Source organism: Erpetoichthys calabaricus, chromosome 18 (genome assembly GCF_900747795.2).
Source record: "Erpetoichthys calabaricus chromosome 18, fErpCal1.3, whole genome shotgun sequence".
In the NCBI taxonomy this organism is placed as follows: Eukaryota; Metazoa; Chordata; class Cladistia; order Polypteriformes; family Polypteridae; genus Erpetoichthys; species Erpetoichthys calabaricus.
Window position 1 is genome coordinate 5,977,553 of NC_041411.2, and position 547,175 is coordinate 6,524,727.

Sequence of the window (547,175 nt, forward strand, 5' to 3'; positions counted from 1 at the left end):
ATCTATCATATAGTGCCTTTCACATCTATCTATCTATCTATCTATCTATCTATCTATCTATCTATCTATCTATCTATCATATAGTGCCTTTCACATCTATCTATCTATCTATCTATCTATCTATCTATCTATCATATAGTGCCTTTCACATCTATCTATCTATCTATCTATCTATCTATCTATCTATCTATCTATCTATCTATTGTTGGCATGGAGCTAGACAGTTTGACATCTGTGGGAGAGTGACGGGCGCTGAGCAGACTCCTATCAATTATGGAAAATCCACTGCATCCCCTAAACAGTGTCATCTCTAGACAGAGGAGCAGCTTCAGCGACATACTGCTGTCACCGTCCTGCTCCACTGACAGACTGAGGAGATCGTTCCTCCCCCAAACTATGCGATTCTTCAATTCCACCCCTTAAACGTTAACATTATATAAAGTTATTGTCTGTTTTTACCTGCATTATTATCAATCTTTAATTTAATATTGTTTTTTGTATTAGTAAGGTGCTGCCGGAGTATGTGAATTTCCCCTTGGGATTAATAAAGTATCTATCTATTATATAGTGCCTTTCATATCTATCTATCTATCTATCTATCTATCTATCTATCTATCTATCTATCTATCTATCTATCTATCTATCTATCTATCTATCTATGTTATCTTTTATACAGTATAGTGCCTTTCACCCATATCTGTGTTTTAGTGAGGCTGTGTGCTGTAGTGGTTAAGATTTTGTACTTTAAACACTAAATTTGTGGGTTCAGACCCCACTGTTGACACTGTGGAGCCCTGAACAAGTTACTTCACCTGCTGGTGCTTCAATTGGAAAACCAAAACAAATGTGACAGACTGTATGTTTTAAGTCATCTTGGATAAATGTATGTGCCAAATAAGTAATGATGTCTGTCTGTCTGTCTGTCTATCTATCTATCTATCTATCTATCTATCTATCTATCTATCTATCTATGTAGTGTCTTTCACCTACTTATTTATTATTTAGCATTTTTCTTACCTATATATGTGTATTTAAAATATTATTTTCAAGAAGTAGTGAAATGTTTTTTTCCTTAACACTTCATTGTTACTCTGCTGTGGTGTGATGATTTGTATTCAGCAGATGCTTTTACTTGAGCCATTTTACAATATTAGTATACATTACAGTTACGTACAGGGGGTCCTCGGGTTACAACGTTTCGAGTTTACAGCACTCACTCCCATAAAAACTTTAAAAAAATTGAGACGTGAGAAGGAATAAAGGTAAGAATTTATTTTTACACTCATTTTTTCTGTTATTACAGTACAGTGTACAGTACAGTATATTTATGTCCTTTTCCTTTTTCTGTGGCTTAGTTGTGTTTTTATATTTTAGGTTATGATTTTTCAAATATGTTAGAATAGGTAAGTGACTTAGGCTAGGGTTTGTTTCGACTTAAACCAAAATTTGGGTTACATCACTGTTGTAGGAACGGAACTGTGTCATAACGCGAGGACCCCCTGTACTTATACTTTTGAATAGCAGAAGCACAGACCAATTTAGCGATTTGTCCGGTGAATCAAAGTATGTGAATGAAGAAGCAGCCGTAAGGTTTAACACAACAACAACATTTATTTCTATAGCACATTTTCATACAAAAAAGTAGCTCAAAGTGCTTTACATAATGAAGAAAATAAAATAGAAATAAAAGACAAAATAAGAAATTAAAATAAGACAACATTAGTTAACATAGAATAAGAGTACGGTCCGATGGCCAGGGGGGACAGAAAAAACAAAAAAAAACTCCAGACGGCTGGAGAAAAAAATAAAATCTGTAGGGGTTCCAGGCCACGAGACCACCCAGTCCCCTCTGGGCATTCTACCTCACATAAATGAAACAGTCCTCTAGACGCATGTTTCTTTGTTCAGTTTATTTTTATTTTTTTCTGTTTCTTGCAAATGAGGGGGTAGAATTTCGGTGCCTGATTGATGTGCCCTTTCTGTTATTGTAGGCCAGCACAGCCCTTAGTGACCTGCACGTTTCCCTGACATGAACATGGGCCGCTGCCACTTTGTGAACTGTGGTTAGGGGACTAATGTCTCTCTTCACCCTTGCACTTGATCAGAATTACTTTGCCTTTTTGCCACGCAGCTACTGATGTACCTCCATAAACCTTCAGGTGACTGAGTTCACCAAGGGTGCCCCGGCAGTATGTTCATACAGTGCCATGTCATGCCTCAGTTTGACAATCCGTATCATCGTCTGCTGACCCATTCACACTTTTGTCACCTGATGGTTCAGTTTCAGCTTGATCTAAATCTGCCTTACAGCTTCTCATTTACATACCATTTTGGTTTGTTTGAAAGCTCCGCCCCAGTTATGAATATTGATGAGTTACATTAAAGTAGAAGAACATATACGTACTTTGGATGCTCGTGATTTTTTTGCAGCATGATGACATTTTATCCACTAGATGGCAGAAGAATACTCTCTTGAGGGTTATTCAGGGTTGAAACTGTAAAGCGGACCATGAAATGCCACCCTGAGTCTGATTTGGGGTTCACCAAAATTACACAAAATTCTGAGCCCGAGTCAAGCATGGGGTTAATAAAGGAATAATCTTACAGTAAAAGAAGCAACATATGGCTGCTCAGCTGTTAGTATTCCATTGTGGTCAGTGCAGCTCAGTGAAGAATGTGTTTAGTCAAAGCAACCTTAATGAACAAATGTCCCCATGCTGTGCTGTGTGTCACTCCACATTAGAGTGTTGCTGGTGTCTCATCTTGTGTGCCTACAGTGTAGGCACACCATATTTATATGAGGTTATGGATGGAGATCATGATTGCGTTTCATTGTTAACAGGTGCATCACATCAAGCCACATAATCTCAATGGACAAACATTAGCAGTAGAACGGGTCATATTGAACTGTCACCAGATGCCACCTTGGCCACAAGTCTGCTTTGTGCTACTGTAGGTCTGCCCCATCAACTCTTAAGTGCTGCTATAGTGAAGTGGAGCCACCGAGGAGTAACAGCAGCTCAGCCATCCGAGTGGCAGACCACACAAACTAGCAGGGCAGGGGTGCAGAGGGCTGCAGCACATAAAAATGGCTTCTCCTCCTTGTCATCTCTTACGCAATGTCAGCAGAAGAACTGTGTGTCAGAAGCTTTGTGAAGTGGCCTTCCATGGCCGAACTGAAGATCACTTTGTGCAATGCCAGGCATCGGCTGGAGTGGTGTAAACCAGCCATTGGACTGTGGAGCAGTAGATAAAGTTGTGTTCAAAACAATAGCAGTCAACATCACTAACCTGATCAGAAATTCTATTTCTACATGGCAAATAATTGACTAGTAGGTGTAGTAGAGTAATAGAAAACCAACAGTCATGATGTGCATGCTGCTGATTCCATGTTCAAAATAATAGCAGTATGGAGTTCAGTCAGTTACAGTACATCCAGAAAGTATTCACAGCGCATCACTTTTTCCACATTTTGTTATGTTACAGCCTTATTCCAAAATGGATTAAATTCATTTGTTTCCTCAGAATTCTACACACAACACCCCATAATGACAACGTGAAAAAAGTTTACTTGAGATTTTTGCAAATTTATTAAAAATAAAAAAACTGAGAAATCCCATGTCCATAAGTATTCACAGCCTTTGTGCAATACTTTGTCGATGCACCTTTGGCAGCAATTACAGCCTCAAGTCTTGTTGAATATGATGCCACAAGCTTGGCACACCTCTCCTTGGCCAGTTTGGCCCATTCCTCTTTGCAGCACCTCTCAAGCTCCATCAGGTTGGATGGGAAGCGTCGGTGCACAGCCATTTTAAGATCTCTCCAGAGATGTTCAAGCGGATTCAAGTCTGGGCTCTGGCTGGGCCACTCAAGGACATTCACAGAGTTGTCCTGAAGCCACTCCTTTGATATCTTGGCTGTGTGCTTAGGGTCGTTGTCCTGCTGAAAGATGAACCGTCGCCCTAGTCTGAGGTCAAGAGCACTCTGGAGCAGGTTTTCATCCAGGATGTCTCTGTACATTGCTGCAGTCATCTTTCCCTTTATCCTGACTAGTCTCCCAGTTCCCCACAGCATGATGCTGCCACCACCATGCTTCACTGTAGGGATGGTATTGGCCTGGTGATGAGTGGTGCCTGGTTTCCTCCAAACGTGAAGCCTGGCATTCACACCAAAGAGTTCAATCTTTGTCTCATCAGACCAGAGAATTTTCTTTCTCATGGTCTGAGAGTCCTTCATGTGCCTTTTGGCAAACTCCAGGCGGGCTGCCATGTGCCTTTTACTAAGGAGTGGCTTCCGTCTGGCCACTCTACCATACAGGCCTGATTGGTGGATTGCTGCAGAGATGGTTGTCCTTCTGGAAGGTTCTCCTCTCTCCACAGAGGACTTCTGGAGCTCTGACAGAGTGACCATCGAGTTCTTGGTCACCTCCCTGACTAAGGCCCTTCTCCACCGATCACTCAGTTTATATGGCCGGCCAGCTCTAGGAAGAGTCCTGGTGGTTTCAAACTTCTTCCACTTACAGATGATGGAGTCCACTGTGCTCATTGGGACCTTCAAAGCAGCAGATATGTTTCTGTAACCTTCCCCAGATTTGTGCCTTGGGACAATCCTGTCTTGGAGGTCTACAGACAATTCCTTTGACTTCATGCTTGGTTTGTGATCTGACATGAACTGTCAACTGTGGAACCTTCTATAGACAGGTGTGTGCCTTTCCAAATCATGTCCAGTCAACTGAATTTACCACAGGTGGACTCCAATGAAGCTGCAGAAACATCTCAAGGATGATCAGGGGAAACGGGAGGCACCTGAGATCAATTTTGAGCTTCATGGCAAAGGCTGTGAATACTTATTTACATGTGCTTTCTCAATTTTTTTATTTTTAATAAATTTGCAAAAATCTCAAGTAAACTTTTTTCACGTGGTCATTATGGGGTGTTGTGTGTAGAATTCTGAGGAAAAAAATGAATTTAATCCATTTTGGAATAAGGCTGTAACATAACAAATGTGGACAAAGTAATGCGCTGTGAATACTTTCTGGATGCACTGTACGGCCCTCATTTATGGAAGGAAGGCAGCAAATGTTGTCCATGCTGGTCAGAGTGCATTTCTCTGAAAATCTGATTAAAATGGGTTGTTCCAGACATTGTTCAGAAGAACCGTGTACTTTGATTAAAAAAGATGATTGGAGAAGGGAAAACATATAAAGAAGTGCAGAAAACGATAGGCCACTCAGTTAAAATGATCGCAAATGCTTTAAAATGGCAAATCAAAACCTGAAAGACGTAGAAGAAAATGGGAAAACTGCCATTGGAACGGATCGGAGAAGAGCCAAAGTAGTTAAGACTCGGCCAGTGATCAGCTCCAGAAAGATCAAAGAAGGTCTAAAGTTACCTGTGAGTACCTGTGTCACAATCAGAAAACATCTGTGTGAAGCCAAGCTATCGGCAACAAGCCCCCCGCAAAATCCCATTGTTGGGGGGGGGGGGGCTGGGGGGGGAGACAGAGGTGACAACACATTGAATGAAATGGCGCAACATTTTGTGAGAGCAAAATTGCCCCCCCCAAACACTGAAGTCAAGCCACAGTACACTGTGAGGCACGGTGGCACAGGCATGATTCTCACACTGTGGTGTCGGACCTGGATCATGGATCAGTCTGAATACCTCCAAATACTTGAAGAGCTCATGTTTCCTTAGGCCTTTGAGATGAAGGTGTCAACAAGACAACGACCCCCAAACACACCAGTCAACGAGCAACAAGTTGGACATTTTGGAGTGGCCAGCCCAATCCCCAGAACTTAATACAATAAAAAGCTCATGGTGACATCACAAATGCTGTTTCTGAGGCAAAACCAAGAAATTCACAAGAATTGTAGAATGGAGTCGAGTCGTCCTGGGCTGGAATACCTGGGGTCGACACAGACGTGCAGCTGTTCTCAGAAACAGCAAAGTTTTATTTCAGTGATTTAAAGGAAAGCAAAATCTTGAAACATTTTTTAGTTTGTACAGTGAATGTTTGATTTTGTAAAGGAGAATGCAGACACGGCTGTTTCTTTTTAATTTTCCCTTTTCTTCACGTTCTGTAAAGGACTAACGCAGATCTGATCAATTTTTCTCCATGTTATGATGTGGAACTGAATGTGCGCTGTTACCCAATGCATTTGCGTGTATGGACATAAAAAGCTGTGATAAGGATTTTGAGCTTTATTCACTGTTTTAAAGACCCGGCTATTATTCTTCACACGACTGTACGTGGAGTGAGGAGTGCGTCTTCACCCTCTGCCTTTCTGACGGATAAGTCAGAGTCTGGTGAGCTGCAGGAGATGACTTCTGGGCTGCCTAGTGCCACCTGTAAAGTGGAGGACCGATAATGGCAGTGTTTGGACTCAGTGAAGGGTACTGTTAGTGCAACAGCAGACGAGGACCCTTGTGTGTTGCAGCAGGACTTTGCCTCTGTCGTCCCTTTGTATTTATATGCGCTTTTCTCACTACTCAAAGCGCTCAGCGATTGCAGGTTAAGGGCCTTGGCTCAAGGGCCCACCAGAGCAGAGTCCCTATTGGCGTTAACCGGATTCAAACCGGCAACCTTCCGATTGCCAGTGCAGATCTCTATCCTCAGAGCCACCACTTGAAGGAGCTTGAATGGCGTGCACAGAGTCCTGACCTCACTACCCTGCTTAGCGCGTTTGGGAGAAATTGTGAGTCAAGATGGTCTTCACGTCCGACATCCTTACCTGACCTCACGAAAGCTGTTCTGGCTGAACGAGCATAATTCCCCACAGACATCTGATGATGCCAACACTTTTATCCAAGGTGACGTGCAGCACTGGAGATAGTGGAGGTTCTGTTTCCCATTTTGTTTTTTTTATAATTGGGAGCACAGGGAGGTGAAGTGATTTTCTTGTGGTCACACAGTGTCAGCTGTGGGATTTGAACCCACATCTTCACAGCTTCAAGTCCAAAGCTTTTAACCATCCTGTCACAGTGGCTTATGGGAAAAAGAGTGGGGGACCAACTCATACAGGTGTGATGGTGTGGTGTCCACAAACCTGGCCAACTGCAAATATGGCCGCTGTAAAAACGGGCAAAACAGAAATAGCAAAATTGAGAACGGACCACAATTAGAGGGCCAGGCGGCCGCCCGAGTCCTCCATCTTGGTCACACAGCAGCACACACATGGAGGTGTTTTTAAATAGAGTAATCCAGATTTATTTGTTAAGTATGTTGTGGTAAATAAAAAATAATAAGAACAGACAGGCTTTACTATGCATAGAATGGCAAGTGGAGCCCACGTTGCCTAAACAAGTGCAATGGCAACCGATGTACCTGAGGGATAAGAAGGAGGTGGAGGAGGAAACCTGCGCTCGCTGGCCCAGCGTAGGCCGTCCAGGATTCATTTACAGAACTAGCGAGAACAATGTATGGAAAATATATACATATCGTGTGAAAATCGAGACGAGACGTTATTAAATAAGGCGTAATAAAGTTATCTTAGGCACAGTATGGGGGGGGGGGGGGGGGGGTGGAGGTTATGTGCTTTTTTTAATCCGGTTACAGAAACTAATGAAAATCCCATGTCTACGTGAAGACCCCCGTTAATTCTTGGGGGAGCGAATTTCTGAAGTTAATACTCGAGTTAAATAAATGTAATATTAAAACAAAGGGTCTTAGCTAGGGTGAAACCCCCTCAAGAAGCTTTAAGACGTGTAAGTGACGTAGAAACCTCCGGAGCTTTTGCTTTCCTCTTTTAATGGCCTCTCTGGCTCATCTCCACCAGTAAGGCCGTTCGAGGCGTCCCGCACATTGGGGTGACGTATTGAACTGCACCCCACCCAACAATGGCACGTTACTTACCACGTGTGTTTTGTAGTGATGGCCGGGGAAAATTTTTGAACTCTTGCGGAACGGAGGTAAAATAAGTTGCTTGATCGTATGCTGTGCCACGGCAAACGACATTGGAAATACATTGACATGTTTCTCGTGTTGCCTCTTCCCCTCTATCATTGGTCAAGGGTCCTGTGTTCAATTCAAAGACTTAGGTTTCCCATTTAGGGTGTCCACTGATTTTTCTCAAAGTGTCTATTTTGTAACATTTCTACCGAAAATACCTGCGTTTTGCATGTTGTGAGCATACGACTGGATGAGTGACCTGTGACGGTCCTTCACGCCAGTCCATAACAAACGGGGCTACGGTGATAAGGGTGAGCTTTGGACATCGTATCTCAGAGGATCTGCCATGGACACAGCTTTTCTAACGTTGGGGTCAAGTAAGCAGGGCGCCTTCTAAGGGAACTGGAGAAATCTGAACTTCTCCTGTGTATCTTATACGTTGTCACTGTCTAAAGCAGCACAGCGGAGCGGAGGCCATCAACAGATCTGCTCTCCCATCCCTGCAGGTCAGTCACGCCAAGCAATACAGGGTCCCTCTCTGTCCCACCCCAGTAACGGACTGTTCCGCTTGCTGAAATCGCAAAATGGCTCTGGAGTCTTGTGGCCAAGGCAGAGAGCATCAGGAGGAGCTTCTACCCTCCTGTGCTAAAGGACATTTTTTGAGTGTCCCCTACACCCTGTCCTCAGTTAAGCACAGTCCTGCCTCATGCGTGTTATCGTTTTGATTGATTTATTTATATGGATTATGAACTAGGAGACATACTGGTCCAATGTCACTTTTGTTTCTGTCGTGTCACTGCGTTGATTACGGAGTTGCTCATCAGGCTGACCTGTCACTTTGGCATGTGGTGCAGTGTCCTGTAATCGCATCGTTTCTCATCAGTGAAACGTCCCTTCCGTCTTGCTTGATGCGGAGCTCTTGTAAGCTTGGGTGGGTTTCCCTTCCAGCAGATGTCTGCTGTGTCACAGTGCCAATCACTGCACTGTCACGTTACAGAGTTGTCAGTCAGTGTCAGTATGCCACGATCAGTGTGGCTGTTTGTCGCATGCTTGTGCTTGTCACTGTTTTTTTTCCCCATCAGCTGTGGCACACGTCTGTGTGGCAGTCTGAGCTCAGGGCTCGATGATGTTGGCGTGGTACCTTGTACCCATAATGGGCGTGTCGAGTCCTAAGCTCTTGACCAAGACGAAGGCCTAAGGCCCGGTGGTTGGCGAGTTTTTGTGTAACAGGATGAAGACCCTTAGCATTTTACAGACACAGATGAATGCCTTTCCGTGGCAATACGCTTGAAATCATATCATATATCAAAATATAATAAATACCAGAATGTCGTCTTTTTTCACTTTATTACGCCTTGTATATTGTTAGAGTCAACCTGAGTTTCAAATAGAGACTATTTACTCTTCGAGAAACAGCCTCTTTTGCATAATCAGAGTTGCAAACACTTCCCTGCATGTTGTCCGTGTCTAAATTGTGAACTGAATTGGATTATGCGAAACGAGTAATACGAGATGTGTTTCCACCGGACATTCTTCACATCATTAGTCACCAGTCTTCTGTTATATCATAAACTTCATCATCTCTGTCCTCCAATGAGAGAGAGAAGATTAAAATTTCATCTCTGCCATCACTACAAAATGCCTGGTGTTTTTAGTTGCACTGCGTTTCTGGGGGAACAAATGCCACTGTACTGTTGTCGGGGCACAGGTTTGCACTTCGCCTTTCGGTACGCTGCGTCTAGTTGGCCTAATGCTCTGGGACAGACGATAAATAAGAGTTTCTGAGATGGAGAGTCAACGGGAATGGGTCGGACGATTTAGAGATAACATAAGCTGTAACCTTTCACCTTAGTTATATAAGATGGAGTCAGCCTTCTTCAGATCGAATTGTGTGGTAAACATTTCATATTCTTATTTGGCTCTCGATGTTTGTGAAAAACATCATTTTTTTGGTTTTTTTGCAGACTAAGTGACAAATCAACAGCAACCTCGCGTTTGTCCAAATGGATCCTCACATTAACGCACTTAAACGTCATAAGCCGCAGCTCTGAGCGTCCCGATAGCACGTCAACGCAGCATTTAGGCACCTCGGGGGCCAGCAAATGGCATCGCTTTGCATGTTGGGTTTTCCTGCTTTACAGATGGAGAGGTCTAAATAAACAAAAAAGTGAAAAGTCGCCACGGATGAAGGACCCTCCACCTGCTGTCTCGAGTTTGGAGATCCAACATTCATAATTGTAAAGTTCTAACGAACAACAAGACATGAGTGTTGCTGCTAATGTCAGCGTCTCAGATGTCACATTTTGTAAGGCAGGAACCAGAGAGTCAAAATTTATAAAAGCGGGGCTCACCAACTGAGCCCTCTGCCTTGTCCCTCGTTTCTAGGTTAGTGTTAGAGGATTGGGACCTGATGAACGTTCTTCAAGCATCTTTACTGTTCATCACTCGCCGACATGGTTACCATCCTGGTTACAGAAAGCCCCCTCCTTCCCTCCCTTACCTCCCCCCCCACCAACCCCCCCCCCCCCCCCAGATGAAAGGCACCGTGAAGAGGATGTTAGCTTAATGGTACTCAAGTCTTAACTTTTAATGCTTGAAGCTACAGTATGGAAAGAAAGAGGGCCGTAGTTGAACAGCCGCCATGAAGGCTGAGACCTAAAGCCCTGCAGAGTTAACAGACAGGCCTACAAGCTTAATGCTGTTACTGCCCCCCACCCCGGGTGACTGCCTTAAAAATCGACAACTTCAGTTATCTATTTAACAAAAGGAAATGGAACTTTTTCAAGGCGAGCAAAGCTTTTAACACTGAGAAATAGTCATTTACTTATTCTTGAGGTGTGTGGGGGAGAGGATGCTGCCGCAGGCCCAGGTGGGACAAAACCCGGGGACCTGAGGCGCCATTCAGGTCACCCACCTAAAATACATTCATAAATGGAGTCCCCTGTCCCCCACCCCCCCCCACCCCAAACTCCCTTACCTAACACCTGGCCATGCCCTCCCACCAGCAGTCCTTCCCTGTGTGTTTTTTTTTCTTTTTCTCTCCATTTTTATGGAATGGTCATCTCTCACTCTCTCTCTCTCTCTCACACACACACACACTCACACACTCTTGCACACTTTTGCACTGTGTCAAAGAAACATGTATTGATTGTCAGTGGCTCGCTTTCGCCCCCTAGAAGACTGGTCTAGTTCATAATCGGAGTCCCTCTGCGGACGGTGGCGGGCCTGCAGGCCCAAAGAGTCACTGCGCCGAAGTGCCCCCGAGAGCTCTTGAGGAGACACCACGTGGAAGATCTGCTCGGGCTGGTGGAGGCTGTCGAGTGTAAGTGCTCGGGGGCAGCTGGTCGCGCTGTAATGGGCCAAACTGGGCTCCGAGTTCCACCTGTGCACAGAGAAGGGGATCAGGACGGTGTCACCGGAGGCACTTCCACCTGCAAAACAAAGAAGAGCGGCGGGTTATCAAGGTGGGACGTCCTTGCTTTAACAGCTTGGAAACCGAAACGTGCTAAAATGAAGAAACAAAAAAAGAAAAAGCGCACTCATGCTTACATACACAACATATACAAGTCGGACATTCGTCTCCTTTATTCACCTTCTGTACACGCCGCCCCAGCGTTTTCAACCACCGAGACTTTTTGGAAGACTCAGCAGAGCAAGAAAGCCCAGCAGTGTGGGTGGGAAAAAACTGAAAACTCCTGTCACGCTCTGATTGGTCTGTGCTTATTAAAGAGCCCGGTCCTGATTGGATCCTGGTCATTTCAACCTCTCGTTCCCTGATTGGCCAACTTTCATGGAAGTAAAGCTCATTTCAACATCGCAGACACCGAGGAGTTGCTTACCTGTATGTCTCTCGACTGTGTTTTGTGCGGTTGGAACGCTGCATGCGTGCGCAGAAAGACAAATCGTTTATCGCCCACTACAGTTTGGTGATTAATCCCGGGGCTGGCGGTTCCTCTTCTCGTTTTTCGTCGGTGCCCGACGTATCCTGGCAGCGTTACCATCCCTTCATGGATTTTTAGGTTTCCCTCTGATACACGCCTGCCCAGTGTAAGTGAACTTGTAATGTATGTCGTATGCATTTTTGGTTGGTTTCGTAAACGACGTGCAAATGGTAGTGTAGATGGAGATTATTTTTGTTCAAAAACGCCATTTTCAAATGAAAACATTGTAATACGAATGGCGCACTTAAGATGTTGGGGTCCGGCACATGATCCAAACTTGGTCCTCCTCGGCGTACCAGATGCGTTCCTCATCGTTTTCTGCAACAAGTTGCATTTGAGAGACGTTGCAGCATCCAGCAGGAAAACTCCTGTTGGACTCCCGAAAGCGAGTGCTCATTTTGTCGAGAGTTGCAAAGCCATCCTCGCTGTTTGTATCCCCTGTGTGTCATCCCCTTCCGGAATGCTCTGTGGGTGGTTTGCATCATACGTACGTTACAGAATGGCGTGATCCGATGGCTTATTTTGTGCTCGTCGTCTTTTTACCTGATCTCCAGGCTGTGTTTCCTCACTTAGGTTTTGCTCAGGTAGTTTTCTTTTTCTAAGAGGGGCACAGTTTTGGTTTGGTATTTTACGCTACTATTATGATTTTGATATTGCTTATTATCTAAACATGAAATCTTTGATCTTAGAAAACAGGAGGTTAAATTCAGATTTCAGACCTGCCTGGATTTTGCTGTCCTCTGTCTGTGACTTCTTACAGTACAAAGATCAGGAGTGACGTGGGCAGGTGAGACGAGTGTCTGAGTGAGAGACCCCAGTGGGCTAGAAAAGCCGCACTTGTGGAGCGTCTGCACGGCCTCCTAGTCTTGGAACGCCAGCGCCGTCATTCGAGTCAGCTGTGCGCTTTGGCCGCCGTGTGTGCTGTGCTCGTCGATTTGCTTTTCATGCCTTCCCACCCCTTCCGTAGAGTGTGTTTCACTTGTGCGTTTTGGGTCCCGTACAGATGTTAAATGTATTGTGCCCAGGGCTTAGTTACGGCCCCCTGCGACCAACCGCTGGGATTAAGCAGTTCTGAGAACGTTACGCAACGTGCAGTGCAGTTGTCTGTCCGAGGTATTCCCAAACTGGCCATAAGATGGCGCTGCTTGTATGTGTGTGTCTCCATGTGGCACACATCTTCAAACTGGACGGCTACACTCAAAAGACCACCGACTGCATTGAGATTTTCGGGGGTCAACCATTTAGAAATGGGTGTGAATGACCTGAACAGATGCAGAGGGGACCTCGGCACCGCTGTGAATGAGCATCCTGAACATACAAGTGCAACAGCAGCCTTGGGTAATGGGCACAAGTGTGTACGCTGGCCACTTTGTAGCCCTGTTTTAGTTGTGGGCACGGCTGCTGCAGTTTTTCCTGTAATTACAACTGGCTTGATGTGTAGCGGCTTCCTTCAGGCCGGGATGAGTCCGCAAATATGTTCCATTAAGTTGAACTTTGGACTAAAAGTGGGAATACCAAGTCGTGTTCAGGGATCTGCTTGGCCCAGCATTGAAGTGCTTGTGAAGCTCATAAACTTCAAGCGCACTATGCTGGTGGTCAAAGGAGGACAAACTGAACCCTGCGTCAAGAGGCGTCTTTGGTCGATGGAAACGGCAGCCACTTGGAGTGGCAGAGATGGACAGTGGTTAGTAATAATACGAATCTTGAAGTTTACATTTATATAGAGCTTTTCATAGTGAGTGGGGGAGCCACCACTAATGTGTAGCACCCACTTGGGCGATACGACGTCAGCCATTATTACACCGGTATGCGCCCCACACTTGAGCTCTTAGGTGGTGAAGGGGTGAGTGAGAGACGGTTAGGGGGGCAGAATCACTAGGCCACAGAGGGCACCCTACTCTTTACTAAGGATACCCAGGGATCTTTTATGACCCCAGAGTCAGGACCTCAGTTATACATTTCACCTGAAGGATGACGCCATTTTTAATTGCAATATAGAGACCCTGTCACTACTCTGGGGCATTGGGATCCCCATTCAGACCACAGGGTAAGCGCCCCCTGCTGGCCTCACCAACTCCTTGGCTAGCAGCAAACCAAGCTTTTCCTAGAGCAGGGGTGTCGAACTCCGGGCCTGGCTACAGGTTTTCATTCTCATCCTTTTCCTAATCAGTTTTCACTGCTAATTAATTCCTTTTCCCTTCATTTCAATAGCCCTGTTTTTAATGATTCAGTTCTCTGAATTGATTTGTTTCTTCATTAAATGGCAGCCGAACAGAAATGAGACGTGAAACGAGCCAACTGATGAGCAGCTAAGCTGGGATTTCAAACTCCAACCAGTCTCTTAATGAGAAACTGATTCTTGCTGTTACTTAAGCCCGTTATTTAATTCCATGCTTGTTGCTGCTCTCATTCTGCCACAGCAGACATTTCCAAATCTGTTGGTTTTTCTGTTTTTTCTGTCATATGGTGGTTTGTTTGATGTCTCATTATTGTTTGGCTACTAATTAAGGAAAAAGAGACAATTAAGGGGTCTGAGTCAAGTTAATTAAAACTAAAGCAAAAGAAGTTAATTAGCAATAAAAACGGCACACTAATGAAGAAGATGGTTAGAATGAAAACCTGCAGCCACTGCGGCCCTCAAGGACGGGAGTTCGACACCCGTGTCCTAGAGGGTCTCCCGTCCAAGTACTGGCCGAGTCTGAACACATTTAGCTTCACTGGAAGTGCAGGTGGTCTGTCTATAAAAGTGACGTGTAACCTCGCCAAACAACGTCAAGGGGCTCCACTCTGTGCCACACGTGAACAAAAGAGGACAGAGCCTGCGTTCATTTTCTTTCGTCGTTTGTGTGCTGTGAACTTGAGCCGACAAAGTTTTGTGGTACGAGTGCTGGCTGCCGCGTCACTCTGGTTCAACGTATCTAGCAAACCGCAGGATGAAAGCTAAACTGGCGCTTTATGGTATTTATACGTTACCAGATCGCACGCGGCACGCACACTTCTGATTGGCTGTGTGACCGAGCCCTGCAAAGGCACGGTGTACCAGTACGTGTGCTTCTTTCTTCTCTTACTGCTGGGATGATAATAATAATAACGCCGGTACTTTAACTTCAGTAAGATATGCATTAGGCTACTTGTCCCTTTAAAACGCAATCGGACCACGTTAACATGACCTCCCTCTACTCTCGAGATTGTGCTGCCGAGTTTAGCACTGGACGTTCAGCTCGTCAACACCAATGTAGCCAATTCTGAAATATTGGGACAGGTTAGTTCAGTCAGGAGAAGGAAATGTTGCGATCGCACAAACATTTGTGTCAGGAAATGAACCCCAGTGGACGCTTCCACCTGTGGCTGCAGCAAGCGAATGGGAAGCAGACGGCAAAATCCATAGCAGTAGCCCAGTTAGGAGTTTACGAGAAGAGTCGGGACAGTTTTAGGCCTCGGACAGAACCGAGCACTTCAGACACTATGAGGTCCATAAATGGACGCCCCCAATTCTGGAGCCCCTCACCTGTTTCTCCGGTGAACTGACGCCCCTTTAGTTCCTGCACTCGAACGTGTATTTGGCATTTATTAAACTTGTGAACTATCGAGGTCTCTCAGTTCTGCACCCGAAGCAGTTGACTTGGGGTCACGTATTAGAAAAGAATTGTATTTTATAGCAATACGTTTTATGTCTGCGTTTGCCATGTCTCGTTGATGAGACTGCACTTGTTAATACGGTAGTTATCTGCTGGGTCTGTGGGTGAGGATCTACACCAGTAATCGGAAGGCTGACCCCGTATAAAAATGGGAAATGCTAAGGAAGAAGATTAACGAGTAACACTACAAATTCTTAGAGACTCTGACTATATGGTATCATTTGTGTAAATCAGGGCTCCTCGTATTGCTAAACACGTCGATATTGCTGCTTCTTCTTTGTCGTCTTTGCACAATGTCTTGTTTGAAAGGGACAGCACAAGTCTGTCACACATGGCGTTGGCCTGATCATGAAATGGAAGTGATGACATGACTGCTGGCAGAAGTAGCGGGATGATGTCTGAAGTGTACAGGGCGCTATACGATCTGCTCAGATTGAGACAAAAGCTGCGAAACTGACAGGATGACTCTTCACAGTACGGATGGACAGAGAGCCAAAGCATACTGGGACAGCAAGTAGTGGACTGTTCTTCAATGGCCAAGTCAATCAACTGACCTCAACCCAACTGGACATGCAGGTCATTTACTGAACACTAAACCGATGGCAGAAAAGCCCAGCAAACAAAAGCGGCAGTGGAGGCCTGGCAGAGCATCACTGGGGGTGGAACTCCGCTGCTGGAGATGGCCGTGGGTTCAGAGTTCAGGCAGTCGAAGTATTAAAACGATGTTTCTATTTTATATTCTATTACTCTGCCCTGTTACTTTTCAATGGAGTGGCCGTCATTTCTGGAAGCTCAACGCTTTGCTAATCTCCGATAATGAAAGCTGAAAGTCTGCACGTGTGTCACCTCTTAACTTCAAATCCTATACAGCGAGAAAAATGACAAAAATCGCATCAGTGTCTAAAATGCTTAATAGACCTAACTGTATGCAAGACCCCCATTGTACTGACTTTTCTCTCAGCCCCCAAAAACGGGGTCGGCACTCGAACATCTTCACCCAGTCGAGTGTAGTGACAAGCTTGAAGATTTCGACATGGCAGGTTCAGGCACAAATGTGTAGCAGGAATTCACAAACTCCGTCCTTCCAGCGCAGTGACCGTTGGCCTTTTCCTGCTGTACATGCCAAGGGGTCTGCTCAATAGTCGGTGACCATCCCCCCTCAACACACACACACACACACGCACACACGGCTACACTCAGTGTCCAGGAGGCCAGCAGGGCTGCACACGGTCAGAATTATTGCTGGTACTTGGCTTGGTCAACAAGTGCCACCCCACCCACAGGGTGAAAGGCTGTGTGCGCGTGTGTGTTTTGTCAGGGGGCTCGATTAGACGTCCAGTTTAAACCGCCAGTGTGTACAAGAGGACTTACTCGGAACACAAATGCACAACAACAGAGCAAGGCGCTTCTGAGAACTTCACCGAGAGCTTCCTGCCAAGGACTTGTGCGGCTTTAGCAGTCTGAATGGAGGACGGCCCCTTGTTGCCGGCTATACACACACACACACACACACACACACACACACACACCTTCTCAAGGCTGACATGGACTTTTTTTTTTTCTCCCTCTCAGCTGCTTTTTCTTTTTATTTTTTTCAGCTCTGCGTATTCTAAGAACTGAGATGTCGTCTCTGCTGCTGCTCATCTTCAGTGTGAATGGCAGCGAGTCTGAGTGGCAACCGGAGTCGGGCGTCTGTGGCCTGGTGGCAAGTAGAGAGGCTTGAATTGAAAAACCACTGCCATTTGAATGAGAGAGGCCTGAGTCCACGTCAAACCAGCCGCTTTACTGACCAGTCCAGACCACTGGTACAGAGCTTTAGGCAGAGGGTCCGTCAAGCCTGCCTTAGTTTTTAAATGCAGAGGGTCGATCAAGCCTGCCTTCAATGTTAAATGCAGAAGGTCCGTCAGGCCTGCCTTCAATTGTAAATGCAGGGGGGGCTGTTGAGCCTGCCTTCGATTTTATATGCAGGGGGTCCGTCAAGCCTGCCTTGAATTTTAAATGCTGGGGGGCTGTCGAGTGATAACACCTGCAAAGGATAAATCCTGCAAAGGATAGTGAAGACAGCAGAGAACATTATTGGGGTGCCTCTCCCTTCACTACAGGACATATTTTACAAACGCAGTGTCAGCATTGTGCAGGACCCCTTACACCCCTCACGTGGACTTTTCACACTTATGCCATCCAAGTGAAGATACTGCAGCATCACAGCCAGATCTGCCAGGCTGCAGGAGAGTTTTTACCCCCAAACTGTTAGACTCCTTAACACCAGGCTGCCCCCTGGGACCTTCCACACGGCCTCAACCACCTCGAAAAACAGAACTTTTATACATGCGAGCCACTGTCCTGTAAAGACGAGTGTGCAGGTAGAAAAGAACTGAAAATCTCACAATGACCTTTAAGGATTCTGACATTCTTGATATCCTTCTGCTGTGAAACATTCTGACCTGTCATTGTTTACACGTCTTAAACATCTTAATTTATTATGTATTATATTACATATCTATTGATTATATTTATGTAGATTGCATCAATGTTCATATTGCTAACTACACGTCAATATTGCTGCTGCTATTTTGTCTTGTCTTGTTTCTGTTTTCATTTTAAATCTATTTTCAATTTATTATTTGCATGTCATGTTGTTACACTGTGGGCCCTGAGCTTCGCAATTTCGTCTGTCTGTATACTTGTATGTGGTTGAGATGACAATAAAGTTCGCTTTGAGTCGGCCTTCGGTTTTAAATGCAGGGGGTCCGTCGAGTCTGCCTTTGTTTTTAAATGTAGTTTTTTTTATTGATGAGTTGAGCTGCCCAGCTAAGACGGAGTGGAACTGAAATAATCAAAGTAGACCTCAGTATTCACACTGGCGTTGCACCATCTGTTGGAATGCATTTTGTAATAAAATATATTACATTTGTCCCACCAACAGATGGCACTTGAGACATTTGTGGTAATAAAGTGTTGCTTTAAGTCGTGAACTTCCCCTAATTCAACTGTTATACTGTAAACTTTTTATTTGTATGCTGCATCTTGTATGCAGCAGCACCCAAACACGTGTCTGGAGCTCTGTAGCCTTCTCTCTCTGTTTCATTTTCCTTTGAAATCCTGAAGTACAGTGCTGACTGGTTGTGTTTGTTGTCTCCAGTACAGACATGCAGCAGTAGGTTGTCACGCACTGTAGTTGTATAATCTGCTGTCACTTCAGTGTGTGTGTCATGGACGTTGAGCGGCGCCTACCTGTGTGCTCATCGCCCTCCAGCTCTGACACCGTCCGGTATGCTGAACTCTCACGGCGAATGCGACAGGTAACGAGGGGCTTCATGGGATTTAAAGTCTGACCCGCTGGCCTGCTTTAACTCTGTCGCCATGTCTTTCTGCAGGTCCCCAGACGACTTGTGAATGTGGGATCCTGAACAAGTAAGTCCGTTCACTCTGGTTAGGGTTTCATGTGCCCCCGAGCCCCATTTCAGTACTCCAAATATCCAGCCAATGCTTAGATTCAAACATGGAGGCTGATGTCTTGTCTTGTGTTGTCTGTAAATGCACACTAAGACCACCGTCTCCTTGTGTAGGCCCCACCGCTTTATTCCTGTCCACCTCGTGCCGTGCCGTTCAAAGCTTTGGCCCCATCTGTGGACTGTCACCAGTCTAAAGAGATGCCACATGGCATCGGGGCTGTCACGGTGCCCATTTTCACTTTTGCCACACAGTTCCAGGTTTCTGCTAAGTATCTCTTTGCTGACTCCACTGCCCACCCGCCCCCCCACCCCACAACCCCCCTGATTTGAGACCAAGTTTTTCCAAAGGTGTCATTGCTTGTCTTGAGTTGTAGTTCACCTTTGTGTTGCATCATCCATGCTGCAGATCAGTGAGGGTAAACCCGCCATTGCTACCTCCTCACCCACACCAAGGTCTTCCTCTTCTTTATTCACAAGGCTTGTGTTGGTCCACCGGCCTACAGAGCCTCTCTTGGAGTCTGGCGAGGACCACTGACTTGTGCCGCGTGTTGAATGTTTGAAAGAGTCCACGTCTGGTTTTATATTTAAACCTTCAGATCTAGGCAGGCCAGCTAGTCGAGCTTCTAACTGTCCGAGTGGTCTGTCCTGTGCCCCCGACTCTCCAGTTTGCACCTCGTTGCTGCTTCTCCTCTCAAGATGTCGCATCTCTTGGCACTGCTTACCATGCTCGAGTCCTTTAGCTCTGCAGGGACCACGCCAACTGCGCCCCATGCTCCACAAAATGAGACTTGACTGCATTCTGGTCTGCCTTGCTCTTGTAGGTGGGGGTCTTCACTTAAAGAGAATTTGGAGCCCTTGTTTAAGTTTTTATGTGATGCCGCCGTCGTATTGCTGAGGCTCCTGTTGACTGATCTGCAGAGTCATCAATCGCCTCCTTGACTTGGCACCGCAAGAGGGACGTCGCCCTTCTCGATGGAGTCGGGCTGCAGCTTTCAAGTCCTGGGGCAGACTACGCCTGATGTCGGCTGTGAAGAAAGTCAAGACAGACGGGGGCTCTCATCTGTGCTCACCACCATCTCCACCTGGAAGTCGGGGCCCAGTCGTCTTCACTGAACTCCGATCCCGTGTGGTACCAGCGTTGGCGCAGCTCGATTTTGGTGTGGGGTTGACGGTGGCCGTGTCTCTACTCAGGACTTCAGTCAGTGTTGCCTGGTACTTGAGCTGCTGTGGTCTTCAAGAAGATTCTGCCGAAATGTGGACGCCAACCAGATCTTGCTCTGTGCATGGGCTGATCTTACGTCTCTGCTAAAAGTTGGTTTATCCCCTCGAGGAAGAGCATGTCTCTCTCTGGCTTGAGTGGGTATTGAGCCTGCCAGTGAGATAAAACCAACTTTGCCCCCTGGACTTAAACTTCACTTCATCCTAGTTCAAGATGGTGTCTACGCAGCCCGAGTCTTGCCTTGCTGCCTGTGGTGGGAATTGATCACACGACCTTCTGAACACTGGGCCCCTGTCTCTACCTCTTGAGCCACTGGGATGCCTTTGCTCCTTCACTGGCTGTGGGACTTTTATCCACTAAAAGAGCCTCCTGGATAGCAGAAGAAAGATGACTACTGCCACGCTATCTCTGGCCCAACTCCTATCTCGAGTGGGATTTGAACTGGGGGCTATGGGATCACTGACTACCGGTCATAGCCCTCTGCGCCACCGCTGAGGCCCTGCTAGTAGAGGTCCTGATGATACTTTTATCTGCTAAAGAAGCCTCCTCCCCAGCAGAAGAAAGGTGATGGCCACCCCTCCATCTCTGGCCCAACTCCTACCTCAAGTGGGATTTGAACTAAGGACTACGGGAGCACCGACCACCGGTCTTAGCCCTCTGCGCCACCGCTGAGGCCCTTCTAGTAGAGGTCCTGATGATACTTTTATCTGCTAAAGAAGCCTCCTCCCCAGCAGAAGAAAGGTGATGGCCACCCCTCCATCTCTGGCCCAACTCCTACCTCAAGTGGGATTTGAACTGAGGACTACGGGAGCACTGACCACCGGTCTTAGCCCTCTGCGCCACCGCTGAGGCCCTTCTAGTAGAGATCCTGATGATACTTTTATCTGCTAAAGAAGCCTCCTCCCCAGCAGAAGAAAGGTGATGGCCACCCCTCCATCTCTGGCCCAACTCCTACCTCAAGTGGGATTTGAACTGAGGACTACGGGAGCACTGACCACCGGTCTTAGCCCTCTGCGCCACCGCTGAGGCCCTTCTAGTAGAGATCCTGATGATACTTTTATCTGCTAAAGAAGCCTCCTCCCCAGCAGAAGAAAGGTGATGGCCACCCCTCCATCTCTGGCCCAACTCCTACCTCAAGTGGGATTTGAACTGAGGACTACGGGAGCACTGACCACCGGTCTTAGCCCTCTGCGCCACCACTGAGGCCCTTCTAGTAGAGATCCTGATGATACTTTTATCTGCTAAAGAAGCCTCCTCCCCAGCAGAAGAAAGGTGATGGCCACCCCTCCATCTCTGGCCCAACTCCTACCTCAAGTGGGATTTGAACTGAGGACTACAGGAGCACTGACTACCGGTCTTAGCTCTCTGTGCCACTGCTGAGGCCCTTCTAGTAGAGGGCCTGATGATACTTTTATCTGCTAAAGGAGCCAGCACCCCAGCATAAGGATCACCTCTTTCCTACTGGCCCTTGAGGGATTTGAACTCGGCACCTTGGGTTTATGGAAGCCCCGTCTTATCCCAGTGGACCACCCATCTTCATCTGCCACTGGTGCTCAGGGGGATTTGAGCGCAGTGCCTTGGGGTTGTGGAGGCTGTTGCTTAGCCCAGTGTGCCACTGGAGGGGTCCCCACTACTAAGCTTGCTGCCTAAACTTTTATTTTCTCAGAGAGCCGCCTCCCCAGCATAATGACTGTTGCCCCCTGTCTCTGTGCACCTTCCTACCCCAGGTGGGATTTGAGCTGAGGGGTACGAGATCACCAACCACCTGTCTTAGCCCTCTGAGCTACCAGTAAGCCCCTTTGAGCAGAGGAGCTGATGAGGCTTTTATCTGTTAGAGGAGCCTGTGCCCCAGTATAAGGACCACCTGCCTTATCCCCTTGAGCCATCAAGGAGACCCTTTTACTGGACAGGCTGAGCAGACATGGACACACACAGAGCATAAGGGAAGCCCATACTTGCTCCCTGTGGGCTCCTTCCTTTCTCCTTTGGTGGGATTTGAGCTGAGGGGTTTTGGTTTGGTAACCACCTTCCTTATCCCCTTGAGCCACCAGAGAGACCCTAATAGTGCAGCAGTTGATCAGACTCTTCTGATCTGCTAAGAGAGCCTCTTCCATAGCATAAGGACCCCCAGCACACACTGACTGTGCACCTCTAACTCTCTCCGGTCATTTATTCCAGGAGTGGGATTTGAACTCAAGACTTCCAAAAGACAGACCACCTGCCTTATCCTGTGGAGCCAACAGCGAGCCCCTAAAAGTCCAGCAGATCAGACTCTTATCTCCTCCGAGAGCTTCTCCGCCACATAAGGAGGACTAGCATACTCTTACTAGGCAGTTCGTCTAACCCCAGTGGTTGGACTTGATCTCAAGACCTTGGAATCACAGCCCACCTGCCTCAGTGCTTTGAGTCACCAAAGAGCCCCCCTTTTTGTAGTGGCTGATCTGCAATGATGGCCTCTCATACTGCATAATGATCACCAGTTCTCCCCATACCCCCCAATACTCAATACCCTCATCATCATCATCATCACCCAACCGCCTGCCACAGGCTTTGAACTCCAGTCCTCCCACTGACAGGTCACCCCAGTTAGGCAGGGGAGCCAACAGAGACCTCCTGCCACCATGGTGGCCAATCAGACACACTGTATGACTAGCAAGGGTCCTCTCCAACAGCACAAAACGTTCTTCCTCTGGGGGGCTGTAGTGCCACTCGAACGTGAGACTTGGAGAATATGGGATTCCCCCGCCCCAACTCCTTGAATGCAGTGGCTAACCACACTTATCTTCTATAAGGGGACCCCTAACTGTAAATAGCATAAAGATCATATGAGCTGTCGCCCTGCTACCCTCATCCACAATAGCAGGACTTGAACTTGGGACCCCGAGAGGATGGCACTTGCTTTTGAGCTTGTGGAGACACCAGAGACCACCTTTAGCATTGCTGACCAATCATCAGACTTAAACACGCAAAGTGGTCTCTTAAATGGCATAAGGCTGGGACCCCTTACTGAGAGAAGAGTTCCTCTGAAGCTCAAGTGGGATATGAACTCGGGACCATCCTCCTTTGTGCATAGTGCCACTCGAGAGCCCCTCAAGCTGCAGTGGCCATTCAGACTTTTATCTGCTGGGAGGGGACCTCACTACGTTGGGTGCTGTCTGTCCAACCCAACCTCATGGGCAGGGGCAGCAGGACTTCTTCACTCCCCCCATGAGAACATTAGGCTTCTAAGTGTTGGGGTGACTACTGCCCAGCATAAGGACCCAAAGCTAGCAGAGTGTCGTGACCTTAGGACCCTGAGCTCACAGGACACACTTAGCCATGAGAGTACAAGAAGACTCCTCACTCAGGTCTCTGCCCACTAAGGAGGTCTCTACCACCACTTCCCACTCTCCCTTGCAGTACACCCCCTCGTCCACAACCACAGGGGTCCTTGAGATGACAGCACACCCTTGGCCAGTGGAGGCGCAGAAGCAATCAATCACACCTTCTGTCTGATGTGTGACATACACAAGGTAGGGGAGACCCTTCAACTGCATTGAGCCTCTCCTGTCTCTTGGGGTTATGGAACACCCACCATAGAACTCCATCAAGGGGCTTCTAATACAATAGTGGACAGACCGGCCCCTGCTGGGAGCAAATCACGGCCACCCCACCATTTGTCTCTGGGATGATGGAGACTTTCCTCAGCATGAAGCTCGCCAAGCACAGCCCCCCCGCACCCCCCGTGGATAGTGAAAGCTGAACTCAGTCCCTTAGGACAACCAAGCACCCTCCAGAGCCCATGGAGACAAAGCGTGAAGTGAGACTCACAAGACCCTAGCCCGTGAAGGTGGGACGTAAGGCAACTTTCTTCTCTCCTCTCAATGAAAACAAGTTGGTTTGACTGCACCGCTGGCAGCAGAAGGACCATGGCAGGGTACAGACCACCCCCCTTCACCCAATGAGAACTACAAGCCCGCTTGGGGGTCACAGTTCCATGGCTTAGTGTTGCTCATCATCTCTGCACGCAGGAGGTACAGGGGACAGTTGTCAGGCAGCTGACATCCTCAAACCCGAGTGGCCAGCCCCACTGCTATGACAAGGGGCCTGAATTCTCTCAGTAATCCCAAACCTTCCCATCTCCTCAGGAAGTAGAAATTACAGGAGGACAAAACATCTCCTCCAGTCTGGGGAATGGAGACCCCCCCCACCACCACTCCCTTCACGCCCTGGGATAAGAAGGCAATTCTTTAGGGCAAAGGCTCCAACTCCAAGGTGCTGTCTCTACTCAGAAAGATGAGCAGATTGTTAAGGGGGTCCCCTAAGCAGACATTCTTGGACAGGGTGGTCGGCTCGCCTCACCTCTCCCTGGAATGGTAAAAAGTCTTGAGACAGAACCGCGGCCCTCCCACAGATGCAGCTGCCTACCCGAGTGAGGGTCCTCTGGTGGTGCAGTCATAACTGTTATACTAATGGCAGGTGACACTAAACATGGTCTGATGGAGGACAATGGCTGTTAATGGCCACTAAGAAGTAAAACTTCAGCCACGTCACCACAATTAAAGGCTCAGTCCTCCAAGTCTTGTAATGGTGGAGATGGCACACTGATGCTGCCCGGGTCGGTGGACCACAGTAAAGGTCAATCCTCCTGATCTTCACCTTCACTTTTCACTTGTTCAGACGGCAGCATCAAGTCCTTTTGAAATGGGAGGGCTGTCTGCACTGGTACTGGAGATGTGGCTGCTGTGGTTTTGACCAAAATGTTAAAACAGTAAGAGTGGGCACCAGAGCCCCAGGGCCATTCTTTTTTTTAATAACAGAAACCAGCAACGTTCTGTGACGATTCAGTTAGAACGTCAGACTTCTACTTCTTGCCCGTTCAAATCTTGCTGCTCTCTTTTATCTAACGTTTAATGACGGGTTCACGGCTGCCGTTTTCTCTTTTGTCGTGACGCAATCTTGCCCTCCTTAAGTGTCTGAGACCCTCACCCCTTTCGTGACGAGCGCCTGAACTTCTCTCTTTTAAGATTCAGGGACAGTCATCATGGCAACCCCCCCCCATGGAGAAGCTCCACCGAACACCATAGTGGGTTGAGGGCCCCCAACTTGAAGCATCACCTGCATTGTCACAAAGAATTGCCCCCACCCCCGAGTTGCCCCCAATCGTGATAGTCGAGTAATGTCAACTGCCTCATATACATGATCCATTATTCCCATTAAACACAACGGTGCCCACCCACCTTGGATGAAGACACCCTCAATTTAAGAAACCCCCCCTCCACGTTTCTCAGGCTCCCCCCTTTGGAACACTGCAAAGGCACCCGAGGAGGCCACAGTGACGTCAACTCAGTCCTGACAAAGAGCTAACGGAAGAGGACATGGACTACGGAGCGGCTTGTGCAGACCTCCAACGAATTCTCCACTCAGCAACAGGACACAGGAAGTGGCCGAGGCATCCGAAACTCGGTAAAATGGATCGACACGGGTTTGAAGCTCAGCTGGGCAGCCTTCAAGGGGGACTTGGCACATGTGCCCCCCCCCCCCCCAGATTCAGAGGCAGGTTCTCGACACCCAAAGCCTGGTATGTTAAATTAATCAGCAAGCATAGCATCCAGAAGACCTGCTCCCGCTGTCTAGGTCACATGACCCTAAACGTGAAAAACGGTTACATTTGGAACAACCAGTTGCCCTTCTGCTATAATGGACTGCTCACACCTTGTTACCCACAGTGCATCTCTTCACTGGTGAGTTGTGGACTGTAAAAATCAGCTGTGAGTCAAATGTGTGAGCTGAGCGGCCCACCCATCAACTGTCTGACCATTTTATTAATTTATTTTGTGCACAACATACTAGAGACACACACACACACACAGGAGACTAGAGTACCTTGGGAGTGGGTGTTGGCCAACACGTAATTGGACAGCTTGACATCACACGGCGTGCCACACTCCAGCGGGATTGGCGAGAGCTGGAAGTGGTTGAGCATGTCGACCACCGATGTGAAGCGCAAGTGCTGGACCCGGCAGTGACCTCGGTCTGTCAGTGAGAGGCGCAAGTGCTGCAAAGCATAAAGGGGTTAAGAGAAGTCAGTATGGTGGGGCGAAAAGGACCGTCCTGCAGTCAGTCAGTCAGTCAAGTCTGATAGGGTCAGGACCTGGAAGGAGGCACCACCATAAATGGGTTCAAGTGCCAACATTTTAATGGAGCAGCTGCCTGTTGGACCCCCTCGCCTTTTTCAGATTTGGTTGTGTTGCCGTCTTGTGCCAAAATCATTTCAACTTAATTGTTTCGCTCATCAAGCAACACTCAATACCCCAGAATGAAAATAAGCAAAAACAAGATGGAACTACCCCACTGACACGAGTATTCAAGACCCTTCCTTTCCTCAGTGCTCGGTTGAAGCCCCTTGGGCAGCCATTCCAGCATGGAGTCTTCTTGGGTTTGATACCCCTGGATATGGGGATCCCCTCAGGCTGGACGGAGACCATCAGGGGGCAGCGATTTCCAGGTCTCTCCTCAGACGTTCAGTTCAAGAACATTACCAGAGTTGACCGCAAACCCCCCTTACCAACACTCCCGGCTCATCTGCACTTTGGGTCATTGAACCTTCGGCCCCCTGCACTCGAAGCAGGTTTTCATGAAGGTTATCGCTGGACTTTGCTCCGTTCAGCTTTCCCAGAACTCCAATCCCCAAGTCCACTATGGTTAACGTCCAAGCCGCACTGGTAAGGCTGGCGTTGTATTGCTGATAAGCGGCGCCCGATTTCCTCCACACGAGACACTAAACTTGGTTTTATCAGAGGCTGAGGATGGCGTTTCTCACGGTCTGAGGGTCCTTCAGGTGCCTTTTTGCTTTCACTTGTCTTTCACTGAAGAGAGGCTGGTGGAGTGGTGCGGTGTTGACCATCCTTCTAGAAGTTTCTCTCATCTCCGCACATGTTCTCAGAAGCTCAGAGTGATCATCTGGTTCTTGGTCACCTCCCTTCTACCAAGGCCCTTCCCGCCCCCTCCATTGGTCGTTTCAGACTTCATCCATTTAAGAATTATGGAGGCCGCGGTCTACTCGGGCACCTTCACTGCTGCAGGACGGATTTTTTTGCAGCCTTCTCCAGATCTGAACCTCCACCCACACTGTCTTCTGTCTCTAAGCTATGCAGGTGATGCAAGTGGCAACTGTCCTTCTGGAATATTCTCCCATCTCCACGCAGATCTACCCTGCTCTGATACCTCATACAGAATCCCATCTCTGCAGACAACTCCTTTGACATCACATGTGGGACCTCCTATAGCCAGCTGTGTGCCTTTAGCTGACTGAGTCCAATCAGATGAATTGGGCACAGGTGGTCTCCAAACAAGGAGTAAAGACATCTTGACGGTGACCCCTAGAATGCGATGCCCCCGAGCCAAAGCCAAGGGTCTGCATGCTCGTGTCAGTTTCTATCATAGAGCGCAGTGGTGGTCGTCCTTCAAGAAGGTTTTACCATCTCCATACAGGCTTCTCTGGAGCGCAGTGGCCATTGGGTTTTTTGGTCACCTCTCGTACTTTGGTCTCCTTCTCCACCGGTTGGTCAGTTGGGCTGCGAGGAGAAGCTCCAGGACGAGTGGCGGTTCTTCCAGACTTCTTCCATTTCAGAATTATGGGGACCTTCACTGCTCCAGAAATGCAACTCTGCACTTTGTCAAAATCCAAAATCTAGGATCTGCTGGCAACTCCTTCAACCTCAAGGCTTGGATCTTCCTCAAGTGGGAGACCGGTGAGTGAATCTCCTAATCGGTCCCAGTCAACTGAAGCGATGACAGGCGGACTCCAAACATCTCACCGATGATCAATAGAATGGGATGCCCCTCACGCAAACAAAAGCAAAAGGGTCTGAATACTCAGGTCAACGTGATATGTCAGCTTCTGACTGGCTGCTTTATCATTGAACACAGTGGTGGTCATCTTTCTGGAAGGTTCTACCCTCTCCACACAGGTTTCTCTGGAGCTCAGTGGCCATTGGGTTCTTTGGTCGCCTCTCTTACTTTGGCCTCCTTCTCCACCGATATCTAGTTTGGGTGGGAGAGAAGCTCCAGGACGAGTCGCGGGTCTTCCCAAACTTGATCCATTTAAGAATTATGGAGGCTGCTGTCTACTCGGGCACTTTCACTGCTGCAGGACGGGTTTTTTTTTTGTAGCCTTCCCCAGACCTGAGCCTCCACACGATCTCCCGTCTCTAAGCTCTGCAGGCAATTCCTTCAACTTCACGGCTGGTTTTTTTGCTCAAGTGTTGGATCTTCACAGTCGCGTGTGCCTTTTTTCTAAGAATGGACCCCCAAACAAGGAGTAGAAACATCTCGAGGATGATCAATGAAATGGGATGTACCTGAGCCACATTTTCAAGCGTCATAGCCAAGGGTCTAAGAACGCGTGTCAATGTGACATTTCAGTCTTGATAATAAATTCATAACAAGGTCTACAATTCTCCTTTCACTTTGGCATTCTGGGGTTTTGTGTGTCGTTTGATGTGGGAACAAATGAATTTAAAACGATGCCACATAACAAAAGGTGAAAAAAAAAAAACCAACTTAAGGGGGCTCAAAACTTTATGAAGAGACGCACAGCTTAGAATAAAGGTGAGCCGTCAGGGGCACGTCTGAGAAGACCACCTCGGGCCCACGTCTGGTTTACCTTGGCCTTGCCTTGGAAGTTGAAGGTGAGGACGTACTCCCCGCGTCGGGTCTCGCTCTGTCTGACCAGGAATACGCCGTGTCCGTCTTGTCCTGGCGACTGCACCAGCTGGGCAGCTTTGACGCGGGAGATCTGCCCGTGGAACCAGGGGTAGGAGGAGAGGAATTGGTCCGTCTTGTGGTAGAGCTGGGTCACAAAAGGCAGGTGTACTGCACCTGGACAAACGACACAAGGCACACTTTAAAAGGGCTGAACCTGGGGGAATAATCCAAAAATGAGCCACTCGGGCCTGCCGCAAACTGTTAGTTTGGAAGAAGATGGACGCCGCAGCCCTCCTGTAGTCTTCCATGTCTGGCTTTTTTAAAGGTGTCGCCAGGCAGATCTGAGTGGCCTACGCAATGATATGAGTAAGTGGAACAAGGCTGACTCTTCTGATAATTACGAGTAAAGCCGTGAAGGAAGATCTCACTGGTGTCAGAAGTGGAATTGGAAACCACAGGCATTTCTGATTATGAGGCCTTCAAAATGAGATCAGACAGATCCTAGTCAAGAATACGGAGACAGGCCTGTAACAGGGCCTTCATCTCCACCTTGAGGTCGGGAAAACTCATCTAAACGTGTAGTTGGCTCAGAAAACTAGAAACTCGAGAGCAAAGAACTGTTAAGAGGAGACTGGCATCACCACCCTAACCATCTAACTCTTCTCCAGCTGGTTGACGCACAGGAGCCACAAACCTAACAGGTCTCTCAAAAAAAGTCGCTGGAAGGGCAACTTGTGCTTTCACAGATACATCTCTACCACGCTCAGTTTCCGCTGTGGCCAAACATGGCCCTCTTCTCCATTCAAAGCCCAAATGCTCCTCAAAAATACACCGGAAAGACCACCAGGCCTAACACATGAACAACAAGTCTCCCCATACTTGACATCATCTCTGCAACCCCAAAACATTTCTGGGAGGATGAGATCAACCAAAAAAAAAATACAAATATAAGTCACTCGATCAGTCTCCTGACCGCCATGAGCGTTACGAGAACAGGACCTTTGGCCCAAGAAGCTCGTCTGTCCTGTTCAACCGAGATCTTCCAAAACAAAGCCGATATTTTCAAGGTCCCTAAACTGTGGCTGTGATTCTTTATGTGAAGAAAAACTTTCTAATATTTGTACGAGATCTGTCCTTGACAAGTCCCCAATTGTGTCCCAAAGTGGTCTCATTTTATGGTGACATTTGAAGAGAAGACATGTAACTTGGACCAATGACTGCTACCTGGCTTGGGCTCCTCCACCACTGTTCCCAACTTACCTTGGTTGATGGAGTCCGAGCTGCCTTCTACAACAGCGGGTATCACGTCAGCTTGAGACGCGGACTGGTTGTCCCCGCCAGGTTCGTCTGACCTGCAAAGATGGAAAAGAAAAAACAACGTCAAAGTTGATAGCAACCATAAAAATGAACAACGTGGATCTCCATAAAAGAGCGCGTTCTGGGCCAGGGACGCCGCTTTTTATGAAATTCTGGGCTCAGCGAGAGGTCCTGGGAAAAGTGTGTGGTTTGGGTCGAAAACGCCAGGGATTGCAGATAACGGCGTGAAAGACCATGAAGAAGAATCCCGGCGATGGATGAAGTTCGTACTGCAAGAATATTTCCCACCTCGGAATTACAAAATGAAGGCCAACGCTTTTAACAGAAGCGACATGAGCTGCCGGTCAGAGAAGAGAACGCGCGTCTCCTGACCATCTTCAGGCTCATCGACTTGACGGGAGGCTTCATGCTGCGCTGCTCCTCCTCGTGTACAGCCGGTGGAGTTAAGCAAATCAAAATTAGGCCGACTCGAACAAGCCGAACGGAGGATTTAAACGGGAGGTGCCGAGACGCACCGGGCCACTTGTAGTGTAGGAAGCCCAACGGGGCTTATCGACAATTTCAGAGATTTTACTCATTTTGAGGGCAAAGACTTGTTGAAGATGGTCGCTGATAGCAGGACCCCGTTTGGTCATCTGAATTGGTCCCCAGTGTGAAGCAGTCACTCGCAGCCCCTAATCTGGGAAAGAAGGGTCTGCTCACACAGGGGGCTCAAACTCCGTTCCCAGAAGGCTTCATTCTGGCCCATTCCTAAAAGCTAACTTGCTTTCCTTAACGAGCTCAACAATTAAACATAAAATCAGGGGACGTTGTGCTCCGGCTGTGTAACACACTAGAGTGAGACCCCATCTGGAGTGTTGAGCGTAGTTCTGGTCGCTTGAAGCAGTGTGGAGGAGAGCAACCAGGAGCATCATGGGACCTGAGGACACGTTGTAGTCGGGAGGACTCGGAGGTTATCTGAGGTAACGTGGGGTGATGCTACCTCAGAGATCTGAAAACTTGGATAAGAGCTGATGGGGGGGGGGGTGGCTGCCATGAAGGGGATGACACAGAGTGAGAGATCAGCTGACATCACCCAAGAACTGTGTGCCACTCACAATGGGCAGAGCGATTTGGGAATTGCAGCTTCTCTGACCACAAGGTCCTACAACAGGACCTCTCCGGCCTCCATTCAAGACCTCTTTATCAAGCACTGTGGGGGGCCACTCCACTCCAACCCTTCCCATAGTCTCTTTGTCCCTCTTCTACCTGGCAGATGGTACCGTTGCTTCCAAACCAGTTTTGCCTTGGTGTCTGGACTCTGCTGTCTTCTGATCTTCTTCTAGTCGTTGATTTATACCCAGGACATGCGGTACTCCTACTCTCTGTAGCAGCAGTTGCTCTTCTCACTTATTTATTTATTAATATTTATTTTAAATTTATTATCTGGATTGTTCTCTATGGGTGAGGGGGGTAACTTCTCCTGAAGTGCGGGAGGTTTAGTTATCTCTAGATCTTATCTTCCTTTGAGAGTTCGACAAAGCAGAGCTGCGGCGGCAGCCGTTCCCTCGATGCTGTTCCGGTCCATGGTGGACAAACTCCCAGGTTACCGGTTGGTCCAAGTCCCTGTCATGGGGAACAACCCAAAGAACAAGATCATGAGAAGAAGGTTTCCAAGAAATGAGAAGCTCAGCCATTCGGGAGAGCCTTAGAGTAGATCGGTAGTGCAAGAGGAGTCAGCTGAGGTGGTCCCCCTGGCCAGAGACACGGAACATGCAGGAGGGATCAGACCTGGCGGCTGGTTTGGGTACCCCTGGGAATTTGTAGGTGGGTTGGACCTGCTATCTCACAAGGAAAAGCGGTTCAGAAGATGAGACGAGACAAATCCGTTTCTTCCCCCAGTCGTCCACTTGTCCCGTGGACCTGGGGGAACGTTATTTCGTGCCACTGTATGCTGCAATATAGCGTATGGTGCTGGGACGACTTGACGCGTTTCTTCGCTCTTGTCAACGTGTAAACCTCTTAGACCCACTGGTGGGAGGACTCACCTGTGCAGCTTCAACAGACTCGCAATCACCTTACAGGATTGGGCGAGTGGGTGTGTGTGTGTCGGGCCATCGGCGTATACTGAGCACCCTAAAGACCTTCAGCCCAACCTACATGGCGCCAGCGCTCAGGACTTACCCCTTGTTCATACAGTCCTTCAAGTCTGCTGTCCAGGAATACAGCTGCTGGTCACTGTCCGTCTCCAAGATGACGCTCCCGGGCAGACTTTTAACCTGTGGTGACAAAAGAGGTGTGAGATGGACAAGCACAAAAGGAACACACAGAGAGAGTGCGCCAGAGAGTGAGTGAGTGGGCACGCATGAGCGAGCGAGAGAGGGTGGGCACACACGCAGGACAGAGAGGGAGTGTGAGAGAGTGGGCACACGTGTGGGACAGAGAGTGAGTGAGTGAGAGTGGGCACATGTGAGCTAGAGAGGGTGAGTGGGTGAAAGTGAGAGTGGGCACACACGTGGGACAGAGAGGGTGAGTGGGCGAGAGTGAGAGAGTGGGCACACGTGCAGGACAGAGATAGAGAGATCTCATTCTTTGGCTTTGAATTGGAAACACCACAAAAGAAGCAGTGCGTCAATCCCGAGCCCACGGCCCAGTTCACAGCTCAGATATTTCCGCTGCTATTCTGAGAAGCAGCATCACTGTGAGAAGTCTCCCGGGGGGAACACAGGGTGGGATTTATGAAGTCTCTTTTTTTTTTTTTGTGGTAAAAGCATTATATAGACAACAAAGAATGTGGACAGAGACTTCCCTGAAAACAGAACGACAGTAAGCGGCCTGAAATGTTTAGATAGCTGCTGCAGAGATGGCAACCAAAAAGGCGAATGAGGAGTGGCCGGACCCCCTGCAACGCAACTGAGTGAACGAACAGCCAAAACGAGTACAGGCCGACGACGGCTTTGGCCACGGGGTGCGCTGTGTGGCTTATTTAGGTGTCCTCTCCACCGTTTTGAAAGCGCATGACTGACAGGTCGCCTGACTTTTGTCACTCGGGACTTTGATCTTCACAGCACCCAGCGGTTTCATGTGCCACACCAGGCCACAAATCCCACGTTTGTCAAGAGCTGGGAGATCAGAAGGGCAGAAATCGAGGAATCAGTGGCGTCAGTCTCGCCAACCTCGCATGGGCGGTGTGTGGCCACGTTTGAGGCGATTCTGCGATTTTATGATCAAGGGGCTCCTTACCTTTAAAACAAAGGTATTGATGTTGTCCGGCATCTCTAGACGGTTACACCTTCGGATTTCAGTGATGTCACAACAGCGAGCAGTCAGTTTTGGTTTGGAGCTCTGTGGGAGAACAACACAGCACGTCAGAAAAACACAAAGGGGAAGACCAACCACGGGTGCCACGTTCACCACAAAAAACTGACACAACTGGCCAGGGCACTCTCACCAGCTCTCGAACCCCAGGTGCCCGACACCCACCTCACCCACAGGGCATCCTCGTCATTTAAGATACGTCAGCCAGGTACTGCTGCAGCTCTAGAGTGCTCTGATGGAGAATATCATCTAGCATAGAAGTTGATCTTTTCTTTTTTTCATTAATCATATTCATATTTTATAGCAGATTTAATGTCTTCTAATATCCCATTTTAAAAGCCGTATAAAGCAGGTGTTGTTCAGGTACACGATGAGAGAAGAACTGGGGGACCGAAGGCTTGGCACTGATCAGACTGTAACTCACCAGCCAGCTAGCCTGGGGGAATACAGGAGGCCGAGTTGAAAGAACATGAACAGGCTGCAACTGGACTTGACTGGAATGAACCGGAATGGGGGCTGAGCCAATAGGACGACAGGATGGATTTCAATTACGGGTGGAGAAAAATTCAAAAAAGTCTCACGTCTCTGTACCGCTGTCCATCCGGAGGAGAGGCCATTTCTGCTGCCCTGTTCAGCATGGCATGCCAGGCCCGAGACTGAGACACAGAGCCACCTGGTAGTCCAAGCAAACTGGATGCTTAACATTATTAATAACAACAACAAAAACAACAATAATAATAATAATAATTTAGCAACACTCGTACACTTGTACTCTGCTTATATTTTGGGCCAGGGTTTCTTAAGCTAAGGGTCCCAACCCAAAATGGCTTGTGGGCTGCAAGTAACCGTGGTATTTAATGTGAGAGGGTCGTGGCAGGCTGATGGAGAAGTCGACCTCCCTCTGACAATCTGCCTGCCCCGCTCTGATATTCTCAGGTATTCTCCAGTGGGGGACAACTCTGAAGATCGGCAGCGATTCTCCGGGGGGGGGGGGGGGGGGGTTGTTACAAACGACGCTGATTCTCCAAGGGGACAAGACCCCCCCCACCTTCACTTCACCAAGGGGGATCTGACAACCCCACCCCACTCTGATGACGACTGGTGGTCTTGTTGAGGTCGCAGATGTTAACATATGAGGGCGGCAGCAGGGATCCGGGGGTGTTCTGAACAGGACTACATAAATAAAAAGTATGAAAGGAGAGAAAAGGGTCACCTGGGACCAGGGTTGACAGCCCAGGGACAATTTATAAATCATGTAGTTGTCCCAAAAAAGCCCAATGCCCGAGTTAGAGAAACAGATAAACAGGAAAGCGAGAAGCCGTGTTGAGCGAAATAGATTGAAACCCTAGGGGGGGACGTCCCACTCAGAGACTTCAGAGTCAAGTAATGGGTATATACCATTGAAACCCTAGGGGGGGCATCCCCCGCTGAGATTTAAGAGACAAGTAATGGGTATATACCATTGAAACCCTAGGGGGACTGCAGTGGGCTGGTGCCCTGCCCGGGTTTTGTTCCCTGCCTTGTGCCCTGTGTTGGCTGGGATTGGCTCCAGCAGACCCCCATGACCCTGTGTCCATTAAAGTCAGCGTTTTCCAAACTTGGGGTCAACTGATTAATGGGGTGTCGAGAAAATATTTAAAAAAAGAAAAATAAACATTAAACAATGAACTGAATAGGAAGTGAATGTCAATATTTCAAACAGCTGGGGTCGCAAACCCAAAAAAAGTTGGGGAAGCTCTGGTTAAGGAAGCATACGGTGAACTGGCAAAAGAGCCCTGGGCGCCACAGCAACAAAACAAGAGGACACTAAAGGAGGCTCCGTTTGGCAAACTCATCTCCAGAAAGACCCAAAGAGTCTTAGAAAGCACAAACATCACAAACTACAGCGGACATCAAAGTGCTAAACAATACACAGAGATAAGACGAGGACACAAGGTGGGTGGACTCCCCTCAGTCGCTGACCACCTCATATGTTGTCCCTATTAGGACACCATGTGACATTTAAAAGTAAAACAAAGGTGGGTACACCGACAAGTAGACCACTGGCATTAGCTCGACTAACAAGGATGGAAGGGGAGAACACCAAGTACAAACAGAAAGGTATCTTGGGTTTGGGGGCTTTGCTCACAGAACTAGCACTACTTGTATTTTTTTTCACAAATTGCACAAAACGGGACACTGACCAACCAATCCAAACGTGTCATTCCAGTAAAAACTGCAGAGCACATGTCTAGATAACACCAGTAACCAAACGAAATGTGGATGTGGACCTCCCACCAGCTTCAACGGGCACCTGAGACGAGACCAGGGAGGGCAGGCCGCCTTTTGCATTTGTGAGAGATGTTGGACGCTAAACCACAAAACCGTCACTTGAGTGCACATCGTGCCCCTAAGAGCAGAGCGCCCCACACCCTTTTATTGCCATAGAAGACTATTATGCAAAACGACTTACGAAAGAGCTCAACATAATCCAAAAAAACAAAAAAAACAAACAATAGACCACCACAAGTGAAGCACTCAGATCAAAACACAACACCTCAGTGACAAAAACCTACAAGCTTAGAAAGCCAAACAAGAGGGTCTTCAATAGAGTAACATATCGAGGGAGTCAGCATTCGATACACCAGCTTGGTGCCACAACACTCAGATGTGACACCCAGCAGCTGTGGTAGAAGACCCGAGAGGCCGAGGAGGAGCACACAACCCTTACGAGTGTCCCCAGGGTGATTCTGGCGGTTCTGGTGAGACAGTGTCACGCTTGGGTCACACAGTTGCACAGATTCATTCAGGGGTTTCAAGAAACAGAAACTTTATTCGTATTCAGCATAATAAAGCAGAGGATGTCTGGTGGAGAAGAGAGACGAGGCGATAAGACAAAGACCTGCCAGACAGGCTGTTGAATGTTTGGAGCGCCACACGAGATGAAGATCACGCGGCACGGCAGCAGCCTCTAATAAACTGGATTGGTTTCCCACTGTATTGCCATTTAAGAGGGGGTTTCAGTGGAGCAACCACGTCTTCTAGGGGTGCGTTCGTGCCCCCCCCCCCTCGTGAACGGAGCGACTCTCCAAACCAGGTTCAGACAGGCGTGAGAGGACATCAGCATTAACGTGATGTCTGACAGTAAAACTATACGGCTGCAAGCTCCAGAACCATCTCAATTACGACCCCATAAATAATAACGGGACGCATCCACAGCCCGTTTCTAGGGGTGCATTCAGCCCCCCCCCTCTTCACAACAGGGAGAGATGGTAGCAAGGTGGTCTCTGAGGGACACAGCTGGTCAGCCATTACCACCCACCAAGGTTGCGTACAAGCGATAAGTGAGCCAAGCTGAACCAAGACGGGGTGATGAACAGAACAACAAGACCCCCCAAACCCCCCCCCCCGTTTGTTAAGTGTTCCTTCAGACACCATCAGATATTGTGGGCTCCTCTGGTGCAGCTTGGTATCATCAGCATGGCCATGATAGGACTTCGTGAGGAGATACACAGAGAGAAGAGGAGAGGGGCCATCACTAGATAGAGTTCAGGGGCTTCCCTGAGGAAGAAGAGGAGGAGGAGGGGGTGGCCGGGGTCCTGCCTGTCGCGATTCACTTTTCCCGAGACAGCGGGTGCTGTAGATGTCATGGCGCCCAGAGATCTGCTGTACTGTAGCGCTGATAGGAGACTCCACAGGGCTGGATGGTGGGACCTTGTGAGGCAGGGTGTACTGTGGGGGCCCGAGGGGACAAAAACGACGGGTGGACCAGCGGAAGCCGGACCTTGGGAGCAGTTCCACCCAGCATGCACTAGTGTGAGAACCCAGTCAGGACACCTGCACGGAAATGGAGTCCGGAAGTGTAGCCCTGTAGGGGTCCCTTGGGGGTGCTGTCAGGGGAGGACCCCTCTGTGGCCCTGAAGTGCTTCGTAAAGGAGACAGAATGGCACCAGAAGCATTGCTGTAGTCTGGCATAAAAGGAAGCCCCCCTGCTACATATGGGGGAGTCGGGAGGCAGTGGGCAAAACTCAGTGGAGGTGGAGAAGAGTTGGGAATTCTTGAATAAATGACTGCTTACAGGACTTGTGGCTTATTGTCGGGAGAGGATTGTCCCTAAATTTTCCTCTGTTGAGGTGTGCCGTATTAGTGGTTCTGTGGTGGGGGGGCTCTCTGGCACCCTTATGCGGTCACAGTACAGAGAGAAGTCACTGGGGTACCCCAGCCATCCCTCCTCGCCTCAAACCACTGGAGGGCAGTCCGGGTGGAGGTCAGCAGGACCCGGTGGTTGACCGTGTCAAAGGCGTTGGGAGCTCCAAGAGTGCCGAGTTGATGTGCGGCTTGACCGAGACCCCCACACAGGCTGGCCAGTGGCACAGTGACGGTGGGGGGTGTGACTGCCCGGTTCTCTTTCCTTTGTACCCCTCAGCAGTCAACCAAAACTCTGCCCTCTGCTTTCTCAATGGTAGGAGAAACAAGAGATGGTGTTTTACAGGAGATCACCGGTGACTCTTCAAATTCGTCCTCATACTCTCAATGCCAGGTGGTGGCTGGCGAGGACTTGTAGTAGCGCCTCACCTGGCCAGAAAAAGGACGGCAACACGCTGGGACGCGATCGCCTCGCAGCAAAACACAGCTGTGCTCACTCGGGAGCCACTGAAGACGTCCCGTATTTGGTAACGGCGAAGAAACAAATCGGCAGATTTCCTCGGAGCGGGCCTGGCAGGGAGTTTAACGCAGATGTCCAATTCAAAAAACAAAAAGACGAAAAAGAAAAGGGTCCAGAGGGAAATGGCAGGGGGCTACGGAGGAGTGGGAGACCCCAACCCTGAGGATGCGAGCCTGTAATTTCTACTAAACAGGAATACGAGTGCAGTTCATCAAGGTGGGCCTGCGTCACGTTCTGCCCGTCTAAGAAACGTCCCACCGCTGTCCTCCCGGGGGGCTCGACCGACGCGACTCGTCCCAGCAGACGGCACAGCGGGGTCCGCGGTTTCAATTCCGCTTTTTTGATTTGGCATCACCATCGAGGTGGTACAGCATCAAACAACAAGACCCCTAGAGAGAACCCACACCAAAGTGGCGGAATGGCGGCCCCCTCTCGCCCGTTTTCTTGTCCCCTCCTCTCGCTGCTCGCCGACTCACCCCGACTGGATTAAAAAAAAAAAAAAAAGACTTCAAACGGTTGAGCATGAGCGCTCACACAGGAAGTCCTTCTCTCAGATCACGATGATGATGATGATGATGATGATGATGATGCTCTGCCCCGTGTCCCCCGAGAGCAGAATCATTCCAACCATCTGTCACTGAGCGCAAGAAAAGAAACCTCATTGTTTCCACGTTTCCAGTAAGCGGAGCTGCCTGCCCGCGTCCCCCCACTCGCCCGGCCTGCTGAAAACAATTAGCCAGCTCACATTTTACTCAGCGGCCTACAAAGAGCAGCCTTTCCTGTCTGGGCCGGGGTCTTGAGGGGGGGGGGGGGGGGGTTTAAGGTTTTCTCATCTGAGAAAGAACGGCGACCGTGGGCTTCGGTGGGAGAGCTGGGACTGCGCAGGAAGTGACTTGAAGACAGAGAGAGGGAGAGAGTGCAGGCGAGCGAGCAGGCGGACCTCTTGGGGGTCCTGCTGGACAGCTGAGCAGAGCTCTGGGCAAATAATCTGCTGGCTACTGGATCTTAGGCCAGGACCCTGATCTGTGGCGGAAAGCGGCCCCCCTTTCAGGTGAAGGCACAGCTCGAGGAAAGGAAAAACCCTAAACAGGTCGATGATTTGGGACCCCCATGTTGGGGGGGTGGGGGGGTGGTGGTCTGCTAGGCTACCAGGCGAGGGGAGTAGGCTTAGGGTTAGAGTGGTGTGATCCAATCAGCTCCGGGATATCGGGGGGGCTGATAAAATTGCCCAGAATCAGTCAACAGCCTGGGAGTAGCCTGAAGTTGTCAACTCTGCCACTAGGGGTCACTCGTCTCGTTAACCAGTCGGGCGCGTGACTTCCACGATTTTTTTTTTCCTCCAACCAACGTAAAAAAAAAAAAAAAAAAAAAAAAAGTCGTGTCACGTCGAAAAACAAGACGAAGATGACCCCGCGACGTTAATGGACTCGTCAATAGTAACGCCAGGCGCAGAGGTTCTCACCGAGTCTCACGTTGATCGTATTCGCCAGACCTCGCTCCCTGGGACGTTACAAAATTAAAATCGAGACGGAATTGGGGCGGGGGGGGGTTTGGGTGTGTGGGACAATGTGCTATCGTGATAGAAATTGGGGAGAAAAAAAAAGTCACTATAGACACGGTGACAGAAGACGAGGGGATGCCAAATGTTTCTAAGAATGGAAGGCCTGCTGGGACACGCGGAGTGCACCTCAAGTGGAACAACCCGACGGCGATTAGAGCGGAGCTGCGTTCATTTGCATAACTCATGTTTTTTTTTCCTGCCAATTTTTGGGTCCCCTCCACTTATATTAGTGATGGCTCAGGACTGGCACCGATGCCAGCTGTCACACCTCAGATGACACGGAGAATACCCAGCCAGCCAACTAACCCCCTGCATTATCACTACAAGGCATGGGGGGGGGGGGGGGGGTTTGGATTTTCCATTTCCTGAATATAAATATTTAGCTCTGAAAACCCTCCATGGGGAGAATGGCGTACGAGGTCCTAGCAGGTTCCATTACTCGATGATTGGTTCGGGTGGGAGGTCATCCACTCGGAGTTCCGCTAGCGCGACTGGTCACTGCTGGTACCACTTACTTTTTGGTAGGGGGATCCTGCATGCCGCTAGTGTAGTTGGGGGTGCATTGGCCTCACACTTGCGGGGGTTCACGTCCACCGGCAGAGGGTCTCGTGTGCCCGATGCCAGTCTTGGCCAGGCAGTCTGCTGTCATCATCCATCCAACAAATGAATGATCCCAGTGGGAGTGGCGGAGGGGAGGCTCTGATACACGGGGGGCTGTGGACTCATGTCGGCAGTTTGTGGACTGAGGACGCAGACCAACCAAAAGACGACAAAATGTCGGGGGGGGGGGGGGAGAATGAAAAACGTGAAAAAGGCGAGTGGGCACTGACAAAGGATACAGGTAGGAGAAATGACCCTCATCTTCAGAAAGCCAACCCACTGGCGCAGACCACCAGGGGCAGCCAACCCGCTTTTATAAATCCCACACCAAATGGCATATGATAGAGACATATGCATTGCATTTGCTGTTCCAACATATGGTGCCTCACAAACACACTGCTTTTGCAAATCCCATACCAAACAGTATATAACAAAAGACATATACACTGCATTTCATTCCAACAGATGATGCATCAAAAGGACTGCTTTTATGAATCCCATACCAAATGGCATATGACAGAGACATATGCACTGCATTTTTCATTCCAACAGACAGTGCATCACAAACACCCCGTTTTTAAAAATCCCATACCAAATGGCATATAATAGTGACACATGCAATGCATCTCATTCCAACAAATGGTGCATCACAAACATTAACACTGCTATTATGAATTCCATATGAAATGGTATAACAAAGACATGTGTGTTGCATTTTTCACTCCAACAGATGGCACATCACAAACACACTGCTTCACAAATGCCATACCAAATGGCATAACACAGACATATACACTGCATGTCATTCCAACAGATGGTGCATCAAAAACATTGCTGTTACAAATCCCATACCAAATGACATATATTCCAACAGATGGCACATCACAAATACTAACATTGCTTTTATGAATCTCATATCAAATGCCACAATAAACACATTTGCACTGCATTTGTCATTACAATGGATGGGATTTCACAAACTGTTGCAGCAATAAAAAACTTCATTTTGCATTCCAACACATGACGCATCACAAACATTTTTAATAATGCCTTTCATTACTACCCGTGTGTGTACCACTACATGCATTGTAAAATGTATTCCAACAGATGGTGCACTGCAAGGTCTACATTATAAGTTTGATTTCAACGTGTTTGAGACGGGTAGCACAGCTGGTCAAAGAATAAAATGGTACGGGTACCCGTGGAGTGAAGTTCTGCCTCGTATGTCCACCCAACATGCAACACTGTGTAAAAGAGGAGGTTTCAAATCGTTCTCATTCATCGTGACGCAGACATTGTGTTGTCTGCACACATCCCTGCTGGCACCTCGAGAAGCTTGTTGTGACTGCGAGCACAAGGAACCCCCATCTCTAAGGAACTCGATTAGGTCTGATATCCTCCACCAGCGGCGGGACAAAGACCCTCATCGCACAATGGAATCGTCCGCCCCGCTTCAGCAAACCCAAAACGGACAGCATAGCGCCACCAGCATTCATCTGAGGCAGTCGTGGCAGACCCCTTCATGAACTTGTGGAGCGTCCCGACGGAGGTCTGAAAGCAGCAGACACAGCCCTCCCTAACGTGTCACCCCTCGGAAGTGCGTGGCGCGTGACAACATTGACAACAACAATGCAAGTCCTGCCAAGAACATGCCGAGTGCTCGACCAGGACGCTCCCAAAAACCTTCTTATATACGGGATTACATGCTGCCATCCCCCTAGCATCGTCGGGACCACCAAGAAACGAGACAACACCTACACAGTGACATGCAGAGTAGCCAAGGGCCAGCGCACCGGGACCACTGATGTGATGCCACTTGAGGCGTCCCTCCCTATGACAGCCCCTGGACACTTTGGACCCCAGTGTACACCCCATTGCCTGGGCAGGGTAAGGATTTAAAGACCACTAAAACATGACGATGACGTCACTGTGAGGGCAAGAGGGCCTGCTGTGCCCCACCACACTGGCAGCCGCAGTAAGGACATGTCCCAAACTGCCAAGGGCTGGGTGTTCGCGGGGCGGAACACAACAGAAATTCTTAGGCCCAAGTTGACCACCCATGCCCCCCCCCCAAGCCACCATGCCAGTTTGTGCCCCAAATCGCAGGTCAAGACTGCTGGCACCTGCTTTGGTTCTAACAAATCCAAGGATGGATGCCAGTCCAGACAGACACACACACACACGGATGGTGCGCCATCTGTTAGAGTGACTGGAGACCCGATTGGACACTTGAACCCGTGTCCTTGTCACTGTGAGGCAGCAGAGGTGGGCACGGCACCACACATGAACAGGGAGGGGCTGGAGTGGGCATGACAGGGAGGCCAAGGCGCTGCCACTCAAGTCCATACTGGCCAGCTGATGTGACCCCTGATAAAGTGACCCCTCGACTCGACTGACCAGCATCACAGACGAGCAGCGCCCCTTTATAGTGCCTTTCAGTCATGGACATGGAAGGGTGAAAAAAAAATCAAATCTAGTGAAGTCTTTGCCAGCTTCTGGTGAAAGGACAGGAATGCCACACCAGCCACCACATATTTGACGGCTGATGTTGTGTTGTTGTCACCATTCATTCCGGGGTGGGCTTTGTAAAGACCCTGACAAGACGCGGGCCAAAGTGTCAATCTGGCGAAGCTGCCAGGGGTCTTTGCTGTCCCATGTGATCACCACGCTGCCCAGGGTCTTGTAAAGCGCTCATCCAATTCTAATGGTGGCAGTTCAGCAGAGGAAATCACAGCCATGACAGCCCCCCGCTGCGTGGTCACAGAACGTGTTTTAGGGTCCCGATTTTAGGAAAGCGGCTGCGCCCCGCTGAAGGCTTCAAACATGGCAGCAGAACCTCTGCGTTTCCCGAAACCCCTGGCGTGACACCAGGTGCCCACAGAGCCGTCAGGCGGCGGGGTCCCCGCCCTCTTGGCAGCGTCCCACCACACTGCGGAGCTGAGCAAACATCCTCCCTTTGAAAGGAGAGCAGCAATTCCTTAACGGCAGGAAGCGCGCCCCGCTGGTACACTTTAACCGCTTAGCGACCGAGCTGATGCCCACAACCCCCCGTCTTTGTCAGAGCAGGCCTGGCCTTCTAGTGAGCGGGAAGTGGAGATCGGACCCCCAGCCTTCCACTCAGTCAGGACCCAACCATTGTGATGGAGCTGCTCAGCCACCTGCAGCTGCCAAACAGACTTGAGGGCACAGGTGACGCGCACGGGGGTCCCCCCCCCCCCCACCCTTCAGTAAGAGGACACCCACCACGGTGGGCCGTGACTGAGACCTCACCCTCGAGGCAGGCAGGCAGGCAGGGGAAAAACCTCGAGCTGCGCCACCAGAGGCGTAAACAAGTTGACCTACATAGGATCTAAAATTACTCGGCTGAACTTCCTGCGACTTCGTGAGGTGACAAAACCCCAGAAGGACTCAGCGCCGCGTCCCGACCAATGGGAAGGTGCAGCAGCAGACGACGACGATGGAGAAGAGCAAGAAAGTGGCACGGGGCACTGGACACCCGGCCAGAGAGACTCGCTCAACACCGGGCCCAGGTGCCAGTGCAAGGTGCCAGTCTCCTCCAGCACTTGGTGCACAGGACTAAAACGAAGCCCCCTTGGAGAAGAGGGGGTGGGGGTTGTGCTCGCTCTGTGTTCTGTACCCACAATGCCCTCTGCTAAAAAGTCACCCTGTATGTGAATCTAGGGTCCCAACCCCCTGAAGTGCCCACTTTCAGGACTTGAACTGCACACACACACACACACACACACACACACACACACGGGGCCTCAGTATCCAAGATTAAAGCCAAGCCCCCCACCAACATCGAGGGCTAACGTCGACTTTCTTTCAATTGCGTTCTCCAGTTCAGGGGGCACACAGAGCTAATGCTGCTGCCCCCAAGCCCTGCAAGGGGGTGCCAGTCCCGTCTGGCATGGGAGCCTCGCAATTTCAGACCGAGGACAAGCACGAGATCCATGATGTGAACAGAAAAGATTTGCCGGCAGACCCCCCCCCCCCCCCAACGAAGGGGGTCCACCCAGGACTTTCTGAAACGCTTTGGACTTGCGGCGCCTTTGTGAGGAGGGCCGCCGTTGTGCAACATCTCTTAAGCATGAAAGAGAGTCTCGTCATTTGGATTCACTGTGGGCCCCCCAGGGGTGGTGGCAGTGGGGGGGGGGGGATGGGGGGTAGAGGGGCGGTGAAGGAATTTGCCTTTTTTTTTTTTTCTGAAAAAAAGCTCCAAACTCTTTAATTAACAAGCAGCCTTTCACTTTTGCCGACAAATTCTGCAGCCCTTAAGCGTCTCCCGGCATGAGTGCTGTCAGAATTTGGTTAGTCACGGACCCCCGTTGGGACAGGACCACTCCTCCAATTTGGTTGAGCTGCAACCCTGCAGTTAGGCTAAAAGCGAAGAGACCGAGGAAAGCCATCATCCTGCCGGCGTGTGACCCCTCTGTCCCCAACTCTGTCTCTGGGCAGGCCACTTATCAGGGGACTTTGCTACCAAAAGGAGGTCCATAAGGACAGTTCTAGCGGAGAGCCAGCTGAATGCGAGTGTGGGGCACTGGAGGGGCCACCATCTGTGTCACATGTCTGTCAAAGGTGCATTAACGGGGGGAGACAGAGGAGGTACCCAATCATCCTCATCGGCTACAATGGCATAAAGGTCAAGTGTCGAGCACTTCCTGGTCACCCAAGCTTGCAGATAAAAATGAAGAATGCTGGGCTTCTCGTTAACGACTGCGGCTTTCTCATCGAAACGACAAACTGGACTTCTTGTGAGTTGAAATGACATTTCCTCTCCTGGCACACGGGCCAGTGGCACACAAGTAGGTCCGTACTTGGAAAACAACGGGGAAGGTTTTGGGTGCAACACCATGGAGCTTCTTTTTGGTTCCCTTACACTGGAATAGAACTGCAAAGAGGGACTAATGACATCACTTCTGTTTCTGACCACCATAACCTCAGCCCCTCAGCCTCTGCCCCCTGTAACTCCACCTAGAAAAACCCCACCCCTTCCACCTTCACTCCAGCAACTTCCATCTGCACCCACAGTAAAATCCAATAACTCCACCCCTTCAATCCCAGCCCCCAATAACTCCACTCTTCCACCTCAGCCTAGAGAAACCCCACCCCTTCCATCTCCGGCCTTAGTAACTCCCTGTAACCCCACCCCTCAGCCTTCACTCCAGTAACTCCACCCCCTCAGCCTTCACTCCAGTAACTCCACCCCCTCAGCCTTCACTCCAGTAACTCCACCCCCTCAGCCTTCACTTCAGTAACCCCACCCCTTCAATCCCAGTCCCCAATAACTCCACCCTTCCGCCTCAGCCTAGAGAAACCCCACCCCTTCCATCTCTGCCCACAGTAACTCCCTGTAACCGCACCCCCTCAGCCTTCACTCCAGTAACTCCACCTCTTCTGTCTCCGCCCACAGTAAAATCCAATAACTACACCCTTTCAACTCCTACCACAGTAACTTCCAGTAACCCCACCCCTTCAGTCTCCACCCCAATAACTCCACCTCTTCCATCTCCACCCACAGTAACCCCCACACTACTGTCTCACCCACATTAACCTCCAATAACTCCACCCCTTCAGCCTCCTCCTCGTAACTCCACCCACAATATCCCCCAACCCAACCCTCTCCAACCACAGCAACTCCTAGTAACCCCACCCCTTCTGTCTCCACCCACAGTAAAATCCAATAACTACACTGTCCATCCCAGCCCCCCGTAACTCCCAGTCCGTATTTCTCGACCACTGGGGTCACTGGTTGGCGGTGGGTGGCCTACGTGATTGTCAGCGCTGCGTGATGCTTTCCCCTCGTTTCACTAAGACGGGACCCCCGTTTTTACAGGTTTCACCATGGGGGCTGCTTTGCAATTGGTGCCAGTGGGCCACAAAGAAATAAAAAAAGATGAGACTGGGTCACAGCACCATTAAGGTCGAGAAACACTTGCAGTGCGGGACGAATTCATCAAAAATCAGCCACGTGGAGCGGCAGCAACGGAAATAAGACTCACAAATCATGAAATTATGAAATAATAATAATAATAATAAGGAAATATGGATTGTTGTGAAATTTGTTTTGGAAATTTCTAGAACATCGTTACCTATTTTTACCTAAGACCCTCAGCCATAAGCACGAATCGCCTGAACTCTGTCAGCTGTAAATTGGCGCGGGACAGTAAAAGGGCAGAGAGTGAATGCCAGCGAGTGGGCACACAAAATGACACAACGCAGATCTGCTGGAAGTGGCAGACGCCACGACACGGGACACAAGGGCACGGCCTTTAACAAGAAAGCAATGGCCGCCTGGTGACAAGTGGGCACACGGGTCGCTTTGCCCGTTCTTCACACAAACCTCTTCTCTTTTTCTGCTTCTCATTCAACAAAATAAATAAATAAATAAAAATCGAGAGCTCCAGCGGCAGATCGGCGCTCTATCTGTCGAAAACGGAAACGGGCTGATGAGGAGATTAGCTGACCTACGCAAGCCTGACAGATGTGACACAAAGGCGACGACAGGCGGGCACCGCACAGCCACCGTGGCACAGCATCCACTCCATTGCGCCGATGGCAGATAAAGCGGCCAATTGCACTACCCAGAAGGCCGATTCCGAGTATTCAAAGAGACGCGGGCGTCATCAACGTGATCTGCACGGGTCCCCCGCCCTTCCACATCACGTCACCTCAGCCCCCTGGACCCTGAAGGTGTTCCTCTTGCTGGTTATTACCTTATATAGCGCCTTGTGGGGTGAATTTGGGAACAACATACAAGATGCACAACTCAATGGAGTGATGCCCATGCACTCCATGCCATCCTAAAGCGACAGAGTGGCCAGCGACATAGCACCCAGGTGGCATCATGTGGCAGACCCAGGCAGTCACAGAGACGGGCATTTGCAGTTCATTAACGGCCCACCCAGTGCCAGCACGGAGCACGCGACATAATGCCGCCATTATCTGGGGCTTCTGTAGGCCCCCTGCCACCAACAATGGAGGCCTTTGAGACCCTCCTTAATAGGGGCATTATAAGCGAACCCAGCTTATTACCATCCAAAGACAGCCAAGACCTCACCGGGGGGGCTTTCACCACGTCAAACAGGGGCCACTTAAAGCTGCCACCACTAGACGGCTACTGGCACAGCCCTATGCATAATGGGGGAAATGAATGGGTCTGTGTGGCATGCTGGGCAATGCCATCCTCCAGTCTTCCAAATGTGACTGCCCTAATTAAGTCGCTGCTGGCACAGCTTCAGAATTCTTGTCACGGTCATCTGGAGACTGGCAACAGGTTTAACGATGGGCATGCGATGCATGAGTGGTAGGGTGGGCAAAATTGAAATTAAAGAACTAGTCGACACCACACTGGCATAGTACTGCATGGCGCTGCCAGCCTGGCTCAATCCATGCCAAACATTTGTTTCATTTGCTACACAAAGTGTGCCCTAGAGGTACACAAAAGGACGAGCACAACTTATGGAGTTACGCCTCCCCCCCCCCCCCCAGCAGAGCACCCCCTCACCCCGACTTCCTCCCATCGGAGGACTGCGTGCCAGTGCTCTCAGTTTGTCACTCTCACCTGCCCCTTTGAGCACACAAGTAGAGTTTGCGGCCCCCACTGGTGTCCTCGGTTACGCAGGTTCAGCCGGGGGCCACAAGCTCTCATCGATTCTGAGAAAACGCAAGTGGCGCCCAGAGACGGCTTCTCAGAAAAACCAACAGCGAGCTTTAAATGGGCCGCCATGCCGTGACTGCCTCGTGTCTCAACAGCCTGCTGGTGTGCGGTGGCTTCAAAGACAGGCGAGGCCCGCTAGGGGAGGAGGGTGGCAGGACAGGTGGCACACAGAACGTGACAACAGCTCCGTGAGAACAGCCTGTTCTGCCCAGCGTGGTGTTTGGGTTTTCTGTACCCACTTATAGTCTCATTCTCAGCCGACGCAACCTGTGCCCCTCCAGAGGCTGCGCTACGACAGGCTGACAGGGTGCGTGACAGCAGATCAGTGCTTGAGTGACACAGAGAGTACAAAATGGGGGTGGCAGTGCCAGGTCAGGCGAGTCTGCTGTGGCACAAACTGGAGGACTCAAAGTGCCGATTCCCAAAGAGGGCAGGTGGGCGGGCAGGCACCCTGGCACATGAAGTGTGGCGAAGAGGAGCCAACACTGGAGAGTGTGTACTGGACGCCCGTGCGAGAGGGAGTCATTGGGGGGTTTCAGGGGGTCCACTGTTATTCTGTACAATCTCTCTATTTCTTAACCCTCTGTGGAAACTAATAACGAACAAATAAAGTATGAATATCTAGCGCTGGTCCGTCCAGTCATCGATTATACTGTCGCGTCTTTAATCTCGAAAATACCGGACCTTCTCTAGAGCCAGAATATAGTGCCTTTCAAACCTACACCTGTATCCATCGGTTTCATACTGTGCCTTACGTATCTGGGATATAGCGCCTTTCCACCTGTGTTTATGACATACGGCCTTCCTCAGATATCTACCTATTACTGTATATAGTGCCCCTGACCTCTACTGTACCTATGATAAAATGCCTTTCATATCTTATATAGGGCCCTTATATTGATTATATAGTGCCTTTTCATATAGGGCCCTTATATTGATTATATAGTGCCTTTCATTTCTATTTGTAATAAATAACCTTTCACTCTATCTGTACATGATATAGTGCCTTTCATATCTTTAGGATATACTGCTTCTATGACATATCTACTTATTATATAGTGCCTCTGAAATCCCTCTCTTGATCTACCTAGTAAATAGTGCCCTTGACATGTACTGCATCTTTCATATAGTGCCTTTGACATTATATAGTGCCTTTTATCGGTTATATGGGGAGTTGAATATCCATGCATTATGTAAGCGGCCCTCACATCTTTCTGTATATGACATATTATCTTTCCCATCTATCCATCTATCTATCATATAGTGTCCTTCACATTGCTCTTTCTATTTATGACATCTATCATAAAATGCCTTTCACATGTACCAATCTATTATATAGTGCCTTTCACATCGGAGGACCTGCCCCCACAGGTCTCTTCCCCTTGGTCACATGGCTCTTATCCTTACGTAGGTTGCTCTGTCCTCGGAGTTCACGTCACGCCAGCAGCCTGGCACTACAGGCAGCGTGGCACGCCAGCAGTCTCACTGCCTGTACACTTTGCCGTTTGTGTAGAAGACCACTCATGTGTCATGCTGCCCCCAGCTATTAAGGCTCTTATAAAGGAGGGTCCACTGTGTATGGCACCTTTGCGGGTGCCCCCCCCAATTCTGCAGCACCAGGCTGCCTCCTCACACGACTGGCAGAGGAAAAAAAAATATTAAAAAACCAACAGATGGACGGCACGAGCCCAGCAGGAAGTGGCGCTGGACCTTTAATTTATGAAGGCCGGTGCCCTCCAGGGGTGGCATCCACACACCGGGGAAGTGACAACGTGTACAGTCCAAGGTTCAAGTTGGGGTCACCTCTAAAAGAACAAAAGGCTGCTGTGATGCTCCGTTAGCCTTTGACCCCCCTTGAAATGACCCAAAACAGCCCATAAAGGAAAAAGGGAAACAGCAGGAGACGGAGCCGTGTGTGTGTGTGTGTGTGTGTGTGCGCATGTGAAGCCATTAGTGCACGTCCTTTAAATGGAACATTTTTATTGTCCAAAATTGGAGCTTGAAATACAAAATTGACTTGGCATCTCAGGGCACCATGCCACCTCAGCCATTGAAGAGTGGGAGTCTGAAGGGACAGAAAGCGAGAGACCACGGGGGGGGGGGGGGGGGGGGTCACTCCGGGCAGCAGAAGCACTTGTGCTTTCACTTTAATGAAGTCGTCGCCTGACGCGTTACGGTGGAAAAGTTGTGCAAGACGAGGGCCTCTCAAATTGCAAACCGCCCACGGACTCCACGTCCAGCCAGACGATCAGAGCGTGAAGGGCCGGGGGGCCGCAGGGGCAGCCTATGCTCGGCCATTCTGGTTTCCTCATCAGCTTGAACAATCAGCCAGCGCCACTCGTTTTGCCTCCTCCTTGTTGGGTTAATTTCTCGAGTCATAGCCGTGCCGTGCAGTAAGACGCCACCCCACCTCACCCCCACTCAGATTTTGTGCTTTGTTAAGTGAAAGAGAAGCGGGCTCAAGCTGGGGAGAGGGGGCTTTCAAGATGCCTCATATGCCAGTCCCAGTTGGTAAAGCTTGTGTGCCCAACACTTCTGGCACAGCTGGAATAGACAGCGGTGGCACACCACATGCTGCAATGCACCACCAGAGAGAGTGTCTGATGAAGGGCAGTGCCCACCGTCCTCCTGGGGTTCAGGGGCTCAGTGTGACATTTTACAGGAGAAGCACAAGGGAAAAAAAAAAATTGATGGAAACCGGGAATCCGTGCCATGTGATTGAGCCGATGGGCTTCTGTCGGGCATTGTGACATCCATCCTCCCACCATCTGCCGCTTATCCGAGTCCCGGTCATGGGGGCCGGCAGTCTAAGCAAACTTTCCCAGAGGTTCATTTTTCCCCACCACCTCCTCCAAGGGGGGGGGGGGTACCAAGATGTTCTGGAGCGAGCGAAGAGTCCTGTCCTCCTCCCAAAAGACCTCAGCAGAGAGGTGGATCCTAACCAGACCACCCCAACTGGTACACATCATCTTCAAAATCACCAAAGGAGACCCCCACAGCTTGCCAATTCTCCCCAGAACTTTTTCACTCATACCAGGACGAAGTCAGAGGGAGGTCAGAAGGTTTGTGGGCTCAGCAGACACAATACTCTCCAAAAAGGGGGGCAACTGGCACCAAACAGCCAAGCGAGGGGGGCACATCTGGGCGGATTGTTGGCGACAAAGGGACGTGTAGCAACAACTCCCAGGGCCAGCTCTACCACTAGGTGGCACTCTTTGGACCTTCTCAGACCCCCAGCTACAGGCGCTCAGGCCTAACGCAACACGTGCAACGCTTCTGCGCTTGTTTGTGAAGGAAGTTCATTTCTGCCACTCCCACCAACGATTTCGCTACCCAAAGCTCTCTGCCATAGGGGACAGCACAAACATAATAATAATAATAATAATAATAATAATAATTGTTTACACTTAAAGCACTTTTCCCACAACTCATAGTGCTCTGCATTTAGGAAAGACTCAAGATGCGAACCCATGACCTCCCAGATCGACCAATAAATCGTGAGCTTCACCAAGGCCAAGCGGTACGTCATCTGCTGACACCGATCCTCCTGCTTCTTGTGAAGACACCCCCCCCCCCCCCCCCCCGAGACACCTCAGCTTCTCTGCTTGAAGCAGCACCTCCTCCCCGGCCTGCAGGGGAGCCTCCACCATCTCCCGGATGAGAACCGCAAATCTCAGACCTGGAGGCGCCAACTCTTTAAGGAAGAAAAAAAGACAAACAACAACAGCAACAAACGTGGTGGTGAAACCTCACCGGGGACGAAGAGACGGTTACCTGACATACAAATGGAGGAGGTGAAGAGATGAGGAAGAGGCAGCATCGGGGATTTCTCAAAAAAAAAAAAACTGTCCAGTTAAGCTAAACCCACCGTCCGCTGGAGGACAACAGCGATGTGAATGACACCAGAAACGGCCTCCACAGTGAGGCTAACACAGTGAGGCAGAACATTAAAACATGAAATTCGGAGACAAGGCCGTCAGGTCCAACAAACTCACCAATCCTAGTCAAATCCTCTCCCTAACTGGTACAGAGAGAAGTTTCTACAGCCCACCGCATGGTGTGGTCACTCGTTCCCAGTGTCTGAAACTCTGACAGCTGTGTGACATCAGTCTTTAACAACCTCCCCATTTGTCCCCACGTTCACGTTACTACCGATCTCATTTTAAAGCAACAGTCGGGATCTGCCATACTAATTCCCTTCCGAATTCTGAGCACTTCACTCTCATCTCTCGCCACGCTACTACGTGTTTGTTCGTTTGTTTATTTCAAAATGCAGACACAAGTCTCCATTGTTGCCACTCGCCCACCCTACCCCGGCGTTTTAAACTTTATAATATGCCCCCCAGAGAAGTACATTTCTGAAAACGGCAGCTCGGCGCTGCAATGTGGACGGGTGAAAACGGTAAGTTTGGAAAACACGGACTCTGATTGATTTGCACTTAATGCACTTTCCCAATTGGATCCTGCGCATTTCAACATCCGATTCCCGGATTGGTCACCCTTCACGGAAGAACGCCATAAACTAGCATGGCGGACACAGAGGATATGATGACCATGGAGCCGGTCGTGTACTCGATAAATTGAAAATAAAAGGCAACAAAGGGTATGAGGACCAGCCGGGACCCCCTTTAATGTCGGGGGAAAGAAAGGAAAGTGAAGAAGTCATGGCATTTCCTAACCTGTTTAATCCAGATCAGGATTGTGGGGTTGGGGGCGGAGCCAATTCCAAACAGCATAGGGTGCAAAGCAGGAACAAACCCCACAGAGGGCGACACACACACACAAACACCCACTGGGGCCAATTTAGGATCGGCAAGTCATTTAACCAGGGGGAGTCCAAACTAAGAACGATTTGGGACGTTCTCGTCCTTCAGAGCCCCTCTCAGGCAGCTGGAAGTGGTGCTCTCTTCTGGTGGTCTTTAAATTTCTGGGGACTGTGGTGTATAAATCGCCTGTGGGGCGGAAGGGGTGGGGACCTGCTGGGCGTAGTGGTCTTCATGCGACTTGTCCTCCGGTTTATCTGTAAAGTGTAAGGACTCTAAGTGAGTGCGTCACCCCAGGCAGTGGTATCGATGTGCTGAACTCTGTAGTGCCCCCTACGTGTGCGCGTGTGTTTATGACTGCGTCTCGTACACTTTGAATGATGCACTCACGTACAAATGGTAGATAGTTCAGGCATGATAAACCCTGTGGCCGACAGCATTACCAACCCTGCAGGAATTTTTGTTTCCCACCGCCGGACTTGCACTCCGTGTAGCTAAACGGTTATGTTGTTGGTCGTTTACCTGTGGACGGAGAAACTTCCGGAAATGATGTGAAAACGTACATGTGGACAGATAATTTTTGTTTAAAAAAATACCATTTGCAATCGAAAATATAGTAGCGCGGACGTAGGGTTAGCCTTCGTCGACCTAAACTGAAATTGCTCGTCCCCTCCAGTCTCTCCTAAGGGCTCCCACCTTGGATTTTTGGAATTTGCCCCCTCCCTCCCACTTCAATGTGGACCTTCTCCAGCACTGAGATGTCACTTTTTATAATTCAGAGATCAAAGCTGCACACGTTCTCACTGGCGAGGCATTCCTCGACTCGCACGGCACACATACTGGGTGCTACATAAGCCAATGTCTCCTTACCCTTCTTAATCCCTTCTGCACACTGTCTGGATGTAAATAGTTATGAGGCCACCACGACTTCCCGGTCCTCCTCACAAGGGATCCTTTCAGGTTTCAGACCTCTCACTCCAGCATCCTCACCTCCTAAGTTTACACTTCAGTGGCCGCATTATCGCCAGGTCTCTGCCTCGTTTAGGGTCACCTGCAGACCTGACCGGCTTCGAATCTCCATTCTCGTTCAGATCATCGACGTGTATGACAAACTGCCGCAGCTCCAGGATTGACATCACCTCATTCTGAGGAGGCTCCTTCCCGCACTAGAGCAGGAGAAGGGGAGACTGACAAGAGGAGACCATTCAGGCCATTTGTCACTCGTTTCTTTACTAGAAGGTCATCTGTCCCAATATCTCGTCCACCAGAGCGGAAGAAATTTGACAAGCAAGAGGAGAGCATTCAACCAAAATGAGAGGAGACCATTTAGTCCATTTGTCACTCATGTCTTTACTGATAGATACGCTGCCCCAATATCTCATCCAAAGAACAGGAGAAATTGACAAGCTAGATGGGACCATTCCACCGGGCAAGCAGAGAGGAGACCATTCAACCGGGCGAGAGGAGAGGAGACCATTCAACCGGGCGAGAGGAGGGGAGACCATTCAACCGGGCGAGAGGAGGGGAGACCATTCAACCGGGCGAGAGGAGGGGAGACCATTCAACCGGGCGAGAGGAGAGGAGACCATTCAACCGGGCGAGAGGAGAGGAGACCATTCAACCGGGCGAGAGGAGGGGAGACCATTCAACCGGGCGAGAGGAGGGGAGACCATTCAACCGGGCGAGAGGAGAGGAGACCATTCAACCGGGCGAGAGGAGACCATTCAACCGGGTGAGAGGAGACCATTCAGTCCATTTGTTGCTTGTTTGTTTACTAATAGCTACACTGACCCCACATCTCATCTACAAGAACAGTAGCCATCTGACTAACCGAGAGGAGACCATTCAAAATGCGAGGGGAACGACTGCTACCCCTTTGTTGCCCATAAAGTCCCTTCAACTCTCAACAGACACCACCTGTTCAACCAGCCAGCCCTTCACAAGTCCCCTGTCTAATGCCACCTGTAGGGCGGTACCTCCCTGTCTACTTTGAGTGCCTGTTCACTCTTCCTCCTCCTCTTCCTCCCGTAGTCATTCAGTTAAACCAACAGGCCAGACTCCACCCAAACCTGCAGCATGGCAGCCCCCACAAGTCTCTCAAAGGCACCGATAAAGTAGATCCAGCCGAGGGTCTTTTAACTTGAGGGTGAATTCTGTGCTTGAGGATTGCAGTGGAAAATGAAGGGGAAGAGCAGTTTGGACTGAAGCCAGGAAGCTCTTCTTCATGCCAAGAGTGGTGGGAATCTGACCCAAACTACCCAGACATGGAGTTGAAGCAGAAACCTGGAGGACTTTTACGAAGGACCTGGGAGGAGATAAGGGGGCTGAACAAACGAGCAACAAATGGAATGAATGGCCTCCTCGCACTTGTCACATTTCTTATGTGCTTCTCTTCTAGAAGTGAAACAGTGAGACCAGAGACAAGAAGGGTAGTGGCATGGAAGTGACAAGTGACAACACGTTGGCCCGACTTCTTGTCTGCAGCCATTCAGCGCACCATGAAACATCTGCTGCTCCTGCACCCATGACTGGACCCTGAGAGAATTTGGGGGCGCACATGCATGTGACAGTATTAAGCGGGCCCAGCCTGCTCAGTACCACCGGTCAAGCGCAGAGGGGTCTCAAACAGCAAGCACCTCAATACTGGATGGTGGAACTTCATCTCCGACAAATCTGATCCGAAAAAAATAAAACACAAAATGACGGGACGGCGGCAGGAGACGTGCAAAAGTGGCGAACGTGAAGCAGACGTTTGGACCCCGAGTGCCACCGGAGGTGACCCGCTCTGCTGTGCGGTGCCATTTGGGGAGCAGAGCTTCAGCGTGACTGCACCTTGCTGCTCACATCTCACAGGAAACGATTTTCTGAATGTCATCTTCTGCAGTTTCCAAGAAAAAAGAAAAAAAAAAGTGCAAGCTCTTTTTTTCTTCTTTTTTATTTTTATCAGCCCGATGCTCGCTCTTCGCTCTTCTTTCTTTCTTTTCTTGCACATTTCAAACAAAAAGCCGCAAATCATCAGAGACTTCATGAAAGGCTCTGCTGGCTTGTGAAGAATTGAGACCAACAGCCGGGACGGCAGGCATGGAGCGCTCGAGCCCACCCACCTGCAATACGAGACTAGATCTAGACGGGCAGGACTTGCCCCCACCACTCGGGGTCCCCCCACTGATGGCCTTAGGTCGGGATGGTGAGGCCAAGAATGGCAGAACCCATCCTTCTTCCATTATGATGGATGCCCGCCAGAACAATCAGAAAAGTCACATGACTGGACATATTTCATTAGGTGACCCTTACTGACCACCAGAGGACGCTACCATCACAGCATGAGGCCATTTTAAGCGGTGGTCGCCCGTATGTAAGCCCTACAGTGGGTTCATCTTGAATCCCACGACAGAGATATTGTATTGTGCCCATCGGGGCTCGAATGGCCTCTTGTTGTGATGGCACTGTTAGGTGGTGACATTTTGGAGCCTCATAAGCATACTAGGGAGGTACACCTCTGTAGGGAGGCTAACGTGCAAGAATGTCTGGTGCCACTAGGGGGAGTTCAACCGATACGATGGAAGCCGGGACCCCGCAAGGCGATTGGGACGTCATAGAAAGAGAGCTTACAGTTGGGGGCAGCAGGGGACAAGTGTTCAGCTGGTTAAAGGGAAGAAGGACAGCCAGCGGGGGAAACACGTGATAAAGTGGATAGACGGTCTCTGCTGGGGGGGGGGTTATTATTTTTGGCTCTTGGTGTTTAAATAATTTTTGGACTCCTGAGTTGGTATTTGGCGGGGGGGTGTGAGACACCCCCTACAGGCCACAATTATTCTATACTAGAAAACAGGTGGACATCCAGTCCTGCCATGGTCAAGGTGCCACCCCCAGTAGTATACAAGTACCAGCAGTTTGCCACACCACATGTGCCTGATGCCCAGGTGATGCCAGGGCAGTCCTCCTCATCCTCCTTCCTATCATGTAATCGACTTCTGAAATCTGCTTCATGATTTGCAGGATTCCTTTCTGCCACGTCACCCTCTCAAATTGGTCTGCCATAAAGAAAGACACAAACTCCAATGATGGAACGGTGCTTGTCGCTAGGCACGTTATTTCACCAGTGTGTATCACGTCAAAAGCTTTCAATGAAGGCCAAGATGAAGGCTCTAAGCCCCAGGGGCTCAAAAGGTAGCATTTTATAGGACATAGACGGGGAGCGCAGCTCATCTAAGTAATCAACACTGACCTCGGTGTATTCAGCGCAAACGTTTGCAGGGCACTGTCTTATGGAACATAGTTTGTAAAGCATGTACGAATAAAATGCACGGTGTTTGTCATTTCAACAGATGGAGCATCAGTAACATTAGCACAGCTTTTACATATTCCTTACCAAATGGCATATAACACACATATGTATTGAAATTTTCATTCCAAAAAAAGGCACATCACAAGCATTAGCACGGCTTTTACAAATCCCAATGGCATATACCAGAAATATGCATTTGTCATTTCAACAGATGGTGCATCACTAACATTAACACTGCTTTTACAAATGCCATATGAAATGGCATATAGCATAAGTACGCATTTGTCATTCTAACAGATGGCGGCGCATCACCAACATTAGCCCTGTATTTATAAATCCCATACTAACTGGCATACAAGAGAGACATAAGCATTTCATGTGAGATTCCAACAGATAATACATCACTAACAAACACTGCTTTTACAAATTCCATATGAAATGGCATATACCAGAAATATGCATTTGTCATTCCAACAGATGGTGCATCACTAACATTAACACTGCTTTTACAAATGCCATATGAAAAGGCATATAGCAGAAGTATGCATTTTTCTTTCTAACAGATGGTGCATCACCAACATTAGCATGGCTTTTATGAATCCCATAAGATAATAGCATATAACAGAGACATATGCATTGCATTTGTCATTCCAACAGATGGCACATCATTAACATTAGCACTGTATTTACAAAATCCCATACCAGCTGGCATACAAGAGAGACATAGGCATTCCCCCCCACCCTACCCAGTCAGCCCCGGGTAATCATGACCCTTTCGCCCCCCCATGAACACATCATTGAGGACGCACAGATCCAATGAAGGAGGACGACTAAGTGGGAAGGTAGCACCATTAAAGAAGGCTCCCACCGGACACACCCGTCACCCTTCTCCTTGGTCATTTTCTTTACCCATCTCCCCCCACTTGGCTTGGTCACCCACATCCACACCACACACTTCATCCTCAGATGCCAGTGTGCAGTTCGGTCCAGAGTTCTCAGGGCTTCTCATCTGTGACCGTCCTTTCACAGCAAGGAGACCACCAGACATCAGTCATAAAAAAAATTAATTCAAAAAACGTTGCCAGCGCAATGCATGCCGATTCTCTCTCAGGCTCCAAGCGGCCCGATGCGCTTTTGAGATGTTACGACTCGACCACAGAGGCCTCTGAACCTATTTGAGTTACAGGGAGTGCGTGACTGAGGGGACGAGGACTACAAAGAAGTCTCTGCATCTATTCTTCGTCACGCACAGACATAAACCACCACTCACATTGCATTCCATTTTTTTGTTTGCCTTGATTTATTACCCCCTCAACACCTCCCCTGATCCCCTACACACACATACCAAAAATAAAAAAATCTCAGGAGCTGCACAAACATACGGAAAACACATGCAGTGCCTGGCAAACAAATGGCGCATAATCAGAGCGCGGGCGCCTTCTGCCAACGAGGACACTCAGAACCAGCTGACGGCCTCCTGCCAGGGTATCTGCTCTAATTTATGGTCCGGAGTTTCCACCGAGTGACTACAAGATTGAATATTCCTGCACCAACACAGAGTAGGGGAGTCATGAAAGTCCCTACCAGGCCACCGTGTACCCAGGTACATGTGACAGTACGAGAGGCCCCTTCTGAACGCACTCTACCACAACCCGTGCACAATTTTCAACTTCGCCTCATCTTCCCTCGTGTTCCGTTTCCAGGATGTGCAAAGCTGAAGGCTCTTCTTAGTAATGGTATTAACATTTCGGCCCATTAAGAACCGTCCTGTCCCCCCTTGTCAATCCACGTTTAACCCAATTCACGGTTGTGGAGGAGTGGAGCTGCGGCTGCAAGCCAAAGTGGGACAGATGGAGTCGAACCGCCGGCGGGCGGGCCTCGGAGCTTACCGGAGGAAACAGCAAAGTGACAAAATGGAGCACCACAAGTGAGTGACCTGGCCAAACAAGAGGGTCTTTAGATGCTACCTAAACACATTAAGTAGTCGGCAGTTCGCTTGGAGGTGGGCAGCTCGTTCCACCAGTCAGGAGCTACACATGAAGAGTCTGGACGGGGGTTTAAAAATCACAACGGCTTAGCCGAGTGGATGAGAAAGGGCAGAGGACCCCTCATGCATGTCTCCATATATGTCGGTGGTGACCTACTTGCTACTCACATCAAGGATTTGACATTCACACGTACAAGGAGCCAACATGGTGATCTAAAGAAGAGGAGTGACATGTGCCCACCTAGCGTGGTTGAACATCAGACGTGACACTGCAGGGTCTGGGTGGCACACACCAGCAGAGAGTTGCAGTAGTCCAGACTTGACAAGACCAAATCCTGGACCAGGACCCCGTCAGACACAGTCTGGTCTTGCAGAGTAAATCTGGAGGAAGGAGAGACTGCAGCAACATGGCAACACTGAGGGACAGCTGGTAACCCACAACTACCGACTTGGCGATGGTGTGCCGAGTAGATGGATCAACTGGGATAACATCATCATCCAACTTTTCCAGCTCGAGCTGGAGGTGGTGTTCCTTCACTACCCGTAGAAGATTCTAGGCGATACCGTGTGGTCCTCTCGAGGGCATGGAGGGGTACAAGGATTCAGTAATTCATTGTCATATGTACAATGGAATGCTTGCTTGTGACTGTCCTCGCCAGCAGAAAACAAACGGCCGGTGAGCACGACCTCCATTAAGGAGGAAAGTGACACAATTATGACGTGCGAGGATTGTTCACACAAGTCTTATTGATCCTGGAGGTCCGCAACCGGATGGACTTCAAGTGCATCCCAGAGATGAGGAGGAGGAGGAGAAAAGGGGGCAATGACAGCTGGTCACCCATTCCCACCCCAAGGTTGCGTACAAGAGATAAGTGAGTCAAGCTGAACAGAGATGGGGTGAACAACAGGATAACAAGAAGACCCCCATGCTCCCCCTATTTGTTAAGTGTTCCTTTAGACACCATCAGATATCATGTGGTCCTCTGGTGGGAACGTGCGGTGCAGCTTGGTATCATCAGCATGGCCATGATAAGACTTAGTGAGGGGATACACAGAGAGATGAGGAGAGGGGCCATCACCGGGTGGACTTCAGGGGCTTCCCAAAGATGAGGAGAATAAAAAGAGGTAATGTGGGGGGTATGGGGTCCTGCCTGACGTGATTCACTTTCCCGAGACAGCGCCAGATGTCATGGTGGCCAGAGATCTGCTATGCTGTAGCACTGATAGGAGACACCACAGGGCCAGATGGTGGGACCTTGTGAGGTGGTGTGTACTGTGGGATAAGAACGGACATCCTGGCCTTTATGTGGGGTGCACAGGTTATTACCTGGACGGGAGGCCCGAGAGGATTGTTGTACAGACAACTCTGTGCCCACCCGGCATAAAACAATGGGTGGACCAGTGGAAGCCGGGCCTTGAGAGCGGTTCCATCCCTCATGCGCTAGGTGGGGGGTGGTTGTTGTAGGAGAACCGAGTTGGGACACCTGCAGGGGTGCTAGGGAAATGGAGTCTGGAACCCAAGTGAGGTGGTCTACAGATAGAAGAGCTGAGGGCCCAAAACCCATCACTAGGGTACCCCAGACATTTCTCCTCAAACCACCGGCGGGCAGTCCAAGTGGACGTCGAGCAGTGCCTGGTGGTTGACCGTGTCAAATGTGGAGGAGAGATCTCGTCGACCATGGTGTGACGACAGGGCGAGTGCTTGGTGCTCGTGTACCCGTCGGATCGTACCAACAACAACATGTACCACAGGTTCAAGTGGAGACTACCGAAAACAATTGAGATCTTGGAGGGATTATTTCCATTAAGATGCACAGCAGAGTTGATTAATAAAATTCTCCGATAATTATGGGGCGTGTCATTTTGAACAGACGCTCCATCCCACCTCTCCGACTGACGACTATCTCTTTCACAATCTCTTCATTTCGGTATTGTTCTTATCGAAGGATGGAAAAAGGAAAAAAGCAAAAAAAAAAAAAAGCTGTGGTTTGTCAAATGACAAAAACATCAACTCCCTGCCAGACGTTTCTTCTCGTCGAGTTGAGACTCCGGGTGGCACGGCCAGTTGTGTCAAGACTTGTGGGGAACGTTTAGGAGGCACGACAGTTCAGAAGATGGCAACTTTCTCCTCCGAGAGACAATGTGAGCAGTTATGAAAGTGAAGATAAGCCAGCGAGAGGCGCACAGGCAGCAGATGGCAGCTGTGATTCACCCAACGTGGAGACATTCCAGCCAAGAATGAAGGGCACAGCCTGGCAGTGCCAACAGGACCCACACAAAGACACATACACACAAATTCCTAGGATGACCACACACACCAACCTCCTGGCAACAGACAGACAGGGAAGCCGACGGCCCCTCGTTTCGAATACACGGACGCTCGGCTCACACGCCACCAACCAGCAGTTACAAAACAGGGACTTTCCAATCTGCTAAACAAGATCTGTGTGACAAACGCTGTGGTTACAGTTCCTCGCCGAAACACCCGATGACAGATTAGTGAATGGTCTCGAGTGCTATGAATCAAAAATTTCACTTCACGCAGCCCTAATATCGAGCACTCTTTCATTCCAATCAGTGGAACGTTGGCACAGTGGCAGCAGACGACACACACACACACACACATGCCTGAAAGGGGACCATGATCTGACCAACTACAAAAACACAGGGGCCCAACATGTTTGGAAAATGAGACCCCTAAAAAGGACAGAAGCATGCAAACGAATTCACAGCCGGACAAATTTTTGGATAATTGCTTCAACGCGTGACCACAAAGACGACCCCGGGCCTTCTCCGTATTCAACATGGAGGGTACTGTCGTGGAAAGGCTGGGCGACTTGAAACTTGCACCCATTCAATTTGGTCAAATCCTGTGGCGACCATACAGGGGGTGCCACACTGAGCTCCAAAAACACGACGACACCCAGATGGCCTCGGATTCAAAACGAGTGTGCGTATTCATTCAAAAAGTAAGCCGTCTGGTCGGACGCTTCAGTTCACCACACAAGTCCTGCAATTCCTTCCCTTCCCTCCTTCACAAGAAGTGGGGTCCAATTTCCTCCACGACTCGGACTCTCCCACCAAGGTGAGATGCCCCCCTGTTATATATATATATACGGAAGCTTGGCGAAACACTGAAGTCATCATCTGGCAGCGCCCCCTGGTAGCACACAAGGACCCCCGGATAGGGTCAACCCTTCAGAACTACAAATCCCAGGCAACCCTGCAGGTTTCCAAGATGGGATTACACCACAAGGGCCACTGCCACCTTTCATGCCGGGCGATTTATTGCCCCCGATACTCAGATTTCTCCACTCCATCCATTAATCCCAACTCCCTGTCTGGAATGAGGACTGGAAACTAAGCCAGCCAGACTGCACCTCCCTCCACGGGATTACCTCATAATGGCCTCACTCTCCATCCCATTCGGGATGCCTGCACTTACACCGTATAGCGCCCTTCCCCAAGTGATGACAAATCACGAGTGACATAATGAGCACCCAGCAGCTCTTAAACTGGTTAACGATACCCCCCAATGGTGTGTGTCCACTCTGTGATGGACTGGCGCTCTGGCCACAGGTTGTTTTTTTTCGTTGTTGTGCCCAGTGCTTGCTGGGATAAGCTCGAGCTTTGCCGCTACCCTGCCAAGGATTTCAGCAGATTTCGATACTGGATGGCTAGACGTTCCCCTTGTGCGCGTGTGGCTGGAACTGGAGTTGCTTCCTGCTTTGTCTCCAGTGCTGCCAGGATAGGCTCAAACACCTTGTACTTTGTGGGTGGAGCCTTAAGAGGCGGTGCCACCCTGACATCACTGCTGCCAGGTCCTCCTCCTGGCTTTATATGTTCAGCAGTAGATCACCGAGTGTGGTGACGAGCCTTTGGGCAGGTGTTTCTTGATTTTTCTGGTTATTGAGTTTATTTGCTTCTGCGTTTGGATTGTGATGTTGGACTAAATTGTCCACGCTCATCTAGGCAAACCATTTTTTTGCTCTTTAGAGTATTTAAAAAATTTTTTTACATTTTTTTTAATAAAATAAAAAGCATTCAAATTGTCTTTCATTTACAAGCCAGAGGTTTACGGTCACCCCTCTCCCTCTTAAGGCATTTTAGACTGTCTTTGCATTTTGAACTCTTACAGCCGGCGCCCGCATTGCTCAAGTATCTCAGAAGCGCACTAACAGTCTGACAAGCAGAGGAATCCGTCCCCCCCCCCATCAGAGTAGGACATGAGAAGTCATAATGACGTGACTCCCCCTCTAAAAGTACGAGTTCATGTCTGACAAAGGATGACGTCGCGATTTTACAGCAGCCCTTACAGCAAACTGGCACTCCTATTGACATTTTGGAGTTTACTTGAATTGGCAGAACACATGATATTACAAATGATAATTTGGGGGAGTTGGAACAATTTAACCAACTCCAGTAACTCAAGAATTGCTTCCAACTGCACGACTCCACAGCCTTGACAAACAGAGAGACTTCACCGGAAGGATACGAATACTAGGAGTAGCATATTGCACCACACTGCGTGTAATCGTTGCCCCGTCACAACATCACGAATCTCAACTACAGCGCTGTTTGTTATAGTTGCCGATTCGGACGCCAGTGCCACCGACTGTCTGAAGATCAACCCAGACAAAACCAAAATCTTAACAACAGACGGAATGCCGGCAGCGATTTACCAGGACGGGAACCAAATCGAACACGCGCAAGAATTTAACTATCATCCAAGAAAGAGGTCGACTCTCCAACCGAAGTGCACAAGCCAAGCGACAGCGGCATTCGCTTTGTGGAGCCTTTGGGAGAAACGTCTCCATCATGACCAAAATGCGCCTTTACAGGTCGTTGATCCTGCCGATCCTTCTACATGCTTCTGAAACGTGGACTCAGAATGATCTCCAAGTCACGCAAATGCGTTGCCTCCGCCAGACCCTGGGCGTCACTCTTTGAGATCCACTTCACAAATGAGACCATACCGAAGAGGCACGATAGCCCACCAGCGGTGGACATGGAGATCCAACGGTTTGGACACGTCTGCCGAATGGACCAGAACCGGACGCCATACGAATTTCTACAGCGAAAACTGTAGCACAAAATCGAGGAGGATTTGAAGAATGTCGCCTCGGACCGCACAGTAGGGAGAAACGTCATTAATGAAATTCAAACCCTTGTGGCACCCACAGCAGTGGACGGCCTACGGAGTGCAGTAGTTAGGGTCCCGTCTCATTGATACACACTTTAAAATTGCATAAGTGAACAACAGGCCTCTAAATTATTCCCCACCCCGTCACCAGCTAGGACAGGGGCGTCACATCCTCAGACCCGATGGATCCCACATTTTCAATGCGAGATGTCACACGTGTTCACGCCAAAGGCAAGAACATTCTGGAATAAAGAGAGTTTAGCTTGGCAGGCCAGGAAAGAACCCCTCCAAAACCTGACAAAAACAGGGCCAGGGGGTGTGCGGCCATTCTGAGGCGACAGGAGAGCGAAATGAGATTCAGATCGAAGCTCGGCAGCCGCTCTCTGTCACAGCTTCATCCTGAGAGCCCCTCTTTGGGCTGGGCAGGGTGGACTGGAGGCTCGACGCCAACTGGCATTGCCCCCCACCCCAGGGAGACAAGCTGGCAGTTTAGCTCTTTGGATTAAAAGTTCAGATGCAGAAAACACGAGTGTACGGCGCAGAACTGGGCGAATACCTGGGGCTGGTGGAAGGGGCTTCACGGTGATTGTCATTTGTCACACCCTCGGCCACTTCATTCCCAGACAGATCCGCTCGCCAGTCAGGTCTTTGACCGCGTTTTTACCTGATCCATGAAGGCACACGTCCCGTGCTGAGGGCGCGTCTGAGGGCATTTGATCCCATTGTCACACACACTCCAACAGGCCCTGCGTTTATTATTATTATTTTTTAAAAGCAGTTTGCAACTTTTCCACGTACGCCCCGAGGGGCTCATTGTGACAGCAGTCATCTGACCGCCCACTTCCAGCGTGAGGTGTGAAATACAAAACCTGAAGTTCTGTTATGACAACTCCAGAAAGCATCACGTTGCAAAATGGTAAATGTTTAGGATGTAAATAAAGGAGCCGCGGCCCCCTTTGAGGTGCCCGACGGAGACGACGGCGGCCACCAGCACTCGAGGGAAGGGAAGTGATAAAGCGGTTCGGTCACAAGACCTGAAGGGGTTGCCAGAGATCAAACCAGTCGTTGCTACCCTGAGAGATGACACACATCAAACCTCAAGCGGGCCAAGGTGTGCCACTTGGGTCCCAGGTGGGCTGGAGGTTTGTGTCCGGGTGGCTTATTTAGCTTCTGCTGCAGGGCGCTTTAAACGATGTGCTTGCTAAGTGTCCGAAAACCCTTCATGATTTCCTGCAGCCAAACAGTTAACCGTCATGCAAAGCAAGCCAGCGCCCATGTGTACCAGCCTATCCATCATGCAAAAGAAATCAATGGACCACAAGACAATGTTGCTCTCAGAGAATAGTCTGGCATGGCAGAACGAACCGAGAAAGAAGTCACAGGTTTCATTAACAGCAACAACTGGCTTCCGATGGAGAATTTGGATGGCATGAAAATGCTGGACCGGAATGAGACACCAAGCCCGAGTCAGCTGGTCAGCTTGCTTCGTATCTCATTATAGTTTGGCTGAAGGAAATTGTTTAGAAACGGAGGAAACATGAGGGTAATTCCATTAAAAAAATGAAAAAAAAATCAGAAGTGGTATAAGACGCCCTCATTCGGGATATTCGAAAGAAATGTCACAGTTTACTTCATGAGCTCGAAATATAAAATGTGTTGCGATACCGGAAACATCAAAATGTGAGCTTCAATTTAAATGCTAAAAAGTCAAAATATTCTTAGTTGGAATACAAATTTGTCACTTGTCACCCTCCGACAGAGGTCCGTAGGGGGCTAGTAGAGGCTCGGACATCAAAAATAAGCACATATTCATAATTGGTGACCTTGAAAGAGTCCAAAATGACACCCCACATGGTTAGGTTTCAAATTTGCCACTCCTGACCTTCTGGGTGGGACTCTTAGAAGACTAGGACCACCGGCAAAGACTGAAAAATATGATCATATTCATTATCAGCATTAAACGACACTCCACGTGCCAATGTTACTGATCCCCATGTGTTTCAAAAGTTTTGCGAAAAGGAGTAACTTTGACCCCTCGTATCCCATTAGGGGGTCAATTGATGGGGCCTGCACAACTTCCAAGTCCTTCTGATGATTTCATTCCAATTTATCCTAAGGGTGTCATTTCCTTCACAAAGACGCGGTCTAAAACTGAGAATTCTTTTCGGGCCTAGAGTAGGGTTAACGGCATACCAGTACTGGAAAAGTATCCAAATTTTAAAAAAGGTACGGTACCAGCATTTTGAGATTTTTCAGTACCGGAAGTAAACATCAGCTTTCCTCTCAATCCCCCACACTACCCCCTTCTAGTTCAGCCGTAGACGTCACAAAACTACACACTCTGACGCTACCGGAACGTCACCGGGGACCCTCTTCCTTATTGCTTTGACACAATTAAGACTTCATGACTATCAAGAGGCAAGTGCAGCACCCCGGGGAGTCGAGCAATTCATTGGTGGATGCAATCAGAACTTCACAAGGACCAAAATTTTGCTTCTGCACAATTGGGACTTCATGAGTTATCGATTGAGCGCAACTGGGACTTCACGAATTCAGTGCGACGCACCAGGGAGACGTAGGGAACGTCACAAGGGATATTACTCTGACATTGGAGTAACTTCACGGGGACCAAAATTTTGCAATTGGGACTTCAAGGCTTCGAGAGAGAAGCAGACTGTGATACGGCGCACCAGGGAGACACAAAATTTGCAGGGAACTTCAAGGGGCATACCAGTTTGACGTGATGGGAGCTTCACAGGGACCACAATTTTGCCTCTACCACAATCAGGACTTCACAGGGGGGCATTGATTTAGTGGGATCAGGACATCATGGTTTCAGGAGGGAAGCGATGCATAGAGCGGTGAACCAGGGAGACAAGCAAATTACAGGGGACTTCATGGAGGATATTACTTTGATGCGATCAGAACTTCACAGAAGCTTCTACGCAATCGGGATTTCATCTGGGATACTGATTTAGCATGATCGGGACTTTGTGGCTTCAAGATTAAAGCCACAAACCAGGGGACAAGCAATTTGCAGGTAACTTCATGGGGTGAGGTTAACATTTCAACGTGATGGGAACTTCCCAGGGACCAAAATTTTGCTTCTACGCAATCAAGGCCAAATGGAGGGCATTGATTTAGCAAGGAAATGGTGAGTAGTGTGGCGTACAAAGGAGTTGAGCAATTAGTAGGGAACTTCACAAGGGAAGTTACTTCAACGTGATCAGAAAATCTCAGGAATCAAAATTTTGCTTCTATGGGAATGAGACTTCATGAGGAATTATTGATTTTGCGTGATTGGGACTTCAAGAAGGAAGCACCACACCAGGGAGACGATCAACTTGCAGGGAACTTCACAGGGGATAAGAGTTTGACGCGATCAGAACTTCACAGGGACCCAAATTTTGCTACTGTGTCAAAATTGATATGGCACGATCAAGACTACAGGGCTTCAAGAAGGAAACGGTGCAAAATGTGGCGCACCAGGGAGACGAGCAATTTGCAGGGAACTTCACGAGGGATATTACTTCAACATGACTGGAACTTAACAGGGACAAAGATTTTACTTCTATGGGATTCCAACTTCATGTGGGATATTGATTTAGTGTGACTGGGACTTCACGGCTTCAAGAGGGAAGCAGCACACCAGGGAGATGAGCAATTTGCAGGGAACTTTACCAGGGGGATATTAGTATGACGCGATCAGAACGTTACAGGGATCAAAATTTTGCTTCTACGTCAAATGCAGACTTAATGGTGGATATCGATTTAGTACGATCGGGACTTCACAGCTTCAAGAGAAAAGTGGTGGATGGTGCGGCACAACAAGGAGATGAGCAATTAGTAGGGAACTTCACGAGGGAAGTTACTTCAACGTGATCAGAACATCTCAGGAATCAAAATTTTGCTTCTACGGGAATGAGACTTCATGAGGGATTATTGATTTTGCGTGATTGGGACTTCAAGAAAGAAGCACCACACCAGTGAGACGAGCAACTTGCAGGGAATTTCACGTGGAATATTAGTTTGACGTGATCAGAACTTCACAGGGACCCAAATTTTGCTACTGTGTCAAAATCAGGACTTCATAGGGGATATCGATATAGCACGATCAGGACTATAGGGTTTCAAGAAGGAAGAGGTGTGTAGTGCGGTGCACCAGGGAGACGAGCAATTAGCAGGGAACGTCATGAGGGATATTACTTCAACGTGAGCAGAACTTTATAGAGATTTTGCTTCTACAAAATCAAAACTTCATGGGGGATACTGATTTAGGGTGATCAGGATTTCACGGCTTCAAGAAGGAAATGGTGTGTAGAGAAGCACACCAGGGAGATGAGCAATTTACAGAGAACTTCGCGGGGGATATTACTTCAACGTGATTGGAACTGTATGGGGACAAAAAAATTTGCTTCTATGTCAAATCTGGACTGCACGGCGGATATCGATTTAGGACGAATGGGACTTCATGGCTTCAAGAGAGAAGTGGTGGATGGTGCGGCACAAAAAGGAGATGAGCATTTCATGGGGAGATATTACTGTGACGAGATCAGAACTTCAGAGGGACAAAAATTTCGCTTCAACGTCATTGGGACTTCATGGGGATATCGATTTGGCACGATCGAGACCTCACAGCTTCAAGAGTAAAGCCACACACCAGGGAAACAAGCAATTTGCAGTTAAGTTCACGAGATATAATAATAACTTCCCAGAGCCCAAAATTTTGCTTCTTTGTGACTAAATAGGGGTCACTGATTTAGCAAGACCAGGACTTCAAGAAGGAAGCACCACACCAGGGAGATGAGCAACTTGCAGGGAACTTCACGGGGGATATTAGTTTGACGCGATCAGAACTTCTCAAGGACCCAAATTTTGCTACTGCGTCAAAATCGGGACTTCATAGGGGATATCGATATGGCACGATCAGGACTACAGGGCTTCAAGGAGGAAGAGATGTGTAGTGCGGCGCAGCAGGGAGACGAGCAATTAGTAGGGGACTTCACAAGGGATACAGTGCATCTGGAAAGTATTCACAGCGCATCACTTTTTCCACAGAATTCTACACACAACACCCCATAATGACAACGTGAAAAAAGTTTATTTGAGGTTTTTGCAAATTTATTAAAAATAAAAAAACTGAGAAATCCCATGTCCATAAGTATTCACAGCCTTTGCTCAATACTTTGTCGATGTCCCTTTGGCAGCAATTCCAGCCTCAAGTCTTTTTGAATATGATGCCACAAGCTTGGCACACCTATCCTTTGCCAGTTTGGCCCATTCCTCTTTGCAGCACCTCTCAAGCTCCATCAGGTTGGATGGGAAGCGTTGGTGCACAGCCATTTTAAGATCTCTCCAGAGATGTTCAATCGGATTCAAGTCTGGGCTCTGGCTGGGCCACTCAAGGACATTCACAGAGTTGTCCTGAAGCCACTCCTTTGATATCTTGGCTGCGTGCTTAGGGTCGTTGTCCTGCTGAAAGATGAACCATCGCCCCAGTCTGAGGTCAAGAGCGCTCTGGAGCAGGTTTTCATCCAGGATGTCTCTGTACATTGCTGCAGTCATCTTTCCCTTTATCCTGACTAGTCTCCCAGTCCCCCACAGCATGATGCTACCACCACCATGCTTCACTGTAGGGATGGTATTGGCCTGGTGATGAGCGGTGCCTGGTTTCCTCCAAACGTGACGCCTGGCATTCACACCAAAGAGTTCAATCTTTGTCTCATCAGACCAGAGAATTTTCTTTCTCATGGTCTGAGAGTCCTTCAGGTGCCTTTTGGCAAACTCCAGGCGGGCTGCCATGTGCCTTTTACTAAGGAGTGGCTTCCGTCTGGCCACTCTACCATACAGGCCTGATTGGTGGATTGCTGCAGAGATGGTTGTCCTTCTGGAAGGTTCTCCTCTCTCCACAGAGGACCTCTGGAGCTCTGACAGAGTGACCATCGGGTTCTTGGTCAACTCCCTGACTAAGGTCCTTCTCCACGATTGCTCAGTTTAGATGGCCGGCCAGCTCTAGGAAGAGTCCTGGTGGTTTCCAACTTCTTCCACTTACGGATGATGGAGGCCACTGTGTTAATTGGGACCTTCAAAGCAGCAGAAATTTTTCTGTAACCTTCCCCAGATTTGTGCCTCGAGACAATCCTGTCTCGGAGGTCTACAGACAATTCCTTTGACTTCATGCTTGGTTTGTGCTCTGACATGAACTGTCAACTGTGGGACCTTCTATAGACAGGTGTGTGCCTTTCCAAATCATGTCCAATCAACTGAATTTACCACAGGTGGACTCCAATGAAGCTGCAGAAACATCTCAAGGATGATCAGGGGAAACAGGAGGCACCTGAGCTCAATTTGGAGCTTCATGGCAAAGGCTGTGAATTCTTATGTACATGTGCTTTCTCAATTGTTTTATTTTTAATAAATTTGCAAAAATCTCAACTAAACTTTTTTCACGTTGTCATTATGGGGTGTTGTGTGTAGAATTCTGAGGAAAAAAATGAATTTAATCCATTTTGAAATAAGGCTGTAACATAACAAAATGTGGACAAAGTGATGAAGTGCTGGGAATACTTTCCGGATGCACTGTATTACTTCAACGTGGTGAGAACTTCACAGGAATCAAAATTTTGCTTCGATGGGGATGAGATTTCATGGCGGATTTCGATTTTACCGCGATCGGGAGTTCACGGCTTTAACAGGGAAGCGTTGCACAGTGTGGCGCAGTGGAGCAAGAAAGGAGGTTTGGGAGTTATCTATTTCCTTCAGAACCGATACCGAGGTCCAAAAATGGTTATTGATACCAAAGTCAAAATTTTAGCACTGATCCAACACTAGTCTAGGGGGCCAAAAATTAAGAGGAACCCCAAAAACATTGACATTTTGCATAACTGACCATCAAGATGCGTCGAGTGGCATGCGGTTTCTAGTATCGGATCAAACAAACCATACAGAAGTGATTTCAAGGCGTTCAGAAGGAACGCAGAGGAACACAATAAGGCAAAGGAAATTGAGATCTATTTTCTAATTTACTTTAGAAAGTGCGGCCCCCCCCCAGGACTGGAGTCCGAGACCATCAGGCCCCTTCTGTTTACAGCCTGCGTGGAGCATGTGGTCACCTCGGCCTGTGTGAATCACGCCATTCATGATGCCAGCTCCGGATGACATGTGGGCAGTGACTAATGACAAGAATTTTACTAATCGGCCGCGGATGGCTTGGGGAAAGAAAAACCAAGCATGTGTGCGATTCGCGCTAAAGCAATGAACTCCACATGTCATCAGCGAGGCGCATTTCTCAAACATCAAAGCTGAGGCAAGGATCTTAAACTTTCGAAAATGTAACTCGTAACCACAGACTAGTCTGCAGCGTGGTCAGGGCACGCAGGTACCCCCTGATTTACCAGAAACGGCGACCCTTTGAGTGAGACTCGAGCTGGCAGGTCATTTGTCGTCGGCAGGAATGGCCACTTGGCGTTCTTGAATCCATTTAAAATCAAAAATGTCGGAGAAGGGTCCCCGGCCAAACAGCTAACCTCAACTTGTGGTTACAGCATAGCAGATGCTCCGTGCCAGCCGGCCCATGTGGGCAGGGTCCTGGCGTGCCCAAGCCAATGCCACATTCGGACTTCTGCAAGACTAACCTCTCATTTCCATGAGCCTCCTTTCACATGTACGGGCGCAGCACACGGAGAGCACGGGCACCGCCGGAGCAGCAAAGGCGCCACAACCGCAAGGGGCCCACAATGTTGGGCTTTTAAGAATGGACCACACTAATAGGGGCCAAGCAAAAAACACACCAAAGGGGGCTTCCTGGTGGGCAGGGCCGAGGGTGCTGGGTACACAGGCGAGGAATTGGAGCAGATGGGTGAAACCAACCTGCATCTTAACCCTCACGTTGTGGCAGCTGCAAACTGCAAGTTGCGGAGGACACAAAAATGATTACAAGGGTTGGGGTTTGGGGAAAAGTTAAAATAATTAAAAAAATAAATAAGCAAAATGAATAATGTAGGAACATTAAAGAGTATGACAACCACAGGAACTCACTGCCAGCACGTCTGCCAGCTAATATTGGTGAGCTAGCATTTAGGTAAAGCTGGCAGCACATTCCACGACTTCTAGACGGGGGGGGAATGTCACACTTGAGGATGGCAGTTAGTGATCTCGTCATCTTGAGGATTGAGTCACATTACACACCTAGTGATCGCAACACATGGCAAACTAAAATGGTGGCACGCTACACAACACACCGGTGCCACATGATGACTTCTAGCTGTAGGGGTGTCAAACTCGATGACTATGATTACTGATCTCGTCATCTTGAGGATGTCACATTACACAACTAATGATAGCAACACATGGCAGACTGCAGGGGTGGCACGCTACACAACACACTGGTGACCACATGACAACTTCTAGTTGTAGGGGTGTCAAACGCGAGGACTACAGTTACTGATCACGTTGTCTTCAGGGTGTCACAATGCATAACTAGTGATCACTGGGATGACAGATTACATCGGTGGCATGCTACACAGCTTCACTTCAGAGAAGAGCTGGTGACGCATGACACGACTTTTAGCTGTAGGGGTGTCAAACTAGACCACTGATTACTGATCTCGTCATCTTGAGGATGTCACATTACACAACTAGAGATTGCAACACATGGCACGCTACACAACACACCGGTGCCACATGACAACTTCTAGCTGTAGGGGTGTCAAACTCGAGGAGTACAGTTACTGATCTCGTCATCTTGAGGATGTCACATTACACAACTAGTGAATGTGCACACTAGTTGTGTAAGCACACACCCCCCCCCATAACCCTCTGCAGTGGGCAATTCTGGAAGTACTTATGGGACTCACAGTTCACGACAACACCAGGCTGCCACTGTGTAACTCAATTAGAAGTGGGGGGGCTGCATCTGTACTGGCGGTCTAAGCTGCGCGGCAGGAACCCAAGCTGGAGTGGTACTGGTGTCCCACCAAAGCTAACCAGTGGAGCCTTCCTTTGGATTTTGCGCCATTCGTCTCTTATCACATTCCACGACGTCGACTTGCCCATCTCGTAGCCCAAGGGTATTAACTTACGCGACTAAGGGGTGGCACAGGGCATGTCAGATTAGGCGATGGCATGACCACGTGCTGCGGTGGCCATACACTTTTGAACCCTGCTAGTCATGAAACGGGATGAGCAGGGCAGTTGGAGGAACAGCTTAAGGGCCCGAGTGGCTGTAATTCTCCACCGAAACATGAGGTGGCGCTGTCTAATAACGGCCGCTCTTCTCCTCCTCCCTCCGCAGAGAGGATGACTGCCACCTTTCCAGCCACTATGTCACTTCCGGGGTCCGACCACCTGGACCCACCTCTTCCTCCCAGAATTCCTTGCAAACAGTAGAACCGCCACCTTGGCCAGTCTGCCCGATTGAGAAGTTGGAACGACTCCCCCTTTTTTTTTTTTTGCCTTTACCACGCACTTATTTAATTATATGGGGTGCCCCCCAAAAGATGTTACCCTCTTCTGTCTTACACAGTGCGTAAAATGCTCAAGCCGTTTGATTTTCATCGATAATGAAAAACGAGGGTACAAAGCCCAGACAGAAATCGACCATTAAAATCTCCACGGGGCGCGGTGCTTTACCTCAGCTTTACCTTGGTGGTCTCCTCAGCATGAGTCCCTGCTGCTAATCCTCCAGCACCTGTGGGGGCGCCGCGCCAAGCCCAGTAAAGCCTTGCTGCCTTCTCTCCTCCGACCGCCATTCCTGTCGTCTCTTTGATCCTCCATCGTCTTTCTTTCTCGATATCTCTCTTGTTATTTTCCTTCCCCTCCATTCTGCTCGGCTCCCTTTATATACTGCAGTTACCCGCGGGTGCCCAACCCAATCCCTAAGTGCTAACAAGGAAATAAGCGGGCTTGCCAGTCTTGACCCTCGCACACCGGCACAGAGCCCCCTGCCATGCAATCGCTCCATAATTACTTATTTACAACTGCATATCACGTGTTATGGGTTATCGAGTGGAAAATGAAAAATACCGAAAAAGCACGCTGACACCCAAATGGGCCATAAGTGACCCTTTAAAAGGGGGGGTTGCCTCGGCCAAGGCCAACACAGCAGCCATAACAGGTTGTCACCCGTCGAAATACAAAAAGCTGCTACTTAGGAACTAAGATAGGACAAAATAAACAAATTAATCAAATTCCTTGACCCTTAGAGTGCTGGAGTGCCAGCCGGGTTGCCTCTTTTCATTTATAACGTCGCACACGTGCACCCCTCGGGGGCAGCTTCAAGGCTCTGCTGGTGGTGTTGTAATTCAATGCCAATCCACAAGGTGGCGGTGCACACTAACACCTCTTCTCTTCCTCTCTCTAGGGAGCGGATGACTGACAGCCCGGCCGCCTCTGACATCACTTCCGCTGTCCGTCCTCCTGGACCCGCCTCTTCCTGCCTGGCCTGTACTTAACAGGAAGTGTCGTCTGGTCTAAGACTCGTGTCCTGAGTAGACTTTCATTTTGCCAACGAGCCTTATACTTTTGGCTTTCTAATATACGGTGGGGGTCACGGTGGCACCCCAACTAGTTTTCATTTGTCCCGTCATCTTTTTTTTTTGTTTTTTTACAAGCGTCAAACAGAAAAACAGGCAACGTTAATGGCTTTTTGAAGGTTTGGTCTGGCGTTGTTGGGCTCCCAGTTTAATTAAGAAGGTACGGGTCCAAATTAGCTGCCGACATATGGGGGGGGGGGGGGATTTGTCAGGGGAGTGAAAAAAAAAAAAAACAAAAAGACGGAAGCCTGGTGGGATATCACATACATTAGAGAAACCCTGAATGGGTGACAGTGTGCAGAAAGTCAAGGGGGTCTCTCAACATCCCCTTCATTACTTCCAATCAACCTCCCAGTCAATACCGTGCTTGATCGATCAAAGGCCTTACATCCGTCCCAGTGGTTAACGTCACAGGCAGTACGGCAGTGGTGACGACGAACCGCCCAGCAAGTTGTCCCCATCAACCCCCCAAGTAAGATGAGGACATCCTGTGTGGCCCATCGAGTAAATCGTACTTAAAAGCGACCAATCACATTTGGTCAACAAGTACATGGGACACTAAATCAGGCACTGTGACACACGCTGAACAGGGCCTGACACCAAATTTAACGTCCAAGGTTCCCCCCCAAGGCTCGGCACGTATTCACAGCCAGATCATCCCACACTTTGAACGAGAGGGTCTCCTCTGCCATCATGGCACCCACTCCTCTGCGCTTCCCAGAGTGCCGCTGCATTTCTGCCCAAACTCAGCAAAAGCCCCCCCAACCCACGCTCATCTGCGGCTCGACTCCCAGATCCAACTGCACCGACGAGGGACGTGCTGCTTTATGTCGACTTCTGTTTCTACTTAGCTTTATGGCAGAATAAAATGTAAAAAAAAATTTCCAATTTAAGCACAGAGTCAAATCCTTAATGAAACTTGGGATGTCTTTTGGCGGAGCGCTGGATTCATCCTGTCCAATCCTGACTAAGTGGGATAAAAACCTCGGCTCCATGGGATACGCACAGCTACAGCACGCCAGGGACCGGAAAGTGGACTTCATGAGCAGAAGACATGCGGGGGAAAAATGCCGGGCCTTGCTTCGCCAAGGCCATTCAGGCCATCAATAAGGGACGTCTGAAGACTCCTGGAGCCACGTCCGGTAGGAAGGAGTCTGGGACGAGGTGGGCAACCTCATGGGGAAAAACACGAAATGAACAAGACAAGACAGGCTGCGGGACCCCGAAAGAGCAGACGTCGGGTGTGTAGAGAGCTCTTCTAACCCAAACACGGACAAAAGAGTCAAGAAACACGACTTTGAACCACAGCTGTGGGGTAAACCCTGGCTGAAACATAACAGAACTTCACAGGGACCCCCAGAATTGCTTAGACGTGATCTGTTCTTCAAGGGGATCCCCCCCCCCCACTACCACCCTTAAACGCTTTGATAACATCGGGACTTCACGGCTACCGAGTGCTTGGGAAATTGCAGAGAGAGAAGTGCTGTGTCGATTAAATAGGCTAACAATCAAAATTAAATTAAAAAAATAAATAAATAAAATTAAAATGAAATTAAAAATGACAACATCACCAGGACCTGATCATCTTTACCCTCGACTTCTCAAGGAGGTTCCCAAGTACGGATACAGGACACTGCAGGGCCAATGGTTTTCAACTGTCAACAAATGGGCGACGCTCACAACAAACACCATTTCACAGACCACATGGTGCGAGATCTCTGTAGACAAGCATCACCAGGACCAGACTACATTTACCCTCAAGGGCTTAAGGGGGTTAGCGAGTACAGATGTCAGCCCTTGACGCTTATTTTTAGGAAGTCACTGCGCACCGGGATAAGAACTGGGAAATGGCAAATATTTTATCCCCTTACATAAAATGGGGCGACCGGGGAGATCCAAGCCACTACATGCCAGTAGGCTTCACGTGCATCACAGGAAAATGAATGGAGGGACGTGCTGACGGAAATATTGGGCGACATGTGGCGAGAACAGTCAGCACGGGTTCAAAAGAGGGAGCAACAAAAGGACAGGATCAAAGTGGAGCAGGTGATGTCATTTATCAGGACTTTCAGGAAGCATCTGATGAGGTGCCACGTGAGAGCGTGGGCAGCAAACTTAAAGAAGTGGGAGGTCAGGGAGTAGGTGGGTGCAGAACTGGCTCAGACACAGGAGGCAGAGGGTGATGGTGCGAGGAACCTCATCAGAACTGGCTGATGCTAAGAGCGGCATCCAGTAGGGGGCAGTGCTGGGGCCGCTGCTATTTTTAATATATATGAACTAGCCAACCCGCGGAGTAGCAAACGCCGCATAATTATGTATTGATGGGTGAACACTTCCTGAAAGACACAATTGTCCAAATGGGGTGGGTTTGAGGATACGACTGTAGATGAATGAAAAGATGGAACTCTGGAGAGAGCAACATACAATTGTCCGTGACTGACAATTGGAGGACCGCCGTCGCACGCTCATTCAGCGATTCACATCCGCGACAAACATGATATTTCTTAGATGGTCCTGTCGCGTCCACCCTCGCACTCGAAGCATACACACTGCCTGGTCATGTGCCCGCTTGCAAGAGCAACTCACAGAGACCCACCCACCAACTCTAAGACCATGGGATACCCCTCGCAAACTGTTTTACACGCTGCATACAGCGATTCACATCTGCGACAAACATGCCTCTTCTTAGATGGTCCTAACGCGTCCACCCTCGTTCTCAAAGCATACACACTGCCTGGTCATGTGCCCGCTCGCAAGAGCAACTCACAGAGACCCGCCCACCAACTCTAAGACCATGGCGTGTAAAACAGTTTGCTATGGTGGACGCGGTCGTGTGTCATAACCGAAAAGAATAATGAAAAGTCAACGTGGCTCAGAGGTGCATGTGGAGTGTAGCAGAGACAAACGCGAATGACACCCTGTGTTGTGAGTTGCTGCGTCCGAGTTGGTGGGCGTGGCTCTGCGAGTTGTTGTATCCAATGGTCTTAGAGTTGGTGGGCGTGGCTCCGTCCTGCGCGCTCCATGGCTGTCTTGCTCGCTGGTGGCTGCTTAGTGAATAATAAATATATATATATATATATATATATATATATATATATATAAGGAATATAAGGAACAACCTGGTGAAGTTTGCAGATGATACCAAGATTGGTGGATTAGCAGATAATTTGGAATCCGTTATATCATCACAGAAGGACTTGGATAGCATACAGGCTTGGGCAGATTTGTGGGTGATGAAATTTAATGTCAGTAAATGTAAAGAATTACACATAGGAAGTGAAAATGTGAGGTTTGAATACACAATGGGGGGTCAGAAAACTGAGAGTACACCTCACGAGAAGGATTTAGGAGTCGTAGCGGACTCTAAGCTATCGACTTCCAGACATTGTTTTATGTGCCATTAAGACGACAAACAGAATGTCAGGTTATATAGTGCCTTGATGTATGGAGTACAAGTCATAGGAGGTTCTGCTCAGCTTTATAACGCACTGGTGAGGCCTCATCTGGAGTTCTGTGTACAGCTTTGGTCTCCAAAAGGACATAGCAGCACTAGAGAAGGTCCAGAGAAGAGCAACTAGGCTGAGTCCAGGGGATGAATTAGGAGGGAAGATCAAAAGAGCCGAGTCTTACAAGGAGACCTGACTGACGTGTGTAAAATGAGGAGTGGAGTCAGTCCAGTGACTTTAAAATGAGTTCATCACAAACACGGAGACACAGTTGGAAACTTGTCGAGGGTAAAATTCACACCAACATTCGGGAGTTTTTTCTTCACACAGGGAGACCACAGCCACCTGGAATAAGCGACCAAGTAGTGTGGTGGACAGAAAAAACTTTAGGGACTTTCAAAACTCGACTTGATGTTATTTTGGAGGAATTCAGTGGAGAGGTTTGTTGGTCTAAACAGCCTGCTCTCGTCCAGCTTGTTCTCACGTCCATGGCTCTGAGGGCAGGGATCTGCACTGGCACTCGGAAGGTTGCCAGTTCGAACCCCGTAAATGCCAATAGGGACTCTGCTTTGTTGGGCCCTTAATCTGCAATTGCTGAGCGCTTTGAGTAGTGAGAAAAGCGCAATATAAATGTAAAGAATTCTTCTTCTTCTTCTTCACACTGACTGGCCAGTTAGTTGGACTGCATGTCACCTGCTTGGGGCGTCTCACTGCAGATAAACGGCATGGAATTCTCCCCAAGCAAACAGAAGATTCTTATTGTCAAGAGGGCGGCGTGATGGGAGGCCGCAGTAACATCAAGATCTTATCCGTTATTTGTGTTGGAACCACTCAGGCACCGAGACCGAGGTACGAAAACTGGTGTTGGTCCAACACTACGGGACGTCCGGCACACATCCAATCATAGAGCACGGGTCACCTGCACCACTTTGTCCCGTGCCCACGTGCTGCTTGCGAGTTTTTCCCCCCCCAATAGGCTTATAATCGTGACGTCTTAATATATGAAAAAGAGATTGACCATAAAGGGAACGTGGGTTCAACGGTGGGCCACTCTGATGGCTACTTGAATGCGTCGGCCATTCCCACGCAGAGGCAGTGCGTAAAAACGCCGGCTTCCACCCTTGAGAAATCATTTCCTGCACGCCGGACACGCTCAGCTCAACTCCTATGTTATCACAAACCCCTCCCGGAAAGGACAGCTGCATCTCTCACAACCAGTGGGGGTATTCTGGGTGGGCACAAACAAAACAAAAATGAAAAGTATAAATACAGAAATGAAAATGTCTTTGAAAGCAAACCACAAGAAGGAAAAAAAAAAAGCACATTTATCTTCTTCCTACAAGACGTACTTGGAAGTAAAGACTTCCTCGCTATGAAGACTTTCTCACGCACCAGTTATCAGCAAGCCGGCAGCTTCCTCATTCTGGGAACTGACGCGGGTATTTTAGAGTGAAGGCTCTGTTCAGCTACAGATTTCAAAATGTCTGATTTTTCAATATAGGGCAAAAAAAAAAAAAAAAACGAAAACCACCCCCCCACAAACTCACATACAAATATGCTGAGCTACGCATTCTGGTGGGCCGGCGAGGAGGAAGAGGAGGAGGGAAGCCCAAAGTGATTCAGACAAAGCCTCCCCAGGAACTACAAAAGCAAAGCACAGCAGCAGCTCCACCCGGCTCTTGGAAACGATGACAGCCATAGGTGTGCCACCTGACGGGCAGGCGGGCGGACCACCCCCCCCACAACCCCCAAACCACCCGGTGTCAGCTCACCAAACTTTCAGAGAAATGACGTTTTAGACTCCCAGACGCCAAACCGGCCCTTCCGATTTTCATTCAGGATGGATCCCCGAAGGTTAGCCGGACACCTCGGGGGGCACACCATATATACCCATCTCTCTTAATTTCCCTATTTAAATTTAAATATGAACATTTTTAGTGAGATATATCTATTTATTACATTTTTTGGTTTTGTACTTCATACAGTTTCTCATATTAGGTTCGTTTTCGCATTCCCCTTGGGGTCAGGGCACAGGGTCCGCCATTGTACAGCGAGCGCCCCCTGGAGCAACGGCAGATTAAGGGGCTTCCTCAAGGGCCCGGCACAGCAGGATTGACGGAGGATTTGAACCTGGCAACCTTCCGGAGCCCCCCCCACCCGCCACTCCACCCTCCGCCGTTTTTATTAAAACCCTTCGGCATTTGTAACCAATTTTATAAAAAGATATTTTTTTTTTTTTTAGAAAATACAAGGTTCAGTTTTAAATGATGATTTTAAATTGAAGTATAAAACTTGAAACAGACCCTTTTAGATTTATATATGAAAAAAAAAAATTATTAAAAAAAGTAAGTTAGCAGGGATAAGATTTGTTTATTCAAAATTATACCGGGGGGGGGGGGGCAATAGAAATATGGGGGCATGCAGGTTCACCAAAAAAAAAGTGTCGTTACAGGAGTGTGCCAGTGCCAGTGCCATTGTCCTCTTGGGGACTTTATTCCTCCTCTCCTCTACCCCAACCACCCCCCCCCCCACCTCCATATTACCCAAGATGCAATGGTAAATGGCCCCATTGAGTAAGGGAGGCTAGTGAGGAATGAAGGAGGAGCATTTCTGTTTGCTCAAGGTAGAAGCGTGCAGCCAGTGGGACCTGTGGACTCAACCTGAAGGGGGGGGGGGGGCAGCTGTGGATTCGGCTGCTGGGGGGTACATGCTGGGAATCGGATCGGCCTGCTGCAGGATCACGTGCGCATGAGGAAAAGCAGCCATGACCCGTAACGAGAATTTGAGGAGGAGGATGATGATGATGATATACTTTATTAGTCTCCAAGGGGAAGTTGTCTTTTCACATGACCTTTTGGGGGATCAGATGGGCCTTAGTACAAAAAATTTTTTTAAATAAATAAATTAAATCAAATCCAGATTAAAAAATAGACCCCAGTAATTAGACATGTCAAGCACATCAACTACATAAAGGGGTTGTGGTAATGGTGACACCAGTAAGCTTTCCATTAGCCAAGTGGAATAATCTACTACTATATAATAAAACACTACTCTGTGTGTGTGTGTGTGTGTGTGTGTGTGTGTGTGTGTGTGTGTGTGTGTGTGTGTCTCAGGTCTCTAGGAGCAATCTGATTGGTCAGTTTCACTTTGTTTGAGCAGTCAAGCACATCAATTACATAAAGGAGTTATGAGAATGGCAACACCAGTAAGCTTGGCATTCTGATGTGACGTGGCACATGGCATATTTATCTATTACCTCATAATAAAAATCTACTGTGTGTGTGTAGGCGGTCTCTACGAGCAATATGATTGGTCAGTTTCACTTTGTGGGACCAGTCCAACACGATCGCCGGGCAGCAGACACTGACACACACATTATAGGATGCCTAAGAGACGTGGAGGAGGAACCCTGAGAGTCGCCTTCAAAACACAGCAAGTGTTCGCGAGAATACAAATAAAGTCTTCACAGAGGGTAATTGGGGGAGGGGGGCTGCCAGTGTGGGTGGTCAAACAGGAGAGGGGCAACACACCGAGAGAGTCTGAGCAGCAGGCCTTACGGAAGGCGATCAGGAGAGGCTGAGACATACAAAGATACGGGAGAAAGAAAGAAAAACTTCAATTAGGCGGTCCGGGAGGAGAGGAAAAACAATCACCCCAGTTGGCAGGATAGAGGGGTTCCAAGGAAGAAAGACCACCGAGTCTGCTCTGGACATCAATGTGTCACCCACCATTAACAGGACCCTCCCATCAAATACCCAGGATCGCAGTTGGTCAGAGGGTAGCAGCACATGGCATCACCACTGAGTAATGCCAGCCATACAGTCACTGCCGGTGCCAGTGCAACTGCACCCACTGCATTCTAAACACTTGCCCATACTGTACTGTCAGGTGCCCACAGGATGTGGCAGCTGGCATGGATTATCTAATTATTGACATTTATAGAGGGCTTTCTATAGTTGAGGGGGTTGCACTTCGACCACCACGTGGCCACTCTTGTGCCAGGTCGCTCTCCACACATTTGCTTTTTGGTGAGGGTGAAGGGATGAGAGAGAACGGGGATGTATTGGGGTTAGAATAACCAGATCATGGTGGTCAATTTAGCACTCCCCACTCTGTTCAAATGAAACCCTGGCATCTTTTAGGAGCACGGGTTAAGATCTCACCCGAAGGAGGACCCCAGTGTTTACAGCACATTGCATTGGGGGGGGAGGTACTGGGGTCCCCACATGGACCATCTCGCCAACACGTCTTCCAGCAGTAACAGGTTATGATTACACAGCGTAGGCTCTGGCCTCCCACGGTCCCAAACTGAATGTTATATTAAAGACTCTGCTGTGCCCTGCAGCGGCTGCGGAGTATCCCACTGTGCCCGCTGCATGCGCCAAATACTTATTTATTCCGGTACAATTTCTCCCAATGTTTGGTTTCCCTTTAATGCCAAAGGAAGCTAAATGAGTGGTCCCTGGTTTAACATCCGACAAAAAGAAAAAAAAATGTTTGGATTGAAAAGAATGCAATAAACACAAACCAAGTCGAGTCTGCGGATATTCCAACCCAGCTGGTAGGACTTTCCGAGAGCGGTACACAAACGTAAGCGGAAATGGCGAGAGGTTTACATTGGCTAGCTCTCACATGGTTAAACACGGGATTTATTCACAGTGCGAGGAATGCAGACGTCCAGACCGGCAAAAAAAAAAAAAAAAAAAAAAAAGTGGAAGCGTTCCTGGCAGGAGCGAGACCTCACCTGCCCGCGGGCCCATTCACGGGCATTCAACCATGCCGCAAAACACGCCCTGCATAGCCTATCGACAGATAAGCCTTCCTGCGGCGGGCTCACCAACACAAGCTTTTCATGTTGCTTCTTGTCCGTGTCTGTGCAGGCCGTCGCAAATGAGGGCTGGGGGGCGCACCAAGGCTGTTGACATCCATTTTCTACCGTTATCCGGTGTGGGTCGTGGGGTCAGTGGCCCAAACAAAGATGGACGGGCCCGGCCACCTCTTCCAGGGGGATACCGAGGTGCTCCCAGGCCAGGTAAGAGAGACGTCATCCCTCCAATGTGTCCTGGGTCTGCCGGACGCGTCAAACACCTCGTCCAGGAGGCAGGCATCCTATTCGGGACCACCTCACTTTGGCCTCCTTTCGAGGAGGAGGAGGAGGAGCACCAACTCTACTTTGATCTCCTCCCGATTTTCTTCACTCCTCTCCCCATCTCAAAAGGCAGACAACCCAGCAAGGGAAGCTCATGTCCACCACCAGTATCCACAATCGATTTGATCATGACGAGGGCAGGGACGCAGATCGACCGGTAAATGGACAGCATTGCATTCTGGCTCTGCTCGCTCTTCACCACAAAGGAACAGTACGACATCCGCATGACCGCGGACCCCGCTCCGAATCACCAGTCCATCTCCTGCTCCTTTCTGCCCTCCCTCGTAACTAAGATCACCAAAGATACTTAAAAACTCCTCTACTTGGTGGACTATCCTTTCCGGGTAGGGGATCAGGATACCCCCTTTTTCTGGTAGAGAACCACAAACCTCAGACATGGAGGTGCTGATCCTCATTCTGACCACAATCAGTTATGGCAGAGCGGTAGTGCATGCAAGTGTTCACTTAGTCCCGACAGCTGGACTGAGAACCCAAAAACAGAGGACAGGGGGCCCCGACTCCTCCCTACCCGTAGACGACATGTCCCCGTCTCTTGCGATCGATTCAGTTTGCAAGTGGCAGGGCTGAAGGAGGCACAAAGCCTTCAGAACGCAACCTAAAAAAACAAAAACACACAACTGTAACATAATGAGAGGCGACAGAGGAACAGAAACCCGAAACTGAAACTCCACAGATAAGAACTTTCGGTGCGCGTTGTCAACGTCTCTCGGTTCTTCTGAGATTTGTTTTCTTTTTTTTCGGCTTTGATTTTTTTGTTTTGTTTTGTTTTTTTAAACTCACAGCTGTGAAAATGAATTACGTGGACGGCTGGGATTTCTTGCGTTTTGTGTCATACTCGCCGCTTGCTGACAACAGACGTAGAATATCGGGAACGGTCAAAAGAAACACCTCAGAGAGACTCCCAAAGTCTTCTTGGCTCTTGGTGGACCAGGCCAGCATTCCGGTTGGCTATCTGCTCTCCCAAATCCCAGTTGCTGGCAATCGGCACCATTCAAAACCTCGGTGGGGAGAACTCTATGTGGCATAATGTGGGGTGACTGGAAGCTGGCACCAGCCCAGACTTTATCTGGATAGAATCTCTGCGTGTGTGTGTGTGTGTGTGTGTGTGTGCGTGTGTGAGCGTGCAAGAGTAGATGAACTCCATAAAACGTTCTTGGCAAGTCTAACAAGCAAGCAAAACCAGTCAAGCGTGTCACGGATGCGGACCCCCCCGGTGCACATGTCCCCCAACCCCCCCCCACCCCAAACACCCCTCATAGTGAACGAGCAGTTTACAAAATCATAATGAGACTTGGCCTCATCTCAGCTTCACCCTTAGCATGAAGCCTGGCGGTTAACCGGCGGTGGAAAGCAGTTTGTATCAATTAAAGGTGGCGGCTTCTTGTAATACAAACGAGGAGAAATCGGGCACAATTATCATCGTGGTTGGTGGCTGCCAGCAGCAAGCTTATGCCAGGTTTCCTTTTCATGACTCACAGGATTCGCGTAGAAATCAGGGAGCGGGTGGGACGTCAGCTTCAAGGCGGAGGTGTGTGGAGGGAGTAGGCCAAGGGCTTGGGCTTCTGCTGTTTGGGTCCGGTGCCTCCCGACTCACCGTTAAGAGAAACCCCCCACACGTAATGTACCGTTTGACTCGTCTCGATATCTAGCTTTGAAAGACAGGAAGCTTTTTGGGGTTAGACACGAAAAAAAAACACCTCCCTTTTTGCCCATCTTTGGACTCTATTTGGGGAGGAAATGATACCCCTTCAGATAAACGGTGAACCACTTTAGCAAAAATGATCCAAAGGCCACCCCGACTGGAGTAATACCGCATCCTCTGTGAAATTCCCTGCGAACTCCTCGTCTCCCCTCTCATCCCTCGCAATACACACCTCTACCCTCTTGAAGCCACGAGGTCCCGGTCCCGCTAAATCAGTATCCCCTTCGACGAAGCCCCAGTCACGTAGGAAGTTCCGATTGTGTTGAAGTAACGTCCTCAGAGAAGTTCCCTGCAGATTCCTCATCTCTCTCTGGGGTGCAACTTCCCTCTCGATAGCCATGAGGTCCCAAATGTGTCGAAGAGATAAGGGGAAGGCTTATTAATTCATAAATTTTTCTCTAGTAGGATTGACTACTGCAATGCGACGTTCACTGGATGTTCAAACAGTTCTCTATACAGCCTCCAGTTAATCCAAAATGCGGCTGCAAGAATTACTACAAGGACAAGAAAATACGAACACATAACCCCAGTCCTCAAGTCCTTACACTGGCTCCCGGTTAAGTTTAGGGCAGATTTCAAAATCCTCCTTTTCACATATAAAGCATTAAATGGCCGAGGTCCGGCTTATTTGTCTGAACTGATCATGACTTACAAACCTGAGCGCACATTAAGATCTCAAGATGCCGGTCTGCTTATGGTTCCAAGGATTAATAAAATAACAATGGGAGGTCAAGCTTTTAGTTGCAGGGCCCCTAAACTGTGGAGTGGTCTGCCTGCTACTATAAGAGATGCCCCTCAGGTTTCAGCTTTCAAAGACTCACGACTTCAGTTTAGCACACCCTGACTAGAGCTGCTGATTAACTGTACAGATTGCATCTCTGTTGTTAGTCATTAGCACTAAAACATAAGTAACATGATAGTTAGAATTGGACACTAACCCTCACCTATTCCGTTTCTCTTCTCGGTACTCAAGTGTGGCACTTGGTGCCATGGCCCACCTGTCAAGTTGTTTTGCCTGCCTAAGGATAAAGTCATCCCTGATTGAGGATCGCAGGAATCATGGGAAAGAGGGGTCCTTTCATCGGATTGGCTGGCCCAGAACTGTTTCAACCGTGGAATGGCCAAATGGGGGAGGCTGCTTGATGGATGAGGTCTCCAGGACCCTAAAAATATCCAAATCTTCTTACATGATATCATCTACTGTTAAATTCTGCTCCGTACTTCTAAAATTTTTATTTTTATACGGTATTGAGGATTTATTCTGTTCTATGTATTGTACTGTATTGTATTGACCCCCTTCTTTTTGACACCCACTGCACGCCCAACCTACCTAAGGGGTCTTTCTTTGAACTACCTTTCCTGAGGTTTCTTCCATTGTTTTCCTACTAGGGTTTTTTGGGAGTTTTTTCTTGTCTTCTTAGAGAGTCAAGGCTGGGGGGTCTGTCAAGAGGCAGGGCCTGTTAAAGCCCATTGCAGCACTTCTTGTGTGATTTTGGGCAACACAAAAATAAATTGTATTGTATTGTATAAGGCTCCCCCATGACGTCCCGATCACGTCAAAGCAAAAAAAAAAGGGGGGGGGGGTGTCCTCCATGAAGTGTGTAGTCTACAAAATGGCCGTTTCTCCACAACTGAAGTAGCGACTATCGATGGAAGAGGTAGCCCTGGGCTTGAGAGGAAAAATTAACATTTACTTATGGCACCCAAAAAAAATGCTGGTACTGTACCCTTATAAACTTTACATGTTTCCAGTATTGGTCCGCCTTAATCAGCGTTTCCCAAGCAGTCGATGGCGGGTAGTTGGCTCGCAAGTGAGTTGTGGTGAGCCAATCCACAACCCATGTGGTTGCCCATTGCTCCACGAGGTTGTCATTGTTGGTTCGCTGCACGATAGGCTTCCCCATTCCCAAGTGAAATCGTTTCACCAAGGGGAACCCCCCCCCCCATCAGACTCGTGTAAGCAATTGCTGTTAGTGGGTCATTGAGGAATTTAAAAAGGCAAAACAGGAGGACGGTACTATAAAAAGTTGAGAAATGCCAGTGTAAGGGAAGACGGTACGAGCCAAATGGAGTGGCGCCGATCGAAACAACCCTTAAGATAGGAGACCCTGTGAAATAATAATGATACCTCAGAAAGAGGCGTTAACCATGGCTGGTTTGGGCAACTTCTAGAACATTACCACCGTCTTGCAATCCCACGACCCTGGACCGTAGCTATAAAAATTATAAAATTAAATTAAATTAATTAATTAATTAAAATTATTGTTCTCCCCGTGTCTGCGTGGGTTTCCTCCGGGCGCTCCAGTTTCCTCCCACAGTCCAAAGACATGCAGGTTAGGTGGATTTGCGATTCTAAAAATTGGCCCTAGTGTGTGCGTGTGTTTGTGTGTGTCCTGCGGTGGGTTGGCACCCTGCCCGGGATTGGTTCCTGCCTTGTGCCCTGTGTTGGCTGGGATTGGCACCAGCAGACCCCCCTGACCCTGTGTTCAGATTCAGCGGGTTGGAAAATGGATGGATGGATGGATTAAAATTATACAAAGTTATTGTCTGTCTGTTATACCTGCATTGTTATCACTCTTTAATTTAATATTGTTCTTTATCAGTATGCTGCTGCTGGAGTATGTGAATTTCCCGTTGGGATTAATAAAGTATCTATCTATCTAATCCTGCCAACTACACTATCTATTTATCTATCTATCTAAAAATCACCTCAACTCGGGTTGGCCATATGGCTGTAAGTAATCGTGCTCTTCCGAACACTCCGCACGTCTTTACCTTGTTATGACACTTCTGCACCCTTCAAATGCAGAGGTCTTCACGAGGTAATGTTGCTGCCAAAAACGTAATGCTTCTCGAAGGAAGTTGCCAGATAATCTTTTCTCTGGGCACCAGTAGGCCCAATTTTATGGATCTGTTCATTCAACGCTTACCATGCCATGTCCTGAAAGGTGGCTTTCAGTGAAAGGCTCTCGGACAACCTTTTACCTTTCAGCCTTCCTCTCTTTCCACACCTTGGTATTCCATGACTGGGTGGAGGTGCGGATGGGATGGTAGTCCTGTCAGGTTGGGGTTTGGTGTTAAATCGGTTTCCTTCATTGACAGCGTTAAGCTTCTTTACCAACAAAGTGAGAAGTCAACACGGTACAACACCCTACTGCTACTTACCAATAAAATAAAATTATGTTCTGCTTCTCACTGATTTGTACTGTAGCTTACTCGGCAATAAAAAAAAAAAAAAAAAAAAAAAAAAGAAACGATCACAAATAAAACTCGAAATAAGCCTGAGGTATTTCTGGCTCGGCTCACTTCCCTTCTAGAATTTTGCTTTCGCTTTCATTCTGTGTGGCGTTGGTCTTGGATTTGTTCACATCTCTTCTTCTTCTTCTTCCTCTATTTTCCAGCTGCCCAGACTGCCTGACCACACACACACACACACACACTTCTCACCAAGAGGACTCTGGCGGAGTCCACATGCAAGAACGTCCACACTTGTGTGTGACTAACTGAACAAAACAGATTTGTTTCGGCGTAGGGATGCTCTTTTATTCCCGTCTGTCACGATTCATTCAGCTCGTACAGGAGCACGATTTCTTTATAACCGGGGTGGCCGCGTCACGCGGTTTCGTCTCAGCTTTCAGAAATGCTGATTATGTTTCCAGGCCTGCCGTCACATTTTTGTTCATCACGTTACAAACAAAAAAAGAGGCACAACTTGCTCAGTCGTCATCGGCCTGCTCCCTGCACACACCTCGCACGTATTCGTAACTTGTACATTAATCCTGTGAGTCGGAGCCTCTTGCCACAAGAACTGTGCTCAATTCCTCTTCGTTTGCGTTACAAGATACCTGATCTGTGTTCTTCTGGAAGCCTTCACTCCTAATTGACACAAATAGCTTTCCGATGTCGGTACGCCTGTCATTCCTAGGCCAGGCTCTCTCACTTGTAAACTGCTCGATCAATGCTACAAGTACCTGGGTGCCAACCTCAATACCAGGCCAGATAAACAATGCACGAAAGGGCAGAGCAGACTCCTTTAGTTAGGAGACTGTGTTCCTTTAATGTTGCTAGTGACATCGTTTGTACGCTCGATACTCTGTGATGGCCAGTATGGCGTTCCGGTCCAATAACATGTCAAGGGAGGCCCACCAAAACCACCAGCCGGTTAAGGCGGCACGCTGCATTATGGGACGCACTCAAGTCCTAGGAGGTGGTAGTGGAGGAAAGGATGACGACAAAAACTGCTGGTCATTATGGGCGTTGCTGCACACCCTCTTTCTGACACACTAACAGGCACGCACAAAACCGGGATATGGCGAGTAAACCGGTTAAGGAAGAAATCTGGATTACTAAGAACCTCCGTTTACATTCACAAGCAGCTCAACACCAATCCTTCAACCCTTCCAACATTGCGTGATTTCGCACAGTTACGTTCCACCATACCATCAATTCTCTTTCCCCATTCTTAATGTTCTTTGCCTTAGGACACGGGTTCCCAACCCCCCTGGGGGCAAATGTCACCTACTCTGGGGGTAAATTTGGTTAAAAAAATGTAAGTGACGAGGAACTCAATTAGTTCCCCAAGACAGCATGACACAAGTACGACAAGAATATCCACAATCGTAGGTTTAAAGCGAGAACGAGCATCACACGGGCTTACGTGTTCACATCGACTTGAGAGCGTTTGGTTCTGCTATGCCGTTACCTGCTCATCACTGGTTGGTTTTGAAACAGGTGAAATAGCATTATGATGTGTTGTTATTATTGGTATAGTTATTTGAACTTAAAAAACGTTAAAAAAACGGTATTGTCAAATGTCCCCCTTTGTTGATCGCGTTAATGTGGTAGAAGTATAAATGCAAATTACGGAACAAATGTACTTTGCAAAAGTTGCCACGGGATAAAAACATCACGAAAAAGGTCGGGAACTCCTGCCTTGGGATCTAACAGGTGAGGTGAAGGTATAAGTTTGCCATCTTTCAGGGGAATATAACAATTTTTTTTTAACTGATGATGACATTCGATGGCCTCGTGGTTGTGAAAGGACAGTCAAAGAAAGTGAAGCCTCGAGAACTTGGGGCTACAAAATGAACCGCCCAACTGCATGCTGGCATGATAAGATGGAGTGAGTGGTATGGGTGACCAAGCCTGCAATGAAAATGAAAGGCTACAAACCATGTGACCAAGGACAAGGGTGAAAGGGGTGTCCAGCAGGAGCCATCTTTCAGGGTGCTACCCTCCCACCTAGAAGCCCTCTTTTGTCGTATCTGTATGTTCTCTAATAATGTGTGTGTGTGTAACAGAAATACCCGTAGGTACTTATCAGTCGTACAGGAGAAGTTTGGTACTCTCCAAGTTGGAGTTCTTACTTCACAAACACAACAAATATGCATTTGCCAAGTAAAATTGTGTTCTAAAGTTAAACATTTTATATGAATTTTAAAAATACTTAACCAATCCTGCCATTTTATAGTGAAGTTTTATGGAAAACTCAAAAAACGGAAGCCTAAATACTAAACGAATATGTCCAATTCTTCAAGCCAAGTCGATTTTACACACACACAGTTAGATTGCTTATACATTTTTTTTTTTTTTTTTTTTTTAAATATTACAAGATTCAGCCGTTTCAAAAGAAGGCCAGCTGTGCACGGAGACTCTCCCTACAACCTTACCTTTCACCAAAAAGAGAGATAGGGGCGTAGTTTCTTATCAAAAGACTTTTTGAGCCACGTGGTCGCTTTTGTTTTTTCGATTTACTTCTGGGTTTATGTGGGAACTCGCACAATCGAACAGAAAACGTATCCTTACCAGGATACCAGGAATAAGCGATAAAACGATTCTTTCCAATTCCCTTTTTGTCATCACAAACGTGTCGAAAACTGTTGCCTATTCGTCATTACGTTTATTTGAATTTCATTCCCTACTGCCTCCACGTGCTCCGTAAGGCTTGTCGAACACTTGTGCATTGGGGGGGGGGGGGGGCGGGGGGGCAGTTTACAAGCTCAAATAGTGTTACTTATCAGCCAGACTGGGGTTTGGCATTCACAGGTGATTCTCTCTCCTCTCGTTACCCTGAAGTTCAGCCCAAGGCCATGCCTCTCAGGGACATCACTAACAAACCACGCATGAACATCACTTCCCGTACCCAGAATTCATCTTGCTGCCATGTCAGTTCCTGTCCCAGCCGCCCCAAATCCACCTCTTCCTCCTATCTACCATATTTATAGAACAGACTCATCCTGTAAAGACTCGATTATTTTATTTTGCAGATTTTTTGGTATATGGGGTGGCCATCCCCAAACCTTTTTCTTATCTACTGCCTTATTATTATATACTTATTTTTTTATTTTTAACCACAGGCTGCATTATAAAATGAAGGGACTATATAAACATATTTTTTTTAATTTATAGAAAACGATTAACTTTAGAACGCTATTCTGCATGCGTTGCAAACGCATACACACCACGTTTGTGAAGATGTAACTTCCAATATCCCAAAAAGCAAACCTGTCCCTGAAGACAACGCAAAGTAACACATTCAGTCATTTATTACTCCAACAAAGCAGAGTGCTAAGTGCAAACCCTGAACAGGATGCCACCATATCACGGCGCTTCCCTCACCAAGTTGACCCGCCTAAGCTGCGGGGCTATGGGATGCTTGACCACTCCGGAGGAACAGGGTGCAGTCTAACATGGAGGTAGGGATAACGGGCAAACAGGTCCGATAATTAGTCAATCGTCATGTGTGCGTGAGAAGGTAGAACCAATGAACGGTCATCCCGAAGTAGCAGCTACGAGGAAGAAGGGACGAACGTGGGGTTAGGGACTTCACCACCGTAACAGAGGCTGGTGTGTCTGGTGTCTCATACTCGCCGTATCTTGTAACCCTTCTTAACAGCACCGACTCTGTCAGACAACACGTTGCAGGACCCTTCTAGAAAGTCGTCACGCAGCTGCTAAACTTGACCTGCCCAGCTGACTTACCATTGTGTAAACGCACGTGGTCCAACGACAAGATCAGCCACTGCAGTCGTAAAGTCTTGAAGTTACAGCTTTAGGATATTCCCGCGATCAAAGACATGACATATAAATGTGCGGCCGAGTGCTGTTGTACCAGCGAGCCAGTAAAGGACCACAATGCACTCTGGGTAAGCCGAGCGTTGTAGGCAGGGAAGGCTTGGAGACTCCTATGTCCTTTTCAAGTTTATGGTCGCTTGAATGCATGTATTTATTTTGTACAGACTAGGGGGCAAAGTGTAGATAAGGAGAAGCCCACCAGGACAATAAGGTAACGTCAAACTAAAAGTCGCCTACTCCCCCATGATGAAGTCAATCACGGCAGACATCTGGCCAGGAGAAGCCGTTCTAGTGATGCCACTTGGCAGCACCACGCTCTCTGTGTTACATGATGCCCTGGTGCCATTCGCCATGACCTCCCCACCCCCAGCTGTGCAGTCCTTCCTTCAAATCAGGCTGGCACACTGCTCGAGAAGTTTGTTTTGCACCACACAGACAGCTGCCAACATCTGCTTGGCAGACTGCAGGCCCATTTCCATTTTTGGGCCAAGCAGAGCTTCGGCGTTGCTCCAGTCTGGCTCTGGACGTGCCAAGCGCTTCATGCGTGGTTTCTAGCTGCTTTCTGTCGCACCAGTCGTCTTTTCCCCGGTGCCAAGCCAGCGAGCGAGCGTTCCTCAACATTAAGCAGACACGTTGAAGCAATTCCCAACTTGGCACTGGATGCCATCACAAATGAGAAAAGGGGAACAGATGCTTCAGGAAAGATTTACCCTTGCAAGCCATCATGGAATCAAAAGACTTGTGTTAGGCATTTGAGAGTGTACGCTATATATATATTGTGACGGATGGCTGGGGGCCCATGCCTGGCCGGGACGCCCCTGCACCATGTATATCAGGGGGACAAAGGTGGCAAACCCAGTATCTCCCCCTGGACGCTATATGGCTGCCTCCCTGGGTTGACAGTGCTGCTTCGGACTCACCCAGGGCTTCATGGGGGTTGGAGTTCTGCGAAGACCTGTGGGGTTCCGCAGGTGCCGCCAGGGGGTGCTGCAGCAGGAGCTGCTGGCCCCTTTTGGGCACTGGTTTCGCCTGACCCAGAAGTGCAGCTAGATGCTGGCAATCAAGCACCTGGAGCACTGCCGGGTACCCAATAAAAGGAGCCAGCGACCACCACTCAGCGGGCAGAGTCGGGTGGAAGGAGTGGTGATGCAGGAGAAGAAAGTGCTTGGTGTGATTTAGTGTGCTTTGGGACTGTGTTGTGTCTGAGGGTAGGCGTAGCCCACAGACGAAGAAAAATAAATATTTGTTTTATTTTACACGTGCCTCCCGTGTCCAATCTCTGTCGGGTGCTATATAGCATCCTTCTTACAATATATATATATACACACACACACACACTAATATTTTATATATATATATATATATATATATATATATATATATATATATATATATATATATATATATATATATATATATATATATATATATATAAAAAATCCAAAGTCTAAAAATACAATTTTATGTGACGTTTTTTTGGCACTTTGTTGTCACGCTTTAAATCGGATTTATTGTAAAACCTACATATAAATGTTTGGCATCATTCTTTTCAGAATTTATCGAACTTTAATGTGATGTTGTTAGATTTTCAGATTCTTATTCCTTTTTAAATTAAAAAATATCAAGAACTCACGTCCCGCAAGACGAGACTTTGTGCCAAGAGATTTAACCAGGCCCGGGAAAGGAAATAAAAGACAAAGAGTAGGCCAGCTGCTGTACAGGCTTTTAAATGTTCGAAGCACCATGGAAGATGCAGATCATGTGATGCAGCAGCAGGCCAGAAGTTGATTGAGCAAAGAGGAGGTAAAAAAAAAAAAAACACGACACTGTTTCCCATTGTATCACCGTTTAAGAGAGGGTGTCGGAAGAGAGACCGTATCTCCTTGGGTTGCAATCAGCTAGTACTATAAACCTTCTTCTGTTACCTCTACAGACCAAACCTGTCTTACTTGTCCTTAAAGATGTCACTTCCGGTTACAGCGCCCAAAAGAACGTCACTTACGGTTACGACATCACAAAAAGGTCACTTCCGGTTCCCTCATACCACTTCTGGTCTTGCATTTAAAGCCACCATCTTAACCACTAATCATCAGTTCTTGTTTGGACTCCATCAAAGACACTGCTGTCTTATTCTCAAAGCCCATTGCAGCCAGGGATGATATATGGGGGGGCTGCCCCAAACCTTTTTAAGTGATCTTTCACAATATATCAATATCTATATATAATGAAAAAATATAAAAATATTAGAGCTCTAAAAGTCAAATTTTAACCTTAGGACTCACAACCCATAGGGGTTAGGATAAGGGTAAAGGTAAGGATTTGGAATACACAAAAATGTACATATATATATATATATATATATATATATATATATATAATTATATTATATAATTATTACTAACATTATGGCCCTAATACTGAATTTTAACATCAGGGCCCCTGCGTTAAGATCAGGGTGAGGGTGAGGGATACAGTAGGGTTTGGGACAACTGGCCTCTGATTTAACCAAATAGTGGAGCTGGTGACGGGTACCGAAGGAGGGAAAGAAACGAGGAGAAGTGGAACGGAGGGGAATGTTGGGCTTTAGGTGTTTGTGCCACGAATGACGTTTGAACCCGTAGCTCTGAAGACGTTCACAAAATTTAAAATCTGGTGTGTCGCTGAAGATGATAAAGCCCGCGACTCTGTGTCTTTCCAGTGGCTGAGCTCTCTCATTCCTCTCCCCAGTACTTGGGTATGAGCTACTAGATGTGATCGTGTTGGGGGGTTTACTGGCATGGGGGCAACACGAGCAGACCTGGAATCAGACAAAAATAAAACAACACCCGCAGCCACCATGGCCCACCAGGACCAGTGGGCACCTCCATCCAACCGCAAAGACAAATTGGTAGAGGACTTTTTGCCACTTACCTTGGGAGGGTCAAAAAGCTCCAGCTGGTAATCCTCACTTTCTGGCAAACAGGACTTTCTCAGGAGCAGCCTACAGCGATGCCAGTGAGACTGAGTATCCAAGGTGGCATCGTCCACCATCAGATAAGAAAGGTGTCCCTCCCTGCACACCTTGAGGCCGTCGTCCAACCGGGGAGAAGCCTGCGTGCATAACCTTGCGCTCAGTAGATTTAACAAGCTCTGTCGGCTGACCCTGGCAGTCTCTATCTGCTGCGGCGTTTCTCCGGCGCCAGCCTCCTTTGACTCCCTTTGCCCTACGGCGGCTGGGCACTCGGCAGATTTCTTCTTGAACATGTCCTTCATGCTCTGCCGGATGTTCTTAAACGAAAAGTGCGTGGTACTCGAGGTCGAGGAGGCAGACGAAGGGGACCGTTCGGGCAAAGAAAACGCAGGGTCAGAGAATTCCTCCGAGCTCCGGCTCTTGCGGAGCAGGCAGGGCGCCCGATTAGTGTCAAGAGAGGGGCATCTCAGCTCCCTTCGGTCCGGCTGCTCCTTGTGAACGGCGGGCGTCCCCGAGCCCACCAGACCTTGCGTGCCCTCCGAGAGACGTCTCTGCGCTTCCCGGTAGTCCCCAGCTCCAGAGACTGGCACCACCCTGCAGCGGGCCGCCATGGCCGGGCCCCCCTCCCCTACCTCATGGCGGAAATACTCCTGAAAGAGGTCCGTGAACTGCACAGAGAAGTTTTCGGCTGCCGGGACATCGTGCAGCGGGCGCTCTTTGGCAAAGATGCGGTACTGTTTGGCTAGCTCCTTGGCAGTGGCGATGGCGTGCACCTCGCAGAACTCCTTCCAGCCTCTGGGCTGGGTGGCATCGGTGGAGGCTGTCCCCTGTTGAACAGTGTTGCCATTCATTGCAGTAGGAAGCCGCGTTGTGAAGTGCTGGATGGGGCGAGAAGAAAGAGAAAGCAATTAGACACCCGCTGTATGCAAAAATAGTGAGGGGGGAAATCGTCCATCTTGTGGGGGGCATGGGGCAGCAGGAGTAGCGCCAGACCCAAACCAACCAAAAGCAGACACAGGCTAGTCGTTACAAGGCTGCCACTTTAATGATGACAAAGACAAGGCCAGGGTAGGCAGAAGGCCTCCAACGCTAAGACCCCTCTGCGCTTCCCGTAGTGACAGATTTCTACCGCTCAATTTCGACAAGAGTCAACATAGACTCTGGAGGAACTGGAGGATAAACACAGAAGACACCTGCCATTGGAGAATCTGCCCAGGACCCCCAACTCGAGTTAGAGGGCACCTGCTTACCAAAATGTAAATCGCTCTGCAAACCCCCCTCTTCTCTGCCCACCAGTTTCATTCCGTGCCGTTTCCCCAATCACCCCCTGCGACTGTGAGAGGCCGTCGCGATTGCCCAACTCTCAACACCCACCCTGTTCACATAGGAAGTGACATTCAAACCTCAACGGCATTGGGCTCAGAGGCGGAAACAGCTTGACCCCACTATGCCATCTCACCCTCACAGACCACCCCAGCCTTGTACCCCACCTGCAGGGAAGCCAGCCATGCCTGTCTACACACCGCACCCAAAGTCTCGGGCTGCCTGGCCCTTCTGCTGTTGCCCCCCGTGTTTGTATCAACAGTCTTGACTCGTCAGTTCTGGTTTCCCCACCCACCACACCATTCTTCACATTTGGGAACTCACGGAGGACCTTCACTGCTCTAATATTTCTGGGAACTCACAAGGGACCCTCAGCGCTTCTTCACAATTGGGAACTCACAGAGGACCCTCACTGCTCCAACATGACTGAGAACTCACAGGGGACCCTCACTGCTCCAACATGATCAGGAACTCACGAAGGACCCCTCACTGCTCTAACATGATTGGGAACTCACAGAGGACCCTCAGTGCTTTTCACATTTGGGAACTCACGAAGGACCCTCACTGCTCTAACATGACTTGAAACTCACAGGGGAACCTCACCGCTTCTTCACATTTGGCAACTCATGGAGGACCCTCACTGCTCTAACATGATCAGGAACTCACAGGGGACCCTCAGAGCTTCTTCAAAACTGGGAACTCACGGAGGACCCTCACTGCTCCAACAGTACTGAGAACTCACAGGGGACACTCACTGCTCTGACATGATCAGAAACTCACAGGGGACCCTCAGCGCTTCTTCACATTTGGGAACTCACGGAGGACCCTCACTGCTCTAATATGACTGGGAACTCACAGGGGACCCTCAGTGCTTCTTCACAATCGGGAACTCACGGAGAACCCTCACTGCTCCAACATGACTGGGAACTCACAGAGGATCCTCAGTGCTCTAACATGATCAGGAACTCACAGAGGACCCTCCGCGCTTCTTCACATTTGGGCACTCACGGAGGACCCTCACTGCTCTAATATGTCTGGGAACTCACAGGGGACCCTCAGCGCTTCTTCACAATTGGGAACTCACGGAGGACCCTTACTGCTCCAACATGACTGGGAACTTACAGGGGACCCTCACTGCTCTAACATGATCAGGAACTCACGGGGGACCCTCACTGCTCCAACATGACTGGGAACTCACAGGGGACCCTCACTACTCTAATATATCTGGGAACTCACGAAGGACCCTCACTGCTCTAACATGACTTGGAACTCACAGGGGACCCTCACCGCTTCTTCACAATCGGGAACTCATGGAGGACCCTCACTGCTCTAACATTATCAGGGAACAACACAGGGGACCCTCAGCGCTTCTTCAAAATTGGGAACTCACGGAGGACCCTCACTGCTCCAACAGTACTGGGAACTCACAGGGGACCCTCACTGCTCTAACATGACTGGGAACTCACGAAGGACCCTCACTGCTCTAACATGATTGGGAACTCACAGAGGACCCTCAGTGCTTTTCACATTTGGGAACTCACGAAGGACCCTCAGTGCTCTAATATGTCTGGGAACTCACAGGGGACCCTCACTGCTCTAACATGATCAGGAACTCACGGGGGACAATCACTGCTCCAACATGACTGAGAACTCACAGGGGACCCTCACTGCTCTAACATGATCAGGAACTCACGAAGGACCCTCACTGCTCCAACATGATTGGGAACTCACAGAGGACCCTCAGTGCTTTTCATATTTGGGAACGCACGAAGGACCCTCAGTGCTCTAATATGTCTGGGAACTCACAGGGACCCTCACCGCTTCTTCACATTCGGCAACTCATGGAGGACTCTCACTGCTCTAACATGATTGGGAACTCACAGAGGACCCTCAGCGCTTCTTCACAATCGGGAACTCTCGGGGGGACCCTCACTGCTCTAACTTGATCAGGAACTCACAGGGGACCCTCAGCGTTTCTTCACAATCGGGAACTCATGGAGGACCCTCACTGCTCTAACATGATCAGGAACTCACGGGGGACCCTCACTGCTCTAACATGACTGGGAACTCACTGGAGACCCCACACTGCTCTAATATGTCTGGGAACTCACGAAGGACCCTCACTGCTCTAATATGTCTGGGAATTCACAGAGGACCCACAGTGCTTTTCACATTTGGGAACTCACAAAGGACCCTCAGTGCTCTAATATGTCTGGGAACTCACAGGGGACCCTCAGCGCTTCTTCACAATCGGGAACTCACGGAGGACCTTCACTGCTCCAACATGATCAGGAACTCACAGAGGACCCTCAGCGCTTCTTCAAAATCGGGAACTCACGGAGGACCCTCACTGCTCCAACATGACTGGGAACTCACAGGGGACCCTCACTGCTCTAACATGATCAGGAACTCACGAAGGACCCTCACTGCTCTAATATGTCTGGGAACTCACAGGGACCCTCACCGCTTCTTCACATTCGGCAACTCATGGAGGACCCTCACTGCTCTAACATGATTGGGAACTCACAGAGGATCCTCAGTGCTCTAACATGATCAGGAACTCACAGAGGACCCTCCGCGCTTCTTCACATTTGGGAACTCACGGAGGATCTTCACTGCTCTAATATGTCTGGGAACTCACAGGGGACCCTCACTGCTCCAAACATGATCAGGAACTCACGAAGGACCCTCACTGCTCTAACATGATTGGGAACTCACAGAGGACCCTCAGTGCTTTTCACATTTGGGAACTCACGAAGGACCCTCAGTGCTCTAATATGTCTGGGAACTCACAGGGACCCTCACCGCTTCTTCACATTCGGCAACTCATGGAGGACCCTCACTGTTCCAAACATGACTGGAAACTCACAGGGGACCCTCACTGCTCTAACATGATCAGGAACTCACGGAGGGACAATCACTGCTCCAACATGACTGAGGACTCACAGGGGACCCTCAGCACTTCTTCACAATCGAGGAACTCATGGAGGAACCTCACTGCTCTAACATGATCAAGAACTCACGGGGGACCCTCACTGCTCCAACATGACTGGGAACTCACAGGGGACCCTCACTGCTCTAACATGATCAGCAACTCACGGGGGACCCTCACTGCTCCAACATGACTGGGAACTCACAGAGGACCCTCACTGCTTTTCACATTCGGCAACTCATGGAGGACCCTCACTGCTCTAACATGATCAGGAACTCACAGGGGACCCTCAGTGCTTCATCACATTTGGGAACTCATGGAGGACCCTCACTGCTCTAACATGCTCAGGAACTCACGGGGGACAATCACTGCTCCAACATGACTGAGGACTCAAAAGGGACCCTCAGCACTTCTTCAAAATCGGGGAACTCATGGAGGACCCTCACTGCTCTAACATGATCAGGAACTCACAGGGGACCCTCACTGCTCTAACATGATCAGGAAACTCACGAAGGACCCTCACTGCTCTAATATGTCTGGGAACTCACAGGGACCCTCACCGCTTCTTCACATTCGGCAAACTCATGGAGGACCCTCACTGCTCTAACATGATTGGGAACTCACAGAGGATCCTCAGTGCTCTAACATGATCAGGAACTCACAGAGGACCCTCCGCGCTTCTTCACATTTGGGAACTCACGGAGGATCTTCACTGCTCTAATATGTCTGGGAACTCACAGGGGACCCTCACTGCTCCAACATGATCAGGAACTCACGAAGGACCCTCACTGCTCTAACATGATTGGGAACTCACAGAGGACCCTCAGTGCTTTTCACATTCGGGAACTCACGAAGGACCCTCAGTGCTCTAATATGTCTGGGAACTCACAGGGACCCTCACCGCTTCTTCACATTCGGCAACACAATGGAGGACCCTCACTGTTCCAACATGACTGGAAACTCACAGGGGACCCTCACTGCTCTAACATGATCAGGAACTCACGGGGGACCATCACTGCTCCAACATGACTGAGGACTCACAGGGGACCCTCAGCACTTCTTCACAATCGGGAACTCATGGAGGAACCTCACTGCTCTAACATGATCAAGAACTCACGGGGGACCCTCACTGCTCCAACATGACTGGGAACTCACAGGGGACCCTCACTGCTCTAACATGATCAGCAACTCACGGGGGGACCCTCACTGCTCCAACATGACTGGGAACTCACAGAGGACCCTCACTGCTTTTTCACATTCGGCAACTCATGGAGGACCCTCACTGCTCTAACATGATCAGGAACTCACAGGGGACCCTCAGTGCTTCATCACATTTGGGAAACTCATGGAGGACCCTCACTGCTCTAACATGCTCAGGAACTCACGGGGGGACATCACTGCTCCAACATGACTGAGGACTCAAAAGGGACCCTCAGCACTTCTTCAAAATCGGGAACTCATGGAGGACCCTCACTGCTCTAACATGATCAGGAACTCACTGGGGACCCTCACTGCTCCAACATGACTGAGAACTCACAGGGGACCCTCACTGCTCTAACATGATCAGCAACTCACGGGGGACCCTCACTGCTCCAACATGATCAGGAACTCACAGGGGACCCTCAGTGCTTCTTCACATTTGGGAACTCATGGGGACCCTCGCTGCTCTGAAATTATCAGGAACTCACGGGGGACCCTCCCTGCTCTGACATGATCAGGGAACTCACGGGGGACCCTCACTGCTTCTGACATGATCGGGAAACTCACGGGGGACCCTCACTGCTCTGACATGATCAGGAATTCATGGAGGACCCTCAGCGCTTCTTCACATTTGGGAACTCATGAAGGACCCTCACTGCTCTAACATGGCTGGGAACTCATGGAGGACCCTCGCTGCTCTAACATGATCAGGACCTCACAGGGGACCCTACGCGCTTCTTGACAATCGGGAACTCATGGAGAACCCTCACTGCTCTAACATGATCAAGAACTCACGGGGGACCCTCACTGCTCCAACATGACTGGGAACTCACAGGGGACCCTCACTGCTCTAACATGATCAGCAACTCACGGGGGACCCTCACTGCTCCAACATGACTGGGAACTCACAGAGGACCCTCACTGCTTTTCACATTCGGCAACTCATGGAGGACCCTCACTGCTCTAACATGATCAGAACTCACAGGGGACCCTCAGTGCTTCTTCACATTTGGGAACTCATGGAGGACCCTCACTGCTCTAACATGATCAGGAACTCACGGGGGACAATCACTGCTCCAACATGACTGAGGACTCACAAGGGACCCTCAGCACTTCTTCAAAATCGGGAACTCACGGGGGACCCTCCCTGCTCTGACATGATCAGGAACTCACGGGGGACCCTCACTGCTCTGACATGATCGGGAACTCACGGGGGACCCTCACTGCTCTGACATGATCAGGAATTCATGGAGGACCCTCAGCGCTTCTTCACATTTGGGAACTCATGAAGGACCCTCACTGCTCTAATATGGCTGGGAACTCATGGAGGACCCTTGCTGCTCTAACATGATCAGGACCTCACAAGGGACCCTACGCGCTTCTTGACAATCGGGAACTCATGGAGAACCCTCACTGCTCTAATATGCCTGGGAACTCACAGGGGACCCTCAGCACTTCTTCACATTTGGGAACTCACAGAGGACCCTCGCTGCTATAAAAGTATCAGGAACTCACGGTGCTCGCTGCTCTGAAATTATCAGGAACTCACTGCTCTAACATGACTGGGAACTCACTGGAGACCCACACTGCTCTAATATGTCTGGGAACTCACAGGGGACCCTCAGCGCTTCTTCACAATTGGGAACTCACGGAGGACCCTTACTGCTCCAACATGACTGGGAACTTACAGGGGACCCCTCACTACTCTAACATGATCAGGAACTCAAGGGGGACCTTCACTGCTCTAACATGACTGGGAACTCACTGGAGAGCCACACTGCTCTAATATGTCTGGGAACTCACAGGGGACCCTCAGCGCTTCTTCACAATTGGGAACTTACGGAGGACCCTTACTGCTCCAACATGACTGGGAACTCACAGGGGACCCTCACTGCTCTAACATGATCAGGAACTCACGGGGGGACCCTCACTGCTCTAACATGACTTGGAACTCACAGGGGACCCTCACCGCTTCTTCACATTCGGCAACTCATGGAGGACCCTCACTGCTCTAACATGATCAGGAATTCACGGGGGACCCTCACTGCTCTAACATGATCAGGAACTCACGGAGGACCCTTACTGCTCCAACATGACTGGGAACTCACAGGGACCCTCACCGCTTCTTCACATTCGACAACTCATTGAGGACCCTCACTGCTCTAACATGATTGGGAACTCACAGAGTATCCTCAGTGCTCTAACATGATCAGGAACTCACAGAGGACCCTCCGCGCTTCTTCACATTTGGGAACTCACGGAGGACCTTAACTGCTCTAATATGTCTGGGAACTCACAGGGGACCCTCAGCGCTTCTTCACAATTGGGAACTCACGGAGGACCCTTACTGCTCCAACATGACTGGGAACTCACAGGGGACCCTCACTGCTCTAACATGATCATTAACTCACGGGGGACCCTCACTGCTCCAACATGACTGGGAACTCACAGGGGACCCTCACTACTCTAATATATCTGGGAACTCACGAAGGACCCTCACTGCTCTAACATGACTTGGAACTCACAGGGGACCCTCACCGCTTCTTCACAATCGGGAACTCATGGAGGACCCTCACTGCTCTAACATGATCAGGAACAACACAGGGGACCCTCAGCGCTTCTTCAAAATTGGGAACTCACGGAGGACCCTCACTGCTCCAACAGTACTGGGAACTCACAGGGGACCCTCACTGCTCTAACATGACTGGGAACTCACGGAGGACCCTCACTGCTCTCACTGCTCTAACATGATTGGGAACTCAGACGACCCTCAGTGCTTTTCACATTTGGGAACTCACAGGGGACCCTCACTGCTCTAACATGATCAGGAACTCACGGGGGACCCTCACTGCTCTAACATGACTGGGAAATCACTGGAGACCCACACTGCTCTAATATATCTGGAAACTCACGAAGGACCCTAACTGCTCTAATATGTCTGGGAATTCATAGAGGACCCTCAGTGCTTTTCACATTTGGGAACTCACGAAGGACCCTCAGTGCTCTAATATGTCTGGGAACTCACAGGGGACCCTCAGCGCTTCTTCAAAATTGGGGAACTCACGGAGGACCCCTCACTGCTCCAACGTACTGGGGAAACTCACAGGGGACCCTCACTGCTCTAACATGACTGGGAACTCACGAAGGACGCTCACTGCTCTAACATGATTGGGAACTCACAGAGGACCCTCAGTGCTTTTTCACATTTGGAACTCACGAAGGACCCTCAGTGCTCTAATATGTCTGGGAACTCACAGGGGACCCTCACTGCTCTAACATGATCAGGAACTCACAGGGGACAATCACTGTCTCCAACATGACTGAGAACTCACAGGGGACCTCACTGCTCTAACATGATCAGGAAATCACGAAGGACCCTCACTGCTCCAACATGATTGGGAACTAACAGAGGACCCCTCAGTGCTTTTCACATTTGGGAACGCACGAAGGACCCTCAGTGCTCTAATAGTCTGGGAACTCACAGGGACCCCTCACCGCTTCTTCACATTCGGCAACTCATGGAGGACCCTCACCGCTCTAACATGATCAGGAACTCACGGGGGACCCTCACTGCTCTAACATGACTGGGAACTCACTGGAGCCCCACACTGCTCTAATATATCTGGGAACTCACGAAGGACCCTAACTGCTCTAATATGTCTGGGAACTCACAGGGGACCCTCAAGCGCTTCTCACATTCGGGAACTCACGGAGGACCTTCACTGCCTCAACATGATCAGGAACTCACAGAGGACCCTCAGCACTTCTTCAAAATCGGGAACTCACGGAGGACCCTCACTGCTCCAATATGACTGGGAACTCACAGGGGACCCTCACCTGCTCTAACATGATCAGGAACTCACGAAGGACCCTCACTGCTCTAATATGTCTGGGAACTCACAGGGACCCTCACCGCTTCTTCACATTCGGCAACTCATGGAGGACCCTCACTGCTATAACATGATTGGGAACTCGATCCTCAGTGCTCCTAACATGATCAGGAACTCACAGAGGACCCTCCGCGCTTCATCACATTTGGGAACTCACGGAGGACCTTCACTGCTCTAATATGTCTGGGAACTCAACAGGGGGACCCTCACTGCTCCAACATGATCAGGAACTCACGAAGGACCCTCACTGCTCTAACATGATTGGGAACTCACAGAGGACCCTCAGTGCTTTTCAATTTGGTAACCTCATGAAGGACCCTCAGTGCTCTAATATGTCTGGGAACTCACAGGGACCCTCACCCGCTTCTTCACATTCGGCAACTCATGGAGGACCCTCACTGTTCCAACATGACTGGAAAACTCACAGGGGACCCTCACCTGCTCTAACATGATCAGGAACTCACGGGGGACAATCACTGCTCCAACATGACTGAGGACTCCCAGGGGACCCTCAGCAAACTTCTTCACAATCGGGAAACCTCATGGAGGAACCCTTCACTGCTCTAACATGATCAAGAACTCACGGGGGACCCTCACCTGCTCCAACATGACTGGGAATTCACAGGGGGTCCCTCACTGCTCTAACATGATCAGCAACTCACGGGGGACCCTCACTGCTCCAACATGACTGGGAACTTAGAGGACCCTCACTGCTTTTCACATTCGGCAACTCATGGAGGACCCTCACTGCTCTAACATGATCAGGAAACCTCACAGGGGACCCTCAGTGCTTCTTCACATTTGGGAACTCATGGAGGACCCTCACTGCTCTAACATGATCAGGAACTCACGGGGGACAATCACTGCTTCCAACAAGACTGAGGACTCAGAAGGGGACCCTCAGCACTTCTTCACAATCGGGAACTCATGGAGGACCCTCACTGCTCTAACATGATCAGGAACTCACTGGGGACCCTCACTGCTCCAACATGACTGGGAACTCACAGGGGACCCTCACTGCTCTAACAGGATCAGCAACTCACGGGGACCCTCACTGCATCCAACATGATCAGGAACTCACAGGGGACCCTCAGTGCCTTCTTCACATTTGGGAACTCATGGAGGACCCTCGCTGCTCTGAAATTATCAGGCACCTCACGGGGGACCCTCACTGCTCTGACATGATCAGGAACTCTCGGGGGACCCTCACTGCTTCTGACATGATCGGAACTCACGGGGGACCCTCACTGCTCTGACATGATCAGGAATTCATGGAGGACCCTCAGCGCTTCTTCACATTTGGGAACTCATGAAGGACCCTCACTGCTCTAATATGGCTGGGAACTCATGGAGGACCCTTGCTGCTCTAACATGATCAGGACCTCACAGGGGACCCTACGCGCTTCTTCACAATTGGGAACTCACGGAGGACCCTTACTGCTCTAACATGACTGGGAAACTCACAGGGGACCCTCACTGCTCTAACATGATCAGGAACTCACGGGGGACCCTCACTGCTCTAACCATGACTTGGAACTCACAGGGGACCCTCACCGCTTCTTCACATTCGGCAACTCATGGAGGACCCTCTCTGCTCTAACATGATCAGGAATTCACAGGGGACTCTCACTGCTCTAACATGATCAGGACTCACGAGGACCCCTTACTGCTCCAACATGACTGGGAACTCACAGGGGACCCTCACTGCCTCTACATGACTGGAACTCACGAAGGACCCTCAATGCTCTAACATGATTGGGAACTCACAGAGGACCCTCAGTGCTTTTCACATTTGGGAACTCACGAAGGACCCTCACTGCTCTAATATGTCTGGGAACTCACAGGGGACCCACACTGCTCTAACATGACTGGGAACTCACTGGAGACCCACACTGCTCTAATATATCTGGGAACTCACGAAGGACCCTCACTGCTCTAAACATGATTGGGAACTCACAGAGGACCCTCAAGTGCTTTTCACATTTGGGAACTCACGAAGGACCTCAGTGCTCTAATATGTGCCTGGGAACTCACAGGGACCCTCAGCGCTTCTTCAAATTGGGAACTCACGGAGGACCCTCACTGCTCCAACAGTACTGGGAACTCACAGGGGACCCTCACTGCTCTAACATGACTGGGAACCACGAAGACCCTCACTGCTCTAACATGATTGGGAACTCACAGAGGACCCTCAGTGCTTTTCACATTTGGGAACTCACGAAGGACCCTCAGTGCTCTAATATGTCTGGGAAACTCACAGGGGACCCTCACTGCTCTAAACATGATCAGGAACTCACAGGGGACAATCACTGCTCCAACATGACTGAGAACTCACAGGGGACCCTCACTGCTCTAACATGATCAGGAACTCACGAAGGACCCTCACTGCTCCATCATGATTGGGAAATAACAGAGGACCCTCAGTGCTTTTTCACATTTGGGAACGCACGAAGGACCCTCAGAGTGCTCTAATATGTCTGGGAACTCACAGGGACCCTCACCCGCTTCTTCACATTCGGCAACTCATGGAGGACTCTCACTGCTCTAACATGATTGGGAAACTCACAGAGGACCCTCAGCGCTTCTTCACAATCGGGAACTCTCGGGGGACCCTCACTGCTCTAACATGATCAGGAACTCAACAGGGGACCCTCAGCGTTTCTTCACAATCGGGAACTCATGGAGGACCCCTCACTGCTCTACATGATCAGGAACTCACGGGGGACCCCTCAATGCTCTAACATGACTGGGAACTCACTGGAGACCCACACTGCTCTAAATATATCTGGGAACTCACGAAGGACCCTAACTGCTCTAATATGTCTGGGAACTCACCAGGGGCACCATCAGCGCTTCTTCACAATCGGGAACTCACGGTAGGACCTTCACTGCTCCAACATGATCAGGAACTCACAGAGGACCCTCAGCGCTTCTTCAAAATCGGGAACTCACGGAGGACCCCTCACTGCTCCCAATATGACTGGGAAACTCACAGGGGACCCTCACTGCTCTAACATGATCAGGAACTCACGAAGGACCCTCACTGCTCTAATATGTCTGGGAACTCACAGGGACCCTCACGCTTCTTCACATTCGGCAACTCATGGAGGACCCTCACTGCTCTAACCATGATTGGGAACCTCGATCCTCAGTGCTCTAACATGATCAGGAACTCACAGAGGACCCTCCGCGCTTCATCACATTTGGGAACTCACGGAGGACCTTCACTGCCTCTAATATGTCTGGGAACTCACTGGGGACCCTCACTGCTCCAACATGATCAGCGAACTCACGAAGGACCCTCACTGCTCTAACATGATTGGGAACTCACAGAGGACCCTCAGTGCTTTTCACATTTGGGAACTCATGAAGGACCTCAGTGCTCTAATATGTCTGGGAACTCACAGGGACCCCTCACCGCTTCTTCACATTCGGCAACTCATGGAGGACCCTCACTGTTCCAACATGACTGGAAACTCACAGGGGACCCTCACTGCTCTAACATGATCAGGAACTCACGGGGGACAATCACTGCTCCAACATGACTGAGGACTCACAGGGGACCCTCAGCACTTCGTCACAATCGGGAACTCATGGAGGAACCTCACTGCTCTAACATGATCAAGAACTCACGGGGGACCCTCACTGCTCCAACATGACTGGGAATTCACAGGGGTCCCTCCACTGCTCTAACATGATCAGCAACTCACGGGGGACCCTCACTGCTCCAACATGACTGGGAACTTAGAGGACCCTCACTGCTTTTTCACATTCGGCAACTCATGGAGGACCCTCACTGCTCTAACATGATCAGGAACTCACAGGGGACCCTCAGTGCTTCTTCACATTTGGGAACTCATGGAGGACCCTCACTGCTCTAACATGATCAGGAACTCACGGGGGAACAATCACTGCTCCAACAAGACTGAGGACTCAGATAGGGACCCCTCAGCACTTCTTCACAATCGGGAACTCATGGAGGACCCTCACTGCTCTAACATGATCAGCAACTCACGGGGGACCCCTCACTGCTCCAACATGATCAGGAACTCACAGGGGACCCTCAGTGCTTCTTCACAATTTGGGAACTCATGGAGGACCCTCGCTGCTCTGAAATTATCAGGCACTCACGGGGGACCCCTCACTGCTCTGACATGATCAGGAAACTCTCGGGGGACCCTCACTGCTCTGACATGATCGGGAACTCACGCGGGGACCCCTCACTGCTCTGACATGATCAGGAATTCATGTAGGACCCTCAGCGCTTCTTCACATTTGGGAACTCATGAAGGACCCTCACTGCTCTAATATGGCTGGGAAACTTCATGGAGGACCCTTGCTGCTCTAACATGATCAGCGACCTCACAGGGGACCCTACGCGCTTCTTCACAATTGGGAACTCACGGAGGACCCTTACTGCTCCAACATGACAGGGAACTTACAGGGGACCCTCACTGCTCTAACATGATCAGGAACTCAAGGGGGACCTTCACTGCTCTAACATGACTGGGAACTCACTGGAGACCCACACTGCTCTAATATGTCTGGGAAACTCACAGGGGACCCCCTCAGCGCTTCTTCACAATTGGGAACTCACGGAGGACCCTTACTGCTCCAACATGGACTGGGAATCACAGGGGACCCTCACTGCTCTAACATGATCAGGAACTCACGGGGGACCCTCACTGCTCTAACATGACTTGGAACTCACAGGGGACCCTCACCGCTTCTTCACATTCGGCAACTCATGGAGGACCCTCTCTGCTCTAACATGATCAGGACTTCACGGGGGACCCTCACTGCTCTAACATGATCAGGAACTCACGGAGGACCCTTACTGCTCCAACATGACTGGGAACTCACAGGGGACCCTCACTGCTCTAACATGACTGGGAACTCACGAAGGACCCTCACTGCTCTAACATGATGGGAAACTCACAGAGGACCCTCAGTGCTTTTCACATTTGGGAACTCACGAAGGACCCGCAGTGCTCTAATATGTCTGGGAACTCACAGGGGACCCTCACTGCTCTAACATGACTGGGAACTCACTGGAGACCCACACTGCTCTAATATATCTGGGACCTCCCGACGGACCCTCACTGCTCTAACATGATTGGGAACTCACAGAGGCCCCTCAGTGCTTTTCACATTTGGGAACTCACGAAGGACCCTCAGTGCTCTAATATGTCTGGGAACTCACAGGGACCCTCACCGCTTCTTCACATTCGGCAACTCATGGAGGACCCTCACTGCTCTAACATGATTGGGAACTCACAGACGATCCTCAGTGCTGTAACATGATCAGGAACTCACAGAGGACCCTCCGCGCTTCTTCACATTTGGGAACTCACGGAGGACCTTAACTGCTCTAATATGTCTGGGAACTCACAGGGGACCCTCAGCGCTTCTTGACAATCGGGAACTCATGGAGAACCCTCACTGCTCTAATATGCCTGGGAACTCACAGGGGACCCTCAGCACTTCTTCACATTTGGGAACTCACAGAGGACCCTCGCTGCTCTGAAATTATCAGGAACTCACGGTGGACCCCCACTGCTCTAACATGACTGGGAACTCACTGGAGACCCACACTGCTCTAATATGTCTGGGAACTCACAGGGGACCCTCAGCGCTTCTTCACAATTGGGAACTCACTTAGGACCCTTACTGCTCCAACATGACTGGGAACTTACAGGGGACCCTCACTGCTCTAACATGATCAGGAACTCAAGGGGGACCTTCACTGCTCTAACATGACTGGGAACTCACTGGAGACCCACACTGCTCTAATATGTCTGGGAACTCACAGTGGACCCTCAGCGCTTCTTCACAATTGGGAACTCACGGAGGACCCTTACTGCTCCAACATGACTGGGAACTCACAGGTGACCCTCACTGCTCCAACATGATCAGGAACTCACGGGGGACCCTCACTGCTCTAACATGACTTGGAACTCACAGGGGACCCTCACCGCTTCTTCACATTCGGCAACTCATGTAGGACCCTCACTGCTCTAACATGATCAGGAATTCACGGGGGACCCTCACTGCCCTAACATGATCAGGAACTCATGGAGGACCCTTACTGCTCCAACATGACTGGGAACTCACAGGGGACCCTCACTGCTCTAACATGACTGGGAACTCACGAAGGACCCTCACTGCTCTAACATGATTGGGAACTCACAGAGGACCCTCAGTGCTTTTCACATTTGGGAACTCACGAAGGACCCACAGTGCTCTAATATGTCTGGGAACTCACAGGGGACCCTCACTGCTCTAACATGACTGGGAACTCACTGGAGACCCACACTGCTCTAATATATCTGGGAACTCACGAAGGACCCTCACTGCTCTAACATGATTGGGAACTCACAGAGGACCCTCAGTGCTTTTCACATTTGGGAAGTCACGAAGGACCCTCAGTGCTCTAATATGTCTGGGAACTCACAGGGACCCTCACCGCTTCTTGACATTCGGCAACTCATGGAGGACCCTCACTGCTCTAACATGATTGGAAACTCACAGAGGATCCTCAGTGCTCTAACATGATCAGGAACTCACAGAGGACCCTCCGCGCTTCTTCACATTTGGGAACTCACGAAGGACCTTAACTGCTCTAATATGTCTGGGAACTCACAGGGGACCCTCAGCGCTTCTTGACAATCGGGAACTCATGGAGAACCCTCACTGCTCTAATATGCCTGGGAACTCACAGGGGACCCTCAGCACTTCTTCACATTTGGGAACTCACAGAGGACCCTCGCTGCTCTGAAATTATCAGGAACTCACGGTGGACCCCCACTGCTCTGACATGATCAGGAACTCACAGGGGACCCTCAGAGCTTCTTCACATTCGGCAACTCATGGCGGACCCTTGCTGCTCTGATATTATCAGGAACTCACGGGGGACCCTCAATGCTTCTTCACAATCAGGAACTCATGGAGGACTCTCACTGCTCTAACGTGATTGGGAACTCATAGGGAACCCACAGTGCTGTGACACAATCGGGAACTCACAGGGGACCCTCACTGCTCTGATGTGATCGAAATTTCACGTCTCTAAAGAGAAAAGTGGCATGTAATGTGGCAGGATGGCATGGCATGGCAAACTACAGAGACTTGAGTAAGACAAGGGGTTTTGACGTTACTCATAATTTCCTTCAGAACTGTTTTGGTGCCACGGTCTGAAAGCTGGCATCGACCACCCAAGACCAATTTTTTAGAACTGTTACAGCAGCACTACCCCTTGAGTTCTGCCCAATTTGAACTTTGCCAACACTATAGAACATTAGAGATGCTTTTCTCGTGCATCCAACGAACACACAAATGAGGTGGGCCAGACCAGGATGAAGATTTTGGGGAGGGACGGGCACTGCTGGTCATCACAAGAGAGCATCCTACTGGACCAAATGCAGAACAAGGGGGGGGAGGGGGTGTAAACAGTGAGGTCCAGTAGAAGGAAGGCTGGAATACAACTGGTGAGCTCGCCGGGCTCTCAGTGTTGTAGACACCTCAGAACAGGAGCTCTCTAATAAAGTGAAATGTTCTCAATGAAAACGCCCAAACGTGTCCTTCAGATATCCGCAGGGGTAAAAGCAAAACTCAGCGGTTTACAAGAGAACTCGAGATTTCAATCGTGGTTTGTAAAAAGTTGAGTCAAACGTTTCGGAGTAAATGTACAGAGAAAGCTTAGATTACCATCGAGACTTTTTTTTCCTCTCCTTCACGTACGCGCACACACACACAGAGAGCAGAACTTAAGAACAGATAACAAGTGCCACTGAAAGTGCCACCTAAGAAGGGTCTACAGTATCTACAAAGAACGCAGTTAAAGCGCCATCACATCTAGTTTCGGATCTCAGCTGTGATTTCAAAACAGCTGGAATGTGGCATTTGCTTGGCGCCAGCCGCCAACTTGGCTTCTTCATCATCACTACTCCTTCATTTATCGATTCCCTCGCTTGCTTTTTAAGAGAGAGAGCGAGAGACTCATGGGAAGGTGGGGGCGCCAAACTCAAAGGGGAGAAGCAGATCACAAAAGGGGCACCAGAGTGCAGTTGCCATTTGAGGCAGCAAGTGTTTACGCTGCCCACAAGTGCCCACCATAGACCGTTATTATTAAAAACTGTCTGACGTGTACAAATTATTAACAGTACAAATCAAGGGGGTCCCCTCCAAGTGACTGGCTTGGCCAGCTCTTGCCTTGTTTGAGCCCATTTGTTCCTATTCAAGACGGAGGGGAGTCCAAGACTACCCGGCAATACCAAGAACCAGCCCTGGATGGGGCACCAGTCATATACAGGGGGACAGAAAGTCATTTTCTAACTTGCTTAATCATGAACAGGGTTGTGGGGTGGTCTGGTGGAGCCAATCCCAGATGGCGTAAGGGGTGCCAGGCAGGAACAAACCCTGGGAAGAAGGAGGGGAAAAAAATGCCCAGATGATGCGAGGAGAACAAACAAACTTCCCACAAGCCCTGCCCGAGCCAGGATTTGTACCCGCCTGTCACCCGGCCTGGTTTCCCTATTGTGCTACACTGAGCAACAACCTTACTGTGCCATCTCACCCAACATGGATGTTGAGTACTGTCGTAGCAGTACTGAAATCCTGACATCAGTATTGATACCAGCTATCAGACCTCTACACCAAAACAATCCTTGGGAAAATAGTGTTATATCGATCAAAAGCAGCGAAAGGCTAAACTCCAAAACCACTCACCTTCCTGGTGCGCTGCGCCATCGCGCCACACTGCATACCTCTTCCCTCTTGATCGTGAACACTAATTAACGGACTCTCTGCCACGACTGCAATAGTGAGTGTCGAAGGAAGGCTGGAGTGTCAAGAGGAAAGCTGAAGTTCACCTTCACTACCGAAAATCCCAAAATGGCGGTTGCGTACCTTTTAAAAATTTGGGTTTCCGACACTTTCCTGTACCAGTCTACCCTGCAACTCTGTACTGAACATGTCAGTGTATCCTGCAAGGGTCCACTAGAGGGCACATGACCTAAATTTCGCCTTCAGTCCCGGAGCGGGGACCCTCACGTCAGTAGGCCATCTGCCTCCACAAATATGAAGACCGCTGTGCGCGCCGACTACATTTGCGCTACACAAGAAACCACATGCTCATTGGAGGAGCATCTGCACAATCCAAAATAGTCAAAATACAGCGCAAAGGCCAGACATCCACATTTGCACAGAAAGAATATTTGCAAAATCGATACGCAAAAGCCAAGGAAAAAAAAAAAAAAGAAGAACTTTGGCAGATGGTCCGGGGGGATTCTGCTACTGCCAATGAAAGCGCTTGAACTAGACCAGGGTTCGCAACCCACCATAACTCAATCGGCTCTGAGACGCACACATGCTGATCCATCACAGTTGTACAGCAGTGATGTTATACAGCATAGGCCATAAAACTAGGGGGTCTCGACCCACTTTGGGTCACGTGTTGTTCGAGTTTGGGTGGCGCACAGCTGCGATTCACATTCATTTCCTATGGGAAAAGGTCATGTAGTTTGTGGAGGTTTCTCCATTAGGATCTTGGCCTTCGTTTCTTTAAAGGGGCGCAAAAAAAAAAAATTGGCAGTTTATTCAAGGGGGCCTATCAGGAGGGATTCAGGGTCTCAAAGACACAAAGGTAGCAAAATTGGGATACGAGGAAATAGGACAGCAGTCATAGGCACAAAATGTCACTACCCATTAAAATGTGTGGGCGCGATACCACCTTGCATGTAGGGTGAATCATTCATGTGGCACCCCGAGCCTGCGCCTCAACCTGCGCTCCCAAAGCCCCAAGCAGACTGGGAGAGCCGTCACCCAAAACAGCAAACCACTTCCTCGGTGTGCCCGCTTGTCCCACCCCGTTCTCCATGGTGCCAGCATCTGTTATCACCTCCACTCAACGGCCCCGAAGATGGCAGTGGGAACAACGGGGGCTACGGAGAACTGAACACATAAAAATGGAAGAGTCCAAGAAAGAAGAAGAGATAAATAGTAACAGACCCCCAGGTCACAGATTTTCAATAAAAACTGCAATCCCAGGTAGAAGTGCACAAAGACACGAGGAGGACACGCAGACGCCACACTGACCACCACCACCACCAGGCGGCTAAAGAAATGACAAGCAGAGAAGAAAGCATCCAGAAGTGGAAACGTCCGAGGCTGTGGATCAGGTGATCGCGGGTCAAAGTGAACAAGTAAAATGTGGGGGGGGGGGTGCAAAGGTTAAGAAAGGCACCAGTAAAACCGAATCCCTCGAGTACGGCGTTATCTGCAAGAGCATCGTCTCTGCTTGAGTCAGCTAACTCGAGATGACTGGGGATGAGATTGTGATCATTGCAACTGCACTTCAAGCACTCTTTGGAAACGTCACGTAAAGACTCGGGGCGCCACTTCCTCTTTGCAGGGAAGGAAATAAAAAAAAAAAATAATAAAACACACATTGACCCCCCCCCACCCCACTTCACCCCAGAGGAGCCTCAAAAGATCACAAATGGCTCCACCCGAGACGATTCATTCTAAAAAACACACGGGACGTGCAGCGACCAGAACAAGCAAGTGTGACGATGACAAACGAAAGAGATTTAACAACTCGTGAGGCACAGGGCCTGCTGTGATAACACATAGTCTGCGGTGCCCGCTATGCCAGGCCTGGATCTGCACACAACAAGAGGAGGCCCGGCGGTTTAAACACCCGCCCGGCTTCTTCAGCAGACGACAACAATTGGGACGCTTCCCATTTTTGTTTTGTGCTTGTGATGATGCGAGACAAACAGCGCTCCCAGGGTGTGGACGTGCATGTCCTAGAATCTTTTTTTTTTTTTTTTTTTTGCCAGTCGTCCCCTCGCTGGCCCCCCGGGTCTGCACGTCTATCAGCGTTGCCAGCCTGCAGATGACTCAGCAATGGCCCAGCTCACGCACTCCATTCACTTCCTGTTTCAGGCAGTTCTGCGCCCCTGGGGGTCACCGGCCGAGACGAGGGCTGGCGGCCTCTGAACGCCAACCTGAGCACACGAGTACGCATGCCAGCTGCACACTTTCATAGGGCAAAATAAGGGGGTAAAGGAAATTACAGGGCTTTTTTTTTTTTTTTTTTTATATTATAGTAGAGTTAGAACACCTGCACAATTTTTTTTTTTTTCATAACAGGAAATTCCTCGTATGATTTGCGGATGGACAGCCACAAGTGCAGCCTCACACGTTCCTGCAGATATTCTAATCTATCTGATTATGCAATTTCGTAATCCTCCGCTGGGCTTCCAGCAGATTAAGAGTGCAGAACACGGTGCCAATCTGGCATTACGAAATGGTCACCGAGCATGAAGATTTTATCCATTCAGACGCACGCCTTAGACAGAACACCCCCCCCCCCCCCCCCCGCGGGCACAGAAGCACAGTCTGTGAAGGGAACGGCCCGTCTTGGAGCTGCCAGTGCCACCTGCCGTGCCACCATATTGCTCCAAATTCCAGCCAGTCAGTCTGTCCATCCATACTGTGATGTTCAATTCAATTCAGTTACATCAACGTTTAGACAAACCAGGAGACCCTTCAGTCCATTTGTCATTCGGATGCTCCCCTAACCTCATCCAGACCCTCCTTATAAGGCCATTGACGTTTTTTGCTGCAACGCCACGTCTCCGTTAGTTTGCCACATCTCTCACAACAAAGATGCTCCTTCCATCTCGTCCAGATCCTTCTTAAAGGTCCTCCAGGTTTCCGTGTCTCAGTAGTTTGTTCCAGACCCTCACGACTCTTTGTGTACAATTAGTCCCTCCTCTCTCAGGTCCTCAGTGAACTTCCCCATATTTATCTGACCCGCAAATAGAGAACATAAGAAATTTGACACACTAGAGGGGACCCATTCATTATGGATGTCGCTCGTTTCTTTCAAGAATAGTTAAGCTGTCCCAATATCTCGTCCAGATCCTTCTTAAAGGTTCTTCAGGTCCCTGCTTCAGTTCCGTGTCTCTGTAGTTTGTTTCCAGACCCTCATGACTCTTTATATAAAAGAAGTCCCTCCTCTCTCAGGTCCTCAGTGAACTTCCCCATATTAATCTGACCCACAAATAGAGAACATAAGAAATTTGACACATGAGAGGGGACCATACATTTGTTTCGCCAATAGCTGAGCTGTCTTCTGCTTCATCTTCACATCTCGGTAGTTTGCTCCTACATTCCCAACACTCTGAGTAAAGAAGAGGTTAATGTTTCCCAAGTGTCCAATGCAACAAGTTCACAGACAGAAAACGATGACAAACTACACAGATAATGGATTTAAAAAATCCATGCTGAAATCAGAAATGACTTTCCATAAATAAGGCCGACAACTCTTTATGAAGACCATCCAGTCCTGTCCGCTCCCCTCCTAAAACTCCCGATTCCAACTTTCACATCTGTAAAACAGGAGACCGTTTTCTCAGACAGCATTGTTCGAAACGTACTTCCCCTGCCTTCATCAGACCCACAAAGGTGTGCGCCAAATTGAGAACCTAAGAAATTGGACAAACGAGAGGCGACCATTCAGTACGGTTGCCTCTCGTTTGTTTGGCTAAGAGCTAAGCTGTCCTGATATCTCGTCCAGATTCTTCTTAAAGGTCCTCCAGGTCTCTGATTTGAATCCATGTTTCTGTAGTTTGTTCCCGACTATCAAAACTCTTTGTGTAAAGAAGTTCTTCCTGTCTCAGGTCATCAGGGAACTTCCCCCATATTTATCTAACCCACAAATCGAGAACATATGAAATTTGACACATTTCTTTCGCCAATAGCTGAGCTGTCCCAGCATCTGAAACATCTTCGGCTTCAGCTCCATGTCTCAGTTGTTTGCTCCTAGATGCTCACAACTCTGAGTAAAGAAGAGGTTTGTCAAGCATCCAATGCAACAAGTTTGCGGACAGAAAAAAACGACAAACTACACACATAACGGATTTTTAAAAATGCACGGTGAAATCAGAAACAACTTCCCATAAACCAGACCCTCAATTCTCTCAAGAACATGGAGTAAAGAAGCCGATGTTTGTCACGTACCGGCTCAGTGTGATGTAGCAAGTTCACAGACAAAAAAAAAAAAAAAAAAAAGGATGACAAACTACGCATATAACTAATTAAATAATGCATACCGAATACAAAAATGACTTTCCATAAACCAGACCGTGGACTCTCTAAGAAGACGATCCAGTCCTGTCCACTCTCCCTCCTAAAACTCCCGACTCTAACATGCACGTCTGTAAAACAGAAGATCGTTTTCCTGCACACCGTACTCATCGGTCAGCCCGAATGTCGCCTGTTGTCCTAACTCATACCCCCCCCCCCCCACCATGTTTACCTAGCCCACACATCCGCAAATTAAGAACCTAAGAAATTCGGCCAACAAGAGGCGACCACTCACTTGTCATTTGTTTCGCTAATAGCCATATATACTCACGTATAAGTCAGGGTCTTGAAACCCAAAAAAAAAAAAAAAAATTTATCATAAAAATAAGACCCTGACTTAAACGCCCATTCAAATAATGATAAATACGATAATTTTTTTCTTTTTACATCTTCTTGCCTCCTCCAATCTCGCATCAGTTGCTCAGACACATCAAATTTTGTTGCAGCAGCGCAGTTACCAATTTCTTTCGCCACTTCAATGACATTTAATTTAAAACCAGCTTCATATTTTCTTCTGATCGAACGCTCGATTGTAGATAAAGGATGCTCTTACGATAAAGGTGTATGAGGGTGTGAGATACAAAAAACACAAATCAGTGCAAACGTCACTTTGGAATAGTTCGGGTATTACTGTGTGGTCACGTAGGCATAATACATAGAGATAAAAAGGCATTGTGATCCATGGTTACTCTCTCAGGTGGCCGTTAGCGTATCATAGCATCTTGGGCCAATAGTGTGAGTTTTCAGCATTCGGCGTACACAACCAACATTATAAAATACCAGAAATTATATGGTAAAATCAAACCCCAACTGATCCGCAGGAGAACTTAAATGCGAGTATATACGGTAAGCAGACCCCCACGTTTCATCCAGACACTTCTTGAAGGTTGTCGAGGTGTCTGCTTCAATCACGTGTCTCGGGAGTTTGCCTCAGATACCCACAACTTGGAGTAAAGAAGATGATGTTTGTCACCTGCCGGCTCAGAATGATGCAACAAGTTCACAAAAAAAAAAAAAAAAAAAGACAACAAACTGCGTACATAACTAATGAAATAATGTACACTGAATACAGAAACGACTTTCCATAAACCAGACCATCGAATCTCTAAGAAGACCATCCAGTCCCATCCTCTCTCCTCCTAAAACTCCTGACTCGAACATGCATGTCTGTAAAACTGAAGATCATTTTCTTACACGCCATAATTTGACATTAGATAGATAGATACTTTTTTAATCACAAGGGGAAATTCACATACTCCAGCAGCAGCATACAATAAAGAAAATATTAAATTAAAGAGTGATAACAATGCAGACAGAACTTTGAATAATGTTAACGTTTACCCCCTGGGTGGTACTGAAGAGTTGCATAGTGTGGGGGAGGAATGATCTCCTCAGTCTGTCAGTGGTGCAGGACGGTGACAGCAGTCTGACGCTGAAGCTGCTCCTCTGTCTGGAGATGATCCTGTTCAGTGGATGCAGTGGATTCTCCATCATTGACAGGAGTCTGCTCAGCGCCCATCGCTCTGTCACAGATGTCAGACTGTCCAGCTCCATGCCCACAACAGAGCCCGCCATCCTCACCAGTTACTCATCGGTCAGCGCAAATATCGTCTTCTATCTTCCTAACTCCCCCCAACCCCACCCCGTGTTTATCTGGCCTACAAATCCACACCCCCAAATTAAGAACATAAGAAATTTGGCCAACAAGAGGTGACTAATCACTCTGGTTGTCGCTCATTAGTTTCTCTAATAGCTAAGCAGCTCCCCACATCTCATCCAGACACTTCTTTGAAGGTTATCAAGGTGTCTGCTTCAATTTCGGGAGTTTGCCTCAGATATCCACAACTCAGAGTAAAGAAGATGATGTTTGTCACGTGCCACCTCAGAATGATGCAACAAGTTCACAGAAAAGAAAAAAAAATGACAAACTACGTACATAACTAATGAAATACAGAAATTACTTTCCAAAAACCAGGATATTGACTCTCTAAGAAGACCGTCGAGTCCCGTCCTCTCTCCCTCCTAAAACTACTGACTTCAACAAAAGACAACCGTTTTCTCTGATGCCATTGGGTCTACATTGCCATTAGCATCTCATTGGTCAGTGTTGAGGTCTTCTTACAGTTAGGCTTCATCCCTGAACTGGTTTGAGAATACTGTGCTGTTGTACTTATTTCTGGTTAATGTGTGTGAATTATTCCATACCTTGAAATATTACCTGTGAACGCCTCACAGAGTACCAGCTCCAATAGTAAGAGATGGAGAATCTCTGCTTCAGCTCCATGACTCGGTAGTTTGTTTCAGACTCCCACAACTGTTTGAGTAAAGAAGTCGATGTTTGTATCGCACCTTTTACCACGTGCTGGCTCACATCGACGCAACAAGTTCACAGACAAAAAAAAAAAATAAAAAAAAAAATAAACCCACAAACGACACACACAACTAATTAAATAATGCATACTGAAATCAGAAACAACTTTCTATAAAGAAGACCATCGACTCTTGAAGAGGACCATCCAGTCCTGTCCTTTCTCCCTCCTAAAACTCTCGACTCCAGCGTCCACGTCTGTAAAACAGGAGACGAGCGTTTTCTCGCACACCATACTTTGACATCAGCAGCTCAACCAACCCGAATACATCTTCCTACCCGAGTTTGTTCAATAATGTCTGAGGATATCATGTTGTTGTACTGGGCGTCATGGAGCACTCTTAAAAATCAAAGGTGTCAGAGTGGTCCTTCGGAGCGATGCCACAGGAGAACCATTTTTGGTCCCCAGTATGTTCAATAGGTTCAAGAACGATTCATATCTTTACTTAGATCTGCGAGAGTGGATCACCATGACCAGAGGGTGAAACCCCAACAGGCTCACGATTTTAAGTCCAGGTTTACTTAATCTGTCAGTGCCCTTTTAAAGGTTCAGCAGAGAGGTACACAACCCCGTAAAGAAACGGAGTGTTAGTGCTGCTGCCACACACTAAAGAGACCAGGGCTTGCATCCTGGGTCCGCCATGTGTGGAGTTTGCATGTTCTCCCTGTGTCTGCATGGGTTTCCTCCAGGTGTCCCGTTTACCTCCCACTGTACTGTACAAAGACATGCAGGGTAGGTGGACGGGCAACTCCCAAATTGCCCCCTAATAAGGGTGGGTGGGTGTGTGCGTTGACCAGGCAATGAGTTGGCGCCCAGTCTAAAAACTGTTCCTGCTCTGTACCCTGTGCTTGCTGGGGTTGGGGTCCTGACCCCTGCAACCCTGCTCAGGATTAAGCGGGCTTCGTAAAAGGGAAGGCATGGTGCTTGTATGCCCCAATGTCTGTGGAAGTGTCCTCCCACAGTTCGACTTGCAGGTTAGGCGGACAGGCGTCCCTTACGTCAGTGTGGTTTGACCATGCAATGCACTGGCGCCCAGTCCAAAAGACTGTTCCTGCCTTGTGCCCAGTGCTCTCTGGGATATGCTCCAGCTTCCCCGTGACTCTGCACCGGATAAGTGGCTTTGCAAGGCAAATGAATGAATGGATGGATGTCAAGTATGATGGTGCTGCTTTCAGACATCTTCACTTTACAACTGAACTTGTCGTGACTTGACCACACAATGATCCTTTTCAGGAGGCTGCATGCATATTTTTGTATGTCTTGCATGACGTCTCTGTGTATTTTTACCGTTCTGCTCGGTGTTTTGTTTATGCCTCCAGCGAGAGATCATTCAGGACCTCACTGCTCTCTCGCACAGAGAAGCTGGCCATGAACCCGGGGCCTCTGAATTGGTTAGCTGCTGCTTATTCACTTTTGCTAAAAGGACAAATCCTTTGGGCCAGTAACTGAGAAGGACACTCTGTTGGGCCATGATGCAACATCTGTTGGAATGACAAAAGCAATGCATTTTACTACTACAAAAGTTTGCGATGCGCCATCTGTTGGAATGACAAAAGCAATGAATTTTACTACTACAAACGTTTGTGGTGCGCCTTATGCTGGAATGACAAATGCAATGCAGAAGTTTCTGCTCTATGCCATTTGGTATGGGATTTGTAAAGGTAGCGTTAAAGTTTGTGATGCGCCATCTGTTGAAATGACAAACCCAATGCATTGAATTACTACCAATGTCAATAATGCACCAAGTGTTGGAATTAAAAATGCAATGCACTGAATTACTACAAATGTTTGTGATGCACCATCTGTTTGAATGACAAAAGCAATGCATTTTACTACTACAAAAGTTTGTGATGCGCCTTCTGCTAGAATGACAAATGTAATGCATATGCCGCTTTTCTATGCCATTTGATATGGGATTTGTAAAGGTAGTGTTATAGTTTGTGATGCACCATCTGCTGGAATGACAAATGCAATGCACTGAATCACTGCCAATTTCTGTGTTGCACCATCTGTTGGAATGACAAAAGCAATGCATTTTACTAGTAGAAATGTTTGTCATGTGCCTTCTGCTGGAATGATAAACGCCATGCATATGCCATCTGTTCTAAGCCATTTGGTATGGGATTTGTACAGGTAGTGTTATAGTTTGCGATACACCATCTGCTGGAATGACTAATGTGATGCACTTTACACATACAAATATTTGTTATGCACATCCTACTGGAATGACAAACGCCATACAGATGTCTCTGCTCTATGCCATTTGGTGTGGGATTCGTAAAGTGTGAAAGTAGCGTCATACACCATCTGTTGGAAAGACAAATGCAATGTATAGGTCTATTTTATATGCTATTTGGTGTGGGATTCATAAAAGTACTGTTAATGTTTGTGATGCCCCATTCGTTAGCTGTCGGCTGTCTGAGGAAGGAAGAGCGCCTGAGAGAGGAAGCACCGACCTTTTTTAAATTTGCTGTTTGTTCTCACAGTAGAGTGCTCTAGGCTGCTTCATAAGGACAAACTGAAATAGAAAAATGAATGCATACACTTAAGGAGTGTGGTATCGCCACAATACTACTCTGCTAATTTAACTAAATAAATAAAGCAGCAGCAAGGGTTCCAGCCTTTAATGAGACACTATTCCTGTTCCAGTGAAGGCCCACTTTTTTTAAGATGACGCTCGGATGGCCTGCTCAGCAGCTCAGAAGCTACAGAGTATCCGTCACACTTCCAACAATTGCTTTGCTCAGTGGATAACATGGGGGCCAATTTATTTCCATGAGTCCCCTTTCTTCAGACTTCCTCATTAAATCTCAGTATGTTACAGCAGCAGACATGGCGGTGAAAATGCCACCAATTGCTACAACGCAAGGAAAAACGGCAGCAAAGGGAGTGCAATGCAGACCACTGACCCGAGGTCCAGAAGTGGGGGAGCAGCCGGTGGTGTCCTCGGTACGGACAAGTAGAAGGCCCTCTGGAGCCCACCACCCCATTGGCAGGGGGCATTAATCAAGGTGGTGTGCTTTCGAGCAGAAGCTACGGCCCAAGGCCACTCGTCTGCAAACACCACACAATCACTTCAAAATATTCACTACTCCATAAGTACTACACTGCGGATTAGTGCTGCGCGGGACACGGGGGCTGAAAATCTTCTGAAAATGGCATTTTATTAAAACGAGCATTTCAATATTTTCTCCACTGGATGTAACTGTTAGTTTGGCGCCTGCCCAAAAAGAAAACACGCATAAGGATAACGGAGAAGTGTAAAATGGTCCCGTTAGGCATGAAGATGAGTGGGCAAGTTACACCCATCAGATGACTGGCATCCACTCCAGGGCCGCCCACCAACTTGCATCACAATGATCCAAAGACAAACTCACCTAATGGAAGACGCATGGAAGTTTTGCTGAAACATTGCCAAGTGGGTCCCAAAACAGCAATCCTTATTTCGATAGCAGACCCACCTTAATAAAAAGATAAGCATCTGCGTGTCTGTCTGCATGTCCATTCCGGTTCCTGCGTCTGTCATTCCAACAGATGGTGCATCAAAAACATTTACACAGCCTTTACAAATCCCATACCAAACAGCACATACTGTATGCACTGCATTTGACATTCCAACAGATGGCACATCACAAACATTAACACAGCTTTTTCACATCCCATACCAAATGGCACACGACAGAGACGTAGGCTCTGCATTTGTCACTCCAAAAGATGGCACATCAAACAATAACACTGCTTTTACATATCCCATACAAAATGGCACATGACAGAAACATATGCATTGCATTTATCATTCCAACAGATGGCATATCACAAACATTAACACAGCTTTTTCACATCCCATACCAAATGGCACACGACAGAGACGTAGGCTCTGCATTTGTCACTCCAAAAGATGGCACATCAAACAATAACATTGCTTTTACGTATCCCATATGAAATGGCACATGACAGAAACATATGCATTGCATTTGTCATTCCAACAGATGGCTCATCACAAACTTTTTAAGGAATAAAATGCATTTCCACAGGTGGGGCATCACAAATGTGTAGTAATAAAATGCAGTGCATTCGTCACTCCAACAGACGGCACATCACAAACATCCACACTCCTTTCACAAATCCCACGCCAAAGGGCATATGACAGAGACACCCGCATTGCTTTTGCCATTCCAAGAGATGGCCCATCACAAATATTGTGTAGCAATAAAATGCATTGCATTTGTCATTCCAACAGGTGGGGCATCACAAATTTGTAGCAGTAAAATGCAATGCATTTGTCATTCCAACAAACGAACATTACAAATTTGTAGTCATAAAATGCTTTGCATTTACCATTCCAACAGGGGGCGCCTCACAATATTTGTAGCACATCATTTCATTGGAACAAATGTTTGTGATGTGCCTTCTCTTGGAATGACAAATGCAATGCATTTTATTACTACATGCATTACACGATACATTCCAACAGATGGTGCACTGCAAACATTAATGCTGAGGTCTACGTTGTTTACTTACATTTCAACTTGTCTTAGACGGGTACCTCAGCTAGTTTTTGTATCAAAGAGTAGTTGAAAGTGCCTTACGAAAACTAAAACTGAAACAGTAAAAACAAATCAGAGGTAGAAATGGAAGACTGCCTAATGTAAACTACAACTGAAATGAAAACACGCACTGCTCACTACATGAAAATAGAGCCTCGTAATCTAATTCAGGGGTCTCAATGGGTTACACTCGTTACATTGACTTTGATAAAAAAAGCATCACCTACCAAAAAACAAAAAGGGACAATGCAGGCTGAACACAAAACAAAGGCAAACGGAGCGCCTGAGGAAGAAACTTGAAAGTAATCAGAATGTGCAGAAGGTGAGGACATCACACCTACGCGTGTGGAAATGTCGCTCAGTGCCCACAAATTTAATGTAGTGCAGTGACATCCTGCCACATGCTGAAATACGAGCTCAACAAGACAAGGAGGAGGCCGCCGATGGCAAAAGAACGCCGTTACCCAAGAGCAATCCGTGGGATGGGATAATGCGACTCGCTTTATTGTCACAAAACCGTACAGTGCAGATATGACAACATGGCAGATAAAAAGGACAACATTGGAAATCCACAGAAATCAGCTTTAAATACACAATATGTGTCAGACAGAGCAAAGGACCGGCCACGTAGACGTTCATGGAGACGTCACCTAACATGCCGAGCCACAGTAAGGACAGAGCACTTGTTTAATGCCACCACACAGAACAGCCTACAGATAACTCAGGAACAGCCAGGACCCTGTGCTGGATAAAAAACAAAAAAAGGTAAGCTGTGCGTCTGTCTGCGTGTCCATCCAGTCCCTGTGTCTCCATCATTCCAACGGGTGGCGCACCAAAAACATGTACACAGCTTTTACAAATCCCATACTAAATGACACATAACAGACGCATACTGTATGCATGGCATTTGACATTCCAACATATGGTGCATCACAAACTTTTTAGGAATAAAATGCATTGCATTTGTCATTCCAACAGATGGCACATCACAAGCATTAACACAGCTTTTTCGTATCCCCTACCAAATGGCACATAACAGACACACACAGTATGCATGGCATTTGACATTACAAAATATGGGACATCACAAACATTTTAGTATCCCCATACGAAAGGACACATGACAGAGACGTAGGCATGGCATTTGACATTCCAACATATGGCGCATCACAAACTTTATAGGAATAAAATGCATTGCATTTGTCATTCCAACAGATGGCACATCACAAGCATTAACACAGCTTTTTCGTATCCCCTACCAAATGGCACATAACAGTCACACACAGTATGCAAGACATTTGACATTCCAAAATATGGGACATCACAAACATTTTAGTATCCCCATACGAAAGGACACATGACAGAGACGTAGGCATGGCATTTGACATTCCAACATATGGCGCATCACAAACTTTATAGGAATAAAATGCATTGCATTTGACATTCCAACATATGGCACATCACAAACATTAACACAGCTTTTACGTATCCCCTACCAAATGGCACATAACAGACACATACAATATGCATAGCATTTGACATTCCAACATATGGCACACCACAAACATTAACACAGCTTTTACAAATCCCCTATCAAATGGCATATGACAGAGGCCTAGGCACTGCATTTGTCATTTCCATAGATGGCACAAACTTTTTAAGAATAAAATCCACATGTGGAAGACGGATGCACGGATAATCAATCTGGTATGAGATTTTTCAGGTAAAGCTGTTTGGAGGTCACGCTCTCCTGCTCACTTGGCACACAGTGACGACGTGTTACACATCGAGTAGCACAAGCAATTAAGAATGTCACTGCACTTGTGACAATAATACTACCATGGTGTTTCAAGAGGAAAAGAAATGAACGGCGTGTACTCGGGGCTCATAAACAGACGCTTGGTATGGTGGGCAGCAGATATCTGAAACCACAGCAACACTGACACGAGCGCGGCACACCAGCGCACACCCACCCCATTCATGCATTTCCCAGTGAAGAAGAAGAAAAAAAAAAAACAAAGTTTAAAAGCAAAAAACAGCCCCCAATTAATGCCATGCGCCACATTTCCTAGATTACCCGTCTATCAGCTCATTAAAGCCTACACTGCGCACTGAAAATATCATTTTTAATCATTTACAATTCAATAGTTACTAATACACACTGGTGTAGACCCAAGTGGCAGCCGATGCCAACAACTTATGCCATCCAGAAAGTGGATGCCATTATTTTAGTGACGGTCACTCGTACTGTAAGCCTGACATTCAGAGCCCCCACACCCCCGTGGCTGCAGGTTGTTGCGCCAAACACAAACCAGTCTGCCAGTACATTCGGCGTCTGCCAACAAGGCTTTAAAAACGAGGGGAAGACGGACTTGGCGTATTTTTTTTTATCTGTTCAGATTTACAGCCGGCAGGGTGGGCGGCACGGCAAGCAACCCCCTGCATGGAGTCTGTGCTATACGGGCATGGAAGTGTGGCATAGTGGACCGACACTATGCGGTCACGAGCAAGTCACTTTGCCTACCGGTGGTCCGACTGGATAACCAATTACTGTATGTAGAAAAGTTTGTAATCCACCTTGGATAAAGATGGCAGCCAAATAAGAAGTCGTAAGAATAATAATAATAATAATAATAATAATAATGTGTGGACGGACTCAGGATTGAGTGGGTTGACTAAGCAGTTTGGTGCTCATGTTCTCCCTGCACTGAGTTTGCATGTTCTCCCGGTGGCCCTGGTATTTTCCTCCTACGGTCTGACTGGCCCGGTGGGTGGGCTGCCAAAGCTCAATTGGTGCCCTAAAATCAGTGTGGGTTTGCCTTGGCCACGTGCTGGCGTCCTTTCCAGCTATTGTTCCTGCCTTGTGATGACAGTCTATTTAAGTTTCCCTGTGACCCTCAAGCACCTCCTTACCCGGGATAAAGCGGATTTACAAGATGGATGGAGGTTTAATTCCATTATTTCAATTTTGCACTTTGGCTACACAATTGTATACGAAAGGCGCTACACAGATGAATGCGGTTGTTCTTCTCACATCTCTCTAATTGTGCAGGACTGTCTGACAGAAGGCTCCACATCAGCCAGAAGGGACACATTTTCACCCTGTCCTGCAGCGGGTCCTGCCCTCGGCACAGTTCCGAGGAGAGAATGACATTTTTATTTTATTTATTTTTTTTTTTTTTAAAGGCCGAGGGGCAGCTCTGCCACTGGAAGACCAAAGTTCAATGTCGGCGGTTTCTCTCAACGTAAAGTTGAAGAAGAACCAACCACCCGGGTGCTTGGCACCGTTCACACCAAGGACGGATGTGTCCCAAAACACAAAAAAGGGGGTGCTTTGAAACGTGTTCAGCCAGACGAGATGTAAACAGCACGAAGGCCCTCTTACCATTTAAGGCAAAAATAGAAAAGACAAACCAACAAGAACACAGGGAGCCGAAGCCCACGTCCAGACAATACGATCCGGCATGTGAACTGAAGCGTTGCACCCCTGACGAGTCTCGAATTGCAGTAAATCGCACACGAGTCATCGACCCCCCCACCCCCCCGCTCACCCTTTTCTTATATAATGAAAAAAGTTGTGACGCCACGCAGAGTCGATACGGTGCGTCACGTCACCTCCTGGCTGGCGACGATAGGGGGACGTCAGTTCAAATCAAATGCGGGGTGACACCACAGGGAAGCATCCTGGAAGGGAGTCAACCCTGGCCGGGACGCCGCACGTCAACAAGGACGGGGGTGGGTGAGAGGGAACACTCGAGGGTGTTGGGGGGGTCAACTGGCGCAGTACCCTCCACTGGAGCACGTGCGGCGCGCAGCTGTCAAGATCCTCCAGTGTGACAACAAAAACAGTGGCACGCTTGGCAGCGTGCGTCACAAAAAGGAGTAAGGGGGCAGCATCGAATAGTCCCGAAAGGAAGAAGAAATGAAATTAGATCGGGAGGGAGGAGGGGTGGGGGGTCAATCGGGTTTGAAACAAGGACTCGGAATTCCAGAGTGTCACTAGCTGCAAAATAATCACAAAATCAGCCCGACGGCAAGAGTTCACCGTCCATGCGCAGCTTGAAAATCTACAGCCCGAGCCAACTTTCACTTGCTTTCTAACAAAAAAATCCACGAAATCAGAGATCTGCCCGGAAGGCAAAAAAAAAAAAAATTAATAATAATAATAATAATTTGTCCCGGAACTCACAACTGTATTCGCGCACAGCACAGCACTCGTGCGGGGTGTGTGCTCAAGCCCAAGCCGGAGCCGCACGCACGTGTGACGGGCACTTTGGAAACTCCGCGACCACTTGTCATGCCCAAGCAGAGTGACACAACGTACTTTTTTTCCCACCCCCAATTAAAACTTGAGTCGCATCCGCTCTGGATTTCATCTCCTCCGCCGTCCGTCTTCATTTCTCTCTCTATAAGCATCGCAAACGTGAACGCCACAGTCCATCGGTTTGGCGCTGCAGCCGATTTAAAGAGTTGGGAGGGGAAGGGGGCTGAGTGGACGGCGCTTCTTTCCACTTTAGAAAGGGTGGGTGACATCGCGCCTCCCTCTTCGTAAATACGAAGACAAGAGAAGTAAGCAAGGTTAAAAAAAAAGGGAGAAAGAAAAACGGACACCTACCTGCAAGAATGGCCCCTCGTCGTCGGACGGTGTCCCATGATTCGGCCGTCGAATGGTAAAAAGAAAGGAAGCCGCCGAACAAACTTTCACAAAAGTTGGAAACAACTTCTAGGTAGGCACGGAGAAAATTCACAAGGACTGCTCGGCGTGTGTACTCCCAAGGCGCTTCATGCTACCGGAACTGTACCCATTTAGTCGCTATCCTGACATCCGGACACATGTTTCACCCCGCGCTTAAATGACAACAGATCCTCGGTAAGACACCCAGCGCGCGTGGCCGCCCACTCTCTCTCTCTCTCTCTCTCTCTCTCTCGCTCGCTCTCAGCGCGCGCGCGCGCCCGTGCAGAACAGTGTATAGCAGAGAGAGCGAGAGACTGCGAAGTGCGCGTGCTCGCACCCAAAGCGCCAGAGTGGAGGAGCTTTCGTGATACTAAGTTATTTGTTTTTGTTTTTTTTATTCTAGCATCAAACGTATCAGATCTAAACGATATTTAGGTGACTCTGTTTATGTTTTTAATTTTTGCGGTCACTTTTTAGTACGATTAGCACATTTAGTGTGAACTATATTGCATACAACAGCCCACTTTGACGCCCCCGCCCCGATTCAGATAAAGCCACGCCTCTCCTCCCTTCTCGACGACTGCGCGTTCCTGAGAGTTCTAATCGTTCGTGTTTTCTTGAGTGTATTCTGGCAAAACTAATAATAATAATAATAATAAAGAACCGATTCGAAAAGAAAATATTTTAAAAACTTTAGACCTCGCTGCCGTTAGTTTATTAAGCAGTTTAGTTAGACCAAAAGTTCAGCTAGGCCGCCGTGCGCCTTTCGCAATCTTGGAGCGACCCCTGCCGGATTTCGTTGAATTCTACTGCAAGTAATCGGATGGCATTCATCTTCTTAAATGGTTTATGTTTTCGTCACTGACTTTTTATTTATATAGCACTTTAAAACAAGAGTTGACTTAAGGAGCTGCAGAATAAAATATATCATAACACACACAATAAAAACATTAAATGATAAGATACAGGAGCCACAATAATTTCCTTAGAGATTGATACAGTTTCTATCTATCTAATAGTGCCTTTCCTATATCTATCTATCTATTTTATAGTGCCTTTCATCTATCTATCTATCTATCTATCTATCTATCTATCTAATAGTGCCTTTCATCTATCTATCTATCTATCATATAGTGCCTTTCATCTATCTGAGAAAAGCGCTATATAAATGCAAAGAATTATTATTATTATTATTATTATTATTATCTATCTATCTATCTATCTATTTTATAGTGCCTTTCCTCTGTCTATATATCATATAGTGCCTTTTCTATCTATCTATCTATCTATCTATCTATCTATCATATAGTGCCTCCTCTATCTATCTATCTCTATAGTGCCTTTCATCTATCTATCTATCTATCTATCTATCTATCATATAGTGCCTTTCATCTATCTATCGATCTATCTATTTTATAGTGCCTTTCCTCTGTCTATCTATCATATAGTGCCTTTTCTATCTATCTAGCTATCTATCTATCGATCTAGCTATCTATCTATCTAGCGATCTATCTATCTATAGAGTGCCTTTCATCTATCTATCGATCTATCTATTTTATAGTGCCTTTCCTCTGTCTATCTATCATATAGTGCCTTTTCTAGCTATCTATCTATCTATCTATCTATCTATCTATCTATCTATCTATCTATCTATCTATCTATCTATCTATCATATAGTGCCTTTCCTCTATCTATCTATCTATCTATCTATCTATCTATCTATCTATCTATCTATCTATCTATCTATCTATCTAAACCGGTTTTATGTAGAAATGTAACGTTTTTCCAGAGTTAAGGCTGACCTCACATGAAGGCCAGGCCTGCCTGCCTGCCTGACCCCTCAGGAGTTGAGTGAATTGCAGAAGTCCAGTCAGGACGATCCAAAGACAGAAATCTCTTAGCGTTACTCAAGATTCTTACCTGATGGAAATCCATCATGCCAGGAGATCTTTCGACCGTTTGGCGTTAAGGCCTTGTAGCACGTTTAGCATTTGATGTTGTGCACCGCATGAAGGTGTTGCTACGTTGCCAGTCTGGGAGGACATCCTCAGTGCTTCCCCACTTTGGCTAAAGTCAAGAATCCCACCAAACAACTTGTGGCAGCAGACTTGAATCTGCGTCAGCCATGGGAGGAAGCCTGGGCTGCTAGCCGCGTAAGGAAGCACGGGGCGGTCTCGAGCGATTTCAAATACAGAGGTTAAGTGGGGTCTTTCCACTGACCCTAGTTGTGTCTGTGGACATCCGGAGCAGATGGCGGGCCACATATTGATGGGTTCTGACACACTGGGGCAACATGAAGGATGAAGCCATCGTACGGCTCAGTCAATGACATTTGTGAAGCAGCCAAGCAAAAGTGAAAATATTTTATTCAGTGTTTGTAAAATCCATACAATAAGTAAAAATAAATGAGGAAAAGTAGCTTGAACGACCCAATTGATTTGTTGATCTGATTTACACGTATATTTTATCCAAAGTGAATTCCAATATTGAGTTAAGACCAGTTATGGGGACAGTTTGGGAACACATGTGACAGGACAAGGGGACAAAATGGATCCTCAGTAGTTGTAGAGCTTGGAAAGGAAAATGCAAGGAGGTTACCATTCCTCGGTTCTAACAAAGCCATCATCAGTTAGATACTAAGACCCCCCCAGCCCCCTGCCATCCACCACTGCTAATATTGCAATTCTCTTTGGAGTCGCAGCAGTACAAAGACACAGTCACTTTATTATGGCAGTAAAGGTCTTAGTGCAATTGCAGAAATGCAGAAATCCAAATGCACTTGCCACCCCAGAGCACCGACGTCCCGCTGTCACAAAGATGTCAGCCGTCCTAGGAATGACGACACTCAGCGGCTCACATGCCCCACATTTGGGTTCCAAATGAAAAGCGAGCCTCGGCCTCCCACCTTGGTTTCGTAGTCTCGCAGGCCCTGCTCCACGGCCGATGCTATCAGCTCGCGCGCTCTCGGGCCTGTGAATTGTAGCCAGTCAACAATGGTGGGAACAGAAACGCATTTAATAGAACATAAATGCAGGAAGTCTATACATTAGCTAAAATTACCAGTGAGCACGACAGCCGGCAGGCCTCAGACATCCTGTCACTGAGCGCTTGCCACACACCATTCAGACGTTCGCTACGTCGGGTCCAGTGGCGAGCCGCAGGCCTTTGGGCCGTTTCACTTGATCGGCCGTGGCATCCGTTCTCATTCTCACTCACTGGCCGCCCTGCCACACTGAGTGCAGGCATACAACTCAGCCGCGCCATCTCTCGAGGCAGGATGCGAGACCAGAGGACACCACCCCCTAAATACGGCACTCTCACGCCTGACGATGCAGATGTGCTCAGATCCACTGGCAGGGACGGCCTGGATGGGCGAACCCGGACACTTACCCAGTCGGGAGGCCATTGTAATGGAAGGATGGGGTTACTTCTCCAAGACACTGGGTGGGCAGCATACCCACGTTGGGATCTCCACTCGTTTACCTACTGGGCGTGCTGGGTGTTTCGACATTCATGTGACTCTGGTGACTCTTCCTATGAAGTCAGTTAGATGGATTGGGAGAGCATGGGGGGGGGGGTCATGAGGTCACTTTAAGGGGGTGTGTGGCGCTTCTGATATCTTTGCAAAAGGACGAAGGTCCAGCTCTTCATAGTCCTGGTGCTCCCTGTTTGTGAGACATGGACACTATCCAGTGACCTGAGATGAAGACTGGACTCCTTCATGTGTGTCCCTTCGGAGGGTCCTTGGGTCCTGCTGGTTTGACTTGGTGTTGCTCACAGAGTCCTGAATGAGGCACATGACCCGCACTGTGAGGGAGCGTCAGTTACGGCACTGCAGCCATGTGGGGCGATTACCCGAGGGTGATCCAGCTCGCAGGACCCTCATTGTTGGACCAGGCCAAGGGGACGCCAACCTAACACCTGGTTGCAGCAGATAGAGGGTCATTTTCAGAGGGTGGGACTGGACCACGTGTCTGCCTTTACCAACCAGGATCCCGAACTTTTTCGTCGCGTGCGGGGTACATCAACGCACTGTACCAGTGCATGCCCCCCCAACCTGACCTGACCTGGGGCAGCCCTGTTGGGTTCCATGAGGTCTGCCAGGGGGAGCCACAGGGATCGATCAGGAATCCTTCAGCCTCATCCAGAAGTGCTTCCGAACCACAGCTTCATGATCTCGGGATAAAAGGAGCGGCCCCCCCCCCCCCTTCAATCTGAGAGTCGGGTGGAGGGAAACAAAGCTTGTGAGAGGAGCAGAGATACCGAACTGCAATTGCGGGGTGCCAAATGCTTACCTTTGTAAGAGTTTCCCACAGTAAAACTGATCTGCTTAGAGCGAACTTGTGTCCAGACCTGTTCGCCGGGAGTTTGGGGATCTGTAGTGCCCCCACCCGGGTGGCCACAACCATCAAAAAACAAAGCAGAAACTAATGGATCTAAATGAACAACAACAACATCATCTGTCCATCAGCTCAGTGAAGAACCATGGCAAGAAAAGGAGTCCAACAAGCCGGACACAGTCAGAGTCCCGGAGACCTCAGCTAACTAGCCTTCCTATTGGCCATTGTACAGCTGAGTCAGTGCTGGGCCAGCCAATCGGATGATTGCCGGTAAACAATCTGGCAGTAGAGCAGCGGCACCAAGTGAGTTATTTATGTTTTAGTATACAACAGCTAATCAGCAGCTCTAGTCAGGGTGTACTAAACTGAAGTGGTGAGACTGAAGGGCCATCTCTTATATTAGCACACACAGCCTTGGGGTCTTGTAACTAAAAGCTGGACTATCCTTGGAGTCATAAGAGGGCATCTTGAGATGTTAACGTGCGCTCGGGTTTGTAGGTAACAAGGAGTTCAGATAAGTAAACAGGAATTCGGCCATTTTAAGACTTTATATGTTAAAACCCTAACAACAAACAAGCAAAATGGCTTGTATAAGACCCCAACACTCAGCCCCGATCATGACATTCCGTGATGTCTTTTCCGGGTATTTCAGACCCAATTACGTTCATAATTTTTGCCCCCAATTTTTTTTTGTACAGCTGGCGCCGTTATGTTGTGGATTTCGTGTCACTTGTTACCTAGGTAACATTCCCACAATTCACCGGGGAATCTCCAGAGCTCTCAAACACAAAGGCCCAAATATGACCACTAGAGGGGGTATTCGTTGGACCCGACTAGTTACAAAGACAAAAGAGAGACTCTTCACAAATAAACAAGATTTATTCTTCACAAGGATGCTCTGTAATAACAGGAAGCTCCGTGGGGCACAAAAGAACAACAGGAATTGCCTGTTCTATGATGAACAAAGTGCCAGTACTGCGATGGATGGCATGCATGTGGGGGTACTGATCCTTTATCTGGTGGGAGGCAAATAGGATGGAAGGACAGGGGGGACACAACCTGGCAAGGCTATGGGCTCCCCCAACATGACAGAAGGCAGCCTACCAGTGTGGACACCAGCCAAGCATGCTGGGAATTGGAGTCCAACAGAGCAGCCTTGTTGTGTCCACCAGGGGGTGCTGCAGAGATACATGATCCCTGCTCTCTGCCACTTCCAACTGACCTGGCAGTACTTCTATTGGGTTATGCCTTGGCACCAGAAGATGAAATGACCCCCCCCCCCCCACATCCAAGTGAGTCGGGTGGAAGGAGGACAAATGTCATCAAAGCGGAACAAAGAGGAATTGTGTTTACTGGAGACCCATTGTGAAGGCTTTGTTGAGGATTTATTTGAACCCGGGACTTGCGTCTGTGTGGTGGTGTCTGAGGTTTGCACCCCCTACAGGTCACAATACGAATTCCAAAGCACAAATCTCAAAGCTCAAAAACAGTCACAATGACAAAACACTCACCAACTCCCAAGGGGAACTGGAATGAACCGCAAGGGACTCCCCTCATCCCAATAAAAGTGGGGACAACCCACAGTCCCTTGCTGTTCTTGGGGAACCACCCACAAAACACTCCTGCATCAGGACTAAAGCCAATAGTTAACAAAAGTAATATTAGCAGAATTGAATGACTTAAAAATGAATAAGTGGAACTTCAAACACGGATTTGAACCCCAGCCACTACAGATGACATCATCGCTGGGTTGCCCTTAAAGACACGTGAATGTCTTCTCACTTGCTTCTTTGTATTTTGTGGCTTGGAATAAAGTGTGAAGTGCGGAGACACCCACAGGCCAACCCCGTGTAATCGAAACAAAACAGGAGTTATAAACAAACTCGAGCGAGTCTCCGATGAAGACTATTTCAAGATGGCAGAGTGTCCGTTGATAAGGACAAGGCGGGTCCAGGCAGGCAGGCAGGTGGACACCAGAAGCGACATCAAGGTGGTGGTTTGGGGGGGTGAAGTCATCAACCTGCCTGTAAAAGTTTAGTGACGTGACTGTCCCAGACTTCGAGAATTTGAGAAGATTGTCAATTTGTGTGCTTATGCTGTAAACGTCCTGAGTCCATTCAAAAATTCACTTAGGGCATATTCCATTGTTTTTCTACATGTAATTCCATTCTCAGAACCCCTCAATCCACTTCCTGGAGGTGTGGGGTGAGTCGGGGTGAAGTCTGCTCCGTCAGTTAATATATATGGAATAATTTGTGCCAGAATTAAATGCAGTCCATTATTTTAACTATACTGTAATGCAATACGTTTTATTTTGATATACTGTAGTTTTAACATGCCATAATTAAAAACATACCAGCGGACTGATCGATTATTTTTCATTACGGCACGCCGTTTTCGTGTCAGTTTGCACTTTATTTCGTGTGCACTGCTTGCATATCGTAACTAAAAGCAAACGTATTCCATTTCGCTTAGCGGCCACTCCGTGTGTGCTGCATTTCAATCCGAGAGGCGCATTAATCGCGCGACTGCCGCCTGATCACGAGCGCCAGGGGTAATGAGGCTGAATGAGGTGCTGCTTGTAATGTTGCCGCTTGTCTTATACGAATTGTGCGTTTTTATTGTTTTCATGCTCCATGCTAATCCTCAGCTCGGTATGCCAGAAATGCAATCCCCCAATTACCGAGATCAGCCTCTCGGGGTGACTTCCACAGCCTGCACAATGTCGCGCACGATGCGCCCGTTTCAAGTAGTTAAATCGGTCCCGTGCCGGATCACATTCACACCTCATGAGATTTTTTCTCGGGTTCGCTTGGTGCCACAGCAGGGGTCCGGGACCACCCTCTCCAGTTATTTTGGTGTGTTCACGTCAACCTAAACGAATCTGACTTTTTTTTTCTGTGCCCCTGAATGGCGTGAGTTTGAATGCGCCATCTCTCGGATCCCCGGTCACTTAAACAACCGGCTGCCCGTCTCTAATTGGCAATCGAACTGCAGCGCCTTCAAAACTGCTAAAGTTACACGCCGCGTTTCGACCCTTTTAATGCTCGCCGACCCCCGCTCCGCCCCTGTCGCCCCCCAGCCGTCGCCACGCGTGCATATGCCGGACGGGGCGATCCATTGGAGCCGCGGTGCGTCACGTGCCTTCCACTTGGGGAGAAAACGGGAGCGGAGAAGAGGAGAGCAGGAAAGGAGAGGAGGATCCGCCAGGAACGGAAAGACACCTCGGAACTCGGCCAGATGAGACGCCTCGTAGTTTCTGGCTTCTCGTCTGGTTTGTTCGGGCCCCCTCACCGAAGATCTCCTGCCTAATAGTGGCTCGTAAGTGCCCATCTTGTCGCATTTCGCGTGATTGTCGCCGTCCTTTGTCCGCGTCTGCTAACCCCGAGACGAGACGAGGCGACAGTGTGCGTGTCGCGCATGCGCACACTCCGAGCAGGCCCGCTCCGTGCCTATTGTCGCCCGGAGCCGTGCTGTGGCGGTCGTACCTGAGGACAGCGCGACACCACGAGCGCGCCGCCGTTTCACGGGCAGCCCCCACCCCCTGCGCGTTCGATTCAAAACGACCCTGATCCGAGGTGAAGCTGGCAAACAACGTACGAGTGGCCGGCTCGGGGCTCACACGGCTTTGTTTTGCGTCCTCACTTGGTGGCCGGCGGTGAGGAACGGGCACAGGTGGGGAAAGAGAGCAGGCGCGAGAGACCCCCTAGCGGTTACAGCGTTCAACTGCACGTGAATGGCCGCAGGTTCAAAGGAGCTGCTATTGTGTGCTGGAGCTAAGGAGCCAGCGACTGGAAAGAACTCTTTAAACGGAGGCGTCATTTTAATTTAGAGGGGACTGAAGCAGCACAAAAACAAAAAAGAGTTCACGTATTTGGGGGTCTGTTGCTCGATTGTTAATTAGAGAATAAGAGAATCGTCACTTTGAAAAAAGTTACTCACCTGGGGTCAGCAAAGGCCATTTGGAGCTCTAGCCTGGTGGCGCCCCTTGGTGGTAGTCCTAGTGGTGACAGCACTGCGCCCCCGTGTATGCAGACTTTTACAGGGTGGTCTGCAGTGTGTGCCCCTTAACTTTCATAAACAGCACTCCTAATAGATTGACCCACTCAGTAATCACCATGCCCAGCAGGATGCCACTCTGGACGGCTGCCCGCCTCACCCATACCTGCATCCGCCACTGCGTGTGGTACACTGAGTGCGCCAAGAGCTGACTTTTCATGGCCCACGTTGAGCACCCCTTACCCAAAATGTTCCAAAATCCCAAACTTTTTGGGCGCTGCCCCAATGCACCAAGTGTTAAAATTCTCTCTCGTTGAGCCAGACGTATAATGTAATCTAATATATATGCAGATAGCAGAAACACAGGTCAGTGCCAGTTATTGTGCCATTCAAAGTGCAAAATAATTGTTTAGAAAAACCGCTTCCATGTAGCAGGTGAGGGTGTGACGTCTGTTGGACTGGGCAGAGGCCCCTTGAACTGGCTGCTGCTCATCCCAGTAATGCTGCCATCTGTTGGATGAGGTTGTATGTGTCAGCTGTGGGCCTCGGCTCCGCCCACTGCTCCTCCTTACCCAACTTGTCAGTTACGAGTTTCCGTCATGTGATGGGATGGAGTAGGGGGCTGCTGGGTGCGCCTGGCAAGGTCTTCTTGTGTTTCTCATTTGTCCTTCTGGTCAGCCGAGAGGGGGATTTTTGCCTGGCCTTGTGGCCCCCACTCTTTGGTTTAGCCACTCTCAGAGGACCATCTTAATCTAACTGCTGCCACCATTTTGCTTGTTGGACTTCAGCTTTTCAGAGGGCTGTGTGGATAGACATCCCGTGTCTTCAAGTCGTATCTTTCCACGCTACTTCACTGGGTGGGCTCGTCGATCCAACGTTGAAGTATCCCAGTGCCCACAGCTTCACAGCTCCCCCTGCTCTTTGATCAGCCCATATGACACGATGGAATCCAAGCCACTCAGAATAAGATGAACGTGTGGGCGTATGCTCAGCGGAGAAGAGTTTAACCGGATTGTCATCTCTAAAAATGCGTAGAAGAATGTAGCAAACCATCGGGGACGCGCTCTTCTCAAAATACTTTCCATTGTGGCTGCCAAAAGAGGCCCACTGGCACCTTCTGGGGGGCATTTCTTGTTTCACTTACCAGGGCTATGACCTCATGACCTGTGGTGGCACAGTTCCGGAATTTGAGCTTGAGGTGGGCTTGTGTGGGGACTTTGGGCACCGCGTGTCCCACCTTGTCACTGCTTGACCATCTCGAAGTTTCAGTATTCCTTGTTAGCCTGGCATACAGCTGGGTGAGGCTGTGCCCTTCCTGTTGGACTGTAACTGGCACTTTTTTTTTTCATGTTTTATTCATCCTTACTCATTTTGGGGGGGTCACTGAATTAATTTTTATTATTAGTTACTTTAAGATAATGGAATGTACAGCCAAACGGGCATTGCCATTATTTCCTGATTTAGTATCATGATTACTAAGGGTTAATAATAATAATAATAATTCTTTACATTTATATAGCGCTTTTCTCACTTAGGGATAAGGAGAGAGGGTCACACACTACGCGATGTTGAGGGTTGTGGGTCATTATCTCTATTTGCAGATAATTAAATATCTCAAAGGTGTGTTTAAAGAAAGTTCTCCATTGTATCAGTTACAGGTAGATGTTGCCACCCGCTTGGCATCTCCACCTGGCACAGCTTTGTCCAGGGTACCACTGTTGATGGATGTTACCTCGGCGGTGCTTCTCCCGGTGGTGGAGCAGTGGTATGGACGTCTCCCTGCCAGCCACCTTTGGGTCCGATGTGACCTGCCCCAGCTCTTCTGCCCCTTCCACCAGTTCTCTTCCTGCTCTCTGTCACTTCGTTCCTGTGGCCCCCATGCCTTTGAGCAGGTGACACATTTACATCTTCGCTCGACGGGTCTCCACCTGGCCTCCTTGCGCTCGGCCCTCTTCCTTCAGCGGGTGGGATGGTCGGCTCAGTGAGGAGAATGGTTTTGTTAACAGTCGAGCACCATGCCATTATGTTTGACCACAGCTATGACGTGGTGATCTCCTGACTGTTGGTGTTCCCCACCTTACCATGTCGGACCCTCTGAGGACAGGTCCGGGTGTGCTGACCTGATAACGGTGGCGCACCTCAATTTGCCTACTGATCTCCAGCTTCTCCATGACTTGGTTGTGTACCTGAGATAGCACAGCCTCATACCCTGTGTGTTGGGGTCTTACCCGGGTGGTGGGGCGGGGGGCGTCACACAAACAGTAGATTTGTTCCTGAATTTAGACGTTTTTGACTTTGATGCTTTGAGTTAATTGTCCTCCCGGTTTGGACCTCCTGCTCACATTTCGATTGTCGTCCACCTCCCGATTCCTTCGGCAGCCTCTTAGTAAGAGGTCGGCTATCAATGTGCTCATATTTACCTCTCGGGTGACAACAACTCATTTTTCTACATTCCAGGTGACCAAGATCAGTGACGCAAGATGACCTGCCGTGGAGCGGAGAGTAGCCTTTCAGAGTCCAGCCAGGTTGTGCAGAGGACATGTTTGCACTTCATTTAACGGCCCCTGTAAGTACTCTGGGTTGCTCTTCTCTGGGCAAGTCTTTATTGGTCCACCCGCCCGTCATAGCCCTTGGCCACTCCCCGTTTAGCCTGCAGTGTCTCCTATTGGTAGGCTACGCCCACCCACTACTCACAAATCCAAAACATGGCCTCAGGTTACTCACCCGTCCCATCACTTGATCTTCGAGGTTCTCTGGTCCTGTGACTTGTGCGTTCTTCTCCTCCACAGGTATGCTCTTGCCTTTACTGTAGGTTGATAGTGCCAGTCTCTCGTTGAACAACACTGTGGGAGCAGCTATCGTCGTCCTAATGTCCGCGAGCCAGAGAACCAAAGTAAAAGTCTGGAGGCTGACGCCAATCTGCAGGAGCGAAAGGCCATCACTGTCACAGTGTAGGAACGCGGTTGAGACAAGTGCCACCAACCTGACTGAATATCTGCAGGATGGCCTAAAAACGTTACAAAGGCACTCCGAGGCTGGCTGCTTCCTAGCTCCCAAGTGTGGCACGTGGTCCTGCCAACGACACAGAAAAGGACCAAGAAAACGAGGAGAGGAAAAAAGATACGGGGTGGGGTCAAAAACGTGATATGCTAACCCAAACCTGTAGCCACAAAAATTCCTTGTTGCTTGTAAAAATATTCCGCTTGCGGCACCGCCAGGGTTCACCACCCTACCCACAAACTTGACGTTTGTGACGCCGACTTTTCTTCTGTCACGGTGGCTGTGACTTCCGTTTCTCATGAGGGGGAGACTGGGGTGGACGCTACCAACCTGAAAACTGGAGAATAGCGTAAAGAAGGGAACGGCGGTGAGGAGAAAACCAGGATCTCCACGGCGTTCCCTCTGATTTGCAGAACATGTGGGTCAGCACTTGCTGTTTAAGACCAATGGATTCGGTCATCAAGCCGGGGTGGGGCACAAGGCACTGACCCACCTAACACACAAGTCGACGAGCGGGAGACCTCCGCAGCTCCGCCTTCCAGTAGCTCTGCTAGAGAGCCGATTGGTTTATGTCACGTATAATCTGAAGCGACATCCTCCTTGATGGGGTGGAGCTCTGCAGGTCTGCGGCTAGAAGCGATTGGGAGGGAAAAAAAGGAGCGTGGCCTCAGAGCTGTGTGTCTCTGTTCTCGCCTGAGGAAACCCAGGGGTGGAAATTAGGGGTATGACACAGTGACTAATCACCGTTGCCGCCTTTAAAATCGAGGAACACCCACAACGCTTGTGACTCCGCCTCTTCCTCCACACCCTTATAACTCGAAAACCTGATGGGAAGTCGGTGTTCCAGCTGACTGAGGGGTCACACTTGAACTTGGCGAAAGTGCACCTCCATTTTTTTTTTCCTTCACTGTTCAGATATTAAATAGGGGGTCCCGCAGGACCCCAACACTTTCTCAGCTTTTGTTTCATTGATTACACAGTACGCAGGGACGTAAACATACTCTTTTAATATTATGGTTATACAAGGGACGTTCAAAAAGTCTCCGCACTTTTATATTTTCGTTGGGAACGGTGGAGGCGGGAGGAGCGGCGATTGGTCGCGTCGGAGAGTGTCATGTGACTGGGAAAACTGCATCGCAAAGGAAGGTGACTATGTAGAAAAGTGATGTCATTAAATAGAGTTAAACAAAAGTGTGGAAAACGTTTTGAACATCCCTCGTATATATCTTTTTTAAAACAAGTCGAAATGTGGACAACAGAAAAATCGATCCATTCTGCCATGAATGTATCGTTACTGTTTCGTACTTGTAGGACAAGAGACGGTTCTCATTCGCGGGTAATGACTCAGTTCAATCTCGACAGAATCATACGTGAAGTGGACGAGAACTGAGAATCGGGTGGGCGGCCCTTGCACGCGTGCCACGAACATCTAACCGTAGAACGAAAGACGCTGACGACATTACTCGCTCCTGTCAAGCTCTGCTGAATCGATTCCGTTTGTGCTCGTGAATCGATTCGCGTGGTCTGAAAAGAGCAATTCGGCAGGAGCAAACCGTTTGTAACTTGTGTGTGCTACTCGATGTGCAACACGTCTCCTCTCTCTGGTGCCACGACTAGTTGGTACAACTACTCTGAAACGAACAGGAACCATTAGGTACCGGAGTCCTCACTGTGATTCTCGTTTAATAACAACGATGACAGTAAACCGAAGAAGGAACAACGATCAACTTCCAGCGAACCGGTTTTGGTTGTTTTTGTGGTGTAGTCCGGTCCGATGAATGAACGCTGACTTCTGGTTGCGTTGTTTGCTATGTAGCGGGATGATGGGACTTCGGGAAACGTCGTATGGCTCTAGTCTAGAGGTTAGAAACTGTGTCTGGCGAAAAGCCGTTCCCCCCCAATTCACGTCACGGGCAGATGCGTGACACAACCGTACCTTGAAACTTGCGTCTTCCTTACCTGACGGATCTCGAAACATGTGTGTCATAACTCCACATGACACACTACAGATCAATTAATGCGGAGGAGAGAGTCTATTAGTAATTCAGATTGATACGTGGGGGTCATTTTTGGACCCCTCCCCCCCCCCAGGTTTTGATTTACGGGCGTATTAATTTTGTTAGTTACCGATTCCCTCTCATGGAATGACATCTTATCCTGCGTCACTTCTTCCCTAACACTCACTTGCTCTGAAATGGGAAACATTTGTCAAAAAAAAAAATGTTGTTCCCAGGGTGGCATGTGACAGTTCTATAATTTGCATTTTGTCAGTGTGCTTCCCAATTCTTTTGTCCGCGTATGTGCCTGACAGATCTGTGCGGTGAATCAGGCTGAAATCTGACCCTGCAGAGGCCTAGAAAAGAGGTAGTGTGACATGAATCAACACCCTTGTGTATTTGACACACACACTCGCACTCGTGGGACGGTGTAAAAGGACAGGCAGGCGGTGTTTTGGACACTTGGCACATCCATATTCACTTTTGATCAGGTCGGGGACTCTTGATATTCAACTTCCTTTCTGGAAAGCGGGAGTGAGGATGTCGGCGCTCACTGAGTCTCGACTGTTTCGGAGCCAAGACCCCCAAGATATGGTAACCAATGAGAGTGTTTTTCTTTTTTTTTTTTCCTCTTTGATAGCTGAGCTTCAGTGATGTGAATTGAAATAAGTGAAATCCTAAATTCTTTAGATATGTGGAAAAGGAGCTGCGTGCATGAGTAGTGCTACAGGAGGGCTGCTTCGAGAGTGTTTTTAAAAATGCGATTTCGCAATGTTAGTGGCGGACCCCCTGTGACGGGACAGGACGGTGGAGGATGCCATGGGATTGTTTCTGTGTCACCTCATGGAAATCAGGAACAGCCACCTCCCCAAGATCTAGTGCCCTGGGTTCAAATTCCATGGGAGATTGTTGTCCTGTTTGTCCCACATTCCCAAAGACCTGCAGGTTAGGTAGGCTGGCTTCTCCAGAGAGTGTGTTTGTGTGTGTGTTGGGGGTGGGGGTGGGGGGGTGTCCTGTGATAATCTGGTGTGTTGTCCAGGGCTGTTTCCTGCCTTGTGCCCAGTCCAGCACGGCTTCTCCTGTGACCCTAAATGGGATTTTGTGGCTCTGAGAGTGTTATGTGTGGTTATCAGGCAGTGGGTTGGTATCCCTGCCTTGCTTGTCTCCCTCCCGGGTCAATTCAGATAGTGGACTGATTGTGGACTGTACCGTTTAAAATGCAGGATTAATTACACAAATTATCACCTGACGTAATGTTTAATAAACCTTGGGGCGGCTCTGCCACCAGGTCAATAGTGTGATGAAACCTCCCCATGAGCCAAAATAACCAATAGGGGGGCACTACCTCCCACTTGATAAAACAACGGAGTTTCCGCATGCCGAAAGCAAGAGTGGGAAATGATGCGTTGCATTAAACAACCTGGTGTCCATGCACCGCATTGTTAAAAGTATGAGCAACTCTCCTTCTGGGGTCTATGGGGGGGCTTTATCTGGGTTTGTTAATCCTATGGGGGAAATTGTCTTTTCACACAACCTTTAATAATAATAAAAATAATTCTTTACGATTATATAACGCTTTTCTCACTACTCAAAGCCCTTAACCTTTGGGGTTCAGAGTGCAGGGTTAGCCATTGTACTGCACCCCACAGCAATTTTCAGGTTAAGGGCCTTAACGGCTCAACAGAATAGGATCCGTTCTGGCCGTACTGGGATTTGAGATACCAGTGGAAATCTTTAGCCTCGGAGGCACCACTCTGCTTGAGGCTGCTTCAAATTAGGTTGCTTCAGCATGTGAAGAAGTCGCAGGTTGTGCTCTGTTTTGTGCTCAGTTTTATTGTTTATTCTCTCTTGTATTTTGTCTTCCAATCGCAGCGCCATTTAAATTCCTTAGGATATTGCTGTTTTAGGTGTTGGTTGCTAGGATGTTTTGTTACAGGGGCGTTCCTAGGAAATGGCACTGTGGTGCTGTCATAAGGGTAACAGTAATTACGCCATTGTTTGATAACACAAGTCGTCTACATTTGCGGACTTTGGTGTGCGTGATCAGCTGATATCACATTACACGACTACACAACCTGACAAATGCAGTTGCTGATCACATGCTGCATTCCCTTGCTATCGGACCGATGTGAAATGCAGAGTGGAAATTTGGATATGAACTCGGAGCTAAGAGCTGGCGCAATTTCGGTGATATCAAAGCTGCCCGACTTCTGCATGTTGTGACGCTGACCTTTTGCGTAAGTCAAAAAAAATAAAACCTAGTCGGTCAGAAATTACATTTTTGGAGGGAAATGGCCCACATTTACTACGTTTAGCTTAACCAAAATACACAGTTGCTTTTCTTACAGACCAAATAACACATCAACAGCAACCTCACAGTTCTCGCAGTAGTTCGATCGGAAATTCTTGTTAGTTGCACTCATGCGGAATGTGTATTCGGAGCTCTGGATACTCCCATAGCATGTGAACACGGCATCCTAACTTTGAGGATGTCAGATTACACAACTGAAATTCACAGGGGTGACAAATTAGACGAGTCCGCGATGACTTTCGAGCACTGTTTCACATTTCCAGAGTATCGTGAGCCACCCAATTTTTCTGACAACCAATAATGTGCTGTGCGGTAACTCGAAAATCGGGGGCTGTCCTGGGTGGTCATTCTATTCGTTGGTTTATGTCGTTATTTCGTCTAAACAGGTTCCTATCCAAGTTCTTATGGAATTTTTCTTCCTTCTTTTTCTAGGCTGTAGAAAAACCGAGGATGAAGCTGAACGAGCGCAGCATCGCTCACTATGCCACCAGTGATGCCCCCGCAGACAAGACAGGACATTTGTACAAAAAGGGCGAGCGAAACCCGGCTTATCACCGCCGCTGGTTTGTGCTGAAAGGGAACATGCTGTTCTACTTCGAGGACAAAGACAGCAAGGAGCCCATCGGGGTGATCATCCTGGAGGGGTGCACGGTGGAGCTGTGCGAGTCCTCCGAGGAGTATGCGTTTGCCATCAAGATTGACTGCATGAAATCCCGCGTCTACAAGATGGCGGCCGAGAGCCAGGCGGCCATGGAGTCCTGGGTGAAAGCTCTGTCCCGAGCCAGCTTCGATTACATGAGGCTGGTCGTGCGCGAGTTGGAGAAACAGCTGGACGAAATGCAGGCCCGATGTCAGAGGAGGCAGCCCGCCGTCCGCACCAAGTCCAGACCCGGCGTTAGCATCGGCGCCGTTCCCACGGCGAGTCCGCAGGCCTCATACAACAGGACGAATGAGGAGACAGTTCAGTTTATGCCTACCGTGCCGGCTAAAGAGAACGGAGTGGCTTGGAACAAACCCAGTGAAGCGCTGAACGGATGCATCTACGCGGGCTACGACGGAGGCAGGCCACCTCCCGTACCCCCCCGCAGGAAGAGCGGCGGAGGCGGCACGGTCTCCGCATTAGAGAGCCCCGTGTCTCCGGGGACGTCTTGCTTTGACAAGCTCCACGACTGGTACGGGAAAGAGATCATCGCCTTAAGAGACGAGTGGCTGCTCAGCCAGGTGGACGGACCGCCATCCCACGTGTGAGCAAAGAGCAACGGAAACCATGACAATGCCAAAGACTTCTGCTTCTTCTTCTAATTCTTTTTTTAGTCTCCTCTTTATTTTCCACCTCTGTGGGACTGGTTTGTCACTTCCTGATGGGGTCAAGCACAGAACGGGTGGCGTTTTATTTCAGTTTGGAAATCCTCCAGGCCAACGAGAGGCTCTTTTCTCCTGTTTGGCTCGACTCCAGACGAGTGGGTTTTGTTTTGCGTACGCAAAGGCAGACCTCGTTTCGGCTGACTTAGAGATTTGGAAGGGCGTGTCGACCCTCAAGAAAGTGGGAGGGGCAAAATGGATTTTTTTGGGGAATACACCCTGACCCTTCATGTCATTCTTTTCACAGATGGTTCACACATTCACATCACCGTGAACACGCCACATCTCCGAAAGGGCAGATCCCCACATCGATGCGGTAGGCGTCCGTGCCCACCAACTTTGGGATTAATGTCGGCCACGTCAGTGGAGGAAGAGATGTGGAGTGGCGGACTCTCAATACCCAGAGATACTTGAATAATGCGGTACACGAGCCACGTTTACCTGAATGAATATATTGAAACGTTTAGGCCGTTTAGGCCCAGGCCTTGCTTCGTCTCTATCCTTTCTCACTTACTTAGTAGTGCCTAGTATTTCATTGATTTCAAGTGTTGCGAGGAATATCAGAACTGAAAAAGTACCAAAAAACCCAATTTTTGTTTTAAACAGTGCCCTACCAGCTATTTTAAAAGTTATTTTTCGGTACCAGAAGTAAACTGTTGTTTACAAGCACCTCGCGTTCGGTCATTTATTAGTACAATGGGGATCTGTTTGTCGAGCCTGTCGTAGTTATAATAATGCACTGGAGACTCCGAGGGGCCAAAATGCATGGATGTTTTACTAACGTATTTTTCAAAAAGCAACTCTGGTAAATCAGAGGAAACGCATATTTAAATTGAAGACCTGCCTCTTCATAGATCAAGAGTCCCGCCTTCAATTTAAAACCTCGATCCTTTGCGGCTGCATCTCCTCTGATCGCACTGCTCTGATTTTTCATGAGCATTTATTTAACAACCAGCTGTACTACCCATCCAAGACAGTTTGAAATCTAAGTAATCAACCTCAGTGTTTAACCTTTGCAATGCACCATCTGTTGGAATGTATTTTGCAATCCATGTAGTAATGAGAAGCATTGTATGAGTCATTCCAACAGCATCACAAGCATTTGTAGTAGTAAAATGCATGTGTCTCTGTTATATGCCATTCGGTATGGGATTCATAAAGGCAGAGTTAATGTTTGTGATGTGCCATCTGTTAGAATGACACATGCAATACATTTATTACTACAAATGTTTGAGATGCGCCATCTGTTGCAATGGCAGATGCCAGTTATTTATCATTTGGTATGGGATTCATAAAGGCAGTGTTAATGTTTGTGACATGCCTTCTGTTGGAATGACATATATAATGCATTTATTACTACAAATGTTTGAGATGCGCCATCTGTTGGAATGGCAGATGCCAGCTATATGCCATTTGGTATAGGATTCATAAAGGCAGTGTTAATGTTTGTGATGTGCCATCTGTTGGAATGACACATGCAATGCATTTATTACTACAAATTTCTGAGATGCACCATCTGTTGGAATGGCAGATGCCAGCTATATGCCATTTGGTATGGGATTCATAAAGGCAGTGTTAATGTTTGTGATGTGCCATCTGTTGGAATGACACATGCAATGCATTTATTACTACAAATTTCTGAGATGCACCATCTGTTGGAATGGCAGATGCCAGCTATATGCCATTTGGTATGGGATTCATAAAGGCAGTGTTAATGTTTGTGATGTGCCATCTGTTGAAAGGACAAATACATTGCATATGTCTCTGTTATATGCTATTCGGTACGTAATTTGTTTGTGCCATCTGTTGGAATGACAAATGCAACGCATATGTCTTGGTTATATGCCATTTGGTACGGGATTCATTTGTGCCATCTGTTGGAATGACAAATGTTTTTTATTGCTACAAATGTTTGAGATGCACCATCTATTGGAGTAACAGAGACATAGCAACCACACAGACATGCAGATGCCTATATATTATTTGATTGGGTAAAAGTGACTGCCATGTTCCTACAGCGAGAAAAATGTCTTCAACAGGTAGCAGTGCGCCAAGTGGACATCCGCTTTGGTGACTGGCACAGGTTATTACAGACACGCAGGCACTTGCCCTTTTATTAAGGTAGATTTTTTTTACATTTTGCACGTTGTGAACATACGACTGTACGACTGGGTATGTGGACTGGACGACACGAGTAACATGAAGTTTCTGAAATTGCTGCGGGTCATCCCTGTCCTATTAGAACCTCCGCTCCTCGTGAGATTAAAGTTTCTCCCGGCCGTTGCTCCAAACCCTGTGGGGTAATTGACCTATAAAAACTGATCAGGTGGAGAGACCAAAATTCAAAAACCGCTAAGAACAAATGAGGTCCTCCACTTGCCCGACCGCACGTATGTGGCACTGCTGGGTCAGTGGGGCTTCAAACGACAAGGACTGTTCTCTTTCTCCTGGTACTCGAGGCCTTATCTCAGATAAATTACTGATGCCTTATCTGCCAGACTCCTCCATTATATAGTGCCTTGCAGGGAGCGTGAGTGCCATCTCTAAACCCTTACCGTTACAGATAACGTTTTCCATACTGGTGTTGGCGCTTTGCATTTTCCTGGCCGACAGCGCCAATGCCTGAAATGCAGCACAACTGTGCCCATTGATGTAAGTCCGTGTGGGCGTGGCATTGAGCACGAGGTGCCCGTCTGGCACCCGCAGCACAGTTGGCTGCCCAGTTCACTTGTGGTTTCTGCACTTGTGGGGAAAGTCCGGGCTGCTGTTTGTCGTCACGTCGTCTTTCTCGTTTCATTGACACCCAGCAGCCGGAAGAACACAGCGGTCAGCGTCGTGTGGCACAGGCAGGCAGGAAGGTGCTTGAAACGTCACAGTCCGGGGTGGGGTGGGGGGCACGCAGACCACGTGGCTTTTCCAGTTGTAGCAGAGCTGCATTTATACAAATAATGACAGGCGGGTCTTGATGACGCTGCGGCTGCCGCTTGAGCATTCTGGAAATGTGGTGGGCGGCGCAGGGGGGCCGAGGCCTGCTTGTTTGGTGACGATATGCTAATAAACTTCATTAAAGTGACTTCTTTATTCTTTAATAGTTTCTCACTCAAACAGTTCGTTCATTCATGGTGCTCCTCTGGTAACCTTTATTTCCTCCCCATTTAGGGGGGTCTTGTCCAGTTTCCCAGCCTGCCCAAAGCGATGCCGGGCCCGCTTTATTTCAAGAAGTGGACAGGATGAAAAACTACCGAGTCTCGTGGGCCGCGTTCACTTCTCAGTGCCAGACCACCGGCGGGCTGCGGAGGGTTAGCAGGAGAAAAGCATGGAAGAATACGCAAAGAGGGCCGCTGAGCTACGGACCCCACACCTTGGGAGGCTGAGCTGGAGGGTCTTATGGTTTGCTGTCAGTCCGCTCAGCGGTGGGCTCCGTAGCCAGGGGGTCCTGACTTGACGCAATGGAGCAGCCTGTCCTCCACGTTCACCCTTTACAATTTCACTTTTCCATTTTTTTTTCCTCATCAACCAACACTCAACATCCCATAATAAGTGGAAACAGAAATTTAGCGATTTTTGTAAACTTATTAAAAAATAATAATAATAATAAAAATGAAACCGCCCATTGACTCCAGCTACTCAGAACTTAGGGGATTCCAAGCTGGAGTCTTCTTGGGTTTGATGGACCCCCACCCCTGGCTTGGGGGGGGTCATCTGCCCTTCTTCTCTGCAGATCCCCTCCAGCTCTGTCGGGTTGGACAGAGACCACCGGTGGTCTCTCTGGAGAGGTTTGATTGGGTTGTGGCTGAGCCTCTCAAGAACATCCGCTGGGCTGTCCTGTTGTGAAGCGGCTGGAGTATTTGGGGGGTCTTTGTGAAGGGTCTCCGCCCACCCTTAACGCGGTGTCCCACCACCATACCGGTGCAGGTGATGAGCGGACACGATGCTACTCTTGCTTTCAAGCAGCGTTGGCTTCTCACAGTCTGCAAGTCCTTTAGGGGTCTTTAGGCCAACCTATGAGTGGTGGGCTGGCAGAGTGGGCCAGTGCTGACTATCCTTCTAGAAGTTTCTCCCATCTCCACACAGGTTCAGTGGAGCTCAATCAGCGTGACCACCAGGTTCTTGGTCACCACCCTTACACCAAGGCCCTTTGCCTCCCCTTGTTGCTCAGATTGGCCAAATGTCGTCCATTTGAGAACGATGGGGCTGTTGAGACCCTTCCTGAGATCCGCTCCGTGACTCTATGCTGCCCCCCCTAAGCTCAGCCGGTGAGTCCTTCAACCTCCTGCTTTGGTTTTTGCTCTCCTGTGGACCCCCTGTAGACCTGCATCCTAATCAGTCCGGGTGGGTTCCAAACAACGGTGGAGAAACATCTCAATGGTAAGCAACAGAATGGCAAAGCCAAAGCACAAGGTCTCAGTACTCGAGTCACGCTGATATTTTGGGGAATAAATTTGCAAAAAGCCCCGTAATCCTGTTCCTGGGGTGTGAACATGACAACATGTGATGAAAGTTGAGGTGGTCTCACACACCCTTTCTGCACATCACGGCCCACACAGCTCTGCCTCAACAGACGGGACCCCTTGAGGCGTTCACAGGGTGGTCTCATGCGTGTCTCAAATTTGGGAGTCCTTCAAACGCTCAACCAGAAATATTAAAAAAAAAAAAAAAAAGGAGAGAGAGCTCACCTCCAGGATGGCTTCAAAGAGTTGTGGCACAGGGTGGAGGGCAGCAGCAGGCGGGCACAGGAGTTTGCCATCCGGAGAAGAGAACACAAAGGGGAAAAACGTACAACCAGAACAACCTGGAAGGGGGAAACACGAACAAAAATAAGCATAAAGCAAATGTTGGGGGGGGGGGGGGGCATTCAGGTCCCTAAAGGGTCCGTAGAAGGTGGGCACACATGTCTTCACCATTCCTTCCTTCTATTTTTCTTTTTGCAGGCAGTCAGAATTTCACCATTGCAGTACCCAATATTTGCACTAGAGGGCGACATTGCCCTGTTCTGACTGAACTTATAAAACCTTTAATAGAAATAGAAACACAAAACTAAAAAGACTTTTGGTGCCCTCAACCTTAAATGTTTTAAGGTTGCTGGTGGTGGTGGTGGTGGTGAGGGATTTTGTTCACTATTTTTTTTTTTTTTATCCAAAGCAAAATATACATCAAGTCAATCAAGCTGGAGACCACCCGGCCTTGACGTTTCCAGCAGGATGTTGCAGCTAGCAAGTCACACAGGGGATGTCAAAAAGAATCAATGGAGGATTTACACAAACAACAAATCAGTAGCAACACTGAGGGGTAACGGCCGGAGGTTGAGCACTGCCACACATCTTCTAGCAGTAGTGAGGGGGCACAAACCTCATTAGACTGGCGAAAGCCCCTTCGGATGGAGCGGACCTTACCTGCCAAAGCAGCTTCATTCCTCGTACAGAGGGCCTTCAGACCCCTTCACGTTCTGCACACTTTATTATGTTGATTTCATTTTAAATGGAGAAGTGTGTGCCCACCAGTCTGCATTCGGCCACCCACAATGACAAAGTGACAATGGGTGACCAGAAAGGTTTGAACACAAATTCAAAATCTCAGCCCACTAGCAGCAATTGTGGCATGGAGTCTTCCTGGCTAAGTCTCTACAAGCTTTGCCCTCCTGGACTTGGGCAGCTGATCTCGTTTTTTCCTGGCAGATGCCCATCTGTGAAATGCTATCTTCAGGTCTCTTCTAAGAGGCCACTCAAGGACACTCACAGACTTGTCCCAAAGCCACTCCAGCATTGTCATGGCCGTTGTCACCCCAGTCTGAGATGGCTGTGCACTCTGGAGCAGGTTTTCTTCATCCTCCCCTCATTGATAGATTCTGCTTATCCTGATGCCACTTTTCCATCTTTGCACTTGTCACCATGTTGATTACCGATGGCACCAGCTGGTCGAGTGAATGCATTGGGGACAGCGTGAGGGCAGCAGTGACGGTAATCTCCCCCCGGGACACAAGATGGCGCCGGTTACTAACACCTTTACTCTTCCTCCCGTCTGCAGACCGGAAGATTGACAGCTTTACCAACTGTGATGTCACTTCCGGGTGTCCCCGCCCCTTTCTGCAAGGAGATCGGCCATATTGAGGCAGTCAGTAGTTAGAGTCGCTCACTCTTTCTGCAACACGTTTGTGAAGCCGCCATTTTCTTTTCAATTATACTCCGTTTGCCCCAACAGTTCAGAAAGTGAATCTCGAGTGACGTTTTGCACGTTGAGGTTTTGGGGTCCCATCAGGATGCCGTTTGGTGGTCCGTCGTCACCAATGAGATTCTTGACAACATCCCTGCCATGCTGTTTGGCCGAAGAGGAATGATTTTGATTTCGGGACCCGAAGATGAAAACAAGAACAAAACGGAGGCAATGGGCAAACCAGCGACGCGAGAGGAGATCCAGAAAAATACTGAGAGGGTTTGCGTGAAGTCTTTCTGTTTTATCCAAAAATACGGACCCCCGAACGGCGCATAAGGAACATTTTTAAAATGGGTGGCACCAATGATGTCACACAAGTACATCAAGGGCTTCTGGGAGGTTGGCCTTGGCGCGTGAGTCACCGGACGGCACCGCTTGTTAAAATTCAACATGGCGCCCCTCCAGTTTAGTCAGACCCCAGAACGCCCACCGAGAAAGCGTAAAAAATAAAAACACAAAAAAACAGAATCCCGAAGCCCAAAATCACAGCTCCTTGATCTCGGCGACTGGCGGAAACATCCAGAATCGAAATCCTTCATCCTTCATGGAATTTCCCAGCAGGCCCAAGTTCCCCGATGACCCTGACGCCACGGGATTTCGAGACATCATCTCGACCGTTTGGGTGGCTTCCCCGTTACGCTTGCTGATGATGTAAGAGGAAGAGGAGGAGGAGGACAATGAGAAGAGAGAAGACACACAATAGAACATTCCGAATCCGTTTGGGTGGGCGGGGTTACCAATCATTAGCCCCACCTCCACACTGCGCTAATTAACATAATGTGAACACCTGGCAGAAGAACATGCAAAGCACACACCGAGGGTGCAGATCGGACCCCCCCACCCCCACCCCAGGCCTGGAAAGATCCGGAATCCGGTCACAGACACACACACATACAATTCCTAAACCACATCCTGGCGTACAGTAAAGCGACACACGCAGTCAAAAGAAACAGCACGGCGGCAGACACGTCAAGTAATCAGAATCCATTTTACTAAGATCAATGCAGCTTTGAAAATCTAATTCTTTTTTTTTATATACGCATGTCTTTCTGTACTTCTTTATACTCTGTGCATATATTTATAGGTATGTACAAACATCGGAATCTCCGCACCACAAGCTTGTCGTGGCCGTTACAGAAACAGAAAGAAGGCGACGGATGGAGACATCGAACATCACAGCAGTCAGTCCACTGGTGAACTGCAAACCAAAGTGTCAAAAAAAAGAAAAAGAAAAGATCCGAACACAAAGGTGACGAGTCGGTGGGATTGTAGTGGTGGTGGTGGGGGGGACGTCCACGCCTGACGTTGGTGCTCCGAAGCGGGAGATCCATCTGATGAGACCACCTGGGCGCTCCATTCAGTTGATTCACGTCCCTAGCGTGTTTTGAACGGGCCGTGGTCCGGGGGAGGCGTGGCGCGCCCACCCATTCCCCTTTACAGAATATCGACGGTGACGACCCTCTAAGCAAACATCAAAGCGCTCCCGGACCACCATTGCCCTGAAGGCTTTACCATGAAGCCTTCCGTCGCAGCGCACACAACACCTCAGTCTGCTTTCCGGGTCCACGCTATGGTGAAAGGCGCTATATGCCCAATCTGTGAGTCTTGCCTTAAGCACCCTGGGAGGTGGGGGGGGGGGCAGCTTTCATTGTGAAATGCGCTAAAGACCCTCACACGGCAGTCTGTGACAAAGGAAATTGTGAAAGCCGCTATACCCTTGGTCTTTTGCTAGCGTTCGCCCCAGGTGGTCGAGACTTGTGGTCTTCAAGAGGTGTGCCGAGCGTCCCTGTCCTGTACCCCCCCGCTCAAGCGTGGTCGGGACAGGCGTGTTTGCTCCCCTGAGTACTGGAAGACAGAAGGATAGTCGGTGACAGCCGGAGCTTTTTCTAACCCTTTTGGGACCCTCAACCTTCTCCTCGGTGGGGTATGGTGGACCCCTAAATAATTGCTTAGCTTACATACGCCATGGGTACAGTATGAAAGGTGATTTTAGTGCAGGGCAATGTATGAGGGTTACGGTTAGGGTTTGTGGAGGGGCAACGCATGAGGTGGGGGGGGGGGCCTAAAAATTCTCAAAATTGGTCAACTGCACCCTGGGTAATTGGACTGCCTGTCGTCTCATGGGGCACGCCGGCGTGATGACTTTGTGACGTCAAGCGTGTCTGGACTGCGCTAGAAGTTGCACACAAACATGGAAGGGGGGGGGTACTCCGTCCAGAGGGCTATGAACCCATGACGCGTTTAGGGGCCACGTTTTCTGATGTCTGCAGCCCATCAAGGCATAAAATCTTTCAAATGCATGAAAAATAACCACAAATATTTTCGGGGGACCCAAAAATTCCCAAAATCGGTCAATAGCCCGGGAGTAGGGGGTGCTGATTTGTACCACGCACAGCTGAGCGGGTGCGTACGTCTGCCATTGACTCTACAGCCGCACACAAGACTTGTCCGATTTCTGTTCTTCCTTCAAGCCAACATGGCAGATCTTCAAGAGACAATGATGACCACGTTGTTTTGATATCGACCGCTCATAGAGTCTGGGCCGGGTCTTCTTTAGTGACATCGCATCAAACTGCTGAGGCATCCACAGGAGAACATCAGAAAGAAACATCCGGAGAAGCGATGCACCCAAAACTGGATTATGCACCAGGATAACGCACCTGCACGCACCACAGCGTCAAAGAGTTTTTGACCCAAAACGATGAGGTTGCTGCTTTGCATCCTTTGTGCTCGCCAGATCTCGCTCCCTTCTTTCCTGGAAATTCAAGTCGAGTCGAAAGGGAAGAAGACTTGCCACCATGGAAGAAATCCAGGAAAAAGAAAAAAAAAAAGAAGTGGTGGTGCACCAGGACAACGCACCTACACACAGGGCCGGATTTATATGAAAAGAGGCCCTAGGCTATTCCACTTATGAGGCCCTTTCACCTTCCATTTTTAAGTTTGTAAATTACATGAGAGATAATAAAATTTTGCTAACAATTTGAATGTAGGCCCCTCTTGATCTTGAGGCCCTAGGCTGAAGCCTAGTTAGCCTATAGGAAAATCCGGCCCTGCCTACACACACCACGGTGTGAACGAGTTTTTGACCAAAATCGATGAGTCTGTCGCTTTGTATTCTTCATATTTGCCAGATCTCACTACCTTAGTTCCTGAAATTCAAATTGAGACCAAAGGGAAGAAGAATTGCTAAAGTGGACGAATTCCAGGAAAAAAAAACATCCAGGGAAGTGGTGCAGCTAAAACTGGATTAAGCACCAGGGCCACACAGCTGCTCGCACCACGGTGTCAAAGAGTTTTTGACTAAAATCGACGAGGTTGTCGTTCTGCATTCTTCATATCTGCCAGATCTTGGTACCTTAGTTCCCGAAATTCAAATGGAGGCCTCAGGGAAGAAAATTTACCACCGTGGTAGAAATCCAGAAAAAAAAATAAAATCTAGAGAAATGGTGCAGCTAAAACTGAATATTTCACCAGGACCACACAGCTGCTCGCACCACGGTGTCAAAGAGTTTTTGACCAAGAACGATGAGGGTGTTGGGTTTTCGTTCCTCATATTCACCAGATCGTATTTCCTTAGATTCCAAAATTAAGACTGGGCCTTGAAGGGAAGAAGATTTGCTACCGTGGAATAAATCCAGGAAACAAACATCCGGAGAAGTGGTGCACCCAAAACAGGATCGCACACGATGGCAATGCACCTGCACAAGCCATGTGGTCAGTTGAGTTTTGTGTTCTGTGTCTTGTATTCGCCAGATCACGCTCCCTTAGCTTCCGAAAATTCTAATTGAGACCAAAGGGAAGAAGATTTACTACCATGGAAGAAATCCGGAGAAGTGGTGCACCTAAAACTTGATTATGCACCAGGACAACACAACTTCACACACCATGCCGTCAAAGAGTTTTTGACTAAAAACAATAACGTTGTCGCTTTTCGTTCCTTGTATTCGCCAGATCTTCCTCCCTCAGATCCCGAAATTAAAACTGAGACGGAAAGGAAGAAGATTTGCTACCATGGAGCAAATCCAGGAAACAAACATCCGGAGAAGTGGTGCACCCAAAGCAGGATCGTGCACAATGGCAATGCACCTGCACAAGCCGTGTGCTCGGTCGAATTTCTGACCAAAAGCAATGAGGTTACTGTGTGTTTCGTTTCTTGTATTCGCCAGATCACGCTCCCTTATTTCCCGAAAATTCAAATTGAGTCCAAAGGGAAGAAGATTTACTACCATGGAAGAAATCCGGAGAAGTGGTGCACCTAAAACTTGATTATGCACCAGGACAACACACCTTTACACACCATGCCGTCAAAGAGTTTTTGACTAAAAACGATAATGTTGTCGCTTTTCGTTTCTTGTATTTGCCAGATCACGCTCCCTTATTTCCCGAAAATTCAAATTGAGTTCAAAGGGAAGAAGATTTACTGCCGTGGAAAAAATCCAGGAAACAAACATCTGGAGAAGTGGTGCACCCAAAGCAGGATCATGCACAATGGCAATGCAGTTTTTGACTAAAAACGATAAGGTTGTCGCTTTTCGTTCCTCGTATTCACCAGATCTTGCTCCCTCAGATCCCGAAATTAAAACTGAGACAGAGAAGAAGAAGATTTGCGACCGTAGAGTAAAACCCAGGAAACAAACATCCAGAGAAGTTGCAAAGCCTAAAATGGGATTTTGCACAACGGCGACGCACCTGCCTGCACCACACCGTCACAGAGTTTTCGACCGAAAACGATGGGGGTGTTGCTTTTTCGTTCCTTGTATTCCTTCAAATTGAGGCCAAAGGGAAGGAGATTGGCTATTGTGGAAGAAGAAATCCTGGAGGCGTTAGTCGTGGTAACAATAGAGGAGTGCAGCAAATGTTTCCTCAACATCTCCAGGAGGGCATTTTTGAACATTTTCTTTTTTCAACAATTTTGAGAATATTTGTGTCCCACCCCCTCCTAAATTTTTTTTTAAAGCACACACAAGTGGTAGGCAGCCAAAGAAAAAAAACCCTGATCCGTGAGAAATCGGACAAATGAGAGGAGACCATTCAGTCCGTCAAGCCCCCACGTGTGGCTAAAAGCTAAGCTGGCCCAAAAAGGTGGCAGCGGTGGGATTGGGTTTTCAGTATTTTTATTTCACCTTATACAATTTCTTGTATTAGGAATTTGTTAGTTTTTCGCATACCCCTGGGGGTCGGAGCGCAGTGTCAGCTATTGTACAGCGAGCGCCCCTGGAGCAATTACAGGTTAAGGGTCTTGCTCAAGGGCCCAGCAGAGTAGGCTCTCTTTTTGGCAGTGACGGGGATTTGAACCAGCAACCTCCGGGATACCAGCACAGATCCTTAGCCTCAGAGCCACCATTTAGACACAAAGTGACAATTTTTCTACCACACTTTATTAAAAGCATATGGAAAAGTGATGGCACCCTGGTTTGGTTTGTTTCCTGCCTTGCACCCTGTGTTGGCTGGGATTGGCTCCAGCAGACCCCCGTGACCCTGTAGTTAGGATATAGCGGGTTGGATAATGGGTGGATGGAAAAAAACGCAAATTTTGGAATTGGAAAAACGAGACAAAACTGAAGAGTCTGGCCACAGTGAGCTCTCAGTCCGGCGGGCGACTTCACTTGATTTGTGTTACACGGGTCGGGGAAGGGGGTCTCGTTTAGCAAGTGAGAGAAGACGGGTGGACTTTTAGGTTCCCGGCATTCCCTACCCCGCCCCCCTGGAGACCACCGCAGACAATGCATAGAAGAGTCGTAAAGTCTGTGGCGCGACACGAGCAAGACGTGCGTGGAATATGTTCCGTCCCCTCGCTGTATTTCCAGAGTGTCTTCACAGCACAACACGAATTTCCAAAAATAACAATTAAAAAAAAATGAAGGAACCCAAATTCAGTCTCTAAGACAGGAAGGAATTGCTCCGCCGTGACGAGAGGGTTGATTTGATCAGTTTTTTTTTTTTTTTTCGTCGAAGTTCATCACAGGTCACTATCTAGTGGGGGTGGGGGGTGGGGGGGGTACCATGCTACATCTCATCGAGAGAGAAAAAGAGGCAACTGCAGACATCTCTACAACATACAGAACCACACAGGACACTCCGTGTTACAAAGGCTTCAAAAGATCACCAAGAAACGAAATACAGAAGCAGAGTCGTCTATTTAGAGTCGTTAGGACTATCCCACAAGTCTTCGTTTTTTTTTTTTTTTTTTTTTTTTAAATCGTCGATCAAAAAAAATGTTTCCGTCCGCTACGTAGCTCGGAACCGTGACGTCTTAAAGACAAAACTTGAAAAAGGCGGCTATTCCAAAAAATTTGCAAATTTTTTTGTTTTTTGTTTTTTTAAAAGAAGTATAGTGCTTTGTAGATGGCTTTTTCGATAAACGTCTCTTTTTTTTTTTTTTTTAAAACGTTTTTAATCTCATCCAGTGGCAAACGACAGGACTTATGTGTGCATTTTATGACACATCGGCTGCAAAAGTCTCCAAGGTGAAGTTTGTTTTTTTTAAATTTCTCATTTCTTAAAACGAAACAGCTAGGGCTGTTAAATACGTTTTTTTTTTCTTTCCCGTAAAAGTAAAATCCTTTATTAAAATACCTAAAACGAGTTTATAAATAATTTGTTCTTCTAAAATTAATCTTCAGTAGTGTTAAAACGAGGAACAGGAAGAGGGAGGTCATTTTTTGTTCCCCGTTTGTTTAAACTCCTTGCCGACGGCCGACCTTCCAGACCCTTCTTCGAAATCCGAGCGAATGGAGGCTTCTCTGAGAGAATTTGCCATACAAAAAAATAAAAAATAAAAAAAAATAAAAGGCGCAGCGGCCTTCAAAACTCCCACTCCAGCGTCTCCTCGCGATTGGCCGCTTTCTCGAGCCGGTGAATGATATTGTTCAAGTTGGCCATCTTCTCGTTGCGCCTCTGCGTGCTCTTGTTCATCTTGGAGTTCTGGGGTGGCAGCTGGGAGTCGGAGCTCGGCGCGCCGGCCGTGGTGGTGGTGGTGCTGGGTGGAGAGGGGGATATGGGCGCTGAGAAGGACGGGATAGGGGAGACAGACATCATGAGTCCAGGCGAGGAGGCTGCTGACGGCGAGTTGAGCGACACCTCCAGGCTGCTGCGAGAAGGTTCGGAGGCTGCTTTGAAGCTGACGGGGTCCAAGACCGGCGTCTCAGATGCGTCCGAGTCTGGGCCCCCCGTGCCCGTCTGGCACAGTCGCAACTGGAGCTCGCTGGTGGTCGCGTTCTTCTTGGGACAGGCCTGCGTGTGGGAGTCCTCCTTGGGGCCAGCAGCCTCCTCCTCCTCCTCCTCCTCACTCTCACTCTTCAGTTGGTTCGAAAACTGCACTCCGGTCGAGACGCACTGCCGACTGCAATGCACCTCCTCCTCCTCCTCCTCTTCCTCGTCCTGCCCTTTCTTCTCATCCCCCCGCATACTGTCGTCTGGAGTCTCCTGCTTGACTTGCACCGAGCTCGGCCTCTGGGCGGGGAAACTTTCACCGTGCACGGGGAACACTGGCTTCCTGTCCTCAGTGTCCGAGTCTGGGGTCTGGGGAGTGGGCGTCCCCTGGGAGTACCTGCTGCTGTAGTTGCCGGGCTCTGCGTCGGTGTCGTTGTCCTGCATCCCCTCAATGAGCACCTCCCTCCTCATGCGGGATCTGCCAAGAAAACACAAAGTCCCGTTACCTGATATGTTAGGAAAGCCGCGACGCAAACTGTTCACCGATCCCTGATTACATCATTACATGCGTGTGCAGGTGAGACAACTGCAGGGCTCTTCTACTGATAGTTACACTCCAAGCCAGGGGGTGGCGCTGCCGCTTAATGCCTTTCCTCCCTCTAGCAGATCGGAAGATTGACGGACAAGCCACCAATGACATCACTTCCACCCTCCTGAACCCGCCCCCTGGAGTCAGTCCCAAAGAGACTCTCATCTGCCACTATATAAGGGGATCACCTGGTACCCCAAACCCTTTTATGATTTGTTGCCTCATTTATTTACAACATGTAAACTCATCTGAGGGATCCCCTCCTCACCTTGAAAGTATCCAAAATGACTCTCGTCATCCGGAAAACCAAGCACACACATTCGAAATAGAAACTGTCTCACCTGCGACTGGCCCTGAGCGGACGCTTTCAACACTCTCCACTTGTGACCAGAAGCTAAAATTTGCCCAACTTTGATTTATAAGGATCATTTGTCACCCCTTTGTCTATATGCCAGGGGTTTGTGGTAATCCCTTCTCTTGTATGGCATTTTTAAAAGACATTTCTTCCTATTTTGAACTCTTAAACCACTTTTCCCCACTGCGTCAGGTAGTCTTCTGGGGGTGAGGGGTCCTGGTAATAGTTTATCAGCGGGATGAACTACGAAAGTAGAAATGGAGGTGACAAGAAGAAACTCCAGGAAGACACACAAAGACCAAACCCGTAAGTCCGCCCTGTCTATCAGAAGTACTAAAACTATCCAAGACTAAGAATCAGGGAAAAGGTGTTGGAAACAACGTAGAAACAAAATAACAGAAGGCTCTCGTGAATTCTTTTGAAATTACCCGTAAACTCAGAAAGTGAAGGAACGAATGAGGTGAACTTTATATGTTTGAAAAATGCAACGTCTGGCCAATCTGCGATTGTCAAAATTCCTAAAAATGGCATTGAACTATAAAATAATAACAAATAATCAAGATTCCGGCAGTCCTGGCCTGCTTTATAGTTACTTTTGGAGGCCCCAATGCCTCTCCGTCATTTTCATGTCATTCTGTTGCCTTTCCTGTGAGGTCTGGGTACACGTTAAATATGAATTACGGGCTTTAGGACCCCAAGGATTACGATTTCGTTCATTACGTGCAAAGGTGAATTTTGATAACATCTTTTGTCACGTCGCCATATTGTTTCACACCAGAGAGTCTCCATTCTGTATGATTCGTGTCGCATGATGCGCCAGTTTATTTCCGATATTAGGATTACCATATTGGGGCACGTTGCTTATTTTCATTTATTGGTTCCTTGTAACAAATCAGTATTTTTATCGTTTATTTGATGACTTTTCTGGTCTCGTCTCCTGCACCTTCCCCATTTAAATCTTTTACTGTCTCGCCTTGAGTCAGCATGGCCTCCTTCTCACAACACCTCTCACTTTTAGAGAAGTTCTCACTTCTCAGCTGCAGCTACCCGCCGTGAGTGACATCCCACCCTTCGGTCCAACAACACTGAACTATCTGTATGCACGTTCTGTGGCTCACTGATAAAACGGGACCCAACGGTCCACACTCACCTGTAGTTATGGAACCAGTTGATGACGGTGTTGGTCTTGAGGCTGAGCTGGGTGGCCAGTAACTCGATGGTGTGCTGGGAGGGATAAGGCTCCAGTAGATAGGCCTTCTTAAGGGCCTCCTTCTCTTCAGCTGCAAGGACTACGCGCGGCTTCTTCACCTGGCCAAAGTGGCAGAGGTCTCCTGGCAGAACGCTTGGGCTGACGCAGTCGGAGCGGGTGCTGGGGGAGTCACTGTCAGAACCCGTGCTCAGGAGACCATAGCGCCGTTTTAGGTAGGCTGGAGAAGAGGAGAGAAAAAGGGCAAAGTTAGATGGAGGATGCGTGCGTCAGCAAAGTTGCATTCGGGATGATGAGGAGACTTGATACTTGACCAAGCACGCTTCATCGTTCTGCGTCATGTCAAACACGTGAGCTTAGGGAGCGTTTTACGAGATGTTTCTCCGTCAGCTGGATAAAGACCAGGCTACATAATAATAAGTATTTATTTCTGTCTGTGCTGAGTGCGTTTTGTTTTCATCGTCCCGTTTGCTATGCTATATGTGTGTATCAGTATATGTTGTCTCCTGTGATGGACGGCCGGGGTCCATGCCTGGCCGGGACGCCCCTTCACCACATCTGCCAGGGGGACAAGGGTGGGAACCCCAGTATCTCCCCTCCTGGACGCTAGATGGCAGCCTCCCTGGGTTGCAGCGGTGCCTCGGACTCCCCCAGGGCTTCATGGGGGTTGGAGTTCTGTGCAGCTCTGTGGGGTTCTGCAGGCTGCTGGCCCCTTTTGGGCACTGGTTTTGCCTGATCCAGGTACCCAATAAAAGAGAGCCACTCAGCGGCCAGAGTCGGGTGGAGGTGGACAAAGCTTGCTGAGGAGGAGTGGTGGTGGAAGACAGGAGAAGAAGAAGAAGAGTGCTTGGTGACTGTACCGTGCTTTGGGACGGTGTTGTGGCTGGAGGAATTACGGGGAAGACGTGCCCTCCAGCTGAAGAAAAATAAATAGCTTATTTGTTTTTACACGTGCCTCTGTGTCAATCTGTGTCGGGTCGGGTGCAATATAGCGCCTTTCTTACACCCCGTAAGATAAAAGGTGAAGGAGAATGAAGGGGGGCGGCAGGGTGGCGCAGTGGGTAGCACTGCTGCCTCACAGTTGGGAGACCCGGGTTCGCTTCCGGGTTCGTGGAGTTTGCATGTTCTCCCCGTGTCTGCGTGGGTTTCCTCCCACAGTCCAAAGACATGCTGGTTAGGTGCATTGGCGATTCTAAATTGCCCCTCATGTGTGTGTGTGTGTGTGTGTGTGTGCCCTGTGGTGGGCTGGTGCCCTGCCCGGGGTTTGTTTCCTGCCTTGCACCCTGTGTTGGCTGGGATTGGCTCCAGCAGACCCCCGTGACCCTGTAGTTAGGATATAGCGGGTTGGATAATGGATGGATGGATGGATGGATGAAACAAAAGCAAGCTCTGCAGGGCACAAAGGGTAACAAAGGGAGTTGCCCAAAACAAAAATCCCAGAAAAAAACCTGGAATGAAGTAAAAAAAAAAAAATAAATAGGGAAAACAGGTTGAAAATCCAGGAAATGGCACATGTGAACTCACCATGTTAAAAATGAACCGCCAGAAGCCGTGGCAGACCCTCCAGATTTATAGGGCAGTCTCCTGTGGTGGGCTGGCACCCTGCCTGGGGGTTTATTTCCTGCCTTGCGCCCTGTGTTGGCTGGGATTGGCTCCAGCAGACCCCTGAGACCCTGTAGTTAGGATATAGCGGGTTGGATAATGGATGGATGGATGGATGGATGGATGGATGATGAAGAGAGACCGCAACCCCAAGACGGAAATTGATTGATTGTTGATTTCCACCAATTACATCTGGGACTGTCATTATTTAAACTAGAGGAGCGTAAAGGAAAAAAGGAGCGAGGGGAGAGAGAAAGAGAACGAAGATCGAGAAAAGGAAGGAGCCATTATTTACAGGCATTTCCACCCAGCATCCTGTTTATTGTGCCATTCCATTACTTCCTTTTTTCAAGATCTGGATCAACATTTACAGCAACCTATGCAGAGAAGCCCCCAGGGGTTTTTGGATTCACACCCACCATGGCTGAGGATCCATACATCGAGGTCATTTTTGTATTGTCAGGAGGAAGCGAGGGAGCCAGTCGTCAATATCCGCTGGACTTTTACAGCTTCGGGACTCACTTATTATATACATGTCATCTGCTGCTTATTGTCAATCTGTGTTCGTGTTTATGTGCTGGGATAATTCGTTTATTATTTAGGGGCAAGGGAGGGTCTTTGTAAATAGTATTATTGTTGCATATCGGTGCGTTCGTGTATATAATATATATATATAAATATTCACGGGTGTCATTGGGATAGTGGTGGGTTGTGTGCACTTACATATTATTGAATATTCGTCTGTCCTAGTGTGTATATTGTCACGCACGCGTGCTTAGGGAGCCGCAGAAAGACCCGACAAGCAACGTAACATATCGTGCCAGGGGATTTTATCCCCACAGAAAGACAGAAGCAACGGCGCCATAACTGTGCCCGGATTCCCAGCACCACTTCCGCGTTCCTTCCCTTCCTCTGGGTCCCCTCCTGATGACGTCATGGCTCCCATACAGCACCTCACTTCCTTCCCAGCATTCCATTCATCAGTTGACCCCATAAATGGTCCCATCATCATATGCATCTCTGTCTGTTGTAATGAAAGGAACTCACATATCACTGACCGTATTTTTTGTTTTTGTGGCAGATACTGTACAGTGTACCGGGCCGGAAACCCCAAACCTTTTTGTGACTTCTGTGTCTTTATTACAATATATACTTATCACTTACAATATATCCGCATTTGATTTTACATTTCTGTCTACTATTTGCTTGTTATTTTCGTCATGTCCAGGGAGAAATAGGACAATCTGTAAGGAGTATGGCTTGTTATCGTCTTGAGAGTCTTGAAGATGGCCGAAGCAAAAGATTTGGTAGTGCAGTGGCTCGGCCCATCCACTATGGCTTCCTGGGCGAGCAAGAAATCCTCGTCCATACTGGCCACCTTGGCATTTACAAAGTCCTGCCAGTTATGTCAGTGAAATGCCAGGCTGGCGTTTCACAGTCTGAATGGTTGCCTAATGGCCAACCCCTTTTCCCAGCCCGGCATTTCATCGACATAACTGGCAGGACTCAGTCTGTGTAAATGCCAAGGTGGCCGGTACGGAAGAGGATTTCTTGCTCGCCCAGGAAGCCATAGTGGATGGGCCGAGCGGACATGGGTGCTGTGAGCAGTTCGTTCCCATCCATACGGCAGGTGGCAGAGTTTCTCAGGGCTGAACCCAGTCAGGACACCCCGCAAGGCATGCTGGGAATTGGAGTTTCTCATTCCTTGGGTACCGTCACGGGGAGACTGCCCTGGTTTGCACCGGATGACTTGAGCGTGATACAGATAACAGTTCCCAGGCCGAATTCAAAACATGCCCGCAGCCTCACCTCAGGGAGTCAAGAGTCGGGAGGCAGTGGGCGACACTAACTTGGAGGAAGGACGGAAGGAGGGAAGAAATTGGTTATTTATTGTATTTTGAAATTGATGTTTTGTCACATATACGAGGGAATTTCGAAAAGTTTCTGCACTTTTATATTTTTGTTGTAAACGGTGAAGGTGGGAGGGAGGAGCAGCGATTGGTCGAGTCTGAGAGTGTCATGTGACTAGTACTGTCTGGCAAGCCCTTGCAGTTTAGTATCAGAGTTGTCACCCTGTGGCAAAGATGGCTGCCAAAGAGGAATGGCGTTCTGTTGTATGCTTTTTGTGGGCAGGTGGTGTGCCAGGAGCACAAATTCATTTCCGCATGTGTGCTCAGTATAATAATAATAATTCATTACCTTTATATAGTGCTTTTCTCAGTACTCAAAGCGCTATCCACACAGGGAGGAACCGGGAAGCGAACCCACAATCTACCACAGTCTCCTTACTGCAAAGCAGCAGCACTAACCACTGCGCCACCTGTATAGGGATCAAGTTCTCTGTGAGTGGATTGAAATGTTCGGAAATGGGCGTACTTGTGTGACGGATGCAGAGAGCGCTCCGGACGTCCAGGTTACAGCCACGACCACGAGGAATGAAGACAGAACCCTGGAACTGATACACGAAAACAGAAGAATTTTTTGCTGATGGCACTAAAACGTTGGTACGACGCTGGGAAAATTGCATCGCAAAAGAAGGTGACTGTGTAGAAAAGTGACGTCATTTGTTTTCCTAATTCCTAATAAATACATGTTATGGTGTATAAAATCTGTACATTTTGGTTTCATTTTCCATTATATTTTGTTCGAGACAAGACAACAGATGAACTACATTTAACACAAATCAAAGCAGGTTTTCTTCCCTGACACCTCACTTTTAAAACAGCTGTTCCAACACAGAAAGGAAGACATGCTGGTGGCTCAATTACTTTATAACCTGGGAAAGGAAGACTAAGCCGACACCTCAGGCTATTGATATGGACATCTGGGACAACAATTTGGTTTACAGACCTGGGAAAGACGGACATGAGGCAACATCAAAAAACTTTATTATCTGGGAAAGAGCTGGAGCAGAATTCATCAATTATATTGACAGCCAACCAATCAGGTGTGAAACCACGGCATGACATTTCATAATAAATGTGCCTCATTGTGAAAGCAACATCAGAGAAGAAGAAGGACAAGAAGAAAGTAAGGACGTAAGAAAGGAGAGGAGGAGAAGAAGAACAGACGAAGACGGCACTGGTCGTCAGAAAAGCGGCATGAACATCGATTGCTGAATCAAACGCCACCCTGGGACATTCATCCTTGTCATCTGTAACTTTTTCTAAAGACTATACATATTCAGACTTTCTTATCAGTACCTATTTTTCTACTATTCTTTGTCCAGTGGTATTATTATTATTATTGTAATAAATATCATGCTGCTTTTAACTTTCTAAGCTTTGTCTTCATGTCTATAGAGTGATTGAAATAATAAGTTAGATTTCTTTGAGCACCTGGAGCAGCCGGAGATTCGCAATACGCTTTGTGCTGCGAGGTTTATTAAGGCTGAGGGTGAGAGCTCCACCCAATAGTAGGTAACAGGACGTCAGGTGAGGTATTCTCGGCTGATAAATGGCCGATAGTCAAGAGTGCTGAGTCTTTGTATGTTTAAATGTATTCTTGTAGTCCAAAGGTAATATTTAGGTCTGTGATATCATTAAAACATTGTATGTTGTTCATGCCGATAATAAGTCAGTCTCTTGAAGTGCTGAGTGACAGGCTGTGTTATTCCTAAAGCACTTGTGTGGTTTGAAGTGCTAAAGGTTAATCAGCGGTGTGTGTGTCATTCATGGGGCACTGTGTGTGTCTGCGTATATCTATGTATGTGTGTGTTCATCTTAAAGCACAACAGTAGACCAACCGATAACGAACTTGACGAGAACACTTACCCTTAGGAAAAACAGGTAAAGGGTAAGTAGAGGGAAATACTCCAATAATACAATACAGATAAGAAAAAAGTGCGGAAACGTTCTGAACGTCGCTCGTAATAATTAGTGGAGACGTGTTGTTGACAAATAGATATTTTTACTTGAACCTGGAATCATGTTGGGCGATACTGTGTCTGAAATTTGGGGCTTATTGGCACCGTCTTGTGGTTCCATCTGTCACTGGTAATTGCGATTTTCGCAGAGCTGTTGGACACTTGTTGTGCGGACATGGTGTTACCATGACATAACATGTATAAAAGGTCTTCCTCCTCCTATCTCTATTCTATCGATTGGTAAAATCTTGGTGCTACGTGTGTATCGACCTTTTGTTTACGTCATTGACTTTGTTTCACGCTTTTCATTTCTCCTCTTTGAGCCATTTTTAATTCACGTCCTTCACCTGGTTACTCGTCTACAGTGCAGACATAACAGTGACCACCGGAGGGCGACGTTCAGTTTTGGACTGTCCACACAGAGGACCGTGTACTTTTCTGTCAGCATCGGCAAGACCGCGATTTGTCTTACGCATGGCTTTTTTTCTTGGACTTGACGAATTAAACGAGGAATCCGCAGGGACTCCAAAACTTCTTTCGGTGGCTTTTGTTTACTTTCACAGTCCATTTCTAAACTTGGACTTGCCAGGCAAAATTGGGTTTGACTGAGAAGTCAGTGGACACTGAAAGTAAGCAAAGGACACCGTAAAATGGTTCAGAGTCCTGGATTCCTCATTTAATTCATTAAATCCAAGAGGCGATTTGGCGTCTGTACGACAAATCACCATCTTGTTAAATGAAGAGTGGCAGAGGCGTGGAGCTCCAAGTTGCTCCAGAAATGCACGCCGACTCCCGGTGGTTACGTCAGTTAAAATATCAACGTGAAGAAATACCAAGCCCGTCTCCTTCAGGTACCTTACCTTTCTTTTCCATCTTTTTCATGTCACGCAGTTTCTCCACGTTGTGCGGATCGTTCAGCCAGAGCTGCATGCGGACGAAGGGCTCGCGGCCTTTGAGGCTGAGCTTGTGCCAGGGTTTGGGTCTCGACAGCAGATCTGACACCGATCCCTGTGTCAGGCCCAGGATGCTCTCTCCAAACAGTCTCTGACCTGAAAGGGAGAAGAACACCCAAAAGAATTGTGTCAGCGGCCCACCGGTTTCTACTTTACGAAGCACTTCTAGAGACGGCAGCCCCTCGGAAGGCGTAAAGAAAGTACCAGTGGACGGACTAAGGAGCGGGAATTGCGTAATCCTTCTGCTTCAACACAGCCATGGCAAACATCAAAATCTGCTTTCAAAATGTCAGTAAAAAGAAAACCCAGTAACTCTGTTACAATCCGATCTTCAGGAAGGCCTGTCACTGGGATCAGGTCCCTTAGGCGTTGGAGAGGTGTCAATCCATCACAGGTTCCTTCATGGACTCATCCACACCTATACCGCACCACTCATAACACACACTCACAGCATAAATCTGCCTGGAAGTCAGAAAGCTTCTGCTGTGACATCCACAAATGGCCACTAGAGGGGGAAAACTGACAAACCCCGGCTAGTCACATAATGTTCTAAAATAAAATGTTCTGAAACAAAAGCGGAGTGGTAGCGCTGCTGCCTCGCAGTAAGGGTTCGCTTCTCGGGTCCTCCCTTTGTGGAGTCTGCATGTTCTCCCCGGTTCTCCGTGGGTTTCCTCCCACAGTCCAAAGACATGCAGATTAGGTGCACTGGCAATCCTAAATTGTCCCAAGTGTGTGCTGGGTGTGTGTGTGCCCTGTGGTTGGCTGGTGCCCTGCCCGGGGTTTGTTTCCTGCCTTGCACCCTGTATTGGCTAGGATTGGCACCAGCAGACCCCCTTGATCCTGTAGTTAGGATATAGCGGGTTGGATAATGGATGGATAGATGGATGGATGAAACAAAAGCAAGCTCTGCAGGGCACAAAGGGCAACAAAGGGAGTTGCCCAAAACAAAAATCCCAGAAAAAAACCTGGAATGAGGTCAAAAAAAAAAAATAAATAGGGAAAACAGGTTGAAAATCCAGGAAATGGCACATGTGAACTCACCACATTAAAAATGAACCACCAGGAGCCATGGCAGATCCTCCAGATTTATAGGACAGTCTCCTGGGGGGACCACCCACAAAGCGTATGGTAAGTCAGACAGGCAGGTTTGGTTTGACCTTATCGTCGCTCCTTGTCTCTCTTATTTAGGATTTGGAAGCGAGGTGTAATTTGATTTTATTTTGTACACACCAGATTCCCCCGAGGGTGATCCGGCTCATTATCGAGGACCCGAGTGGCTGGACCCGGCCAAGGGGACGCCCACGTATCATCTGGTTATGGCAATCAGAGGGTCATTTCTGGAAGGTGGGACTTGCCAACCAGGACCCCGAGATGTTTCGTTGTATGGTGGGTACAGCAACACACTGTACCAGTGTGAGCACCCCCCCACCCGAAACCTGACTGGACCTTTCCTGGTTTAGCTCAGAAAATAAATCACCTGTTTGTTTCTCAGTAGGACACCGAGGGGTCTACGAGGGAGGGGGCATCATGAAAAAACAGCTCTGCACCGGTTTGTCAGTCAAAAAGTTTTTGACCCAAAACAATGCCATTGTTGCTTCACCCCTGTCCCCCCCCCCACCCCAGATCTCACTCCCCGTGACTTCTTTTTGTTCCAGAATTAAGAGTGCGCCTGAAGTGAAAGTCGTGGAAAAAAGCCAGGAAAAAAAACGTGGGAGGATCAAGACACGGTAACAGAGGATTGGGACGAGTGGATTGCATGACTAAAAGGGAATTGCTGTAAGTTTTATAATAATGGGAATTCGTGCCCCCCCCCCCCCCCCCCCAATAGGGCTTTTCAGTTTCTCCCCATCAGCTCTCAGTCATCCTTTAGCCGTCCAAAAAAAGCTCTCCCGAACATGGCGTACCCAAATTGTTGTCGGTCAGCACCTCCTTCACTCTTTTGGTGATTGAGTAAGTGTCAAGCTCGGGCGACATGGCCACCAGCTCCTGGATGCCCAGCGGTGTGTGCTGATGATGGTTGTGGTGGTGATGATGATGGAGCTGCCCGGGTGCCGTCTTCCCCACATGTAAGGATGGCGACACGGACTGGACCTCGGGATGCTGGTTCTCCTTACTGCTCTCCAGGGCCAGGCTCACGGACTCTCCCTGAGGGCTCGGCTGATCCTCCAGTGGGCTTGGTGGCGGAGATGGGGAGGAGCGGGCTTGCATCGGACTCTTATCTGCAGAGGGGGGAAAGGAGAGAAGGAGTTGTGGGTCAAGCAGCAGAAATCCTACCTCTGCAAGTGAACAGAATTTACTCACGACAGTAAGAGGGTCTTTCACCCCCCCACACTTCACAGCGTCACTCCCACAGTGGTCTTCTCCTATCTCATGTCCCACACGTGCGCATGGGGGGGAAGCTAAAGGGCTCGAAAGAAGGTAATTCCACACCAGGCGAGGGGGTGGCAGAGTACATCAATCCTCTCTGTATTATCTCTGCAGACCCAACATGGGAAATCCTGCCTGGGTCTGATGACGACACTTCCTGCTTCTATCTCGATGATGTCACTTCTGGTTCTTGCCTCAGTGACATCACATCCTGTTCCTGTCTTGATGACGTCACTTCTGGCTCCTGCCTCAGTGACATCACTTCTGGTTCCTGCCTCAGTGACATAATTTCCGGTTCCTGCCTCAGTGACATCATATCCTGTTCCTGTCTTGATGACGTCACCTCCAGTTCCTGCCTCAGTGACATCACATCCTGTTCCTGTCTCGATTACATCACGTCCGGTTCCTACCCCAGTGAAATCACATCCTGTTCCTGTCTCAATGACATCACTTCCTGTTCCTGTCTCGATGACGTCACTTCCGGTTCCTACCCCAGTAACATCACATCCTGTTCCTGTCTCAATTACATCACTTCCTGCCACAATGACATCACTTCCGGTTCCTGCCTCAGTGATGTCACTTCCCCTGACCTACCTTAAAACCCCACCAACTTCCTTCAGGTGATCAGTTCGGTTTTGGACTCCATCTGTGCATCTTATTTTGCTCTTTTATACGGGGGGCTGCCCCAAACCTTTTTTTGTGTGTCAGGGCCAATTATTTCACACCCGATACTCTGATTCGGATTTCACAAATTGAGGAAATGGTGGTCTCCAAAGAGACCTCTGAACCCGTTGTCAATGCACTGTCACACACGTGCACATGGGAGGCAGTCGATAGGCTTAAATAAATGTACTTCTATGCCAGACCGGGGGGCGGCGCACAAGCACACGCTTCTCTTTCCAGTGCAGACCCTCAGAAGGAAACCCTGCCTGGCCTCACTCGCAGCTCCAGCCCACGAAACACACCCCTTCCTGTGAAACCCACCATAGATCCGCCATATTGTCTCTTGGATTTCAGGACTCGGTCTGTTATGGCTACTCCAATTTCTAAATTTTTGCCTTCCTTTCAGGGATACGGGGTGGACACCCCAAACCTTCATCTTGGTTTTTGTTGTTTCATCTTACAGCACATTTACAAATACCCCCTGTGGGTGGCACAGACCGTTTCCCCACCTAAACTTATTCTCTGAAGGCTACCACACAGGTCCATCACCGTGGTGCCACCTCAAAGGTATGGCTTCAAATATCAAGCCCTTTAGCACCACCTTGGCCCCTTAAGGCGTGGACAACCAAGTTATTGGATCGCTGAAGGTGAGCACACCATGTAATCCACGTCCTTACCCAGCATGCTGCTGTTACTGGCCGTCTGGCTGATGCCTTGGCCTAACTGATCCAAAAGCCAAAGCTGCATGCGGATGAATGGCTCTCGTCCTTTCTGAGTCAGCTTACTCCATGGCTTGGGTCGGGACAGCATGTCACTCACACTCCCCTGTGACAGGCCGAGCACCTGGAATGCAAGACGGAGACATCTTTAAAGATTAAAGCCGGTGTAGTGGATTTAGGACATCTGCGGACCCCTTCACGTTGTGCACACTTCATTTGAAATGGAGAAATCTGACAAAGTGAAAACCATGAGACCAGAAAGTCTCACCAGCTGATTCCCACCAGTATTTGGACCCTTTGGTGTGGCACTCCAAATTAGCCCTGTGTCTGCTCTAATTCTCCTTGAGATGTTTCTAGGGCTTGACTTGGAGTCCACCTATCCAGTCAGTCGTCCTAGAAAGACACACATGAACCTGTGAGTAGAAAGGTCCCACAATTTACATGGCACGTCAGGATGAAAACCAAGCCATGAGGTCCAAGGAACTCTCTGTAGACCTCCATGATGGCACACTTCAGGGCAAAGACATCAAACCATTTTGGAAAGCTTTCAGTGTTCCCGTGAGCACAGCAGCCTGAGAGATGTTTGGAACCACCAGGACTCGTCCTAGAGTTGGCCATCCAGCCAAAACTTGAGTAGCAAGGGCAAGGAAGGGTCTTGGTCTGGGAGGTCCCTCTAACAAAGCTTCAGATGTTCTTTGTGGAAATGGAAGAACCTGTCAGAAGGTTCACTATCTCAGCAGGACTCCATACGACAGCCCAATGGACTCGGAGAGCGTGAAGGAAAAGGTCATCTAGGCTGATGAGACAAAAACTGAAGTCTTTGGGCAGAACTCCAAGCACCACGTCTGGTGGTGGCACACACATGCGCATGGGAGGCAGCTAAAGGGCTCAAAGAAATGCCAGACCAGGGGGTGGAAGCTACACTGATCCTTTCTCAATTCCCACTGCAGACCCATTACAGGAAATTCCGCCTGGCCTCCATGACGTCACTTCTGGCCCAGAAGACGCCCCTTCCGGCCACGAACCTGATGACATCACTTCCAGTTTCAATCATAATGACCTCGCTTCCTCTGTCGCACTTTAAAAATCCACCATCCCAACCTCACTGGTAAGTCCTATTTTGGACTCACACCTGTACACATCGTTCCTTAACAAATTCCATTTTGCAGCCAGGAAAATTACACAAGTGGCTACCCCAAATCTTTTTATGGCTCTTGTCTCATCTTTGACACAGACAATGCTCATCACCTGGTGAATACCACCCCTATGGGTGATATGGGGGTGCAGGGACAGGAAGATTGGTTAGAACTGAAGGAAGGATGAATCAAGATGGAGATTCACTGGTCTGATGAGACAAAGCTTGAACTTCTGGAGCACCACATCTGGTGAAGACCAGGCACTGCCTCATGCCATCATTACGGTGAAGCATGTTGGTGGCAACATCAGTGCTATGGAAGCGCAGGGACAGAATCAAGGGAAGGAGGAATGAAGCCAAAAACAGAGAGAGACCCCTGACCTCCGACTCAAGTGATGGCTCAAAGCTACAAAGCAAACCGCCAAGACAACGCTGGAGGGGCTCGAGGACGAGTCCTTGAGTGGCACAGACTTGAACCCCATAGAGGATGTGCAGAGAGACCTGAAGATGGACCCTTCCCCTTCCCATGAGAGGATCTGCCAGGAAAAAAAAAGGAATCCACTGCCCGAATCCAGATGTGCAAAGCTGTGAGAGACTTGGCCAAGAAGACTCAAAGGTGGAATTGCTGCCAAAGGAACTTCTGGCAAAGTAGTCAATGAAGGGTCTGAATACGTCTACGAAGGTGAGATTTCAGTTTGTCATATTTGACACATTTTCAAACTCTTTCTCATTATGGGATATCGAGGATGGCCAGATGATCCATTTCAAATGAAATGTGCACAGCGTGATGGGGTCTGAAGACCTTCTCAACCCATTGCATGCGTCACACAATTCAGTCACCAGACGGCACTTCACTTTGCGCTCCTGATACACAGAGACAGGACATGTGTCACTAATTTCACTAATGTCACTTGATTAGGGGGTCCAGAGACAGCCCATCAAACTAGTGTGGTCTGGAACAGTAGCAGACCACTCTGTGCTACGGTTTTGGAGATGTTTTCTTCATCTGAACAGTTTTGTGGTGGCTCTGGTCAGCATTCTTTGAAGCGTGAAGAGAAGGAGGAAGCCTCTGTGGCTTGTTTGACTTTCTAATTCCCTAAGTAACGTGATAACAATGGCGTTGTTTTCATTGATCAGGAAGCCAAAGATAAAGTAAACGCGGCCATTATTTAAGTAATAAGGAGACTGGAATCTGTACGTGAACATCAGGTGACATCCAGAAGTCATTAGAAAACCCCTGTAAAGGATTTTTGAGGATCCTGAAGCAGTCGGCAGTGACAACAACTTCCCACCCCACCACAGGTACCATAAAATGAACTCACCTTTTCTCCAAAAATTCTCTGGCAGATGCCATTCTTCGCCAGCTTCTCCTTGACCTGGCGGGTCAGCTCGATGGTGTCCACCTCTCTGTACATGTACATCTCATACTGCTCGGGTGTGAGCGGGGGGACGGTTGGCTTTAGAGTGCGAGGCACGTAGGCTGGGTAGTAGGACAGGCGGCCCAGTCCCTGAGACTCGCAGCCACTCGACACATCCGTCTCACATTTCACGTCCACCAGCTTGGACATCTCCTCCTCTGCTGCCGAGGCCTCCTCGCTATTCGGCAAACTCTCCCCGTTCTCGGTGTGAAGTGGCCAAGGACGTGGCATGGCGGGGTACCCCGCCGAGGAAGACGATGACAAGGACGGGGAGACCGACGTCAGAGGCCGGGAAGTGATGCCCACGGTGCTGCCGGCGATGACGCTTCTCTCGGCCGCCCAGTGCTGATCAAAGTAGGTGCCGGCATCCCCAATCTCCGACTTCACCTTTCGAATGATGCTCTGAACAAAGGCCGCTGGGGAGAGCACGCTGAGGGGGGTCTGACCACAAGCGGTGACCGCAATGCCACAGGCGGACACCACCCCGCTGCTCCCCTCTTCCTGTTTAATGTAAGCAGCCGGCTGCAAGGCCTTGCTCAGCTCGGACGGTGCAGTCCTGTCCGCCTGGGTGGCTGCGGCCCCTCGGTTGCAGGACTCGATCTCTAGGAGCGCCTGCTGTTGGGCCTGCATCTCCCGTCGGGCCTGCTCCAGGATGCTCTTGATGGTGTCGTCGGAGCTGTTGCTGCTACTGCCATTACTGCTGCAGGCCGAGGTGGCGGCGGATTGGGACTTGCCGTCACCTGAAAGGAAAGCACAACATAACAAATCGAAGTCTCATCTCGCAGAAACCTATCCAGAGTAGAGTTGGATCGGTCCCGAAATTTTGACTTTAGTACCAGTACCAAAACAGTAACGTAACAAGTCACGAATCATTTCTCAACTTCCACTCCAGCCTCCCCAATCACACGCTTCCCTACCATGCTGCACTCCACTTCAGTACAAGCAGCGCTTCCCCATTGGTTGTGTGTGTGTGTGGGGGGGGGGAGGTTTCGCCCCCTGTGGAGTCATTAGAGGGTCACATCCAAGAGTGGGTTGCGGAGAATCAGGGAATTTTGTACTCCATGGCAAAACAATTGCTGAGCAGAGGATCTTTGAAAACTAACGGTGGTACCGTACCGTTTTTAGGTTTTTGGTACTTTTTCAGTACTGGTACATTATGCCACCCTAACCCTGAGTAACCTCATTCGAAACATGTGCCAGCTTGGATATGCCCAAAGGTTGTTTAATCTGTCATTTCATTCAAAAGTCACAGTTTAAGACCTTGAGGGACGGAGAAGACGGGACATCGGTGAGAAAGCACTCCGCCACCTAACCCTGACTCACCCCGCCAAGTTTTGTTCCACTGATATAAATTTTGTGTGAGAGCAAAGCACACATTGCCCAATTCAAGCATCACCATCATCTTCCTCACCTTCTGTTCCATTCTGCTCTTCCTGGTGAGGATCACAGTAGGCAACACATCAAGCTGGGCTGACCTGATCCTTCTCTCTCCAGCCAGGTCACCACAAAGTCCTGATCATGTCAGATCAACAATCATGGGGGGATGGTCCCTAATGAAGGCCCAATTGTGTCAATGCAATAAAGGTGTGGGGTCCTTTATGAAGACCCAATCGTGTCAAAGCAATACGGGTGGGGGGTCCACTGTAAAGTCCAGAACACGTCGAAGCAATATGAGTGAAGGGGTCACCACAAAGTCCTGATCATGTCAGATCAACAATCATGGGGGGGGTGGTCCCTAATGAAGGCCCAATTGTGTCAAAGCAATAAAGGTGTGCAGTCCTTTATGAAGTCCTGATCGCGTCAAAGCAATACGGGTGGGGGTCCACTGTAAAGTCCAGAACGTGTAGAAGCAATAGCAATATGAGTGAAGGGGTCCTCGCGAGTCCCGATCATGTCGCATTAGTAATCATAGGGGGGGTTGGTGGTCCCATATGAACACTCAATTGCTTCAAAGCAATAAGGGTGGGGGGTGGGTTCCTCAGTGAAGTGCCAATTACAACAAAACAATAAAGGTAGAGGGTCCCCCATGTAGTCCTGATCATGTCAAATCAATATGGGAGTGGGGGGGTCCCTGTGAAGTCCTGATTGCACTGAAGCAATATGAGTGAAGTCCCGACTGTGTCAAAACAATAATTGTGAGGGGTCCCTTATGAAGTTCCGATTGTGTCAGGGCAACATGGGAAGGAGGTCTCTGTGAAGGCCCAATCATATCAAAGCAATAAGGGTCTCTTATGAAGTCTACGAAATGGCAATAGCGACTGTTGAGGGAACAGTGGGTGTCAGGGGATCGAGAGGAAAGCGGACGTTCACCTCCAATCCTGAAATGCTGCTACTAAAACATCTTTTCTATTAGATTAACTTGTTGTGGCACCTGCTACACACACAAAGACGTCTTATTTAGCATCAGAACATACAAGAAGACACTACGTTTCACAAGGCCCAAGGGGGTCCGGGTACCCTGGCAGGATGTTTAGCGGGGCCCTGCAGCCCAAACCCAGCACTTCAATTTCTGTCCCCACATCCATCCATCCATTTTCCAACCTGCTGAATCCAAACACAGGGTTACGGGGGTCTGCTGGAGCCAATCCCAGCTAACACAGGGCACAAGGCAGGAACCAATCCCGGGCAGGGTGCCAACCCACCACAGGACACACACAAACACACCCACACACCAAGCACACACTAGGGCCAATTTAGAATCGCCAATCCACCTAACCTGCATGTCTTTGGACTGTGGGAGGAAACCGGAGCGCCCGGAGGAAACCCATGCAGACACGGGGAGAACATGCAAACTCCACGCAGGGAGGACCCGGGAAGCGAACCCATGTCTCCTAACTGCAAGGCAGCAGCGCTACCACTGCGCCACCATGCCGCCCCTGTCCCCACATTCCCTTTTTTTATTTTATGAACCGGAGATGAACTCACTTCCTCTTTGTGACTGAATTTCCTTCTTCGCCTGCTCCAGGATGCTCTTGATGGCATCATCGGACCCTGTTTCTGGAGTTCTGATCCTTGGAGTTATGCTCCCTGTTCAAAAATAAACAGCATTAGTGGCATTCGTGGTCTTGTGACAAGCCTCCTCGGTCCCCTGCGGTGTCACCATGCACGCTAACAAGAGGAGCTCAGCCATGAAGGAATGTGTCCCTCATCGCTTTCTGAGCCTCACTCAGGAGACCCTCAGACCTTTGATGGAAGTAGAGCACTTCTGGATCTCAGTGGCATCCACAGCAATGGGACGGTGCCCACTGGCATCAGATATCAGGGCCTCAGTAAAATGTCCCTGCGTTTGCTTAAAGTCGATGTCACGCTACACGACTTCTAGTCATTGACGATGTCAGGGTATGCTGAACCCGCTCAATGTACACTCCCGACGATCAATGGTGTCACACACCGGTCACCTTCCAGGATCAGACAATGTATGCAATACCCTGACAGAGCAAGAGGGGGCGCCAACCCTAACAATGCCATCTCTTTTCTCATCCGTAGCTTCTCTCCTGTCTGGGATGTCCAAAACCCTCCATGTGCATCTGGATGTCAGCACTCATGAAAAGAAGAGCCCACCCTACAACTAAAGATGAAATCCAGCCTATTTGAGGGTCAAGTCGTGGACTAGCTGGAGGGAGCGGGTGGGTATGTCAGACTAGGCGAATGAACTTCAGATAAAGCAAATGAAGGAGTGGTCTCGTGTGACATGGCCTCAAGAACAGAACTGCGATGTCACCTCAGAATATGAACCAGCAAATTAAATGAGTCTGTGACCGAGGGGCTCTAATCATCCCTCCCGTATTTAAACATAGCTCAAGATGCGCTGGCCATGCTGACAACCTCAACGCCTGGTGGAGCCCACAGAACTTGTCTGTCGACTTATTTTGTGCTGTGGACGGCCACAGTGTAGAAGAAGTTGTCACCCCTAGATGGGACGGGGGTCCTCTGCAGGGCCACGTCCATTCGCACGCAGTGGGCCAATTTAAAGTCACCAGCCACCCTAACACCCACATCATCTCAGTGGTGAAGGAGAAGGAAAAACAAAACACCCGTGAGAGAGGACAAGTCACACAGACACAGGGAGGACACACAGACTTCACCTGACACCCCAACAAAACGTAGGGTGCCACTCACCTCTCTGGCGGACCTGGATGGTCCTGAGGGCCAAGATGTTCTGCTCGTCCGACAGGAACTGCTTCATCTTGATAAACGGCTCCTTGCCCTTCACGGTGAGCTTCCTCCAGGGCTTCGGCCGGGCGAGGATCTCGCTGACGGAGCCCTGCGACAGCCCCAGCACATAATGTCCGAAGACACGCTGGCCGATGTTGTGTTTCAGAAGCTGCTCCTTCACTTGGTACGCAATCTCGGCCGTGTCCAGCTGCTCATCCTCACCGGTGCTGGAACTGCCGCTTTCGGACTGGTCACTCGGGTGGCCGCTTTCGTTGCCGCAGGCCGTGGCTTGGCTCTTACTGGCCGATATGAGGGCAGCCTTGGCGGCGTAGAGGGCGGTGGGGAAAGGCATCAGGTTGCCATTATCTTTTTTGTAGAGCGGGGAGAGCATCTGCTTCTGTAGCAGAGGATCCACCGAGAGCTTATCGGGAGGGTATGGAGAGCAAGAGAAGGGTCGCGGGAGTTCGTGCACCGACATGGCGCCCAGGAGGGGCTGAGCGGCATCAGGGGAGGAGGGTCCTTCCAGGAGAGGCTGCGAGTGACTCTGGGGAGATGCGTAGGACAGGGAGTTCCTCAGCGGCTCCTCTTCTGAATGGTCCTCTTCTGTCAAAACACAAAACACAATGGTGACAATTTAAAAAAATTTATTTTATTTTTTTCTTGTGAATTTTTGACATTATTTTTGCAAGGGGGCTTCATAGTCCCAAATTTAAGGTCAGTTACAATATATTTCAGCCTTAGCTATGCTAATGTTCCTTCTGCTTTGTTTTTCTTTGCCTGTGCTTTGCGTCTTATGGGTGGTTCCCCAGGAGGCGGGGCCACCTGTCCATCAACACCAGGGACTGCCCTCATAAAGGTGTGGCTGGTGTTCACGGTTGCATGTGTGTGTGTGTGTGTGTTGGGAAAGGGGAGTGGCCTTGTGTTTTGTGGGTGGCCCCCCCAATGGCGGGATCACCTGCCAATCACTGCCGGGGTCGGCCTATCACCCTGTTTAATGGGGTCCTCCCATAGTTCCTCAACGTGACTTTCTGTGCTATTGTATGTTTAATGGATTTTCGACCCTGTGCTTTGTTTTTCAATTTTGTCTTTGGATTTCATTTTGGGACTGTGATTACTGATTTTTTTGATCCCTTGCTCTGTTTGTTGACCTCGCCTCTGGATTTCGGATTGGGACTGTGTTTATTGTTATGTTTTGGATTTTGAATTGGGACAGGCATCTCCTTTGTGCTCGTCGGAGCTTTGGGACTCACACAGCCATCTTATGCTAAAATGAACCTTTTATTTTATCATCATTCATCATATCATCACTCGGGCCTTTGGGTTCCTAGTCAGGGTATTTTGACGGTGTGTCCCCCCCCCCATCCCCTCTAGTGGGCAACCTTGGAAGTGTTTTCGGCCGCTGTGCTTTCTAAACTCCACCAGGATCACGACAGGGAAGAAGCTGGTGGTTCATCTGAAGGCACTTGGGAGTTGGTGAGCTTCTTTGGTGATTTACTGAAATTTCATTGGACCTTCGGCTCTGTTTTTCGACCATCCCCTGGTTTCTTGTATCGGGACTTCATGTTTCCATTTGGATTGTCTAATCATTTTGGGCAACTCCTATTGCCTGTTGTGCTCCGCGGAGCTTCACTGTTGTTTGAAAAACGAAAACTTTTTTGCTCAATAAAGATGCTGTGTTTGCTGGGGGTTTATGAGGATTTCCCCCTCCACTGGGCATCTGGGACTCCAACTCACAACACAATGGTGGACAACTTGTGTGTATGCTGCACTCTGGTTGGCTCTTATGTTAATGGCACAATATGCTAAATTGGGACTTATAGAATAAGTGGCAAGAAAAGGATTGACGGCCATCGGTGCACAGGAATTAGAAAAGCCCAACAAATTACGTGACGACCGAGCCGCCAAGTGAGCAAGTGGCCGTCTCATTTCTGCCTCAGGTCAACAACTAAATGGATAATAATATTATTTTCATTTAGAGCAATGTCTCCTCATGCTAAAATGTAAATGAGACATAAATTATCATTATAAAGTTCTCCATACGTTAATAAGTACTTCATTTAGTCCGACTATGACAGCCATAAATAATGAAGTCAAATTGAATTATCTTACGGCGGCAAATACCAACTATTCATTTATTATTATTACAATCGGAAGTTATTATTATTATTAGATCATTTATTACAATTTGAAAAAAAACTATTATTAATTAGTTGATATAAACATTTTTTGAAAAATTTAAAGACATCTAAATGGCATAATAATGCATGAAGCGTTGTAATCATTAAGCTGTTATAAATTATATTTTGCTTATCATTTGCATTGCTGGAGCCACGAGGAAGTCAAACGGACACACATTTTGAATAAAATGTTTCCCAAAGTATCTCCAAGAAAGCTCCCCCCTTCTAAGGACTTTTAAAAAAAAACTTCAAAAGACCCTTGCGGTTTGTTCCAAGCCCCTCCACTGCCCGTCCTACGGCTGGCTCTCCATTTCTGGAGCTGAAACTCGTGACGAGCCCCCACTCCTAATTAGGAGAGATGTGAGTGGCAGCCGAGTTCCCGTTTGATCCCAAAAAACTCCTCCACCCGGGGGGATTCAAGTAAATAAATTAAACCGCATTCTGTTCGCCATGCGGTTTTTCTTTTTGTTTTTGTCTTTAGTGTGAAGATCAAAAAGAGGAGTGCAGTTTGACAGAATGCGTCCGACAACCTGGGCACGAGAGATGTTTCGCAACACGCCACAACATTCCTTTCATGTGTTAACAGGGAAAGCGAAATAAAAAAAAAAAAACAAAAACACGCCGGCGGGGCACAAATGACCTGTGGTGTCCCCGGGGCAGCAAAATGGTGAATGGTCTATCAGGCCGCCAACGTCCTGCGTTATGGCCGCTCAGCACGGAGGAGGGCAAGGTGGCTACTTACCGCTGTTTGTAAGGAGATGGGGTTTCTCGAGCAGGAACTTCTGGGATGGAAGGAAGTCTTCTTTATCCAGGAGAAGAGCTTCGGCAGCCTTTGATGGGTCCTGAATCAGAGAGAGGACATACAAATTAGAAAGAGGGGAACAAAAGAAGTTAAAAAAAAGGAAAAGAGCAATCACAATTTTATTTATTTATACGGTTAAGTGCCAGGCAGGATTATCCAACATCCTGCCTTGGCGAGGATGGCAGAATGGACTGGCATTCCAGCCCCGTATGAGTATGGGACCGCTAACTGAGATGGGAAGACTCGCCAGTGAGGGGAAGACTCTTCTTTTCCCCCCCTTGGCAGTATTCCTGGTCCTCAGTAATTATACAGGGTACCAGCAGGGCATGATGGGAGTTGTAGTGCCCCACAGTGCTGTAGGGATTCATGATCCCTGTATCTTGGGGGCTTCCATTTGATCTGGAAAGATAAACGAAGCCCTTCAATCTCATTCTCAGTGAGAAAGGAAAGAAGGCAACAGTCACTGGATGGAGGTGGATGGAAAGAAGAAGAGGGAAGGAAGAAGAAGATCCTCTGTGTTAGTGTTGGTTGTGTCCAGGGTTTGGGGTTCATCTGTCACAGTACATAAACTGCAAAAAAGGGCTGTTTCAGTATATGTGTGCTTCGCAACGCATTTTGTATAAATGTATTACATCATATAACGTCTGTCAAAATAAAACATGACAGCAATGCGCTGTACGGAGCGGGTGGAATTACATCATTTCTGTTTGAGCGCATTCACCTTCCTCCGTCAGGGTGCTCAACATCTCATCAGCATAAGCATTCCCATAAAGCCCTGCTGTTCAGGCGATGTTGTTATTATCGCGGGAGCCTCTCTCACCTCCCGTCTGGTTTTATATTTTCCGTCTTTGAAGGCGACTCTCTCGGCGTGCGTCTAACGACTTCACTAAGCCTCTTCACCCTCGCTGCTTTTCTCGAACGCATTTTCCCATAAAGCCCTGGTGCTCAGACGCTCTCATTATTTTTCTGGCCCATATCTCCTCTCTTGTCCGGTTATAATACTTTCCATCTTTCAAGGTGACTCTCTTGTCCGGTTATAATTCTTTCCATCTTTCAAGGCGACTCTCTCAGCGTGTGTCTTACGACCTCACTAAAGCCTCTTCACCCACGCTGCTTTTCTCGAACGCATTTTCCCATAAAGCCCTGCTGCTGAGATGCTCTCGTTATTTTTGTGGCCCATTTCTCCTCTCTTGTCCGGTTTTAATACTTTCCATCTTTCAAGGCGACTCTCTCGGCGTGTGTCTTACGACCTCACAAACGCCTCTTCACCCTCGCTGCTTTTCTCGAACACGTCATCCAATAAAGGCCTGCTGCTCAGACATTCTCGTTATTTTTGTGGCTCATTTCTCCCCTCCTGTCCGGTTTTAATACTTTCCATCATTCAAGGTGACTCTCTTGGTTTGTGTCTTACGACCGCACTAAGGCCTCTTCACCCACACTGCTTTTCTCGTTTTCCCATAAAGCCCCTCTGCTGAGATACTCTCGTTAATTTTGTGGCCCATTTCTCCTCTCTTCTCCGGTTTTAATACTTTCCATCTTACAAGGGGACTCTCTCGGTGTGTGTCTTACGACCTCACTAACGTCTCTTCACCCACGCTGCTTTTCTCGAACGTATTATCCCATAAAGCCCTGGTGCTCAGAACGGTCTCGTTATTTTTGTGGCCCCTTTCTCCTCTCTTCTCCGCTTTTAATACATTCCATCTTTCAAGGCGACTCTCTCGGTGTGTGTCTTACGACCTCACTAATGTCTCGTCACCCAGGCTGTTTTTCTCGAACGCGTTATCCCATAAAACCCTGGTGCTCAGACGCTCTCGTTATTTTTGTGGCCCATGTCTCCTCTCTTGTCCGGTTCGAATACTTTCCATCTTTCAAGGCGACTCTCTTATCCGGTTTTAATACTTTCCATCTTTCAAGGCGACTCTCTCGGTTTGTTTCTTACGACCTCACTAATGGCTCTTCACCCACGCTGCTTTTCTCGAACGCATTTTCCCATAAAGCCCCGGTGCTCAGATGCTCTCGTTATGTTTGTGGCCCATTTCTCCTCTCTTCTCCGGTTTTAATACTTTCCATCTTTCAAGGCGACTCTCCCGGTGTATGTCTTACGACCACACTAACGCCTCTTCACCCAAGCTGCTTTACTCGAACGCATTTTCCAATAAAGCCCCGCTGCTGAGATGCTCTCGTTATTTTTGTGGCCGATATCTCCTCTCTTGTGCGGTTTTAATACTTTCCATCTTTCAAGGCGACTCTCTCGGTTTGTGTCTTAAGACCTCACTAACATCTCTTCACCCACGCTGCTTTTTTCGAACGCGTTTTCCCATCAAGCCCTGGTGCTCAGACGCTCTCGTTATTTTTGTGACCCATTTCTCCTCTCTTTTCCGGTTTTAATACTTTCCATCTTTCAAGGCGACTCTCTCGGTGTGTGTCTTTCGACCTCACTTACATCTGTTCACCCACACTGCTTTTCTCGAACGCATTTTCCCATAAAGCCCCGCTGCTGAGATATCTCGTTATTTTTGTGGCCGATATCTCCTCTCTTGTCCGGTTTTAATACTTTTCATCTTTCAAGGCGACTCTTTCGGTGTGTGTCTTACGACCTCACTAACGTCTCTTCACCCACGCTGCCTTTCTCGAATGCGTTTTCCCATCAAGCCCTGGTGCTGAGATGCTCTCGTTATGTTTGTAGCCCATTTCTCCACTCTTGTCCGGTTTTAATACTTTCCATCTTTCAAGGCGACTCTCTTGTCCGGTGTTAATACTTTCCATCTTTCAAGGCGACTTTCTCGGCATGTGTCTTACGACCACACTAACACCTCTTCACCAACGCTTCTTTTTTCAAATGCGTTTTCCTATCAAGCCCTGGTGCTCAGACGCTCTCGTTATGTTTGTGGCCCATTTCTCCTCTCTTCTCCGGTTGTAATACTTTCCATCTTTCAAGGCTACTCTCTCAGTGTGTGTCTTACGACCTCACTAACATCTCTTCACCCACGCTGCTTTTCTCAAAAGCGTTTTCCCATACAGCCCTGGTGCTCAGATGCTCTCGTTATGTTTGTGGCCCATTTCTCCTCTCTTCTCCGGTTGTAATACTTTCCATCTTTCAAGGCTACTCTCTCGGTGTGTGTCTTACGACATCACTAACGTCTCTTCACCCACGCTGCTTTTCTCGAACGCGTTTTCCCATAAAGCCCTGGTGCGCAGACGCTCTCGTTATTTTTGTGGCCCATTTCTCCACTCTTGTCTGGTTTTAATACTTTCCATCTTTCAAGGCAACTCTGTTGTCCGGTTTTAATACTTTCCATCTTTCAAGGCGACTCTCTTGGCCTGTGTCTTACGACCACACTAACGCCTCTTCACCCACGCTGTTTTTCTCGAACACATTTTCCCATAAAGCCCCGCTGCTGAGATGCTCTCGTTATTTTTGTGGCCCATACCTCCTCTCTTGTCCGGTTTTAATACTTTCCATCTTTCAAGGCGACTCTCTCGGTGTGTGTCTTACGACCTCACTAACATCTCTTCACCCACGCTGGTTTTTTCGAACGCGTTTTCCCATCAAGCCCTGGTGCTCAGAGGCTCTCATTATTTTTGTGACCCATTTCTCCTCTCTTTTCCGGTTTTAATACTTTCCATCTTTCAAGGCGACTCTCTCGGTGTGTGTCTTACGACCTCATTAACATCTCTTCACCCACGATGCTTTTCTCGAACGCATTTTCCCATAAAGCCCCACTGCTGAGATGCTCTCGTTATTTTTGTGGCCGATATCTCCTCTCTTGTCCGGTTTTAATACTTTCCATCTTTCAAGGCGACTCTTTCGGTGTGTGTCTTACGACCTCACTAATGTCTCTTCACCCACGCTGCCTTTCTGGAACGCGTTTTCCCATCAAGCCCTGGTGCTCAGATGCTCTCGTTATGTTTGTGGCCCATTTCTCCTCTCTTCTCCGGTTTTAAAACTTTCCATCTTTCAAGGCAACTCTCTTGTCCGGTTTTAATACTTTCCATCTTTCAAGGCGACTCTCTCAGTGTGTGTCTTACGACTTCACTAACGTCTCTTCACCCATGTTGCTTTTCTCGAACGCATTTTCCCATAAAGCCCCGGTGCTCAGATGCTCTCGTTATTTTTGTGGCCCATTTCTCCTCTCTTGTTTGGTTTTAATACTTTCCATCTTTCAAGGCGACTCTCTCGGTGTGTGTCTTACGACCACACTGACGCCTCTTCACCCACACTGCTTTTTTCGAACGTGTTTTCCCATCAAGCCCTGGTGCTCAGACGCTCTCGTTATTTTTGTGACCCATTTCTCCTCTCTTTTCCGGTTTTAGTACTTTCCATCTATCAAGGCGACTCTCTGGGTGTGTGTCTTACGACCTCACTAACATCTCTTCACCCACGCTGCTTTTCTCGAACGCATTTTCCCATAAAGCCCCGGTGCTCAGATGCTGTCGTTATGTTTGTGACCCATTTCTCCTCTATTCTCCGGTTTTAATACTTTCCATCTTTTAAGGTGATTCTCTCGGTGTGTGTCTTACGACCTCACTAACGTCTCTTCACCCACGCTGCTTTTCTTGAACGCGTTTTCCCATAAAGCCCTGGTGCTCAGACGCTCTCGTTATTTTTGTGGCCCATTTCTGCACTCTTTCAAGGCGACTCTCTTGTCCGGTGTTAATACTTTCCATCTTTCAAGGCGACTCTCTCAGCGTGTGTCTTACAACCACACTAACGCCTCTTCACCCACGCTGCTTTACTCGAACGCATTTTCCAATAAAGCCCCGCTGCTGAGATGCTCTCGTTATTTTTGTGGCCGATATCTCCTCTCTTGTCCGGTTTTAATACTTTCCATCTTTCAAGGCGACTCTTTTGGTGTGTGTCTTACGACGTCACTAACGTCTCTTCACCCACGCTGCTTTTCTCAAACGCATTTTCCCATAAAGTCCCGCTGCTGAGATGCTCTCGTCATTTTCGTGCTGCCTTTCTCCCCTCCCGTCTGGTGTGATACTTTCCGTCTTTGAAAGGTGTGGGTCTTTTCTCCTCCTTGTGCGTCTCACACAGTCGCACTTCCTTTTTCATCGCATCAGACTCAGGCCATTGTGACAAATCACGCCAAAGCCACTTTGACCAATCAGATTGCTCTAAGGGCCTGGACACACTCATGTTAGTATTTTATGAAATTGTAGATTACATTTTCTTCTATTCAGTATTGGAAGTGAATACATGCCATGTTGCCTTTACATTTTCTGTACTCGGTCTTTGATCTAGAGCTTGGTGACTTAAACTACGGGTGGGCTGCTGCCATTTGAGTCATGAGTCCTCGTTTTATTCAACTGGAGAGGGTCATGTGCGGTTTTTGAAGGGCGTCATGATGGGTCACCACAGGCAGTTTTATGCAATCTGCTATGACTGTTGTGATGGCTATTCTCTAAGGGGGAAACACAGCCTCCCCACTACAAAGAAGAGGTGGCACAGTGATAAACACTTATGCCCGACGGCTCGCATCACTTATTGTTTTTTGGCTGCATTAATTGGTGGCAGACGCTTCTCTAGTCCTCAAGGATACCCCACACCAGTCCACTGTCTCCTTCCCCATTGACGTCAATCCAACGCGTTTCCACATTTCCACCGAGAAGACTCGAATTCGGCGGGGTTCGCTTATCCCTAACGTCTTCACGTCTCGTTTTTTTGGGTCTACAGAGGACTTCTTTTGGTACCGATATCCGCCAGGTGACCAGGTGCTGAAAGATCTAAGTGGCTTACCTGGGAAGAGCAGGTGTTTGCGGACGCCTGTTTCATAGATTTGAGGATGCTAAAAAAAAAAAATAAACGGAAAACAGATAAGAACGAGAAAGGCATTAGGATGCAACTCCTCTTTCTCACGACTTCCTCGCATTCAGGGATTGTTTGGCTTACCTGAGCTCAGTTTTAATTTCTTCGTAGTCTTCTTGCATTCGTAACTTGGCTTCGAGACGCTACGGAAAGAGTTAAGTGAGCAACAACATCTGAATATTAATCATCTCATTCAAGTTAGAAATCAAAACTTATTTGTGCATGAATGGGCACTAAAAGAAAAAATCCAATATGGGCCCACCAACACAGAAGGATCCACAAACCTCCCCAAAAGACCAGTTAACAATTGGAATCTACGTGTTTATTTTAAAGCCCGGGACCACCAGACCACCCTGTAACTGCTGTCTACTCCAGGATGAACCTCACAATGTCCTCAACTTTAATCCTGATCGTGCTGGAGCCCACCTGGCGAACAAAGCCCAGGACACTCGAACTTTGATAGGCAGAAATGGGGGCGGACACACAGGACACACACTCGGACTCATTCACCCGCTGTTTGGCCTCTTGAAAGATGGTCGGGTAAAATCCATCATCACGTTACGCGACTACCCCCGAGATTCTCAGTTATAATCTGCTGACACTTTAGAATTAAACATTTTTCTGCTTATAAATCAGTGCTGATTTGGGCTCAGGAGCAGCTCAACCAATGGAAACAAGTCCTAGTTTTCATAACCGTGTCTGAATTTATTTCGTTTTAATACTGATATATTCATCATCGTCGTTATCATCATCATCAGCTGTCTGCTCATTGCTGCTGTCAAACTGGACTCGCTAAGGAGATTCAGGTCTACTGATGTGTGCAGCAAGATAATGGAGATATTCTACCAGTCCATAGTAGCCCCTGTGGCGTCCTACGCTGTGGTCTCCTGGAAGAAGCTACTTGAGCTCAAGAGAAGCACAACACCTGAACACATGGATCAGGAAAGCCTGCGCCATCACAGGACCAAACCTTGACACACTGGAGAGGATGGTGACAAACCTGCAGATCTACAAGTTCAGACAAATAGCAAACTGGACCAGTCTGAAAACATAAGGAGGGTCAGCGCAAACTGGACTCACTAAGGAGATTCAGGTCTACTGATGTGTGCAGCAAGCTAATGGAGATGTTCTACCAGTCCATAGTAGCCCCTGTGGCGTCCTACGCTGTGGTCTCCTGGAAGAAGCAACTTGAGATCAAGAGAAGCACAACACCTGAACAAATTGATCAGGAAAGCCTGTGCCATCACAGGACCAAACCTGGACACACTGGAGAGGATGGTGACAAACCTGCTGATCTACAAGTTCAGACAAACAGCAAACTGGACTGCTCCGACAACAGAGCTGACTGGACTTGCTAAGGAGACTCAGGTCTATTGATGTGTGCAGCAAGCTAATAGAGATGATCTACCAGTCCATAGTAGCCCCTGTAGCGTCCTACACTGTGGTCTCCTGGAAGAAGCAACTTGAGATCAAGAGAAGCACAACACCTGAACACACGGATCAGGAAAGCCTGCGCCATCACAGGACCAAACCTTGACACACTGGAGAGGAATGGGACAAGCCTGCTGATCTACAAGTTCAGACAAACAGCAAACTGGACTGGTCTGAAAACACAAGGAGGGTCAGCGCAAACTGGACTCGCTAAGGAGATTCAGGTCTACTGATGTGTGCAGCAAGCTAATGGAGATGATCTACCAGTCCATAGTAGCCCCTGTGGCGTCCTACACTGTGGTCTCCTGGAAGAAGCAACTTGAGATCAAGAGAAGCACAACACCTGAACAAATTGATCAGGAACGCAAACTCCATCACAGGGCAAACCCTGGACATGTTGAAAGTGGTGGTGGAAAAGAAAATGGTGGCAAACGTGTTCAGACAAACAGCAAACTGGACTGGTCTGACAACAGAGCAGATCGACTTGCTAAGGAGACTCAGGTCCACTGAAGTTTGCAGCAAGCTAATGGAGATGATCTACCTGTCCATAGTAGCCAGTGTGGCGTCCTACGCTTTGGTCTCCTGGGCAAACCAACTTGAACTCAAAAGAAGGACAACGCCTGAACAAACTGACCAGGAAAGCCTGTGCATTCACAGGGCCAAACCTGGACACATTGGAAGTGTTGGTGGTAAAGACAATGGTGGGAAACCTGCTGATCTACAAGTACCTGGGGGTTCAGACAAACAGCAAACTGGACCGGTCAGACAACAGAGCAGAATGTACTTGCTAAGGAGACTCCGGTCTATTGATGTGTGCAGCAAGCTAATGCAGATGATCTACCAGTCCATAGTAGCCCCTGTGGTGTCCTACGCTGTGGTCTCCTGGGCAAACCAACTTGAGCTCAAGAGAAGGACAATGCCTGAATAAACTTATCAGGAACGCAAACTCCATCACAGGGCTAACCCAGGACACACTGGAAATGGTGGTGGAAAAAGAGGATGGTGACAAACCTGTTGATCTACAAGTTCAGACAAACAGCAAACTGCACGCGTAAGGAGATTTGGGTCTACTGATGAATGCATCAAGCTAATGGAGATGTTCTACCAGTCCATAGTAGCCACTGTGGCCTCCTGGGAAACCAAATTGAGCTCAATGCCTGAACAAACTGATCAGGAAAGCGTGTGCCATCACGCTGATCTACATGTACCAGGGGGTTCAGACAAACAGCAGACTGGACCGGTCTGACAACAGAGCTGACTGGACACGCTAAGGAGACTCCGGTCTACTGATGTGTGTTACAAGCTAATGGAGATCATCTACCAGCTCAATGCCTCCAAGCCTGGGGGGGGGGGAGGTGGCAAACACCTTGGATATGCTGGAAGCTGTTGGTAGAAAAGAGGGGGGGTGGCAAAATTGGATGCCATCATGAAAAAAAAAAATCCCCTCCAGGTGGCGCTCACTCTGAGCACTTTTAGCCACAGGCTCTTTCCACCAAGTGCCTCTGGGCGTCTTTTCTGCCCACTGCTATCAGGCCATTCAATTCACTCGTTAATTTATTTTGAGATATCTGAACAATATATACTGCTCAAAGAAATGAAAGTGTGAATGTCTCTGAGCAAACAATCAGAAACAGACTTCATGAGGGTGGCCTGACTATGTCCTCTAGCGGGCACCATGGCGCTCGATTGGCATTTGCCATAAAATACCAGAATTGGCAGGTCCACCACTGCCGGGTGCCCTGTGCTTTTCACAGATGAGAACAGGTTCACCCTGAGCACATGTGACAGACGTGAAAGGGTCTGGAGAAGCCGTGGAGAACGTTATGCTGCCTGTGACATCGTTCAGCATGACCAGTTTGGTGGTGGGTCAGTGATGGTCTGGGGAGGAGGCACATCTATGGAGGGACACACAGACCTCTACAGGCTAGACAACACCTCTGGGTGGGACATTATGTTTCGGTCCATCCAACGCCTCAGCCTGTCCAGGAGCTCAGTGGGTCCAAATCTGGGAGGAGATCCCCAGGACACCATCCGTCATCTCATTAGGGTGTGTGGCGGGATGCCTAGAAGGGCCGAGAAAGGGACTGTACCTCCCACAGACCACTAGAGGGCAGCCACCTTGGCTTGTATGGGGGCCACGGGAATTGAGCATGGAAGCTCAACCGTATAGGGGCCCGTGGCCACCCTTCAGGACGATTATGAAGCCCTGGATGTCAGGACTTCCACCACACCTGGAGGTGCCGACGGAAGGAATACCAGGAACACCCTTCCTGGCCAGAGGGCACCTGGAGCACGTCCAGGTGGGCATAAAAGGGGCAGCTTCCCTCCAGTCGTCAGCCGGAGTTGGGTAGAAGAGGACGAAGCTCGGAGGAGAGGAGTGGAGGCGGCGAAGAGAGGACTTAAGAGAAGCCCGGCCTTGAGGGTGTTTGGTGCAGGGGCACTGGGTTGTGTGCGGGACTTTTGTAAATAAATGTGTGGTAGGTTTCAACATTGGTGTGCCGAGGTTGGTCTTTCCACAGATGTTACATAGGACATACAAACTACCGAGTAGATTTGGAGTTGCTGCAATGAGATTTCTGCACAATGGACTCGCCTGCCTGCCTGATTTTCGGGGTGTCCCTCTCTCTGTTGGTTGATCCTTTTCATTTCCATCCTTTCGTTCCTCACACATCACCATATCAGTCCATAGCAGCAGAGAGAGCCAGCAGGATTTTCTTTCCCCATTGAGATCTGATGGGTTTTCAAAGTGGTCCTTTCCTTTTTTTTGAGCAGTTTACTTTACTTTTGATTTACCTAGCGATCGATTGGCCGTATTTTCTGTCCTGCGAGTCTTTATTCTTGTCTTCTTTTTACGTTTCTGCTGCTGTATGCATCTGCACCCACCCAATAGGATTATAAAGTTGATCAAACCGAATCTACTCAAAGACAAGAAGCAGAGTGCCGGCCTTACCTCGATGGCCTCCGTCTTGAAGGTGAGCTGCTGCTCAATCTCGGCAATGCGATGCGTCGAACTTTCCTGAAGTTCTTGCAGAGTGATCTGCAGTCGCTGGACGTCCTTCAGTAACTGCATGATCTCCCGGTCCTTAGCTGTGAGAGCCGACTCAATCTTCGACTCTGAGCTCAAAGACTCGTCATTCTCCTTTTGAACGAAAAAACAAAAAAAGACCACCATGCATGTTATGATAATAAGCTCTAGACACGTGAAGGGAAGGGGCTCACGGGTCACGTTCGTCACGAGTCCTACTCACTCATTCACACTTCAGGGTTGGGGTCTTTCGTGTTTTGTTTGGCATTTTTCAAACATTTTCCAGGTATTTGTTGTTTTCGGAGGAGTGTTTTGCCGGGAACGCGTGACTGCCATTATTTCCAGTCATCGTTTTGTGGGTTGTGAGATGTCGTGTCTCCTGAATGTCTGGCGATCACAGTGCTGAAGAGAAGGTGTCGTCAGTGTAGTGAGAAGCAGACACTGGGACCACCCGATTCCGCAGCAATTAGAGTCTGCAGGACAATTACGGACCCCCTGTGAAGAACTCAAGCAGCTTCCCAAAAAAATTCCTGAATTACTCAGAGCTGCTATCGCTGATTAAAACCCTGTAGTTTTACAGCAGACGGTGGCAGGGTAATTTCTATTGAAGGACCTCTTGTAATGGATGACATAGATGAAATTCTATTCCAACGGAGATGGACCCCTGTTGCCTACCCTAAATAAGAGGCTGGCATTACATGAGTGGATGGGCATTCCTGGAAAGGTGGATGGAAGAAATTTACCCAGCCAGGAGACCACGATAATGGAAGATACAGGAGAGATCACCTTTTTGGAGTATATACTCCCCTGAGGTGCTAGAGGGCAGCACTCCTGTATCTCTGCTCCCATATATCAGGGAATGCTGGGAATGAGAGTCTGGTGAGAGACCCCTGCTGGGTTCCATGGGTGCCACCAGGGATTAGACTGTCCCGATTTTGGGAAGTTTCCTTCTGATTTGGAAATGCTTCCCTCAGGCTACCTGAAACCCGGGAGAGTTGGGAGAGGACCTGGACAACGCTCACCTGGGGGTGAAGAAGAAAAAAAGAGAAAGAACTGTATTGTTGTATACTCTATACAAATACAAATCTTATTATGGGATATATCATTTACTGTTAAATTCTACTCTGTACTTCTAAAATTTATATATTTTTTTTTTTTTATTTCTTACTATATTGAGGATTTGTTCTGTTCTGTGTATTGTATTGTATTGACCCCCTTCTTTTGACACCCACTGCACGCCCAATCTACCTGGAAAGGGGTCTCTCTTTGAACTGCCTTTCCCAAGGTTTCTTCCATTTTTCCCTACTAGGTTTTTTTGGGAGTTTTTCCTTGTCTTCTTAGAGAGTCAAGGCTGGGGGGCTGTCAAGAGGCAGGGCCTGTTAAAGCCCATTGCGGCACTTCCTGTGTGATTTTGGGCTATACAAAAATAAACTGTATTGTATTGTATTGTTGTGTTTTACTGAAACAAACGAAAAGAAGCCTGATAAAGGGACTTTGTTGGAATGATAAATGCAATGCATATGTCACTGTTGTGTGCCATGTGGTATGGGATTCATAAATGCAGTGTTAATGTTTGTGATGTGCCACCAGATAGAATGATAAATGCAATGCACATGTCTCTGTTATGTGCCATTTGGTATGGGATTCGTAAAAGCAGTGTTAATGTCTGTGGTGCATCTTCCATTGGAATGTACAGGATTTGTAAAAGCACTGTTAATGTTTCTGGTATGCCATCTGTTGGAATGACAAATGCAATGCACATGAATTTGCATTATGCCATTGGGTATGGGATTCATAAAAGCAGTGTTAATGTTTGTGATGCACCATTTGTTGGAATGATAAATGCAATTCATGTGTCTCTGTTAGATGCCATTTGGTATTGGATTCATAAAAGTAGTGTTAAAGTTTGTGATGTGCCATCTGTTGGAATGACAAATGCTATACATATGTATTTATGTTATGCCATGTGGTATTGGATTCGTAAAAGCAGTGTTAATGTGTGTAATGCTCCATTTGTTGGAATGATATATGCATTTCACATGTCTCTGTTATGTGCCATTTGGAATGGGATTTGTAAAACCAGCTTTAATGTTCGTGATGCGCCTTCCATTTGGAATGCGATTTGTAAAAGCAGCTTTAATGTTGGTGATATGCCATCTGTTGGTTTTTGTTATATCCAAGTAATCAATATCGATTTCAGTGTTAACATTTGTACTGCACTATGCAATGTACATGTCTCTGTTATATGCTATTTAGTATGGGATTCATAAAAGCAGAATTAATATTTGTGATGCATCATCTGATGGAATAACAAATGCACTGCATACGTATGTAATATGTGGTATGGTACTTGTAAAAGCAGAGTGAATGTTTGTGGTGCACCATTTGTTGGAATGACAACTGCACCACATACATGTGCACTATTTGGTGTGGGACTTGTAGAAGCGGAGTGAATGTTTGTGATGTGCCATCTGTTGTAATGAAAAATGTAATGCAGATGTCTCTGTTATATGCCATTTGGTATGGGATTCGTAAAAGCAGTGTTAATGTGTGTGATGTGCCATCTGTTGGAATGACAGAGCCACATCAACTGGCCAGACATACAGACATTCATCCTTTTCTTCAGGTGGAGAGCGTGGCTGCTTACCCCACTTGAACTTTTAACGGCGTGACATCCAAGGTGCGCAGTGCTGTTGACCGTTGCCAGCTGCTCTCTCAGGTTGTCGACTTCTCTCTGGGCAGCTTCAGCTCTCTGCAAACAGCAAGATGGCGCATTATCCTTCTTGAAGCAGCCAGAATTCAGGAAGGTTTCTCAGCCTGTGGGCTGAGGCCGACCCCAAATTTGAAAAGCCAATCACATTTGAAAGCCAGGATCTATGCTTTATCGGGACGCTTTCCTGGTGCACAGCACAGTTTCGGTAAACAAATAAAAAACCCGAAGAACTTGCTGCTGAAGTGTCACTTGCAGAAATCACAGACATGAAGCAATCAGTGGCACTTGAGGAAAGCCATCTGGCTGATGCCCTTGTCTCAGACGTGAACAGATTTGGTCTTGGAGTCGGCATAATTATAAAAAAAAAAAAAACCCTCCATGATTTGGGGGGGATCATTATGTAAATTACATGCAATCAGCACCGTTTTCTCACCTGATTTGCTTTCTCCAGATTTGTCATGATCAGCCCGACTTCCTCTGCCCTGCAAAATCAAAAAATGAGAAAATGCTCAGCTTTACTTTGGTGGGTCCTTCATCTGTTGGTCCATTCCCAGCCATGAATCCTAACTACGTGTGTCCGTGATTCTCGCCTCCAGCACTCTCTCAAACACTTTCTTGTTTTTTTCTTGGCAGTCTGATTGCCCGATTTGCTTCAGTGGACCACCACTACTTTTCCAAAATTCCAGTAGCCCAACCTTCCCAGACAATCCCGCGGCTCAGGTGTGCCAACGTTCCGGCTCCAGGATCTTCTGCTGTCTGGCCCCTTTTCAAATAGATGAAGCGCCCCAGCGGGCGGTTTAAGGGGGAGAGAGGACATTACACCAGGGTATCAGCCGTCGCTTCTTTCTCCCTCCAGAGCACCCAAAACAAACGACGGCCATCTCCGCCCGACTGAACTGATCAGCCAGCCCCAACAGACCCCCCCCCAAAGCGGGAGAAGGAAGCCGGCAGACACTTACTTGGAGGCTGCCTCTTCATCAGACTTGCATCTGAGATCCAGAAGCTCCCTCTGGGTGGTCACCAAAGCTGCAAAAGTTGAGAGATGAACACCATTTGTGACATTTGCCAAATAACGTACCACCCAAACTTTTCACCGTCCCACGTCTATCTAAACTAAATGGGGGTTTGCTTTGCCCGCCTTAACCATCTCCAAGCTGAAGGAGGGTCTTCATTAAAAACTTGGATCTGCCAGTCCAATCCGTGTCCTCCTGCCATTGTGGACCTCCTTGTTGGGAACCCTCAAACCCTGACCCTGAAGGTGATTCCTGTCCAATTTTTGTCGCTCTCTGGGATTTTCTGCCACACATGTAGCACCCAACAACAGTGCAGGATGGAACTCTTGCACTTTAACAGGTGGCAACTCATCTGAAGGTTAAGACTACATTCACGCTACTAAACAAGCGAAATAACGATTTCCATCCACACATGGTGTACGAAAACGATCTCCACCCACATCAGAACGCCCGAAAACGGCAATGAGGTGCGCCGGTCAGGCGTCTCATTGGCAGCTTGCGTATCCACAATGGCGAATACAGAAAACCGAAAACCGATGGGGTGGAAATCGTTATTGGGGGGCGCCGCACGAGTGCAGCGGCAGAGGACGCAGACTGAGGAGTCACGTCTGTGACAGTATGAACCAATCAGAGTGTGATTAAGAGTCTGCGTTTCCAAAACGGCTCGGGAGAGCGTTTTACAAAAGTCTCCGTGTTTCGGTGGGGTTAAAAACTACTAAGAACTCTAATCACTCTCTGATTGGTTCATGCTGATTACGTTGCCCTTCCCTGATTGGTTCATGCTGATTATGTTGCCCAGACTCTAATCGTACTCTGACTGGTTCATGCTAATTACGTTGCCCTTCCCTGATTGGTTCATGCTGATTATGTTGCCCAGACTCTAATCGCACTCTGACTGGTTCATGCTAATTACGTTGCCCTTCCCTGATTGGTTCCTGCTCGTTACGACGTCTCATTCTGTGATTGGTCCCCGTTGATGTCCAGGCTGCTCACCTGTGTCCCTCAAAAATACACAAAAGGCGAATCATCGACCGGTCGCTTCGGTTTTGTGGCTGGCGGTGTTACCATCCCTGCGAGGATTTTTCCACTGTAGGTGGACGGCTACAACATGCTGTCACACATGAGTGCATGGGGGGCAGACGGTGGGCTTAGTGGGGCATGATTTGCTGAAACAAGGGTTAGTGGGGTGCGCTCCCCTCCAAACCCTCTGAACCAAAGCCTGCCTAAATCCACCTTCCAGAACCTTCCCTATCAGTGACCTCACTTCCCCCCGGACACACCTCCTTCCTCCTCAGCTGCTTTGTACCCTCACTTCTCCATCCTAAGTGACTACTCGGCCCCCCACTGAGAACAGGAATTTGAACATATGGGGAGGAACCCCCAAAATCTTCGTCTTTCTTACCATGCATGGTTTTTTTTTTAGTGTGGGTGAAAATGCAAGTAACGCCTGTCTGCCGCACCCTCCTCAGGCGCCCGCCATCGCTACCACAAGAGGGGCTCCGCAGGACACCCACCTGTGTGAAGGACTTTGATTTTCTCTTCAGCTTCTCCCAGCCTGGAGGCCAACGTTTTCTGTGCTTCCTCAGTCCCTCGGTCCAACGCGCTTGATGAAGGGTAGAGAAATGTTGCGAATGAATGAACACTTCACCCAGTTGGTTTTCAGACCTCCCCCCACCCCCCCATTTATACTTGACGTTTGGTTAAAGGGGAGCACACTGGCCAGGGCAGCAACAGAGACCTCCAGGGAGGTAAAGTGAATGGTGCATTCAAGAAGTGGATTCACTTTCTGCTCACGTCCAACATTTGAATTTGGGTCCGTCGATCTACGCTCGATAAGCCGTAATGACAACATGAAGACGTTTTCTGTCTCATTTTTTGCAAATTTATCATAACTTTAAAAATGGAAATCTCTCATCCAAGAAAGGATTAAGACCCTTGTGATGGGACCGGGCCGTCAGCGAGCGCCTGAATAGGGGAGTGTGGCCCCTTTTATTGAGTCGTATGGATGCCCCATGAATTTGGGAACGCATCTCCCTACAGCGTCACCCTTGCAGCACCTATGGACCCCAGCAGGGCTGTGTTGCCAGAATTCATCTCCCAGCATGCCCTACTGGTTCCGTCCTGGGCACCAATATCCAGGGCTGCTGCCATCTAGCGTCCTGGGGAAATAAAGAGTCTCCAGTGGCATCTTCTCTCTTCAGTGAGCTGTTCGTCCATTCCCTTCTGCCCATTACTTGCGGGTGTGGAACTTCTCTGCTTCCCCCCTGGCTGGGATGCTTGTCTGCCCGCTAGTAGCCTCCCGTCCAGGTAAGGAACAATCCCCTCTTTTGATCGGGATGCCCGTCCAACCCATTTTGGCATTTACAGCCTTCATTCAGTAATTTGCAGAAGCCACTCTGGCAGCAATTCCAGCTTTGATTGGCCCCAGGTAAGACTCTACAAGCTTGGCACACCTGGATCTTCAACAATCGATCCCTCTCTTCCTGGCAGAACCCTATAAGCTCCATTAGACTAGACGGGAAGTGTCTGTGAAGTGCCATCTTCAGGTCTCACCACACACATTCTGCGGGGGTTTCCAGGACAACCAGAGTCACTCAAGTGTCAAAATGGTGGCTGTAGGCTTTGGGTCATCGTCACGATTAAAGATCTGAGATTGCATGCTCTCTGGAACAGGTTCCTCTCTGCATTTGCCTGCAGTCATGCTCTTCTCAATTCTGACCAGTCTCCTTGTTCCTGCACTACTCTAGCGTGATGCTGCCACCGCCATGACTTGTCCCCAAGCCACTCCAGCACAGACTTGGCTGAATGCTTTGGGTCACTGAACTGTCACACCAGTCTGAGGTCACAGATATTCTTCAAGGGCTTCTCTGCATTTGCATGCATTCTTGCTCCCCTCAATTCTGACCAATATCCTTGTCCCTGCACCACACCATGACTTGTGCCCAAGCCACCCCAACATTGTCTTGGCTAAATGCTTGGGGACATCAAACCATTGGCCCAGCCTGAAATTTCAGGCTTTCTTCAAAGGCCTTTCTGCATTTGTCTGTATTCTTGCTCCCCTCAATTCCAACCAGTTTCCATGTCCCCATACCCTGATGCTGCCACCACCATGACTTGTCCCAAAGCCACTCCAGCACTGTCTTGGCTGAATGCTTTGGGTCACTGAACTGTCACACCAGACTGAGGTCTCAGATTTCCTTCAAGGACCACTTTGTCCTCCCCTCAATTCTGTCTCCTTGCACCCCTATAACATGATGTTGCCACCACCATGCTTCACCATATGGATAATATCCAGCACGACCTGGTCTTCACCAGATATGGAGGTTAATTTTTGTCTCAGCAGACCAGAGAATCTTTGTTCTCAGGCATTCAGAGCTCAATAAATGACGCTGCTTATATCTGGATGCTCTACCAGAAATGCCCAATCGACGGAGTGCTGCTGGGAAAGACGTTGTCCTTCAGACAGGATCTCCCATCTCAGCAGAAGACCTCTGAAGCTCTGTAGCGATGGCTATTGGGTTGTTGGCCATATTCTTGCCTGGTAATCCCATCCCAAGATACTGCCATTAGGGTGCTTGACCGCTGGGATGGTCTTAGGCAGGTGACGTGGCACTGTCAATTTCTGCCTCATCGGACCAGAGCACCTTTCTTGTCTTCCATCTAGTCACTCTGCCATAAACGCCCGATTGGTGGAGAGCGGCTGAGATGATCGTTCTTTCCAGGCAGGTTCTCCCATCTCTGTTAGGGTGACCTCCCTTGCCAAGTTATTCAGTTTGCCAACTCTAGGAAGAGTCCAAATGTCTTCCACTTCCCCATTCACAAGCCCTAAAAAGCTTCAGAAATGGTTTGATCCCCATGCCCTGATCCATGCCTCACTTTCTACTCACAGGTCCACGTGTGCCTTACTAAGCCATGTGGCCACTGACTGAACAGGTGGACTCCAGTCAAGTTCTGGAAACATCTCAAGGAGAAGACTTACAGGAATGCAAAGCTTATAGAGGCCTAGGAAGAAGACACGAAGGGGGAACTGATGCCAAAGGGGGCTGAATGAGGGGTCGGAATATTTTTAATACCTGGGCAAACCTTTCTGAAAACACGCCGTCACTTTGTCATTATGGCTTATGGAGTGGAGACTGAGGGACACAAAGTGAATTTTGAACAATTTTAGCACAAGGCTGCAACATAACACACAGTAAAGAGAGTGGAGGGGTCGGAGTGCGTCCTGAAGGCACCCTGGTATCTTCTAAAGCAAACGCCTGTAAGACATTTTAAATAATCATTCAGCTTTTAAATACCACCAGAAAGTCCCCTTTCAAAATAAATATTGGTGGCTATGAACGTGAAGACCAACCCCTCCGTGTATTCTCATGAAGGGTCTCTCCTCTGTCACACGCACAGTAGACAGTGTCACTCCGCTACTCACGTACTTTTTTATTTGCCCTCCGTCCTTTGGCAAGTGGCTGTCACCAGGTTTAAGTGCCTTTCTGTTGGGGACAGTGGCCGAGAGCTCCTCCGTGGTGTGCAATCCGGTGATGGCGGAATCGTCAGACTCTTCTGGGGAACAAGGAATGCAAGAAGGGAAAGACAAAGGAGGTCTGTGAGCCCAAACACAATGAAGTTGGAAGAAATTCAGTGAGGTGTGGACAAGATGTTCAGAACAGAAGGCGGTTACTGTTGGTCATAATAGCACGGTCATCCAGCCATCCACTCATCTATCCATTTGTCCACCCATCTGTCCATATATCCACTGATCCATCCATCTATCCACCCATTGGTCCACCCATCCATCCATTTGTCCATTCATCTCTCCATCTATCCCCCGATCCATCCATCCACCCATTTGTTCACCTATCCACCCTCCCATTCATTCATCTGTCCCTCCATCTATCCATCCATCCATCCATCCATCCATTTGTCCATTCATCTGCCCATCAATCCATCCATCTATATATCCACCGATCCATCCTTTTGTCCATCTGTCCACCCATCTACCCACCTAAATGCCTAGTCATCCATCCATCCATCTAGCCATCCATCTGTCCATCTACCCATTCACCCATCCATCCACTTGCCCATTAATCTATCCATTCATCCATCAATCTGTCCATCCACCTACCCTTTCATACATCCATCCAGCTTGTCCATTCATCTGTCTGTCTACCATTCTACCTATCCATACATCCATCCATCTGTCCATCTATCCATCTACCTATCCATCCATCCATCCATCCATCTGTCCCTCCATCTGTCCACCATTCTTCCTATCTATCCATCCATCCATCCATTTGTACATCCATCCACCCATTCATTCATCCATCCATCTGTCCCTCCATCCATCCATCCATCCACCCATCCATCCATCCATCCTCTTGTCCATTCATCTGTTTCATCTATCCATCCATCCAACCATCCACCCACCTACCCATCCATCCTCTTGTCCATTCATCTGTCCATCTATCCATCTACCATTCCACCTATCCATTCATCCATACATCCATCTGTCCATCTATCCATCTACCTATCCATCCACCATTCTACCTATCCTTCCATCCATCTGTCCAACCATCCATCGCTCCATCTGTCCACCATTCTTCCTATCTATCCATCCATCTGTTCATCCATCCATCCATTTGTACATCCATCCACCCATTCATTCATCCATCTGTCCCTCCATCCATCCACCCATCCATCTGTCCCTCCATCATCCACCCATCCATCTCTCCCTCCATCAGGGCACCATAATGAGATTTCTTTGGAGAAGGGGAGTGAAACCCGCTGAAAATACGTACGACCCCCGATACGGCATACAGCTGATATTTTATGTTGGACCAGCAGCAACACACATGTGCAATTTCGTGAAACGTGGTTCCCCCCAATTTTGGGGGGATGAGAACAATGGTATTCATAGGGATTGTCACTGTTCCTCTTCTTCTACGCTGGGCCACCTTGAGGGATGCCCCCACTCATCTTTGCTTCTACTGCGACTTGAAAAAAAAAAAATGTGGCAGATACTTTTGTGTGGGATGACATGGGGGTCTCTTACCTGGGCTGCCGAGTCTCTCCAGGTGTTTGCTCCACTGTTGGCTGAGCTCCTTGACCGAGCAGCTCTCAGGCTGTCCCCCCTGTAGCTGCTGCAACCGCTCATCCAGACTGTGGGCCGCCTCTAGCACTGGCGCCGGATCTGACAACGGAGACAAACACAAGAGTTAGGTTGGTTGGTTCTTTTCAGGGGTCCCTCATAGCTGACCTGGTTGACACCAATCAGCAACCTTTGGAGGTATGGGCAGTGTGGGGCGCTGTGGCTAAAGGACCTGCGCTGGTATCCCGAAGGTTGCCGGTTTGAATCTCATTTATTGCCTAAAGGAATCCTACTCTGTTGGGCCTTTGAGCAAAAGCCCTTTAACCTGCAATTGCTCCAAATAACTCGGACTACCAAGAACTCTTTGGAGAGCAAGTGACAATGAATGACAAATTCCTGATATGGTCATGAAAGGATTACTGTAAGCCAAACAATTACGCCGCAGGCCCCCAAGAGCTCAGACACAAGAGCAGCTCACGTCTGTCTTTGAGAGCGCCAGCTAGGCAATGCCCGGCTCCGCCCCTCTGGCCACGGGGCACTCTGACCGCCAGGCACACGTTATCATAGATTCCATGGAATGATAAAATGGGAAACCTTGACAAAAATTCCCCCCAAAAAAATGTGGAGAGCACGTCACACACGGAGTCAGGAGCTGGCATTGGGGTCTGCAACAGAGAAGTACGACGCTTGTCCAATTTTCCCCCCTCACAGTAGCGCCCTCATCATGGGAGACACCTTGAGGGCTTCCATGATGGAAAGTACCTGCCGAACACAGGGGGTGGCGCTGTGGCCCAATGCCTCCTCTCACTTCCTCCCTCTCCACCGCTGACATCACTTCCTGGACCCGCCCCTTCCTGCAAGGAACCCACATGACGGGAAGTTCGGCCATTTAGAGTTCAGTTCTCTTCTGAGGTCCCTCCTGCCTTATTTCAGTTATACGGTGGGGGGGGGGGGGTCACCGCACACTCTGACGTTGTTCTGTCTCCTCTTTACAGCGTGTGCCAAAGGGGACTGGCGGGGTGACGCCTTTTCCTTCTTTCGAAGTTTTAACTCGTGCCCTTCGTTTACATAATCCTAGCACGCCCCCCTGAGGAGCAGTCGTGTAACGTGACGTACCCAACCAGTGAGATCAGCTACTCAGCAGCTCGTCCCCTCAAATGGGTCACAGAGTGGGCTCTATGTGCATGAGAGCTGACCACCAATGAATGTTTATCTGGAGGAACAATGCATAGAATAAGGAATGAGGAACGCGGGGGGCTTTGGAGCTCACAAACAGGAGAGGAGCTCGTCTGTCTGACGTCTCATACTTTACATCCCATCGCAGAACTGGAAAAAAGGGGGCTGAACTCGCCATAACCTGTTAACCCTTCGTACAGCACGCTGTTGGCTGTCACAGAAGGTGACAAGCAGGACTCGCTAAAGGTGGCACGCCCGGCGATTTTCAGCCACACGGTCGACGAGTCTGATGTACCCCAGGACTAGAAAACGTGCTCTGTGATCCAAAGGGGGGAACCACAACGTCACTTTCTCCGTCGGCCGATGGTGACAGAGCTCGGGCCTTAGAAGCGCACTCCGAATAGCAAGTCCGCGGTGCTCTTGAAGATGGTTGACGTGCTCGAGTTACGCTTTCTGCTGTGGCCTGCAGGGGGCGCACCAGCTCCCCAAACCCAACGCAGACTGACACAAGGCTTTTTAATTCGACTGTGGGAAACGCTTTCTGAGCATTTCCCACCAATGCACAGGTACAATAAAGCACTCAGCACTTTGTCTTCAGTCTCCTCTCGTCCTCGGACTCCGTCTCTGTCCTACTGCCTCATCCAACAGGGCGTTGCCCTCTTCCTCCCGACTCCCATAGTGGCCGGCAGCTTCTTTTAAGTAATCTCCGGAAGTAGTTCAAGGGGGGGTGAGCACTTCCTAGTAAGTTCCCAAAGCACCCCCCAGGTGAATTTCCCCGTGGGATTAATAAAGTATCTGTCTATCTAGGTGGCACCCAACCAGGACTGAGCCACAGAACTCCAATTCTCATGATGCCCTGAGGGCATCCATTCTTTGAGGGACTTCTAACCTGTCCTGGAAGTGCTTTCCTTCAGGCAATATCGGGGCACCGGATGTACCCCCAGCTCCGGAAGATGGAGGACAACACTCGCTAGACGTGTTCCTTCCATCCACCCATTTTCGGATGATATCTCTTTTCCCCACCACTTCCTCCAAGCCCTCCAGGGCTGAGGTGTTCCCAAACCAGGTGGGCAGTGTGTATTCTGGATCTGCCCTGAGGTCTCCCACCCTGAACCACCTTAAATGGCTCCTTTGGATGTCGAGGAGCTGCGGCTCTACTTCGAGCTCCTCCCGCATGTCTAGACTTCTCCCCCTTTCTCTCAGGCTGAGCACAGACCCCCAAAGGAAATTCACGTCAACCGAGTTCTTTCAGTCACTACCCTAAAGCTCACGAGCCAAGGTGAGGGTAGGAACGTAGATCGACCGGTTCACCGCCAGTACAACGTCCCTTTATCACTCACTCGTCAACAAGATCTCCTCTTCTTGAGGAAGCCCCTCATCCCCAACCTGGAGAGGGCAGACCACCCTCTTCTGGCTGAGGACCACGGACCACGGGGCTTGGAGGTGCCGATCCTCCTCCCAGCTGCCCAGTCCGCATCTGAGGCCACAGCCCGATGAAGCCAACAGGAGCCCGTCGTCCACAAAAAAGCAGCAGACTGCCATCCCGAGGCCACCAAGCTGCAGTCCCTCCACTCTGAGGCTCATAAAAAAGAGGAAGACAATCGGTGACAGTGGGCAGCAGCACACAATATCCATGCACAGGAGCAAAAATGAAGAAGAAGGTGCACATAAACAGCACAAGAAGAATGGAGACGTCAAGACGGGAATGTGAACCCCAGCCGGGGGGTCCATGACACTGTGTGCTGACAAGTGCCACCGTTAGAAGGCCAATTCACGTGTCTAGTGCTTCTGTCGCGGTGGGATGGAATGAAAGCGAAGGAGAAAACAAATTGGGCGGTGGTGGTGGTGGTGGGGGGGGGTTCAGGATAATGAGCTTGAAAAGAAGAACTCGGCCCCCTTTCCCAGCCCCCAAAAGAAGATGCTTGGCAACAGAGCAGCATGAGTCTGAAGCCCCAGGGGCCGACAAAGGGGGGCTGCCGCTTCTGTAGCTACAAGTCTCTGCTGCCTCATTTGATCATTTAAATGATTACGCCGGGACATCTCGAGAGACCCCTGCTGGCACTCCACCGTCCGGCACACTGCCTACACTGTAGGGGGGTGGCGGCTGAGGGTCCTCCAGGGGTACAGAGTCAAATCAGAGAGGCCGGCCTATCCGCCGAGGACGTCCCACACCTTTCACACGTCTGTCACACTCTTTAAGGCTCGCAGCATCTTCATGATGAGCCTGAGGGGTCAAAGTTAAAGAAGGGACAGCAGAAGGAGACGATCTGGCATCCCAGCTGGTGTGGACCCCACTCTCTTACTGATAATGGAAGGTCAGGGAGGGAATAATAACATCGCCCTTCCGTAACAGGACCCGGACGTGGAAGGACATTTCAGTGGGGCTGGCACCCTAACAACCATTGAATGACACCCAGGAAGGACCGTGTGACCATGGGTCGACTTCCTACTATGGGCAGAGTGTCCCCCTGTACACTGGGTGGCAGCATCCCCTCTGTCAAGAGACCCATGATGGATACCTGCAGAGCAGCATGGGAGTTGTGGCCCCCTGGGCCTGCCCTGTCGGGTTCTGGGGGCCACTTGGGTGAGCTGTCGGATGGAGAAGATACAGGGGCCCGAGTTTAAAGGGAGACCTGCACCTGGCTTGGGGGTGGGGGGGGGGGGTTATGGGAGTAGAAACGGAGCTGGACAACAGCAGGAGCCAAGGGAGAGTCTGACAGTATTATTGGGCAGTTGTGGGGGAGCCGCCACGACACTGAAGGAAGGGAGGAAGCCGGTAAAAGATACTCGTTATTATAAATAAAAGTGCTGGATTTGAACCAGGGACTCTGTGTGTTGTGTCTGGGGGTGACGGTGCTGAAACGCCCCCTAGAGGTCACCTCTATGTATCTTCTTTCATGTTCTGTGCTTTCTGTGGCTGGTAACCCCCCATGAGGCGGGGCCACCTGCCCATTTCCGTCAAGGGGCTGCCCTCAGTCTTTTGTCTCAAAGCTTTTGTCGCGTGTCCTGTATCTTGTGGGTGGTTCCTTAAGAGGCGGGGCCATCACAAACAAGGGGCTGCCCTCAGTCTTTTGTCTCAAAGCCTTTGTCATGTGTCTGGTGTCTTGTGGCTGATTCCCTAAGAGGCAGGGCCACTTGTCCATCACAATCAAGGGGCTGCCCACAGCCTTTACAGGGCAGTCCCTTGCGGTTCATTATGAATGTGCTCATGGTGCTGGTGAGTACTCCTGTGCTTTTTGCTTTGTTGATTATTCTGATTTTCTGGCTTTTTGTGATCACTTTGCCGCTGTGATTTCGTAATGGAGGTTGGGATTGCTTTACCTCCTGTGCCTTTCTGCTCATTTTTCTTTAATTTTACTTATAAAGATTCTGCACTGCCCTCTTTGCAGCTAGCCGGGGTTTGACGGTAGTTCCCCCTCTTGTGGGAATTTTTTTTTTTTTTTTGGAGTCACTGTGCTTTATAATTGACCAGTGGCCAAAAGGTATGGAACATGAGGGGGGGGGGGGGGGGGGAGTTCAGCCGGGCTGCTGCGAGACGTTCACGTGGACTGAAGTGACGCTCCACGAGGAGGTGCTGGCGAGTCCCGAATCGGCAGACAGCAGAGCCCACCCTGGTACTGAGGCAGTGTATGCAGGTGTGCTCAGGGCAGCCCGCCGTCTCCTGTCAGAGATGCACCATCATTAACTGGTCTCTGCTCAGTGGGGCGCACTATTATGTCTCCCCGGGCCTCTGTAATTACGCTTTGACATAATTAACCCAGCAAGCCCATTAGGCAAGCGCAGGCTAAAAATTCAGCTATAATTATTTGTTGTGCGCATGTTAATGAGCCCAGCTGTGCCACCATCGTACAACACGAACAAATTAATTTACAAGCCTATGCTGCTGATTTCACCCCCCCACCCCCCCGTCCCCAGCCGACACACACTCTCCAGTTGAACCCTGAAGGACAGCAGCTCTCCAAGCAGGGGTGGTCTTCTCGAAGGTCCTCGTTCAGGACGCATCCACTCGCCGCGCCTGTGCCGACATCAGGGCAGCACTACGGATTCTCAAGATGCTTTAAAGGAGCCGCTGAACGCAGGCCGGTGGACTTGGCACCCCGAACCCCCCCAACCCCGTCACGGTTTCACCGCCGCAGAGCAGACTGAGGATGAGCAGTGGCCCCCTCATTCACCCAGTGGGGGGAATCGGCAGCGCGGTCTGCATGGCACAGCTGCTCAAGTGCCCTCCTGTCACCTTGGAAAGAAAACACTGATGCCAGGACAAGACGGCGAATCACAGTGTGCCACCGGTAGTCTGTGAAAAACGGCGCCTTCTGAATAAATACGTTTAGAATTAGTCAGATGGGGGGCTTGTCAGGTCAGCAGTGACGTCCACTTGCTGCTTCCTCTGGACCCCCGGACCCTGGGAGCTGAGCTTCAGTGCAAGCGGCCTGGAAAAGCACACCTGCACTACACCACTGTGGCCATTAGGTGGGGCTGTTGAACAGCAAGCTGATAAATCCCACCGTGCCGTGGAGTGAGGGTGCGGTGGCCGGGGGGAGCAAACGGGCATAAAAGCCTGGACCACCCTGACAATGGGTGTCACACCGACATGCTAACTCTACTTTACATCTCCAAAGAAGCTCCCGGAGAAGGAAGATACTCGTCAAGAATCGGGAAAGTGTTTACATTTTGGCAGTGCTTTCTTATTCCCGATGCAAGTAACCGATTAAACGGCTCTCACGATTGAAGGCTTATTAAAGGCTGGTGAAAATGGAATTTGGAAAGCAGCAAAATAAACATTCATTTTTTAAAGTCTTCTAAACCTGGACTGATGTGAAATGAAATTCAAGATCCAGGCCGTCTGCGCCTGTGATACCCCGTGACCACCACGTACCCCGCAATGGTCAGATGGGGGCATCGGGTGGTCATACCGGGGATAAACCAGGGTGAGGGAGAGAGAGAGAGACACGGGCAAGAACAAAAGAATAAAAAACAAAACCAAAACGGGCAGTCGTTCATTAAAAGAAAACAACACAATGTCAAAAGTAGACGTGAGAGTGAAAAATCAGAAAAGTGTATGAATAAAGAGGAAAGAACAAAAGAGACATGGCGCCGACTCTAATCCTTCTCCCTCATCCAAGCTGCACGTAGGGTCTCAGGGGACTCCAAGGACAAACATTCCAGTCCTTTCCCATTTTCCTTCTCCAGGCCATCCAAAAAACAAAATGTCCAAACTCACAAAGTTCTCCTCACTTCTCAGTATTCCAGTGCAGTGTTTCACAAACTCCCGTTGTGAGCCACCAAGGTGAACTGAGCATGATCCGTCATTGCTACAATTGTTTGTGATGCACCATCTGTTGTAATCACATATGCAATGCATATGTCTCTGTTACATGCCATTTGGTATGGAATTTGTAAAAGCAGTGTTCATGTTGGTGATGCATCATCTGTTGGAATGACAAATGCGATGCATTTTATGGCTATAAATGTTTGTGATGCGCCATCTGTTGGAAAGACAAAGACATAGCAACCAGCCAGACACTTATTTTTATACTAGCTGTGCTACCTACCTGCCTAAGACAGGTTGAGATCAAAGTAATCAAAATAGACCTCGTTTACAGTGCACCATGCAATCTGTAAGTCTCTGTTATGTGCCATTTGGTATGGGTTTCGTAAAAGTAGTGTTAATGTTTATGATGTGCCATCTGTTGGAATGACAAATCCAATGCATTTTATTACTACAAATGATTGTGATGCCCCATGTGTCAGAATGTCAAATGGAAAGCATATGTTTCTGTTATATGCTATTTGCTCTGGGATTAATAAAAGTAGTGTTAATGTTTATGATGTGCTATCTGTTGGAATGACAAATCCAATGCATTTAATTACTGTTAATGATTGTGATGCACCATCTGTTGGAATGATAAATCCAATACATATGCCTCTGTTATATGCTATTTGGTATGGGAATTGTAAAAGCAATGTTAATGTTTGTGATGTGCCATCTGTTGGAATGATAGAGTACATATGTCCCTGATATATACCATTTGGTATGGGATTGATAAAAGTAGTATTAATATTTGTGATGGTTGTGCTGCTGCTTCACAGTAAGGAGACCTGGGTTCGCATCCCGGGTCCTCCCTGCATGGAGTTTGCATGTTCTCCCGTGTCTGCGTGGGTTTCCTCCGGGTGCTTCGCTTTCCTCCCACAGTCCAAAGACATGCAGGTTAGGTGCAGTGGCGATCTTAAATTGTCCCTATTGTGTGCTTGGTGTGTGTGTGTGCCCTGCAGTGGGCTGGTGCCCTTCCCGGGATTTGTTCCTGCCCTGTGCCCTATGCTGGCTGAGATTGGCTCCAGCAGACCCCTGTGACCCTGTGTTAGGATATACAAGGTTGGGTAGTGACTGACTGACTAATATTTATGATGCGCCATCTGTTGGAATGACAAATGAAATGCATAGTGTTCTGTTATATATATTTGGTATAGAATTAATAAAAGTAGTGTTAATGTTCATGATGTGCCATCTGTTGGAATGACAAATCCAATGCATGTTATTACTAGAAATGATTGTAATGCACCATCTGTCAAAATGACACAGACATGGCAGCTGGTACACAGAGACACTCATCCTTTTGTTAAGGTGGATTATGCAGCACATGGCCTGTTTCTTCTACAGTGAAGTCCAACTTCAGAAGGTTCCCCCTGTGCCCCAACTTCATGTATCAACTTTTAATTTCATGTGGCTGATTTTTTAAAGCAGCAAATACATTACCTCTCTCTAAAATTTTGGTTAACTCCCCCTAATCTCCAAAATATTCAAATTAATAGAATCTAGATTATATTCTAACCTGGAGATGAAACGTTTGTCCAACCAGAAACGAGGCAAAAACATAACAACCAGACCCTAAAGGCCAAAGCCTAACTACCATACACCAAAAAATTCAAATCAGACAGAGGGAGAAACGGAAACCAGAGACTAGGAGAAAGATTTACGTGTTTCGTTTGATAAACGTTTTGATCGAAATCACGGATATTGAATGAATCACACCGGCGAATTGCAGCGGATTTAAAGAGTCGCGCTGATGATGCCAGGTGTGGTGTGTCGTGCTATGTAGGTTCCATGGCAGCCGGAAGCCACATGCCAGTAACGGGAATTAATAACCTGGTGGAGTCTGACTGTAAACAAAATAATGTCGCTGCATTATTACATTCAGGAAAGAGATCTGTGAAGAAACCACATAGAAGGTGCGTAAAGAAAAGGCAGCCCAATTCCCACTTAATATACAGTTCAAAAATATATATTAAGAGTGAGTAATAAAAACATTCATGGGACGCGGAGCTTCATGCTATCTCAGTGCATTGCCATTAAGAATGAATCTTTTATTTCATATGCGGCCCTCTGTATTACCAGCCAGGGTTTTTTGACTGGATTTCCCCCTCTAGTGGGCATTTTTGGAAGTGACTGGGACTTTCCAGGGGCATAACATCAGGAAGGCACGTCTAGGGCTCTGGGCGCCAGTAGGCTTGGCTGCCTCTCCCACCTGCCAGTTTGAAGGGTATGTGTTGGGGGGGAGGCGGTGGTTGGCTTTGAGGAAGGGTAATTATTTCATCATACCAATTTAGTAAATAACTGATCACAAAAAAAATAACTTTGGTTAACTCTCAACACGCCTGCATCTGGTCGAACCTAAGTCTTCACTTAACAACACTAAGAGTGAAAAAAGACCCCTAAGTAATAAAAAATAAATGAAATAACCCACTCACAATGAACAGTAATAAAGGCAAGAAGATTAAGTAGTCTGTGGTTGTCACTGAATTAAAAATACATGAACGAGAGAGGCCACTGCCTCCATAAACAGAGAGAGCGTGAGAGCGCCGAGGGTCCGGACTCAGGGCTCCCCGGTCTTGCCCACCGCATCCCAGGGATCGACGCACACTCAATAAAACAGCAGCTGCACCGTGACGCCATCTTCAATCGCGCTTGACTGCGGCCCCTCACAACAAGGCCCGGCCGTAAATAACATATGCCCACCGTGTGTACTGCGAATTCAAGCGAATTCCATTTGTGAAGCACTCGATACAAGTGTTCTCTGTCAAAGGCGCTATATAAGTGAAGATCACTCCTTTTTTTAAGGCAAAAATAGAAAAGAAAAACAAAAGATTCATGTAATGGAACAATAAACATGTTCCTGTAAGCATTACTGTAAGGAGATATTGCATACACTGGATTCTGCAAAATATTTTATATCAGTCTTTAGTATAAAAGGTGCTCGGAAATTTGGGTTATAAATTGACCTGTTTGTATGGAATGATTACAATGAAAATTAATAAAATAAAAATATAAAAAAAAAAAGGTGCTCGGAAAGCAATGATTGTGTGACATTAAAACAATTATGAAATGTATCATACAGAATATAGAAAACTAGCTGTGCTACCTGTCTAAGACCAGCCACCCTACAAACATCTGTGATGCACCATCTGCTGGAAATGCACATGCAATGAATATGTTTCTGCCATATGCCAGTTGGCATAGGATTCGTTAAAGCAGTGTTAATGTTTGTGATGTACCATCTGTTGGAATTGAAAATGCAATTCATTTTATTACTACAGATATTTGCAATGTGCCAACTGTTGGAATGACAAAGGCAATGCATTTTATTACTACAATTGTTTGTGATGCGCCATGTGTTGGAAAGACAAACGTGATGCATTTTATTAATACCAATGTTTATGATGTGCCATCTGTTGAAATGACAAATGCAATGCATTTTACACTACAAATATATGTGATGCACCATCTGTTGGAATGAAAGAGATATAGCAACTGGATAGATACACAGATACACAGACATAGAGACACTTATCCTTTCACTAGCTGTGCCACCTGTCTAAGACCAGCCATCCTACAAACGTTTGTGATATGCCATCTGTTGGAATGACACATGCAATACATATGTTTCTGTCATATGCCAATTGGTATAGGATTTGTTAAAGCAGTGTTAATGTTTGTGATGTACCATCTGTTGGAATTGAAAATGTAATTCATTTTATTACTACAAATATTTGTGATGTGCCAACTGTTGGAATGAAAAATGCGATGCATTTTATTACTACAAATGTTTGTGATGTGCCATCTGTTGGAATGAAAGAGATATACAGTAGCAACTGGATGAACACACAGATACACAAACACAGAGACACTTGTCCTTTCACTAGCTGTGCCACCTGTAATAAGTAATACGCATACTGCATAGCAAAATCAACTGACTACATCACTGACCGCTAAGGCCGCACTTCTCGACACCAATTGTTAAGTGCTGAAGACGTGGGCCGGCATGGCAAATCTCAGCGTCAGCAGACGGTTGGCAGGTGGCCACTGAATGCTGGCTCCCGACTGACTTGTTTCATTGTCACCCGCCACCCCCATCCCATAATTGAGGACCTACAAGGCCAAACACAAGAAAAGAGGGTGGCTTACCTGGCGCTTCGATTAACTGCTTGTAAACTCCGAGAAAGGCAGACTCCGCCTCTTTGCTTCGTTTACTAAGTGCTACCACCTGTGGAAGAGAAACCATGTCAGAGTTAGAGATGGCAGCAAGAGACAACCGTCGTCAAGGCTTGGAGGCTAAGAGCTCAAACTCGTCATGTCTGACCAGCTGGAGCGCATGTGTCCCCTCTTGAGGTGGGTGCCATGAAGAGATTAGATTTTAGATTTTACACGTCACATATACACACACTGGGGTATGCAGTGAAATGCAGTCCCAGGAGGACCACCCTAACACCAGGTCAATGCGTGAAATGGATGGAGTGAGCCCCTATTACGTCTCTTTGTCCCAAAAATCAATTTAATATATAGTCCCCAGATCGGGGACATGTCAGATAAGAAACTGATAAGCTCGCTGAAGGTAAGTGATACCACCCCAGGGCGAGAGGGGGCGCTGTCACCAAGAATTAGAGCTCTTTTGTCACGCATGTGTGTCACAGAATCACATTCCGGGCTTTCAGAGGTAAGCAAAACCCCACCCCGGTGCGAGAGGAGGCTGTAAACGAGACACAGATGAAGAGTTGGGGCCCCCCGTCTATTATGATGTCAAAGCAATAAAGGCGAATGAACGTATCGTGAAAGAAACATCTTTCCAGATGCAAGACTCTGATCAGACTGGAGAAAGATGGCGGCGATGCCAGTTATGAAGGCAGTGAGGCAGAAGGGGCGGAGCTCCAACAGCCCTGAAACTAGAGGTGATGTCACAGGCTGGTGATGGGTTGGTTTCTGGTTGTGCAGAGGGAAGTAGAGGAGAAGCAGTACAAGACAGTGCCAACCCTTGGTTTGGGGTCGGAATTACAAGTTGACAGAGCCCTGGAGCTGTTATCTCTTCTTTCACTGTCTCTGTTATAGGCCATTTGGTATGGGTTCATAAAGGCAGTGTTAATGTTTGTGATGTGCCATCTGTTGTAACAACAAATGCAATGCAATTTTATTACTACAAAATATTTGTGATGCGCCAACTGTTGGAATGACAAATGCAATGCATAGGCCTCTGTTATTTGCTTTTTGGTATGGGATTCATAAAAGCAGTGTTAATGTTTGCGATGTGCCATCTGTCAGAATGACAATGTATTTTATGGCTACAAAAGTTTGTGATGCGCCCTCTGTTGAAATGATAGAGACATAACAACCAGACAGGCACACAGATGCACAGACACATCCTTTTATTAAGGTAGGTGCCAGCCATCTAAGCCAGGTTTAAATGTAAGTAACCAACACGGACCTCAGTGTTAACCGCGGGTAATAAATGCCACTGCTCTGCTATGATCTGCTCTGGTGATTTTCCAAGCGGGTAACCCATCCACCTAATTTCCCAGAGTTGTCCCTATGCCACTCCTGTGTTGCCTTTGCTTGGTCCCATTGGCCCAGTCTGTGGTCCCGAGTGCTCTAAGCTGGTTTTCATTGAGGTGGTCTCACTATTTTGCTCCGTTCAGCTTTCCCTCAACCCCCTCTGGCCTCCCAGTTCCTGCCACTGAAAAGCAAACCACATGAAGACAGTGCCATTAGGGCATTACACAATTGATGAGCGGTCAGACCACTTAATCTCATTTCTCGTAGTCCGAGGGTCTTAAAGGCGCCTTTTCTTCAAACTCCAAGCGGACCTTCATGTGCTGTCTGGTGTCACTGTCCTGAAGCCAAGGCTGGTAGAGTGGTGCGGTGTTGACCATCTTTCTAGAAGTTTCTCTCATCTCCACACAGGTTCTCAGAAGCCCAATCAGAGTGGCATCAGGTTCTTGGTCATCTCCCTTCCACCAAGGACCTTCCCGCCCCCTCCGTTGGTTGTTTCACTGCTGCAGGACGGGTTTTTTGCAGCCTTCTCCAGATTTGAACCTCCACCCACACTGTCTCCCGTCTCTAAGCTATGCAGGTGATGCAAGTGGCGACTGTCCTTCTGGAAAATTCTCCCATCTCCACGCAGATCCGCCCTGATTCATATCCCGTCTACTAATTGGTGGACTCCACACAAGCTGTTGAAACATCTCGACGGTGACCCACAGAATGCGATGCCCATGAGCCAAAGCAGAGGGTCTACATACTCGTGTCTGCTTCTGTCATAAAGCACATTGGTAGTCGTCCTTCGGGAAGTTTCTCCCATCTCCATGCAGATCCGCCCTGCTCTGATACCTCATACAGAATCCCGTCTCTGCAGACAACTCCTTTGACGTCATGTGTGGGACCTCCTACAGCCAGCTGTGTGCCTTTAGCTGACCGAGTCCAATCAAATGAACTGACCAGAGGTGATGTCCAAACAAGGATTAGAGACATCTTGACGGTGACCCATAGAATGCGATGCCCCTGAGCCAAAGCCGAGGGTCTGAATACTCGTGTCTGCTTCTATCATAGAGCGCAGTGGTAGTCGTCCTTCTAGAAGGTTCTACCATCTCCACACTGGTTTCTCTAGAAGCCATTGGGTTCTTTGGTTGCCTTTCTTACTTTGGTCTCCTTCTCCACCGGTTGCTCAGTTGGGCTGTGAGGAGAAACTCCAGGACGAGTGGCGGTTCTTCCAAACTTCTTCCATTTCAGAATTATGGGAACCTTCACTGCTCCAGAAATGCAACTCTGCACTTTGCCAAAATCCAGAATCTAGGATCTGCAGGCAACTCCTTCAACCTCAAGGCTTGGATCTTCAAGTGGGAAACCGGTGAGTGAATCTCCTAATCGGTCCAAGTCAATTGAAGCAATGACAGGCAGACTCCAAACATCTCACCGATGATCAACAGAATGGGATGCACCTCAGAAAAAAGCAAAGGGGTCTGAATACTCAGGTCAACGTGATACGTTATCTTCTGACTGGCCGCTCTATCACTGAACACAGTGGTGGTCATCCTTCTGGAAGGTTCTACCCTCTCCGCACAGGTTTCTCTGGAGCTCAGTGGCCATTGGGCTCTTGGTCGCCTCTCTCACTTTGGTCCTTTTCCACCAAATCCTTAGTCTGGCTGAGAGAGAAGCTTCAGGATGCGTCGCGGTTCTTCCCAAACTTCTTGGTCGTTCTCCACCAATTACTCAGTCATGCTTGGAATTGCGTTCCTCCAAACTTCTTCCATTTCAGAACTACGGGAACCCTCATCCCTCCAGAAATGTTTTTGCTACATTAAATCACAATCCTGTCTCTAAGCCTTGTGGCCAACTCCTTTGACCTCACAGCTTGGATCTTCCTCACGCGTGGGACTTTCTACGAACCGGTGTGCTAATCAGTGCGGTCAATGGAAAGGAGTCGGTTGCTCCAACATTCTTCCATTTAAGAATTCCGGAGACCCCTGCGCACTTGGGAATCTTCAGGGCTGTATATAGCCCTCCACACGATCCCCTGTCTCTAAGCTCTGCAGATAACTCCTTCGACCTAATGGCTTGGTTTGTGCTGACCTGTGGGACCCTCTTTAGACCAGTCTGTGCCTCTCCTAACTGGTCCCGGTCAACAGGTGGTCTGCGAACGTCTCATCGATGATCAACAGGATTGGCAATGCACCTCAGACAAAGCAAAGGGTCTGAACTTCCATCTCGCGTCACATCTTGACACTTCGCCGTTCCACCTGAGCGTCTTCTGTGCCGATGGGACATGAGCCCCCCCGCCGCCGTGACTTCCCCGGACATGAATATGAATGTTTCCCTTCTATAAATCACAAAGCCGAGAGCGGCGCGCAGGTGTTAATAAACAATTAAGATCTCATTAGGAAGAATGAGAGAAAAAAAAAAAAAGAGACGATTTGCCACCTGGATGGCACGACGAGTTCATCGGCTATCATGCAGTTCCGAGTCCTGATGGGCCAGGCTGAGCTGGGCATTGCAGGTGCCCGGTGTCGCTCCCCATTACTCGGGAAGGAAGGCCGGCACTTTTCACAACGGTGGGCGCCTTCCGCTTCACTCCACGAGTGGGCTCGCCTTGACTGTCACGACCTACAGGATTGTGTTGTGTGACATTACAAAAGGCGACTTACGGCCGAGAGCAGGGGGTCCGCAACTCCGCAGTGGAGGCTGCAGCTTTTCATTCTAACCCTGTTCTCACTGAGTGACCGGTTGCTGCTGCTAATTCCATCCTTCCATCCATTTTCCAACCTGCTGAATCCGAACACAGGGTCACGGGGGTCTGCTGGAGCCAATCCCAGCCAACACAGGGCACAAGGCAGGGAACCAATCCTGGGCAGGGTGCCAACCCACCGCAGGACACACACAAACACACCCACACACCAAGCACACACTAGGGCCAATTTAGAATCACCAATCCACCTAACCTGCATGTCTTTGGACTGTGGGAAAAAACCCACACAGACATGGGGAGAAAATGCAAACTCCACACAGGGAGGACCCGGGAAGCGAACCCAGACGGGTCTCCTTACTGCGAGGCAGCAGCGCTACCCACTGCGCCACCGTGCTGCCCTGCTGCCAATTCCCTTCTTTTGAATTCATTTTCATTGACTTGCCCTTGATGACTCGGACCCCTTAATTGTTTCTATCCATCCATCCATTATCCAACCCGCTATATATCCTAACTACAGGGTCACGGGGGTCTGCTGGAGCCAACACCAGCCAACACAGGGCACAAGGCAGGAAACAAACCACCGGGCAGGGCGCCAGCCCACCGCAGTGTTTTGTTTTCCTTAATACAAAAATGAGATATAAAATGAGCCAAAACAGGACCAGCAAACTGTGACCATCATACAATATCTGAAAATAAAAGAAAGGTGAAGGTCTCAGGAATGTTGATCTGCTCCAGGACCCCCAAAACATTTTAACAGCGCCTCTTAGAAAGTCAACAATGTCAGACATGTCTGCTCTTGCACCACGAGAGCGGCAACAAGCCACGGAATTAAAGGACGGGTTTAATTAACGACTGGTTGGAGTTTGAGGCCCTGACTTAGGTGGTCTTCACGTTTTGTTACTGTTTAAGGAACAGAAATGAAGCAGCTCAGAGGAACAAATCTTAAAAAACAAGTCGATTAAAACGAATTCCAAACAAGTTAATTAGCAGTAACTGGTCACCAATTAAGAAACGGGTTAGAATGAAAACCTGCAGCCACTGCGGCCTTCCAGGACCCGGAGTTGGACCCCCCTCACTCTAGAGGGTCCCACAGTTGACAACACACCAAGCCATGAGGTCGAAGGAATCGTCTGCAGGGCTGAGGGGAAGAATTATAGTGACGCACAGACCCCCCCCACCCCGGTTGTAGACGTTGCCACAAGCAGCTGTGGTGACCTAAAAGCTTTTTAGCAAGCCGAGGTCCACCCTGCCAAGCCGCCATCAGTTCAAGAAGACGCTCTACCCTGTGATGGTGCGGGTCGGCTCCCTGCTCCCTCTTCACTTTTTGGGAGCCTCTTGAACCCGACGCCGTAAATGGGAGGCGCCTGGCGGATGAGGACAAAACACACACACGTGAAGCAAGGGGATGGTGTAAACGTGATCAGTGCTCAGAAAACAGACCGATAAATAATCCATTCAATGGCGGAGGGGCTAAAATCATAATAAATCAACCCACTAAAAACGATGTTACAATCCACTGGCAGGACACCCTCCTCACTAAAACTGGTGGCTCCTGTGCTTATCCCATCCAGGCCTGGCAGCGGAGGAGTCGGCCTGCTGACGGGCGCAGCTGACCATCCTCATGGCGACGGCATGGCCCCTCTCTCCGGACCCCAACAACCAGGGTCCTCACATTCGTGGCCTTCCACGGCGACGTGCTTCACTTGGTGCCCGTCGCTTTGGGCTCCCCGAGTTGCCCAGTCAGAGCAACTCCCCCCCCCCCCCCAGCGGCCTGCTCCCTTTTGCTCGCCCACACTGGTCTCCTTCCACCTCCTGCCCCCCTCCTTTCTTTTGTCTCGATTCATCATCCTCCCTTCTCACACTCAGGGCTTGTCCCAGGAACCACTCGCCTCACTACCACGCCCCCCAAAAGGTGTGAATACAGCGATTATTTATTTTAAACGCCTTCAACTTTACCATGAAGGACACACAGCAAAGGGCCGAACTGAAGTAAGCCCACAGCGCCATGCTCAGGAGACCACGTCACAAACACGAGGAGGGCACTCCCCCCGCTTGAACCCAGAGTGGCACCAGCAACAACTCCACACAACAGGGGCCGTCGTCTTTGGTGTCGTGAATCTGTTTTGTAAATTAGAACTGCATGGAGTCGGGGCAGAGCCAGCCTCGTCTGTGCCACGCTTGCCATGTCTTACGTGTCAATATAAATTCACTTGTCGTACTGTATTTCTATAATCGTTGCGCTTATTAATAGAGTGTATGATTCTGTTTCTTAAAATGAGTGGGCTTCAGCTACCCTGATGCAAGTCTACTAGCCAAGGACCCCCCCACCCCCCATACAGAGACAGGTGAGGTAAATAAAGCGGGGGCCTCACCAACTGAGTGAACTAATCACCGACATCACTAATAATGGAACCTGCTGCCCCGTGAGTGCCCACCCCACATGCTGAAAGGAACGGCCTTAAATCCACTGCCCTGTTTTGCCAATAAATAAATAAATAAAAAGCAATCAGGCGCACTTCAGCAACACTCCAGGATTTCACAAATTAAGCACAAGCACTCGAGCCTAATCAGAATCAAATCGCTGCTTCCTGAAGAAAGGACCTGCTAAGAAGCGCGAAAGGTCAACAGCGGGCAAAGTCAAGTCCCCGAGAAACCAAGCAGTGCCACCTAGTGGCCAAAGAAGGCCACTCAGCCCATTTCTAGTTGTGGAATACTGGTGGGTACTGTGGTCTTCTGGAGTCTACAGACACAATCTGTACCATGGGAGGAGGACTGATGGGCACAACTTGCACCTGCTGCTAATAAGACCCAAATGATCAGGACTTAAGGGGAGATGACCAGGAAAGATGAAAGCTAGGGTCGTTGTTGGTGAGGCCAGCAGGGGGCGCTTACCCTGTGGCCTGTGTGTATATCCCAATGTCCTACTGCTGTGACAGGGACACCGTGCAGAAAAAAATGTCACCAAGGTCCTGAGTCTCTGTTGTCATTAAAGATCACTGGGCATCTTTGGAAACTATTAGGGTGTCCCCTGATGTCCTGGCTAAACTGCCCACCACAGCCTGGTCATTCTAGAACCCATAATCAACCACCACTTCTTATTGGCTAACTATCACTCTCACTCCCTTACTATTTATATGTCTTTTTTTTAGCTTCTGTGAAGTTTCATTTCCAAATAAGATCTACCTACCTATTATATAGTGCCTTATCTAGCCATCTTACTATATATATTGTAGGAGGAGAACGGGCATCCCAGATGAGCCAGGGAAAAATACATTACCTAGACAGGAGGCCATAATGGAAGGAGCAGGTAAACGGGCTCACTGGGAGCAGTTCATTCCACCACATGACACGTGGCAGTGACCCTTCGAGCTAAACCCGATCAGGACACCCGCAGCGTGGCACTGGAGCTGGAAATCTGGAAATGTAGCCCTATCAGGGTCTTTGGGAACCACCAAAGGGAGATGCCAAGGGAGGACTGCCCTCCACACAACCTGGAAATGCTGGGGATGACCTGGACAGGAAACCAAAAGCGGTTCCCAGGAAGCCTGCTGCCTTACTTGAATTGAGTCAGAGTCGGAGGCAGTGGGCGACAGGAGGACGGAGGAATTGTGATTGGTTGATTTGTGCATTTTATGTGTCTGTGGAAGTGTGACCATTGGAGAGGTGCTGTGTCTGAATAAACATCTTTTATTTGAACCGGGAACTGTGTGAGGTATGGCTGTGTCTGTGGCACTCTGGCACCCCCTTGTGGTCACAATATATATATCTCTATTATATACTGCCTTATTTGTCTATTATATAGTTGCTTATCTATCAATCCATCTATTATATAGTGCCTTATCTATCTATCTATCTATCTATCTATCTATCTATCTATCTATCTATCTATCTATCTATCTATCTATACTAAAAGCTATCAATCTATTATATAGTATCTTTCATATCTATCTATCCTGCCTACTTTACTAAAATTAATCTATTATATAGTGCCTATTATATTCATTTATCTATCCATCTATCTATCTATCCGTCTATCTTGCTTACTATACTAAAAGCTATCTATCTATCTATCTATCTATCTATCTATCTATCTATCTATCTATCTATCTATCTATCCTGCCTACTATACTAAAAGCTATCAATCTATTATATAGTGCCTTTCATATCTATCTATCCTGCCTACTATACTAAAATTAATCTATCAATCCTGCCTACTATACTAAAAGCTATCTATCTATCCTGCCTACTATACTAAAAGCTATCAATCTATTATATAGGGCCTTTCATATCTATCAATCCTGCTTACTATACTAAAAGCTATCTATCTATCTATCTATCTATCTATCTATCTATCTATCTATCTATCTATCTATCTATCCTGCCTACTATACTAAAAGCTATCAATCTATTATATAGTGCCTTTCATATCTGTCCTGCCTACTATACTAAAAGCTATCTATCTATCTATCCATTATATAATGCGTTATCCATGTATTATATGGTGCCTTCTATCTAAAGGCTAATGTGTGGTGAGGGTACTGGCACAACAATGGCTGCCACTGCATCATCCAGTTAGAATATAGCCCTGTATAACTGTAACTAATTATCATCCTCATCACTGCAGTCTGCTGGTGTAACACTGAACCAAACGAGAGACCCTCTCCCTATCCCCGGCCGCTCTAGGGTTTTAGGATGGGGGGTTTCAGCTCCGTTTCTCGCAGGGCTTCCTTGTCCTCTTGATGGTCGTGGTGTCTACCAAAGGTGCTTAATTGTGAGCAGGCTGGGTGTTAGCAGAGGGTTATGCCAAGCTGTCGATCTCAAATGGTGACAGTGCTGCATTTATGTATGTATTTATTTATTTATTTTTAAAAACAGCTGGTAATGGAAGCCCCCCACTGCAAACGGTAATAAACTGGTTTAAGGAAGCCAAATCCCCCCCGAGTCCCACCTGACTTACTCAAAGCCACGGCTATTCCCAGAAGGAAGACAGGAAGGCAGCGTCAGGTTTAAAGAAATATCATAAAGATCAAGTAAATCCTTTTCATCACTCAGCCGCTAAGCTCCTCCAGCGAGTTAATGTAAAATGGAAAGGCAGCAGACGGAATCGATGGCGACGCGATGGTCTGCGGCTCTCTGGCAACACTCAATGAAGGCCCCATTGTTTGCCGGCTTTGTCTTTCTCTTTCTTTTTTAAATCAGATCCCATCAAGTGCTGAACATCTCTTGCTTACATTTCCCCTTCACTGCTCCCACCTGTACAGCACGGAGGCCTCAGACGCTCGCCACGTTAAATTACTAGTGACACCGTCGCTCCTTTTAAACCATCACAAGTCTCAAGAGACCACTGGGTCTGGATTTTTTCTTTTTAGTAAATCTCGGTCGCTTTACCTGCTGCACGTGAGGTGAGAGCTCAGAAATGTTTTGGAATGCTGGGCGCCCTGGCACCATGCCACTTGGGGGGCACAGACAGCAGGCACAGTGACACTTGGTTACCAAAAGTTACATTTTTAAAAAGTTTTTAAAATTTAAATTGTCAAATTCCTAGCCCCCCCCCCCAGACAAATACATTTCTATCTAAAGTAAGGAAAGCTGTGTACCTGTGCAGACATTACTGCCCACCCTGACACGAGACCTCCCTGCTGGCACAGCAGCGGACAACATCTGGACTGGATGGGCTGCTTCCAGCTGATCACAAACAGCTTAATGAACACAGGGGTACTGTTAGCAAACTGGTGGGCCGGAAGACACATGTAGGAAAACAAAAGGGATGGAGAACAGGAAACCAAAACGAAGAGCGAAAACTCAAGGACGAGAGAGCAAGTGAGATGTGGCAAGTGGAGTGGGCACAAGTCTCTTTGGAAGTTTTGGCATCCACGGGTCAGACCAGGAAAAAGAATCCCTAAGCCGCCCCCATCGATCTCGTTGCTTCGATTACGTACAGGTCACGACCTCAGAGGCCACGCCCCCAGACACGGACCTAACGGCGGGATCTCGAGATAGAGACGCCCAAGATGCTGCCAACCAAAACGCGGCATCACGCAGTTAGTGAATAGAAACGGAATCCTCAACCTCGAGAACCCCCAACACCAGTATGAATGATTAAAATGACATAATCAGCATAAAACCAAATCACGACACACGGAGCACACGGATTAGTCGCAGAGCGAGTCAGCCTTGACGCCACCTGCACTCGGGGACTCTCCGCCGCTGGTTGCCGTTTATCAGACACAACTGCCACTCCTCGGCCAGCGGTGTCCCCTGACACCCAGATGCAGATGTGGTGGTCTCAGGGTTACTTCTGGAGCCACAGCACTGCACGTCAGAGGCACTTCCAGGCTTCCCATAATAGGAACAGCGCATCCCCCCGGTGGCACCCAAACAGCCCACTAGGACTGTCCATCAGCGCCCAATATGCCCTCCCAATGTTCTAAGCAGACCCCCCCCCCCCAGGTTGAATACGTGGCCTGGAAAGCAGTTTAAAAGCTCAGGTGATGGTAGTCACCTACTCAACCAGGGGGTGGTGCTGTCTGTTAAGGGCTTCTCTGTTCCTCCCTCTGTATATCTATCCTGCCTACTATACTAAAATTAATCTATCTATCTATCTATCTATCTATCTATCTATCATATAGTGCCTTTCACATCTATCTATCTGTTATGTAGTATCTATCTATCTATTATATAGTGCCTTTCACTCTATCTATCTATCTACATTATAGTGCCTTTCACATCTATCTATCTGTTATATAGTGCCTTTCACTCTATCTATCTGTTATGTAGTATCTATCTATTATATAACGCCTTTCACATCTATCTATCTATTATATAGTGCCTTTCACTCTATCTATCTATCTGTTATGTAGTATCTATCTATCTATTATATAATGCCTTTCACTCTATCTATCTATCTATCTATCTATCATATAGTGCCTTTCACTCTATCTATCTATTATATAGTGCCTTTCACTCTATCTATCTATTATATAGTGCCTTTCACATCTATCTATCTAGCTATCTATCTATCCTCCCACCCACCTGATCTTACTTCCATTGTCTGCCCTCCTGGACACGCCCCTTCCTGCCTGGATCCCATATAAGTCTAAGGTCGGCCATGTCTTGAGTTAGTTCTGCATTGGACTCATCGCTGTCTCTTTCTTTTTCCATTTCTTTTCGTCATACGCGCTCACAGACGTGTCCGCCACCTTTTACCGTGTCTGCTTCTTGTCTTACAGCCTCCAATCTGGCCAGTCCATCCACACATCCACCCCTCATCACGGCCTCCCCACTCTTCATCCCAGAGGGAGTGGTAAACCCGCAGTCCTTTGCGGTTCATTGAATGCACGGTCAGTTGGTGAGTTTCTGTAACTTCTTTTTGTTTTTGGTGCATTTTTGCCAAAGCGTTTTCTCCCGCAGGGGGATTCGTCGGCTCACCTCCCCTCTGATTTCAAACCGACTTCCTTTCGATGTGATGTCCCACCGAGTGATACGCAGAGACAGATTTATTTTTGTGTAGGAGTGTGACTTGATGTTATTTCAGACCATTTAGGGGAATGGGGTGGACGAGCTTGCGGAGCCGAGTGGTCTGTTCTCGTCACAGTCGTTCGGACGTTCTAAAGACTGGAGGGTCTGCCAAGGCGGTACTGCAGCTAAGGGGCCCTGAGACTTTAGAGACCCCAGCTGATTTGTACTTTGCATTCTCCGTGGGTATTTCCGCGGTTAAATGTATGACCCACCTTAACAGAAGTGTGTCCCCCCGCTCGCCTCTTCTTGCACTTTTCCAGCTTTATTAAACTTCTGACGTGTTTTTTTTCAGACTAAACCCTCCGGTGGTCTCTTTCGGGCACTTTAATCTCGTTATTCCGATCTTGCAGCTTTATCTTAACAGTTACACCCTTAACCCACTTGCCATACACAACTAAAACATCAGCTTTGGCACCTTTGACGTGCCGCGCTCTTCTCTTTGCTCTGCCCCTCGTTCCCGAGGCGGGCGCTCATCAAAGCGCTGGCGGATGTCATGCATAATGTGACGGGACGGGAATTTTCCTTTTATCTTTCTTTACATGCAAAAGAGGTCCACATCCCCCCACTTAAATAGGATGCGGGCGTTTAGATTATGTACAAGATTGGGAACGTGAGCACGGCTCGCACGCTTTTATCTGATCACGGCACGGATTACATGATAGAAGTGTGCAGTTTGATAAAACCTGACTGGGGGCTCAAAAACATCCTCATAAGTTCTGGGCGTCTCAACACGCGACTGCAAATCAAGTTGGGTCGAAGAAAAAAAACGGAATCCCACCTGAAACTCAGCATCAAACGACCAAAGACTCCCATGACGTCACATGACCCACCACGCCAAAGACCCCGAAAATGGTGGCAACTCGTGTGATTGTGGACCATGTGCTCCGAATCAGCTAGATAACCGACAATGACAGCGCCCCGGACCCTCCGCTTCCGTCACAGCCTTGTGCTGAAATCATTTCAACTCGTTTTTGAAACCATGAAAGCAACACTTGACACCCCAGAAGGACAACGAATTAAAATGGTCTGAACTCTCACAGTGACGCGAGCATGCAGACCCTTTGCCTTCTGTCGATCACCACTGAGATGTCCAGAGTCCTCCTGTGAGTCAAGTCACTTGTTTGAACTCATTAGGAGACGCAGACACCGCCGGTCCATATAGGAGGTCCTGCACATGACGATGAAGAAGTCGCCTGCAGAGCTTAGAGACGAGCATGAGGGGACCAACAGCAAAGTGGCCTCCATAATCCTAAAGTGAAACAAGTTTGGAACCACCATGACTCCTCCTAGAGCTGGCCACCCCACCAAACTGAGCAATAATGGGAAGATGGGGGGACTTGGATAGGGAGGTGATCAAGAACCTGATGGCCACTCTGGATGAAGTCTGATGAGACTCTGTGGAGATGGGAGAAACTTCCAGAAGGACAACCGTCACTGCAACACTCCACAGATCGGGGTGGTCAGGCAGAAGGCTCTCCTCAGTAGAAGACACAAGGAAACCCACCTGGAGGTCGACTCTCAGACTGTGACAGACAAACCTCTCTGGTCTGAAGACCCCAAGATTAGCAATGGAAAGTCTGGAGGAGGGCAGCGTTCTTTATGATATGGAACTGTACGTCAGGGGAACATGTTTAAGGTGTGTATTTGTTCTCTTCTTTGAATGAATAAAGATTCCTTAAAAAATAAATATCTATCTGTCATATAGTGCCTTTCACCTCTATCTATCTAATCCTGCCAACTATGCTTATCTATCTAGTATATAGTGCCTTTCACATCTATCTATCTATCTATCTATCTATCTATCTATCTATCTATCTATCTATCTATCTATCTGATATAGTGCCTTTCATATCTATCTATCTAATCCTGCCAACTACGCTTATCTATCTATCTGTTTATCTATCTATCTAATATAGTGCTTTCACCTCTATCTAGTATATAGTGCCTTTCATATCTATCTATTATATAGTGCCTTTAATATCTATCTATCTATCTATCTATTATATAGTGCCTTTAATATCTATTATATAGTGCCTTTCACATCTCTCTATCTAATCCTGCCAACTAATCTATAAAGGGCCTCATATAGCGCCTTACACACACAGCCACAGAAGTGGGGGGGGGGGTTCAAGACCAATGTCTACCTAATGTCTAATAAAAAGTCAGAAGCTGGACCCGCCGGTTGCTAAAGCACATTTCATCAGTCCCGCTTACACTGGGTGCCACCTTATCTTATCACGCCAAGCTCTGCCACAGACCCCGCGTACCCAGAGGGGACCATTCCAGGTTCTTGTATGACGTGTCGAGTGAATCAATTTCGTACCCACTTCCACCCCCTTTCCATCTCCAATTCTCCAATCACTCAACATCTCGGGGGGGGGGGGGGCCTCGCAGATGTGGCATTGAAGGACATGCCAGTCTGTTCTGGTTTTTTGATGCCATGCTTGGAAGAGAGAAAAAAAAGGGGAAAAAAAAAGGCTTATTTTTGTAAAAACTCCAGCCGCTCAGATTGGCAAGGCTGCAATTAGCAATTATGTAATCATCAATTACAATTATCGCAACTGGTGATTATGCAATTATCACTTGAAATCCTCATTTTTAACCTTGCCAGTTTGGCAGCTAAATGTGGGATCGCTTGTGCTGTGATGGAAGGGCAGGAGCACCTGACTGGATTCCAGCTGCCTGTCACCCACGCAGCCTCGGCAAAAAGCAGCCGGGACCCTTGACGTGACAGCCGCCCCTGTCCCCCTGCCACCGCTTGCTTGTTCTCGACTGATTTGCCCGTGCCAGATTCTCAAACACATCCAAATCAAGTCCGTCCCATCGGCCACCCGGGAAGAATATCCAGAAGATCAGACCTGGCAGTTGAACCACCGGGACAGGGCATCTGTCGGCAGCTGCTTGGGTCGTCTTGGCATTCCCGACTGCTCCGGAAGTATATTGTCTTCGAGTTGGCCGCACAGCTTCCATTCCTGCCAAGTTTATATCTCCACCGTGGAGCTCCGAGGAGGTGGAGCTGACAACGCAGTCCAGCTGCAGACCTGCAGAGCCACGTCCAGGTACACCTAAGGCTGGGCTTACTGACGTAAATAACGACCACTGACCATTAAGGGGCTCCGGCCTGCAGAGATACCAGTCTCGCTCAGCCGGTTCCCCAAGTTGCCTGATTCCACGGGCATGACACAGGATGAGTTCTTCCGATTGAGACGCTGGTGGAGATGTTCTTCCCGGCCAACTCCTATCCGACACCCCGTGTTGGCCACGGACTCATAGGAATCGCTTCTCCAATGTGGCGGTGAGGATGATGAGCCACCATTACCACAAAGTGGCTCTGGGGGTCCGAAAGCCGCAATGTTACAAGATGACTTTGGCAAACGTAACGCATTGGTACCTGGATCAGGTAACAGCTGGGATGGAGAGGCACTAGGGAACGTCTCAAGTATGTGCCTGGGACCTTTGCCCGGCCAGGACGCCTTTATTATGGGAGGACCGGGAGAGAAGTAATATCTCCCCCGGAACACGAGCGGGCAAACCCCCTGGATTGCATGAGGGCCACGGGCTTGGAGCTTGGTAGCTCAGCCCTACTGGGCCCTGTGGCCACCACCACGGGGCGCCTGGACTGCAGCACATCTCACCAGACCCAGAAGTGCTGCCGGATGATCGTCAGGGGGGCAGCTGGACCGCTATAAAGGAGGAACCAGAGTCGGGAGGTGGAGGACAACGCATACGGGAGAGGAATGGAGGTGGCAGAAGAAAAGAAGGAAAAAGAGAGAAAAGGACTGAGTATTAACTGCTGTGGAGCATTGTGAGCACCGTGTGTGTGTGTGTGTCTGTGCCATGGAAAGGCAATGAAAAAGAAAATAAAGGCGTGGGCTTTAGGACTTGTGTGGTCTGCTTGTCTGTGTTCGGGATAGGGGGCTGTCCGACCCCCCGATCTCCCATCCACAACATCTGTAGCGTACAGTAATGGCAAGGCAGGGCAAAAGCCAAAATGCTTGATTTGCCAAAAGGCTTAAAAGAAGGCAATTCCATGCCAGGCCAAGGGGTGGCAGAGTGCACCGATCCCCTCTCTTAATCTCCCCGCTGACCAAATGCGGGGAAACTTCCGCCTGACTCCCGTGACATCACTTCCTGTTTCCACCCCAGAAGACGTCGCCTTTCCAGACCAGCAGGAGAGCCCGCCTCCTAATGACCTCATTTACACCCCCCCCAAAGAAGTCGCCGCCCGATGACCTCATTTCCACTTCCGGTCCCCCCTCCTCCTTTTCAACTATACATCCGCCACGTTTGGGACTCTTGTCCCATGTTCTTCTCATGTTTGTACACGTGAGGCTGCCCCTAAACCCTTTTGTGTTGCGGTTGAGGTTTGTTTCTTTACCGCACCCTGTTCAATTCCATCCACCTTTCGCCATCGCTTGGCAGGGGGCACGCACTGGCTCAGCTCCGAAATGAGACGCCACCTTCCAGGAGGGTCCTCTTATTTGTACTGGGCGGGGCTTCCTTGGCTTTGTTGCCCTCAAGGGGCGGTTTCTGGAGAGGGTGAGGCGGAAAAAAGGGAGACCATTAACCACAGCGCCCTCTCTGGCCCCTGGGTGGTACTACTTACTTTGGGTGAGCCCACATGACGCTCTATACAGCCGCCTCCTGGTATCCGCTTCTTATACTAATATTAGCATGTGACCTGCGCACACCCTCCAGATTACTTACAGCAGCACGAACACTTCCATGTATTTCACGTATCGTGCGATTCGACGAAACGGGGGCCGAATCTGGCGGAGCCGAGTCATTGTGAAGTACAAATTCCCAGACGAGGTACGACGCGGACCACTCGAAGTTGATAAATGAGGCCTGCACAGACATACTGGTCTCTCTCTCTCTCCTTTTCTTGCCATTTCCCATCCTGAGAGAGGGGAGGAACAGGCCGTGCCAGGCAGGAGCAAAGGCCAAGCCGGACCGGAGACTAATCAGCGGAAGACAGACGGCCGCCTGGTAGCTTATTGTCAGGTTGTATTGTTTTAACCAACAGGCAATGTGCCCTGCCATTCTGGGTATAATGCAGGAATAATTTGTAACTTCCTCTTGTGACGGATGGCCAGGGCCATTACCAGGCCGGGCTGAGGGAGACAGCACGTTTTGGGGGATCATCTTCCACAGCACACTACAGGGCAGACCACCCCGGGTTGCTACAGCACCACAGATACCCATAGTTGTAGTTTGGAGGGTCCCATGGGCGCTGCCAGGGGGGCAACTGCAGGTACGGCCAAACCCCACACTCGGAAGTGCTGCCGGAAAGAAGGTCAAGGAACGCCTGGAGTACTTCCGGGTGCACTAGAAAAGTCGGGAGGAGGTGGGCAAAGCTTGTGAGGAGGAGGAGGAGGAGGAGGAGTGGAGGCGAAAAGAGAGAAAGAAATCAGGACCATGCTGTATTGTTCTGTAACCGGTGGGGGTGGGGAGGGGGGGTCGGGGGGGTTTGGAGATGGCGTTTCCTCACCATAAATAATAGTGTGTTGTGTGGCAGGACTGGGCTCTGTGTCTGTTGTGTCCTTGGGGGTTTGGGGAGCTTTACGCCCCCCCTGGTGCGCACACACTGTTCTGGTATTCATTCTAACTGCCTGGGGTCAGAGATGTGAAAGAAAAAGGGGGCCGTATTGAAACAGGGCAGCAGTGTGGTCAGAGTACAGGATTTGGGTCATTGTAAGCGATGTACCGTGTTGGCCTTTCACGGGTTGGCACCCTACTGAAGCCTCAAACCACAGACATAATGCAACCCAACACAACTCCGGGGATCAAATGAAGGTTGTTGTTCTTTGTCACCAACCTTCCCAAGTGAATACAGCCAATCATTTAATAGCACAATGCTCTTCTACCTCTTCTGCCCACCTGGTGATTGTCGCCCACTACCTTCCCGACTCTTCTTGCTTCAGGGGCCACCTGGGGCACTTCCAGGGTCATCTGGAAACCTGGGAAGTCTTCCTTCCGACAGCGCCCTCTCGTGGCACTCAAGGGCCCAGCCAGTAGCTGCTCCTTCTCAACTCCAATTCCCATGTAACCCTGCAGGAGTCACTACTGGCACCAGCCTGCAAGGACACTGCCACCTACCAAGTGACGGAATGTTTGCCCACTTCTTCCATAAGGATAAGGATCACTAACCACCCTGAGCTGTGTTGCAGCTCTTTCTGTGCCATCCTTCCATTTTGGCCTCCCGGCTGAGTAATGGTTCCCTCTCCATTGCAGTCTTGATGCCAGTGCATTCACCTTGGCATCCACAGGATGGAATGACAAGTAAAGCAAAATAGCATCTATGATTTCAATATGCAGCTACATCTACCTATCTATCTAATAAAGAGTACAAAGGGGAGTAGGGTCACCCAAGGCCCCCTACCGTGAAAAAAAAAACCAACAACATCCCACCTGGGCAGCATGGGCTCCGTGGCATCACGTAATATGCTTGCGTGACTCACAGCAGTTCCAGTGCCCTCGGCCCCTTTTCAAAAGTGAGCATTCAGCAGCCGAGAAAGCAGATCGGCTGCCCAGTCACTTCAAATCAAGCGTGCCCTTCAATCACAAGGTTCTGAGCGGGCACCCTGCCATTTCAGCTCTCCCGGCACTGCGTGGCATGTCCATGGGCTCCTCTCAGAAGGAAGCAAAGTGAGCAATGACAGCTACAATCTCCGAGCGCTGGCTGGCGGAGGGCTAAATGTTCAGCTGGAGTGCAGCCTTTAGTGACAGTGCCGAAGGGGGGTGGGCTACAAATGGAGCAGGTGCAGCACTTGGGGGGGGGGGGGGAGCTCACTATTCTTAATACATTTATTGCATCAGAGCCTGCTTTGTCCAAATAGGAATTCCAAAATGGGGGGCATTGAGCATACTACCAGGTTCACTTTTAGCTTTAGCAGTGGTCTTATTACGACTATGGCAGGGAAGCAACCAATCCACCATAGCAGTTAGTCTTTACCACCAAGACCAATGAACAATCAGGTAGACAAGCGGAGTGTGTTTGAATATTCAGCGAGTAGGGGGCATTCTCAGGGCTGGTGTAACTAATTCTACCCCGAGCTGAGAGGGGGCACTGGCACTGTCATCCATATCGTTTCCTCTTTCACCTGCAGACCTGACGTTCAGAACGTCGAGGATCCCTGGCATCACTTCACCTTCCAGCCTGGCCTCTTCTACTCAGGACCCCACATAATGACCGGGGTCTCAATACTCCGGTAGTCTAGCCGACGTGACTCGCGTCTGGAAAGACGTTACTTCCAAAATCACTTTTTTTTTTTTCCTTCATTATACGGGAATCACCAGCTGAAGCCCGAAACCTTCATCTGTGTGTGCCTACCTCTTTCACAGTGGCGTAGTCGGCAGGATTCTGATTGAGCAATGGCGGGAAACCAACGGACCTCACCGCCCTTGGTGGTGGCAGCCCTTACCGCTGCGTGTTCAAGTCACCAACCAATCCCTAGTGGAAGTGAAGGCCCGACAGGGGGCTTGGGTTAAGCACTCTGTGAAAAAGGGGCTCTGGGACCTCCCCCCAGCCAGCTGTTAATGATATTAAGGCCTAAAGATGATTCTGTGATCTTTTTATTGTTTTTTGACAGAATAACAATGTTATGAACTGAGGGTCTGCAGCGCTAATGGGTTCCAAGGTGTCACATTTCAGTCAGGGTTCCCCCCCCCCCGGCTGGGGCTCAAATCTGTTTGATGTCGTTTTTCTGCATATTTGAGCCATTTATCTAAGTTAATGTTACTTTTGTTTATTATCTAACCCCTCCTTCCCCATTGCTTTAACACAATTGGGACTTCATGGCTATCACGAGTAAAGCGCTGTGTAGTGAGGCAGACCAGAGAGACGAGCAATTGTGCGAACCCCTCCAATCCCACCTGTCCCTCGACCTTGGCTACTACAGTTGTGGATAAATGTCCATTTTGTAGGCTTTATGAAACTAAAGTACACGCTAAGGCGCAATCAGAACTTCCCAGCGAAGCCCCTCCTTTAGTATTTTGACGCGACTGGAAATTCACAGGGAATGTTGACTCAACGCAATCAGGACTTCACGGCTTCAAGAAGGAAGTGGCTTGTAGTTCGGAACAATGGTGTGGCACACCAGGGAGGCGAGCAATTCAGCAAACTCACCTCCCTTCCCTCGACATTCGCTATTATAGTTGTGGAAAAACATTCATTTCATAGACTCCATGAAACAAAAATACACTGTGACGTGATTGGAATTTCATGGGGAACCCCCACCCCCCTTATTACATTGATGCGATCAGATCTTTACAGGGACCAAAATTTTTCTTCTACGTGATCGAGACCTTACAGGGGTTATTACTTTGACACAACTGGAACTTAATGTAGATCAAAATGTTTCTTCTGTGCGATTGAGACTTCACATGAGATATTACTTTGATGAGATCAGATCTTCACGGGGATCAAAAGTTTGCTCCTACGTGATTGGAACTTCATGGGGGGATATTAGTTTGACGTGACTGGAACTTCCCCGGGACCAAAATTTTGCTTCTACGTGATTAAGACTTCACAGGGGATGTTACTATATAACTATGATGCAATTGAGACTTCATGGAGATCAAAATTTTGGTTCTACGTGATTGGGACTTCACGGGGGGATATTAGTTTGAAGTGATCGGAACTTCACTAGGACCAAAGTTTTACTTCAATGCGATTGAGATTTCACATGAGATATTACTTTGATGAGATCAGATCTTCACAGGGATCAAAATTTTGCTCCTACGTGATTGGAACTTCATGGGGGGATATTAGTTTGATGTGATCAGAACTTCACTGGGACCAAAAATGTTCTTCTACGTGTTTGAGACTTCACAGGGGATATTACTATATTACTATGACATGATCGAGACCTCACGGGAATCAAAATTTTGCTTCTACGTGATTGGGACTTCATGAGGGGATAGTTGTTTGACGTGATCAGGACTTCACCAGGAACAAAATTTTACTTTAATGCGACTGAAATTTCACATGAGATATTACTTTGACGAGATCAGGTCTTCATGGGGATCAAAATTTTTCTTCTACGTGTTTGAGGCTTCACAGGGGATATTACTATATTATTATGATGTGATTGAGACCTCCCCGGGACCAAAATTTTGCTTCTACGTGATTAAGACTTCACGGGGGGATATTATTTTGATGCGATTGGAATTTCAAAGGGATCCAAATTGTGCTCCTACGTGACTGAGATTTCACATGAGATATTACTTTGATGAGATCAGATCTTCACGGGGACCAAAAGTTTTCTTCTGCATGTTTTGAGACTTCACAGGGGATATTACTATGATGCAATTGACACCTCACCGGGAACAAAATTTTTCATCTATGTGATCGAGACTTGACGGTGGATATTACTTTCACACGACTGGAACTTCATGAGGATCAAAATTTTGCTTCTACTTCTACGTGATTGGGACTTCGCGGGGGATATTAGTTTGAAGTGATCGGAACTTCACCAGGACCAAAATTTTATTTCAATGCAACTGAGATTTCACATGAGATATTACTTTGATGAGATCAGATCTTCACTGGGACCAAAAAGTTTCTTCTACGTGTTTGAGACTTCACAGGGGATATTACTATATTACTATGACGTGATCGAGACCTCACGGGAATCAAAATTTTGCTTCTACGTGATTGGGACTTCATGAGGGGATATTAGTTTGACGTGACTGAAACTTCACCGGTACCAAAATTTTTCTTCTGCGTGTTTGAGACTTCACAGGGGATATTACTATATTACTATGACGTGATCGAGACCTCACGGGAATCAAAATTTTGCTTCTACGTGATTGGGACTTCATGAGGGGATATTAGTTTGACGTGATCAGAACTTCACCAGGAACAAAATTTTACTTTAATGCGACTGAAATTTCATATGAGATATTACTTTGATGAGATCAGGTCTTCATGGAGATCAAAATTTTGGTTCTACGTCACTGGGACTTCACGGGGGGATATTAGTTTGAAGTGATCGGAACTTCACCAGGACCAAAGTTTTACTTCAATGCGACTGAGATTTCACATGAGATATTACTTTGACGAGATCAGGTCTTCATGGGGATCAAAATTTTTCTTCTACGTGTTTGAGGTTTCACAGGGGATATTAGTTTGAAGTGATCGGAACTTCACCAGGACCAAAATTTTACTTTAATGCGATTGAGATTTCACATGAGATATTACTTTGACGAGATCAGGTCTTCATGGGGATCAAAATTTTGCTTCTATGTGATTGGGACTTCACAGGGGATATTACTATATTACTATGACGTGATCGAGACCTCTCCAGGACCAAAATTTTTCTTCTGTGTTACTGAGAGTTGACAGTGGAAATTACTTTCACATGACTAGAACTTCACCAGGACCAAACTTTTACTTCAATGCAACTGAGATTTCACATGAGATATTACTTTGATGAGATCAGATATTCACAGGGATCAAAATTTTGCTCCTACGTGATTGGAACTTCATGAGGGGATATTAGTTTGACGTGAGTGGAACTTCACCGAGACCAAACTTTTTCTTCTGCGTGTATGAGACTTCACAGGGGATATTACTATATAACTACAATGCAATTGAGACTTCATGGAGATCAAAATTTTGGTTCTACGTCATTGGGACTTCATGGGGGGATATTAGTTTGAAGTGATCGGAACTTCACCAGGACCAAAGTTTTACTTCAATGCAACTGAGATTTCACATGAGATATTACTTTGATGAGATCAGATCTTCATGGGAGTCAAAATTTTGCTTCTATATGTGATTGGGACTTCACAAGGGATATTACTATATTATTATGATGTGATCAAGACCTCACGGGAGTCAAACTTTTGCTTCTACATGATTGGGACTTCACAAGGGATATTAGTTTGAAGTGATCGGAACTTCACCAGAACCAAAATTTTACTTTAATGTGATTGAGATTTCACATGAGATATTACTTTGACGAGATCAGGTCTTCATGGGGATCAAAATTTTGCTTCTACGTGACTGGGACTTCACAGGGGATATTACTATATTACTATGATGTGATTGAGACCTCGCCAGGACCAAAATTTTTCTTCTGTGTTACTGAGAGTTGACAGTGGAAATTACTTTCACACGACTGGAACTTCACAGAAATCAAAATTTAATTTCTACTTCTACGTGATTGGGACTTTGCAGGGGTTATTACTTTGACGTGATCAGAACTTCACGGAGATCAAAATTTTGCTTCTATGTGACTGGAACTTCACCGGGACCAAAATTTTTCTTCTGTGTGTTTGAGACTTCACAGGGGACATTACTATATAACTATGACATGATTGAGACCTCAAGGGAGTCAAACTTTTGCTTCTGCATGATTGGGACTTGACAAGGAATATTAGTTTGACGTGATCAGAACTTCACGTGGATCAAACTTTTTGTTCTACGTGATTGGGACTTCACAAGGGAGTAAAATTTTGCTTCTATGTGGTTTGTAGTGTGGCGCACCAGGGAGGCTGGAGTAAGACGCGGGGTTTTGAAGTTATCCGTTATTTGCTTCGGAACTGCTTTGATACCAGCCGTGAGGTCTGAAAGCTGGTATCGATACCGAAGTCAAAACTTTAGTGCCGTTCCAGCATGCGAAATAAAAACGGTAGACGGGGCGCTCGCACTTTGTCCCTTTGTAAAGAAGACGACTTCTTTTGAGGTGTCACCGCTGTTTTCTACAGCCACTGTATACAGTACAGTAAGTGACTGGTGCTAATGGAAACTGTCATCTGTGTGTGGCAGATGGAAATAATTAATGGCATGTTGAAGTAGCAGAGGAAAGGCGTCCCAAGATATCATTCAAGAGCAAACCAAGACAAGAATCCTCCAGCCCTTGACCACAGAGTACGAGCCGGAAATGGAAATGGATGCCTGTTGTTCTAGCACATGAGGAACCAGCAGACATTTAAAGATCAGAAAACAAAGTGACAGAAAGAGATGTGACACACGGGGGATACAAGAGAAAGCACCAGCGGCTTCCTAAACATACTACGAGCAGTTCATGAATGAACTCTTTGAAGATATTGATTTGATGCCGTTTCTCTTTTAACAGGAATACACCGACTGGCCATCTCTGTCTCCATGACTGACCCCAGGGGTGCGCAGCATGTGCCGAGTCGCCAGCTCCCCTCTTATAGCGCGGCGTATCGCTCCTTCCTGATTCTGCCTTTTGTTGCAAACCCAGTCAAGGTGAGGAGGCGCAGCTGCACAGGAAACACTCAGCTTGATGGATGGCGGAGAGTCGCCAGAGCTTTTCTCATGGCTGGTGACTTTCCAGTGCAGCAATTATCATTGCAGAATGTATAATAGCCTAATTAATTACAAGTGTCAGCACGGCCTTTGTTTCGCTAGAGCAGGACATTGTGCCAGTGTCTCCACAACTCTGAAAGACGAACGAGAGAAAATACAAAGTACAGCGCCATCAGTCAAGCAGCGTCCGGAAACACCCGAGTTTGGGTCCACGGCCTGCCAGTCATATTGTCACAATGGGGGAAGACAGAAATCGGCCCAAGTCCGTAACACCCACTCTCCCACTACCGCCAGCCCAAGCGTTAATTATGGCTCTTTTCCTTTTATTGTTTTAGCCCTTTCTGTCAATTCTTGATCACCATCCTATGTGATCTTAACATCCCTGCCCCATGTTAGTTGTATGGATTTGCAAGCACTTCCACTCCAAGCAGGGAGGGGGTGCTCTTACTAACACCTTCTCCTTTTCTGTCCACAGTTCAGAGCGCCGATGACCTCACTTCTTGATCCAGGAAGCCCAGTGCCTTCTGGGAGGCTTCAAAAAAAAAAAAAACCTCGCTTGCCACCAGAAGTAGGCATTCATTACCAGACGCCCCAATCACCCCCACCTGACCCCCACAACCGTAGCCAAGAGATAATGATCTGCGGCTGGTTAAACGACCTTATCACCTGAGGACGCTTGTTTGAAAACACATCAAAACCTCCTTACATTGCACCTGTGAGTCCCATTGATTCTCCAACCATTTGTTAAACGGGGTTACTGGGCTTTGCGCTGCCCAAGTTGTGTTTATTTTACAATAACTAATTATCAGCAACTCCTCAAATTAAATACATTTGACCTCAGATGACAAACAACACCCTGACCCACCTTAATAACAGAACAGGTGCCCGAGTGTCTGTCCGGTTGCTATGTCTTTGTTACTCCAACAGTTGGTGCATCACAGAACATTTGTTGTGATAAACTGTATTGTGTTTGCCATTCCAACATTTGGTGCCTCACAGCACATTTGTAGTGATAAAATGTATTGTGTTTGCCATTCCAACAGTTGGTGCATCACAGCACATTTGTATTGATAAAATGTATTGTGTTTGCCATTCCAACAGTTGGTGCATCACAGCACATTTGTATTGATAAAATGTATTGTGTTTGCCATTCCAACAGTTGGTGCATCACAGCACATTTGTAGTGATAACACGCATTGTGTTTGCCATTCCAACAGTTGGTGCATCACAGAACATTTGTAGTGATAAAATGTATTGTGTTTGCCATTCCAACAGTTGGTGCATCACAGCACATTTGTAGTGATAACATGCAATTTGTTTGCCATTCCAACAGTTGGTGCATCACAGAACATTTGTTGTGATGAACTGTATTGTGTTTGCCATTCCAACATTTGGTGCCTCACAGCACATTTGTAGTGATAATATGCATTGTGTTTGCCATTGCAACAGAATCATGCAACCTGATAAATGCTACATGTGTTGTTTCAGGCGGCACACAGACTTGTAGTTACTCAGATGTCTCTGGTCAAGTCAAGTCCTTTCTAGTCAGCTTCCTCTAGGACAGGCCGTATGCTTTTCTCAATATGGCTGCCGATTTGTGGTCCTCCCTGTGCTCTCTTCATGGCCGTGGTGTGTGGAAGAGGCACAGACAGGGAATGGAAAAGTGACCACCTTTAGGCAGTCCTGACCAAATTCTTTGGCCAACAGAGTGTCGTAGTACAGAATGGCCTCCGATTCAAAACCAAACCCACACAGCTATAGTGCGGGTGCACACACTACCTTTCTACACCTGCCCTCAAAGAAGTGGATACAATTTGTTTAGCTGAAGTTTACCAGCTTCCCACAGGTGATGTCTCATAGAATATCCTGCTCAGAATCCTCCCTTTGCCAAACAGGTTTGAGTCACAGCTATAAATTTGGCCACCTGAGTCAGCCCTAAAGACTTGAAGGTTGTTAGATAGACAACAAAGTACACCAAGCCTATTGAAACACGTAAATTACAACTGGTATGTCTAGTGTCACGCATGTGCGAGTAGGAGGACGTTGTATGGACCAAGCGAAGGTAATTCCATGCCAGGCCAGGGGGTGGCGTGGTGCACTAAGCCTTCTCCTGTTGTCTCTGCAGACCAGCCACACGAAAACCTGGCTGACTCAGCATTGAAGACGCCACTTGCGGTTCTGGCACCCAGGATGACATCACGTCCGGTTCTGGCACCCAGGATGACGTCACTTTTGGTTCTGGCACCTAGGATGACATCACGTCCGGTTCTGGTACCCAGGATGATGTCACTTTTGGTTCTGGCACCTAGGATGACATCACTTCCGGTTCTGGGATGACGTCACTTCCAGTTCTGTCACCCAGGATGACGTCACTTCCGGTGCTGGCAACCAGGATGGCATCACTTCCGGTTCTGGGATGACTTCACTTCCGGTTCTGTCACCCAGGATGACGTCACTTTTGGTTCTGGCACCCAGGATGACATCACTTCCGGTTCTGGCACCCAGGATGATGTCACTTTTGGTTCTGGCACCCAGGATGACATCACTTCCGGTTCTGGGATGACGCCACTTCCAGTGCTGTCACCCAGGATGACGTCACTTCCGGTTCTGGCACCCAGGATGACATTACTTCTGGTTCTGGCACCCAGGATGATGTCACTTCCGGTGCCGGCAACCAGGATGAATCACTTCCGGGTCTGGGATGACGTCACTTCCGGTTCTGACACCCAGGATGACGTCACTTTTGATTCTGGCATCCAGGATGACGTCACCTCTGGTTCTGGGATCACGCCACTTCCAGTTCTGTCACACAGGATGACGTCACTTCTGGTTCCCCGCACCCAGGATGATGTCACTTTTGGTTCCCAGGATGACATCAGGAGAAGGCCACTTCCGGTGCCCCTAACGTACTTAAAACTGCCATTTGGCCAAACCCTCAGCAGTTCATGTCTGGACACTTCTGTCTACAACCCATTTGCAGCCCTGGATAATAAACGGGTGGCTGCCCCAAACCTTTTTAAGTGTGTCGAGTCCCACTAGCTTACACATAAAAACATACAAAATACAACTTCTTGTCATGGGTGGCCGGGATGCCTCTGCCTTGGAAGGACTGGGGGTGGGGGGTGGTTGCTAACTATGGACAGCGCATCACGTTCCACCCGGAACACTAGATGGCAGCGATACCTCAGACTCCCGCAGGGCTTCATGGGAATTGGAGTTCCTTACAGCCCTGATGGGATCCTTTGGAGGGAGGGGGTGTGCCCTGAGCCTGTGTGGGCGGTTCTTCCAGCACACCTGAAGCGAGTGACCTGTCTAAAGACACTACTCCGGGAGGAGAGGGACTAAAGTATGGTGGTGATTGTGCTTTGGGACTGCGTTGTGCCCACAGGCGACGAAATAGAAAAACGTTTTTGTTTTTATTAGTGCGCCTCCCGGGTCATAGGGCCTTTTGTTACACACTCCAGCACAATATTCAGTATTTATAAATGTATTCTGTTGCCTGTCTTCGACAGTTAAGGTAGCAAGTAAAAAATAAAACCAGGGTTTACGAAACTAAGCAGATCTGAGCCTCGTTTCCGAAGGCTACGACTGGCAGAACAGAGCTAGAGGTGTCTCCTGAGCTAATATAAGACGGTCCTACTGGAGACGCAGCGCAGTTAAGCTTCCAGGCCAATGTTTTCAGGTCAGTGTTGAAGGCTGGTGAGGGGACAATAATAATTCTCTCAAAGCCTTGGCAGCTGATTCAGTCAAGCAGCAAAATAACCCGAGTGCTACAGGATCGGCCTGGCATTTCTCTCGTGCTGCAGCCAAGCTTGCTCGCCGGCATCTTTAGCCTTTTGACTTCACCCTCCTGAACGCTGCCAGTCAGCCACACGGGGCACCACGGCAGATACCGCTCTTACCGGGATCTGCTCGAGGAAAAGCGTGGGAAGACACAAGCCTGTGGAAATCTGCTCAGCTTGGCTGCATATTTATTTATGTCACAAGAGCTTGTTGTCCAAATGATATCCGTAGCCAGTTTGTAATTGGTAACGTCCTTGGAAATCACGTCAGGGGTGCCCTCAAGGGTGGCGCTACCCGCGTCCTGCTTCTTTTTTTTTTTTTTTTTTTGTCTTTGTAAAGCTCCTGGTGAACGGTATCAAAATAAATTACCCTCAAGGTTGATATCAGCCAGAGAAGGAGAAATCTGCCCCAAGGAGAGGTGCACAAACACGCAGGAGAGGACCGTCTAATGTGAGCCGCGCCTCAGCAGGAGTTTGAATCGGTGACGAAGGCCAAAGGCCCACAGATATAAAAAGAAAACAGGAAGGAGTCCGTTCTTATGTCATGTGCTGCTGCCTGGAGACTCCAGATGGCAGTACAACCAACAAAACAGAGCTTCCTCTAACCTCGTGATGGCTTCTCCTTCAAAAAATATAAAATAAAACTAAATATATAAGCAGTTTAGAGGTGAATCAAAGCGGGGAGCGGAAAAGTGCGACCTTCAGAAACCTTCCAGCAGCTGCCTTGCTTTTCATTGTAGAGGAACAACTCTGCTCAGACGCACTCCTCTGCCAGCCGAGCCAGGATGGCAGCGGCCTGCTTTTACGTTACCATGCAGACACATTTGTGCTTTCAAATTACACTTCTAATGACATTTTATTCCTTGCACGTGGTGATAAATGGCCGGCAGTGTATCCCGGGCCAACACCCCCACGCCACTAGGTGGAGTCCTCCCTGCAAAATGGAGGTGCCCCGAATTCCCGCAGGGCATCATGGACATTGGAGTTTTCCTTCACAGCCCTGCTGGATACCGTAGGGGCCGCCAGGGGACGCTGCAGGGAGGCACAAGGATTTATATTTTCATTATATTGTAGCGGGGTGCCACCATCGAGAGAGACGTGAAGAGAGCAAACCAAATGAACAACTTCTTTAACAGGTTTGACCACCCTAACCCACTCTCACCTCGGAGTACTGCACCCTCCACCCATACCAGCATAGGAGAGACATCCCCACCCACAATTACAGCAGCGCAGGTGAGCAGAGAGCTGAGGAGACTTCGTGCCAGCAAAGCAGCAGGTCCAGATGGAGTATCGCCACGACTGCTGAAGGTCTGTGCGCTGGAGCTGGGGAGTCCTCTACAGCGCATCTTCAACCTGAGCCTGGAACAGGGGAGAGTCCCGAGGCTTTGGAAAACATTTTGTATCACCCCAGTCCCAAAGATATCACGTCCTAGTGAGCTGAACGACTTCCGGCCTGTCGCTCTGACGTCACATGTGATGAAGACCATGGAGCGGCTGCTGCTTCACCACCTAAGGCCACAGGTCCAACACACCCTCGACCCTCTGCAGTTCGCATACCAGGAGAAGGTGGGAGCGGAGGATGCCATCATCTACATGCAACACCGATCCCTTTCCCACTTGGACAGAGGCAGTGGTGCAGTAAGAATTATGTTTCTGGACTTCTCTAGCACCTTCAACATCATCCAACCTCTGCTCCTTAGGGACAAGCTGACAGAGATGGGAGTAGATTCATACCTGGTGGCAAGGATCGTGGACAATCTTACAGACAGACCTCAGTATGTGCGTCTTGGGAACTGCAGGTCTGACATTGTGGTCAGCAGCACAGGAGCACCGCAGGGGACTATACTTTCCCTGGTCCTGTTCAGTCTATATACATTGGACTTCCAATACAACTCGGAGTCCTGCCACGTGCAAAAGTTCGCTGACGACACTGCTATTGTGGGCTGCATCAGGAGTGGGGAGGAGGAGGAGTATAGGAACTTCATCAAGGACTTTGTTAAATGGTGCAACTCAAACTACCTACACCTGAACACCAGCAAAACCAAGGAGCTGGTGGTGGATTTTAGGAGGACCAGGCCCCTCATGGACCCCGTGATCATCAGAGGTGACTGTGTGCAGAGGGTGCAGACCTATAAATACCTGGGAGTGCAGCTGGATGATAAATTGGACTGGACTGCCAATACTGACGCTCTGTGCAAGAAAGGACAGAGCCGACTATACTTCCTTAGAAGGCTGGCATCCTTCAACATCTGCAATAAGATGCTGCAGATGTTCTATCAGACGGTTGTGGCGAGCGCCCTCTTCTATGCGGTGGTGTGCTGGGGAGGCAGCATAAAGAAGAAAGACGCCTCACGCCTGGACAAACTGGTGAGGAAGGCAGGCTCTATAGTAGGAATGGAGCTGGACAGTTTGACATCTGTGGAGGAGCGACGGGCGCTGAGCAGACTCCTGTCAATCATGGACAATCCACTGCATCCACTGAACAGGATCGTCTCCAGACAGAGGAGCAGCTTCAGCGACAGACTGCTGTCACCGTCCTGCTCCACTGACAGACTGAGGAGATCGTTCCTCCACCACACTATGTGACTCTTCAGTTCCACCTGGGGGGGGTAAACGTTAACATTATACAAAGTTATTGTCTGTTATACCTGCATTGTTATCACTCTTTAATTTAATATTTTTATTATCAGTATGCTGCTGCTGGAGTATGGGAATTAATAAAGTATCTATCTATCTATCTATCTATCTATCTATCTATCTATCTATCTATCTATCTATCTATCTATCTATCATATAGTGCCTTTTATTCTATCTATCATATAGTGCCTTTTATTCTATCTATCTATCTATCTATCTTATAGCCTGGAAGTACTACCTCATCACGGAGACGGAAGAAATGAAGTACTTCCGGGCTGAAGAAAAAGAAGAGTTTTTGATCTGGACCTTAAACCTGGACTGAAGGACAGAGGCATTTCCGGGTCAAGGACTTTAAAAGGACTGTGGGAAACCCCAGCAGACTGAGCCGGAGTTGAGAGGGTGTGGAACGGAGCTGCTGGGAGTGGAGGATTGATTAGCGTATTGTTTAGTATTGATTTATTGAGTATTGTGGAGTGGAGGTGCTCAAGATTAAATATAATAATTGGACTTTTACCTGGTGTCTCAACATGTTGTCTGAGGGTTCAAGGGGTCGACAGCGCCCCCATCTGTCACAACGTGTAGAACGAAAGGGCAGTAAACTGGTAAATTAGACCAAATGGGATGAAGAGCCCCGGCCTATCCGAGTGGGGGGACTTCACAGACTGAAACTCATTCTGCTGAATAAGGCCTGCGTAGGCCTCACAGCCATACTAGATATTCTTCAGACTGCATCCCATTGTCGTATGAACTTCCAAGTTGACTCCTCTTGCGTACACGGATGTTGGAAAGCATGTGCTTGATCTGTTAATAGGACACTGTCACACAACTTAAGGGCTTGAGTGATTGTAATTGTTCACCAAGACACGAGATGGCGCTGTCTAATAACGATCTCTCTCTCTCTCTCTCTCCTCCCTCTGCGGAAAGGAAGGCTGACACCGTTCCATCGGTGACGTCACTTCATGGGTCCAACCACCTGGACCGGCCGCTTCCTCCCAGCATCCTTCTTAAAATGGAAGCACCACCCATCTTGGCCAGTCTGCCCGAATGATTGAAGAAGTCGGCACAATTCAGCACGCGCTTTGCTTCCACACGATTGTTGAATTACACAGGGGTTTCACTGCAAGGTGCCCCAAAAGACGTTTATCGTTCAAGTCTTTTGTTTTACAGACACCTGACATTCGAAAAAGCGAGATCAGCGAGCGCAAAGAGAGTACAGGCCAGCAGCAGACTCACGGAGGACCCCAAAGTCCAGGCGTATGCTGAGCACATCGCGGTACGCCAGCAAGACCTGGGCACTGGGCAGAAAATAGGGTTGAATGGTATACTGAAAAAGTACCGAAGACACCAATTTTTAATTCAAGTATTTTGTTAATTTCGGTACCGGAAGTAAACAGTAGTAAATCACGCTCAGTCATTTTGTAGCGTGATCGCCTGTTCTTCGATGAAATATACGTGTGAGATCTATCTCGATTACCAATGGGGACAACTCTCCACCCTCCTGATCTTCGAGCAAATATATTAATAGAAACGGGCCAGATACTCCAAGTGGAGTGCGGAGAGGTCAGGAGGCGCGCAAGGGGGCTGCTGTGAGCCGGGGCGGGCTGGAGGGGTCTGTGAGGAGTTACCCATGACTTGCTTTGGTACTTTGGTCCAAATTTGAGTACCAATCCGACACTAGCACGAAACAAGAACCGAGGCTCAACTCCTTCCGCATCACTTGGAGAAGCGAGGTTCTGTTAGCGAACACGCAGATAAACGTCTGAGCAAAAAACCAGGATAGGCACGGAAGAAAAAAACAAATCAAAACATAAAAAAGTATGAAGCGAAAACGAAAACCGAAGCTCAATACGAGAGACGATCATCGTCGTTCGAGAGGACAAGAGGGAGGAAAAACCGAGAAAAGAGCACGGTGATAAAGTCTCAATACAGACTGAATAAGGATTTGCACCCATAGCCCTCCTTTCATTCTGTTGTGTCAATTATGCATGGGTCACGACCTCAGAGGCCACGCCCCTAGCAACGCTGGATGCCAATCTAACGATGGAAAAAAACACTAGAGGAGTAAAAAGTATACCAAATCACGACACCGGCATTGGCAGTGCTCGAGAGGGCAGGTACTTAATCCATCTCTACACCCTTCTCAAGCACAGATGGGTCACGTTTCACACATGGCTGGTGGTCAGATATCCAAAGACCTCCACTTTGGACAATTGGCACCTGGCAAGATGCCAACAGGAAGACCCTAGATGTGCCACAAGGACGTCTGCAAATGCAATTTCCCCACCGGCACGTGGCAGTCAGTCGCCCCGGACAGTGATGAAGGGTACAAGACCAGAGTAACCGAGGTGATGAAGAAAGCTGACGATAAGACAGGTCCTGTGTGCATGATGGTAGAGCGCCCTCAGCGTTCCGCTAGAAACGGCGTGAAAAGGACTGCCACCCTCGCACTGGACGATGCTGCTATTACCAAACCACCAGAAGGGCGGTCTTCTCCTTCCTATCGGAGGAGTTCTGTAATCTTACTGGGCAGAATGGCAGATAGCATCTGCATTCTAATACAGCTACAGATCTTCTTCTTCCCCATTTCTATGTGGGGGTCAATGGGCCTGGTGAACCTTCTCCACACAGCTCATTCCTGGACCTCCTCTCTGGTCGGACCCCTTTCCTTCATGATCTTCTTTCACTTGATCCATCTATCTCTGCTTTCTCTTCCCTATTCCCATCCCTCCTTCGCCCACATCTTCGCCGTATCTCCTCGTCACATGTCCACACCACCTCACCCTACTTTCCTCTCCTTTCTTAGATATCTTGCCCACTTTTGTGGTCTCATTTCTTATTCTGTCCTTCCTCTGTAACTCCACACACGCCTCTCCACCTCCTTCTCTCCTGCTGTGCTCCCTTTACTGCCCATATATCATTGCTGCTCTTTCCGTGGTCTTCAGAACCTCACCTGATACCTCCTTCTAGCTGTATGATCCACTCTGCCCTCTGTGGGACATCCACTGATCCTAGATATCTACACAATCTAAAGCCGGTGCCCAAACTAAAGACAACCAAATTCTCAACCTTCACCAGAAGCTATGGGTCAATCTAGGCCTTGTTTGGCTTACTGCAAAGCAGGAGGCAACACTTTGGCCACCCAACGTACTTATGAAGACTCAAACAAGACAAACTGTGAGGCCGCTGCAGTGGGTCTCACACATACACACACACACACACACACACACCCCTGATCAAGCAGGTGGAGATCTGCCAGATTCTGCAACAACAGGCTCTCTCGGCCAGCGAGCGCTGGCTCACATATCCTTCCTCGCTGGAACTGCGTCGTGTTGGCCTGAACAAAGAGGGAGAACATCTTGAACTGCTCCCGGGGGATCTAATTAGCAGCATTAAGTTTGTTGTAAGTGACAAATTCATGAAGATGTATGGCTGTCGAAAGACACTCGCGACCTGGGAGCCGCCGCTTCTTAAAGGTTGGGGCCGAATCTTCCGTGACTCCAGAACTCCTACAGCCCCACCATGTACTGAAAGTTCCCCCAAGGTCAGATATTCAAACAATCTGTGCGTTTACACACACACACACAACACCGAGAATAAGGAGAGTAACCCGGTTGAGGGCAGGTACTTGAACACCCCCGTTTACACCCGCCAATCCACTTCTCGAGTTCCCCTTTGGCAAAACGCTCTGAAGTCACAAAAACGCCCTAAAGTGGACATTAAACCTCGTCAATGGCCGCCGTGAACCCAAAAACAAGCATGTGCCCTGTGGAGCACTGTATGGCACACCAACATAAATGTGGCGATTTCTACAATATGGACACAAATCACTTCAACCAACAGAAGCAGCAAGCGTTTGCCTGAAGACATTGGTGGACACTTGCACGGCTTCTTACTGCGTGTGGACTGCGGAAATTGAGAAAGTGGCGTACAAAAAAAAAACGGCAAGGGGTCAAAACCGGAAAGACGCAAAACAAAAGACTCGCTCAGAGTCAAGAGGCGCCAGCCAAGGTCGGGACACGAGAGATTCAACAAACACAAAGAACGTCCAGTAGCGCGACTCGAAAAGGGGCAATAAGACCTTTCAAGTCAGGGTCATGACCTCCATGGACACGCCCATGACAACGACAGGCACCCCCCCACCCCCCCCAATAATGACTGTGGCATATCTCAGTCGGGATTCTCTCTTCCTGGCTGGGTTTGAAAGTCTTTTTATTTTTATTCTTTATTAATTAATATTAATTGATGTTGTGGACCACCAGGGGTCTCCCCCAAACGCCAACACAGACAGACTGAGACACCTCAACACACGTTTTATTCGGGTGGCGAGAAGCGTTTTTCTCTTGCTCCCCACTTCACAGCACAGTGCAGTACAGTACAGAACTACAAGCACCAAATTATACGACACACCGTCCTTTTCTTCCTCTCTCTTCCTCTTCTTCGCCTCTACTCCTCCTTCCCGACTCGGGCTCATTTCTGCGAGGTCAGTCCCGTCCTTTTGTATTGGCCAACCCAGAAGCGCTTCTGCTCTTACGCCCACGTGGTCTGCAACCACTTTGGAAACGTAATGCCGTACGTCTCTTCCACAGCACGGTACCCAACAGGGCTGCGATATCGAACTCCAAGTCCCATGGTGCCCTGCTGTAAACCAGGGGAGCTGCCATCTAGGAGTTTGGGGGAGGCAGTGCCCTAAAGGGGCTGCCTTCCCCCATTCCTTCCACTGCTTGGGCGTCCCGGCCATCTCTTACAATGTTAACGTTACTTTTGTTAATTATCTGCTGTAGATTCTTTGTGTGTGTTTGATGGGTGGTCCCCCAGGACCTTCACACCTTCATATCTGAATTACGTAAGGCACGGGGACCTGTGACGTCACTTCTGCTTCATATAAGACTGAAGCACGTCGGGAGTCGTCAGTCAGTGGGTGACTTGCGTCAGCACCACATGTTACCGGAATGGCCAAATCCGTTTTCTTTTTGTTGTCTTCTTGGCATTGCCAACCTGCCATTAAAACGGGCGTCCGCCCCGTGGTGCCCCCAAACCTTTCATCGTTAGTCCTGTTTTTTTACCTTATGACTTCTACAGAACAGATAAGCATCATCACTTGAGGGGGCAAAAGGCGAGGCGGCCGACGTTCTAATTAGGCTTTACTTCTCCACTGGCAGTTGTTAACACAATTAACTCCCGCTAGACCAGCCATCCTGGTGCCATAAGTGCCTGAAGTGGAAAGAGGCTTCTGGGTCCTCCTCCCGATTTCTTAAAAGTGAGGTAAGGGTCCCTCTCAGAGTTTCAGTCGGGATGATATTCATGATATTCATACATTCATTCAGGCCAGAGCGGAAGCGGGAGGTGCCAGTACGTAACCATCTACTACCGCCATAGCTGTGCCGCCATAGCGGCCCACGTCGAGCCCTGGGTGTCAGAAAGCACTCGGGCAGCTCAGCACAAACACGAACGCCAATTTTTTGCATTTGATTTGAAAAAAATCTCATCCCGCAGTTCTTCAAAGATGCTTCACCCTCAGCTGAGAAGGACGCGGTGCTTGACGCATCCTCTGCCAAGCCGGCCTCCCCGGGAGAAGCACTTTAAAGAACTCAAAGAGATGGAGTGGGCTGCTGATTTCATTAGAAAATGACTTTCTCAAGAGTCTTCAGCGTACTTCAATGGCGGCGAGCACCTTGGGCACCGGCAGACATCACAGGTCTTATTAAACAGAGGTCAGATCTGCTCAGCAAGGCAGGCTTGGCACTGCTTTCCATATTAGACCTATCTCGGCAAAAGAAGATGCGCTTGATGAGCGATTATCACGTGAGGAATGTCATTTAATGAAATGGCATTCGATCGTGAAGAATGCAGACATCAAGGCAGACATCTCACGGAGACAGGAACGTCTTCCTCAGGACCACACGGGGCAATCCGTTCACTTCTTCAGTCCACCTTTCTATTAATGAGTCTAGGCAGAAAGTGGGAATCAACTCTGGAGATGATGCCAGCCCGCCACAGGTCACACACACTGACATATCGAGCCGTCAGACCCCCCCCCCCCCCCCAGCTCACATTTTTGACATTTCGTTACGTTGCAGCATTGTGTTAAAATCATTCTGATTCATTTGATTCCCTCATCGAGCACCGCTCGATACCCCGGAACTGACAAAAGTGAAAAGGGACTTTTACGAATCTTTGCTTGCTTGCTCAAAACATCTCGTGGGACATCGGTGAAGTCCTGGGGGCGTTTTTTGGGTCTTTCGACATCAGACACCCTCTGAACATGAAAATCCGTTTTATTGGGAATTTTTGCAAATTTATTAAAAAATAAACTGAAATAAGGGCGGCACGGTGGCGCAGTGGTAGCACTGTTGTCTGGCGGCACGGTGACCTGGGTTCGCTTCCCGGGTCCTCCCTGCATGTTCTCCCCGTGTCTGCATGGGTTTCCTCCCACAGTCCAAAGACATTCAGGTTGGGTGCACTGGCGATCCTAAATTGTCCTTGGTGTGTGGATGTGTGTGTGCATGCCCTGCGGTGGGCTGGCACCCTGCCTGGGATTTGTTCCTGCCTTGTGCCCTGTGTTGGCTGGGGTTGGCTCCAGCAGACCCCCGTGACCCTGTAGTTAGGATATAGCGGGCTGGATAATGGATGGATGGATGAATAAGATATTTGAAAATACACATACTATATAGGGTGGCACGGGGTGGTAGTGCCGCTGCCTCGCAGTTAGGAGACCTGGGTTCGCTTCCCAGGTCCTCCCTGTGTGGAGTTTGCATGTTCTCCCCGTGTCTGCGTGGGTTTCCTCCCACAGTCCAAAGACATGCAGGTTAGGTGGATTGGTGGTCCTAAATTGTCCTTAGTATGTGGATGTGTGTGTGTGTGTGTGCCCTGTGGTGGGCTGGCACCCTGCCTCACGCCCTGTGTTGTCTGGGGTTGGCTCCAGCAGACCCCCGTGACCCTGTGTTAGGATATAGCGGGTTGGACAATGACCGACTGACTGACTGACTAAAATGAAATATCACACTGACACAACAGAGCTTTGGTCTTGATACAACCAAGTCCTATTTGTCATCGAGATGTTTCTACACCGTGTTTGGAGTCCACCTGTGGTCCATTCAAGTGACTGCACATGATTAGGAGCGGCTATATAGAGCAGGGGTGTCCAACTCCGGTCCCGGTAGGCCGCAGTGGCTGCAGGCTTCCATTCTAACCGTCTTCTTAATTAGGGAGCGATGCCTTATCTCTGTTCGAGGTATGGGAAGGGACAGAGGAGGCACACAGTGGGCCAAGGACACTTATGTCTATTAATAATTATCGTGACAATGGTGTAATATCATGAAGGGATACAAATATCCAAAAAAAAAAAAAGCCATTAGAAGCCAAATGTTACGATTGCGAGTAATTATAAAATCTGGGAAACTGACATGTCAGCCAGCCTGGGAGAACACAGGTGAGCTAAGATGACAGGCCATTAACAGACCAAGTTGTAGAATTTGTGAAACCCCATCCCATACCTGAGCAAGAAGGGGGCGGGACTGGAGCTGTGGCTGAACAGGATTGGTTATGAAGTAGGGAGTCGGCTTATCCTATTGGCTCGGGAGGCACATCAAGGATGATAAAGACAGAGGTAACAAAGAAACTCTCTCTCTCTCTCTGTCTCTCCCTGACATTTTCCACCTTGAGAAGACCACCCCTCTCTCTCAGAGGCCATTTTCAGACAGGCTGTTTGGCCCTATGTAGATGATCGATGCCAGAAAGATTGAGGGTATCAACAAGTTTATGTGCCACCTGAAGCTACAAGTCTAGCACGATTGGGTGGGATGGTTGATAAAGCCACCTTCTATTTGCTTTCGGTTTATGGCGCTAGTTATAATATTTCAATAATAAAATGTACTTTTTATAACTTATTTGCAATGGTGATGGACAGGTTGACAGACGAGATTAGACAGGAGACCCCGTGGACTGTGGTGTTTGCTGACGACATTGTGATCTGTAGCGATAGTAGGGAGCAGATGAGGAGACCCTGGAGAGGTGGAGATCTGAGAGGTGAGGAATGAAGGTCAGTTGGACCACCAAGACAGAATACATGTGTGTAAATGAGAGGGAGGATGAGGGGAGTAGAATTTGCGAAGGTGGATGAGTTTAAATACTTGGGATCAACAGTACAGAGTAATGGGGATTGTGGAAGAGAAGTGAAGAAGAGAGGGTGGAATGGCTGGAGAAGAGTGTCAGGAGTGATTTGTGACAAACGGGTATCACCAAGAGTGACAGGGAAGGTCTACAGGACGGTAGTGAGACCAGCTATGTTATATGGGCTGGAGATGGTGGCACAGGAGGCAGAGCTGGAGGTGGCAGAGTTAAAGATGCTAAGATTTGTATTGGGGGTGACGAGGAAGGACAGGATTAGAAATGAGGACATTAGAGGGTCAGCTCAAGTTGGACGGTTGGGAGACAAAGTCAGAGAGGCGAGATGGCGTTGGTTTGGACATGTGCAGAGGAGAGATGCTGAGTATAATGAGCGATGGGTACTAAGGATAGAGCTGCCAGGTAAGAGGAACAGAGGAAGGCCTAAGAGGAGGTTTATGGATGTGGTGAGAGAGGACATGGAGGTGATGGGTGTAACAGAGCAAGATGATGAGGACAGAAAGATATGGAAGAAGATGATCCGCTGTGGCGACCCCTAACAGGAGCAGCAAAAAGAGGAAGAAGAAGAAGATAATACTAGAATACATGTGTAAGCTTTTACTCCTGCCAGTTCTGATTGCCTGAGGGTCATAGAAACGAGGGCTATAGTTGGATTTTGGGGGCACTTTTTTAAAGTCCACATAATAAAGATTATAAAGGGAAATGGGATAACCCTAGGGGCCCTAACACGACAAAACAATAGTGAAGACCACCCCATGGTCCTTGATAGCTACTGCCCGATTATTTCCTTACCTCTACAACATAAGCAATGGTAGGCCAAGAAACTTGGGTCAGTGCCTTTAGAAATTCGAAATGGAAGCAGCACCATCATGGTGCCCACCCATAAGGTGAAATTTCCCACTCTAATGGATAGAGAAGGGTGTCAAACTTCTACCCTGCACTACCCGCTCCCACAATGCTCCTCTGCCGCCCTCGGGTAGGTCTCACTCCTACCTCTGGTTGTCTTCCTTATTTGTGCAGAATGCTACCGCTGCCACCAACAGGTGTGACTTTCGGAATCTTCCAGAAGTTTAAAAGTCAAATTTGAGCCCCTAAGAAGTCTTCATCAATTTTCATAGCATAGCAATTCATTGATCGTTCAGGAAAAGGATGAAATTGAGGGGAAAAAAAACCCAATAATAGTGATGTTGGCAAATCCATGGAAGGGAACATCGATGTGTAAAAATGTAATTATCTATTTAAAAAAAAAAAAAAAAAAAAAAGTTGCACCGTTTTGAGAAACTCGCTCCCCCACTCGGTAGATTTAATTATCAGATCAATCATAACTTAATATATTAAACATTTCCCAGAACAGGAAGAAATTACCGCTGAAATGAAAACAATAGATTTACTTTCAAATCGGAGTCCTTTGATATTTGCATTTAAAACTGCAGCTACATTTTTTACTTTTTTTTTTTTTTTGATGGTGGGGGGGGTGGGTTTACAATATTTAATGCATACGGTTAGAATCCGCAGGAATAATTATCCCACATATGCTGCAAACTACATCAGTTTCAATTAAATTAATGATGCGGCTATTCTTTCGTTACAGCTCCTTTTAAATATTTATGGCTGCCAGTCCGATTTATTTATTTGCACAGACGGCGGTGTTTCTATGAAAAGACGGGGTGAAAAGAAAATAAAAACAAATATAATAGATGGATATGTTGGGGGAAAAAAATAATTCCGCATTTTCTAGATGAGATGGAATTTGAGCGCGTGTGCGCGTAGACGCGTCTCAGCCCTGATGATTATTTCTAGTGGCATTTGTTTGCAGGGCAAGTGGCACCAATTTCACACATCCTTATTGGCTAATTTGAGCGTGCGTTTGCCAGCAGCCTTTCTGGCGTCTTGATGTCTGTTTTTATTCTGGTGATTCACACTTTCTGAGTAGCAGTCACAACAATCTACCACTATCGACGTGATTGTTGTTTTTTTATTGTCAACTCCACACTTCCACCCCAACGAAATTACAAACAAAAAAAAAGCCAAATAATAATCACACCAGAACAGGCCTGGCGAAAAACACTGAAAAGTGCTGTATGGTCGTTAAAAAAACAAATCAATTAAATATCACTTTGCAAACAATCCTTATTTGATTATCACTACTAAAAAGAGTTCTTTTGTTCGTTTCATGAGAAACAGCTTAAGACTTCATCATACGAAGAACAACAAAGATTCTCTTGGTTTTCTGTCCATAACTACTATTGATAAATATATTAATGCTGGAGTCTGATTCTGAGCCGATTCCAGCCTTGGACCCGATGCTGCTGGCATGCGCTCAGGCTTTTACGGATCTAGACCAGAGTTTTCTAACCGCCAATCTGCAGGCTGTTAACCGTTCCGTTAGAATATTTTTGCCGGTCCAGAAAACTCAGCGAATTCCTTGGTCATGTTTTTTTTAGCCAGTGTGAACACATTTCAGGTAACATTTCAAACAAACAAAATGCGGTATGTTCTGTCCGGGCGATCAAAACTCCAAACTCGAAACCCCCAGCCGCCAATCAAATGTTAGTAAATGTGGATGCTGAAAACTCAAAGGAGGGCGAGTGTAATGTTAGTTACACTTGACGCTCAAAACTCCAAGGGGGGTACTACCCCCAATGCTCTTAGAGCTTTGGATTTAATGGTAGTAAACCTTGACTCTAGAAACTCCCAGAGGGAACCCCCCAGTTCCCGGATCTAATGTTAGTGAAACAAAAACACAAGAGATACCATTCAAACACCCTCTCCTGCACTCTGATCTTCAGATCTAATTTTGTAAATCTACACACTCGAAACTCCCAGAGGAAACCCCACTCTGCGATCTAATGTTAATAAATTCTGATACCTGAAAATCGAGGGGGTATTATGCAAACCCCTGCCTCCCACTCTCAGATCTTCATATCTAAAGTTAGTAAATCTAGACACTCGAAACTCCGAGAGGGAACTCTGCTCTACGATCTAATGCTACTAATTCTTGATGCTTAGAACTCCATGGGGTACCATCCAAACTCTCACCTAATCCTCTCAGATCTTCAGATCTAATGCTACTAAATCTAGATGCTCAAAACCCCAACTGGGTACCATCCAAACACCCTCTCCTGCTCTCTGTTCTTCAGAGGTAATTTAGTATATCTACTCAATTGAAACTCCCAGAGGGGAACCTCACTCTGCTATCTAAAGTTAGTAAATTCTGATACCTGAAAATCAAAGGTGTGTTATCCAAACCCCTCCCTCCCACTCTCAGATCTTCAGATCTATCTTAGTAAACGTAAATGCTCGAAAATACCAGATGGGACCTGGCTCTCCAATCTAATGTTATTAAATTCTGATACCTGAAAATCGAAGGGGTATTATGCAAACCCCTGCCTCCGACTCTCAGATCTTCATATCTAAAGTTAGTAAATCTAGACACTCGAAACTCCAAGAGAGTACTCTGCTCTACGATCTAATGCTACTAAATCTTGATGCTTAGAACTCCATGGTGTACCATCCAAACTCTCACCTCCTGCTCTCTGATCTTCAGAGGTAATTTAGTACATCTACTCAATCGAAACTCCCAGAGGGGAACCCCACTCTGCTATCTAAAGTTAGTAAATTCTGATACCTGAAAATCGAAGGGGTATTATGCAAACACCTGCCTCCCACTCTCAGATCTTCATATCTAAAGTTAGTAAATCTAGACACTCGAAACTCCGAGAGGGAACTCTGCTCTATGATCTAATGCTACTAAATCTTGATGCTTAGAACTCCATGGGGTGCCATCCAAACTCTCACCTAATCCTCTCAGATCTTCAGATCTAATGCTACTAAATCTAGATGCTCAAAACCCCAACTGGGTACCATCCAAACACCCTCTCCTGCTTTCTGATCTTCAGATGTAATTTAGTACATCTACTCAATCTAAACTCCCAGAGGGGAACCCCACTCTGCTATCTAAAGTTAGTAAATTCTGATACCTGAAAATCGAAGGTGTATTATACAAACCCCTGCCTCCCACTCTCAGATCTTCAGATCTATCTTAGTAAATCTAAATGCTCGAAAATCCCAGATGGGACTTGGCTCTCTGATCTAATGTTAATAAATTCTGATACCTGAAAATCGAAGGGTTATTATTCAAACCCCTGCCTCCCACTCTCAGATCTTTAAACCTAATGTAGTAAATCTAGATGCTCGAAGCTCCCAGAGGGAATGCCGGTCTATCATCTAATGTGCGTAAATCTTGATGCTCGAAACTCAAAGGGGTACTATCCAAACATCCACTCCAGCTCTCTTATCTTCATATCTAAAGTTAGTAAATCTAGACACTCAAAACTCTGAGAGAGTACTCTGCTCTATGATCTAATGCTACTAAATCTTGATGCTTAGAACTCCATGGGGTACCATCCAAACTCTCACCTCCTGATCTCAGATCTTCAGATCCAATGTTAGTAAATCTAGATGCTCAAAATCCCAAGGGTTACCATCCAAACACCTTCTTCTACTCTCTAATCTTCAGATGTAATTTAGTAAATCTGGATGCTCCAAACTCCCAGAACCCCACTCTGTGTTCTAATGTTAGTAAATCTTGATGCTGGAAGCTCCGAGGGGTCCTATTCCAACTACCAATTTTCAGATCTTCAGATCTAATGTTTGTAAACCTAGATGCTTGAACCTTCCAGAAAGAACCCTGGTCTACGATCAAATGTTAGTAAATCTTTATTCTTGAAACTTGAAGGACTTCTATCCAAACCCTCATCTCCCACTCTCAGATCTTCAAATCTAATGTAATAATTCGAGATGTACGAAACTCCAAGAGGGAACCCCACTGTACGTTCAAATGTTAGGAAATCTTGATGGTCAAAATCCCAAGGGGTATTTTCCAAATACCCTCTCCCACTCTCAGATCTTCAAATCTAATGTACTAAATCTAGATGCTCAAAACTCCAGGAGGGCATCCAGGTCTATGATGTAATGTTAGTAAATCTTGATCCTCAGAACTCCATGGGGTACCATCAAAACTCTCACCTCCCACTATGAGATCTTCAGATCTAATTTAGTAAATCTAAATGCTCGAAAATCCCAGAGGGGAACTCAGGTCTCTGATCTAATGTTATTAAATCTAGATGACCGAAACGTCCACAGTGAAGCCCGCTCTCTGATCTAATGTTAGTGAATTTGAATGCTCGAAACCCCAAAGGGTTACCATCCAAACACACCCTCTCTCCCACTCTCTGATCTTCAGATCTAATGTTAGTAAATCTAGACGATCAAAATGTCCACAAGGAACCCCGCTCTCCGATCTAACGTTAGCAAATCTGGATGATAAAATCATCTCTTCTATTAAGAAATTAGACTTAACATACTCTGGTGGGCTGGCGCACTACCCGGGGTTTGTTTCCTGCCTTGCACCCTGTGTTGGCTGGGATTGGTTCCAGCAGACCCCCGTGACCCTGTAGTTAGGACAAAGTGGGTTGGATAATGGATGGATGGATGGACTTAACATGAGAGTACTGGCACTTATGTGTTTTCCGGAGGACATCATGTGAGGACTGGCATTCCAAGATGCTAGATGGCAGCCCCCCAGGTTATGATGCCCCTACAGATTTCCCACCGGGCACACTGGAAATTGTAATTTGCTGCCTAAACCTTCTTGTCTTCTGTGGGTGCCACCAGGGGGCTGGGAACTGCTCCCGGGCCATAACTTTGGGACACCCAATGTACTTCTGGGTTTTATATAAAAGGAGCATGCCTGCCTCAACTCTCGAAGCCAGAGTTAAGAGGAGGAGGATGATGTTTGCTGTGAGGGAGCTGAGGATGAAGAGACAAAGAGACATCACACAGACAGTCAGTGTTGCTGAGAATTGTAACTATAATTGTGTTTGTGTTGTGAGAAACTCTTCCCTAATAAGAGTTTCACACAATAAAACCCCTTTGTTTGTGGCAAACTTGTGTCCAAGCTTCTGTGTAGGGAGTTTGGGGAGCTGCAGTGCCCCGTGGTGACCACAGTTTCCACTTAAGTCACTGGTTGGGCAAATTATGATTCCGAGTAAATACATTTATAATATTTTCTTCTTCCCCAATCACAAAGAGCTCCTAAGTCTTCTGCTGGTCTACAAGTTCAAAGGATAGAAAATGGACAATCTAAAGCAATGAAAATAATAATTAGACAATAATGAAAAACGGCCATCAAGGGGTTATTGAGTATTTGCTCATAATTCGTTGCCTTTATTTTATTTTTGTCACCTTTCAGAGCAGCAGGAGATGACTTTCTGTTGCTCTCGCAGAGGACTGGGAGTACAGTGCAGTAGGCCTGCCATTATAAACAGAGGGCCTGCTACTGTCAACGGAACACTCTTCCCTTTCAGAAGCCTCGCTAAAATCAAATTCATATTTACCGTCTGGGCTACACTTTACCACCTTGCAAATTAGGTCACTAAATTTGGCAGTATATCCCCCCCCCCCCCCATCTAGAAAAGAAGGGGGTCAAAAAAAAAAAAAAAGGCTCACGACAACTGCCGACTGAATAACGCTTAAGATGCTGCCGTGTCAGCCAAGCATGAAATCTGTAGGCGGTGGAGGGTTTGTGCTGTCAGGAAGTGCGAAAGACCCCCAAGAGCACAAGCCCCCCCACCCCCCAACAACCCAGAGCTTTATTTACAGGCAAGAGTCAGCTTTTGCATTGCCCGGCAACTGGCGGAAGTGAAATTCATATCAGGCTGACTGGAAGTCTAGCAATTCACATTGCAGGTGGGGAGAAGACAACGCGGGCAGCTCAGCCAAGCTTACAAGGTGAAAATGTGCTGAAGCTGCCAGCTACCGCAAGATCCCAGCTGAGGTTGTTTTTTTTTTAATTTAATGTCAGCTGCAGGCATGCATGTACTTTACATTGTTAATGAGTCTTGGTATTCTTAGACTTGACATCATACTAAATCAGACAGAAAGTAAGCATTTGCATTTTCTAAATGTATGCCACATGACAACGTCCGGCAGCCCCCTCTGGCACGACGATGCCAATCTGAATCTCCAGCAATTGACACATCAGCTTGAGCGGGAAGAGCTGACCCCCCTCACACGAGGTCAGACTGAATCCATCACAAGCTTTCGGTTATGTAGTGCCCATAAAAAGGAGACGCATTCTGTAGAGTCTTTATTTGTTTTACATTACGTCCGTTCACAAACCCAGCACCTAATCAGTCTTCTTGCGGCGGTGCCCTTCTGATTGAGGTCATTCGTAAAGATTTTATTGTGTTATGTTTCAGCTGCTGTAAAGAGATCCAAGCACTGCAGATGATTTTTCTTGATGTTAAAACTGTTTGTTAAAACTCTTCTTCCACTTGGCCTTTGTTAGTAGAGAAAGAAGGCATTCTCACATTCTACTGCAGTCGGGCAACTTTTACAGACAAGTACCACTTAGAAAATGAACGTGGCAAAATGATCTTTTAAGAAAGGTCACGGTCTGATGATCATTTCCGGTACTTTCCACATGTCTGGAACCACTCGTGCATTTATTTACACCTTCCAAGTCTGTTCTGTCAAAATGAACATTGGACAAAGAAAGGCTACAAGGTGTTCACCGTGGCCCTTGACAAGCTCTGATCTTCAGATTTCATTTAGTAAATCCAGAGGCTCAAAACTCCCACAGGGAGCCCCGTTAGTAAATCTGGATGCTCGAAATCCCAAGGGCTACCATCCAAACACCCTCTCCTGCTCTCTGATCTTCAGAAGTATTTTAATAAATCCAGACACTCAAAACTCCCAGAGGGAACCCCGCTCTGCAATCTACTGTTAGCACGTTGTACATGTAGACACTTTAAACTTCCAGGGGGAACCCAAATCTATGATCTAAAGTTAGGTAATATGTTGATGCTCGAAACTTGAAGAGGTACCATCCAAACCCCCACCTCCCATTCTCAGATCTTCAAGTCTAATATTAGTAAATCCAGACACTCGAAACTCTAAAAGAGAACCCTGCTTTCTGATCAAATGCGGTAAAATTTTCCAAGGGGTACCATCCAAATCCCTGCCTTCCACTTTCAGATCTAATTTAGTAAATCTAGACGCTCGAAACTCCCAGTGGGAACGCCGCTCTGCAATCTAATTTTACTAAATCTTGATGCTCAGAACCCCAACAGATACCATCCAAACACCTTCTCCTGCTCTCTGACCTTCAGATCTAATTTAGTAAATCTAGACACTCAAAGCTCCCAGAGGGAATCCCACCCTGTGAATCATGTTAGCAAATGTAGATGCCTGAAACTTCCAGAGGGAACCCCAATTGTGATCTAAATTTAGTAAATCATGATGCTCGAAACTCCAAGGGTTACCATCCAAACCCCTGCCTTCCTCTTTCAGATCTAATTTAGTAAATCTAGACACTCGAAACTCAGAGACAGAATCCAGCTTTCCGATCAAATGTGATAAATCTTGAAATTCTGAAAACTCCAAGAGATACCATCCAAACCCCTGCTTTACACTTTCAGATCTAATTTAGTAAATCTAGATGCCCGAAAACTCCCAGAGGGAACTCCGCTCTTTTAGTAAATCTTGATGCTCAGAACTCCTAGAGGTACCATCCAAACCCTCATCTCCCGCTCTCAGATCTTCAAACCTAATTTACTAGATGCTCGAAATCCCAAGGGTTACTATCCAAACACCCTCCTACACTCTGATATTCAGATCTAATTTGGTAAATCTAGATGCTCAAAACTCCCAGAGGGAACTCCGCTCATTTAGTAAATCTTGATGCTCAGAACTCCATGGGGTAACATCCAAACCCTCACCTCCCACTCTCAGATCTTCAGATCTAATTTAGTAAATCTAAATGCTTGAATCTCCCAGAGGGAACCCCATTCTATGATCTAATGTTAGTAAATCTTGATGCCTGAAACTTGTAAGGGTACAATCCAAACCCTCGCCTCCCACTCTCAGATCTTCAAACCTAATTTACTAGATGCTCGAAATCCCAAGGGTTACTATCCAAACACCCTCCTACACTCTGATATTCAGATCTAATTTGGTAAATCTAGATGCTCAAAACTCCCAGATGGAATCCAGCTCTATGATCTAAAGTTAGTAAATCTTACGTGCTCGAAACTCAAAGGAGTACTGTCCAAACCTCTCATTCTCAGATCTTCAAATCTAAAGTAAACCCAGAAACTTGAAACTCTGAAAGAGAACCTTGCTATCGGATCAAGTGCGGTAAATCTTGAAATTCTGAAAACTCCAAGGGTTACCATCCAAACCCCTGTCTTACACTTTCAGATCTAATTATATCTAGACGCTCGAAGCTCCCAGAGGGAACTCGACTCTCCAGTCTAATTTTAGTAAATCTTGATGCTAAGAACTCTAAGGGGTACCATCCAAACCCTCACCCCCTGCTCTTAGATCATCAAATCTAATTTAGTCAATCGAAATGCTCGAAACTTCCACAGGGAAGCCCACCCCCTGATCTAATATTAGTACAACTTGGGGCTCGAAACTTGAAGGGGTGCCAACCAAACACACATCAGAATGAACCATGAAGGAAACGGAGAAAGAAGAACACAGTCACCAAGAAGATCCATGCCTTGTGATGCAGTAATGTTACCTTAGGAGACGGAACGGCGACAGCTCCTAACCGTCTATGGATCCTCCTGGAATGTTGAGGTGGTATCATTGATTTTACCACACTCGCTTACTTTTATTTGCTTCTGCTTTTGTCACATGAGGAATATTTAAGAGTATTCAAGACTAGTCTATCGCCTGCTCCCCTTGCTCTCATCTGGGTTACAGAGAAAACAGGAGATGCCATCTCATATGAGAAATAAAGCACAGTAGCAGCCAGTCCTCAATGAGGTCGGATCTGTAATCCCAGGTGGAGTTTCCATGCGGCGGTAGGCTGTGTCTCCTTCAAGGCCAGGTCGGTGTAAGATAAAGAGGACAATAGTTCGGGTGGAGGACATATGTGTGGGTCTACACAACAAAGAATCTGGGCATAGGTGTAAAGGCACCTATGTTTTAGGATAAGGTCACCCCAAAACCATTTCCACGATAAGAGATCGAAACTAAGTGAAAAAGACGTGCGTAATACTAAGTGACCCAATGGAGGAGGGCCGAATAAATGAGCCAAGAAGAAGCACGAAACTGCTAACTTCCAAAGCCAGAAGTCAGGTGGATGCCAGAGGGTCGCTGATTCGCAAAGTGAACCATCCAGGGCGCACATGTGCCCTCTTTTTACCGCATTACATTCTCTCTTCGTTCGATGGGCGAAACACAAGTATTTACAGAGCTGGCCAGCACAGTACAAAACGAAACACAATCCTCAAACAGACGTGGTTTCCCTCGGAAGACCTTGCTGTCTCACTGCTTCACATGCCCAGAGTGGACGATCTGGGTGACTGCTTTTCGTCGAGTTCAACAGTTTGGCTTCAAATCTGTGAGAATGAGAGTGTGCTGCCACCATGTGATCGATTGTCACCAGATGAGCAGGAGTTTTGATGTATGGGCGAGTCAAGACACAAAAGCTGGCAGCTTCCCCCGTGTCTAGTTGACCGTCCAGACTGGGAGCGTGCGTGTGAACCTGTAGCGTTTATCAAAGGTACAACCAACTAAACTTTACCTCGTCATCGTTACGTGTCACGTGAAGTTAAACTGTTTCCGACCGAGCATTATTTTTGAGGTCTGCGCCTCCCGTGAGGCTCACTAAGGCACCAGAGCAAGAATTGCAGGTAGATCATTTATTCCAGAACATTCTTGTCCTTTTTGAAGATGTCTTCCTAGTACGAGAATGCCACGGTGAATGAACTGGCATCCTAGTGCATTACTGTGCCATCCAATCTAAATGCTTCACATGAAGAGCTGGTCTTTATCAACCTATCGTCCACATGAAGGCAAACACCAAATGATCAGCCCTGATGTTTACACTGAAGAACATTACAAAGTGCTTCAAGAAGTCAGTCAGGGCCTACTTTATGCACAACGTTTTCGAGTGGACTCCGTTCGATCATCCATTGATCCATCCATCGCAGAGTACATTTAATACAGCACAGGACCCGCAGGTGGCAGATCCATACCGGCAGCACTGGCTGCAAGGCAGGAAACCATGCTGGTTGTGACAGCAGTGCATTATGGGACACATTCAGACAGACACACACACACACAGCTTGTGAGACTCAATAAAGAAAAGTCCCATCACCGCGGTACTCCTCAGACTTCCAAAGAACTCTCGGATGATTCTGCACGCGTGGGGTGTTATCGACAAGGGGGGAGTCGGATTTGGAGAATATCAGCCAAACCAAAGGGCCTCTGTGTCTGATCCCTATTGAGGGAGTGCGTGTGGAGGCAGTGCACTGTTACAAATACTGGGGGCGGAGGTGGGGGGTCCACGTCAATGACAGGCAGGACTGGTCTCGTACCACAGAGGAACTACACAGGAAAGGGCAGAGCAAGCTCTGTTTTTATTTTTACCTTTCTTTACTGTATTGAGGATGACTTGTGTTCTGTTCTGTGGATTGTATTGTATTGCCCCTCCCCCCCTTTGTTTGATGCCCACTGCGCGCCCAACCTACCTGCAAAGGGGTCTCTCTTTGAACTTCCTGTCCCAAAGTTTCTTCCATTTTTTTGGGGGGGGGGGGGGGGGGGAGTCAAAAGGCAGGGTCTGTTAAAGCCCACTGCGGCACTCCTTGTGCGATTCTAGGCTATACCAAAATAAAGTGTATTTTTTCTCAGGAGGCGTTCCTTTCGTGTGGGCCGCAAAATGAAAACGTCACAGAAAAAGATGCAAGGAAAGAAAAACAAACTTGAAATACAAAAAGGATACACCAAAAACCGTAAACGAGAATACATTGATACACTCAACCCAGGGGAACAAGTAACAGACACAGAGTCCACATTTATGGATTGGTCTCTAATGACAAGTCCAATGCTATGGTCAGAGAGAACAGAAAAAATAAAAAGCAAAGGCGAGGCCCGCTGAAGATCAAAAAAAAAATAAACAAAATCTGCTGGAGTTCAAGGCCACGAGACGGGGCAGCCATCACCTGGACGTCCTACCTAACCCTAAATGTTCTTGAGTGGCGTAATGGACGACAGGCATTGGCTGTGTGGCAAGCGGCTGGGGGTGGCACCCAGCCGGGATGCCCGGAAGGACCGGAGGAGGGATTGAGCCTCCTCCAGACCACATGGGGGTGACCGCCCTGGTGGCTTTGGGGACCACAGGAACTGAGCTTGGAAGCACTGGGGAGTGCCGGCGGAGGTTAATCGGGAGGCACTTGGAGCACATCTGGGTGATCATAAAAGGGGCCGCCTCCCTCCATTCGATGGCTTGAGTCGGGAGCGGAGAAGGACGGAGCTCGGGAGGAGAGGAAAAGAGGCGGCCTGAATGAAGGAAAACATTGGTCTCCACAGCTGGCATCCTGACCATCATTACCCATCCGGGAGGCCAATGTGATTAAGGAACAGGGGAAAACACTGTATTCAGAGCAGTGGCTTCACGGTAACACTAGGTGACAGCATACCCGGACCAGGATTCCCACACAGATACCTGCAGAGCATCATGGGAGGTGCAGTCCCAAGGGACAACCCGGTTGGGTTCCGTGGGGGCTGTTGGGTTAGGTAATCCATACATTGCAAGACTTCCAATCGACCCAAGGCTATGCCCTGGCACCGGACGTACTCTCGGGTCCAAGATAAAAGAAGCCGATCTGCCACATCCAGGCGAGTCGAAGGCGAGAGCGGAGTCAGGCAACACTCCCCGGGGAGAATTGGAGGAAAGGTGATGGAGCTGAAGAGGGGGAGGATTATAGTGAGGGGTGAGAAACGCTTTATTGTGTAAGAGTTTCGCAAAATAAAACCCCTTGCTTTCTGGAAAACTTGTGTCTGGAACTTGGGTAGATGCAGCGTCCCCTCATGGCCACAATAGTTTCGTGTTGTTCTTAAGTTCCATCCTTGAAGGTTCGATGAAGTCGGTCTCGTCAACAGTTGGAAAATCCGCTTCCATTCACACATCAGAATAGGTTTTGGCGACTCTCAGTTTGGACCCCCGGCCTCGTCCTGTCTAAGTGTACCTCACAACTCGTTTATCACCGAATGTAACCCGCCTCGCTTGAGACAGTACGGGTTGTTCTTGTGTTGTTAGATTTGCTTATTTATTTAGCTTGCACTCGGGTCCCAATCCAGGTGGTCCGTTGTGTGGTGGGTGCAGTGGATGCTCCCAACCTCCCCCGACTCCTGTATAAGCTAAATAAATAAAGTACTCTGTCTGAATTGGAGACAAAAAAATCTGGAGATATCTAGCATGATAAATATTTTGTAGATTGTCTTTATGCCTTTATTTTAATTTTTAATCCAGTCCATTCATCAGACAAGATTTCCGAATGGTAGGACACCTGAGTTGAAATTCCAAAGCGGCTAGCCTGGAGGAATACAGGTGGCTGAGACGACAGGGCAATCCGGCCCAGGGATGGCATGGGACTGGGATAAAGCTGGGAGTCGGCCTATTCCACTGGTCCAGGAGGCACCACAAAGACGCTGGATGAATATAAAGTCGGACCACCAAACAGACCCTCTCTCGGCGGCCATGCTGTCTGCGATTTCATGCAAGGGCTCAGAGATTAAAAAGACTGAGTGCCACCTGGTGGCCTACTATCAGATTGCATTTTGTGAACCAACACTCTTATTGGTGTTCTGCTTATATTTGGGGCATTGTCGTGTTACCCGTCCTGGCTGGAGTTTAAATTCCTTTTATATGACTGTTCTGTTTTATATTTATAGTGCATCTGGAAAGTATTCACAGTGCATCACTTTTTCCACCTTTTGTTATGTTACAGCCTTATTCCAAAATGGATTAAATTCATTTTTTTCCTCAGAATTCTACACACAACACCCCATAATGACAACATGAAAAAAGTTTACTTGAGGTTTTTGCAAATTTATTAAAAATAAAAAAATTGAGAAATCCCATGTCCATAAGTATTCACAGCCTTTGCTCAATACTTTGTCGATGCCCCTTTGGCAGCAATTACAGCCTCAAGTCTTTTTAAATATGATGCCACACACTTGGCACACCTATCCTTGGCCAGTTTCGCCCATTACTCTTTGCAGCATCGCTCAAGCTCCATCAGGTTGGATGGGAAGCGTCGGTGCACAGCCATTTTAAGATCTCTCCAGAGATGTTCAATCGGATTCAAGTCTGGGCTCTGGCTTATGTTTATGTTATGTTTCAGATGGGGTTCCCCCCTTGACTGGGGTTCAAATTCCTGACTTTGTAGTTCATTTCTGAGCCTTTTACTTATGTTAACATTATTTTTGTTAACTATTTACGTTACTCCTTGTTTTGGGTGTACGTTAGCCATTGTTATGTGCCATACAATACAATACAATTTATTTTTGTATAACCCAAAATCACACAAGGAGTGCCACAATGGGCTTTAACAGACCCTGCCTCTTGACAGCCCCCCAGCCTTGACTCTCTAAAAAGACAAGGAAAAACTCCCAAAAAAAAAACCCTTGTAGGGAAGAAACCTCAGGGAAGGCAATTCCAGGTAGGCTGGGCGTGTAGCGGGTGTCAAAAAGAAGGGGGTAACATGTGTTTTGTGGGTGGTTCCCCAAGAGGCGGAGCCACCTGCCCATCACCACAAGGGCCTGCCCTCAGCCCTATAAATATCTTGCGCTTCATTCAAATGCACTTGGGGTCTGGTGAGTTTTACTCTCTTTGTTTGTGCTTTTTGTGATTTTTATTTTTGTTTTTTTAACATTTTTGTCCCATTCTTTGAATATGGGATGTGTTTGCTTTGACTGCCTTAGCGTTTCAGGCAACTCCTTTTTTACCTTTTGCACTCCACAGATCTTTCTTTTTAAAAATAAACCTTTTTTTAATGTTAAAGGTCCTGTGCTTGTCCTATTACTAACTGGGTTTTAATGTTTTCCCCCACCAATGAGGTAATTTAGGACTCTTCTTGATCTCTTTTGGCACAATACTATGTGTCAACGTATCTCCTGCAAGTTTCTGCGTGTCCTGTGGGTGGTTCCCCAAGAGGTGGGGCCACCTGCCCATCACCATCCAGGGACTGCCCTCAGCCCTATAAAAGGGCAGAGAAAAACTGGGGAGTCCCTTGCGGTTCATTGAATGTGCTTGGTGGTTTTGGTGAGTTATAAAGATTTATTGTGCTCTGTTCGTAATTTCCTGGATTTGTGACCCTAATGCTCGGTATGTTATTCAAACGCTCCATTTTAACACCTTTGCCAAACTGATTCTTCAGATGGACTGGATGCACACACACACACACCCCAAGTGGCGTTTTATTATACAGCACGTTGACGTTTACAGCACGGGTGATCATAAAGTGCTTAACAAGATGCGTTTTCATTTACATTGCTTACTAGCACCAAAGTTCATTTTATGGCTGACTTAGTGCCTTTTACGGTACACCACATAGTCAGTCATATCTTCATTTTAGATGGCAGCTTTCACACCGAATTGCGCTCCATGCAATCTGTCTGTCTTTCTTTAAAGTAACGTATGATGTGCTTCATATACTCCCTTGGTCACCGTTATAACAAAGAAGACGGCAGGCCACCATCCTTTATTCCACTGACCTCCTGTCTTCCCATACTCCGTGTCGCTGGGAGCCAATGCCTCACAAAAACAGTCTAGAGGGACTGTACTTAGCACCACTGCTGTTAGCCAATTAGAAAAAAGGTTATAATAACAATAAACACAAATAAGACGGGCATCAACAAAAGGCCCAGTTGTGGAATAGGGAGATTGGAAGTGAAGAGAGAAACGCTATATGATGGTGGCGATGCCTCTCAATCAAGCCATCTTAGCACTTGTTCTGCCGCTTGCTCCCCGATCCAAACCTCTACGTGTACAGCACCACCTCAGCTTGGAGCGATGCCATCAACGTATGCCGTAAATGAAAAGGGGTCTGCGGCTGGGAATGGGGGTGGGCTGCCTCTCAAGTCAACAACACTCAGGAGGGCTTCAGTGCCGACTGGCAGCAGAGGAGAAAAGCCTGGCATGTCCTGCGGGTCACACAAAGTGAGAAACAAAGCCCTCAATATAAGTCATTAGAAGTAAAGTAATGCCGCAATTACTGTAGCAGAACCTTTAATTCAGATGTTTTCAAGCGTGCATCCAAACAAAACTAAAGTCGCAGGCAATCACTTTAATAAATGTGGGTAATTAATAGCAGTTTGTTCTGTTGCTATCTCGTCAGCTCAATTTTACCTTTTCAGTTAATAATGAGGAAATAATTTCCAAGCTCTGGGGGTTAATGATATGTAACCGCCAGAGCTGCTAATTACATGTTACAAACTATTTATCAGAATTGCCATCTGTGCTGCTTGACGACTTTCATTGTACACGCTAAATTACTTTTTGGATTATCTTTGTAAAGCAAGTTTCGGTAATTAGAAGACTGCTGGCGTTTTTCCTTTTTGGCATTGCCAACAGACACCAAAAATTGGACGACTGTTTAATCCCCGTCTGACACAACTCGCGTTAAGTCAAATCCATCCCTGTGTCCCACACGCGCACTGGGCAAAATTGTTTTCACACATCTGTGTCAGCGACGTCGGGTTCAATCTGACCCCTCAGTCGATGGATGGAAAGCTAAAAGCAGTAGTGGAGTGGAAGGGCGAGTGCCACGCTAGATGAGCCTCTTAATGTGTCGTATAGGAATTGCAGCAACAGTCAAGGCACAATACATCATGAGAGATGGCAAGCACAGAATGCTGTGACGGTTCTCACACACGTGCGCACGGGAGGCGGCTAAAGAATGAGGGCAATTCCACGCCAGACCCGGGGGTGGCAAGGTGCACTAATCCTTTCTTTCTTTCCACCGCAGAACAGTTACGGGTAATCCCGCCTGGTCTTGATGATGTCACTTCTGCCCCCGCCCCCAAGGACATCACTTCCGGCCATGGGTCCCAATGTCATCACTTTCGGTCCCAACAACACAACTTCCAATTCTGGCCCCCATGACATCACTTCCTCTGCCATCCCTTAAAGCCGCCATGCAGACAGTTCTATTGTGGACTCGAACCTGTACCATCGTATTTTTCAATTCTCCAATTTATACGGGAGGCTGCCCCACACGTTTTTACGGCTCCTGCCTATTCATTTGACACCATACACCAGGTCAGGACTGTGCAGTGGATAGCAGCTTACGAGATGGCAGACTGAAATAAAATAACCTTTAACAACATTACATCAATGACTTATTGATAAGTTGGATATTGCGTCTAATGTTCCTGCATTGCACGCTTTACGAAAGAATTTCCACACACACGAAAATGACCAAAAATGCACGTGAACCCTGCATATCTGATGCTGCGTCCACAGCATTACACTCTTTTTTAAAAATGGAGCTTTCATGTCATTTAAAAAAGAATCACTGCCCGCACTAAAATGAGCAACAATGCACGTGAACCCCTCAATCATTGGCTATAAAGCCAGAACGGTGTATTTCTGACACATCGACCACAACACTACGCTTTCATTTAAAAAAAACAGCATTTTTAAAGAAAACGATCTCAGTCCACACCAAGCGTTTTCACATCAAATATGAAACACACACTAAAACAGCCGAAAATGCACGTGAACTTCCCTTTCACTGGTTGTTAAGCCATAACACCACATTTCTCATGCTACGACCACAACACTGCAATTTCATTTAAAAAAAAACGGAGTGTACAGTCCACGCTGCCATTTTCACATCGTTTACGAAAGAGTTTACTAAAACAACCGAAAAATGCACATGAACTCCTCGTTCATTGGCTATTAAGCCATAACGCTGTATTTCTGACACTACATCCACAGCGTTATGCTCTCATTTAAAAATGCAGTTTTTAAATAAAAACAAACACCATCCACACCAGCGCTTTCACATTTATTGTAAAAGAGTCTCTTCCCACACTAAAACAACTGAAAACGCATGTGAACCCCTCCTCTTTCACTGGCTATTAAGCCATAAGGATGTATTTCTGACGCATTGTCCACAACCTTATTCTTTCATTTTAAAAAAACATTTTAAAATGAAAACGATCTCAAGCTACACTGCCGTTTCCACATCATTTATGAAAGAATCTCCGCCCACACTAAAACAATCGGAAAACATGTGAACCCCTCTTTCATTGGCTGTTAAACCATAACACCATATTTCAGATGCTACGTCCAAAACACTACGCTTTCAATTAAAAAATGGCATTTTTAAATGAAAACATTTTCAGTCCACACCTAGCGTTGTCACATTATTTACGAGAGAATCTCCACCCACACTAAACTAGTCAAAAAAACACAAGTGAACCCCTCATTTATTGGATGTTAACCCTTAATGTTATATTCCTGACACTACGTCTTCAACGCTACGCTTTCATTTAAAAAATATCATTTTTTAAATGAAATCGATTTCAGTCCACACCTGATATTTTTTAAATGAAATCGATTTCAGTCCACACCTACCATTTTCACATCGCTTCCACGAGAATCTACACCCACACTAAACTAGTCAACCCCTCATTTATTGGATGTTAACCCTTAATGTTTTATTCCTAATGCTACATCCTCAACACTACGCTTTCATTTAAAAAATATCATTTTTTAAATGAAAATGATTTCAGACTACACCTACCGTTTTCACATCACTTACGCGAGAATCTACACTTACACTAAACTAGTCAAGTGAACCCCTCATTTATTGGATGTTAAACCATAACACCGTATTTCTGATGCTACATCCACAACCCTAATGTTTATTTTTTTAAAAATTGTTTTAAAATGAAAACGATCTCAAGCCACACTGCCGTTTACACATCATTTATGAAAGAACCTCAGCCCACACTAAAACAGTTGAAAAACGTATGTGAACCCCTCATTCATTGCCTGTTAAACCATAACACCATATTTCAGATGCTATGTCCACAACACTATGTTTTTATTTAAAAAACTGCATTTTTAAATGAAAACATTCTCAATCCATACTAGTGTTGTCACATTGTTTACGAAAAAATCTCTGCCCACACTAAAATAGCCAAAAAACACTTGTGAACCCCTCATTAATTTTCTCTTAAACAATAACACCATACTTCTGATGCTATGTCTACAAGACTACGCTTTCATTTAAAAACAAATGATTTTCCTCTATGATTTCAGCGGCCAGTCATTTTAACAAACACCTCTCCTCCACCTTCAACTGCAGACTTTCTGCCTAACTTGCACTTTAGATACACGAGGTCTACAGCCCCCTGGCACCCCCTTTCCTTTCCACTCACACTGTCATACACGGTATCTCCAGCTGCCAATTCCCTCTCTGGCTCACGCTCTCTCCATGGCCCTTTTAAGGACCTGTGCCACTCCTCGCCCAGCTCATCCCTGGCCGGGGAGACATATCTGTAAGAATAAACAGTTTGAAAGTGGAGCCTCCTCTCGTTTACACGCAACAGAGCTTTCAAGGTGGTCCCCCAACCTACCATCACCACTACCAAGTGCAAGAGCAAAGCTGTAAACATTCAATATGGACCCAAAGTTTCAAAAAATAACATCTCAACTTCCCCATGCTACTATTAAAGTTTACTAAATATAATATAATCTAATAAAAACAAACCATTTCAAAACTTGGTTATGGCACACGGGTGGGCCAGGCGAACCGCCCTGTTGATTGTCACACCTCGATGACACCATATGCACCAGCCAGATCTCTGTAGGCAGCCGGCACTGCTGTAAAGGGTAAAGGGTCACCCTGATAAAGCATTGCTCTGGAGCACCCAGTGCAAGGAATTCATCTTCATGTCACCCCATGCCCAGCTCTCTCATGTCCTGTTTGTAGTATATTGCTGACCACTAGCTTGCAAAGTGGCACTCAAGGTGGCACTGGCATTGTGGGCATTTTCTCTGCGGCAGCATACCAGAGGTGGATTTTTTTTTTTCTCTCTCTCTCGAGTCGAGAAGCAGCTCAGCTCCTTATACAGCAAATCCTATTAAAGTTACCTTCATTATAACCCTCAATTCATTAGCAGATCCAAAACGCTGGGCTCCCAGGGATGGCAGATTAATAAGGATGGGATATATTTTAAGACATAAACTCTGCTCACTGTCCTTAATCTCCTTTACACTTCAGAAGCTAAATTAGAACCTCTTGTCAGGCCTGACGGGACCTCATTAACAAAGTTACAAAAAAGAAAACCGTCCAGTGACAGGCCGTCCCGTGGCCCCCCCTCCCCACCATTAACCCTTTGTCACTATTTATGCTGACACTCGGGTGCATCTGGAAGTAGGTCAGCTCTTGCTAGTTAATCTTTTTTTTTTGGTTTTCGCTGCAATTAGTGGGTGACGGCAAACTATAAGGAAAGTAAAAAAACACAACCCATGAATAAATTAATGCAAAGTTTCAGAGAAGAGGCCGCACTCAACACTGCGCAGTATTCCCACTTGCCCAGGTTACGGAACTGGCACGTTTCACACTTGGCATAAACTTGAAGAAGAAGGCACTCACCTGTGCCTGGAAGCTCTTGAGGACAGGTGCAACCATTTCACGAATTTCCTGCAAAAGAAGAACACAACAAAGCCGATTAAGGACACAGAAAAAAGTTGGCCGCAAAAACACTCTGTGATTTCTGAGATGCCTGTCGAGCAGGAGCGACACGCGAGATTGACAACGCTCGTCTAGCTGGTGCCAACAGGGGATGAGTAAGCAGTTGTTCCCGATTCGTGACGGGCAACGGGGACTTGAAATTGTTCCTCTAGAATGAGGAGTTCCCCAAACACAACACATCCATTACATCGAAGACTCCCCTCGATGTTCAGAACGGAAAGTGCCAGTCCGCGCCATTTACTGCCCGTCCACTTCATGTCCTGTCCCCATGATGGAGAAGCCAATATCTGCACGGAACCAAAATGTCCTTAGTACTGCTTTTTATTAATTGGGGTACCCCAACTCTACATGATATTCTGTTTTTTTATTTTTTCAGTATTCCGATGAATGAAGGTAAATCAAAAAATAAAGTCAATTTGAAAAATTACGCGGTAATCACAACAGGTAGAAATTTACACAACACGCTCGCGGTGGCTTATGGGTAATTCAAACAGGCCATTAGTCCAGTTCGCAGTGGCTTATGGGTAGTTCAAACAAGCCGTTAGTCCAGTAACGCAATGGCTTATGGTTAGTTCAAACAAGCCGTTAGTCCAGCTCGCAATGGCTTATGGGTAGTTCAAACAAGCTGTTAGTCCAGTTCGCAGTGGCTTATGGGTAGTTCAAACAAGCCATTAGTCCAGTTCGCAGTGGCTTATGGGTAGTTCAAAGAAGCCATTAGTCCAGCTCGCAGTGGCTTATGGGTAGTTCAAACAAGCCCCACTTAGCACTCTGCGATTAGTCCAGCTCGCAGTGGCTTATGGGTAGTTCAAACAAGCCGTTAGTCCAGCTCGCAATGGTTTATGGGTAGTTCAAACAAGCCATTAGTCCAGCTCGCAATGGCTTATGGGTAGTTCAAACAAGCTGTTAGTCCAGTTCGCAGTGGCTTATGGGTAGTTCAAACAAGCCTTTAGTCCAGTTTGCAGTGGCTTATAGGTAGTTCAAACAAGCCATTAGTCCAGTTCGCAGTGGCTTATGGGTAGTTCAAAGAAGCCATTAGTCCAGCTCGCAGTGGCTTATGGGTAGTTCAAACAAGCCGTTAGTCCAGCTCACAGTGGCTTATGGGTAGTTCAAACAAGCCGTTAGTCCAGTTCGCAGTGGCTTATGGGTAGTTCAAACAAGCTGTTAGTCCAGTTCGCAGTGGCTTATGGGTAGTTCAAACAAGCCGTTAGTCCAGCTTGCGGTGGCTTATGGGTAGTTCAAATAAGCCATTAGTCCAGTTCGCAGTGGCTTATGGGTAGTTCAAACAAGCGGTTAGTCCAGCTCGCAGTGGCTTATGGGTAGTTCAAACAAGCCATTAGTCCAGTTCGCAGTGGCTTATGGGTAGTTCAAACAAGCCCCACTCAGCACTCTGCGGTTACTCCAGTTTGCAGTGGCTTATGGGTAGTTCAAACAAGCCGTTAGTCCAGTTCGCAGTGGGTTATGGGTAGTTCAAGCCAAGCCATTAGTCCAGTTCGCAGTGGCTTATGGGTAGTTCAAACAAGCCCCACTCAGCACTCTGCGGTTACTCCAGTTTGCAGTGGCTTATGGGTAGTTTGAAGGCGCACGGTGTAGTGCTCTGCCATTAGTCTAGTTGAAGCCAAGGGTAAATGAACACGGATGCAAGACTGCACCACCTGTTGAAGAACCTGCCGTACTGAGATTTTTTTTGTTAGAGGGAGTGAAACCTGCTGAAATTTACCAAAGGACGTCGACTCAGGACAGAAGTAAAAACAGCTCCTTTATGAGTGGGCAGAACGATTTAGAGCGGGAACAACAAGTGTAAAAGAGGAAGCTTGATCAGATCAACCATTCACACTGCGCACACGAGCCCACATTGATATGGGGAACGCCTTCATCAGAGGAGACCAACGGATGACGCTGTCCGCTATTGCTGCACATTTGGATATCAGCTATGGACCTGCACCTGCCATAGTGTCTGATGACATAGGGGCAGCGTAAAGTTTGAACAAGATGGCTAGCGAAGCACATTTTTTGGCAGGTTTCATTCTCCCCCTACGGCGTGTTGTTCCACAAATGGTGCAATGCAAGGTTTACGAATGGGTAGAAAGGTTTAAACAGTACACTGATCTGCCCATCCTTCGCACCACAGTTGAGATTTCCTTGGGCAGAGGAGTGAAACCTGCAGAAATTCACCAAAGGATGTTGGCGCGGAAGCTGTTTGGGTAAACTTTACAGTATTCCAAGTCATCACTCACTATGGCACTTGAAAGTCCACAGCTGGAATCCAATAGTGGGCAACGCAATCCGTCGGCCTTCTCTGATGAAGGCATCTGCCATGTCGATGTGGGCTCGTGTGCGAAGCTGACGGTCAACCAGAGTGATCTTCGCCGGTTACACTTGTTCTTCCCGCATTAAACCTCTCGACCCACTGTCACTCACGTGCACCTTGGGGACAGCTTAAAGGCTCTGGTGGTGTGGCACTGTATCTTAACGTCTCTTCTCTTCCTCCTTCTTCAAATCTGATGATTGCCAACCTCGCCACTTGTGGTATCCGCCCCCCTGAACCCGCCTCTTCCTGCCTGGCTACCAGTTAACCAGCAGTGTCTCCATCCTATATCGGTCTGATCTGAGACTTGCTTCCTTCTCTTTGCTGGAAAGCTGCATTTCTTTTGCCCTATAAAAACGGGGTGGCCGTGTCACCCCAACTCCTAATCTTTGTCTTCTCCTCTTTTACAACATTCATAAACTTCTTGCATGTTTTCTCTTCCATTCTGAGCCGACACCCTTTGGTGAATTTCAGCAGGTTTTACTCCCACTGCCCAAAGAAATTTCACTACGGTGCGCTGTTCAATAAATGGGCAGCGAAGTGTCCATGTTTATTTGCTGCGCTCTGCGGGTTCAAACTACCCATAAGCCATTGCAAACGTGTTGTGTGGCATCAACTTCTTTCCATTGCACCTACTGCGTCATTTTCAAATCGCCCTGACTTTTTCATTTATCGTCTGTTACACGCATGCGCATGGGAGGTAGCTAAAGGGCACAAATGATGCCAATGCCACCCCCAGACCAGGAGGTGGCAGTCTGCACTAACCCCTTCTCTTTTTCTCTTGCATGCCACCTGAAGAAAATTCCACCTGGGCCTGATGACGTAACTTCTGATTCCAGGCCCGATAACATCACTTGCAATTCTGGGCCTGATGACGTCACTTCCAGTCCCAGGCACAATGATGCCACTTCCGATTCTGGTGACATCACTTATAATTCTGGGCCCAATGACGTCACATCCAGTCCCAAGCACAATGACCTCATTTCCAATTCCAATGACATCACTTACAATTCTGGGCCCAATGACGTCACTTTCGGACCCAGGCACAATGACATCACTTCCGATTCTGGTGACATAACTTACAATTCTGGGCCCGATGATGTCATTTCCAGTCCCAGGCCCAATGATGTCATTTCTGGTTCCAGGCCTAATGACGTCACTTCCAGTCCCAGGCCCAATGATATTACTTGCGATTCCGGGTGTGATGACATCAATTATAATTCTGGGCCAGATGACGTCACTTCTGGTTCCAGGCCCGATGATGTCACTTCCGATAACATCACTTACAATTCTGGGCCCAATGACGTAATTTGTGGTTCCAGGCCAGATGATGTCACTTGCAATTCCAGGTCCGATGACATCATTTACAATTCCAGGTCCAATGACATCACTTGCAATTTTGGGCCTGATGATGTCACTTCTGATTCCAGGCCCAAAGATGTCACTTCCAATTTCGGGTCCGATTACATCACTTCCAGTCCCAGGCCCAGTGATATCACTTACGATTCCGGGTCTGATGACATCAATTATAATTCTGGGCCCAATGACGTCACTTGTGGTTCCAGGCCAAATGATGTCACTTGCGATTCCAGGTCCGATGACATCGCTTACAATTCTGGGCCCGATGACATCACTTCTGGTTCCAGGCCTGATTATGTCACTTCCTCCACCCGACTTTAAAAACGCCATTTTGTTAGCCATGAGGTCAGTTCTGTTTTGGACTCAACTCCATAAAGACCAAGTGATGATTTTTGCTCTCTTTTTCCGGCAATATCTTCCAATTATACAGGGTGGCTACCCCCAAACCTTCTCTTTCATTTACAGTGACATCAACTGGCCCGGAACCGGAAATGATGTCGACAGGTCCAGGCGGAATATCCCTCGGGTGGTCTGCAGTATGAAGAGAGAATGGGTTAGTGAAGACTGCCACTCTCTGGTCTGGGGTGGGATCGCCGTCAATTGAGCTCTTTAGCTGCCCCCCCCCCCCAAGAACACGTGGGACATCACGTCGATTTTGCTTTTCTGGCAGCACAATTCACCCCAGTAAGCGGAGGTCCGGTGACGACGGCGCGATAAAAACGCTCTCACTTAGGTACGCCAGCCTCCACCCCACCGAGTCAGCCAAACGACGTGCCAGAGCCGATGTGCGTCCACACCTGCTAAAGTCGCCTTCTCCCTCCTCGAGGACCGCCGGAATGCTCATTACGAGACGCCTCTGAAAGCCGACAGCTGCTCCTGACGCCGATTTACACAGGCGCAATTCACAGTGGCCTTGTTAATTGAGATTCTGCCTAAAAACAAAGGTAAGCATTTTCTCTTCCTTTAAAAAAAAAAAGCCCAAGTCTGCAAATCATTTACATTTATAAAAGAGAGAGAGAGAGAGAGAGAGAGAGAGAGAGAAAGAAAACATCAAAACACCAATAGGCTCCTAATTGAGCTCAGCCTGCCAGTCATATCAGGCTGAATATAATTAAGCAAATTAGCGGACACAAACTGCACGCATGGAGACTCCAGAAGGCTGCTCACCCTGGCTTCTTTGGGATAGCTGTGGACTTTGGAGTTGATGTTGTCAACCCAATCCCACCCATCGGCACCGTTATCTCGTTTACAGGGTGGGCAGAGAGTCCTTGGCGTGACTCTAACATCAGATCTGGCCTGTTGCATTGTGTAACCACAAGGTTCTGCAAACACCACCGCTGCCTTTTCTAGGACACTGAGCAGAATGACACCAAGGACGCGGAGCACTAAGGCAAGGAGTGGGGACCACCACGGAGGAAGTGGGCGTCACTGTGCCCCAAACCTCGGACACATCTGACGCAAACACAGTCACTGGTTCAAATACAATGGTTTTCTGTTATGACCACCAGGGGGCGTAGCAGTGCCTCCAAACCACACAGTCCTGGGTTCAAACACCAGATCTTTATTTTATTTTTAATACCTCCACCGTTCTCCAAATTCCTCATCCACACTCCTCCCAACTCTTGCAGCACTGCACACTGGAAGCACTCCCAGGGTCGGGCGAAAGCCTTTAAAGAGGGTGTAACGATCCCTACAGCTTCTCCAGGAACCCCAACAGGGGACTATAATTCCCAGCCTGCCCTGCAGATTTTCCAATTCTGCCACTGTGTATACAGGGGGGAGAACATGACTTTTGGGACACAGACACCCCTGCCTGACCTTCCATTAGAACATTAGAGCAATCTGGATGAGAACATACAGCCCAACAAAGCTCGCCAATCCTATCCACTTATTTCTTCCAAAAAACCAAGAAACCATCTCCATCCAAGCCAGGACCCTTGCCCATCCAATATGGCGTTCACAACCTTTATAGGTCTTCTCCAACGGTTCCACACAGCACAATACATCCAGGGATGGTGAATCCTTCCTTTTGCTCTGCACTCCTCCACGTAAGTGTTGTTCCTCTGCCCCCCGACTCCGACTCCTCAAGGATTCCTTTTAAGCCGGACCCTGAAAGTGTTTCTGGTATTTGAACAAAGTTTCTACAAAGCAGGGACAGTGCATCCCTGTAGCTCCCCCTGGGGGCACCCATGGCATACAGCAAGGGTTTCCCCCATGGGACTATAATTCCCAGCCTGCCCTGTGGATATTCCAATGGGTATCCCACCAGTGGGATTCTGCCATTGTGTGTACTGGGAGGGTGCATGACTTTGGGAGACAGACACCCACCCCCCCCCCACCCCCCATCCTGGAAGAAGCCAACCTCCATCCTGGCCGGGACACCTGTCTGTCCAACACAGCAGTCACAACCTTTATTGGCCTTCTAGAACTGTTCCACACAGCACATTACAGACGGTGAATTCTTCCTTCGTCTTCCTCACTCCTTCAGCTCCCCAAGGGCTCTTTATAAGCCGGACCCTGGAAGTACTTCTGGTGCATGAGGAAGGTACTTACGGGGGTCAGACAGACATTTCTACCAAGCAGGGACAGTTCATCCCTGTAGCTCCCCCTGGTGGCACACATGGCATACAGCAAGAGCTGTCCCACGGGACTACGATTCCCAGCAGGCCCTTCAGGAAGCAACATAGGAGTGGCACCCTCTACCATGTTGCGGGAGGCTAACTAACTCCAGTCTTTCCCTTATAATGGTTGGAATGCCAGTGCATTCGTGTTCTTCCACTCCGGCCGTCTCCCTTTCTGTCAAGGGACCACCAATGCCGGATAATCCCACATGGACCCGCCCCTTCCGCTACTTCTGATTGGCTGGTTTAGTGAGGTGCTTGGATTGCTTGAAGACCTTCCAGCTTAAAGGGCGTCATAAGGTTTCCACAGGTGAACCTATGGAGGGATCATTAGGAAGCTTTGAGGGGCGAGAACAGACGACCCTCTACCCTGCTGGTCTTCCCCCTGAACCGGCGCCCAGCCAAAATCTAACCCCATTCTTCCTATTGGATCAACGCTTCACGATTTCCCAGGAATGTAACCCCTGTGGATGACGAGACTGGGATATAAAAAAGGCGTATTCACTATCACATATGCCATCAGAGGGTCTTCCTCCCAGGTATGCTGTTCCACCCCAGACAGAGAAGGGGGCACCACTGAAAAACTGTGTTGGCTTCCCTTGTCCTCCCTAAATGTCCCTGGGCTGGGAGGAGGCGTCACTTCAGGACCGAGTGACCCGCGAGATGGAGCTCCGCCATGACTGGAAAGGACCTCCAAATGATTTGGCGGCTGCCATTTTGTTAGATTTTAATGTCATCGGCCTTTTGCGGACCGGCCAACATTTATTGTGTCGAGGCTGGTGTGCCCTTGGACGACCACTGTGTGCAGAACATGGCTGAAGGATCCTAAGGGTCAGTACTGGCACGTGGATGGAGTGCAGCAGCACCCAGTTCTGATTTCCTTGTTATGCAAATTACACTTCTGTGCCTCTCATTTAAATGACTGCATAATTAATTAGCTTATAAAGTGATTGACCAATCGAAAAATGGGAAACTTTGATAACTGATGACTGGGCAATGTCGCTGCATTCCAAGGTGGTGGTTTTTGGGGGAAGCAAAGCAGTGTCCACCCACAAACGCGGTCACCCTCAACCAAACATGCACATTTGAAACACACATGAAAAGTGACGAGAGTGAAAGGCGCTATACAAAACACAGGCAGACTGAAGCGCAGTGGGGGGGGGGGGGCCTGATTCCTCGAGTTTAATGCTCACGACAGGCTAGAAAAGCATGCGCGGTGACAAGTAAGGTACGCGCCACGGTGGGTGGAGGGTGGGGGGGGTATTGCGGTTTTGGTGGTCTTTACCTCTGGCACATTCTTCTTGAACTCCCGGCTGAGCTCGACCAGACGCTTGTGGGAATGCTCGCTCTCTTCTTGCTGGGCCACCAGCTCCGATGCCACCGAGTTGAGCTCTTTCTGTAGGTAGAGAAGAAGAAGAAGAAAGAGAGAAAGAAAGAAAGCGATGAGGGGCGAGGGCATGAGAGGCTGGCAGCCTTGAAAGGAAAGCAATGTTCGATGCATGCAGCAGCCATAAATAATTAAATGACAATACCCTGAATGGCTAAAGAAGCAGCCGGCCTTTTTAGATAATCAGTATTTAAAATAATCAATAAAGCTGCTTCAGCAGGCGGAGGCGGCAGGAGAAGCAAAGGTTCATAAATCAATTCCAATCAACCCAAAACCCCCCTGCTCGCCCGCCTGCCCGCCCATCACCAAAAACCCCTCTATACAAGCAAAAAGAAAACAAAACAAAGTGACCAGGCCGTCGTGGAGCGCCAAGAGAAAACTAGCGCGGCCCAACGGATTACCAGATTTGTTCCACTCTCTCATCAGTGGCCCTTCTCCTTTCAGGATAGCTGGGCAAAGGAGCAGCATCGTGGAGTTGGCACACACACACACACACAGTCAGAAAGGTGGAATATTCCAAGCTTCCTTGTGTTGTTTCCAAGTCATTCCAGCTGATCATATAATCTATTGGGGGGTGGGGGGGGTGGGCGGACGATAAATTCTGACAAATGACAAAGGCCGAGAGGATCCAATTTCGGGTTTCACAAAGTGAGGGGCTGCACTCGCCACCCTAAATGCCACAACCGATGTTTTTTTTTCCCCTTCCTTGCTGGCAAACAGTGTTTGATCAGCGAACTCACAGAGTCACACAGCTGCAATTAGGGGGGTCAACCTCAGGGGCTTACGTGACTGTAATGACCCTCCCGATCCAGGGGTTGGCGCTGTCATCTAATGCCTCTCTTCTGCCTCCTTCTGCAGAAAGACACGATCTGACGGAACTGAACTGCCACCTTCCTCCGCCACCATGGGACAGTGTGACGGCGACCATCTGAGGTCAGGTTGAGGTCAGCACGTTGGCGCACTCACCACACGATGAAACCGCTTGGGATCCCAAGTGGCAACCCTCCCCCAGGCAGACACGCGGTCCCAGACACGTGCAGCCAGGTGTTAAATGGGCATCCCCTTGGCCTGGTCCAACAATGAGGGTCCTGTGAGCTGATCACCCTCAGGTAATCGCGCCATGTAACTGACGCTCCCTCACAATGCAGGTCATGTGTCTCATTTGGGACTCCATGAGCAACACAAAGTCAAACCAGCGGCCCCCAAGGACCCTCTAAAGAGACACAGGAGTCCAGTCTTCGTCTCAGGTCACTGGATAGCGTCCATGTCTCACAAACAGGGAGCACCAGGACTCTAAAGACTTCGTCCTTTTGCAGATATCAGCACCGCCACACACCCCTTTCCAGTGACCTCATGACCACCCCATGCTCTCCCAATCTGTCTACTGACTTCATAGGAAGAGTCACATGACTGTCACTGCCGAAGGTCAGTAAACCTCTCGATGACGCGGTCGACACTCTCTCCGCAGACAGACACCCTGCTGTGCCTAAGAAGTCAGTAAAGGCCTGGCTCTTTGCTTTTTATCAGGACCCTCATAAGTCCAGGACTCTCAGACCCAAAGCCCTACGTGAAAGTTGAACCTGAATGTGCCTCAACAAACGATAACAGAAGAAGCGATGTGAGAGATCGAGACACGTGTGGCCATTTCATCAGAACGTCTGAGAAGGGAATCTATGAAGAGCGCCAGTCGCTCAATCAATGACACCAACCCACCCCTCGACATTTTTGATTTTCGGCACACTTGTTCTAAAGACCACATCCAGATTTTGCAATCTATTTTAATTTGCTACTAGCTGCGGTACCCATCTCAGACAAGCAATAGAACAATTGAACAAAATTTGCCTTGCCTTGCGTGTACCTTTGATAGATAGATAGATAGATAGATAGATAGATAGATAGATAGATAGATAGATAGATAGATAGATAGATAGATAGATAGATAGATAGATAGATAGATAGATAGATAGATAGATAGATAGATAGATAGATAGATAGATAGATAGATAGATAGATAGATAGATAGATAGATAGATACTTTATTAATCCCAATGGGAAATTCACAAAATTTTGGTGCCTTTCGTCGGGAATTTGCGTGTGTGAACATCTCTTCGCTGACACTCCACCCCTCCAGCGTCCCATAAAGCCTGCTGCTCAGACTCTGTCGGTATTTTCGAGACGCCTTTCTCCCCTCCCGTCCGCTTTTATACTCTCCGTCTTTGAAGGCGACTGTCAACTCCCTTGGCGACTTCACTAACGCCCCCTCACCGCCGCTACTTTCCCTACGGCTCAGACGAAGTGGCATCCTCATCACCTCCTGTCCAGCTTCCTACTGTCCGTCTCTGAAGGCGACTCTCTCAGCGAGTGTCTTAACGTTTTCACGAACCAGTAAGGCTCTCGACGAGTTTGACACCCTCCCCGCCGACAGTCAATCAGTTCGCTATTGGACACCCATCGGAAAACGACGTCACTCAAACGCTTTCGTTTACTTTTGGATTCCAGGTCTATAGGGTCCCCCTAACCCTTACTTACTGTGTCCTCTTGTTCCCGGGGGTTTACGTCTCCGTTGACCTGTTCGCCCGTTTTTTTTTTTTTTGTTTTGTCTTTTATTGTCGACTTTAATTCTTGCCTCTCCAAAAACATTTTTGTTTCATTTCCGCTTCACTTTTCCATGCTTCTCTTGGGTGAGCACAGTAAATAAGTCGCACGTCTGCTTTTTCTCGCCGGGTTAGGGTTAGAGTTAGGGTTAACAAATCCACTCAGGACGAGATCCAGACCCGTGGGCGTCAAGTTCGGCGAAAACGACCCTCAATTTTTCTGGGGCCGAAATCGAATTGGCAAAGCGACCGACAGATGCCTCCAAAATGGTGTACAAGAGTGGCGCCCTGCTGTGTGGCGCCATTCCACGTGCGTCACAAGGGTACTTATGCAAATTTTGTCAACGGATGTCCGATCTGAGCTGCCCCGTCTCAAACACACACACACCCCTCAACACAGAGGAGCGGTCAGCGGTTCGTTTGGGTTCACTTCCGGGAGAAGCAAGCCCACCCAAGTATAAGGGTCTGAGAAGATACAGGCTAGGAATAATAAAAAAAACAACACGCGGGTAAGGAGGAAGAAAAACATAAAAGGCGATTATGACAGGTGGAGATGGAAAGGAAATAACGGGCAGATGTGCGGGACGGGCAGGGGAGCGGGGCACCACAAGTTTCTGGTTCAAGGTGGGCTTCTCCCTGTTTCCCAGCGAAGACTCCTTTCCTTTCCTCGCCACCTCCCCCCCAACCCAAAAAGATGATGCAGATGGGATTATGATTATTATTTTTTTTTTTATGTATCGCATCTAATTGCAATCAACAGCAGACGTCTGACACTGTGACAGCATCAGCAGATTTGCTGCTGAGAGCACAGAATCTTTGTCTAAAAATAATCAGACATTCTGCACGCTGCTCTTTGTTATAATGGTAATCGATGCTTGAGGCTTTGAATTCCATCAATTTATAGATCCACTCTGTTCTGCCTGGTGACTGCGGACCGCCGCCTCCCCCCAGAGTGCACACACACACACACACACACACACACACACACACACACACACATAGACGAGGCCGCTTTCAGACAGATACATGGGTGGGCCGCAGAGAGCAAACACAACGACGCAAAGAGGCGTCCGCTCACGGAAAAGTCCCACAAGGCGACTGTCGGGGCCACGCGTGGGCACAGACAAGCAGACCACCCCTCACACACACAGACGAGGGCACGCTCAAGACTGACACATGGAGGACCGAAGGGAGCAAACACAATAACAAAATGAGACACACGAAAGACCACCAGCCCTCCTCACACAGGCACACATTCTGCCTGACACATGGTAAGCAACACGAGACATCCAGACACACAAAAAAAGCACAAACACACACACACACAAGCCCTCACGCCGACACACACTCTCTGACAGCTACAATACAATAATCAAGGACTTTGTTAAATGGTGCGACTCAAACCACCTACACCTGAACACCAGCAAAACCAAAGAGCTGGTGGTGGATTTTAGGAGGACCAGGTCCCTCGTGGACCCCGTGATCATCAGAGGTGACTGTGTGCAGAGGGTGCAGACCTATAAATACCTGGGAGTGCAGCTGTATGATAAACTGGACTGGACTGCTAATACTGATGATCTGTGCAAGAGAGGACAGAGCCGACTATACTTCCTTAGAAGGCTGGCGTCCTTCAACATCTGCAATAAGATGCTGCAGATGTTCTATCAGGCGGTTGTGGCGAGCGCCCTCTTCTACACGGTGGTGTGCTGGGAAGGCAGCATAAAGAAGAAGGACGCCTCACGCCTGGACAAACTGGTGAGGAAGGCAGGCTCTATTGTAGACACGGAGCTGGACAGTTTGACATCCATGGCAGAGCGACGGGCGCTGAGCAGACTCCTGTCAATCATGGAGAATCCACTGCATCCACTAAACAGGATCATCTCCAGATAGAGGAGCAGCTTTAGCGACAGACTGCTGTCACCGTCCTGCTCCACTGACAGACTGAGGAGATCGTTCCTCCACCACACTATGCGACTCTTCAATTCCACCCGGGGGGGTAAACGTTAACATCATACAAAGTTATTGTCTGTTTTACCTGCACTGTCACCACTCTTTAATTTAATATTGTTATTATCAGTATGCTGCTGCTGGAATATGTAAATTAATAAAGTATCTATCTATCTATCTTATACTGCCTCTAATATCTATCTATCTATCTATCTATCTATCTATCTATCTATCTATCTATCTATCTATCTATCTATCTATCTATCTATCTATCTATCTATCTATCTATCTATCTATCTATCTATCCACTGCATCCACTAAACAGTGTCATCTCCAGACAGAAGAGCAGCTTCAGCGACAGACTGCTGTCACTGTCCTGCTCCACGGACAGATTGAAGAGATCGTTCCTCCCCCAAACTATGCGACTCTTCAATTCCACCCGGGGGGGTAAACGTTAACATTTAACATTATATAAAGTTATTGTCTGTTTTTCACCTGCATTATTATCATTCTTTAATTTAATATTATTTATTGTATCAGTATGCTGCTGCTGGAGAATGTGAATTTCCCATTGGGATTAATAAAGTATCTATCTATCTATCTATCTATCTATCTATCTATCTATCTATCTATCTATCTATCATATACTGAGAAGACGCTATATAGCGCCCGACCCGATACAGATTGGACACGGAAGGCAGGTGTAAAATACAAAGAACTTTTATTTCTCTTCGTTTGTGGGCTACACCTTCCCCGTACCCACAGCCACAATACAGTCCCAAGCACACTAACAACACAAAAGCACTTTTCTCTTCCTCCTTGGCACCACCACTCCTCCCAGGTAACCTCGTCCTCCTCCTTCCGACTCCAGCCGCTGAGTGGTGGTCGCTGGCTCCTTTTATAGTTCACCCAGAAGTGCTCCAGGTGCTTGAACACCGAGTTCCGGCTGCACTTCTGGGTGTGATGCATACGCTGCCCACACGGGCTAAGGAGTCCCAAACACAGCACCCCCTGGCGGTGCCTGCAGGACCCAACAGGGCTGTACCCAACTCCAATTCCCATGGAGCCCTGTGGGAAACCGAGGCACCGCTCCACCCCAGGGAGGCAGCCATCTAGTGCCCAAGGGGAGGTATTGCAGTGTCCAGGGCTGCTCCCCCTGGATATAGTGTGCAGGGGCATCCCGGCTGGGCATGGACCCCGGCCGCCTGCCACAACATATAGTAATATGGAGAGAGATTTTAAGAGTGTCCCGTATTTCTAATTTTCTAATCTGACAACCTGAGGTGCACATATAGAGATACACATGTAGCCCCACATGCGCATGTGGCAACTGCAGACATAAATAACACACACAATCACACACACACACACACGTGGCAGGTGCCAACAACAATAAAGACGTACACATGTAGCCACACACACACAGACATGATGCCATCACACACATGTATCCACTCATAAAGTGAAGCGGGTATGCACTAACATGTAGAGACACATGTAGCCATAGGCACACGATGCAGGAACACACATGCTAACATGCACATGTAGCCAGAAATGCACACCAAAAAAGAGAGAACTTTTATTTGTTCCCGGGGGAAAAACATACGTATCACACGTTTGTATCCACTCACATGCAAACAGCAAGCAGGTCCACACAGAAATCCAGACCCACACGTGATCACACACATGTCCGCTCACACAGACGTGAAGCAGGACACACCGAAATATCTGCTTGCAGACGCCATGGCGCAACAAGGCTGAAGATCCTTTAGACATTCGGGGGTCAGGCACACAAAAACAAACCCACGCAGGCAGAGAGAGACGACCGAATGGGCACGCAGCATACTGATAACCGCAGACCACACTAAAAGCGCACCCCCTGTAAATCTGCAAGCACGCAAAGAGACACGCAGACCGGGGGGCACGCGGGGAGCTCCCGCCATCCGCTCCCGACTCCCTGCAAAGGGCAGAGATGGCTCAGATTAGCTCTGCCGCCGCGACGCCAAATTGGAGAGGGATCGATCAATAAATCAAATCACCAGAATCCAACCCGGCCGATGGCAGGCGCTCCGTCTAGCCAGTACATTACTGCTGGCACCTGGGGCTGGTGGGGGGGGGGGGGCATAGTGGTTTTTAAACTGGCTGGTCGCCAAGCAATGCTGGCACCGCTGCATTATTTCACTTCCCCTCAACTCCTTGACGGTTCCCAACACGCGGCCGAGACACAAAGGAGAGCGGCATCTGTCTCTGGCAGCCCAGGCAGCTCTTCTGGAAGAATAAGCGCCGGCGACGTAAAGCGGCTCTGACAGGGCGTCCCCGAGGTGGATCTCACCTCATTGGAGCACCGGGGCTTATGGCTCTCCTCTAATTCAAGCCGACTTGCTCCCTGTAGCCGTTCCTCCAACACCGTCTCACCCAGCCCCCCCCAACCAACCAACCCCCCCTTCAACGGACCGCCGGAAAAAAAGGCAGTTTCCTTTCAACTGTGGGATCTCTCTCTCTCTCTCTCTCTCTCTTCACAACAATGCAAAATGGCAGCCCTGCTAAGGTTGAATCACAGGACCGCTGGAACATCTTATTAAATCTGTGAAACCCACCCAGACACTCGTGTGCTGGTAAACCCACCCAGTCTTTTGTGCCTGTCAGCCCTTAGCTGAGGGGTCCTTACTGGACTAAAGGTAAAGGCACAGCAGTTGGGGGATCCTGACACACACTGTGGACCCTTAGCTGCCAAATGTAGCTGAGTGGCCAGTCGGGTGGGCTTTGCCAAGACCGTAGCACTCCAAAAAACACCCTTCCGCTTTTTATTTTTTGCTTAGGCCAAACATGAAGTGTGCAGGCCTCTACCGACTTACACGTCCGACTTGGCTCACCATCTGTCTCTTTCAGGATTCGCCGAGTTACAAACTCTGCACTCACATAACACTATAATTCGCTATAATTTGCCGCTATAATTCGGCGGCACACATTAAAAGAAACGTTCTGTATTTTTCAAGTCAAACTTATTTCTTCATAATCATAAACCACGTTAGAAGATGGCAGAAGTGAACATCAAGTTTTGGTTTTTATCGGGTCAAAGTTTCATTTTCGTAAGCCGCGTGCAGACGTTTTAGCCGAGTGGTGGTGCGGAGCTGTCATTCCTGTCTCCTGCCGATACGATCTGCATGCTGCCCCGTGTGCCCACAGACCGATCGGTATCAGTTTTGACTGAAAAACGTTCTCCTCCGTTCTTTTATTACCGAGTCATTCGATCTGATAAGTGGCTGGTGCCTTTTCAGCCTGTTTCCTCGTGCCTGGGCTCCATTGCAAATTCCGCTTTCTTTGGTTTTCGGAGTATTTTCTTTTTTTATTGTGCGTGTGTGTGACACAGTATGGAGATGTGCAGGTAGCTTGGGTCTTTCAAAGATCTAAGGCTTTTATTAAAAGGTAGCCACAAGAAAGAGAATTATTAAAAAAATATTTGCTCTCGTAAACCTTAAGCGCCTTTCCTCGGTATTCGCGGGTATCTGAACGTCTCTTTATCGATGCTCGTTCACGTAAGGCCCGCTTCTCAGACTTGAGGTGCCTTTCTCGCCTTCTATCCGGTTTTATACTCTCCACCTTTGGCGGCGACTCTCTCGGCATGCGCCTTTACTCCTTTATTAATGTTTCTTCACCGTCTCTCAAACGTGTTCCCGTAAACCTTACTCGCCAGACTCTGCTTTTCCTGCCTCCTATCCGTCTTCGAAGGACGACTCTCTCTGCACGCGCCTTTACTAAATTAACATTTCTTCACCGTCTCTCGAACGCATTCCCATAAAGCTTATTTGTCAGACTGTGTCCTTATTAGAGCGGCGCCTTTGTCACCTCCTGTCCGGTTTTACGTATACTTTTCGTCTTTGAAGACGACTCTCTCAGCGCACACCTTTTCTCCTTTATTAATGCCTTTTCACCATCTCTTGGACGCGTTTTTGTAAAGCTTACTCATCAGACTCCACCCTTCGCGCCTCCTATCCGGTTTTATACTCTCCATCTTTGGAGGCAACTCTCTCAACATGTGCCTTTACTCGATTAACGTTTCTTCATCGTCTCTTGGATGTGTTTTCGTAAAGTTTACTCGTCAGACTCTCCCCTTCTCACCTCCTGTCTGGTTTTACACTTTCTGTCTTTCTGGCCAACTCTCACAGCACATGCCTTTACTCCTTTATTAATTTTTCTTCACCATCTCGCGGAAGCGTTCCCGTAAAGCTTACTCGTCAGACTCTGCCTTTCTCGCCTCCTATTCGGTTTTATACTCTCCGTCTTTGGCAGCGACTCTCTCAGCATGCACCTTTACTCCTTTATTAACATTTTGTCACCGTCTCTCGAACGTGTTCCCGTAAAATTTACTTGTCAGACTGCGTCTTTATTTGCGAGGCGCCCTTCTCGCCTCCTATCCAGTTTTATATTCTCCATCTTTGAAGACGACTCTCTCAGTGCGTGCCTTTACTCGATTAACGTTTCTTCATCGTCTCGCGGAAGCGTTCCCGTAAAGCTTACTCGTCAGACTCTGCCTTTTTCGCCTCCTATCCAGTTTTATGCTCTCCGTCTTTGGAGGCGACTCTCTCAGCAAGTGCCTTTACTCCATTTTTAACGTTTCTTCACCATATCTCGAACGCATTCCCGTAAAGCTTACTCGTCAGATTCTGCCCTTCCCGCCTCCTGTCCGGTTTTACATTTTCTGTCTTTCAGGCCGACTCTCTCAGCGTGCGTGTGCCTTTATTCTTCCTCATGTGTCTCGCACTTCCTGTTTCATCACGTCACCGATGCCAAACTGACCAATCACAGCAAAGCCAAACTGACCAATCGGATGGCTCAGTGTTTTATTATATTGCAGACACAACACAGTGTAGTCCGTCTGGTGCAGATTTATCATTACGCATGCTGTTCACCGCGACGCTGCCACTCAAATAACAACACAAAATGCAGGGGGTGAAAAGTGGACATGGTTTGGGAAAAAGTAATCACCTGACTTGAGTGTGTAAATAATCCATGGCAGGAGGACTGAGCCTGGCGACATAAGGTGCTGTTATCATAACTCCACTCACGACTTGACGCTGTGAGCAGAAAAGCCAGCAAGAAACATATCCTTATGTTTTATTTTCAATATACCGCTGTTGCCAACGTTTTCATACATCGACACCTTTGCTACTTCAAAGTCTACGTTTGAAGGCTTTTGTTTTCTCGTTGGACCCTGGTGCCCATTAGCTCCATTACAACACGCAACGGCAGGCTAATTAGTTTCTTAAATTTACAAAATATTGATAACTTTACGACGCAAGTAAATTAACGCATACCATGCCTGTGACGAAATGACTTAGGCTTGATGTATCCTTGAAGTCACCACTGGAAAAACACGGGGACGAGCCAGTAAGCGAGAGGATGACACTGTCCCTTAGTGTGATCTTTCTAGAAGGATCTGAGGATCTCCTCGCTGGCACTCTTAAGGCATGTGACAACCCACGGGGGCGAGAAGGGGGCGTTGTCACTGACTGACTGTCTTCTCCATGCCCACTGAGGGCACTTAGCCCCGCCCCCTTCCCCTCACGTGATCAGAAGCCCGAGACCTGACCAGACCAGAGCTCCTGTTAAAGAGTTGGCTGAATAAAGCCTCTTGTTAATTTATTGTGCTGCCCTTGGGGGGGGGGGGCGCTGTGTTTTGCCACCAGAAAGCATTGAAAAGGCGTTCCGACTATTTTTCTGTTGTCACGGTCTGTTCGTCCTACGCCCAGCCACAAAGGTGACAGGTTATCCTCCACACATACAGCAGGCGTTATTCTCAGGGGTCAGAGGTCACTGCTACCCAAACATAAGAGACTTAAAGTACACATACAGCACCCTCTAGAGGCCACCTGCTATCATAATCAATGACAGCTTGCTCTTCATTGCAGCTTCCAGCACGCTGTTCATTCGCCGTTGGTGGAGGAGGCCAAACGGAGCCATGAGGGGTGACTGAGCCCCCCGTGTGAACCATCAGGGCCTGTCAAGGGAATATAAACGTAAAATGGAGAGTGTCACACAGGTGCGAATGGGAAACAACTCCAAAGCTTAGCGAACGGTAATTCCACTCCTAGCCAGGGGGCTGGCGCTGCCAACCAACACCTCTGCGGAAAGAATGATCGACAGGCGCGACCCTGTGATGTCACATCCGGTCAGGTCTTCCTGTCTGCCGCCCTGAAAAAGCACGGCATCTGCCACGTTTGAACGGTCACCCATTTTGACTCTCACCTTTGCCAGATTTAAAATACGGGGACTGCTTTGGCACCCCAGCTCTTTTTCATCTCGTTTACAAGAGAGACGGAAACAACAAAACGGCGCTTCCATATTGAAGGTCTCCCCACTTCTGCTGCAACTGATGAACGAGAAGAAACCAAGTATTAATCACCACAATTAAAAATAATACGGTTATTACTTGCTAATTTAAGATTTTCTGTCATTGTTTACATGAATAAATCAATTAAGCAGTTTATGCCAGGCTTGATTAATGCCCGATCGCAGTCCCTGCTCTTTTTTGGCGTCTCGTTTCAATCCGGTTGCAAGAGATTTTCTCTGCACACGCGAGTCCACGATTCATTGCCCCCAGCGGAAAATCCAAATGCATTGGCCATTTCACGAGACGTTGACATCAAAAAAGAAAGAACGAGACGGACGGGGGTCCACAGGGGGTCCAGTCCAGCACCTCGTTTCTATGGTTGTCTACAGGTAATGCCATCTCTTGGTGCCGTTCCAAGAACAAGAAATTAAAGAATAAAGACTAATATATTTGTAGGGCCTGCTCACAAGTCACGCTCAGGGTCACAGATCACATCAGTGGTGGAGACTGAAGCGCTCCTTCTGTGAGTCAAAATTTATGGAAACATTTGAATTTATTCACAAAACGTACTTCACATGTGCAAGATGGCTTACAGGAATGTCTCGACCTGTCTGCCATCATGTTCAACGCTCACAAACCAACGAGTAACAGTACCATTTAAAGCCCGGACACACATTTCGAGGGAATAGATGATACCACAGTCCATATTCTGTCCTTCAGGTCATTGATATCATGAACTTTCCTGCTGTGCATGCGCTGCTTCACCATACCCCCTAACCAGGGTGTCAAATGAGGGAAAGTGCCATGGCAATGGTCCACCACGACCTATCCATCGACCTGATAAAAAGAATCCATTAGTGTTAACATAATTTGGACTCACCCGGTATTATCGAGTAGGGGGCGACTACAACTGTGCATGCGATAAGAAGGGCAATACCTCCTCCGAGAATGAGAGGGCGCTCTCGGTAACACCTTCTCCTCTGTTAGTCTTGGGCACCAAAGAGTTCCACAAACACATCTAAAAAATGCCCACTAGAGGGCACAAGAGGGCCAAAACCCTGGCTAGAAGAAGTGCAAGAACAGAATCGTTATAAAAAAAATTTATCAAATTTGGACGGGAGCGTCGGTAGGCTTTGCACCTTAGGAACCGAGTTACACAAACTCTCCTCTAACATTTCAGTCATTATTTACCGCTCTGATGCTGATCTTTCTGATCATAAAATAGGTCATTATGATAGTAACTGACGAGAAGAACTGCAGAAGTACGGTACCAGAGGGCCTCTTTCTCTTGCACAATTCCACACAGAAACGAATCAGCGTGTCGCCGTCTCACCACAGGCTTAAGTTTCGATTTTTTTCCCTCCAGCCGTTTTAGCACTAGACCGTTCTCAAGAAACTGTGACACACACCCATCGATGTAAAACGTCGAAAACCGGAGATCGAAATTTTTGACGAATCGAAAGCTTTCGCTCCTCCCCCATCGATGATAGAGCAAAGCACAAAGATTTACTTCACTCAACGCTCTGAAACCAAAGGCGTAAGGAAACGACTCCCTGTAACAAAGGCAAAGTTCAAGGAAGAGCCAAAAAAAAAAACGGAGCGCAGGTCACGACTCCAACGAATCGCAAGGCCCACCAAGTCACAGAAGGACAAGACCCTCTCAGCGCGTTCAAAATGAACAGCCAGGCACTGTGGGAGACCCTCTGGATTTACGGACTGGAGAACTGGTCGTGGCGGTGACTCTTGTGTATGGGACCCCTCACAAAGTGCACGGAACATGACCAGGGCAGATTATATCCACAGAGAAAACCGAATATAAAGAATGGAGCCCATAATCAACGTAAATCAAAAACGAACAAAAGAGACGCAACACTCGGATTCCTACGAGATACGACACCGCCACAAGACTGCGGACGTCACATCCTCTCATCCTCGTGTTGGGACCGATTTCTTCATTCGGTTTTTCTAGCGCCACCTTGTAATGTTTCGGATCAATTTTCGTATCATTTACAGCATCGTTTCTTAAACTACAGGATGAGTCGGGTCGCCGGTTGCCGGCTGTTGGGTTGTGACTCGCCATTGTATTCAATTGTAAAGGGTCGCGAACGTTTTACAGAATGTCTCACAGTTTAAGCAACAATCATTGCTCCTCTATGACCGGTGGCGGCGATTCAAACAGGACGACTGTTGGCGGCCTCCACCCCGGTCTGACGGTCGGCATAGATCGGGTCTCAGAGACACTTGGAAGGGAAAGACCGGGTTGCGAGAAAAAACGAGTTTGAGAAACATGGATGTATAGAGCTTCTTTTTTGATATCTACTTGATAGTCTAAGTCTTATTGAGAAAGTTTTTACCGTAATCTCGTGACGCCATTTTGTTCTTCTTGCGGACACCTCCACACTGATGGCTGTCAGTGTGATGGGTCCCAAACTTCTCCAGGGTTGTGCTACACTTTTTGACGTATTTTTCTGAGCTCCTGACTACAATTCTTATTTCACCCTTGTTCTAACGTAAAGTCGGTTCGACTCCTGGGTGAGGGACCGGTGTCCCAGCCGGAGCTGATTTGGGATCCTTACGTCAAGGTAAGGCAACATATTCAGGTCATTGTCTCCTCCCTTACGCTAGGTGGCAGCGTCCCTGGGCTACAGTACCCCGCCGGATACCCACACGGAATCATGGGAGTTGTAGTTCTTTGAGTCAGCCCTGTTGGGTGCTGGAGGGACTAGACAGCCCCACTTCACGGGACTTCAAACGTACCCGTTTCTAGATGCCAGAAGTACTTCAGGGTCTGCAATAACAGGAGCCAGGAGGGGAGACAGAGAACACTCGCCTCGGAGGATTAGCAGTGTGGGGGAAAGAAGACAGGAGAAGAATCCACAGAATTGTCGTATGAAGGTATTCCTTTGTTTTGATCCCAGGACTTGTCTGTGTATTCGTGTTTGGGGAGCCCCCTGTAGGTCACACCTGGTTTTCAAATCCTCCGAGCATCACAACAAAATTTTCAACCATTTCCAAAATCCCGTTTTCGCTTTGTCGTTCTGGGGTACTGAGTGTCGTTGGATGAGGAGGAAAAACTTAAATGTGAAGACAATTTCGGCACAAGGCAGAAACATCAGAAGATGAGGAACGCGAGAGGGTCTGAAGACTTGGGTCTGCTATCGATACTCCAGTTGCTACTTCTTTTGTGTATTTCCTTACCACCCAGCCCCTCAAAACTCAAACATGTTAAACAAAACGGGGGCTTGCCAATGCCATGGCGCACACTGGTCTTTCTCGTCTTACTGCCATGACAGTGTCACCCTAGCATTTACCCCAGTACTTTACAGGAAAACAAGAGAGACATCTTTCAGTGTTTCTCCACCGAAACCTCTTCCCGCGTTCTGTCCGTTGATTCCACGGCAAACCAGATGAGGCCCACTGAAAGCAGGACGGCCATCCCCTGCTGCAAAGTGCCCCCCCCCCCCCAGTATTTTAGATATAAATAGACGCACCGCACGTGCTTAATGAAAGGCCCAGGAATATTTCTGAAGGTGTTATTAAGCAAGTGCTTTTGAACTCTCGGAGGGTAACTGATGAATCGAAGCTGTGATTTTTTTTTTTTTTGCTAAATAAATAAATAACACGTCAGCTTCCTGCAACACTTTAAACAAATGCTGTAATTCCGCAAGGGATGTAATGCATTGATTATATTACCGACCGGATTTTAAGATGCAAAAATCCCTGCAAGGCTTGGCCTCTCCGAGGAGGAGATTTTCGATGGCGGCCGCTGTAGCTTCATTTCGGGACTGTAGGGAAGAAGGGCGATGTCACCTGGACTGCGAGGAATTCCATCCACTAAACGACTGACACGACATTTCGGAAATGACCACACTTAAGATGCAGAGCACTGCCCAGTACTTAAACTGTGAGGCATTCCGCAAAACGTACACGACCCTTTCCAATTGAATACAACTCTGGACGACCCAACAGCCGGAAACCCGCGACCCGACTCATACTGCAGTTTACGAAACTATGCTGCAAATGATACCTAAATTGATCCAAACGTTACAAGGAGGCGCTAAAAACACGTCCATCACAACACAGTGACCAGAGGATGTGACATGGCAGTGTTGTGTCGCATAGAAACCCTGGCTGGGTCGCAAATTCAAGCTCCATGTGCCACATGACTGGTACGACATTTCGGCCATGACCACACTTAAGACGCAAGCCTGTGTGAGATACGGGTCTGAACACCACCAGACAGACACCAACACTTTACAAAAACACATGGAGGACGAACCTTCCGGGGACCCACCTGCCCAGAAGTGGAAGTGCAGGTTTCCCGACGCTCCACGACGCTCGGGGCGCCCCCTGGCCACAATGGGTTTGAGCCTCCTGGCTCCGTCCCCGTGGTCCCTTCTTTATCCAGGGCGGTTGCCTCCTCGTCACCCGGGGAACGAATAAGCCGCCTCCCGGTCCTTCCAGACATCCCGTCTGGGTCTGCCCCCCAGCCTCCTGTGACACCTGCTAGTATCGCCACCGACAGTCAGAGCGGGGCACTGTCACTTAAACCGTGAGACATCCTGCAGATCGTGCACGACCCTTTCCAATTGAATACACCGGTGACTCACAACTCCGCACAACCCAAGTGACGGCAACTCATGACCCAACTCATACCGCAGTCTACAAGACTATGCCATAAATGATATGTAAATTGCTCCAAACGTTACAAGGAGGCGCTGGAATACACGTTGATCACAACACATTGATAAGAGGATGTGACGTGGCGGTGTCGCGTCTCATGGAAACTCTGGCTGGGGCTCAAATTCAACATCCATCGGTTAGTCGTGTGGCAGCGCATGCTCCCAACCTCTCCCTCCCTCTCTCTACCAAACAACTGACATTTCCGGCACGGCCACACGTAAGACGCAATACCGCCTCATTCCTAGAGTTTGAATTCGTGCAGCCACTATTTGAAACTGCTGATGTGACTGAAAGTTTCGCAGAGAAATGACGATCACTGATGGCGAGGTCAGGCTAGCATCTTGGCCTGGGATGGATGGATGGATGGATGGTGGCTCCTTACCTTGGCCAGGAAGCTATCATAATGGATGGCCGGTAGGAGACGGCCCTCCTGGAGACTCCACTTGTGCACTCGCAGGGCACCATGGGAGCTGTAATCCCGATGAGAGGCCCTGTTGGGTGCCGCCGGTCGGGATGCTTCCCTGTCCTTGTGGCGGTTCACCAGAATCGGGTGATGCTACTGGGTGCAAGATGATTGAGGAGCGGCTCCGTCTTCCCAAGCAAAGCGAGTCAGAGTGGGAAGCGGAGTAGGGCGACACTAACCTGGGGAGGTTTTAGAGGAATGAAATGAAAGGAGAAGAATTGCATCGTGGGAGAAGAAGAAGAAAAAGAAGCCTGTGGTTTTTAAAGAGATAGCAGGCCATGTCTATAGCCTAAAATGAGGAGGTAAGCAAAAGTTAAACCTATCCCAAAATAAGAAGAACCAAAATCTTTTCACAGAATGTAAAAAGAACTCGTCTCAGGTCGAAAGGTGTTCTACAGCCTGCACAACGCCGGCGACACACCACGACAATTCCGCGTAAGGAGGAAGTACAGTGACAGCGCTCCAGCACACTGGGACTTGACATCCGCCATTGGAGCTTCATTCTAACCGAGCAACAACAAAACAACAATAGAAGCGAGAGGAGCTTTTCGTCCCAATACACGGATTAAAGGGCACGTTCTGGTGGGGTAATCCTTGTATCTGTTGTGATTTTTCGATTTTTTTATTTTATTACGTCTATTCCTGGCAATCTATATAAGGAATCTTGGCTTTTGATATGCATCGCTGAAATATCACGAGTTGTCGTCAATCGATGGGTAAGACAGGAGCCAAGATGGAATGTTGGGGTACCAACCTGACCACCCCATGTACTCCACCTAATAAGTTGGCTTCAAATTGACAAGTGTATGATGGTGCAACAAGGAAATAAAAGCAAAATGTAGCCCCAGGCTGTAGTTAAGGGGCTCTAGAGAGTGGACAGGTGGCAGGGTGGGGCCCTCCATGGGCGTCATCTTGGAGCCGTGGGTGGAAAAAAACAAACAGAAGGGTCAGCAATGGCAGCACCCCCTGGTGTCCCGCGGTGGTAGTGCTTGCCATACATGACTGAGTCTTATTTAATAAACTAACAAAGAAAAAGCTTCAGTTCCTAATTCCCATCTCAAACAGTCAGCTCCACTAGAAAGTTTGAGAGCGCCTTCATTTCCCTGTAGTGTATGACTAAGTCGCAGCTCACAGAGTGTTGCGGTAAAAGGAGAAAGAGGGACAGTAAGTTCTAGATGGCGTGGCACACACACACACACAACAAACCAATTGGAACTTTTTTATTTTTATTCAAAACAATTTACATGAAAGTGCAGCGCGGGTGTAGATGTACTCGCTGCGACCAGGATGGGCACATTTATGCAAAAACGTTCCCGCCATGGACATGCAAACACCTCAGTAGACAGTGTACCAAATGTAAAACATTTGGCATCGACAGCGGGTACGCTGGCACCGGGGATGAAACGATTGTGTAAGGCTGCATAATAACATGTCTAGATCCTCCATACCAATGAGAACATCCATCTGTGGGGCCCTCGACTTTAGTTTCTTTTTTTGTAAATTATCGCACGTTGAAATTTTGAGGTTATGGGACGCTTTACTCGTGAGATCAATTGCAATTTTAACAGAGCCGAAAATAGCCGGACTATCTTTCATTCTCCATTACAGCCCTGCGGCCATTGAAACAGAACAGTGCACAGAAAAGAAGAATCCTGGAGGCGCAAAGGGTTAACTCCGCGTTTCAGTGAGGGTCTCAGCGGCGAGCTCGGATGTTAGCGTACGGGCAATCCCATATACAGTAGAATGGAGGACGAGTCTGTTCTTTCATCTGAATAAAATCTGACCGACCGCAGATGCTCCTCTTATCAGGTTCATGTAAATTTAGAAAGCAATTAGTGTCACTGACAAATTGATGTGTAGAGTCAATTTTCAAAAAAATTTAAATCATTATGATTAACACGACTGGATACTCGGCACGGCTAATTTCACTTTTTCAGGAGGCGTTTTCAAACTTCATTTTACCCTTCCATTGGTACGGAGCGCTTCAGGCTCGGCCGGCTCAAGTCCACTCCTGATGGTGCCCTCCGCGTATGGCAAGAATTCAGTTTGGTGGCTAAATTGAAACGCACGCCGTTGAAGAAAACACGAGCAGTAAGACTCGCTGGCGCCACCCACAGGCCCACCTCTAGGCACCAGAAATTAGGCCGTGACCCTGTCGGGGCACCTCACTCATTCAACCGTATCCTTCATGGTCTTCCACTTGAATTTCCGAAATGACGCCCGCTAAGTGAGATCGGCGGCGGACTGAGATGCCGTCACCTTACTCATCTTAAATGGATCCACCTGCCACTGTCGTCCCTTGATCTGCCCTCCATAACCTTTAATTACAGAATGGAATACCGGTGCCCACCTGCTGCTCCGACCCCGACACAGACACAAGTGCAGCGCACAACGCACTTTTATTTGCACACTTGGCGCCCTCCTTCCTGGCTCCCCAAAGCACAGTACAGCAGAAAGCACCAAACGGCGTAATGCACGGCCCTTTTCTCTTCATCTCTCTCTCCCTCTTTGTCCGCCTCCACTCTTCCTCACGAGCTTCGTCTGCCTCCCCCCGAGTAGTGGCATCTCCCACCTTTTATAGGACACCCAGAAGCACTCCAGGTGTCCAACAAGCTTCTTCCAGCAGCATTTCTGGGCTCAGCAAATGTTCTGGCACCCCCTGGTGGTGCCCATGGGCCCCAACAGGGTTGAGCTTCTATGCTCCAAACCTGCTCCAAACTGGGGTGGGCTACCCTCTAGCATTCCAGGGGAGATAATGCCCTTAATAAACTCTCTCCCCCCCTGAGACCTTCCCCTATGGTGCCATCCCGGCCATCCGCCAAATAATGTACAGAAAGGTTTACGAATCTCCAAAAAAGTTTTCAGGCCCCTTGCTAGGTGGCATTCCAGAAAGTGTGCTCAGGTGTACCCACAGCTTCCTAATTAGATGTTTCTAGAACTTGATGGGGGTCCACCTGTCCAGTCAGTCGCAACGTGGCCTAGAAAGGTACCCGCTTACAGAAGCTCCCATCCATTTTCACTCATTCAGGACAAAAACCAAGCCGTGAAGTCCAAGGAACTCTCTGCAGACCTCCATGGTCAAGGTGTAGTGAGGGGTAGATCAGGGCCATGGAGATCAGACCATTTCTACACCTTTGAGTGTTCCAGGATCTCCAGAATTGTGAAATGGAAGGAGTTGGAAACCACCAGGACTCTTCCCAGAGTTGGATATCTGGGCAAGAAGGTCCTTGGTGACCATGAACCCCATTTGTCACTCTAAGAGACCTTCAGAGGTCCACTGCTGAGATGGAAGGAAAAACCTGTCGGAAGGATGTCCACCACGGCAGAGAGGCTAACTGACACCTCTTCCGGTTTCAACATGTCGTGCTGGCACCTCGGTGTTCATTTTCACGACCCGCTCTCCGGCCGACTGTCACTATATTACATGAATGAAGGGTCTGAATACTTCTATGAAGAAGCCTTTTCAGTTTTGGATTTTTAATGAATCGTTTTCACGTTGTCATCATGAGTGACTGAGTGAAGACTGATGGGACACGATGAGAAAATGTCTCTAATTCAAACTAAATGTTGTCACACATGTGCGTACAGAGGGGTAGCTAGAGGGCTCAAAAGAAGGCAATCCATGCCAGACCTGGGGGTGGCTGGCAGAGTGCACAGATCCTTTGGCTTTTCTCCCTGCAGATCAGCCACAGGAAGTTCTGCCTGAGCTCGATGACATCACTTCCAGTTCTGGGGGTGGGGGGTGGTTGTGAGAGATGGGGGAGGGGGGTGGAGCCCAATGATGCCACTCCCAGTTCTGGGCTCAAAGTCGCCACTTCTGGTTTGTGGGAGATGGGGGTGGGGGGGTGGAGCCCAATGACATCACTTCCAGTTGTGGAGGTGGAGGGTGGAGGGGTGTTGTGGGAGATGGGGGGGGGGTGGAGCCCAATGATGCCACTCCCAGTTCTGGTCTCAAAGTCGCCACTTCTGGTTGTGGGGGGTGAAGGGGGTTGTGGGAGATGGGGGGGGTGTGGTGTGGAGCCCAATGACATCACTTCCAGTTCTGGGTGTCTGGGGAGGGCAGTGGCTGGGGGTGGTGGAGGGGGTTTGTGGGAGATGGGGGGGTGGAGCCCAATGATGCCACTCCCAGTTCTGGGCACAATGTCGCCATTTACAGTTCCAGGCTCGATGACATCACTTTTGGTTGTGGGGAGTGGAGGGGGGTTGTGGGAGATGGGGGGGGTTTGGCTGCGATGGGGGGTGGTGGAGCCCAATGATGCCACTCCCAGTTCTGGGCTGAATGTCGCCACTTCTGGTTGTGGGGGGGGGGTGGAGGGGGGTGTGGGAGATGGGCAGGGTTTGGGGGTGTGGTGGAGCCCAATGACATCACTTCCAGTTCTGGGCCTGATGTCGCCACTTCCGGGTCCAGGCTCGATGACATCACTTCCGGTTCCAGGTGGGAGGGGAGTGTATTATGTGGGTGTGGTGGAGCCTGATGACATCACTTCCTGTTCCTCTCCAGATGACATCTTTTCCCCTGACCGCCATATTCCTCCAGTTATCTCGGCTCTATCTGTAAAAACCTGTTGTTCAAGTTGACCTTTGTTCTATCAGGCAAACTTCAAGGGTACGGGGTGGCTGCCCCAAACCTGCCATTTCACACGGTACAGCACGATAAAGTGATGCAGAACAAGATGGGGTCTGAAGACTTTCTGAATGCCCTCTATGTCACATCTGAACGTCTCTCCTTCCACAGCGCGGGAGACATCTACCATCAGGCCAGACGTTTATGACTTATGATTTGAAATGACTCCAACAGAAAGAGATCCACTCGTTCTTTGTCAGCGCCTTCTTTTCCAGTCTGGGGTCACTGGAAGCCAAAGCCAAACCTGCGCCAGCGGCAACACTTACTGAACAAGAAGCAAACTTGGGACTCGGCCCTGTCAAGCGGCGCCCTGCACTGCGCATCTCTGTGAGACCTCGAGGCGTTTTAGGAATTGTAAATGGCGCGTGCGCACGCACACACCAACACACGCACGCACGGCCACACACAGGTCACGACACTTGAAAAGTAAGCTGTGCGGGGCATCAGAGGAAGCATCAGCGAGTAGAAACGGCGAGCTGTGGCCAAGATCAGTTCGTGAAGGTGCATCTACTGTGCCGGAAGGAAGGTGAAGAAATCCGCACAGCACGCGCTCCACCTATTCGTCTTCTACTCCAAGCCCAGGGTCAGGGAGGGTGAAAGCCGATTCTAGCAGTAAGAACCAACCCCAGAGGAGACGCCAGGCCATTCAAAGGGCACCACTGTTCAGACCACCCACACTTTTACTGGGCCCAGTTTAGAGTGCGCAATCAAACTGATAGCCTCGTCTTGAAGAGTGTGGGAGGATAAAGCCCTCGGAGAAAATCCGGTGCGAACGCGGGGTCATCTCTTTAAATTCCTTCACGTTTTTTTTTTACACAATTCTCGTAAACCAAAGTGCAGTACCACTTGTTCACTTTCTGATACGAGGCAGCCAGAGTGACTTCTCTTAATAGATGTGCAATCAAACTGTGTCCCCTAGTCACTCAAATTCCTGCCCTTCATCATCCCATAAAACTCACAGGACTAAAAATCAGATAAGCGTGAATGAGTACCATCCGCACAAGTGACACGAATGACGCTTACGAGGACATGGGGCCTTCGGAGAGTCTTCAGACGCCTTCACGCTTTTTCACATTTTGTAATGTTTCTATCTTGAGATTGTGAGAGTGGCACCCTGGCAGAACTGGGACCTTGCCTGGCAGGGGCACCAAGAGTAGTGGAAGGACAGGGGATGACAAATTGTTCAGGACACAGTCTCCCCCAGCACCCTAGGTGATGCGTGTCATTTACTCCAGTACATTAAAACAGACAAAAGTAGGACTGGGGGTGCGTTGGCATCCCATCTAGGGATAGTTCTGTTTTTTTCCTGCTGACACAGACTCCGAATGGAAAAGATCGGCTTAAAAAATAAAAAAAAGTGGATGGTGGGATTCATATACCGTCATCATGTAAAAGATGATCCTGTCAACTACACCAATGGAAAAGATGCAAAAGACAAAAAAAAAAGAGTTGGGGGCGACATGTCCACCCCGTATATTATAAATGCAAAATAATAAAGGCTCTCAACACAGAGTCTCAGGCCAGAATGGCAAAGATGACACTTCCTGTTAAGTACAGACCAGACAGGAAGAGGCGGATCCAGGGAGGACGGACACCAGAAATGACATCAGCGTTGGTTGGGCTGTCCGTAAAGGAAAGGAAGAGGCGTTAATACACACCGCCTCCTTGTGGCTCGCCATTGAATTACCACCACCAGAGCCTCTAAGCTGTCCCCAAGGTGCACGCGTGTGACAACTGACACCACCGCTAGCAGAGTCAACGACACCAAAGACATGCAGGGATGAGCCGCCTTGGAATCTGGCGTAGCGTGGGCTTTTAAAATAATGGTCCAGGCAGCTCAGAACAGAAAGGAAGAACGTTAAAGAGTGGCAGGGACACGGCGTTTCTTGACGTGGGCTCTTTAAGCTCCCTTCCTGCTCGAGTTATTTTGGGAGCTCCAAAGCGCTGATTTGCACTATTGCTCATTACTTCAGGTGAGAACACGTGGCCGTCTGGCATCACCTGTGCTTAATTACCGCTAACGCTTGGGGGATCCACCGCATCCTGAATAAAAAAAATAAAAGGGCAGAAAATAGAAGTGCATTTCCTGTTTTGGAAAATGAACGGATAAATAACGGCACCTGGGCAGCAGGGCGGTGTGTTGGTAAGGACTGCTGCCTGGCAGCTTCCTCGTGAAGGTGTGTGTGTGTGTGTGTGAGTCTGCCTTGTTTGCACACACTGCCTGTGTCTCCTAAAGTTTCACAATCCTCGGGTTTGCTTGTACACCCTAAACGCGGGTTAACAAGCTGGGGGGGGTGGGGGAACAGGGACACACACCGTGTGTCTTTGGGTTAGTGACATCAATTCCAGTTCCACCACCCAGAGATGACATCACTTCCGGCCATGGTTTAGCCACATCACTTCCGGCCACAGAGGTGACGTCACTTCCGGCCATGGGGTTAGCGACATCACTTCTGGTTCCGGCCACAGAGGTGACGTCACTTCCAGTCATGGGGATAGCGACATCACTTCTGGTTCTGGCCACAGAGGTGACATCCCTTCCGGTCATGGGGTTAGCGACATCACTTCTGGTTCTGGTCACAGAGGTGACGTCACTTCCGGCCATGGGGTTAGCGACATCACTTTCGATTCCGGTCACAGAGATGATGTCACTTCCAGTCATGAGGTTAGTGACACCAATTCCGGTTCCACCACCCACAGATGACATCACTTTCCGGTCATGGGGTTAGTGACATCACTTCCAGTTCCGGCCACAAAGGTGACATCACTTCCTGCAGTCTGCCTTAACACCGCCATCTTTTTGCCAGCTAGGCACTTCTGTTCTGGACTGTTCTACACACATCTATTGTGATCATTTACTCCATAAATATATACGGGTGGCTGCCCCCCCCAAACCTTTCTGTGGCAGTTATGTCAATTCTTCTGACAATGTCTAATGGGGGTCCTTCTAGGCTGTAGACGAGTTCAAAATCGCCGACTCTGAACACCGCCTTCCCGAGGTGTCGGATTGGCTTAGAAAGGTGACACTCAGCGCGCTGTCGAATTGTCCCCGCCCACTCCTCAGCACAATTCAGACGTATTGTCAGGGGAGAGCTGAAGGGCTCTGGTGGTGGTAATTCCCTGCCGCTCCACAGGATGGCGCTGTGCACTAAAACACCTTTTCTCTTCCTCCCTCGACAGACTGGCAGCTTTAACATTAATGAGGTCACTTCTGGTGTCTGCCCACTCGGACCCCCCCACCTCCCCACCTTCCTGCAGGGCATCTTGGGCAGTTCTGTCTCCCAACAATGGCACTTAAGTTTTTATCACCATTGTTTGGGGTTTGCCAGCGGGTACTCCAGATCTATGATGGGTCAGGCTTCAACGAGACAAACTCTGAAGAAGGCAAAAAGAAGTCCCCTGTACCCAAACTTACGAAAGTAAGAAGCCCTGAGCAGAAATCCATATAAGTGGTGCAGTTCACCTCCTGCCATCTTGCTTTCCTCAAAACACGGGGGGTCTTGCTGACAAGGAGCTCGAATCCCAGAATGGGCTCTGCTCGCTGAGCATCTTTCCCCGGGTACAGTAGGACCAGGACAAGCGTCTGAAAGTCACTTTTTTTTTTTTTGTGTGTCACTAGCTGTGTGCCACGGGGACAAAAAACAAAACCAAAAAAAAACATAACTGGGCCAGACGGGAGGAGTGTGCAGCATCAAAGCGCGAGGAAATTAGCATCACACCGCAGTGCCAAAATAGGGCTATGAAAATTTAATTGGGCTGCTAAACTGCTAGGAAAGAACTATGTGAGGGAACATTCCGCTTCTGGAAGATTCTACAGGATGCCCCCCGATGCTCTCACCAGTCAAACGGCTACTGTTTAGAGAAGCAGTGCATGCTGGGATGCACAGGTCAGAGCACACATTACTGGATGCCCGCTTTCTCCTCATAAAGGTTTGCAGACGCAGGCATTTGAGGCCACAACGTCCCAACTGAGGGTCACCTTGTCCCTGAAATTCACCTCAAAGTCGGTGAAAATGCATCAACGTTCAGGAATTTTGATGAACTGGGCAAGTGCAGGGGTCTTCTAGGTGCCTCGGAGGGATAGGGAAGCTATTGTGGCCGAAAATGTGACCCTAACGTGATCCAGCAGTGCTAACCACTGTGCCACCGGGCCTCCCCAAGATTTTTTTTTACTTTGATTTTGTTGATCTGTGGGGGGGGGGGTGCTCAGAGCTCAAGGTCAACTATTATACAACGGCCCTGGAGCAACTTTCATAAAATTACACTCCACACAACTCCTTCATTTCACACTGTCAGGCATGCGCCCCATCACCTCAGTCGAGGCAAGCAGTTCCACTCCCTGGGCAACAGGGGGCGCCATAGCTGACAGTCTCCTCGCCTTCTACTGCTAGAGGGCAACCAAGTCCCACCTATTCTGGCTCCAAGGACATAAAAGGCAGAAAACCTGGGAAGGTGGCATCACCTTGAGAGGACCACGGAGGAGACTGGAGCTTGGACGAGCGATTATGTGCGATCTAAGCTGTTCCACTGCCGACCATTTGAAGCCTCTGTTCATTATTGTCGGGACTCATCTTGTCCTTTCTTATCATCTGAGTTAAAAAGGAAGCGGGGTTACCAGGTTGGTACTCCATATTGTCACATTGTCTCACCTGCTTCCTGCCCACCGGTCACAACACACCTACACAGCATCTGCAATGTACCAGGGGGGCTGCCCCTGTCACTGCCCAATGTGGACTACAGGATTAAAGGGTATATTTTGTCACAATCGTGGCACATATCAAGGTACTACATATAGTTGTGCTTTAAAGTGACATGTTTTTTATACATTACAAAAATTCCCTATCTGTTCTTACAGCTTACAATAAGCATGAATAACCAAATACGTCAATTTTTCAAGCTAAAAATGTTATCAAGTATTGATCCACGTCTTGAGATTGCACACAAATTGCAGAATGACGTTTAAGTAAAGGAAAAAGTAGAAGGCAAAATGTTGTAAGAATCAACCATTTAAAAAAAGATTGTCTTTATAAGTGGCATCTTTTAGGGCAATGGGCACAGACTCACCCCAGAAAATCATTCCAACAGATGGTGCATCATAAACATTAATACTGCTTTTAGGAATCCTATACCAAATCGTATATAACAGAGACATAGGCATTGCATTTGTTTTTCCAACTGATGGTGCATTACAAACATTTGTAGTAATAAAACACATTGTATTTGTCATTCCAACAGATGATGGCATCATAAACACTAAATCTGCCTTTACAAATCCCATGTCAGCTGGCATTTACTGTGAGAGAGACATGTGCACTGCATTTGTCATTCCAACAGATGGTGCATCACAAACATTTATAGCAATTAAATGCTTTACATTTGTCATTCCAGCACATGGTGCATCACAAACATTAAAACTGCCTTTACAAATCTCATACCAAATGGCACTTAACTGAGACAGGCACTGCATTTATCATTCCAACAGGTGGTGCGTTGCGAAGATTTGTAGTAATAAAATACACTGCATTTGTCACTCCAACAGATGGTGCATCATACACACTAACACTGCCTTTACAAATCCCATGTCACCTGGCATTTACTTTAAGATAGACATGTGCACTGCATTTGTCATTCCAACATATGGCACATCACAAACATTTATAGCATATTAAACGTTTTTCATTTGTCACTCCAGTACATGGTGCATCAAAAACATTAACACAGCTTTTACAAATCCCATAGCAAACGGTATGTAACAGCAACACAGGCATTGCACTTTTCATTCTAACAGATGGTGCATTACAAACATTAACACTGCTTTTACAAATCTCATACCAAATGGCATATATCAGAAACAAATGCATTGCATTTGTCATTCCAACAGGTGGTGCATCAAAAATATTAACACTGCTTTATGAATCCAATACCAAATGGCATTTAACAGACACATATGCATTGCAAACATGTTCAGTAATAAAATGCATTGCATTTCACATTCCAAAAGATGGTTCATCATAAACATTAACACTGGGAAATACTGTGACAGAGACATATGCACTGCATCTGTCATTCCAACAGATGGTGCATCACAAACATTTGCAGTTATAAAATGCACTGTATTCATATTTCCAACACATGGCGCGTCACAAACATTAACATTGCTTTTACGAATCCAATAAAAATGGCATCTAGCAGGGACATACATGGTGCACTGTGAATGTTAACACTGCGGTCTACGCTGTTTGCTTAGATGGGTAGCACAGCTAGTCAAATAATAAAATGGCACAGATGAAAGATTATAGCCAATGAAACAATGGTCAGAAGTGAAAATGGAGTAAAGAAGTGAAATGTCTATATGGATTAAAGCCTTAAAAGAAAAACTTAAATGATTTTTGGGAAGGATGGGGTGGGGGGCAGAAGTGGAAACATATTAAAAGAAGAAAGGAGAACCAACCAGACTGTTTTCTTTTTAAAGTAACCAAGACATAACCCACCGCTGGGACGACCGTATTCCAGCCTGCATTCCGTGATGGCCGAAGAGTGCAACACGGAAATTTGATAAACTCCTGCGGCAGAAGTCACTTTGAGTAGACACTCGGGACCCTGTCCTGTTCACAGGAACCCAAAACGAGCTTTCTACACACAACACTTGCTTCACTTTCACAGTAACAGACAGGAGTTCACACCTCGTACAAAAAATAAAAACAATACGGGAACAATTCTTATGGGCTCAAAGGCTGTACGCATAAGGCTTATTAGCTGGTCGCCGTGGCAATGGCAACACATAATTTAATTTATTTTGTGCATTAAATTGGCAATCAGTACAAGGCTGTTAAACAATTAAACTGCTAATTCAATTTGCTCTTCAGATTATTTCATATCCAAATTAAGGTAAAAGAGATACTCGGCGCCTCCGCCATTAATGACACCACACAGCACTCAGGCTGCTTTTCAGGGTTTGCACTGCCTTTCAAAACACAACGTGAACTGCTCAGCGGCCGCACTCCTGCAAAGTTGGGTGTAAAACATGGTGAAGACGACACGTAATTAATGCCCGCTGGGGTGGGCAGTTCACTGGACACTCTTAAGATTCTAACACTGCAGAATCCTCCTCCAGCAGAATATGGCAGGAATTCAATCCCGGCATGTGCACACTGTGCTGACCGCACATCCCGTCAAACACCACATAAAGTAACATTTAAAAGTTTGAGGTCACCCAGACATTTCTGATAGAAAATGAGACCTTTTATTATCAAGAAACTGATCTTAAAAATATAGCCAAGGCATTGTTAATGTTTGTGATGCGCCATTTGTTGGAATGAAAAATGCAATACATATGTGTCTGTTATTTGCTCTTTAGTATGGGATTCATAAAAGTGGTGATAGTGCTTGTGATGCATCATCTGTTGGAATGACAAATGCTATACCCATCTTTCTTTTATATGGCATTTGGTATGGGATTCATAAAAGATGTGTTAATGTTTGCAATGCACCTTCTTCTGGTATGACATATGAAATGCATTTTATTATTAGCAAATGTTAATGATTTTTCCATCTGTTGGAATGTCAAATGCAATAACTATGTCTCTGTTATACTGTCATTTGGTATGTGATTCATAAAAGACGTGTAAATGTTTGTGATGCACCCTATGTTAGAATAACAAATGTATTTTATTACATGCATTTGTGTCTGTTCAATGCTATTTGGGTTCGGATTCATAAAGCTGCCTTAATATTTTTGATGCACCACCTGTTGGAATGACAAAACAATGCATATGTTGCTGATATATGCGATTTGGTATGGAATTTGTAAAAGCAGTGTTAATGTGTGTAATGTGCCATCTTTTGGAATGACAAATGCAATGCCTATGTCTCTGTTATATGCCAAGTGACATGGGATTCATTAAAGAAGTGTTAGTTTGTGATGTGCCATCAGTTGGAATGACAAACACAATGCCTATGTCCCAGTTATATGCCATTTGGTATAGGATTTGTAAAAGCAGTGTTAATGTTTGTAATGTGCCATCTTTTGGAATGACAAATGCAAAGCCTATGTCTCTGTTATATGCCATTTGGTACGGGATTCGTAAAAGCTGTGTTGATGTTTGTGGTGCGCCATCTGTTGGAATGTCAATTGCAATGCATTTTATTACCACAAATGTGTGTGGTGCGCCATCTGTTGGAATGACAAATGCAAAGCCTAAGTCTCTGTTATATGACATTTGATATGGGATTCATAAAAGCAGTGTTAGTTAGTGCTGTGCCACCTGCTGGAATGACAAATGCAATACCTATGTCTCTGTTATATGCCATTTGGTATGAGATGCTCTCAAGACATTAAGAGACATCTTTGTAAGAAATCTTCAGTTTCACATGGCACAGACATCATTCTACCAAAATCCAACAGGCCAACATGTTTCGTTGAACATGACCAGTTTTGAACCCTGAACTGAAATTTAGGAATCTTGTAACCCAAGTGAGCAAGATGACAGGTGTCAGCAGTGCTAATGCAATTACAAAGGTTTCCCTAATCACCAATTTGCATTAGCACAGGGCTAATGAAGGATGCGCTAAGGGGGTTGACCATTAGGAAGCTGAACTAAAGATCTGTCATTTCAAGCAGTAACGGCCATTATTGACACGGGTAATGCCTTGGCTGTATTTTTAAATCAATGTAATGCCATCTTGATAATAAAAGGTATCAATTTCCATCAAAAAGGATGAGTATTTCTGGTTGACCCCAAAGGTCTGAACAGCACAGTATGTGCACTGCTAACAAAAGAGGAATCTTTGGCTTTTCTCCCCCCTTGCATGAAAATGGCAAGTGGAGGATAAACGGCGCTCTTACTTTAGTGGTTTACACATAAAAATGAAATGAGGCCGATTCACTGGTGACAAAAAGGGACAAACATTTCTTGTAGCCGACGTCACATGTCATGGGAATTTTTGTCATGGGGTATGCCAGTTGCTGATCTCGTCGGTGGGCCGTGCCAGTTTACATGGCTAAAATTCGCTGGGCGTGTCAGATTTGGTGACTGACAAGACGGTTGGACTCGCCCCTTTCTGGGACAGCCAATAGCGTGCGGCCTGATAGCGCCGGCGCTGCACGGAGGGTTGAGTTCAGCTGCGATTGCGGCTCTTTATTTTTTATTTTCATTTTGTTGTGGTTCGTAAAACACGAGATATCAGACAGACGAGCTTCTCTTCCATTCGTGAGGTCCTAAGACCCCCCTGAGCTCCTGTGTTCTATGCCTTTTACTTCCAGATGAGCATTTATTAGTTGCTGGCTCTCATGCACACAGAGCCCACCCTATGGCTAAAGACAAGTTGAACCTGTCTGAGGGGCGAGTCGTGGACAAGTTGGACTGCGCCACGGGGGGGATGTCACATCACACGACCACCCTTCTCAAGTGGGTGCCACTGACTCACTAAGATGATGTGAATGAGGACTTTGACTGAAAATTGCTGGAAAAATCCCCTAATGTGATGTGGCCTTTAGTTTGATCCAAAACAAAAAGGGGGGGGCTCCATTTCTGGGGTTACTGATCTGTTGGGGGGGGTCCAACAACAAAGTTCTTCCTGGCCATTTGAGATCCTTTCCAACCAGCCAAGGAGATACGAGATGAGGATCAGACGGAGAGAAATGAACATGGATGAGTTACGCCTGCTGACGGACCACCGAGGAATCCTTAGCATCGCGTCTGGTTACTAGTGGCACAAACCTTAGCGCCTTTCACACCAAAGCCAAAGGTGGGCATTGGCAGATGACGAGGGGGTGTCCACAGTCCGATCATTTGTAAAGAACCCGCGACCGTAACATCCACAGTCCACCCTTTGACCTTCTTTCTGCTTTGCATTCTTTAATGGTCGTCTTATTATTATTATTATTATTTCAACCCAAAACGCAGGCACCGGGTTTTTGTTTTTTTACATGAAGACTCTGCTCCAGCAGACTAATAACGCAATCTTGCAGGAAGATGCATTTTCATGGCAATTCATTAAAAAAACTAAAAAAGGAAAAAAAAAAAGACATCCAATTATGCTCGATCATCAAGACACAAAGCCCCTCGATCTGTACAATCAGCAAAATGAGCAAAGCACCGGAGGAAGTAGGGGAGATAAGGGAATGGAGGAGAGCCTCTCAGAAAAGTCCGGCCACCCCCCTTGGAGAGGAGCGCCCAACGACACGTCCACATTCACACACTCAGCGGCCACTTTATTAGGTACGCCGGGCTAGCAGCGGGTCGGGGACCCCCCTTTGGCCTTCAGAACTGCCGTACGTCTCCATGGTATGGATTCAATGAGGCGCTGGAAACCTAAAATGTTCCATTTACTATTACGGATCTAGAACAAGATGTGGCGGCGCTGTAATGAAAGCCATACTCAAGGACACCTGCTGGACCACAGGGGTAGGGCACTGAGGACACAAATCAGGGTACACTCCCGGCATTCGAGTACCTGAATCCAGCCATCGAGTCGTGACCCTTAAGAAATGACAGGCTGGGGCACTTTAACTGTGAGCTGAACTGGACAAGTGGCACATGTAGTAAACGCTCCTGTGGCTCTCGTCCCCCCTGTCCATGGCAAGCCCTTCTTCTCCCCGTCACGTCTCGCCCTCGGACAAACCCCCCTGTCGCTCATCCTGATGTACCATTGCCTAGCAACATTAATTACGAAGCAGTCACATAATTAGCTGGCATTTTGTCATTTTAAGTATCCAGTCAGCCCTGCTTCAGCACTCCACCTGTGAAAAACGTTAGGTTTGCAGCTTGCAGGTCTTTGACTTCAAGCTCATGCTTTTGTTTTCAGTGGTCACAGGTACAAAGGTAAGCACGGTCACACACATGCGCATGGGAGGCAATTCCAAATTAGACCGGGATGTGACAGAGTGCACCGATTCCTATTCTCGCTTTCCGGCAGACCCTTCACAGGAGAGATTCCGCCTCACCCTGTTGACGTCACTTCCGGGTCCGAGCCTATGGAGGAAGACCTTGCCGGCTCCGGCCCCTGTGATGTCACGTCTACGCTCGAGCCTATGGCCTGAAGACCCTTATGAGCCCGACCCCTCTGACTTCACTTCCTGTGATCCCCTTTTAAAGCCTCCACCTTTCCCCTATTCCCTCCGTTCCATTTTGGACTCCTGTTTGTCCACGCCAGTATTTGCGATTTGCAGCCAGGACACCAAATATACAGATGGCTGCCCCAAACCTTGCTATGGCTCTGTGTGGAGTTAGTGACAGCACGAATATACCTGGGGCACCAGGGGGCGCAACTGCCAACCATCTTGCCTCCTTTTTCACCCACCCAGCTCCGACGGGACGTCCAATGAGGGCCACTGACCCTGCCCCTTCTGTTCCACGGGCTATAAAAGCAGGGTGCTCCTGGAAGGAGGCCTCCACAGGACGCCACTCTGACCCTAAAACATCGACTTCGCCTTAGCCAATGTTTTTTTTGTTTTGTTATTTGGGTTCCTGCCTTTGCCAAGTAAACAGGGTGGCACCCCTACGGGTGGCCGACACCCTTCTGCCCTGCACTTGGTCCAGACTGTGTTCTGACCCTCTCGACTACCTGGTGATGATTAATAATCCTCAGCTACTTCACAATTTTTTTTCGTCTTCTGCCCTTGTTAAGTCTTGACGCACATCAGAGGGTCACCCAAAGGCACGTAATACCACCCTGGGAGCGAGAGGGGGCACTGGCTGTAATCATGTCCTCTTTCCAATCCTCCAGCGTGGGCCGATGACTCCGCCCCTTCCTAAGTTTCCGAGGCTTCCGGAAGGAGGTGTCATGGTGTGATCAGACGGCGCGCCATCCTCGGGGCCTACCATCGAGAAAACCCTTCACCTGAGCCCTACGAGGTCACCTACTTTTTGGTGTGTTTACTTGTGTTTTGCCTTTGAGAATTAAATGAAGACGATGGGGTAGGCACCCCAACATTTATTCTCTCCAGCTTGTCATTCCTCACTCGACCACAGTCGACATGTTAATCGAGGTCCGGGAAACTGCTCATCTCGCCCACACTACTTCTAAGACTACCCCGGCGTTTTTTAACCCCCTAAATATGGACCCCCTAAATAAACGTATACTTCTTGCTATTCAATGTGGACGGGTCTGAAAATGCAGTGTTCTGATTGGTTCGTAGCCCTTCCCTGTTTGGATCCTCCTCCTTTCAACGTCGCTCTGATTGGTCATCGTCAACGAAAGAACACCAAATCCCTCACAGAGGACACAGAAACGTTGCTGTTGATGGCGCTTGTCGTGTTGCTCACCTATATGTATCAAAATTGCAATTGCAAAATAATAAATCCTGTGGTTGGCGGCGTGTCCATCCCCCATCAAGGGGTTTTCTGCCAATGCACACGTGCCTAGTGTAAGCGAATGTCTCTGTCTAAAACATTTTAGTGTGGCAGTGGAGATACTTTCGTAAACAACGTAAAAACGGTAGAGTGGGCGGAGATCGTTTTCGTATATAAAAATGTCGTTTTTACAACAAAAACGTCGAGGTGTCTTACCGAAGAGATATGCGACAGTTCGGTTTTGCAGGAAATCTACTGTCATTTTTGTGGCTTTGTTTCCATGCTGTTCACTTTTCTCCAGGAAATTTCTCCAGTGTAAGTGAGGAAGGAGGCAAAGGAGAACCCAACGAAAACTTGGAATGACACCCCGTAAAAAAATATGAGCGTGCGGTGGTGCAACACAAAGTAGTCGTGACAGGCTGTTAGGCTTCTCAATTTAGTCAGCTCTCTCTGGATCAAGTTCCCAGAGCTCCGACACGTGGAGGTCTGCTTTTCCAAAGTGAGACATGACGTTCTAAGAGCTCGCGACCAGAGGAGGCGGAGCTTGTGAGGTATTGGGCGGGTGTAGCTGCCCTCAGTGGGCACCTTCACTGCACTGCACTACAGGAGAGAAAGGAGAAGACACAGTTGGCCACCGTGCCCCCTAGTGGTCTGGTTGGGTACTGCACACCTGGATTGATCTTGCATCCCATAATTAGCGACCGTGCCCCCTAGTGGTCTGGTGGGGTACTGCACACCTGGATTGAGCTTACATCTCATAATTAGTGACCGTGCCCCCCAGTGGTCTGGTGGGATACTGCACACCTGGATTGATCTTTCATCCCATAATTAGCGACCGTGCCCCCTAGTGGTCTGGTGGAGTACTGCACACCTGGATTGAGCTTGCATCCCATAATTAGCGACCGTGCCCCCTAGTGGTCTGGTGGGGTACTGCCCACTTCGATTGAGCTTGCATCCCATAATTAGCAATCATGCCCCCTAGTGGTCTGGTGGGGTACTGCCCACTTGGATTGAGCTTGCATCCCATAATTAGCAACCATGCCCCCTAGTGGTCTGGTGGGGTACTGCCCACTTGGATTGAGCCTTGCATCCCATAATTAGCAACTGTGCCCCCTAGTGGTCTGGTGGGGTACTGCACACCTGGATTGATCTTACATCCCATAATTAGTGACCGTGCCCCCCTAGTGGTCTGGTGGGGTACTGCACACCTGGATTGATCTTACATCCCATAATTAGCGACCGTGCCCCCCTAGTGGTCTGGTGGGGTACTGCCCACTTGGATTGAGCTTGCATCCCATAATTAGCGACCATGCCCCCTAGTGGTCTGGTGGGGTACTGCCCACTTGGATTGAGCCTTGCATCCCATAATTAGCCACTGTGCCCCCTAGTGGTCTGGTGGGGCACTGCCCACTTGGATTGAGCTTGCATCCCATAATTAGCGACCATGCCCCCTAGTGGTCTGGTGGGGTACTGCCCACTTGGATTGATCTTGCATCCCATAATTAGTGACCGTGCCCCCTAGTGGTCTGGTGGGGTACTGCCCACTTGGATTGAGCTTGCATCCCATAATTAGCGACCATGCCCCCTAGTGGTCTGGTGGGGTACTGCATACCTGGATTGATCTTACATCCCATAATTAGCGACCGTGCCCCCCTAGTGGTCTGGTGGGGTACTGCACACCTGGATTGATCTTGCATCCCATAATTAGCGACCGTGCCCCCTAGTGGTCTGGTGGGGTACTGCACACCTGGATTGATCTTACATCCCATAATTAGCGACCGTGCCCCCCTAGTGGTCTGGTGGGGTATTGCACACCTGGATTTAGCTTGGAAGGTGACTTTCAGACCCCATGCGTGATACAAGTTATCATTCTTGCTTATTCAGGAGTCACGAAATACCGCCCTTCTCATGCTGCACAGCAGAGGTCTACAAGATGCTGAGGGTGCACCTTTCGTCCTCGAAGCGCCCCCCCCCCACCACCATTAAGTCATGGAGTCTCATTGACTAATCCTAAACACACTAAAAATAAAATACAATTAATACTTTGCACATGTCTGGTGGTTGAATCAATTAACAGTCACAGATTTCAGCCTTAAGGCCCCCGCCTTGATTTCATCAAACCTTACACCAATTTCACTTCAGACCTCTAAAAAACATTCCCAGCTGCGCCCACCATAGCTTTTGCAGCATGTGGGCAAACTAGCAATTTTTATCTATCCTCCCACGGGCCCTGCACTCCTCCCTAGCAGGCAGAGACGCCACTTTTCTCTTTCCTTCTTTTAACATTCCTACTTCTCACCTGCTGAAACGCCATATGTCTCGACTTCCACCTCCAAGTTATTTTGATGGCTCGCAGTCGGAGCAGTCGAGTCAAACCGGAGAGAATCTCAGCACAAAGATCTGAGTGGCGGAGTCGCCAGCTCTACCTCTACCTCTGGAAATGTACCACACAGTGGAAAAAAAGGCAAAAGCGCAAAAAGGGCCTGCGGCGTGGATGTGAATGAGACAATGTCCAATATGAGGGCTCAGGTGATGGCAATTGTCCACCAATCCAAGGGGTGGCGCTGTGTGATACAACTCCCTCTGCGGACCGGAAGACTGACGGCTCTCCTCCAAATGATGTCACTTCCGGTGTCCGCCCATTTGGACCTGCCTCCTCCTACCTGGCAGCCATATGACTAGAACAGCTGGCATTTGGCTTCATTCTGACTACAACTTATTTGAAATAGACAGGATTTGCCAACGGGAGCCCCAACACTCTCATTTTGTCTTATTACAGCGGTTGGTACAATTTTTTTCCGTGTTCACCGTTCATTGTTTGTGGGTTACGAATATCAAGAGTCAAAAGTCTTTTATTCCTTAAGAGCCTTTGAAATCTAGTCTGTTTTGTTATACCGTATTTACTTGTGTACTACGCGCCCTCGTGTAAGACGCGTAGCCTAATTTTTACAAAGAAAACCACCCCAGATCTCCACAGGGTTGTGGAGAACTCCATCTCCCATGAAACCCTGCAGGAAACTGAGGCACCATCGCCAGCCAGGGAGACTGCAACCAAGTGTTTCGGGGGAGGTACTGAGGAGCCCATGGCTGCTCCCCCGGAAGATAAGTAGAAGGGGCGTCCCGGTCCCACGGTCGCCTGCCACAATGGGCACCGTCATTCTGATGATCTCGCCATCCAAACTCAACTCCCATAACCTTTTTTCTGTGTTTTGTCTCCCTTATTACACCACATTAAACCAAAGAAGGACGTCGAATACTGAAACCATTACAACCTGTAGCGTCACCTCCACAACCTCGTTAAAGTGACAATCAGGGCCACAAGGTTTTTAAATGTTTGTGCGGGTTTATGAGTCAAAAATTAAAACCAAAAACGGGACGTATATGACGTTGACCAAAGACTGGCACCTACTGACTGCAAGAATATCAAACGTGGCAATATAAATATATTTTGGTTGCAGATGGCATGCGCGCTGTCAAAGAGAGAGAGAAAAAGGTTTGGGGTACGTAGAAAATATTCTAAAAATAACGCAACAAGTTGTCACTTGGACAAGAAGTTTTACAATTAATTAGGGTTGGGGTATAAATAAGGATAGGAATGTCATAATCTAAGCCCAGGGTTACTTTTTAAGTTTAGGTATGATACCCTGTGACCTTAAGATTAGGGTTATGTAGGGGGATAGGGGAACATCTTAAAGATTCTTAGGGTTAGGGGTGTGGAGAGGGGTAGGGAAGTCTTAAAACTCCAGGGTTACTATTTAAGTTTAGGTATGATACCCTGTGACTTTAAGATTAGGGTTATGTAGGGGGATAGGGGAACATCTTAAAGATTCTTAGGGTTAGGGGTGTGGAGAGGGGTAGGGAAGTCTTAAAACTCCAGGGTTACTATTTAAGTTTAAGTATGAACCCATGTGACCTTAAGATTAGGGTTATGTAGGGGGATAGGGGAACATCTTATAGATTCTTAGGGTTAGGGGTGTGGAGAGGGGTAGGGAAGTCTTAAAACTCCAGGGTTACTATTTAAGTTTAAGTATGAACCCATGTGACCTTAAGATTAGGGTTATGTAGGGGGATAGGGGAACATCTTAAAGATTCTTAGGGTTAGGGGTGTGGGGAGGGGTAGGGAAGTCTTAAAACTCCAGGGTTACTATTTAAGTTTAGGTATGATACCCTGTGACTTTAAGATTAGGGTTATGTAGGGGGATAGGGGAACATCTTAAAGATTCTTAGGGTTAGGGGTGTGGGGAGGGGTAGGAAAGTCTTAAAACTCCAGGGTTACTATTTAAGTTTAGGTATGATACCCTGTGACTTTAAGATTAGGGTTATGTAGGGGGATAGGGGAACATCTTAAAGATTCTTAGGGTTAGGGGTGTGGAGAGGGGTAGGGAAGTCTTAAAACTCCAGGGTTACTATTTAAGTTTAAGTATGAACCCATGTGACCTTAAGATTAGGGTTATGTAGGGGGATAGGGGAACATCTTAAAGATTCTTAGGGTTAGGGGTGTGGAGAGGGGTAGGGAAGTCTTAAAACTCCGGGGTTACTATTTAAGTTTAGGTATGAACCCATGTGACCTTAAGATTAGGGTTATGTAGGGGGATAGGGGAACATCTTAAAGATTCTTAGGGTTAGGGGTGTGGGGAGGGGTAGGGAAGTCTTAAAACTCCAGGGTTACTATTTAAGTTTAGGTATGATACCCTGTGACTTTAAGATTAGGGTTATGTAGGGGGATAGGGGAACATCTTAAAGATTCTTAGGGTTAGGGGTGTGGGGAGGGGTAGGGAAGTCTTAAAACTCCAGGGTTACTATTTAAGTTTAGGTATGATACCCTGTAACCTTAAGATTAGAGATATAGAGAGGAAGGGTTAGGGTAGTCTGGGTACCCCTGCAAAACGCACCACGTTCAGTAAAATTTCCCGGGTCAGTTCTGGCCCTGATGGAAAAAAAAGACTTCAGAAAATATATAGACGGATGGACGGACAGAAAATCAAACAAGACCCACGACTTTATCATCCACTCTTGACCTTACAGGGGCAGTCTGACGTTTCCCAACTGAAGTGAATCATCAGTGCAACCGCAACAAAAGGAAAAACAAGAAGACGAGATTTACGTCCGAGAATGTGGAGTCTGCACCGTCAAAAGAGCTGAGGACGGCGACTTCTCGGGAGACACTCCGCAGTTTGACTACTCCAACCTTGAGGAGCTACACCGATGATCAATGCATCTTTAATCGTAAATGTGTGCTTTTATTTTTTATTTTTTGGCTTCCTCCCCATCAATTGATTTACGGTTATCAATCAGACTCGTTTTGAACATATTACCTCAGGAAGTGATCAATCAATTAGCTGTGCTTTGTCGGCATGTCTGAAGGAAAAGGATGAATCTATCCGTCAGGCTATGGCGGGCCACGTTCATGTTTCTTAGTCTAAGTCTCCCATAGTCAATGAAGTAAAAAAAAAAAAAAGGGGGCAGAGATTGAACGTCCATTCACAGTGACGGAGGAGCAAGGTTCTTAAAGAGAGAGAGACACTAAACAGGTCACGCCCCATGAAGCCACGCCCCCAGAAATGGGGTACTAACGACGGTTCTTAAATTGGCTCCAATAGAAGGAACTTGAAAATAGCGATCAAGAAAAAAAAAAATCACACAAGGGACCTAATCACGACGACGAGGGTGGCTGGATGGTACTGAAGGCACTGGAGAAAGCAAAAAAAAAAAAACACAGCCCCCTTGTGGTGTCACGTTTTGGTTGGCATTTCTCCCCTGGCTGGGGTTCAAAGTTGAAGGCCTAGTCTAGTTTTGTACCATTTATTTGTATTAAGGCTTCTTAGGTTTATTATGTATATTATTTTTTGTGTTTATTTGAGGTGCTTTGTGGGTGGTTCCCCAAGGGGCGGGGCCATCTGCCACCAATTACCAACAGGAACCGCCCATAGTTCCTGCCGGTTGATTTTGAACTCACTAGGGAGTGGACTGTTACTGGTGTTGACTGTGCTTTTTGCTTTATGAATTCCCAGATGTTTTTGAACCTATCAACTTCGCCTTTGGATTCCGTTTTTGGACTTTGTTTGCTGGCGGTTCCTTTTGTGCTCATAGGGCAGCCGGAACCCGAGTGTGGAAGGACTGGAGGGAGAGAGTATTACCAGGACAGTTTCTCCCCCGGGCTGACATGGGAGCTCAACCCTGTTGGAACCCATGGCCACTGCCCGGGGGCGCATGGACCTTTCCGGGGCCAGAAGAAGGTCGTTGGGCACCTGGAGTCCCACTGGGTGCCCTATAAAAAGGGGCCAGTCACCACCACTCAATGGCCTGAGTCAGGAGGAAGAGGACAAACCTTGAGGAGGAGTGGACTGGTGGCAAAAGGAACTGTGTGTTGGTGTGTCACGGTGTTGGCGAGTTAAACTTTGCACAAAAGAATTGTAAATAAAACGCGTGTAGTGTGGCAAACTGGTGTCCTGCCTGTCTGTGCCCGGGTCTGGCTTCTCAGAGCTTTTCGGGACTTTAGAGTTTTTTTTGTTTAAATAAACCTTTTTATTTTATAAAGATTATTCAAGGCCCCAACTGTGTCTAGTCAGGGCTTTGACGGTATCCACAGAGGGCATCTTTGGGACTCCCGAGTTATGGCACATGGTGCAGCCAGCTTTATCCAGCCTCGTGGGAGCAGCTTCGACTTCAGTCTCTGCCCGACAGGCAAACGCAGGGGGGTCCAGATGGTCTATCACAAGAGGACCAGGCACTCAAAGGTGTGCGGAAGGCTACTGGTTTGACGTTATTAGTGCCCACCTTGCAATACAGGATATCTGCCATATCAGCAGAACTTTCTGGAGCCTCAGTGACAGAAAGGACACCGCCAAGCTGGTCGACGGTCAAGGACCGACCCCTTCTGGTCTCGGGGGGGGCTCCAACTGTGTGTCACCGCCTCAGTTGTGCCCTCACTTGGTCATCAGTTACGTGGCCACACCAGCTGAAATAGATGTGGGAGGACTGGTCACTGCAAGATGGTGTTGGTGGTGGAAGGAGGGAACAATCCATCAACATTAGAGGGAGTATCCCCCGGGACCCCCAACCCAAATCTTCCTTTCACAAAGCTTAACAGTGTGATATCCTACGCACACAGAGAAACTTCATTTAAGTGAGCGTGTCAAGAACTGTAAGAGAACGTACACACGTCAGGATAAGAACATCCGAAAATACCATACTGGCACCCTGTCAGCTGGCAGCGCCTTATGGGGGCCACTAAGGCGAGGATTCAAGGAACAAAGAAACAAAGACCTGATCCCAGTGGTCCGAAAGTCTCTTCCTCTCTATTGCTCCATTCGTGCAGACTTGGCAAGTAACAATTGTCTGTCAGCTCTCTGGGGGGCAATGGGAAATGCGCAGCGGCAGGCAAGGGTCAAATAAAAGCAAAAAAGTAAAAACTTAACCACCGACACTACTGGCCCATGAACAGCTAATTAAAACTGAGAAATGGATCATAAAACCTCCGTTATACACCCATAAAGAGAGAGGATCAATACGGATTAGAGACGCAAACGCATCAGGGGACCCCCAGTATGCCACCGCGAAGGGGTTACAGGGCACCGCTGAGCTGGGATGCATAATTAACAAGGGCAGAAACGACGGCAAAAAAATAAATAAATAAAAAGTCTCTCCTGTGCGCGTTAACACAGCTGAGCGTCACTTGCTTGCGTGCGACGAGACCGCTGGGTTCCCCCCTCGCCACATCTGTCTCGCTGCGGTCTCCGAGGATGGAAAAAAAAAAAAAAAACAACAAGCCGGCTTTATCTGGATGACTTCCTCCGTGTTTATTAGGAATATTCCCCTGTCGCGGTGATTATTCTCCGTCCTACACGGCGTGAAGTGCTCTCCCCAAACACCTGCATTTACATTAAAGAATGGATCTGGGTGGGTGGGTGACATTTTTTTTTACCTTCAGAAAACCCCACAGGAGGTTCAAGACCGGTGCGTTGTAGCCACTGAGCCCGTCAAAAACCCCAATTAGTTCCCCCAAGTCCGTTTCACCGAGATCTTCCATCTTTTGGCACAAATGGTGCACAGGTGGCACATTTCAGACTCTAGCTCCCACCTCCCGTGTTGCCCCCTGTTGAACGACGGATTGTGTTTCATTACACAAACACGCAGGAACGACTCTAGAGGGTGACATTTTGGAGCAGCAAATCTGCACCGAAGCCTCGAGTCCTAGGGACCGCTAATAGGAGGAAAGATTTGAGTGTGACACCGCCACTAACTTTTGTCCTGCCTGTTACCTTAGAGTGGAGGAAGAGAAACAGCCAGACGACCACTGAGCTCACTTCCTGTGGTTGCGAAGCTCCACTGCTTCCGGTCAAATTGAAGTTGCCCCCAGAAGTCACCGTTCGTTACCGGACCACTCCTTGTAGTACCATAAAGTTCTGCGAGGGACCTTCAGAAAGTTTCCGCACTTTAATATCATCGTTGGAAACGGTGAAGAAGGGAGGAGCAGCAATTGGGCATTAAAATTTGGGAAAATGGCATCGCCAACGAAGGTGACTACGTAGGAAAGGGATGTCATTTGTTTATGAAATTCTTAATAAATAGAGTTAAAAAAAAAGTGTGGAAACTTTATGAACGTCCTTCGTATAATTAATTAGTCAGGTATTATTTGCCAGTTTTGTCGCAATGTTATTGACTCGTATCTTCAAGAGGCAATCATGAGTTTGCTAGGGGGCGGCGTTATGACGACTCTGAACACAATGGTGGCCAGGGGATGATTTGAATCTCTAAAAACAAAACCCTTCTTGTATTTTGTGTTGCATTTGAATCTCTCAGTTTGCAACCTCCTGCTCCTGTGACCTCCCGGTTCTTGTTTTGGCCTTGGCGTTTCTCTCGCGTCTGTCTTCCTGGTTCCTGAATACGTGTTTATCTTCTCCGTTTCCCTGGCCCCTTCCCCTCCTGGCACTGACATCCACGCTGGCAGCACATGCAGAGAGATGTGGAGTGGCACATCTCTCGCAGCCTTTGATTTGCCCGAATCCGATTTACTTTCTCGTACGGAAAGTATTCGAATCGTCTAAAAATTCGATGTTGAGATTTTGAATCTCGACATTTTAAACCTCCCAGAGTCCGATTTACTTTCTCGTAGGGTAAGTATAGGAATCGTCTAAAAATTTGACGTTGAGATTATGATGAATCTCGACATTTTAGACCTCCCTCAATCCGATTTAGTTTCTCGTAGGGAATGTATTGGAATCATCTAAAAATTCGACGTTGAGATTTTGATGAATCTCAACATTTTAGCCCTCCCTGAGTCCAATTTACTTTCTCGTAGGGAAAGTATTGGAATCGTCTAAAAATTTGACGTTGAGATTTTGATGAATCTCGACATTTTATCCCTCCCTGAATCCGATTTACTTTCTCGTAGGGAAAGTATTGGAATCGTCTAAATATTCGATGTTGAGATTTTGAATCTCGACATTTTAGACCTCCCTGAGTCTGAAAATGCCATTTTTGGAATTATGTCTGCGTATCTGTCTGTGTGTCTATGTGTGTATAAACACAATAACTTGAGTAGGTCTTCAGTTAGGTCAACCAAAGTTTGCATACAAGTATTAGGTACAAAACATGGATTTCTATCAACTTTTGGGCTATTTCCGTTAACAGGAAGTGGTACTATTTTTATTCAAGCAGCTGCAGAGTCCAATTTATTCAACTTTACTTTTATAATAATTGTTCAATATATCATTGATTTGAATTGTTGTTGATGGTTCTTTAATGTACATCTCTCTATTATAAAAGAAAATCTTGAGATGAGACAAGACTATTGCCAAGAGATGTTTTCAAGTCCCACCCTCCTCTCCACCATTTACGGTTAACGGCCCACGCCCGCGGTCCTGTCACCTCTCATTCGTGTGAATGCTTTTGTCGGACGTAGTTCCTGCGCTCTCCGCTCTTATAAATTTTTACATTTTCCTCACTTTAAGTTCCCAATAAAAGAAGACTTATTAAGTAGAAATCTTATTGAAGAATTTCATCCTGAATGGTTATCAATAGAAGAAATGAGTGCACGGGCAATCCTAGCACCGAGAAATGATGAAGTCAAACAAATCAACACAAAAACTGTCGATCGGTTACACATCATATTGTTTAAATTCGCATCAATAGACTGCTGAAACAGTTGGTGGTGATGGTGCGGAAGATGAAAACATCAACTTACAATATCACAAAGAACATCTACAATCATTAACACCGTCTGGTCTTCCACCGGCCAAATTACTATAGAAAGAAGGGTGTATCGTAATGTAATTGCGTAATTAATGTCTGAGTGATGGGCTATGCAATACGACAAGATTAGTTGTATTCAAAATTGGTCAAATAATTCTGACATTCTGACAATTTTAACAGGCGACAAGAAAGGTAATGTAGTCCATCTAATATTAGACGCAAAAGGAGATCTTGATATTCCATTCGTATTAAAACATTTCCCGTTAGAATAGCATTTGCAATGACAATTAACAAATCACAGGGACAAAAATTCAAAAAAGTTGGTTTATTTATTAGAGAGATAGAAACAAGATTCACTCACGGGCAGTTATACGTTACGTTGTCACAATGAAACTCCAAACACAGAATCAAAATTCAATACAATATTGGCGAAAAGTTAATTCCAAAAATTGTTTTACAGTAAACGTGTAAGTTTATAAAAGTATTTGCGTGTTAATTTCAAAGCCAAACAGAATGAAAACATGTAACGCAACGAATACCTCTAACGCAACGTGAAACATAATTTTCTTTCAATTTATTACGTTTTATTATTTTTGAATATTGTTAATTACTCGCTGTAATGTAAAATAGTCTGTTCTATTATGCATAAGTAACAATTCCTCTGTGTAAATTGTACGTCCGCTTCTCCATACGCGAGCGGCACAGCTGTGAAGTGGCTAGCGTGTCGCACCCACCTGGGGGATGACAAGCGGAGCGAGCAGGGGGGCAGAGCCCCCTAGTAATATAAAAATACAATCATTGTGTTGCGGTTTACTCTTCAAATATCCATCCCCGTGTCCGAGTATACGATAAAGTCCAGGGGACACCACTCCCGATTTTTTTTTCCAGTGGTATGAGACTGATCTTCTTTCGAGAACGTGTGCGAGATTTTCGTTTGCTTTACGCACATCTGAATTAAACGGTGTATCCGCCGGGACAACAACTTTCCGTATCTGGTCTTTTGTTTATGTTCTCACGCGGCTGATTTATTCAAAGATTTTTGGTGGCCTTACCCGGCCAGGACGTGTGTGAGGAGGAATGACAGGGAAAGATAGCTTCTTTAGAGCCCTGGCAGCCCCTCCTGAATTGCAGCAGTAACCACGGTTTCCCACAGGGCATCATGGGAACTGGAGTTCTTTGACTCAGATCTGTTGGTTGGTGCCAAGGGGTGTTACCAGGTGGCTACCCCAAACCTTTTGTCTGTGTTCCTCTGTTTATATTGCATGGGTTATTGGGTACTCTTTCCGTATCGGTATACCGCGGAACCCTACCGTACGTAGAATGGAGATTTGGGTCACCGACTTTGGGTTACTTACTGATCACGAAGAGGACACCAAACTCTTTGGAAATAATACCAACAATCCCGTGGCATTGTCTGCTATTCCACCATAACGCCCCCTTTGTAGTGATGTCCATGCAGCGAGTCAAAAAAAATCAAATGAATGCAAAATGTGATCCTCCTTCCATCACGATGTGTTGTCTAACTCAGGCTGGTTCTGCTGTGCACTTCAAAGAGACGACGTTGGCTTTGATTCTTCTTTAGAATTGAAAAATTGTAAACATACCCCCTCCTTCCCCACAATATGTTAACTAAGCACAACTCTAATGATGATATGAAAAGGGGGTCATATTTGATAAAGACTTTAGAAAAGGATACGAAATCCTCAAAAGTAAAGCGAGTGAGAGAGAGCGCCTAGCACCCTCCCATTCAGTTCTTCACTGCACTCTCCTTGGACCGTACACTTCTGAAAACAGCAGAACCGTGAAGTGGGGATCAGGCCGAAGGAATAAGATGGACGGGTCACCCGTGAACTCCTGGTAGTGGGGCACTTTACGAGTGAGATTATTGCTTCGTAAGTGCAAAGTTGAGATCGGTTCGAAGCAATAAGGTGGATGGGTCACTCGTGAACTCCCAATCGTGCCGCACTTCACACCTCATCGAAGAAATAATCTCGCCTTTGAAGCAATATGGAGGAGGGGTCCCCCGTAAAATCCAGATCGTGTGGCACTTCGCACTTCCTCGAAGTAATAATCTCACACGTGAAGTTGAGATCGGTTCGAAGCAATAAGGTGGACGACTCACCCATGAACTCCCGGTAGTGGGACACTTCACGAGTGAGATTATTGCTTTGAGTAAGTGCGAAGTTGAGATCGGTTCGAAGCAATAAGGTGGACGATTCACCCGTGAACTCCAGAACATGCACCACTTCGCACTGCATTGAAGATACAATCTCCCGCGTGAAATCGCAATCGCTACAAAAGCAATAAGTTGGAGCGGTCACTCGTGAGCTCCCGATTGCACCACATTTTACACCTCTTCTTAGCAATAATCTGTGAAGTCGCAATCGCTTCGAAGCAATAAGGTGGACGGGTCACCCATGAACTCCTGGTCGTGCAGCACTTCGCACTTACTCGAAGCAATAATCTCACTTGAGAAGTTGAGATCGGTTCGAAGCAGTACGGCGGATAGGTCCCCCATGAACTGTGCCACACTATGCACCGCATCGGAGTAACAATCTCCCACGTGAAGTTGCAGTCGCTTTGAACCATTAATTTCCCCCGGTCCCTCGTGAACTCTCGATCGTGCCGGACTCTTCTTGCACATCCGGTTCCTGTTGTGCAGTTGGGATCGCAACACACAAATGTGGCCCAGGGCCTGACTGGCTCCTGAAAACAAAGTTCCTGTCTGTAGTCCGCCGTGCACCCTGGGCTTAAGCACTTGGGACTCTCCAGGAAGTTACGAGTTCAGGTTGCTTCTGACACCTGCCGCTAATGAGGGTCTAAGCCTCTGCTGCCGCTATAAAAACTCAAAAGCCGGTTCCATCAAAGTTGCCCACTTCTGCCTCCAGATCTTTCTAGGCATCTGTTTTACTTAAAAAGGCCTGCAAGAGAAAGAGCACAGCCGCCGGTAGAATAAATGAAGAAAATCAATGGAACCAAATCAACCCCTGAGCAAACGTCATCTGGGTCAATTTCGTGGGCTCTGAACAGAAATGGAATTAAACAAGTGGCTCTTTGAAGATAGGGCGCCCTTCCACAGCTAATCTACTGCAAATGACAATAAAAAAAAGAGCATCTCTCTCTCTCTCTCTCGTGGAGGACCAAGCTTAGCTTGGGGGCGTCTTAACAGCTAGAGGTGAAAGGTGTAACCTACTTCTGGAAAAAGAAAGAAAGAAAGAAAGAAAGAAAGAAAGAAAGAAAGAAAGAAAGAAAGAAAGAAAGAAAGGTGAGGAAGAAGAGATGGCCGCGGGACAAAGTTGGCGCGGAGATTCTCTCTCCACTCTTATCGGAGGCCATCGGCGAGTTAGGCAGCGGATTCGTTTTTTTCCGCAGGTAGGCCATCACTCGAAAAAATAGCAACATAAAAGAATCGCTCTTGTGCTCGGTAAAACCCTACCACGCACTATTTAAAATTTTCTTTATTAAATGTGGAGTAAAAAAAGTATAATGGAAAACGGAAACATTTAGTGATCCTTCCTAAGCCCCATTTGGACGGGATAAGCTTTGCACCAGGAGTCAAAGTTATTTTTAGTGCTGTCTGAATTCGATTTTTTTGGGAAATCTGAGGTAACTCATCAATATTCATGAGTGGGGCGGAGCTTCCAATGAAGAACACAATGGCCAACACGCAGCCGTACAGGCAGCTAAATCGCTCCTTGAATCGAGCGAAAGGGACGACAGTGCGAATTGGTCATCAGATGTTGAAACTGATAGCGTACCACCGAATTGTCCGTTGAAGCCTCAGCGTGGCATGGCAGTGACAAAAAGGCAAAATAATTGCAACTTAGTGCGAGGACAAGCAAGATGTCACCCCGTAAGGAGTGTTCACAATGTGGCTACTGTCAATGTCAAGGGAAATGTGGAAATCACTAAGCCTGGCAATCTGGTGGGCTACAATAACACCAGGGGTGCGTCGACCGTATGGATCGGGCGCTGACATTCAACTCTCTCTCAGAAAGAGACATGAGAAAAAGTGCGCCAAGAAACCCGCATCTATGGTCCCAATCGTGACGATCTTGGTCATGGGTGACCGTTTCAAAACGTACCACAAAAAAGGACGAGTAGTAAATCTGCATCGGTGCAGCAGTGGACACCAGACAGACCCTTCCAGTTTTGGCATTTTGGTATTTACACGGTTCTGTTACACGTCAGGAAATATTTTCTGTATGAAAAAAAATTCTACGTTTCTGGCACATTTTTCCATGGGGGAAACATAACGCAAAGGGAGGCTAGAGAAAAAAATGGCCATCACTTTGCTATTCATTCTCTGCTCCACCACTACCTCCAGCAGGTCCAGAAGGCATCCCGGAGCTGAGCCTGCCTTCTTGGTCAGCTTGTTGATTTGATGGGCCACTCCTGAAGTGATGTTACCAACACAGCACCCCACACTGGCCATCACAGAGCTGTAGAAGATGTGAAGGACGTCAGTGCCCACATTAATGGGGTGCAGTCTCCTAAGAACAAAGATAATGCTGTGCCCTTTCTTATATAAACTGCTCAAAAAATGAAAGGACACTTTGAAAACCCATCAGATCTCAATGGAAAAAAATCCTGCTGCCTCTCTCTACTGCTATGGACTGATATGGTGATGTGTGAGGAACGAAAGGATGGAAACGAAAATGATCAACCAACAGAGGGACACCCCAAAAATCAAAGGGAAAAAATGATGCGGCAGGCAGGCTCGTCCATTTGGCCGAAATTTCATTGCAGCAACTCCAAATCGTACTCAGTAGTTTGTTTGCCCCCCAATGCCGGGCATGCTCCTAATGAGACGACGGATAGTGTCCTGGGGGATCTCCTCCCAGATCTGGACCAGGGCATCACTGAGCTCCTAGACAATCTGAGGCGTCGGATGGACAGAAACATAATGTCCCACCCAGAGGTGTTCTATTGGATTGAGATCAGGCGAGTCAGCGTGGGCAGGGGGCAGTCAATGGTATCAATTCCTTCATCCTCTCACCACATGAGGCCAGGCATTGTCGTGCACCAGGAGGAACCCAGGCGCCACTGCACCAGCATAGGGTCTGACAGTGGGTCCAAGGATTTCATCCCGATACCTAATGGCAGTCAAGGTGCTGTTGTATAGCCTGTGGAGGTCTGTGTGTACCTCCATGGATATGCCTCCCCAGACTGACCATCACTGACCCTCCACCAAACCGGTCATGCTGAACGATGTGACAGGCAGCATAACGTTCTCCACGGGTTCTCCAGACCCTTTCATGTCTGTCACATGTGCTCAGGGTGAACTTGCTCTCATCTGTGAAAAGCACAGGGCGACAGCCAGTGGTGGACCTGCCAATTCTGGTGTTCTATGGCAAATGCCAATTCAAGCTCTACGGTGCCCACTAGAGGATGTCAGGCCCTCAGGCCACCCTCATGAAGTCTGTTTCTGATCGTTTGGTCAGAGACATTCACACCAGTGGCCTGCCTGTCTGCAGGAGGTCATTTTGTAGGCTCTGGCAGTGCTCATCCTATTCCTGCTTTCCCAAAGGTCCTGCTGTTGGGTAAAAGACCTTCTACGAGGGGCCCTGTCCAACTCTCCTAGAGGAACTGCCTGTCTCCTGGAATCTCCTCCATTCCCTTGATAGACACAGCAAACTTTCTTGCAATGGGAGACACGTACTGATGTGCCATCCTGGAGAAGTTGGCCTACCTGTGCCAGCTCTGTAGGGTCCATGTATGGCTTCATGCTACCAGTAGTGACACTGACTGTAGCCAAATGCAAAACGAGTGACAAAACAGATGAGGAGGGAAAAATGTCAGTGGGCTCCCTCCACCTGTTAAACCATTCATTCCTGTTTTGGGGGTCGTCTCATTGTTGCCCCTCTAGTGGACCAAAGCAGCTGAAACTGATGAACCATCCCCTCTGCTCCTTCACTGACCAGATCAATAGCCCAGAAGTGTCATTGACTTGATACTATACTCGGATTAGAAAGTGGTCCTTTCATTTTTTGAGCAGTTTAGTTCCCCCACATTATTGAGATTAATAATAATAATTCATTATGTTTATATAACGCATTTCACAGTGAGTGGGGAGCCACTTCAACCACCACCGATCTGCAGCACCCACCCAGCAGCCATTTTTGCACCATTCCGCTCGCCACATATGAATTATCAGCTGAGAGATAATTAGCCAACAAGATACAGGGGATGATTAGGGGGTCAGAATGACTAGGCCGTGGTGGGCTAAAGCCAGGACATCGGGGTACTCTTTACGAAGGATGCCCAGGGGTCTTCAATGACCACAAAGAGCCAGGACCTCGATTTTACATCTCATCTGAAGGATGGCACCATATGTAGAGCACAGTGTTCCCATCACAGCACTGGTGGCATTGGGATCAACACACAGACCACAGGGTCGGTGCCCCCTGCTGGCCTCACCAACCGAGTTTCTCCTAAATGGGCCTGAAAATGCTTAGCTGCAGGTGGATGACCACTTCTGAAGTGCAGGTGGTGTGGCTGCTGGTCCAACCTGCCAGTTACGTGGACCCCCAAATACTTGCAGGGTCCACTGCCTGACTAGGCTCTTTTGTATGGCTATATCAATAAAGAGTTGCCTGCTTGGGTAGACGGTGATCGGACATGGAGGCCAAAGTCAATAAGCAGTTCCTTGGCTTTGCACTTCTCAAAACTTCTCTCCTCTGTCTCATCCCCCTTACAGATACCAGGACTCCAACGAGACCAAACAGACTTATGCTATCCTTTCTGACTTTTCGAAAACTCCTGACATTTTTGCACACTCCCCGTCGTCATGACTTGAACACAGCGACCGTCACCCTAAGTGCTCTTACACGGCGCTCTGTCAGGTGGGCTGCGGAGCAGAGCCAAGTGACTTCGCCACCGAGTGCTGCTGGATTTATACGCTCGGTGGCCTCCAGCACTAAATTAAAACATGGAGTCTATACCCGGTGCATGCTAGTTATCTTTCTGGCCTAATTTAATACCATAATTTACGTTCCATAGAAAATACATTCTGATTCGGCGCTGTCAAGCCCGTACATCATTTCAAGGGAGACTGCGAGTTTCAGTGAAAAGGACAGAATTAGATCATAATCATGATGCAATTAAACACTTCAGTGGGAATCAATGTAAAACTGATGAGGCCTGAAAACAATGCATATGGTTTAGAACATTATAACACATTACCTTCTCTCCAATCCTTTTCAGGCACGATTTAAATCATCCCACAGTTACTGCTGCCAACGCGAACACTTCCGCTGATTCATAACGCGGGATGATAATAAATGAATTTTTCAAAAAATTAGTCAACTACTAAATTGCCCATGGAAACGGACTATCTGGAGAAGGTGATTTGAATTATTAACTAGAACAACTGTTTATTCTTACTCGGGGTTGAGTAATCTGGAGCCGGGAAAGCCGGCTTTCAGCAGAACCTGATGCCTCCTGCAAAGGGAAACCAGTGTAAGCTGTGGGTGCTGAGGTGGGCTTCCGGCCAAGCCCCAGCCCCACCCCGCAACCGCGTTGACAACACGGACCCCGATCCACTTGTCTTCTTCCGTCTTCATCATCTGCCATACGCAAAAACGGCAGGTTGTATTTTACATCCACATTGGTTCATTTTTAACTTTGGCAAAATAAGGAATGCCTTCCACTGCTTCACATTTACGTTTGACGGTCACGGATTCTTTTTTTTTTTTTTTTAGTATCTTCCTCTGGGTGTAAAAGTTCGCGGGATTGTCCCGTTGAGAATTCATTCTCAATAAGCCAGCAAGTTGAAAAGCCGACTCCGTGCGCCATCCTGCCATATCTGTTAAACGCTTTGTATTTACTGTACAGTGAGAATTATCAGAAATCGCTTTCACAATTTAAATGGCACTATTAGTATTTTATATAACATCGACCTGAAGTGCCCCGTGTCACACAAACGCATCTGAGGTTCGCCATTCTGGCCTCATCCAAGGTAAGCACTACCACTCCGGGTCACTGATGATGTCATCTCCTTTCTCTCGCACAGCCCATGAAGGGAAATCGACTCTGCCCCCTTCTAGTCCCTCCGCTATAACGTCATAGCCGACTACTGACTAAGGAAACACCCATCCAAATATTGACGGCTCGACAAAGCACCGAACTGCTCTGAAATCTTTTTGACGTGCCATCGAGCGCCTGGTTATTTTGGGGACATTGTGTATATTAAAAAAAAGGGGGCCCAGTTGGTGCCCCTGTGTCTCGTTTTGTGGACTGTGTGTTCCCCCTGGTCGATAACGTCGGAATGCGTTAAGTACAGGAAGCCACGGTTTGGGAGTTTTTTGAAAATGGTGCTGTCTTTGCTAGTTGTGCCATCCACACTGCCTCCCCGTCGAGGTCTCTGATCTCAGGAGTCGAGAATGTGTGTGTTTTGGGTCCAACTGGATTCTAGACTCCTTGATGTCTGACTCGTCCTTGTAGTTCAAGGCGGACAGTTTGTGTCAACAATCTGCCGATTCTCCTTCGTGTGGCGCTGGACTTCCACTCTCGATTAGGCCTCACCCAGCCCCATAACCACCGCCCCGCAAAAATGCACGACATCCCTTTATTTATATTACAGTAGGCAGCAGTGTAATGTTAAGCTCTGGTCATTTTGATGGCCAGTTTGGCTTCAGTCTGTTTGGATGTTTCATTCGCTCTGAGCCAGCAGGTGGCACCAGTGAGCAAACTGTAGCACACATACAAAAAAATTAAAAAGAAAAATCACTGGGATCCCCAGGGTCAAAAATTTGGGCTCCAAAGTAGCCCACCTCGTCTGTTTGGTCCTAGAGATCAACTCTGCCAAACTTCATCCACATTGGTCAAAGGGTGTAGTCTGTATAGGGGACAGACTGACATTATATATATGATGATAGTGACACAGTGTACATCATCCTAAGGGACTTTCTCAGTTTATATAGCGCCTTTAAATATGCAGATTATCACAAGACACTTTCTTAGCACTCTTACACCATGGCGCGTTACATCGTAGTACCATCTTTTCAACGTGTGCCCCATCATAAATCGCCTTCTCACCTTAAACGGCAGCTCATCCGAAGACGTTCTCTTATTTTTGAAGACCATGGGAGTTGGAGTCCGGAAGTGCGGCCCTGGAGGGATCCCTGAGTGGCCGAGTTGCTGCCCCCTGAAATGTGATGCCACCCAAGTGCAGCACTGTTTGCATTTCCATCTCCCCCGAGGAACCTTTTAAGAAGTTCAGCATTTAAGTGTCAGGTGTGTCAATATGGTGTCGGGTCAGCAGATGCCCGCCGTCCGGGGTCATTACATTAAGTTGTCACCCCCACTGCCTTGGGGTATTCAGACCTCCACTGAAGGGTACTCGCTTTGCTTGCCTTAACGTTTCTTACATAAAGAATTTAAATTTAGACAAAACGCCAAATACAATACAATTTATTTTTTGTGTAGCCCAAAATCACACAAGAAGTGCCGCAATGGGCTTTAACAGACCCTGTCATCTGAAGGCCCCCCCCAAGCCTTGACTCTCTAACAAGACCAAAAAAAAACCCTTGTAGGGGAAAAAATATGGAAGAAACCTCGGGAAAGGCAGTTCAAAGGGAGACCCCTTTCCAGGTAGGTTGGGCGTGCAGTGGGTTTCAAAAAGAAGGGGGGTCAATACAACACAATACAATACACAGAACAAATCCTCAACACAAATAAAAATAATTTTACAAGTACGGAACGGAATTTAACAGTAGATGATATCCCATAATAGGATTTGGATCCTGTGTGTCCTCCATGACCTGCCTGGAGCTGCCAGGGTGGAGGGGCTGGTGGGGTGGGGGGGGGGCAGCTCCTTGGTTTGTGCTCACAACAGGCCACGTCACGTCACCGGAAGTACTCCGGGGTTCAATTTAAAGGGAGCCCACTTCCATTGCTCTGGGTGTCAGTGTCAAGATGAAGAGTTGTTAGGATTATTGTGGACTGAGAAGGTGCCTGGGTGAAGAAGAAAAATTCCTTTATTTTATTCTATTTACTGTACTCTATGTGTGGCGTATTGCTGGATCTGTGGGTCGGGGCTCTCTGGCGCCCTCGTCTGGTCACACCAGCTTATCCGGGGCAGCTGAAGCTGAAAGCCAGCACGGTAGGAGCAACACCCGGGCATCCATCACCGAGTGAACACACGCACACACATCGGGGGATCAGTATATATCAATGCCAACCCAGCTAACCTGCCTGTCTCTGGACTGTGGGAGGCAATCAGAGCCCCCCCCACCCCCCGATGGACAGCCGTACTGACTGCCAAGGTCAAGACCCAGGAATCCCAAAGCGCCTTCCACTGACACTGCCATGCCAGAGCAACTCAAAGGGTGACTGGAGTCTTCGCCACCTTCTGCCGGACAGAGAAGCACAAACACCAACAGCGCCTCCTGTGGCCCGAAGTGTTCTGAAGCTTCTGGTCCTGACAAAAGGGACGCTGTCTCTTTAAGTACACGTTACGCCGTATCGTCCGCCCTCCTCGGATCCGCGCTTTTATTAGCCAAGCTGAAGACCAGCAGGTTTCACTAGTGGGTATTCCACGTTTGCCAGAACAATTATAGTATGACAAATGGCACATCAATGCAATCTATCAGCGCGGCCATGACAGGAATCCTATACTCAGGGCAGCCATTAATTCCCGCTCCTGATCTCTGGGGTCCCATGCTTTAGTCTCCATGACAACGCACAAGCCACTTGGTGCGAACGCCACCTCCAGATGAAAGATGGCCATCTTGAAATAGCTTGGCAATTTAACCTCTGACACCCGGCGGTCCTCTTTCTCAAGCTAGCAGAGTGCCCGGACGCAGATCTGCGCTTTACCCGATGCTTTGTGGGCCCCCTTGGCTGAGCGGCCGGCGGAGGGACAACACTGATTCCAACTCCAGCAGGTCTTGACCTTTCTGCAGGCCACTGCCATATCCTTTTGACCTTCTCGAAAGACTTCACTAAGGACTTTGTTGTTCATGACGACCCAAAATACGCTTTGTAAAGTAAAAGCTGCCCTGGGATGGAGCGACATGTTGTCAAAATGGGACGACTTTTCAACCGCCCCCACTTCCCTGTGGCACTCCATGGCGTGTTTCTAGTGAAAAATGCTTACGAAATTTACAAGCATTTATTAGCTTCTCCAAAGTGACTTACAAATTACGCAGAAGCTCTGTTTGCATAGCTCTAGAATGGAACCTTTTCAAAAGTACTGCGTTTAAGTATGAGGTGTGACAATATGGGGTTGAGTGACCAGATGCCCACGCTCTGGGGTCATTAAGTCTTTAAAAATCCCAGATGTGCCCCCCACTGCCTTGGGGTATTCAGGCCTCCACTGAAGGGTACTCTCTTTGCTTGCCTTAACGTTTTGTTTTTGTTTCAATTCAGACAAAACGCCAAATGCCACATCGTGTGTGCCCTTCGTCCATGCCTTGCCCAGGTAACCCTGTTTCATCTTTCACGTGACGCCCACGGGGGTCTGCTCATTCAATAATCAGGAATCCACGAGCCCGGCCTGCTACAGCTGACTGAAAGGAAACCCTGCATCCTGGGAATCCGGCTGCCACAGGGGGGCACACTGTGCCAGCGCATGCCAAGGCCTCGGCCACTCCTCCATCTCCTCAGCTTCACAAAGGGCCGAGCGTCTCCAAAAGCGTCAAGAGACTTGACTGAATCAAGCCGGACTTTCTTTTTCTTTTCACTCTGCATGAAAGAAGCCTTTAAGGCCGGCGGCCTGTGAATTAAAACTTTGTACAGAGCAGGAATTTTTCCCCGTGCCCACGTGACTGATGTAAATGACGGGCATTTACAGCATCGGGGCTTTGGCTCATTCACTCTGTGGCTGCAGCACCAGAAAACGGCACACTAATGGGAAAGGAAACAAAGCAAAGATTATCGAGTGAAAGAACGGCCATTGCGGCAAAGTCCGACAAAGTGCGGCAAAGTCGCTTCACCCATTGGGCAGCGTGTAACGTCTGAATTTCCTAAAGAACATACCCAGCTAGGCTGGCGTCAGACACAGACGGAATGAAGCCATCGCCCTTCACATCAAACACTGAAAACTGCCAAAGCGTTTCAAAGCTGAAATTCTTCCCTGTCATTTTCCCCCAGTGCCCCCATGATGCTTTGCAAGCCAGTGTGACATCACAGCCACAACCAGCAGGCTCGCCAACTCTCCTGTGAGTGCCATGGAGGACAGACGGGCACCCTGCCTGATGACATGACCTTTGAAACCAGATGGAAGGTGCTAGGGGACGGATAAGCAGAGCAGTTCAAAAGTTAAGTTAGGTGGCAGTGGTCCGCCGGAGGTGTCCCAGCTTGGTTCATGGGAACTGGAATTCCAGAAGTGCAACCCTTTGAGGGCACAGCCCTGGGAAGGACTACCCTGCTTCTCAAATAACCCAGAAGAGCTCCCCACAAGGCATGCCAGGCCCAGTGTAAAAGGCGCTTGAGTTCTTTGTTAATTCTTCACACCTTCGTCTTCAGCTCCATGTTTGGACCCCACTTTTGATTTCTGTACTGGAAGTCTGTTCACCTTGGATTGCTTTCTTTTAACTGGCAATTCCTATGGAGTATTGACAGAGCTTCATTGTGCAATGAACCTTCTTATTTGATAAAGAGTCAGTGTGCGCCCTTATTACTAGCCAGGGTTTGACGGTGACATCCCCCTCTAGTGGGCATCATTACAACTTAATGGGACTTAGACGCCTTAAGGCTTCTAAGTGCTTTATTATGCGGACAGAGTAACCTGTAGGGGGCATAGCGACACCCAAAACCACAAATAGACACAATGACAGTCACGGGTCCTAACAGAGTGTCACATGTGTGCACATAGGGGCCCCCTGCCGCTCCAGGGGTTGGCGCCCTGTTCTAATGCTTTTTCTCTTTTTCCTTCTGCAGACCAGATGATTGACAGCTGTACCATCTCTGACGTCACTTCCAGTGTCAGGACCCACCTCTTCCTACCAGAATTTCGGCCATTTTGAAAACAGTTCACGTTAATGTAATTTTTGCACTGCAGTTATACCCTGGTGAGCCAACTAGTTATCGTGGTCTGTCTGTTCTCTTACACATAAAAAAAGGACCTTCCTGATCTGTTTGCATAACACCAGCAAACTACGCTCTTCCTCATCCTTACTCCTACTCTTCTTCCTCCCAGCACCTCCTGACTTCGATTCCCCGAGGTGAGGCGGTGGACTCCTTTTAAGCTGGACCTGGGAATGCTTCCAGTGTCAGAACTTTGCCCGAAGGAAGAAATTTCCGGGTCAGGCGGAAGGGTCCCAAAGTGGAACTCATCAGGGCTGTCCTGCGGGAATACGACTCCCAGCATGCCCTGGATAGCGTCACGACTTGAGAAGTCCCAAAAGCATTGTCAGAGGTTGCTCCCTTTTAAAGGGGCCGTCAGAACGTCGACTAGATGCAAAAAAGGGCCTTGAAAAATCTTCATAAAAATAACACAAATTTTAAACAAAGTCTTCGCAACGCACAAATCTCCCGAGAGCACAATCGACGGCGAGTCGAAACAACAGAAAGCGGGTTAAAAAAAAACAAATATTCCAGGACATTAGAAAGCAAAAAGTACAGTAAACACCAGTAACGCTGCGCCTCTCTGAAATGAACTGTCAGGAACTATGGGAGGAAGGCCCTCTCATTAGGAGTGTGAAGGGCCGTCCCTGGCAGTGATTGGCAGGTGGTCCCGCCCCCCAGGGAACCGCCCACAAAACACATCATCTAGGCCACTTCCAATTACATAGAAACACAAAGAAAAATATAGATAATAAACTAAAGAAGCAGGAATACAAATAAATAATACAAACAAAGCAGGAATACCACCAGCCAGGGGTGAAATGCCGGGTGATCCATGACAATACGGGATCTTACTGTTAGACGGCCATTGCAATGCTGCTATTATAATCTAACAGTCATCTTCTTGTGTTTGGAACTGATTGGGGTCCTCAGATCAAAAAGTTCAAGGACCCCCTGGGCTAAATGCTTACATTGGTTAACAAATGTGATTCATGCCAAGGCTGCGCTCGGACCTCCACCTGAAAGCGGGCCAGCCCAGCGGCGTGAGGTCAAACCGGCGAGCTCCTTCACCCGAGAGCACCGGCCGAAATCCCAACCCGAGCCGGCAGCCTCAGCCAGCAGTAAATGGAACGTCAAAAAGAAAATAAAGCAAGCGGCCTTGTGGGGGAGGCGGGTGGGGGGTGGGCTGTCGGCTGGAGGAGGAAGCGCACCGAGCTGCGGCGCTCTGAAGAAGCAGCGTGTCAACAATTCCAGTTCCGCGCTGTCACTGGCCTCATTGATGTGGCAGCGTTTTATTTTCGCTGTTTTGAAAGCAGACAGTTCTGCTTAGCCCAGCAGTCTCTAATTATCTTCTGACTTCGTCTAATTCAATCAACAAGATTTAACTCGGCCTACAAATTGCATTCAATTTGCTCTGCTGCTGGAGTCACACTGACAAAAATGCATAGAGTTTACAAAAAAAAAGGGTAAACTGGCACTGTCTCTGGAGCCCACCATCCCCCTCGATGCCCCACTGGGCACCGATTTAAGGTGATATCAGATTTATTGGGTCAGACACCATGATGGACAGGCTAGCGGGCTTAATCTGGAGACATAAAAAATGATGAGGGGCACCCGGAGAGGTTGCTGCTGACGGACAACTGGATAAGGGGGGGGGGGGGGGCATTGGGTGCGGTAAAGTCCATCAGCTGGCAGGAGCTGCACAATTTATTATTAACTAGCCAGTCTGCACTGGCAGAGGAGGGGTGACATCTGGATGGAAACTCTGAGGCAAAGGGGGCAACGTTCAGGGCGGGAAGGGAGGCCATGGGGGGGGGGTCACTTGACTCACACCGGAGGGAGAGGTTCTTAAGGGTAGGCGTTGGGGGGGGGGGGTTCACGTGATTCAGGAAGGGGTGGTCAAGGGAGATGGGGTCATGTGACTCAGAAAGGGGGGGCAATGTGACTTAGGAAGGGGAGGCCATGGGGGGGGTCACATGATTTGGGAAGGGGAGGCCGTGGGGGGGGGTCACGTGATTTGGGAAGGCGAGGCCATGGGGGGGAAACGGGGTTTGGGATCATGTGACTCAGGAAGGGGAGGCCATGGGGGGAGTCACATGACTTGGGAAGGGGAGGCCATGAGGGGGGTCACGTGACTCAGGAAGGGGAGGCCATTAGGGAGGAGTCATGTGACTTGGGAAGGGGAGGCCATGAGGGGGGAGACATGTGACTCATGCCGGAGTGAGAGGTTCTTAAAGGGAGGCCATGGGAGTTCATGTGACTCAGGAAGGGGAGGCCATGAGGGGGGTCACATGACTCAGGAAGGGGAGGGGGGTTGTCACATGACTCACGCCGGAGAGGGATGTTTTTAAGGGGAGGCCATGGGGGAGGGGGGTGTTATGTGACTCAGGAAGGGGTGGCCAAGGTGGGGGGGGGGGGGTCGGTCTGAGAGGTTCTTGTATTACAGCCACCAACAATGATGATGAGTCTCAACTTCAGGACCACCCAGCATTCCCAGTTATGAGATGATGGAGTCTGAGAGGACTGCGTGAGCAGCACAGGGAAGAGGCCCGTCTCCTTCTGTCTTCGCTCTGTATGCCTCCAACTACAAATATAACGCCTGATAAGGGGGACAAGACTGAGGAGAGGAGTCAGGTGGAGGAACTTTGAGAAGAGTCTGCAACTGAACATCAGCAAAACTAAGGAACGGCTTCTTGACGTTCACTGCACCAAAGGGGCTCCACATCAGGTCACCATTCAGGAAGTGGACGTGGTGCCCTCCTACAAGTTACTCGGAGGGTCCACATTGATGAAATGCTGGACCGGTCCAATTAACACAGAGGAATTTAGATAAGAAGGGGCAGATTAAATGACCAAATGTAAATGCACAGCATCACCTCTACCTGAAACCTCAAGGGGACCCAACATGACCAGATCAGGCCAATATGAATAGGGAACGCCGTCGGGTCAGACCTCTGACCGTGGAGACCCTTCACAGAGCACACACACAAGTCCAATCTCAAACTTCAGGAATGATGATTCCGTAGCCTTGGCAAGCAGTAAACTGAACTTCAGAATGAAACGAAGCGACGCATCATCACCTGCAGAAAATTTTCTGACAGTTCTGCACTCCTGGGGTATAAGGGGTTAAGGGGGGATGAGAACGAGGAGAGGAGTCGAGCACTCTGACTGCAACCTGACGACTTACTGACTTTTGTCACACCAAAGAGCCTCTATGACCGATCACTACTCACGTAGTGGATGCAGAGGTGGTCCATTCCTATTGTCCCACATGTGCACATGGCAGACAGCTTATGGGTTTCAAATACTGGCATCACCAACACCAGACTGGGGGATGGCACTGCCCTCTGACTCTTTCTCCTTTTCCTCTGCAGACCTACAAAAGAACCACCACCCTAAGTCGTCACCCGGGCCATAGAAGTTGGCACCTACCACATTCTCTTCCTGATGTCACTTCTGATCCCAAGACTACACCCATCTCTGACATCATTTATCACTCTGACACACACACACACACACACACACACACACACACACATATATATATACTGTATATATACACATACATACGAGCTGTCCCGGGGACAAACGTGTAGTAGTGAAACAGGACAGCAAGGAGGAACCATCCCCAGTGATGTCACGCTTCACTCTCCCCTCGGCCCGCAGCCTCTGTCTCAGATTAGCATGAATATATCGCTCCTGCAAGCGAACTACGATACATAGCATGATGAGAGAAGTCGCACAATCAACCGGAATGTTCAAGCAAATTCTAGAAAAAAAACCTAATAGTTCCTAAGTAGTTCTCTTGTGAAAAGGAGGCAGACATACAGACAGACGTTGGATTTTATATATTATAGAGATACAGTGCATCCGGAAAGTATTCACAGCACATCACTTTTTCCACATTTTGTTATGTTACAGCCTTATTCCAAAATGGATTAAATTCATTTTCTTCCTCAGAATTCTACACACAACACCCCATAATGACAACATGAAAAAAGTTCACTTGAGGTTTTTGCAAATTTATTAAAAATATAAAAATTAAGAAAGCACATGTACATAAGTATTCACAGCCCAGAGAGTAAAGATACTAGAATAGAATGCCTTTTTTTTATTGTCACTATACACATGTACAATGAAATTAAAAGCAGCTCCTTCAGTGCAGACATATAAGTAGAACACAACAAGTAAATAAACAAATAAACAAATGGTGCAAAAAGTTGCAAAAAAGTTCTGCAACGCTATATACATATGGAAAGAATAAAAACTATTGCACTATTGGGTTATTGCACAACACTACAGATAAGTTGCTAGTGTGAGGGACGACACGTGAGGACTGGCATCCCAGACAGACTACAATTGGGAACCTTACCTGGCAGAGACACCAATAACATGGAACGATGGGCGACAGCAATATATTCAGGTGATTGTCTCCCCCCATACACTAGGTGGCAACATCCATTGACCACAATACCCCTTGTAGATACTCACGGGGCATCATGGGACTTGCAGTTCATTGAGTCAACCCTGCTGGGTGCCACTAGGGGGCACCAGAGGGGCTGGAAAGCCCTACTTTGTGGGAAATTCAAACGGATCCAGAAGCATTCCCAGGCCCCAGCTCTGGGACACCAGAAGTACTTGAGGTTCTGCAGTAAAAGGAGCCGCACCACCTTGTCCAGACAACATTCACCTTGGAGGAATGGCAGTGTAGAGGAGAGACAAAAAGAAAGAAGAGACAACATACATTTGTACAAGGCACTAGGAATAAACACCCCCTTTATTTGAACCTGGGACTGTGTGTTGTGTGCCGTGGTTTTATTTGCCACCCAGCGGGAAATGTAATCTTTATAACATAACAATAACAATGAAGCGCCATGGAGGATCTGCCCAAAAACACAAAGAAAGCCCAAAGCAGGAATCCGGAAAGGCAGCCACACACAGAGCACTAAGGTTCAGGACCTCCGAGGAAACTCACCAACTCCCTAGCGCATTTGGAATGAACCGCCAGGGACTCTCCTGGGTTTTAACCTGGCGGTGGGACCACCCACAAAACACACGGGAACTTACCACAGGGTGGCCTAGACACATAAGCCAAAAACAAAAGGGCCAAAGCAAGAACAAAACAGACAGAACACAAGAATCTTTAAACCGCGGCCAGGCGAGGATCCTGACGAGACGCAGGCTCAACAATCCGTCGCCGTTTTCCCGTCTTTCCGACGCTGGTGCGTTCAGGACGGCTCCTTCACAGAGGAGATTGATGTCGGCTCCCAAAGGGTTAAGAAAACAGTGGAACTGCGTCAAGCGCTTTGCGGCCCTCGGTGGCTCTGTCAATTCACCTCACATTTGAGTCTAAGCGCTGTGCTTTATGAGCTTTAATAGCGTAAATGGCATCAGGGCCCCACTGTCTTTATAAAGCCCTTACTCTCGTCCTGACTGCCAAATCTGTTTTGCACTTGCTACAGTCTGCCAAGTCCAACAATCGCAGATTAGTGAAGCACTTCTCCCATTTCAGCAGAGGTTAATAAAAAGTGACAGGGCTAAGTCTGCTCTGATTAAGTATGCTGCAAGATATTACACCAGTTTGTTACATCAGATCATTATTGGATTAAACATCTCATACAACAATGAAATCTGAATTTTAATTTTCAGCATGCAAGCGGGGGAAAGAAGATGAAGAAGAAGAAAAAAAAAAGAGCGGAGAAAATACACTTGTCAGAACAAAGAGCGCTTTGTACCGACTCCTTCATTGTTTCCGTCATTTGCCGCCCTGCAAATAAAGTTTCTCGGCTTTCAACGGGATGTGCTGAAAACTTTTGAGGTGGCGGCGGGGGGGGGGGGGGTTGCGGGGGGAGTTATTCTGGAAAAAAAAACAAACTTGAAAGCTGAGAACGTCACCTGTCTGATGGTTCTTCTCGCCTCTTTCTTTCTTTCTTTCCGAGCAGCAACCCGAAAAATAACACATCAAACTTACTTCTCTGGAACGGCCCGATTCCAAATATGTATTCAAAGGTTAACGCTGAGGGATTTTTCCAGCCCGAGTTATTTCTTCACAAACGTCGTAGGAATGCATTTCACACGCGAAAATTGTGTTTGTAAGCAAAATTGTGTTCTGAAGTGAAGCGTTTCCTATTCATTTTCATAAATCGCACGGGGCACGGAGCAACACCCGATAAATAACTCCACTCGAATGCGGTCATTTTGGGGCAGCAATCCTTTCCAGAAAACGGAACTTGTGTTTCTGGAACACGTTTTTCAAGTCAAAGTTATTTCTTCACAAACATGGTACATATGCGTTTGCCACAAGAAATTGTGTTCTACACCTAAGCGTTAAAACAAAATATCTCGCCTGTGCTGGCATTCTGTAATGGAGGCTATGGGGCACGGAGGAACACCAGAAAATAACACAGAGTGCGGCCATTTTGAGGAAGCAAACCTTTCAATAAACTAAAACCTGCCTTTCGTCTTTCCGGAGCACGTTTTTCAAATCAAAGTGATTTCATTACAAACATGGAATATATGCGTTTGCCACAGGAAAATGTGTTGTTAACCTAAGCGTTTTCTGTAAGTTAAAACAAAATATCTTTCCCATCCTGGCATTTTGTAATGGTGCTATGGGGCACGGAGCAAGACTAGAAAATCAAACCGACTGCGGCCATTTTGAGGCAGCAAACCTTTCCATAAAACGGAACTTGTGTTTCCGGAGTGCGTTTTTCAAGTCAAAGTTATTTCTTCACAAACATGGAACATATGCGTTTGCCACAGGAAGTTGTGTTCTACACCTAAGCGTTAAAACAAAATATCTCACCTGGGCTGGCATTCTGCAATGGAGGCTATGGGGCACGGAGGAACACTAGAAAATCAAACCGAGTGCGGCCATTTTGAGGCAGCAAACCTTTCCATAAAACAGCAGTTCTCAAACTGTGGGGCGTGAAGTTTGCCATATGTGGCGTAATTTCGCTATTCGTAGGAAAATTTTAAACTTGTAGCGGTGTATCGGCAGCAAAAAATATAGGAATAAAATTTATTAGGGTTTCAAAAAAACGTTAGGGGGGCGCGATTAAAACTGTTACGAAAACTCGGGTCGCAAATACTTAAAGGTTGAGAAACGTTGCCATAAAACAAAACTTGCCTTCCGCATTTTCCGGAGTGCGTTTTTCAAGTCAAAGTTATTTCTTCACAAACATGGTATATATGCGTTTGCCACGGGAAATTGTGTTGTAAACCTAAGCGTTTTCTGTAAGTCCTGGCATTTTGTAATGGAGGCTGTGGGGCACGGAGCAACGATGGAAAGTGAAAACATCCACATTGAGGAAGCAAAAGTTTCATTAGAACAATCTAGAAGAGAACAGGCCATTTGGCCCAACAAAGCTCCTGTGTGTGTGTGTGTGTGTGTGTTTGCCCATTTGCCCTGTCAAGCTAGAATGAGCTCCAGCAGACTCCCAGGGCCCCAGTTCAGAATGAGTGACTGACTCAAAATCAGAAAGAGGTTTCTCGCTCTGGCGGGTTACATACGTCCTACCGCGGCCATTTTCTTCCCACGCACTCACCTGTAAGGCGCACCACCCGTGGGCAGCTCCTACAAGGCTCTCACCACCGTCGTTTTTAATCTACCAGAGTGCCTAAAGGCTCTTTGATTCCCAAGTGACGCTTACTCATCGACTCAAAACATTAGATAGCGAGCAAACTAAAATGGACACGACACGCAATGCACCGACATACTGGACTGGATTTGCCTCGAGCGACTCGACGGGGCCAGCATTGCAAGCTCTGTAGATGCCACACTGACTTCCAAATGACACCCCATGTGCCGATTTTGGACAAAACCCCACAAAGATAAGATCTAAAGGAGAATATTTAACAAAATTAGAAAGAAGTGTGCTGCGGGAAGACCAGCTAAGATAGGAGGCACAGGAACAGTGGGTGGGGGTGGGGGGGGGTGGGGGTCATGGACACGAGCAAAACAGCAGGGGTGACAGGAGTGTCCTCGTGGACAAGGCACCAAAACAGAAGGGTCTGCTTAGCGCTTACTTGTATTACTTGTGTAAAGCACGTCAGGATGGGGCGACCTGCAAAACGAGGCTCCTCATCACTGGGATGACGATGATGATGATGATTCATCAGGCTCGGATTTTAGCAATTCTTCCTTGCTGGCATTTGAAAAGTGCCCACTGTGTTTAAAGGATGCTAACGGCCAATTTCTTTATAGAGATGCAACACTCCTACACGACAAAGTCTCCCGCCGTTCAGATGCACGTTGGCACATCAAGGGACCCAGCGTACGGCGCCACACACGTGAGCATGGGAAGCATCTTAAGGGCTCGAATGGGTGCGATTACATGCCGGACCAGGGGATGGCAGTGTTCACTGATCCTTCCTCTCTTTCTTCAGCAGACCAGCCTGAAGGAGATCCCACCCAAGTCTAAACATCACTTCCAATTCCGTCCATTTTGACATCACCTCCTCCTCCACCGCCGGCTCACCTATATAATAACCACCATTTTCATTTAGTTTTGCATTTCTGCTTTGGACTCAAGTCTCTAAAGACGTATCATTTGCCAAATCCATTTGCTTCAAGTATATGGGGTGGCTGCCACAAACCTTTTTCTGTTTCTTATTTTATTACCACAACGGAGCTCAAATCAAAAGATATCTTTTACATGAATAAAGAAATAAATAATAACCAGACAGCCTGAAGAAGGGGAAGGGTGTCAGACACGTGCGATTGGGAGGCAGCTAAAGAGCCCCGAATAACAGTAGTTGATGTGAAAGGCACTATATGATAGATAGATAGATAGATAGATAGATAGATAGATAGATAGATAGATAGATAGATAGATAGATAGATAGATAGATAGATAGATAGATAGATAGATAGATAGATAGATAGATAGATAATATGAAAGGCACTATATAACAGATAGATAGATAGACAGATAATATGAAAGGCACTATATAACAGATAGATAGATAGATAGATAGATAGATAGATAGATAGATAGATAGATAGATAGATAGATAGATAGATAGATAGATAGATAGATAGATAGATAGATAGATAGATAGATAGATAGATGTGAAAGGCACTATATAATAGATAGATAGATTGATTTCATTCTCATTATAGCCACTTGTGCCCTTCTCTCTGTGAGGTTTCTGTGACTTTAAACTGGATGCACACGCCAGGCTCTCCTTTACATTTAGCTCTCTGCCCATAGTTGCTCTTTCAAGTCGTAATCCATACGGGTTTTCATTAAATGCTCTCGGCTATTGACATGCTTATAGCCCCCATCAACAGTAACTGATATGGAACATCGCTGGCACTCGCACATGACGCCATGTAGCACAGGTCACAGACATCACACACACTGTAAAAGGTGCCTTTTAATTAAATCCGATTCCCAGTGAAGGTTAAGCTGCCTACCTCTGGGTATTCGGATCAGGAACTGACAAGCCAGAAACAATGAAAACATGAGCGACGTGCCAACATGCCTTCTTAGCTTGCCTGGTCACAGTTTACTTCACCACCCTGGACACCCAAAGTGGGTTTCCTGCCCAGTGAGAGGCTGGTGCCCCGTGTTTCTGACAAGAAAGCCGGGCTCACTAGAGATTCTGATGCCAGGCAGCCTTCCTAATGAAATAATTTGTCTTGTGCTCCTCTCTAGAAGCGGCTTTACGCGGAGTGTCTTGTCAGTCTCCGGATGATTGTATAAGCAGGCAATGTGTTACAATGTCAGCCGTGATGTCTGCATGGAATAAACTCGGCCTCTAGTGAAAGCAGCTATCTGTTAGCCTATCAGCCTTTCTGAGCCTCTTGTTTACGAGACAAGCAATCCCTTGTCATCGCGTGCGGGACAGATTCAATCTATGCTGGGAGTCTTGGGTCACTTTGACTTGCTTTAAGCAGCAGCTTTGGATAAATACTCAGACACTGTCAATCAATCTTCATTTGATATAGTGCCATTAACAGCATGCAAGTCAGAAGAAGCTTTACCTACCAGATTTGATTACAGCACAACCAAAGGGTTCTTGTTAGACCTGCAGAGCAGGATAAAGATGAGACAAGCTAACAATAGGATTCCAAGCTTGAGAACAATCAAGCGCCTTGACTCACTAGTCCGGCATGATATCAGGGTGAAACAGAACTTCTGGCGTAGCACGATGTCTTGGTCTCTCCTTAGGACACCCAAACCGAGATTTTGGGATAACTCTGGGAATGTTTTTGACGGCCCCAGCCTTGAAACCAATCGAATGTCTCTGAAAAGACCAGAAATTAGAGTAGCTGTCCACCAACGGTGAGAGAATCTGCAGAGAAGTATGGCGGCAAATCCCAAGATCCAAGACGCAAGAAGACTCCAAGCTGGAATTGCAGGCACAATGAACCACCGAGTTAAGGGCCTGAGCACTTGTGTGAATCGGATGATTTCACTCTTTTATATATAATAAAACACTAAGGTGTCCTAAGTCCAGTCCCCTCACAGCGTTCTGATTGGTCAGTTTGTCTTTGGTAACGCAATGAAAGTGAAAGTCTTCCAAATGCGCTGCCTACACCAGATTCTATACCAGATTCTACACCAGATTCTACATCAGATTCTACACCAGATTCTACAAGTCTCGCTTCACGACCGCCTTTGAAGTGAGGAATGTTCGACGCAGATATGAACGCCAGCCGACAACCGAGGAGAAGATTCAGAAACAACGATTACGATGGCACGGCCACGTTTTGAAGAATGGATTAACAGCCGGCTACCCAAACAAACTCGTTTCTCTGGCGAAACAGACCCACGCAGAGGAGAGACAAGCGAGCAGCGCCAATGAAAGACAAACAGGGATCAAACAGGTCAAAGAAGACATCAAGAATCGACAAATCACTCTCGATGATGCCAGAAAAGCGGCCATGGACCACCAGGCATGGAAACGCCTCGTAAGTGAAGTGCGGCAACCATTGGCACCCACAGCAGCGTATGGGCTTAGGAAACGACTTAAACCGAGCACCAGCTAGACATCGAAGAAGAAAGGAGACGGAGTAAGGAGGAGTAGGAGGCACGCTGAGAGTCGCCTTCAAAGACAGAAAGGATGAAACTGGATAGGAGGCGAGAAGGGCGAGTGAGTCTCAGTAGCTGGGTTTAGGGGAACGTGTTCAAGAGAGGGACATTAGGTGAAGAGACGTCACTAAAGGCGTAGGAGGCACGCCGAGAGTCGCCGTCAAAGATGGAAAGCATCACATTGAAAACAACGAGAGAGTCTGAGAAGGTTTTACGGGAACGCACTCGAGAGACAGAGTGCACGTGAAGAATCGTTCAGATGAACGTGTTCAAAGACAGAAAGGGTTAAACCGGCTTGGAGGTGAGGAAGGCGGGGTAGTCCGAGTAGCAGGGTTTAGGGGAACGTGTTCAAGAGAAGGACATTAGGTGAAGAGACGTCACTAAAGAAGTAGGAGGCACGCCGAGAGTCACAGTCAAAGACGGCAAGTATAAAAACAAATTGGAAGCACCTCGGAAATAATGACCGCGTCGGAGCAGCAGGGTTTACGGGGATGCACATAATCGAGGGACCGCCAGAGAAGGGTAGTTAGTAGAGGTACAGGAGGCACGCTGACAGGATCACACAGGATAGGAGGTGAGAAAGGCAGGGGGAGTCCAAGTAGCAGGGTTTTCGGGAACATATTTGGGAGAGGGACTGCCGGTGAAGAGACGTTACTAAAGGCATAGGAGGCACGCTGAGAGACGCCTTCAAAGATGGAAATTATAAAACCAAATTAGAAGCACCTCAGCAGGGTTTACGGGGATGCACTTGATCGAGGGACCGCCAGAGAAGAGACGTTAGTTGAGGCATAAGAGGTACGATGAGAGTCACCTTCAAAGATGGAAAATATAAAACTGGACATTAGGCGAACATTGGGGCCTCTCAATAACAGAGTAGCAGGATTTATGAGAATGTGTTCAAGAGAGGGACATTAGGTGAAGAGACGTCACTAAAGGCGTAGGAGAGTCGCCTTCAAAGACGGAAAGCATCACATTGAAAACAACGAGAGAGTCTGAGAAGAAGGCTTTACGGGAACGTGCTCGAGAGACAGAGTGCACGTGAAGAATCGTTCAGACGTACGCATTCACAGATAGAGAGGATCAAACTGGCTAGGAGGTGAGGAAGACGGGGTAGTCCGAGTAGCAGGGTTTAGTGGAACGTGTTCAAGAGAGGGACATTAGGTGAATGAGACGTCACTAAAGGCGTAGGAGGCACGCCGAGAGTCGCCTTCAAAGCTGGAAAGTGTAAAACCAAACTGGAAGCACCTCGGAAATAATGAGAGCGTCGGATTAGCAGGGTTTACAGGGATGCGCGTAATCGAGGGACCGCCAGAGAAGAGATGTTAGTAGAGGCATGGGAGGCACGCTGAGAGTCGCCTTCAAAGACGGAAAGGATCAAACCGGATAGGAGGTGAGAAGGGTGAGAGAGTGTCAGTATCAGGATTTATGGGAATGCGTTCAAGTGAGGGACATTAGGTGAAGTGACGTCACTAAAGACGTAGGGGGCACGCTGATAGTCACCTTGAAAGATGGAAAGTAATAAACCAGACATTAGGTGAGTATTGGGGCCTCTCAATGACAGCGTCTCAGCAGCAGGGTTATTGGAAATGCGTTCAAGAGAGGGACTGCCGGAGAAGAGACATTAGTTGAGGCATAAGAGGCACGCTGAGAGTCGCTTTCAAAGACAGAAAGCATCAAATCAAAAACAACGAGAGAGTCTGAGAAGCAGGCTTTACAGGAACGCGCTCGTGAGACGGAGTGCACGTGAAGAGTTGTTCAAGCGTATGCAAATACCGAGGAACGGTACACATAGAACAAGAGATAGCAAATATTGGTCCATTTTTCCATTACCTGTCTTCCAACAGGTCCCGTGGCTAGTTTGTAATAAACCTGTAAAAATTTCGAAATGCTGCACGACGAGGGAAAAAAAAAATGAATGAAATTATTTTAGCAAAAGGCTGAACACAATGTGAAAAACATAAAGGGGGGTCCATAGACTTTCTGAAGGTGTTCTATATAAAACGAAATCCTCTAACTCTGCAGCTTTTAAAGCCCCGACACTCTGGTGTGTATGAACTGGACCAGCACCTCCAGGCCTGAGCTTAAAATATGAACGCAGAGAGCGTGCGAGTGTACACAAAAGAGAACTGGATTGACTAAATCCCCCTGAACTCCAATACGGAGTCACTGACGCGCCATCATCTGCTCTGGACTACAGCGGCCAGATCCTTTACAAAATAATAATAAATAACTGCAAATTAAGGCTCGTAATACCATATCTGTGCATTTACGAAACAACTGAGGCTTTATCTTTTCTTAGTGCTTTATTACCCCGCCGTCTGCCTTCTGTGCACTGGTAAATTGCTGTAAATAAAAGCATCTGCTAAATAAATAAACGCTAAACCAATCTCTTTAAAATTAAACACATTCATTTTGCCAAGGGCTGGCCAAGGATGCCAACAACCGCCCCGTGAAGCGTTACAATGACGGCACGTCTCTAGGAAACAAAAGGACTACCTGACCAGTGACCCCAGCCCATCGCCAAAGAAAAGCCCGGGCGAAATCACCTCGCGGAGCGAGAAAAGCACTTCCAGCCGACACGGGGTGCGGGGGAGGCGGGCGCCACGCTGGAGAGCCCATGTGTCTTTCTGCATTTAATTAAAATGTGAAATCTGTTTTAATACATCTACATCAAGTCATGTTTTACTTTTCTCGGTGGAGGTTAATGCTTTATTGCATTGTCTTTGTACACGGCTGTAGCGCTAATGGTTTTTGTCACTTTGATTGGAAACGTTATACTTCACAATTGTCACGGTCATAAACAAATTATCTTTTAATTATTATTTCTCGTAGGTAAGCAAGGCAGGTAAAAAGTAGAGATAGACAGACAGACATACAGACCACCAGACAGAGAGATAGATAGATGTGAAAGGCACTATCAGATAGATAGATAGATAGATAGATAGATAGATAGATAGATAGATAGATAGATAGATAGATAGATAGATAGATAGATAGATAGATAGATAGATAGATAGATAGATAGATAGATAGATAGATAGATAGATAGATAGATAGATAGATAGATAGGACAGTACAATCTGCCTGTGTATGTTTTGTTTTCATCTCAGCAAAACCAATTTTTCAGCTAATCATCTTTTTATTTTGCAGTTACATTAATTGTGACAAGTAAATAATGCAATATATTAATATGTGACTGCTACCCTTATTAAAATATATTGCCAGATTGTTATGAAAAGCAATTTCCCCAGAAAGCACTATAGGCACTGGACTAAGGGGCATACAGTAACAATATGATTTATATAAATATATAATTTTATATACAGTATATAAATATATATAAATATCTATTGTAACGGACATCAGTCATGGGCTGGCGTTCCGCATGAAGTAATTCATGGACCGTTACCCGGCCAGTACTTACACGGACTATTTGCCTCCATGACTCAGTAGGTGGCAGGCACTCCTGGACGGCGGTGTCCTAATAATAATAATAATAATAATTCATTACATTTATATAGCACTTTTCTCAGTACTCAAAGCGCTATCCACACAGGGAGGAACCGGGAAGCGAACTCACAATCTTCCACAGTCTCCTTACTGCAAAGCAGCAGCACTACCACTGCGCCACCTAACTGATGATATAACAATTTCACAGCACAATCCTTCCTTTCTCTACCTTCTCTCTTTTCCTCTTTCCTCCTGGCAATTGTTGCCCACCAATACAGGAAACTCTGCTTTTCTTATGCCGGACCCCGGAGTACGTCCGGTGTCAATGACTCTACCCGCTGGAGGTACTTCCTGAATTCCCTGAAATGAGGATGCTTTGTCCCTGCAGCTCCCCCTAGTGGCACTGATGGAGCACCACAGGACTGCGCTACTGGCTAACAACTCCCAGTCAGTCCTACGGGTATCCAATTCGGCACTGTAATCCAGGAGGACTGCCACATGCTGTGTCGAGGTTGCAAACAGCCCCTGTGCTTCCAGTGAAATGGCCTTCCTGCCGGGTAATGAACCTTGAACCACCCTGGTCAGAACACCAGTCCATACAGGGTTTCTGTCTACCTGTCTGACCCACACCATCCCTTCAGTGCCTGTGACGATGGTCCTACCATTTATACTGTACATCTGTAAATGGCACTCATTCATTAAGAGACGGCAATCCCTTTGGAGATTTTCCGCACGTTTCTGCACCGGGCTATCGGTGTTTCAATGCCGTGATGTATAATAATGGAGGATTCTAACGCATTATGAAAAGCAAGATCCCTCGGATCACTTGACAAGGTTAGTCGGAGTACGGCAGCAGCCCAGAAACGCACCCCGAGACCTTTCTGCCTCCGAGCCCGATAAAACAAAAAGAAGACAAACCTAACGTGAAGATCGGAGAGCGCCAAGCAGGCAAGTCCCAGTCACAAGTTCATTATTGAAAAGCGCAGAACGGTGGCAATGCTCTTAATGCGGCTAATATTGGCTTGCCAACACAGTTAGAAGATAATGAAATTATAAAAGATTTGTAATTAAAGAAAATTCCGAATTATGGCGCGATGCCAGATACCATTACACCTGAAAGATAGCATCTCCAGAAAAGAGGGGACGGCAAAGCGGGAGACATCTGCACGCTACACAAGGCTTTGTTTTATGTATTTTTTAACAAATGTCGAGTAGACTTTCACATCTCAACTCGTAAATGAAAAAACAAACATTCATTTTCATTTGAAAGAAGACATTTTTCAAATTGTTCAAAACACCAGCCGCCTACACGGCTCTATGTGTGCATCTCAGCTGCCGGTAAACGAGGCGCAGTCTTGCTAGATCAGCATTTTCTCCATCTTCTTCTTCTTACAGTAACCCCCTGTTGCATTTTTGTGTGCCGGCAGCGAAATACCCCGGCTGGGCCGATTTCTATCTCCATGTGAGCCTTTGGCTCTTCACCTCTAGGAACTGTTCTGCTGCTTTCCTTCCGTGAGGCGGACTTGGCGACCTGGTACTGGAGGTCGTCTAAATTTCTGAACTTCTTACAGGAGTGTAAGGTGGGTTTGCAGTCGCTGATCCCGTCGACGGACAATGTCGATTTACGAGACTGGAAAATAAAATCATGTTCAGTGACCGTGTGACGAATTTCCAGCAGAGTTGTCCCTGTTCTCTGACGGTGTTGGTGATCAATGAAGGGTGTGACAGACCCGGCCGGGACGCCCCTTCTGTGTATGTGCCAGGAGAGCAAGCATGGGCTGCACAGTACTTCCCCCGGACCACTTGGTGGCAGCCCTTCCTGGGTGACTGTGGTGCCTCAGATATCCGCAGTTCTCCACAGCCCTGTTGGGATCCGGGGTGGCCACCAGGATCGGAGGCAGGTGGTCAAGCACTTGCGGGTGAGCTATAAAAGGGGCCAGCAGCCACCACTCCAGAAGCCTGAGTCGAGAGGAGGAGGAGGATGACGAAGCTGCCTGGGAGGAGTAGTGGAGGAAGAAGAGTGTGTTTTTGGGACTATGTAGGGCCTGTGGGACACGGGGAAGACGTGCCCCACGGCTGAAGAAAAAATAATGTTTATTTCTACCTGTGCCTCAGTTGTCAGTCTGTGTCGGGTCGATGCCTATATAGCGCCTTTAAGGCAAGTTGAGCCGCAATCTCATCCCCCTTTTTTATTCCCTTTCTTCCATTCTGTCGAGGTACATAAAACACGAGACACCAGAAGGACGAGTTTCCACACCAGTGGTCCTTATTCTTCATCACTATCAACATTCATTGGTTAGGGTTAGGGTTAGGGATAATTAGCTTTGGGAAACGGGACATTCCCTCTCTGGGTTAGGACCCAATTCCACCCCCATCTGCCCAAAGGTGAGGTGACTACACTCTCCACCAAAATGTGGGTAAGGGTTAAAGACAAAATGAAACCAGTGTGAGGGGCAAGTCACAGTCTGATCATATAGGGGACCCCGGTTGCTCCGTGTGGTGAATTTTATTTTCTCTGATTGCTGATCGGTGTGTTTTTCCTTATGGACTTTCCAGACCAGTCGTACACCGTATCGTGAGTTTGCCCCTTTTCCTGACAGCCAGTAACCTGCTGCCTGGCAGAGCCGTTGCCCATATCAAGGGTTTACCGTACGGCAAGCTCAGCCTCAGTCTCGTCCTTTTGTTGATTTCCATTTTATTGTGATATGTAAAACCCTAGATAATCACACAGATGAATCGCCCTTCTGGCTGCCAGGTCCAACACCCCACATTTCTTATTCCTTGCCGCAGTTTTATACGCTTTGGGCGTTCCAGGTGAGCCTTTATTGGTCGTCAGAGACCACCCCTACAACTAAAGATGAAAGCTAACCTGTTTGAGGGGAGAGTCGCGGAGTCACTGGGCACGTCACACTACGGGAGCGTGCCACCGTCTGCCTCCGAAGATTACGTAGAGTTGTCAGATGTTACTCTAATGCCGAATGTTACTCAATTATGTTGACCTCTTCTGTAAGTCTCTTTAGATAAATGTGTCTGCCAAGCAAATGAATGTTAATGTCCGTAAGAATTCAGCCATCAACTTTTTTTTTGCCTTGTTCAATACTTGCATGGACTGGGTGTTGGGCAAGGTCGTGGGGTCCAGCGGCAGTGGGGCATCTGTTGGTGAAGACAGACTCACTGATCTCGACTTTGCCGACGATACTGTGATCTTCACTTAGTCAATGGAGGCTCTGAGTGAAGGATCGGAATGTCTGGGCCGGCGAGGGTCCTGATAAAAACCAACAGCCAGGCCTTTAATGACCTCGTGGGCACGGCCATCAGCTGTGTGTCTGTCTGAGGAGAGAGTGTCGACCTCATCATTGAGGGGTTTGCTTACCTCGGCAGTGACATTCATGACTCTGGTGACTCTTCTTATGAAGTCAGTAGACGGACTGGGAGAGCATGGGGGGTCATGAGGTCACTGGAAAGGGGTGTGTGGCACCCCTACCCTTTACAGTCCTGGTCCTTCCTGTTTATGAGACATGGATGCTACCCAGTGACCTGAGATGAAGACTGGACTCCTTCATGTGTGTCTCTTCAGAGGGACCTTGAGTACCACTGGTTTGACTTTGTGTTGCTCACTGTGGTCCCGAATGAGGCACGTGACCTGCACTGTGAGGGAGCGTCAGTTACGGCACTACGGACGTATGGCGCGATTACCCGAGGGTGATCCGGCTCACAGGGTCGGCATTGCTAGACCAGGCCAAGGAGATGCCCATGTAACACCTGCCTGCATCAGATAGATGGCTCATTTCAAGGGGCTAGGGTGGGACTGAGGGGTTGCCAGCCAGGATCCTGAGCTGTTTCGTCATATGGTGGGTGCAGCAATGGGCTGTACCAGTGCATGCTCCCTGACCTCACCCGATCCTTCTTCTGAGTTCAGTTAATTTACTACAGCAGCAGGTGCAAAGCAGGAATGAAACCAAGATGGCAAGGCAGTTCATCACTCATAATGGACTCTTGCATTGGGTCAGTGAGACATAAGCGGAGTGTGTGTGTGTGTGTGTGTGTGTGTGTGTGTGTGTGTGGATTAAGCAGGTTAGAAATGACATAACCAGACCCCTTAGACCCTCTATAGTAAACACAGATGAACAGAGGGAGAAAGTACAAACAAACAGGCTAGCGGCTTCAGCTGTGTTACGGAAAAAGGGTCTTAGCAGTGAGGTGCACTAAAAGTATTCATTTAAGACTTTTCTTTTTAAAGTAAATACAGCTTTCAGAATTGGCAGATTATGGAGTTCCAGCAGTGAGCTCTGCAGCTGCCTTCATTAGAAAGGGAAGTAAATTCTGCCTAAGCTGGGAAAGAAAGACCAACACAAACAGAACCCGATGCACTCTGAGGAGATGTCTTCAGGGCTGTGGACTCGGAGTCGGATCGTTGGAAGAGATTATTGGGTTACTGAAATCGGCTTTGACCCCAGCTAAATGTCAGCTGTAATAAAATGTATTCAAATTTCCACTTAAACATATATACTCGTTGGAGTGCCCTTTTGATAAGAATGTAGCCTCTTTTTAATTTTGTAAGTTTTCTCTTTTGTTTGTTACTTAATACTTGTAAACATCTTTAATAAATAACATAAAAACACAACCACGGCCCTTAAACCCAAACTTTAACTGGTTAGGTTGCTATAAAGTAGCCTGATCATTCCCGATGGCAGTGATGAAGTGCCTCATATGTTGGTTGTTGTGTGTTTTCAGTCAACATACAGTAGTATGCACTGGAGTCTAATTATAAACAGAATGGTGAAAGTGGCAAGTTAAGAAAGTTATAGTTAAGAATGCTGTAAATGTAAATTTGAACTGTAAATTTAGGAGTCGGAGGTACCGTAAACGGAAAAGTCTGAGGTACCATAAATTGAGGAATCACAGAGTGAGGTACTGTAAATTCAGAAGTCAGAGTAGGAGTTACTGCAAATTGACAAGTCGGAGTCAGAGGTACCGTAAATTGACAAGTCGGAGTCGGAGGTACCATAAATTGAAAATTCAGAGGTACCGTAAATTGAGGAGTTGGAGTCGGAGTTACTGTAAATTGAAAATTTGGGGGGTACCGTGAATTGAAAAGTTAAAGTCAGAGGTATTATAAATAGAGCAGTCAGAGTCGGAGATACCGTAAATTGAGGAGTTGGAGGTACCATTAATTGAGAATTCAGAGTTGGAAGTACTGTAAATTGAAAAGTCTGATTTGGAGGTACCATATATTGAAAAATCAGAGGTACCATAAGTTGAGGAGTCGGAGAGAGAGGTACCATAAATTGAGAAGTTGGAGTTGGAGGTACCGCAAATTAAATCGAATGTACTGCAAATTGAGGAGTCGGAGTTACTGTAAATTGAAAAGTTGGGGGTACCACGAACTGAAAAGTTAAAGTCAGAGGTACTGTAAATTGAGAACTCGCAGTCGGAGGTACCGTAAATTGAAAATTCAGAGTTATCGTAAAGTGAGGAGTTGGAGGTACCATAAATTGAGAAGTCAGAGTTGGAAGTAGTGCAAATTGAAAAGTGGTGATTTGGAGGTACCATAAATTGAGAGGTTGGAGGTACCGTAAATTAAATCAAATGTACCGTAGTACTAGGGTGTTGTACCGTGTTAGCCATTATGAATGTAGAGAAAAGCCATGCATGAGTTGCCTCGAAAGCTTGCATATTGTAATCTTTTTAGTTAGCCACTAAAAGGTGTCATTTTGCTTGGCTTTTCTCTACATCAAATGTACCGTAAATTGAGGAGTCGGAGGTACCATAGAATAAGAAGTCAGAGTCGGAGTTACTGTAAATTGAAAAGTTGGGGGTACCATGGATTGAAAAGTCAAAGTCAGAGGTACTATAAATAGAGAAGTCAGAGTCGGAGGTACCACAAATTGAGATGTTAGAGTTGTTGGTAACATAAATTGAGAAGTCGGAGTCGGAGGTACCATAAATTAAAAAATCGGTGGTACCGTAAATTGGAGGGTCGGAGAGGGAGGTGCCATAAATTGAGAAGTTGATACTGTAAATTGAAAAGTTGGACATACCATAAATTGAAAAGTGGGAGTCAGAGGTAACGTAAATTGAGAAGTTGGAGATACCATAAATGAAGGAGTTGGAAAGGTGATACCATAAAATAGTAACTGCCATCTTGCTTCAGTTCAGTTTCAGACTTGCGTGTTGAAAGACGTCATCGTGATTGCTGTTACTTCGTGTTTGTTATTTTGCCAGTTAAACGGGGTTCACCATCTGGTGCCCAAGCTCTTCATGATGTTTTGTGTCTTTTTGGCATTTAGTCAAGCCGTCATATGCCAGCAGCGGGCTAATGCTCACAAGTGATGTCATGGTCACTACTGCGTCATCCACTCTGTATTATTTTAAGACTGGTCCTGCGCTGAAGCAAATAACCGAATAACCCTTTAGCCCCACTGGGCAGGCCGACACACCAAATGAATTCTTCAGCACACTTCATCGGTACCTAAATGTGAAAACCGTAGGTGCACCACAACCACCTCACAAACAGGACATGACTGCTTTATTGCCCGTCACACTAAGCTTTACTTCAACAAATGAATGGCAGGCCAGAAGACCCCCGCTAATCACCCCGGTCCTTCAGAGCACACAATTTTGGATTACTCATCTGAGCCCCAGTAAAAAGACGTGCCAAACACTTGCCTCTGTTTGTCAAAGTGGCCATTCACACTTCACTACTCTGCTTGATCTTCCTGTCTCGGCGCTAGTTTGCTAGTTTTATTTCCAAAATTGTTTAAATTTCTTTTTTTTTTTATTTCCAAATAATTTCACAGTACAGAAATGTTAGGATTACAATATGCGGGAGGAGGGGGGAAGAAATCAGGAGTCAGGTTCACAGCAAGTAAACTGATTTATTGCTGGCGCTGCAGGAAAGTAGGCCACCTTAGGAGGAAAAGAACATCCTGCAGAAAACAAGGGCTGGTTTTCTCCTGGTGCTTGTCCAGATACAGCCTGGAGAGCCTCTGCAAGCCCCCCCCCAGAGTGGAAGAGTCTCGTGTTAAAAAAGAAATGCCATGGGCAGAGTGACACGCCAGTTCAAGCACAACCTCCAGAGCCCTGGAAAACAGCGGGTGATGTATGACGGGCTTTCTTAAGTCATCAAGGGGACATTTGTAGTCTGTTAGAAAGATGAATGGCAGTAAATCAGGACAGCAGCAGGCACTACCACTTTGACTTTCAAGTACCATGACACCGGAGAAGAAGTCAGGAGGTCACATCCCCCCCCCCCCCCATATTACAAATGGGGTACAGTGATCCCCAGCTATATCGCAGATTTTTCTGTGGAACATATCTAATATTTAAGCAATACAGAAAATCATTAAATATACGTACATTGTACACTACGGTAGACAAAGAGTTTTGCGTTACAGTACCCCGATGATTTCTTACAAGGCCAGTTACTGGCTGAAAGAGAAGACTCAACCTATCAAAGCGGGATTTTCAATCTCTTGAGCTCTGATTGGCTGCTACTAACATGGTGTAATCTCGCAAGAACAGCGAGCGTGAGTCCCCGATGCATCTCACTTCTCTGCGTATTGCGTACCTTGTGTCACACACATGCGAGTAGGAGACAGCTAAAGGGCCTGAGTGAATGTAATACTACACCAGACCAGGGGGTGGCAGAGTGTGCTGACTGTCTCTCTCAGTTTCTTGCACACCATTCCCGGGAAATCTCGCCAGGTTCCGGCACCTCTGATGACGTCACTTCCGCCTCCGGCATCTCTGATGACATCACTTCCGCCTCCGGAACCACTGATGACGTCACTTCCGCCTCCGGCACCTCTGATGACATCACTTCCGCCTCCAGCACCTCTGATGACGTCACTTCCGCCTCCAGCACCCCTGATGATGTTACTTCCGTTTTCCGGCACCTCTGATGATGTCACTTCCACCTCCAGCACCTCTGATGACATCACTTCTGCCTTCGGCACCACTGATGACATCACTTCCACCTTCAGCACCACTGATGACGTCACTTCCGTCTCCTGCACCTCTGATGACGTCACTTCCGGTTCCGGCATAGATGACATCATTTCCTTCCCCAGCCTTTAAAACCGCCATCTTACCTCCAAGTATTCAGTTCTATTTTGGACTCAGTTGTGTGAACATCTCTCTTCAAACTTTTGCAATCTTTTTTGCAGCCAGGATATAATATACGGGTGGCCGCCCCAAACTTTTATAGTTTCTAAAGTCTCGTCCTTATTGCACTTGGTTGTGGTCCGATTGTTGTGAGCAAACTTTTTGTGAACTTTTCATTTTGTTTTAAGCCCTACGATGGGCTCTTCTAAGCTCTTCTGGTACCAATGAGCCTCAGCGCCAGAGGAAGACCTTCACCATTCAGGAGGAGGTAGAACTCCTGGATACGCTTCGGGAAGGAAAGCGTTACGCGGACGTTGCTCGCCATTACAGCTTGAATGAATCGACGGTACGCTACATTATTACTATGTTACTCATAACCTTAGCCCGACATCCACATATCATATGTGTTTACAAAGTGTGTTTTAATAAGTCTACATGTGTTTAAAGCGTGTGTGAGAGCTATTTTAATGTTTATTTATATGGTCTTTCTATATCGCAGATTTTCACCTATCGCTGATGGGTCTGGAACGTAACTTCTGCAATAGGCGGGGGATCACTGTACAAGGAAAAGTCTCCGTCCCACCCTGGGTGAAATGAAGATGGTATAAAGCTAGCCAGAGCACTTGCATACTGTGGGCGGCACGGTGCTACCTCATGCCAGAGTTCGCATCCCGGGCCCTCTGTGTGTAGATTGGAGCTGGCACGTTTGTCCCGTGTCTGTGCGTTTCTCCTCTAGGTGCTACGTGTGTGTGGAGTCTGCATGTCCTCCTCATAATAATAATAATAATAATAATAATAATTCTTTGCATTTATATAGCCATTTTCCCTCTACTCACAGCGCTCAGTAATTGCAGGTTAAGGGCCCAACAGAGCAGAGTCCCTATTGGCATTTACGGGATTCGAACCAGCAACCTTCCAATTGCCAGTGCAGATCCCTAGCCGCAGAGCCACCACTCCGCCATGTCTGCGTGGCTTTCCTCCAGATCCTCTGAGTGTCTCTTATCGGTTGACCTCTGGGTGCTCTGTGTGTAGGATCAGCATGTCCTCCCCGTATCTCTGTGGGTTTAACTCTGGGTGCTCCGTGTGTAGGATCTACATGTCCTCCCCGTGTCTGCACGTTTCTCCCTCAGGTGCTACGTGTGTGGAGTTTGCATGTCCTCCTCATGTCTGCGTGGCTTTCCTCCAGATCCTCTGAGTGTGGAGTTTGCATGTTCTCCCCGTGTCTCTTATCGGTTGACCTCTGGGTGCTCCGTGTGTAGGATCAGCATGTCCTCCCTGTATGTCTGTGGGTTTAACTCTGGGTGCTCCATATGTGGGACGTTGCATGTCCCCTCTGTATCGGTGTGGGTTTCCAAAGACATCCAGCGTTAGGTGGATCGGGGGAGACTAATTTGGCCCTAATGTGTGTGTGTGTTAGTGGTGAAGAAGGAGTCAGAAGGCGAAGCTCTCGATTTTACCAGTCAATCTTCATCCCTACCCTCACCTGTTGGGTTACGAGCAAAAAGAATGAGACTTGGGGGTACAAGCAGGTAAAATGAGCTTTCTCTGCAGGGTGGGTGGGCTCTCCATTAGAGATCAAGTGAGAAGAGCAGACATCCAGATGATCAAACGGCGCCAGCTGAGCCGGTTTGGGCATCCGGATGTCGCCCTGTGGTGGGCATGACAATTCCTTTGTGGATTGGCGCCACATGACTATACCACGTGATGGATTCGGGTGGTAACACATCCTGGTTCTCCTTCCTAAAAGAGTGAGGAACATATTGTGTGAAAACTACAAAAACGTGCAAGTCGTGCAGCAATTTGAAGGAATGATGACACAGGCCGACCGGCTTCAATGACACAGCCCAAGGACATCAGACTGGCACCTCAGGCTTGCTTTGCATGCTGTCGGCAGCCATTCCCCACATGAAAATGCTGTGGACAAAGAGACGCATTTGCATATCGCTAAAGACAAACATTCCTGGACGTGAAGTCAAACATTCAAGCTGTCTCCCTAACGCTACTTTTATTGACCCAGTCAGATGCTCGGCTGATTAAAAATTGATCCATTTCAAAAAATCTAATCAAAGGAGTGGGATTCTTCCATGTGTTACTGGCACAGCTGCTGACACAGGAATCAAAACCTAGTATTAACCCCTGAACCTTCGTGACCCCACCCAGACGGAAAGGTCTGCCTTGATCCCCGGCAGCCGGCGCATTATTCAGCAGGCTGGCGGCCGCACGGTCAAGCCTGACAGATTTACACGGAGGAGTTCAAAAGTCATAGCTCTGTGGCCAATACCAAAGACCCCCGTGGCTCCCAGAAGTGGCGCGTTCAAGACATCCCCGGCATCAAGTCAAGCAAACTTGCGCCCACGTCAGGCGTCTCAGTCAGCCCGGTGAAGCGTGTGATACAGCGACCGCCCTGTCAAAAGGGAGCATTCTATACAGTGGACTCGCAAAGTCTTCGGACCCCTTCACATTCGGGACTCTTTCATTTGAAATCGATCCACTGGCTATTCTTGCCCATCAGTCGGCACTCTAAATGATGACAGAGTGAAAGCGCGTTCGGAGAAAGGTTTGCTAATTCATTTGATATCAAAAACGGAAATGTCTCCTTCCTAGAAGTGTTCAGATCCTTAATTGAGCACTTTGGAGAATCCCCTCAGGCAGCAATTCTTCTCGGTTAGTCTCTGCCAGCTTTGCACCCCTGGTTATCGGGCACTCGCTCCCATTCTTCCTGGCAGATCCTCTCCAGCTCTATCAGATTGGATGGGAAGCGTTCTGTGAACGGCCATCTTCAGGTCTCTCCGCTCATCTTCTATGGGGTCCGAGTCTGGGACATTCAGTGAATTGTCCCAAAGCCACTCTGGCATTGTCTTGGGTCATTGAACCATCGCCCCAGTCACAGGTTTTCTTCAAGGGCTTCATTCATCCTTCCCTCAATTCTGACCAGTCTCCCTGCACTCCCCATATTATGATGCCACCACAGGGATGGCGTTAGGCAGGTGATGAGCTGTGCCGGGTCTTCACCAAACCAGGTGCTTGGGGTTCAGTTTTCGTCTCATCACACCAGCGAACCTCCTCCTCTACATGCCGTTTGATAAACTCCAACCGGGCTGGCCACTCTACCATCAACACCTGACCGATGGAGCACTGCTGAGATGGTCATTCTTCCGACAGGTTCTGCTATCTAACGTCTGAAGCTCTGTCAGAGTGACCATCGGGTTCTTGATCACCTCCCTGACTTTCTTGCCCAGTGTCACACACATGTGCCATGGTGGACCACCTAAAGGCTCAGGAGGTGGCAATTCCACATCGATCCACGAGGTGGCGCAGTTTACTAGTGCCTCTTCTCTTCCTCCCTCTACAGACCGTATGACTGACAGCCCTACCACCTCTGACATCACTTCCGCTGTCACGGACCCGCCTATTCCAGCCCATCCCAGTGTCGCCATCTCGGAGACTCGCGTCTGTGAAGACGACTTTTTCCCTTTTATTTTCAGCAACACAGGGTTTGCCAGCTGGTGCCCCAACATCTTTTTGCTTGTTTGTGTTTTCCTCATGCCGATTACTCAGGTTTTCCGGATGGCCAGCTCTAGGAAGACTCCTGGGAGTTCCGAACTTCTTAAGGCCACTTTGCTCCTGGGAACACTCTATGCTTCCTTGCCCAGACCTACACTTCATCACAATTTGACCATGGAGGTCTACAGAGAGTTCCTTGGACTTCAAGAATTGGTTTTTGCCCTGACGTGCAGTGTGATCCACAAGGGGGAAAGCCCTCGTTATTTCACATGTGATCACTGGTGCGTGGATCTCCACCCGCTAGTCACAGCATGCCGATCCCACCCATTCGTCAATTTTATTTGCGATGGCGCTGATCCCCGAGTGCTCATCATTTCATATGGGATTGATGGCACGCTGATCTCCAAAAGGGGGACCCCAACCGTTAGTCACTTGTACATGCAGAACTCTAAGGGCGAAGCCCCCTTAACCATTCCTGGATTTCATACGTGATAGCAAGGGTGCTAATCCCCAAGGGGGAAGCACCCGGTGTTTTCATAAGTGATCGCTAGCATGCTGATCACCAAAAGGGACCCCACACGCAGGTCAATTTTATATGTGATAGCGAACGTGCTACTCTCTAAGGGGAAAGACCCCTTAACCACTGGTCAATTTCATATGTGACTGCGTGGGTAACAATTCCTAAGGGGGAAGAACCTGGGCATTTCATCTGTGATCATTGGTCCCCTGATCTCCAAAAGGGGGACCCCAACCGTTAGTCAGTTGTATATGCGATCGTGAACGTGCTGAACTCTAAAGGCGAAGCCCCCTTAACCATTCCTGGATTTCATATGTGATCTTGAGGGTGCCAATCCCAAAGGGAAAGCGCTCGGTGTTTCATAAGCGATCGCTAGCATGCCGATCACCAAGAGGTACCCCATCCGCTATTCAATGTTATATGCCATCGTGACAGCGCCAATCACCAAGTGCTCCTCATTTCATATGGGATCGATAGAACGCTGATCTCCAAAAGGGGGACCCCAACCTGCTAGTCAGTCTTATATGTGACGGCAAACATACTGACTGAAAGGGCAATGACCCCTTAACCACTTCTCAATTTCATATGTGACTGCGTGGGTAACAATCCCTAAGGGGGAAGAACCTGATCATTTCATATGTGATCACTGGTGCGCTGATCTCCAAAAGGGGGACCCCTAACCGTTAGTCAATTTTATATGTGATTTTGAGCTTGCTGAACTCTAACGGCAAAGCCCCCTTAACCACTCTTCAATTTCATATGTGATTGCGAGGGTGCCAATCCCCAAGGGAGAAGAGCTCAGCGTTTCATAAGTGATCGCTAGCAAGCTGATCTCCAAACCGGGGACCCCCAATCATTAGTCAATTTTATATGTGATTTTGAGTGTGCTGAACTCTAAGGGTGAAGCCCCCTTAACCACTCCTCGATTTCATACGTGATTGCAAAGGTGCCAATCCCTAAGGGAGAAACAGCTCAGCGTTTCATAAGTGATCGCTAGCAAGCTGATCTCCAAAAGGGGGACCCCAACCGTTAAGTCAATGTTATATGCGATCACAAACGTGCTCAGCTGCAAGGGCAAAGCCCCCTTAACCTCTTTTCAATTTCATACGTGATCGCCAGGGTGCTGATCTCCAAGCGGGACCCCATCAATTTTTTATGCGATCGAGAGAGTGCCGATCCCCAAGCGCTCGTCGTTTCATAGGGGATCGATGGCGCGCTGATCTCCAGTGGGGTCCCCAACCTGCTAGCCGACTGCGTACGCGATCACCAACGTACTGATCGCCTCGATTTTATATGCGATCACGAGGGCGCCGCTCTCCAAGGGCATACGTAGCACTCCTCCCCACTCCGTCCTTTGACCGATTCACGAGAAGCCTTGGACTTCAAGGGTTGGCGTTTGTCCTGACATGCAGTGTGAATTGTGGGACCGTTCTCTACACGGGTACGCGTGTGCCTTTCTAAACGATGTGGCAAACTGACGGGACAGGTGGACTCCCATCCAGTTCTAGAAACATCTCCAGGAGAATGAAAGCAAAGAGGAGGCGCCTGAGCACACTTTTAGGAATGATGGATTTCAGTTTCAACCTTTCTGAAGAGACGTGCTCCCTTTGGCATGAGTGGGGATGAATGGGCAAAAAAGGGGCAAACGGAACCATTTTGAATGAAATTTTAAACGAGATAAAGCGGAGGAGTTTGAACGCTTTCGGAGAGGGTTCTTTTAGGAATGGTTCCCCTATGGAGGACCAGTTTTTTGATCCCTCAAAGCCCTGATTCTGTGCCTCCCCACAATCGGACCGCGGAGGTCTACAGAGAGTTCCTCGGACTCCATGGCTCGGTGTTCGTCCTGAGATGCAGTATGAATTTACGGGATCTTCTACACGCCGGTGTGCCTTTCTCAATGACGTCCAATCAGGCTGGCCTCCAGTGAAGTTCTGGAAACATCTCACAGACGGTTCAAACAGGACGGAGCCGACCGCAGTTTGGATCGCCACGGCGAAGGAGTTAGAGATTCCGGTTTTTGATGTTTTGATTTTCACAAATTTCAGAAACGTCACTTTGACGTGACGGGTTATCGAGTGTAGATTTGAGGGTACCTCAAGTTCAATCTACGACACTGTAGAGCTCTGAAGACATCCCGATTGCACGGTACGTCCGTTTTACCGTTACATGAATCCGAGTGCAAAACCACCACAGGTGTGCTAAAAAGAGCAAGAAAATGAAAGCGCCACGTTGACTCCAGCCGTCCTGGGGAGAGGAGACAGGGGCGCCCAGCGATTAATCAACGGAAAACACCCAGTGGTCTACGGTAAGAAGCGTCTTCCATTTTGCAACCCTTCTCATTGGTCAATTTACAACAAATACCACCGGGGAATTCTTCTTCGTCTTCTTCTTCTTTTAAACGGTATACAAATGCCGTGAATCATAATGAAGTAGCCGCAACATTAAGCCGAACTGAATCACAAGAGTCTGATAGATCACATACACTTCACGGTGTAATTTAAAAAAGAATACGGTACATTTATGTTGATTTATGACATGTGGGACAGCAGACTCTGTACAGAAATAGCTCCCAGCTCCCAACTTTAGCCAGAGGAAGCAATCACAAGCAAAGATTAGTCAGCCAATGCCACATCCAACCCACCGCTTGCCTGCAGCTACGGGCACATCCTGTCGGCCTCTGAGAGCCGTGATGGATTAGCCAAAAGCTGCGAGTCAAGTTCTTCAATTATTATTTTTCATTATTTTGCTTAAAGAAGGAATTCAACAGCGTCATGCGGACTTTTGCTCCTCCTGTTGAACGAGCGCAATACTCCTCTACGTGCGTTCTACCCAGAATGCTGCAGTACCAGTATGAGGTTACGCCGCCCGTCAGGACGGCAGGTCAAGCAGCACCTTTCTTGTTTTCACTCCAAGCCATCTGCGGAACCGTGGAGTGGTGCGGATTTTAAATAAATGATCACATCCTGGGAAGTGGTGGGCTTTCAGATGTGTGCGGATGTGCTGGTGACGCACTCAGATCATTCAGTTCACACCTCGGAGTGGGCATGGGGGGGGCCACATCCGCACCCGAACAGGCGTATAAAGGATAAGGGGAGAAGAGAGGAGAGAAGGGAGGTTGAAAAGAGGTGGCAAGATTTGGGGGATGCCAGGGTGCAGAGGAAAGGAGGCAGGCAGCTGGGAGGAGGAGGAATGCCTGCCCCAGAGTCGCCCGGATACTCCAGCTGAGTGTTCCTTGGGGTAGCTGGAGTGTCCCGATGTTTGCGGGAAGCCCCTGTGGCAGTGGGGTGACCTGATTTGATTAATTTAAATGACTTTAGCAGAAGGCTGCAATGCAACAAAATGTGAAAAAAGTGAAGGTTAGGGTTAGGGTTGACAAGTGGGAGGCACTCGTCACTTCACATGTGATCACTGGTGTGCTGATCTCCAAGAGGGACCTCACCCGCTAGTCAATTGTATATGCAGGCGTGACGGTGCCGATCCCCAAGTGCTTCTCATTTGCTATGGGATCGATGGCACATGCTGATCTCAAATGGGGTCCCCAACCGACTATATATGCGATTGCAAACAGGCTGATCTTTAAGGGCAAAGACCCCTTAGCCACTCCTCGATTTCATATCTGATTGCGAGGGTGCCAATCTCTAAGGGGGAAGAACCTCATCATTTCATATGTGATCACTGGTGCGTTGATCTCCAAAAGGGGGACCCCCAAACCATTAGTCAGCTTTACGTATATGTGATTTTGAGTGTGCTGAACTCTAAGGGCGAAACCCCCTTAACCACTCCTCAATTTCATATGTGATTGCGAGGGTGCCAATCCCCAAGGGAGAATATATCAGCATTTCATAAGTGATCGCTAGCAAGCTGATCTCCAAGAGGGGGACCCCAATCGTTAGTCAATTTTATATGCGATCGTGAAACGTGCTGAACTGTAAGGGTGAAGCCCCCTTAACCACTCCTGGATTTCATACATGATCGCGAGGGTGCCAAACCCCAAGGGAGAAGCACTTGGCATTTCACAAGTGATTGCTAGCATGCTGATCTGCAAGAGGGACTCCAATCGTTAGTCAATTTTATACACGATTGTGAGGGTCCCGATCCCCAAGCGCTCGTCATTTCATATGGGATCGATGGTACACGCTGATCTCCAATGGAGTCCCCAAGCTGCTAGTCGATTGTGTATGCGATTGCAAACATGCTGATCTCTAAGGGCGAAGGCCCCCATAAGCACTCCTCGAGCACTTTCATATGCGATCGCAAGGGTGCCAATCCCTAAGGAGGAAGAACCTCATCATTTCATATGTGATCACTGGTGCGCTGATCTCCAAAAGGGGGACCCCCAATCATTAGTCATTTTTATACGCGATCGCGAATGTACTGAACTCTAAAGGCGAAGTCCCCTTATCCACTCCTGGATTTCATACGTGGTGGAGGGTGCCAACGCCCAAGGGAAAGCGCTTGGCATTTCATAAGTGATCGCTAGCATGCTGATCTCCAAGAGGGTCACGAGGGTCCCAATCCCCATGCGCTCGTCATTTCATAGGGGACCAATGGCACGCTGATCTCCAGTGGGGTCCCCAACCTACTAGTCGATTGTATATGCGATTGCAAACATGCCGATCTCTAAGGGCGAAGACCCCTTAGCCACTCCTCGATTTCATATGTGATTGCGAGGGTGCCCATCAGTGATCACTAGCATGCTGATCTCCAAGAGGCACTCAACCTGCTAGTCAATTTTATATGCGATTGCGAGGGTCCCGATCCCCATCGCTCATCATTTCCTAGGGTATTTCATAGGGTATCGATGGCACACGGTGATCTCCAATGGAGTCCCCAACCTGCTAGTCAATTGTATATGCGATCACCGATGTACTGATCGCCTTAACCACGCATTGATTTTATATGCGATCACGAGGGCGCCAATCTCAAAGGGCGTACATAGCACTCCTCCCAACTCGCTGATTTTATATGTGATCGATTCACGGGAAGCCCCCCCACTACTCAGTATCCAATTGGGGCAATTGCCCGGAGATTTATTCACGGATCTAAAAGAGGGAAAAAGAAGTCTCTTTTTGGCAGAAACACGGCAGCCGTAAGCTGGCCCTTCCTGTAAGATGACAAACTGTGCCACTCAAGTCTTTGCCAATGCCCAAGGTGTAGAAAACTGAAGATTCTGAAATGGTCGGGTTACTTTGGATCCAGGAGTTGACTACACAAATACCCTGAAATACACATTGTCTCTCTTTCTGAAAATTCAAATCGCGTACGAGGCTACGAGGAAACCTGAAACCTAATTAAATAAAAATTACAAACCACACTCAGCCCCACCATAAAAACCCGGAGACACCAGACGAACAATCAGCGTCTAAAGTGAAAATCCTATTGCCGGATCAATGAATCAATCCGCCGGCCAATCAATAAACCTGCCACTCAGTCGGGCAATCAATAGGTCATCCGAAATAAAAGATAAATTCGCCTGAAGCAGCGTCCAAGTAGACAGCAGCTGTGCAGGCCATCCGACTCTACATGGGAGTACGATAAGGCGGAGATGCAGATAAGAAACGTTTACCCTGAGGAATTAAATGACAAAAAAAATATTTCAATGAATTTACCGCTTCCACAGCAGGAACGGATATATACCAAAGTTCACGATGCTAATAGCGCTTAGTATAAAGCGTTTTCCATTATTTCCTAAATGTTAATGCAAAGCTGTGGTGAAATTTACTCCAACAGCTTCACATTATATGGCCGAAAGAACGTGGACAACCCCTCTGGTCTTGCACCGTATAAAAATCAAATGCATAGCCACACAATCTCCGCTGGCAGCAGAACGGGTCTGTTGTGTCGCCGACCTGGCAAATAAAACGGGAGACGCGCGTAAAGAACAAAACAAAAAAAGTTTGAAGTGAAACAAAACTGCAGCCCAAATACAAGAGACGATAATCGCCTGTGATGTCAAAGTTTTTCCAACCACCGGTCCACGGAACCGTGATAGTCAGGCATGGCACGTACATTAATGCTCTTATTCTCTCCTGCCCGTCCGTGGAAAGCTGGCTAGGAATTGTCACCGGTGCAGTCTGGGCCTGAGGCAGGCCGCTGGAGCTGGGTATAAGCCCACTGGGGTGAGGCCTTTTCCAGGTAAGGCAAAAGAGGCCTTTTGGAGTCCTCACACCCATTCTGCGCACTAACCACTTTTGTCCTGCCAGTTCACTGATTTTTGGAGCAAAACAAAACAAAACATAATACAAAGAAGCAAAAAGAGAGAGACAATAACCATGGCCGAGACAGCAAGAGGGTCAAACGTTAAAGTATGAGTGAGAAAAGAGCACAAAGATAAACTTTGAATGCTTCAGAGATCTGGTAGCCGTAGCTCCGATAAGGATTTTGCCACCCTTTAATCCCGTCACGTCGAACACACGAGTCCTGACCTCAGAGGCCACGCCCCCTAGGAACACTGGACACGGACCTAACTATGGAAATAAACACTAGTGGGTTATACTGGAGAGACGCCAATCTCCAAGGACGTGACACTCCTCCCCACTCGTCGGTTTCATAGGAGATTGATTCACGAGGAGCCCCTCTCCCACTACTCGATCTCCAAGGGGGACAATCGCTCGTCGATTTCAGTTACGGATCCGGCCTCGCGGATCAAAAGAGGGAAGAGATGTTTCTTCCTGCCTAGAAGTCTGCCCTTCTGTAATGCTCGAGATGGCGCGCATCTATGCCACTCAGTCTGACACGGAGTAACTCCCATCCTTTGCCAATGCCGACTTTGCTAGATCTGCTCCCTGGTCAACTGTAAAGTGCTATTACAGTGAAGTGGAAACATCAGGAGCAGCAACAGCTCAGTGGCAGACCACCCAAACTCACAGAGCGAAGCGTAGAAAAAAATGGCAAAACTGCCTGTGATTTTAGCCGTAACGGATGTTGGTGCAACAAGTAATAACTAAATGAGTGGTCCAGTGTTCACACGAGGGTTCCCCCTGATTCCAATTGAATGATGAGAATTGATTAACCAAAAGGCCATCAACCCTTAACGGCCCAGGATTAGGAACGTGAGAATGAATGGAGGGGTCATTGGGCGATGATGCTCACCTCCAGGTGGCAAATATGCCCTTTGAGCCACAGTGGCTGTTATGAGAAAGTGTAGATTGGGGAGGACGTTGTTATGAGAAGGTCTACTGAGGTGGAGATGGAAGTCTACGAGGCAAGGTTATTGATATGATAAAGTCTACAAGATTGTTAAGAGAACAGGTATGGAGCGAGGTCATTATCGTGAGAAACCACGGGAAGAGGATAATGAGAAGCGGTGTGACGTGGGGATATTCTGAGATAAGAATTGTAATAAATACGAGGCTCACCCTGAGCACGGCGCTCACTTCATCGAACTGAGACGGGCTTTATGTGCTCCGCAGTGCTTTTCTACGCTGTGCGATAAACTCTTTGTGTTTTTTCTGAAGAAGTTTTCTCCACAACACTCTTCTGGTGCTTCACTCCCAACAGAGTTCCAAAAGATGCAACATCAGTGCAAGAACTGCGCATCAGGAGCCTCAAGAAATGGGCTGCCATGGCCTGGCCCACCGTTTCTCAACCTTTAAGTATTTGCGACCCGAGTTTTCGTAACAGTTTTAATCGTGCCCCCCTAATGCTTTTTTGAAACCCTAAGAAAATTTACTCCTATATTTTTTGCTACCAATACACCGCTACAAGTTTAAAATTTTCGTACGAATAGCAAAATTACGCCACATATGGCAACATTTGCGCCCCACAGTTTTGAGAACAGCTGGCCTAGCCGACAATCAGCAGCGTTTGTGGATCACGCCAGTCTGAATGCCAGGGTCAATGTGGTATTTTGGGTTTTATTTTTTTAATTTTAATTTTTATTTTTAATACATCTGAAAAAAAAATTAATTCAAAAGTCCTGTTTTCACTTTGTCATTCCGGGGTGTTGAGAGTTGCATGATGGGTGGGGGGGGGGGATGAATTTTAACGACTTTAGCAAAAGGCTACAGCATAACAAAATGAAAAATGGAAGGGGTCCCATCCGTCGTAGAGATGGAGGCACCACACGTCCTCTTTTAAAGACACCTGCGCCAGGACTTGAGCCTGGTTGGAGCCGTTCACATTCCAGATCCATGAGTCGCCACTGCCTGGCCAAAGAAAACTCACTTCTATTCCCAGAGGAAGGCAAACAAAGCGCAGCTGCACCGACCATCTATCTTTTCATCTCGTATTGTATCCTAAAGCCACACTTTTCGCTCCCTTATCAGCCTTTCACAAAAATCCACCTTAATGTGTTCAATCTGCTGAGAAATAGCTTCAAGGGGGACAACAAAAATCTGCTGTCAAATGAAATTGCTGTCAGAATTAAAACTAAAAAAAAAAGAAGTGTCACTCAACGGCGGCGGCGAGCAAAGGCCTGCAGACGTTCCAAACGTGACACGATAGAAATTTATGCATTACAGGCCATCGAGAAAAACCGCTTTAGCGTCCCGAGTATAAAGAATACAGAGATTGGAAAACTGAAAATAGAGAGGAACCAGTGTGAGGTCCTGCGGATGTGTGTTACTTTCGTTGTTGTCCCGGAGTGGAAGATTTTCCAAATTTTTCAAACCGCTTAAAGGAAGTTTTTCATTATCTTTTTAATTGATAATTATAATTAATCATTATTTAACGAACCAGGTGGGACTGAATTTAGAGGACAGGGATTGCAAGTCGCCCCTTCTTGTCCATTCGTCCTGTACTGTGCTACTAAGCTCTAACCTTAGTTCCTCCGTGTTAAATGGTTTACAACTCCATGGTGGGGAGCAAAGGAGGCAAGCAGGCGCTGCAGAACCCGTTTCAATTGGTTTATAATCAGGGAACGGATGGACGCCGCAGGACTAGAGAGTACAGAATTAGTTTATAACTTGAGAAAGGAAGGAGTACAGCGGTACTTAAAAGATCGATCCATCATAAGGACAAGACAGTCAGTCGAAAGCGGTGTGGACGCCACCAGAGAGCCCCCAAGCCACAGACACAGTAAAGTACCACACGTTAATTCTCTCCAGGCACTTCTTCACAATCCCCTCTCTAGTAGTAAGCCACAAATATACAATAAATCAAACAATTCTCACAACGCTTCCTCCCAACTCTGACTAGTCCACGTGTGGCAGCAGACTTCCTTTTCTGCTGGACCCAGTAATGCTTCTGGGGCCATGCCACGTCTTCTGGGGCCATAATGGAAGTGGGGAGATCCTCTCTCAACAGCACCCCTCTACTGGAACGTAATCTGCACCTGCAGGGGTCCCGACTGGGTTCTCATGTGAGGAACTCTGCCAGCTAGCACACGGGGGATAAGACAACTACCAAGTTCCAGCTTTCGTTGATCCATTTCTTATTTCATTCCAGGCTGAGCACAAAGATATCTTTTCGTCCAGTCGGCCAATTCATCCGTCATTCCTCTAGGGCCTCCCGTCCGGGTAATAAACCATGTTCCTCCCTGGCTAGGATGCCCAATCTTATCTCACAGCGGGCAAAGCCACGTGTCCCAAATCCCCACGTGGGTGCATTTTAACTTAAATATGGCTTGACTGATGGACCAAAAAGAAGAAGAAAAAAAACGACAACAGAAGGGCGACGTCAGATCAAGAGACGTAAGGCCATCTGATTTGGAAGTCAGAAAATGTAAACTATGAATAACGCCGATCGCTAAACCAAAAGTGACAACAGGAAAACACCCTAAGATGGTTTATATTCAGACTTTGCTATTTTCTTTTATATTTTTCTTCTATTTGGTATTGTCATAGGTTAATAAATACCACATTGCTTTTTACATTTTGTCTTCTATCTAGAGTGACAGGGATAATTAAAATGGCACCTAGTGTGGGGAGGACTACTTCTTTTTTGCCCACGGGGTTTATCAAAGCTATCGAGGTCGCTTTTCTGTGTGACCCCCAAGTGTTTGTTGGTTCTGGTGATGGTGAGTCCCCATGTAGAGAATCCTCTGTGGAATATAGCGGGGTGACTGGTGAGTGGCACCACTCAAGACTTTGTCTGGCTAGGATCTCGATATGTGTGTGTCAAGGGAATTTTATATGGAATATTGGAGAGCGACTGGCAAATGACGTCACCCGGGACTTTGTTCGTCTCGGATCTTGATATGAATGTGTGTGAAGGTAATTCTATGCTGGATATTATGGAATGCCTGGCAGTCGACATCACCTGACACTTTGTCTGGATGGGATCTCGATGTGTTAATTTTAATATCGAGGTGCATGAGTAGACAAAACCAGATAATGAACCTGGAAAGACTCGAAATCCTACGATAATACAATCATACACAATCAGTTATTGATGTCACCTGAGACTTTGTCTGGTTACAATATTTATGTGTATGTGTGTGAAGGGAATTCCATGCAAAATAATGCAGAGTGACTGGCAATTGGCAGAACTCACACTCAAGACTCTGTCTGGCTAGGATCTCGATATGTATGGGTGCACATGTTAGAAAGGAACTCTATGCTAAATATTGTGGGGTGCCTGGCAGTTGATGCCACCCAAGACTTTGTCTGGATGGGATCTCGATGTCTATGTGTGCGTTAATTTTAATATCGAGGTGCGGGAGGAGACAAAACTCAAATCCTAAGATAATACAGTCGTACACAATCAGCTATCAGAGGTCATGGCACATTACTTGAATTGATGATACTTGAAATACCGGGTGTGAGGGACAGCCGGGCAGCCTTACCCTGCTGGGACACTCTCGGGATGGAAAGACTGGGTGAGAGAGCGTACACAGAGCATTTTCGCTGGGTTACAGTGGTGCCTCAAATTCCCTCAGGGCCACTTGGGACACGGTGTTCTTCAACTCAACCCTGTTACATCCTGTGAATGCCGTCAAGGGGTGTTGCAGGGACTGAGGGAGCCCTACTTCACGGGGTTTCTATCTCACCCAGAAGTGTTCAGAAGACTGGAAGTACTCTTGGGTGGAAGTCCTGCCTCACTAGGACGAGCCAGAGTCAGGAGGAAGGTAGACAACGCTGGCGAGGAGGAGTGGAGGAGGCAGCGACAGAGAAAGGAAGATAAAAGAGTGTGCTTACAATTGTGCTTTATTGCGTGTACTTGTAGCTGTGGAGGTGGGAAACACTTCAAAAGAAGAGATTCCCACAATAAGGCAGTGACCAAGAGAGCGAAAGACAGAGAGAAGACAAAGAGTTGATTGATTGTGCTATACTGTGCTTTATTGTAGCTGTGGTGGGAAACGCATGCTGTGGAAGAGTTTCCCAGAATAAAAGACTCTTTGCCTTTTAACTTGTGTCCATGCCTACTTGTCTTGGGTGTTTGGGGAGCTGTATACAGTATAACCGCAAAAAAAAAAAAAAAAGATCTCCGTCCACACTAAAGTTTTTTAAAACTTTCCAGCACCTTCACCCGCGTTAAACTGAATGAAAACGCTTATGGCGTAGTCGTTCACCCACACTGAGCAAGTATGCTTCGACGGAAACAAAGAGACGGTTATGCCGCTGGGGAATTGTAGGGACCGGTGCATTGTTTGCCTTTTCCGCAAGCATGCAGAACACAAAATGCACTATAGATACATACAGGTAAAGCAACGCAACAGGCGCCACAGAAAGCAACTCTTCTGTGTCCGCCATGCTGGAATGTGCTTTCCTTCTGTGAAGGCTGACCAATCAGAGAATAAGATATTGTAATGAGCAAAATCCAAGCAGGGACGGCACTATGGATGAAGGCTCCAGCAGCTTCAGAGCAGCTGCAATACGGCAATGACCTCACACAAAGCTGCAACCGTCACGGCAAAGAGTGAAGGTGAAGTCTGCCGAGATTAAGAAGCCATCAGGCTGAAACTGGACATTTGGCCGCCATCACTTACTGTTAAAATGCCAGGAGAATGACGAATCAGGGCCAGGACCGGAACCCTCTACAAGATGTCCATGACATAACACCCATAAAATAAAAATGTTGAGTCAGAAACAGCACACAAAGAACTGCTAAAGGAGGTCCGAGGCACACACACACACACACACACACACACACACACACACACACACAAAAAGATGAAAGTGCACCCTGAATATCATCATTTTCAAGTGACCTGCAATTATCTACTGCCATGCACTTCAATTAGGTCTTCCCAGAAATCGGGACACAGCAATTGCTCCAAATGGAATGGATTCCATCAGGATTTAAGCAGCAAAAATTAAAAGATGACGTCAGGCTGCAAATGTGCAGCAGGGTATCTTATTGCAGCCAAGAGAAAAGACAACTAATCTTCAAGACTTCGCTCGATGCTGCGCACCAAACGTGGGGCTTGTCAGATTTAAAGAAAAACAGCATGCAATAAAGAAGCAGATATTAGGTAAATGTTTCTGGGGTTGTGACAGGGCAAAGTCAATATTGATATACTGTCACGTGCGTATGCATAAGGGACAGCTAAAGGGAAATGCAATTCCACCACCGGTCCAGGGGTTGGCGCTCTGTCCTAATGCCTCCCACTCTCTCTCTCTCTCTCTCTCTCTCTCTCTCTCTGCAGGTTGACTGACTGACAGCTAGGACACTCTGATGTCACTTCCACCTGGACCCGCCTCTTCCTATCAGAAAGGGCCCAAAACTGGAAGGCTCCACCATCTTGGGACAGTTCTGCCTTGAATTTCGAATCTCGCCGCCTCCAAACATACCGTGTGGCCGTCTTGGCACCGCAACTCTTTCATCGTTGTCCTCTCTTTCTGTTACACTGTCTATGAAACATAAAGATGTCTTCTCCAGTCAGACCCACTAAAATAAGAATAGTTAGGAGGCATCAACGTCGGCAACATCCTTGCCACTTTTCCAGTGATGAGCTCTGTTTGCTTTAACGTTCAGTCGTCACTTGTGTCCTCATTAAGGGCTGGCTAACCTTCTCTGTAAGGAGTTAACATTCACTCGGAAACACCGTCAGCAATGGATACCGCTGGCTATGCCAGTCTCCACCACTGCAAGGACTGAATCACGGAGTACCTTACCAAAGGCCAGGAGCCGCCACAAGACCTCTGCCTCTGCCAGGAGCACAGCCTGCTGCTGGGTCGCCAGCTCTGAAGGTGCCAAATTTTGGGATGGCATTGTGTGCGCAATGATTGATTCCCTTTATATCACAGAACAGACGCACTCGCTAATAAATATACCACTATAAAGCCTGACAACTCAATATTTTTTAGCAAATTTGTCGCACGCCAGGTTGGGAAACCCTGCACTGAAGTGACTGAGGAGGCCGCAACGGCAATTCGATTCCATCCTGGCAGTTGTCAATGGTTGGGCACAAATGAAACGGAGAGGGAGAAGACCCAGTTCTTCTCATGAGAACTTCACAATGACGTTTAGGAACAGAAAACGGAACCATCAGCACCTCAATGTCTAATTTAAACAGGTCTAGTTTCTAATGCACATTGTAATGTTTACACGTTGATGACCCCGGTAGGAGAGAACGGGCACCCAGGCTGTAAAGGAGGATGTTTCATTACCTGGATGGGAGGCCAGTGCAGAACAACAAGCACACTGGCCGGTGGGACAGAGAAATAACTTTGTGTCCAGCTGGTATGATATACAGTTAGGTCCATAAATATTTGGACAGAGACAACTTTTTTCTAATTTTGGTTCTGTACATTACCACAATGAATTTGAAATGAAACAACTCTGATGCAGTTGAAGTGCAGACTTTCAGCTTTAATTCAGTGGGGTGAACAGAACGATTGCATAAAAATTTGAGGCAACTAAAGCATTTTATGAACACAATCCCTTCATTTCAGGGGCTCAAAAGTAATTGGACAATTGACTCAAAGGCTATTTCATGGGCAGGTGTGATCAAGTCCGTCATTATGTCATTATCCATTAAGCAGATAAAAGGCCTGGAGTTGATTTGAGGTGTGGTGCTTGCATGTGGAAGATTTTGCTGTGAACAGACAACATGCGGTCAAAGGAGCTCTCCATGCAGGTGAAAGAAGCCATCCTTAAGCTGCGAAAACAGAAAAAACCCATCTGAGAAATTACTACAATATTACGAGTGGCAAAATCTACAGTTTGGTACATCCAGAGAAAGAAAGCAAGCACTGGTGAACTCAGCAACGCAAAAAGACCTGGACGTCCACGGACGACAACAGTGGTGGTTGATCGCAGAATCATTTCCATGGTGAAGAGAAACCCCTTCACAGCAGCCAACCAAGTGAACACCACTCTCCAGGGGTAGGCGTATCGATATCCAAGTCTACCATAAAGAGAAGACTGCATGAAAGTAAATCCAGAGGGTGCACTGCAAGGTGCAAGCCACTCATAAGCCTCAAGAATAGAAAGGCTAGATTGGACTTTGCTAAAGAACATCTAAAAAAGCCAGCACAGTTCTGGAAAAACATTCTTTGGACAGATGAAACCAAAATCAACCTCTACCAGAATGATGGCAAGAAAAAAGTATGGAGAAGGTGTGGAACAGCTCATCCAAAGCATACCACATCATCTGTAAAACACGGTGGAGGCAGTGTGATGGCTTGGGCGTGCATGTCTGCCAGTGGCACTGGGACACTCATGTTTATTGATGATGTGACACAGGACAGAAGCAGCCGAATGAATTCTGAGGTGTGCAGAGACATACTGTCTACTCAAATCCAGCTAAGTACAGTCACATTGATTGGGCGGCATTTCATGATACAGAAGGACAATGACCCAAAACATACAGCCAAAGCAACCCAGGAGTTTATTAAAGCAAAGAAGTGGAAAATTCTTGAATGGCCGAGTCAGTCACCTGATCTTAACCCAATTGAGCAGGCATTTCACTTGTTGAAGACTAAACTTCAGACAGAAAGGCCCACAAACAAACAGCAACTGAAAGCCACTGCAGTAAAGGCCTGGCAGAGCATTAAAAAGGAGGAAACCCAACATCTGGTGATGTCCAGGAGTTCAAGACTTCAGGCTGTCATTGCCAGCAAAGGGTTTTCAACCAAGTATTAGAAATGAACATTTTATTTCCAGTTATTTAATTTGTCCAATTACTTTGAGCCCCTGAAATGAAGGGATTGTGTTCAAAAAATGCTTTAGTTGCCTCACATTTTTATGCAATCGTTTTGTTCACCCCACTGAATTAAAGCTGAAAGTCTGCACTTCAACTGCATCTGAGTTGTTTCATTTCAAATTCATTGTGGTAATGTACAGAACCAAAATGAGAAAAAAGTTGTCTCTGTCCAAATATTTATGGACCGAACTGTAACTGAGGGGTCAGCAAGAGCCGGGAACTGTTCAATCCCCCATACGCCAGGTGGCCGTGGTCCTCACATGGCAAACCAGTCAGGACTCCCGCAGGAGTGCTGATAGAAGGCTTCCTATTTTCTTTACGGCCCAGAACAGCTTCCCAAAAGACATGGCGTGACGCACAAAGCAATCCCAGGTCCGGCTTAAAAGGACCCCGCTGCCTTAAATCAGGAAGACAGAGTCAGGAGGCAGCGGGCAACACTCAGCGGAGCTATACAGAGGGGGAGGAATTTGTTTCGAGTAACTGTGGCTTATAGTTGACGAAGTGCTTTGGAGAAATAAACCTCTTTTATTGTACTCTAAAAACGTGCGTTGTGTCTCCATGTTTTGGGTATGGGGCTCAGTGACGCCCTCTTGTGATCACACCCCCATTTCCACTGCCTCACATTTCACAAAGGACACGTCTGCTGATAAAGGGGAGGCCGAGCGGCACACGTGGCACTTACGGGCAGTCGAGTGGGACACGGAGTGACCCACAGCTACTGACGCGGAGGTGAAAAATGGCCGAGCAGAGAGTACGCGCCGGATCAGCAAAATCCTAAACGGACATGAGCCAATTTGACTAACCCGAGGAAGGTTGATCCCTACAGAAAACAGCTTTAATATTGTCACACACCGTGCGATTGGCAGACATATAATTGTATGTTCTCGCCAGACCAGGGGGTGGGCACTGCCCTCTTTTACCCACAGAACAACTGGAGAACCAGCTCAATAATCACTTTCGGGGTAAAGAACACCTTATGATGTCCCACCCCTCAAGGTCCCACTCTGATCCCAGAAGGCCACTTCCTTGTTACATCACTTCCTGCTGTTTCATTCGATACGCTTGTCTAGGTCAGCCATTTTTGTTTATTCAGTTCTATTCCGGACTCAAGCCTGTCAAAGACCTTGTCAGTGCATCAGCCTACTCTAGTAAATGGGAATGGCCACCAACCCTTTGTTTTGGTGTGTTTTGTCATAACATATATACACATATATATATAAAAAATAAAAATCAGACAAAAGACGCACAACCATAATAAATCCGAGGGTTGGTATTTGAATGGGCACGCTGCCCATTTTCTGCCAGGGAATCGGCCTCATCAGAGTGAAAAAGCACAGCGCTGCAAACACTTTACAATAAGCTGCGGCAATTAAAAATCTAATTAGTTCTGATCTACCACTTTAATTGTTGGCTCGCGCCACGCAAAGCACTGAAAAGCAAAGAGATGAAGTCCACTAGACAAACATCTTGGAGATTCACCTTCCACCCTGTAATTACACACTGATGAAGGTCTCATTCAGAGCCTTCCTCGCTTTAGTCTGATCTCCGGGTTTAAATAATGAATTAGGCACTTCTTCTCCAAGTTTAATAAGAACTAGGGGGGATAATTACATACAAACGCCCCCCCCCCCAACACCCCCCCACTGCATCAAATAATGAAATGAAGAAAAACAACAAAAAAAACAAAAGCCCGGCGAGATGTCTCCTATCATGTTCTGGTGAAGGTCCAGTGCCGCCTCAACAAGCAGGGGGCTGACTTACCTCACCCGAGATAGCAATGGTTCCATTTCTTTTGTTTTCCCCCCACCCACCCATATTGGAGCACAGGCAAGTCACATGGTCAGAATGGTGTCAGCAGTGGGATTTGAACCCACACCCTTTAGGGCACTGCGTCCGTAACGTGTAATGTGTGTCATACACGTGTGCATCAGTGTGTCCTACCAAAACGTATGGGTAAGGGTATGACCGAGACCACCCCCCCCCCCCACCCCAAGGATGCAGTCATTAATATCGCGTTTGTGTTTTCTTTTACCTGCCACCGCATCGGGCAGGTAGTTGAGAGTCCACTCCGCTATGTAAAAGCCCACCGCCACGTTTAGCTCAACCTGCCGGTTTGCATTGGCAATTCGGGCCCCCCGAGGCCTGAACAATCAGACAATTTCAAGATCACGAAGCATTAAACCAATCCCGGCAGGATACGCTAATTAAACAGCCGAGCCCAGCGTAGCCAACCAATCCCCACAGAGCAATTAAAGCCATCCCCTTTAAAATACTCTGTAACCTGTCTGGGGAGAATCAGGCAAGGAGAAGACGGAAAAAAGAAATCAAGGAAAAAAAAAACAACAAGGGAGAAGAAGCAGGAATGATTCAATTCCACTCTTTGTTCTTTTTTTTTTTTTAATTACTACATTCAGATCGCCCGAACAATCCTTTTAAATAGGGAAGGGGGGGTGTGTGGGGGGGGCTAAGGGCGGGGGATCTAAAGCCGCATTATAATGCAAATATTACAAAACAAAATAACTGACCTCTTTGCCATGAAAAATTGCATATTTAATTAAGAAAGCAGGGATCAGAAGCTACCTAGAGACTGGAGACGCGATGATTGCCTCGGGGGCTACATTACACGCTTGTAGAGCTACTAACACAGTTACTACACGCAATTATTACCCAAGTGTCCCCAGAAAAAAAAAAAAAAGAAGTGACAGCAGCAGAATGACATCAGCTCTGTTTTTCAAAGGTGCCGGGCGTGAATACAAGGCCGGGACGATTTGTTTTCCAAAAATGAAATGCGCTGGCCGCACACTTCCTCTCTTTGAGGACAGAAGGGTCAGGATGTTGCGTTTAAGGAATACATGTGAAATGATTTGATATCTCCCGCCCCTAGGTGGCCCTTTCGGCGCCTTTCCTCGGGACCCTCGCCGTCCAGCGCGTCCCCATTTATTCCTGCTTCTCAGACTCTCGACATTCCCATCTTTGACAGCTTCTCTCATGTCTTTACTCCTCCTCGTGTGTCCCATGTCATACTCAAGCCAAACCGACCAATCACACCCAAGCCAAACTGACCAATCAGATTGCTTGCAGGGACAGGACACACCCACAGACAGGGACAGGTGTGCAGACCTTGCTGTGGTATTAGATAGATAGATAGATAGATAGATAGATAGATAGATAGATAGATAGATAGATAGATAGATAGATAGATAGATAGATAGATAGATAGATAGATAGATAGATAGATAGATAGATAGATAGATAGATAGATAGATTATTAATCCCAAGGGGAAATTCCCATACTCCAGCAGCAGCATACTGATAAAAAAAAAATATTAAATTAAAGAGTAATAAAAACGCAGTGCAAGTTAAAAAGTGCCAGGTGGAGAGTGCCAGGCAGGTATAACAGACAGTAACTTTGTATAATGTTAACGTTTACCCCCCCGGGTGGAATTGAAGAGTCGCATAGTGTGGGGGACGAACGATCTCCTCAGTCTGTCAGTGGAGCAGGATGGTGACAGCAGTCTGTCACTGAAGCTGCTCCTCTGTCTGGAGATGATCCTGTTCAGTGGATGCAGTGGATTCTCCATGATTGACAGGAGCCACAGATGTCAGACTGTCACAGCTCCATGTCTACAATAGAGCCTGCCTTCCTCATCAGTTTGTCCAAGCATGAGGCGTCCCTCTTCTTAATGCTGCCTCTCCAGCACACCACCGTGTTAGAAGAGGGCGCTCGCCACAACCGTCTGGTAGAACATCTGCAGCATCTTATTGCAGATGTTGAAGGACACCAGCCTTCTAAGGAAGTATAGTCGGCTCTGTCCTTTCTTGCACAGAGCATCAGTATTGGCAGTCCAGTCCAATTTATCACCCAGCTGCACTCCCAGGTATTTATAGGTCTCTGCACACAGTCACCTCTGATGATCACGGGGTCCATGAGGGGCCTGGTCCTCCTAAAATCCACCACCAGATGTTTGGTTTTGCTGGTGTTCAGGTGTAGGTGGTTGAGTCGCACCATTTAACAAAGTCCTTGATTACTGAGAAGATATAGCGTTGCGATGCAGTTTTTCACTAAAAACCCACCAACTGTCCCACCCGTGTTAATAACTCCTTCACATAAAAACCCAAGCCCACGACTAGAGCCAGAAGGTGGTCCCTTCAGTTGGGCCTGCAGATCAGATTGCCCTAAAAGGCTGCTTTTAGAGCTCGGAAATGGCGAGAGGACTAAAGGCCGCTTTGCACTTCTGAGTCGAGACTGCGCTGGAGGAACGCTGTCGTCCAAGTACCCTACGGTGGCAGGGGGCCCAATGTGAGAGGGCCGTCTTAACACCATCAAAGTGGTGGGCTGAGGCCCCTGTTTTAATAGATACATAGGCATCAGGAAGATCGCGGGCTCCTATGTTCCTGGGGCCCCTGGCCAGTGCCCACTGTGCCCATATGTTTTTTTGGGAGTTTTTCTTGTCTTCTTAGAGAGCCAAGGCTGGGGGGGCTGTCCAAAGGCAGGGTCTGCTAAAGCCCATTGCAACACTTCTTGTGCGATATTGGGCTTTACAAAAATAATTTGTATTGTATACGTTAAGATGGCCTTGCGCATTGCATCAACATAAACAACTATGGCCCCGATTGGCCGGTTTGGTAAGTACGCACTTCTTGAAACGCATTTACGTTCGTCTTCAGGTTTGGAAGTCGGGGAATGTATGAAAAAGTGGAAAAATGGGAGGGAGAAACGCATTGTGCGTACAAAAGAAAACAAGAGGAACGGAGACCCCGGAGGGTAAAAACTTCCTACGTTTTAATGGATCTTTCGCTCTTCTTGTGCGCTACAAACACCGCCAACCCAACGTTTAGGCATGTGGCCGCTTTCGACACCGCAGCTGCCGCACGTAGCTACACGGTAGGCGCGACATGGAAACAGAAATCAGCCTTAAGACGAAACCATTCCGTGGCCCGGGTCTTGATTGGGTCTTCATAAGTACTGTTCACCATTTTTAAGCAGTCAAGACCCCGTCACGTTCAACGAATATTCTACCAATTTTCAGTCTGACTTGATTAAGTCAGTCTTAGCGAGTCGGAGGCAAACTGTGCTGCGTTGCCATGAAGGTCAGTCACATAGTCTGTCATCCCCAGCGACTCGCTCCAACTACTCTCCAAAATCACAGGGCCGTCTTAATGTATGGCCACTGGCCGGGGGGCCCCAGGAGCATAGGGGGTCTACGATGTTTCGGATGTCTACGTATTGGAGATACCACATGGGCTGCAGCCAAAAGAGGAGATGGTTCCTTACCCAGCCAGGGAAAAGAAAAAGGGTCAGACCCAATGGATGGACAGCCCACCGGAAGTGGTAGAGGTCACTGGGGACTTTCTATTAAGGGCACTACAGGGCAGCAACCCTTCATACAGGCGCCCATTCAGGAACCAGCAGGGAATGCTGGGAGTTGTAGTTCGGGAGCGCAGCCCTGCAGGGGTCCGTGGGTGTCGCAAGACGGTTTACTTTGATGTGCTCACCCATTTATCTTAGAAGTTTCTCCCAGTGGCCAATGTAGCACTCAACATTAAGGTGGAACCTTGAAAAATCAAGCAGGCCCTCCCCATAAACTCGTACGTTCTGCTGGTGCTCATTTCAAAGGAGCTAATGACTGAGCAATTCCTTTTATTTAAAGTCGTATCCCCCGGATTAACAGATTGTTGGGATCATGTTAGTAGTAACTAGGACAAGTTCTCCCACATATAATTCGGGGCTTGATTTTACCGTATAATTTCCGGTATTTCATAATGTCGGTCGTGTAAGTCGAATGCAGAAAACTCACGCTGTTGGTCCAAGAGATTACAATATGCTAGCGCCCACCTGAGAGAGTAACCACTGAGCACACGGCCTTTTTGTTCTATGTATTGTGCCAACGTGACCACATGGTGATACCCGAACTATTCCGAAGCGACGTTTGCACCGATTTGTGTTTTCTGTGTCTCACACCCTTTATCGTAAGAGCATCCCTTATCTACGATGGAGCATTCGATCAGAAGAAAATATGAAGCTGGTTTTAAATTAAACGTCGTTGTAGCAGCAAAATTCAATGCGTCTGAGAAACTGATGTGACATTGGAGGAGGCAAGAAAATATAAAAATACGAAAATTGAAGTGTCGTATTTTTGAACGGGTGTATAAGTCGGGGTCTGATTTTATAATCGATGTTTCGGGTTTCAAGACCCGACTTATACACGAGTTTATACGGTAGACATCCTCACATCTTTGCGAAGGGTCTGAGGGGACGCGGGAGGGTTCAGACGTATGGCCGCGCCATTGCTTATTTCTGCTCTTCCTCATCCATTCCGAATAGAGTGGGAAGAAAAAAAATGTGTGTTATTTCGGTTCAAGACAGCAGACGCTTCATCCATTGGGGATATCCAAAACACACCGCCCCCCCCCCCCCCCCCCCCCCCCGACCCCCCAGGGGTTTGGCCCAAGTCGTTTATGCGCTACATTTTGAGAAGCGGAGATGGAAAAACAGGAAGACAAATTCACATGAAACTGTCTGAGCTTCAGCAGCCAAGCATTGAGAAGCAGCGGCTCAATCAATACTGGAGGGTATGGTTACAGGCTTTTGGGAAATCATTAAAATGTTAAAGCAAAAATAATCTAATAAGTAATCAGACAGCAAGGCTTGCTGCTAGCAAACTTCTCCACAGTACCAGGAGAATGTCGGGCTTGATGCCGTCTACACTTAGGCCTGGTAGAAACGGTGACCCCGCCGCCCACCCGGACTTCATCCACGGCAGGACGCGGGGACGTCCCTTTAAGTGTGCGATCAAACCTTTTGGAAGCTCTTGTGTCCTGAAGGGTCACGAAAAGTGCCACATAATGCTGCGTGTGCAAGTGGCCGCAATGAAAAGCGTTAAAAGAGTCCGCCTTGTGACTGAACGAGTGGCAAGAGGGCGACGCTAAAGAAACTAGAAGTCATCTCATCTGACGACAGACAGCCATTACACGTAGAACCTCACTTCAGTAAATCCCAAATCGCTCCAGAAATTCCTGTCGTGACAACTCCATGGGGGGCGAGCCAGCCCCCCAATCCGACACAGACAGACGCAGGAGGCCCACTTAGAGAAACGCACAGATTTTATTTTTGTTTCTTCACTTGTGGGCAACGACTAACCCCGTTCCCACAAGTACACACCACACAGTTGCCAGAGCACAAGCACACTTGTACACAACACTCTTCTTTTGCTTCCTCTTCCTCCTCGGCAAGCTTCGTCTCCCGACTCCAGCTCCCCGAGTAGTGTGTGCTGGCCCCTTTTTATAACGCCCCCCAGAAGTGCTCCAGGGGTTTGATGATGTATTTCCGGCAGCATTTCCAGGGGTGTGGTGGAAGAACCACCTACAAGCACCCCCTGGCGGTGCCAATAGATCCCAACAGGGCTGCACCAAACTCCAGCCCTGTGAAAGGGGGGCTGCCATCTAGCACTCCGGGGAAGGTAACGCTCAGGCCACGCTTGCTTACCCGGTCCTTTCAACATGGAGTTATCCTGGCCAGGCAAGGGTCCAGGCCATCTTGCCACACTGTCTTCCTACTGCCATACGACTTTTTAATAAGGGATATCAGAGGACATGGACATTGTGATCTGTAGCGATACTAGGGAGCAGGCCGAGGAGACCCTGGAGAGGTGGAGATATGACAGGAGAGGAATGGACCACCACGACAGAATACATGTGTGTGAATGAGAAGGGAGGTCAGTGCAGTGGTGAGGATGCAAGGAGTAGAGTTGGTGAAGGTGGATGAGTTTAAATACTTGGGATCAACAGTACAGAGTGACGGGGAGTGTGGAAGAGAAGTGAAGAAGAGAGTGTGGAGTGGGTGGAGAAGAGTGTCAGGAGTGATTGGTGACAGACGGGTATCAGCAAGAGTGGAAGGGAAAGTCTACAGGATGGTAGTGAGACCAGCTATGTTATATGGGCTGGAGACGGTGGCACAGAGCTGGAGGTGGCAGAGTTAAAGATGCTAAGATTTGCTTTGGGCGTGATGAGGATGGACAGGATTAGACATGAGGACATTAGAGGGTCAGCTCTAGTTGGACGGTTAGGAGACAAAGTCAGAGAAACGAGATTATGTTGGTCTGGACATGTGCAGAGGAGAGATGAGGGGTATAATGAGTGAAGGGTCCTAAGGATAGAGCTGCCAGGCTAGAGGAGGAGAGGAAGGCCTAAGAGAAGGTTTATGGATGTGGTGAGGTGGTGGGTGTGACAGAGCAAGATGATGAGGACAGGATGGGATGGAGACAGATGAAACACTGTGGCAACCCCTAACAGGAGCAGCCGAAAGAAGAAGAAGAAGATCGGAGGAAATGATTAAGGTCTGGTACGTATCCTGTAACCATTTTCTGTGTGAATATGCACCATCAAACTGCCTTACCTTAACTTGTCTTGTCTCAATTTGTTTCATTTTATTTCTTTCTGACTTTTATTGCATGCAACTGAGAAGGCGGACTTCAGGTTTCCTGGTGTAAACAGGACTAAATAAAGCAGCCTTGAACCTTGAACCACGAGTCGGTCTTCCCTCTAGATATTATAAAGTGATCACTGCTGTGTCGTAAAAACTGACCGCCTCAGACCTGTAAAGTAGTTCCAGATGGCACAGGCAGCGCTCTGATGGCACCAGAGACTGCTCTCACCAGTAAAGATGGGCAGCACACAAGCAACAGCACATCTGGGCCTAAAGCTGGAGTGTCGCCTGTATCTGCAAGAGCAAAAGAAGCAACACCGGACATCACCGCACACATTCAGAACAGCCGGGCAGTGCCAGTCAAATCGCATTTGGGGCTATAAATGGGGTTGATGGATAGCGGGTAGTCAGAATTATCAGACTTTGATGACCTGTGGTGTCCCTCAGTGTTCAGAGTGTGCACACCTTTAACGGCACAAATGGCGTTCCTCTGTGTGTTGTAAGCGCCAAGCAGGATTAACTGGCATCGCATCTGGGATGGGTATGAGACCCTCACCTGGACGGGAGGACATAACAAAGCATTCGTATCCCCCATCTGCTAGATGGCATCATGGACACCTGCAGGGCATGATGGGAGCTGTAGTTCCGTGAGTCAGCCCTGCTGGGTCCATTGGCTGCCACCAGGGGGTGCTGCTGGGTTTCATGATCTCTGGTTGACCTGGAAGTGCCTCCATCGGGAGATGTAAGTACTCCTGGGATGCCTTCCAGCCTCCTTCAGGGGAGTCCGACTCGGGAGGGATGAAGGAAGGCAGCTCTCACTGGATGGAAAGAGAAGAGAAGAGAAGGAATAATGTGAAGGGAATTGTGTTTGTGCAACCTTTGTGAGGTTTCTGTATAATAAAAGAAGACCTCTGTTTTGAAGCCCTGGCTGTATTTGTGTTGGTTTGTGTCCAGAGTTTGGACTGTCACCGTCTATACTGCGGACATTAAGGAGTGTGTGCCCCTTGGCGTATGGAGCTTGCCATAAACGGCACCCATTCATGATCACTGCACCCACTCGTTATCATTATCATTGTAGTTTGACACCCATATTGAAGACCACTCAGAGGCAAGTAATGCTAAAACGGTTCATGTAGGTTTTGTAACATTTCCAGAAGAAGCATTCATTCACAGAGCAAACCCTGCATTCTGAAGTTCCGGATGGATGATAAATCGTTGCACGTGGTCCAGCTACTCATGCCTGTTCTGCCGAATTAGACTGAATATTTAATTCAGGATCCGACGATGAAGTGGAGACCATACAGAAAACATGCCCTGTGGCGAAACCAAACAGACAAAAACCCATCTTTCACCAAGCCGGAAACGTGGCAGAAAACAGAGAAAGAAAATAGCGAGAAGCGCACGTCAAGACTTCACATGACGTCGCATGAACGCGCTCCTGGGGGGCTCTGGTGTCGTGACTGGGGAGTCCCAAAAGCTCCAAAGTACTTTCAAAGACTAACCTTTTTTTATACCGATAAACACTGACAACAAAAGGGCCTTGAAAAACCTTTACAAATAAAAACAGAAAGCTCCAAAGAGCTCAAATGAGTTGCCTGAAAACGCAGGGCAAGGGCAGCAAACCAGAATCCAAAGGTGTGGTTGGAAAACAGAGCAGGGGTTCAAAAATCCATAAAACACAAAAGGCACAGCAAATACATGAAACGCACCCGTTCAAAATGAACTATGGAAGGCCCGCCCATAAATAGGGTGGAGGGCCATCCCTGGCAGTGATTGGCAGGTGGCCCCGCCCTCTGGGGGAACCACCCACAAAACACATGGGACATAACCCAAGTCATTCCCCTTTACAAATAAACACAAAGAAAAATGCACATAATAAATGAAATAAACATTAATCCAAATAAAGGGCACAAAATTAGACAAACATGACTGCGAACCCCAGGCTGGCTGAGACATGACATCCAGGAGGTTGACGCAAAAGCCACAAAAGTGGCGCCACCCTGTCAACATCCAAATCAAAATGGCAGGAAATAAAAGATGGAACTACAATTGTCACCCTCAGGAACCCCAGTATAGCCACCAAGAAGTCCCAGAAACCCCTCAGGAAAGCGCAGACAAAGTGAATAAAGAACAACAATCACGATCAGCCCCCTCATTGAAAAGGGTCTCAGCGAGGTTCACAAAACTGAAAGCCTGGCACATTAAAGCTTTGACTTTTTCTGAGGTGGCCACACTGTGTTAGGTGGGTCACCCAGCGTAAGACCTGAGAATCACAGCTCACCCCGACGAGACAATAATTAGCAGTCACTTTCCCACACTTTCATACGATGTAGCACTTAACGGTTATTAATAAATGTTTATTTTCCAGGGCGTGAAATTAACCGCAGCCAGAGGCGATGGCAAGAAAACACTTCCTCCCCTTGACTGCGCTCGGCAGAAGCGGGACCCAGAAACGGACTGGAGGAGCATGAGGACAAACGCTCGATTTTTACAGCTTAGCTTTAGTAGAGGAGAAGAATGAAGGTCAGTAGGACCACCAGGACAGAATACATGTGTGTGAATGAGAAGGGAGGTCAGTGGAATGGTGAGGACGCAGGGAGTAGAGTTGGCGAAGGTGGATGAGTTTAAATACTTGGGATCAACAGTACAGAGTAACGGGGATTGTGGAAGAGAAGTGAAGAAGAGAGGGTGGAATGGGTAGAGAAGAGTGTCAGGAGTGATTTGTGACAGACGGGTATCAGCAAGAGTGAAAGGGAAGGTCTACAGGACAATAGTGAGACCAGCTATGTTATATGGGCTGGAGACGGTGGCACAGGACACAGAGCTGGAGGTGGCAGAGTTAATGATGCTAAGATTTGCATTGGGTGTGATGAGGATGGACAGGATTAGAAATGAGGACATTAGAGGGTCAGCTCAAGTTGGATGGTTGGGAGACAAAGTCAGAGAGGAGAGATTGTGTTGGGTTGGACATGTGCAGAGGAGAGATGCTGGGTATAAAGAGTGAAGGGTACTAAGGATAGAGCTGACAGGGAAGAGGAGAAGAGGAAGGCCTAAGAGAAGGTTTATGGATGTGGTGAGTGAGGACATGCAGGTGATGGGTATGACAGAACAAGATGATGAGGACAGGAAGATATGGGAGAAGATGATCCGCTGTGGCGACCCCTAACAGGAGCAGTTGAAAGAAGAAGACTGTATTAAGGATTTGTTCTGTTCAGAAGAAGAAGAAGACACATAATTGTTAAGAGAGGAAAAAATAACCCCGGAGAGCTGCTCACATCAGGGTAAAAGCACCAAACAAAACGGATCAAAGTGTCAAACAGCAATGCTTTACCAGGAAACCGCAAGTAAATATGGGGCCCCACAAACCTATTCCTACCCAACAGATAGCACAGACACCCTGTGAGATTCCAGTAAACGTCTGTCTGGTTGGGTTTTAAAGCTCTACAGTGTTGAGCAGCAAGGGGTATGATGTCCAGGAGCAAGCATCAGGTCAGATCAGGTCAGGTTGGGGAGCATGCACCGGTACAGCACATTGCCGCACCTACCACATGATGAAACACCTCGGGAATATGGTTGGCAAACACACCCTTTAAGAGGCAGACACGCAGTCCAGCATCTTCTGTCTGCCACAGCCAGGTGTTACATGAGCACATGAGCATCCCCTTGGCCTGGTCCAGCCACTCAGGTTCTCAACAATGAACCGGACCACCCTCGGGGAATCGCACCACATGGCTGTAGTGCAGTAACTGACGCTCCCTCACAATGCTGGTCATGTGCCTCATTCAGGACTCTGTGATTAACACAAAGCCAAACCAGTGGGACCCAAGGATTCCCCAAAGAGATACCAAAGGAGTCCAGTCTTCATCTCAGGTCACTGGATAGCGTCCATGTCTCACAAACAGGAAGCACCAGGACTCTGAAGACTTGGACCTTCTTCCTTTTGTATAGATATCGGGAGCACCACACCCCCCTTTCCAGTGACCTCATGACCTCCCCATGGTCTCCCAATCCATCTACTGACTTCATAGGAAGGGTCACCAGACACATGAATGTTGCTGCCGAGGAGCGAGCATGGAAGAAATCATTTAAAAACGCTTAAAGTTTCTTGCTGTTCAACCAAAACATCTCACAACCTCTCATTCAACTGCTGAATTTGCATTCTTGATATGGGACATCTTCTATCAAAGCCTGTAAGCTCTTCACCTGTTTCAGTGACTTTCGGGCTACATCCACACTACCACATTTTCTTATACGCAATAGCATTGGCACGTCGTTATTGAAAGTAAAGTCCACAAAAACACAACTGAAAACACACACATGATGTAGACATTCGCCGACACTGGGTAAGCATGCCTCCGCGAAAAAATCGAAGAAGGGATGGTAACATGGCCGACCGCAGGATTTACTGTAATGTGAAAACTGCAGCGACTTTTCCGCACGTACTGTGTGCAGCATTCAAACGCTTACCTGATGCGTAGAGGTAAGTAGAGTTGATCACCAAAAGCGTTTTTTCACGGTGAATATGTTGTGATCGCCAGTTTAAGAGAACATTTATTTTTCCCAGAGCCCCATGATGCTTTGCAAGGCTTTACAGTACTCCCCATCTCTAACCACACTCGTTTCACCCTCTTGCGGTCACTTCAACCCCCCAGATAAGTAACTGAGTTTCACTGGGAGATGAGTGCAAAAGGCAAAACACAACAAATAAAATAAAACGAAACAATAGAAATCAGGGCAAGATGGCAAGTATCACAGTCCAGAAACAGGCAAGAAGCCGAAAAAACCACAGAAATCAGTCACAAAGAGGATTGCTCTAAGGGTTTTGAAGGATTTACCCGCAGATCAGATAAAGCTTAGTGCAACCACTGACCTTTTAAACTCAAGGTCATGACCCCGCAGACCACAAACCCTAGAAACGTGGGACGTGGCCCTGACGACGGTACACAAAATGGCTTCCAATATATATGTAAAGGCCCATAAAATTCAGCCCTAATCACGATACCAGGGCACTTCGACTGCTGTATGTGGCTCGTTGTCAAACTTACTAAAGGTGGTAATGGGTCCCAGAAACTCAACGGTTGAGAAACGCAACCGGATTTTCAATCCCGCACGTGTTTAGGAGAAAAAAAAATAAACTGGTAAAACCTGCAGTAGTACAAGTGCTGCCACTAATCCCTACGGCCGGCAGCGCAGCGTCGCGTGGCTAATTATGCTTGCAAATTAGACGTCTCAAAACAAGCCCCCTGCATCTCCCCTCAACAGATGATATCCAACCATTAGGCACGTTTAAAATGCTAAAGCCTTTCAGCCGGAAAAATATTAGGAATCAACAAATCAAAAGAACGCAATGCACACCAATGCTGGAATCCTAACATCGGATACTCCGGAGCATTTTGACCAGTGGGTTTCCGCAGCCTTTATAGAGCCAGGGGGCGGGTCCAACATGGTGACAGAGAGCTGGCCCCGCCTCCTGTGTGGGCAACCACCCCCCAAAGCATAAGGGATGTAACAGAACATGAATACATGCACAGAAACATAAACTTCATGATAATTACAAAAATTATACACACAACACAAATATAATAAACATTTAGACTCCCTGCATGGAGTTTGCATGTTCTCCCCATGTCTGCATGGGTTTCCTCCCACAGTCCAAAGACATGCAGGTTAGGTGCATTGGTGATTCTAAATTGTCCCTAGTGTGTGCTGGGTGTGTGTGTGTGTGTGTGCGTCCTGCCCAGGGTTCATTTCCTGCCTTACGCCCTGCATTGACTGGGATTGGCTCCAGCAGACCCCCTTATCCCTGTAGTTAGGATATAGCGGGTTGGATAATGGATGGATGGATGGATGGATAAACAGTAAATACAGACCCAGGTCAGGGGGGCTTCATCTCCATTCCAGTGCACAGACCTCTCTTATGCCGTCAGACTGGACTAGATAACTAACTTGATTTACAAGTAAATACCACTGGACTCTGGTCGGACAAAGCCAAGCACTGTTTGGCCAGAATATCACATGCATCTTGGACCACTGCCTGAATTTCCGAGTCACTGTCTATCCAGCGGAAAAAAAAAAAACGTATTCTCCGTTCCCCCCCCCCCCCCCCCCCACCCTTTTCTGTGTGTGTGCGCATTTACAAAGACAGTAAGGTAGGGATTCCGACACATCGGCCCTGAAAGCCGTGCCTTTCCAACGAGCTGCCATCAAGCGGTTTGTACGGATGTCAGCAGAGGGAGAGCGCGGTCTCAGGTGAGTCGGGGGGCCGCTTATTATGGAGTGTTGCCTACTAAATGAAACAAGGTCAAATCGGTGAAAATGCAAGAGAGAGAAAGTGTTTGGGGGGGGGGGGGGGGTGGGAGAAATGTCACTCCGACTCGCCTCTGTTTACTTCCACTAATGAATAACAAACAGTTCCGGCTGAAGGATTTGCAGGATTCCCCTGCAGTGTTATGGCAGGGATGAAGTTTACAACACAGTGGCATCTATTTTTTTTTTTTTTTACATCTTATGCTGATAATATTCACATTAAGAAGATCTTAAGGCTGGACCTTTGTGTTTTTATGACATTATTTACTATGGAGAAAATGGACTGGAGGAGTCCCCACTGACTCAAGCTGTGCACAATAATTGCACGATGTTGTGGGATCACCTGCCACACTACACAAGCTCCACTGCCACTTACCATATACGAGTGATGGCACTCCGGACCACACAGGCTTGATGGTCTCTCTTCACTGCTCGTGAGCCTTCAGAGCTTCTTTCAGCGCCTTCTAGTCAGCCGGGACACACACACGCCTCCAATGTACTGCACAGATACACTCTAAATATTTTTGCCTTCTTCATTGTGTAATGCTGTGCTTGACTGATCTGTGTCCTGCCGAGAATGGGATGGAAATTATTTACTGACCTAAACCGAGAGTCTGCGGTGGGCTGGCGCCCTGCCCGGGTTTGTTTCCTGCCTTGCACCCTGTGTTGGCTGGGATTGGCTCCAGCAGACCCCCCGTGACCCTGTAGTTAGGATATAGCGGGTTGGATAATGGATCGATGGATGGATAAACCGAGAGTAGCCTGTAAAAAACCACACCAAAACAAGTAAAAATTAACCTAGCGGCCAATTGCCAATGAGAGACAAGAATCAAAGTCGAAACAATAGGCAAGTGGTGAAACCAAACAATATGCACTGAAAGCACAATGACAAGACATTTAACTATTTTATTTAGGATGTTTGTATCCGCAGATCAGATAACAAAATAATTCCCAGCCAACATTTTATCCTGTCGCACCAATTACCTCCAGTCACAACTCAAGCAACATGGTGCCAGGGATGGCTCTCAAAAAAGCAGAGAACAAGGACCTAAAAACACAGCGTTCATGATGTCTAAATAAAACAAACCAATTCAGTCTGCTTACATAAAGTCTGGAAGGTTGCCATTTCAAAGCCTGTTACTGCCTGAAAGATCCGAATCCATTGGGCTCTTGAGCAAGACCCTTAATCAACCTCCAGGGGCGGTGCAGTACAATGGCTGACCCTGTGCTCTTGCAGCCACGAGGTCATGCGAAAAGACAATTTCCCCCTCGAGGATCAATAAAATATATGAAATCAAAACCAAAAACAAACTGGAGACTTTACAACTGCATCCACTATTAAATGCATTATATGTATTTTTTTTATTACTTTCTAAAGCTGGTCATTCCAAATGGTGCTAACATGCACTTAGTTCTTTTCATAAAGCTCCCTATCTCTGCTCTATAATAAAACGCTACTGTCTATGTGAGTGTGAGTGTGTGGATGTGTCCCGTCCTTCTGAGTAATCTCATTGGTCAGTTTGGCTTCGGTCTGATGAGCCTTTTCCACAAAAATTGAAGTGATGCCCTGATGGGTAAATCCACTTCCTGCTAGTCTGCCAGGATTGGATGGCGCATGTAGCGCTTCTCTGCTTCCACTTCTAATCATCAATTTATGCAATGTAAGGGATATCAAAACTGGACAAAGATGATCAAATTTCAGTGGATGAATTCTTTTATAATTACTTAAGGAAGTCTGTTAATGTTTTTATTTTTTTTTATATTTAACATTAACTCACTCCATTTCAACAGATATCAGTACATCATAATATAGACAAAACACGGTAACTTAGTTGTAGTCTTATAAAATAACCATCGATCGATGTTTATCTAGCGACTACGAATCGTCACATTCTTTTCAGAAGTTTTTTTCATGTTTACTTTATGTGAGTGAAGTTCTGGCGGACATACAGCATTTAAATGTTATGACTGGGGGCCCCAAAAAGTTGCAAGAGCACTTCCAATGATGACCACTGGAGGGGTGAAAAAGATATTTAGAGTAGCTTATTCCAGAATGTGCTCCACAGATAGATAGATAGATAGATAGATAGATAGATAGATAGATAGATAGATAGATAGATAGATAGATAGATAGATAGATAGATAGATAGATAGATAGATAGATAGATAGATAGATAGATAGATAGCGTAGTTGGCAGGATGAGATGGATAGATAGATAGATAGATAGATAGATAGATAGATAGATAGATAGATAGATAGATAGATAGATAGATAGATAGATAGATAGATAGATAGATAGATAGATAGATAGATAGATAGATAGATAGATAGATAGATAGATAGATAGATAGATGGCTTTTTACAGAAGCTTTTTAAATAACCATACTTAAGTCTGAGCGCACATTAGAAAGACTATAAAGCAAAAAAATTAAAAGCAAATGGTTACTGGCTTAGTCCCAAAGCTACAAGGATAGTCCTGTCTTTCTGGACCCCTCTAATGGACAAAGTGGGGGTTCAGAAAACAGTTGGAAACAATAATGCACGAACAACAACTCCGATTTAAACTGCCATAACTGACATCTCATTGTTGTGAACTGGGAGTCCCAAAACATGTCGTACCATAAACACTCAATCATGCCCACTAGAGGGGGAACCTCACAGTCAAACCCTGGCCAGTAATAAGGGCAAGCACTGCATTTTTATTAAATAAAAAAGGTTTGTTTCACAAAAAGCTCTGTAAATAGATTAACCTCCATACAGCACACTAGGCAAGAAGGAGAAGCAAACAAGTCTGAAAAGCCCAGGTAGAAACACCAGCTAGAAAAAAAAATAGCAAACACAGAAACTTCATTAAAATAAGAAGGTTGTATTCTTTACAAAGACGCTGTCACACACTGAAGCTCCACAGAGCAGAATGGCAAAATAGAGTTGCCTAAAAACACAAGACAATCCATGGTGAATGCAGTACAGAATCTTGAGGCGAAGTCAAAAAAACAGAGCAATGGGGTCAAAAATCACAAGCACAACAAAAACATAAGATCTTGCCAAAAGCGTATTTCAAAATGAGCCACCAGGAATTACAGAAGACGCTCCAATTTAAACCCAATACTCACAGTAATGCACTCAAAAGAAGTTCAACAGAGCACTGAGGGATTTGCTAGAGGCTGAGGGCAGTCCCTTAAGCAGTGACATCACGGTGGCCACGCCTCTTTGGGCTCCACCCATGAAGTACAAGGAATATAATGGAACATGTGACGACACATTGAAACTGATAAAATAAGATATAAATATCATAATAAGCACATGAAAAATACTTAAAAGACTTAAAAACTAAACCTGAACAGAAAATAAAGAGCATACGGGAGCAGAAAAGTAACAATCACAAAATAATAAACTGTTCGGCCAGTAAATTACATGCACTTTAAGGGCAGTTTAAAAGCAGCTTATTGCACCAATTCATTTCTACAGGAGGACGGTGAGCATCTTCTAAAATGAGGACTGCGTCTTTTTTTATTATGGATTTCAGGAGGCTGCAGAAATTCTCCAGTGGAAAAACAAAACTGCACTTCAAAAACCAAAGATGTAATTCTATAAACAGAGAGAGAAAATACGGCAAAGGGAAAACCATAGCGAGCTGGAATCAAAAATAAATAAATAAATAAACAAATGAATGTACAGCTCTGTCTCAGCTCTCCCTTCACGATTCACCACAAACATTTCATAACTGTTAAGGCGTAGAGGAAAGACGTCCACACTGAATCGGGAAAAGCCTCGACTGCAATTTTTTCCACGCATTAAAGGAGTCCGTGCCCCGGTTAGAAATCAGAGGCTTACTGCGGCTCACAAAAACTGCATCTGATCGTCTGAAACTGCTTCTCCGGGTCAGGGTGATGGCAGCAGCAGGCAAAGCAGGTCAGCCCAGACTTCCAGACTACAACTCTTCCTGGGGAATTCCCAGGCCTTGCCAAGGGAGCCGAGAGATATAATCCCTGTGGTGTGTCCTGTGTATGCTGCAGGGTCTCCAACCAGTGGGATGTGTCCGGAGAAGCTCTACCTGTGGGGCTTTTTTACAACATGTCCAAACCCCCTTCAACTGGCTCTTCTCCAACAACTCGACTCTGAGGCTCTCCCGAATTGCTGAGCTTTATATCTGGAGTCAACATTCACCTCTTGTCACGAGCTGTCGGACAAACGCAACGGCTGTTTATGAAACCAGTTATGGATTTAGATGAACTGGAACCTTCATATGCATGGTACTGTAAGAAAACCAAAAATGGTTCATCCATGGCATCGCCCCGAATCTCAATTTTTAGGACTGTAGTTCAAGGTGGGCAATTCGTAGCGCTTACGTGATGAAGGAAGGCCATCAAAGCGGGAGTTAAGCAACAACCCTGCAATTCTTTCCTTTGTGTTGCGCTGCACTTCCACTCTCAATTAGGCCTCACCCAACACCGCCCTACCAATACTCCTTTTTATATTTTTTATATAACGTGTCACGCATGGGCATTGAAGGACTCCTCTAAGGGCCAGGGAAAGGTATGTCATAACCCACCGAAACGAGAGGGGGGGTTGTTCTTCTTCCCACACAGCTCCAAGAATAACGCTTTAGCCCCGTCCCTTCTGGAAGATTCACTATAAAAGAAGCGCCGATTAAGGAAGAGACGTCTTTTGCCGGAAGACCAGAACGAGCCGCACGGCGGAGCACGTGACTCTCGCAATCCTTAAAGAAGGAGGAATCCCTGATTGCGAATAGCACATTGGTGTGTTTTTTCGGTACTTTTTATTTTTTGTTTATTTCGTCTCGCGACGATTAAGTGGGATGACACAGTTGGCGTCCCAAAATTTCGGCTGATTCTAGCCATTCCTTTCCACCACCCAAAACTACAAACGGTAGATAAAAGCAGCATGTGATGAGTCGACGATTTGTTCCTTTGAAGTCCAATTGCATACGAGAATTGCGGTAACTCCTTGCTGGATTGTACCCGAGTGTGCTGTTATGTCTGACCCGTCCTCTTAGTTCAAGGTGGACAGACTTTAGCTCTTAAATTATGAAGAGAAGACGACAAAGCATGAAATTAAACAGCAATCCTGCGATTCTCCTTTGCGCTGCACTTCCTCTCTCGATTAGGCCTCACCCAACACAGCCCTACCCGAACACACGATACTCCTTTTTATATAACGTGTCACGCATGGGCATCGGAGGTTTCCTCTAAGGCCTGGGGAAAGGTATGTCGTAACCCGCCGAGACGAGACGGGGGGCTACCGCTGACTTCCTCCTGTTGTTCTTCTTCCCTCACTGCTCCGAGAAGCCACCCAGTAAGGGCACTTAGCCCCGCCCCTTCCAAAAGCTTTGCTATAAGGCGTCTTTTGCCGGAAGACCCGAACAAGCCGCATGGCACAGCACGTGACTCTCGCAATCCTTAAAGAAGGAGGAATCCCTGATTGGGAATAGCGTATTGGCGCGTTTTTTCGCTTTTTATTTTTTTGTTTGTTTTGTCTCGCGACGATTAAATGGCACGACGCGGTTGCCGTCCCAAAATTTTGACTGTTTCCAGTCTGTCCTTTCCACCGCACAAAACCACAAACGGTAGATGAAAGCAGCATGTGATGAGTCGAGAATTTGTTCCCTTTAAGTCCAATTGGATACGAGAATTGTGGTATCTCCTTGCTGGGCTGTACCCGTGTGTGCTGTTATGTCTGACCCGTGCTCTTAGTTCAAGGTGGACAGTCCTTAGCTCTTAAATTATGAAGAGAAGACGACAAAGCAGGAGTTAAACAGCAATCCTGTGATTCTCCTTTGCGCTGCGTTACACTTCCTCTCTCGATTAGGCCTCACTCAACACAGCCCTACCCGAACACACGATACTCCTTTTTATTTAACTGTAGACAGAAGCAGCACATGCGACGTTGCCCTGGTAAGAAATGCCAAGCTGGCACCCCTGGGGTCAAAGTTTCGGTTTTAAAAGTAGTCTATCTTGTCCATATGGTCCTAGAGAGCAGCTTTTCAAAATTTGGTCCAGGTCAGTCAAAGGGTGTAGGATTGTATAAGGAGACAGACAGATATTCATTTTTATATTTACAGATTAATGTTAAAAATTGCAGATTGTCACTATGAATGATATGAAGTGTGTGTGAGCGTGATTGGTCCCTGTGACGGACTTGAGTCTTGTCGTGGCCTGTTTGGCCCCCGTAACGCTGAAATGGATTGTGGAGGCTGTACTGAAGTTGGTCAATTGAGGGCTGTAGTGCCTGGACAGTCCGTAAACGCACCTGAGTGTTACACCATTGCATACTGGGAGGGAGCAAAGGGCGGGATGATTCTTACTCCTTTACCTGGCCTACCAGGAGGCCATTAGCAAAGTAGGACAACTGAGGAGTGGAGACATTGCCTTGCCGTGCCAGGATGTGGGCACAAGAAGATGTTGCAGCAGGAGCTACATCGGGGTTGGCGTCCCAGCACCCCCAGAAGAACATACCGACTGGGCTGGTGGGATGGGAATGCCTGGACAGTGGGTGAGTGCCTACTATGGGCTGAGTATTCCCCCTATACAACGGGTGGAGAGTTCCAGTATGGGCAACTACGGGGCAGCATGAGGAGTTGTGGTCCCATAGGTCTGCTCTGCCGGGTTCCATGGGGGAGCTGTGGAGTACTAATGGCGCAAATACCATTGGAGTCCTACCTGACCAGGAAGTGCTTCTCGGGGGCACCAGAAGTACTCCCAGGACTGGGTTTAAAAGCGAGCCTACCGCACAGCTTGGAGGGAGTTAAAGCTCAGACAGAGTTGGAGGGAGTGTTGTAAGAAGATATTGATGCCATGACTGCACTTGGACCGTCGTGTGTGCAGTTGTGTCTGGGCGCCCCCTAGAGGCCCCAGTCCATCTAAAATACCGCATGTGAAACTCTTTGCCTCCATTAGTACGATTTGGGGCTAGAAAAAGAAAAGTTAATCACCTCTCTGGTCAGGTACAGCCTGCCCACTTCCCTTCCACTAACTGTAACAACCACAAGCACCAAGGTCCAGAATGGGACACCACGGCGAGTTTAAGGAACTCTGAAGATGTGTCACCATCTCACAGCACAGGCTGACAAGGGAGGTCGCACCATCCTAACATCAAACTGCACTCCAAATAATGAGACCCCCGTACAAAACTAGCTACTAAACTTGATTAAACCCATGTGAGTCCACCCTGATGGTGGCACAGTCCCCAACTCAAGATGCTGTTTGACGTTAACACTTCAGCATTTTCTTCAGAACCTTCCAAACTCCTTTCTCTGAGGCAATTTCCACAGAATCCACCAAACGTAAGAGTGAGCCTGATAAATATTCTCCAGGAAGAGGCCACGGCGGGAACTTTTTTTTTTTTTATATTATTATTATTATTCTATTAGCTGACTGGTTGATTAATGTCTTATCTGGTACGTGAATCCCACATGATGCCCAGGCAGGGCTGGCGCACGACAATCGGGACCAATTACGCAAAGGCTGTCCTTGAAAGGACGAGAGTAGCGACGTTGAGAGACACCGGCCTGCTGGCTGAGAAGCACAAGACGAAGAAGAGCAGCAGGTACAAAGCAGGCCTTTTTGATTGGTGCCCAGAAGTCACAAGTCCCCAAAACACTTTCAAAAAACTGCCCACTAGAGGAGAGGGAGGGTGGGAAACACGGTCCAAACCCCAACTAGGTGCCAAAAGGGTGGTGAAATATCTTTATAAATCACAAAGCTCCAAAGAGCACAAAGGAACGGCCTGATAAAGTCCCACTACAGAATCCAAAAACAGAGCTCGGGTTGCAAAAGCAATAGCCGGGCACAGAAAGACAAGAAAGACTCCTCTCCCTAGCGCATTTGAAATGAACCGCCAGGAACTATGGAAGCTCCTCCCCTAAATAAAGTGGAGGGCCGTCCCTGGTGGTGCTTGGCAGGAGGCCCCGCCCCCTAGGGAACCACCCATAAAGCATAAGGTACATAACCTCGGTCGATAGCACTTACGAAAATATACAGAATACGTAAAAGAAACATTAATACAAGTAAACGTTACAAAATTAAGCATCTTGCCTGAAGAAGGGGCCTGAGGTGCCTCTGAAGCTTGCATATCGTAATCTTTCTAGTTAGCCGATAAAAGGAGTCATTTTGCTTGACTTCTCGCCACATCCATAAATGGCTAACACGGTAGAACACCCTACTACTACACACAACAGACCAGAAACTCAACTTTGAACCGCTGCCAGGCTGGCTGAAACAGAACACACGGATTGATTCTGTTTGCAGACAGTGATGCTGCCATATTGTTTTGGGGTCATTTGAATGAAAACATGTCACATGCCTTCCGTTCCTTACTTTGAAACGGCGAGCATTATGGTCCATCGTGATGCCCTGCGAAATATCATTTCAAATGAGGGGGGAAAAATTAGAAGAAACATCCAACACGCGACTTGTCACGATTAAAAACCAAAGTCTGCACTCCAAGATTACGTGCAAACATTAACCGATGAGTTTGGTGTTTTTCAAGTCAAAAATTATTTCTCCACAAACACGTTATATATGACTGCCAAGTGAAATTGTGCTCTAAAGTTAAGCACTGACACGCACTGGCACTCGGGAGGCAGCCAGAGGGTCCAAATTAGAGTGAAAGTACGAGAGATGGGGGGGTTGGAAACAAGCATTAACACCGTTTCCCCTCTTTTGGCAGAACAACAGAAGAATAACCATTCTCTCCTGCTTCCGCCCTCACCAGACGACATCACTTCCAGCCGGGCGTTCTTTTTTTTCAGGATTAAATCGAATTATTCAATGATTTCAGGTCTGATGCAGAGGAATTCATTAAAGAAATGAGAAGAAATCGCTGTGAAAACACGGTCTACTCTTTTAGCAATACGGTATGCGTAATTGTTATTTATATCATGTATAAAACATTACAAAACTCTTAAGTTCTCATTTTCAAAAATGCCAAAAAAAAAAGAAAACAGGTCCTATTTTATTAATGTTTGATGACATCTACAGCTATATTTTCTAAAATGATAAATACCAGCCAGTGTAAAAACAATACAGCTGCAGGCAAAAACCACTCAGGAGTCTTGTGTCATAAATATTGAATGGAGTAATCAGCAGCGACGTTAAGTGGGGAGGCTATGGGCTGATGGTCTTCACCTGATAGCTCCCCACGCTCCCAGCAGGTGGCACCATCTTAAAGGACAGATGACGTGCGTACGAAAATAAACCAGGAGGAGCGTTCAAGGAGACAGGAAAAGCGGAGCAGCAAGTGCGCACAATTCAGGCTTCCTTTCGTCAATATGGTGTTGACCACCAAGCTGGGGGAAACTCACCAAACCGCCAACGCACAGCTTTAGGTGGGACATCACCATAACCCAATCAGACCAGCTTTACACCAGGAAGCCACAGTTGCTGGAAGCACCCTGCATAAATCCTAGACTGGCACCGGAATGCTCAGTCGCCAAAGAAACAATCCCACCAGTGTGTCCTGGGAATATTTTGAGAAGAGCAACTAGCAACATTTACCAATTTAATGTAAGACCATGTGATCACGTGCTTGGTTTGATTCATCCGGTTGGTGGTTCAGCCCTGTTGTGGGTGCCACCAGGGGGTGCTGCAGGGAGTCACTGGGCTCCCACCTTACCCGGAAATGCTTCTACACGAATCCTACAGGATACCCGGAAGTACTCCCGGGGTTTATATAAAGGGAGCCAGCTGCCACTGCTCCAGGAGCGAGAGTCGGGACGGAGAAGACAGGAAGAGAGAGACGAGAAGAAGAAGAAGAAGAAGGCCAAGTGCTGTGTGCTCATTGAACTGTGCGTTATGGTGGGAAACTCTTTGGGAAGAGTTTCACACAATTAAAATCACCTGTGCCTTGCAGAACTTGTGTCCTGTGCCTTGTCTGTGGCAGGTTTGGGGACTTGGTGCGCCCCCTTGCAGTCCACACCCGATACGTAAAAACCAGAGATACTGTATAAGGGTGCACTTTCTTTTTCACATGACTGCATTTAATCCAGCCAGACCTCCAATCCAGGTTAGTGTGGGGCCTACTTACACCTGGGTTGTTGATCTGCTGTGGACCCTCTTTTTAACTGACACTCGACCTTCCACGTTTATGTGACACAACACAGGCTCGTGTCATCTAAATGGGTCACCATGCAAAGGCGTTGGGACAGCCCATACGAGTCACACACCGATTACTGTCCGGTCTACAAATGACAACTGGAGTCTGACATTCATGCAGTCCGTGAGGACAGAATTTACTGTTCAAAAACTGACAGTACAGAGGACGAGCGTTCTGTAATCCCAGAGTCCGGACATCAAGTCCCAGTAGTAGACTGTGCGATTCTGGCACGATGTATGATGATTTTCTTAGTCGGCCCAAATTTCAACCTCATCGCCCGTCGTCTCACAACTGCTGACGTACGATCGCAAGGATTTCGGCCACGTTAGAATTTCAGTCATCTGCCTTGTAGCGAGTGCAGTCTGACAGATCCGATTTTCTGATGTTGCCATCACGTTGTTCATCGATGGCAGTGTACCGTACGCTGATTTCTAAAGTCTCAATATCGTATAACAACACACATACAACTAAATGGTCAACGACTGAAGCATCGTAGGAAACCTTTAGTGGAAGAACCCGAAATAAAACCACACAACGGTAAATCGTGTAGACTACGTACCTCTAACTCTCTTTGTAAGAGAGAGCGCAACCATCAGCGTGTCCAGTGATGCCATTTCCTTAAGAGTCGGGAAGTGGTAGACATTTTGAAAAGCCTGTGGCCAATCACGTGAATGGGTAAAACTGTACGTCGGGGGCCATCGTGTACACGTATAGTAACGTGTTTGTATAGTTTGAGTGCGTAAACAACTGGTGACTCGACTGTGCAGTCTGAGTGGTCACTTGACCACGGTGTGTGTCCGGCGTTAAGGTGATAGTAAGGCGGCCCCCGCTAACATTCTGATCAGCCACTTTGGTTTACCTGAAGAATATGTGCTTATTTTTAATCTGCAGATCGCATAAAACTTGGTGCATACGCTGACCTTTTATCCCGTCGTGGAGACCACGCCCCTAGAAACGCGAAACGCAACTCTAACGATGGTTACGAAAAAAATGGCGTCTCATAAGAAAAAGCAATAATACCATAAAAGACGCTGTCTGATCGTGACGGCGTGCTCTCCCTTCCCCGTAAGAATACGGGGAGAACTCTGGCATTAAGTAAAATTCATTCCCGGTGGGTTATATTTGCTTTGGTTGAACGTTGATTAGATAAATTCTGAGCAAGTCTAAAGCCCACGTCACCTCAGGCGACTTTCAGTCGTAGCGTTCATCTGATTCATCTCAGCCGGGTGGAGGTTCCCGTCAAATCGATCGTCTAGATGTGACCTACCTGACGACGGAGAGCATCAAGTCTACGATAAAATCAAACAGGTGTGAGTCAGAGGGGCGGGGCATGTACACAGCCAATGAATGCTCACCAAGGAAGTACAGAAAAAGGGGTGTGCGCGACTGTGGTAGAAGTTCGGGCACGCGGTCGGTAAATGTGATCGTGTAATCTGACACGGTGCAGCAACGAGGTCAGCGACTGCGATCAGCAACTCTGACACACCCCATGGCAAAAAGCCGCATGACATGACACCCCCCTAAGGACAAAATGTCATTGGGAAATCCTAGAAGACGCACCTGCGTGATCTTTTTTGAGGAACAAACCACACAAAATAACTCCATTAAAGGTAATCGTGTTTGTTAATGTTTTCAAGAAAGGCAGCACGGTGGCTAAAAAGATGAGATTTCTACACAATCTAGAAGCTACTCGACTTGTGGTCCATACAGAAAGAATCCAAAATGACTACTTCATCCATTCTGCAGGAAACTTGTAGCTGAAGTAACCTGGTTTAGCTTCACAGAGAGGATCACAACCAGAGATGGAATTTGTGCTGAGGACCTGCTTTCTAAAACATAAGCCATTGGCATGACCCGAGTTGGAATGATGTTAGTGACTGAAATAAGACGGACATTGTGCTGTCCAGCCGCAATCCGGATGTACCATTCTCTTAATTCGGAGCAAGAACAAGAAATAAATAAGCAAAGCATTGCTGTGAAAACAAATGGCTATTTGGCTAACTGACTGGACAGTAAATCCACACTTACACCTCGGACTGTCAGTACAGCACCAGGCCATGTTACATGCAGAAACTCTCTGACGCTTCTACACTAATGGGGTGTACTGAAGGGGGATGAGACGGGGTGGAACCTTTGAGTACTGCATGCAACTGAATATGACCAACACCAAGGGACAGCTTTCGCCGTACCAAAGAGCATCGATGTCCAATCACGATATTTCTAACCAAGGAAATGCTTAATGACTTTTGTAGCAGTTGTCAAATATATTTGCTATCAATGTCTGTTTGTACCTTCCATTGTTTTGTTTTTTGTTTTTTTTGTTTGATAATAATACATAAATTCAGTTGCAAGGGCTTTTCAAAGTATGGACTGCTCTCGAGGGACCACCTGACTCAGAGAGCCAATGAAAGACATAAATAAGGGAGGGCAGTGCCAGTGAGAGTAAAACAAAATGTAGAAAGTGCCGTCTGTCAAGGAAATACACCACCTGCAGGAGGCCATTAGATGAACCCGGGCTCGTCTGTACAGGAGGGAGAAGGTTAATGAAGGGCTGGAGAAGCAGCAGGAACTCGGGAGCAGGACCTGTGAAAAGGGACTGTGAGTGTCACTTCAGCTGGTCTAAGGTACAGGAGAACTCCATGAGCCCGTTGCTAGCACGAACTTCAAGGGATTTAAAGTTAAAAATATGGACAGTACAAGGATTTCTTTTACTCTGCTTACTATCACTTTATATAGTGCTTTTCACCTATCTATCATATAGTGCCTTTCATATCTATCTATTAATCTATTTATTACATAGTGCCTTTCATATCTAGCTATTATATAGTGCCTTTCATACCTATTTATTAATCTATTTATAATATAGTGCCTTTCACCAGTCTATCTATTTATCTATCCATTATATAGTACATTTCACCTGTCTATCTATTATATAGTGCATTTCATATCTATCTATCATATAGTGACTTTCACCTATCTGTTATTTAGTGCCTTTTATATGCATCTGCATATGCTTCTTCTTTTGTATTAGGAGCAAGGGTGTACATTTAGTAGTAAAGATCTATCTATCTATTATATACTGCCTTTCATATTTTCTATCTATTATATAGTGCCTTTCATATCTATCTATCTATTTTTCTCTTATATAGTGCCTTATCCATCTTTCTATTACATTCTGCCTTTCATATCTATTATATACTGTAGTGCCTTTCATCTATCAATTATATAGTGCCTTTCATATCTATCTATTCTATAGTTCCTTTCACCTATCTATTATATAGTGCCTTTCACCTATTTATCTGTTATATAATGCCTTATATATCTATTATATAGTGCCTTTCACCTATTTATCTCTTATATAATGCCCTATCTATCTATTATATAGTGCCTTTCACCTATTCATTATATACTCCCTTTCATATCTATCCATCTATCTATCTATTTATCTCTTATATAATGCCTTATCTATGTTTCTATTATATAGTGCCTTTCATATCTATCTATCTATTATATAGTGCCTTTTACTTATCAATTATATAGTGCCTTTCATATCTATTATATACTGTAGTGCCCTTCATCTATCTATGATGAAGTGCCTTTCATATCTATCAATCTATCATATAGTGCCTTTCACCTATCTATCTATCTATCCATCTATCTATCTATTATATAGTGCCTTTCACCTATCTATCTCTTATATAATGCCTTATCTATCTATCTATTATATAGTGCCTTTCACCTATCTATTTATTTCTTATATAATGCCTTATCTATCTTTCTATTATATAGTGCCTTTCACTTATCTATCTATCTATCTATTATATAGTGCCTTTCACTTATCTATCTACCTATCTATCTATCTATTTAATGCTGTCTAAGCTACAACCTCACAGCAGATCCAAAAAGACAAACCAGGAAGCGCTGATCGTCCCAGAGAGACACCCCAGCTAGTCTACAGATGTCTGGAGATCTCCGGGTCACAGGCACTTGTTATAATTGTTCCTGTGCCCTTCATCTGTATTTCTTACAGCTTAGGATGGAGCCCGTTACCTCTGGTGACTCTTCTGAGGGGTGTGAATGTGTTGATTCAAGCCGAGTATGTCTTCTAAACGTTCCCGCTCGCGTCCCAGACTAATCTCTTTCCCATACTTTTATTTCAGAAGCATTCCAACTATCAATAGGCGTGTTATTTACTCATGACAGCCAAGTAACGAGGCATCTGACACAGAGCTAAATGAATGCAACGCAGGAAAGGTAACGCTGTCTGGTCCCGGTAATAGATGCAGGAAGAGAGCCATTAGAGATCATGCAATGCTGCTGGTGCAGTCTGCTCCAAGTGAACGGCGAGATTAAATGTGTGCTTTAAGCCCCGTGCGTAGCACCAGTCTAATGGTTTGCAAACTAACTGTTGCCCCCTACAGGAAGCTCACCAGCACAGCTGGCACCTGTGAAATTCTCTCACCTCTCCAGCACCCAGCAAACTTTAAAAAGTGTCAAGGCCCAGGAAGTGCTGGGAGTGCTAGAGTACAGGAGAACCTTCTGAAGTGGCCACGTCCATAAATCACATCCTGTGGATTTCCAGGCTGATGTATTCTGCTAAATACGTGGGCTGTCTGTTTCCCAAAATGCTACCAGCCCGGGCAATAAAACAAGTCACAGCTGTCACGGAATTTAAGTCACATCCTGGAACACATGATTTAACTTGAAGGGCGTGAGGGACGAGTGTTCTTCTCGCAGACTGAGGTGAATTTAAACGTATTTTGGAAGTACATCATACAGGACTGGGAAACAGAAGGAAAAGCATAAAGATGCACAATCGTGCCAATGTTAACCGTGTGTGACCTGTCCCCAAATTCCCGACACACAGCCACAAGTGCAGAAATGAATAAAGGTTTTATTGTGGGAAACTCTTCACAGCAAGCGTTTCACACACCACAGCCACACTCTGTTTCTTCCACTCAGCAAGTAGGCCTCTCCCTCTGCTCCTCTCGGCAAGCTTCGTCCTCCTCCTCCTCCTCCTCCTCCTCCCAACTCTGAATGTAGGCTGCCACTTTATATCCAAAACCCGGAATCCCGAGACTGTGGTTTGGGAACACTTCCAGGTGCAGTCTGAGCACGACAAAGAAAGCAGGGCTCACTAGTTCCCTCAGCACCCCGAAGGAGCCCACCAAGGCTGAACCGATAAACTCCACTTCCCAATGTGCCCCGTGGGAATCCGCGGTGGTACCCTAACCCGGCAGGACTGCCACCTAGCCTTCCAGGGGGGGAGACAATGCCCTGCGCAAACTGTCTTCCCCAGTCTTTCCATGCCAGTATAAGGAGCTCCGGCCGGGATGCTGGTCCTCGCGTGGCATCCCTCACTCACTCAGTGTAAAGAAACAAAATAATTAACGTGTCTTCAGTGACAAATCACACTTTATGTCTGAACATATACATATTAGTGTTTCTCAACCCCTGGGTCAGTCGGGGTGGGTGGTATGTCGCCATCATTGGATCGTAAATGGGTTGCGGTGGGCCACCTAACCAATCGACAGCGCTACGCAATTAGTTTCCCCGTCTCTAAGTGAAGAGGGGACCCCCACCCCCCCCCAACTCTAAAAGGTGGGCAGCTTGCACTGGCTGGTAGTGGGTCATCGATGAATTTGAAAAAAGGCAAAGGGTCGCTGGTGGTCATCTGTCACGATTAGGTTCCGTGTGAACTCGTTTGGTGTTGTCTATCGCCGCCATTTTGAGAGCCGTCATTGGTGCTGCTTCTCACATTGTTAGGGGGTTTGGCTTCTGGGGTTGGTGTGATCGGCCGTGAGTTCCTTCAGTTATCCAAACTGCGGACACAAACCTAAATAAAATACTTAAAAGAAATCGGTTTGTGATTTGGCCTCACGCGCGTTTCCCTCGACTTCGACTTTCGTCTCTCGCTGGTTTCACTTTCACGGGCTTCCCCCGGTTTCTTGTTGGATCCTGAACGGTGTCACGGCAGGCCAACGGGTTTCAACCATATCAGGAAGGGGGACCCCCTCCTGCCCCCCACTCATTTCACCGAATTCCAAAATAGCAAAACTGGGCTGCGGGACCCTAAAGGTTAAGAAGCACACTGTAAGGGATGTCACAGATGATGTGGCATCCCTGGTGGGATTGGTTTCAGCTCCTCACTTGGACAGGAGACCCTAATTCAGACACTCGCAGGGAATGCTGGGAATTGTAGTCCGGCAGTGCGACCCCCCCCTACAGGGTTCCCGTGGGGTTGCTGAAGTGGAGTTACACTCCCCCACTGTGTGCGACCCCCGTACAGCCTGGAAGCGCTTCCAACTGGGGTGAGGCCCTGGCACAGAAAGTACTGCCGGTTCTTCAACACAAGACACCGCACTGCCTCGTCCAGGCCGAGGAGAGGAGACGGGCAGCACTCGCCTCAGCAGTGGTTTGTTTTAGTCCTGGGACGTGTCTGTGCCTCCGTGTTTGGGGCTCTGTGGCGCCCCCTGCTGACCACAACAGGTACAGACAAACTGACCCTCACAAACATCCCCTCCTTTCTTATTTCTTTCTGCGACTTTCACCCCATCCCACCCTGTGGCTCAGTGGCCAGAGAATCTTCCAGAAGGCCGCACATCTCCAAGCACGAGGGGGAATGATTCAGGAGGCAGGCGGCCTGAGCATCTTGAACCCTGAGATTTATTCGTTTAGCTGCCCCCAGGAAGAAGACGATACGTTTGGTGATTAGCTCAGGATGCCACACGCTCCCAAGTCCCACTGTCACCGAGAATAAACAAATGTCTTTTAAATTGTTTGCTTGCGTCGTCTCGGAGAGTCAAGGCGGCTGAAGTGGACTGATGGGTCCCCGACGAGTACCTTCAGGCTTCAAGGCCTCCCCTCTATTGGTGCCAGTGAGTCATCATCTCCGGCTTTCACATTCAGGCACGCCAGGCCTACAAAGCATCCGACAGACAGCGAGCACATGTGCTTTCTCCAGCCTAATCTCTCAGTGATATGACTGACCCCGCCACCCCCCAAAGGTTACATAATAAATCGAGAAGCAGCGTGCGGCCCCCCCCCCCAATCAGGCCAGCTGGAGCGATTTTCTACTTTTTAATAAATGCCTTCCCCATGCAGAAGATAGCTGGCAGGCATACAGAATGAATGCAAGGGGTCACGGACCCCCGAACCGCTCTGCAAACAGAAACACCAGGGGCTGTAAAAATGGAAGATAAGCTTCATTGATTCCGGTGGTCAGCACCCCCCCCAAGGGTGCAAGCAGTCCATAAATCAATTCATCAATAAAGCCGTTCTAGCATGTGCATCGGAAAAGGCCGATAATCAATAGCCCTGGCATCCATCAGAGGTGGAGGGAAGTCTTTTTAAGAGTGGGGGGGCGTAATTGCTGTCGCACCTCCTGGCCCAGCGCTTCTGTGGCAGAGATTCCTCCTCACGTTCTCCCGGAGCAGCACATTCCACATGCAGACCACCCTTTGAAACGAGCTACAAACAAAATGGCTCTGCGTTTCCATTAATGGAGCCATAGAGGACAGTAGTGACCTAAAATATCTGCTGCCCTCGGAAACATCCAGCTGGCTCGGAGTTCATTTTGCCCAGATAGTGACACTGCCCTCGCGTGTGCGCTTCAAACCAAGCCAGCGAACTACAGCACCTCCCAGCACCCAGGCCGAAAGCTGAAAAAGACATTGAGAAGAAGACTCCCAGACATCCGTCAGACACAACGCAGTTAGCAGACGGTCATAAAACATCTTGACGGGACGAACTTACTGCACATGCCGGCTACGCTCGCTCCAAGTGGCCAGGCCATTAACACCCAGCCGAAAACACAGCAGGCCAAATGAACCATGCAACCAGCCTAACCCTTTAAAAGAACGCCTCTCGAGGGCAAAGGCCTCAAAGTTCAAAAATCGGTGAAAGACATTTCACTCCCATATCACTGCAGCTACCCCAGAAAAATGTGCACGTTGTGGTAAAATAAACCTTTCAAAAATATTACATCCACCTTAATAAAAGGATAACTGTCTACCTGTGTATTTGGCCGGTTGCTATATCCTCTGTCTTTCCAACAGATGCATTTATCGTTCCAACAGCTGACGCATCACAAACATTAACACTGCTTCTACAAATCCCATGTGAAAGGGCATGTTTGTCATTCCAACAATTGGCACATCACAAACATTAACACTGCTTCTACAAATCCCATATCAAATGGCATAAAGCAGACATATAAATTGCACTTAATGTTCCAACAGTTGGTGCATCACAAACATTAACACTGCTTCTACAAATCCCATGCAAAAAGTCATATATCAGTGGCAAAAGTATTGCGTTTGTCATTCCAACAGTTGGCGTATCATAAACATTAACACTGCTTCTACAAATCCCATGCAAAAAAGTATGTAATGGGGCATATGCATTATGTTTGTCATTCCAACAGTTGGCGCATCACAAACATTAACACTGCGTCTACAAATCCCATGTGAAAAGGCATGTAACAGAGGCATATGCATTATATTTGTCATTCCAACAGTTGGCACATCACAAACATTAACACTGCTTCTACGAATCCCATATCAAATGGCATAAAGCACACATATAAATAGCATTTATTGTTCCAACAGTTGGCACATCACAAACATTAACACTGCGTCTACAAATCCCATATCAAATGGCATATAGCGAAGACATAAATTGCATTTATCGTTCCAACAGTTGGCGCATCACAAACATTAACACTGCTTCTACAAATCCCATGCCAAAAGGCATGTAACAGAGGCATATGTTTTGCATCTGTCATTCCAACAGATGGTGCAGCACAAACATTAACACTGCTTCTAAAAATCCCATGCCAAAGGGCATATAAGAAAGGCACATGAATTGTTTTTGCCTCTCAAATAGTTGACGCATCACACAAATTAACACTTCTTTTACAAATCTTATACCAAATGGCATATAAGAGAGACATATGCATTGCATTTGTCATTCCAATGGAATGTGCAGCACAAGCATTAACACTGCTTTAATGAATCCCATACCCAATGGCATATAAGAGAGACATATGAATTGCTTTTCTCATTCCAACAGTTGGCACTTTTCAAACACTAACACTGCCTTTATGGATCCCATACCAAATGACATATAATAAAGACACATGAATTGCATCTGTCATTCCAACAGTTGGCCCATCACAAACATTAACACTGCTTCTGCAAGTACAAATCCCCTACCACACTGCATTTAACAAGGGCACATGAATTGTTTTTTCCATTCCAACAGTTGACACATCACAAACATTAACACTGCTTTTACGAAATCCCATACTGAATGTCATATAACAAAGACATATAAACTGCATTTACCATTCCAACAGATGGCACATCACCAAACATTAGTGCTGCATTTATGATTTCCACACCAAATTGCATATAACAGAGACACCACAAAAATGCATTTATCCTTCCAACAGATGGTGCATCACAAACATTAACACTGCTTTTACAACTCCAACACCAAATGGCACATAACAAAGACATGTGATATTGCATTAGTCATTCTAACAGTTGGCACATCACAAACATTTGAAAAAGTGCATTGTATTACAGGATGCATTACAAAATACATTCCAACCGGTGGTGCACGGCAAGTGTTAACATTGAGGTCTGGGTTGATTGCTTACATTTCAAATTTCATTTGCCCACACAAAGACTATGTTAACATTACCAGGCTGAAGTGGCTCAAATCAGGTATTTTTTTGCCACAATGTGACACAAATCTTGATGTTTTCAAATCAGACTTGACTCCGTTTCATATGTGGTCCCAAATCAGATACGTATTCAATTTGTAGCCATGTGACAAGCATGAGAAGGGTCAGCTTCAAATTTATGTTTATTGTTGCCTATGCGCATTGGCTGACAACAATGGGGGATAGCTACAGCTGTGACAGGAGTCACGGTGTCCAACCCCCGCTGGCTTCTTTCTCATACCCACACACGTCCTGGCGCAGCAGTGCCAGCAATAGCTGTGAAAACAGTAAAAGCGAGCCGTCTGTTCTTTCTGTTACCTTCTCCACTTAATTGTCTTGCATTTGCCATCCTCAAGAGCACAATGTGACACACAGACTAGCTACCATTTTGTTGGTGTTAATACCACCAGTCGTCTCAAAAATGCCACGTTTTCTTGTCGGTGACGCAGATGTCTCATGCACAGACGTATGAAAGTGTGCTTGCGTGCCCCTTCAGAGGACAGATGCGGTCACATTACACCAGTGAACCGTCCAGACAGGCAAAAACTCAGAGCTGAGCAATGAGGCAAGCGAGAGGATCGAGATACCAAAACCGGAGGGGAAAGCAAAAATCCAAGTCCCCAAAAATACCTGACGTCAGGGCCTACTTGACTTAAAAACCGCCTAACACGTAAATGCTTCAGAGGGTTCATAAGGGGCATCTACCGAGGGACAGCAGGAGAAGCTCTCGCCACCATATTGGAATGGCTGCACACTGAATTGGTCACGTGACACACGTGACTTTCAAAACAAAAACAGATCATTTAAAGGTTCAGCCCAGAATATACCACAATAATCGAAACGAAAGATGCCACCGACACAGCGAAAATGTATTTATTGCCCAACATGAATGACAAAGCAGCTCAGAGGGTGTTTGGTAGTCTTAAGAATGTAATACTGTGACCACAAGGGGGCGCCACTGAGCCCCAAACCCAACACACGTTGTAGTGACTGAATAATGGATTCATTTTATTCTCCCAAAGCACGTCTTTACAATCTCCTCTGCAGAATCAGCCACAAGACGTCCAACGATGACACAGCAAAGCACCTGCACCTCCGCTGAGTGTTGCCCGCTGCCTCCCAACTCTTGACTCAAATGAAGGGAGGCAGCGGACTCCTTTAACGTCCGACCCGGGAATGTCTCCGGTGTCACGCTGGTCATAGAAAAAAGTAGGGAGGTGACAGCCAAACCCTGCCCCAGCCCCCAAGACAGCACCCCCCCCGACAGCACCCTCTATTGACCCCCACATACGGTACACAGCAGTGACCTAAAATACCTGCGGTCCTCAGAAACTTCAAACAGGCCTTTAGTTCATTCTGCTTGCCCTCCTATATGTGCGCTTCACAATATTCCCAGGGACCCCGACAGGGCTGCACTTCTGGACTCCACACGAGGACCACTGTCACTTCGTGTACGGGGGAATGGAACGACTCCCGATCCTCGGCTTTTCTACGTCCGTCCGTTCAATCACACCGGCCAGGGTACAAATTTATTTCCTTGCCCGCTTGCGTCATTGCGCTGGCATCCCGTCCAGGTAATGAACTAACCCCCTGATCCGGCCGGGACGCCCGTTCTCCTGCTACAACTCATAAAATTACGTTACATAGTTCCAAATGCTACTTTTTTTTTTTTTTTTTTTTAGTAAACCAACCGTCAAATTTTATTGAAATTTTACAAGTTAAAAAAAAATATATATATATATATATATATATATATACAGTATATATACATACAGAATGGTGAATGTAACTTGTGAAGCCCACTAGTCTGACAAGACAACAAATAAGGAAACTGTCGAGTATGAAGAGCCCCTCAGTGCAATCGGTTCACTTAAGGCCTAGGTGGACGCAGGCCTGGTGGAGGTGGTCCTCTCATTCCAGGTGGTGGGCACCTCATTCCTGGAGGAGGCATTCCCATTGGTGGGCCCATTGGTGGCTTCATGCCAGGTGGGGGACCCATCATTTATGAAAGGGGGTGCCGGCCAGGGTACAAATTTATTTCTTTGCCCGCTTGCGTCACTGCAGTGGCCTCCCATCTGGGTAACGAACTATCCCCCCACCCCCAACCCGAGCCGGCCGGGACGCCCGTTCTCCTGCTGCAGCACACAGAATCACGTTACGTAGTTCCAAATGCTACACTGACACTCCACCAGAAATGGCGGGTTTTCTCGACGGGCCGATTCGAGACACGGGTGAATTTGCACTCTTCAACTTGAAGCCGCAAAACCAGGGAGGACTGGCGCGTCACTCCAGTTCCGAAGCACAAAAGCGGCCCGTGTGTCACCGCAATTCCACCCGATAATGACGTGCGCTTGGGAATTCTCGAACGAAAAACACGGCAGCGTCTTGACGGCCTGGGCCTCTAAAGCGCTTCACCAAAACACAACCCCCTCCAAGGCCGAGACGTGCGGCACCAATGTTCATTTTTTCGGGCAGAAATGGCAGGGTGCGTGTCTATTTATTTATCTGCGAGCGGCGCGTGAAGCGTCCTCGCTGTTTCGTTTCTTCTTGAATTTGCAGCCTGGCTGAATGTGAATGAAGTTGTGCGCTCCTGCCTCATCACGGCACAATGGCTCTACAGACACGGTACAAATTCCTGGGAGCGGATGAGTGACACGCTACAATATTCGTAGGCTGGAATAACAATGGGGCCCCACATGGGCTTCAGACAGCCCCGGTCACATCTGAGCCCCCCAGTCCTGCTTTTCCGCGGGCGGTAGGCCGCTCGCCATGCACTTGTCATTCCGGATGACACAGGACATCAATCACACGGCGCTCGGCTGCACCCCGACGCTCATTTACAAACATTAGCAGGGAATACAATTACACAAATAAGACCGCGTGCGGGCCTGAAAAGGTGATGGGAAAAACCAACGGCACATTCGGCGTGCGCGCGGGGGCACCGCTGGCCTTCCTCATATTTGACATTACGGAAAGAAAACGGTTTCCTTGATTCGTCTTAATTAGCCGCTGATGAGACTGCAAGACTTTTTTGAAAAATCCCGTCCCCTGATGACACGCTGCAGAGTTGGCAAACCGTTGACTCCGTGGTACAGATGGCGGCGGTTGGTATTTACAGGTAGACAAATCCGAACCGGCCTCTCTGACTTCGATTGGCAGGATTGGCAAAGTAAATATCAACGATCACTGTGGGAAAAGGCCGCGGGAAAGACAGATCGTGATAGTGGGGGAAAGAAAGAAATAAAAGCCAGGCTTTCCAGGAAATAAAACTTTAATCTGAAGGAGAGCAAGATGTCAGCTTACCCGTCAAGAGTTGAAATGTCATTAAAACCGCACCTTGGAATTGACAACATGGTCTGACCCGGCAAACGGGATCACCGTGAAGCTACGCAACTAGAAGAATATTCTCAATTCAGACGCAGAACAGGGTTAGGCGTTAGGCAGGGGAACATCAAAAGTTGCCTGCTGTCAGGATTATCGATGAGTTTTTGGACGGGAGGACAAGATAAAGGAACAGTTTAGTTTGGGAGCTGAACAGTTTGGATATTTTCAACCTCCATCCGCTAGGTGGCAGCATCCCGGGATGACCACATGGAGCCTTGCGGGGCATGATGGGAATTGTAGTCCACCCTGCTGGGTCTCGTGGGTGCCACTAAGGGGATCTTCAGGGATTCGCAATCCCTGCTTTTCGGGTGCTTCTTTCGGGCCGTGCCCTGACATTGGACAAACACTCGGGTCCGACATAAAAGGCATCTGGAAGGCAACCCTCGCTGCAAGGAGGTGGACGGACGGTAGAAGAGACCGGAGGAGGAAAGGAAGAAGGCCGTTGTGTGTTTATTGGTGCCTGTGTGACAAGGAAGAAGCCTTGTAATAAACGCCTCTGTTTTGAAACCCATTGCTGTCTGTGGGTCAGTTGAGTGTCGCCCCCTATCTGTCACACCGTTCAATATCACTTTTGTGCCACTCTGATCTGCCAGTAACAACGACGCAGTTGATGGCAGATCCCGCCCGATCCCCTTTTTGTAGCTTCAATTAAAATATACCTCGTAGTCAGGCAAGCTAAGAAAAAACAGTTGCTTGTCTTCCTCTTAAGTGCAAGTAACGCTGCCTCCGAACAGTCATTCCCGCTTGTAATTAGTCACCAGCGGCACCGGAGAGCTTTCTGTCTTCGGCGAACTGCTTGGCTACAACAGGAAAATAAAACAAATTTGTAAACTAGATAGGGGTACTCGGCACTTGCCTGGGTTAGGGGATTCAACCCACAAAACACAGCCTCTGGTGCTCCCCCTGTACAAACGGTGGACAGGGACACGTTCAGCGTCACATATTAGAGAGCGGTTTTCAATGACAAACATCACGACAGGTCACTTCACTGGTATGCAGACTTGCAAGTATTTACATATTGTGGCCATCAGGGGGCGCCCCAAATCTTAGACACAGTTATTTACAAAATATCTTTTACGGGCTTCTTCTACTACAATGCTGCGGCCAAGCACCTCTCTCGAAACAGAGGGTTCCTTTGAACCCGAACTTCTGGCCAATCTGCACAGCAGGTCCATCCAACAGGAGAGTCTCCGCCCAACAGCCCTCCACTAGTGCCCCCCACCCAAGGACCTCTTCAACTACAACTCCCATTCACCCCTACAGATGTCGAAACGGGAGCTACACCAGATGGATGCTGCCACCCAGTGGATGACCCCGGAAACGGAGTCAGCCTCGTCCTTACTCTCCTCCCAACCATTCCGGCCAGAATTTCCATCTACCAGAGGTCTCCATTCATTAAGAGGGCCTCCCGGGTGGGTAACTGATCCTCCATCCAAGTCGGGATGCCTGTCGACCCTTGTCTCCCATCACAATATCCACCTTAATAAAGAGACAAGTATCTGTGTGTGTCAGGGTATCTGGGCATCTGTCTGGTTCATAGAGTACAGAAGAAAAATTTAAAAATACACAAAACGTAGAATGAGGGCTAAAAAATCAAGAATGATAATAGAAATAGCAAACAAGGGCATAAAAATGAACTATTCCACTGCCTACAAAATCAGCACGCTATATATATATCTATCAACCATCTATATGTATCTATATATGTGTACGTATATATATATTTATATATCTCTTATCTACTATATATAAATATATATATATATATATATATATATACATATATATGCCTCTGCTATAAGCCATCTGATATGGGATTTGTAAGAGCAGTCTTAATGCTTGTGATGCGCCATCTGTTGGACTGACAAAACAATACATACAAGTCTATTATATGCCATTTAGTGGAGGATTCATAGAAACATTGTTAATGTTTATGATGTGCCGTCTGTTGGAATGACAAATGCATTGTATATGTTTCTGCTATACACTTCCTGATATGGGGTGTGTAAGAGCAGTGTTAATATTTGTGATACGCCATCTGTTGGAATAATAAATGCAGTGCATATGTCTCTGCTATTCGTCGTCTTATATGTGATTTGTAAGAGCAGTGTTAATGCTTGTGATGCGGCATTTGTTGGAATGACAAATGCAATGCATATGGGTCTATTATATGCCATTTACTGGAGGATTCATAGAAGCATTGTTAATGTTTGTGATGCGCCGTCTGTTGGAATGACAAAAGCAATGCATATGCGTCTATTATATGCCATTCAGTGTGGCATTCATAAAAGCATTGTTAATGTTTGTGATACACCGTCTGTTGGAATGACAAATGCAATGTATGTTTCTGCTATACACTACCTGATATGGGATTTATAAGAGCAGTGTTAATGTTTGTGATATGCCATCTGTTGGAACAATAAATGCAGTGCATATGTCTCTGCTATTCGCCATCTTATATGTGATTTGTAAGAGCAGTGTTAATGCTTGTGATGCGGCATCTGTTGGAATGACAAAAGCAATGCATATGCGTCTATTATATGCCATTTAATGCGGGATTCATAAAAGCATTGTTAATGTTTGTGATACACCGTCTGTTGGAATGACAAATGCAATGTATATGTTTCTGCTATACACTACCTGATATGGGATTTGTACGAGCAGTGTTAATGTTTGTGATGCGGCATCTGTTGGAATGACAAATGTAATGCATATGTGTCTATTATATGCCCTTTGGTATGGGATGCAAAAAAGCAACGTTAATGTTTGTGATTCACCATCTGTTGGAAAAACAAAAGCATTTTATTTCTGAAAATGTTAATGATGTGCCACCTTCTGGAATGGAAGCAATATAGCAACCGGACAGACACAAAAACGCTTGTCCTTTTATTAAGGTGGATATACACACAGTGTGTATATATACCACTTACAAGTGTCTGTCAGCCCCCTACACTCTGCGCCACACTCCCTTCCAACACTTCGAGCGACGCTGTGCACTCATCAACAGTTTAATGCTAAACATCATGCAGTCACATGGCTCTGATGTTAGTATAGAACCGATCATTGAATAAAGAATGTTTTTCCAAGAATTATTAGCAGTTACTACTCGTATTTGTGAAAGTCTTGCCAATCAGAACCACTGGTTAAGGATACGTCAGGTTTCTTCCGTTCCGTGTCGCTTATTTCTCCATTCCATATGCCATTGGGTGACCCCTACAATTGTTTACTTCAGCCAGTAGGGCAGAGTGGTGGCTCTGAAGCTAAGGATCTGTGCTGGTATCCAGAAAGTTGCCGGTTCAAATCCCCGTCACTGCCAAAAAGAGATCCTACTCTGCTGGGCCCTTGAGCAAGACCCTTAACCTATAAATGCTCCTGGGGCGCTCTACAATGGCTGACCCTGTGCTCTGACCCCAAGGGGTATGCGAAAACTAACAAATTCCTAATACAAGAAATTGCATAAGGCGAAATAAAGAACAAAAAAAAAAATTACAAGCGAGTCTGTCAAAGATATTGAACATTCTAAAGTCCCCTTACTCCAATATTGGGTTGTGGGGGTCCGGTTCACCACTGTGCTTTTAACATTAAGATGTAAAGCCAAGACTAAAGTTGCCTTACAAATTACAGGCCCCTGTAACGCGCTACACATCTCAGTTAAGAATTGGCAGGCAATGTGGCACAGTAGTTAAGGCTCGGGACTACAAATCCTAAGGATGCGGGTTCAGATCCCACTGCTGGCACTGTGTGACCCTGCCTGTGTCTGCTCCAACTGGAAAAACAAAAGTGTAACCAACTGCATCAGGCATGTTATAAGTCACCTTGGATAAATGTGATAAAGCTCAAAAACGGAAAGGCATGCTGTGGTATGACAAGATGGGCACCTCAGACCGTACCTGTGAAAGTAACCGAAGACCACCGAATGTTATAAAGGAAAACAAGAACGCAGTTTGCCCTTCTCCTTATTATTACTATTTTGGCTGCCACCTTTATCCAGGGTGACTTACAACATTTGCGATACAACGGGTTACATTTGTAGTTGACTTGCTCAGGGTGACACTGTGCCAGTTTGGGGGTGTGAGCCCACATTCCCAGGGTCTGAAAGTCCAAATCCATAACCTCTACTGCGCCACACTGCCTGTCCTCTTGTTCATAGCAGTCCGTCGCGGGACGACACCGCCATCGCACTCCCACTGTGACAGAACAACAGCGCTGCCACCTTATCGTGTAAAAAGGTTGTCGCTTTTCCCCAAATCCACAGCTGCGTGACACCACTTGCCCCCGCCCGTCCACACGCCACGTGCGTGCACACAGGCGCTAGAACGCGCACCTACAGTTCACAGCGTCGGGTTCCCACCGTAGGGAGTACGCGTGCCCGCGCCTTCCCTTGAACATACGCGGCATGTCCTTAAACAACATTAGCGCCGCGGGCACGCGCATTCGATATATTTATTCGGAACCAATTAAATGTGCCGGGAATGGCGTGAAATCCAAAGCAACATCGAAAACCAATAAATACATGAGTAAAAGTCAGCATCTCTACTGCAGCAGGGCAATACAATTAAAGAAAAGAAAAAAAAAACTTGTCCAGTGAAGTGAAATATCACAACTTTCGTTCCGCGCGACTTTCACGCCGTGCTGGCGTCCAAACACCACAAAATCGTGAGGAACCTTCACCGGCTTCGTTGCAATTGCTTAATATGTCACACTGCAGACCATTAGGAAAACAAATAAAACAAGCAGAAAAAGAGGAAACTGACTGCCACGGCCGGAGGTTAGTAAAAAATAAAGCCAACGCACACACATACACGGCGTGCACGAAAGAGCCCAGCGGCGGTCTCCGTCGCCGCATCACCTATCCTCTCCAAAAGGATAACAGCTGCACAAAAAGTAAAGTCCAAAAGGCGCAGCGCAAAAGTTTGTTGGCGAGGGGCGCACAGGTGCGGCGGCGGTGGCGACGGCGGCGGCCGCGAGGGCAGAGCGGGGAGGGAGGGCGCACAGGCAGCGCTATAGCGCGGCGGCTCCACGGCCGCTCTGCCGCTGATCAATGATTGAACTGAACAAAGGCAGAACGGGATCAATTTCTAATACCTATCAATGGAAGAAGCAGCCCTTTAGTGCCCCAAACCCGCTTCCCGAGCTCGTTTCGTGTCATTTTCCGGCACACCGGCCTCTCGCTTTTCAGATTAGCCAGAAAGGTAAACGTTTACCACTAACCTGAAGCCGCCGTAGATCAAATTTCTTCCAATATTGAAACATCGATCCCACATCGGCGGCCATCTTGGGGAATATTGAAGAGCTTTTTTTTTTTTTTTTTTTTTTTTTTTTTCTCCTCACTGGCTGCACTAAATATCTGGGCTGGATTCCCTCCGTTCACACGCTTTGATTACCATTCTCTATCCGCCCCATCAGCGGCAGAAGCAGCAGCACCCCCTCCCAAAAAAAAAAAAAAAGTCATCCAAACTAAGCGAAGCAAACGAGAAATGCGGAGCGAAAAGAGCAAGAATGACAAGAAAGAAGATCGAGAGAGATAATGCGGAATAACGTGCCAAAAACAAAGAAACGGAGCGACGAAACAAGTGCGAGCTGTGCAGATGTCAAGTCCCGGAAAATTTCAAACCGAGACATTGCACTTGACTTTTTTTTTCCAAAAGTTATCAATACCGACGTAACGTGTCGATCAATGCCGTCTGGAAATGAGAAAAAAAACAGCAATTTAATTAAATGGGGGTGGAAAATTATACGGCGAAAAGTTGAAGAACGTGAAATTGTCACTAAAATGCTGCAGAGCTCTAAAGGGAAAACAGTCTCATAATAATTAAGATAAAGTTTGTTCTCGTTATTACCACTGCTATCAATCATAACATTTATACTAAAATTACATATTGTCTCCTTGTTGTAATGTTGCTGAGATATTTATCAAGTACTACACTTTTCATTTCCAGTGTCTGAATTTATTTTAGGTGCATTTTGAACGTGATGAAAAACTACTCTGAATTTAAATTGCTGTCAACATGAAGTCATATTTCTGCAGGCCCCGTATAAGCAAGCAGAATGAGCTGCATATTGGAGCATTTACTTTCCACAAGATTTTGTAAATATAATAAACAGTAACCCTGGAGGCAGCTAACTGTGCCCATTATTAGCCTTACATAAATAAAGACTTCTTTCTCTGGTGTGTTCTCCGTGTAACACTAAAAGAAAACGTGTGATGAAATAAACTCTGAAGATCTAAGATGTCAAATAGCGGTGCACTCCGTTAGTCCGTGGCTGTTAACATATGTTCGTACATTTGGATCTAATGATACAATTCACTTATGGACTCTGGGGACCCTCTGGTGCATTTCTAGTAAAGCATAATCCAAATAAAGAAAGTTTAATCTATCTATCTATCTATCTATCTGTTATATAGTGCCTTTCACATCTATCTATCCATGTATCTACCATATAGTGCCTTTATCTATTATATAATGCCACTTTTATCTATCTGTTATATAGTGCCTTTCCTATCTACCTATCTATCGAACAGTGTTCACTTACCTATTATATAGTGACCCTTTTATCTATCAAGGTATCATTCTGTTATAGTGTCTTTCATATATATCCATCTGACTATCCATCATTTAGTGTCTTTCCTGTCTATGTATTATATAGTACTTTTCCTATCACTCTATCATATAAATATATACAGTATTTCCTAATCCATCTATCTATCACATAGTGTCTTTCATATTTATCTTTTACATAGTACTTTTATTATCTGTCTATCTATTATACAGTATAGTGCTTCTCCTATCTATATATCTATTATATACTGCCCCATCTATCTATCTATCATATATTGTCTTTCATGTCTATCTATCTATCTATTACATAGTGTGTTTCATATTTATCTATTTTATTGTCTATCTTTTAGTGCCTTTCCTATCGATCTGTCAGTCTATCATATAGTACCTTTTATATTTATCTATTATTTACTGAATTTATCTATCTATCTATCTATCATATAATGCCTTTCTATGTATCTGTCGAATTATCTATTGTATAGTATCAATCCTACCTATCTATTAAATAGTGCTTCTCCTACTATATCTATTATTTATTATCTATTATTTTTTATCACTCATATTAATCTGTTAAATAGTGAAGTCATTTTGTAACTCAACTAATCCAGACCAGGATGGCGGGGCTGGTTGGAGCCTATCCCAGCTAGCAAAGGGCACAAGGCAGGAACAAGCCCTGTCCATCACGCAGTGGCGTAGCTAGGGGATGGGGGCAAGTGGGGACATCTGTCCCGGGGCACAGCATCCAGGGGGCACCGAATTTATGTTCCCCATTGCATTTTGGCAAACAGGAGGAGGCGCAAAATCTTCAGTTGTCCCCGGGTGCTGAAAACCCTAGCTACACCTCTGCCATCACACTCTACTAAATAGTGCTTTTCCTATTTATCTATTATATAGCACCTTTCTCTACTTATCTCTTTATCATATAATTGTCTGTCCTATTTACCCATCTATCATATAGTGTGTCTCATTTCTATCTATCATATAGCACCTCTCTTATCTCTTTATCTATCACATAGTGTTTTTCACTGGTGATCTAATAAAAGGGTACTGCAGTAATGCATCTGTTGACATTTCTTCAAAAAAGTACAACTCTTAATGCTTTAATGACTGTAGATAGATAGATAGATAGATAGATAGATAGATAGATAGATAGATAGATAGATAGATAGATAGATAGATAGATAGATAGATAGATAGATAGATAGATAGATAGATAGATATGAGAGGCACTATATGATAGATAGATAGATAGATAGATAGATAGATAGATAGATAGATAGATAGATAGATAGATAGATAGATAGATAGATAGATAGATAGATAGATAGATAGGAAATTGTCTTCAATGCACTCCTTTACATTTTTTGGAATATTTACGCTGCAAATTTTTGTTGGGTCAAGCTAAGATGGCCATTTTAAGAACATGTAGAAATAGAGCTAAGAGCAGAGTAACCACCAACACGTTATCAATGTTCAATTAAGGTTGAATTTGGATTTATAAACAAACTGATCAGTCAGATGTTATTTCCTTTCAGACTGGTCCTGGATTACAGCGGCCTCAAGTGCCATGGCCTGATGTAAGGTCCTCACACTGCCATGAGGGAGAAGAGAAGCAGTCGCACCACACAACAAGACACCAAGGAAATCCCATCAGTCATGCTAGAACCTTTCAGGTATGGTCTGTGTGGAGTTGCAGTATGGTCCATCAGAATGATGTCTAACCACACTGTAGTCATCTCCAGAAAAGAAGTATCCCTCCCTTGTTGCAGTATGGCATTATGGGATACCACAACAGGCCACAGCCCTCCAATCAGAAGCAATGAGGTAGCAATGAGGGCTTTGCTGTCTGATGATGATTTCACTCTGGACTGATAAATAATATACACTGCTCCAAAAGAATGAAGGGAACACTTAAATCACACATCGGATCTCGATGAACAAAATATTCAAGTGGGACATCTTTACTGAGATTGTTATAACAACGGTCAATGGAAACCAAAATCACCGACCCACTGAGGGCTGATCCGACGTCACAGAATTGGAATGGCAGGCTGATCCAAGTTGTGTGAATTTCCATCACGGTGACTCCTAACTCCTCATTTCCTTCTTCAAGTTCAAGTTCTACTATTTGGGCCGATCCTTTTGTGTCTCCTGGTCCTAACTCATCATCTCCACAGAAGCTCTCCACAGGTGTGTCTGAAGGCTCAGTGTTGGGTCCACTTCTCTTCATTCTCTTCTTTCATTCCCTAGGCAATGTTATTTCTTCTCATAACTTCTCCTACTACCTCTGTGTTGATGATGTATATACAGTATCTTTCTTTCAGTTCCTTCTTCAAGTTTAAGTTCTACTATTTAGGCTGTCCCTTTTTGTGTCTCTTGGTCCTAACACCTTGTCTTCTCCATAAATGTGCCTCAAGGTTCAGTGTTGGGTCCACTTCTCTTCATTCTCTTCCTTCATTCTCTAGGTAATGTAATTTCTTCTCATGGCTTCTCCTACCACTTTTATGTTGATGATGTACATACAGAATCTTCCTTTCATTTCCTTCTTCAAGTTCAAGTTCTACCATATGGACCAATCATTTTGAGTCTCCTGGTCCTAACTACTTGTCTTCTCCACAGGTGTGTCTGAAGGATCAGTGTTGGGTCCCCTTCCATGTACTCTCTACATTCACACCCTAGGTACTGTTATTTCCTCTCATAGGTTCTCCTACCACTTCTATGTTGATGATTCACATACAGTATCCTTCTTCCATTTCCTTCTTCAAGTTCAAGTTCTACCATATGGACCAATCCGTTTGTGTCTCCTGGTCCTAACTCCTTGTCTTCTCCACAGGTGTGTCTCAAGCATCAGTGTGGGGTCCCCTTCCCTCTACTCTCTACATTTGCTCCCTAGATTCTGTTATTTCCTCTCATAGGTTCTCCTACCACCTCTTTATTGATGATGCACAGATCTTCCTTCCATTTCCCTGTTGTGCCCACGGGTTTCAGGCCAGAGCACCTGCTGACCGCCATGGTGGGAATGATCACCACGTTAAACATAACTTTTCCAAGTCAGATATCTTGCCTTCGGATTCTCCTTCCTCCGATTTTTCTCTCAGCTTTTGCTCGTGAAGATGTCACCCTTTCACTATCAGTCACAGTCAGGAATATTGGCGTGACTCTGGAATCCTCCCTTTCATTCATCCAATTTATTTCTTCAATGGCCTGGGACGTATAGTGCGGAAGAGCAACCCCATCGTGGGGGTCCTTGGGTGCCAGAGAGGTGCTGTGAAGAGCAAACGTCCCCATTTTGGGGAACTTCTGTAAGAAGGCCCATGATGGAAGGTCTCCCGCGTCCAGTCACCTCATCGACATGGGAGGTGGAGGACGGCAATCGATAAGCAGGGAGAATTACCTGGTGGTGGACCACATTTTAAAAAGCACATGAAGATACTGTTGTTTGATAAAACATTGCATTTTAACGTAATGAAACTCTGTCTCTGCGGTGGGCTGGTGACCTGCCCGGGATTTGTTCCTGCCTGGCGCCCTGTGTTGGCTGGGATTGGCTCCAGCAGACCCCCGTGACCCTGTGTTAGGATATAGCGGGTTGGATAATGACTGACTGAAAACTCTGTCACAGTGGAAGTGGCGCCCCCTGGAGTCCACAGCAGAAAAGTAAAATTAGGTACAGCTAGAATGGAGGGCCACGTAATGCTGCCATGTCGGAAACTGTCTGTCCATTACTCCAGGAGTTTTACTGCCAGACAGTTGGGCCAGTAAAAATGTCCATTACACTGACCTTGCCGCTGAACTCTCTAAATGCTTTTTCTTTTCATTAGATGTATAGAAAAGCACCAGGGTACCATGAGACGGTAGGTATAGTAGGCAACTATAAATTCTGTACAAAATAAATCACTTCTGAAAATCAGTATTGATTGACCCCACAATTTACTGTAACATTAATATTTTTTAGTTGGCGTTGCTGAATATGCCTTGTCACTTTGGTGTGTTAATGTAGCTTTAAGTATTCTAATATTGATTGCTCCACATTTCTTGTCATACCTGCTGTGTTTCAGTGCAACTTTTAATAATCTGATATGGACTGCTGAATATTCATTTGCATTTTCTCTGTTACAGTAAAATAAAACTTAATGGGTTTGCATTTCCTCTTCACTCAGTCGTCTTTCGCCTCAAAAGGTACACATGTTCTCGGCCGACGCTTTGTTAGGATGACATCATGATGAAGCTCGGCGATTCCTCGTCTTTTTTTATTTACGAGATTTCGCAGACTTCAAAGTCGGGTACATACATTTGGTCTCTCCTTATTTGTTTTTTTTTTTTTTTACCTTACGTTAGTTATTTGTGTTTCTGGTCGGCTGCAATTTTCAAATTCAGCAATGCCATCTTCTTAATCCGCTTCTCTTTTATTTTATTAGAAGGCCCATGGGCAGTCCAAGCTTATAATAGCAACATCGAGCAGAGAAGGAAGCGACCCTTACTCTTAAAAAATCCTGTTTCTTTAATGGCACCTTAACTGGTTGTCGGGATCCTCACAGGCCCACCATTTCATTCCCAGGACAGGAGCTTTAAAAAAGTTCCTAATATCTGGACAAAGTAGAATTTTTTAATGTAGTATAGTCGGCAGGATACTGCCAGATCAAGAAAACTTGACTGTTGGTATTTCACAAATCTGTCATCCTCTCTTTATATGGCTATATATATATATATATTGTGAACAAATATGTGATATATATTTGGGGGGGGGGGGTTGCAGCACCCCAAATCAAGATACAACTACATAAACACAAGTTCAGACTCCAATAACAAGATTTATAGCCACAAATACCTTCAAGTATTCCACTTTTTCAGCAATAACAGGTGAGATGAGCTTCGTCCAAGTACTCTGACCCCCAGGTGAAGCGGAGCAGCTTCTTTTAAACCCAGGAGTATTTCCAGTGCTATCACATTGCTTCCAGTAACGGTAAAGAGGAACCTCCCTGTGAAAGGAGAGTCACCTCCACTAGCTCCCCTAGCAGCACCCGAGAACCGCAGCAGGGCTGCCCACCAAAACTGTAACTCCATGCAAGGGTCCAAGCAGGATGCAGGCCAGAAGAGATGTCACCAGCCAGCATCCTGGAGAAGCACATGGCCCTGGGACGCAGTCTCCTTCTCTCCATCCATTATAACGGCCTCCCAAACCAGAAAAGGCACAACTAACCAACCTGCTCGGGATGTCCGTCCTCCCACATCCATCTATTTAAAGGGCTTCCCGGCCAGGAATGGAACCATTCATTCAGGCTGGGATGCCAGCCACAATGCTGCCCACTAAAATATGACTATATGTATATATTATATATATATATATAATGAGATAAATAATTCCGGAAATCTTATTCAGTTTTTCTAAGCATTGTTAAAGAGTGTTATTAATTTTTCTGCATTATTATTTTCCAATCGGATGTGTTCCAGTGCCAGATTGCTGGCAAAAGCCGGAACATTTTTCTATATTAATTTGATTTTATTAAGGTTTATTAAAATTCTAATTACTTTACAGAAAATTACAGATTCCATTGGTATCCATTTGTTTCTAATAGTCTTTAAGTGGTATAAATTAGCAGACCTCACTGATCTCACACCGTACATACTAATGAAGCTACGAGATACCACCCGTCCAACTGCTCCACAGCTGGTGGTCATGTGCAGAGTCTTCTTTCCAGATTGCTTTTGTAGTGCTTTTATTCTGATGCCGCTGGAATGTCTTTGATGTCAAAATGTGCATTCGTGCAACCAAGACCAATTAAACCTCGTTCGCTCGCAAGTTCCCATATTAAAAGGAAGGCTAAAGTATCTCATTTGAATCCTTCCAATGTAGCACCAATGCGCTGGGATCAAGGGGAGAATTTAGAACTTGGCAGACCATCCAACAGAAGGTGTCAGAAAGCAATGGATTATGCAGAAATATTCTGCTTCACTAGAAAAGCTATCTTCACATATGCTTTTTACAAACATGAGGACCACAAAGTGCTGACCAAGTTAGCTGAAACACTTGAATATAAACAAATAAATACAGATATGCTACCCGTCTTAAACATGTGGAGATGTAAATAATCAACGTTCACCTTGGTGTTCATGTTTGCAGTGCACCATTCTATTGGAATGTATTTTGTAATGCATGTAATAATATATGCATGCCACTTGTCATTCCAACAGATGGCACATCACAAACATTTCTAGTAAAAGAATGCACTACTACAAGCGTTTCTAATTTGCCATCTGCTGGAAGGACAAATGCAATGCTTTATTACTACAAATGTGTGTGATGCACCATCTGTTGGAATGAAAAATGCAATGCATTTTATTACTACCAATGTTTGTGATGCACCATCTGTTACAATAACACATACAAGGCATTTTATTACTACAAATGTGTGTGATGCACCATCTGTTGGAATGACAAATGCAAAGAATTTTATTACTACCAATGTTTGTGATGCACCATCTGTTGGAATGACAAATACAATAAAATTTATTTTTGTATAGCCCAAAAAGAAGACACAAGAAGTGCCACAATGGGCTGTAACAGGCCCTGCCTCTTGACAGCCCCCCAGCCTTGACTCTCTAAAAAGACAAGGAAAAACACCCAAAAAAACCCTTGTAGGAAAAAAATGGAAGAAACCTCGGGAAAGGCATTTCAAAAAGAGATCCCTTTCCAGGTAGGCTGGGCATGCAGTGCATTCAAAAAGAAAAGGGGGTCAATCCAATACAATACACAGCACAGAACAAATCCTCAATACAGTATAAAAATAAAACTTTTACAAGTACGGACCAGAATTTAACAGTAAGGCAAGGCATTTTATTACTACAAATGTGTGTGATGCACCATCTGTTGGAATGACAAATGCAAAGCATTTTATTACTACCAATGTTTGTGATGCACCATCTGTTGGAATAAAACATACAATGCAGTTTATTACTACAAATGTGTGTGATGCACCATTTGTTGGAATAACACATGCAAGGTGTTTTGTTATTTCAAATGTTTGTGATGGGCCATCTGTTGGAATGACAGAGAAATAGCAACTGGACTGACACATAGACACTTGGAGATGGATCTAACTGCAGATTCCAGTACCCGTGGCGCAGGTCAGCTAACGGCCACAATGTCAGTCACGAAACTCCCTTTGAGTCTGATAACCCTCTCGACATCCTAATCTTAACCTTTGTGTAACCGAGCATATAATGTGTGTTACATGACCAACATTGTGGGCGTTAGGTGACGTTGTGGAGTTACGTGACTGTTCTCATAGGTACTACATTCTGCAGTTGCACTCTGTTGGACCCTTGTCCAATATTAAGGTGGATTCCTCTGTGCACATTTTATCATCTGCCACATCCAATTTATTCCAAACCAGAATCGGGCTCTGACTAATTGGATATCTTATCTCCATAATGTTTCCCTGTAAACACACAAAAAAAACAGACATCACTTCAAGTGAAAAATAAGCACCGGTTAAGAAGGAAGAATTGTATTCTTATAAATTGCACACCATCTGTCTTTGGTACTGCCAGTAATATTATTCACTGATTTTGACTGAACCATAGTGCGGTGTTTCCATGTTTCTTCACGTGTGTATGTGGCGCAGTGGTGGTGCTGCTGCTTTGCAGTAAGGAGACTGTAGAAAATTGTGGGTTCGCTTCCCGGTTCCTCCCTGTGTGGATAGCGCTTTGAGGACTGAGAAAAGCGCTATATAAATGTAATGAATTTTTATTATTATTAAATAAAATGCCTTGCATTTCTCATTCCAGTAGGAGCAGGAAGCTCCCACAGCTCCTGGCGGTTCATCATGAATGTGCTCCGGAGTCGGTGAGTTCATTGTGTTCTTGCTGTGCTTGGGCCGTTGGCACACATGCTCAGTGTTTGATTACGTTTCTGGACTATTTTTTGGATACTGGATTTTCTTAGCGTCTTTGGGCAATATTTGGCTTCTTCTGCTTAACTGTTGTTGAAGAGCATTGTGTGAGAATAAACTTTTTATTTTAGAAAGATTCAGTGCTGGCCCTTATTACTTGCCAGGGTTTGACAGTGATATCCCCCTCTAGTGGGGATTTTCTGGAAGTGCTATTGGAACTTATTGGTAGTTAGGGGCTTGGGAACTCCAAGTCCACAACGACGACAAAATAAGTGAACACTAGAGGGCAAGAATGAGCTCTGAATCCCCAGACACAGCTACACCCAGACAGTCCAGGTTCAAGTGAAGGTAGAAAAGAATCCCCCCCTTCGAAATATTCCCATCTTTTTTTGCTTTACTGCCTTAAATGAAAACATACAAACCAATATTTCTTCCCAGCTTTACTTACTCGATGCAATCTCTAACATCCAAGTGAACGATATCACAGCTACAGTTCAGAAGAATTTTTAAAAATCAAAAACAAGAAATCCTGAGATGAATAATAATAATACTAATTCTTCTTTGCATTTATATTGCGCTTTTCTCACTACTCAAAGCGCTCAGCAATTGCAGGTTAAGGGCCCAACAGAGCAGAGTCCCTATTGGCATCTTACGGGATTTGAACCGGCAACCTTCTGAGTGGCAGTGCAGATCCCTAGCCTCAGACCCACCACTCCACCCTAAAGGATACCCCCCCCCCCTCCTAAACTCAATCAGGTGACAGTGCCCCCCATTTCCATTGCAGTTATTGGCTGTGCTCAGTTGTAATGAGTGGGATTAGTGAAGCTGTTCCTGGACCATTCATTCCCTTCCTTGGCAGTGCCACTGACAGCACACAACTGACTATGAGTGGCAGGCCACTTTCAAAAGATCTCAGGATAGAGTTGTGGACAGACATAAGGCAGGAGATGGAGACCAAAACATCTCAAAGGCTTTATCAATCCCAAGGAGTTCAGTAAAGTCCATCATAAAGAAGTGTTTGGTACAACTAGGACCCTTTAAACTGGATGGAAAAGCAAGGAGGAAACTGGTTAAGAGAGGCTACCGAGAGGCCACTTTGAAGGAGTTACAGGATTTGATGGCAAAGAGTGGTCATTAATGGTGTGCATGTGACAACAATTTCACTCGCACTTCTCAAGAAAGGCCACATTAAGGCTCGTTTGAGCTTTCCCAGAATGCACCTTGAAGATTCTGATGCCATGTGGAAAAAGGTCTTCTGGTCAGGTGAGTCCAAAATCAGACTATTTGGCCTCGATACCAAACGGCCCACCAATGCAGCTCACCATCCACAACACACCATACCTACAGTAAAGCATGGAGGGGGCAGCATCCTGACGTGGGGGGCCTGGGGTTCTCGTTAGGGTAGAAGGAAACATGGATGGGGCAAAATCCCGCCAAATTCTGGAGGAAAACCTGCTACCCTCTGCCAGAAAGTTGAAGATGGGCAGAATGGTCACCTTTCAATGTGACAACGACCCGAAGCACAGAGCAAAATTGAGTGGCTGAAGGAGAGGAAAGTGAATGTCCTGGTGTGGCCAGTTAGAGCCCAGACCTAAATCACACTGAAAATCTGTGGAAAGATCTGAAGATAGCAAACCACCAACGCTCACCATCCAATGTGACCGAACAGTTCTTCTTCTTCTTCTTTCGGCTGCTCCCATTAGGGGTCGCCACAGCGGATCATCTTCTTCCGTACCTTTCTGTCCTCTGCATCTTTTTCTGTTACCCCCCATCACCTGCATGTCCTCTCTTACCACATCCATAAACCTTCTCTTAGGCCTTCCTCTTCTCCTCTAACCTGGCTACTCTATCCTTAGTACCCATCGCTCATTATACTCAGCATCTCTCCTCTGCACATGTCCAAACCAACACCATCTCACCTCTCTGACTTTGTCTCCCAACCATCCAATTTGAGCAGACCCTCTAATGTCCTCATTTCTAATCCTGTCCATCCTCATCACACCCAATCCAAATCTTAGCATCTTTAACTCTGTCACCTCCAGCTCTGTCTCCTGTGCCACCGTCTCCAACCCATATAACACAGCTGATAGAGAAGAATCCCAACAGACTCAAGGCTGTCATTAAAGCAAAAGGTGGGTTAACAGAATGACATTGACATTGGGGGGGGGGGGGGGTCCTTTATTAATCTCAGTAGGTCTTGTTTTGATTTTTTTAAATTCTTCTGAGCTGTAGCGGTGATATCTTTCACTTGGATGTAAGAGAGTCCATTGAGTAAGTAAAGCTGGGAAGAAATATTTGTTGTGTGTGTTTTCATTGAAGGCTATAAAGCAGACAAAATGGGAATATTTCGAAGGGGGGGGGGGATTCTTTTTTATACCCGCTGTACAACAGCATTTCAGCTCTTATTACACTGGAAGCAGAGTTGAGTTGAGTTGAGCGCAGCTGTCTATTAGAAGTTATCGAGTGAGGCTAACGTGAGAAAAACAAAACAAAACAAACTCCGCAGAGAGAGACTTGGATATCTGACGCCACCTTGAGGCACAAAGCGTTTATGCGGCCAGCTCACTTTATGCATTCAGGGGACGGCTGCTGTCTTTACTCGTCCTTTCCTAATCACGACTCATCTCAAGGTGAATTTGAACTGAAATGAGCTTTGACTTTGCCGGGCTGAAGTTTTGTGGGAACCGTGTATCAGTGCAAACGAAGACTTGTATGTCTGAGGGGCTACTAGTGATGAATGACTGAAAAGGGGAGAGGGGGGCTGATTGGAAATGAAAGCTTCCTCTCGGTTTAAATATTTCAGAGACAATTAGGGGTTGTCATTTTTTGTTAACCTACCTCATTCAGGGGTCAGTTCTTTAAAGAGAATAATTCACAATTGGTACAAGAAGACAGAGAGGACAGCTTTTTGTTTTGTAGCCGAACACTTTCTCCTTCTGGCGCTCCTCAGTCTGTGACTGTCTGTTTTGGAAACTAACCGTTGTCGTGATTTGGGAGTCCCGCAAGCACAAGACTCACACAGGTTGCCCTCTAGTGGTGGGGAAGTACGGCCAAAACCCGGACTAGACACAAAAAGGGCTTTGAAAAATCTGTCTATTATAAAAAACAAACCTGAGACGAGACTACGGCCAAGAGATGTTTTCAAGTCCCGCCCTCCTCTCCACCATTTCCAGTTCACGGCCCACGCCCGCAGTTCTCTCATTCGTGTGAATGCTTTTGTCGGACGCAGTTCCTGCGCTCTCCGCTCTTATAAATTTGAACGTTTTTCTCACTTTAAGTTCCCAATAAAAATCTTATTAGGTCCAAATCTTAATGAAGAATTTTATACCGAGGGGTTATCAACAGAAGAAATGAGTACACGGGCAATCCTAGCGCCAAGGAACGATAAAGTCAAACGAATTAACGTGAAAATTAACGATCGGTTACACGTCAAATTGGTTAAATGCGTATCAATAGACTCTGCTGAAACAGTTGGTGGTGATGGTGCAGAAGATGAAAACATCAACTTACAATATCACGAAGAATATCTACAAGCGTTAACACCGTCTGGTCTTCCACCGGTCGAATTACTGTAGAAAGAAGGACGTATTGTAATGTAATTGTGTAATTGATGTCTGAGTGATGGGCTATGCAATACGACAGAGATTAGTTGTGTTCAAAATTGGTCAAACAACTCTGACATGTAAAATTTTAACAGCCAACAAGAAAAGTAATGTAGTCCATCGAACATGAGACACCAAAGGAAATCTTGATATGCCATTCGTATTAAAACCTTTACAGTTTCCTGCGGTGGACTGGCGCCCTGCCCGGGATTTGTTCCTGCCTTGCGCCCTGTGCTGGCTGGCATTGGCTCCAGCAGACCCCGTCACCCTGTAGTTAGGATATAGCGGGTTGAATAATGACTGACTGACTGACAGTTTCCCGTTTGAATAGCTTTTGCTTTGACAATTAACAAATCACAGGGACAAACATTCGAAAAAGTCGGTTTATTTATTAAGAGAGAAAGCAACGATATTCACTCACGGGTGAATACGTTGCGTTGTCACGATGAAAGTCCAAACACGGAATCAAAATTCAAAGCGATCTTGATGAAAAGTTAATTCCAAATATTGTTTTTACTGAAATTTTACAGTAAAAGTGTAAGTTTAAAAAGTATTTGTGTGTTAATGTGAAAGCCAAACAGAACGAAAACGTATAACGCAATGAATACCTCTAATGCAACAGGAAACATTTTCTTTCCATTTATTTACGTTTTACTCTTTTTTACTATGGATAATTGCTCGCTGTAATGTAAAATAGTTAGTTCTATTATGCATATGTAAAAATTCTCATGAAAGTAACAATCCGTTTAAATTGTACATTCGCTTCTCTATACGCGAGCGGTAGAGCCGCCGAGTGGCTAGCGTGTAGTGCAAGCCCGGGGGTTGGCGAGTGAGGCAGAGCCCCCTAGTCTTTATTGAATAGAAAGGATTATTTCAACAAAAGGCTCCTAAGAGCACAAAGGAATTGCAATCCACAGTAAACAAACTCGCAAATCCAAAAATCATAGTCGAAAACAGAGCACAAGCACTGTTCGACAAGAAACTCTCCGCTGCTTAGCGCGTTTGTAATTGAACAGCCGGGAAATGTAACAGGCCCTCCCATAAATGGGGTGGAGGCAGCTGATTGGCAGGCGACCCCGCCCCGTTGGGTGGGAGAACCGCCCACAAAACATCTCGGACATAACCTAGGCCATTCACTTTTACAAATACACACAAAGAAACGTATACATAACAAAGAAAAGAAACATGAATACAAATAAATGACAAATAAAATGAGGCAATGCGAACAAGAACCCCAGCCTGGGGGAGAAACATGAGAGTTGAGCCTGAACAGCCACTTGAAATTCATGAAGGGTTTCTTTGGCTCAACCTGGCTTGCAGGCTTCCGTTCGGACTCCTTGGGGGACGGCAGGACCCGAGTTCAAGTCCCGCTCATGTGGCATCGCCAAGTGAAGACGCGCCTGCGCGTGTGCAAGACAATGCCGTGATATCGTTGCACACCTGCCACAATAACATTTGCTATTTATATATCCAAATAAATGTAACTGTCGGCCCATACGGTATTTAACAAAGTGTATAATAAATGTCACTCTTCTGGTATTTGGCGGTTAGGGAGTTTAGGTTTACTGAGCTAGCCTGAAGCCTCAAGGAGAACAAAAAAAATATATATATACAGTATATATATTTATATATTAGGAATGCCAGTGGAATTGTTTCAAGAGACACAGTTTCCCAAGAGAAACCTGTGCTAATCACATCAAACTGAAAGGAAGAAGACACAAACAAACAAAAAAGGAAGAAACAGCAAGGTATGCTAATTATTACTTGCTATTCTTTCTTCAAAAGCTGGTGCGGTAAACATCTCAGCGTGATTAAAATTGGGAGGGCATCTCTCGGGCAGCCAAGCTTTGTTTTTCCTTTAGATTTAAATAGAGGATACGCGTTCAACAAAGAAAGCAACCTGAAAATCCCGGTGTAGGCTCTAAATGAATGGCAAGAACCCTGCAACCCTTCTGTCTGGAACCACTTAATTCTTTATTTTCCTTGAGTTCCCCTCTGCTGTAATCATTTTGTTAAGGCATGGTTAAATTGTTGTGTGGTCATATTTGTTTTGAAAAGCACCGACTCCTATACAGACAGGCTGACTCCCAGATTATACGAAATGGAAGGACATCATGCTGACAGAAATGCCTCAGTGATCTGAAAATGCCCAAACACGGTAACCTGTATGCACAGTATAGTAACAAACTCTTCGTCGGTATTTTTCCAAGACAAAGTTATTACTTCACAAATATGTGTGACCACAAGAGGGCGCCACTGAGCCCCAAACCACAGACACTGTAATATAGCACACGTTGTAGTGATACAATGAAGGCAGTGCCGGTGCCAGGTTATTTTGTGCCCAATGCCAAGCTTATTAGCTTACCTGTGCGCCTGGCCCATTATGATCTGTGCCCTAGGTCAGGGGTAGGCAACGTCGGTCCTGGAGTGCCACAGTATGTGCAGGTTTTTGTTCCAACCCAGTTCCTTAACGAGAACTCAATTATTGCTGATGAAGCACATATTGCTTAAGTGACATTTTGATGCTTCATTTTAGTGGTCTCGCTTGTTAAGGTTCTCCAACCTTAATTGCTTATTTCAATCTTAAACTGCTGCATTCAGTGTTTTAATTGCTCCTTATTAGCAATAAGATGTAAAAGACAAAGCAGCCAGCAGTTCTCCAGCTAGCTTTTTTCCAAGTACATCTGTGTGTGTTCATCATGCACTGTTTGATTTAATAAAACACTTAATAGAAAAATGTGACAGACTGAAAATGATCTGTTTTAGGCTTCATATCATTTGGATGATATCCTTGGAAAGGAAAAAAATCTACGATATAAGAGCCTTACATTGCACAGACTAACAAGCCATAAAATTAAATAAGGTCTGAGATTGGCAATGATTGGTTTCTAATTAAGCAATTGGGTTGGAATGAAAACCTGTAGCCACTGCGGCTCACCAGGACCGACGTTGCCTACCCCTGCCCTAGGTGAATGCCAAATTCTCCTTAATGGTGGCACCGGCCCTGATTAAAGGGTATTTACTTCCTCAACGCACCATTTCACAAACATCTCTCCAGAAATCACCCACAATTCTTCAACCAATCCAACAAGTATTCCTCCTCTCTACCCACTGTGAGGCGGCAGGCTCCTTTTAAGTTGGACCCAGGAATGCTTCCCAAGTCACGCCGCGTCTTAGAGGAAGCACTTCCAGGGAGGTCCACTGCCGACAGCCCCCTCTATCAATACCCAGGCTGCACTTCTCAAGCACTCCTGTGGGTGTCCCAACTGGGCTACAATATGAGGAGCACTGCCACCTAGCATACAGGAAATGGAACAACTCCCGATCCTCAACTTTTATCAGTCTGTCCATTAAACCATACCAGCCGGATACAAATTTATTTATTTATATATATATATATTTTTTTTTTTTGTTCTTTTATTTCGCCTTATTAGGAATTTGTTAGTTTTCGCATTTGTTAGCTTACAGCGCCCCTGGACCAATTGAAGGTTAACGGCCTTGATCAAGGGCCCAGCAGAGTAGGATCTCTTTTGGCAGCGACGGGGATTCGAACCGGCAACCTTCGGGATACCAGCGCAGATCCTTAGCATCATAGCCACCAACCCGGCCAATTCGCTTGCGTCATCGCACTGGACTCCCATCCGGGTAATGAATCCTCCTCCTCCATCCCGGCTGGGATGCCCATTCTGCCCCTAGACATGGTATATATGCATCTGCCACGTGAAATTGTGTTCTTTTTTATGTGCTAATCTCTTTATTCAATTAAAACAGATTCGTTTTTTCTGTCCTGGTTTTTCCATGAATTCCATGAATATATCATGGCTTCCGTTTGGAGAGAAAAAAAATGTGAAATTGTGTTCTAAATGCAGACTTCATCTATAAATAAAAAAAATAAATAAAATCATCACCCATCCTGATGTTTTATAGTGAACCCCATAGGGCATGGGGCTCCAACAGAAAAATAAATGCATTAAAAAAAAATTACAAATACATCCTCTATCAGTTACGATAAAAGAAGTCGTGACTTCCATGTTTCTGACAACAAAAGGGATCTGGAAATAACCATTTCAAGATGCAAGATACCTTTATTGTCAGTGTACAATACAATGAAATATCATTTGGAGCAAGCCTACAGATGTCTTAGATCAGGGGTGTCCAACTCCGGTCCTGGTGGGCCGCAGTGGCTGCAGGTTTTCATTCTCACCCTTTTCCTAATCAGTTTTCAGTGCTAATTAACTCCTTTTCCCTTCATTTTAACAGCCCTGTTTTTAAGGCTTCAGTCCTCTGAATTGATTCGTTTCTTCATTAAATGGCAGCCAAACAGAAATGAGACCTGAAGCAAGCCAACGGACGACCAACTAAACTGGAACGTCAAACTCCAGCCAGTTTCTTAATGAGAAGCCGATTCTTGCTGTTCATTAAAGCCGTTACTGAATATCAGGACTTGTTGCTGCTCTCGTTCTGCCACAGCAGACTGTTGATTTTCCGTTTTTTTTTTTTTCTAAGACCACCGTCAAGATGTTTTGGTGATCTGAGCAGACCAACATGACCGAGACTTTCACCTTTCTTTATTTTCAGGTGAGCTGATCATGGTTTGGCTTGTTTTGTGTCTCATTAAAGAAAAAGACAAAACTAAGGGGTCCGAGTCACAACAATTAAAATGAAAGCAAAACAGCAGCAAAAACGGCTCACTAATTAAGAAGATGGTTAGAATGAAAACCTGTAACCCCTGTGACCCACCAGGACCGGAGTTGGACAACCCTGCCTAAGATAAAGGTATATAAGTCAAGTTGGGGAGCATGCACTGGTACACCCACTACACAACGAAACAACTCGGGATCCCGGTTTGCAACCCCTCGAGGCAGACACGCGGCCCAGTCCCACCCTCCAGAAATGACCCTCTATCTACCACAGCCAGGTGTTACGTGGGCGAACCCTTGGTCTGGTCCAGCCACTTAGGTCCCCAGCAATGAGGATCTTACAAGCTGGATCACCCTCAGGGAAATGTGCCACATGGCCGTAGTGCCGTAACTGACGCTCCCTCACAATGCAGGTCATGTGCCTCATTCGGGACTCCATGAGCAACACAAAGTCAAACCAATGGTACCCAAGGATTTTCCAGAGAGACACAGTACCAAAGGAGTCCAGTCTTCATCTCAAGTCACTGGATAGCGTCCATGTCTCGCAAACAGGAAGCAGCAGGACTCTAAAGACTTGGACCTTCGTCCTTTTGTATAGATATCAGTACAGTATATAAGAATAGACATTAAACTACAAGAAGAGCAAATTGAAAAGTAAACATTCAACTATGAGGAGCACAGTTACTATTAACAGTTCCAAATATACAAAGACTAAAAGTAAAGGTTAACATGTAAGCGTAGAGAGAGAAATAATAAATGAAGTCACAGTGAAGATGACAGTCCATGTAATGGTCATGAGTTCCACATGGGTCATGTGGTCTACGTGTGTGACTATGTGCGGTTACTGTTATAGGATGGGGCAGTGATCGACTGTGTGTTTAACAGGCTGCTTTGGGATAAAAGCTCTTCTTCAGCCTGGTAGTGCGGGCATGCAGGGCTCTGAAGTGCCTGCCAGAGGGCAGAGGAGTAAAAATGCTATGGCCGGGGTGGCTTGGGTCTTTACAAACATTCTTTGCTTTCCTGCTGCAGAGGGTAGTGAAGACATCTTCCAGTGATGGTAGCTGAGCTCCAGTAATTCTCTCCACTGTTTTGATGATACGCTGATACGTAATGGTCCATCCTCTGCTGATGCCAGTGTAACTTCAAGGCCATCAAGCAATGTGTTGTGAGGAGGACTGTTTACACGTGTCCTCAAAAATCGCACAGAAGAAGAAGTACTTACAGTTCCAGACAACGGAAATGCGTCTGTTTTGTTGTTTTTGAGCTATTACACTTTCATTATTTGAATCACAAATAAATCTAGAAAAGTATGTGTAATTTTAAATTTATAAATGCTATTTGTTACCACACCTCATTTTATTCTTTAATCGAAAATCAAAATCTGAAAATTCCTTTCATTTTCGTTTTTTCATTTTTGCTTCTGAAATGAAATTTCAAAGCAGTAGATTTACAGCTTACAGTTGTGGATGCTAGGGGTCGCGGTTGCCCATTGAAACCCACCAGACAGACGTCCAAGACACACTCGGAAAAAGCACCAAGAAGACTTATAATATCTTTCTTCAAATACAGTGCACAAAGCACCACACTCACCACAATTCTCTAATAATAATACAATAAACAATACAATAAATCAATCCTCCACTCCCAGCAGCTTAGTCACCCAGCCTCCCAACTCCAGCTCTCCTTGCTGGGTCTTCAGCAGTCCTTTAAATAGTCCATGACCCGGAAGTATTCCTCCCGGGTTAAACGCCTCATCATCCTTCCTCAAGCAGCCCGGAAGTACTGCAGGCTTCCGTCAATGTGACTCCGAAGTATTTCCGGGATGTCGTAACAGTCGGAGTCCCCAGGTTCTTTGTGAGCTCCCCCTGATGGCACCCATGGCACCCAACAGGGCTGAGGAAATGGACTCCATGTCCCAGGATGCTTTGAGGGAATCCGGGGAACCGTTGCCGTCCAGGGGAGCTGCCACCTAGCGTCCCGGGGGAGGCAGTGCCCTGAAAAGGCTGCCTTCCTCCATTCTTCTTTTTCAGGGACTTCCCCAGCCGGCGGTCCCTCACAGAGTAAAAATAAGCTCAGCAACGTAAAACAATGACTGGCAAGCGTAAAAGAGCAAACTAAGTCTTTTTACAAGAAAAGTTAAACAAAAATGCAACCGATGAAATGCAGAACAGAAGCACCGCTTTATCGGAAGGATAGCTCGGTTTTCTAGGACTGTGCATGCCGTTCCGTAATTTTGGAAGAAACGATGTGTAGCGATTTATGTCACGGCAAGACTTTCCGCATTTGAAACATGTCATTTCAAAAGAACAACAAGAATTAAAATAAATATATATATTCTACCAAATCAAAGTTTAATTCCTACTAGTTTAATTAGGGGATTTTTTTTTGTGCTTTGTTTAATGCATTGTGTAGCTGAGGAAAGAAAAAAAAAAAACTTGTCTGGAATTCCATTGGCAAATCCTTGTATTTCAAGTGTTTGATCTTCAAAACCTTCCCATCTCCTTTGACCGAGACACTCTGGTTTATTCGAACTTGAAAGCACAATGAGTTCCTTTGAACACAACTCACAACTCTCTGGAAAAGAATGGGAGGACGGAATTCTTTTGGATCTAACATGTCAAAAGGAAAGGATGACAGAAGATGAAAAAATAAACACCCCGTAGGCAACTCATACGCAAGCACGACACACTGAAACCTGAAGTGCGCTCGCTCGCTCGCTCTCTGCTCACCTGCCTGGGTTTCCCGTAGGAGCAGTCTCGTCGGGAGGTTGTTGTGCGGTAGCCGCCTTCCACGTCCACGTTCAAGCGACACTCATTCCTGGGACTCTTTGTGAATGGCCACGTTGCTTAAATAACCAACTGATTCTTAAACCCACTTAATCCAATTCAGGGTCAAGGAGTTCTTGGGTTAGTTCTGGCAGAATTGGGCATAAGTTGGACGTCAAGCCTGGATGGGATTTTGCGTTTCCAAATCGGCCACAAAAGAGGATGGCTGACGATACAGGGTGGTCCAGATCTAATTATGCAACTGTTCAACTGACAACCATCTCCCCACCATTTTGGAATGCAGGGCAGGTGCTGCCATCTATCGGCAACAAAAATAATTTTAAGTGAAATCTCTATGTGCAGGGCAGGTGCTGTGAATTCTCTATGTAATAAACTTAATAAGTTAAAGCGTGATGAAAATTGCATAATTAGATCTGGACCACCCTATATGAAAGGTAACGGGTGCGCGCTCCGTGAATGCTGCCGACTCCTTGGGGAAAGAATGGGAAAGAATAACCCAAGAAACAGTGCAAAAACAATCCAGACACAATCATTCCAAACAGAAAGCAATACTTAGTCAAATTCTTTCAGAACTAAGTGTATTGTAGCTACCTGTCAAGAAGTCAATGGCCTCAAATAAGTACCGTATATACTCACAGATAAGTCGGGGCTTGATTTCACCGTATAATTTCCAGTATTTTATAATGTCAGTCGTATAAGTCGAATGTGGAAAACTCACGCTGTTGGTCCAAGAGATTATGATATGCTAACGCCCACCTGAGAGAGCACACGGCCTTTTTCTTCTATGTGGGTGCTGCAATGCGCTGTATCAGCGTGTGCTCCTGACCTCTCTCTCTCTATTGTGCCTGCGGTAATACCCGCACTATTGCAAAGCGACATTTGCACCGTTTTGTATCTCACACCCTCATACACCGTTATCGTAAGAGCATCTCTTATCTACGATGGAGCGTTAGATCAGAAGAAAATATGAAGCTGGTTTAAAATTAAACGTCATTGAAGTAGCGAAAGAAATCGGTAACTGCGCTGCTGCAACAAAATTCGATGCGTCTGACAAACTGGTGCAAAAATGAAGGAGGCAAGAAGATGTTAAAAAAAAAACAAAAATTAAGTGTTGCATTTTTGGATGGGCGTATAAGTCGGGGTCTGATTTTAGGATCGATTTTTCAGGTTTCAAGGCCCAACTTTTACGTGAATATATACAATTGGATTGGCAAGGATGTACTTAGTGACTTGGAAATGTTAGAGAGAGAAGTGCTGCTCAGATTAAAAAGACTAATATCCAGCAAAAACATCAGGACCAGATAACAAAGCGTTTCCCAAGTGGGATCACCTGATATGCTAAAGGCTTTGTGATAAATTAAAGAAATTATTGAGCGGGTCCTCCCTGCGTGGAGTTTGCATGTTCAGTCTAAAGACATGCAGGTTAGGTGCATTGGCCATCCTAAATTGTCCCTGGTGTGTGCTTGGTGTGTGTATGCACACCCTGCGGTGGGCTGGCGCCCTGCCCGGGGTTTGTTTCCCGCCTTGCACCCTGTGATCGCTGGGATTGGCTCCAGCAGACCCCCGTGACCCTGTAGTTAGGATATAGCGGGTTGAATAATGGATGGATGGATGGATGGATGAAATTTATTGAGCAGGAAGTGAATGTCAATATTTCACGCAAAAGATTTCAAAATGGGGTCACGAACCAAAAAAGCTTGGGAACCCCTGAGATAAAACGCATCAAAGAGTGCCTAAGGAAGTTAGTGAGTGCAGACATAAACCCTTGGCACATATTTTTCAAAAATGTTTGCACGCTGTGGAAATTCATATAGATAGGAGGCTAGCAAATATAATGACGTTATATAGAAAGAGTGAACAGGCTGATCTAAATAACTATAAACCAGTAAGCTGGGAAAAGAGGAGAAAATTGAGCAGCATACGTATAGAACAGGAGGATTAGCAAATAATCAACATGGACGAGACGAGGAAGATCGTGTTTCAAAAATATTCTGGAATTCCATGAGGAAGCAATGAAAGCAGACGATTTATATTATTTATCACGACGTTCAAAAGACTTTTGATAAGGTACCACATGAGAGGTTAGAGATCAAACTAAAAGATGTGTGAATTCAGGATTTGGTCTGTAGGTGGGTATAAAATGGGCTCAGCAAAGGGTGATGGTGAGGGGAACGTTCTCAGAATTAGGTGATGTGTCCAGCAGGGGGGAAAGGCTGGGGCTGCTTCTCTTTTTTAAGATACATGAACAATCTGGACAGGAATATAATCAATAAGATGGTGTGGCGGACAGCCAGTGCCCTTGCCTGGCCGGGACTCTTCTTAAAGGAAAGACTGGGGGAGAGAACATGCACAGGGTATTATCTCCCCTGGACTGTTAGATGACAGCCAAACCAAGGGGTGCAGCGCTGCCTCGGATTCCCACAGGGCTTCATGGGACTTGGAATTCAGCACAACCCTGTTAGGTTCTGTGGGTGCCGCCACAGGGGCTTCTATCTCACCCAGAATTCCTTCTGGACCAAACTAACGGGTGCAGGGTAAAAGATGCCCGCTGCCACTGCTCCAGGAGCCAGGAGTCGGGAGGGAGAAGATGAAGCTTGCCGGAGGAGGAGTGGAGGCAGAAGAAAGAAAGAAAGAAAGAAAGAAAGAAAGAAAGAAAGAAAGAAAGAAAGAAAGAAAGAAAGAAAGAAAGAAAGAAAGAAAGAAAGAAAGAAAGAAAGAAAGAAAGTGTACTTTAATAATTGTGCTTTCTACTGAGAGCTGCAGGTGGGAAAAGGTTTGGGAAGCGTTTCCCACTGAATAATGTCTGTGTTGTGCTTGTGAACTTGTGTCTGTGTCTGTCTGTGTCAGGTTGGGGAAGCTGGTGCGCCCTCTGCAGGCCACAGTTTTTAACTTTTAACATTTGCAGATGATACCAAATTAGGTGGAAGGGCATATAATGCAGAATCAGCTAAATGGTTAAAGAAGAACTTGGGAAGAATACAGGCTGGGGTATATTTACACAGTTTATTCCATTCTTCCTGGCTGATTCTCTCAAGCTCCGTTAGCTTGGATGGGAAGTATCTGTAAGCTGCCATCTTCTGGTCTCTCCACTGTGACCACAAGTGGATGCCAGAGAGCCCCGAACAACAAGCACAGTAATACATCACATAATATATTAATAAAATGAAGGAATCAGGAATGAGGACATTAGAGAGTCAGCTCAAGTTGGATGGTTGGGAGACAAAGTCAGAGAGGCGAGATTGTGTTGGTTTGGACATGTGCAGAGGAGAGATGCCGAGTATAAAGAGTGAAGGGTGCTAAGGATAGAGCTGCCAGGCAAGAGGAAGAGAGGAAGGCCTAAGAGAAGGTTTATGGATGTGGTGATAGAGGACATGGAGGTGATGGGGGTAACAGAACAAGATGATGAGGACAGGAGAATATGGAAGAAGATGATCCACTGTGGCAACCCCTAACAGGAGCAGCCGAAAGAAGAAGAAGAAGAGGAATAGCAAAGGCCTTTGAAAAGAAGAGTGGGGAGTCATGTTTGTAGCTCTCTGGTGTGTAAAGAATGACTAAAAGGAACTAGAGACACGTGGGTGTGAAAAGCAGGAAAGTTGACCCCAGTTGTGACACTGTGCCAAGATGAAAATGCAAGAAGAAAATCGTGCACAGGTCACTGTCACCAAGAATTGGACGAATTCACCGTAGTGGAATAAACACAGGCTTCAGCTCACTAAGGCATGGGTTGTTCTAAAGTTCATATTATCTGCAAGTCCCTTGCAACACATTATTATTATCTCCCAACACTAGGCGTCTGATTCTGAATACTTGTAAAAAAAAAAAAAAAAAAAAAAAGATACACAATACGTTGTGCAGTATTCTTCAAATTCACTGCAAGGTTGATGGGTATGAGCTCTGCAGCCGCACGCCTCTAAGACGTCACCTTCCATACATTAATTCTAATGTCACTGATGTAAAGTCATTCGACAAATCAAAGGCTGAGTACTCCGCACCGTCACATATTTTCACCATTTGACTGGAGCCGCGTCTCTTATGTTCTCACAAGTAAGTAGAGAAAGATGTGAGCACACTGAGCTGCCACAGAGACTCTTGTATTTTCCCCGCTTTTTCTTACAGTAAGTATAGATTTGCCTCCAAGGAACTATGCAATTGTTTAAGGGGGGGGGGGGGGCGAAGGCATGGCACACTGTAAGGCAAAAAAAAAAATTACATTTTATGAATCAAAATCTAAATAATTATAGTGCCGAAGGTGATCCTAAAGAGGCTCCATTCCTCTACAGCAAAAAATTACCTATATTGATTTAAAACGTCTATAGTTTTAATTCAGAGTATGGCTAGTTAGCTTTATCGATCCAAGAGTCCCATTTTATATTACGGTCCAGAAAGTGAATGAGACTTTACAGTGCATAATGAAACTCCATCACTTACTCAGCAGTGGTCAGTTGGCACAGTCCTAAAGGCTTCAGCACGCTTCATCAATTTTTCCAAACCCAGAAGCAGAGAGCCAGAAGCCACCCTGAGGACATCTGAACCACTGGAGAAACATCACGCAGATACGGACACTGACCAGACAAGGACTGAGCCGGGCCAACCACTTCCACATCTGGGCTCACATTCACCTGTGGATTTAAGGCTTGAAATCTGTCATGTGGGAAGTCAAAGGTATCCATTTACAAAGACTGAGGAATGACAGCTAATAAGCAGACCCCCAGGGAGCCGAAAACAAACAGCGGGTTCAGAAAGTATTCAGATGTGAGATATGAAATAATTAACAACTCTGTGAGAGAGAGAGAGAGAGAGAGAGAGAGAGAGAGATAAAAAGAATGAAAGACTCATCTTAAAAGAAGTCAGCCACCTCTTCAAGATAAAGGCCAAAGGATATCTCATATGTGTGTGTGTATATATTATATATAGGGCTGGGTGGGATGAGCAAAATTCTATATCACGGTATTTTTCAAAATTATACCAGTTTCACGTTATTCAACGGTATTTTTTCCCCATGTGTGAGTCGATGTTAACCACATTTTCCACTGGGGGGGGCGACACTAATGAAGAGTAGGAATCACATTGCATGACAGTTGCAGTCAAAATATAGAACCTTTTTATTGAATAAATTTTGCAAAAACTTAAACTATAATTTTGACAACATATTTTCAACCATCTAAAGAGGCATTTAGACTTAGTAAAATATCCAGAGGTGCTTGTCAAAAGTTGTACTGAACTGAACATGTCTTAGAAAAGGAATAAATAGTAAATACTTTTGTAAACTAACTACACTTTCTGTTAATGTTTACAGTCTCTGTCGACTGATACGTCAGCTACATGGATTGTAATGGCGTTGTTATCTCGATACACCGCTTGCTTTTTTTGTCGTAGGCAGTCCTCTAGCAAATGCGTCTACAAGTGACGTCTGACTCGAGTGTCCTCTCACTGTTTCAGTTTTACCTGAGGACGTGGAGGGTGCCAATCTTAGTTCCATACATTCATGGTACTCCAAAGCACGTTTGCGGCTAAGGTAGTGCAGCAAATTGCTCGTGTTGCCTATTCCGGTGACAACTTTAGCTCGACAGCATTTGCAGTAAATAGTTGTTTGGTCCACAGCTGACATTTTAAAACCAAAATCTCCAGATGACAGATGCGGCTCCTTTTTTCGGCAAAAGTTCTTCTGTGTCATCATGTTCAACTGCTACAGCTTCAGCTTCAGAATGTTCTCTGCCCATTTTCACCACTCAATACCTCCACTAACACATGTACTCTGTTCTATGCGTGTTTAGCGGTGTAGCAGTGAAGAAACCCTCCCCTTAAACAGTTTCCTGCTGCACCACATTCCGAACGTTGTTTAGGCTTTTTAAATCGGTATTGCGGTATAAGAAAAATCCATTTCATAACAAAAATTAAAAATGGTTATACCTCCCAGCACTATACAGTATATATATGAATGCCATGAATGTAATTACCCCGATCTACATGCTGTCAAATGAACAAACCACACGCTGTGGTGCAATGTTAGAGGCTTTGCCTCTAGCGCTGATGTCCGAGGTTCGATTCCAGAGAGGGGAGCAGTAGAGTGTGTACGCCTGATGAGCCCAGAATTAGGGTGAAACACGTGTTGCGTACTCTTTGCATTATTTGACATTAAAACTGTTTTCAACCATTCTATGATCTGCTTCTCGCAACTGAAAGAGGGCATCGTGGTGGATGTTAGCCGACTTGCTGACCAACCACAAGCGTTACCTGGTAGGTAACCACCCATACAATCAGATTGTGATTCAGACTACAAATGCCATGAATATATATATATATATATATATATATATATATATATATATATATATATACATACACACACACACACACACACACACACATATATATATATTGCATAGTTTTACTGTCAAATAAAGCAAAGAGTACGTGACACGTGTTTCGCCCTCATTTGGGCTCATCAGCCGTACACACCCTACTGCTCCCCTCTCAGGGAATCGAACCTTGGACATCAGCGTCAGGGACGAAGCCCCTTTACACTGCGCCACGGCGTGCGGTTTGTTTATTTGACAGCCTGTAGGTCTGGAGTAATTACATTCATTGCATTCGTAGACTGAGTCTCGACGACCTGAATTGTGTGGGTGGTTACCTACCAGGTAACGCTTGTGGTTGGTCTATATATACACATAGTGTGAGTGTCACAGGGGATGGACAGGTACCGCAAAGGGGGAGTCCTTGACCAAAAAGAGAAAGGACAGGCTTTCCGACTGGATTGGAACAGGAATCCTTAACCCGGCAGGGAGACCAGTACTTCGGAAGGACCCGGGTTAAACAACAGCATGTGGGTACTGTATTTCCCGATTTTCTTAGGGGAAAGCATCCCTTGGATTTGGGTCTCCTTTGGCCACCCACAGGGCATCATGGGAGTTGCAGCCCTGGAGTACAGTCCTGTTAGGTTTCATGGGTTCTGCCTGGAGGGACTCCCGTCTGACCCTGTGTCCTAGCTCCAGAAGTACTCCCGGGTCAAAGATGAAAGGAGCCGCTTCACCTGGACCGAGGAGTCAGAGGATGGAAGCAGAGAGGAAGAATTCTGTGTAACTGTGTCTTTGACTCTGTGGCTGCGCTAAACTGTCACTTGAAGTTTGTAAGTAATCATAAATTAGCAGGTATAACCTAGTTTAATATAATGCAAAAAGGCTTTAAATAATAAAACAAAAAACACATATGGCTATACACATATAGTTTTAAAATCACTCACTGTGATAAATTCCAGTATATCTGTATAAAATGAACTGGTTACCTCGATTAAAAGATCTAATAATAGATCGGTTCAAGTGCATACGGCTGGCTTGCAGGAAACAAAAAAATGAAACCCAAAGAAAAGAAGGACTCCAAACGTTTGTTTAGTGTGCCATCTAGAGTACAATTCTGGAAATACACACGGTATAAAATGAACACTCTGGGTACCTCCAAAGGAAGGACGAGGCTTCATGTTTTGTACAATTACAACACAGAATAATTCATAAGATTTGGACTTTGGATTGTATCCTCCATAAAAGGATCATTAAAGGTAATGTGAAGCAGCAAATTAGTGGATTACTTTGAACTGTGGTGGTGATTTTACTTGACGTCCTCCACAGGTGATGAGAAGGCAGTCATTTTGGTTGACATGTACAAAAGTCACACCGCTAACAGTAGTCCACCCATGAACCTGACGAATGATACAGTTGGGCCCAAACGTTTACCAAAGTCTCAGCTAAAAATTCAATGTTTCATGACTCCATACATGTCATGTCGCCATCGGGCAATACCACCATATATTAAGTATATGCAAATTTTCAACACACTGAAAATCTGATATAGGATATAAAGGCTGAAATAAACCCGTGTCTCTTAGCTATTACTATCTGGACATTGCCGCTTATGGAAATAAAGTCGATACCCTACCCTACCAGGGGGAAATGTGGCTATTTTGTAGAAGTTCTCTAAATAAATAAATACATACATAGCTAAATAAGTAAGTATATATTCTGTGGACACCAGGGGGCACTCCGGCTCCTCAAACACTCGACACGAACAGGCACGGGCACAAGGTAAAAGCACAAAGAGTCTTTTATTATGGGAAAACTCTTCTCAGCAAGCGTTTCCCACCACCACAGCCACAAGTACAATAAAGCATTGTAGAGCACACAATTCTTTGTCTTCCTTTCTCGGTCTCTCACTCCCTCCTCCATTCCTCTTCACATGTGTTGCCCACCTTCCTCCCAACTCTGGCTCGTCCCTGTGAGGTAGGCAGCTCCTTTAATCTCCCACCCAGAAATACTTCCGGTCTTCCGTACACATGGTCTGTAAGCATGTAAGTTCCTGCAGCACCCTCTGTTGGCACTCAGAGAGGCCAAAAGGGCTGAGGTGGAGAACTCCATGTCCCATGCCATCCTGTGGGAATTCGAGGCAGTGCTGCAAACCAGGGGCCTCAGGGGAGATAATGCAATGCCCTGTGCATGCTCTCCCCTACCCCGGTCCTTCCATACCGAGGACACTGGCCATCCCTTACAATACATGCACACACTATAGTCTGAACATATACCAGGATGCCTTAAAAAGAATAAAAATGTAAAAAGAACGAAAACATCTGACTTAGCAGTCCCAGTTCCAGTGAAGCGTTAGGCTGTTGGTATGAAGGAGCCCCAGTTGTGTTTCTTCGCACGCTTGTGCTGAATAATTTGTTGGCTGAAAGTCCTCGGTGTTGGTGTACCAGAGAGAGGATTGTGGCCACCAGGGGGCGCACCACCTCCCCACACCTGACACAGACAGACTCTAGGCACAAGCCTTTGCCACACACACGTTCATTTTACAAAGGGGAAACGCTTTTCTTTCGGCCCCCCTACGGCACAGTGCCATAAACAGCACACAGCACTTTCTCTTCTTCTTCTTCCTTCTCCTTTCCGTCTCCACTTCTCCTTTGTTTGGCAAGTTTCGTCCGTCTTCCTCCCGACTCCGGCTGTCGGAGTGAAGTGAGGCGGCTCCCTTTATGCCCGTCAGGTGGCTCATCAGCGTTATCTGCACGTACTCCCAGGTGTGGTGGAAACCCAAAGGAGGGCTCTGCAGCGCCCCCTGGGGGCCCAACAGGGCTGCAGCGAACTCCAATTCCCAGCATACCCTGTGGGAATCCATTGTCACAAAAGAGTCCAAAAGACATCAAAAAGGTTTGGGACAGCTGGCCATGTATTGTGACCTGGCTGCAAATGGGTAATTTGTATGGAGTTCTTAACAGATTTAAATCCAAAACAGAACTGACTCAAGATGAGAAATATGGCGGCTTTAAAGGGCGCGAAAGGAAGTGACATCATCCACGGGGCCAAAACAGGAAGTGACGTCCTCCATGGGGTCGGAACCATGTGGGATTTCCAGTGGATGGTCTGAAGAGGATTGAGAGAGAGAGTCACTGCAGCCTGCCACCCCCTGGTCTGACATAGAACTGCTGTTATTCAGGCCCTTTAGCTGCCTCCCACTCGCACATGTGTGACACCATGCAGCCACAGCAACCCAGGGAGGCTGCCCTCAAGCACTCCGGAGGAGGCAGTGTCCTGTGCACACCTGCTTCCAAGTCCTTCCCATATATTGACCTCCCAGCCGGGAAAGGGACACAACGGTTCGTCACAAGATGTGCAGCATTGGTCACAATGGCACTCAGTTTGGTTACAATTCTCTCCACCAGGTGGTCCAGAGTTCACCCCATAACTGAGACGGCTCTTTTAATTAGCATGTTCAGTTGGAAGGCCTCTCTTGAAGTGATGTTACCAGTCCAGCAAACCACAGTGGAGAGAGAACATGGAGTCTGAAAGTCTGTAGCCAAGGTGGATGGAAACTTTACGCCTCAACTGTCCCCTCATAAAACATGAATAGTACAATGAAGACTAATAGTGTATGTTTGTACCAAGGTGTCATCTCATCAGGGATTCATTCGTTTTCTGCTTGTTGTGCTCGGTCTCCTTCAGCTTCTTTAATCATACACACTCTCATCCCAAAATCTCTCACAAATGTGCTGCTACCAAACCTGGCTCAACTAGGTTATATGGTAAATGGATCCTTTGTTGAATTTCTGCTCTAATTAGTATGACATTCCAAAACGGAACAGAGCCATCTATCTGCGCTTCATGACTCATTCTTCTGAAGCAAGCTACTTAGTAAAAATAGCAGCCATTGTTGGCTGCTTACAGTAAGAAGAGATCACAGGGACATCTGATCCAGAACTGTCATGGGATTGTTCCCAGCTGGAAAGCAGATTTGTCGAAAAACCACATTAACTGCAGTGCCTGGAAGTTTTTTTTTCCCCTGATGAGCCCTTATAACATCACAGCATAACTGCTGTGAGAAGATGGCATGCTGGGACTGGCATCCCGACCGGAGCAGAACAGGGGTCCTTACCCGGCACGGATGTCAATAGCGTGGAAGAACAACTTATTTGTTCTTTATTGTTATTGTTATTTGTTATTTATTGTCTCCCCCAACACCCTAGGTGGCAGCCCTCCAGGGCGTCTGCACCGCTACAGAGACACCACAGGGCATATTGGGTGTCAGAGATTTTTGGCCAGCCCTGTTGGGTCCCGTGGGTGCTGCCAGGGGGTGCTGAGAGGATTGATTAGCCCTACTTAGCCGGTCTGGAAGTATCGAAACACCGGAAGTACTCCCAGGTTTTACATAAAGGAGTAGCCCCCCTTCATCCAGGTGAGCCAGAGTCGGGACAAGGAAGACAAAACTTGCTGGAGGAGCAGAGGAGAGGCAAGGGAGTTGCAGAAAGAGAATAAGAGTTGTGGTTGTAGTGTGAGAAATGCTTACCTGTAAGAGTTTCACACAATAACACCCTTTTTTTTTTTTTTTTTTTTTAAGGTGAACTTGTGTCCAAGCCTTTGTGTCAGGAGTGTGGGGGCTGCAGCACCCCCTGGTGGTCACGCTGTCTGTTACCCAAATTCAGCCTGGTGCTGAAAATGCGACGATTCAAGCAAAATAGACCTCTTAATGTCTAATACCCCTCAGACACAAAAGGAAACCCAAATCTCAGGGACATATAAACCTGTCTCATAACTCTACTCAGACTCAAAAATCAGCGTTAAATGGTGGCAGGATTCACAAAACAATCCTCTAACGACACCCAGACGAAGGAACTAACAGTGAAATTCGTACTAGATCCGAAAAACAGTTCTTCATGCCAGTAAGACACAGGAACCCGTCCTTCATGCCAGTTACAAACACTCTCTGGGGCGGGGCAAAGCAAGCACTTGGAGAGGCCGTCCAGGACTCTTGTACAAGACCACCTTTGTCCTGCCAAACCAATCTTTACAATTTTTTTTTGAAGAAGCACCTGGGATAGCTGACAAAAAACAAAAGCATGCAACATCATTTCTTTGGATTTTCAAAAAGCCTTTGACTCAGTTGTCCCACACCGAAGATTACATCCGAAACTCAAAGCTGCAGGCACCCAAGGTAACCAACAAAACTGGAACTCTAGTTGGAGGCAAAGAGTACAGATGACAGGAGAATGCTGCATGTGCAGTGAGGTCATCAGTCGATGTGTCCTTGTACTTTCTCCGATATACATTAATGACATTGCTTGGTATAAACTTGTGAAATTAAGAGGTGACACTGAAGTCGCAGAGATGGCAGACACTGAGAAGGCAGCAGAAAGGAATTCAAAAAGACCTGGACAAGCTTCAGAGCTGGGCAAACGTTCATTATAATGTAGAGAAGTGCACAGGGCTACACACGGGATAAACAGAATGTCAAATATGAATGCAAGATGGGAGACAACGAGATACAGAAAGCAGCCTCTGAAAAGGACTTAGGGGTTTGACGACACAACATTTTCATTGATTAAGTAATGCAGAGAAGCAATTAAAAAGGCAAATAAAATGTTAGGTTACATCATAAAAAAAATGTTGAATATAAATCAAGGGACGTTATGCTCAGACTTCATAATGCCGTAGTAAGACCACATCTGGAGTACTGTGTGCAGTTCAGGTCACAACACTGCAAAGAGGACATAGCAGCACTTGAAGCTGTGCAGAGGAGAGGCAACCAAGTGCATCATGGGACTTGAGGACATGTCCTGCTGTGACAGACTCAGAGAATTAGACCTGTTTAGTCTGAGCAGAGGGGACTGTGTGGGGACCTAATGCAGGCCTTCAAAATCCTCAAAGACATAGATAGATAGATCTAGGTGGCAGCAACCCGGGAGGCAGGTACACCAAAGGACACCCACAGGGCATGCAGGGAGTTGCAGTGCCAGAGAGCAGCCATGTTGGGGTCCCAGGGTTGCTTCTAAGAGTTGTGTTCTTTGGTTTTTAGGATTTCCAATTGAACTGGAAGTGTTTCCTTAGGGCTATGTCCTGGCACCGGAAGTGCTCCCAGGTCCATAATAAAAGGAAGCATTCTGCCACATCCAGGCGAGCTGGAATCAGGAGGAAAGAGAACAAAGTTCACCTGGAGGTGTAGAGGAAAGGAAAGAGAGAAATAAAAGAGGAATTGTGTGTACTGTATTGGAGTCCCATTGTGAAGGTACTGTTCATTTGAATCAGGGTCTTGTGTTTGTGTGGTGGTGTATGAGGTTTGGGAGGATGCAACACCCCCTACTGGTCACATCTCAAAATGTCAATCAAACGTTGCACCTATCTATATATCTACCTATCTCTTTCTCCTATAGTGCCTGTCATTTCTATCTATCTATCCATGTATCTATTATATAGTGCCTTATCTATCTATCTATATATATATATATATCTATATCTATATGTATATATATATCTATATCCATCCATCCATTGTCCAACCCGCTGAATCTGAACACAGGGTCACGGGGGTCTGCTGGAGCCAATCCCAGATATGTATATATATATATATATATATATATATATATATATATATATATATATATATATATATATATATATATATATATATATCTAGTACCAGTAATGCCATCTTAAAAATATAAAAATATATAACAGAGTTAAATGCCAGCTAGTGATGGAAAGCATGTTGTAATGCTAAGCACATAAGATCAATACAATTAAATTCAAACTACATAAAATGAGCAGTTCTCAGATACAGAAAGAGTGTTGTATGCAAGCTAGAGACATGCACCAGAAATAAACACCTGCTACATGCCAATACCAAGGCCTGATGCCAGCCAGAAAACAGACACTGACAGCTAAAAAGCTAAAACCCACAGTATAATGCCACCATAAGAAAAACAGAGTTAAATTGAAATGAGATATAATGCATATTGCATAATGTATAATGAGAATAGGAGACAATGCTGAATGTCAGCAAGAAACAGCACGTTAGGGTTAAATCCCATCTAAAGGCAGAAACACTGGCTTAATGCCAACCTTGTAACGAGACCACCGTTAAATTCAAACTGGATGCAATAAATAGTGTGTATCACCAGGCAGACAGAGAAGCGATTCATTAGTGGTGGTTAAGAAAATAATGCAAGTCTAATACACTTATTATATACAAAAATAAAAATGAGTCTGTATATTTATATAGCGCTTTTCCCACTACTCAAAGTGCTTTACATAGAGAGTGGGGGGAGGTGGGCTGGCTTTTTCAAGCATCAATAATGTTCAGCACTCACCTGGATGATGGGACGGCAGCCATTTTGCACCAGTGCGCTCACCATACATTAGCTATTAGGTGGTGAAGAGGTGAGAGAGATAGCCAATTAGAGACTGGGGATGATTAGGGGTCCAGAATGATAGGCGATTTAGCCGGACATCGGAATACCCCCTACTCTTCACCAAGGACACCCAGGAATCTTTTATGACCACATAGAGTCAGGACCTCAGTTTTATGCCTCATCTGAAGGTCGGCACTATTTTTTCCAGCACAGTGTCCCCGTCACTACACTGGGGCATTGGGATCCACAAGGTAAGCGCCCCCTGCAGGCCTCACCAACACCATAACAAGCTTTTCCTAGATGGTCTCCCATCCAAGTACTGGCCAGGCCTGAATATGCTTAGCTTTAGGTGGATGACTTGTTCTGAAGTGCAGGTGGAATGGCATCAGATCATACTAACCAGATACAGCACACATGGCACTGCCAACTATATAGACAAATTCTGGTTACATTTTCTTAATTAATGCGGGCTAATGAGCTTGCCATAGACTTTCAGGTTTACCCATAGGTGCTGGAACTGCAATTTCTGTCCCATATAACCCAGGATCACTTATACTGAGAGTTACATTTTTAGGCATGGCTGTACACATAAGAAAGCAGCTTATAGGACCAGGTGAGTGCTGAACCTTGAAAACAGATACGAAAATGGGAGGCCTGGCTGTACCTCTAACATCTTACATCAAACACTTCCAGCAAGCGACGAGCTCCTCAAGTCACGAGCCTGTGAAAGCAACACCATACCCAGAGCAAATAACACGTTGTGAGATTTCCCCCGGATCTGGCGTGAAACGTCCAAGCGGCCTTGTATGGAGATACAGCTTCCTTCGGCTATTACAATAAATACAAAAGCTTTATTTAGTGCGCTGCATTGCGGAGATGCAGACACTCCGGCATTTGAATTGACAGCTGCTGCTGCTTGGGCCCTAAACAGACAATAACGGGTGGGACAGCTGAGACTGCAGAAGTCAAATGAAGGGCAAAGCCAGTCAAGGGCGACCAGTTTAAAAACAGCCTAGAAGGGGCACCAGTAGCTGCTCTGACAAATTCTCAGTTGATGCCCCCATTTTTTTTTCAGGCATCCAAAAGGCAGACTTGTGAGTGAGGCCGTGGTTAAGCAGTGATGCACCAGAGAAGGTTTACTTGTATATTTGTAGGCAGTAGCTACTCTTTAGGGTTTGTTTTATTCTGTATTGTAACCCTACAGGATACCGACACTATTTCTACAGTGGACTCAAGAAGTATTCAGACCAACCCTTCACATTCTGCGCACTTCATTTTGTTGTAGGTTCATTTTAAACACATACTGTACATTTGCCTTTTTTTTTGCACTCACTAACCCATGGCAAATTTATTTAAATTCAACAAATGAAACCTTTCATCCATGTAAGTATTCAGACCCTTAATTCGATACTTTCCAGGAGCCCCTTTGCAGTTTTAAGTCTTCTTGCCTAACTCTCTACAAGGTTTCCACTCCTGGACTTGGACAGTTTATCTCACTCTTATATCTTCTCAAGCGTCTGTAAGCTGCCATCTTCAGTCTCTCCACACGTGTTCCATGGGGGTTCAAGTCTGGGCCACTCAAGAACAGTCAGAGATTTGTCCCAAAGCCACTCCAAGGTTCTCTTGGCCGTATGCTTCAAGTCACTGTTGGCGCAGGTTTTCTTCAAGGACACCTCTGTTTTTGGCTTCATTCATCCTTCCCTCAATTCTGACCAGTCCCTGCACCTTCACAGTATGATGTTGACACCACCATGCTTCAATGCAGGGATGGTACTACACATGATGTTTGGACTCCTGCCCAAAGAGTTGAATTTTGGTCTCATCAAACCAGAGCATCTCCTTCCTCTTGCTGTCAGAGTGCCTTAAAAGCCGTTTAGCAAACTCCAAGTGGGCTGTCATGTGTGGCGGATTGATGGAGTATACTGCTAGTGGTCCTTCCGAGAAGGTTCTCCAGAACCTTCTGAAGCTGTCTTAGAGTGACCATCAGGTTGTTGGTCACCTCCCTGACCAAGCCTCTTCTTGCCTGGTTATTCAGTTTGGCCAGATAACCAAGTTTAGGAAGTCAAAGAGGTCAAGGGTTAGGCCTTTTGTTTACATTCACATTTCTATTTATTTGCTTAGCAGACACTTTAATCCAAAGCGACTTACATAATTGAGGAAACATCAGTCTGGGAACTTGGGAACAAGTGTGACAAGCTGATTAAGTTTGCCAATGGTATCAAGCCCGGAGGACTGGCAGATAATCGGGAACCCATTGAATCATCACTGAGAGCCTTGGACAACAGACAGGCTTGGGCAGATGAAACTTAATGTCAGTAAATGTAAAGTGTTACACGTAGGAAGGAAAAGTTTGAGGGTTTGAAAACACAATGGCCAAGTCAAGTCAAGTTGGGGAGCATGCACTGGTACAGTGCATTGACGCGCCCACCACATGACAAAACAACTCAGGATCCCAGTTTGCAATCCCCCAAGCAGACACGCGGTCCAGTCCCACCCTCCGGAAATGACCCTTTGTCTGCCGCAGCCAGGTGTTATGTGGGCAACCCCTTGGTCTGGTCCAGCCACTCGGGTCACCAACAATGAGGATCTTACGAGCCGGATCACCCTCGGGGAAATGCGCCACATGGCCGTAGTACCATAACTGACACTCCCTCACAGTTCAGGTCATGTGCCTCATTCGGGACCCCATGAGCAACACAAAGTCAAACCAACAGTACCCAAGGATGTTCTGGAGAGAATCACATGAAGGAGTCCAGTCTTCATCTCAGGTCACCAGATAGCGTCCATGTCTCGCAACCATATAGCACGACAGGAAGCACCAGGACTCTAAAGACTTGGACCTTCATCCTTTTGCATAGATATCCAGTGACCTCATGACCCCCCATGCTCTCCCAATCCTTCTACTGACTTCATAAGAAGAGTCACCAGAGTCACATGAATGTCACTGCCGAGGTCAGTAAACCTCTCGAAAAGGCTGACACTCTCTCCACAGACAAACACACTGCTGATGGCCATGCCCATGAGGTCATTGAAGGCCTGGATCTTGGTTTTTATCAGGACTTTCGCAAGCCCAGACACTCAGACTCCTCGCTCAGTCTCTCGAGACCCCCGATCACAGCCTTCATTGACTCCGTGAAGATCACACCATCATCAGCAAAGTCAAGATCCGTGATTCTTACTTCACCAACAAATGCCCTACAGAGGCTGGACCCCACAACCTTGCCCAACACCCAGTCCATACAAGCACTGAACATAGTAGTAGCAGAACAGACGCCTGACGAACCCCAGAATCAACTAGGAAAAACACAGAGGTCCTGCCTCCACTCTGCACAACACTAACAGTACCAGTGTACAGGCCAGCCATGATATCCAGCAACCTCGAGGGGATCCCATGAACCCTCAGGATGTCCCACAGGGCAGCTCAATCAACTGAGTCGAACGCTTTATAAATATCAACAAAAGCTGCAAAGAAACTCTGCCGAAATTCACGTTTACATTCCATGAGAACCCTCAGTGCCAGGATGCGGTCGATGGTAGACTTCTTAGGCATAAAACCAGACTGTTCCGGTCGCTGGTAGGTGAGCAAGTGATCACGAATCCTATTGAGGATGACCCTAGCAAGGACCTTACCCGACACCGAGAGCAGTGTTATCCCCCTGTTGTTGCTGCTACACTAAAAACTAGCACACAATGGGAAGTCTGAAAATTCAAAGTCCAACTTATGAGTAGGACTTAGTAGTCATAGTGGACTCGATGCTATTGACTGCCAGACAGTGTTCAGAAGGCTAACAGAATGTCAGGTTATATAGCGCCTTGATGTGTGGAGTACAAGCCACAGGAGATTCTGCTCAACCTTTATAACACACTGGTGAGGCCTCATCTGGAGTCCTGTGTGCAGTTTGGGTCTCCAGGCTACAAAAAGGACATAACAGCACTGGAATAAGTCCAGAGAAGAGCAACCAGGCTGATTACAAGGATGAGTTCTGAGGAAAGATGACAAGAGCTGAGCCTTTTCAGATGATTAAGTGGAGACTTGACTGAAGTGTTTAAAATGATGAAGGGAATTAGTCCAGTGGATCGGGATGGTGACTTTAAAATGAGTTCATCACAAACACGGGGACACAGTTGGAAACTTGTTAAGGGTAAATTTCACAGAAACATGAGGAAGTTTTTCTTCACACAGAGAGACCACAGACGCATGGAATGAGTGACCAAGTAGTGTGATGGACAGTAAGACTTGAGTAACTTTCAACACTCAACTTGATGTTATTTTAGAAGAAGTTAGTGGACAGGACTGGCGAGCTTTATTGGGCTGAACGGCCTGTTTTCTTCTAGATTGTTCTAATGTCTTGAAAAGGATAAGGTCACAAAATTGATCATCAGAAGTGAAGAGCTCAGAACAAATTCCAAGCGACTTACAATTCTTTGATTACAAAACCTATCAGTTTGATAGAAATTCAGCAAATACGCTCCTTTACCACTTTGAGAAAGTCTGAATTTCGAGTGGAGGTGGGCAGCTCGTTCCACCAGCCGGGAGCTACACACCAAAAGAGTTTGTGTTATGCCTGGGCCTGCCGCCAGCCAAGTAGCACAGGCCCTGACCCCTGAGTCACGTCAGCATATGCCAAGAGGCAGTTGCAGTGAACTTCAGACGGAGGTTCAATGCTTGTCAAGTGTAAAAAGACCTAGGATCAACATACGGAGACGTATCCAGGTAACGTGTGGCACAAGATGCTATGGCTGCTGCATTTCAGAACAGGGACACACAGCAAACAAAACAAATATGTAAATTTCAAAGTTTTGAAGCTCAACTACTGTCTTGAATAAGATCAGCTATGACAAACAGGGCAAAGGCAATAAGAGGTCACACTGATGGTGTCATGTCTGACGGGGGGATTGCCTGCTAAGCAAGCACAAAAAGCTATTAGAGGGGATATACTGCCAAACCCCAGCTAGATAAATGGGCAAACAGAGAATCTTTATAACAATAAAAAATATTTCTTTGTAACATAATACTCTGAAGCTCTGAAACAGCATGCAATACCTGTAAAGGCGATTCCAAAAGCAAATGCAGTCCCGCTACAGTGTGGCAGACTGCTGGGGCCCTTACCCGAACAGGAATAATGGTCAAAGGCAGTGCAAAGACGTCAATAATCCAAAGAATTACCAAACATCAAACGATACAAAGACACCCTCCTAAGAAAAGCGCCAGGAACTGTGGGAGACCTCCCAGATTTATGGTGTGGAGGCCGTAAAGGTGAGCGCAGGAGAAGAAGTTGGATGTGACAGAAATGAGAAGGTGAAGATGGATGTGGCTTTAGGCGTTATCATGGTGTCGAGACGGCCCTTCTGAAAGTATTCAATGACATCTCTATTATTACTGACTCAGGTGGCGCTGTAGTCCTTGTCCTTGACCTGTCCGCTGCCTTTGACACTATTGACCATGAGATATTGCAGTTGCGGCTTGAACATCTTGTTGGTCTTAAAGGGGCCGGTTCAGGTCATATTTAACTGGTAGACACTTTTCAGTGACTTTAAATTCCTCTTCTTCTACTGCTCCTATTAAATGTGGTTTTCCTCAGGGATCCATTTTGAGTCCTATTTTATTCTCCATATACCTTCACGCTATTGGAGTGATTTTAAGGAAATTTAACATTTCTTTTCACTGCTATGCTGATGATACTCAGGTTTATATTCCCATATGCAACTCTGCAATGAATCAACTGCACAACTGTCTTTCTGAACTAAGATCCTGGATGGCTAATAATTTTCTTGATCTGAATCAAAATAAAACAGAGGTGCTTATAGTGGGTCCATCAGCTAAAGCCCAAATTGGTCTTGGATTTCTCGGCTCTTTCTCTGTCTTTTGCAAACCTCAAGTCTGCAATCTTGGTGTTACCTTTGACAGTAACCTCTCTTTTGAGAAACAGATTAATTCTGTAGTTAAGAGTTGTGTTTTCCATCTTCATCTTTTAGGTAAGATGAAGCCTTTTTTTATCTTCTAGGGATCTAGAGAAAGCTACTCATGCTTTTATCTTTTCTCGCCTGGATTACTGCAACTCGCTGTATTCTGGGATTTGCAAATCCCTGATACGCAGGTTACAGTTGGTCCAGAATGCTGCCACTCGCTTTCTGGTTGGGGCAAGAAAGTCTGATTCTGTTTGTCCAAGATTAGATTCTCTACACTGGCTGCCTGTCAGTTTTCGAATTGATTTTTAAATCTTGTTGCTAGTTTTTAAATCTTTACATGGGTATGTATGCTCCTGCCTATTTATCTGAATTGTGTGCTTTATTTACACCAGCCGTTTAGAGTGCTTAGATCTTCTGGTCAGTTGTCTCTTGTGGTACCTCGTGCCAAATGTAAAACCAAGGGGTCAGACAGGGCTTTGGCAGCTGCTGCTCCTCGCCTGTGGAACTGTGTGAATTTGCCCTTGGGATTAATAAAGTATCTATCTATCTATCTATTATATAGTGCCTTTCACTCTATCTATATCTATCTATCTATCTATACCTCGTTACATAAAGGAGTCGTCTGCAATTCAAAACAAGATTAAAGACTCATTTCTATTCACTTGCTTTCCGCGACCTTCAGTAATACTGATGGTTTCCTCATTGTGATTATGTAATCTTACTTCTATTTATTATTTATTTTATTTATGTTCATTTATATTATTTCTATTTATGTTATTTATGTTAATTGTATGGTTTTTTTTTTTCTTCTTTTATTGTAAAGCACTTTGGCCACGGCATTCCTATGTTGTTTTAAATGTGCCACATAAATAAATTGACATTGACATTGTGTGTGGAGTTACAGAAAAGGACAGAATAATATAATAATATTATAGAATAACAGAATAATCTTTATATACAATACACTATCCGTTTGTCGGCCCAGGATTTTAAATCACCTGTGGCTCGCAAACCATTTCACCTATTGCCCTGAAATTCAGTACACATATACAACGTGACGTCTACTATCCACTTTTGGGGTGACGATTGACCTCCAAGGTTATTCCTCTTTTTATTTATTATTTTATTTTATTGTAGAATCAACTCTCGGCAGCGGGGAGCAGGGCGGCCATGCGGGGCACGTGTACAGGCGCCATTCTCATCCCTACCACCTTCGCGGTCACTTCCCCTACCTCTTCATATCTTAAATCATTCTTGCGGCAGATTGAAGACTTAAGTGCCAGCTTAAATGTAAAATTAATGAAAACATACTAAGTAATGTCCTGCGGTGGGTTGGCACCCTGCCCGGGATTGGTTCCTGCCTTGTGCCCTGTGTTGGCTGGGATTGGCTCCAGCAGACCCCCGTGACCCTATGTTCGGTTTCAGCGGGTTGGATAATGGATGGATGGATACTAAGTAATTGCAACACAAACACTGACTTAATCAGTTTTAATGTGAAAAGATGCTGATGAACGAAGAGAAGAGCGGGCCACTAGGGTGGAGAGAAGAAGAGCTGCTCAGGAAACAGCAAGCGCATCAACCTCTGAGCAAATGAATGACAAACGTACAGAGAAAGAGGAGGAAAACTAGGAATGTTCAAGTCAAGTGGATTCACTGCATGTTATCGTAAGTAAGTTATCGTATGAAAGGTGCTACATAAATAAAATTTACCCATCATCCAACCCGTGTGGAATGGAATTTAAAATCTATTGCTAGCTTCTGTATGAAAATCTGCATGTTCTCTGTGTGGCTAGGTATTATTATAACAGATAAATAAGCGTGCTTACATAGAGTAGGGCTACCAGTGTGGAATGCAGTTTTTGGCTACTTCCCGGCTTGTCTCAGCAGTGTCTGGTTATCGTCCAATTAAGATGCTAAACATATGACAAGTTTTCTGATAAGCTTAATTAAAAATATAAGAAAAGATTAGAATTTCTGCTTTCCGTTGTAATCAACAAATTGTGTAAGAATGTTCTGTGACCTTTGGATGAAACTGAGCTTATTTTTTTTCTAACCGCTTCTTTGAAGATCTCTGTTATAAAAATGCAACTCACCCCCCTATGATGGGGCTTTTTGCATTTAGGCTCTGTAAGGCAAGGACCCTCTGCTCACCAAGTGTAAAGAAATAAAAGAATTCTGCTTGTTTGAATAGGTGTCTGCCTGCTGTTGTCTCGACTTCATCCACACCTGCTATATCCTAACTACAGGATCACGGGGGTCTGCTGGAGCCAATCCCAGCCAACACAGGGCGCAAGGCAGGAAACAAACCCCGGGCAGGGCGCCAGCCCACCGCAGGGCACACACACACCCACACACCAAGCACACACCAGGGACAATTTAGAATCGCCAATGCACCTAACCTGCATGTCTTTGGACTGTGGGAGGAAGCCCACGCAGACACGGGGAGAACATGCAAACTCCATGCAGGGAGGACCCGGGAAGCGAACCCGGGTCTCCTTACTGCGAGGCAGCAGTGCTACCCACTGCGCCACCGTGTCGCCCATAAAACTTATTATTATTATTATTATTATTAGAATAAGAAATGAGGCCATCAGAGGGACAACAAAAGAGGGAGAGACATGTAAGAAAGGACAGGAAAGTAGGATGACGTGGGGTGGTCATGTGACGAGGACTGACAAGGAAGATGTGGGCAAAAGAGGGATAGGAATGGAGAAGAGAAAGCGAGGCGGGCCAAAGCCAAGGTGGACGGTGTGGCAAAGGCGCTATATAGGCGTCGACCCGACACAGACTGACAGCAGAGGCACGTTTAAATGAAACAAAAAGATTTATTTTCTTCACCTGTGGGGCACAGGCACAACACAGTGCCCAAAACCACCAAAGAAAAGAAAAACCACACCACAAAACACTCCTCCAAGGCAGCTTTGTCATCCTCCTCCCGACTCTGGCGCTCGGAGTGGTGACTGTCGGCCCCTTTTATAGCCCACCCGGAAGTGCTGCAGGTGCCCATTGACCTACTTCCGGCTGCACCTCGGGGTGTGGCTGCGTTCCCACCCACATGGGCTCGTTAGGCCGTGCAGCTCCGCCTGGCGGTGGCCACAGAGCCCAACAAGAATGAGCTCTGGTGTTCCAAACTATTGGCCCCGATGCAACCCAGGGGGGCTGCCAATAAGTGTTCCGGGGGACGTAGCATGCATCCCATGACTGCTCCCCCGGATCCAGTGTCAATGGGGCGTCCCAACCGGGCATGGGTCCCGGCCATCTGCCACAATGGATAAAGTAGAAGAAGATCTGAAGGAAAAGGGTCTGACTGGAGAGAGAGGTGCAGGGCTGAGCGGTTTGGAGAAGGCCGATCCAACATATTGACCCCACACAGAAGTGGGAAAAGATGAAGAACACGAAGAAGTAAAGAGTCTGCTTCAACAACCCTAACCCTGTCTGTGTCTGAATACAAAGTAAATTTACAGATCACTCCCTGTTGTTGTTTTTGGAACCAGGGTTGTAAAAGAAGTAACCCTACCCCTAACCCTAAGGAGTGGATGCATAAGCTGGCGCATATTATAAACTTCTATTTTAAAAAAATCGCACCGGGTGAGATTCTGATTAAATAGCCCAGTTATAATGGTCAGCCTTGTGTGATCCTCCTTCGCCGTCCCCGCGGTCTTTGTTCAGCCTGCAAGGCGTGCTCACCCCACGCATTCCTCGACCGCTTTGCTCAGCCTCACAAGTGCGGACGTCAATCATCTCGCTGTGAGGGGCATCGGCGTTTGGAGGTGCAGTCTCCATCTCAACAGACACTGGCTGCTTTTGTGTAACCTTGAAGTGTTCATTGTGTTCACACTTGTCACAGGGTGACATAGTTGTTATTCTACACCGGAGACAATACAAGGCTGGGGGGGGGTTACCTATTACAGGCAAAAGAAGGCAAACGTCTATTTATAAACCTTGCTCCAGGGTGACAAAGGAGTATATATTCCTCCCCCCCGGGCACTCCATTGTGGATCCAGTGTGTGGCACTCCCTTTATTATCCTATCGGCTGTGAAATTGGGCTCTGGCAATGGTGAGTGGTCTCGGGGTACTAAACAAGAATGGTAGTTGGGGGTAAAGAGAAGGGAGTAGCCCTCTGTTAAGAATGTTCATGTACATTAAATAGGGCTCAGCACTTTGAAACAACTAAAATTTGAAGGATAACTGTCATCAGGTGTAATAGGCGTTTTAAGTGAACCTTAATTTGGGTGGGTAAAGGGGCAGCATGACACGAGACTTTGAGGATAACAGCAAGCAAAGCCTTGGCGTTCAGCTTGGTGTTCTTAACATTTGTTTTATTGTATCCTATTCAGTTGCTTTGCCGATAGTGTCGACTGTGAGAGACGCTACAACAAAGAAATAACAACTGGTATTAGGGTGGGTGGCTGGTGAAAGCAGCAGCGTGAAGGTCACTTGGCAGCGGTGTTAGCTTGGTGTGCTCATAAAGCTCTCTTTTTCGATCGAAGACGTGACTGACTGCACATGCTGGGTTACGTTCTGTTAAAGGGTATAAATCTTCTGTTGCTGGGACGTTCCTTCATTCCCTTTCTCTTCAGAATTCTCTCTCGTTGGTGCCATAGTGGTCCAAAGGCAATTTATCCGATGGCATTAGCTATTACTGTCTGGCAATGACCATCACTAGCCTACACAATCAAGATCCTCCCACCATGACACTTTTTATAAGCCAAGGATCAACAGATTTGACAAGTCCAAGCTGGAGACTTTAACAGAGTTTACTGTTCTCAGTGATGTCAAAACAAGAAGGGACTGCAGAATCAAAGATGGAAAAGGGCAACAGTCAGGAGCCCAGGAGCTCCCTGGACTTGTGCAGTGGCGGTGCTTTTGTGCGTGTTGGTAGGAGCCACGTCAGGCTTCGCTCTTAAACATCCATCATGCGTCACTCAACATTCAAGAAATCGTTCTTGGTTTCGAGCATGATACCCCTTCCATGCAGTTTCAAACATCTACCCAATCTTTGGCTCACAAGTTGTCCAAGAGACAGCCTCAGGTGCCAATTCACTCATTTTTCACTACAGGGGGCCTGTGTCGCCGAAATGCCTAAAAGTATTTGGCATTCAGGCTGAATATAAACAAAGACATGCCACGCTTTTCTATTAATCAGCGTAGAGGTCAGGAATCAGAGATGCGAACAGAACCCATGCAGAGTAGAAACGGACTGCTGATCCTCAAGCTCTTTACAGAGGCATTTAAATTCTTGGGGAGAAATTCCCAGCAGCAGGCCTTGACACTTGACCTCTTCCACTTTTAAGAAGAACGGATTCTCTAAGGCACTTTAGTAGGTTTTGGGGTTCCTGGTTGAACCATCGCTTGACAAAGAACCATTTCATTCTGGGTTCTTTGCATTACAAAGATGGTTCTTTGGGCTTGAAAAGACTCCTAATATGTGGGCAAAACAGAAACCTTTAATGTCTAGTGTGGTATGATAACTAGCAGGATACGAACAGATCAAGAACACCTGAACTTAGGATCTCAGAGGCAAGAGTCCTTTGACATCAGGAGCCCACTGGGATTGCATAAATCTGTTGGCGTCTATTCTTAGTTATCTATGGAGCCTGTGTGACAACCAGGGGGCACTGCAGCCCCCAGAATTCCTGGCACAGAGTTTCAGACACAAGTTCTCCTAAAACAAAAGGGTTACTCTTACAGGTAAGCGTTTCTCACAGCACAACCACAGCTCCAATTCTTTTGCACTTCTCTTTAATTCTGTCATCTCTCCTCCGCTCCTCCAGCAAGCTTTGTTTTCCTCCTCCCCGCTCTGGGTCGCCTGGATGAAGGAGGCTGCTCCTTTTATAGAAAACCCAAGAGCACTTCTGGTGTCCTGATACTGTAGGGCTCATAAATCCTCTCATCGGCCCCTGGCGACACCCAAAAAAACTCCCATTTCTCAATGTGCCGTGTGGGTCTCCGTGGCGGTGCCAAAGCCCAGCAGGGCAGCCACCTAGGGCATTGTTGTCCTGAATAAGTTGTCTTCCCCTGTCCTTCCATGCTATGGGCATCCCTGCCGGGTAAGGATCCCAGTTCTAGTCCGCCCGGGATGCCAGTCCCAGCCTCTCACACCTGTTATGATGTCAATAAATAATGGTTCTTTCTGGAATGTTCATGTAGATGGTTTTTTTGGGAAATGTCCAGAGGCTGGCACGTGAGTGACGTCACGCTTTTCCCTGCCCTCGGCCCGCAGCATCTGTCTCGGATTAGCATGAATTAAACGCTCCTGCAAGTGAACTATGATACTTAGTGCAATCAGAGAAGTCGCAAAATCAACTGGAATGTTCAACCAAATTCTAGAAAGAAACCCGATCTAAATCTGTGAAGTAGTTCTCTTGTGAAAAGTGAGCAGACATACAGCACAGACAGACAGACATACATAGAGAGAGATGAGGCATCCGTTCAGCAAAGCTGCAGAACGCCGCAGGTTTGGATTAGTTCTTAAGATGTGAAATTTTTAAACCAACAAATTCCTAACTACAAAAATAACACACTAGACACATTGTTTAATAAGATTTCCTGATCATTTTCTCATAGTGGGTGTGCAGCGCCACTGCTTTTAGCTTTCATTAGAGATATTAATGCTCTGTTCTCACGCCACAGTGTTTCACAATTTCTCCAGCTCTGTCAGCCTGAAGTCAAATGGCAAGGCTTCACTCCGGCCTGTCTTGAGAGGACTTTGCAGTCTGTTGAAGAGCGTTCTGAACCTTTCAGCTCTGATCTGCATAACATTCACCATTTTACATTAAGATCAGTCAGTCGGTCATCGTCCAACCCGCCATACCCTAACTACATGGTCACGGGGGTCTGCTGGAGCCAATCCCAGCCAGCACAGGGCGCAAGGCAGGAACAAATCCCTGGGCAGGGCGCCAGTCCACCTCAAGACACACACACACACCCACCAAGCACACACTAGGGACAATTTCGGATCGCCAATCCACGTAACCTGCATGTCTTTGGACTGTGGGAAGAAACCCATACAGACACGAGGAGAACATGCAAACTCCACGGACCCGAGAAGCGAGGCAGCAGCGCTACCACTGTGCCACCCCACAGTAAGATCAAGTCCTAATTATTGTCCTATATATTCAACCTCTTTAAATGTAAACGTGGAATAAGCAGCTACAGATGTGTTGATGAGTGTCGCTCCATCTGTGATGTCATGGAAGAGTAAATGAAAGATCTTAAAAGCGGATGAAAAAACATTCTGACAGAAGCAGTAAAAAATAAACCGTGCGGCCTATAAGGGACAATAAAGCTTTTCCTCGGACAATGGCACTTCTTTCCACGTGAAAACCTTCCACCTTTGTCCGCAATACCCTATTACACTGCGTTCACGGCATACACAGTACGTCTAACTTCTTTAAACACTTTGCACTTCTAGTTTAATGTCACTAAAACATGGCAAGCATTCAGCAGTTTGTTTGGGAACGATCATTTCAGGGACCAGTGATGGAATTCTGCCCAATTTTGATATTGTTAGATTTCGGTCTTCTCAATGTCTTAATGAATGTACAGCCCCATTTTACAATGAAAAATCGGAACTTTACTCATTCAGTCCTCTCCTAAGTGTATTTAACATCCAACCATCCATCCATCCATTATCCAACCTGCTATATCCTAACTACTGGGTCACGGGGGTCTGCTGGAGCCAATCAAAGCCAACACAGGGCGTAAGGCAGGAAACAAACCCCGTGCAGGGCGCCAGCCCACCCCAGGCATATTTAAGAGAAATATGAATACGGGACAAAGAAAGCTGAGCGTCTGATTTGTTCAATTTTTATAAGGCTTGGCAGTTTCAACGACCTTTCCTTCCGAGTTGTTGTCACCTTCGATTGCCCCTACAATCTGACAGGCTGTCTGTTCTTTTATTTTACAAAGTTATTTATTGTTCAAATGCTTGAAGCCAAAGACTCTCAATTTCACTTTCTACTAGGAGCAGGTAACCTGGGAGTTGCAGATTCTTTCGTTTCGTTAACATGGAAGCTTCAGGAAATGAACGCCACATGCCATGTAGATAGAGTAGCCGAGAGCTACAAAATGGTCAAACAGGTGGTGGTGACAAAGAGTCTGGACCATGGTGACCTTTCAATGGATCCCTTCAGTATTATCCACTTTATTCCCTCTTCACTTTGAATTGTAACAAGAAAAACTTAATCTTGTCTTGGCAGGCACCAAAGAAAGCAAAGAAAAGGGCAGAGGGTGCCAACTCCAATGTGTTTTCAATGTTTGAACAGGCCCAGATTCAGGAGTTTAAAGAGGTAAGTTGGGAAACACTTTTGTTTTTTATTTTCCTGTCACAAAAATATTTCATTAATGTGCTTACAAAGCAGAAACACCAGTTAATACACGATGACAAGCATGCACATTATGTAAAAACACGAGGGGCGCTCCAGCTCCCCAAAACCAACACACACGGCCTTTATTCAGCTGTGGGAAACGCTTCCCTATACTTTCCCACCAGCACAGCACACTACAAAGCACGAAAAGCCCAGTAATCAAGAACGCACACAGCAACTCTTTTCTTTTCTGTCTTTCCCTCCCTTCTTCCACCTCCACTCCTCCTTCCAGGACGCTTTGTCACCTTCCTCCTGGCTATTTAAGGCCAGAGCTGAATAAGCTCAGATCATGAAATCATTGCACTTGTATCTGGAATATTGTAAGTACAGTAATCCCTCGCTATATCGCGCTTCGACTTTCGCGGTTTCACTCTATCACAGATTTTATATGTAAGCATATCTAAATATATAATGCGGGTTTCTGTGGACAATGGGTCTTTTTACTTCTGGTACATGCTTCCTCAGTTGGTTTGCCCAGTTGATTTCATACAAGGGACGCTATTGGCGGATGGCTGAGAAGCTACCCAATCAGAGCACGCAGTTAAGTTCCTGTGTGCTGATTGGCTCAGCGGCGGTGCACCGAATTCGATTCCGCTGCATTAACCAGGAAGTCTCATCTCGCTCATTCAGCATCAACATGTTTTGCTGTGTAAAGAGTTAACTTTTGTACTCTTTTGTGTTAATATTTGTGCATAGTCAAGCCCTTCGTTATGGCTCCAAAACGACCTGCTCCTGCTACTGCTTCAGGGGCCGTGCCCAAGCGCCAACGGAAGATGCTAATGATTGCCGAAAAGGTAAAAGGTTTGGATATGTTTTATTTAAAAAGGAGGAAAAGAATATAAGATCTACGGCCGCAGTGTCCTTTAACCAGGGCGCAAAACGAGTTGTAAGTGGACGTAATAAGGCGGTAAGGTTTATAAGAGTGTGGGAAGGGTTTATAAAGCCTTAAAATATACTGTATATAAATAATAAAATAAATATAAGGTCGCTACTTCGCAAATTTTCACCTATCGCGGGGAGCTCTGGAACATAACCCCTGTGATAGGTGAGGGATGACTGTATTTTATATTTTTTCTTTTTTACTAGTTTTTGTGACTTTCTTGTTTTGACTTAAGGATTCTGTCTACCCAATTGTGTTTTGGGACTTTATGGCAACTCCTTTTTGCCTATCTTTGCTCTTTTGAGCATTTTTCACATACTTTTAAAGATTCCTTATTTGCTTTTGTGCCCTTCCTCTTGTGGGGCTTTTAATATACGTGGCCCATTTCTAGTTATTTAAACCAGTTTCCCAGTTTTGAGGCCTGCCACCCTCCCACTAATCTTTACAGTTTCACTCTCCTGAATTTTCTGGGAACCCCAGAGATTTATTTGGCAAAACAAATAAGCACATGCTGAAGTAAAGAGGGCAATAAGTAGAGTCAGACCCCGTGTTCTTTAGGGGAAGATTACCTTTGTTTCTTACATAATTTGTTGTGGAAACACACGAGTACACAAATATGAGGGACGTTCGAAAAGTTTCCGCACTTTTATTTAACTCTGTTTATTAAGAATTTCAAAATCAAATGACACCACTTTTCTACACGGTCACCTTCCTTTGTGATGCAATTTTCCCAGCGTCGTACCAACGTTTTAATGCCCAATTATCCCTCCTCCCACCTTCACTATTTCCAACGAAAGTATGGAAACTTTTTGAACGTCCCTCGTATAAAACAACTCAAATGTAAAGTCACGTAAGAAAATGACAATAAAGACTGTCATTAACTCACCCTAAAAATGAACGATTCAGATAACAGACTTCACGAGGTGGTCCTTGTGGTTTCCATCTTCTTTAGCTGAACTCCAAGACACTGGCCAGGAGAAGCAAACAGAAGCGGGAGGAGAGATTGAATTGAAAGTCAGCCAAAATTAATCACACATATTGGATAATACTGCATGTTGGCAGAAGACAATATGAAAATAACAAAATTAAATTAACACCAGAGGTACTGTACAGCAGAAAGACGTGAATTTACATTACTGTTTTTTGAATCACCTGCTTTTCTCCTAGGTGTTCGTTGATCAAACACGATTACCGTCCAGAGGCGTAGCTAGGGTTTTCAGCGCCCGGCGACAACTGAAGATTTCGCGCTCCCTCCTGTTTGCCAAAATGCAATGGGGAAGGGAAATTTGGCGCCCCCTGGATGCTGCGCCTGGGGACAGATGTCCCCTCTTGCCCCCCACTAGCTACGCCACTGTTACCGTCAGGACTTGTGTTACATAGGGTTAGCGGATTCTTTGTTTCTTACAATCTGAAAACGACGACCTAGGAAGTCTTTCTTTTTTCGCCCCACAGGCTTTCACCATCATGGATCAAAACCGAGATGGGTTCATCGACAAAGCTGACCTGAGGGACACGTTTGCTGCTCTCGGTAGGAGCACCTTTACATTACTTTTATTCAATTTCTTTTTAAAAGTTTGCTACTATTAATGGCAACATTAAAAAATGAACTGTAAAAGGGGAACACCCACCTGGCACTCATCAGGCCAAGTAGAATGGCAAGGAGAGTCTGATATTAAGAGGGTATGTGAGCCACATGCACGAGAACAGAAAGGACAAATAAAACAACTCGTTGGAACCATCGGGGCCTGCCTTGACAGTAAGCTACCCGGTGAATTGAGTGTCTCACCCACGTAGCCCCCTCAGAACTAATTCAAGCTCCTTCTGTGCCCATCTCTCTCCTCCGATAAGTCTTTGCCCCAACATTCTCACTCAAGCCCAAGGAAGCTTTAAGTCCCATCCCCAAATCACACATGTGGGTAGCCTGTTTATGCTATGTAACATTTCCAGAGCAGTCTCCAAGTTTCCAATTTTTTTTTTAAGTTGTAATTTTTATTCTCAAACCTGCCCAGCCCAATTCAGGTTTGCAAGTGAGCTTAAGTGACTTGGCACAAGTCAGGAAACAGCCCTGGACAGGGTGCTGATCTATCATAGGGCTCTCCATACACACCCACACACATGTGCCAATCTGGAATCAGCTAACCTAACACAGACATCTTTGGGGAAGAAAACTAGAGAATCTGGAACCAGGGAGAACATGCAGACTCCGCACAAACCCAGGATGCTGGATAGAGCTACACGCTACGCCAGAGTGCCACTTTTAAAGAAGCCATAATGGATAATGTGCCATCCCCTTAGTGACCGTGCAGGAGAGTATAGACCTCCTACTAGCCCTCCTAGTTCTACAATGTTACTTTGACAACACAATCCCACCCTTCCCGACTAGAGACTCTGCACTGCTACGCCACTTGCAGGGGATCTGAGCCTTCCGGATAGATGTTCATCCCCTTTCTCGCTCTGTCGTCTCGCCATCCCTCCATTCCCGTCACAGGGTGAGACACCTTTGGCATATGCTTGGACCATGCCCCTTAGTATCTATCCTTCTGAGGCCTACTTGCTGCTCTGTAGTGTTTTGGGGAGACCCTTCGGTTTTTGATCTCTAGGCCTCCGTTTTTGGGACACAACCTCAAGGCAGGGTCTACCTCCAGCTGACAGCCTCTGTTCTCCCACACTGGCATACAGAGGTGTTCAGGTTTGGCCAGTCTGGTGCTCTTTTTGCTTTGCTATATCCTGCCTTGTACCATCTTGATGGTGCTCTTGCCCTAGCCCCCTTTTGCCAGGTGAGCAATGTATCACAAAACCAACAATGATGCCTTGATACTATACACTCACTGGGCACTTTATTAGGTACACCTTGCTAGTCCTGAGTTGGACCCCCTTTTTCCTTCATAATTCTTCATAGCATCGATTCAACAAGGTGCTGGAAACGTTCCTCAGGGATGATCGTCCATATTGACATGACAGCATCACGCAGTTGCTACAAATTTGTCGGCCGCACATCCATGATGCGAATCTCCCGTTCCACCACATCCTAAAGGTGGCTCTATTGGACTGAGATCTGGTGACTGTGGAGGCTATTGGAGTCCAGTGAACTCATTGACATGTTCAAGAAAATGGTTTGAGATGATCTGAGCTTTGTGATGTGCCGCGTCATCCTTCTGGAAATGGCCATCAAAAGATCATCATAAAGGGTGGACATGGTCAGCAACAATACTCAGGGGTGCTGTGTCATTTAAACGATGCTCAGTTGGTACTAAGGGGCCCAACGTGTGCCAAGAAAGTACCCCCCACAGCATTACACCACCATCACCTGATACAAGGCAAGATGGATCCATATTTTCCTGTTGTTGACCTGACCATTTTAATGCTGCAGCAGACATCAAGACTCATCAGATCAGGCAATGTTTTTCCAATCATCTACTGTCCAATTTTGGTGAGCCCGTGTGAATTGTAGCCTCAGTTGCCTGCTCTTAGCTGACAGGAGTGGCACCCGGTGTGGTCTCCTGCTGCTGTAGCCCACCTGCGTCTTGTGCGTTCAGAGATGCTCTTCTGCAGACCTGGGTTGTAATGAGTTCCTGTTGCCTTTCTATCAGGTCGGACCAGTCTGGCCATTCTCCTCTGACCTCTGGCATCAACAAGGCATTGTCACACAGGGAACTGCCACTCACTGGACATTTTCCCTTTCTTCACACCATTCTCTGTAAACCCAAGAGATGGCTGTGCGTGAAAATCCCAGCAGATCAGCAGTTTCTGAAATACACGCTAAAAGTCACTTCAGTCCCCCCTGTCTTCAGCATTCTGATGCTTGGTTTGAACTTCAGCAGGTCGTCCTGTCAACGTCTACAGGCCGAAACGAGTTGAGCTACTGCCATGTGATTGGCTGATTAGATATTTGGGTTAACAAGCAGTTGAACAGGTGTACCTAATAAAGTGGCCGGTGAGTGTATATTATAAATTTTCATAAATAAAATTCATCCAATGCCCAGATCCTTGTGTAGGCAGGGAGTCTCCTGCCTCTTTCCATGTCTATTTGCCACCTGGGCTATCTGGGTCAGGCATGGAAAGGGAGTCCATCCGGGCAGGGATGCTACCCATCACACTACATTATTTGAATTAAACAGGTTTATCACCAGTTAGCTATTATGTCTTAAATAATTATGAGTTATTCATTAATTTCACTTGCATTAGCCACCGCTTTCTTGAAAAATAAAATTTAATCAAAAACATATAGAGTATGTGTTTTGTCGTGGTAGGGTCTTAAGAGTGACCCTGTTCACCACTTTACACGCTTCATTACACAGACCTTACCAAAACGTCCCCAAATCCCTGCTGTCGCCCTCATAGTTTTATACTATATATCTATGATATTAGGCAACGGCATTGAGGAATGGAACAGGCAGGAGAGAAAGGTTGGAAGCATGCGCTGATTTGAACTTCAGCAGGTCGTCCTGTCAACGTCTACAGGCCGAAATGAGTTGAGCTGCTGCCATGTGATTGGCTGATTAGATATTTGGGTTAACAAGCAGTTGAACAGGTGTACCTAATAAAGTGGCCAGTGAGTGTATATTATACATTTTCATAAATAAAATTGTGAAATAAAATTAATATATATTGAAACATCAAAAGCTGTTGAACTTGCAGTTTATCTCAAGTTAACCCCTACTGTTCAACTATTCTACAATATTAACATATAAAATGTTCCAATTTAGAAAGCTCAGACTGCCCCCCTGCTGCCTTTCTATGAAGCCATTCTGTCAATATACTCAAGTGTTGTTTAATTGTTGCTAATGATAAATTCACACAGAGCAAAGCTGAAACACACATTTGACACACAGTGAATAACATTAGGATAATTACTGCAACACAGTTGTTTTAGGTTCCCAGATAAGGAAGCGTAGCTCACCAGAGATGGTTCCTGTGATAGCGTCTCTGTGAACTTGGGGGTAGCAAGCTGTGCAGGCCAGAGCCGTGCAGACTTTCATATCCTAACACACCAACAACACTCCTCCAATCCTATTGGAGACCTCCCAGCAACTCCTGGGGTGTGCCAGTCTATCAGAGGGTACAACCACACGCGTACAGCCACATTCACTTGTACCGAGTCCCTATTATAGGCACGTGAGCAGAATCCATAGCGCGCGCTGAAAATTAACGTGAAAATGGGGCAAGTCCACCAGCTCCACGTCGACAGACAGCAGCGATAATTACTGTCATGCCATCCAATATTTCACTGTATTTCGCCGTATTAATGAAACGCAACAAGGTTATTAAGGTTTTTAATTATGAGTCTGAAGGAGCATTTAAGAGTTTTACAAGTGGCGCCCTTCCAAAGCAATTAGTCAATTGCCAAGCACAATACCAGAAAATTATTTTTAAGTTTACATTTCAGTTCACTTAATTAATTAAGTAATAGCATAATTATGAAAATGGAAAGCATATTAGCATAAAATCTGGAAACATATATATTGCTGCTGTGACGAGTAGGGGGCACTGCAGCCTCCCAAACCTCATACACCACCACACAAACACAAGTCCCAGGTTCAAATAAAGGATTTATTATAAAACAATACCTTCATAATGGCACTCCAATACACACAATTCCTCCTTTCCTCCACACCTTCAGGCGAGCGTTGTCCTCCTTCCTCCTGACTGCGACTCGCCTGGATGTGCCCAAGTGGCTCCTTTAATCTTGGACCCAGGAGTACTTCCAGTGCCGGGGCATAGCCCAAATGAAGTACTTCCAGGTCAATCAGAAGTCCCAAAAACCAAAGAGCACAACTCCTAGAAGCAACCCTGGGACCGCAACATGGCTGCTCTCTGGCACTGCAATATACTTGGGCATCGCCCAATCATAGTCAATTGGAAGTCTCAAAAACCACGGAGCACAGATCCCTGCGGCATGGTCCTTAACTGAGCTGTCCTATGGCACTACAACTCCCAGCATGCCCTGTAGGTGTACCTGCCTCCCAGGTTGCTGCCACCTATCAGTTCAGGGGAGCATTTAGCTTGAATAATTCCCCTTGAATAATCCTTCCTTCAGGCTGGCCTCCTGACCGGGTAATGTTCCACCGTCTAAACCTGCCGGGATGCCAGCATACCCATTCATCAGATGGCATCCAATGTCCAGATCCTTGTGTAGGTAGAGAGTCCCCTGCCTCTTTCCATGTTTATTTGCCACCTGGGCTATCCAGGCCAGGCATGGGAAGGGAGTCCATCTGGGCAGGGATGCCACCCATCACACTACATTATTTGAATTAAACAGGTTTATCACCAGTTAACTATTATGTCTTAAATAATTATGAGTTATTCATTGATTTCACTTGCATTAGCCACCCCTTTTTTGAAAAATAAAATTTAATCTAAAATATTAAGTATGAGGATGGCATGGTGTTGCAGTGGTAGCGCTATTGCCTCGCAGTAAGGAGACCTGGGTTCGCTTCCCAGGTCCTCCCTGCGTGGAGTTTGCATGTTCTCCCCGTGTCTGTGTGGGTTTCCTCCCACAATCCAAAGACATGCAGGTTAGGTGCATTGGCAATCCTAAATTGGTGTGTGGGTGTGTGTGCCCTGCAGTGGGCTAGCGCCCTGCCCAGGATTTGTTCCTGCCTTGCACCCTGTGTTGGCTGGGATTGGCTCAAGCAGACCCCCGTGACCCTGTGTTAGGATATAGTGGGTTGGATAATGGATGGATGGATTTTTAACAGTGAATTTCTGTTTTTTCATTATATAAATTGTTTAATGTACCTAAATTCTCGAATTGCCCCCCTAAAAAAATCTAATTGCGCCCCACATTGGGAATCACCAGTCTACAACTACAACTCACTTAGAATGCTTCCCTGCATTTTAAAATATGATATTGTCAAATATTAATTAAAAAATAATCCTTTCTAACCCTTATGCAAGATATTATTCTCAATTACTGTGACTTAACATTACATTAAATATAAACATTAACTATAGAGTCGGCAAAGAATGCAGATTACTGCTTGGCTTAGATAAATGGCTATTGCTTCAACTGAATGATTTAAAAATACATTTCATCAATTCACATGCCTGCCACTCAGGCCAGGTTTATATCTGCCATGGACTAAACAGTTCCAAAGCCCAGAGCTGCACACACTTCCATTGATGCCCACTAGAGGGTGATATTACTCTCACATCCTGGCTAGTAATAAGGGCAAGCACTGAAACCTTATAAAATGAAAGATTTAGTCTTCACAAAAAATCATTCCAATTATAATGAAGCTTCGTGGAGCACAAAGGCAAAATGGAATTGCCTGTGATGAAAAAATGAACCAAGTCCCAGTACAGATAGTCAAAACACAGAGCTTCTTCTTTCAGCTGCTCCTGTTAGGGGTCGCCACAGCGGATCATCTCCTCCTCATCTTGCTCTGTCACACCCATCACCTGCATGTCCTCTCTCACCACATCCATAAACCTTTTCTTAGGCCTTCCTCTCCTCCTCTTACCTGTCAGCTCTATCCTTAGTACCCTTCACTCTTTATACCCCTCATCTCTCCTCTGCACATGTCCAAACCAATGCAATCTCGCCTCTCTGACTTTCTCTCTCAACCGTCCAACTTGAGTTGACCCTCTAATGTCCTCATGTCTAATCCTGTCCATCCTTGTCACACCCAATGCAAATCTTAACATCTTTAACTCTACCACCTCGAGCTCTGTGCCACCGTCTCCAACCCATATAACATAGCTGGTCTCACTACTGTCCTGTAGACCTTCCCTTTCACTCTTGCTGATACCCGTCTGTCACAAATCACTCCTGACACTCTTCTCCACCCTGTCTACACTCTCTTTTTCACCTCTCTTCCACAATTCCCGTTACTCTGTACTGTTGATCTCATGTATTTAAACTCATCCACCTTCGCCAACTCTACTCCCTGCATCCTCACCATTCCACTGACCTCCCTCTCCTTCACACACATGTACTCTGTCTTGGTGGTCCTACTGACCTTCATCCCTCTCCTCTCTAGAGCAGATCTCCACCTCTCCAGGGTCTCCTCAACTTGCTCCCTACTATCGCTACAGATCACAATGTCATCAGCAAACATCATAGTCCACGGGGACTCCTGTCTAATCTCATCTGTCAACCAATCCAAAGAATCTCAAATCCTACAAAGTTCACGAAATTACAAGATCTCCTCGGCGAATACGAAATGAACCACCAGGAACTGTGGGAGACCCTCCAGGTTTATAGGCCGGAGGGCAGTGCCCGACAGCGACTGGCAAGTGCCCTCGCCTCTTGGGTGACCGCCACCAAAACACATGGAACGTAACATAGGCAGCCTACACACAGTCAAAATCCAAAAGAAACAATAATGTACGTAATCGAAGAATGTAACATTAATTTAATGAAAGTATCAAAAATGAACAAAAGACAACAAACACAAGAATTTAAACCCCAGCCTGGGGAGGAACCCTGGCTGTGACAAGACATAGATAAGAAAACACAGCCCTAGGAAAGCATTTTGTGTTATGAAAATAAATAAAATAAAGAGTGAAAATCACTACAGATGTACAGCACAGACAAAAACACTAGAGATTTGGTGGAAGCCTAACATCAGATTTCTGTTTGGAATACATGAAGCATTTAAAAATCAAAGTAAAATAAAAGGGGGTTATAACCAAACCACAGTACAACATTTCATTGAAATTTAAAAAATATTCACAGCACCACTCCTCCTGTTTGTAAGGCGAAGAATTTCAGTTGAAACATTACTTACTGGGTCATTTATAATAAACATATTATGTAACAGCTACAGCAAGGCCACAAAGCACCACTTTGCACACTGCTGATTATAATTAGATTGGCATTTGCAAAAAAAAAAAGATCATTTCATGAAATGATATTCTTCCTAATCAGTAAATTAACTGGGAAAATCCTTTTAAATAATTAGTCCAAATCATGATTAATTGAAATGCTTTTTTTTTCCTCTCCGTGGATATGAAATGTCAGAATTTTTTAGTTACAGTTTTGTACTTTCAGGACGTCTCAATGTGAAACAGGAAGAGATTGATGAGATGCTGAAAGAAGCACCTGGACCAATCAACTTTACTGTTTTTCTAACCATGTTTGGTGAAAAACTAAAAGGTAACAAAAGAAAAGAAAAGAAAAACTGAACGCCTTCAGATGGGGTTGGGTATGCAGATAGATAGATAGATACAGTAGATAATATGAAAAGCACTATATGATAGATAGATAGATAGATAGATAGATAGATAGATAGATAGATAGATAGATAGATAGATAGATAGATAGATAGATAGATAGATAGATAGATAGATAGATAGATAGATAGATAGATAGATAGATAGATAGATAGATAGATAGATAGATAGATAGATAGATAGATAGATAGATAGATAGATAGATAGACAGTGGGTTGTAGCTGCCTTTGCCAAACTTAGTTTGACACCTCAGATCAAATTAACTTTTATTTGCGACATTATACAAATTACACATACGGTACAATATGCAGTGAAATGCTTAGTTGCTCAGCTCCAATGACTGTGCCTTTAAGAATATGAAAGGACAGCAACAACAATAGGTGACAACAGAAACGTCAAAAATCATTCATAGAAATTTAAATATGTGATAAATACTAACTAAATTTTGAATAACTTCACGTAAGAGAGTTAACAACAGGTCATCATGTCCTCTCCCCTTCCACTATGGGGGCCGACAGACACTCCTCCTCTGGTCTTCAGGCTTCCTTCGGGGGTCTCTTTTCTCTTCTTTACAGATGCCCCTCAACACTCTCAGCTTCTGTTTGAAAGTAGTGCATTTCAAGCCAGAAGAAATATTTCTTTATAAAGTTAGGTATTACATTGGTGTGATATTTTTGGCAAAGAATTTTTCCCCTCTTTCATGCTGAGCCTTTTCTTGTGTCATTTCAGGAGCCGATCCAGAGGAGACGATTCTGAACGCTTTTAAAGTGTTTGATCCGGAAGGGAAAGGAATTCTGAAGAAAGACTAGTCAGTACCCTGCCTGCCTGCCTGCCATGTCACCATCTACGGATTTGGACTTTGGGTTGCTTGTCACCCCCCCTGCCCCTCTAATCCCATTGTATTTTTCATTCTTCCCTAGTGTCGTGGAGATGTTGACAACACAAGCAGACCGGTTTTCCAGTGAAGAGGTAACAGTAATTATTCCCTTAACGCCTGCTTGTAATTGTTCTTGCAGTAATTCACACCAAGTTTAATTATGTGGGTAGGCTCAAATCAAAGAAGAACAGCCAAAATTTCTCAAAGGAGTATAAAGGTTTTGTTTAGCTTGGCTGTTTTTCACTCATTTGTATTTTAATGATGATTTTCACATTTCTCTCCAGACCGATCCTACTACATATAAATGAGCACCTATGAAAAGGTTATAAGCTGCAACAATGAAAGATCACCCTGACAACTAACACACATTAACAGTGGTCTTTAAGTCGAAATGAGCAGTTTACTAAATAGAAGGGAAAAGAAACAATCTACTGCATAAACAGACATGCAGGCTACTCTAGGGGTGCTCACAGGCCTTCCCTTTTGGAAAGTAGGCAAGAAAAAGAGAGTAACCCTCGGGCATCCCTCAGATTTCTGCATTCACAATTCTAGACAAACGCAAACTGACTAAACTAATGTCACAAAGTCGCTTGGACTTTTCGTGTCTTTATTGAACACACTGAGTATTCATTTATATGCTGGCTGGACAAAGTATGTGACCCTCTGTGTTAACGACGTCTCCAAAGGCTGACCGGACAAAGGTGACTCAATTAAGGAGATGAGACCAGAAGTGTGCCCAGTGGTGTAGCTAGAGGTTTTTTTGCCTGGGGTGGTCTTTGAGTTTGTTGCCACTACTTACTAAATAAAACATAATACTTATCATACAAAAGAGGAAAATGACGAAAAATGTAACTACATTTTCAATTATTAATTACAATTTAATTACAATTAAAGAGAAAGAGAGAGAGAGAAGAGATTGGATGATGTGGAGATACTGAATCAGGAAGTGCAACAGATTAGCAAAGAGGAAGTAAGGACAGCTATGAAGAGGATGAAGAATGGAAAGGCCGTTGGTCCAGATGGCATACCTGTGGAATCATGGAGGTGTTTAAGAGAGATGGCAGTGGAGTTTTTAACCAGATTGTTTAATGGAATCTTGGAAAGTGAGAGGATGCCTGAGGAGTGGAGAAGAAGTATACTGGTGCCGATAGTTAAGAATAAGGGGGATGTGCAGGACTGCAGTAACTACACGGGGATAAAATTGATGAGCCACAGCATTAAGTTATGGGAAAGAGTAGTGGAAGCTCGGTTAAGAAGTGACGTGATGATTAGAGAGCAGCAGTATGGTTTCATGCCAAGAAAGAGCACCACACATGCAATGTTTGCTCTGAGGATGTTGATGGAGAAGTTTAGAGAAGGTCAGAAGGAGTTGCTTTGCGTCTTTGTGGACCTGGAGAAAGCATATGACAGGGTGACAAGAGAGGAGCTGTGGTATTGTATGAGGAAGTCAGGAGTGGCAGAGAAGTATGTAAGAGTTGTACAGGATATGTACGAGGGAAGAGTGACAGTGGTGAGGTTTGCGGTAGGAGTGACGGAGGTGTGATTACATCAGGGATCGGCTCTGAGCCCTTTCTTATTTGCAATGGTGATGGACAGGTTGACAGACGAGATTAGACAGGAGTCCCCCTGGACTATGATGTTTGCTGATGACATTGTGATCTGTAGCGAGAGTAGAGAGCAGGTTGACGAGACCCTTGAGAGGTGGAGATATGCTCTAGAGAGGAGAGGAATGAAGGTCAGTAGGAACAAGACAGAATACATGTGTGTAAATGAGAGGGAGGTCAGTGGAATGGTGAGGATGAGGGAGTAGAGTTGGCGAAGGTGGATGAGTTTAAATACTTGGGATCAACAGTACAGAGTAATGGGGATTGTGGAAGAGAAGTGAAGAAGAGAGTGCAGGCAGGGTGGGGTGGAATGGATGGAGAAGAGTGTCAGGAGTGATTTGTAACAGACGGTTATCAGCAAGAGTGAAAGGGAAAGTCTACAGGATGGTAGTGAGACCAGGTATGTTATATGGGTTGGAGACGGTGGCATAGGAGACAGAGCTGGAGGTAGCAGAGTTAAAGATGCTAAGATTTGGACTGGGTGTGACGAGGATGGACAGGATTAGAAATGAGGACATTAGAGGGACAGCTCAAGTTGGACGGTTGAGAGGCAAAGTCAGAGAGGCGAGATTACATTGGTTTGGACATGTGCAGAGGAGAGATGCTGAGTATATTGGGAGAAGGATGCTAAGGATAGAGCCAGGGAAGAGGAAAAGAGGAAGGCCTAGGAGAAGATTTATGGATGTGGTGAGAGAGGACATGCAGGTGATGGGTGTAACAGAACAAGATGCAGAGGACAGGAAGATATGGAAGAAGATGATCTGCTGTGGCAAACCCTAATGGGAGAAGCCCAAAGAAGAAGAAGGAGAATTTAATTACAATCTAAAATCGACAATTTCCAACTATTCAAACAATAAATCTGGAATACTATGGTCCTTGGCAGAATCGTCGATGACATTATCAGAGTCAATTTAGCTTGTCAGTTGCTGCTCTATGGAAAGTATGGCAAGGTTTTTTAAACGCAAAGTACTCACTGAAGATCTTAAATCATTTTTCATAAGTTTCAGTTTGGAGAACCTTCTGCTTCTCTCACCACTAGCAACACTAATAGCAAATCATGCTGATGGGCCACCTGGAGTGCTCCCAGGTGCAGCATAAAAGGGGACCGCCTCACTTCATTCAAGGAGGAAGAGTCAGGAGGAAGAGGTGTGAAGGTGGAATGACAGAAACAGACAGGGAAAGAGAGAGAAGAAGAAAAAAGGCTTGTTTGATAAGTGCTTTGTGCTGTTTTTGGTGGGAAACGCTTGGGAAGAGTTTCCCACAGCTAAATAAATGCCTGTGTGTTGATGGACTTGTGTCAGGGTGTGTCTGTGTTGGGTTTGGGGAGCTGGTGCTCCCCTGCAGGCCACACGTCATTTATTGGATTCTTTTATGACTTGTTTTTAAAAGACACCAACATACTTGTACACACATCAAACTGCTGAGTGTGTCAGTGACTTAAGGCTAATCAGTTTCTGTAATGTCTACCTTTTCTCAGATTGAGCAGATGTTTGCCGCCTTCCCTCCAGATGTGTCTGGAAACCTCGACTACAAAAATCTGGTTTACATCATCACCCATGGAGAGGATAAAGACCAAGAGTAGGACACTTTGTGATGCTGCTCGGCCATATCACGTGGACGCTGCCCTTCAGTGTTCCAGATCAGCCTGTATGTTCAACATTTGAAGCGACGTTTGCACTCTACTCCTGTCAATATTTAGTGACTATTAATGCTGGTCCTTTATTTTAAAGTTGTGCTCTTCCAGTTTGATGACTATGGTTTCCACCTTTACATCACTGATGCCATTTAAATGTATTATGCTGAAGCTTGATGTATCACATGACAGAATATTTGCCACTTCTGGAAATGTCCCACCAAAGCAATAAAATGAACTCTTCTTGTACTTTGTGGCATTTATTCTTTGTAATGGACCAGAGTCTTGTCAGCTCGGTTTCTTCATACAAATGGTAACAATAAAGGTGACAATTTGCTGAGTCTGCAATTTTACTTACAGTTCGTGTAAGCAAAAGAAAACCGGGTTTATACTTCACGCGACACGACACATGCTGCAGTGGACACTCCTGCTACGCAAGTGTTGTACTGTTTATACTTGCGTGCGTATTTTACGTAAATATGGAGGAATCCAGCAGGTGGCAGTGCGAGATATTATCATGGTGAGAACAGGTTCAGCTTCGCTGTGTTGTGAATTGCCTGGAACACCCATTAAATTCCGATGACACCTTACCGCAATATCTCTGAAAAGGATGTTTAATGATTAAATCCATCAGTCCAGGGATATTTGTCCATTCCAGCAAGCATTGGGCACGAGACAGAAACAATCCCTGGATGAGGCATCAGCTCATCCCAAGGTTAATACAAACACACACATAACCTGGAGTCATTTTAGTGGCACCAAATCCCCAAATTTGCATATCTTCGGAAGGAAACCGGAGCTCACTGTGGAAACCCAGAAGGAAAACATGCAAACTCCAGGCAGGGAATACCAGCAACATGACTCCCTGCGAGACAGCAGTGCTACAGCTCCGCCACCGTGTCACTCCCATGTGTGTAATTATTAACAGTGTTCACTATTTAAATGAAATTAACGATTTATCTGTAAAACATAACATACATACTTTAATACATTTCATCATGAAAGTGATATCAAGTATAAATCTAAGGATTCTAAATGTGCAGAGAGTTGGAATATCACACATGTAATGTGTTCCGTGTGGCGATCTATTGCTGCTTACTGCTGCTGTCAGGCCCAAGAAGCTCATAGTGACTAAAAACTGGGATGACGTTTACGATGGTCTGCTTTAATGATAAAGTAAACTACGAGGTTAAAGTGGACATTTCGAGATTAAAGCCGAAATTTCCACTTCAATCACAAAATACTCATTTTCACCATGTCCTTAATTTCTTTTGCATGGCTCAAATACAGCACTGTACATTATGTTGCTGCTGTGAAGTTGCAAAAAAAACAGACGGCACAAAAGATGGTATGTCAGACTTTTAAAATGTATTGTGTCATTACGATCGGGAATATGCGACGCTTGAATATAAAAGCACATGAATACATCTGTATGTCGGCATTTTGCTTCACCACATCGAAACATTTATCAAACATCGAAGCGCGCACACCGATCTCGTAGGATCCGCAAAGCGGCTTTCTGTCACATGTAGATAGTAAACAGAGACTCTGACATCACATTCCGACTTTTAGCAAACTGCGCCCCCCAACTTTTTGCTGGTACTGCAACTCGTGTACGCGTCACGTTAATTTCTGAGGACCTGCTCAGAGGACGCGTCAAATGAACGTTGGGAACGCGTGGCAGCCATGATGCGTGCACGTTCGCGTTCTGAGCATGAAGTATAAACGAGCCCTGATTGAAGAGTTTAAAATTATGAAGGGAATTAGCACAGCAGATCGGGACGGTGACTTTAAAATGAATTCAAGAAGAACATGGGGACACAGTTGGAAACATGTTAAGGGGAACTTTCACACAAACATTAGGAAGTTTGTCTTCACACAGAGAACGACAGACACGTGGAATAAGTGACCAAGTACTGTGGTGGGCAGTAGGGACCTTCAAACTTCCACTTGATGTTATTTTAGTAGAATTAAATGAAGAGGACTGGGACGTTTTGTTGGGCTAAATGGCCTGTTCTCATCCAGATTGTTCTAATATGTAAAAAAAAAAAAAAAAAATTAGGAATATTAATTGCTGCCTGTAAGTATTAGGAAGTTTTACTTTACGCAGAGAACTACAGACATATGGAATAAAAGACCAAGAAGTGTGGTAGACAGTAAGACTTCAGGGACCTTCAAACCTCCATATTAATTGCTACCTATAAATATTTAATGGAAAGAACAGTTTAGCATGACACACACACCATTCTTTGTCAAAATTCAAAAAGAGTTACTACAAAAAAATATGTATGTGTATTTACATACACAATTCTGTATAAAATAATGATTAATCAATAGTTGAACTTGTGTGTAGTACTAGCTTCAGATTTAAGCAGACCTCCAGTAGATAAAATGAAGGAGAAATGGGGAACAAAATGAAAGAGAATAGGTCTTCAGTAACATCAAACTCAAGCCAAACATCCCCTACCAAGGTCGGCATTCTGCTTAAATCATGTATGACTTTTGGCCTTTTTGGCAAACTGGTTTTAATTCTAATATCAAAACAGAAAACAAAATAGAAAAAGAAAGAAGATGTTTTGACAGACAGCTTCTTATGTTTAAGAACATTCTTTGACAGAGGCGGCCTTAGGGGTGTGCCGAGCTGGGCCTAGGGCTGAGCAACCCCACGTGGGGCCGGTTACGTCAAACGCTGTTACCAGTATGTGCGGACTGTATAAACGTGCGCGCAAATTTAATAACAATAATGTTAACATACACTGGATTCTCTCATTACAGTATTCAGCTAAATTTTGGCAAGATAACACGTGGAATTTATCAAAATTTAACTGGAGAATATAAATTCGCTCGAACGGGACACGGACCCCTTAGGCATGGGGCCTGGGGTGGTTGCCCCACTTGCCACCCCCAAACGCCGCTCTTGCTCTTTGAATTGCTTGGACATCCCTGTATATTTCTGTCCATCCATCTTCAAATCCCGCTTTATCCTGAATGGGGTCGTGGGGAAGCTGAAGCCCAGGCCACAAGGCAGGCCCACACAAGCCAATTAAACAACCCAGGGGAAAATCATGAAGACATGGGAAGAACATGCAAACTCAACACAAGGGAGCACACAGGATGTGAACCCCGGTCTCTTTATCGTGCACCACTGTATATTTTTAATGTAAAATGTTGTAAATCACTCCCGGGAAGAACACTACCAATGAGAAAATGCACAGAACTAAGATTTCCAGGAGCAGAGACCACATTTATAAATGCAGTTGCCCTCTTGTCCTTATTCATGTTTGTGGCTACTTAATTGGCTCCTGTTCAACTGCTTGTCTAATCAGCCAATCAGATGGCAGCAACTCAACACATTTCGGCATATAGACACTGTCAAGATGACCTGCTGAAGTTCAAACCGAGCGTCAGAATGGGGTACATGAAAGTTGACTGAAGTGACTTTGAATGTGGCATGGTTGTTGGTGCCAGACGGGCTGGTCTGAATGTTTCACAAACTGCTACTCTACAGGGATTTTCACGCACAACCATCTCTAAGGTTTTACAGAGAATGGTCCGGAAATAGGGAAAATAAGCAGTGAGTGGCAGTTTTCTGGGTGAAAATGTCTTGTTGATGCCGGAATGGCCAATCTGGTTCGATCTAATAGAAAGGTAACTCAAATAAGCACTCGTTACAGTCGAGGTGTGCAGAAGAGCATCTCTGAACACACATGTCGAACCTTGAAGCAGGTGGGCAACAGCAACAACTGACCACACCGGGAACCACTCCTGTCAGCTAAGAACAGACGACTGAGGCTACAATTCGCTCAATTCTAGGGGTAACTATTGTGGGGTATACACAAAAAGATAATACTTTAGGCATTTCCAGGATTAACATGTCCACCACAAGTCAAGTCAGGTTAAGTTGGGGAGCATGCACTGGTACGGCGAGTTGCCGCACCCACTACACAACAAAACAACTCGGGATCCCAGTTGGCAACCCCCCAGGCAAGCACGCGGTCCAGTATCACCCTCCAGAAATGACCCTCTATCTGCCGCAGCCAGGTGTTACATGGGCCACTTGGGTCCCCAACAATGAGGATCTTACGAGCAGGATCACCTTCGGGGAAACGCGCCACATGGCCGTAGTGCTATAACTGACGCTCCCTCACAATGCAGGTCATGTGACTCATTCGGGACTCCATGAGCAACACAAAGTCAAACCAGTGGTACAAAAGGATTTTCCGGAGAGACACACATGAAGGAGTCCAGTCTTGGTCTCAGGTCACTGGATAGTGTCCATGTCTCGCAACCATATAGCAAGACAGGAAGAACCAGGACTCTAAAAGGACCTTCGTCCTTTTGCATAGATATCGGGAGCGCCACACACCCCTTTCCAGTGACCTCATGACCCCCCCATGCTCTCCCAATCTTTCTACTGACCTCATAGGAAGAGTCACCAGAGAGATGAATGTCACTGCCGAGGTAAGTAAACCTCTCACTCTCTCCGCAGACACACTGCTGATGGCCGTGCCCACCACTAAAATAAAAAATGAACTTGCGGGAGGCTCTTTAACTAGGTACTTTTCTTTTCTTGGTGGGGAAAGGCCTGCTCCATTTTTCAAAGTCATTCATCACAAAAGCACTGCAGGATCAGTCTACTCACCTGCCATAAAACTCCTGCAGCTGACAGGAAAAGGAGGTGGGGTGAGGGGGGGGGTGTTTACGGTTGACAGAATCTGGAACAAAACATATTAGACATCATCTGGTATCTTCGTGCCAGCTGGGTGCTGCTAAATGATGAGCCAAAGTGGCACAGCGATTTGAACCGCCATGACAAAATACGAGAGGCACAGAAATACACTGTAATACCACGTGTGACATTTTTTTTTCCCACTGTGACATTTTAAAAAAAGGGGGGTGTCTGAAAAAAAAAAAAAAACTGGCACAACAAGCTTAAACTAGATCATCACTCACACTTTTGCTTATGTGCAGGGTTGTGAGTATTTCCTGCTTCCACAGAGGGTGGTGTACTTGCGTCAGTCACATGGCATCCTTTCATCCGTCCACCCAGTGAAATCCAAAACAGAGCAATGGAAATCCATTGGATACTCCCGGCATCTCTAACAAAAGAGATCAAGTGCACGGCCTTCAGATTATTCTTGGAGTAACTGGACTCCGTACTGAAATGCGGCAAGCTGCCAAAACATCATGTTGTCTTTTCGCATGCCGCATACTTTCCAGGCTGGGCAGTCAGTCCACAGGCTGGAACGCTGAGTAATGCAGACTGGCAGGCGACAAATCTCACCATTTGCTCCTCCAGTTGTCCTCTGTTATTTTGTACAGCAAAGAAGACTAAGAGTAAAAGCAAATCAAGCTCAAAAGAACAGAAAAACACGAACACAGTAAGATCAACTTCCTCCGTTGTCTGAATAACGTATAGAGCATTACCAGTAAAACGTTTGTATCGTGCATGCTGTTGCAAGGGTTAGTTCAGACTTGACATGACCTCCAACAGGATCATTCTCGACTCAAAATAGAAAGGTTCATGTTTTGACAGTGGTGCCTATTTCTCAATTATTAGCGTTTCACTCTTCGGCGGAGCTCTTCAATCTTGGGTGATGAGTGGCTGCTACTTGTATACTCAAGAGCATATGACTACACTGCTTAAAATAAATTAATCTGTCATTGAGAATGCCCTGGCATAAGAAAAACTTCCATGAATTTACCACTCTGAATACATTCTAAATAAAGTACACTCAAGCCTCAATTTCTTTTCATATCAGTTTATTCCATGCGATTAATGAGCCTTGCTCCTTTTTTGTCTGATGTTTAGGCTCAGTGAAGTTGGGAGGAATGTGCCACCCACAGTTCGTGTCTGCTGAACGTACTGCTGTTATTCCTAGCTAGTTTTATACTCTTTGTCATAAACATTTTAAATGTAACTGAAGGAATGACCAGTTACTCATTTTCTTGCCCTTTACTGTTATCAGTATCCGGATTTAAAGTAACTAGAACATTAGAACAGTCTAGACGAGAACAGGCCATTCAGCCCTACAAAGCTCGCCAGTCCTCTCCACTTATTTCTTCCAAAAAAACATCAAGTCGAGTTTTGAAAGTCCCTAAAGTCCTCCAGTCTACCACACTACTTGGTTGCTTATTCCAAGTTTCTATCGTTCTTTGTGTAAAGAAAAATGTCCTAATGTTTGTGCGAAATTTACCCTTAACAAGTTTCCAACTGTGTGCCCGTGTTCTTGATGAACTCATTTTAAAATCACAGTCTTGATCCACTGGACTAACTCCCTTCATCATTTTAAACACTTCTGTCAGGTCTCCTCTTAATCTTCTTGTTCTTAAACTGTAAAGGCTCAGCTCTTGTCATCTTTCCTCAAAGTTCAACCCCTGTAGCCCTGGACTCAGCCTAGTTGCTCTTCTCTGGACCTTCTCTTGTGCTGTTATGTCTTTTTTGTAGCCTGGAGACCCAAACTGCACACAGGACTCCAGATGAGGCCTCACCAGTGTGTTATAAAGTTTGAGCAGAACCTCCTGTGACTTGTACTCCACACATCAAGGGCGCTATATAACCTGACATTCTGTTAGTCTTCTTAATGGCTTCTGTACACTGTCAGGAAGTCGATAGTGTCGAGTCCACCATGACTCCAAAGTCCTTCTCGTAAGGTGTACGCTCTATTTTCCGACCGCCCATTGTGTATTTCATCCTAAGATTTTTACTTCCTATGTGTAATTCTTTACATTTACTGACATTAAATTTCATCTGCCACAAGTCTGCCTAAGCCTGTATGCTATCCAAGTCCTTCTGTAATGATATAACGGATTCCAACTTATCTGCTAATCCACCTGTCTTAGTATCATCTGCAAAGTTAACCAGCTTGTTACTTATATTCCTATCTAAATCATTCATATATATTAAAAACAGCAGCGGCCCCAGCACTGCCCCCTGCTGGTCACCACTCTTAACATCGGCCAGTTCTGATGAGGTTCTGAGTACTGAAGTGCATAGTGCATAAAAATCTCCTGTGCTCTGGTGCATCACTCACAGTGGCTCTGGAAGCAACATCAGCAAATGTGTCAGGAGCTTCATGAAATGGGTTTCCATGGCTGACCAGCTGGTCACAAGCCTAAGATCACTGAACGCAATGCCAAGCGTTGGATGAAGTGATGTAAAGCATGCCACTATTGGATCAGTGGATCAGTACAAATATGTTGTCTGGAATAAAGATTTGGGACTGTGTGCAGCAAAGTAGTCCTACGGGTATTTCTGGAATTTTTACATAACACCCTCAAAGCCATTTCATCCAGTTATCAGACTTTGGGGACTGGAGCCTAGCCCAGCAAAACTGAGCGTAAAGGGTGCCAGTCCATCACATGGCCCTTTAATCTAACATTTCTATCTCTCGGGATGTGGAAGGAAGTCATTAATTAAACTTTTGATTGATGCAATAATAAAATTTACTCAAATAGCGGTATACGAACTTTATTTAAAGAACTTCCGTGACAGGCCAATTTTCCCCCTGGGGACAAATAAAGGTCTGTCTATCTATGTGTCTATCTGTCCACCTCACAAAGGGATATGGAGAATACTTACTGCTATGACAACACAATGTAATGTTTTCTACTACATTTGGTAATAATTATTCCTTAAACCATATGGATTTATGTTTTTTTTATATTTATTTATAAATTGAACCTATCCATAAATAATTAAACGACTTGAGCTGAAGGTACCTCTTTAAGTTGCATGGCCAAATTTTCTGTTCATTGTTAACAGGTGCATAATATCAAGCATATAACCACACAATCTCATTTGACTAATATTGGCAGTAGAATGGGTCACACTGAAGAGCTCAGGGACTTTAAATGTGCCACGGTCATAGAATTCCACATTTATCACAAATAATTATGTGAAATTGCTGTTCTGCTAGATCTGCCCTGCTCAACTATAAGTGCTATTTTTGTGAAGTGGATGCATCTGAGAGCAACAACAGCTCAGCCACAAAGTGGTAGAACCGTGCAAACTCATCAAGCGGGGCTGTCGATTTCTGAAACACATTTAGATCACCTATGCACTGCTGAAACAGACTTGTATGACCAAAGTCTAATATCACTCTGCACAATGCCAGATGTATGCTGGAGTGGTGTAAAGCACTCTGGAGTAGCGGACATGTGTTGTCTGGAATGATCGATCAATCACACTTCACTATCCAGCAGTCTGAAGGACCAATCTGGGTTTGGTGGATACCAGAAGAACACTGCCTTCTAGACTGCATAGTGCCTACGGTCAAGTTTGGTCCTGGCGTTTGGGCAAAGCCCCTTGGTTCTGCTGAAAGGTCTTTTTCATGATACAGCATTCAAAAACATTTGAGATAATTGTGCGCTTGCAATTTTTTGGCAACAGTTTGGGGAAGGCCCCTTTTCTGTTCCTGCATGGCTGCGCTTCTGTGCACAAGTCCAGGTCCATAAAGACATGCAGGAACTCAAGTGGCCCACTGGACACCTTTGGGATGAGCTGGGATACTGCTTGTGAGCCAGGTTCTTTCATCCAACATCAGTAGCTGACCTCACAGATGCTCTTTTGGCTGAATGGGCACAAATTCACACTCCAAAATCTTCTGGAAAGAAGAGTGGAGGCTATTATAAGGTATCATTTTTTTCCCCTGGCGGTGTTCACAGCTGTGTTTCATTTTTGTATTGTTTAATTTTATATTAATGTTTTTTTTGTTTATAATGTTTCATTTTCTGTATGTGTGTGTGTGTGTTGGGGAAGGGGCGTGGCCTTGGTAATGCCCCTTCTGTTTTGTGGGTGGCTCCCCAAGGGGTGTGGCCACCTTCCAATCACAGCCAGGAATGGCCCTCCACTCTCGTTAAGGGAAGGCCTCCCATAGTTCCTTGCATTTCCTTTTAGGCGCTTGGGAGTGGAGTGGACTGCTTTCTTGTGTTTCTAAATTTTTGCTATTGCTTTGTGATTTTCTGGATTTTCAACCCTTGTTCTGTTTCTGACCTCGCCTCTGTGTTTTGGTTTTTTTTTTTTTGTTATTTTGAACCTCTGCTCTGTTGTTTTTGACCACGATTTTTAGAAACTGTTTTGAGACTTTGTTGGCTGTGTTTTTCCTTGCCTGTCAGGCAATTCTTTGTGCTTTTCGGAGCTTGGTGCCGGCACAGGCTTCTGTGAACATAAACCTTTTTTATTTTATAAAGATTTTTCTTGGCCCTTCGGGTTTCCAGTCAGGGATTTTTGGATGGTGTTTCCCCCCTCTAGTGGGCAACTTTGGAAAATGTTTTTCAGTAACTGTGCTTTCGGGACTCCCCAGATCACGGCATATTAACACCCACGGGTTTGGAATCCTACGCTCAACAAGGTCAGACAGGTGTGATGGTCAGGTGTCCACACACTTTTAGCCATACAGTGTGCAATGAACCAGTTAAGCAGTGGCTTGGTTAAAACAAACACCCTGATCATCAGCGTTTAGTATTTTTGTTACTAACAGTTGTACTTTATGTGCCTTGATCTTTAAAAGCTGGCTTAGGGAAAGGTCTCAGCAAAATAAAGAATAATACCTCTAGATATTTTTAGATACATCCACCCATCCATTTTCCAACCCGCTGAATCCGAACACAGGGTCACGGGGGTCTGCTGGAGCCAATCCCAGCCAACACAGGGCACAAGGCAGGAACCAATCCCGGGCAGGGTGCCAACCCACAGCAGGACACACACAAACACTCCCACACACCAAGCACACACTAGGGCCAATTTAGAATCGCCAGTCCACCTAACCTGCATGTCTTTGGACTGTGAGAGGAAACCGGAGCGCCCGGAGGAAACCCACGCAGACACGGGGAGAACATGAAACTCCACGCAGGGAGGACCCGGAAAGCGAACCCAGGTCCCCAGATCTCCCAACTGCGAGGCAGCAGCACTACCCACTGCGCCACCATGCCGCCCATTTTTAGATACACTGCAATTCATTTAACAATGTTGAACTAAATGGTTTGTTCTAAAAAGAAGCACAAAGTGAACTTTTATATGGTGCATGTAATGCCAAATCATGTACTCCTGCAGGGCCGGCTCCAGGCTCGTGGTGGCCCTGGGCATAGAAAGAATCAGTGGCCCCTTCGCCCGCCAATGTCAATATGGTATCTTATGCATGGTATCTTATTAACTTGTTAGACGACTCGCCCACTTGCACTAGCTTCGCTTCTATATAAGGGTGAAAACCAAGTGGCAGCCCATGATATTCTCATTACGGTAGAACATTATAATACTACATATAGCTTACTGCTCCGACTCTAGCGACATTAGTAAATACAGCGTACTAATTAACAAGAAACACAATGTTTTATGGCCACATTGCCGTCAGCTGTGTCATTATTTTCTCTTTCTGTTTTATATTCAATATACAGTTAGGTCCATAAATATTTGGACAGAGACAACCTGATCTTAACCCAGCTGAGCAGGCATTTCACTTGTTGAAGACTAAACTTCGGACAGAAAGGCCCACAAACAAACAGCAACTGAAAGCCGCTGCAGTAAAGGCCTGGCAGAGCATTAAAAAGGAGGAAACCCAGCATCTGGTGATGTCCATGAGTTCAAGACTTCAGGCTGTCATTGCCAGCAAAGGGTTTTCAACCAAGTATTAGAAATGAACATTTGATTTCCAGTTATTTAATTTGTCCAATTACTTTTGAGCCCCTGAAATGAAGGGATTGTGTTCAAAAAATGCTTTAGTTGCCTCACATTTTTATGCAATCGTTTTGTTCACCCCACTGAATTAAAGCTGAAAGTCTGCACTTGAACTGCATCGGAGTTGTTTCATTTAAAATTCATTGTGGTAATGTACAGAACCAAAATTAGAAAAAAGTTGTCTCTGTCCAAATATTTATGGACCTAACTGTATATTGGCATGGCAGTCCCTGGGATTTGGCGGCCCTGTGCAGGTGCACAGTTTGCCTCTGATTCCTGAGGCATAGAGAGGGAGCTACTTTAAGCCCCCTTGCCCCTACTAGTCCTTGTAAGTCTTGTACAGACTTTTTGTGAAAAGTGCTAAAATGAAATTTGGAATGCAAAAGGAAAATCAAGCCAATGCTTATTAAGTCGGCGGTTGTCATTTATTGTAAAGGAATAGATGGCAGTGCTCCCCATGAAAGACTCCACATCAGTTAATGAAATGACACCACTCACAGGCATTCTGTCACTTGCATAACTAAAATTAAACATGTATCTCCTTTTATTTTTTTATCACAAACCTCCTCTTAAAAAAATGAACATATGGGCTGATTCCGTAAGCAAAACTAATATGATCAATCAAAAAGTCCTGCACATCTATGGTATGACAGCCACAATTTATGCTGAAAACCTGTACAGAATATATTGCTTTTAGCACTCTGGTGCACCAAAAAAACTCAACAGGGAAAATGTGAACACCCACCATTTCACCCACTCTGACCCCCCCCCCCGACATCCCAGTCACCAACAAACGAGATATAAAATCCAGCCACAAGATGGCATCATTATCATAAAATGGCCCGTTGTTTCTGTGAGCATTTCAGACAGCTACCTCAATTTTAAGCTCAAATCTGTGGCTTTCTGATATATTCCATCAAATACAATGTTTGTTATGGCTTGCACCCACTTCCAATTCTCTAATTTCTATAGGTCATTCAGTGTAATGAAAAAGAAATCATTTTTTTGTTTTTTTTGTAACATTTGTGAAGCAAATGAAAATTATGGCAAATCAAATTCTACAAGATCGCTGTTTGTTATTAAGCTCTTGCGATCGCACTAGCTAATAAAGCAATATTTTTCCCATCAGTCTTGTGTCATGCTATTAAATCTTAGCAGGAGTGAAATTTCTGAAAAGAAAGGACTCTGATGGCAAATAAAAATCATCCAAACAAATTTAAAAAGGGCAACAAACACTCCAAAGACTTTTCTCACGTTAATTAGACTTAACTTCCCCCCGTTTGGCTTCACCAATCTAATGACAGGCACTCGGATGATATTTTACACTTTGGTATAATAAAAATACATGATTGAGTAAATTAAAAAAACAACAACAATTAGTGACATCAGACATTTCCTTTAAAATGATAATGGTGGTGCCACACAAATGACTCCATAGTGATATGCAAAAAGAGTGTAATTCTTTGCTTTTCTGCAATTCAATACGCAGTGTGGCAGACAGCCAGGGTCCTTACCTGGCCAGGACGCCTATGATCTGGAAGGAGTGCAGCCACAGGGCATTACACCAACAACATTTATTGATATAGCACATTTTCACACAAACAATGTAGCTCAAAGTGCTTTACAAGATAAAATAAAAAGGAGGTTAATATATTAATACATAAACAAACAAGATTGGGCAATAATATTATACAAAGAAAAAGGTATAAAGTCAGATGGCCAGCAGGACAGAAAAAACAAAAAAAAAATCCTGTTAGCCTGGAGAAAAAAAATAAAATCTGTCGGAGCACTGGCACGAGATGATACAGCACCATTCATCCCCACAGGACCCTATGGCAGATGGAGTTCGGTACAACCCTCTTGGGCTCAGTGGGTGCTGTCGGCAAGTGCTGAAGGGGCTGCAGAGCCCTACCTTCCTGGGCTTCCACTCAACAGAAGTGCTTCCAGACCATGCTAATGGGCCACCGGAAGAACTCTCAAGTACAACATAAACGGAGTCAGCCACAACTGCTCCAGAAGCCAGAGTCGGGAGGAAGAAGACAGAGAGCTTGCTGGAGGAGGAGTGGGGGAAGAAGTAGAGAGATGAAGAGGGAGAAAGACAGAGAAATTAAAGGATTGCTATGTGACTTATTGTTGCTGGTGCTTTGCAGTACCGTGCGTTTCCCACATCAATAAAAGCCTGGTGTGTTGCTGAACTTGTGTCTTGTGTCTATTTGTGTTGGGTTTGGGGAGCTGGTGCGCTCCCTGCAGGCCACAATAGTTTTAACTTGACATTTCTTTGAAGGACAGTCAGATTTTAATATGCTCAAGGGTAGAAGCAGAGATATATTTGTAAGTGTTTGAGTTTGAATAATCTAAACTTGTAATAGCTTTGTAGCACTTAAAGCATGGTAATAAAAAAAAAAAAAACAATCAAACAGACCTGTATGGCAGGATCCTTAGTCGGACACATAAAAGCTGGACCTGCTTTATTCAAATGTTAATGCCTTCAAATGAATATCTGGACACATCTTACTGCCACCTATAGCCCTCTTATTGATTGCAGCAGTTCTCCAATATCTAAGGCAGAAGCTTTTATGTTTATTCAGGGTGGGTTCTTGTTTGTTTTATTATTTATATCTTTCTCGAGCTTCTGTAAAGTTCTAATTTCCCCTTGGGGACAAATAAAGTTCATCTATCTATCTATCTATCTATTATATAGTACTTTTAATATCTATCTATCTATATACTATATAGTACCATTCATATCTATTTATATATCTATCTATCTATCTACCATATAGTACCTTTAATATCTATCTATCTATATACTGTATAGTACCATTCATATCTATCTATCTATCTATCTATCTACTATATAGTACCTTTAATATCTATCTGTCTATCTATTATATTGTACAGTTCATATCTATCTATCTATCTACTATATAGTACCTTTAATATCTATCTATCTTTATACCATATAGTACCGTTCATATCTATCTATCTACTATATAGTACCATTCATATATATCTATCTATCTATCTACTATATAGTACCGTTCATATCTATCTATCTATTATATAGTACCATTCACATCTATCTATCTATCTATCTATCTATCTATCTATCTATCTATCTATATACTATATAGTACCATTCATATATATCTATCTATCTATATACTATATAGTACCATTCATATCTATCTATCTATCTATCTATATACTATATGGTACCATTCATATCTATCTATCTATCTATATACTATATGGTACCATTCATATCTATCTATCTATATACTATATGGTACCATTCATATCTATCTATCTATCTATCTATCTATCTACTATATAGTACCTTTAATATCTATCTATCTTTATACCATATAGTACTGTTCATATCTATCTATTTACTATATAGTACCATTCATATATATCTATCTATCTATATACTATATAGTACCATTCATATCTATCTATCTATCTATCTATATACTATATGGTACCATTCATGTCTATCTATCTATCTATCTATCTACTATATAGTACCTTTAATATCTATCTATCTATCTACTATATAGTACCATTCATATCTATCTATCTATCTACTATATATCCATCCATCCATCCATTTTCCAACCCGCTGAATCCAAACACAGGGTCACGGGGGTCTGCTGGAGCCAATCCCAGCCAACACAGGGCACAAGGCAGGAAACAATCCCGGGCAGGGTGCCAACCCACCGCAGGACACACACAAACACTAGGGCCAATTTAGAAATGCCAATCCACCTAAACTGCATGTCTTTGGACTGTGGGAGGAAACCGGAGCGCCCGGAGGAAACCCACGCAGACACGGGGAGAACATGAAAACTCCACGCAGGGTGGACCCGGGAAGCGAACCCGGGTCTCCTAACTGCGAGGCAGCAGCGCTACCACTGCGCCAATATCTACTATATAGTACCTTTAATATCTATCTATCTTTATACCATATAGTACTGTTCATATCTATCTATTTACTATATAGTACCATTCATATATATCTGTCTATCTATCTATATACTATATAGTACCATTCACATCTATCTATCTATCTATCTACTATATAGTACTGTTCATATCTATCTATTTACTATATAGTACCATTCATATATATCTATCTATCTACCATATAGTACCGTTCATATATATCTATCTATCTATCGACTATATGGTACCATTTATATGTATCTATCTATCTACTATATAGTACATTTAATATATATTTATCTAATCTGATGACCCTAAAAATGATTTCATTTCAACACCTTCCTCACAATGTGAAAAGAATGTGAAAGAATCTACAGGCAAGATAAACCACAATAAATGAAGAGGAAGCTGGTAAAATGGGGTGCTAAGAATTATATTACTTTACAACTAGATTTTACAGTGGTTTTGATGCATACAAGAGCAACTTCCTGCTTGATAAAACCATTCTCAGATCAGCGTAGGTGCGCATCAAAATACTGATCTGCAACCAGCAAGCACACACACATTCCTAGGCCAGACCTCAATGAGCCATTGCTACAGCTTTCGAGTAAGAAGATGCTGGGCTGGGTCCTTAGTACTTCTCAAATTGACAGGAATGCCCTGTAATATTTCTGTAACACCTTTTCAATTCCTTAAAGTTAGACCATTACACCATCCAAACCACAAAAAGAACTGTTCAAAAAACTTCAATAGTTCTAAACATACTATATGATGTGCACAGATCGGTGAATATGGCAATAAAATAAGCCCAATATTTTTAAGAAAACACAATAGAAATGAATTGTTACAGGCGTTTAAGCAGTCATATTTTATTATTTCATATAATACTGGGGTGTTTTACCATGTTAGCCATTATGAATATAGTGAGAAGTCAAGCAAAATAACAACTTTTATTGGCTAACTAGAAATATTATAATATAATAATAATAATAATAATTCATTACATTTATATAGCGCTTTTCTCAGTACTCAAAGCGCTCTCCACACAGGGAGGAACCAGGAAGCGAACCCACAATCTTCCACAGTCTCCTTACTGCAAAGCAGAAGCACTACCACTGTGCCACCTGTGAGGATGCAAGCTTTAGAGGCACCTCAGGCCCCTTCTTCAGGCAAGATGTAATATATTTCATATAATTATATTTCATATAATAATACCTGTCCCCCGCGGCTCTGCTCACGTAGTAGTGAAACAGGACAAACTTTAAAAAATCAATAAAAAAAAAAAGTGTAATTCTGGCCAAGTGGGAGGTCAAACGTTGGCACTGTATTTGATCGTGTTCAGCTCTGACGGGAGAGCGTCTTCCGTGTGGGGAGAAAAGCACGTGGCCGTGATAACACTGCCAATCACCATGGCCCCCTGTAGTCATCCACTGTAGTCATTTATTATTTTGTTTTATATTGCTATTGATTTTATTCGAAGCAAATAACATTCCATACAATCAAGTCAACATTAACTAACCAAAATGCAACCTCCAACCAAGAATACTGGGCCAATGTAGAGATACCAGTTAGCATTACCCATACATTTTTTCTCGTAGCAAACTTTAAATTAGATCTCTAGTACCTTTATTTTAAAATATCTGACACAAGCTAAAAATGTTGCCATAAAAGGCCTAAACATCTTACATTATTCCTAAATATAGCGCACGTCTGAATCAGTTACGGTAGAATATTTATGAATTCTGACTGACAAGTATAACCTTTTTATATAGTAAAATAACAGCAGGCCCTGTATTGTTCCTGAACACTTACTATATTAATGAAAAAGATCATTCAAGGTAGTCTTACAGCCATATTCTACTGTCCATATCTTTGTAATCATTGCCCTTTCCAGCCCATGTTAAAGAACTTCCATCATGCGGTTTCGTTTGATTCCTCCACTGACCTGTGTCCAGGAAGTGCTGGTTGTGTCTTTGCTTGTCCTCGGTAACACGTTCCACAAACACAGCAGAAAATAACCAAGCAGCAAAATGTCATGGCCGGGCTCCAGGAACCTCCACAAACAACCTATTGGAAACAAAAAAGAATCGAGTTTAGTCCAATTAAACATTATTTGCTTTAGTGCAGTCACGCGATCCAGATCTTAATGCCGTGACGCACACTTTCCTACACCTCACCTACTCCCAGACTGCACATCTTTTAGTACAAACTAAAATAAAAAGTGATTAGAGTTTCAAGAAGACCAAAAGCTGAATACGCTGAAAGCTCTGGTAGTCAAATGTCCAACTCCAATGGTGTCATAAAGAAGTAATTAATGTCTTCTTAAGTTTTTTCTCTATTTTGTGTGGCACTTCCCCGTCTACATATTTATTTATTTTTTCCTCTTTGAGGAACATTGTACCTTTTAGTAGTGCCTTTATTTAATTTTGGTGTGCCTGAGCAAGTTTACATTTCCTTTCCAGTTTCCAGGCTGATGTGTTGCATCCAAATACAAAGCTCAAGTAAATAGAAGATAACCAGTAATGACGCACTGCACGTTATACACTTCACTTGAGCCTTCCTAGTTTTCCTGCTCTTTCTCTCTACGTTTAGCATTCGTTTGCTCAGAGGTTGATGCGCTTGCTGATTCCTGAGCAGCTCTTCTGTTTTCCACTCTAGTGGCGTACTTCTCTTCTTTCGTCGGCATCTTTTCACGTTAAAACTGATTAAGTCAGTGCTTGTGTTGCAATTACTTAATTTTTCACTTAAGTTGGCACTTAAGTCTTCAATCTGCCTCAAGAATGATTTAAGACATGAAGAGGTAGGGGAAGTGACTGTGAAGGTGGCAGGGATGAGAACGGTGCCCATACACATGCGCCACACGGCCACCCTGCTGCCTGCTGTCGAGAGTCGATTCTAAAATAAAATGAAATAAACAGAGGAATAACCTTGGAGGTCAATCATCACCCCGAAAGCGGATAGTAGACATCACGTAGTATATGTATACCAAATTTCAGGTCAATAGGTCAAATGGTTTGCGAGCCACAGGTGACTTAAAATCCTGGACTGGCATGGACAATCAAGGTAGTGCATTACATATAAAGATGTGTACAGTGATGTGGCAGCATGCACATTGAATGGGTTGCGCTTCTATATTAATTAATGTAGGAAATAAGGACAATACCTTCAGTCGCAGCAGACTGAGAGAACTGCCTTGAGACCAGTGAGTAGTAACACAACAAGGTGTCAAGGAACTGAGTCCTGTAATTGAGATGAATAACCAGTGTGATGGACGGCTTAACCTGGCCGACACACCCAGGATGGTAGATGGCGACTTCCCTGCAGCTTAGCGGTGCTCTGGATTCCCACAGGGAACTATGGGAGATGGATTTCACCTTCACAGCCCTGCTGGGTACCGTGAGTGCCGCTACAAAGAAACACAGGGACTTTTATTTCCTATATAGCCCGGAAGTACTCCCAAGTCGTGGGGATGGAAGGACAGAAGTACCTCCGGGCTGAAGAAAATACGAGTCTCCATCTGAACCGGAAGTGCTGGTGAATCACTTGGACGGAAGGACAGAAGCACTTCTGGGTCAAGGACTATAGAAAGGACTGGTAGAGACCGAGCAAAAGAGCTGGAGTTGGTAGGGAGTGGAGTATGACAGAGCTGCTGGGAGGAGAGTATTGTTATATTTATAGTATTGTTTATTCGTGTATTTATTTGTGTATTCAGTGGATGTGGTGTTGTGAGGGCACTTTTGATGAAAGAAAATTAAAAAATCTTCTTAGTGCTTTGACAATTGTGTCCAGAGCATCTGTCTGTTGGGTTTCACAGGGCAATAGTGCCCTCTACGACCACACCAGCTACTATTAAGTCATTGAGTGCAATATGAAAACTCACTTTTAAGGGAAGCAGGTGGTCATGTCTTAAAAGATTATATAGGCTCTGTGTCTTCGGTTGAATTATCCTAGTTTGAACTTTATAACTTCAAAATTCAAAACTGTACACAATGGGAAAAAGATCTTAGCGGGTGGAATGTGGGTTGTAGACCTTCACGTTCTACTAAACTCTTTTTCCTTGGCAAGACAGTCCTAATAATTTATTATAATTAGTACATATGGAGTGTAACCAGTAGGGGGTGTGACAGCACCCTAAACCCCAATAACAGTCACAACTACACAAGTCCGGAGTTCAAACAATTGATTTATTGCTTAAAATACCTGTACAGGTCATTCAAAATCTCAGGCACAGACACAATTCCTCCCTTTTCTCTACCTCCAGGTAACTGTTGTCCAGCTCCTCTCCCGACTCTGACTTGCCTGTACTTCCAGGATCACAAGACTGTATGTCAGAAGACACTTCTGGGTAATGCGGAAGTCCCATAAAGTAGTTAGGGACCATGAATCCCTTCAGCGCCCCCTGGAAGCAACCACGGAACCCATTGGGGCTGTTCCATGGGACTACAGTTCCCAACATGCTTTGTGGGTATCTGTAGAGGTACCGTAACCCAGGGCCACTGCCACCTAGTGTTTTGGAGGAAAAAAAATAACCCGAATTAGTTGTCTTCCACTACACTGGCTTCCCGGCTGGGTAAGGGCCCATGCTCTGTCCTGACCACGATGCTTTCTCTATATACCATGATGCAATGCTGTATACTATTTATTACAAAAGACACTGATAGGGGTTGACTTTATACAGAGAATGATTTGCTACTGGCTCACCTAAGGTTAACAATATTTGACAAGATAGATAGATAGATAGATAGATAGATAGATAGATAGATAGATAGATAGATAGATAGATAGATTTGTTCCAGGCAGATTCATAATCAGTGTCGACAACTGATAACATTCATCTTATTTAATTAGCTGGCATTTCTTTTCCTTCTTCACTTATTTACACATTCAGAAAAATCATAGCAGCATGATTTTTACATTTATAACACATTTAGAAACATTTCTATTTTTCCTATAGATTTAAATGCTTAACTCTCTTTTGTTGATTGTATTATATGTTGCCCTTTCTCTGTGCAGTTTGCTCTGTTCATTGTATCTTAATAATGACAATTAAAAAACGAGCAGAGCAGACACCCAGGCAAATAAAAGGCTGCAACTACTTTAGCGTCAGGCCCACTATTTAGTAAACAATGGATTAATTAAACAATTAGAGCACCTGGAAAAGTAGAATGTATATCAAGATGAAAAAATTGTTAAAAAGAAAAAAAATACATTATTCCCATATAACTGCTTGGTACATTTTAATATTTTTTTTTTACCAAACTTAGTTTTCCAATTGGGCGGCACGGTGGTGCAGTGGGTAGCACTGCTGCCTCGCAGTTGGGAGATCTGGGGACCTGGGTTCAATTCCCGGGTCCACCCTGCGTGGAGTTTGCATGTTCTCCCCGTGTCTGCGTGGGTTTCCTCCAGCACTCCGGTTTCCTCCCACATTCCAAAGACGTGCAGGTTAGGTGGATTGGCGATTCTAAATTGGCCCTAGTGTGTGCTTGGTGTGTGGGTGTGTTTGTGTGAGTCCTGCGGTGGGTTGGCACCCTGCTCGGGATTGGTCCCTGCCTTGTGCCCTGTGTTGGCTGGGATTGGCTCCAGCAGACCCCCGTGACCCTGTGTTCGGATTCAGCGGGTTGGAAAATGGATGGATGGATGGATAGTTTTCCAATTTCTATATTGTTCCCAAAACACAGGGCAATAACAGTTCACTTAATGAGCCCAGGAGTCCAATTAAAAACAGAAGCTGGTTGGAACAAAAACCTGCAGCCATGGGGGGGTCCGAGTCTGAGAACCCCTGATACAGTATATGGTATGTCATGCTGTTGTAGTATTATTTAGCTTATCCATATTATTATAAAGTTGTTTTGACTAGGGCAGCACGGTGGCACAGTGGGTAGCGCTGCTGTCCCGCAGTAAGGAGTCCTGGGTTCACTTCCCGGGTCCTCCCTGCGTGGAGTTTACATGTTCTCCCCGTGTCTGCATGGGTTTCCTCCCATAGTCCAAAGACATGCACGTTAGGTGCATTGTTGATCCTAAATTGTCCATAGTTTGTGCTTGGGGTGTGTGTGCCCTGTGGTGGGCTGGCACCCTGCCAGGGATTTATTTCTGCCTTGCGTCCTGTGCTGGTTGGTTTTGGCTCCAGCAGACCCCCGTTACCCTGTAGTTAGGATATAGCAGGTTGGAGACTGACTGACTGACTGACTGTTTTGACTAGTGTGTTTGTGTTTAATTCCTTTAAATGTTATCATAATTTTTCCTTGGTGTATGTCTGTTTTTTATTAGATTCTCGGGTGGGTTTTGGTTCTTATCTATTTGCCTTCTGGGTGCTCCTCAGGCTCACTTTATTTGATTGACGAGGTGCTGCTAAGATTGGGAATGGACTGGGTAGTGCCCTGACACTTCTGCCCCAGGTGTTTTTAAATGTTTTTCTCTTATTTACAGTTCTCCACAGATGATAGAAACTATTCTGCCATAAAGAAAAAAGCACTTGCCTGCATTTGCATTGTGGGAGAATGGGCAAAATTCTTTAAGGGTACAACTCCAATCTCCACACCAACTACTAAGTGCTAACATCACTAGGAACGGGCCATGCAGAATTGCACAGTCGTGAGAATTACTCTGCTTCATCTGTATGGTTACTCATCAGCCAGAAAACCTAAATGTGGCTGCTGACTCTCTTCTTTGACTTCCTGCGTCAGAAATACAGTAAATGATACAAAACAGGAACAATTAATGGCAGCTACTATTACACACTTACTGTTATTATGTTGGATGAATTCATTGCTGCATCAAACAGATGTTGACAAATGAACTTCGCTATCAAAATGAGACGGGTTAGCCAAAGGAAAATTAAGATTTTCTAACATTTACACAGGGAATTCTCAAAGACAACTGTTTAAGTCATGAAATAAGCCAACAAGAAGTATAGCGGTAGAAAGCTGTAGTGGTGGGCTGGCGCCCTGCCCGGGGTTTGTTTCCTGCCTTGCACCCTGTGTTGGCTGGGATTGGCTCCAGCAGACCCCCCGTGACCCTGTAGTTAGGATATAGCAGGTTGGATAATGGATGGATGGATAATTGTATAATTATGCCAGATAGTGACATTTTTGTTTCTGTGTGCCACACAATGTGCAACACACACTCTAGCACCTCCTTACCACAAAACCTTCATCTTCTTTAAATGAAATAATCACCTCATCTAAAAATTTCTGTCATCCTAACCTGAAAAATGTCACATGTAATTAGTGGTTAATTCTCAGCTCAGTGGTATGACATAACACCCAAACCTGTGAGGGTTTGCCTCTTGGGACAGTCTCCTTAAATTCCCAGCTGCCATATTCAAATAGTCAGGTACGTAAACGTACAATATGAATTACTTTGCGGGTCGCAAGCATTTTCTTACAGGGCCCCAGGGTTCTGATTCTGGGAATGCGGTTCAGGCTCCAAAAGGTTGCGGTAATCGTACATAAAATAACACATGGCAAGAGAGTCTCCACCTAAGGGCTAAACATCCTATCATGATTCATAACTTAATTACGTGCCAGTGCAAAACATTTTGGGATGTCTGTGTTGTGCAGATTGATGTGAGAAATTTTACTTGTCACTTTGAAATTATTTTTTTATACTTGGAAATGCCTGGCAACTGAATATGGGTTACATAATAAATGTGTGACAAATCCATAGAGTCGGCCGTGTTATGAATAGGAAATTAATTAAACGGGTTAACGGCAGTAATTCGGGGTACGGAACATATTGACATCAGACTGTAAAACACAGAAGGGCGTTTCAAACGTAAATGGTTTGCTTAATGGTGTGGCTCCAAGTCCGAAATGGGAATGCAAGAGGCGCGCCCGGGCGAATTCAAGCGAATACAGCCTGTCACTACACTACAGTCCCATTTTAAAAAGATGAAGTTTTACTAAAGCGCTATGACATTTTTCAGCACTTACCTGTCACCGCCACGCGCTCGGCGCAGGACGTCAAAAGCACTTGCTGGTTGCCGCCTCTTTTTCCGTATACTAGAAGCCCCGCCTTGATTTTGAAGGCTAAATGGCGATTGGAGGAGCACGTTCATCAATTGAGAGACGTCACAAAGCGGGCGGTGTCTTCAGGCTACAGCCGGGGCACCGCGGGGATTTAAAGCAGACGCAGTGCAGGTAGTACGCGTGAAAATAAGTCTTGGTTTATGCAAACGATAAAAAAATATTCTGCTTGTAGCACCATTGCCAAATCACTTAATTTCATTTTTTCCTCATATCAAGCAACACTCATTACCTGATAATGACAAAGTGAAAACAGGATTTTAGACATTTTTGCAAATTTATTAAGAAATAAAAAACTTAAAAATTCACATTAAGACAATTATTCAGACTCTTTCCTATGATAATTGAAATCTGGCTCAGATGCATCCTATTCTGTTGATCGGCATTGAGATGTTTCTACACCTTTCTTGGAGTCAATTCAATTGATTGGACTGATTAGGAAAGGCACATTCCTGTTTATAGAAGGTCCTGTAGCTGACAATGGGCATCAGAGCAGAAATTAAGCCATGAGGCTTACAGAATTGAAGGTTCCTAAATTGCCTTCATAATTCGCAAATGGAGGAAGTAGGGAACAACCATTACTTCTTGTAGAGTGGGCCAGATGAAGGGCTATGAAAAGAGAAGTGACCACAAACCCAGTGAGCTCTAGAGAATCTGTGTGGAGGGAGGAGAAACATCCAGATGGACATTCACCACTGCAGCACTCCACCAATCTGGGCCTTATATCAGAGTGACCAGACCGAAGTCTCTTCTCAGTAAAAGACACATGGAAGCCCACTTGTCGTTTGCAAAAAGAGGCACCTAAAGGACTCTCAGACTGTAAGAAACTGCCTCATATGTGAATTACTTGGATAAACAGTCTAATGGATGGCATGCAGGTGATGGCGTCCCTATCGGGATGGGTCTCAGTCCCTTACCTAGTCAGGAGGCCATAGCAATGAGTGGGCAAGAAAAGGGGCATTGCTTGCCTTAACCAGGAGCTTGGCAGGAGATGTCACTGTGGATACGCTAGCATCCTGGCAGTGATGAATCTAGGAAGCCGTCCCAGCTGGTAGGCCAATACAATGGTGAGTCCAGGAGAGATGATTCTCATCTGATATACTAGATGGCAGCATTCCCAGGTTAGGATTCCTACGTGGACACCCACTGGCATGCAGGGATCTCTAGTCCAATGGGACAGCCCTGTTGGTCCATGAGGGCCATTAGGGGGTGCTGCAGGAATCCGTTATCCCTACTTATGCTTCCAACAGGCAATGCATTGCCAATGGAAGTACTCCCAGGTCTCCTATAAAAGAGTCAGGTGGAAGAGGAGAAAGCTCACCTGAGAAGAGTGACAGAGAGAACTTGTTATTTGTATTGTTATTGTGCCAGTTCTATGAAGAAGTCTTTGTAAAGGTAATGAATTGTAATAAAATCTTACATTCAAACCTGGGACTTGAGTCAATGCAGTTGTGTCTGGGTTTTGGGATGCTGCAGTGTCCTCTAGTGGTCACAACACTAAAAACAGCAATTTGGACTTCACATTGTTTGCATTGAAAATAGTGCAGTTTTTTTTTTTTATCTTTAGTGTGGACAACCAGAGGGCACACCGCCACCCAAACCCGACACAGACAGGCGTGGAACACAAGTTCAAGGCACGCGCTTTTCATTTTTCTTTTTTCCTCGTGGGAAACGCCTTCCCCATTTCCCACAAGTACAGCACAGTTTTCTCTCTTCCGCCACTCCTCCTGACAAGCTTCGTCCTCTTCCACCCGACTCTGGCTCCCAGAGTAGTGGCTGCTGGCTCCTTTTATAAGGCGCCCAGAAGTGCTCCAGGTGCTTATTGGCATACTTCCGGCCGCATTTCCAGGTCCATAAGGACTCGACGGCAGTTGCAGCACCCACTGGCCATGCCAACAGAACCCAAAAGGCCTGTATCACACTTCATCTCTTATAGAGCTTTGTGGGAGTCCAAGGCACCTCTGCAACCCAGTGGGGCTGCCACCTAGCACTCCAGGGGAGGTAATGCTCTGGATACGCTCCCTCCCCTGGTCCTTCTAGCATAGAGGCGTCCCGGCCAGATACACCACACAGATAGCACTTTATTTGTCTCCAGGGGGAAATTTGTCTTTTTACAGAAGCTCTTTAGAATACATAAATAGGTAAATAAGTTTAGCAAAAAAAAATAGAAAAACAGTGAGAAGTTTCGGCTTTTTGATCTGCGAAAGAGTAAAACAATCAGGGCCTGTCTATTGGGAAATACACTATATTTAAAAAAAAAAGTTGTCTCTTGCTTTGTGCTGTAGTGCTTCTGGGGTATGTCATGGCCCCCTGAAACTTTAGATTGGATCAAATAGCTTCTGAATGATTGGAAAACAAAATAGATGACCTGTGCTTATTGGACTCCCAAATTAAGATTCCTTGCTATGATATTATTTTAACTTTCAAAGCATGCACAAGTACAAGATGCGTACAGCCTCCACCAGGACTTCTGTGGCTTTGTGTAACAAGTCACTGCATTTTTCTTACAAAACTGTGGAAACCGGTCATTAGAGAAGAAGAAATGTCACTGTGCTTTGGCCTGCTTCCATTGCTGCTTTGGATGCAGCTGCACCAGGGAACAAACTGAACATCGATATGCGTCAAATGTCTCTTAACACTTCAGAACGCTAAGACGTTTAGGAAGTAACACCATGGCGTACAAAAAAAAAGTCCTTGCGCCTTGAAACATTTGCTTATTTTTCTAAAGGCAACAAGCAAGCACTCGAATGATTTGCTCGTTTTGTACACTGCCGGACTAGACATCTTTGAACAGCTGTGAAACTCTGCCAAGAGCGTTTTACCAATGGCCTTATTGAAAGAGATATAGTGTGTGTGTATGTGTGTGTGTGTCTGCTGGCAAACTTCACTGGCACCATATATGGAAAAACAGGTGTCTTTTTTTCAGCATACCCCTAATTTGCTGAGCAGATGTGGAAGCCGTATTTTTCCGGCTAAAATATCCCCCAGGCATGTTTCGCAGCAGCCTATGAAACTGTGTAGAAAGAATTGCAGTTCTGAATAACCATTGAGTTCAGTGGTTGAACCAACACCAAGACCCCCGAAAAGTTTAACAAAGCCTGCCAAACCTGTTCCATCTAACATAAAATAATCGACAGATAGATAGATAGATAGATAGATAGATAGATAGATAGATAGATAGATAGATAGATAGATAGATAGATAGATAGATAGATAGATAGATAGATAGATAGATAGATAGATAGATAGATAGATAGATAGATAGATAGATAGATAGATAGATAGATAGATAGATAGATAGATAGTTACTTTATTAAACCCAAGGGGAAATTCACATACTCCAGCAGCAGCATGCTGATAAAGAAAATATTAAATCAAAGAGTGATAACAATTCAGGTATACAAACAGACAATAACTTTATATAATGTTAACGTTTACCCCCCCGGGTGGAAATGAAGAGGCGCATAGTGTGGTGGAGGAACGATCTCCTCAGTCTGTCAGTGGAGCAGGACGGTGACAGCAGTCTGTCGCTGAAGCTGCTCCTCTGTCTGGAGATGATCCTGTTCAGTGGATGCAGTGGATTCTCCATGATTGACAGGAGTCTGCTCAGTGCCCGTCGCTCCGCCACAGATGTCAAACTATCCAGCTCCATGCCTACAATAGAGCCTGCCTTCCTCACCAGTTTGTCCAGGCGTGAGGCGTCCCTCTTCTTTATGCTGCCTCGCCAGCACACCACCGTGTAGAAGAGGGCGCTCACCACAACCGTCTGACAGAACATCTGCAGCATCTTATTGCAGATGTTGAAGGACGCCAGCCTTCTAAGGAAGTATAGTCGGCTCTGTCCTTTCTTACACAGAGCATCAGTACCCTCTGCACACAGTCACCTCTGATGATCACGGGGTCCATGAGGGGTCTGGGCCTCCTAAAATCCACCACCAGATCCTTGGTTTTGCTGGTGTTCAGGTGTAGGTGGTTTGAGTTGCACCATTTAACAAAGTCCTAATCTTCTCAAAACATCTGAACCCACATAGAGGGGCACGGTGGTGCAAAGGTGTACATGCAGCATTGGGGAAAGGAGCCAACCCTGGACATGGCACAAAACCATCCAGGGCACACTCAGGCTACATGGAAAATGTGAAGCCATAAAAGTACATCTTTGAGAAGTGTGGGGGGGAATACCCATACAGACAAACGGGGAAAATGTGAAATCTCTACACAGGTAGTGATGGGGAGAATATCTGAATCCAAGACATTAGATCTGTTTGAAAGCAGAATGACCAATGGATGGCACGATTGATGTTACCAATATATTTTTTCATTATTTTTTTCTAATCCATTGTCACACACGTGCGAATAGGGGGCAGCTAAAGGGCTTGAGTAATTGTAATTCTACACCAGACCAGGGGGCGGTGAGGTGCGCTGACTGTCTCTCTCAGTTCCCTGCACACCATTCTCGAGAAATCCCAGCGCGTTCTGGCGCCTCTGAAGACGTCGCTTCCGCCTCTGGCACTTCTAAAGATGTCACTTCCAGTCTTGGCGCTTACGACGATGTCACCTCCAGTCCTGGCGACTATGGTGATGTCATTTCTGGTCCAGGCACCTTTGATGCCACCAATTCCGGTCCTGGTGTTTATGATGACATCACTTCCGGTCCCTGTACCTATGATGACATCGCTTCCGGTCCCGAAGATGTCACTTCCTCCACTGGCATTGTGAAGGACCTCTCCCACCTTTCCCATGATCTCTTTGTGCATATATTAGAACATTAGAACACTCTAGACGAGAACAGGCCATTCAGCCCAACAACGTTTCCCAGTCCCATCCACTTATTTCTTCCAAAAAAACATCAAGTTGAGTTTTGAAAGTCCTCAACGTCTTACTGACTATCACACTACTTGGTAGCTGATTCCAAGTGTCTATCGTTCTTTGAGTAAAGAAAAACTTCCTAATGTTTGTGCGAAATTTACCCTTAACAAGTTTCCAGCTGTGTCCCCATGTTCTTGATGAACTCATTTTAAAATAAAAGTCTTGATCCACTGGACTAATTCCCTTCATAATTTTAAACACTTCAATCATGTCACCTCTTAATCTTCTTTTCCTTAACTGGTATAGGCTCAGTTCTTTTAATCTTTCCTCATAATTCAACCCCTGTAGCTCTGGACTCAGTCTAGTCGCTCTTCTCTGGACCTTCTCTTGTGCTGTTATGTCCTTTTTGTAGCCTGGAGACCAAAACTGCACACAGGACTCCAGATGAGGCCTCACCAGTGCATTATAAAGGTTGAGCAGAACCTCCTGTGACTTGTACTCCACACATCAAGGTGCTATATAACATGACAGTCTGTTAGCCTCCTTAATGGCTTCTGAACACCGTCGGGAAGTCGATAACTTAGAGTCCACTATGACTCCTAAATCCTTCTCATAAGGTGTACTCTCGATTTTCTGATTCTTTACATTTAATGACATTAAATTTCATCAGCCACAAATCTGCCCAAGCCTGTCTGCTATCCAAGTCCTTCTGTAATGATATAACGGATTCCAAATAATCTGCTAATCCACCTGTCTTGGTATCATCTGCAAACTTTTGTAGACAGAACTGCAGCATTCAAGCCAGGTTCTGCAACAGCTTCTCCCCCTCTGCTGTCTGGGATCTAAACTCCCTTCTTCTCAGATCTGATCCTTGTAGTCTATCTCCTGTATATACATGACATCTGGTACAGAATTGTTAGTTGTGGTTATCAATTTTGTATTGTAAAAAGAACAGAGGAAAAGAGATTGTAAAGGTTTGGTCTTCTTTAAACGGTTATTGCCCGTTGTCCCAAGATGGCAGTTTATTCGGGAAACTCAGAGGAAGAGGCGGGTTTGGTAGGCCGGGGACTGGAAGTGATGTCATTAGAGGCCAGTCCGTCAATCATTCTTTCTGCAGAGGGAGGTAGAAGAGAGGCTTTGGATGACAGCGCCAACCCCTGGCTCAGAGCGTAGTTACTATTAACTGAGCCCTGAGATTGTCTCCCAATTACACGTGTGACAGTATTTATTACTGTCTGTTCATTTCCAATTTATTTATTCTGAAAACTATTTGTATTGAATAGTATAGTTTAATAGAGTGTTGTACTTTTTTAACGTGTCTTCCACTGAGTCTGTGTTATGCTATATAATGTAAAAGAACCCACAGGCAGTCATAAAGAGTTGGGGCACCCACAGGCAAACCCGATATAATTCGAAAAAGGTTATAAACATGTTAAAAGTCAAAAGAAACGTCCTAACAGGCGCAAGTCTCAAAAGTGACTGATTAAAGATGGCGGAATTTCCAGTGATAAGGAGAACTCAGGCAGGAAGGGGCGGGTCCAGATGGACAGACATGGTAAAGCCATCAGTCTTCCAGTCTGCAGATTGTGGAAGAGACACTGTGTTAGTAAATAGTGCCATCCTGCAAACCAGCGGGACATTACCATCACCAGAACCTTTAAGGTGTCCCGAGTGCGCACATACAAGACATTATGTGCCATTAACGTAAATGTTGTACTGTGGCCTTGGGGAACATTGAATGAATGGTATGACAATAAAACCACTTGACTTGTCTTGACTTGATGAAACCTACTTGAGTGCCCTGCTGCTAAAGCCTGTCATTTTTAATAGCAATTCCAAAAAAATAAAAATAAAAATTCAGTATGTACACACATCCTCCCTATAATAACAAAACTCATTTTGCAGTCAGTAATGACAATTGAGACATAGATGGTGTTTACGCTGATGTTGCTTTGTCACCGACACGAAACAGGTGGCATACATTAGCACATTCAGCAAGTCCTCTTTATTACAGGTGTGGGCCATGTGATCTCAGTGGATTGTGTTTCAGCTCAGTCCTGAAAGGCTCACCTGAAGACACTAGTGGAAATGAAGAGATGGAAAACAGGAAAGACATTTTACACTCTTACATCACATGATGCGTGGGCTTTGTGGGATCACCAGTCATCATCAATCCTCAGACTGTTTAGGAACTATTAATACTCTTCAGTGCTCAGTGTGAGTTTTGCATGCTAGCACTGGCAGGCTACAGCAAGTAACTTAGGTTTTTTATAGTACCTTTCATAATGAACATTCTCTGTAGGCGATTCTCTGGCGAACAGTAGAACAAAATGGAGCAGAAAATGTTAAGGAAGCAAGGAGTAAAGGAACAGCCCCTGTTCTGCTTTCCTTAACCACTCAAGGCTGCTGCTTCCAGTGCATTAGATTTATTGATGATGATCATGAGACATGAGAGCGTCTCAGCATTCCAAAGTGTCGGAAGGAAATGCAGGAGGAATAAGATGATATTCTTGTACTTTTATTATTGCTTCAAAAAAAAGCATTCTGTCTGGATGCTTCACATAAACACCAAGGATAGATAGATAGATAGATAGATAGATAGATAGATAGATAGATAGATAGATAGATAGATAGATAGATAGATAGATAGATAGATAGATAGATAGATGTGAAAGGCACTATATGATAGATAGATAGATAGATAGATAGATAGATAGATAGATAGATAGATAGATAGATAGATAGATAGATAGATAGATAGATAGATAGATAGATAGACTTTATTTGTCCCAAAGGGGAAATTAAGCTTTACATAAAATCAAGAAAGAAAGAAGAAAATAAATACAAATATTCTTCTTGTGAGAGCTGAAGTGAAACACCTGGTCCAGCTAATCTATTTTCAGCCTGATGTTTAATATCAACATTGATATTCAACAGGAGATGTATGTTATTTCATGTTTACGTCCTCATCTTGTTTACCCTTCAAAGTGCATTTTATTTATAAATGATGTGAAAGGCACCATTTAAATTAATGTTTTTTTTCACATTTATTTGATGATATAGTTACTAGCTGTTTTTCATTCAGGTTGCAATAGTAGTGTGTGTTTTTCTTTTTAGTTTGAATGTCTACACAATAGTTGAGACCATTCCAGTCTTTTAATTTCAGATAATTGGGTTTGACATCTGCCCAGGTCATCTTCTCTTTAGAGCTTCTAGTTTCTCCGTGTCCAAAAATGTTTGTTTTTTTTTCTCATATGAACTGAAAAGTACTGTTTGGAGTGATATAATTAAAATATTTCCATTGACCTGGTGTATGTATTGGTAGGGTTTATGATAGACTGATGTCCAGTCCTGGGCTCATTTTTGCCCCCTGCTCGATGATCCTGAGATTTTCTCCTCCTTCTCACTAGGCTAAATGTGGATTTCGCTGACACATTCACTCACTGAATGGACGTTTTGCGTGTCAAAAGCGCTCAAAACTCAGCGGCACTTGTTGTTGCGTCGGGTGGATATATAGACCAACGTTTGTGACACTCGGCCTCCGTCATAAGTTCTTCTCTGTGCAAGTAGTCCCGCGCGACTGAGTACCCTTTTGTATCCCTGCGCCTCTCGGCGGCGGCGGGCGTAGAGCGAGGTCGCGGCTGCCATTTGTTTTTTTAAAAAGGGAATGGTGGCTGCCATCAGCGTCGGATGTTAAATTTTGTAGCGGTGTCCGACTCTCAGGGAGTAACATTTTGGAACAGAAAGAGAACGTTAGTTTTTTCCAAGGAAGCTTCATAGTAGAAGCAATTTTTGTTTTATTTTTTTAAGTTTTTTTTTTAAGTTATGGCAGATATCGACAAGCTTAATATAGACAGCATCATTCAGCGGCTTTTGGAAGGTAAGCTGGGCGGACGTAAGGAAGGCGACTGGCGGATTGTAGAGTTTTGTTAACAATAAGGCCAGTAGCTGTCAAAGAGTGAGCCAAGTGAGATTTATAATTATCGTTGTTGATTGGCGTTCATTCTCGGGGATAGAGGAAGGAGGCCATTTTTCAGAAAACTACGAAGTGCAAATGGAGGATGTCGACGGCGCTATTGTTGCCGCTGCCCTGCAATTCCTCCAGGCCGCGAATATTAAAGGCCGCGTTTCTCCTTCGTCCGGCCAACGGGGATGTGCAGAGCGAACTCGTCTTTGGCTTGACCGAATTGTTAAACACCGGCTGTTGTGTTTTGGAAGAAGCGAGAGAAACGATGTGTTTGTCGTGATGCTTATTCGGATTTTTGCCTATTACGCTGTACTTCCCTTTTCTACTTGCGCCGTTATTCGTAATACTAAAGGAGTTCTCTTTGGTGTTACATTATGCTTATTTCTTTAGCTTGTGGGTTTCTTGGTATGGGTAACGTATTGACGAAAAAACAAATTTCAGCTGTTAAAAAGCGTGATTATAAATTGATAGCCGGCATGAAGACCCTTGGTCACTAGAGACCAAGCCTTGGCAAATTGAAGCCAGTCCCGCTAGCGTTGTTCTCGCAGGCGCTTTATTCGTTGCCCGATTTTGCTCTTAAAAGTATCTTATTTTCAGTATTCTTGCAGTGTATACTATTACGGTTTCCTTTTTTAGTTAATTTTAGGCACCCCAGACATTGTTAGTCTGTTTATATAAGCCTGCTTTTAGAGGCAGTATTCCCAGTAAAGCCTTATCAGTAACCTTGTATCTTGTGTCATTTTTGATTGGATTTCGGTGGCTCTGGAGTGTCGTCAGTGATTGTTTGGTTCGTAAATTCTAAGCATGTTATCTCTAGGTTAATTATGATTTTATGTATTAGTAATATTTTTAAATTGCTTAACTTAATTGAGATTGATAGGGAATGTCTGCCAATCCGGCCAGTATTCAGCGCAAGGCCGAGCCTGGATGTGGGTTTGGTCATTCGTAGTGCCCACTTTACATACTTGAATACCCACACCAAGAGAACGCGCAAACTCCACACAGACTGCAAAGGTGTTCAGGCTAGGATGCCCCTTGAGGTAAGGGAACTAATCCCTTTTCCACTTTGCTGTTGACAGTAGATATGTAGGCAGAAAAAAAGTGTAAAATATGACAGGTAGTGTGTAGCATAAGTAAGGCTTTGGGCTTAAAACCCTGGTTTATCATAGACAGGACTCTGAGGTTGGTACACGAAACCTATGACTCTTCGATTTATGGTACCACTGACTCCTTTGTATTTAATTAGTCTTAATATATTATGTTGAGAGAAAGCATACAAAATAAAATTAGGAGTGGTCTCCCCTAGACTTTCTTGTATACTCTGATATGGGAATAGATATTTGAGGAGTAAACCCTTCAAGACAATGATTATATTTTTATAGTATGGTACATTAAAGAACCATCAACAACAAATCAATAATATAGTGAACAATGATAATAGTAAAGTTGAATAAATCGGACTCTGCAGTTGCATGAATAAAAGTTAAAGTACCACTTCTGGTTAGCGGAAATAGTCCAAAAGTTGATAGAAATGAACATTTTGTTCCTAATACTTGTTTGCAAAATTTGGTTGACCCAAGTGAAAGCATACTCAATTTATTATATTTATTTATATATACACACACACACACACACATACATAATTCCAAAAATGGTATTTTCGGACTTGGAGGTCTGAAACGTTGAAATTCATCAAAATCTCGAAATTAAAATGTTTGGACAATTTATAGTATTTCGTATACGAGAAAGTAAAAAGGCAGTTCCTTGTTGTGCCACTGTGAATCATCAGGCAATCGTTAATCACCCTAACCTGTTAAAAGCAGCAAAAAGACAAAAGAAGGAGTGCTAGTTGGATGAGACTTTATTCTCTTGTTGATTAACTTTATCTGGATGTTCTCCTTTTGTCTTATAAAAGTAATTTTTAAAAGTTCACAAAAAACTTAAGACAAAACTAATAATTAGACCAGCAATTAGACCGGCTTTTATGAAAAGACTAGGACAAAATAGTTTAGTCAAATTATATTTGAATTTGGAAATTTGAACACATTGTTTCAATTTATGTTTAGTCGGGTGGTGGGGGGTCAATCAATATTTTTCCCCGACTTGAGAATCCTTATAACTGCTTCTGATTCAATAGTCTTAAAAGACATAGAGCCTGCGCAAAGGCCAACTTACAATAGTTGGTCATCTAGACATGAAGAGTACATGCAAACCCTGCACAGATAAGAGGTGTGGGATGCCAAACCAGGACAATATCTTCAAAGTATCTTAACTTTTCAGCAATGCATTTGACAGTTTGACATTTAGGTAGTATAAAAATGTGAAACACCGCCATGTCTGTCTTTTCCTTGTACCATAGTGAACCTTCAAGTGATGGTATTCACTGGGCACATCGCAACAGATTGGGTGTACAGTATTTTATGCACAAGTTTCACAATCTGCGTCAGTGTCTGATGACTAGTTCACATTGTCATCACTAAGGATTGATTGTTAGTGATTTGGTTTCAGTTCTAAAATTGCCTTTATAGCTGCTTGTTTATATGTCATTGTTTTGATTGAAGGCTCTGTTCCACTTATGAATATTGATGAGTTGTGTTAGAGTGGAAAAGCACATAGAAATGTAGTTTTGTTTTTTTGGGGGTTTTTTTGCAACATGTTTGTTTTTTCCTCTAGATGGCAGCAAAGTACTGCCCTGAGCACTATTCAAGCATAATACTCTAAAGCGGATCATTAAATATCGCACCAGAGTCTGACTTGCTCTTAGCCTAAGTCACACTAGAGGTTAATGCCAAAGAGGATAAGACTCGGGACTTGAAACCCTTGTCCATCATAGAGCCTTTACACAGACCAATTTATAATAGCCAGGCATCCAGATGCTGAGAATGTGCAAGCTCCATGCAGGTAACAAAGGTGTAGGTTTTCAAACCAGTATGCCCTTTGAGGTGGGGGATATAATCCTCCTTCCATAATGCCTTTGGTAAAAGTTGTGTGTAGCATAAAAATATTAAATATGTGGCAATCTGTATAACTTAGTGGTTAGGACATTTGATTTCATAGTTCAAACAATGTTGTGGGTCCAAATCCTGCTACTTACACTGTTTAATCATGAGCAAGTCACTTCACCTGCTTGTGCTTCAGTTGAATCTCAAATACAAGAGGCCTTGGATAAAGGCTTCCACCAAATAAATTAATTCACCTTATTTCGGGCTTGAAGGAATACACTTTGGCCAAGTAATACACCTAAAGTCACACATTTGTCATTTAAATAAGCGATATTAATTGTATTGCACAGTTAAACAACTTTTTGGTAACTTATCAAATTATAAAATTTACTGTCTTTTTTTATTTTGGTACACAAGTGCATAGATTTGTATAATAATGGAAAGTAGAAGTACTTTGACAATTTCTTTCAGTAGTTCAAGTAAATTCTCTGTTGTGACCTCGTGCTGCTATCCTTTATTTTAATTGTCTCTTGATTACCTGATTTTTATTGAATAAGGCACTGTGAATAGTTCTGGGGGGTTTTTTGGTGGGGGGGGGGGGGAGAGGATTTACACTCCTCTTGTTTTATTGTGTAATTGCAGATTGATCAGAACCTGAGGATTAGTCTTGTTTGAAAATGTGGGTACATCAATATGTTATTAGTGCAGGTTTGCTTATTTGGACTTCACCCTGTTAATGCTCCTTGTAATTGTGGGGAAATTGAACAGTTTTTTTTTCTGGTTAGTTATCAGTGTGTTTGAATAAACATATTAGAATCTGAGATTTGTAATATTGGTCTGCAGTCTTGTTTTGCCTGCTTTCCTAAGTTACAAAAATAAAATGCTGTTAACTGGTGAAACCAAAAACTATATATATTTTTTTTTTTTTCTCCAGTGATTCATTTTGACTGTGATATCATACATATCACTTTGATGAAACCTTTAATGCAAGCCAAGGTGACATTTGGAGATGAATTCGAGTCACTCTTAATCAGGCTAAGTGTGAATTTAACTGCTGCAGCAGTGTCATGAGGAGTCTTTAATTCTTTTCTCATGGAAAATAAATTCTAGGTGAATGATTAGGAAAAATTAAGTAAAGTTTCAAATTTTTGTTTCTAAATGTTTTGTGTTTAGAAGAAAGTAATATTTAATTATTAGTGCTGAAATGCATGTTTAGACAATATTTGAAAAAATGTGGGTACATTTAGTAGTTTGGCTCGAAGTGTTTTATATAACTGCACAGGATATTTTAAGAGTTGATTACTCATCTTGAGTTAATTCTTTGTCAGTTTTGTTGCTGTTGTTTTAAACTTGTTTTGTGAGTTGTGCCATTCTGGTATAGATTTTCCATCCAATTAACTTATTATCCTTTGAGTTTAGATAAAAATTTGTCAAGGTTTCCTTCTTCAAATAAAGTTTTGCCTGGGCGGGCGTATGTCTACTAATTTTTTATTCTTCTGTTTATTTTTCTTTTGTTAAAACAATTGCTTCCGTAAACAAGTTTTGGTCACTTTTATGTTAATGAAATTTGCTGGCAGCTGTTTCCTGGCTAGTGTGAAGGTACTGAAGTTCTATTTTTCAAAGAGGGGAAACTCTTGTAGAGGTAGATGTACACGGGACCAGTCTCATCCTGTGTCTTTGTTCCTAACCTACAACCTGCAGCTGCCATTCTATGTTTCTTCTTGCAAGAGCCTGATTGTCTCCCTGTGTCTGGTGATCTTCTTTGCAATGGAGCAAATAATTTTAGGGTTTTCCCAACACCTCTTTGACACATTAGTTAATGGTTATGCTCAATCTCTTATGTAATCTGCTTTTCATTGGATTAATGGCAATTTTTGCAGCTTGTGGAATCGGCTTGCTCTTCTTGGATGTAATCTGTTGTGAAGGGAGTTTGTATCCAGTTATTAGTAGGAAAGAGGGAGTGAGGTTCCAATCATTTTGATTTCTGCAAAAAAAAAAGTGTTGTGACCATTGTTATTGTCCGTGCTGCAACATGTCCCATTTAGGATAAGTTTGCTAGTATTAACCTTTTATGCCTTCGTTTTGAAGACTGGTATTGTTGGGAGGCTCATGATCAAAATTTCTGTTTGGCTCATCTGATTTTAATTAAACTTAATCTGGTGTGTATAATTTTTACCAAATTCTAATTACATTTGATTCAAAAGCACTTGCACAGTGCAGACTTCTGCTACCAAATCTGGCCATTGCATGAGGTTTTTAGATGAACCACCACTCTTTTCTTCCTATACAGAAAGATTTGGATAGTTTGAAAGTTTTTCGTTTTATATTTTGCATGAGGTGACAACCTGCGTATTTGTTAAATAACACACTGCCAAGTAACAATCACAGTGCAAAGTGGAATGGTTTTCCTCTCTGTACCTAATTACAGGGGCTGATTTTTTTTTTTTTTTTTTTATTAAACATTTGGTGATCAAGTATACAAGAGCAAATGACGTAGTTCAATAAACTGTTGAACCACACTAGGCCTTGCCGCTTTCTGACACAGCAGTGGCACCAACTTCCAGCTCTTGAGTGGAAGTAGTCTGATACAGTAGTACTGAATGCATGTACTAAAAATATGTGTTACTAGTCAAGTACTAATAATGTTATTGCAGGAACTGTGTGTAGTACCAAATATGTCCTCACTTGGCACTGTATTTGACGTTGTTTTTAGTGACTGGTTTTATAATTGGATGTTTTGAGTCTTGAATTCCGTCTGCCATCATAAATGGGTCAGCAATACAGATGTAAATATATCAGAAGTAAAACACACCATGTTTGCTTTTCATATTGGCAAAGCTCTTGACTTCAAGCTTGTGTGTGTGTGTATGTTGACAACTAATTATGGAAGTTATCACTGTTACGGCCAACCGGATGTAGTGGTGTAGCGGTTTCTAAAAATAACATTTCTATAGCAGTCCTGTGAAGTCTTGTACATAAAATCTTTTGCTTATATGTTTATAGTCTTGAAAGTTTTAAATGGTGGCTTCATATTAGATGTCATTAAACTAGTATTCAAAATGTCTGTTTCAAAGCCTATGTGATCATACTCCAGTCAAACTGTCTCACTGCATCTAAAACAAATACATAAGGAAGGTAATGTTAATGAAAGTCCTTATGTCAACTCTGTTCTGACTAAGCAAGTACTTAAATCTTTCTATACATAAATGTACGAATCATTTTTTTTTTTAATATATAAACTAATTTTAGTAGCCTCTATGTATGGAAAGGAAGGCGTAGTTAGGTAAGTGATAGTGACATTTGGGCATATTGCAACACTAATATTGTCTTCAAAATGGAGTACATTTTTATTTGAATGATTTAGTTCATTTTTATATTTGCTTTGTCTTAAGGCACATCACTATGCAGGCGTATTCTGTAGTGGGTCAGTTGTGTTTAATTGTGAAATTTATTCCATAGTTTCATTTAATAATAATAATAATTAATAATTCATTACATTTATATAGCGCTTTTCTTAGTACTCAAAGCGCTATCCACACAGGGAGGAACCGGGAAGCGAACCCACAATCTTCCACAGTCACCTTACTGCAAAGCAGAAGCACTACCATTGCGCCACCTGAGGACTAACACACGGGTGCTGGAGATTTGTTCATGGGTGAATGACATCATGCTATAGCTGTGCTGGTGGTGTTGACAAATACAAGTATTTAAATTTTTGGTGTAACAAACGCAAAACTTGGATAAGGAGTGGTGTCTACTGTTACCCAGTCCTTTACTAGCTGCATTGTTTCTAACCAGTCATGAACAATTGCAAACTAGCAATGTTTTGTTCTGCCTTTACATGGTTGTCTGTCTGATTTTGGTCTGTACCTTATGAAATGAGGTGGTGTTTACTACGTTGACTTATTTATTTTTTAGTGCTTAAAGTTGGAAAAATATACTGCTATACCCTTGGAAGTGCTTTTTTTCCTCAGTTTTTCTTTCATGGTGCATGACAGTAATCGGTTCAGCTGCTTGCTTAGTACATCCAGGTCTTGTATTACCTGACTCTCAACACAATTTTTCATTACTCCAGTGTTTTTTGAAGGCAAAAACATTTTGTTGGAAACATGATTTGTGAATGATTGGAAATTTTAGTTTTTAATGCAGCAACATATACTGTACATTCTGGATATATAGTAGGAATGGGGACTTGGAAGTGGAACATTCACTTGTGTTTGACAAGTCAGTATTTGAATGGTGAAAAGTATTTTTCTTAGGATGTAGTACTTTGCTGCTTTGACCAGGTGAACTTTGCTTACATATGGAAATTCTACTTTCAGTGAAAATAGAAGCTGCACAATTCGCTATTTTAACAATAGGTACTCAAACTGCAATAAACATGCTGAAATGTATGTAGAGGATGATGTGAATTCTAAGTAGGAGCAGAAATAAAACAGTGGCTCTAATGGTGTTTTATACCAAAGTTTAAAAATGTATACAGTTAAGCATGTGATTAGAAAATGGCAGCATTTTATTTACAACAAACAAAACGAAGAAGCGCTCAGCAGTTGTTAGTCCTATATTGATTAGACATCTTTTTAGTATCCTTCTAAGAAATAATTACAGTATGTAAATTAATACTGAAATAGCTTGGAATGTGAATTTGAAATTGTGCAGAATTGTGGATTGGTGGGTATTTGTGCTAAAGACGAAGACTGAACATGCTTGTAACTATTCTAACTATCAATATGTAACAGTGCTTTGGCTTTATTGTATTCCTTTATAATTGTAACTGAGCAGTCACTTAATTGCTTTCATATCCTTGCCAAAAATGAAAGTATAGTGTATTTATCAATTTATTCACATCCATATTCATTATGATGACACTTTAACAAAGTGCTCAGCACTATGCCACATACCATTACCTACTTTTCAAGATGAGAGAGTTATGCTGAGGGCTCTGCTTTTGATGTTTAAAATAAATTTAATTGGGTGTTTACTAGGGTGAGTCTCTCCCCCCTGCCTTCCCCCAGCTCCAAGATGGATTTATTCTATCCCCAGAATCACTTTTGTTGTTTGACATTAAATTATCTAAATATTAGTTTTATTAGAATTTTTCTCTAGACTTGATATGAAATCCCAAGTTATTTGTTGATGAGAGTTAGAAAAATGCACGTTTTTGGACCTTGTTATATATGGTGCACTCTTCATTCTCGGTTTTCTGTTCTTCACCAGCATTTAATTCACTGTGAAGTGCAAACAATATAGCAGATTGTTGTGTTCTTATGGTTAGGACTCATTACTAATGAAGCAGCTATTTGTAATAAATTTGAGAGCAAAATTAGATAAACTTGAAGATAAAGCATCTAAAGAAGTTGGCATAATGACTACTTTAATCACTGTTTACACTTTTCCCCCCCAAATCCACACAATTTTTGTCTTCCTTTTAATGAAGTGTGCTACTAATGCAATAGCAAACCGTGCACCTTTCTCAGTGTGATGTGTTCAAGGGAGTTTCTCGGTAGACATTCTAGCCATTCTCCGTTTTAAATTGAGGGGCACTTCTTGGTTTTTTTAAAATCTGTTAGTTATTTTTTAGTAGTGTCTGGGATTTCTTTTGAACACACTACAAAGGATGCTGACAACATGGTGTGTATTTTGTTCACAGTGATGTGTTCTATAGAAACCTTTTTCATATTAAAAGATGTATGGTAATCGTGTATTTTGTAATCATGCACGCTGTGAGGGTACCGACTTAAACATTTTAAAAATAAAACTAAGCTAATTTAATTACTGGTTAGGACTGGGGTGTTAATTCATATGTGGATGTGCTGAATAATCTAATTACCTAATCTTTGGCCAAGGTTTATTTCAGTAATGTTGCTATTACAAAAGAGTGCTAGTGAGCTTAAATGTCTTAATGGAGTAGGGTAGGATAGCCAAATTGAATAGGAATCGACATTGGAGAATTAGTGTTAAGATTGTGTAGTAAAGCACATTTATTTATCTTTTTGTTCTCTTAATGCCAGTTTTTTTTGTAATATTAAATATTTGATTTTTCTTTTTTAGTGAGGGGCTCTAAACCGGGAAAGAATGTACAACTGCAAGAAAATGAAATTAGGGGTCTTTGTCTAAAATCTCGTGAGATCTTTCTTAGCCAACCTATTTTACTTGAACTTGAAGCACCTCTTAAAATTTGTGGTAAGTGCCATATCAATTATAAGTGACATTTATGCTTGTTTATCATGCTTCCACCTTCAAAAACAAGTTTGGTTTTTATGTACTTGTCTCTAATCATCTAATAGTGGTATTTAAATGGGGCACAAATTTAGGGTTTTGTTCACTAATTTAGCATTTTGTGTTTCCACAGGCGATATCCATGGCCAGTACTATGATTTGCTACGGTTATTTGAATATGGAGGTTTTCCACCAGAGAGTAACTATTTATTTCTTGGGGACTATGTTGACAGAGGGAAACAGTCCTTGGAGACTATTTGTCTGCTGTTGGCCTATAAGATTAAATATCCCGAAAATTTTTTCTTGCTGAGAGGGAATCATGAATGTGCCAGCATCAACAGAATATATGGCTTTTATGATGAATGTAAGTCAATTGTTTCCCTAACTAGAATTTATATTGAATAGTATTATACCCTTGCACCAAATAGAAGTTGGACAGCAGGCTGACAGTTTTATTTCTGCTTCCTGTCAACAATAATCGGTCACAAAATCTCATTTTATTTTAAGTACTTTATAGGTTTTTAAAAAAATTGTGGCGAAAGTTTAAATTATTAAAAATCGGCTAAAAGTCTTTCATTCCTTACTTTGGGTATTTTTGCATTTTTGTCCATGCAGAAGACTTTTCTAATTATTCAAGATTCTTGGGCTGTCTTGCATGCACTGCTCTTTTGAGATCTAACTACAGATTTTCAATGATGTTTAGGTCAGGGGACTGTGAGGGCAATGGCAAAACCATCACCTTGCTCCTCTTGAGGTATTGCGTTTTAGATTTTGAGTTGTTTCAGTTCATTTTTGTAGGGCCTTTTCAACTTCAATGTTTTGACAAATGGTGCAATGTTTGACCCAGAATTTGGTGGTATTTATTTGAATCCATTCTTTCCTCTACCAATGACATGTTTCCTGTGCCACTGGCTGCAACATAAGTCCAAAGCCTGATCGATCCACTGCCATGCTTAGTAGTTGATGTGTTCTTTTCTTGAAATCCAGCCCCCTTTTGCTTTCTCCAAACATCCCTTTGCACACGTAGCCAAAACGTTCTGTTTTTTTCAGTCCACAGGACTTGTTTCCGTAATGCATTGGGCTTTTTAGATATTCATTTGCAAACTCCAGGTGTAGAATCTTGTGTCTCTGAGGCAGAAAAGATTTTCTTCTGTTAACTCTGCCATAAAGGTTATATTTTTAGGTGTTGCTGCACAGTATAACAGTGCAGCAAAACTCCAGAGTCTACTAAATCTTCCTGAAGGAATTTTGCAGTCCAGAGGGGTTTTTTATTTGACTTTCTAGCAATCCTACAAGCGGTTCTTTCAGAAAGCTTTCTTGGTCATTCATGCTTCAACTTCCATTTCTTAACATTTCCAGCTGAGGAAACTGGTACCTGAAAATGTTTTTTTCTGTTGTCTTGTAGCCTTCTGCTTTCTGTAACATCAATTATTTTTATTTTTTGGAGTGTGTGGCAGCTGCTTAAAGTAGCCCATGGCTTCCGATTGTTAGGACAAGGTTTGGGGAGTCAATTTATACAGCTTTGCAATTTGCATCACCTGGGGTTTCCTATCGATAACTGTAAACAAGCCATAGTCCTAACAAGCTAATTAAAGTCTAAGACCTTTGTAAAAATTCTCAGACCTCAAATGTGTGTGTTAAACACAATACCTAAAATGGACACTCAAATATAAGTGGACGAGTTATCAAACCAAAATATTTAAGAGGTAGGCACAACTGTTTATGAAGTTATTAACTGTTAAAAAATTAATTACCCAGTATTTCAAGTCTGTATTGCCCAGTTGTACTTGGGTGTTGACATAGGCCTTGGGGAAATTCTAATGAGCCCCTTAAGTTCCTTTAGCCGGAATATATTTATTTGAATATTGCATGTTTTTACATTGCAGGTAAAAGGCGATATAACATTAAGTTATGGAAGACTTTCACGGACTGTTTCAATTGCTTACCAATAGCAGCCATTGTGGATGAAAAAATTTTCTGTTGCCATGGAGGTATGAGTTTTATTTATTTTTAGTGTTTTGTTATATATATATGATATGGTTTGTCTCTTTGGCTAATATTACTTTATTTTCCAACAGGGCTCTCTCCTGATCTCCAGTCCATGGAACAGATAAGAAGAATTATGCGACCCACTGATGTACCAGACCAGGGTCTTTTGTGTGATCTGTTGTGGTCGGATCCAGATAAAGATGTTCTTGGATGGGGAGAAAATGATAGAGGGGTTTCTTTCACCTTTGGTGCAGAGGTTGTAGCCAAATTCCTACATAAACATGATTTGGATTTGATATGTCGGGCTCATCAAGTAAGTTTTTGTACATGGTTGCAGCATTTTGTGAGTGTAACGCAAGTTTTGTGGGGTGGTCTCTGTTCAGCTTGTTTATTTGACAAGGGTTTTTTTTTTTAATTTAAGGTTGTTGAAGATGGCTACGAGTTCTTTGCTAAAAGGCAACTTGTGACTTTATTTTCTGCACCTAACTACTGTGGTGAATTTGACAACGCAGGTGCTATGATGAGCGTTGATGAAACCCTTATGTGTTCTTTTCAGGTAATCACTTCTTTTCTGTTGACCTTTTGGTGTTTGATTTAGTCCACTCTCAGAGCTTTGTATTCTAGTAATGATGAACATTTGTAGCCAGGTTTTCTATTTGTGAAATTTGCACAATTTATTTCAAATCTCCCTCCACAGTCAAGAAGTTTTCAGTCTGCATGTCAAACACTGTTTCTTTGGCACTACATTTTTATTTTATATTGGCTCGATTTTCATATAAACGTTTTGAGGAAATCACAAATAAAGCATGGTAGTAATTTAGTATGTTTGTACTCTCTCCCCATTAACCATATCAAACTTCATTTCTGTCCTTCTCTGACGCTGGTTTGGTTCCTTCTTTTAGTGATCCTTTAACGAAGCTCTTTGTGTATCTCTTCAAATATATTCCATTAATTGACTTGAAGACATCTACAACCCCCATGCTAAGACTGCTGCTATGCTACAAAAAGATCAGCTGTCATCAGCCTGATACCATCCTTCCATTTTATTGATCACTGGGTTAATTGTGCTATCTACAGTACAGTATACAATGCCCCTTAATGATATAATGGTGTTTAATGGAACTAAAAATGCTGCACACTGTTCTTGGCTTTTGTTTTACAAATAAAGATACAATTGCTTGGCAATGGAAAAGTTTCTGCCTAAATTTAGGTGTTGCCAAAGGAGATTAAAAATAAACAGGAAAATCCCAATCTAGTGGCTAAAGGATCAAGCGATCCTATGTCCTACTCCAGGGAAGTGATTGTTATTCCGGAGCGTAGCGCAATCCCTCATGGTTTATCAGAAGAGAAATGGATGATTGGGACGTGAAAGGAATTGAAATGTGGGGTTACACAAAACTTAATAGTTTAGATCTACAAAAGTTGCAGAATGCCTTAAATGCTAATAAAGCACCTATGCTTCAAGAGACAAGGTGTACATTGAATCTTATTTAAAAAAAAAAAAAAACTTCACCTTTACTGTAATAGGTATATATATATATATATATATATGTGTGTGTGTGTGTGTGTGTATATATATATATATATATATATATATATATATATATATACACACACACACACACACAGTTATTCTGTGTTCCTTTCTATTGTGTGCTGTTTGCTTCCTTATGGATTTTTTGTTGGTTCAGCAGAAACCCTTCTTTGTTGTTTCCTGTTTTTAAGCAGGATTTTGCCTTGTGAAAGTGTCTTTACTGTATATGATAGAGTACAAGCTGAGGCAAGTATTCCCCCCCCCTTGGAGATCAGTTTACAGAATTGGACTTTATGATGTGCAAGTTCAAAACCATACTCGTTTACACAAACGGGCAGTGCAGTTTTTTAAATTTGTTTTTTTCTCTTTCAGATTTTAAAACCAGCAGAAAAGAAAAAGCCTAATGCCAGTCGGCCAGTTACACCACCAAGAAATATGATCACAAAACAAGCCAAGAAATAACACAGTTCAGTGCTATTTGGCATGGACCTATTTACATTCTTCATTTGGAACATTTTTATTTTCTTCCCTGTCGTGTAGTGTACTGTTTTGACTTGCTTGGGCTAGAAAAAAAAAATTAGTGGTTTCTCGCATGTGATCAAGGACCTTCTGCAGCAGCAAGTGAGACTACCACTCCACCTTAACTTTTTGTTCCTCAACTTTAAGAATGAAAGAATTTCAAGGCTCATTTTATTAATTTGATCTGTGTATCTTCCACTGCATCCAGTTTTCCTCTGGACTCAAGTACATTTTACATTCAGTGCTACATGGGACTTTTGTGTTTTGTTTTTTTTTGTTTGTTTTTTCTCCTTTCTATTGGAAGTCTACTTCTGTCTTAAACCCCCCATTCCCACCTCTCCCTCCAAAAATGTCACATAATGTAAACACATTGACACCCTGAGAGGCCCTTTCTCACTCAAGTAATCTGTTTACATAAACACTTGTATGGCTCTTGGTAGATCTGATGCCACCCATCACTAGAATAATAGTGTGTGCCTATGTGTGTGCATTTTTTTTTTTTTTTTTTTTAGCAGTCTTTCCTTTACTGTATATTTTTTTTTTTAAATAAATTGGTTTTAGTCTTGAAGCTTTTTTTTTTATATATAGTTGTAATCTTTTGATCTCATCGTGTAACATTGAGTGAGGTATAAAATACTGTTGCTTGCTCTGTAAAGTTTTGACGTCCCATCCTCCTCAATTATTAAAAGCTGTATGTGAAGCTTTACACACTGGCCTTCAGATTCATTCAGTCAAACTTTTTTGCCATTGCTTGAAGAATTGAAAATGCACTTAACAATAAACACAGCTCAGAGCAACCCCGTTCTGTTTTTGGCTTCAATCTTGATATTGAAGACTATGGTTCTTTTTGTAAAAATTGTTTGATTCATGACAAAAAAAAATATATAACACAGATGGCAATCAAATAAGTTTGGGTTCAGGATTTACTCCACAGTTGTATGTGTTTTACTGCAGGGCTAGTTCCAAGACGAGACAACTCTGTTGCTTTTCCATTAAATTAGTATAGTTGGTTCTTGTCCCATTTCTGAATATGATGTTTGGTTTTGTTTTTTCTTTTACGGAGAATCATAGCAACATGTACGTTTTATTAGTTTAAGTTCAGTGACCACCCATTGGATTTTAAATATCGCAGTGGAAATTTGTCAAGTATGCTGCTGGAACTGAAAATAGCAATAATAATGCAGCTGTATGTTTACCAAAATGCAATAGGTTTCCTCAGTACTTGACAACCTTTTGTAGTTGTTAGTGGGTAACATTTCCAGCGTGTTGTGGGTTACTAAGGCATTTTCAGTGAAATTGCGCACATACCTCTTGTAATTACCATTTACTTAGATTTACACAGCTTTTATAAATCCAGTTAGAGGCTACAACAGAGCTTCTAATCTTTTGGGCTTTATTATTTTTTGTTTTGTTTTAGTAGCAAGCTAACAGTTAGTTAAAGAAATGGAGAGTGCTAGAGCACATACAAGTTAAATGCGGAGGATTTTTTCCTCCATTTACTGCATGTACACTGCCAGTGCGACACCCAGCCCCCTTTTCTCTGGCTTACCATTTAAGGCATGCTTTTCGTTTTGAAGGGAATGTGATAATGTAGTCATATCCATCTGTCATTTTTCTCATTTTAACTAGCTGTTTCAAAGCATCACTTAATTTTCTGTATGAGAGTTCTTGTCATTTTAAAATGTGCATAATGTAAAATAAGGTTAAATTGTATACTTGTGAAATAAAGATTGGGGCCAAGTCAACGTTTTGTGTGAATGCACTTTAAAAATGTAACTCCAGTATCTTCTATTCTGTGCCCATTATGAAATTGTTGCAGGGGTTCAGGTGGTATGATACAATGTGTGTCTCATGTGGGGTGGGGTGTAAAGATTTCTTAAGTATGCTTCTGGAGGAGCCGGGTTAGAATCAGGCCAAAGTCAAGTGCTTTAGTTGTGGCCTGTAATTTTAATAAAGTACATTTTATTCCAGGAAAGTAAAACTTCATTAGCAACTGGCCACATTACATAGTCTGCTCTTGTAAATGCAACAAGACTGCCTTTTATGTTTGGGACAACCAAGATCTAAGGTTCTTCTAAATGTAAATGGGATGTGTCCGTGTACCTGGAGAAATGTGAAGTGTTTTGTAAAATTAACAGAATTGGACCCTGTAAGTAGGTTTGGGGGAGGTGGGTGGATACACAGGTGGCCCCTCACCACCAAGGTCTATCTTACTGTTAGAAGATGTTTTAGTCCATTAGGTTTATTAGCTCATCTAATGCTTTGGGTGCCCAATGTTTCTTTCAAGTAGTTTTAAGCTTTAAAGACTGCGGGGAAACGGGCCAAATTGTGTGGTCGTGTATTACAAATCATTTGCAACACACGGCAGTGTCTAGCTGTAGAAAGGTTTTATCATCAGGTATATAAAAATGGAAAGAAAAACTTGCTTCAGAAGTTTAAACGTGCAGAAAGGAATTGTCACCCAGTTCATCTATGAGATGGGACGCTGTCCTGCCATTAGGTTGAATTTGTAGAGGTGAGACAAGGCGAGTTATTGCTCTCTTCTTTGTTAGGAGAGGTTTAGGGGATCTTAGGGCAACCACTTGCGATTTTGGAGAACTACAGCCAAATGTTTTTGAGTTAGGCCAGTTCCTCGAGTCAGTGCTTGATTGCAAAAATGTCAAGAAGCTTTCTGCCACCAGCACCCTGCCATGAAAATATAGTGGAGCAGTAGCACTCATTTGTCATCTCTGGAGAGAGCATGCACCATGTTCACTTCTACCTTCATTTCTTTTCTCCATGAAGACCTACAAACCTGAACATTTCAGTAAGCGTTTGTGAGTAATGGAATATTTCTTGGGGGAACAAATGGAAAACCATGTGAATGGACTTTTACAATGTGCTGTTCTGATGCAGAACTGTAAACTTGATGGGTTGCTAAAATATGGTAGTGTAAGAGTGAGTGAGATGACTGGCACTGGGTCCATAATGCTTTAAGGGTCAATTGGCATACTGACTTGCAGTCAGGCATACTGGTGTGTTAGAGTCACTTGTTCACTGTACTGTGACAGTTTGTAGAAAGGGAACATTAGGTATAAGGGTGGATCTTATTGAATCAAGATGAGAAATACAAATTCATGATTTGGATTCTTATCGACAGACTGCTGACCGTGGGGAAGAAGAAGCATGGCTGCAATATGCAGTGTGGGAGACCTATGGTGACTTTGAAAGGGATCATCTCTAGCCATCCATATTCTGTGTCACTCGGGCAAAGCTGAAGATGAGACAGCAGCCGCGAGCTTTCTTCACTTTCATTACCAATAACTGTTCTCACCAAAGACTTCCCTGGAGAAGTGTGTTTCTCCATTTCATAATTCATTTTTAGCATTCCAAGTTTGCAGATTTTTGCTTAAGCGTATGGTGTAACACAGCAGTGGGACAGATGCCACATTCCAGTCATGTGTACTGGAAGAAAAAGGACTTGCAGGTCAAGGCTGTGGTGGCTCTACTCAGCTGTATGGGCTTCAGCAGATGTCTCGAAAAAGAAAAAAAAATACCCAAAATCTGATGTCACCGCATCAATATTCGTATTTCAATATTCAGTCCTCTCATTGAAAACCAGGTGTTGGAGAAGAGCGAGGGGCTGACATGGACTTTGCCCAATTGTGTCAGGCGCCTGTCCTCTGCCTTTGTGCATTTATCACGTTTGAAGTTCACACCGTTTAAGTGCCAGTCTCGGACGAAAAGAGGAACCGACACTGGACGGGTCGCTAGGGAGGTTATCAAAACATGCGAGATCGACAAAGATGAGAATGAGGGCTTTGTGACAAAGCGTGGAGCAGACGTGTCGAGCCGCGTGCTCTGAATTTAAAGGACCGTTTTTTCAGTCGGTCAGTGCCAAACTGGAAAGTCTTCACGATTCGAGGAAACGCCGCTGGCAGAGCGCCACCTTGTGGTGCTGACAGTCCGTTAGCTTCAGGGTGCAAGTCCACGTTTTCCTTTCGCTCCGCCGAAAAGTGCGTCATATGAGGTGTTATAGCCAGTCTTCTGGCCCGTGGGCGTGCAAATCTCAAACCGCCTCGAACAAACTCACACTTCTTACATAAAGTGAATAAGCAAAAAATAAAAATACCAGCAGCGCCCGGCTGTTCGCAGAACGGATTTGTCAAAAGTGATACAAATAAAGGAGTGAGAACCCTGGGTTGGGCCGGCGTCCCGACCCTCCAGGTGCTGTCAGGATAGTTCGAGGATTTTAGACACATTCCGTGCACGGGCGCTCCCTTTATTAATTACACTAAATGAAGGCGCGTTTCCTAGCGGGCGAGACAAAATGGTGAGACGGCGCCATCTGACGCCAGTTCTACACATTGCATGTTTGCTTTCTTCAGTTCTTCCTGCCTGTTGTTTTATGCTGTATGGCATCCACTCAGGATGACTGTCAATTTGTCAGGAATCAGTGATATTTATATAGCGCCTCTCACAAAAAAAGAAAGTCCGCTGGAAAGTGCTATATATACACAACACATTTAACAATTTAATTCTATCAAATCTTTATAGTGCTCTTCATTTAGCACATGCGCGAATTTCCAGCCCTAATGGTATAGCATAAAGATTAAACCCTACATCATTTACGTACATGAACACACAGTAAAACAGAAAAGTTTGAATCTGATTAAAATAAATATTGCTGATAAAAATCCGTGGATATCATAACTGAGATCAGTGCTGGCCGAAGTAACCCTACGTGGGGACGGCGCCCCTTTCTGTCCATTGCAGCTTTTCAGTATTATCAGACTTCGACGACCTTTTTGATGGGTGGTGGGTCCCGGGGGCGCCCTCGGTGTCGGGAGCGCGCGCCCCTTCAGTAGCACAAACGGTGCCCATTTGTATAAATTCTGCAGCATGCACAAGTTTATGTAACGCTACAGACACCGAGCCCCCCCCACCCGGGGCCTTTCTTAGGCGACACAGGCGGCCGCCTAGGGATTCGACATCTGAGGACACCCCCTCAAAAGCCCCAGCTCTTAAAATCCCGCCGTGTGGAATTCTGATGATACTGAGTGGGGCGCTGTTATCTACTGGGCGCCATTTATGAAAGTAAAAGTGCACAAGTTCCGCACCCCAAGGAGTCGGCGGCATTCACGGAGTGCGCGCCCGTTACCTTTCATATAGGGTGGTCCAGATCTAATTCTGCAATTTTCATCACGCTATAACTTATTAAGTTTATTACATAGAGAATTCACAGCACCTGCTCTGCTCATAGAGATTTCACTTAAAATTCTTTTTGTAGCCGATAGATGGCAGCACCTGCCCTGCATTCCAAAATGGCGGGGAGAAGGTTGTCAGTCGAACAGTTGCACAATTAGATCTGGACCACCCTCCAGAACTAATTATGCAACTTTCAATGCAATGCAGGAAAACAATGCCAGACAAAAGAATTGTTCGAAATATCTTGTAATAAACGAATGCAGGGCATGTGCTGCCATCTATCGGCAACAAAAATAATTTTTTAGTGAATTCTCTAGGTAATAAGCCTAGTAAGTTATAGCGTATGAAAATTGCATAATTACATCTGGACCACCTCAGTAGATGGTGTGCAAACAGTATCACCCGACTTCGACGACCCCCTTGGTGTCCTGCGCGCACGTCCCTTCCCACATATAATTAGCACCACTCAGTGTACGTAATGAAAAAAATTCCAGAGTGCGCCCCCTCACTTCTATAAACGGTGCCCCTAATGGATTGACCGATTCAGGATGTAATCACCATTTCGAATTTTCTTTTTTGGTGATTGCCGCCCTGGGCGGCACGGTGGCGCAGTGGTAGCACTGCTGCCTCGCAGCGTGGAGTTTGCATGTTCTCCCCGTGTCTCCGTGGGTTTCCTCCCACAGTCCAAAGACATGCAGGTTAGGTTGGCGATCCTAACTTGTCCCTAATGTGTGTGCTTGGTGTGTGCCCTGAGGTGGGCTGGCACCCTGCCCGGGGTTTGTTACCTGCCTTGCGCCCTGTGTTGGCTTGGATTGACTCCCTGTAGTAAGGATACAGGTGGTTGGATAATGGATGGATCTTTAGGAAACAACGCCAAAAATGTCAGAAAATGTTAATTTGTTTTGCATTGCGGCCCTTTAGTCAGGCGAATTCCCAGTTTTTGGCCCCTGAAGTACATGAAGTTGAGTAGCACCTGGTTACGGTTTGGGGCCGACTTGCTGCATTAGCTCACTGTCATAGAATCTGGTAGGAAATGTTCATTGATCCGCAGGATGATTGTGAGGATAAGTGAGCCCATCTGTCAGAAGACTAAAGCTCAAACGAAATTAGATCTTGCAACAGGACAATGAATCTAAACATAGCAGTTACCGTGTTTTAACCCGCACTCCTCCCCTGGCTGGGGTTCAAGTGTCATTTTTGTCTGTTTTGCTCATTCTTGATCCCCTTGTTTATGTTAATGTTATTAGTCATTTAGTTTCTATGCGTTGGTGTCTCTTCCTTTCTGTTATGTATGTGTTGTGAGTCGTACCTCACAATTAACTCAGGATTTACTCAAGGAATCCACAAACGCAAAGAATTCCTTTATTCGTGTCCTTTAATGTTGTGAACTCTTTATATTTTTGGATTTCTTGAGTTAATGTCCATATCTGGTGAGAATTTCATGTGAATGGCCTTATTAGAAAAACGTTGAAGCGTTCAATAGTTATATATCTGCACACCTGGGATAAGGGATGAACCGATGACATGCTGTCACGCAACTGGCATCCATCACGTGTTATGTACCTTTGGTTATCCTTGGATAGCAACACCCTGACAACCATCAGCAAAAGGAGTCACCAAATAGCCACGTCCAACTCTCTGTTATTTACAAAAAAAATCCTGCGACAAGACAAGACTTTTTTGAAAGATTTTTCCAAGTCCCGTGAGTCGAGACTTTTGATGTGAGATTGTTTCGAGTCCCCGCCCTCCTCTCAGCCATATTCAACCGGTCCTCTCACCTCTCATTCGTGTGAATGCTTTTGTCAGACACAGTTCCTGCTCGCTCAGCTCTTATAAATCTTAACGTTTTCCTCACCTTAAGATCCCAATACAAGAAGACGTATCATGTCCAAATCTTATTGAAGAATTTCATCACGAAGGGTTATCAACAGAAGAAATCCTAGCACCGAGAAAGTCAAACAAATTAACGCAAAAATTGTCAATCGGTTACACGTCAAATTAAATGCGTATCAATAGACTCTGCTGAAACAGTTGGTGGTGATGGTGCGGAAGATAAAAACATCAACTTACAATATCATGAAGAATATCTACAACCGTTAACACTGTCTGGTCTTCTACCGCACAAATTACTGTTGAATGAAGGACGTATCCAAGAAAGGTAATGTAGTAAATCTTCAGGGGATAACATTACATGACAAAGAAAATCCTGATATGCCATTCGTATTTGGGATTAATAAAGTATCTATCTATCTATCTATCTATCTATCTATCTATTAACACGTTAACAGTTTCCTGTTAGAATAGCTTTTGCTATGACAATTAACAAATCAAAGAGACAAACATTCGAAAAATAAGTTTATTTATTAGAGAGAAAGAAACGAGATTCACTCACGGGCGCTGCAATACGTTGCATTGTCACAATGTAGCTCCAAACGCGGAATCAAAATTCAATGCGATATTGACGAAAAGTTCATTCCAAATATTGTTTTTACTGAAATTTTAGAGTAAAAGTGTAAGTTTAAAAAGAAGAAGAAGAGGCGTATCCACAAGAATTAAAAGATTTGTTGTTTGGTGAAAGTGAAATCCCGCGAGAGAAAATTTCAAGTCCCGTGAGACAAGAACTTATGCAAAGAAATTCAGAAAAGTCCCGCCCACATCTAAAACCTTTACAAGCACGCACACGGCTCAATCTTTTCTCATTTGTATCAATGCTATTGTCAGACGCAGTTTGTGTAGAGAGAAAGAAACAAAGAAAATTCTCTCACGGGCAGTTATACGTTGCGTTGTTACGATGTAACTCCAAACACGGAATCAAAATTCAATGCGATGTTGACAAAAAGTTAATTCCAAATATTGTTTTACAGTAAAAGTTTAAGTTTGAAAAGTATTTGTGTGTTAATTTCAAAGGCAAACAGAACTAAATCGTATATATCGCAATGAAAAACTTGAACGCAACATGAAACATAATTTACTTTCAAATTATTACATTTTAGTATTTTTCAGTTACTCGATGTGATGTAAAATAGTTAGGTCTATTATGCGTATGGAACAATTCCCGTGAAAATAACAATGTTTAAATTGTACATCCGCACAATACGTGAGCAGCAGAACCGCAAAGAGGCTCGAACGTAGTGCCGGCCCGGGGGTTGGCGAGCGAAGCGTGCAGGGGGCAAAGGCCCCTAGTAGTTCAACGAAAAAAATGGCTGAAATGTTAATGGATTTTAACTTTGTCCAAAGTGTTCTGAATCTACAAAGAAACGCTTGCTTTGGGTTCACCAATGTACAAAATCATGATCGGGTCCCAAATAATAGTAAAAGATTGTAGGAAATGTCTAAAAAAAAATCAAAAATGAAATCAGTTCACAACAACCAGAAAGCATTGAAAAATAGCATATCGTCATAACTCAAAAACAAAAAGTTCAGTTCAGAATCAAAAGTCGGCCAAATCTTTGTGAACTCACTAAGCACAAAGACTGTGGTGGGCTGGCGCCCTGCCCAGGGTTTTGTTTCCTGCCTTGCGCCCTCTGCTGGCTGGGATTGGCTCCAGCAGACCCCCGTGATCCTGTGTTAGGATATAGCGGGTTGGAAAATGACTGACTGACTAACTAAGCACAAAGAAGTTTTCCCTTCAGAGATCGAATCCAAAAATTAAGACACCGGGTTATAGAATACAATGCAATACAATTTATTTTTGTATAGCCCAAAATCACCCAAGAAGTGCTGCAATGGGCTTTAGCAGGCCCTGCCTCTTGACAGCCCCCCAGCCTTGACTCTCTAAGAAGACAAAGGAAAAACTCCCAAAAAAAAACATAGTAGGGAAAAAATGGAAAAAACCTCAGGAAAGGAAGTTCAGAAAGAGACCCCTTTTCAGGTAAGTTGGGCATGCATTGGGGGTCAATACATGTGTGATGCCATCCTTTATAGCTGTAGGTCACATAGTTTTTTGCATTTGGGATGATCTGTACAAACATTATTATTATTAATTGTTATTATTATTATTAAAAACATGGCAGTACCAATGCGTCTCGAGGAGTTTCCACAAAATGGTGGCATGTTGGAGTCTCGCGTTTCTAGTGTGGGTGTTTGTTCTCTCATTTTGGGCCTTGGGCTGGGCCTTTCACTTGTTCCTTACCTATTTTCTTCTTGGAAACACCTTACCAAAAAGGCAGCCATCCACAAAATAAAAAATAACATGATATTTAATCAACATTGAAAGAATAATGTAATATTCCAACATTAATATGAGAAAAACAACATTGTTAATAATTAAGCAAAAGGACTTGTTTAATAATAAATGGAAGAGCTTTCATCACCACAGTCACCTCACTTTACACAATAGTAGCCTTTAAGAGTAAATTAAAAGGGCCAACTCACTCCACCTATATACAGTATGTGTTTACTCATATTACACACAGCGGCAGGGAGTAGAGAAGGAGTGGACTGGTGCCGATATTTAAGAATAAGGGGGATGTGCAGGAGTGAAGTAACTACATGGGAATAAAATTGATCAGTCACAGCATGAAGTTATGGGAAAGAGTAGTGGAAGCTCAGTTAAGAAGTGAGGTGATGATTAGTGAGCAGCAGGATGGTTTCATGCCAATGAAGAGCACCACAGATGTGATGTTTGATCTGAGGATGTCGATGGAGAAGTTTAGAGAATGGAGTTGTATTGCGTCTTTGTGGACCTGGAGAAAGCATATGACAGGGTGCCTTGAGAGGACCTGTGGTATTGTATGAGGAAGTCAGGAGTGGCAGAGAAGTACAGGATATGTATGAAGGAAGTGTGACAGTGATGAGGTCTGCAGTAGGAGTGACGGAGGGGGGATTACATCAGGGATCGGCTCTGAGCCCTTTCTTATTTGCAATGCTGATGGACAGGTTGACAGATGAGATTAGACAGGATTCCCCCTGGACTGTGATGTCTGCTGATGACATTGTGATCTGTAGCAATAGTAGGGAGAGGGTTGATTAGACCCAGGAGAGGTGGAGATATGAGACGAGAGGAATGAAGGTCAGTAGGAAGAAGACAGAATACGTGTGTAAATGAGAGGTCAGTGGAATGATGAGGATGCAGGGAGTTGGTGAAGGTGGATGAGTTTAAATTCTTGGATCAACAGTACAGAGTAATGGGAATTGTGGAAGAGAGGTGAAAAAGAGAGTGCAGGCAGGGTGGAGTGGGTGGAGAAGAGTGTCAGGAGTGATTTGTGACAGACGGGTATCAGCAAGAGTGAAAGGGAAGGTCTACAGGACGGTAGTGAGACCAGCTATGGTATATGGGTTGGAGACGGTGGCACAGGAGACAGAGCTGGAGGTGGCAGAGTTAAAAATGTTAAGATTTGCATTGGGTGTGACGAGGATGGACAGGATTAGACATGAGGACATTAGAGGGTCAACTCAAGTTGGACGGCTGAGAGGTGAGATTGCGTTGGTCTGGACATGTGCAGAGGAGAGATGCTGAGGATATTGGGAGAAGTGTGCCAAGGATAGAGCTGCCAGGGAAGAGGAGAAGAGGAAGGCCTAATGGATGTGGTGAGAGAGGACATGAATGTGGTCAGTGTAACGGAGCAAGACGACGAGGACAGAAAGATATGGAAGAAGATGATCCACTATGGTGACCCCTAACAGGAGCAGCTGAAAGAAGAAGAAGATCAAAATATTACAGAAAAAGCTGTCATTAAAGTTATTTTATATTTCTGAATATCACGTCTCTTATAGGTTTTCAAAACCGTATTTGCTGTATTTTAATATTACTTCATATTATATTATATATATATTTTTTTAACAATTTCTTAGTGATTTCTTTCTCAGTACTTCAACTATCCTTTCCCTCTTTTGTTTGCATATTCTTTGCAAGCTTGTTTAGACCAAATTAATGGCATTATGAGCTTCCTCCACATGAGTAGGAGTTCACTTTTTGAATAGGTAATAATAAGAATAAGGTGTATGTTACCATGGGGGACATCATGAGAAGTCCAAGACCAATTTGGGCTTTAGCTGATGGACCCACTATAAGCACCTCCGTTTTATTTTGATTCAGATCAAGAAAATTATTAGCCATCCAGGATCATAGTTCAGAAAGACACTTGTGCAGTTGATTCATTGCAGAGTTGCAGACAGGAATATAAACCTGAGTATCATCGGCATAGCAGTGAAAAGAAATGTTAAATTTTCTAAAAATCGCTCCAATAGGGTGAAAGTACGTAGAGAATAAAATAGGACCCAAAATGGATCCCTGAGGAACACCACATTTAAGAGGAGCAGTAGACGAAAAAGAGGAATTTAAAGTCACTGAAAAGTGTCTACCAATTAGATATGACCTGAACCAGCTAAGAGCCCTTTTAAGCCCAACAAGATGTTCAAGCTGCAACAGCAATATCTCATGCCTTGCTTCCAACTTTGTGGAAAGAGTTCGGAGAAGGCCCTGTTCTATTCCAGCCCCAGGGCACAGAGCAAGTTCCATAAAGAGTGACTGCTTTGTGATGAGTTCGGTGTGGAAGAACTTGAATGGCCTGCACAGAGCCCAGACCTCTACCCCAATGCACAGCTTTGGGTTGAACTGGAACGAAGACTGCAAGCCAGGCCTTCTTGTCCAACATCAGTGCCTGACCTCATAAATGCTCCACAGAATCAAGGGGCACAATTCCCACGAAACACACCAAACTCTTGTGGAAAGCCTCCCCAGAAGAGTGGAAGCTGATTTAGCTGCAAAACGGGGCCCACCTCCATATTAAAGTCCATGTATTTGAATGCCATGTCATTAAAGTCTCTAATGGTCTAACGATCAGGCATCCTAATACTTTTGTCCATATAGTGTATATTGCATTATAGGGTGTCACACATGCGTGTTGGAGGATCACCTTCCGGGCTCATCAGAAGTGTGTAATACCACTCCAGGAGGAGGGAGGGCACTGTTACTAACATTATCACCCACCTCTAAAGCTCCATGGAAACACTCAGTGAGGGCAAATGACACTGCCCCTTCCAGACCAACTCTTATAAAGCGGGCATCCCCACTTGACTGGTCTGAGCCAGACTGGAATACAGGGCTCTTCAACTCCAGATGCACTCAGCCGAGCAGCATTTATAACCCAAAAGAAAGCTGTACGACTGTATTTCTGTTGTTTAGTACCACCGTGCATTTGTTTTGTTTTCAGTTTATTTATTGGATTAAACAAGATGACCCGGCTGGTGCCCCATCAATTCTTTCAGGACCCAATCCCTACTCCTGTTTGATCATAAGGGTTTCATTGGAACACAGACAGATCTGGCAGCAGTGGGTACGAGGTGGGAACCATGGATGGGATGGCTCACTTAATCACACGCCCACATTGGACCAACTTAAGGTGGTCAGTCGGGTCAAGTGTGTGCGCTGAAAGTGTTAGGAAGAATCCAGAAAAAAGGTCACACGTGAGAGCACATTATTCAAGGTTTGTAATCTGTTTCTTTTTCTCTATCAACTTCCTTATCGGGTCACCATTCTTCTAGTTGAGGTTTCAAAGACCGTTGAGCAAACAAGTGCGTGCTGCAAGTCCAGGACATCCAAACAAATCGAGGCTTTCTTGCCTGCAACAAGCACTGATGATTTTTGACACTGCACTGTCACCCCTTCAAGAACCCCTAAAAACTGGACTATCTTTAATGCATTTTATGGAAAATTCCATCCATCATCCAAGAAAATAAATACTTTTACACAATTCAAAACAGAAATTGCCCGTTATATTCATACAAGGGAAGGAATAAAAAAATGATAAAGCAAAAATCTATATGTTATTGTAAAGCACTGAATTGCTATTTACTTTAGTTTTGTAATCTTTTGATTATAACCTTTATAACATATCCTCTATACATACACGAACACATTTGCCTCTATTTGTTTATACTTCTTTTTATTTTCTCAATTTATTTTTTTCTGCTATCTGCAAACTAGAAATTGTCATTAAAAATTCATGACAAAAGACGTCTCCATTGTTCTTATATGTGCTGTCATTGTGCGCTTTTTTCCTTTATTCTGCAGAACTATTTGAAATGCATTATTAATATTGTTATACATATATTTAAACATGTTTTTTCTAGTATTGTATATAAAACTTTACTGTTAAATTTAAAAACACAAAAGATGTAACTTACAGTGGACACTACTTTCGTTTTTTCAGCCTTGATTCTTGCTAAGTCTCTTCCTGTCAAGGTGGTGCTCGCTCGGCGCCTCTGTGAAGCCGTCAGGGTCACTGATTGGTCCTCCGCGATGACGTTGATATCGCTTATTGGTTTCAGCATGTGACGTCTCGCTTGCGTCGAGACGGGAGTATCCGCGCGCCTTTTTTTAAACATTGGAGTCATCGCTTTAGTTCAAATTATAACGCGCATTTTGTTATAGCATGGAGTCACAAATCGCAAATGTTTACGGACTTCACATCATACATTATGAAGCCCAGTATAACGGTGAGTTTATCAAAGAGGCTTGAAGTACAGTGACCAGACGTCCCGGTTTACCCGGGACAGTCCCTGTTTTTGGATCACCCGTCCCGGCGTCCCCGAAAGATCAGGAAATGTCCCGGCCTGTGGCGTTTTCCGACAAAATGCGTACTTTTCCCTAGAGGTCTAGACCCCATTCAGCCTTTCTGATTCCAAATCATACTTTCTACCCATCATGACATCAGACGGTTAGTCGACCTTCTTCTGAGTCTGACGCCTGCTGGTTGGCCATTGTTTGCAGTATGGAAACGCACGGAAGGCGAGAAGGTGGAAGCGGACGCATCGTCTGATGGTATCGGGCCGGCCGTGCCTTGTGATACGACACGTTTTGGCTATGCTACACTCTGAGCCAGGAATTCTCTTATTATTCCTGCTCTGAGCCTGATATAAGAGCTGATGCCTGATTCAGTCATTCACTCGTCAATACGGCGTTCGAGGTGGGCCTTTTTCACTGAAGTTAAAGCTTAAACTTAAGAGTTAAACTTGCCAATTTATTTTGTACGACAAAATTGAAAGTGCTAACAAAGTTTGTTTTTTTTTAACTTTAATTTTAGCTCTTTATTCTTTAAGTACTGCTGTACACACTTTACTGTATAGTCACAAGTCTGCAGACTGTGCTCTCTGTAAATTTCGTCGTAGTTGTGAATCCGATAATATTAATTTATATATTAATAATGAATGAATAGATGTTCAAAAGTGCATTGGTTTTGTGAATGACATATTTCCTGACAAGATAAATGACAATGAACTGTTTGATGAGATATCCAGTATCCAAAGATATGTCACTGCAGAAAAGGTTAATGAATGGGGTACAGCAGAATTTCCAATAGGGAAACGATGGATGGAAATCTTTCAGCACTTTGTCAACCGTTATGATCCATGTAATAATATGAAACTCATGGCAGAATTTGCATTATGTCTTCCAGGGACAAATGCTCCCACTGAAAGAGTCTTTTCTCTGATTAACAATGGACACCAGAAAAATCGCAACTTTAAGTCGACACATTGAAACATATGCTGATTGTGAAATGCAATTTCAGTGATTCATGTGACAAGTTTTATGACCTGTTATTACAAAATCCTGATGTCCTGAGAGCTATCCACTCATCTCGGAAATATTAGTGTTTCATGATTATGAAAGTTACTCATTGAAAAGCTTTATAAACATTGAAAAAGTGTCATGTTCAATTTCAAAAAGTATTAATAAATTATTCACAAAACATTTCTGGCACGTCTCTACTTTCACTGCGATTCCTGATTAACAACGTAAGGTTTCGGTACGTCCATAACATACAGTATACTGTATAATGCACACTAATGAGTTTGTTATTTGTTGTTCAGGAAAGCGTGTCTTTCAGTCAATTTTCACGAACTGTTTTTGGCAAGATCTAGCCTGTAATTTCACGAAAAATAGCATACAATGGCATAGAACCCTACTTTGAAAATGGGTATATGTTTGTGGTTTGATAATATGATTGTTTCAAATGAAAGAAACTCGTACAGAATAAGATGCAGGAAACACGAAAATAGGCATTTCCATTATTAAAGTCTATCTGGCTTCTGTGTGTCCCAGGTTGCCCCCAGAAAAATCTGGTCACTGTACTTGAAGAAATGGGAATCGCATGCCACCCAGACTAGTGCCGAGGCAAACGAAGGTATGAATATCGGCAAAAAAAAAGAAAGATCACCATCGGAGTAATCTTACGTGTCTTCCGCTTCGGTGAGTACACCAATATTAGTTAGAAATGATAACTGTATGAATAAAGTCACTCTTACAGACCTCACTTGTAACAGAAAACCACCGTGAGATTCGTTCATGTTCCCGCAGTTTGTGTGAGCTTAAGCGGCCGTTGGCTGCCGATGCAAAGGGAACCTCAAGCGGCTCGGCGTTTCCGAGGTTGGGTACTACAGGAATCAAATTAGATTTTTTTAAAAAAGTGGGATGAGGGTAAGTATTTTAATGACATTCAACACGTAATGAATCTCCTACTACACCCTCCACCCCCAAAAAAAAACTTCCAACTTATTAGTAAACTTGTTGGATACTTACAGTATCGGTATTATTTTCTATATGGTCAAAGTAGTACTAGGGTGTTGTACCGTGTTAGCCATTATGAATGTAGTGAGAAGTCAAGCAAAATGTCACCTTTCATTGGCTAACAAAAGATTACTATATGCAAGCTTTCAAGGCAACTCAGGCCCCTTCTTCAGGCAAGAAAGTTGCCTCGAAAAGCTTGCATATTGTAATCTTTTCAGTTGGCCAATAAAAGGTGTCATTTTGCTTGACTTATCACTATAAGGTCAAACAAATTCCAAATTAGGGCCTGAAACTCCAACCAGGCGCTGATTCTTGTTGTTAATTAAACCAGTTTGTTAACTCCATGGCTTGTTGCCACTTTCACATACATTTCCAAGATTGTTGATTTTTCTTTTTTTTTCTAAGAGCGCTGTTAAAATGTTTTGTAGACCTGAGCAGATCAACATTCCTGAGACTTTTGATCTCTCTTTATTTTCAGATATTGTATGATGGTCACAGTTTGCTGCTCATGTTTGGGCTTCTTTTTATATCTCATTATTGTCTGGCAGCTAAATAAGGAAAAAAAACACAATTAAGGGGTCTGAGTCTTCAAGAGCAAGTCAATTGAAAAGAAGTTAATTAGCAGCAAAAAATTAAGAAAAGGGTTAGAATGAAAACCTGTAGCCACTGCGGCCCTCCAGGACCGGAGTTTGCGACCCCTGGCTTAGTTGCTCAGCTCCAATGACTGTGTTTTTTAGAAAATAAAAGGACAATAACAATAATACATGACTTTAGAAATATCAAAAATCATTAATAGAATTATAAATATGTAATAAATAATGAATCAAATAATATGAGACAGTTAATAATAGGGCATCATGTATTACATAAATGTATACATTTTATAAATAATATTCTACAAATGCACCATAATTTTAAAGAAAATCTTGATTGCAAAAATGATCACTTTTAATTAATTTTTGAGACATAGTGAAAGAGTTACAACATTATCACTGGAGTGGGAATAGATTCAGACCTGGTGGCATGGATCGTGGACTATCTTACAGACAGGCCTCAGTATGTGTGTCTCGGGGAACTGCAGGTCTGACATTGTGGTCAGCAGCACAGGAGTTATTGTCTGTTTTTCACCTGCATTATTATCATTCTTTAATTTAATATTATTTATTGTATCAGTATGCTGCTGCTGAAGAATGTGAATTTCCCATTGGGATTAATTATCTATCTATCTATCTATCTACTTTCTCCGGTCCTGTTCAGTCCCCTCTGCAGTTCACACACCAGGAGAAGGTGGGAGCGGAGGATGCCATCATCTCTATGCTACACCGATCCCTCTCCCACTTGGACAGAGGCAGTGGTGCAGTAAGAATTATGTTTCTGGACTTCTCTAGCGCATTCAACACCATCCAACCTCTGCTCCTTAGGGACAAGCTGACAGAGATGGGAGTAGATTCATACCTGGTGGCATGGATCGTGGACTATCTTACAGACAGGCCTCAGTATGTGCGTCTCGGGAACTGCAGGTCTGACATTGTGGTCAGCAGCACAGGAGCGCCGCAGGGGACTGTACTTTCTTCAGTCCTGTTCAGCCTATATACATCGGACTTCCAATACAACTCTGAGTCCTGCCACGTGCAAAAGTTCGTTGACGACACTGCTATTGTGGGCTGCATCAGATCTGGGCAGGAGGAGGAGTATAGGGACCTCATCAAGGACTTTGTTAAATGGTGCGACTCAAACCACCTACACCTGAACACAAGCAAAACCAAGGAGATGGTTGTGGATTTTAGGAGGACCAGGCCCCTCATGGACCCCAAGGTCATCAGAGGTGACTGTGTGCAGAGGGTGCAGACCTATAAATACCTGGGAGTGCAGCTGGATGATAAACTGGACTGGACTGCCAATACTGATGCCCTGTGCAAGAGAGGACAGAGCCGGTTATACTTCCTTAGAAGGCTGGCGTCCTTCAACATCTGCAATAAGATGCTGCAGATGTTCTATTAGACGGTTGTGGCGAGCGCTCTCTTCTACGCGGTGGTGTGCTGGGGAGGCAGCATTTAGAAGAGGGACACCTTACGCCAGGACAAACTGATGAGGAAGGCAGGCTCTATTGTAGGCATGGAGCTGGACAGTCTGACATCTGTGGCGGAGCGACAGGCGCTGAGCAGACTCCTGTCAATCATGGAGAATCCACTGCATCCACTGAACAGGATCATCTCCAGACAGAAGAGCAGCTTCAGCGACAGACTGCTGTCACCGTCCTGCTCCACTGACACACTGAGGAGATCGTTCATCCACCACACAAGGCGATTCTTCAATTCCACCCGGGGGGGTAAACGTTAACATTATACAAAGTTATTGTCTGTCTGTATACCTGCATTGTTATCACTCTATAATTTAATATTGTTATTATCAGTATGCTGCTGCTGGGGAATGTGAATTTCCCCTTGGGATTAATAAAGTATCTATCTATCTTATTATCCCTTGTGACCATATGATTGGCATGGTTGAACATTTCACTGACCTGTACATGTTAACCTCTCGGCTGCAGCCACTGTTTGACCAGGTCTCACCCCAGACAGCCTGTTGAGGTGCTCTTTTCGTTAAGTTTTACGCTTTTTTGAGTGGACATCAGTGAAGGTGCTGGCGCCTTTATTTGCTATTGACACTGACGTGGTATGGTGGGGACTTTCTGCTTCCCATTCATATTTGAAACTGACCCTTGTGTTGGTGCACCTTTCGGTTTACAGGTTATGGTGTTAAATCGGCTCTGCCCTGTCCCCCCCACACTCTTAAAAAATTAAAAGTGCCAGGTAGGTTCTTCAAAGCGATGCCAATTGGGAAGCATGTTTGGTTTCCAAAAGACCTATCAACATGAAGATTCCAGAAAGAAACTTTATAAACTTAAATCTGCAAAAAGCTCCGTGCAGCACATAACCATAAATAGATGGTAACAGATTTGTGAAATACAAATTAGTCAGTTTAAAATGTTTTTTAAAGGGACTGGCGCTGCATGTAGTAACACGGGCATAATATGTTAGTGTACTGATGATTAGTCTATCATACATTAATGGTTTGGTTTTGGTTTTTTCTACATATTAGGAGGTTTTTCAAAGCACTGTGAGCCAACTACATATGCAAAGAACTCTTCCCAGAATTCTACAAGGAACCACACAACCCAGTAAAGCTTCATCAAGTGCCATTAAAAAGCTGTATTTTTAAGAGGGTATGAAGTGAGTAAAACTACCATGCAGGCTTTTCTCCGAACAACCTTCTTAGAAGTTCTTTAGGAAAGCTTCGACCTGTGTATAAGTTCTAAACATCTAGAATGAAAAAACAACATCATCTTCATCTTATTGTAACAGTAATACTTGGTCTGTGTAACGAGTAATAAAAAAATCCCTGGTAATTTTAAGACTTTTAAAAATCCCAGCTGGACCAGTTTTCTGGGCATCTAAAAGGAGCACATGTCTCAGAATAAGAGACAAAATAATTGTCACCCTGAGATTGGGAGTCTGGGAATATTTGTGTACCCTTGTAGAGTAAATAGTGAGGTTTTCACTTTCACGGAGTACAGAAATTCATAGTTGTATGTTACCCATGATAGAGAACAAATGAAATAACAGGAAACAAATCAGCTTACCGCAGACTAAACTTTCCGCAGAGACCGTCACAGATTGCAGGCGTCCGCCGAGGACAGTCGTGCTTCTCCTAAGTGCTGTAATCGCAGCTGCCCGATCCACTAGTACACTCTTAAAAATAACTATTCTTTAGATTAAACATTATAAATCTGTGGGGAAAATCAGATGCATACACCAGCAAACATAAAAAACCAGGATACAAACTCACTGGATCAGTAATGCAGCATTGTATTTCATTTAACGGCACTTTACAGGATTGTGTTGGTCCTCGTCGCTCCATTGCTTGACAAAGAACCATTTTATTCTGTGTAGGGTCCCTTGAATATGAAGTTGGTTCTCTGGGCTTTGAAAAAGTTCTCAATATGTGGATAAAGCAGACATCCGTATGGTATAGTAGGCGACCTAGCAAGATACTAACAGATCCAGAAGACCTGAGTGAGCTTAGGTTGTTCTTATATGCAGCAAGAGTCACTCTAAAACCAGGGACACCTTGTAATTGTATAAATGAGCTATTATCTATTCATAGTCATTAGGCAGTTAAAGGTCTAAATAACTAAACGTTCTTTATGCATCCTTCATGTTGATAGATTTTGGGAACCAATATGGCAGGGGTCTCCAACTCCAGTCCTGGAAAGCTACTGTGGCTGCAAGTTTTCATTCTAACTCTTTTTCTTAATTAGTGACCACTTTTTGCTGCTAATGAACTATTTCCCTTTATTTTTATTGACTCTTCTTGAGACTCTGACTGCTGAATTGATCATTTTTTTCCCTAAACATAAATTTGATGTGAAGTCAGCCAACAGATGACCAACTAAGTTGGGGCCTCAAACTCCAACCAACTACACTTCATTTAGTTTCTTAATTTGAAGCCAATTCCCGTTGCTAATTAAACCCGTTATTTAATTCCATGGTGTTCGCTCATTCTGCCATGGCAGACATTTCCAAACCTGTTGATTTTCTTTTTTAAGAGCGCTGTCAAAATGTTTTGTGGCCCTGAGCAGACCAACATCACCGAGGCCTTCACCGTTCTTTATTTTCAGTTATTGTGTGATGGACGCAGGTTGTTGTTTATGTGTTGGTACATTTTGTGCCTTAATAT

The 547,175-nt window shown here is 46.3% G+C and overlaps 5 protein-coding genes and 1 long non-coding RNA gene across 11 annotated transcripts; 3 read left to right on the forward strand and 3 right to left on the reverse strand.

The window, feature by feature from the left end:
- Nucleotides 1-10,869: 10,869 nt before the first annotated feature.
- On the reverse strand, nucleotides 10,870-129,291 carry sh2b3 (SH2B adaptor protein 3). The gene is made up of 8 exons (XM_028825280.2): nucleotides 128,998-129,291; nucleotides 94,930-95,847; nucleotides 33,371-33,472; nucleotides 32,312-32,406; nucleotides 30,092-30,183; nucleotides 28,791-29,005; nucleotides 26,009-26,180; nucleotides 10,870-11,321 (listed from the first exon to the last, which is right to left on the reverse strand). Exons 2-8 carry the CDS (start codon nucleotides 95,818-95,820, stop codon nucleotides 11,020-11,022), a joined length of 1,869 nt encoding a protein of 622 aa, XP_028681113.1. The 5' UTR covers nucleotides 95,821-95,847; nucleotides 128,998-129,291; the 3' UTR covers nucleotides 10,870-11,019.
- A 7,060-nt stretch (nucleotides 129,292-136,351) lies between these two features.
- On the forward strand, nucleotides 136,352-149,155 carry pheta1 (PH domain containing endocytic trafficking adaptor 1). Of its 4 annotated transcripts, none has more exons than XM_051921234.1 (3): nucleotides 136,352-136,975; nucleotides 139,854-139,962; nucleotides 145,137-149,155. In XM_051921234.1, the coding sequence occupies exons 2-3, from the start codon at nucleotides 139,936-139,938 to the stop codon at nucleotides 145,950-145,952; spliced, it is 843 nt and encodes a 280-aa protein (XP_051777194.1). In that variant the 5' UTR covers nucleotides 136,352-136,975; nucleotides 139,854-139,935; the 3' UTR covers nucleotides 145,953-149,155. The 4 variants fall into 4 exon arrangements, with proteins under 4 accessions (XP_051777194.1, XP_028681123.2, XP_028681126.2 ...); XM_028825290.2 differs by having other exon boundaries at nucleotides 136,352-136,718; XM_028825293.2 differs by lacking the exon at nucleotides 139,854-139,962 and having other exon boundaries at nucleotides 136,352-136,718.
- Nucleotides 149,156-153,250: 4,095 nt separating this feature from the next.
- On the reverse strand, nucleotides 153,251-156,562 carry LOC127526249 (uncharacterized). Of its 2 annotated transcripts, none has more exons than XR_007933905.1 (2): nucleotides 156,532-156,562; nucleotides 153,251-155,512 (listed from the first exon to the last, which is right to left on the reverse strand). It is a non-coding gene; the product is annotated as an uncharacterized LOC127526249 (long non-coding RNA). The 2 variants fall into 2 exon arrangements; XR_007933904.1 differs by lacking the exon at nucleotides 156,532-156,562 and adding an exon at nucleotides 156,119-156,149.
- A 2,504-nt stretch (nucleotides 156,563-159,066) lies between these two features.
- On the reverse strand, nucleotides 159,067-420,374 carry cux2b (cut-like homeobox 2b). Of its 2 annotated transcripts, none has more exons than XM_051921205.1 (22): nucleotides 419,739-420,374; nucleotides 278,677-278,787; nucleotides 271,008-271,055; nucleotides 212,145-212,223; nucleotides 201,473-201,610; nucleotides 199,857-199,980; nucleotides 196,944-197,032; nucleotides 195,376-195,442; nucleotides 194,850-194,898; nucleotides 194,351-194,455; nucleotides 191,629-191,817; nucleotides 187,332-187,390; nucleotides 187,179-187,227; nucleotides 181,376-181,475; nucleotides 178,421-179,059; nucleotides 177,227-177,328; nucleotides 174,206-175,041; nucleotides 171,707-171,872; nucleotides 169,904-170,218; nucleotides 167,907-168,095; nucleotides 161,523-161,799; nucleotides 159,067-159,906 (listed from the first exon to the last, which is right to left on the reverse strand). In XM_051921205.1, exons 1-22 carry the CDS (start codon nucleotides 419,799-419,801, stop codon nucleotides 159,081-159,083), a joined length of 4,620 nt encoding a protein of 1,539 aa, XP_051777165.1. In that variant the 5' UTR covers nucleotides 419,802-420,374; the 3' UTR covers nucleotides 159,067-159,080. The 2 variants fall into 2 exon arrangements, with proteins under 2 accessions (XP_051777165.1, XP_028681107.2); XM_028825274.2 differs by having other exon boundaries at nucleotides 199,857-199,983; nucleotides 419,739-420,373.
- A 43,094-nt stretch (nucleotides 420,375-463,468) lies between these two features.
- On the forward strand, nucleotides 463,469-482,458 carry LOC114668678 (myosin regulatory light chain 2, ventricular/cardiac muscle isoform). The gene is made up of 7 exons (XM_028824556.2): nucleotides 463,469-463,635; nucleotides 467,780-467,869; nucleotides 470,280-470,355; nucleotides 477,823-477,927; nucleotides 478,734-478,812; nucleotides 478,925-478,973; nucleotides 481,963-482,458. The coding sequence occupies exons 1-7, from the start codon at nucleotides 463,633-463,635 to the stop codon at nucleotides 482,065-482,067; spliced, it is 507 nt and encodes a 168-aa protein (XP_028680389.1). The 5' UTR covers nucleotides 463,469-463,632; the 3' UTR covers nucleotides 482,068-482,458.
- Nucleotides 482,459-513,164: 30,706 nt separating this feature from the next.
- LOC114668374 (serine/threonine-protein phosphatase PP1-gamma catalytic subunit A) lies at nucleotides 513,165-528,486 on the forward strand. Its single transcript, XM_028824092.2, has 7 exons — nucleotides 513,165-513,451; nucleotides 522,532-522,663; nucleotides 522,833-523,063; nucleotides 524,586-524,690; nucleotides 524,778-525,001; nucleotides 525,110-525,244; nucleotides 526,595-528,486. The coding sequence occupies exons 1-7, from the start codon at nucleotides 513,397-513,399 to the stop codon at nucleotides 526,682-526,684; spliced, it is 972 nt and encodes a 323-aa protein (XP_028679925.1). The 5' UTR covers nucleotides 513,165-513,396; the 3' UTR covers nucleotides 526,685-528,486.
- Nucleotides 528,487-547,175: the final 18,689 nt, after the last annotated feature.

Coding starts and splice junctions, on each gene's coding strand:
- sh2b3 (XM_028825280.2), bottom strand. CDS start 95,820: ATGAATGGCAACACTGTTCAACAGGGGACAGCCTCCACCGATGCCACC. Junction 26,181..28,790: donor ACTTCCAAGGCAAGGCCAAG/GTAAACCAGACG, acceptor TATGCTTTGCAG/CACTTGCGCCTCTCACTGAC. Junction 11,322..26,008: donor GGCCAACACCCACTCCCAAG/GTACTCTAGTCT, acceptor TTTGTTTTGCAG/GTGGAAGTGCCTCCGGTGAC.
- pheta1 (XM_051921233.1), top strand. CDS start 142,934: ATGTCGGCGCTCACTGAGTCTCGACTGTTTCGGAGCCAAGACCCCCAA. Junction 142,988..145,136: donor GCCAAGACCCCCAAGATATG/GTAACCAATGAG, acceptor TTCTTTTTCTAG/GCTGTAGAAAAACCGAGGAT.
- cux2b (XM_028825274.2), bottom strand. CDS start 419,801: ATGGCCGCCGATGTGGGATCGATGTTTCAATATTGGAAGAAATTTGAT. Junction 201,611..212,144: donor GCAGTTAATCGAAGCGCCAG/GTAAGCCACCCT, acceptor CTCCGTTGTCAG/ATCCGGCGCCAGTGCTAGAG. Junction 175,042..177,226: donor AATTCAGTCACAAAGAGGAA/GTGAGTTCATCT, acceptor CTTTCCTTTCAG/GTGACGGCAAGTCCCAATCC.
- LOC114668678 (XM_028824556.2), top strand. Junction 467,870..470,279: donor AGATTCAGGAGTTTAAAGAG/GTAAGTTGGGAA, acceptor TTCGCCCCACAG/GCTTTCACCATCATGGATCA. Junction 470,356..477,822: donor GGACACGTTTGCTGCTCTCG/GTAGGAGCACCT, acceptor TTGTACTTTCAG/GACGTCTCAATGTGAAACAG.
- LOC114668374 (XM_028824092.2), top strand. CDS start 513,397: ATGGCAGATATCGACAAGCTTAATATAGACAGCATCATTCAGCGGCTT. Junction 522,664..522,832: donor AGCACCTCTTAAAATTTGTG/GTAAGTGCCATA, acceptor GTGTTTCCACAG/GCGATATCCATGGCCAGTAC. Junction 525,245..526,594: donor CCCTTATGTGTTCTTTTCAG/GTAATCACTTCT, acceptor TTTCTCTTTCAG/ATTTTAAAACCAGCAGAAAA.